We start from the raw sequence: 563,175 nt of genomic DNA, 5'->3' as shown, positions 1-563,175 counted from the left end.
ACCAAACAACTTTTTTTGCACCAGGTCTTGAAGTCAGTGTATGGACCCAGGGGAAAGGAGGAGGAGTGTGGGGGCGATTTTCTAGAAAGTCTCCTGCTCAAACTTGCCCTAGTCAAAAACCCCAAAGGCAATTTTGGGCAAGCTACAGGGATACCAGCCTCCAGGTGAGACCAGGTGATCTGCCAGATTTACTGCTCATCTCCTGGGTACAGAGATAATTTCCCCTTGAGAAAGTAGATGTTTGGTGGGTGGACTCTATAGAATTGAACCCCACTAAGGTCCTAATCTTCCCCAGGCCCCATCTCCAAATTTCTAGGAGTTTCCCAGACTGAATCTGGCAATCCTACCCACTCCTACTCCCCCTGGTGAATTGGGGTGGGTGGGGGTGGCAAGTCTTTTTTGCACCAGGTTTTGAAGTCAGTGTATGGACCCAGGGGGAAGGAGGAGGGGCGTGGGGGCGATTTTCCACACCCCACGTCACTAAGTGGCTGCACCCCAGGGACATTTGACCCCATACGTCCCCCTGGGCAGTATGCCCCTGCTTATCTCTTGCCTTGGAGCAGCAGTGGCGTAGGAGGTTAAGAGCTCATGTATCTAATCTGGAGGAACCGGGTTTGATTCCCAGCTCTGCCACCTGAGCTGTGGAGGCTTATCTGGGGAATTAGATTAGTCTGAACACTCCCACACAAGGCCAGCTGGGTGACCTTAGGCTAGTCACAGCTTCTCAGAGCTCTCTCAGCCCCACCTACCTCACAAGGTGTTTGTTGTGAGGGGAGAAGGGCAAGGAGATTGTAAGCCCCTTTGAGTCTCTTACAGGAGAGAAAGGGGGATATAAATCCAAACTCTTCTTCTTCTTCCTCTTCTTCTTGAGACCCCTATGGGGAGTAGTCATGAGCTGACTGGGACTTGACAACACACAACTGCACAGTCAGGACAGGCCCATTCCCAGGATACTTCCTCACTCTTCCTGCCAAGGCAAGATGACTTGTTCCTTTGGCACCCTGGCTTGGCCTTCCTTCCTCAGATGCATCCAGGCCTCAGAAGGACACCAGACGAGCCGGCAGGCAAAATGCATCCAGGTCTCTGTGCCTTGCCCCCATATCACCCGCGGCAGTGGCTCAGTCAGTCTTGCGTCTCCTCGGAGACAGCCAATCACAGGCAGGCTTTGCCTTCTCTCTCTCTCTCCACCCCGAAATTCATCACTGCTCAATCCTGTCAAAGTGTTTAAAGGCGAGAGGTGGTCTGTGCTCTAATTACTTTGAATATTGACGCGAGGAGCAAACGGCAGGGGCTCTGGGGGAACGGCATGTGAATCTGGGTGTGAATCCCGACCTCGGTGCTGAAAGAAGACACGAGGGTTGCTCCTTTCTCCCTCTCTCAGGAAGGGAGGAGGGGGATGTTCCAGCCCCTTGTAGAGCATGCTATAGGAACTGAGGGTCGCTGCCATAGGAAGCATTCAGGACTTGCTTGGGGATGTCCAGTTTCAACCAGGCTCAGTGGCTTAGCTCCTACCTTTTAGAAGAAGAAGAGTTTGGATTTATATCCCCCCTTTCTCTCACCTCAAGGAGACTCAAAGGGTCTTACAGTCTCCTTTCCCTTCTGCCCCTGCACAACAAACACCCTGTGATGTGGGTGGGGCTCAGAGAGAACTCCAAAGAACTGTGACTAGCCCAAGGACACCCAGCTGGCGTGTGTTGGAGTGCACAAGATAATCTGGTTCCCCAGATAAGCCTCCACAGCTCTAATGGCAGAGCGGGGAATCAAACCTGGTTCTCCAGATTAGAGTGCACCTGCTCTTAACTACTACACCATGCTGGCTCATGCTTAAGCTCCCAGAGGACAGATGTACTGGGGAAAGATTGGGGTGGGAGGGGAAGCAAGGTGTTTGTCATCTTCAGTTTCTTTCCTGATACCCAAGAGCACAGATCCTGTCTTTTTCAGGTGTTCCTCCTGTCTTGTGTGCCTCAGGTGGGCTGCCTATAGGTGTGAGCCATGGCTTGCCCATTTTGCAAGTGGCAGACTTGTATTCTATGGGCCAAGGCAAGACATGCACACTGCTGGCAAGCCAACTGCCTTCACTTACACAGACCAGGTAAGGCCCCAGGTCTGCCAGGGGTCCTGTCACAGCACACCACTGCCGGGAGCTGTGAGCCATGCTGGAAACTACAAAGCCTCCTGCTCAAACTTGTCCTAGTCAAAAACCCCAAGGACAATTTTGGGCAAGCTACAGGGATACCAGCCTCCAGGTGGGACCAGGTGATCTTCCAGATTTACTGCTCATCTCCTGAGTACAGAGATAATTTCCCCTTGAGAAAGTAGATGTTTGGAGGGTGGACTCTATAGAATTGAACCCCACTAAGGTCCTAATCTTCCCCAGGTCCCATCCCCAAATGTCTAGGAGTTTCCCAGTCTAGATCTGTCAGAGAACTGTCAAACTGGTGTCTGATCAGCAAAATCTAGTTGACAGTTGTCATATGACTCACCCTCATTCTGGGCAGCTGAACTGTAATTGGACAGTGAAACATATATAAGAATGAACTGTACATAGCTCTGTACTTTGGTCTCCGCACTGCCTGGTGGAGCACTTTGTCTGTGATAACAACATTGTGAACAATAAAAGTAGGACCGTTTCTGTGAAGCTGAGCTGCTGTGTGCGTCTAAGTTCCTACTACGTTCCAGCGTGTTGTGCAACTCTGCTACTTGGAGCTACTCCCAGTGGTGGGATCCAAAAATTTTAATAACAGGTTCCGATGGTGGTGGGATTCAAACAGTGGTGCCACCGCACACACGCACCTCCAGTCCCTATTGGGCAGGGAGGTTGCTTTAGTAACCCTTTCTTGGCACTCAGAAAAAATTAGTAACCACTTCTAGAGAAGTGAAGAGAACTGGTTGGATCCCACCTCTGGCTACTCCGCATCCTTCACAAGATCTGGCAACCCTACCCACCACTACTCCCCCTGGTGACTGAGGGTGGGGGCTGGAAACCCTAGTTATCGTCTCTCAGCTTTGGTAAGGGATATTGGCCCGTTTGATGGGGCCATTGTGAAGTGGACGTGGATGATGAATGTGAAACTGTTTGCCCAGAAAGGTGAATTCTTGATCATGACCCACCTGAGCACGGCCTTGCTCTGTGTCCTTTGGATGCCTCCCTCAGTATCTTCAGAAGGCAGTCTGCTTCGGAAAGCTCTGCTCAGCAGAATACAACCCGGGGGAGCCCTGCTGCGCCTGGAGGACGCGTTGCACTAAGGAGGAGAACTGCCTTTTGCTTGCGAGGAGCCAGCTGTGTGCAAAGAGAGCTGCACAGTGACACAGAAAAGTGTCCACCAGGGACCCCCCTTCCCCCCTCCTCTTCAGATGCTGCCGCTGTGAAGAACTCAGCATCTCTCCCATATATGGTCATTGCTGTGCTGCTGAGCCAGCCATACAAAAAAGATTCATCCATGTGCAATGGAGGCAACCTACCAGGAAGGAGGTGCCTCGGAAAAACCAGGTCAGATCCTAACAGCCTCACCTCTCCTCTCCCCACGGCTTGGGGCTTCCTTCCAACCCTCAGTTGGAGGCTGGAGATCTCCTGGAATCACAACTGATCTCTAGATTCTAGAGACCAGCTCAGAAAACGGCTGCCTTGGAAGATGGGCTGTACGGCATTGTAGCCCACTGAGGGCCTTCCCTTCTCTAAACCCCACCCTTCCTAGGTTCCACTGCCAAACCTCCAGGAATTTCCCCAACATGGGAGTTGGCCAACATACTACTGCTGCTCTCCTCTGGTGGTTTTGCACCTGGGTTTGAAGAAGAGAAGAAGAGTTTGGATTTATACCCCCTTTTCTCTCCTGTAAGGAGACTCAAGGTGGCTTACAAGCTCCTTTCCCTTTCTCTCCACACAACAGACACCTTGTGAGGCAGGTGGGGCTGAGAGAGTGTGACTAGCCCAAGGTCACCCAGCAGGAATGTAGGAGCGCGGAAACACATCTGGTTCACCAGATAAGCCTCTGCCACTCAGGTGGAGGAGTGGGGAATCAAACCCAGTTCTCCAGATTAGAATCCACCTGCTCTTAACCACTGCACCACACTGGCTCCTTGAGGCAAGGTTTGGGATTCTCTCCAGCCGCTTCTCCTCTGGCTTGTCTTGCCTGTACTGCCGATTTCCCCATCCCACCACCTCCTTCCTTAGCAAGGATTGTGGCTCATCAATGGGATCTCCTGGGAACTTGAGATTACTTTGTATGTCGTCAGCTGGATGCTTGCTTATATTTTCTCTTCCAGCACCTGTTTTCTTTCTGAGCAGCCAATCAAAGACACACCTGGGGAAGACAGTGATTTTTTTTGTTTCCACAGGTTTGCGCATTTTTTAGAGAATATGCAAAACTGGCCTTAGGGAAGCTATTTTGGTAGTCACAGAAATTGGAAGGGGGGCACAGCTGAGTATAAATGGGGTAATGTGGGCGCATAGGTTCGCAAAATCATTATGAAGTACAATATCTGACAGACGGGCTCCTTCCTGACAAGTTCATTGGCTCCAGGTACAGGAGCATGCAAGCTCAGGGTTTAATTTGCACCAAGCTGCTCAACTATAATCAGGAAATGACTCCCTTGAGCATGTGCAGAGTGCCCCTTCTTCAGTACAGTGCCATTTCAGCAATCTCAAATGACAGGCAATAGCTGTAAGGCTTAAGCACACATTTGATGGTAAGTTGCTGATGGAAATGAGTATCTGCCACCCTTCAACATCTCTTCTACCCATGTCTGGGCGGTCGTACTGGAACTACTGGCATAAAGTGTTGACTGTGGATTTGCTCTTTGATCAGCCTTGAGCAAGTATCAATTGTTTGCTGGAGTCCAGACACGCCTGCAGCTACTAGCCTACCAAAGCCTTTTTAAGAATGGAGACATGTGATAGAGTATTACCCCACCCCATGACCCCCCCCCCCACCTTGGAGCTGGTATGAAAGAAAGTGTCCAAAGCCTGCCTCTAACCCAAGACATTAAGCCCTTTGCAAGCAACAACAGGAGTGGTTGTTGTGGGTTTTCCGGGCTGTGTGACCGTGGTCTGGTAGATCTTGTTCCTAACGTTTCGCCTGCATCTGTGGCTGGCGTCTTCAGAGGTGTATCACAGAGGGAAGTCTGTTACACACTGTGATACACCTCTGAAGATGCCAGCAACAGATGCAGGCGAAACGTTAGGAACAAGATCTACCACACCACAGCCACACAGCCTGGAATACCCACAACAACCAGTTGAATCTGGCCATGTGAGCCTTCGACAATACAAGGACAGGAGTGTTAGTTTAGCAAACGTCTGCCGAATAGAGGGGCAGGGAGCAGATAGCAGGAGAGGCTCTGGATGCGAATTACCAGGAATTATCTTCAATACTGCTCCAGGAGGCTATCTTTGAAAAATAAGCTGCATCTATGCATCTCCTAGGTATCTCTGGATGGTTGGCACAGGAGGAAAATTATGCGATGGAGTGGGATGAGTCAGCAGGTGCACATGCCCGCGTTCCCTCAAAGGCTTAAGGTTCTGCTTACACAGAGCAAAGCTGTCTGCACATGGAAAATGTGCATGTTGCCCAGTTCATTCAAAACATTGACAAAGTGTATCAGGGCCCCACCTAGCATCTGCTCCCATTCCCTGAGGTTGCAGCCTCAAAATAAAGCATCTGAAATACACTACTGAAAGCCAGGGGGACAGGAGGAATCCAGGAGGAGTCAGAGAATGGCTGGAATGGAAAACTGAGCTGCAGCTAAGAAATTCTACAAGGCCTACTACACTGCTATACTTTGTCTGGTGTATGACTGCTGTGGTGCCAAGTGCTGGACATACCACTATCCACTTTCAGTAGGGTTGCCAACCTCCAGTCTGGGCTTGGAGATCTCCTAGAATTACAAATGATCTCCAGACAATCAATATCAGTCCCCTTGAGGAAATGGTTGATTTGGAGGGTAGATTCTATATCTCTCCAAGGTCTCTCCCCTACCCAGCCCCACACTTCCCAGACTCCACCCCCAAATCTCCAGGAATTTCTCAACCCAGTGTTGGCAACCCTACCTCCAAGGGAGCCGTTTGGAAGGGGCATAGCACTCACCAGCTCTATGTCAGTTTGCTGGAGCTTGAAGAGTGGGCTGTGAGACTTGATTTAAAACTTTGATGCTGGTGTAACCTCAACTTGTGGGTTCTGTGGGGCAGAACTTGGAAGGAATTGGCAACAACTAAATTTTAAACAAAATGGTTTACTACAGTCTGATAATGCCAAGTCCATTTCTTCCTGCAAGTGCGTGGCTCATGAAGACTCCAGAGGCTTGGTGGACTGGGCTCGAGATGAAGGTCCTGAAAAGAACTCTCACCAATTACACACACAAAAAAGCCCTGAAACAATCAATTCTAACATTTACAATATAGCAAAAATAAACAACTCCCTTCCCACCAGTTCCCAACAACATTGCAGTTACCTTAAACAAGGCGTTATGAGCTTATAAAAATCTATCAATGTCCCAGCCTGATAGTTTTGCTTCCTCCAACCTCATGAGTTCTGCAGACTCCACCCCTTTCTGGGTCATCCTATTCTTGCCATAGGGGTTACACTGGCAAGGAAGAGCACTCCCCTCTCCCCGCACTGGGCTTTTGCCCTGCCGCTCTTGAAACAAGACTGCAGCTTCACAGTGCCTTTGGCAAGGGGTAACAGTCCAGTTTAAAGGATATTCTGTCCAATTAGTAAGTGCTTTTGTCTGGACAAGGTCTTCCCCAGGTGCCAGCTTGCAAATAGACGAAATCATCACCTGCCCATACACCGGCCTTCTCTGTTGCAGCCCCTACATTGTCGAATGGACTGCCTGAGGAGGTCTGGAAAGCTCCCACCCTCCTCGCTTTCCACAAACTATGCAAAACTGAATTATTCAAGAGGACTTTACCATGCCGATAATAGGGTAGCACTCTGCAGTGCTCCTTGAATAAATGATCAGGGATTGTGGTCTATACTATTGTGTATAGCTTGCTATAATCTGTATCCTGCTACATCATTTTGTTTCATGTAATGCCTCATGCGAGCAATTCATTTGGCTTGTTCTGTTTTTATATTTCTGGTTGGTTCCACAACTCAAGGCCTATTTAACTGTTTATTGAATGTCAATTTTATTGACTCATCTTGTGTGATCTGCCTGGAGACCCAGAGAGAAAGATGGACTATACATTATGTAAGTAAACAAACTAACAAACACTGCCACAATCAGAAGAGAGCAACTGTAGAAGCGGCTCTGCCTGGGAAAGGCGATAGGGGGAGCTCTTGAGTAGCAGGTGAACAGGCAGCACGGGGCATGAGGATGCCAGCAGCACTGAAACAAAATGTTTCTGCACACAGGTACTTTGCACTGCTCCCTTGCATATTTTAGGGTTGCCAGCAGTGGATAGAGAAATTCCTGGAAATTAGCGGTGGAACCTGGGGAGGACACACTTTGGAGAGAGTCCTCAGCAAGATACAATGCCACATAGTACACCTTCCAAAGTATTCATTTCCTCCAGAGGAACAAATCTCAGTAGGCTGGAGAGCAGTTGTAATTCTGGGAGATCTCCAGGCCCTGCCTGGAGGTTGGTAACCCACATGCAGTAGTGGGAAGAATGCCATTTTCTGCCTCATGCCTTTGGTCAATCTCTTTGGTCAGCCTTCCTCTCTGTCATCCTTTCCCAAAGGAAGAAGCGGTGGAGACCAAAAGTTGCAAAAAGGGAGGACAGGGCCTTCATCTGCCATTTTTGTTTAATCAATTATACTTTTCTTTTTTTACAAATCCAGGAAGGATTAATTCAGATCGTCAAAGCCTTCCTTTTGCGCCCTCTGCTGGTCCAGCCATATTCATTACAAGGTACAGTTTTCTAATGTTTGGAGGGTTGGAAAATAACCCATTCCTCTAGGAATGACCTCTGTACTACTTTGTTGGCCTCTCAACAACAGAATTCAACTTTTCAGAGACTTAAACAGCATCCAGCAGCCCCTTAACACAGTTGATCCAATGTGATGGATCAGCATCTCAGAGGAATGTTTACATGAATCCATATTTGCCTCCACATTCCTCATTTTCCCAAACTGTGAAAACTTCTCACAAAATGGACCGTTGTGTTCAATTCAGCTGGGCACAGGAAACCTTGGGCATTTCTGTAATATCTGTGTTATTCACCAATACTCAGTGCATGAGCAGAAGTTGAAGGAGCAAATATTCCTAAATGTGGTAGTAGAGAGTGTAATCAGCGCGCAGCTGACTTATGATGACCTACAGGGTTTTCAAGACAAGAGATGCTCAGAGGTGGTTTGTCACTGCCTGCCTCTGCATGGCACCCTGGATTTCCTTGATGGTTTCCCAGCCAAGCACTAACCAGGACCAACCCTGCTTAGCTTCTGAGATCTGATGAGATCAGACTAGCCTGGACCATCCAAATCAGGGTAGTGTACATTGTGTGTATGTGTCCGTGTAGGTTTTTTGGGGTGTCTTGGGACATCTCCCATCCAGGCACTGACCAGATCCAGACTTTCTTATCTTTGGCAAGGGGCCTGGAGCGGATCTTGTGCCCTCCTGGGGACTGGGACCAGGACTGGTCCTGTTGCAGTAAGAAGATCCAGATTTGTATCCTAGGATTCTGATCTTTCATGGTTTCAAGACATTACAGTGATGCAACAGTCGGTGCCCACCCACCCACCCCCACCCCCCGGGATAGCATGATTCTTAAGAAAATCATAATGCAGAATCTAACTACCCACTAGATTATGAGCTTCCCTTTTTCCATTTTTGGAGGGGCTCTTCTCTCCAGAAAAATGTAGAGTTCAGATGAATAATGGAGTGCTTGTCTTATGCAGAGACCTTTCTGGAGACGTCTGTGTGCTGAATGAAAACACATGATGCATGAAGCTGCCTTACACTGAATCAGACCATTGGTCCATCAAGGTCTACTCAGACTGGCAGAGGCTGTCCAGAGTCTCAGACTGAGGTCTTTCACACCACCTACTGCCTGATCTAGCAGGAGATGCCAAGGACTGAACTGGCGACCTTCTGTATGTCAAGCAGATACTTGGCCACTGAGCCACAGCTTTCTCTAAACAGTCACAAGACATCAGATGGAATGGTTCAAACTCCCAGTCTGCTGTAACACTCATTGGGTGACTTTGAGGTAGCCGCTGTCTTTTATCCTATCAATTTAAAGGAGGGTTCAGGCTGTAGTGATTAAACTTCTACTTGGCATGCTGAAGTTCTCAGGTTAAATCCCCAGTATTTCTAATTAAAGGATCAAGTGGTATCGGGGAGTCTTAGTAGACCACAAACTGAACATGAGTCAGCAGTGTGATGCAACAACCATGAAACCCATTGCAATTCTGGGCTGTATCAATAGGAGTATAGTGTCTCAACTTGAGGGATGTAATTGTACCCCTCTATTCTGCATTGGTTAGACCTCACCTGGAATACTGTGTTGCAACAACGAGCCAGCGAACCCCTACAATACTGTGTGCAGTTCTGGGCACCGCAATTCAGTAAGGATATGGACAAGCTGGAACGGGTCCAGAGGAGGGTGACCAAAATGGTAAACGGTCTGGAATCCATGCCTACGAGGAGAGATTTGGGGAGCTGGGTATATTTAGTTTGGTGAAGAGGTGACATGATAGCCATGTTTAGATATTTGAAGGGATGTCATGTTGGTGAGGGAGCAAGCTTGTTTGCTGCTACTCCAGATACTAGGACAAGGAGTAATGGGTTCAAGGTGAAGGAAAAGAGATTCCACCTAAACATCAGGAAAAACTTCCTGACAGTCAGGGCTGTTCGACAGTGAAATGCACTACCTCAGAGGTGGTGGAGTCTCCTTCTTTGGAGGTTTTTAAAGAGAGGCTGGATGGCCATCTGTCAGGAGTGCTTTGATTATGTGTTCCTGCATTGCAGGGGGTTGGATTTGATGGCCCTCTTCCAACTCTATGATTCTATGGTAGATGGTGTGAAAGAGCTCCACCTGAATCCCTGAAGAGCTGCTGCCAGTCTGAGCAGACAATACTGACTTGGATGGACCAAGGATCTGATTCAGTTTGAGGAAGCTTTATGTGTTCAACTTACCTTGCTGTCCTGATGTGCGGATAAAGTGGGTAAGCCCTTCCATTAACTAGCCTTGAACTGTAGATGTGCCAGCACTGCAGTGTCAGCCTACCTCAGAGGCACTTCTGGCTAGACAACCGAGCCAGGTACACTCCATCAAACTTCCAGAGAAATGTGGTCTGTTTGGGCCCTTTTTGTCTCAACGTCTACTTCCATGGAAGTCCAGATTGTGCATTTCGCAAAGGGTCAAATTTGGGCCTGTTTTGTACTCAGTCTGTTAAAGGAAAGAAGTGTCAAATGAGATGCCAACAGCTACTGTGGACCCTCTGGGTGGGGATTTTCTATGCTCCCCCTACATACAGGGCCATATAGCCCATCTAGCTCTATTATATCTGAGCAGGGCTCTGATAACCCCCGACCCTGCAGTCCGTCTCTCTCTGAAGCCCTTGCTTATGGCTTGGGCTTTGGAGGGATACTTATGAGCCAGAAGGCTTCCTCTCAAAAGCAGACTCACGGGAATGAGAGGCACAGAAAGAAGCATAGATTTTGGCCACACAAAAAAGTCAATAACAAGGCAAGCAAAAAAAGAGAATGTGATAAGTAGATTTGCCTAAAAACATTCAGACATTTCTTCAAATCTGTCAGGGGACCAACCAAGGATGACACTGGATGACAAAGAAATCAACGGATTGCTTAATGAAGTTGGGGAGAGGGCAGAGAAACTGAACAAATTCTTTGCTTCTCTTTTCACTGGGAAGATGTGGGTGTCTGAAGGACTGAGTCAAACTTAGGTGAAAAGAGATGAACTTCCAGGACTGTTGGACCAATTCAAAGCTAGCACATTTCTAGGTCCAGATGACTTATGCCTGAGGGTTCTTAAGGAATAGAAATGTGAACAACTAATATATATAAAATCTTGGGTCCAATTATGGATTACAATTGGTTAAATGACAGGAAGCACAAAGTAGGAATAAACTGACAGCTCTTGCAATGGAGGAAAGTAAGCAGTGGGACCCCACAGAATTTGGTATTGGGACGAATGCCATTTAATTTGTTTATAAGTTATCTGACCATGTCTGCAAATGATACCAAATCATTCAGAACTAGTAGTAAAGCCCATTTTAAAATTCAATAAAATGGGCTCTAGATGTGGGATGGGGGAAGAGTGTGGGCGGGGGACTGGGAGGGTTGGTGGCAGGTTTTCTGTCCACCTGGCTTCTCCTCCCTCCCCTCCCCCCCAGTGCTTTGCTCCTGGGTCGGAGAAAGCCAGCCAGGGGAGTGATTGGAATGTTGGGACAACAAAGTGAGTCCTGCATACTGATTGGTGGGAAGTGAGTCATCACGCCATTCCATCCTCCAATTACGTATTGGGATGGTGAAAACCAAGGTTGACTGTGAAGAGCTCCAGGAAGATCTTCTCTAAATTGGGTATGTGGGCAACAAAGAGGCAAATAAAAATCAGTGTTGGTAAGGGTAAAGTGATTCCCTTGAAACAAACAAAAATCCTAACTTTAGGTATATGCTAATGGAGTCTGAACATGATGAGATTTGAACGGGCAAGAGACCTTGGGGTTGTAGTGGATAGCTTATGAAAATGTCAATTTGGTGTGCAGCAGCAGTGAAAAAGAAAAACTGCACAGTGCAGATTATTAGGAAAGGAACTAAGAAATAAAGCAGCCAGCATTGTGATGCCCTTGTGTAGAGCAACAGAACTGAGAAATAAAGCAGCCAGTATTGTAATGCCCTTGTACGGAGCAATAGAACTGAGAAATAAAACAGCCAGTATTGTAATGTCCTTGTATGGAGCAATAGTATGCTTGCATTCAAAATACAGTTATGGTAATTGTATCTCAAAAAGGATATTGCAAAGCTTGAGAAAGATGAAGCAGAGGACAACCAAAATGACCAAGGGGTGGTTGAAGAACCATTCCAATGAAGAGAGGCTAAAGAGTGTGGGGGTTTTCAGTTTAGATACAAGGGAAACTAAGAGAGGATAAAATACAACAGGGGCATCAACCTTTATTTAATGAAATCTAGTTCTGAATAATGATCTCCCCCCCCCCCCAGCATATTACCAAGTTTTATTCTGTCCTAGAATCAAAACATGCACCAGAAACAGTACCAGAAAGGAAGCCATCAGTTGAGAAAAATCCCATGAAATTTTTGACTCAAATACTAGTGTTGGGAATTATTACTATATGCTTCATCACGGGATGCCTGCTGCAGCCAACTCATTCCCGAAGCCAACTGTTTGTGTTATGTTCCTCAAAAAGCTGAGTTTCTGATTTTACCCCATCCTGATTCCCAGAGTTCCCTCTAAGCTTGTAGAACAGCTTCATCACTTTGTCAGAGGAACCCTTTAGTTGTGTGTGTGCGTGAGTGTGTGCGCGTCACTGCCCAGATTGCAGTATTTCATGAGCTAGGTGTAAAAACTAAGCCCACAGTTCCTTTAGCACAGGAGTGGGAGGTAGTGGAAGGAAAGTTTCTTCCTTACACTCAAGCTGCTTCAAATGCAGATTTGGCCCATATTGTCACACTGACATCTGTCTAGTCTATTTTCAGCTGGGTAGCCTTTGGGCTGTAGCAGAAGAACAAGATTCAACTCTGGTAGGACTTTAACGACCAACCAGATTTCCAAGGTATAAGCTTTCAAGAGACAAATCTCTGTTCATTTTGCAGCTTCAGAGAGCTTGGACTTTCACCAGCTTATATCCTGGAAATCTTGTTGGGTTTTGAGGGGCTACTGGACTCAAATCTTGTTCTAGCTCAGTGGTTCTCAACCTTCCTAATGCCATGACCCTTTAATACAGTTCCTCATGTTGTGGTGACCCCCAACCCTAACATTTATCCATTTTACAGATGGAGAACACTGATGCAGAGAGTCTCAGGCGACCCCTGTGAAAGGGTCATTCGACCCCCAAAGGGGTCCAGACCCCCAGGTTGAGAGCCACTGTTCTAGTTAACTTCCATCAAAAACTCTCCGACTTCCAAATTCTTATTTTCAAAATGCCAGTGCTTGCTCCTTGCATCTTGTGGGATGCTATTCTGAGACCCTCCCCTCCTGCGAGTGAATTGTTCATTCAGAAAATGTCCGCATTTGTTAAAGGAACATGAGGGTTCTTTTGTCAAAACCGTCAATCAGGTGACATGTTCATTTAAAAAAGCAAAAGCCCCAATCACAACAATCTGACTGCCAAACTCTCAGCCACATTGTAAGTTGAAAACACAGCAGCTAAAACCACAAGGAGGCGGAGCTGAGAAAGGCAACAACAAAGTTATTAAACAAACTTTATGAAATATTTGAGGGGGGGGGGAGATAACAAGCAGACAGCATCTCAAAAACAAAAGAGACAAAAGGAAAGTGAGACAGTCTCCATGATGTAAATGTGCTTTGACATCTTTTTAATGGGCAGGGGGACTACAGCATGCTTGCAAATTCCATGTGGGTATGACCTACGGCCACTGGATGGCCACACTGTGGCTGCTTCCTCCTTCACAGCGCCATAACTCAATGGAAGAGTACCTGCTTTGCATGCACAAGGTCCCCAGTTCAACAACTGGCATTTGAGCTAAAGGCTGTCAGGTGACAGGATCTGAGAAAGACCCTTCTCTGCCTGGCACCACAGAGAGCACTTGCTACTCAGTCTTGACGGAGGTGGACGAGGGTCTGACCAAGGCAGCTCCATACATTCATTTCTTTCTTTCCAAGCTGCATAAGGACTTTAAATGGCCACAGTTGATATGTGAGCAGGCCCATCAACTAGGGTTGCCAATCCCAGCGGGCTTGCGAGAGAGAAATGGAACAGAATGGGAAAGCCAAGAAGAAGAGGAGGAGGAGGAGGAGGAGGAGGAGGAGTTTGGATTTATAGCCCCCCTTTCTCTCCTGTCGGAGACTCAAAGGGTCTTACAATCTCCTTTCCCTTCTGCCCCGCACAACAAACGCCCTGTGAGGTGGGTGGGGCTCAGAGAGAACTCCAAAGGACTAGCCCAAGGACACCCAGCTGGCGTGTGTTGGAGTGCACAAGATAATCTGGTTCCCCAGATAAGCCTCCACAGCTCAGGCGGCAGAGCAGGGAATCAAACCCAGTTCCTCCAGATTAGAATGCACCTGCTCTTAACCACTACGCCACTGCTGCTGAAAAAAGAGCAGTAGAACCCCAACCTGGACTCTCAAAGTCCTCCAGATAGGGTTGCTAATTCCAGGTTTGGAAGTTCCTGGAGATTTGGCTTTGGGCCTTGGGGAGAGAGGGATTTGGGGAGGAGAGTGACCTCAATGGGGTATAATAATGACATAGAATTCACCTCCCAAAGCAGCCAGGGGAACTAATCTTTGTAGTCTGGAGATCAGCAGTAATCCCAGGAGATTTCCAGGCTCTGCCTGGAGGCTGGCAACCCTACCATCATCTGAATTCATCCTGGAACGCCCCTCCAGGCCTAGCTGGGGGGTGTACTGCAGACAGAACATTATATGTGATGCCACACTGCCTACAGGACTCCCTTGCAAAATACGTTTGCTCGATGCCTTCTCAATCATCTTTGAGATCTCAAGCAAAACCATTTCGGTTTGTTTCATCTTGTGGAGACTGAATCCCACCCACCCTCTCTGTTTTTCTGTGTTGTTATTGTGCAGTGGTGCTGCGGCTTTTATTTGACGGCTGCCGTTTTATACATTTTAAGCACGGCTGGTATTTGTTACAGTTTATTTATTAAATATACTTTTACTACCTCATTTTCAACAGAGTCCTTGAGGCACTGTCCAGATTAGGAACAGATTTAATAATCACAATATGATAAACTTAATTCAATAAAGCGGCCGAATAATACTAAAATCCAGCAGCAAAATAATAAATTAAAGTAGCAGCAGCTGCACATATTAAGGAATAAACAGTTCAAAGGGAAGGTTAACAACATGACAAACAGTGCAATCATGTGAGAGTTACTCCAGTCTAGTCAAAGCCCACTGATTTTAGTAGCCTTAGACGGGTGTAATTTTCCAAAGGATTGTGTTGAAAATTAAAAACCCACCCAGGTTAAAAAAAAAAATCAGAGCCTGGAACCGAAAGGACATCAGGTTTGGTGCCAGTTTGAAGGTTGTGGGAATGGTGCCCTCCCCCCATTTATGGGCCTGAGAGCAATATTATCAGGTGCTAACTGCTGAAGACCCAGCAGCTGTTCAAAGCACACCTAAAATGCATGTTCTGGCAACGCCAGTGTACAAGTGAAAAGGTATGGGACATCACGGAGGAAAAAATCCTCTCTGGATTGTTCAGAGATGCAGATTTTAATGTTAGGTCACTCCCATCAGCATATTGGACTGAGAAGGACAAGTCATGTTACTGTGCGAGTTGCTCTGTCCTCTGTATTCGTTCTGTACCCAAAGTACTTGTATGTCTCAGGCTGGAGAGGGAAGGAGTGGTACCTGTGAGTGTTTTCAAAATGCACAGAGCCTCTTCCAAGAGCCTTCCTCTCTGCTTTCAGGAATGGTGTGTGTTTGGCTGGAGGACAGAACATTCAAGTGACCAATGAGTTTTTGGTCCCAGGAAGTGGGAACCTGCCCCCCCACCTCACCCCACCCCACCTCACCTCAACCTCATGTCTTCATCCTGATTGCTTAGGCTGCAGGCAGCAGATCCTTTCTCCCCCGGGGAAAAGAGGTCCCCTTAGGCTTGCTAATTAACTGTTTCAATTAAATCTTTCATAAATATTTCAAGGCTTCAGAGGATCCTGGGAAGTGGAGGGAGAGAAAATATCACTGGGGAGTTTAACTGACGATAGCTCCCTCTCTCCTACATAAGCCTGATAGTTGTGCTTGGCTGGAAAACCTGCTAGCACTTCATGCCAGAGATGGCTCACAGTATTTTGTCACCCCAATCAAGGTACACCTGTCGCCCTCTGGCGCAGGAGGCAAGGCCAGGTGGCTGAGGCAGTCCCTTCCAGCCTTGCCTCCCACAAAGTAGGTTCCTTCCCACAACAGTGCTTTCTTGAACACTGTCAAGTGGTATTGACTTTAGGCCCAAATTGTTTTCATTAAAACGGTTATAGTCCATGGTTCCCACTAGGGTCGGCCATTTGCAGGTGAGGCCTGATGATCTCCCAGAATTACAGTTGATCTCCAGACTACAGGGATCAATTCCCTTGGAGGGAAATAGTTGCTTTGAAGAGAAGAAGAGGAACACTTTGGATTTATATCCCCCCTTTCTCTCCTGTAAGGAGACTCAAAGGGGCTTAAAATCTCCTTTCCCTGTTCCCACCTCCAATAACAAACACCCTGATAGGTGGGTGTGGCTGAGAGAGCTCCAAAGAACTGTGACTAGCCCAAGGTCACCCCCACTGGCATGTGTTGGAGTGCACAAGCTAATCTGGTTCACCAGATAAAACTCCACAGCTCAAGTGGCAAAGTGAGGAATCAGATCCAGTTCTCCAGATTAGAGTGCACCTACTCTTAACCACTACACCACTTTGGTGGGTGAACTGCACAATGGTATGCCCCACTAAGGTTGCTGCCCTCTCCAAGCCCTGCTTTCTCCAGGTTCCACTCCCAAATCTCCAGAATTTCTCAAATCAGCAGCACTAATTACCACAAGTCACAATGGCTCAAAGCAATACCAAAGCTCTACCCCACTTTAGAAGAAGAAGAGTTTGGATTTATATCCCCCCTTTCTCTCCTGTAGGAGAGAACTCTCTTTGAACTGGAAGGAAAGTTAACATGGCTGATAAGGTTGCTAGCTCTGGTCTGGCAAATACCTGGAGATTTGGGGAGGGGGTAGAAAAACCCGGGGAAGGCGGAGTTTGAGGAGGGGAAGACCTCAGTAGGCTACAATGCCATAGAGCCCATCCTTCAAAGAAGTGGAACTGATCTAGAGATCAATTGTAATACTGGGAGATCTTTAGCCTTCCACGCAGAGGTTAGCAACCCTAAAAATTGGCATATGCTGAGTAATTATCTGTCCAGTGACAGTGGTGTCATATTAACTCTACCACCTCCTTTCCCCAAATTTTGGCTGATAAAACCTAAAATAGCCCAGGACTGGGCAACCTGAAGGCAGGCCTCTGCCCATCTAAATTTCTCTGTCTCTAGTTCCTCCTAACAGACCTTCCACTGGGTCTCCCTGCCAGGTTAGAGGAGATAGCACCCTTTTTTTTTGGGGGGGGGGGTGTTGTCACAGTGAGATTTAACTGGTGAATTCCTGATTCTTGTGTGCCTGCCACTGGCTCCTGATATTGCTGCGTTTACTTGCTTCTCTTTAGTATAATCTGTTTCAAATTTGGCTTTGTTATTATTGATTTTTAAAAGGCATCTTTCATTAGTTGCAAACTATATAAGTAGCTCAGAGAAGCACCTACAGTGTGGTCTTCCATCAGCTATTTTACACTAAATTGTCAAACTAGACCATTTAGGGGATTCATGAGCATTTTTCTTCCTGCCTGAATCACTGCCACTGACACAGTTGCTCTAGTCTTGGAGAGAAAAAAATACCTGGATATTTGGGTGAGGAACCTGGAAAGAGAAGGGTTTGGGGAGGAAGAGGATCTTAGCAGGCTATAATGCCTTAGTCCACCCTCCAAAGCAGCCATTTTCTCCAGGGGAATTTGAGTTTCCAACCTCCTGGTGCTGGCTGAAAATGTCTTAGGATTGCTACTGATCTTCAGAAAACAGTTCACCTGAAGAAACTACCACTTTGGAAGGTAGACTCTATGACATTGTTATGCCCCACTGAAGTCCCTCCCCAGAGCCACCTCCCTCAGACTTCACCCCAAAATCTCCAAATATGTCCCTGAACTGGCAACCCTAAGGGAAACTGATCTCCATCAACTGGAGATCAGTTGTAATCCCAGGAGATCTCCAGGATCAACCTAATCATTGGAAATGGTTGGTCCCAATGGTTGGAAATCCTGACAGACAGGCAAGATGAGAGAGGGGCAGAGTCCCCCTCCCCCCACACACACACTTTCAAACTCAACTTTCAGTTAAAAACAGGTCTCCATCTCAATTCTACATAATGGACGGTCAGACCTGTGTTTAAGTACATTGACCTCGGCCGCATCATCTCAGAGCAAAGAGAAGGCCCCTACACACACATGACCAAACAGCAAGACAGGAGTCTTCTCAGACTGGAGATGGAGACAGACCAGAGCTTCAGAATGAGAAGAATATTCTTCAGGAGTGTGTTCTCTTCCCTGTGGCTTATGCATACAACCCTACTCATGTGGCAACCCTATGTAACAGTCCTCTTTTCAAACCCACTTTTACCCTCCAGTAAGGGTACAGCCTCCAGCTCCAGGTTGAAAAATTCCAAGAGATCTGAAGTTGGAGCCTGGGGAGGGCAGGGTTTTAGGAGGGGAGAGGTATCAGCAGGCTATAATGCCATTGAGTCTGCCCTCCAAAGCAGCCATTTTCTCACGGGGAATGGATCTCTGTTGTCTGGGGATCAGTTGTAATTCCAAAAGATCTCCTGGTTCCACCTAGAGGTCAGAAACCCTAGGTGAGAACCCACATCTGAAGGCTTGGTGGTCCCATGGAGCCCAGCAAGCAGGTCATGTTGCCATGTCAGGTGGGCCTTTCCACCAGACTCTCTGGCATTCAGAGTGGACTTGGTTGCAGTCAACCCCCAGGGCTCCTTATTGCCCTCTGCAGGCAGAGTCAGCTATCTTGCAGTTGGACAGGAAACCCCCTCAGAAATGGCCTCGACAGCAACCTTTGGAATTTGCTGTTGCCGCAAAAACAGTAAGGTCACTGGGAGGAGGGACAATCCTGCATATCCCGGGCAGTTGTCATGGCAACGCTTCACATTTGTTTCTGAAATCTGCTTCTCCCTCTTTTTAAAGATCATGACGGCAGATTTCCCACAAAAGAAACTGCATCTTCCCTTAACCCTTTGGTGGTGATGGGGAGGGTGGGTGGGGTAGCCCGAGAGGCCTCTACCTGACCAGGTGCTGAGCAGCACTCCAGAGAGACGCAGTGTCTTGTGGTAACAGCCTGAGCTCCATTTTCCTCCCAGACTTGGGGGTGGAGGGGTGGGAAGAGTTCGTGTCTGAGTCTGGCATGACTTCATGTACATGTTTTTTGCCATTTAGGCTTAGAAGGAGGGGACCCCACGGAAGAACGCAGCATATACAGTGACGTGTGTGAGTCATGTCTCTGCAAGTAGGATCTTCTCTAGGTACGTTATTTAGTTAACTTATCCGTGAATAACATTGGGCCATCCTTACAGACAAACAAGAGGGGTCTTTGCCTCCCCCTTGGAGTCCGAATTTTGACAGTTGATCAAACCCTGAGGGAGAGGAAGGAGGCACAAAAAGAGGCCACCAGAGAGGAACATGAAGGGTTGCAAGTGGGACTGAGATTGGGACTCCAGCCACAAAGGTTGTATAAATATTGACACGTTCACAAGAAAGGTGGCTTTTTGGAGGGCTGTGAGGAGAGAGAATGCCCAGGTCTCAGAGAGACACACTTTGTGTGAGCTTACAAGCAGACAATTCCTTCCTGCTCTCTGAAGCCCCTCTGGGTCCCAGCATAGAGGAATTTCTGAGCTCTTCCTTCTGCCTTTGTGGCCCATGGCTCTCACCTGGCCAGTCTCTCCCAGGATGCTCTAGGAGGTTCTCCCCTACCCATCTGCCTCCCTGAATTCTCCCTCCTCCACACGTGCAACTGTATTCTAGGCTACGAATCTCCACTCCTGCTGCTGAACAAGAGCACATTCCCGCTTGTGTTCAGAAACGTGCAAGTCAACGTCTGTGGACAGCTGCAGCAGGCGGACCAGAGCAGTACTTTCCCCCTCCATTATGTTAACCCACACTTGTACTTGAGCCAATATACCAAACTGGGGAGAGGGATGCAAAACAGGAGATCTTTATGTTGTGCCCTCTCCAAGAAAGACTAGGTTTCAATCAAGACAACCCCAGTGTACCTTTTCAGTGCCAGATCATCACTGATAACAATTGATAACAATGACAGTCTCTGAGGATATGCAGAGAACACCCCTCCATACTTCTCTGAGCCTGTTAACTGCTGCTGTATCTAGGATTGAGGGTAAGAGCACAGCAGGAAAAAACTGTGATCGGAGATAGAGAGAGAACCGAGAATCTCAGCAAGACGTTCTCCTAGCCCTTGATAACTTCTTGGGCAGAAGGTGTGAGGGTGCTAGAAATCAACCCTGGTGTTGAAGGATACCTTCTTATGCAGGATGTGACCTTGGATATGCACCCAGAGGGGCGGAGTCAGCTGTACATGTTTTTCTGCAGTCCTTCTCTACATCCCTTGTGCAGAGACAGAAGGTCCAGTGTGATTCCCAGCGCTGCCAGGCTGGGACTTGTCCGATGCCAAGAGGCACCATGCCCAAGCACTTCTTTTGGCCTTGGCCTGAGTTGGCAGGCACAATCAGGCAAGCAAAGACCTCCACCTGGAGCTTTTGGCAATGACTGGCACTTGTCTCAGCCAGTCAGGCTGAGAGCTGAGCCAGTGGCCCCTCCCTCCTCCAAGCTAGGAGGGGCACATAGTGATACAAGAGGAGGCGGAGAAGCGAAAGCACAAGGCAGAGCAGGTGGAGAAACACACCAAGCAGCAACAGCAGCAGCATCAGAAGCAGCAGCAGCAGCAGCATCAGGCGGCCTCTCCTCTGGTGGATGGCTTAGGCATTCCTCCTCCTGCAGCTCATCCTTTGCACCTGGGGTTGGTACCCCCCCCTGGGGTCAGGCAGACCCATCAAGGTAAGCAGCATCCCAGTGACCCCACAGCCCCAGGCGTCTGGGAGTAGCATCTGGGGGCGGGGGAGGTGATAGGATGCTGTTTGGAGGCAGGGCAAACCCCAAACCTATGCCATTTAATTATCGTCCCCATGGCTGCAATTAAATCCCATCTTATCAGCACAATCCCACCTTACTAAAGGGTGATGTTTTCTTGTAGGTGGCTGGGAACATCACAGTGTCCCCAACCCCCCTAATCAGAATTCAGTAAGAAAAGTTGTCCTTCCTAATAGGAGGGGGGAGTCTGTTTTTTTTTTATTAAAAGGTTCTGATTGGCTGGTCATCAAACCCCTCTGGCTCACTTCCCCTTGGAAAACCTTGGATTGGGAAGAGGTGGGATGTTTATAGCGAGGAGGGAAAGCTGTCAGCACATGCTCAGAGACATACTTCCTTCGTATGCTTTTGGGCTCTCTCGTACCTTGCTTGTTAGTCTCAGAGCGTTTTGTTCTTCCCCTGCAGCCGATTCCCCTCCAAATCCCTTTTCTCACCTCAATCTCCTTTCAGAAAGAGACGGACTTTGTCAATTTGGGATCTCCGTTTTTATCAAATCTCCAAGCGGCTGGCAGGGGAGGCGGAAGAGACGGGTTCTGCCTTTGGGAACTAGCAGATGGACAGAGGGAGGGAGCAAGAGAAGGAGGTGGGGTATGATGTGGCCTCCTCTTGGCATGGGGGGGAGGGGGAGAGAATTGGCAGCCTGACAGTTCTCCAAAAGACCTGAAAAGGGGAGGCCTTTGTGCTCATTTTGTGCAGATCCCTAACATTTCACTCTGGTTACACCTCGTTCCCACAACCTGTGCAGAAGCCCTCACACTGCCCCCCCCCCCCACATACCAAAAGCTCTTCTGGGCCTTCAGTGGCCGGCCTGGCCTGACTGTAAAGTCCAAGTGCATCTCTCCCTCATGTGGAGATTTAACTTCTCAACACCCAGCAGAGGATGTTGGTTTTCTTGCCTGCCTGCAACCGCAAGATTTCCAGCGAAACGAAATAGGGGTGATTCGCTAAGGACAGGAAACGGATGAATGAGGACCATTCAGTGGGATCTCTCAGATTGTTTGTGATCAGTTGTCAGAATTGGGTCTCCTCTGCGGATGCGAGAGGCAGGGGAGGAGAGGGTGCTGTCTTGCCAGTCAGACTGAATGCACGGAGAGATCCACAGACTGTGTGCTCAAGAGGCGATGTCCAGCCGTGTCTTTAGGATTGCTGTCCAGCTTGCAAAGAATCTTCCAAAAGTTACCTGCCCATTTTCTTTTAACCAGCACCCTGGCCAGTGTTAAATAGTCACTTACCCTAGGTTGCCGGCTGCCTAGAGGAAAAAAATGCCCTTGAGAAAGGCTAGATGGGATGCTGTCTATCTCCATGCCATGAATAGCATCACCTGCCCATTTCTGCACATTAGGCCTCACTGCAAGGCATGGGACGTTTTCTCTAGGCGTGCCAACCTTCAGGTGGGGCCTGGAGGCTTCCTGGAATTACAGCTGATCTCCAGCCAACAGAGATCAATTCCTCTGGGGAAATGGCTGCTTTGGAAGGTGTCCCCCTATGGTATTAAATCCTGGTGAGGTCCCTCCCTTCCCCTAGCCACGCCCTCTCAAGGCTTCATCACCAAATCTCCGGGAATTTTCCAGTTTGGAATTGGCAACACCACCAGTAAGCCATTGGTGGCACACTGATGACTTTAAAAGGGCCAAGGGGCAAGTTCTGTGCAGGTCTCATTTGCTATAGGTGGCCAGGGAGATCGCCAAATGGAAGCCCACTGTCTGTGTCTTTGTAAAGCTAAGGAAAAGGCCTCTCATTTATCACTTCATTCTAATCCCACGCTTTCTGTTGGGGGAGGACCTTTCATGATGGCTAACGAAACTTAAGAGCACAACAGGTTGCTAAAGCCACTGGCAGCAGGAAGAATTTTTCCAGTAAAAGCGAAAGTTTTTTATTGATAAAATCGGCAAAAGTTTAATAATAAAGTAGGGTTTGCCGACCTCCAGGTAGGACCTGGAGATCTCCCAGTGGAATAACCGATCTTCAGGTGACAGAGATCTTTTCCCCTGGAGAACATGACTGCTTTGGAGGGTAGACTATGGCATTATGCCCCACTGAGGTCCCATAACCACCACCAAAGTCCAGGAATTTCTCAACCCAGAGATGGCAACCCCACCACAAATCTACCATCCAACCCAGAATCAAAAACAGACAGAGCAGGGCAGGTTCCACCCTCATCTCGGCTCAAGCCTCACATTAGGAGTCCACAAATGTTTATGAAAACAGGAAGAGATTTGGCTGGCACCTACAGATCAATAAGCACAGTGTCAGGTTGACATTGGGACTGGTGCTCTATAATGCTCCTATCTCCACCCCACCATAGTAAGATAGAAAAGCTATGGTGTGGATAGGTGTGGTGGATTTTGTACAGGATAAAGCTCCACGGGGGAAAGGTCAGAGCTCAGTCCCTTCATCATTTGAAGAAGTGCTAGTTCCTCTAGGTTAGTCACTGCCAAGGAGCATGCGCAGTGGGCATTTCTGGGGCACTGTTGCCCAAATTCACCCTCTGTGGATTTTCCAGCTCCTGCACAAAGAGGTCTTGGGCTGGGGTGACTTCAGCTCCGATTCTCCCTGAGGTTCAGCATTTTTACTCAAAAATAGTCACCCTGACCTGAACGACCCAGGCTAGCCTGATCTGCTCACATCTCAAAATCTACGCAGCGCCAGAGACCACCAAGGAAGTGCAGGGTTGTTTTGCAGAGGAAGGCAATGGCAAACCACCTCTTTTAGGCTGTTGCCTACGGGGTCACTCTGTCGGCTGCCACATGATAGCCCATTCCACCCCCGCCCCAATATCTGCCAATGGTTTCAGTGGGAGCTCTGGATATGTCTGCTGAAGATTGCTGTCTTAGGCTGTCCCCACGCCTCCCCCAAATGGAAAAGGGAGTGTGAGAGCTTCTTTGCTGGCTAGGGGGCCAAAAGGCAATTTGTGATTTCAATGCCAATTTGCAACCCCCCCCCCCCCAAAAAAAAATAGCTTTGCTTTCACCACTGTAAATATGAAGGGAAAGCAGACATAATCAAGAGGCTCTCGCTTGAGGAAGCCTAAGTAAAGATGAGGGAGAGAAGGAGGGGGGAAATGAGTAAGCAAAGTGAGAGAGGCACGAGCAAATTTTACAGAGAGGGCAGAAGACCCTCAGTCACGAGAAGCCCTTCCCTGTCTTTTGATGTACTCTTTTCATTGGACTGTGTGAGCAGGAAATGCATACATGGTGGGGGCTGCTTTTGTGTTCTTGGAAAGGTAGCAAATTTTCGAATGCTTCTGGTGACCCAAGATTGCAGATCATAGAATCATAGAACTGGAAGAGACCACAAGGGCCATCATCCAACCCCTTGCATGCAGGATGTGATATATTTCCCATGGAAGGATTGCAACAAAAGACCACACACACACACTCACCCAATTGCGCAGTAGAGTCTTCATCCATCAGGAAGGGCTGTGGCTCAGTGGTAGATCATCTGCTTGGCATGCGGAAGGTCTCAGGTTCAGTTCCCGGAATCCTCCATTAAAAGGACCAGGTGATATGAAAGACCTTCGCCTGAGACTCTGGAGAGTTGCTCCCAGTCTGAGTGGACAATACTGGACCAATAGTGTGATTCAGTATAAGGCAGCTTTGTGTGTTCTCATCCTCCAGATGGTCCTCCAATCACCTGGTCCTCCAATCCTGTCCTTGGTGATCCAGCAAACCAGGGAGGACAAATGTGGTCATCCTAAGCATAGATGAAGTTCTTTGGAAGGTTCAAAGCACTTCACACATCTTATCTTGCCAGCCTTGCAACCATCTCAAGCAGACTGTGCTCCAAACATTGCTGATAAGGATTTAGAGTGGCTGCTGAAAGCTGGTGAGATTAGAGTAGAGGCAAGTTTTGGACCAGGGAGGGGCTTCCTGACCATTCATGCAGAGAGGATGTGGCAGTGTCTCTAGCTGCTGCTTGGTCTTCTAGAGAGATGGGCTGTTGCCTCTACGTTTGAAGCAGCAAGCCTGGTCTGCACAAGCACATCTGAACCTTTCAAGCTGGTTTGTGGGCTTCATCCGGGGTTTCACCCATCCTGGATGTGCAATGTACAAATCTGTTGGGCAGATAAAGCAGAGTAGTTGGTCATCTCCCATTGCAAGCTGTGCTGTCCTTCTGTGTGTGACTGTCTGTAGTTGTTTATCGAGCTTAGTGAGGCCACTGGTGTTAAAAGAAATTACTCCTATTGCTATAACCTTTTCCCTTTTCCTGTGCCATCGTTCAGTTTGGGGGGAAGAGGGGGGGAGGAACTCCAGTTATTTGAGACTGCAGTTTTCTCTGCTGAGTCATAGGGTTCCTGCTAGAGTGCAGCTAAAACCTCACTTACCTGCCTTCCATTTTTGACAAGTCACGCACAAGGCCTGGTGACTTTTACCAAGCTCTTGGCTCCTGTTTTGGTTTCACAAGCTGCTCTCCCTCACGATTGCAGAGAAAGAGTTGAACAGGTGAAGGCTTACAATACATGGCAGGTCTGAGTCAAAAGATGCCGCGTGACACCACTGGAGTTCAGAGAACTTCCTGCCTTCTCTCAGGTGCTCCCTGGCTTCTTGCCCCCTCATCCTCTAACCACCCTATGTTTTTCGTCCTCTACCTCCCCAATCCAGAAATGCCCAAGCCACAAAACAGAATACAATATTTTCCTTCTTGAAAGGGAAAAATAAACCCTAAACCAGGAGTGTCGAACTCATTTGTTACAAGGGCTGGATATGACATAAATGTGACTTGGCTGGGCCAGGGGTGGAGGGGGGTGGCTGCCAGCCCAGATTAGTACCAGGGGGGGGGGCGTGCCATGACTGTTGATCCTACAGTGGGCTTGCTAGCGCAGAAGGGACTGGGGGGATGTGGTTGGCACTGTGGGGGCTGCCTCAGCTGGAGAGTGCTATGAGTATCACCAGCCCATATCAGCACTGGGGGATGGTTACCTTGGCTGGCCAGCCCACAGTGGCCTTGCCAGACCAGAGCAGCACCAAGTGGATGCCTGGACTGACAAGCCTGCAGCAGGCTCACCAGGCCAGATCAGGAGCAGCTGGGTGTGTGTGTGTGTGTGTGTGTGTGTGTGCGCGCGCGCCCGCGCCTCAGCTGGCTCGCATCTGGTCCCCAGGCCCCATGCCTACCCTAAACAAACCAAGGGGTTAAAGGCAACACAAACAATCCTCTTCAGCAGCTGGGAGGGTCATGCAAATGGGAAGGCTACTACAGCAGGTCTCCTGTTCTCTCATGCAAAAAAGGTTATACTTTGCCCCAGGTGGCACAGAAGGCCTGTGTATTTGACCCAAAGAGAGAGGACAGTTTGATTTCAGTGGGAGGCCTGCTGAGGCAAAAGCGTCTCCTCTTCTGCCCATGCAAACAACAACGCACATCTTGTTTGAACTGGGCTGCATGCAAAGTCCCACGGATGAGTGCTTTTTGCCTCTTTACCATCATGTGTTAGCGAGCCTAATTTCAGCCCTGTTTTGGATGACCCAGACTAGCCCAATCTCATCAGATCTTGGATGCTAAGCAGGGTCAGCCCTGGTTCGGGCTTGGACGGAAGCGCAAAGTCCAAGGAAGTTCAGGGTTGCTATGCAGAAGCAGGCAATGGCAGACACCCCCCTCCCCAGTTTGTCTTTTGCCTTGAAAACCCTACGGCCACAATTCGGCTGCAAGCTGACAGCTCTCTCCATCACCAATTTCCGCACCTTGTCAACTGGATGGAGCTTCTCTGAGTCAAGCACAAACCAGCAGGATTTGTGCCCTGGGTTGAGCAGACATTTATACCCATTCCCAGAAAACAAACCCACTTGGGTGGCAGGAGGCAAAGTGAGTGGGGCAGGGATGGAAAGGAAGCAGCATAAAGGATCCTGTGCAACAACAGGGTGTAGCCAGGGAAAAGCCAGGAGGCATCTCAATGGCTCAAATGTGGAAGAAGCGGAGAGCTGCTCCACAGCTTCTATACCAGGGGTCTGCAACCTGCGGCTCTCCAGATGTTCATGAACTACAATTCCCATCAGCCCCTGCTTCATTCTAACGGAGTGTGCCACACAGCTGGCCAGCATAGTCCATGCGGCCAGCTTCCTTCGTGACTGCAAGTGGGGTGAAAGGATTTGGATGCTAAACCTGAACAGAGAAGCAGTCTGTCTGGGGATGCAGTTTTACTCTCAACACATTTTCAGCAGGAAGCATCCCACCCCAAAATTAGCCTCAAAAACACGATCTCTTCCATTTGTGCTTGTTTTTCTCAGCTTCTCCTTCATTGTGATTTCCTATCACAATGATAGGCAGTGTGATGTAGTGGTTAAGAACAGGTGTACTCTAATCTGGATAACCACGTTTGATTCCCTGCTCTGCCACTTGAGCTGTGGAGGCTTATCTGGTGAACCAGATTAGCTTGTGCACTCCAGCACATGTCAACTGGGTGACCTTGGGCTAGTCACAGTTCTTTGGAGCTCTCTCAGCTCCACCTACCTCACAGGGTGTTTGTTGTGGAAGGGGGGAAAGGGAAAGGAGATTGTAAGCCCCTTTGAGTCTCCTTACAGGAGAGAAAGGGGGGATATAAATCCAACTCTTCTTCTTTCTTCTTTGGCATTTACGTTAAACTGTCCAACAGCTGAGTTCATTAAAATCAATGCAAAACACTTTGCAAAGGAAAAAATGTGGGGGGTTTTGTTCTGGTTTTTGTTTTGTTTTTTTGCAGGGCAAATCCCTCTTGGATCTGACTGTTAAGATGCAATCTAGCCCAGCATCCTGTTTTCTAACCAATGCCCCCGGGAAGCCCCTAAGCCCGATAGCAACAGCATCCCTCTTTCCAGCATCTGTCTTTGAGATATATACCTCTGATTATGGAAGTTCTATTTAGCATTTTTTTGTTAATCCAGTCCCTCCCCTCCCATATCTTGTGGCAGTGGGTTCTGTAAATTAATTAATAGGAATATAAAGAAGCAATTTCTTTTATCAATCCTGTTTCTGTCTTAGATGGCTAGCCTGATCTCACCAGATCTCGGCAGCTGGAAAGGGCTGGCTCTGATTAATACTTGGCAAGAGACCACCAAGGAAGTCCAGGGTTGCTGCACAGAGGCAGGCCGTGGCAAACCACCTCTGTTCATCTCTCGCCTTGAAACCCCTATGGGCCTGCCATATGTCAGCAGTGACTGGCTGACAATTTCCACCACCCTCCTGATCTTACTGGCAATCCGCTTCATTTGATAACCTCCAGTTCTAGTCTCATAACAGATGGAGAAAAATTCTTTCAGTGCAGCAGTCGTGATTCGATAACGCAGCCCTTTTGTAATCTATTTTTGTTCAGAACCCTTCGTGCTCTAGCCTTTCACAATAGGGTAGATGTAAAAACCACTTGATAATTTGCATTGTCCTTTTCCCTCTACTAATTATTTAATCTAAGGCTTTTAACGTGACACTACCTCTTTTGCAAGTGAATTTAAACTTTGCTAAACATATGTAAACACATGAAGCTGCCTGATAGTGGGGGAGTTGAGCAGGATTCTGTTTAGCCCAATCCTGGCAGCCTACTAGCTCAAGAAGAGATCCTTCTTAGATCCACCCCCCGGAGCTTTTTCTAACTGCAGGTATTAGGGGTTTATGTATGCAGGGTCTGTGCCTTTCTTCTGAAAGAGAGGCCCTTCCGAAATGTGAGTTGAAACAAAGCACCAATCTCAGTTTTGCAAGCCAGCTATGCAAGCCATTCTTTGCAACGTACATTGTTTAAAACACTAGAAAGCTAGCGTAAAGTGACTATTTTGTTGCAGAATATAGCTCATTTGCAAAAAAAAAAAAGGGGGGGGAGGGTCTATTAGAATGTTTACTAAGTAGAATCATGAAGACATATAGGAACAGTGCTTTGTTTTCCATACTGGAATGGATGAAAATCTCCATGTGGCTGCCCTAATTTGGGAGGAGGGGGCTTCATTTTAATGACTGGCTAAATAGAGAGGTAGGGAAGGGGATGGAATGCCTAAAAGTTCCCTCTTCTGGATTCTGAAAAGATGGCAGGTGTGAAGAAAGAGTAAAGGGGGGGTGGGTGTTCTGATTTATTTACTTTATGTTAGCTATTTATACCCCACAGTTCTCCCCAATAGGATCCAAAGCAGCTTATAATTTTTTTCTCCCTTCTTCATTTTATCCTCATGAGTGCCCCGTAAGAAGGTTAGGTTGAGAGTATAGGACTAGTTCAAGGTCACTCTGCAAGCTGCATGGACGAATAGAATGGAAGAATAGAAATCTGAACGTGGGTCTCCCATATCCAAGTCTGACACTCTAACTGCCACGCTGGCTCTTGTTTATTGCACGGATTTCTTGCTGATCCTGTACCAAGACCATTGTGGTCTTTCCTCTCCCTTGATTACAGCACCATCACCCCAGTTTAGGGGAGGCAAGGTGCTTAAGGGGCAAGCCTCCAGCCTGTCTCTGTGAGCATCACAGTCTATTTCCTCTGGATGTCACTTGGTTCCAAAATTAGAGGAAACAAGTGCAGCTTGAAGTACTTCCAGAGAATCTAATACAGTAAGTTGCTTAAAGGGGAAGAAATGTGGATATTGTTTCTGTTTCAAGTTCTTTTCCCAGAAGATCAAATGATGTAACCTTGTGTCAGGAGTGGTGTCTTTCGGCTGGAGCAGTAACAGATCCCTGGAAGTAGGAAACAAGGGGAACATGGAGACACACAAAAACGAAGGAGTTGGCGGGTAGCTCAGGGATGCTGGCTGCTGCCGCTGAGAATAATTTTGCTACAGTGCAACTGTTGTCATGGCAACCTCCTCAGTACCAGTTGCTATATGTAATAGGATAATGAGATGATTGCCCCTCCTTTCCCAGCTCCTGAATCTCATCCTGAAAATAAACACCCCAGTAAAGACTTAGGAGGGGGAGAGAGACATTAAAGGTCCAAAACACTATGTGAAGAATCCTCTGGTGTAATCTTTATATTACCTTGAAGAATCAGTTGCCAATGCAGTACAAAATTTATAGGAACAGTATAGTAATACCTTAATAAGGACTGATCAAGGTTCACAGTGCTGGATGTAAGCTTCAGACTTGCATGGAATTCTTCTTCCTGCTGTGGTCTCAGAAATGCAAAAGAGGAAAAGAAAATACTTTGGTTCATATAAAATAATAAGAAAAGGCTTCGGTTTGTACAAAATAATAAAACAAGAACACAGTGCCCTTGAGCATGTGTAAACTGCAGTTCATATGACACTGCCTCATACGAAGTCATAAGACTGCTCTATCTAGCTGGCTGTGGTCTGCACTGGATCAGAAGTCTTTGCCAACCAAGGCAATGCTTGAAAAATCAAACCTGGGATCTTCTGTATGCAAAGGAAATGGGATCTTCCTCATTTTTTTCCTGTGCAGGGCTACTTCATACATAAAGATAGTAGAATATTAAAATAAAATCGTAAAAACTAGCACCATAAAAGTATTAGTTTTTTTAAAAGGCAAAAATATAGAACAGCATAAAACAACATCTGGCAGATTTAAAAGATATCAATAAACCCGTTCTCCAGCTAGAACAGTGGTTCTCAACCTTCCTAATGCCACGACCCTTTAAAACAGTTCCTCGTGTTGTGGTGACCCCCAACCCTAATATTTATCCATTTTACAGTTGGAGAACACTGATGCAGAGAGTCTTAGGCGACTCCTGTGAAAGGTTCGTTCAACCCCCAAAGGGGTCACGGCCCCCCAGGTTGAGAACCACTGAGCTAGAAGAAATCTCTAGATGGTGGAACCACTCACTTTAAAACCTGGGTAAAAATAAAGGTTTTGTCCTGGTGACTAAAGGGAGATTTCAAGCTGGCTTCAAGGGGCAGGGTGTTCCAAAGGTGAGGTGCCACCACTAAAAAAGCCCTGCCTCTGATTGCCACTTCACTCACTTTTGCAGGTGGGGCACAGAGAGCAGGAATTGTACAGAAGATCATGGCTGATGAGTTGGACTCTTTTCCTTTGGCCCTCCAGTCACATCTGATTTGTGCAGACCCCTAGTGGGGTTTTCAAGGCAAGAGAAGTTTAGAGGTGGTTTGTCACTGCCTGCCTCCGCGTTACAACCCTGGTATCCCTTGGTGGTCTCCCATCTAAATATTAGCCAGGATTGCCCCTGTTTAGTTTCTGATATCTGATAAGACCCACCAGCCGGGGCTATCAAGGTCAGGGCAGCTGGTCATTAGAAGGAATCTAAAGCAGCAAGGCAAGAGATCTAAGCCTATCCTAACAAGAGCAGGCTGGCAAATATACTTCTGCCAGACAGGATGACAAATAAAGTTCTTCTGCCCCTTCTCAGAACCTTCATAGGAACTGAAAGGCACTGGGATTGATTGAAGGGCAGGTCACTGCAGAGTGCATTTGGGCTGAGGTTCAGAAGCAAACACTTTGCGCAGACTAGACTATACCATCCCATAATGGTGAATGCAGCCTGTATCCAGGTTGGCAATGTTGCATGCTTCCCACTTGCTACTTGTGCAGGACCATGAGCTGTGTAGGATGGGAAATTCCTGCCTGGGACCACCTGAGTCATGAGGAGCAGTTTGCTCAGCCCTTTGTGTGTGGCCTGAGTTGTGCAGGATGACAGCCAGGGGCTGGTGAGGAAAAGGGGAAGGAGCAATTCGTGAGTTTGCCAAAGATTTCCTGAGCAATGCTAATGTCTGCAGGGGAGATGCGGACATTGCTTGTAAACACAACTCTGTGCATGTGGTAGAGAGAATTTGTACACACAAACAATGAATCTCCCCTCCAAACATGGTGGTGTTCCATAGAACCACAGAGTTGGAAGAGACAACAAGGACCATCAAGTCCAACCCCCGGCCATGCAGAAATACACAATCAACAGAGGATGCGCAGTGAGTCGGCAGCAAACTCATCCTATGCAGAAAGGAAACACCAAAGAAAGGGGGCTAGAGGAAGAATCTCTTCTGCAGGGCTGATGCAGGGGGCTGTACACTTTGGGGATAGTAGGGCAGAGTGACCCAAGAGCTGTATGCAGACACAAGCAGTGTGGTGAAAATGAGCAGAATGTAAAGCAGATGTGAACACGACCCACAGTTCACCTTTGCCAAAACCTTTACCTGTGCTCTTGTGACAAAAAAAGGCCTAATTTACAGGAGTCTGTGCTGAAATAATAAAATGTAGTCACCCTTTAAAATGGCGCCAGACTTCTCTTTATTTCATTTTTGCTGGGGGCTGCCTGCAATTACTTGTTTGGAAGGGAGCAGCGCTCTGCACGTGCTTGGAAGCATTATTTTTTTGCCATCATCACAAGGCCCAGGCATCCTGTGGCTTGGCCTTTGAACGGGTGCTGGTGGCTCAGAGGTCTCTAATGCTGAGCTGTCAGCTGCTCAGGAAACTGGAGGCATTTTCAGTCCAGCTTTTAACCAAAACTTGGCACTAGAAGAGTCAGGGGCGTAATGCCCATTGGGCAAGGTGGGCAGCTGCCCAGGGCATCACCTTGTGGGGGGCATCAAAATGCAGGGTTCATTTTTGGGTATTTTTAGTTTGGTTCAGGGGGGCCAAAGTTATGGACCCTCAAAACTGTAGCTCCCATCTCCTATTAGCTCCCATTGGAAACAATGGGGGATGGGGCACCCCCTTTGGGAGTCCATAACTTTGGACTCCTTGAGCCAAAGCTCACCAAACCTGGGGGGTAGCACAAGGACAGTCTCCTGATGATATGCTGAAATTTTGGTGCTAATATGTCTAAAAAGGCACCCCCTGCAGCACCAATGTCCTGGTGCAAAAAAAAAATTCGGTCATGGTGGAGTGGCCGCCCATGGGGAGGGGGGGCATCCAACTCAGGTTTTGCCCAGGGCTACCGTTTGCCCAGGGCTTCCTCGTTACGCCCCTGAGAAGAGTTTGGATTTATATGTTCTCTTTCTCTCCTCTAAGGAGACTCAAAGGAGCTTACGATCTCCTTTCTCCCCCACCCCCACCCACACCCTGTGAGGTGGGTGGCGCTGAGAGAGCTCCAAAGAACTGTAACTCACCCAAGGTCACCCAGCTGGCATGTGTTCGAGTGCACAACCTAATCTGGTTCACCAGATAAGCCTCCACAGCTCAAGTGGCAGAGCCCAGCAATCAAACCCAGTTCTCCAAATCAGAGCGCACCTGCTCTTAACCACTGCACTACTGGTATAGAGACAATCGAGGAAGTGGGTGGCCAAGGGCAAACAGGCACAGATCTCTGGTGGGGACTGGGCCTACTGGGGCGGGGGGCTAATCCTCTACCGCCAGCGTGGGTAGGGTCACCTGCACGCCTTTGAAGGAAAGGAAGGAAGAGGAAGGAAGCAGCGCGCCTGCCTCTCCACATGCTCGGGGCTCCGCGCTTGCCCACCTCTTTTGCACTCCGGAGGTTCCGCTAGCCTCGGCCGCCGCCCTCCAATTAGCTCAGGAGCGACCGGCCGGGGAAGGCGCGCGGGAGCCGCTTGCGGGGTAAGCTGAGAGGTGCTGCGGAAGGAGGGGAGATTCCTTCGCGGGACGCCGGGGCTTGGGGGCGGCCTTGGCCGGACCGGGTCCCTGGCTGGCGGGGCTGCGCACGTGGGCGCCCGAGGTCGCCGGCGAGGGCAAAGTGCGTGGTCGCGACTCGCCGGCTTTCAAACCAGGTCGCTTGTGCAAGCCCGTGGGAAGGAGTGATTTGGCCTGGCTCAGTGCGTGGACGATCCCAGACCTTGTGAGGCGCTTTTGGTGCATGCGGTCGGGGGTGCATTGCTTGTCCGTGCCCTTGGACGGGGCTAAGAAGGGGGTGGGGAGAGTCTCAGCCACTGTCGCGGAGTGTCCTTCGCCCATGGGTCAGTTTTTAGCCTGGCCTGGGGCACGGGATAATGCCACCTCTCCCTTGCCCGCCCCACTTTATTTCTACCTGCCTCGTCGGGCTGAGCTGTGGTACGGTAACGGACGCGACTGGAATACGAGGCTGGCTCACAACATCTTTGGGTGGGGCTGGCAGCGTTTGACTCGCTGCCGGCCAGGAAGGGCTTCACCTGCTGGCCCCAGGTTCGGTTGTTGAAGGCTTGGCTCCCTTTCTGTTCAGTTGGCAGTGCCCATCTGCCTTTCCGTCTTGCTAGGCTTAAGGCTTGCCAAATGCAGAACCCTCAATAACAGCTGCTAGCAGTAAAAATTCAGTGCGTAGAACAGACAGGTTGGCATGGCTGTGGGTGCTGTGGTGGAAGAGAGCCCTGTGCAGCCGGCCAGTCCTTTTCCCGCCCTCCCCAGCACTAAGTAGCTGCTGTCAAGCAACGCAAAGCTTTACCAGCATTTATCTCTATGCCATGAAATGCTTTGCCTGCCATTTCCTGTATGCCCAGCTACTCTTGAAAGCTCAGGAGCAGCCAGGTCATGCGTTCTGGTCCATTGGCAACCCTGGCACAGTGATGGATGTGCGTGCACACACTGTGCAGTCCTCCAGATTGAAGAATGTGGCGCGCATGCGCGCACACACCCTCTGTGCAGTCCTCCAGATTAACAACTGACGTGTACCCCTTGCAATGCCTAGAGTAGAGAGGATACCAGTGTTTTGGAACCATTGACACATTGCTTTTTCCCCCCCAGAACCAACAATGGGCAAACACAACAGCAAGCTGGCCCCTGAGATGTTAGATGATCTGGTGAGGAACACAGAATTTAATGAGCAAGAGCTGAAGCAGTGGTACAAAGGCTTCCTGAAAGACTGTCCTACGGGCATCCTCAATCTGGAGGAATTCCAGCAACTCTATATCAAGGTATGGGGCTGGGGCTGGGAATGAATGGCTCTGGGGATGCTCTTGCACAGTGCCCTAAAGACACAGCCTGCATGAGGAGCACATAATTGGAGAATGGTCAAAATGTGTGAATTCATTCATCTAGAACAAGCCTCTTAGTATAGTGTTCATTGCCACCTTGGCACCTTCTAACACCTTTCACGGTGCTCACCAAGTGTTGTTAGAAAATGGGAGCTGCCAGATGGGCCTTTTGAGAGCCAGTGTGGTGTAGTGGTTAAGAGCAGATGGAGTCTAATCTGGAGAACCAGGTTTGATTCCCCACTCCTCCACCTGAGTGGCAGAGGCTTATCTGGTGAACCAGATGTGTTTCCACACTCCGGCATTCCTGCTGGGTGACCTTGGGCTAGTCACAGTTCTTAGGAACTCTCTCAGCCCCACCCACCTCACAAGGTGTCTGTTGTGGGGAGAGGAAGGGAAAGGAGATTGTAAGCCACCTTGAGTCTCCTTACAGGAGAGAAGGGGGGTATAAATCTTCTTCTGTTGCCCAGCTGGGCTTCTGATTGGCAACAGGGCTGCCTTAATGTATGGGTATGCTGGGCGTTTGCTCCAGGGTCCCATGGGTATAGGGGCCCCATGTTAATCTATGTATGTTGTGACTTGTTGTCAGTAAATAATCAAACACTATAAATATTTGTTATTGAAAAATGAACATTTAGCATGTGTTTTACTAAAGATAATGAACAATATTAATGTTAATTTTTGTGATAACAAGTGGATGTTGGCATTTGCCTCTGATTTAGTGTCACGGTCACCTCTTGGAACCACACCAGCATGTTTATACACTGATTTTGTTGGAAGTAACAATAAATATATGTTTAATGTTATCAACCATTTTATTCCTGTGAGTGGTTGTGTAGGTAGGAGACCCAGTGTACTGTTTTGCCCAAGTGCCTATAATGCTGTTAAAACAGCCCTGATTGGCAGTGCAGATTCTTAAAAGCGTTGCTTTGGCAGCAGCTACCTCCACAGCAAACAGTATCTTCATTCTGTGACTGAATGCAAGCTGTGTGTATACAGCGAAATATTTTAAAACAATCAGTTCGTTTTTAATGGTATGAGTTTCTGTCTGAAAGGTCCAGGAGTTATTATTGGAGTTATGCAAAGCTCACTCCCTGACAGAAGGTGGCTTCACCTTCTGTGGCACCCATTTTGTAGCTGCACCCACCACTTTGTGACGAAACTTCAAAGGTGCTTGAAGGCACCAAAAGGTGGGAGATCCCTCCCTTAACTATTTCTGTTGCTTTTTTATCGTATTTTATCCTGGCCTCCCTGCAAGGTGCAGCATACATAATTCTTCCTCCTCCCACTTTATCTTCACAACAGCCCTATAATGTAGGTTAGGCTGAGAGTGAATAACTGGCCCGTGATCTCCCAGTGAGTTTCATGGCGACTAGGGAGCTGAATCTGAGTCTCCTGAGAGCTAGCGTGGTGTAGTGGTTAAGAGCAGGTGGGTTCTAATCTGGAGAATTGGGTTTGATTCCCCACTCCTCCACCTGAGTGGCAGAGGCTTATCTGGTGAACCAGATGTGTTTCTGCACTTCTACATTCCTGCTGGGTGACCTTGGGCTAGTCACAGTTCTTCAGAACTCTCTCAGCCCCACCTACCTCACAAGGTGTCTGTTGTGGGGAGAGGAAGGGAAATGAGCTTATAAGCCACCTTGTGTCTCCTTACAGGAGAGAAAGGTGGGGTATAAATCCAAACTCTTCTTCTTCTAATCAGACATTCTTAGCTGGTTGCTTGGTTGCAGTTGTTGCTGACCTAATTGATGGGCAATACTTATCTGACCAGTCCTTGCCCAACCTGTGAACAGTTATGTAGTAATATCTCTTGTCAGGCACTTGCAGATGTTGCTAACAGGACCACCCATCTCCTGCCTTCTCTCCCTTCAGTTTTTCCCTTATGGTGATGCGTCCAAGTTTGCTCAGCACGCTTTCCGCACGTTTGACAAGAACGGGGATGGGACTATTGACTTCCGGGAGTTCATCTGTGCACTCTCTGTTACATCCCGGGGAAGCTTTGAGCAGAAGCTGAATTGGGCCTTTGAGATGTATGATCTAGACGGTGATGGCAAGATAACACGCCTGGAGATGCTGGAGATCATCGAGGTATCTAGAGGGCAGCAGGGATGTTACCTATGTATGCATTTCCTTGGGACCCTTCCTGTGCAATTTTTATTGGTGGCTCAGCAGCACGCAAGAAGGATTTTGTGCCAGAATGGGTAGTTATCTTCCCAAGGACCTCTGTGTGCTGTCCCTAGTCTCCCAAGGACCCTGTCTGGCCTCATGGAGGCATGTCTGGCTTTTACATCTAGAAAGAGAGTTTGGCCCTTGTGCTTGGCTTGGTAGGTGCTCTCCGCCCACCCACCCCACCCCGCCGCCCCCAATAAGGGAGCTGTTAAACTGAAATTTGCTGAGTGGAGGTGGTGACACCCATGAGCATAGATAACTTTAAGAGGGAGTCAGGTAGATTCATGAGGAGAGGCCCATCAATGTCTTCTAGCCATGGTGATTAAAGGGAGCCTCCAAATGCAGAGGCAGCAAAGCTCTGACAAGCACTTTCAGGAGGCAGCAGCCAAGGAGAGCCTTGCTTTATGCCTGCTTTGGTTTCCAGGGCAACTGGTAGGCCACTCAGTGAACAATATGCTAGACTAGATGGGCCTCTGTTCCAATCCATCAGGCTCTACTTAGGTTTTATTTACTAAGATTTTATTTACTAGATTTTATTTACTGAAAGATTTGTCCCTTGACTTTCCTTGTGGTTCAAGGCAGCTCGCAATGATAGTTAAAAGGAAACTGGACCCCAAATGCCTCCTTCCCTCCCCTCTCTTAAGAGATGCCTGGCAAGTGGGCAAGCTTTGTGGTGACTCCTGAAGATCCCTAAGGAGAAGCCCATTTCACAGACCTGGAGCCAAATCAAACCAAACTTTATTGCAGTCATAGGCCGTTTCCCCTCTCACCCTTTGATGCGCGCTACTCGCGGCAAGTAACACGGGGTCCAGCAGCACTCCCCACTACAGGAGCAGCGACAATGCAGCTGCCCCGATTCTTCTGCTCTCATGCCCCCTCAGCGCGCATCATTTCTGGCGCTGTTCGAAACAGAGCCTTTTGAAGAAACCCGCAGGGAGCGCGGGGCAGTGGGTAGCCCAGAGGGCTCCATTTTACTCGTCGCTTAGTGACGTGACCCTCCCATCCAATCAGGGCATGGGGGGCATGTGCAATGTGTGCAGCTGCTTTTAATTTTTTTATTTTTAACACTAGGAATCCACATCCGCATGTCGTTTTGAGTGCACATGGGCATGAATGCATATTGTGTGTGCATAAATAGACATGGGTTCCTCGGGAAAGCGTGGACACGTCGATTCGTCCATTTAAAAAAATTCTTAAAAAATCTGCCGCAGCACAAAGCAGCAGCCAATCAGGACACCCCCCTGAGCGGATCATGGGGAGTCCTGCCTGGCTGCTGCATGACTGCCACGTTCATTGGACCAAGGGACAGAAGCTGCGGTGGGGAACAAGACCCCGCACTCAAAAGCTGCGATCCAAAGGAGCACACTTTGCCTCAGCGTTATTTTTTAAAGTGGGGAAACGGCCATAGACCAGAGCTGGATCCATGGTGGAAAAGACCTGGGCTCTGGTCGATGACAGCCAGGCCATCCTTATCAGTCTGGCTATCTGAAGACCATAGTTGGTGCACAGGAACATATGGACAGAAGCTGTCCTTCAAATATTTGGGTCCCAGGTTGTCATCTTATGCCCTTCCCCTCCATTGTGTTTTGTGCTGCTTGGCCAGACTGTAGCAAAGAGGCCCTCTTCTCTTCTCTTCCCTCTTCAGGCTATCTACAAGATGGTGGGCACTGTCATCATGATGAGAATGAACCAAGATGGGTTGACCCCTCAGCAACGTGTCGACAAGATCTTTACCAAGATGGACAAGGACAAAGATGACCAGATCACCCTGGAGGAGTTCAAGGAAGCTGCCAAGAGTGACCCTTCCATTGTTCTCCTGCTCCAGTGTGACATGCAGAAATAGAGGAGTCAGGGGCCTGGCATGCAATCCTGCCCTCCCCTCCCTGGCCTTGCGTCTTCTTATCCCTTCTTCTCAGAGCTGCAGACTCCACCCCTGAGGCAGGTTGGGCTTTCTCTGCATGGCCTCTTCCGCCCAACCGAGTCCCCTAAATGAACCACCTGACATTGACAACACATACAAGTTATTTTAGGCAATATTCTTGAGCCTTGCCCCAAATCTCTATCAAGTTTGAATCTTTATCTCATATCTGCTGACCCTAACATCTCTAGCGCCAGCCATCTCATCTTACCCCACCATTCATCCTCTGCTTTTTTCCCCCTGAATACCTGCCAGTCCCCAGGACCATGCCAGCAAACCTACTTTTGGTGGCCTGCCTAAATCCATGATTCTTGATGCAAGATCTTGTAATCCTCAAGTTCTGCTTGGCTGCCCAATCTCTCTAACACGATGGAGCCTCTCTTCCCTTTGGTGACCTGCAACATAATTTTGAGACATGGCCCTTAATGGCACATCTAACGTGTTCTTTCCCTTTACTCCACTTCCCTCCCCCCCTCCTCATTTAATTACTTCCCTCCCACTTCTTGTTGCCATGAATAACCAAGAGCAGATGTAAAACATCTGTCTGTAAATTGAGGAAAAGAGATCCCAGTGACTCCCTTCATGCAAAAGGGTGATAACTTGCTATAGAAGGAAGTGTTACCATTGGTCAGAAGTGGCTCAAAGTAATTGTAGTGGTTTGTCAGAAAATATACATTCTCTTGTCCTTACGGACACTTGAATATCAATCAATCAGTTGAAGATCCCTGTGCTAAGGAAGGGTGGAAGAATGTGCTTTCCAAAAGGGCTAAAAGAGTTAGTGGTTGGCAAGGGGGAAATGCTGTTGGGTTCTGGTAACCCCTACCCAAGGGATTTACTCACCATCCAGTGAGACAATCTAGTTTGAGCGTCCCCTCCTTCTTAAAAATTAGCCCTGGTGCATTTTTGTTGGTGGCACTGGGAGCACTGTGATGCATCGAACTTGGGGATTGCTAGAAACTGTTATTTCTAGGGCTAAATCTTCAGAGCTGGAAGAACGTTCTTGCATTCTGAAGGAAAACAGTAGTTTTGCTTTTTCCTCTTCTGCTCCTGGGATGAATCGAGAGTGCACCAGGGTGCTTTTGGAGCACAGTTGAAATTGCTGGCTGGCATTTCTGTGCTGACCTTTCTCTGAGGGCTGAACCGGGATCCCCTAGTTGGCACGCTGCTTCTCTTTTACCCCTTCCTCACCTGGATTGTGTTTGACCCAGGGTAGATTGGCTTTGTGGAGCTGTCACCCGTCACTCAACCTGATTCTTGCCTGCAACTGTAATGAAAACCAGTGTTGTCCTGGGTACAATGTAGGTGAGTGAGGCCAAAAGACAGCAGCTCCAACATGGGAAGAGCCATGTAAGAAGCAGCCCTGAAGAAGGTGCTCCTTGAAGTTCATGAGCTTGAGATGACCGAGAGAAGGCTGGTGGAGTGGGAAGGAGCTTGACTGGTGGGCTCTCCCACAGGCTGACCCGCACTGCAGGGGGAAGGGCCTCCAGACCAGCATTCCAGGAGATCACAGCTAAGCTTCTCCTTCCCCTTCCCTCCCAGCCCTGCTACCTCTGCCCTTCAGCATCCCCCTCCAGGACTGAAGATTATGCTTGGGTGTGTGTTCAGTCTGTTTGTTGTGGTTTTGAATATTGTAATAATTGTTTACAAACTGTGGTGTTATATTTTTTTTTAAACTGGGGAAAAAAATAAAATGTGTTCAACTTGGTGGCTTCTTCTTGCCTCTGGGCCTTAACAGTAGAACTGGGGCTTATGGAAATCACCATCGAATCATAGGCAACTTAAGGCTACCCCGTGGGATCTTCAAGGCGAGAAGGCTTGCCTGTGCGTAGCAAACCAGGACTTTGTTGGTGGTCTTCCATTCAAGTACTAATGGAGCAGTAGTGGTATAGTGGTTAAGAGCAGATGTACTCTAATCTGGAGGAACCGGGTTTGATTCCCCGCTCTGCTGCGTGAGCTGTAGAGGCTTATCTGGGGAATTCAGATTAGCCTGTACACACCAACAAATGCCAGCTGGGTGACCTTGAGCTAGTCACAGCTTCTCGGAGCTCTCTCAGCCCCACCCATCTCACAGGGTGTTTGTTGTGAGGGGGGAAGGGAAAGGAGTTTGAAAGCCCTTTGAGTCTCCTTGCAGGACAGAAAGGGTGGATATAAATCCAACTCTTATTTTTCTTAAAGAGGGCCAACCCTGATTAGTTTCCAAGATCTGATGAGATTGGGCAAGCTGGGGCCATCCAGGTCAGGGCAGCGATAGAACTGGCACACCCTAACTTGGAGAGCGGGTGTCTGTAATGCTATAAATTAGCTGAGGTTTATAAAAAAAATTATTACTGTGGTTCAGTTTTCCCATCCCTTTCAACCACTCTCTGTTAGTCTCTACCTCTCTGGCCCATGAAGGAACAGAATTTCTGAGTCTGGACTTGGACCTTTTAGGACAGTCCTCCCCTACAACACCAGCCAAGCACATTTCTTTTTTCCAGACTGGTGGGAGGCTAAAATAGAAAGCAATCATATATTTGACCACTAAACTACTCCAGAACCTGCTAAAATTGAAAGCAATAATACATTTGACCACTAAACTACTCCAGAACCTGCAAGCGGTGGAAGGGAGCCCTGTGAGTATGACAGTTTGACACATCTGTTTAACACAATCAAAAAAGGTTCAGTTTGGAGGAGGAAAAGGAGAAACAACCCCTTGGAAACAGAAGAGTTTTGATGGTTGCAAGTACCAGCAGACGTATTACTGGATCAGCATCTTCCTAAGAAAGTTCAGAATTCAGTTCCCACAGCCGTTCAAGCATTACTCTGGCTTCCCACGAAGACAGAACAAGCTCCCACGATCATTCCACCTCAGAAAAGGGTAAGTAGGACACAAGAATTAGTGTATCACATGTATTCAAAATCCACACATCGTATGCATTCCCTTTTCAAGAATGCAAGATTTCTATTTGGCTACCTGGCCCCTCTTGGCACCAATGAGAACTAACAGCTTTCACATTATTAAGGATGAAGGTAGACATTCTAACAGTGCATTCTTAAGCCCAATAATGTAATACAATCCTTTGCATTTTACTGCAGTTTAAATGTGAAAAGAGTTTGAATGTGTGTTTCTTGTAAACAAGTGGTTTCCTGCGATACACAAAATGCACCTGCCGTTTAAAATATCTTCACTCTGAACTTGCTGCCCCCTGTGTTAAGCTAGTGAACTTGTGCACAAAGGCATAATGAAGTAAATCTATTAATTTTTACAAATAACGATTTCACTGCTGAAGAGCGCTTAAAGAGAAATGTAGAACTGAAGTAGCCGATGTCTTTCTTGACTTTAAAAACAATTCCACCACCACCCTGTACCATAGCCTCCATCTGTATGGTTGCAAATCTTTTAAGTAAGGCCTGGAGATCTTCTGGAATGACAGCTGATCTCTCTAAACCACAATGATCAGTTTCCCCAGAAAAGATGTCTGCTTTGGAGAGTGGTGGATTCTATGTTATCCCCTGCTAAGGTCCTATCTTCTCCAAATGTCACTCCTAAATATCTAGGAACTTATCAACCCAGAGTTAGCAACCCTATCGGTTATAAGCTAGGTTGCACCTCCACTTTTGAATCCGCTTATGTCTGTTTTCCAAAAGACTTTTTAAAGTGGTGTGTGTGTGTTTGTTGGACAATGTGGTGTCCAGACATAAATTGGTGCTGTTTTAAAAAGTGAGTATTGCTGCCAACATGTGAGCCAAGGAGTAAGGCCTGGTAACAGCAGTTGCAAAGCTGGGATTGCACCACGATGGGTGAAAAAGGCTCTCTGGTAGGGTTGCCAGGTCCCCCCTGGCTACTGGTGGGGAACGGGCGTGGTAGGGCGGCAAGATCCAGGCTTGAAAACACCTGGAGATTTGGGGATGGAGTCTGGGGAAGGCAGGGTCCTCAGTGGGGTACATTGCCACAGAGTCTACCCTAGAAAGCATCCATTTTCTTTGGGAGAACTGATCTCTGCAGTCTAGGAATAAGCAGTAATTCTGGTCCCATCTGGAGGCTGACATCCCTAGTCGGTGGGCAAACGTTACCTTGCACTGAAGCCTTTTACAAAGAAACCTGTGGAATTGCTGCTGCAAGACTCTAGAGGGCACTGGAAGCCAACCGGAAAGCCCGTCTGGTGCAGTTTTTGCTTTCTCAAGGTTCCTACTGCTGAGATCCCCTGTCGCTTGGTGTTTTGTTTGTGTGCGTATTCATGCACTCATGCCTTTGGAATTCTAAAGCTGAGTTGTTGCTACAGTGGACACAATGAAAGGAAGAATAAACTACACCTAGCTTTTGTTTCTGAGACTAGTCTGCACTGAAGGTAGCAAAACGGTTATCTGAATTCAGCAGGAGTACAAAGGAAACGGTCTGTGGAGGCTGAGGGCAGCAATGGGTTCCAACTTGACTGGCCTCCCTTTCCCTGCCCCTGCATTGCAGAGGGTTGGACTTGATGGCCCTTGGGGTCTTTTCCAACTCTATGATTCTTCCCTTGTCTTTGGATGTTCTTTTATGCTTACTATTCCTTCCCAATCGACTTCCACCTATTAGTTAGCCAGCAGAAATTGGGCTGTGTTGATGTATTTTATGTTTCTGATTGATTTTATTTGTATATGTTGGAACTGTGAGCTGCCCCTGAGCCTGTTCATATCAAATAAATAAATCCCTCTGAGGCTTGTGCTAACCGTGAAGAGTTCCTATGGTTCAACCCCTTTACCGCATGTGGTTTGTTCAATCAGCATTCTTCCTGCTCTAAAATGCCTGTACATGGTGGATTCCCCACTGAGAAATTGAGCCGGATACACTCCAGTTCCAAAAAGATACAGCAACTTTTTATCACGGTTTCTCCCTCCCCACTGCAGCGTGCATCTAATAAGGACTGTGAATCAGCCCCCGGGACAGTAAAAAAAAGTTCCATCTCCAGCAGTTAGATAACATCTGAATTTTTGGTGTGAAAGAAGAGGCAGGGGTCAAGGATCAGCACAGTCATGTTTCCGCTGACTGGGCTCTAGCAGTCATCTTTCTTCCTTTAACACACACGCACTTGGAGGAACAAGAAACCAAAATCCCAGCAGGTATACAGAACTGACTGCATTCTCTAGATTCCTGCCATTATCCATAAATGTGGCTTGTGGGGGGTATTAAGGGTCTCAGGGTGCTTGATTCTGTGCCATCTAACACATTCCGTCTTCTGTATAAACAACCAGGCAGTAGATCCAGTAAGACCGCCCAGTTTAAGATCTTCATTTGTCTTTCCTTCTGCCTCATTTCCCCCACATTTGCTTCACATGACAAATGCAATGTGCTCATTGTCAAGGAACACAATTCCTATTAGTAGCATCTCATAAGAGTTCCACTTCCCACGCCCTTGTCATTAAAAAGGCCCTGGCATGCCTGTGGCAGGATTGTACCCAAACTGCCTTCCCACCCCTGCAACTGTTGGTCTGAGTACCTTCCATGAAGGCAAATTCAGGTGAGTAGCCATGTTGGTGTGAAGCAGCGTTGAATTCAAGTTTTTTTCACCTTGTGTGGAGATTCTCACAGAATGCTCAGAAGATGGCCCAAAAGTGGATTTGGGAACTGTTAACATGATAGGATTTTGCAGGTGGTATTCTGTAAAAACAAGAGCCCCATGGTGCAGAGTCAGGACTGCAGTCAAAGCTCTGCTTACAACCTGAGTTCAATCCTGACGGAAGTCAGTTTCTGGTAGTCAATTCAAAGTTGACGCAGTTGATGCAGGGACGGGGGTGGGTGGGTGGGGGGAGCATGATAGCTATGTTTAGATATTTGAAGGGATGTCATGTCGAAGAGGGAGCAAGCTTGTGTTCTGCTGCCTCAGAGACTACTAGGACACGGAGTAATGGATTCAAGGTGCAGGAAAAGAGATTCCACCTAAACATTAGGAAGAACTTTCTGACTGTCAAGGCTGTTCGACAATGGAATTCACTGCCTCAGAAAATGGTAAAGTCTGCTTCTTTGGAGGTTTTTAAACAGAGACTGGATGAACATATGTCAAGAGTGCTTTGATTGTATGTTCCTGCAAGGCAGGGGGTTGGACTTGATGGCCCTTGTGGTCTCTTCCATGATCCTTCTGAGGTCGGTAAAATGAGTGGCCAGCTTGCTGGGAGTAAAGTGTAGATGACTGAGGAAAGCAACGACAAACCACCACAAAAACATAGTCTGCTTAATAAACGTTGTGATGTGATGTCACTCCATGTGTCAGTAATTACCTGGTGCTTGCCCTTAACTCTTCAAACCCAAAGCTTGCCTTAACTCTCAAAACCCAGTGAGTCACCCCATAAATAATTTTATTGACTAACTTCAGACTGACCCTCCATTGCGATGTGTGAGTGTGACTGCCCCCTACACCCTGAGGAAAAGTGGGCAAGTCCTAAGAGCATATCTGTAACTATAACTTGATGTTATAAGTCTACCAACCTTCAGATAGAGTCTGGAGTTCTCCTGCAATCACAGCTGATATCCCTACAGAGATCTGCCCCCCCCCCCCCGGAGGAAACATCACAGGGGAGATTTTGGGATTAAAGCTATCTATTCTGGTGGCCATCCCTTCTCCCTCCCTGTGGAAGTTTGCTTGGCTTTTTGTCATGCAGACACCAGGCAAATTTCAATTGCCCAGACGTTGTGCTAGTTTTTATCTTGACCTGGAATTAAATAACTTTATCCACAGTTTGCTTTTGTTGTCTCATTTCTGGCTGACTCTGGCTTCATGCAATTTTATGCTGCTCATTACATTTTTCAAGAGAGAGGCTCTGTAAAAAAACTGGGGAAAGATAATCTGCGCATTCCAGGTAGAGACTGGAATTTTCTTCCCAGAATTACAGCTGGCTACCAGACTATAAGGAGCAGTTTCCTAGCATAACATGGCAGCTTCGGTATACCATTCACAGGTGTCAAACTTAGGCCCTCCAGATGTTCATGAACTACCATTCCCAGTAGCCCCTGCTAGCATGGCCAATTGGCCCTGCTGGCATGGGCTGATGGGAATCATAGTCTATGAACACCTGGAAGGCCTGAGTTTGACACCTTTGCTAGATTTTAGGTGAAATCCCTGCCCAAATTCTCCTTACCACAGGCACTGCCCCCAAATCTCCAGGTGTCTAAGCTGGAGTTGGCAGTTCTAGACACCCCCCTTCCCTATCTGTAAGTATGCTGATGTTCTAGTTATCATTAGCTGTGCACCCATCAAGAGCGGGGTCAGGATAGCCAGTAGTGATAGTGCATCTCAAGGCAGGGTGTCATTTGTGTGGCTGGCTGTGTTGGTCTGTAGCCTCATAGTCATTTTGGTGTGATTTTCTTGTGATTGCTCTTTTGCCTCTCTTGTGAGCTGGTCAGAGAGACAGGTGATACATACCTAAAAAGCTTGGGTAATTCTAGTGAGATGTTTCCGTCCTTCATAGTATGATAATGCCTGTTGGGGTTGATGCAAGTGTGAAGAGCTTCAGATGTGCCTGAAGCACAATGACTGCCCAGCCGGGCAACCACAGCAGAGCCTTTTTCATCTGCACTGAGGGAGAAGAGGCAGGTTTGAAACTCCAGCAACTCTCTTTTCAGAAGCCCAGCCTGCTTGCTGAATGTCTATTTTTAAAGGGCCTGTAACTAAATCGCTTGGCTCGGAAAGCTGTATCTGCAATGAGCATGAGCCATGGAAGATCCTCTCCCTGGGTGGGTCGGAGACATTTGGCCTACTTTCCAAAGAGGAGGTAAATCCATGCCTGGGCTAAACCGCTTCAGTTTACAAGTGGGAGCTCCCAGGTCTAACATACTCTGCCTCCTATGTCTACCCCCGCCCCCCCATACAAAGGAAACTAGGCTAAGAATCCTTTCTGAGTTTTCTCTGTGTGAAGAATTATACGGGTAGAGGAGGATTCAGCAGTGTCTGCCACCCCTCCTCGGTAGCTTTGAAGTGGTATAGTCCAGATACAGGTAGACCATCTCAGGGCTGGGTCTGGATTTCCTGGTGTTTCCTTTTTAACAAAATGCAGCCATGGAGGCTTCTAAGTGGATCAGAAGATCTTCTCCCCTCCACCATCTTCTCAATCACAGCCACTTCCAGGGTTGTTAACTCTGGGTTGGAAAATTCCTGGAGATTTGGAGGGGGAGCCCGGGACTGGTGGGATTTTGAGCACATCCTCCAAAGCAGGCTTTTTTCTCCAGAGGAACTGATCTCTGTGTTGTGGAGATCCTTTGTAATTCCAGGAGATTTCCAGCCCCGCCTGGAGGTTGGCAACTATTTGCCCTGTGTCTGGCTAGCATGGCAACAGAAGAGGCCCACCTGGTGAACTACAAGTGATTTGTTCCAAGGCTTGAACGTACCAGGTGCAGCCTGAGTTTGGCACCTTTTCTGTACTCCAGATGGTGATTTCAGGGCTGCTCCACTGCTGGAGCCAATGCAGGCCACTTGCCCAGGCCATCACTGACTGTCCATTTTTGATTCCTCCAAGGCCAAAATCACATCTTGCTGCATTAAATGTTTGACTAGCTGCATGGCTGCAGAGGCATAGCAAGGGGAAAAGTGCCCGACTGGTGTGTCCTCCACCCCTGCCATGCCCCAGAATGCCCCTGCCCCACCTTGGAACGCCCCTGCCCCAGAATGCCCCCGCCACTCCCGCCATGCCCCAACAGGGACATGCACCTGATGCATCGCATGCACCCCTTTCCCCTTGGAGTTACGCCTCTGCATGGCTGACAAAAGAAGAGCCGCTGAGCTCAGATTTCTGAATGCATAGACGTATATTGCAGCAGCTCTGTCTTACATATGCTTCACATGAGAGCCTCGTTGTTGCTAAGCTCGGGGGCCAGTGCCAGATTTAGATGAAGAGAGGCCCCTCCCAACTAGAGGAGATGGAAAAGAGATGGATGGATGCTGCTTTCCCCATTGTTGTATCTCGTGGGGGGGGGGAGCTGTCCCTGTTGTGTTTCTACCTGTCAGGCAACTGTTGAAGACAGACAATGTTGATTGGAGAGAAAGGCGGGGGGGTGCTGGTTGTGGCAGCCATGGGACCAGCTGGTAATCACACATGCATAGCATCAGTTAAAGCAAATGGAACCTGAATCAATTAGAGTATCTTAGCCATGAAAATTAATACCCTTTTATATCGTAAGCTGGACGGAGTTGCATAACCAAATACCCTCCAGGGATTATTTATCTAGGAGACAATCATCTGCTCCTCATGCCACACACAAGTCCTATGCAGAGGAAATACAGGCAAGAATCTCCCTGTAATCCGGGCCCTCAAAACCTCCCTAAGGGTAAACAAAAAGGGTCTTATGGTACTATCATTCAAGTTCTTATGAATTATTTTGCTGAAATCCTCTCATAACAGATGGCAGGAATTCACTGACAGTTTTGCTGTCAGGACCAGCAAGAAACAAGCAGCCACTTCTGAGAAATTCATCCAGCAAGATCCTTGGAGCTGTGCCCCAGATTGTACCTTGGGTTGACTTCACCTCTTCCTTTCACTGTGATAACCAGGAGGGAATTTTTGTTGGTGCAGCTTTTCTCCAGATCTGGTTTCAAACCCTAGCAGAGGAATGTTTCCCATGTCCAGAGGAGTGAAGTTTTAGAGCGGTGCCTGATTTTTCCTTGCTCTCTCCCATTCCATTAAGACTGAAGCAGATGAACAGTGCAATCCTAAACAGAGTTATTCCAATGTATCGTTGAAGGCTTTCACGGCCGGATTCAACTGGTTGTGGTGGGTTTTCCGGGCTGTGTGGCTGTGGTCTGGTAGATCTTGTTCCTAACATTTCGCCTGCATCTGTGGCTGGCATCTTCAGAGGTGTCTTAAACCAGTATCTGGACACAGTGTGTTACCGACTTGTCTCTGTGATACACCTCTGAAGATGGACACAGTGCGTAACAGACTTCTCTCTATGATACACCTCTGAAGATGCCAGCCATAGATCAGAGGCGTAGTTGGGCCAGATTGTGCCTGGTGCTAACTCTGGATTTTTCGTCCCCCATGCCCCTCCCCCCGTAGCATCCACTCCCACTCCCACTTACTTTAGGAAACCGAGGAGGGCAGAACAGGCCTTCCTGTTCTGGTGGGAACTACATTTCCCAGGGTCTCTTGGGAAATGTAGTTCCCACACAGGCAGGCCTGTTCTGCAGCCTGCTCGGTTTCCTAAAGTAAGTGTGTGTGTGGGGGGGGGGGGGACTACATTTTCTAGGAGACCCTGGGAAATGTAGTTCCCACCAGAACAGGAAGGCCTGTTCTGCAGCCTGCTTGGTTTTCTAAAGTGTGTAGGGGGGCGCCGCTGGGGAGAGAAGGGGGAGGGGCCGGGTAAATTTTGTGCCCCTCCACGTGACTAAATCTGTGCGCCTGGTGCGTCGCGCACCTTTTGTCCCCTGGGAGCTTCACTACTGCCACAGATGCAGTCAAAACGTTAGGAACAAGATCTACCAGACCACGGCCACACAGCCCGGAAAACCCACCACAGCCAGAGTTATTCCAGTCTAAACCCACTGAAATCAATGGAGTAACTCTGCTTAGGATTGCACTGTAAAAGGTCCTGACGGGCATCACTTAGAATCAATCTTCTTGATGCAGAGCTTCGACTGCCTCAGCCCTGACTCCAACCTGGCCTCCCGGTTCAGACAAAGAGCAGCAATCTGGCTTAACACAGCAAAGCACAAAGGGAAAAGGGTTGTAGTTTGTTGAAGTTTTTATTGTTTGGATTATCTAGTTTGAACAACATTGTTTTTGAGTTTTTATAATCTAGTTGCTGCATTGTTGATAACATATCTTATACTGCTTTCCTGACTGCATTGTTTTCCTCATTCTGTAACTTTCTAAACTCAGTGAGAAAGGTTTACTTATAAGTACAGTAGATAAAACACAGCTGTTTAAAAGCTTTTAGCCACAGTCACTAATTAAAGCCTCCATGTTTAGGAAGTGGCTGTCTTAGTGATTTTGGGACTTTGAGCAAAAGCCCAGGACAAGACTCCAAAATCACTGATAGTGAGCTCCCAAAGGCACCTGGTGGGCCACTGCGAGTAGCAGAGAGATGGACTAGATCCGTGGTGGCGAACCTTTGGCACTCCAGATGTTATGGACTACAATTCCCATCAGCCCCTTCCAGCATGGCCAATTGGCCATGCTGGAAGGGGCTGATGGGAATTGTAGTCCATAACATCTGGAGTGCCAAAGGTTCGCCACCACTGGACTAGATGGACTCTGGTCTGATCCAGCTGGCTTGTTCTTATGTTCTTTTTGCAACCCCACCCTCCAGCTGGGCTTCAGCAAGGAATGGTCCTCATAAGACAGCCAACCTTTAGATCGGCCCAGAAGATTTCATGGAATTACAACTGATCTCCAGACTTCAGAGATCTGTTCCGTTGGAGAAAATGGCCACTTTGGAGGGTGAACTGTATGGCATTATAACCCACTGAAGACTCACCCTCCCTAGCCCCACCTACAAATCTCCAGGAATTTCCTAACCAGAGTTGGCAACCCCAGATCTTGCCCTTGCTGGGTGAGTGGGAGCTACTATGGAGGAGAGGTAGTAGTTTTGGATGTATATCCCCACTTTCTATTCTGTAAGGAGACTCAAGGTGGCTTACAAGCTCCTTTCCCTTCCTCTCCCTGCAACAGACACCTTGTGAGGCAGGTGGGGCTGAGAGAGTTCCGAAGAACTGTGACTAGCCCAAGGTCACCCAGCAGGAATGTAGGGGTGTGGAAACACATCTGGTTCACCAGGTAAGCCTCTGCCACTCAGGTGGAGGAGAGGGGGATCAAACCCAGTTCTCCAGATTAGAATCCACCTGCTCTTAATCACTATACCACGCTGGCCACCAGAAGCTACCTGACGGAGCCCAAGACTGATCTCCTTCCCCCACTTTGAAGGGGCACAATTGTGGGAGCTTCTTCTGTTGCCTGTGGCTAAGACCAGCCCTGGGTTCAGAGGTAGCATATCTTGAGAACCAGTTGCCGAGCAGTAGGATCAGCACTACTCCTGCTGCACCCTGCTTGTGGGTTGCCCAGAGTCTGTTGTAAACAAATTGTAGCTACTGAATTGCCCACGTCCGTTGCAACTGGACTTCCAGCTTGGAGAGCAGCCCTTGCCAGAAGGCTGGGTGCAGCCAACTCCTCTGTCGCAGAGATTTGCTCCTTTCCTTGGCATGTTGATCTGAACGGAATTGCTCCCCTGAAGAAAACAGCTCGCCTCATGCGGCAGATCCAGCCCCGAGGAGGTTAAGCTAGCTCGGCCGGCTGGCAGCTTTGGCATTCAAACCTTCCCCGGAGCTTCATGGGATCCCATATCAAGTATTTTCTCCTGGCTGGAGGAGTGACTGACTGACTCAGACACATACAGACACAAACGCTACTCCCACCTCCTCCTCCTCCTCCGCTGCCTGATTCGTTCTCTCTGAAGCCAAGCTGCATCCAAGGATACTGGCGCTTTAATCCCAGGCACCATCCTCACCGGCTGTCCCTGCTAAACTGGGAAGAGAAAGACTCTGCTTGCTAGTACCGCCTTGCTCCTCAGGAAGGGCAAGGAGCAAGGAAGATGGACCCAGCTGGACTTGGGCACCCGGAAGAGAAAGGAGATATTGACTGCACAGCAACCAGCACTGGAGAGCAGCCAAAACCAGAGACTTGGGATGATTCCAAAGCCTTTTATGCCAACCTCTCCCCACAAAAGAAACCCAAATTGGTAAGGGAGACTTCCCGCCACCCTTCTCTTCTTGGAACAGGACAGGGACTGATGGGATGCATATTGCGGGGGGGGGGGGTGACTGTCTGGTGTGCACTGTAATGTGTTTACTTAAAAGTAAAGAGAAGACCTCCAAAGAGGGAATTCATCTTTGGAGCAGAAATCCTGAGCTAAGTGACTTGTTGAGTTTCTCTGCCTTGTTACCTGTGCAGGTGTGATGGAGAGCAGAGAAGCGGAACATATGCTTTGCCAGTAGAAGGAAGGGGCCAGGCTCATTCTGTGGTTTAAGGAACTTGGGTTTTGGGGCTCAGAAAGATTTCTCTGCCACAGACCTTGCAAAGCAGCTGGCACTCAGTGCCGGACTAGATTGGTCAGTGCTCTGGCTTTTGATAAGGTGGCTCCATATGATTCACAGACCCACTTGGAATGAATGACATATTTCAGATAGTGGGCATTCAGCAGGGTGCTATGCTTCTAGGAGCAGCTGCCCTTGCCTGCAAGGCAGGGAGGGGTTCTGAATACATGATGAAATGTGGGGGGGAGCGCAGCTACAAAAATGGAACATGCCATCCTTCAAATCCCAGGTCAAGAACTTACTGGCTGAATTGTGTGTTCCTGCTGTTGTGCCCAATCGGAAGGCAGGCAGGTCCTTGTTGTGTGTAACTAATGCAGCTGTCTGGATACAGAGAAAATGGCCTGGGGGCCCAGGCTACAGTACAGCCCTGACCAGTTTATGTTAAAAAAGAACATGCTGTCACAACCAACTCATAGCAACCACATTCCCGAGACATTCCAGGCAAGAAAGGAGCAGGGGTGGCTTCCTTTTGCCTTCCTCTTAATAGGAACCCTGATCTTCCTTGGTGGTCTTCCATCCTAGTACTGACTGAGTAGCCAACCTTGGCAAAGCTCTGATGAGCCTGGGCTACTCAGGCTTCATGGCCTCTCTTTATCACCTCTTTGAGTTGTGGGTGCTTCATTACCCATTTGCTGTTAAAGTAATTAAGAGCTCCACTTTCGTGGGGTGAGATGTCCAAGTCCTCTAGCAGCAGGGTTAAGGTTAGCTGTTGTTGCCAGGTGGAGTACCCAAGGTAGGCTCTGCCATAAAGTTAAGGATTGGGTAGAGGATTGGGGACACCATTACAAAAAAGCAAAAAGGGTTGCACAGATCACAGAACAGCCTTTTCCACCTTGAGGTCTAAAACATTTTGTGTCAGCCTCAGATTTTGGCATTTAATTCCAGCATTATAGCTAAGAGGTGTTCAGTTCTCACATCACAGGGGCAATTGTTAGGTCTCAAACCATGAAGTAACAAGCTGACTCTGTATTGTTGATCAGCAGTGTTTATCGACAGACATCGAAGCACCAAGCCAGTTCTGGTGAACCTGGCTTTTGCTATCCCCTTTATTCCAATGTTAAACACACACACACACCCATTTCCCCAAGGAATGTGAGAAAGGGTTAGTTTGGAGCTAAGGTGCCCCAAGATCGGCAATGGATAGAGATAGAGCCACCTGGCATCCTGCCCCCACAGGACAAAGAAAACAATCCCATTTCCCATGAGACCAAATTGTCAGGGAAAAGCCTGGTTATCTACTCATGTGGAGCCATAAAGCAAAGATGAAGGAAAGAATGTCCCAGAATGCCAGTGGTAATATGTAGCAGGGTGGTTAGTAACTTCACCCCTGGTTACATTTATCTTGTAGCAATTACATTGAGTTAGGAAGAAAAGTAGTAGTTTGGATTTATACCCCATCTTTCTCTCCTGTAAGGAGACTCAAGGTGGCTTACAAGCTCCTTTCCCCTCCTCTCCCCACAACAGACACCTTGTGAGGTGAGTGGGGCTGAGAGAGTTCCGAAGAACTGTGACTAGCCCAAGGTCAGCCAGCAGGAATGTAGGAGTGCGAAAACACATATGGTACACCAGATAAGCTTCTTCCACTCAGGTGGAGGAGTGGGGAATATAACCTAGTTCTCCAGATTATGCATCTCAATCAACTAGATACAATCCCCCTGACAGCAATCTACCCAGGTCTGCCCCTATCTTTTTCTCCCCTGTACAACAAAATGTGCCCTGACTTGGATGGCCCAGGCTAGAAATCTCGGGAACAAAGTCAGCTATTGTTAGGATTTGGATGGGAGACCACCAAGGAAATCCAGGGTCACCACAGAGGCAGGCTATGGTAAACCACCTCTGCTCATCTCTTGTCTTGAAAAACCCACGAGGTGTCATTGCTGCAACTGATAGGCATGCTTTCCACACCAGTTATGCATGGATCACTTCCCACAACGTTCCTCACCCTGCAGGAACTTGCACATGATGTTTAAATAATCTTTAGAAGAGGTGAAAGTTCAGAGGTGGCAAAAATGACAACTAAGGCCGATTATTCACAGGGGCTCTGCCCCATAGTAGGGGTAAGTTTGCTCTGGGGCAGAGATTTCTGACAATTGAAATCCCACTTTTGGCACCGAAGATCCTGGAAGCCCCGTGGTTAGCAACCCCCCGATGTTTCCCCTCACTTTGGGGTTTTGCTCCTTCTGGGTCACTCCTCTGTCCAACGCAAGATTGAAGGTTGCTGGTGTTTTTTTTAAAATGCCCATTAAATGTAATATCAATATTCCTTATATTGATATTGTGCAGGCTGTGATTCTTGTTTTTGGGTTTTTTTTAGGGAATGCCAGCCTGCATGGAGTGTGTGTGTGTGTGGGGGGGAGGTATTGATATTACATTTAAAGGGCTTTTTTAAAAAGCTGGAAGACAACCTACTATAGATACGTGGCTTCATCGTAAGATGAAGTGATCGTAAGATGAAGGGAAACTACACCATAATGCTTTTTCATTATCCAGAGTCACCCTTGCATCTTTCCAACTAGGCCTTTGCCTCTCCTGCCAGCCTGGGGCTGTTCCTCCATCCAAACACCCGACTGACCTTGCACAGCCTTGATTGTTGCTAGAAGGAGAAACTGGGCTTGTTTGGAATCACCCCTCCCCTCATTGCAACAGCTGAAGGTCAGAGCAGAAGGCATTTCTGTGGTCTGAGAAGCCTGGTTTGCCCGTGATGCGGAAGACAGTTTGGCTTTCTACTATTGCAGAAACCCTAAGAGCTGATTTCTACCCTCATCTAAATGGATAGAGAAATGGGAATTTTTACAATGGATGGGATATGAATGTGAAGGGAGTACCAGGCAAGCCCTCCCCCCGTCCCCCGTGCTTTCTCAGGAGGGAGGCATCTCACCCCTCTCCCAGAAGGATCCTATCAACAGGGGGCAGGTAGAGATGGTGGACAGGTTTGCCCTTGGGGCAAGTTTATTTGAGTGCCCTGCCTCCTCTGTACTTTTCCTCCCCCTGGCCAAGTCTGGTAATCCATAGTTTGACTGTGATGCTGTGCCTTTAAGAGCTGCCAGACAGAGGGTTGCCAATCTCCAGGTGGAGCCTGGTGATCCCCTGGAATTGATCCCTAGATATAAGAGCTCAATTTCCTTGGAGTAATGAGCTGCTTTAGAGTGTGGATTCTTTGTCAATATTCCCTACTGAGGTCCCTCCCCACCCTCCACCTCAAAAATCTCCAGGAGTTTCTCAACCAGGAGTCAGCAACTCTGTTCTGACAGCTTTTCTTGGCATGGGAATAAAATTACACGAAGAAAGAATCCTCTCCAGAAAGGAAGTTGATATAATGGTTAGAGTGTTGGGCTGTGGTCTGGAAGATCCCAGTCTGAATCCCCACTCTTCCATGGAAGCTTGCTGTTTTCACTGTCAAAGCCCCCTTATCCCACAAAAAGGCTCTAGGGCTAGGTGAAAGTCAAAAGCAAAACACACAATACTGGCGAGTGAAGCTTCATTGCCCAAGATAATCAGCTATGACAATCCCTTCTAAATTAACCCTGCCAGGTGTTAATCAAAAAGTTAGCCCTGCATGGTAGGATACTTGCAAGTTCAGTTCCACAACAATTGTTTGGTAGCTATAGCCAAAATAGGCCAAGTCACTGGGTTAAGACTGAAGCCCCAACGCTGAAATACGACCACAGGTAGGGTCAGACATAGGGGGCAGGGCGGGCAGGTGCTCCAAGCAACAATCAGAGAAGGGGTGGCAGCAGGAAGTTCAATTGCCTGGAAGTTCAATTGCTTATTTTGCAGAGCACAGCCCCCCTTCCCATGATTAGGCTGCCTAGGAGGTGGGGGGGGGCCTCACGGGGGGAGTCACAGTCCTTGGTAAGGCAGAAGCTGCAACTGTTAGTCAGGCAAGACTATGGCAAGTGAAGAGGAGGGGAGCTAAAGGTTCCTGAGGAACATCACATGGGAAGAAGAATTTGGGGGGCTGGTGACTATTAATAGTCACCCATCTTTCCTGCCCCCTCCCGCCTTGTGCTCTGCTGAGGCGCTGCAAGTTGTGGAGCAGCCTGGAGCTGAATGGGGAAGAGGGGGAAAGGGTGGACTCTTCTCTTGCTCCCGCCTTTGCCACTTTAATACTAGAAGCTTTGTTACACTTGGCTTTGTCAAAAGCCCTGAGTAAACCTGATCCCTCATCTGATAGGCATGGTCTTCCCCAGACAGCCTGATTTTTATACCTTGGGAAAGAGGGGGATGTTCACTTGTGTGCTATCAAATAGCTTCTGACTGATGAATCAATAACTCCCAGAACATTCTCTCATTAACAGCCTTGCTCAGGTCATACAAACTGAGGGTTGTTGGCTTCCTTTCTTGAGTCAATCCATCTCATGGTGGGTCTTCCTCTTTTCCTACTTTCTTCAACATTTCCGAGCATTATCATATTTCCAGTGAGTCTTTTCCAGTGGCTAAAGTACAGTAGCAGCAATTTAGTCATTTTAGCTTGTAGAAGCATAATTACCAGATAAAGCTTTTCTCAGGCTGTACTTCATCAGGTTGTGGAAGAACATGAGGTATGTTAGGTGTTTTCCAAGTCAAAATTATGTGTGTTGTATTTTTTTTTAATTGCCAGGAAAAGGCTAAGCTGAAAAGCTTTTTCCTTGGGTTGGGTTTTAATGTATGCAGAGTTGGGGAGATAAAATGATGTAAAAGTGTAATTATCCATTAACAATCCATTAATAGTTTTTTTAATTTAATTTTTTATTGTAACATTTGAATTTTACAGTTTATAGTAATTTTCTTCTTCATACATTTTCAAACAATACTTTCCCCCCTTTTCTCCCTCCCCCCATTGCTTCTTCTTCATAGTTTTGTCACACAAACAGTAGTGAGTTCATTCTCTGTAGCCTCTTCTCCCATATTTCTTCGTTGACTCATCCAGTCCACGTATATTATCCATATCTTCAAAATTTCATTCTGTTTATCTTGCCACGTCTTATTTTTGGTTAGTATATCGAAAACATCAAGTGTCACTTGTTCCCAGAAATATTCTAACCATCTCTGAAGTGTCCATTTTTTCTTTTCTTTCCAGCCCAAGGCTATTGTTGCATGGACTGCTTTGATCATTATTTTATACATATAACTATATTGTTTGCCCACCCTTCTGTCTTCCATTACACCCGTGAACATTAAGTCATTATTTAAATCAATATTTATCTTCACCAGTTTCTCGATATATAACAATACAATTGTCCAAATTTTTTTTACTTTTGCACATTCTATCCACATATGGCTATAATATGCCTCTTGGTCTCCACAGTGCCAGCATTTAGAACTAAGTCCTTTTATCATATATGCTAGTTGTTTTGGTTTCTATACCATTTCAATATCACTTTTCTTTCTAACTGCATATATTTCCCAATCTTTATATTTTTCCAACTGTCTATTAATTTTTCAGTATTACCAATGTCTAGAAATCCTTCTTTCTCCCATTTTTGTTTCAATGTTCTTATCATGAATTCCTTATCATCTACCATATATTTGTATATATGCCCTAAAATTTTCCCTTTGCATTTTCCATATAGTTCCAGACATTTCGACATTATACATTCTCAACAATTCATTAATAGTGTAATTAAACACACATATGGGGGGACCTTTGCCCCTTTTTAAAAGGTGCAGATAGGCTCTGACCACAGGAATATAGTTAATAAGGTTTATTAAAAGAAATGCTCAGAAGTATATATAGAGGTAGTGCAAAACAGGGAAGAAAATAATAAGTAATATTCAGACTTTAGTTCTTTGACTCAGATGTTATCTGGTCAGACCAAAGGTCCAGGGTCCAGATAGAACTCCAAGCTGAAAGTTCAGGAAGCAGGTGTTCCCGTTGCACAAGCTTGAACAAACAATCATAAGGATGGCAAGAAGGAAGGAAAGACCCAAGAGATGAATACTTTATGTGTTGCTTTATGCCAGACTGCCGACAGGTTGCCTGATTCTGTTTGGCCAATCAGGAGTATTGCCAAGACGGTGACTGTGTACCTGTGCAACTGGCACGTATTCACAACCAAGCAACTCCACCAAGCCTGGGGTTCCTTGCTCCAATGAGATGGAATTGTGAGTGCAGAACTCCCTGTGTTCCCAGGCCCATATCTCACCTGCACCTGTGCGTGGCTCCTCCTTATCCCTTATCTCTCTTCAAACTCCCAATCATCCTGACATTATTTTCCCCCAAAGAAGCCTTCAGTAACCTAACTGGACCCAAAAACCTGAACCCAAATTTGAAAGGCCAAGAAGTGGAGAGACCAGTTCCTTGACAGTGAGCTTGAGCCAGTCACAGACTTAATCTACCTCATAGGGGTCTTGTAAGGATAAAATTGAGGAGAGGAGACAACAGAAGCCACTTCAGGTCACCGCTGGGGAGAAAGTCTGGGTATAAAGGATGTAAACAATAAATAATGCTGTTCTGTTATTCTGAGCCTCTTGTCTCTAATGCGAGCACAGGAAGGGTCTTTATAGGTCAAAAAGCAAACGGAGACCAGGCTGAGTGTGGTCCCAGGAATGTGTCACACATAAAGGAGATCTGAGCTATTTTTCATCGCTGTCAGGATGCCAAACTGGCTTGTGCCCTCTTAAGAGCTATTAAAATAATATTTTAGTTAATGAGTAACTCCTGGCTCCCAAGCAGCTAATTCTGGAGAATTATGGTTAGCTGGGAGCCCCCTAACTGGTTAATAACTGACTATTTTGAATGATTCATTACCCAACATTTCATCTGGCCAACTTCAAAGTGGGACAGAAAACTGGGAGTGTGCATAGAGTTGCCAGATATGGGTTGAGGAAGTTCTGGAGTTTGGGGGCTAGGGTCTGGAGAGGGTGGAGTTTGGGGAAAGAAGAGGAGAGGGGCAAGACCTCAGTAGGGTATGATAGAGTCTGCCCTTTAAAGCTGCCATTTTCTCCAGGGGAACTGATGTCTGCAGCCTGGAGATAAACTGTAATTCCAGGGAATCCCCAGGTCCCACCTGGATGCTGGCATCCCTACTGCAAAGTAGCTGTTTTCTCCAGAGGAGCTGTCATTTGGAGATCAGTTTTAATTCTGGGAGGTAGCCAAGCCCCACCTGCAGGTTGGCAACCTTGGGCTGTGACTTTCCATTTAATGGCAGCTGGCACCTTGCTGGGTATATTGTTGTATGCAGAGTGGCTGGAATCCTACCAGGAGCTCAAGTTTGATCAAGCTGTTCAGGTTTAGCCAAGTGGATGGTTTGGGTTGTTGTTGTTTTAATTAACTCAAAGAGGAGCATGTAAACTCTTCAACAGGACATGATTTCCTAATGCAAATTAACATAGCAATAATAGAACAATGTAAATTTTTTTCAATTCAATTCTTCGTTTTCTCCATTCTTAGTAGTCAAAGCAGATTACACAACTATGTACATGCCAAATTCGGTTTGGGAAATGTTTGGAAATGTTGGCCATTTATGCACTTTTGTTCTCCTTTGCATTGAGCACACATTTCCTTTGGACTGGATTCCCGGTTACACGCATGTTTCCCCCTCTTGGACAGTAACCTCCACCTTCAGATCAGAGAATCACCATGGTTTCTGAAAGTGCAACTTTTCTTCTCCTTTTGCAGGGAAAGTGAAGGAAATCAGCATGCGTTCAGCATTCTTTGGGTTTTCTCACTCCTCCCCACCTTCTCCCACCCACATCACAGCAGTTTTCCCCATTCTTTGGGCTGCCATTTCTGAAAGATCAGAAGGGCTTTCTTTTGCTTTCTTTTCCATACTGAAGGTCTTTTGCTGGAGTGATAGACCCAGTGAAATCGACAAGTAAGTGACATAATCTAGCAAGCTAATGCTACACCAATGACATCGGGGAACAAAAGGCAGCAGGCAACCTCCCCAAATGGAGGATGCACGGAAACAACAAGGAAGCAACGGGCAGGCAAAATGGTGGGTCGGCTCTGCTAGGGACACTTCACAGAAGGAGATTCCCTGTGCACACAAAACACTGTGGGAAAACCCCACTGCGGGGTAAGTAGTACATGCATAAATGGCCTTTGGGAGTAGAGCCAGGTATAGGCAGGGTTTGGGGAGAGAAGGATGCACAGTGGAGGTACAACATAATGGCGTGCATCCTCCAAAGTTGCCATTTTTAGGGGAACTGATCTCTGTAGTCTGGAAAGCAGGTATAACTCCAGGAGATCTCCAGGTCCCACCTGAAGGTTGACAACCCTGGACCAATCCCACAACATCAGCATGTGATCAGCAGCAGCAAAAACTCTACTTGAAGCAAGGAGGCAAAAGCCTGGTTCAAAGCCCATTTAGAAGAACAAAGCCTCTAATAAAAAGACTGCCAGTTGGGAGCTAGAGATGCACACAGTGGTGGGGGTTGGGGGTTAAAAGGGGCTGTATTGAGGCCTTTTCTGGAGGGCAGGAAGTTTGGGAAGGCAGCTGGTGGATGCATGCAATTATTTGATGGCAGGGATGCTGCCTTTTCCCTTGCTGTGACTTTCCTCCAGGAAGTGCAGCTGTTGTCCCATCTGTTAGGTCTAGGAGGGCAGTGGTGACTCTAGTCTCATGGACACCTAGTGATTATGGGGGGACTGGGGTTGTGGCAGCACTAGGCAACCAAAACCCCATAAGTTCTGGCCCAGGAATAGCAGAAGAAGAGTTTGGATTTATATCCCCCCTTTCTCTCCTGCAGGAGACTCAAAGGGGCTTACAATCTCCTTGCCCTTCCCCCCTCACAACAAACACCCAGTGAGGTGGGTGGGGCTGAGAGAGCTCCGAGAAGCTGTGACTAGCCCAAGGTCACCCAGCTGGCGTGTGTGGGAGTGTACAGGCTAATCTGAATTCCCCAGATAAGCCTCCACAGCTCAGGCGGCAGAGCTGGGAATCAAACCCGGTTCCTCCAGATTAGATACACGAGCTCTTAACCTCCTACGCCACTGCTGGGACAGTTTCTGAAGGTCTGGGACAGTTTCTGAAGGTCAACAGGTATATTTATATATATAATCCTGTAAGCAGAATAACAAGCAGAATGTAGCTTATGTGCCACTTTAAATAAGAACAATCATCTTGGTAAAGACCAGCCTGTTAACCTCAGAAATCATAAACAGAAAAACTTTATGCACACGCACACAGTAACACTTATATGTCAATGCATTTACAGTTCATCATTTTGTTACAATTTGGTTACCAATAACCAGTATAATTTACAGTATTAAACTTTCAGTCAGAGGCCTTTATATAACTTTAGTTAAGATAAAACTGAACAACATCTTTCCACAGTCGGAGTCAGGGAGCTACAGTCTCCAACTGTCACCTTTAGAATGTTCGCTGAGCTCTCCCAGAATTCCGTGCCTGCTGCATGCAAGGCTGTCAAATCCAGCAGGTTCATCAAAGGGTCAATCCAGAGGAAGCCTGGCATGCGAGTCGGGGGCTGGTTTGGAAGTCCAACCAAAGGAGGCTGGAATGAGGAAGCAGCCAAGCAGCAGACGCAGAAAAGGGGCAGGCGAGATGAGAGGTAGAGTCGCTTCCAACCAGAACCTAGTCTTGAGTACAGTTTGCCACTCTCTCAATGGGGTGAAGAGATCCAGAATTACAGCTGATCTCCAAGCAATAGAGATCAGTTCCCCTGAAAAAATAATTGCTTTGAACTGTGGAATTATTTATACCCCCCTGAGGTCCCTCCTCTCCCCTGAGCCCACCCTCCTAGGCTTTACTCCCAAATCTCCAGGAATTCCCTAGCCCAGAGTTGATAACCCTAGCAGACAAAGCCTTTGGTTGTCCTAGGTCCAGGTTTTGTCCTGGGTCAGAGTCACTTTCAGAATGGAACCCAAGGTTCTTATTCCCCTCCTAAAGGGGCTTCGGCAAGTCTTTTTCCCCAGATGGTGCTCCTTCCTCCAATGCATTTGTCTTGGCAACTGTGCCAGGAGGAGGGCTGCGCTATTTATAGATTGGTCAGAATGAGCCAATGGAGTTTAAGGGGAGAGGGCACACGCATTGTGCTGAATGAATGAATGAATGAATGAATGAATGAATGAATGAATGAATGAATGAATGAATGAATGAATGAATGAATGAATGAATGGGTGCATCGTTTATTTCTGTCCCAAACTTTATACCATAAGAACAGCCTTTCTGAATGAGGCTAAAGACAATTTCCACCAGAAACCAGCCAACACTTGGAAGCAGAAATGAGTTGCATGAAGCAGTGGCTATTTCTTCTGTTGCTTGGCCTAAGCACCTGGTGTTCGGAACTATACTGCTTCTATACATGGAGTTTTGATGTAGCTGTTACAGCAAATAATCTTTGGCAAGTCAGTCTTTTATGGTGTTGGCAACTGTTTTCTCATCCTCTCTCCCAAGCCAAAACCACAGAATGCCATCACGATTGCTGTGTCATCCAGAGCTTTATTCCGTATGGAAGAGGAGGAGAAAATCTACAGTGAACACGGTGTGGAGGCCTACGTCAAATATCAGCTGGATCACGAGAATGAGCCCCTCTTGCCTGGAGCAGCTTTTCCTTTTGCCAAGGTCTGTTCCATTACTTATTAGACTTTTTCTTCCAGTCAGGATGTGGGTTCAAGATATCAGGCTACAGGCACCCACTGACACCTTTTCTGGCTCCCATTAAATATTTTTAGGAAGTATGTGTGGCCAAGTGGGGCTTTTGTCCATTAAGACTTCTCATTGTCTATTGGAAATTTGATTGGTTGTGAAGATTTTTTTAAAAAATGTTGTTTTGGCAGCAGCTGGAGCACAGAGATTTCCACTAGGTGACTGAAGTCAATATGGCTTTCATGGCAGCCGTGTTGTGGCAGCCATTTTGTTGCTGCACCCACCATATCAGATCAGGATTCCTCATGGGGCTGCAAGCTCAAAAAGGTTGGGACTCCTGGGCTAAAGCAAGTATTATACCCTGTTCTACGTAAAAAACCTAAGTAGAATCTGCCATTTTCTCCTGCTCCCTCCCCACGTGCTCCATACTCCCCGGTCGTCATCTTGTCTGGACCAGGCTGTGATAAGGGGTGTGTGCAGCATGGGGAGGCAGGGCAGGAGGAAATGCTGGATGAAATTACAATTTTACTTAGGTCTTTATGTGGAACAGGGCATAGCTAAGCTGTTAAATAGGATCTGGCAGTATCTCAGTGATAGCGCCACCTGCTTTGCGTGCTGGGGGTCCCAGGTTCCTCCCCCAGTTAACTTGCCTCCCATGTTAGCTGCTCAGAAATACCTTCCTTTGCTCGGGAAGTCATGCCCAGTCAAAGGAGACCCCATTTATAAGACTGCTTCTTAGATGCCAGAGAGCACTAGCACATATTTGTTGTGTAATCAGACAAGGCATGGGGAAGGGCAGCAGAGCATCTGCTTGGCACGTGGACCCAGCAACTCCAGTGAAAAAGGTCAGGCATCAGGTAATGCAAAAGACCTCTGCCTTAAACCCCAGAGAACTGCTGCCAGTCTGTGTAATAGCACTGACCTGGATGGTCCAGTGACCTGACAGGGTCAGCTTCATTTAGGAAGGGTTTCCAGCATTAAAACATCTGCTTTGTAGCAGAAGGGCCCTGGTTCAATCCCCAGCATCCCCCATTAAAAGGGTCTTGTAATAGGGTGATGCAAAACCTCTCCACATAACACCCCTGGAGCGCCTTTGCCAGTTTAAGTAGACAATATTGACTGCAATTTTCAAATGGTCTATAAGGCAGCTTTATGGGTGTTCCTGTGAGTGTGAGCCAGTTAGTGCCAGGGTGTGTCCTGGGGCTGTCTTCTGCTTCTCTGGAACCAGACAATTGACAGACCAATGTTATCAAGCAGCTACTCCCTTTTGAACATGCCTGACCAATACGGTAATCTTCAAAGGTTCTGCTTTGGCACCCTCCACTTTCTGAGATTAGACTGGTAGCCACCCAGGAGTGGTCTTCTCGGTCTTGGCACCAAAGGTCTGGAATGCTCTTGGCAAGCTGATTTGTCCATCCCTCTCGGTTGCTGTCTTCTGCCAGCAGATAAAAACTTTTTGATGTTTCATTTGGCACTTCCTCAATAATCTCTTCTCCTTAATCCATGGCTCATTCCGCACATGCAGAATAATGCACTTTCAAACTGCTTTCAGTGCTCTTTGAAGCTGTGCGGAATGGCAAAATCCACTTGCAAACAGTTGTGAAAGTGGTTTGAAAATGCATTATTTTGCGTGTGCGGAAGGGGCCCATGTTTTAATGTGGGTTTTTTTAATGTTTTGTATGTATTTTAATTGTTTTGAAAAATTGTCTTACCAAAGTGTGTTTGGAGAGGCGTTGATTCAAATGGTTTTAAGATGTGATTTTTATCATGTATGCTTTCAATCATACATACATAAAACCTTTATTAGTCATAATACCAATATAACAACCAGCATTATCCAGACAAATGTTCCATGCATAAAACCATCACAGATATTATTCCAAAATTCCTAAAAGGAACCTAGCTACAGAAGTTAAAATCACAGAAGATGAATTGTTTAATAGGAATATAACCTTCCCAGCAACAGAGTATCCCTTAAACTTAACAGGAAGAAGAGCCAAAAGCCTGGTCCTAGCTCCCTCATATTTGGGGCAGTCGAGCATTATATGTTCCATGGATTGCTTTCAGTCGTTAGCTGCCTTGGTGGCCCTTGTAAAAGCAGAAAAACAGATATAATTTTCGTAAAAACAAACAAATGAGTGGAGCCAGTGGCTGAATTTTCCTCCAGGGTCTCTGAGGCCCCATCCACACATACAGAACAATGCGCTTTCAATCCACTTTCACAATTGTTTGCAAGTGGATTTTGCTATTCCGTATAGTAACATCCAGCTGCAAAGTGCATTGAAAATAGATTAAAAGTGCATTGTTCTGCATGTGCAGAAGGGGCCTGAGCCTCACTTCCCCAGTTTTTAAAGTAGCTGTCTGGGGTTGTTTATTAGCTTTTTCAAAAACTAACACTCTGGTGGGAAATCTCCTCACTAAGAAGACTGTTTTCTGAGCCCATGCGCGCCACTGTTGTGACCACCACAGGGTTGCCAAAGAGCTAACTACCTGGCCCTTGGGAGAGGAGAGAGGTGCTTGGACAGCTGCCCCCCCATCTGTAGTCTGTGGCCCCCTAGCAGAGCATCTGCTTGGCATGTAGAAGGTCCCAGGTTCAATCCCAGCACCTCCAGTTACCAAAAAAACCCACCAAGCAGTAGGTGATGTGAAAGACTTCCACCCTAAGACCCTGCAGAGATGCTGCCAGTCTGAATAGACAATACTGACTTTGACAGGCCTGTGGTCTAATTCACCTGAGACTAGCAGAGACTGGCCAGTGTACAACAACAACAACAACAAGCCTTTATTGGCATGCAAAACAGGACAAAATTTCAAAACAAGTAAAACAAGATTTAAAAACACAGTTAAAATTAATAATTTCCAGTATAAAATTTGCAACAGTCTCACAAAAGAGTACATCAGAGCTGTTCAGGAGGTTGGGTGTCTTGTAACACTCTGAGAACATTGCAAGAAAATGGAATTCATGTATTTTATGCGTATCTTATCATATTTAGGGCATACATACAAAGAGAATGGTCAAGTGTTTCAACCGTAACCAGATCACAAGAACAAACCCTTTTAGAACGTTCTATATTCTTAAATCTTCCCTCCAGAAGAGCTGATGGCAACACATTACATCTTGCAGTAGCCAAAGCTCTCGTCCGGGTAGGATTAATCAGGGCAGTGAGGTAAAATCATTAAAAGATGTAATACAATAGAACAATGAAGGAGGAGGAGGGGGAGGGGGGAGGGAGGGAGGGAGAGGGAAGGGGGGAAGGAGGAGGGGGGAAGGAGGAGTACTAGTTTGGATTTATATCCCCCCTTTCCCTCCTGTTGGAGACTCAAAGGGGCTTACAATCTCCTTGCCCTTCCCCCCTCACAACAACCCTGTGAGGTGGGTGAGGCTGAGAGAGCTCCGAGAAGCTGTGACTAGCCCGAGGTCACCCAGCTGGCGTGTGTAGGAGTGTACAGGCTAATCTGAATTCCCTAGATAAGCCTCCACAGCTCAGGCGGCAGAGTGGAGAATCAAACCCGGTTCCTCCAGATTAGATATACGAGCTCTTAACCTCCTATGCCACTGCTGCTCTCAAAATAGTTAATTAAATACCAAATCAAAACAGAATAAAGAAACCTAACATCAGATGGCACATTATATCCCCCTGGGAGGGGACTAGGTGTAATACAGTGACAACCAGTTATGATGGTATGTGGGGGTTTAGCAGGGGAGGCAATCAGAGACTAGCCTCCCCAAAGGCCCCGTGGAATAACTCCATCTTACAGGCCCTGCTGAACTGTCCAAGGTCACGCAGGGCCCTGATGGCCGGAGGGAGAGTGTTCCACCAGACTGGGGCTAAGGCAGTAAAGGCTTCTGCCAACTGCCCCTGCAGAATTGCTTCTAAGCTGCTTGAGATCTAGTTATTGAGATCCACTTTGAGGGCTTCTTAGGAGGAGGAAGACAAGACAGAGTCTGTCTAAATAAACAAACAAACAAACAAACAAACAAATAAATAAATAAATGTAGTTAATCCTTTTTTCCCCTTGCATGTATGCGTGCATAAGGAAATGAGGGCTGTTTGCTGGGTTCGGGTACTTCAGCAAGTCCTCCCCAGTGGGTTATTTTTCTTGGCTGGGTGGTTTGGAGGCTTGACCTGAAGAAATGTTTTGGTTTTGCAGGCTCTGGAAGCTGTCAACACTCAACTGCGGAAGCTGTACCCAGACAGTGAGGAGCTCTTTGACGTTGTCCTTGTGACCAACAACCATGCCCAAGTGGGAGTTCGCCTGATCAATACTATCAACCACTACAGTGAGTAGCTGGAACTAGGGTTGCCGTCCTCCAGGTGGGGCCTGTAGGTTTCCTGGAACTGCAGCAGGTTTCTGGGCAACACAGATCACATCCCCAGAAGAAAACAGCTGGTTTGGAGGATGGACTGTGTGGCATTATAACCCACTGAGGTCCCTTCTCTTCCCAAACCCTCCCTAGTGCCCTCCCCAGGCTCTATACCAAATTTCCAGAAATTTTCCAACCCAAAGCAGCAACCCTAGCCAGAACCCCCAGAAGCAGCTCTTTTCTGCCTGCCCATTTTCCAGTGATTATTCACTACCCTGGGAGGTGAACTGGTAGCTCTGCATGCTAGTTGTGGTTTGTCAGTGCCCTCCTCTGCATCACAACCCTGGACTTCCTGGGGTCTCCCATCCAAATACTAACCAGGGCCTACCCTTCTTAATTTCTGACATCTGATGAGATCAGCCTAGTCCAGACTGCCCAGATTAGGGTCATAATGAACCCACACCTTCTTCTTATAATGGCATAAGCTATTGCATACATGTATAAGCCTATATTGAGAGGGAAAACAGCATGGTATCACACGATATTGTCACATCTTGGAAGCTAAGCTGGATTGGTACTTGGAAGGGAGACCTCCAAGAAAGACCCTGCAGAAGAAGGCAGTGGCAAACCACCTCTGCTTAATCACTAGCCTTGAAAGCCCTTTGGTGGGATCATAATAAGTCGGCTACAGCTTGATGGCACTTCAGACACACACACACACACACACACCAGAAAAATTGCAAAAATGGTCTCAGATGTTTTGGGGCTATACATATCAAGTAAGGAAAAGGTCATCTTAAAATGTCACTATTTCAAAGGAGAAACATTTCACAACATTTCTGTGTGTTCCCCCAAATGACCCCTTTCCATCTTCATTCCCCTCCGCTCCCTATCCCAGAGAACCCTAGAAATGGAAGAAATGAGGAACACTCTGAAATCTCTTCTCTACAGTCACGCTTGGCAGGGCTCTGGGTGAGAAAGAATGATTGTCAACCCTGTCAGCATGTACTGAGTTGCCAGGATTCTCCCAGCAGTGAATACAAGTGTATATATATACTCCCAACTATGTGGCCTCTGGGGAAGGAAAGAGGATTGGGCAGAGAGGGGATGCAACAAGTTACCTCCCCAGAGTCAGCTTGGGATCTTGACATCCCTGGTGCGACATGAGCCAAGTTCCCACAGGAGCTGGTTGCCTTGGGCTCAGACTGTTGTGGGGTGAGCAGCCCCTGTCGAGCTGCCAGAGGCCATGTGATTCAGCATCCCCTGTGGCCTTCCAGGCACTTTCCTGGGGAGTTAAAGTTTCGGTGATGGGATTCAAATAATTTAACAACCGGCTCCGGTGGTGGGATTCAAATAATTTAACAACTGGTTGTTTACAAGCACGCTTTTAACAACCAGTTCTGCGGGTGCAAACCTGCTGAATCCCACCACGGGCCAGTTTGCTCCTGTTCTTCACACACACCAAAACTCCCAAACACAAAATTCATACAGTGAGATGGAGGAGCTGGCTGCTGGGATTTCCCCTTCTAGGCTATCCACACTTCCTTGAAGAAAGTATTTGCATATGCTGAGGAAAATATGAATGCAAAGCTTAGATGACTCAGCCTGAGCAGTTGGTACCCCCAGCCAGTGTGGGAATAACTGTGTTTTCTCCTGTGGCTGGTGGTGATGCATACTGGTGGCTCTCTTCTCCCTTGTAGACCTTTTCATTGAGCGGTTCTGCATGACTGGCGGGAACAGCCCCATAGGCTACCTGAAGGCCTACCACACCAACCTGTACCTGTCCTCCGACTGTGAGAAAGTGAGTGAAGCCATAGAAGAGGGTGAGTCTACTATTGGTCAACCTTTGGGTGGAAGATGAAAAAATGGTTGGATTTTCTTCAGGAAGAACAGGCTGTGAAATCTGCCTCTGGTAGAGTGATTGTCTGCTTGAGCCCCTGTGTGGAGGCTGCTGTTACCTGATTGACCATCATGGTGCACTTTCCCAGAGTATGAATGGGTGTTGCTGTTTTGTCCATGTTATCATGTATGTCAGGATCCCCAATGTAGTGCCCATGAACCCCATGGCACCCGCCAATACCTTTTCTGGCACCCAGAGGCATACCAGGGGAAAATGGTGCCCAGAGACATCTGGTCTCCAGGCGCCCCCTCCCCTATGCCTGGGGTGACCCCGCCGAGCCCTGCCCCCTCCCAGCTGCCGGCTCCGAGCTGGCAGCCGGCAGTCCCTCCTGCCCTCCCCTCTGGGGAAGACAGAAACAACTGGAAGGCTCCGTGCTGGGGCCTTTGCTTTTATAAGCTTGGGGGAGGGGCCATGCCCCCAAGCTTATAAAAGTGAAGGTCCCAGCACGGAGCCTTCCAGTTGCTTCTGTCCTCCCCAGAGGGGAGGGCAGAAGGGAGTGCTGGCTCGAAGCTGGCAGGGGGGCGGGGCTTGGGGTGGAACCAGCAGCTGGGAGGGGGGTGAGACTTGGAGGGGTCCTCTGGCTTCCTTGGCCCTGCCATGTCGGCGGCGGCGGCGGCGGCGGCGGCGGCGGCTTCTTCTTCTTCTTCTTCTTCTTCTTCTTCTTCTTCTTCTTCTTCTTCTTCTTCTTCTTCTTGATGTCCTGCTAGAGTTTTTTTTCCTGCAGCAGATTTACATGGCTTGCCAACTCCTGGTTGGGAGATTCCTAGAGATTTGTGGGTAGAACTTGGGAAAGACAGGATTTGGGGAATGGAGGGACCTCAGCAGGCTGTAATGCCATAGACTTCACACCCCAAAGGTTCCGTTTCCTCCAGGGGAACTGACCTCTGTAGCCTGGAGATCAATAGTAATTCTGGGAGTTCTCCAGGGTCCATCTGGAGCAGCGGTTCTCAACAGTTCCTCATGTTGTGGTGACCTCCAGCCATAAAATTATTTGTGTCTCAGTTCCTAAGACCATTGGAAATATGTGTTTTCCGATGGGCTTAGGCGACCCCTGTGAAAGGGTCATTCGACCCCCAAAGGGTTTGCGACCCACATGTTGAGAACCACTGATCTGGAGGCCGGCAGCCCTACAAGACTACCCCACCAGAATTATCATCATACTCATCAGTAGAGGGTAGTGCTGAGTTACTTTGGTGCAACAGGAAAAACTTGAAGAGGTGAAATAAGTAAGATAGAAGAAACTCTCTCCCTTAAACTTATATCATGATTATATTTTTTTAAAAATTTTAAGATCCATTTCACTTATTAGTTAATCTAGGACTAAACTAAAGCAGAATCAAGGTGGGGCACAATTTCAGTACTTGTCCTGGGTGTCATTTTCTGTAGCTGACCCCTGACACCCCTACTTTTATAATAAATTGCATGTACAAAAAAAAAGAGGTTGGTTGAAAGAGAATGTCAGTCCTGCCTGTAGAGAGTAGCAGGAAATCAGTGGAATGCCACAAGAGTCTCTTTTCTCTTTTCCAAGGGATTGCTGCTGCCACTATCTTCAGTCCAAGCACAGATGTGAAAATCTCTGAGAACCAGCTGCGTGTTGCCTTTGACGGGGATGCAGTCCTTTTTTCAGATGAATCTGAGCAGATAGTAAAGGCTCACGGTCTTGACAAGTTCTTTGAACATGAGAAAGCATATGAGAACAAACCACTTGCTCAGGTGAGATATAGGCCAGTATGGTCTAGTGGTATGGGTGTCAGACTAGGATCTGGGAGACCCAGGTTCAAATCTCTACTCTGCCGTGGAAGATTGCTGGAGAACCTTGGGCCAATCACGTATGTTCAGCTTAATCTACCCCACAGGGTTGCTGTGAAGATAAAATGGAGGAGAGGAGAATGATGTAATCCACTTGGGTTCCCATTGGGGAAGCAGGCAGGGTATAAATTATTTAAATAAATAATCCATATACATTTTGCTGATATTGAAAAATTATGTCACTTATTATAGCAAAGTAGCCCATACAAAGGGCTATTAGATCTACACCAACACAATTATAATGATAGCAACCAGATGCCTGAATTGAAAGTTCAAGCATCTGTTCCACATGTGTAACCCACTAACTAGGGTGCCAATATTCAGGTGGTGCCTGGAGATCTCCTGGATTTATAATTGCTTTCCAGACAATAGATATCAGTTCCCCTGGAGAAAATGACTGCCTGATCCATGATTGGCCAAATCTGAGGCAAATGGCCTCCCACCAGTGGTGGGATTCAAATAATTTAACAACTGGTTGTTTACAAGGACCATTTTACAACCGGTTTTGCCGATGTGGTGTGAACTGGCTGAATCCCACCACTGCCTCCCACCCACGCTTGGGATGCACGACGCAACTTGTTATTTGTTTATTTGTTTTGGGGGCATTGCTAGCTATTTTGGTTTGGTTTTGTCTTTAAAATGTATGTTTTTCCATTCTGATTTATTCAACAACAGAGGCAGAACGTACATTTTAAAGACTAAGCCAAATAAAAATATGTAGCAATGACTGAAAAATGTCCACTTCAGTGGCGGATTGAAAAATAAATGTTTTATAGGCCTTCCAAAAAGCAAGCAAACGAAGAAAGCAGAGGCGTAGCTGGGCCAAACTGTGTCCGGTGTGCAGTCTATATTTTCTGCCCCCCACGGCGCCCCGCCCCTCCCCCCGTGGCACCCCCCCCTCCCCCCTTCTCATACTTACCTTAGTTCATTTCCTTTTCCTAGAACTTTATCAGGCTGAAAAAAAGGCCTTTCGCAGTTCAGGCTTAAAAACAGCCTGATGGGAACTATACTTCCCAGGAGACCTTGTGAGCCCCAAGGGAACTGTAGTTCCTCAGGCTGTTTTTAGCCTGGACTGTGAACAGGCCTTTTTTTCAGCCTGAAAAAGTTATAGGAAAAGGAAAGGAACTAAGGTAAGTATGGGAAGGGGGGCGCGGGGGAGGGGGGAGGGGCCTGAAGGCGATTTTCTGTGTTACCAAGGCATGTGCCTGGTGCATGGCGCACCCCCCCCCCCATCCCCTTGTAGATCCGCCTCTGGCAGCAAGGGAGGATATTCCACGGGTAGGGTTGGGAAATTCCTGGAGATTGGAGGGTGGTACCCAGGGAGGGCAGGATTCCAGAAGGAAAGGGACTTTTGCAGGAAATAATGCCATACAGACTACCCTTCAAAGCAGCCATTTTCTTCAGGAGAACTCATTTCTGTCATCTGGAGATCAGTTATAATCCCAGGAGATCTCTAGGCAGAGGTTGGCAAGTTTATTCCACAACCTGGGTTGGGGCCACCAGCTGCTGTAGTAGGAGAAGTTTATATTACAAAGTTAGACTGGTGAGGCCTGACTCCAGACCTCTCGATGGTCTCTCCCAATGGTTTCCTCCAAAGAGGAACAAGCCATGCACATTCATGGCAGAATATTCTGTCTCAAGGAAGTCCAGGCTTCCTATGCAGATGCAGGCAGTGGCAAACTGCTGTTCATTTCTTGCCTTAAAAACCCTGTGAGGTGGCTGTAAGTTGTCTGAGACTTGACAGCACTTTCGACCACCATAGTGGTGGCTGTTATGATGTCCCCAGATGTTCACAAATGCTGGAGGCACCCATTTCTTTTGTGAGCTTCAGTGTACTCAGAGTCTGACAATTCCTCTTTGCTTTCTCAGGGACCACTGAAAGGCTTCTTGGAAGCCCTTGGGAAGCTTCAGAAGAAGTTCTACTCCAAGGGCCTCCGCCTCGAATGTCCCATCCGCACCTACCTCGTCACAGCCCGTAGCGCTGCCAGTTCAGGGGCCCGAGCTCTAAAGACTCTCCGAAGCTGGGGGCTCGAAACAGATGAAGCCCTCTTTCTAGCAGGTGCCCCAAAGGGCCCCCTGCTGAAGAAAATCCGTCCACATATCTTCTTTGATGACCAGATGTTCCATATTGAAGGGGCAAAGGAGATGGGCACAATTGCGGCCCACGTCCCCTATGGTGTGGCACAGAAACATAGGCGCGCAGCACAGGTGAAACAGGCCCAGAACAGCAAGTAGTCACCAAAGGCAGGATGGGCTGGGACAGCCTTCAGATACCTAGAGATCAAAGTCTCTCCTGGAGGATGGAAGATCAGCAGTACCTTCCACAACTGGAAGCAAAGGTGTTCAGATAGTCGATGTTGTGTCTTATTTGGCTAGGCTGCTGGAAGGGGAAGCCTTCCTTCTGCTTGCATTTTTGCAGCTTGTGGACACGTTGTTCCTCTTCCACCTCAGCTCCTTCACCCCTTCCACCTCTCTCGTGCCCATTCTAGCTGTTGACATTCACTTGTTTTTGAGAGAGGCATTTTCCAGTTCTTACGTTGCATGAATAACATTTGATAACTTGTGGGCAACACCTGAGGAAGTCTCAGACTTCATCAGCTGCTGTTTTGGATAGCTGGTTCTGGAGTGGGGTTGAGCAAAGGCCCTGAGTCCCCCATCAACATGGCCATTTTCCCTTTGCACAGGGGACTCCTGGAGGTCAGAAGCTGGCAAGAGAATCCTTGGCTCCTCTTCCATGTTAAGGGGCACGTGGAAAGGGCCTTGGTCTTAAAACTTTCTGAAAACGGAGGTTTGTGAGGTATTTGTATAGCTCAAAAAGGGGATCTCCGTGTTCCATATAACCCCTTCCCCAAAGCTCACAAAAACAGATGCCAAATACTCAGTCAGGGTACAAAGGCTTCCCAGAAGTTGTCTTTTCTTAGCAAAGATTCTGGATTTTCTAAACACAATAATGTGTTTAGCCTTGACCACAGGTGTCTCAGTAGCAGAAGGGAGGAAATCCGGAAGCATTTCCTCAGAAGAACTTGGGTTGACGTTGAATCGAAGCCCTGTTTCGATTGCAGGGTTAAAAGTGCATGAGAGGGAGTGGGTGATTCCTTGTTTGATCTGCAAACAAGAGATCCTGCTGCCTTTGCCAGGTGAAGGAGCCAGGAAAAGAATGTGGACAGGTGCACACAGGATAAAATCAGGGCATCTCTATCAAAATGTTTCACTTAAAGGCTAAGGAGAAATCAGTTGGGTGCAGAATGTCCTTCTGCCTGTCTCCCCAGTTAGTGGTCAAACAGTGTTTAATGAATGTGGTACAGCGCAGGGGGCTAGTCTTGGCCACCAGGCCGATGTTAAATCTCCTCTTAACCCTGAAGCTGGCTGGATAGCCTTGGACTAGCTACTTTCTTACAGCCTGTCTCACAATAATTGACACCCATGCCACTGGAAATCACATTCTGTTCAGGCAGTAGCCCATAAGTATGTCAGAAGAGCCCTATGGGGTCACACCAGTGGTCAGTGATCACATCTAGGCCAGCATCCTGTCTCATACAGTGGCCAGCCACTGGTTGCCCTGGAGGACCAATAAACACGGCATGGAGGCCAAGGAGGCCCTTGATGTTGCCACCTTACACTGGGTTTCAGAGGTATACTGCCTATGACTATGGAGGTTCCCTTTAGTCAAAACAGCTAGTAGTCACTGATGGATCTATCCTCCATGGATCTATCTAACCTCCTTACAAAGTGATCACTGAATCTACTTGAGGTTAATTCCACTATTTAGTTACCTGTGGAGTAAAGAAATATTTCCTTTGTCTGTCCCGTACCTATTGCCCATCAAGTTCATTGGATACCCCTAAGTTCTGGGATTTTGGTAGAGAGAAAAATACCTTCCTCTGTCTACTTTCTCCACCCCATGCATAATTTTTTACACCTCTGTTGTGTCTTCCTCCTTTGGTCATCATTTTTTTCTAAACGGAAATGTCCCAGAGACTGCCCTCATAGACCAGGTGCTCTGATTCCTGGATCATTGTGGTCGCTGTCTTCTGTATTTCTTCTTCCAGCTTTTTTAAAATAAGGCGACCAGAAATTTACATGTTATTCCAAATGCAGGTGCACCATAGCTCCGTGCAAGGGCATCACTGTATTGGCTGTTTTATTCCCAATCCCTTTCCTAATAATCCCTGGGATGGAGTCTGTATTTTTCACAGTGATACAATGTTTTCATGGAGCTATCTACTGTAACTCCAAAGTTTCACTCTCAGCCAGTTTAGAACCCCATCCACATGAATTTAAGGTGAGAATTCTTTGTTCCAGTATGCAACACTTAGGCTCCTTTCGCACATGCAAAATAATGCACTTTCAATCTACTTTGCAGATGGATTTTATTGTGCGGAATAGCAAAATCCACTTGCAAACAATTGTGAAAGTGAACTGAAAGTGCATTATCCTGCATGTGCAGAAGAGGCCTTACACTCATCAACCCAAAACTTTCTTTGCCACGTTGTTGCATGTTTGTGAAGGATGCCACCCTTCCTGACACTCATTCAGTTCTCCAAGAACTGAATACCACATGGTAGTGCCATCCTCTTTTACCAGCCTTTGGGTTGGTCCTTTCACAGAAGCATATGGAAACTGAGGAGTTTCATTTCAGTGTCTGTAAGCAACATTTGTATGAATGAAAGGACTGGCTGTCCTTCTGGGTGTTTCCTCTATAATAAACGTTGTCTGCTACCCTTCTTGAGTTTCCCGTCTCTATGTGTTGGGAACAAGCTGGTGTCTTTTAAACATAAGGGTTTGAAGAATAACAGAGAGCTAAGTAAGGGAGTGGAGAGTCAAGGCAGCATGGCCAATTTTGTCAGATCTCAGAAGCTGAGGGTCAGTGTTTGGAAGGGAGACCAGTGGCAGACCACCAAGGGAGACTGTGCAGAGGAAGGCCATGGCAAACCACCTTTTCCTCTCACTTGCTTTGAAAGTCCCTTGCTGAGGTTTCTGCTGTGACTTTATGGCATTTTACACATACACACAAGCAATAGTCTCCTGAGAAGAGGCTTGATAGCAATTTTCTCACTGTCCGAGTCAATGGCAAGAGACAGTGCTTAGCAGGGTGGTTCAGAGGAGGTAATGGTTGTGCTAACTTGCCTGCAATGGGTTCTTAAAGGTTGAACCTCCCATCCTAGGGTTGCCAACCTCCAGGTGAGGCCTCATGCTTTCCCAGAATGGCAACTGATCTCTTACACAAAAGGACTATTTTGGAGGGGGAAATCTGTGGCATTTTTACGGCATCTACTTTGCTGATATTCTCTCCCTCCCTAACCCTCCCCAGCTTCATCCCCACTTCTCCAAGAATTTCCCTACCTGGAGTTGGTTACCTACTCTCCCTTCCTTGTTCAACAAAGCAGATCAAAGGTGTGCTGGAAGGAAGCTCTGGAAGGAGACCAACAGTACCACAAGGATGTCCTGTCACTCTGCATTAAGCTGATGGCTCACCACTTCCTTTTCCAATTAGCTGACCACCCCTAAGAGCAGGGCAGTGCCAAAGCCACAGTTCTCACTCTGCCTGATCTAGTGCTGTGACTTTTGGCCCTGGGGAAAGTATTTCCACACAGTGTTTACCAGAGAAAGCTCCCATCTATGCTTGTGTCCCTGGATCCCACCCAAGCTTGGCCTATTTTTAGGCCTGCTAATCTTAGAAAGCCCTCTAGGGTTGCAGTGTTTCCAGCTTTGCAGAAAGAGAATGCTGTGTAGGGGCCCGTTCTCCACCTGCTGAGATGCTTTTCTTCCTAGAGTGCTTCCAGAATGGGCTTCCTTGCATCAACTAGATTGAGAGACCAATGTCCCCACATCTCCCTCCTAGTCCCATGGCTTTCAAACTGTGGTCCAGAGCAGACTGGTTGCCTTCGGAGGTTCATTGGGGTTCCTCAAAGCACAGATCAGTCCCTGTGGAACTAAAGCTACTTTGCTTGCCTTGACTGATCTTCTCTTCAGCTGAAGCACCAGTGCAAGGACCACTGGTGGCAAGGTTGTAACTGGCCATTGTACAATCCACGATTCAAGATTAGGTGGACTCTGTGATGCGCTTGTTGTCTTCGTATGCCATGAGGAAATTATCTCAGCTGCAACTAAAGGGGTGCTTCATCCAAGCTTCATCCTTCGGCCTGCAATGGGAGCTTCCTGACTGAATATCCTTTTCCCCACTGTGCCTAGAATGATATCTCAGTTGGGACATTCTTTCTCCTCTGGAGAAGGCTTCTGAGGTTCTTAATCGATTAATTCCGATCCCTTCATTAATGGGAGCAGCCACAAGAGGGTGTGCAAGGTCAACCAGAGAATTAGGAGGAAGGCATCAAAAGATGCATGAAAAAAATTGCAGGAGAAAGAAATGGGGAAGAGGAAGGGGAGCTACAGCTGTTGTTGTAACCATCCATGGTTCCTATATCTACAAGAAGATTGAAAGGTTCAGGTTTTTTTGACAGAGGAATCCTCATCTATAGTTACAAAGTGTTGCCAGCTCTGGGTTTGGAATCTCCTGGGGGATTTTGTGGTTGGGTCAAGGCACCAAATACTGAGTTGTGCATGCCGGCACTTCCTGACACCAGTGCAGCCTGAGGAAGGCATTCAGATTCTTGCATGTGTCATGAAGCTGCCTTGTCCTTGCTGCTGCAAGCAGAACTCCCATGGCATCTGCCATGGGAGTGCGGGAACTGGAAGAAAGCTCCTTTTCATCTCCTGCGCGTCTCCTGGCATCTGCCAAGCCTGGTTTCCTTTTAGAATCCTTCCCCTGATGCCAAGCAAGTGACAAAACAGTCACAGGAATGTGTACAGGATTTGGCTGGATTCAGGCAGAATTGTGGCCAGTCCTGGGCCTTGGGTCTCTTGAGTCCTGCCATCTCCTGCAGGGCAGAAAAAAGCCCAAGGGAACATGAAGACCACATGGAGAAAGGTAAAAGTGTGTGTGTGCATATGTGTGTGTTCCATAATATTTACCCCTGCACCAGCATTGCCACTTTTCTAGCAGCATCCCACTATGGGGCAAGGTCAGACAGGTTGCCAGCTTCAGGTTGGGAAATTCCTGAGGATTTGGGGGTGAGCTTTGGGGAGTAGCAGGAGCTCAGTGACGTATGATGCCCTCAAGTCCACCCTCTAACACAGCCATTTTCCCCCTAGGGAACTGATCTCTGTCATCTGAAGATCAGCTGTAATTCCAGGAGATCTTTATGTTTTACCTGGAGGTTGGGAACTCTAAGGATCTGTGCCAAGAGTTTCCATTTGGGTGTTTGATTGAGCGATCGCTCCGTCCTTCCAAAGCTTCTGGAATCATAGGGTTGCCAGAATCATAGGAAATGCCTGAAGATTTTGGGCGTGCAGGGTGGGGTTTGGGGTGGGGAGAGACTTCAAAAAGGGTACAGGACCATAAGAGTCCACCTTCCATAGTGGCGATTTTCTCCAGTGGGCCTTTCTTTGTCCCATGGAGATTGGGTGTAATCTCAGGAGATTTCCAGCAACCACTTAAGTAGGCTAGCAGAATGCAAGGAAAAAGGAAAGTGGCTAGCAGAGGGAGAAGCCCAAAAAAGTATGTGCAGAGGTTGTGTCTGCTCTGACCCTACAAAGGGACAAGAAAGAAGGAAGATGACTCTGGGAGGAATGTGCCATAGGCTCATTCCGCACATGCAGAATAATGCACTTTCAAACTGCTTTCAGTGCTCTTTGAAGCTGTGCGGAATGGCAAAATCCACTTGCAAACAGTTGTGAAAGTGGTTTGAAAACGCATTATTTTGCATGTGCTGAAGGGGCCTTAGAGTTGGAGTATAGATCAGAGTGTTGCTGGGACAAAGGGTTATTCTGTGCTAACTTGATCCTAAGAAATCCCCCCTCCTGGCACTTCAAGAAATAATGGTAGTTTGTTGTGTGCAGGAAGAAGGAGGCCAAGATCACAGACAAAGGCACACCCACCCACCTGCTGTTGCTCTCCTGTGCCTTCTTGATCCCTCTGCCCACAGTGGTGCATAATTCTCAAGGTCTGCTTGCCTGACACCCAGCAGCTGTCTTGGCCTTGAGGGTATCCTGGCCACAAATCACTGGAAACTTCACAGGGATCACATTTCGATCAGAAGATCTGTGTGACTTCAAATGGAGCTTGAAGTGGGGAAAGAAGGCAGCAAGTGAAGAGGTGTGCAGTTTTGCTGAGATGAGGGCAGAAGAGTTCTGTGTGTGTTACATGACATCAAGTTCCTTCCAATTTATAGCAAGCCTATGAAAGAATGACCTCTAGATTGTCCTGTCCATAACAGCCTTGCTCAGCACACTTGAAGGCTGTAGCTTCCTTTGTTAAGTCAACCGATCTACTCTTCAGTCTTCCTCTCCCTGTCGCCTTCAACTTTTCCTAGTATTATTGTCTTTTCCAGTGAGTCTTGTGTTCTCTTGATGTGACCAAAGTGTAATAGTCTTAGTTTAGTCATTTTAGCTTCTAGGGAAGCTGGAAGGGAGGGAGGGAGGGAGGAGAAGGGAAGGATTCAGAATATACTATTGGCAGAGTGCTAAGGCACATACATGCAGCACAGTCTATTTGGTTTGTGTGTGCTGCTAAGAAACAATTACACATGGAGCCTCTTTATCTTTGCAAAACTAATATGAGTGTTGCAAGGGACTCCATTCTAGACAGGATAGAGTAGAGATAGTTTTCTAATCTAGTCTAACTAGCTTGAATGGGCAGAGATGCAGGATGCAAGTCCTGACCTCATAATGCCAGGATGGAGGAAGAAGAGTGTATGGAGAGAATGTTCCAGCCAGAAGGAAGATTCCCTGAGAGTACAAATCTACTCATCAAAGAGGTGTCACCAGAGCAGTGGAAAGGAAAGGTGTTCAGTGTAACTCACTTTAGTTCCCCTCTGAAATCTGAGGTAAAGAGACAGTGCAAAGTTATTCAATTCCAATAGGAAGGGAAGGGAAGAAGGGAAGGGAAGACATGCTCTCCTAGACCGGGGCTGAATTAACCTAATTTAGCTATTCCCCTGACAGCATGGATTACTTCTGAGGGCTAGTTTGTGGCTTTGTCCCCTGTGCATCCCTGTGCCATCACCACCGTATCCACATGCAATAACTGTGGATCACACTAGCTTTATGGGACTTGGAGATCAGGGATGCTATCTTTCCACACCTTGCAGAGAGGAAATATGAGCTGCATCTCTTCTGAGAGTATCATCAAATGCACAACAACGGCTGGAGAGAGTGCAAAAGGAGGGAAAGAGAAACAGGGGAGACGGCAATAGAGGGCAGATCATAGAGGGCAAGAAGAAAAGTCGCCAGCAAACAGCAAAGCCAAGGGACCGAGACTGGATGTACCCAGCAAACCACAAGTATAGTCCAAGCAGTTAAAGTGTGCCTCCCACGCCCTGCTCTGTTCTTGCCCACTCTTCAGAAGGGAGAGAGGCAAGTGGGGAGTGTCTAGACACAGGGCATTTCAAATATTACGACTTCTGACACTGATTAAAAAAACCCCAGTCCGATCAGCTTTTAGAGTTTTAAAATATATCCTGTATTTCATCTCCCACATCCTTTTGCCTGTAAACCCAAGTGCTTCTACATAATGTATTGAGCCGTACAAGCCTTGGGGGAGTAAAAAAAGAACTGGAGCTGACACATTTCTAAAGCCTCATTAAAATAGTTTTCAATAAATCACAGCACGCTTCTGAGGCCTGATTTCTCACAGACTGTTCAGTCTTGAAGCACACACTAGATCTTGCTGTATTCCACCCGTGCCCCATCCCGGTTTCAGTGGCACACGAGGCTCTGGAACTTAATTATATGCCCTTGAGCACAACACCAATGTGCAAGCTATTTCTCAGATTGGTTTGACAATATAGCTCAGATCCGCAGAGCGCGAGTCTGTTCAGATGAAAGATGCACTCCCTAGACTTCGTCTGGACTTTTCTCATGTGATGCTAAATGTATATTCATTCTTGGCTACTGATCTGCCTCCTTTGTGTAGATGAACAGCCAAAAACAAGACCTTTAGGGTTTTTGTGGGCATGCTGCTTTCTTGACAGGACAAACTGGGCTACTGGAATGGTTGGTCTGACTTGGCTTAGTTGATCTCAATGCATTTGCTTCCATAGTCATAGTTTCGAAATGAATCCCATGAAAAAATGCATGTGAGAAGTACCGAGTCAGGTTCGGTCAAACGTATGAGGTGTTCTTTGTTTTTAAGAAAGATCAAGAATACAGATCCAGGATTGTTGCCAAGTCCTGCCCCTGTTCTTCTCAATTTCACCAGTTTATGCAATACCAACTATATTTGTGCCTCCGCAGGGTGCACATGAACAGCTGCATTAAGACTGCCGACTCCAAGTTGGTAAATTCCTAGAGGTTTGAGGGTGGAGCCTGTAGAGGGTGGAGTTTGGGGAAGGGAGAGACCTCAGCACAGATGTGATGCCACAGAGTTCACCTCTGAACTGCCATTTTCTTCAGGGAATTTGACCTCTGCAGTCTAGAGATCTGTTGTAATTCTAGGGGAACTCCAGGCACCACCTGGAGGTTGGCAAGCTTACAAGGGCAAGAATGGTCCTTGATGGGGGATGAGGGCTGTAACAAGACTCATCCGTGACATCATCAGGCCTTACCTCAACAGGCCCCTCCTGCACATGCAGAATAAGGCACATTCAATCCACTTTCACAATTGTTTGCAAGTGGATTTTGCTATTCTGCACAGTAAAATCCAGCTTCAAAGTGCATTGAAAGTGGATTGAAAGTGCATTATTCTGCATGTGTGGAAGGGGCCCTAAACATGACAAAAGTAAAATGCTGGCTCCCCCTCCCTTTCTTTTTGACTTCTGTATCATCTTATTCAAATATCATGGTGCAAACTGGGCTTCTCTTCTATACTTCATCCCTGCAATGTATGGGTTTGGTGTCCCTAAAATCTGCAATCCACAATCTCATTTCATTTCATTTCATAACCTTTATTGGCATAAGAAATCCACAATCAGTCTGAAAGGCATTACAATTTTGGGTCACGCAAATTAAATTTTTGGGACACACCAGCTTTGTTTCACTTAAGCAACTAACTCTGGTTCAAAGTGAAATTATTTATTTTCCCCCAAGGAAACAAGGAATAATTTGAGGCCTGATTATGTATGTTTGTTTCCCAGGTAAGATTTTAGCCAGTTATTCCCTCAACTCCTTTTTCTGTAGGGTTTATGACATAGAGAGACAATCTGATTTAAGGCTCACTCCGGAACATCTGTCTCCTAAAACCTTTAGATTTCAGGTGAAACCAGCACCTTATCTATTTTTTTCTAGAGAATAAAAATAAAAAAGGATGTTTTCATTTGCTCAAAGTAACACCCTGCCACCTGCTGCCTTAGAGGGTAGATTTAAGAAAATCCCCTATAAATGGAGGCTTTGTGGTTGCTCCTTGGAAGAAGTGGATTCGCTTGAACACAAGTTGCTTAAGTGCTCTCTATATGATAAGCTTAGAGATGAAATCCTGGGGCCTACTTTGACTGAATGGGCTGGAAAAGATAATAAATGGAAACTGAATTATTTGCTGTTGGGTAAGGACCAAAGAGTTTCCAGTGATGTAGTTCGGTTTTGTGTTTTAGTAAATAAATACAGGATATCAGATGGATAGGAGACCCTTAGTTCTTATAGAGGAATGTCAAAATAAGCTCTATTTTATATTTTAATTTTCTTATTTCTTTGTAGATAATTTAGAATTTGGCTTTTCATGAATCATTGTTTTACTGGTTAACCGTAAGTAAATCTGACAAAATCTGCCCCAGAAGGAAGGTCTGTTCTTGATTTTGGGGGAGGCGTTGTGCTTTCTCAAACAAGGGCATGGACCCTTTGACCCTCGCTTGCCAGCTGGCGGTGTTGGCGGACGGCCTCAGCAGCGCCCCTGGAATGTGCCACAGCTGACCTCACTGCCAATGGCTGCTGGGAGGGTTCTCCCTCCCCATCATGGCTGCTGTCAGTGTGGGCTGACTTAGAGGGGGTAGACTCTGCGGCACCGATTCCTGGCCGGTGCTTTGCACAATGCCGACTGCAGAGCGGCATTGTTGAAAAGACACGTTCGGTGAGCAACTTTCAAATAAACTGTTGTGGGGCCACTGGAATGTTGCCACATTGCTGCAGTGTCGCTTCTGCAGTGACAGTCATTCGCACTCCCTGCCTATAACGCTGTCGTTACCGTCCTTTTGCTGGCTTTTTTGGCCCATGCGGAAACGGCCTTTATGTGTAAACAAGGAAACGCAAGAAGCCCCCACTGCAAAGGCATTGTGGGGTGAGGAGAGTCATGAGAAGCAGATGAGGAGCAGATGAACCAAAGTAGCAAGAACAGTTTCCCTCCTCTGAGCTCCAATTTTTTGGTGTGGATACAAACCCAAGCAGAACCTGTTGGGGCCGGTGCTTGGATCAAAGACCGTTTCCAAAGGAATGTTTTTTCATTTAGAAATAAATGTCAGTAAATAAAATTCCTTTTTGTCTCTGAGGACTGTTTCAAATGACAGGAATGGTACTCGCACGCAGAATAAAACACCCAAAAGTTAGCCAATGCATCTGTTCCATGGTGCGTGTAGGAAGCTAGCTTCTCAGCATGTAAAAAAATAGATATGTGCGTGAGGTCTGTGTGCAGCCAGGGCTACGTTCCACTGGTTTGCTTTTCCGTCGATTTGAAGGGCACACAGTCTAAGCATGGTCTTCCCTTCTTTCATTTCCAAAGGCTCTTCCAAACTGGAGAAGCAAAGATCTTACAGATGACAGTAGATTATTTTAAAAAATTATTTGTGCCACTGGAGGCACAGGTAAGGTCTGTTATGTCTTTCTGAGAAATGCTTGTGGTTGGCTTTGACCGTCCCTATTAAGAATAGATGATGTCACTGAAATTTCCCAATGGAGTCTGCTTTGTATAAATAGCTCCTTTGCATACTGATCGTTTCATGCTGCTGTCTAGAATGCTCAAACAGACATTTGCCCATAAAATGCAAATTGCAGGCTTGGACTGCCTCAACTTGCCTCAGGGCTGTACATGGAAGAAAGAGGTTTATTGCTTCAGCCTCCGCTGGGTTTACTGAACAAAACTCTGCTTTGTTATTAGCATTTTGAGAAGGAGAAACAAACAACCTGTCGTTTTAAAAAAGAGTGAATTTTTCCTTCTAATAAGAAAACAGGACATCAGATTTTGATTAGTGAAACCTAGTGGAGGCTGAAGATTTAAACCTCCATTTTCTTCTCCCCATGGACCCAAGGCAAATTAAGGGCCTAACTATGATACTGTGTAAACTAATGTTTTCTTGACCCCTGTATTCCATTGTGCATTCCAGAGACTGGCTTCTTCCAGTCACATATGCAATTATGGTTGTGTTCCCTTGGCAAGCTGCCCAGACACTTGTCTTTTTTAGAGTGCAAGCAAAGAGGCTTTTACTTTGCAGTGGCCCTCCAATTATTTCTTGCAATCTCCAAACAGGTTCCATACCTTCTTCAGAATCAAGGGATTGTTTTGGCATCACCAAAGGGGCATTGATAATAATGTCTGGTGGCGCGTTTGACTTTTAAAAAATCTGGGCCTGCTGTTTGTGTGGGCAAACTTTGAAAAAAATGAATATTTATAGGTTCATATTTGAAAATTTCCATGCTGCATCGGTTACCCTATACTCCCCCGTCGACAATCCCCACCTGCCCTTCGATAGATCATAAAACTGCAGGCAAATGGCACCTCCCTGTGGTACCGCATATGAAATGCAAGTGTGATATACAAAAACTATCAATCATAGGGCAACCAGTGTGAACTTGAACTACAGTCAATGCTCCATGTTGCAGTCTCAGTGAGCAGGGGGTGTACTCATGCTGTGAGGATCTGGGATGTTGGCAGAGTTGGCAGGGGGTGCTGCACTCTTCAGAGTCTTTCTCTGTGGGGCCTCAACAGGCCTCAGCCATGACAGTGGAAGAGATCAAGGCCACCTAAACCTTCCTCCTCTGCCTAGGTACTCTGCCCCAGCTAGCGTGGTGTAGTGGTTAAGAGCAGGTGCATTCTAATCTGGGGAACCGGGTTTGATTCCCCGATCTGCCACTTAAGCTGTGGAGGCTTATATGGTGAACTAGATTAGCTTGTGCATTCCAACACATGTCAGCTGGGTGACCTTGGCCTAGTCACAGTTCTTCGGAGCTCTCTCAGCCCCACCTACCAAGGGGGGATATAAAGCCAAACTCTTCTTCTTCTTCTTCTCCTTGGCCTCTATTCTCAGCCCTTATGAAGCCAGTCTCCCAGCCTTCCCCCTCTCCCTCCTTGCCAATTTCAGGTTGGAAAATTCCTGGAGATTTGGAGGCAGAGCATGAAGAGGGTGGGGTTGGGGAGAGGAGAGGAGAGACCTCAGCAAGGATGTGATGTCATTCAGTGCACACTCTGAAGCTGACCTTTCCTCCAGGGACACTGATCACTGAAGTCTGAAGATTGGTTGTAATGCCATAAGATCTCCAGGCCTCACCTGGAGGTTGGCAACCCTACTCCTTCCTCACCTCTCCTGAGATTATAATTCCCATGGGAGGTCAAGGAAGGGTGTGCAGGGGTGTAACGAGGCAGCCCTGGGCAAACTTTAGCCCTGGGCAAAACCTGAGTTGAATGCCGCCCCCCCCCCCCCCCGGATGGGCAGCCACTCCACCACGACCATTTTTTTTTTGCACCAGGACATTGGTGCCTGCAGGGGGTGCATCTTTAGACATATCAGCACCAAAATTTCAGCATATCATCAGGAGACTCCCCACGTTTGGTGAGGTTTGGTTCAAGGAGTCCAAAGTTATGGACTCCCAAAGGGGGTGCCCCTATCCCCCATTGTTTCAAATGGGAGCTAATAGTAGGAGATGGGGGCTACAGTTTTGAGGGTCCATAACTTTGGCTACTTAAAGGCTGCACCAAATTACACCAAACCTGGGGGAATTATCATTAGGGCAGCCTCCCACTGATGAGACCACTGAAAGTTTTGAAGGACTGTGCCTTCAAGAAATGTGCCCCCCCCTCATACCTGCAACCCCCATTGACAAGCAATGCAGAAAACTCAATGCAGAACAAAGAGATTCTTGGGCAAATTTCCGGGATGTTCTTGCAGGGAGGGGGCATTCTTGGACTATTATCAGCACCAAAATTTCAGGAGTATCATCTGGGAGACTGTAGCAGTGATGGCACCCCCAAGGTCTGGTGCAGTTTAGTTCAGGGGGTCCAAAGTTATGGACCCTCAAAAGGGTAGCCCCCATCTCCTTAGCAAAGAATGTGGGATGGGGTACCCCCTTTGAGGGTCCATAACTTTGGCCCCTCTAAACCAAACTGCACCAAGCTTGGGGGTACCATAAGGACAGTTTCCAGATGATACCCTGAAATTTTGGTGCTGATACATCCAACAATACGCCCCCTGCAGGAACATCCCAGAAAATTTGCCCAAGAATCTCCTGCATTGAGTTTTCTGTAATTGCTGTCCATGAAGAGATTTTTAGGAACTGAGAGAGGACACATTTCTGAAGGCCTGGTATCAAAACTTTCAGGGTCTCATCAGGAGACTGCCCTAATGATACCCCCCAGGTTTGGTGCAGTTTGGTGCAGGGGGACCAAAGTTATGGACCCTCAAGGCTGTAACCCCATCTCTATTAACTACATTTAAAACAATGAAGGATAAGAGACACACCCAGAGGAGATCCATAGCTTTTAAGAATCCCTGGAACCAAACCTGGAAGCTTTGAGAGGATATCATAAGGACAGTCTCCTGATGATATGCTGAAATTTTGGTGCCGCTAGCTAGCCTATAAACTGCGCCCCCTGCAGGCCAAAAATGGAAAACCACTAAAAATACACAAAAACGAACCCAGCATTTTGATGCCCCCCACAAGGTGATGCCCTGGGCAGCTGCCCACTTTGCCCAATGGGCATTACGTCAGTGAGAGTGTGGCTTTCTTCTGGATCCCAACAGCTGCATCTAGCCTGGTGCAAAGGCAGCTGCCTCTCAGCTGGCCCTGCTGGCTGCCCTTCTCAGCGGGCATTTCTCAAAAGGGCTGTATTCCGGCTGGGTCCCGCTGCAGAAAGTCAGGAGCAGTGGCATGCATGGGTCTGACTGCCAGCTGCTGCATTCTCCTGCCCAGAACCCCAGAGAAGCTTGGGGCTGTCCCTGGACACATACAGGAAACCCGAGAGGAAAGATGACACAAGCAGACAGATGCAGTGCTTACGGTACCTGTCTGGCCATATCTGGTTCACCGCTGAGGCAGCATGAGCCTGCAATGTGCCTTTTATGGATAGAAAGAGGCACAGGGTCTTTGTCTGAGCGAACTCACTGTCAGTTGGACCCAAGAGACAGACAGCCCGAGCAAGCTCCAGATTCTTTGTGGTTACGACTCACATACCGCTCAACTCTCCTGTATGATGCTTAGATCAACGTTCCACCCGTCATTCTGAGTAACCAGTTTAATGTGTTTGCCATCAGTGCCAACATATGTGCTTTTAGTTTTAAAACAGGGTTGCTAGATGCTTGAGCCATAGCGGTGGACTACGGGAACGTGGGTTTTCGGGAACGCTTGGTGGAAGTGATGACATACCTGAACAGCCTCAAGAGCAAGAACAGCAGCACTGACCCTATCCGGCTGTGGCTTCTTTCCCACCTAAAAAATTTCCCACCTGAAATGGAGCCTCCAGTCAGAGCTGCATCCCTCCTGCCTGTCCATCCCTGGACTAAGTCACTTCTCTGGAACTGTAGCAACCCCCAAAGTGCATCTGGAGGCAGTCGGCTCTTGGAGTAGCTATCTGGACTACTTCATTGGGAATGTATCCCGCCCCTGAGAGCACCTCTGATGGGGAAAAAATCCCTAATGTTGTCACACCAACTTGTCCTAACATCTTGTCTAGACGGATTGCATCCTCATCTGCAAGAAGCAGACCACCAGTGGTCAGTACATTCTCTGGGGGAATGCACAATTTTTGCAAGGAATCACAGGTAGAAAATGTAATCCCTCCCCCCTTTACAATAAGGAATGACTCATGGACTGAACTTGCACAAATGTTGCAAGCGACTGCCGCTTGTGCATTTCTGATAACAAACCTATTGAATACATTTTGAAGCCATTAATTTTTTTTTTTTAAATCCTTTCTGCTTTTGTGCTTGTTTGGGGCAGAGTTCTTTTGTACCCCCTCCTCAAGCTGCACCCATCCCTCATTTGCTCAGCTATTGTCCCTGGGTTTCTTTTCTGTCCCTTTGGTTTGGACTGTGACACACCCTCTGAAGAGGAAGTACACATGCAGATTGTTAAACACAGAGATAAGGAAGGGAGAGAGGCAGCGTTGCTAACAGGCCTTGGGAAAAATGACTTGCCCCTTGAATTAAGGTTAATATGTGAAATTTAGCAGCTGAAACTGTTCATGGCAGGGAGATCAATAACATGACCTGGTTAATAACATCTCATTTAGCCTCTGTTACAGGGACAGGACTTCTTAAAAATCTTTGGTTGGCAAACTTGCCTTTTCCACATTTCCAGTTTTATCATGTCTAAATTCACTTTTGGGGGGAAATTCTGCACATGTTTTTCTCCCTTTAGTGATGGATTCAACACCAAACAACTTTATATCTAGCATTGGATCCCAGTTTTTTTAATTGTACAATCTGTGGACATTGATGTGAGCTGTACTAGTATGTATCTTGTGAGCCTGAATAAACAAAAACAATAATTAAGATCCATGATGATCAGTGTCATGGATCCATGCTCCCGATCTCTTAGCAGCTAGTGGCAATTGGCCGCATTCTTTGAATGGGTAATGGATTTTTGGTGGGCTTAAAATCATGAGGACGATTCATGCCTCAGAACCAGGTGCCAGAGGCACAGATGGAGAATTGGATGTTATTTTTAGGATGTGTTCTGTGGATGTGAAAATGGATCTGTGATTTGATGGTGGATGGGGGGAGGTTCTGTGTGGAAAATTAGAGGAGCAAAGCCTTGGCTATTCGTCTGAGATTGCATTTTGTATCATATTATTGCGATTTACTTCACACGTTGTATTTATTATTATTATTATTATTATTATTATTATTATTATTATTAACAACAACAACAACAGTATTAGTATTAACAACAACAACAATAACAATAATAATAATAATAATTTATTACATTTGATAATCCGCTCACCCCAAAGGACTCTGTATTACTATGTATTATAATATATATTATATATTATTATTTATTTATTTCTTAGGCTTTTATACCGCCCCATCCCCGAAGGGCTCTCTAATATACATAATATTGTATATTATGTTATATTATTTGGTGAAAAAAATTGAGTGGGGTATCCTTTGAGGGAGGGTACGGAGAAGGGGGTCTTTTTACTTCAAGGTGGGAAAGGATTAGGCCAGGAGAGGTAGGGAAGCGGGAGGGGGGTGTGCGTGTGGGATTCCCTCACGGGGGCGCGCTCTGCTGCTTCTACCCACCAGGCTCTCGTCTCCTCCGGCCAGGAGGCGGCGCTGCAGCCGTCGGGCGCTTCCTCTCGGGCCTCGAGCTGCCCGTCCTGCCTCGTCTCGGTGACCTGGGCCCAGGAGGCCTCGCGGGGGCGGCGGCGGCGGCGCCCTCAGCGGCCCTCTCGGCCCGTCCTATAAAGGGGCTTCCGCGGCCAACGCCTCCTTCTCTTTGCTCGCGGCCTCGGAGGAGGAGAGGAAGGAAAGAAACATACAAAAAAAATTAAAAATTAAAAAAAAACCTTAAAAAGAGCAAAAAAAGAGAAAAACCAAAGGAAAAAATCTCGCCTGATGACCCAGGAGGAGGGTAACGGACAGTGAAGCGCGGGAGGGAGGGAAGGGAGAGCGGCTGACTGAGGTGCCTTCGTCCCCTTCGCCTTGCTCACGCCTAGCCCGGCACTGAAGCTCCCAGTGTGGGTCTCCCTCCCCTTAAAAGGAGGTCATTAAACCCCCCCCCCCCCATCTTGTTCGCTTAACTGCTGCCTTTCGTGTGTGGTTCGAGTTCCCACCCCACCCCGCGGTCGTTGAATTGTGTTAGTTGCCTTAGGCTTTTTTTGACGCCCCCCGCCCCCCCCGAATCTGCCCCAGTAAGAATCGGTCTATCTGCCCTCCACCTGCTTCGTCAGCCCAGATTCCCCCTCTTTTTTGCCCCCGTTTTTTGGGGGCTCTTTTCCAGCCTCCTCTCCGCCCAGTCCACCTTTTGGGCTTTGCTGGCCTTCTGTGCTCCCTTTTTCCGGCCTTTTAGCCTTCTTGGCGACCTCGCTGGCCATTTTTAATTTTAAGATATTTAACCTCCTGGGCGACGACTGGAAACTTTGCTGCATCCCAGATGAGCCGGGATCCATTTTATGTATGTTGCATAAATAAGTCTTATGGAGCAAACAACACCCTAAATAGATGTTTAAGATAATATAGGGGTTTTTTTGGAGTTATTTTTTTAATCGAAGAGACGTAAGATATTAAGACTGAAACGGTCGGTGATTACTTGAAGTAAATTCCTCAGCTGAATATTTTGCAAGGGGAGAGTGAAATAAATTTTATTTTTAAATATATGATTGGAAATTATTTAAGTGACTATTTAACTTGGTTATGTCCCAGCCTTTCTCAAACACTACATTTTGACATTTGCACTTTTTGTGTTAGCTGCTGTTGCTTCTCCAATGCGAAGAGCTTTCAGCAGCCCTTTCAACCTTTTTTGTGGCCCCGACTAGCTCTGGTTTTAAGTTCTCTCCAAACTAGTGGTTTTTTTTCAAAGAATTTATTTTTTTAAAACTTAAAAACCTAACAGTAGCACCTGGGCGTGTATGTGGAGAGTGGAATATGAACACAGCTGCTAGTAGTTACCCAATGGCATCATTATATGTGGGTGACCTTCACCCTGATGTCACGGAGGCCATGCTCTACGAGAAGTTCAGCCCTGCTGGTCCCGTGCTGTCCATCCGTGTGTGCAGAGATATGATCACTCGTCGCTCCCTGGGATATGCTTATGTCAACTTCCAGCAGCCAGCGGACGGTGAGTATGCACACAGGAGCCAGCCCATCTCGTGTACATTCTGTTTTTTGCCAAGTGTTGGGTAATCTGGCCCTGCACCTATGCTACTCAGTTGGGTAGACTTGGGCGGTGTGTGGTGAAGAGGTTTGCTAGTGGTCCCTACAAGGCCTTTCTTCTAATGGTCATGGGGTGCTGTGCACAAATTATACTCTGGGCACTGCAGGAATGGGATAACCACGTTGTGAAAATCAACAGCAGTATATGACTACTACTCAGTTTTGCGTTGGAACTGGAAAAGAAAGTGACCACCAGTCTCTTGAGACATCCATAGAAAACTGGCAAAATGACAAATTCATTATTTTAACAACTGCACTTAAACGATCATCTAAATGAGTTCCAAAGTTACACTGCTGTTCCAATCAGATAAACTTTTGAGGAATAGCCTTTCTATGACCAACTCTCACTCAGCTGGGCCTATGATTTAACCTAGCAACTTTTCACCTTTGTTCCATGATAATTGCTAGGGTTGTTTTTATTTTTTAATCTTAAATTGCATAAGAATCAGGAGTCTGTCTAGTTCATTTTTATCCTATTGTTCCTCCAAGGAACTCAGAGTGATGTTAATTATTTTCCTGTAAAAAAAAATCATAACAATCCTTTGAAGTGGGTGAGGCTGAGAGAGAGAATTTAAAGTTTTCATCCGTTTACAAATTTATATGAGGCTTATCAAAGTTTATTTGAGTTACTTAGGCTGTACTTTATCTAGAAAGCATGCATTTAATAAAAAGGCTCTGTTTTTCTGCTTAATGTGCATTTATTGAAGCCAGCATCAAAAAGCAGCACTAGTGAAATGGTCATTTGAAAGGAGCGAGGTACGATGTTGTCTTACATAGTTTGAAATCATCAAGGAAACTGTTTTCCTTGATGCTCAAGGGGCTAATTGTGGATAGATTCAAATGACTAGTTCACACTGTGGCAATGAATTTAGCATAGTGAACTTTACCTTCTGAAAGTTGCCGTCTGCATCTGATGAACCATGTCCAGTGCATTTGATGCGACCAATTCAAATTTCTGTGGAGGTTGCTGAGGAAAATCCTGGTATTGATCCTGAATTGTTGCCCATAAGGGTGAAAAGGCCTTCTGCAGAAACCATATTTACTTGATAAAGGTCTTGGAATCTGCCCCCAAAATGGTTGGATAAAATATTTAAGGTCTGGGCATCAGCATGTTGTCAATCTGTGTTGGAGGAAGAAAGTCCGATTATGTAGATATTCTGAAGCCACTAGACTGTTGAACTGCACTCCAAACCAAGGTGGTAAGGGGACAATTTTAAAAATGCCTGAAGTTTTTCCTGTACATTATTGGCTAGCTTGATAGCCAGCCCAGTTTGTTTGCCACTGGTGGATTGACAGGGTCTTATTTCTATCCTGTTGTGCTTTGGATGCATTTGGTGCAGCTCCATAATTCAGTGTGACTGTGTGGATGGCATGCAGTCATGTACATACCCCTGCTCTGTGCAGATGGTAGTGCTTGTCCATGTTTCATAATGACTGAGACAACAAAATCTATGAACTCCTTCAAAGGACATTAAACTACTGGAGGCTTAAGGGCAGAGTAGGAGTCTGTTCACCATCTTTATGAATTGTAACATATAACCAGACTCTGTTAACCATTCTGCATTCTGTACACACCAGTGGTCTTTCACCAGATCTGCTCATCACATGGACTGCTAAAGAAAAGTACAGTGTTGCACTGGTCTCCCCAAAATTAGAGCTGTCCAGGTGTGGCCTAAGTGAAGCACAAATTCTTAATTGTTGTGCCTTGCAGACTGACTATTATGCAGTCGTGTAGAGCAAAGACAGAATTTTAATAAGTTTTTACAAATGCAGCTTATCAGTCTGCTACTGTGACTGTCCAAATGTGTGAATTCTTAAAACATGGAAGAAATCTGTTTTCCTGCAGCTTGTAATAGACCTGGACCACAGTCTTAGAGAATTCTGCATGGCATGGTCCACCATATTTGACTCTGCAATGAAGCATGCTGTAGAAACCTCTGACTCCTCCACTGTTGCATGCCTTCTGTGTTTCATACTGCTTGATTCTTTTTGGCAGGATCTCTCTGTTCAGTTACAAATGGCATATTCTAGGGGTTGCTGTCCTTGCCAGCTGAGTCTCTAGCACCTCTTCCTGCTATAAATAAACATTGCCAAATTAGACTAGCTGGACTGTGAGGATCTACTTGTAATGGAACTCCTTTAGTTAACACAAGACAACTGGTTCTTCTAATCATGGTTCCTCTTTCCTTTTAGCAAATGATTGATAATGAGGGAGTGTTATGAAGGTACAAATACTTGGGGAAGGGGTGTGAATCTTTGACCGTTTCCGGCCACAGCTCACCTTTGTGTGGCCAGCCGAGCTTCACTGCCACATGTTCAGTAAACAGAATTTGGGGAGTTCTGAGAAGCAGATAAAGTCCTCCGCTATTTACAGGCTTACAAGAGGGCAGACCTCTTTTTCATGCTGTAAGGCAGTGGTTCTCAACCTTCCTATTGCTGCAACCCTTTAATACATTTCCTCATGTTGTGGTTACCCCCAACCCTAACATTTATCCATTTTACAGATGGAGAACACTGATGCAGAGAGTCTTAGGCGACCCCTGTGAAAGGCCTTGTTTGACCCCCAAAGGGGTCCCGACCCACAGTTTGAGAACCACTGCTGTAAGGGAATGTGGTTTGTATCTTGGGAATAATTCTTGGATTCTGCTCCTGCATTTCCAGGTGGCTGCACTGGCCCAGAGCGCTTCTTCCAGCTTAGACTGGCTCATCAGTTGCTGGGAGACCGAGATCTTTCCATTGTTGCTCATGCTATATCTATTGTAGATTCAATCACCTATTGTAATTTGTTCTGCGTGGAGCTGTCCTTGAATATGATTTGGAAATTTCTTCTAGTAAAAGTGCTGCAGCAGACCTCTATCTGGTGTTGGTGAGATCATATTATGCTGACTAAAGCCACTTCCCTGGTGTTTCCAGGCCAAATTCAAGGTGCTGATGCCAGTATGTAAACTGTTTTTCCTCTGGTGTGTCAGACTGCGTGAGCTGCCATGTGAACTTTCCCAGTCATTGAAGGGGTTCTGGCTGCCTTTCCACTGTTGCAGCAGAGGGTCAGTGGCTCATTGGTACAGCATCTGCTTGGCATGCAGAGGGGGCCCAGTCTCAAAGCCCGCATCTCCAATTCAAAAGGCATCTGATAGTAGGTGATGTGAAAGATTTCCCCTGGAGATCCTGGAGAATTGCTATCAGGACTTGATTCAGTGTAAGGCAGCTTCATATGAACGTGTTGTGCATAGGAAAACTGTGCTGTTGTGCTGGAAAACTGGTCAGCTTTTTTATTTCCTTCTCGCTGAACTGTAGCTGAACATTTGTATTTCAAGGAATAGTTAGAATGATACTGTACATTTACTGCTGCCTCCTGAATACATTTGAATTTTCATGTCAGCGGCAAGATTTGAATTTTTAGAATATTCTGTACCAGAAAAAACGATGTTTTCAGTTTGGCTACAGTGAGCAGGTCTAGCTTTAAGGGTGAGGCTTTGGTTTAGAAGTTCTGTGGAAGTAGTTCTTGAATTCCCATCTGCTGAATCCCATCTGCCACACCCCTTAGCCATTTGTTTTCTCGTTACCTCCTCTGCTGTTACTCAAGCTGCCTTACCCACATACTGCTATTTTGGCAGTTTCCCTAGGTTCTTTTTGGGTGGGAGAAGCATACAAGAAAAGTACACGTGATTCTTTCTGTTTAGGAACAGTTCTAAGAGCTAGTGTGGCATAGTGGTCAGCATGCTTGACTAGGATCTGGAAAACCTAGTTCTGAATCTCCATGCTGCTGCATAGGTTCAGAGGTGACCGACCAATCACTCCTTCTGCCCAACCCTACCTCACAGGGTCGTGAGGTTAAAGTGGAGGAGGACCAAATGCTCTTGCAAGCAGCTTTGAATCCCAGTTGGAGATGAAAAGCAGGTGCATAAATATCTAAACAAATAATACATTCTGGCTGAACAGTGCCTCGGGGAACGTAATTTCATGCTAGCTTAAGGTTCCTCCCTACCCCAGTTAAAAATCAGTTTCTTTTCCAGCTCAGTGAGAATGCTGTTTGGCATGAACCTCTGCCCAAGCCTCTCAATTTTATGAACAGAATCCTGATGGGAGTGTGTCAGTCCTTTTAATAAGCTACTCAGTACAAAAATAGAGTCCTGAAGGAGGATTAGTGTGAGAGTTGCAGAAGCTTTAGAATGTGGTGGATAAGATTTCCTGTGTAGTACAAGTACGACTTCCGTGGTTTTCGCTGGGGAAGGGCAATTAATATTGCTTTATTTCAAAAAGGTGATGAGGCTAAAGCAGTGGAGAAGACAGAAATATGTTGCTGTGGGTTTTGTATTACCGTTTAGTAACAATCTGGCAATTTATGACTCATTCATATAAACGTAGACGTGCCTTATTGCTTGCAGGGCTCATAATCTCTTTCTGCATGGTCATACTAACTGAGTTTTGGACAAACACGTGCGTACCCTGTCATGTACGTTCTATGTCTCCAACTTGATTTTTTTTAAATTCTGTGAGTTTTTAAAACTAAGTTGCCTTAAGCAGTACTCTGAAGAGGCAGCACAGAAATACATTCTACATAAATAACTAAACGTTAGCTGAAATGTCACCCAGATGTATAGTGTGAGCAAGGCAATGCATGCCCTGAAGGTGGCCATTACGTGGGACACCTCAGTTCATGTGGAGCGGGTCTTGTATCTTTATCTTCAGGGCAAAGCCTCACTTTTCCTTACTGCCTTTAACCCTGCAGCAGAGCGAGCTCTGGACACCATGAACTTTGATGTGATCAAAGGGAAGCCCATCCGCATCATGTGGTCTCAGCGGGACCCTTCCCTGAGGAAATCCGGGGTGGGGAATGTCTTCATTAAGAATCTGGACAAATCCATAGACAACAAGGCACTTTATGACACATTCTCAGCTTTTGGGAATATCCTTTCCTGCAAGGTGAGACTTGGCATCTTCCCTGAACTTTTAAGAGGACCTGTTTTGATGTGCCCTCCATCTCAGGGGGCTGGTGGGATTTTAACTTGAATGATATCATGTGGGGAAGTATTGATGCTGTCAAGTGTTGGGGAGGGGTGTGTAAGCAAAACTACAGTATGCCATGGTAGGGGGGGGAAAGCAACTTTACAGGCTTGCAGATGGAAAATAAACTTGTTCTTGGCAGATACCTTAGCTGTGTCCCTACTAGTGTTCTGATCTTCCTTCCTTGTTCCCAAAAATAGTCAGATTGAATGATTCCTCTTTTGAAAACTTTCCATGAGATTTTAACCAGACTCTTAAATGATCCCTAGGTGTAAATACAGGGCTTCCATACTAAGAGAGGCTGATTGGTGACCAGGAATTTTTGGGGAGTGGGGAGAGTAGAAAGCCATGCTTGTAAGCATTGAACAGCAATTCTTGTGAATTCATTCATGTTGCTGGTATAAGAGATATTGCTGCATCCTTTTGTTCATTTTCTTGTAAAGCCCTTCTAATATTTTTGACATAGTTAAGTTTTAGGTGAAGCCAAATGAGAATATTTTTTGTTGATCAGCTCTGCCTGGTTGCCTTGCAGGTGGTGTGTGATGAGAATGGCTCTAAGGGCTACGCATTTGTGCACTTTGAGACACAGGATGCTGCGGACCGGGCCATTGAGAAGATGAATGGCATGCTGCTGAACGACCGCAAAGTGTGAGTGTCTCGGCTAGAAGCAGCGGCAGCCTACCGCATGAGCCATGATACATCTCAATATTAACACACAAGGCTGCTGGTTCTCCTGGCCCAAACTTTGGCCTGCTACCTCTCTACTCCAGGGCTGGTGAGTTTCCCTGCCCAAGCCGCAGCCTACACCTCCTGGTGCAGGGACTTGCTTTCATTTACCACCTGATAGGCTTGATCCAATATCTTGTGCTTGCCCTGCTCAGCAGTGTTTGGTGGGTGCTCTTGGGACTTGGTTTCTTGCCCTGTGTCCATCATATGTCCAATTTCTGCTTATCTCCTTCCCTTGGAACCATGCTCTGCCTTTCCACTATTGCAGGAGATGGGGGTTTATTTTATTGTAATTCTTGATCTTTTCTTCTTTCAGATTTGTTGGCAGATTCAAATCTCGAAAAGAACGAGAGGCAGAATTGGGAGCCAAAGCCAAGGAATTTACAAATGTTTACATTAAAAACTTTGGGGATGATATGGATGATGAGAGACTCAAGGAGCTCTTCAGCAAATATGGTAAATACTAGCAGTAAAGCCCTTTGTACGAACAAATACAACAGGCTCTAGAAAACTGTTGGTGGGTTAAGGCACGCACCAAGGGAGCCAGCCCATCCTGCCGTACCTCCCCCTTGGTCCCATATCACCAGCTCCCTCCTCCTCCTCTTCCTGGATGCCTGTATCACCACGCAAGAGTTAATGATGCAGTTGCGATGGTCAGGAGTTGAATCCCCGTGCCTGGTCCTCCTCGGGCAACTGCAGATGGTACAGTGACTGTAATTATTCAGCAGTGGGGGAGAAGGGTGACCGTGTGAGAGAGTGAGTAATTTCAACATTCCACTGTTGTTTTTTTAACCTGTTCTGTAGAAGTCCCATCCCTAAGCCGTGTGTGTGGCGATTGGCTGGGAGTGAGTTGTGTGTGGTAATTGGCTAGAAGTGAGTCATTGCCACCACGGCTATCTTTTTATATAATAGGATTCCTGCAGTTGGTCCTCAACATTCTATGGCTGTCATCTGGGATACTGTTGAAGGCAAAGAGATTTTATTAAGAATTTGCCCTTAAAGGAATATGTGAGGAACATGTGAGCTCCCAGCCATGGAATTCGAGCAATGGAATGATGGGAAAATTTTGTAAAGCAGAAGAAGATGAGATAGATTCTCTAAAGAGGAACTAACTTTTGGGTTTCAGAGTAACTCAGTCATTTTAAAACATTAATGTGGACTTTTTGTGGGGGTAAGAAATGGTCCCTAAAGCACTGGTTTCCATTTTGAAAGGTTCTCCTTGAAGTTTGCTGCATGCCATCTTTGCTAATTCAGTTCTTCCGGCAACAGGCAAGACCCTCAGTGTGAAAGTCATGACAGACCCTACTGGGAAGTCCAAAGGGTTTGGCTTTGTGAGCTTTGAAAAGCATGAAGAAGCTAACAAGGTATGAACAGCTCCTCTTCCACAGCAGGAACTTAGAGTCTGCTATTGAACATCATTTTAATTTAAACTATTATCTGCTTTGGGGTTGGAAAACCGAAAAAAAATTTTTTTAACTAAGTCCATCTATAGTTATCACAAAATAGTGTGGATACTCATCAGCGTTCAGAGGACCTGCTCCTCTGCATCTCCCTCTGCAAGAAAAATTGAGACAGTTGTGGACTTTAAAGTAGACTTTTCAAACTTCAAATTCAGCAGTTATTCAGTGGTGGCTTTTGGTTGATTATCTAATGATATAATACTTAGATAGAAGAGGAATTTCTGTTTGTTTCCAGTGAGCATTTTGACCACTCACAAGAGACTGTTTCTTTCCCCCCTAAATTACAATATAGTATGTTACATCAAAACTTAGGATTTAGGAAAAAGAAAAGCAATTATAACCATCAATCTGCGAATTAAGAATAGATTCTCAAAACTCAGTGAAAGGTTTCTAAGTAATATTCCAGTCATACATTCAGTTTCATTTAGAAATCTTCTCTAAAAGATAGAGGCAGCTGGGCATGCCAACCACATGTGTAAATACTCTTCTGATTTCTGTTGTTAGTCTTCCAAAAAATTAGATATTCAAAAGATGTTAAAACTTCTCAATTGGGAGAATAGGTGCAAGAAAAGTTCCAGGGCTGCTGCCTGAGAATAATGGTTTATATAAACGGGGCTGTTGGTAGAACCAAACATGTGCTGTGTTGGACTTTTTCCCCAGGCAGTGGAAGAAATGAATGGAAAAGATATCAATGGGAAAATGGTGTTTGTGGGCCGTGCACAGAAAAAAGTAGAACGCCAGGCAGAACTCAAACGAAAGTTTGAGCAGTTGAAGCAGGAAAGAATCAGTCGCTATCAGGTAAAAAAATGTGCTCTCATATGCAGAATAATAATTGCCATCTAGTCTCAACAAACTTATGGTGACCCCTTATGAGGTTTTCAAGGGAAGAGATGAGCAGAAGTGGCTTACTGTTGCCTTCATCCGCATGGCAACCCCATTCCTTCTTTGTGGTCTCCCATCCAAGTACTACCCATGGTCAACCTTACTTAGTTTCTTAGGTCTGATGAACTCAGGCTTCTACTCACATGGAATAAATGTGCTTATTTCATCCGTATTTGAGGACATTTCTGTCTGCTGTACTTTTAACCATTTGTATGCTGCTGGACTCTCATCTTCATAAGTACTGTAATATGTTAAATGAAAGGAAGTTCTGGTGTCATCTCTGTGAGAATTGTATGTCATTTCCATGAGGGACCGCTCAGTTTTAGAATATTTTGACAGTTGTAAATGAATGGTAGGAGCAGTAGATGGCTTGTAGCTTAGGAGAGAGCTGGAGAAGTGGGTGGCTGGAAACTGCGTCTGAATTTTCCTTCTTGTTACACAGTGCAGTCGCAGGGATACGCAATGCTAAAATAGTGCAGAGCAAATCCAGGCACCTTTTAGCATCTCCTTGTGATTCTGCAAAGAAACCTATATTTACAGCTCTGAAACATATCAGTGCTTTTGTTTCCAGAAGTTGATAGAACGTGAGTTGTTGTGTACTGACAGATCACATGGAGATGAGTTCATTTGATTTTGCTTTTAGGTAATGGATATTAACAGGGCTTCCTACACTGTTTTAACCTTGGGTTCTGATACTGTGTTCTCTGGATTTTCTCCTCCCAGGGAGTTAATTTGTACATTAAGAACCTTGATGATACCATTGATGACGAGAAACTGAGGAAGGAGTTCTCACCTTTTGGTTCCATCACAAGTGCCAAGGTAAAGGGATGATGAAATTAAACATGCCTAAAGAAGAGTTGCACAGCTGGAAGTACTTGACCTAAAAACTCTTGCGAAATTGTACTTGGAAGACTACTGACCGAAATATAATTACAACAATGTTAGTTTGTTAAATTCACTGGGACTTTGATTTCCTTCTAGAGACCAGGTCACAAAATCTGGTGTTGATGTGTGCAGGTTGAAGCTAGTTGGAAGGGAGTAAAAAGACATGGGCTTTGTTCTTGTTGCGTGACTTCTGATGAGCTTGTGGTGGTGTGGCGAGGAAACTGCACCTGAATCTTTCCCATGCCTGGAAGAACCAGTGTGGGCATGGGGACACATGGTGCTAAAGCAAAAGCCGAGGATATCCAGACAAGTCACTTTCCTCTCTTGTTGAGGGCTTGTCCCTACACCTCAGCTACAGACATGTCTGCAGGGCAGTTTCGTGTGTTCTCTGCTCATCTCAAAGTGAGCCAGGAAGCGGGGAAACAGATGCCTCAGAGCTGAAAGCCAGCTGATGCCTTGTAGCTCTCAAGGTGTTGGGCCTGCAGATGTCATGGGTGCGTGGCACCGTAACGCTGGAGAAAGAAGGGAATATGTGCAGGACCGATTACTGGCAGATGTTGAGTGAGGAGTGTAAGCGCATATACATGTGTGATTTGGATTGTTTGGCCACTCTTCAGTTCTGCTGTGAAAATGTTGTGTGGCCTTGTCCAGTTCAGATGAAAAATACCGTGACAGAAAAACAGGTAGATCATCTGCTTGGCCTGCAGAAGGTCCCAGGTTCAACCCCCAGCTTCTTCAGTTAAAAAGGACCAGGCAGTAGGTGGTGTGAAAAACCCAGGAGAACGGCTGCCAGTCTGTGTAGGCTGTACTGACCGTGATAGACTGATGTTCTGATTACGTTTAAGGTAGTTTTTGTGTGTGTCAAAACCAGTGGTTGGGACCTAACTACTGCCAGGAGAAGGTACATGGGAATGTGCAGCATTGCTCTCTGTTTCTGCAGTCCTGTCTGACTCCTGGAATGTGAGGAGGGAGTCTGCTCCCCTCAGTGGACCTGTGCTGATTGAAAAGGCTGGAAGGGGGATGTAACCCATATGGGGATTAAACCTTTTAAATTCAGCAACCCCAGGCATCTGCTTTCTAGGACTGGGAAAGAGTTGAGTAACATGCAGCATTCTGCTGGTGATAATTAAGTGCTGAGCCCAATAGTGGAGACTTTACTAACATTTCCTGAAAGGGTTGGGGCTCGTATGGGATGCCTACATTGTGTTGCTTCTCCTAGCTTTAAGCAAACCATGACTGAGAGATGTTGCTCGTGCTTATAAGGAGCTATCTTTCCCCAGGTGATGCTGGAAGATGGTCGAAGCAAAGGTTTCGGCTTCGTCTGCTTTTCCTCTCCGGAGGAAGCCACCAAAGCCGTAACCGAAATGAACGGGCGCATTGTGGGCTCCAAGCCGCTCTACGTTGCTTTGGCACAGAGGAAGGAGGAGCGGAAGGCCCACCTCACCAACCAGTATATGCAGCGCATTGCTGGGATGAGAGCTCTGCCTGCCAATGCTATCATCAATCAGTTCCAGCCAGCTGCAGGTGGCTACTTCATGCCTGCAGTGCCCCAGGTAAGTTCTGCAAAATTGCTTGTGGCTTCCTATAAGTGGGTCGGTGGGTGGAGGGGGGATCTGCATTCAAAATGCTGGCTTGGTGTTGAGATTAATAACATGAAATAACTGAACTGCCAAATACTACGTAGTCAGCTTTGTAAAGATGTCACAGCTTTTGCTGGCTGGGTAGAAGGGAGTGTAACTTGGTTGTAGGGTCATCTTTCTGTATGATTGATCTGGACATAACATTTTCTGTTTTCAGGCTCAGAACAGACCCACTTACTATGCACCTAATCAGATGACTCAGATGAGACCCAATCCACGCTGGCAGCAAGGGGGGAGACCTCAAGGTGAACCAAAGAAGCTGCTTTGGCTTAAGTCTTTTGACTCCCCAAAGACAATGAGCTAGATAACCTGGATCAGTGATGGTGCACCTTTTCGAGGCCGAGTGCCCAAACTGCAACCCAAAACCCACTTATTTATTACAAAGTGCCAACACAGCAATTTAACCTGAATACTGAGGTTTTAATTTAGAAAAAAACGGTTGGCTCCAAGGCACACATTACTTGGGAGTAAGCTTGGTGGTAGTCAGTGGCTTTGCTTTGAAGCAAATCCATGGCGCAGCATTTCTAATGGGTAGACAGAATCACGAATTCTAGGAGGGTTTTAAACGAAAGCCCCATTGCCAGCAGCGGAGCTTACTCCCCAGGTAAAGGAGTTGCACTTTAGTTCTTCCCATGAAAATCAGTGGGGTTTAATAGCACTTAACAGGGTTACATACACGTCGTGCCTAGCGGCCCAATCCAGCCTGGATGTGTGTTATTATTATTGGATTTTCCGACACTTCACATGGCGAACTCTGTGCGCACGTGCCCACATAGAGGACTCTGAGTGCCACCTCTGGCACCCGTGCCTTAGGTTCGCCACCACTGACCTGGATGCTAGGAGGGTAGTCTCTGACTAGTCATTTGATGTGTAACGGTCCCACTTGTCAAATCTGAACAGGTATTAACAGTGGCAAGAGAAATAGAATGGGCTGAGTTCGAATTGGACCCTGGTAGAAGATCTGCCCATCAGTGCTGAACGAGAGATCCTAGGCCCTGTCATGTATGTGGCAGCTGCTAAAACACCATGTTGCTTGACTGACTTCTGTTTTCCAAAGCTTCCCAGCTAACAAATCATATGACTGGCCCTATCCTGTCTGGGGAAAATGTTGATCTACTTCCTTTATTGTGCTTATAGTTTTGAAACTCATTGATTGTTTACATGGGCTTGGAAAATTACAGATCCGGTAACTGCTGGGAGTTTTGTTCATGTCCAACTGATTTGATGTAGAGTGTGGTTTGGGCTAGATGCCGAGCCCCAAATCCTCTTAGTGACTTAGCTGCTTCCACTTTATCGCATGCATGGGATGGGTGTCCGGCAGTTACCACCAGCTGCAAATGCATAGTGTCTGGGATGGCAGGTCAGATAGCCTTGATGTCCCCACAGTGTAGCTCTTGTAGGGCTTGTCCCATTCTTATGCTTATTCCCTGCTCTTCACCAGGCTTCCAAGGAATGCCCAATGCCATGCGCCAGTCTGGACCACGGCCGTCGTTACGCCATCTAGCTCCAACTGGTAATGCCCATCGGACCCTTTCTGCTGCCTCTCAAAGAGTTGGTAAGTCACTGGGCTTGGAGTTCTTTCCCCACTACCTGTGTTTCCCTGAAAGTAAGACAGAGTCTTATAATAATTTTTGCTCCAAAAGATGTGTTAGGGCTTATTTTCAGGGGATGTCTTATTTTTTCCATTATTTTGCACCCCCCACATGACCAGATCAGCTGCACCGGGGAATCTGTAACTAGAGCTTATTTTTGGAATAGGGCTTATATTTCAAGCATCCTCCAAAAATCCCAAAAAATCATGCTAGGGCTTATTTTGGGGAAACAGGGTAGATTACTGAAGGCAGATGCTGGATGTTTCTAGGAAGGAGCCCTTGTGGGATTCCCAAATTCTAAAAGTATGGATGTGGCAGAGAAAATTAAGATAGTTGGGGACTGTTTTAGCAGTCTTCTGATAACAGACATTACCCTTTTAATGTAGCTATTTGAACGGGAGGGGGAATAGTTCAGGAAGTGCATTTAATTGCTGAACTGTTATATCCTGAGTTGCTGAATAACTGAATCAATAGCTGACAGGCATACAGCCCCTTGCTTGAAGTTTATTTCACGCTTCAGCAAGTTTGCTGATCTTTATATTATTTGCTCCATTATGTTCTGTAAGCTTCACTACATACCATGTTTGCTTGTTTTGTAACAGGTGTTACCAACACTACTCCGAACTTAGCACCTCGACCTCCTGTAGCTGCCCAGGCTCCCAGAGCAGTTCCTCCCTACAAATATGCCTCGAGTGTTCGCAGTCCGCACCCAACTGTACAACCTTTGCAGGTAGGAGTGGGGGTTGACTCAGCAGTGCCTTCTATAAGCTTCAATCATTTGTGATAAAATTCAGACATTTCATGACCAGATCGTTCCCTCTGGGACTTAAGAGTGTAAAATGGGTCTTGGATAGCCTAGGCTGATCTGATGTTGTCAGACAGAAGCTAAGCATAGTCAGCCCTGGTTAGTACTTGGATGGGAGACAACCAAGGAAAATCAGGGGTGCAGTGCAGAGGTAGGTAATGGCCCAGCCACCCCTGTTCATCTCTTGCCTTCAAATCCCTACGAGATCCCCGTAAACTGGCTGCAACTTGGAACTCCAGTTGAGTTCTGATCTGCTTTTACTGCATTCAAAGGGAGGACTTCTTAGAAGGAATGCAGCATTTTCTAATCTCAACCTTGCCTAAAAACAAAATAACAAGCCATCTTTTAATGCACCATATTACAAATTCAGACTACTAATAAAGTGTCGTTCAGACAGAAGTAAACCACATAGTTTCATATGGAGCATAGGATGACCACTCTCTTCTTGGGTTGTGAATAAATATATGTGCAAAATCTTATTTATTGGTTGTTGTGGGCTTTCCGGGCTGTGTGGCCGTGGTCTGGTAGATCTTGTCCCTAGCGTTTTGCCTGCATGTGGCTGGCATCTTCAGAGGTGTATCACAGAGAAGAAGTGTACACCTCTGAAGATGCCAGCCACAGATGCAGGTGAAACGTTAGGAACAAGATCTACCAGACCATGGCCACACAGCCAGGAAAGCCCACAATAGTGAATCCAGCCATGAAAGCCTTCGACAATACTATTTATTTACTCCTTTCTTTCCAAGGTATATGTCGCTGCCAGCAGGAATTTAATTCCAAACCTCTTTTTAATTTCTCTTAAAGTATTGTGTCCGAGCTCTAAAGCAATTCCAAAGGTCTATGTGGTCCTGAGGAAGAAACGCTCACAAGTAACTGGTGTAGGCTTCCAGATTAATTTGAACAAATTAAAATTTTATTTATGTATTTTCTTTAGCTTAATGGATACAAGAAATAAATTATCTTACCTTTACAATGAATAAAACAATCTGAGGCAATAACTTCTGGCTGAGATGACTTTCATTTCTCATAAGTGTACTCTTTAACTCTTTCCCAATAGGTTTGACGATACTAGGATTTGACTCCATTTATGGTCACACCAAGCCTTTTATGTGTATTCTACCTATTTTGGGGGCAGTTTTGTATTTTATAGAACACCAGGAAAATTATAAGAAATCTGTTTTCTATGCTGTTAGCATCACACTATTTGCTGCACCCCCTTGCTTTTCAACAGACTTCTCTCTCTCCCAGAAAAACTTAACTGTCTCTCTCAAATATCAACCAATCACCTCATTCTTTCATCTCCCTTTCACTTGGCTTCTTTCTGCGACTTACCTCTCATTTAAAGAAACACAAACACAACACTTTAAATTGTCACCAAGTGACTATGTGTGTTAGCTTATGGAAAGTGTGTTTCCACATCTGCTCTCTTTCTTTGAGGAAGCTACAACCCTTTGACAGCAGCTGTCCAGTCCAGTTATTCATATACAGAGGAGTACAGGCTGTGTAACATGATGGAGTGGGTGGTAGTTTTTCAGGAGGGAGGACATTTAATTATGATTCACCTAAAACATTTTTGCCACCTCTCCACCCAGTTCATGGTCCTCCAGGAGGTGATGAACATTAAAACAAAACATAACATTTTTAAAAATAAAGCAAACACAGGAGGTGATGAACATTAAAACAAAACATAACATTTTTAAAAATAAAGCAAACAAACAAACCACACAGACAGGGAGGAGTGCTAATAAGAATTAGTGAAAGCCAAACAAAACAAAATTGTTTTTGCCCACTGGCATAAGATAGTGGGGGGAGCCAAACCTCCCTGGGGAGGAAGTGGCAGAATTTTGTAGCCACAACCTAGAAGGCCCTTTCTTGGGCTGTTATCCATTTAGCCTCATGATTGGAGTCCCTAAAGCAGCACCTTGAAGAGTACTGGGTTGGGTTTGTTCTTATGGGAGTAGGTGGTCCTTCAGGTATCCTGGCTCAAAATGTATGGGGACGCCAGAGAGGATAGAACAAGATTGGATTGATATATATGGTCCTTATGACCCTCTCCAATCAACATACACTGTTACTGCTGGAAATAGTCCAGTTCTTTCTTCAGCCTTTATTTTTCTAAGTTTGAGTGTTCTAAAAGTGAATAATTTGTATAATACTTTTAACGTGATTCCTCACGTACATGTTGATCACATTTCTTGAACTGAAAGTATTTTCTTCATATGGAAGGTGCCCCATTTTCCTGATTACTTCTGTCGGCATCCCTTATGCCTTCAAAAGGCGACTTGTTTAAGGTTTTAGCAATTGACTTATTGATGTGTCAGTAGTTAAATTGGAAAATAGCCCTTTCCCCTTTTGCTTGCTCCATGTCAAAGCTGATTTCCTCTTTGTCCTCCAATAGGCCTCACAGCCTGCTGTTCACGTGCAGGGACAGGAGCCCTTAACTGCTTCTATGCTGGCTGCTGCCCCTCCGCAGGAGCAAAAACAGATGCTGGGTAAGCAGGCTCTTCCTCATTCTTAGAGATTCCGTGACAATATTGAGGCTCTGTAGGCATCTGGTGTAAGCAAATTTGATGAGCTTTTGCCACCTGGTGTTTCAATAACAAAACGAACAAGATACGAGCTCAGAATCCCAATATCCTGATTAGAAATGACCCTGAATATTAGAAGATCATAAATGTGTAGAGCAATGTTCTGTTCATCTGCTTATCTAAAGAGAACTAGTCTGAGCTCAATCAGTTGCTTCATTCCCGGCCATGTGTGGTGCCTTCCCTTTTATAGGATTTCTTGGCCTCACCCCCACTTAACCTGCCTCCAATCTCCTATCTAATCCACCTGGGAGGCTATAAATGAAAAGGGATGCCATCCTGCCTTTTGCTGCTCAGTCCTGCCTCATGGTCTCTTTACTTCTGGCCATCCCTAAGACTGAGCTTGACCTTGCTTTCAGACCACACCCCTCCCCGCTGCTGCCTGTCTTGTTCTCAGCTGAGTCAGAGCAATGTACCTGGGTCCCAGCCATTGCCTCTCCCAGCCTTCCTCATGGGGGTGAGGCTTGGTCCCAGTTGTATGCAGTTTGGAAAGCTAGGGGAGGGCTGAGTTGGGTCCTCAAAAATCCCTTGATGGAAAAGGCTTGTGTTGTATAAGAACATCAGAAATTCAAAAAAGGCTGAAGCTTTGCTATGAATTTAAGGGAAGTAGCAGTTGAGATTTTTGTCTCCCTTGTTGGCCTGTCTATAAGGGAGCCTCTGACCAATATGAATTTTGTTTCCCCAGGAGAACGTCTGTTTCCCCTGATCCAAGCTATGCACCTCAGCCTTGCAGGAAAGATCACAGGAATGCTGCTAGAGATTGACAACTCAGAGCTACTGCACATGTTGGAGTCTCCAGAATCCCTCCGCTCAAAGGTAATGTTGGCACCCACTCTGTCCATACAGGGGGCCTCTTTTGGGTGGCTTGGTTAGGTCAGATGGAAAGCTTGATTTTTTTCCCCCTTTCTCAGGTGGAAGAGGCTGTGGCAGTGTTGCAGGCACACCAGGCCAAGAAAGAAGCTGCCCAGAAAGTGGGCATAGTTGCTGCTACCTCTTAAACCAGGAAGACTGGTGAGTGTTCTGTCCAGGCTGGCTCCCTCAGATGCCAATTGTAAGTGGAGAGGATCAGGCAGTTTAATGTCTTCTCTGCTACATTGTTGGATTGCAGTTCTGAAAAGCAGAAATGACTTGCCTTCCCTACAGAAAAACGGGGATTTTGCCAGATTGTATATTTGATGTCTATCACAATATCTTTTAAAGAAAAATACATGCACAAATCAAGTTGATCAGCATTTAATTACTCAATTGTTTTTTTTTAATTATCTTAAAAACTATATTTCAGTGCCTGATAATACAAGTCACATGGCATCTTAAAGATTAACCAGTTTATTCCTTCATAAGCTTTTGTGAGTCAGACTTCACTTCGTCGGATGTGTATGGCATGGAAAATCTGCAGGGATTTAAAAAACCAGTATTATAGAAGGGCTTGAAGGGATGACTGAGGAATTGTAGCAGATGAGAGATCCCCCAGTGGATGTAAAATTGCAATGAGCTGAAGCATCGTGCACAGGATTATTCTGTGGGAAGAGTGAGAAAGTAGGGAGAATTCATTACCTAAAGCAGGGGTAGGGAACCTGCGGCTCTCCAGATGTTCAGGAACTACAATTCCCATCAGCCTCCGTCAGCATGGCCAATTGGCCATGCTGGTAGGGGCTGATGGGAATTGTAGTTCCTGAACATCTGGAGAGCCGCAGGTTCCCTACCCCTGACCTAAAGCATTTTGATTATGGTGAGTATTGTGTTGCACCAGGATTTGAGAGGCTTGAGAGTATAGATCAGTGGTGGCGAACCTATGGCACGGGTGCCGGAGGTGGCATTCAGAGCCCTCTCTATGGGCACGGGCAAATAGAGTCCCCCCCATACACACATCTAGGCTGGCCTGAGTCGCTGGGCTTGATTATTAGGATTAAAACCTAAGACCTAGTTTTGGGGAAGCAGTGTAGGTAACCCTGTTAAGCGCTGTTAAACCCCACTGATTTTCATACGAAGAACTAAAGTGCAATCCTTTACCTGGAAGTAAGCTCGGTTGCTGGCAATGGGGCTTGCTTCTGAGTAAACCCTCCTAGGGTCATGATTCACCCATTGGAAGAGTTGCACAGTTGCTTCAAAGCAAAGCCACCAACTACCACCAAGCTTACTCCCGAGTAAGGCATGCCTCGGAGCTTACTGTTTTTTCTAAACTAAAACCTCAGTATTCGGGTTACATTGCCGTGTTGGCACTTTGCGATAAATCAGTGGGTTTTGAATTGCAATTTGGGCACTTGGTCTTGAAAAGGTTCGCCATCACTGGTATAGTTGAAGTAAATGTTGTTTCTCTTTACAGGTGGTAAAGAAGCCAAGTGGGTCCTCTGGAAGGCATCAACTTGAAGATGTTTAGAAATAACTTTGTCCTGCAGTCTCCAACACCATGCAATGTATCATTTTCAAACCCCCAGTGTGGAAATGTTCTGATATGCCTTATCTTAAAAACAAAGTTTCACCACAACACTTGGTTTCCAAGACCTGAATATGCAATTTGTTATTTTCATAGCCATGACAAAGTTTAGCCTTCTTTTTGTCTTCCATAAGCAGGACAATGAAGTGGTCTGATTGAACTTTTTCATTTGTGGTTTTGGCTTTAATTGAACAAAATCCCATTTGCAATGCCTGGAAAGTGTTTATCAATAAAGGAATTTTAAACAAACATATTCTTGGCAAGCTGTTTTTTCCCCTTTATCTTCAGACCCAGACATTGTCTTTGATGCATTGAAATAAATGGGAGCTGTGTGATTGATTGATTGATTGATTGGTAGTTTGCATTGAATTCAGGGTCACGCTTTCCAAACAACTTTCTATGTAGGTCATAATGTTTGAACAATGCTTTATTTCATTAATACACTCTTTATCCTCACTTCATCAGATGTATATGGGAGGGCTCTGGCTCAGTGGTAGAGCATCTGCTTGATATATAGAAGGCCCCAGGTTCAATCCCTAGCTTCCCCTGTTGAAAGAACTAGGTAGTATGTGATGTGAAAGACCTCTGCCTGAGACCCTGGAGAGCTCCTGCAAGATTGAGTGGGCAGTAATAACCCTGATGTACTAATAGTTTGATTCAGTATAAGCCAACTTCATATGAATTCGGCCCTTCTACCAATACATTCAGGTGATGCTCATCTGCAATCTTCCAGGTCGCTTGGGAAATCCAGATACCTCCCAGGGCCTTGACTGGGAATCGGCAGCCTTTGACTGATCCCTCAGATTTTGATTTTCACAAGCATAATTTTTGGAAAAGTGAACACCCAGCTCTGAACATTGCACAGCTAGTTCTGTATGCTTGAGAGGTTTTGGGATTGTGTACTCAACATGCACACACATGACCCAAACACAATGGACCACTTATCATTTGGAATTGCAAGTCAAACATAGCAGGAACAGTTGGATTTGAGCATACCTTAACTGGCTAGTCCTCTTGTCAAACCAATCTCAAAATTACATCTTGTCTGTCTGGTTCATCTGATGTGTCTGTAACAGCAGCTGCTGGGAGGAGGGATTCTAGATGGCATCTCCCAATGCACAATAATTTGATTGATTTATTATTTAGATTTATTCCCATTCCTACACTCGGTCAGTCTAAGCTTCCTGCTCTAATAAACCACCTCTAGCGTCAATAGATTTCCCAATCTTTTCTAGGATTAAAATATGAAATCGTTCAGTCAAAAACTGAAACGGGTGGCTAAAAAACAATTCCTGTAATTTAGCCATAAATTGCTGCTTTTGCCCTTCTAAAGTATTTTACGTTTACGTACATTTTCATAGCCCACCTTTTTCACAGGAACTTTAGGCGAAGTACACAATGTAAAAGCTACAGCTGATTGATGTAAATAGTAAAGCGACCCTTAAAACAGCCCTAGGCGAGGGAGGGTTGGACAAAATCCCGGCCTTGAATTGACCCTACAGCTCCGAGGCCCGTCTCACCCTTCCCTCAGTCCCTCACATCCCGAATGCCGCGTTGGGGCTGGAGCGCACGCGAGCTTCCCCGCCTGCCACGTGGGGGCCTCCCGGAGACGCGAAGAAGAGCTTCCGGAGCAGAGGGCGTCGCGGGCGGTTGTGGGAAAGGAGCATGGCTTCTACGAAGAGAGTTTTGTACGTGGGTGAGTAGCGAAGCCACTGGAAGCCCCGCGGAAGGGAAGGTGTGTTGGCCATGGAGAGTGCCAAAGGCCCACGTGGCTGCCTCCCGATAACAGCCTTGCAAGAGAGGCTGGGTAGGCAGAGGGCTCCCAGGACGGCAGTTCGGCTTCATAGTTGTCCCCAGCCTGGCCTACCTCGCATGGTTGTGGAAAGTGTGGGGGGGGGGGGAGCCGCGAACGAGTGAGGGCAGGTTGTGACTCACCCCCCGCCTTGAGGATCGCCTTGAAGACCCCTGGGGCCGGAGAAGTGCTTTCACGTTGTGCTCATCCCTGTTTAGGGTCCGGGGAAAGGCAAGTAGTCACCAGTGGTGGAGACCCATCAGGGCAGCCTCGGTTTCCTGGCTTTCAGGAGGGTGTGTGTGTGGAATCAGTCTCACTTTGAAAGTGATGCTACCAGGTATGCCCGGGGTGACATAATTGCATGATGCTCTCTCCCCCTGGGCTTGGTATCTCAGGTATGCTACTTGTACATGTGTGGTTGTTGAGGGCCTAGTGTGTGCCAGGGGTTGATCATGCACAGGTGAGTTCTTCTGCCCCACTAAGCAGGAGGCAATCTTCTGCTTTTGTAGAATGCAGATTGTAAGCTTCCCAGGGCAGGGCTTGGGTTCTGTACATATGGTCATGCGTGCTGCAAGATGCACATACTGATTCCACTTATCATTCCGTATCCTGACATTTTAACAATAAGCATTTAAGTTGTATACTCAGTCTTCTCTTGAAACTTGGGTGCACGAATAATGCTTGTCAAATATGATGTGTTTTCTGTGAGCAGGTGGGCTTGCAGAAGAGGTGGACGAGAGGGTGCTGCATGCTGCTTTTATTCCCTTTGGTGACATCACAGATATCCAGATCCCACTTGACTATGAGACAGGTGAGCTGAACCTCTTATCTGACTCAGGCCTGTCTTTGTGGTTTGCAGGAGCTGTTTCTGGGCTGGGGAAACATTCCATGCTTCTACAGAACTGGAAAAAATTCATCAAAATGTGTGAATTCCTAAGTATTTGCTTGCCAGTTGCTCAGTTGCATTTTGCCCTGGGTGGTCCAGGCTAGCCCACTATCATTAGAACTCAAATGCTATGGAGAGTTGGCCCTGCTTAGTACTTGGATGGGACACCAGTAAGGATGTCTAGTGTTGCTGCTTAGAGCCAGGTAATGGCAAACACCCGTGCTTGTCCCTTGCCTTGAAAACTCTATGGGGTCGCCATGAGTTGACTGAGACTTGAGAGCGCTTCCCTCTCACCACTCTATATTTGTACATTTGATTTGATTTATAAGCCGACCTTCCCCAGACAAGCTCCGGGAGGTTCATAACAGTCAACTAGACAAAACCATAAAATTATACATAAAACTACAGGACAATCCAAAGCAATAAAACTCGTATCAACAGTGCCATAATATCAATCAAGAGAAAATAAACATATCAAATTTAACTATAGTCTCCCATAACATACATTCATGCAATCAGTAATAGAAAAAGGAAAAAGAAAGGAAAGGGGGAAGGGAGGCCAGCTAGCTAGACTCCACTGCTGTCCTCAGCCATAGGCCTAGTGGTATTACAAGCTGGGTGAAATTGTACAAATGTGGTGATTCCACTAAGTACCTCATTGCATTGTGGTCTCTTCTGAGCAATTTAGCCCCAATTTTTTAAAAAAGGTGTGACACTGATACTTCTCCCAGAGAGGATATGTCCAAAAATCTGTTGTAGCCTTGTTTTCTAAGTGTCCCTCAAAAATATGAGGGACAGTTTGTGTTTAAGAGGGTCTATTCAGAAGTAAGTTTCTTATCATTTATTGTAGTCTAGTCCCAGCAAAGTGTCATTGGGATTGCTTCCCAAGCCTCAGTGAGGGTTGTCTGAGTCCCTTGATAACAAAAAACTACTCAGTAGTGGAAAGAAAATCCCTTGCTGAGCACATTTTCCTTGTTCACTTGATGGTCAAAAAGCCCACCTTAGAATTCTGAGGCTCTCTCCTTGTAAGAAGGCATGACGTTTCTCTCTGAACAGCTTATTGATAACCTGCCAGACATTCAGTCTTTCTTTGGGCTTTAGCTTTTATTGTATAAAACAATATAAATCATGTTATAATAATTTTGAAAGCAAGATCTAGTTCCTCTCCTTTCCAAAAAAGCTAGAGGGGTATGTGTCAGGGCTTGGCTGCTGGATAGACTGTATGACCATCTGATCTTTTCATAATAATCGTGTGTGCATGTTTCTGTGTGTGTTCAGGAGGCTGTAGGGAACTCAACCCCTTTTTTTGTCTCTGCAGAAAAGCATCGTGGTTTCGCTTTCATTGAATTTGAACTGGCTGAGGTGAGGAGCAGTCAAGGGCAAGTCTGAAGTTGGATTTTCACATCCTTTTTCCCTTTCCGATTCTTCCAATGAATCAGTGGTGGGGATGAGCAGGAGGAGGCAGCTGATTTGGGTGTGGTTCTAGTTTGAAGAAGCCTTGCTGGAGAGACTGATTGGAAATAAACTGTCAAGGCTTTTTTAGCTGTTGGCAATATTTCTCTTTAATTTTTCCAGTGGCAAGTTCACCACTGATAGAGCCCTTTGAGCAAACCATCAGGGAAACCTTATATGATGTGCTTTTGGGCAGAAGCCAGTAATGTTAAAGTGCACTTGCGAAGAAACTCTCACAACCAGATGGATTAAAATTGCATAGTTGTAGTTGAAAGAGTATGTAGAGGTCATCTAGGCCAACCCCTTCTCATTGTAGGATGATGCAACTGCAGCAATCCCGAATCATGACTCCTGCCCATTCCTGATGCCCAGGTTAACTTCCTGGCCACAGTTGTTTCCAGATGTGTCAGAGGTATCTGATGAAGGGAGTGCTGAAACTCAAAAGCTTATACCTTGGAAAATTTTGTTGCTCCTTAAGATACTACTGGACTTGAATCTTGCTCTTCTACTGCAGGCCAACCTGAAACTGAATTGTTTCCATGTTAGCTGTGCAATGTTGGATCCAACCAGCTTTTTCACTGGTAAGAAAAGGAGGGTGGAAAGTCCTTTTTGGCCACCAAAAGGGTTATAATGGGGATTATGAGACTGTCATCGACAAAAACTGTTTGGGGTGAAAAGTGTGCTAAGAAGGAGGGACTGGATTGCAGGAGGGATTGCAAAACTGAATGCAAAAGCTGGGTGGATCCATCTTGAGTTTCCACGAGTCGGTTGCTCAATTTGAACAAGGAACATTGTGGGCAGCCTGTTGCATTCCGGTAAAATGTCTTGTCTCGGAGCCACAGGCTACAAGCTGTGGGTTTGCCAAACAGGTTTGCACGCTGAAAGACCTGCCAGAGGCAGGGTAAGGGAAGCTCGTTCCAGATCACCTGCGGTTGGCAGACTGAGAGTCTCCACCACTGTCAGGCTTCAGTACATCTTCCCAAATGCAGCCCTTTCAGAGGCTGATGGACTGCTGCTGTTTTGTGGTTCTGACTGGAAGTGGGCAGGAATCATCCTTTTGGCCATTGCTTGTGCAAAGGCCAACACTTACTGGCGTGTTCTAAAAGGAACATGGTTTTGGTGGTTTATTCCAATGGATTGTGATCTGTTGGACAAAGGAAGCAGCAAATGCATTCTGTTGTTATTCACAAAAGTGACCAGCCAAGGCTTCTAGGAGAAGCAGCAAGGTTGAAATTGACTTGTGGGAAAGCTGCATCCTTTTTGGCTGAGTGGTTTGTCTTGAAAAAGCCTCGGGAGTGTGAGATCCGCTTAGAAGTTGTTTGACAATCTATGTGGCTCCTTGTTCTGGAGTGGTTGCTACGCTTCAAGCCATGGCTTTTATAAATTCCAGGGTTGAGCTTATGAAGGCGGGATTTTTTATTCAATGGAATGTTGGATTTCTGGGATCCTGACAAGTTAAACCTATTTACCACACCCAAAGCATCTTTCTGATTGCTCCTAAAGGCAAACAGTTATCCTTTGCTCCTAATGCTGCTTCGGCTTGGGCGTTCTAATCTATGTTCAACCATTCACCTAGCAATCCAACACTGTTATCTTTTTCTTTTTAGGATGCTGCAGCAGCAATCGACAACATGGTAAGTCCCTCTTATGCTCAGTTTTGTGGACAGCTGAAAAATCTGCTTTGAGTTCCCTGCCCTCAATGTTAGTAGAACCAGGGCGACAAGAGTCATTCAGGCCAAAAAAAGGGGCATTCATTGTAATTCCAAGGCCCTGTCAAGGGGGTATCTCATGATTCAAATAGCTGCCACACTTTGCCTGTCTTCATATTTGGGATTTCAAGCCCCTGGAGGTTGTTGAGGGGGGCAGTCTTCATTTACTAATTCAGTGTACTAACTAGCCTGACAATGTTGTCCTGCTAGTCCCTATTTTGTGCGGCATCTGATTATGTGCCTTAAAACTCCCACAAAATTAGAATGTAAATCACTGAGGGACTCGTACAATTGGATGGGCTAGCTAGGTGGAAATCTGAAGTGGCATTATGCAGAGTCAGACCCTTGGAGTCTTTGACTGGTTGTGGCTTTTCAGGGTCTCAAGTTGAGAATAATCTTTCCAACATCTGCTGCCAGAGAGCATTTAACTGGGGAAGCTGCCAGATGTTGAACCTGGAGGTCTGCTGTGTGTACAGCTGGGTGCTCTGAGCCACACACCCTCCCTAAAAATAGATGCATGTGAGCAAATGGCTAGGCTTTGAAGAGTCAAGAGATCGCACGTAACAGTCTTCTTTGAAGATGGAAGAACTTATAGTGTTTTTGTGCCTCTTTTTTTCATCTTGTTCAGAATGAGTCTGAGCTCTTTGGAAGGACAATTCGCGTCAACCTGGCCAAACCAATGAGGATTAAGGAAGGATCCTCCCGGCCTGGTAAGTCCTATGGTGGCCTTCCTGACATTTTTATCCCACCGAAAGAGGTCAAGATGACGCACAGAGTGTGATCTAGAGTGTTGTAATAGGATCTGGGAGACCCAGATTTGAATCCCCATTCTGCTGTGGAAGCTTGCTGTGAGACCTTGGGCCAGTCACGCACTGTCAGCCTTTCCTAACTCACAGGGTTGTTGTGAGGAAAAAAATACAACAGAGAAGAACAATGTAAGCTGCTTTTACTTACCATAGGGAAGAAAGGTGGGACAAACATGAAGGTAATGAATAGATTTCCCCTCCTCCATTTGGCTGTCCCAGCAATCCTGCTGGTAGTTCTAGCTGAGAATGAGTGATTGGCCCTGCATCCCTTTGAGAGCATCCTGGCTGAATGGGGATCTGGATCCAGGTCCCCCAGACCTTCATCTGACATTCTAACTCAGGGGTCTGCAACCTGCAGCTCTCCAGGTGTTAATGGACTACAATTCCCATCAGCCCCTGCCAGCATGGCCAATTGGCAGCAGTGGCGTAGCAATGGCGTAGTGGTTAAGAGCAGGTGTACTCTAATCTGGAGGAGCCAGGTTTGATACCCCTCTCTGCCGCCTGAGCTGTGGAGGCTTATCTGGGGAATTCAGATTAGCCTGTGCACTCCCACACACGCCAGCTGGGTGACCTTGGGCTAGTCACAACTTTTCGGAGCTCTCTCAGCCCCACCCACCTCACAGGGTGTTTGTTGTGAGGGGGGAAGGGCAAGGGAAGGGCAAGCCCCTTTGAGTCTCCTACAGGAGAGAAAGGGGGGATATAAATCCAAACTCCTCTTCTTCAAATGGGATCAATCCATGTACTTCTAAGCATGGTCTGTCTAAAGAGGGGGCTCAACAGCTGGATTATCACCAAGCAAATCACTCTGGATTATTCATGCTGCAGTCTGGGCAGTTCTCCTTTTTATCTTTTCTTGGGATTCTGCAAATATCTAACTTGGGAGACTCTTGTTTTCAAGTCATATCTAAGAAACAGATCTCATTGTTTTGCTTAACATTGGTGGGATCTCCCTCTACTTTTTCCTGAACACCTTTTGTTTCTCTTTTGCAGTATGGTCAGATGATGACTGGCTGAAGAAATTTTCCGGGAAGACGCTGGAAGAGAACATGGAAGAAGGAGGGTCAGAGCCTGCCAAATCAGAAGCACAAGAGGTATCTGGGGCTCTTCCTTGACTTTGGGAGGGCTGTATAGGATCTGCCAGCCAGGTGGTGATTTGGCACTCTCAGTCGCTGCATGCCAGTGCCATCTCTACCAATGCATGCCACGTTGGATGGCTGGCAACCCAGGTCAGAACAGAGGTACTCCATGTTGTAACTCCACCTTATGGAAGATTTCATGAGCTCCTTGGCAGAGCATTGAAGCTATGAGCAATGAGCTGCTGAAGCTCCATACAGAAGTGCCTCTGGAGGTCACTATCGCAGGGCTGATGGTGGCAATATGTAGCATTTACCTCGTTTTTCAGGATTTGCAAAAAGGCTTCACACGGGATAATGCAGCGCCAGTCCTGGCTAAGGTGAGTGTGAACTATAAACCTTCTGTTTTCTTTCTCCTAGGGTGAGCCTCCTACAAAGAAAGCAAGGGCGAACCCTCAGGTTTACATGGACATCAAGATTGGCAACAAACCAGCCGGCCGCATAAACATCCTCTTGCGATCAGATATTGTACCCATGACCACAGGTAAGGGTGAACTTCCATTTGCCTAGAGATGAAACTCCATCAGGTCTGCAGTGGCACTTGCATTCGTGTACACAAAGTATCACAGTGTTGCACTGCTGGAATGAATCAAAATACAGTCAAGGTTTTTGGACTGGATGCTCAAGCTCATTGCTCTGCCCTACTTCCAACCGAGAGGAATCTGCCACAGCCAAGCGCCACCTCATGTTGTATAGCATGGCAATAGCCTGGCAGGAGCTGTCCTGCACTCCCCAAGCCCCAGAGATGCCATAGACAACAGGGTGTCAAGCAGGCCAACTGCCTAGGAGGCTTCCAGCAGATCTGGTTTCCCACAGCTTCAGGCAAGCTGAAAGAGGAGAAGGCCCCAAAGGGTGAGGGAAGCTGGCAGTGCCAGCTATCAAAAGCCCAGCAGAGGCTGAAGGCATCAGACTGGCTAGCTGGAGAGACGGGAATGAGGAGCGGTGCATGCCTGATGACTCTGGGATATGGTAGCTGTGGAGGAGGAGCTATGGTGGTTAAGCATGGATTGTGGATAATCAAGTGCAAGATAACACAGCTTTTTACTTGCTTTCCCTGGGGACGATTTGTCAGCCCTCTCCTCATCACCTGGCAACTCCGTTGATAGTGTGTTGCAACCAGAACAATAGATTTGAATTTGTCATGATCAAAGCTCAGGTGTGCTTCTTGTTTTCACGGTGTCCTTTTTGCCCCATTTTCTGAGGGGCATTAGCTGCTCAGGTTATAAATACAACTGCTTCCTCACTCCCACCCCCTTCTCTATGTGAAGAACCAATATTTGAAGGACTATCTCCTTCCATATGTCCCTGTCACTAATTGTGGTTTTCCGGCAGCCATCAGTTGGCTAGCCCATCACTCAGGGTAGCCCCAACTGGCATCAACCAGAGCCCAGGCCTTTTCCAGCATGGCTCCTGCTCTGTGGAATGAATTTTGTGAAGAGCTGAGGGGAGCCCTCTTCCTTGGAAACCTTCAGGGGTTTGACTTAGCAGGCATATTTTAAGGTGCAGAGAGAGATGTTGGGGTTTATTTTATTTTGGTTTCATCTGGAAATGTTTTTAAGTATTATCGTACGGTGCCTTGAATGATGAGGAAAAGCAGAGTGTAAATGTTTCAATAAGTAATGCGGTAGAACAGACCTCAAGTAAAGTATCTCCACATTTGAGATGGCCCAAAGAATGCTCAGTTACTTCCTTCTTCCACTGTATCCTTCTGATCTCTTAATCCATTCCTCTCATCCCCTGAATTGCAGAGAACTTCCGCTGCCTGTGCACGCACGAGAAGGGATTTGGCTTTAAAGGGAGCAGTTTCCATCGTGTGATCCCCCAGTTTATGTGCCAAGCTGGTGACTTCACCAACCACAACGGCACAGGGGGGAAATCCATCTACGGGAAGAAATTTGATGACGAAAACTTCATTCTGAAGCACGTGGGGCCAGGTATGCTCCTCGCTGAAACGGTGTCTGGGCAGTTGTTGGGAGTCTGGTCAGGTTGGAAGCAGTGTGGCCAAGCCCCACAGCAAATCAGAGCATTGTGGGCCCTCTGAGGGGTGCTTTGTGGATCCTCTGAAGGAATTTTCAAAGCTGGTACAGTGGAGAGTTTAGCTTTACTCTTTGCTGCCTGTTCAGCTGTTGGAAAATCCTCCAAAAAGTGCCTGTGGGATTCTAATGGGGTTCTTTGGGGTGTTGCAGGCACGCTGTCCATGGCCAACTCTGGTGCTAACACAAACGGCTCTCAGTTCTTCATCACTTGTGACAAGACTGATTGGTTGGATGGGAAACACGTCGTGTTCGGAGAGGTCACAGAGGGGATGGATGTGGTGCGGCAGATAGAGGTTGGTTTTCTACTGAAGTTGCTTTTGATCATGGCAATGCTTCACACTCAAGTGTTGAGAGCATTTAATGTAATTTACCTTGTTGCTATCCAACAGCCCAGAGTTAGTAGCATTACTTCTGTATAGCAGGTGTTGGGCTCAGGCGACTGAGTTCATGGCAGAGGGCAGTGCTGTTGTGTAGTATTTAGAGAAGGAGTCCCAATGTGGTGCCCATGGGTGCCACGGCACCCGCTGACACTTTTTCCAGCACCCACCAAGTGTTTTAGGAAGTGGGTAAGGCCAGGCCAGGCTTTTGCCCAGCAACACTTCTGACTGACTACTGGAAATGTTCTTGGCTGTGTAGATTTTTTTAAATGTTGCTTTGGCCACCACAGCAGAAGGATCTGCACTGTTACTTAAGTTAAGTGTGGCAATCATTTTGAGACTGGCTTTGTCTCCTGCAGCAGCCATTTTGTGGCAGCCATTTTATTTTTGATGGCCAGTGTGCCATGTCAGAATTCCATTGGCTCAAAAAGATTGGAGACCCCTGATTTAGAGTGTCACACTAGGATCCCCGGTATGCATGAAGTTTGGTTGGTGGTTTTAATCCGGCAGCACTCCCTGGGACTATCCTACCTCACAGAGCTGCTGTGAGGATAAAATGGAAGGAGGGAGGAACAAAGCATACTTCTCCTGGCATCCTTAGGAGAAAGGTAAAGTACAAATGGTCTGGGGGCAGGGGTGTCCAACTCTGGGACTTCAGACATTCATGGACTACAATTCCCATCAGCCCCCACTGGCATGGCCAGCCTTGCCAGCAGGGGCTGATGGGAATTGTAGTCCATGAACATTTAAAGCCCCAGAGTTGGACACCCCTGAGCTAGGGAGACTTCCTAAAATAGCTTTGTTAACTCCTGTTCTGTCCTAGCTCTCTCTTGTGGACTGGGCTTGGCAATCCAGCTTTATCTCTCCTCTCTCTTTTGTTTTTTAAAGGCCCAAGGCACCAAAGATGGAAAACCAAAGCAAAAAGTGATCATCTCGGACTGTGGTGAATATGTGTGAATAGCTGCCCAAGGAGAAAACTAGCAGGAAAGAACAGGCTGAGAAGGAAAAAGATAGTCCCTTCCACTCAAGCAGCTTCTTGGAGCCCTCCACACCCCATGGATGCAGAACTGAGCCCCATTTTACTCTGGGGCAGGAGTGTCAGGAGAAGTGCCTGGACCAAACTAGAACCTGTAAATATTCAGACACGTGAAGGAGACTCTTTGTGCGCCGTCCTTATTTGGAGCAGCCAATTTGACAGAGCTGTGTTTTTGTACAAAACTCGACTGTACATAAAATATAATTTTTTTGGTAAAACTTCACTCTTCCTATGTGCCTCCGTCTAGTCGATTAAGCAGCCATGTTGATCAAGTATTCTTTATGTTAACAGTAGTTTTAAACTGCATGGAGGGTCAGCATTTCCAAGTCAACCCTGGGCAATCAGGGAATAGATTTTCCAGGAAAAGCTGACAGAACAAAGGGAGGAATTGTAGATCAGTGGTACAGCCTCTGCTTGGTCCCAAGGTTCAATCCCCAGCAGTCCCAGTTTAAAGAACCAGGCTGTAGGTGATGCAAAAGAGACCCAGCCTGAGACCCGGGAGAGCTGCCTCCTGCCTTCGTAGACAATATTGACCTTGATGGGCTGATTCACTATAAGGGGGCCTCATGCCCTGGACTCTGCCACCTCCCTCAGCGCAAAGGTCAGAATTAGGTGATCTATTGAGACCTGCTGTACTATGGCTTTGAGTTTAGGGCCAAACTGTATGTTGGCTCTGGGCTTGGACCTTCTGCCGTGTGGTTGAAAGCAGCAAGCAGCCTGGAGTGGGTGTGGAGATTTGGGTTGGGACTGTTGCGGGCAGGAAGTTTAGGTTTTCTCTTCCTGCTCATTTCCGAAGTAGAAATCAGACCCTCTTTGGTGGGGGCAAAAGCCTGGTGCCTTAAGGGTGTTGTTGTTTTTCTTATTGGATCTACTAGACATCTTTATAGATGCTAAGATGTGCAATGGAACTGTGGCTTGACTGAAGACACATACAGGGAGACTGCTGGCTGGCAAAGACCCACTTTTCTTCGTGCAGGCAAGGAGGCTAAAGAACTTGCCCCCACCACAGTTTGCTTGCTGTGTGGGCACGCTTAATGCCAATCCACTTCAACCGTGGCTCAGCATCCTGGCTGGGGCAGGGGGCTTACTAAGTCGTCTTTTAGATACTCATCTGCCTCTGTTGACTGTGGTTCACAATCCAGCTTCTGCCTTTGCATCCAGACCAGACTCAAACTTACTAGTCACTTTTGGGCATTGTGCCCAGCTGTACTTTAGGGAGGGATTGTGGCTGAGTGGGCAGCCTCGGTTTGGCACGCTGAAGGTCCCAGGTTCCATCCTCAGCATCTCTGTTTAATAAGAACCAGCCGGTCAGTGATGAGAAAGACCTCTCTGCCTGAAACCGTGGAATGCTGCTGCCACTCTGAATACACAATATTGACTTTGGTATGGACTAAGGGTCTGGTTCTCCATACAGCAGCTTCATGTGTAGATGTAGCTTCACTCACTTGTCAGGCTTCACTCACGTGTGGTTTTTTGCTGTGCACCCCCGGAATCCTCTTACTTCCCCCTCCCCCACCATCAGAAGATGAAAACCATCTTCACCTGCCTGTGATGTCTGCATGTTGCCTTCTGGATAGATCCTAAACTGGGGTTAAAACCCAGTTTTATGGTACAAATCTTTTTCTCAGCTGCCTCCATCAGGACATTCTGAACAACCAGAGGGTTTTTTTTTTTGCATTTTGAATGAGAAGATGGGGATCAGATGGTCAACTTTGCTTGGAGATTTGGGGCAGGGGTAGAGGAGGGGCTTCATTGGGGCTGTGATGCCCCAGAATTGGCCCTCTGAAGTTACCAACTTCTGATCTTTGTCCTCTGGAGGGCAGCTATGATTCAGGAGAACTCCTGGTTCTACCTGGAGATTGACAACCCTAGGCAGGGGAGAGAGGAGCATTTGTGCCCACCACAGCACACTGGAAATGAATAGCAACTTAGTATGATGTCTGGATGTGGCTATTATATTGAGGTTGTGCAGTGACACTGGTGCGTTCTATTGGCTGTGTGTTGACATGCCACAAGGCCTGCTTCCTGACTGCAGTGGTGTGGGGTCAGCATGGTGTGGTTAAGAGTGGTGGACTCTAAACTGAAGAACCGGGTTTCATTCCCCACTCCTCTGCACAAGTGGCAGAGTCTTGTCTGGTGAACTAATTTTGTTTCCCCACACCTGCAGATACTGGGGTTTGGGTTGGTCCCCTTCCCCCCCCCCCCACTTTTGTTCCTCACAGCATGGTGTAGGGGTTAAGAGCAGTGGACTTTAATCTGGAGAACCAGGTTTGATTCCCTATTCCTCCACGTGCATGGCAGAGTCTTATCTGGTGAACTGATTTTGTTTCCCCACTCCTGCACATGAAACCTGCTGGTTGACCTTGGGCTAGTCACAATTCTCTCTGAACATTCTCAGCCTCACCTACCTCACAAGGTGCCTGTATAGGGAGAGGAAGGCGTTTGTAAGCCACTTTGAAGTTCCTTTCAGGAGAGAAAGGTGGGGTATAAATCCAAAATCCTTTTTGCAGCAAACACATTGGGGGAAATCAGCACTGGATCTTAAACTTACCCCCCCCCCCCCCCCCGCCCCGCTACTTTGGGAGCCAACAAAACTGAGCAGCTGGAATCCAGGCATGCCTCTTCAGTAATAGGATCCAGACCCACAAAGGCCAATGAGCTGATCCATGGCCAGAAAAACAGAGGAAGGATGTAAATTGTGGGAATCTTTCCCACAGGATGCTGCATGGCCTCCGGCCTAAAGTGACCATTGAAGAAGAAGAACGAATCAGGCTGAAGATCTACCACAGAGCCCTAAAAGCAGAACCTGTGTGTCCAGAGGCAGTATACCTTTGAAGCTGTGATGCCAGGACAAGCCTATTGGCTTGAGGGGGCCCTGCTGGTGAAATTCCAGCAGCTTTGCATCGGAAAGTGAATGCGGAGTTCAAGGGACGATTTGTTCTGCCCCAGCAGGGTTCTGCTGGCCCCTTAGCCAGGCTTCCGTGAGAACTGATGCACAAGAGCGGATGAAGTGAGGACACCGAGCCACAGGCCTGGGTGGTGCTCTAATTGCTGGGGGAAAAGGAGGAACAAGCTATTTGGCTGGATGGAAGGAGATGGCAGGAAGATGAGCCAACGATGGCTTTAAGCGCTGAAGCTTTTGCACAACCTTCTGCCCTGTGGGGAGAGCTAGAGGGACAGGTGGGGGAGCCACCCAGTATTCCTCTATGTGGGGGATGCCTTGGGCCTTTGACAGGACAGGGGCAAGTGCAATTATTCTGGGGAAGGAGCTCAAGAATTGCAAAATGGCCCTGTTTCTATGCAGACGGGGCATGGGGAGCCCCTCTGGCTGCAAACGTGCTGAGCCTTAAGAGTCAAGGGAGTTTCTTTTCAAAGGCAATGCTGTGCAAATCATTCCTGTGAATGGATGGGTTGCTGTAGAGAGGGTGGAAACAGCGGTGGTGTGGCTAAAACTTGAATGTTTATCGGATAATAAGCACTAGAAAATAACAACTGGGCCACCAACTTGAGCGTGGCATTATCAGATTCCACTTGTTTTTGCTAAAATCCACATTGTCGACTGTTTCCGTAACTGTAGGTTAATGGGCTGTATCTGTCTGTACTGTCTGTTCCTTTCCTCTGTCATGGCTGGTGGAAATATATTTTGCATTTCTTTTTTTAATGACTGAAATTTCTTCCCATCTTGCCTTAATTTTTTTACCTGATTATGAGCTAGGGAGAGAGTTCTGAAAAAAACTGTGACTAGCCCAAGATCATCCAGCAGAGTTTGTGTGTAGGAGCGAGGAAACAAACTTGATAAGCCTCTGCCACTTATGTGGAGGAGTGGGGAATCAAACCTGGTTCTCCAGATTAAAGACCACTGCTCTTAACCACTACACCATGCTGTGAGGAGGAGGAAGGAAGGAATGAAACCCCAGTATCTGCTTTTTTTAATAAAATCCCTGCACATGAGTGGAAATACAAAGATAACAGTGATCGCCAATCCATACATAAGCTATTTATAAAAGGTTTTCAAATATCTAAAAATAAGTCCACAGACAAGTGTAGTCTATATGCCACATGTTCCAATATTGATAAAGTTGTAAGATCTTTGATCCGTTGATAGTTAAGTACTTTTTAACTACTTTCATGTTTCTTGGAGCCTAAAATCTCCAAAAAAATCTCCTGCATGAAATTGCTGGTCAGGATTCCGGGCAGGCCACCTTTGCATCCACATCACTGGTTAAAGGCATAAATGCTACTTTCATAAAGTGATCAGAAGGGCAGTATCCTAGAAACACAACTGAACTGCATGATTGAAAAGGGCGGCTGGCTACTTCGTTGGGGGATTCAGCCCTTGCATGGCATCTTGCTGAAAGTGGGCTGGCGTCTGTGCAGAAAACTCTTACGTGGCATCACACTGCTATTTGCATGGGTGGTATGAGTGCAAAGTCCGGCAGGAAAGGGCATCTGCCTCAGCCAGCATCCTGTGGAAATCCGGCCTGCGTGTGAGTACTGAGGCTGCAAATGACCACAATCTGGGCATCCCTACAAAGCTATTTTGATTTTCAGATTATAAAGACATAGTGGCAAGAAGAAAACCACCGTTGGGAGAGACAACCAGTAATGCCTGAAAATGATTGTATGAAAATCGTTCACATTAGAGGGATCCCATAAAAAGAACTTTCGTCGCATTCACAGAAATCATGGTGCTCCAAGAAGGAAAGGGTGTGGTATTTCATGACTTAGATGTGGGTTTTGCGAAGATCCAGTGTCCTCAATATAGTGGGAAATGCCAAGTTGTAGCAGAAGTATGGTGGCCCCCAAGGGGTTTTCAAGGCAAGAGACAAACAGAGGTAGTTTGCCGCTGCCTGCATTTACACAGCAATCTTGGACTTTCTTGGTGGTCAAGTACAAACTAGGGCTGATGCTGCTCAGCTTCCAAGATTGAACGAGCTTGCGTCAGCCAGGTTAGGGGTACATGGTCTCCCTAATTTGGGAAGTGGGGCAGCTTGTTGTTACTCATGGATAAGAAGGATCATGCAAAAAGAAGCACTTCTGGCCAAATAGCGGAGCAACCCTTAGATCACTTCAGCAGGTGCCTCCACTCCTGCGTAACACACCTGCATTCCACAACTTAGAAGGATTGGCAGGTTTCAAGACTCAGCCCTGAGGCCAAGGCACAAACTGAAGGGCTGTGCGAACACTGCTTTGAATGCACTTTTAAGGAAGCAAATGCTACTTGTGGGTTGATGGGATCTGGCAAGTGCCAGTCACACAATCCAGTAATGGAGGAGTTAATTGTTGCATGCTAATTAGTTAGCGAGGTCAGAAGTCAGTGACCAGATAATTGATACCCATTGGTCAGGCAGATCTGGTATGGGCTACATGCCAGTCTGCACATAGACATTAGATATATATATATTCTTTGTTACACTTTGCACGTGTTCAGTAGTCTTTTTGTTAGCAATGTGATAATCTAAGCAGTGAGCTGGCTGACAAGCTGGCTAAATTAGTAAGACTTTTCTTGTTTTTCTCTCCCAAGTTCCCTTAACCCTTTATTCTTAGTAAGTAAACTTTATTTCAGTAGAAGCAACTGTGTTTTGCCTCCTTATTGCATTAACTCTGTTTTGCAAGTAATATTTTACAACTGAATGCAGCCTACTAGAGGCAGTTTGTGAGGTAAAGTAGTGGCCAAACCCTTCACAGGGGAGGAAATGCTGGGAAGTGTTTTCCAGAGTTGGGTATCCTCCAAGACTTCCTGATGGCCCAGAAGATAGGATAAGAGCCACCTCTGCCCTCCAAATTGGACCAGCTGAGGGAGAGAATTTGGCCATATGAAAAGTGGAGTGGGGCAAAAATCTGTGCTGAGACAGGGGGGGCCTAGGAGGGCAAGTTTTAGTCTCCTTTTGCATATGTGGTTCCTGGAAGGAAGTTGGGGTTCTCCTCTGCAAATTGAGATGGGGAGCTAAACATTCCATAAGGTATAGAGCAGGCTATTTTACAACCTTCTTCCCTTCAGAGCTGCTTGACCAAGGAGGCAAAACAGGAGGGGAGATGCTCAACCCTTTAACGTCTCCGTAGAAGACAAAATTTCTGCAGGTGCACATTTGGATGAGTAACAACTACGCAGCCAGTAAAATGGCAGGAGACCTGCTCTTGGTCCTTATCTCCACCCTTGAAACAAACCAGCCTATCTTGTCTACATTCCTAGCTGTTTGTCCCTGTGTCACTGTTGTCGGTTTTCCATTTTTTCTTTGGATCGGTTCAGTGGTTGTGACCCCTTACTACAGCTACTGACCCTTCCCCCTGCCCTGGTCAAACTGCTGAAAGCTGGTTCAGATGCGCATGCACAGAAGAGCATTCTAGTTGGGCAAGGTGGTGGAATGCAAGATGACTGTTCAGTTTGTCATCTTACACCGAAATCTGCATCTGACCTGCAGTGTGCGCCGTCAACAGGATGTGGCTTGCTGTGAATGGGCATGACCTGTGCAAATGTTTTCACACATCTGAGTGCCTTCCAGGGACAGATTCTGCTCACAAGGAATCTGTTCATATTCAAGCTTAGGATCTTGAAAATTTCAGGGTTTTTTTTAATGAAAGATTTTTTTCTGGTCCTCTTGCTTGAAGAAGGGTTTGAACACATGCTGAGATGTCCACAAAAGGGGCTGCAGGGAAATCTTTTCCCTCAAGTACCCCCCCCCCCCATGAGTCCATCATCATTTATACTGCTCCATGCAAAATAAAATAAATTGAAGTCTATTTTTTTCTTAAAAATCAACATGTTAGGTACAAAATAAAGCATACAAACAAGAGTACATTTATGCAAAGCAAGCATATCGGTTTCCACCAGGTTTCTGCTTCAGGTGTTTAAACTTAATTTAGTATTTTAAATTTAATTTATACTGCAAGGATCTTTTGGAGGTTTCTGGCACAGAAGACAAAACAGAACTATGTCTGTAGCCAGGTCGTGTTTCAGTTTCCTTGGCAGAGGCCTGTTGTTTGTGCAGGCTAGGAACAAACCAATCACTAGCCAAAGGCAGGCCGTCGCACTCCGTGTCAGTCCGTGGCCAGGGCCTGTTCTTTAAGTTGTAGAAAGAGGGAAGGTAACCAATCCCATCCCATCAGTTCCTCTTACACAAATCTGCCACAGGTACCACCTGTAACAAAATATCTCTGCTTCCCCATTGCTCCCCCCTCCCACCCCCGGCCATGCCTATGACCACCTGAGAATGGTCAGCTCCAGGTTGGGAGATTTGTGGGTGGAGGTATAGTGCCGTAGAGTCCACCCTCCAAAGCAGTCATTTTTCTCCAGGGGAATTGATCTCTGACGATCAGTTTAATACTGGGAGATTTCCCAGCCCCACCTGGAGGTTGGCAACCCTAGGGTCTCCCCCGATATCAGAGGCAGCCGCACGTCTTCACCACCATGTTGCGGTGTTTCTTGAGGATGACGTTGTTGTTGCTGTCGTAATAGAGCACGGACGTAGCGCTGAGTTTGGTGGGGGCGCAGCAAGCCTTGGGGACGGTGTCTGGCTTCATCAAGTGGACCTGCAGTGGGACACAGGGGGGAGGGAAGGGGGGCTCTGTCAGTACTCACCCAAAGAATAATTGTGCAATGCCCCCCCTCTCCCCAATCCAAATGTAGGGAAACGGAAAAGGCTTCAATGAAGTATTTGTTTACCAACGCAAGGTTTGAATAAGTATGGGATTTTTCAACTTTCCCCCAAAATATTTATTCAAAAAATGTTTGGCAGCTCGAGTTGCAGTTTATGTTGGAAACTCTCTCCAAAGCATCCGTGCTGAAAGCTGGTTCAGATGCCCATTTCTTGGAGCAGAGTGGGCAGCAGCTGCCCCTGGAATTGCAGTGGGATTTAAACCACATTTCAGGGTTGATGCAGTGAAAGGGCTTATAGCTCAGTGGCTGGACACATTCTTTATCTGTGGACTGAGGCAGGTTCAGCCTGTAGCACCTCAAGCTGCAGGACCTCGGGAAGGAGTATGGGAGACGCCTCTCTTCAGTCAGGCAGGGAGACGAAAGAGGACTAAAAGGACCTTCACTTTGACTCTGTATGAGGCAAATTTGTGTATCTGGCACTGTGGCTGTCACAAATTACCAGTTCAAGGGGATTCTTTTCAGTTAATTCTGCCCCTAGGAAACAGCAGCTGGAACCACAGCAAGCAGAATAATCTTGCCAGCTTGCTGGAAAAACTCTTGGCTCTCGTGTCTGCTCAATTCAGATTCATGCCCCATACAAATTTGCACAAGGGGCAGCCACAGCAGGCACAGGAGAAGTGGTTAAATGAAGGAGGGAAGGAAGTTGAATGGGGCACAGTGAAATCAACTCTGAAGTAGAGGGGAAAGGGGCAGGAGGGGTAATGACTCTGATCCATACTTCAATGTCTTTAAGAAGAAGAAGAGTTTGGATTTATAGCTCCCCTTTCTCTCCTGTAAGGAGACCCAAAGGGGCTTACAAACTCCTTTTCCTTCCCCCCTCACAACAAACACCCTGTGAGGTGGGTGGGGCTGAGTGAGCTCCAAAGAACTGTGACTAGCCCACCGTCAACCAGCTGGCATGTGGTGGGAGTGCATAAGCTAATTTAGTTCCCCAGATAAGCCTCCACAGCTCAAGTGGCAGAGCGGGGAATCCAACCCGATTCTCCAGATTAGAGTGCACCTGCTCTTAACCACTACACCACACTGGCTCTCTCTTTAAGCACAGAGAGGCTGTGTTGTTGCACAGTGGTCCGTCTGTTAGACCAGAATCTCAGAGACTCGGGTTCAAATTCCCACTCTGCTTAGAAGTTCATTGGATGATCTTGGGCCAGTGACAGTCCCTTGCTCTTTCTCAACCTAACCTAGCTCACAGGGTTTTTTGTGGGACAAAATGAAAGAAGGAAGAACTATATGATAAGTCACTTTGGATCTCCACTGGGGAGAAAAAGCATTCTATAAATAAATATCCCAACAGCTGGCACTGCAATTGCAGGATGAACGTTCATCTGACATGCCCCTGTGCTTTCCCATGCTCAAAGTGTTGGTATTTGAAATGGTCTGTCACAATTCAGTTACTAAGGGGTTAACTGTATGTAAATAAGGTGCTGAGGTCACTGTTCTATGACCTGGTCTATTAATTAGCCATTGGTCAGTCAGACTACCATTGCTTACATGTTAGTTATAAAGTATATCTAAAGTTATAAAGTTACCTGTTTTCTTTGTTCACAGCACATGTTCAGAGCCACAAGGTGAGATAGACAGAAAGCAAGATGTAGCCCTAGATTGTGATTACTACTGTACATATGTAACAAAGCAGTACAGCATTTGCTGTTTTATTCCATGTAGCCATTCCTTTAAGCTAGTAAAATATTTTTAGACAAAAAGCAACTCAAAGTATCTCTGGCTATCTTTCTTTTCCACATGAGACTGCTTCCGCATCTCTGCCACTGATTATCTCTACTGAATATATATACCTACCCAAAGTAACCAGTTCACTCAACTGAACACGCTCTATCCTTTTAAGCTGTCCTGCCAGAGGAGAAAAACAACACAAGAGGCCAACGGAGCAGAACCCCCAGTCCAGCTGAGCACAGATGGGATAAGAGGTGTGAAGTGCCAAGGCTAACTTTGGGTGTAGCCCCGTGTCTCATGGGAAGCCTCCTGGAACGCTGCCTGAACTTCTTGGAACCATTAAAAATACATTCCCCAGAAAGTTGGAGACGTAAGGGCAATGCGTGTTTGTGATGGTTGCTGAGGAGCCCCCGAGAACAGTCATGGCTACTGTCAGGGGAGGGCTGACAGTTCAGGGGTAGAGACTCTGCCTTGAATGCAGAAGGCCCCAGGTTCAATCCTTGGCATCCCAGGACCTGAAAGAGGGGATGAGAGAGACCTCTGCCTGAGGCCCTGGAGTGCTGCTGCCTGACCCAACTTTGAGGGGCGCAGGGACTGAGTCAGTCAAAGCCAGCTTCATGTGCTCGTGTGGGAAAGATCCCTCCCAAACGCCCCCCTCAGCCTCAGAGAGGCCCAGAGACCACTCCGTGCAGGCCTGACTCTCGTCTCCGCCTGGTGCTTCTCCCAGTGCCAAAGTGGCAGGGACTGAAGCTCTCCCCTCGTCCTCGAAGGGGTGTCAGTGGGCGAGCTCGGAACTTCAAAGACTCCACTCGGCTGAGGGTTGCCAAACATGTGTGAGCCATTTCTTTCAGGCATGTTAGGCTCAGTTTCGAGATGCTAATATCTCCTCACACCCTGGCCCTTCTGTTCCCTGCCTCCCTCCCCCCCACCCCACCAAAAGTTTGTAGCCTTCAAAGGTCACTTCAACAGTAACTATTATTCGAAGCGTGGAGGGTGCACGCTGTTAACTGTGGGCCTGTTTGTACAAATGCTAACTGGAGGAAAGCCCAGATTCAGACCTGCCTTGGACTCGCCCACAAACAGTAGTGGTGCACAAGAACTTTTAACTAATCTTGGCAGCATGCAGCAAGTTCACCCTTTACAGCCCATAAATAAGTTTTTTCTAGAGCTTCCTTATCTGCTTTAGCCTGGCCAACTCCCCTCTAGAGACCACAGAAGAGAACTTGGCGGCGCTCAACCCTAGCCTCTCCAGATGGGCTCCTCCTTGGGGGAGCGTCACAGAATTAATATCAACAAAGAAGGCCTCAGTAATTCCTTTTGGACACCCCATTTGAGTGAAGATCACCCAGCCCAGTTCCACGAAAGATAGAAAGGAAGGAAATCCTCTCAGCAGAGGAAGAAGGGTTTTTCTCAGAGGGAAAGTGGAAGAAGAAGTGGAGTTTGAATTTATATCCCCCCTTTCTCTCCTGTAAGGAAACTCAAAGGGGCTTACAATATCCTTTCCCTTCCCCGCTCACAACAAACACCCTGTGAGGTGGGTGTGGCGGGAGAGCTCTGAAGAACTGTGACTAGCCCAAGGTCACCCAGCTGGCATGTGATGGGATTGCACAAGCTAATCTAGTTCACCAGTTAAGTCTCCACAGCTCAAGTGGCAGAGTGGAAATTCAAACCTGGTTCTCCAGATTAGAGTACACCTGCTCTTTACCACTACACCACGCTGGCTCTCTGAGGGGGTCTGAGTCACAATAGTGTCCTGGTATGAATGTTTCCCCTCACCCCCAATCATTCCATTCCATCCCATTTCTTATTTACTTATTAATCCATTTATGCCCTGCCTTTCTCCACAATGCTTACATCATTCTGTTCTCCTCCATTTTATCTTCACAACAACCTTGTGAGGTTGACTAGGCTAAAAGACTGTGACTGGCCCAAGGGTGCTCTATGAGCAATTGTGGGACAAGTGGGGATTCAAACCTGGGTCTTCTAGCTACTAGTCCAACACTCTTAACCTCTGCATGACACTGGCTCAGCAATTCTGGAACCAGAGCAAAAAGGACCTGCCCTGAATGGAGGTAAACGTACCTTCCAACTCTCCTAATAAAAGCAGTTGTTCTTCTCCAGCCAAAGAACGTGGATGCTATTGTTGCCCCAGGAGGTTGTACAAGGAACGGACACATTTCTTTCAGCTTAGTACTGAAAGGGTTCCAATAGATTTTGTGGCTCTTTGACACACTACAAACCCCTCAAAACCTGCTGGAGTGGAAGAGATGCACGCATGCTGCTAGCCACAGCCCCTCCGAAGACCCCTTCTCCCCCAGGGTCCATGACCCTCCCCAAACAGGTACTGACCAGGGATTGGAGGATGGCGTGGTTGGTGGCGTTCATGCAGGAATCCAGAGGGAAAGCGCAGTCTCCTTGGCAGTAGAAGGCTGAGTAGCCCTGGGGGGCAATCACCCAGTTCTGAAAGGCAAGGCACAGGAGCTTCAGCGCAGACTTGGGCCCCTTCCTTCCTCCAAGCAGCTTCAGCCTACCAACTCATGAGGAAAGGTGCCCACATTGGACACAAGTGACTCAGGACAGACCCAAAAGAAGGGTGCTCAAGGCAAAAGATGAACAGAGGTGGCTTGCTATGCCTTCTTCCATGTAGCAACCTGGAACTTCCTTGGTGGTCTCCCATCCAAGTACTGATCATGATAGACCCTGCTTAGCTCCCAATCCCTAATGAGCTTAGGCCACTAACTCATGAAGAGAGCCTGATCCCAGGGAGCTATGCAAAGTGCCTTTGTACTGCATTTTTAGTATATTGGAATAGGTGATGTCTGTTGTACAAAGAAGACCCTGCAGGGGACAGCAAGAAAAGTTAGATACAATAGTAAGGTGAGCACCTTCTCTGCTGTTATTCATTGTCTGTCTCCAGATTGCTGTTCTTATGGCAATATCCTGTTTCTTTTTGAAAGTTACAACCTAAAAAGTACAATCCTAAAAAGAGTTACTCCAATCTAAGTCAATTCATTTCAATAAGCTGAGACAGGAGTGACTCTGCTTAACAATGGAACTGCTGGTATCTTTCAATTAGTGATGTATAGATAGGACTGTATTTCTGTCTCTCCTCGTTACTATCAAGTATGTTAGTTCCTGAATAAAACTTTAGCTACACCTCAATCAAGTTGTGCACCTTTGTTATGCCAATGTATATAAATTTATGTTACCCTCTACAATGGATGATTATAGGACTTTCTAAATAACTTGAATTTCTTTAACTGCAAGTGGCCCAAATCCCCCCCCCCACACACACACAAGTTTCCTAACCTGAAAGGGCTCTGTTTCAGTGTAGGAAAACAGTGTTTCAGTGTAGGAAAACAATACCAGGAGCCTGTTATGCTGTGATTTCAATCTGAATCTGAAAAAGCTTGGACCCCTCACCTAGCTTGACCATGCAGAGACCCAACAGGCAACCTCCTCTGCTTTCATTTTAAAGGGAGCTTTATATTAATTTAAATTTATTTCTTGTGGTGCATCATTTTGGAATTGCTGGTTTAACAGGTGTTGAGCAACCAGAACTAATATGCTGCATGTGAATCAGTCTTGAGTTCATGAGAGAGAAAGAGAGAGAAAGATCCAACAAGAAAGGGAAAAGTTCGGAATTTTGCTTTTCCATTTTCCTGGTTATCAATACAACTGCTGAAGAAAAAAAAAAGAACACTCCTTAAAAATTACCAGCCATCCAAGGTCTTGAAAACTGACGTACAACTCTTCTCTCCTGCATACGTGCTTCCCTTCAGAAGGTTGAATGTCATCTAGGTGAAAGAGTTACAAAGCAGCATCAAAGGATGACAGCTTGACCACAGTTCACTGTCTTTACAAGGAAAAATGGACACCGGACTAAGCAAGGCATGATGAGATTGCTTTGCCACAGGCAGTAAGGGATGACAATTCTCCTTCGTGAGTCTGGAGCTCCAGTGTGTGCCAATGGCTCTGCCAACGCTCTGGGGACCAGCATGGATACATACAAAAGCATACAGCCTTCAAGGGAGGGTACCACTTAGGAGCCCAGAGAAGATCAGCTCTCCCTGCTGGCTGAACTAATATGCTGTTAATAAATCTCAGCTCAGGAGCTGCAGGTTAACTTGTGCTGAGCAGCTGTATGCGCCACACATCACCTTGCACAGGTTGTGCTTGCGGAAGGGGAGGGACTTCAGTGTGGTATAACGCCACAGAGTTCACCTCGGGACCAGACATTTACTCTGGGGAAACTGATCTCTGTAGTTTGAAGCTCAGTTATAATATTGGGAAATCTCCAGGCACCACCTGGAGGCTGCCAACCCTAATCTAGCAAAAAGGGCTATGCGCATGCTACAGCCCTTTCTGAGTTCACACAGGGACAAAGAATTGGAGCCAAGTGTAACTCTTGAGAGGATACCAAACTCATTCAATGAATGCCTCAGAGAGGCACTTCCCTTCTTAGTCTGCGGTCAAGTCTGGAAATGCCCCAATACAGGTGCTTGCTTCTTACCAAATGTCCCTGGAAGTCTGTTCGCGTGTGGGAAGCTGTTTGTCTTCTTGGGCTGCTTCTTCCTCAGATGCCTGACAGCTCGAGGAGCTCTGGCTTGGCTTTGGCTTGCCCGGAAGAAGGTCACCATGAAGGGCTGCTTGGAACGGGGCCCGTGGCGACCCAAGAGGCCTGCCAATGCAGGATCGACGCTCTGCCCTACAAAATCCAAAAACCAAACCCTTTCCACTATGTTAATACTGCTTTATGTTACATTAACAGGTGTGGTTCACCTGGCTGGGGTCAGGGTATAGGGAGCCCCACTATTAAGGCCAAGGATCCCCAAAGAGACAGAAACAGATTATTCTAATGATTGCCTTTTATTGCCGTTTGGCATATGTCCTTTGTCAAGATACACAAAACTCTACTGTTCGCTTGAAGCAAACATTGTGTCACACAGAATTCATTTAAATTTTCAGAGCAAACAAAGGATGAATCGGTTCAGTCCACTGTTCCTCCACTAACCCTCCCCAGAGCCAACTGCCCAAGTGAAAATAACTATTTGGGGGAAAGATTGTAATACTAAAGTTGAATCTCGATTTGATTCTCTGCTGGAAAGCAAGTCCTGATTTTCTCGGGGTTTTCTGCTTGAAAAGTATTGTATTTTGCTAGTGGTTTTGCTAGTGGTTTTGGCTTCATGGAACAGAGCCTTTGTTTATGTCTGACAGCAAAATCATACAAGCAGCCGGCAATCCTCCTTCCTGGCCATCCAGATGCCCGATATGCATACCTTCAAAACCGGTTCGTTCTCTCTCTCTCACACACACACACACACTCACACCAGCAGAAGAAGAAGAGGTGAGAAATGCTTTTAGTAGCACCTGTGAGTTTGGTGAAAGCCTGAATAATTATTTCTCACTAAGAAGCTTGCTTGCAAACTGTTTTGGCACTACCTGACATGCAGAAAATTATTTTCCTCCTTTGGTATGATAAATGAAGCTCTGTGCGCACCACAAGAAGATGGTCCCGTGCATGAAACCTCTTTATGGATATGTGTCTTTTAGGGGAGAACTGCATCCAATATATCTTCCATAAATCTCTATAACTATGTGTTCTGTCTTTACTGAATGCAGAAGATGGGCCACAATTAAAGGGCCAGGCCAGTCATTTAATCGTTTTCCCCTGCTCCCTTTTTGGCTGAAAATCTCTGGTGGAACATAAGGTGCTTTTTTGTGGGAGGAGTCTTGTATTCTATCCCTATAGCAGTGGTGGCAAACCTTTGGCACTCCAGATGTTATGGACTACAATTCCCATCAGCCCCTGCCAGCATGGCCAATTGACCATGCTTGACCATGCTGGCAGGGGCTGATGGGAATTGTAGTCCATAACATCTGGAGTGCCAAAGGTTCGCCACCACAGCCCTATAGGGACCAAACCTAGTGAGGGCAGGTCAGTTTTTAGCAGGAAAACAGAGCAAGAGCCAGGTTCAAATAACTCCCCTCCCTCTTTAATCACAAGCATACAAAGGCCAATGCACTGGAGTGAAGAGGGGGAGTGAGCAAGCGTATTGGCTCTTCCCTGTAGCTCATCGAACAGCTTCCTACACGCACACTGCACATGTGCGGGCACCCTCCTCGTGGCTGGGAAATCTGGTTGGCAAACGCAGTCAGTCACAGAGATGGAGCATATCAGAGGAATCCAAAATTGAACGACATCCTTCTAAATCCATCAAAGGCTTGGGAAGGTTTAGCTTTGCTTTGGATAGCACAGAGCTTGCCCTGTGTTCAGGTAGGGTTAATTAAGCACACTTGCCTCTGCCTCTGCCCCGGCTCCCTACCCCCTCTTGATCCTGCAGCTCAGGTGTCGCCAACCTTTTTGAGCCTGTGGGCCCCTTCTGAATTATTACACAGTGTGGTGTGTGCAAGCGCAAAATGGCTGATGTAGATGGCCAAGCCAATTACGGCTGCCACAAGAGGCGCAGCCAACCGCAAAACGTCAAGGAGTGAGGCCATGATAATTCTCACAGTAACTCTTCAACATTTCAGGTAGAAGCTCTGTTTAAGACAGGGGTAGGGAACCTGCGGCTCTCCAGATGTTCAGGAACTACAATTCCCATCAGCCTCTGTCAGCATGGCCAATTGGCCATGCTGGTAGGGGCTGATGGGAATTGTAGTTCCTGAACATCTGGAGAGCCGCAGGTTCCCTACCCCTGGTTTAAGAGGATGCCTTTCAAAATGAGCATTTGTTTTTTTTTAAACATGTTCTTGCATAAATGAAGCTTGACTATAAGACTGAGGGTAAGATCTTTGCACTTTAAAAAAATCTGCACAGCAGATCGGATCTCCAGTGGTCAGTCTTGCTGGGCAAACATCCTCCTAGGCCTGCAGTGGCGAACCTTTGGCACTCCAGATGTTATGGACTACAATTCCCATCAGCCCCTGCCAGCATGGCCAATTTGCCATGCTGGCAGGGGCTGATGGGAATTGTAGTCCATGACATCTGGAGTGCCAAAGGTTCGCCATCACTGTCCTAGGCCTCTGACTTTCTAAAAACACTTGGTGAGGGCCAGGATTCATGGGCATCATGCTGGAGTCCCCTGCTATAGCTTCACACGTACAGGGCTCCATTGAATAAAGGAATTGGGGAACAACATTGGACATGACATTCTGCTCTCCCAGAGAGCCAGCGTGGTATGGTGGCTAAAAGCAGGAGGACTCTAAACTGGAGACCTAGGTTTGATTCCCTACTCCTCCACATGGTGAACTCTTATCTGGTGAACTGGATGTGTTTCCGCACTCCTACATTCCTGCTGGGTGACCTTGGGCTGGTCCCAGTTCCCTCAGAACTCTCTCAGCGCCCCCTACCTCAGGTGTCTGTTGTGGGGAGAAGAAGGGAAAAGGAGTTTGTAGGCCACCCTGAGTCTCTACAGGAGAGAAAGGCGGGGTATAAATCCACTCTTCTCCTCCTCTTATTCTCTGCAGCTTGCCAGAAACAATTTTGTCTCTTAAAAACAACAAAAGGCTAAAAATTGCACAGGGGCCTTACCATCCTCCGTTTCAACATAAAGTCTCAAGGCCAGGTTGTATTTGCGGTTCAACAGCCAGTGATTACTGGCAGCTGCGACATCAAAAGCCAGCCAGCCCTCCATCCCAGCCAGAAAATCCTGCAGATCCAAAAGGAGCAATTCCGATTCTCTAGACCAGCAGAGAGAGGAGGTGAGTGCAGGAGACTGAAACGGAACGTGAACGTTTTCATTTCTGCTTCCTCCCACCAAAACCAAACTGAGAAAGGTCCTTATTCAAAAATCTTACGTGTAGATCTCTGAAGCTATTAATACCAGAGCTAAATGCAGCTCTCCTTCTTAGTGCAGAATTCAAATTTCTGCTCTCCCACCCCACAAAAAAACCATTTAACTGAATTAATGAATACAGAAGAGCAGAGGCGTATCAGAAGGAAATGGCATCCAGAAACAACTCCTTCTCCAGGCGCCCTCCTGCTCAGGGACAGGGCTCAGGGGCAAGCTCCTGCCCCCGAGCCCACCCCCAGCCTCTGTGCAAGCCAGCTTTTGCCCAAAAGCTGGCCTGAACAGAGGCCAGGGGGGCGGGGCTTGGTGGCATGGGGCTGGGGTGCACACCATGTGTCAGAAACCCCCCACATGACCAAAAGGCATGCGCCCGGGGACATGGGTGACCCAATGTCCCTATAGGCTGTACGCCTCTGCAGAAGAGTCAATTTGAAACAAGGAAGGCATGGACCCCAGAGGTCCTGGGGAACACCAGAAGCCTCCAGGCCTCATTGAAGCAGCCCATGCATGACCCATGAGGGTCCAATCCAAGTGCACCTCTTGGATCATGGCAGGAAACTGCTTTGGGGCAGGGGGATAAGAAAACGGCTTGGGCTTGGGTACAGAACACACAGTTAAATACATGTGGCTTTTAGGAAAAAAATCAGAACCAGACATTGACCATGGCCAGGTTGGCAAGGATACATGATCTAGAATGTGATTATGCTTTTGTAACCTAACCCCCCACCCTCCCCAAACATCTTCATTCTTCCAATAATATCTGTGTGCATGTGAGAAGCCTGCTTTCTCCCTGGATGTGCCATCCCTCTCCCGAAGGGGTATCCAACTCTAGCACTTCAGATGATTCTAAGATACTTCCTGGTAGATTGGGGCTGATGGCTCTTCTGTGATTTAAACGTTCAGTAACAGAATTAATTCCCATGTTCCCATTAGACAGATTGAGAGCACTGCTTTTGCTGTACCTGTTGGGGTGATCTTGAACGATCTCATAAATGCTGATGTGCAGGGTCTGATTGACGTGGCGAATGACACTCTGCATCTTGTAAATGCGGAACTCAGCTGCCGTTACAGACTCCGCCGTTGGGATTTGCGTTAAGTCAAACCTGAACTCCTTCCAGTATGGCTTTTGATAGAAGATACCTCTGTCCACTTCAACTGAAACAATTAAGACATGAACGTGACAAAATTAGGCCTTTCCCCACATAGTGATGCTTTCCTAAGGAAGCCCTGGTATTGCTGAAGCCTTCAATGAAATAGGAATTCCAGATAGCATTTTCACTGCCTCAGTCCCTATGGAGGCCATCTCCTCACACATATTATGGGGGTAAGGGCTTGGCCCAGGCTAGCCTGATCTTATTTATTTTATTTATTTATAATTGGTTTTATATACCGCCCCTCCCCCGAAGGGCTCTGGGCGGTGAACAACACAATAAAACAATAGTTACAATAAAAACCCCATTAAAACAACAATCAATAATATTATATTGGCATCCAATCATAAAAACAGAACTTCATAGATCCACCCTGGAAAATAAAACAGAGAAGCGGAGAACCCAGAATGTAAAGAAAAGGAGGGGGAAAGGGGAGGGGGCATCAGCGGCCGGCCCCTCCAAACGCCTTGTCATGTCTCAGAAGCTACCATGTTTCCCCAAATATAAGACAGCGTCTTATATTAATTTTTGCTCCCAAAGATGCGCTATGTCTTATTTTCAGGGGATGTCTTATTTTTCTGTGTTCTGTTCGTCGGGCATGCTTCCAAACAAAAACTTTGCTATGTCTTACTTTCGGGGGAAGCCTTATATTTTACACTTGAGCAAAACCTCTACTATGTCTTATTTTTCGGGGATGTCTTATATTTGGGGAAACAGGGTAAGCAGGATTGACCCTGGCAAATATTTGGATGGGAGACCTCCAAGAAATATCAGGACCACGATGTAAAGGCAAGCAATGGCAAATCACTTCTCTTGCCTTGAAAACCCCACATGGGACCACCATATGTCAGATGTGGTTTGTCAGCAAAACATAGTTGACATATCGATATACCACTCTTTCACTATGCCAACTGCTAATTTAAAAAACAATTAAGTCAGAATGTTTGGAGATATATATACCCTTTGCAGGATCACTGTCTTCAGTCAGGTTACAACTAGGAGAAAATGTTTATAAAATGGTGCATCAATAGCATCTATCACCTCCATTCATCTCTTGCCTTGAAACTCCCATGATAGGGCTGTCATCAGTCAGTTGTGACTTGATGGCTCACTAGAGTAAAGGTAAAGTGGCCGAATGACACTTTAGAGTAAAGTACAGGGCACCGGCATGAACCGGTGACATGAATCTAAAAGGTTGTCCTCTGCCTCTCCAAACAATTCTGCCTCTGTGCCGAGTGACACCAGGCCTGTGCCGAGTGACACCAGGCCAGAAGTCCTGAGAAATCCATCGGGTGCGCAAAGAACATTTTCCACCTTGGGGATTGTAAAGGAAGCTCATTAGTTCTGTGAAGAACTCAAAGCCAAACGAAAACTAAGCTCACATGTTCTTGCTGCTCTGACATCTGTGTACTGGATTACAGGAGTGCCACTAGATTGCTATTTAGCTTTGGGGGGCTCTATAATGAAAGAACTCCCCCCCCCCTCCCAGGACAGAGTTTTCCTAACTGGCAGCAGGGTGATTCTAATGCAATATGTCTGGGCAAGCTTCTCCAGTGCTGGAGAATTCAGATAATTACTTCTCAAAAGTTACCCCAGGATTTATTGCACAACACAGACCTGCTTTTCTTTACTGACAACAGAGTTAGGTCAGCGGACAATACATACTGTTTTAAACCTCTCTTTGTGTCTGGCTGCCCTTTGAAATACTGATCTGATATGGGCTTAGACCGCTATCACAGAAGGGGTGGGTATATTCTGACAGGGTAGCCCTTTCCGTGCATACTGCAGAGAGCCAGTGGCTGCGAGTCACCGCGGCCACCATTGCCACCCAGAAAGGGTGAGAGAGCCCTGTGGCCCTGTGGCTTCTGCCCTTAGTTGGTGAAATCTCCTCAGGAGGTTAGCATGGAGCAAGCCATGAGTCAGGATGCCCCGGCGGGGGCTACTGAGGCTCGCGCCCCTTAGCAAGAAAGGGGTTCTTCAGTAGGAGGCTTTCCACGCAGCTGAGTTCGTCTGCTGCTGCGGTGCACAGACCGGATCTCCGGCAAGAGGCCTTCCACCTAGAGACCTCCATTATGGCTGCACAAGGATATCAGTTTCACTGGGGGGCAGCACTTGGGCTGCCCAGTGTTCAGATCAGGTCTCATGCTTCTTCCGTCACTGTCAATAAAACGGTTGGCTATGGCCAAAATATGTTATCAGATATGAGTTCGGTGCTGTTACTGGGGTACAGGAGCAACACTGGTCCCACCCTCGGGGGGCAATTCTATGTCACCAGCTCTGAACCCACAAAGCATTAGACAAACCACTTGACCTCCACAAGGCTATATGACAGTGTGCCCCAAAACCCAATGCTCCCCAGTAGCTTCTTGGGGGGGGGGGGGCATTGGTACCAGTGAGAAAGCTGTCACTCAACAGACCTCCTTCACCATGACTGGCTGGCATTTTTGAGGAACCCTCATCAAGCTTCTGAAAAAAACTCGAAAGCAACCAGCTTAGGGAGACCGAATGTCTTGAAATGAAACTGAGAAGCATTGGAAGAGCCACCGGAGCACAGAATGTAACATGGGCAGGTAGCTACAGCTGAAGACGAGGAGGGAAGAACCACCTGGCTACCTCCAATATCCCCACTAACCATTCTTTCATTACCTGAAACCTTTAGAGCAGAGCTGTGCCACCTTTATAGGACAGAAGAGCTGGCAGAAATGCTGTGTTCTCTGGCCTCACCAGGACATCACCACAGCCCTTGTTTGGCACCACTAGAGCGCACGTACGGGCTCATGGGAGGCTTTCCTGAACAGCTACATCAAAGCCAGCAGGCCTCCAAAAATGTGGTCCCATATACCTTACGGCTATGGCAGCGATGCTCAAAATCCGGCGATTGAATGGCTTTCTCTGGAGCACTTGCTAATAAAACAACCCAGACGAAAAGCCCACAGACCCATGAGCTTTAATAATGAAACCCAAATGGTTGGAGGCGCTTGATGTTATTTAGTACTTTAATTGCCTTGCACACAGCTCATATTTTCCGTGCTGTTTCGTTAACTGTGATCATTGGGTCGGACGGGATGTTTACACAAGAGGAGTGAGCTGTGGAGGGCCCGGCCCCAAAACCAAATGCTGAAATGTTAATTATGCATCTCTGTCTTTTTACAAGTCATCCCTTCCAGCTACTGAGTTCACCACAACTTTTTTTTTTTGAGGAAAAAAAAATCTGGCATGACAGCCAGCCCAGGGCGGATGCAGAAAGGACTTCCTGATCAGTGGTGTTGGCCTGGCAAGAAGGGCTAGACAGCTGTGCTGTTGCCGCAAGACATACCTTCTAAAGAGAAACAGAGGGTGAAGACAGACATAACATTCCAGAAGCTGTGGAAATGAGTTGGTGGCATTGTTTGGTTCCTTTCGTCAATACAGGGTGATTCTGCACAGGCCAAATGGGTTCAGGTCCTTTTGTAAAGAATTCTGAGGGAGAAGCTCCCACAGAACTTACCCCCCAACACTTCTCACCCACTATATTTGCCAGAACCCGGGTTAAATGGAAGTCGCTAAATCGGCAACTTTTCCCCTTTAACCTGGGTTTCAAACACTTCCTGCTTGCCTGTGCGAACTACAACAATCAGGAAGTGTTCTATGACCACCCCTTCTGTCCACCATTATGGTGCATTCCCTTAGGAGGCCATCATTAGGCTGGATTCTCTAATAGGAAGCTGCCATGTTGTGCCGGTAAGTGAATGGGAGAGATTCTGGGGGGGGGGGGGTAGATTCTCGGGTGGGGGATTCTCTGGTGGGAGGATTCTCAGCTGTGTGGTCCGCACGGAAACACTGCATTTCCTGTGTGAACTATGCTGCCTCCTGCCACCGGGATCCCAGTGAGGCTGGCCGGCCCCTGCGCCCACAGTGCAAATGACCACACAGGCAACACGGCTTCATGTAACCCATTTCAGTTGCCTGTGCAGAATCAGCTACAGTGAGTTTTTTCTTTTTTCTTTTTGCTCAAGGTGTGGGGAGAAAGCAGCTCCAAAGGCTTTGGCATAATTGAGTTTAAACCAGTGAAAAACTGGTTGTTATGGGTGCCTATTGGCTAGTGCCTGTGACATTAACCAACACACTTCTGCACAGGCCTCAGAACCGTTAGGTCAATATTTAAAAAAATATTTGTAGTTTTTTTCACATCAGGAAGGTAAAAGTAGAGGATCACTTTTAAAAGGCAACTGATGGCAATCAGCGCTGTCTAATACATGGCAGGGAGGTAACAAAAGAGAGAGATGATGGCCTACAAAGCAGTTGTTTAATCTGGCTAGAATGCAAGTCACGAAGCCAAGATCACACTGCAACTGAAAAACTATGTCCCCCTTTAAAATTTTGTTCCTTTTAATCTATTATGATCACCATCTGTATTCAGGAAGCTCATGGCTCTCTTCTGGCATAGGCAGCAATCCTCACAACAAGAATGTGAGGGTTTCAAGACAGCCAGAATCTCCCCCAATCAGCCACTGAGCTTTCAAGCTGATCTGAAACCAACAGCTTCATGCACAAATAAATCTCTCTCTTTGCTACAACCTCCTGGACTTTCTTGGTACAGGCCGGTTCAACAGAGAGCTGAACATTCTCTAACTTCCTCTGCAGGGGCTTCTCTCCAGAGAAGAGCACAGAACTGCCCACTCATGTTGGCAGCTGCTTGAGGCAAGAAGTGGAAAGGGGGTCCCAATCCAGACATGTGCTGTGATTTCAAAAGACCCGTGGCACACAGACATTCCCCCCTCGCTGCCTTCTGCTTAAATGGAACAGGTAGCATTTTTCAAAACTGTGTGGCACAACAGAGAAAGAAACCATTTAAAAGATGTTTTAGGAGAATTTTAAAAGAAGACAGCATTCTCTTTTAGTAATAAGCGACAGAATTTTGGTGGCAGACAGTGACATCAAGTTGAAGCCAACTGATGGCAACCCAATGGGGTTTTCAAGACAAGAGAAGCAGAGGTGGTTTGCCATTGCCTGCCTCCACATAGTAACTGAGGATTTCCTTGGTGGCCCCCATCCAAGAACAACTAGGGCAGCAGTGGCGAACCCATGGCACGGGTGCCAGAGGTGGCACTCAGAGCCCTTTCTGTGGGCACACGGGCACACAGTTCATGGGGGGGTGGAAAATCACCCCCCCCCCACACACACACACATCTAGACTGGCCTGGACACGATCCTTTACCTGGGAGTAAGCTCGGTTGCTGGCAATGGGGTTTCTTCTGAGTAAACACTCCTAGGATCGTGATTCACCCATTCGAAGCGTTGCATGGTTGCTTCATCAAGCTTACTCCCGAGTAACGTGCACCTCTGAGCCAACCGTTTTTCTAAACCAAAACCTCAGTATTCAAGTTAAATTGCCGTGTTGACACTTTGCGATAAATAAGTGGGTTTTGGGTTGCAGTTTGGGCACTCAGTCTCGAAAAGGTTTGCCATCCCTGAACTAGGGCTAATCCTACTTAGCTTTCAAGATCTGTTAAGATCGGGCCACCGTGGCCATCCAGGTTAGGGCAACAGCTGTTTGCAGGCTACTTTTTATGTGGTGCAAAGGAAAAAAATGAACAATTAAGTCTGCATATGCAGGGTACAAACTGATTGTTAGAGAATCTGCAAAATGATAACAACATTAAAAAAATAGCACTGATCAATTGGGGGATCGCCTCTGGGATTATGCTAGAAGTTTGGATTATGACAGAAAATGGATTGAGACATTACACTTATCTTACATTCATGTAAAAAAAATTCTGTTTGAGACATATCATTGTAAGGGTATACAAACTGTCATGTCTCAAGAAACAGGAGTCGGAGGAACAAAACATAGTACTTTCCCCCCCCATCAAAATTCAAGGCTTCTTGGTATGCCGTTTGAAAAGTCAAGTCTGTCTTTGCCAGCAGCAACTTTTGCAATGGTGCCTCTCTCAGGCCACAGACCAGACGATCCCTTAACATTTCTTCCAAATTGGAGAAATTACATTGTTGTGCCAACCGCCGTAAGACTGCAACATAATCTGCAATGCTTTCAGTCCCCTCCTGATCACGTTTATAAAAAACACTCCGTCTAGCTATTTCTGACGGTTGGGGAATGAAATGGTTCCTTAATGCAGTCAGTATTTCTACAAGCGGTGTTGCTGATAAGTCTCTTGGCGCTATCAATGCTGAGGCGAGGTCAAACACCCCTTCACCACAGAGGCTCAAAAACACGGCTCTTTTCCTTTCTGGGTCTGTTATACCATTTGCCAGAAGATAAAATTCCAATCGGGCCTCATAACTCTGCCACTTCAAAGGAAACTCCAAATTAAACTGTTCCAGCTGCCCTTGAAAGGCCATAATTTACTCACAGTCCTTGCTTCACAAAACTTGCTAGACTCGTCATAAGTTTATCCTCGTCGCCAATTGTCATGTCTCAAGAAACAGGAGTCGGAGGAACAAAACATAGTACTTTATTCCATAGCTGCTACTCACACATAGCTTAAAATCACTCTGCAGCTGTGCTCAATATAACACACTTACTAATTACCAATTACAGTGCAACAGCTGCAGACTCTTAAAACCCTACAATACATTACACAAACTATTATTCTTACAGTAAAAATATCATCGTAAAGGTAGTAATACCTATGTGTTTATTAAGCATCATTGAAGGAAACTGTATTTCACAGTATTTGGGCCTTAAAGGTACAGAATATATATATTTATAACTTTCAGGGGTGGCTACCCTTTTTTCTTACAGAAGTTTGGATTATGACAGAAAATGGATTATGACATGGCTGTTTTTAAAATGGACACTGCAGTCCAAACAACTGGAAAGAATTATTTTCCCGATGAAAAGCCCAGGGCAGCACTGACTTTGCCAAAGGGCATCAATTCCTGCCACACTTATACTTGTATGCCAGGGGCTGGTAAAGACAGAGAGAAAACACATCCCTCCAGGCTGTTTCCTGCACATCTTCATTTTAATTGGTATAATTAAGAAAACAATAATTGTACTTTTTGGTCACCTCAGGAGAAGACAGGACTCGCTGTAAAAAAAACAATGCCAGGAAGAAATGACAGCAGTAGGACAAGAGAAAGATAATCTGTGAGATAAATTGGCTCAATAAAGGAAGCCACGGCCTTCAGTTTGCAAGGCTGTTAATAAGAGGTTTTGAAGGTCACTAATTCTTTGGTAAGGTGGAAACCACTCAATGGCACATAACACACACATCTGTACCTGTCAAGTAAAATCCACCCTGTTTCCATGGCAAGGACATCGGGCTCCTGCAAGGTCATGAAAATGCAGCTGCTCTCTCTCCCTGGTCAAATACATGGGGACAGGAGGCAAAAGGGGTGTTCATCCAGGTTGGATCCAATGCCAGCGCAGAAGATCAAATTGCCAGGTTATCAGCAAAGTTCCAGTGCAACTGAAAACTGGGAAACCAAATGGAAACCTCTGGGAGGCCAATGGTTCCACAGATGGAGGCCTTCAGGAACTTTTCCATGGCAGCCAATGGGACACTCCATCTACCAAGTCCTTGTATTTGCTGCAGAACAACACAAGGACTTTGTATCATCTGTGTGAAGAATGTTATGTGCCCCCTTTTCTGCTTGCGACCACAGCTATCCTGTATTGTGAAATTGTATTGGCTAACGTGATTTTTACAGAAATATGGAGGGCTTGGAATCTGTGCCCTGTTGAAGCAGTTTTGGCTTTGGTACAGTAGCTTCATAATCGTTGTTTGGTACTTCATTTCCAAGCAGAGTGTGTGGTTAAGTCATGGTAAGGTTTTGGCTAATGTCATCAAAACTTTGTTGCAAAAAGGTCAAAACTACTCCCAATGGAATGATGATAAACAGCCATGCAAAATTACATGTCTAACCAGCAGTACCTCAGCTCACTGGATGTCAGGGGGATAGTATCTATGGGATTGAGATGCATTCCTAACTCAATGTAACTGCTTGAAACAACACATCAATTCTGCTGAAAGATATATGTAACCACTGTCATTTGGGGCATTCTTTCCTTTATGGCTTCACAAGCTTTGTAGGTAACTAGGCTTTCCTCTGGCACCCTGGTCCCATGAGAAAAGTGTTACACCCGTTATCTCGTGGGGCAAGAAGCCAGGTGGCTCTCTATTACTATCTGCTCATGACCTTGGGGCGCCTTAGCTCCAAAGATTGTTTTTCACAACTTCTTGGGAAAATGGGAGAGGGGCTCGCTTTGGGGATAAAGGGGACTGTGAATGCCAGCTTTGCCAGAACTAGCTTTTCTATTGTGGTGCTTCAATGCCTGCTGAAGAAACGCTACTGGTCAATACCTCATAGTTCGTTTGTTGGCTGCTGAACAGAAGGCAGGCAATGGCAAACCAACACTGAATGTCTCTTGCCTTGAAACCCCATGAAAGGTCACTGTAAGACTCAGTTGTGACTTGCCAGCACTTTCCTTATTAGTTGAAACTTGATAGTGCTTTCCTTTTTTAAGAAAATAATTTTATTAGTTTTCAGAGTATATTAGACAGAACAGACTTAGAAAAATACTACAGAGTAGATAAAAGTAGAACAGAGAAACTATCTACCCAGATTATATTGAATACACATTACTTAATGGGTCCCAATGTAACACTCTTACATTATTAGAGAAACCCTTACGAGGTCTTAAAATCTCTGTCATTTATTAATCAAAAACATTCTTACTAATCAGATTATTATGTCATAATTATTATCAGTATTTTAATCCTCAAATTATTTTGTTTTTACATGATCGATTCAGCTTCATGTTGTAAATAAAATCCCCATTTCTCATTGAATTCATGCTCTGAGAATCAATTGAGAAGACTGGTTGTGCTTTCCAATGAACACACTACCAGTGAAACTGAACCATTTCAAAAAGTGTATTTGCTACAGCTACAGCATATGGGTGAAATATTATTTTGGTTATTTAATGTATTTGGATTCCACTTTTCTCCTCAATGAGCTCCCAAAGTGACTAACAATAGGGTATGCGTGACAGAGAAATATAGCAAACAAGAAAGGGAGGGGAAGCTCCCAATTGCTAAGATTGTTTTGCTCTCCTCCAGCTAATCTTCTGCATCCAGTAACGTGTTAGTCAGCTGCTGATAATTTGTAGGATCCTCCCCAGTTCCACCCCTGCCAGATGGACAAAGAAAATCTGTCCTCTGTCCTTCTTGCAGTGGGTGAACAACTGACCGCTCAAAAACCTTATGCGCAGCTTATTCAAATACATTCCAGACACTGGAAAACTCAGCAAAGATAAACAAAAGCAAAAGATCTCACTATACTGCTAAGAGCTAATCTTTGTAATCAAATTTTATTACATTATGTTAATCAAATTATATTTTAATCAAATTATATTACATTAATCTTCTCAAGCGTTAAAAGAAACATTTACTTTCTTTACCAGCACAAGAAAATTTGAATTAGTGAAGACTTGGCACAACACTTCTGAAAGGTCACCTAGTTCCTGGGGTAGATCAATCTCCACCCACCCTTCCCCCTTTAAGAAAACTGCACAAGGAATCCTTGCAGGAAGAAACTTCTTTGACATATTCTGCAAAGGTGAGCCCAATTTCTTTAATTTACATCCCACCTTTCTCCCCAATGGGGACCAAAGCAGTTCCTCATTCCTCCATTCTTATCCTCACAACAACTCCGTGAGGTAGGTTAGGCTGAAAGCATGTGACTGGGTCCATGTCACTCAGCAACCTTCCATGGCAGAGTGGGAATTCGAACCTGGACCTCCCAAGATCCTAGCCAACACTCTAACCATTAGAAAACATTGACTTCCTAAGTAAGTCCCACTCTCCAGTCTTGACAGGTAAATAAAGAGGCAGGAAATGGTGGGTTGGAAAAGCTATGCTGGGGTAATGCCCTGCTTAACCTGAAGGGCCAAGTAGCAGACTAAAAAGAAATGCTCTTAGACTTCGAAGCTAGAGGAGAAATGTGTGCTCTGTGCGGGAGCTGCAACAGCTGTGGTCTTTGCCTCCCCAACACTGTGTTAAAAATAATCTGCTGCCTTTCCCTTCGTCTTTGGGAAGAGTTGGACAAAATGTTATAGCTTACATTATCTTATGCTGACCCAACTTGATCCAACAAATATTTTTACATCTCCCTTGCTTTTACAGATTCATACATGGACATTAATGTGAGAAACTGATTTAATGAACTGATTCAGGCTACTCTCATTTGCGTCTTTCTTCCTGACATCTGGGAGCAATCTGATTAGCCCAGTTTGACCTGAGTTTGTCAGGACTTACGTGTTGCGTAGGACTGGCCATAGTCAGTACTTGGATGGGAGTCCAGCAAGGAAGACTACAGTTGCTATGCAAAGGAAGGCAATAGCAAACCATCTCTCACTCATCCCACACCTGGAATACTTTGTGGAAGGGGCTGTCATGAGTCAGCAGTACGTTTTTCCTTCCTGATATTCAGTGTTTCTCACTGATTGTTTGGCCCCTTCCGCACATGCAAAACAATGTACTTTCAATCGGCTTTCAATTCACTTTGGAGCTGGGTTTTACTGGGTGGAATAGCAAACCCCACTTGCAAACAATTGTGAAAGTGGATTGAAAGTACATTATTCTGCATGTGAGGAAGGGAACTTAATGCTACCAAATTTTTTAATGTATCACTTCCACCATGAGGCCTAGTAGCTTTTTAAAAATTAAGATCAGTAACTGTCAGAATCCAGAGGAGGCTTGTACAGTTAAACATTACCCAGAATGTGGGGAAAAAATAATCTACCGACACGTATTCCCCAGAATTTCAGCTTATTTACCGTCCAAACTTTCTAGCCTGCTCCAAAATCTCTGCAGGTCTGAGCAGGATGTCTTTCACCTCCCTGCCATTTTCAAAGTATTTTTAGTTCCACTTTAAAGCATGTGTGTGCATCTGTGCATACGCATGGACCATTCTGTTCTATAAATTACACCTCTGCTGTAATTATCTTGGTCCCGAAGCCTTTTTGGGATACTAAATTAAAAGGAAATAGTGGCGTGCTGAACCACACAAAGAATTTGGGATCTTAAAATATATTTGAAAGAGAGGCAGGGAAAAAAATATTCGATCAGTAACCGAGCCTCAAAAATAAATCTAACTAAAAAGCTTTGTCTGTAGAGGAAAAGGAAGAATTAAGGAATATGCGTTGTTACATCTGCAAAATCTTCAGTATTTATATCGGCACTCTCAACAGACTGATCTGGACATCAGCATTATAGCCAAGCAATTCCTCTTTATCAGCATCAACCTTTGGCCCCTTCTGCACATGCAGAATAATGCACTTTCAATCCACTTTCACAACTGTTTGCAAGTGGATTTTGCTATTCCGCACAGTAAAATCCAGCTGCAAAGTGCATTGAAAGTGGATTGAAAGTGGATTATTCTGCATGTATCTTCCAAGGGGAGAAGGACAAGTGGGGTCCTATTGGAGGTCCCACCCCCTCCCATCCTAGGAGAAACCAAGCCCCAGTTGCAGAAGGAGTTGGATTTGAAATGGAGTGAGGTGAAATACTGGCATTATTTGATTAACTGAAAGTGGGTTGGGGGAGTTGCTCTTCAAAAGAAATGAACGGGGTTTGCTCTTTACACTGCTACAAACCATAACAAAGAACAGGGACCACCTTATTTCATCTGATAATACTGGATAATACCTCTGGGGGTGGGCGGTTTCTAAATCTAATGATAAAGATAGCTAGACAGCTAGATAGAGGAACAAAATGCCATGTTTCACACTTGGCCAACATGTGAGTGTTATCGCATGGTTTGATGGCTTAGAAGACGCTGATTTAAGGTAGTCAAAATCAGAATTCTGCAATGAGATCATCTGATTTCTGCGACCTGGATCCAACTAAGCATATGGCACATAATGACATAATTTTAAACTATTTTGCAAGATTTATTCAGCTTCTGCTTTCACCTCTCTCCTTTAACCAGTGAGCACTTTATTCACCCCAACCATTTGGCTTCTGAGATTTCACTGGGACTACAAGTATATTTTTGCAACCACATGGGCTGGAAGCTTGCAGTTAAAATAAAAAACAAGCCAAGATTATCAAGAAGCTAAATTCTGCAGACAATACCATGAACTGCAGCATGTGTGTGTATCCCGGAGATTTGGGGGGAGCCTGGGAAAGGTGGAGTTCAAAGGAATGAGCTCAGCAAGATGTGATGCCATGGATTCTGTGTTGGGTGTGTGTGTGAGTGTGAGTCTGTGTGTGAGTGTGTGTTAGCAGAACAGAACAGAAGAGGCAGATTCTCAGCTGCTTTTTATATTGAGTTTACTACCTATAAATGGAGGGTTACATGGAGATAAAATAAGAAATCCTTTCTTTTCTATTTCACATCTACATTACTGTACTTTTGTTACATCTTGGTACCTACCCTGTTTCCCCGAAAATAAACCCTATCCCGAAAATAAGCCCTAGCATGATTTTTCGGGATTTTTGGAGGATGCTTGAAATATAAGCCCCACTCCAAAAATAAGCCCTAGTTACAGATTTCCCAGCGCAGCTGATCTGGTCACGTGGGGGGTGCAAAATCCTGGGGGGAAAAAGTCATCCCTAGAAAATAAGCCCTAATGTATCTTTTGGAACAAAAATTAATATAAGACCCTGTCTTATTTTTGGGGAAACAAGGTATCTGCTGTCTTGTGCTCGTGGGTGTGCTCAAACAAGGAAACAGAGTTAACTTTATATCTTCAGATGTACAAGCTCACTAACATGTAAGCAATGGCTATCTGACTGACCAGTAGCTAATCAACAGATCATTTCATAAACAGTGACTTCAGCAACTTGTTTACATACAAACAGTTAATCCTTTTATGACTGAATTGTGACAGACACTTGCAAAACCCCAACATTCTGTCCTCTGAAGTTGCCATTTCTTCCAAGGGAACCAATCTTTGCAGTCTGGAGATTATTTTTAATTCTGGACAATGCTAGCCCTCCCCTGGAGATTGGCCACCCTACAATCACTCCATCAGCAAATTTCAGAACTCTGGTAGAGCTTCCCTGCAGGTCTGGGCTCCAAAATATATAACGCCAGACCCTAGTAATTGAAATAATCCTGATCTGAACAGCCCAGGCTAGTTCAATCTTGTTAGACCCCAGAAACTAAGCACAGTTGGCCCAAGCTAGTATATTCCCTTGGAGTCCAAGGGATTTAGGAGTCAGCATGCCACGATATGAAAAACCACAGACCAAGTTTCCCCACTCTGGGTAGACAGAGACTTTGTCACTGAATCAGGCTGACCATAATCTTCTGCTAAATGCATCAAGCTTTGTACCGCCGTTCCGGTTGCACAAACAAGCCTGGAAACCAAAGGCAGAAGAAGCTTTGGCAAATGCCCCTGGCTAGCAATTAAAAGCAGACTAGAGGAGGCAAGCCACACTGCCTGACGGCCTACCCAGACGCCCACTCTGCTCCCCCACCAAGGTACCCCTAGATGTTTGGCTTGCCAAAACAGACAGAAGGGAAGTAGCTCCACCCAATTTTCTGCAAGGAAGCCAAGAGCAAGAAGGAGAATGCCCCCTCCCCAAAGCTTGCCTGGGCTCCCTGATGTTCTGTCTGGATGCCCTGGAAACTCCAGAGATGCATACTAAAGAGCTTTGAAAGGTGGGGGGGGGGTGTCAAAAGCCAACTGGATACAGCTCTTATTAGAAATATTACCTGAAACCGACTCCTGATTTGACAACTGAAAATGGGAAGAGATAGAAACAAGCCAGAATAGCATAGGTGGTAATGGTACAGTGACAGGTGACTTGGAATGGCTACCAGATGGAAGTCACAGCCATCAAACTGTGGTGGTAGTTAGACTGAGTTTGATGATTGGCAAATGGATTTTTGCATGGTCAAAATATCCTGGGTTGAACAAGAGAAATGCCTCGTTCCATACAGCAGTTCTGCATGGTTCCTGGTCCTAAAGCAGGTTTGCCCCACAATATTTCCCTCATCCCAGGGTATCCAAAACCCACCAAATTGGAGGTTCTTTTAAAAAAACCCAGGGTGAGCCAGCTAGAGCCTGCTACAGTGCAAACACCAATCAGGAGCAGGACCGGTTTATTTTTTCTGCCCAGCCACCTGATCTCCCTGCCTGATGTTCATTCAAGCTGCCACTCAAAACCAACAGCCAATCAGAATGCGGGCCACCAGGCATGCTCAGAGATGCTTGCAGCTGCCACTCAAAAACAACAGCCAATCAGAAAGCGGGACACCGGGCATGCTCAGATATGCTTCCAAAGTGAATACAGAAGTCCCGGGCTCGTGCAAAACAAGTTGGAGAATTTCCTCCCAGTCTTCACTAGTTTCCTTAAAAAATGGGCAGCCATGCAAATGGACACCCCAGGATAAAACAGACCCAGGTTTAAAAAAAACAGTGGTACACAGGTATAATTTTGCTGCGTGGAAATGACCATCGTATCCTTAATGTAAAAAAGGCATTTCTCAGCGGACAACACCTGGATCCTGAAAAGAAAACAAACATTCTCAAAGCCACTGCAAGCCTGCGTGAATATATTATTTAAAACAGCAGCTATACAAGTATAGGCCAGTTTCATTAGGCAAAGGCTTGAGGCAGTGGGGCAGAAAGGCTTGAGGCAGTGGGCTCAGAAAGAGGGAGGAGCTAACCAGGTACTTAGAGGATGAAGCGTGCAAAAAGGCAGAGGGGGAAGGGGTCAGCTGTGGCAATCTGCAGTGGAGTTGGTGTTTGGATTGCCAGAAGGCAAACAGTCATTAACCTTCCCAGACCCCAGACCAGGGGTCCCAAACCTTTCAGTTCCTATGGGCACCTTTGGAATTCTGGCAAAAGGCAGTGGGCACAATTACAAATGGCTCCCATAGGAGTCACAGCCAATCACAAAATGGCTGCAGCAGCAGCAGATGGGGTTAACCACAAAAAAATCTGGGATCAAGGTTTTGTACAATTTTAATAGTAACTCTTTAACATTCCAGGCAGAAGCAGCAGTGGACAAGGCATCTGGGCCAGGAAGAACAGAGTGACTCTGGTGTTCATTTTGGAGGGCTTTTCTCAAAGCCACATCTTTTAAAACAGTGTATTTTTAACAGGGGTTTGCAGGGGTTATCTCTTTTTCTCCTTAAGGCTACTAGGAGCTGAGACTGCTGGAGGTGGGGCTTAACAGGGGTTAACAGAGGTTACTCTTTGTCCTGGGCTGCTAAAGGTGGGGCTCCTGAGGTGAGTCATTCAGTCTTTAGTTCAGTCTCTGGAACCAGCAATTTCTTTTTTTCTTTTTTAAAATAAATAAATTAATTAATTAATAAGGACATTTCTTGAGGGATAGTAGGTACAGATAGCTCCAAGGGGCACTGACTAAAAGTTTAATATCTAAATATCTAAACAAAAGCAGATATGAAGGCAGGAAGCCAGCAGGGGGGTGGGGGCTTGCCAGTGTTTTGCACTGAGTGTCACATGTATGACTATCTGCCACTAGGCCAGAAGTCGTGGGTGTGCCCTCGCTGCAATGAGCTCCTGGCACTCAAGGAACGTGTCAGTTCTCTTGAAGCCAAGGTGGCAGACCTGGAGAAGCTGAGAGAGGCAGAGAGGGCAACAAACAAGGCTTTCAGGGACCTAGCAGCCGGGTCCCACTCCCAAGGTGACATCTCTTCAGATGTCATGGAGAATGAGAGTCTGGGTGACAGAGGGTGCCAGTCTGAGGTGGGGGAAGATGCTCCCTTAGATGGGATCCCTTCCTTAACTGGTGATCAGCTATCCTCTCGCACTGAGGATACCCCTCGGGGAGGTGGGGGCCTCCTTGTAGTGGGTGATTCGATCATCAGGAATATAGAGAGTTGGGTTTGTGACAGGCGTGATGACCGCATGGTGACTTGCCTGCCTGGTGCGAAGGTTGCGGATGTCACTGTACGTCTAGATAGGCTGTTAGACAGTGCTGGGGTGGAGTCAGCAGTTGTGGTCCACATTGGTACCAATGACATTGGGAAATGTAGCCGGGAGGTTCTGGAAGCTAAATTTAGGCTGCTAGGAAAAAGGTTAAAATCCAGGACCCCCAAGGTGGCATTCTCTGAAATGCTACCTGTTCCACGCGCAGGGCGAGCTAGGCAAGCGGAGATACAGGGTCTCAATGCGTGGATGAGAAGGTGGTGCAAGGCAGAGGGTTTCAGATTTGTCAGGAACTGGGGAACCTTTTGGGATAAGGCAGGCCTGTACAAAAGGGACGGGCTTCATCTTAACCAAAGAGGAACCAGGCTGTTGGCGCTCAACATTAAAAAGGTGGCAGAACAGCTTTTAAACTGATTCCTGGGGGAAAGCCGACAGGAGCTGAGGTGACTTCGGTTCGGAATACAGAGTCCATGGGGATGCAGACAGAGAAGGAGGTTTTTTTAAATCAACCACATACAAGTGAGAAACATAGCAATGTGATAAGTGATAGTGTCTACAAAAGGCTAGAGGGCAAAACACATAAATCCCAGGTTAGGGACAGAGACAGAGTATACAAGTGTCTCTATGCTAATAGTAGAAGCGTTCGACCTAAAATGGGGGAGCTGGAGTACAGAGTTTTGAAGGAGGACATTGATATAGTGGGCATCACAGAGACATGGTGGAATGAGGAGAACCAGTGGGATGCTGTTATCCCAGGTTACAGGCTCTACAGGAAGGATAGGACAGGGCGTATTGGGGGTGGGGTGGCCCTCTACATCAAAGAGAGCATAGTGTCACATAAAATAGACAATGCAGGGGGAGCTGATTCCTCTACAGAAGCACTGTGGATATCAATACCAGGGGTGAAGCATAGTTTAACATTAGGAATATATTATCGTCCCCCTGACCAAAGCGCACAAGAGGATTCTGAGATGGAAAAAGAAATTAGAGAGGCCAACAAAAGCAAAAATGTCGTGGTAATGGGCGATTTTAACTATCCCCATATAAACTGGAAAAATGCATGTTCAGGTCATAGTAAGGAGAGAACATTCCTGGATATGCTAAATGACTGTGGCTTAGAGCAGATGGTTGTAGAACCAACCAGGGGAGATGTGATCCTAGATCTAATTCTATGTGGGACCCAGGACCTGGTGCGGGAAGTCAGTGTTGTTGAGCCGATAGGGAACAGCGACCACAATGCTGTCAGATTCAGTATCTCTGCATGCGAACAAGTGACAACTACTAATGTAGTTACATTCGCCTTCAGAAAGGGAAATTTCTCAAAGATGAGGGGGATAGTGCGCAGGAAGCTGAAAGGGAAAATCAAGAGAGTCAAAAATGTCCAAGATGCTTGGAGGTTATTTAAAAACACAGTCTTAAAAGCTCAACTGGAATGTGTTCCACAGGTTAGGAAAGGCAGCGCCCAGTCCAAAAGAAAGCCACCATGGTTAACAAGGGACGTTGAGGAAATTATTAGGGGAAAAAAGATGTCTTTTAGAAAATGGAAGTCCAACTTAACTGATAAAGAATACCAGAGAGAACACAAATGGTGGCAAAAGAGAAGCAAGTTAGCTGTAAGGGAGGCAAAAAAGGATTATGAGGAACGCATGGCTGTGAACATCAAAACCAGCAACAAACAGTTCTTCAAGTACATCAAAAGCAGGAAGCCAGCAAGGGAAGCGGTAGGCCCGTTAGATGACAAAGGAACAAAGGGTGTGCTAAAAGATGACAGGGAGATTGCAGAAAAGCTGAATGAATTCTTTGCATCTGTCTTCACCCAAGAGGAGGTGAGGAAAATTCCTGCACCTGAACCAAGCTTCTTAGGAGGCGAATCCGAGGAACTAACGAAGATAGTGGTAGACAAGGAAGAAGTTCTGGCAGCCATTGATAAACTAAATGCTACCAAATCCCCTGGCCCAGATTGCATTCACCCAAGAGTTCTTAAAGAGCTCAAGCATGAAATTGCTGATGTTCTCACTTTAATATGCAACTTATCCTTGAAATCAGGCTCCATCCCTGAAGACTGGAAGATGGCCAATGTCACACCAATCTTTAAGAAAGGATCTAGGGGGGACCCGGGAAATTACAGGCCAGTCAGTTTGACATCTGTTCCTGGTAAATTAGTAGAATCTGTCATTAAAGATAAAATTATAAAACATGTAGAAAAGCAAGACCTGCTGAAGCAAGAGTCAGCATGGCTTTTGCAGAGGCAAATCCTGTCTCTACAAACTTACTAGAGTTCTTTGAGGATGTAAATAGGCATGTGGATAAGGAGGAACCAGTGGACATTGGTTCTACTTGGATTTCCAGTAGTTTTTTGACAAAGTTCCCTCACCAGAGACTATTGAGAAAACTCAGCAATGAAGGCTGAATAAGAGGGGAAGTCCTCCCATGGATTAAAAAACTGGTTGAGAAACAGGAAGCAAAGGGTGGGTGTAAATGGGAAATTCTCACAATGGAGAGATAGTCGCACGTTGGTGTCCCCCAAGGATCCATTATTGGGACCAGTGCTCTTTAACCTATTCATAAATGACCTGGAAGTAGGGGGGTGGGTAGCGTGGTGGCCAAGTTTGCAGATGATACTAAATTATGGTAGGGTGGTGAGAACCACAAAGGATTATGAGGAGCTCCAAGCGGACCTTTGATAAATTAGGGTGAGTGGGCTAAGAAATGGCAAAATGCAGTTCAATGTAGCAAAATGCAAAAGTGGTAATTGCACACATAGGGCAAAAAAAAATCCAAACTTCACATACACGCTTACAGGGGTCAGTGCTATCAAGTCACAGACCAGGAAAGGGATTTGAAGTGTCTTTAATTTGATAGTTCCATGGGAAATGTCAACTCAATGTATGGCAGCTGTAGAAAAAGGCAAACTCTAATGCTGGGGATAATCAGAAAAGGAATTGATAATAAAACTGCAAAAGATTGTCAGTACTTGCCCTATATATAAAGCCGTGGATGCGACCACACTTGGAGTACCTGTGTTCAGTTCTGGTCGCCACATCTCAAAAGGATATCAAAGAGATAGAAAAAGTGCAGAGAAGGGCAACGAGGATGATTGAGGGACTGGAGCACCTTCCTTATGAGGAAAGGCTGCAGCGTTTGGGACTCTTTAGTTTGGAGAGGGGAGACGTCTGAGGGGGGGATAAGGGATTGAAGTCTATAAGAATTATGCATGGGGTAGAAAATGTTGACAGAGAGAAATTTTTCTCTCTTTCTCACAATACTAGGAACCAGGGGGGCATTCATTGAAAATGCTGGGGAAGAATTAGAACTAATAAAAGGAAACACTTCTTCACGCAACGTGTGATTGGTGTTTGGAATATGCTGCCACAGGAGGTGGTGATGGCCACTAACCTGGATAGCTTTAAAAGGGGCTTGGACAGATTTATGGAGGAGAAGTGCCAATTTTATGGCTACCAATCTTGATCCTCTTTGATCTGAGATTGCAAATGCCTTAACTTAGTCCAGGTGCTTTCGGGAGCAACAGCCAAGTATGAGAGGCCATTGCTTTTCACATCAACATGTGAACTCCCAAAGGCACCTGGTGGGCCACTGCGAGTAGCAGAGAGCTGGACTAGATGGACTCTGGTCTGATCCAGCTGGCTTGTTCTTATGTTCTTATGTTCTAAGCTCTGTTTAACAGGAATCCTTTTAATCTGCACAACCAATCAGAAGCTCTGCTGGGGAAAAGTCCCACCCACTTTCTAAAAGCACCATGTGGGCACCAGGAAAGGTGTTGGAAGGTCCACCATAACCATGGGCACCATGTTGAGGACCCCTGTTTCAGACAACAGCAGCAATATTTTAGGAATCTGGCCTCTCCAACTGCATGCATTCCCATACTGACGGCTGCCCTTCAGGTCAGCATAGGTTTGGAGGTGACAGTAATAATAATTAATTAAGTGATGTCCAGTCACAACTGACTCACAGCAACCCCATGAAGTTTCACTAATGGGGTTTTCAAGGCAAGAGATGAATAGATATAGTTTGCCATTGTCTTCCTCTGCATAGCAGCCTTGGATTTCTCCCAGTCAAGTACCAAACAGGGCCAGTCTCAGGGGCTGTTAAAGCCACTGAAACTGATACAGAAAGAGATATTCTGTGACCAGCTGCTTCTCCAACAATGACAGAAGAAGCTGAGTTCCAAGGTCCCCTGCCACCCTCGGGCAGAGGATGTGTGCTGGGAAGCATAAGTTAAGTTCCCAGGGCACTGTGCCCAAAGACTTCACCAGTTTGGAGGCTTTTTCTTGGAATCGCTGGAGAAGACAACATAGTTTCTGAGGTCAAGGCTGCCTGTTCCCCTCATTCCTTGGTCACCAGTAAGCCATTAAAAGGGGTGGCTCCCCAAAGCTCTCTGTGTTTCCCAGAAATAGCTGTAATGGTTAGCAAGCAGCTCTTTGAAGAGAATCCCGGCTTCCTCTTGGCATCTTGTGGTTGAGAAGGCAAGCTTGGGACAGCTGCTCTTTTTGTTGGAAAAATCAAGGCAACTGGTCAGAATCTTGCTTCTAAAATGTTCTCAGTTTATATCTGATGCTAAAGGCCTTTAAGAACATGTCCCTAATGTGAGGCCAACAAAGGTTAACCTGTCCTGCAGGCAACAGGCATGGACAGATTGCATATTCATGGACAGAGACATTTATCAGTACTCACAGAATCACAGAGATGCTACACTTGATCTTAGTCAAAAGGCCGAGAAGCAATCAGAATCACAGAGATGGAAGGGGCCATCCAGTCCAACCCCCAGGAAGTCCAACCATGCAGGAAGGGGCATACCTACATAAAAAGGTGCCCAGGGCAAGAACGAACAATGTGCTGTCCCCAGAATGCACCCCCCCCCCCACTGCACTCCTTCCAAGTAAACAAAACCTGCCTGTGCTGCCAACCCACGCCTTGTGAAAATCGACCTGGCTCCTCCACCCATCATCCAACTGAACCCCCCCCCCCCATCTTCTTGTTCCTGCAGGATCTCTGCTGACCTGGCAACTGCTTGACTGGGTGCTGATCCCTACCAGGCACTGAGCACAGGTGGATCAATGAGTCAATCTTGGACAGTAGCATCCCTGCCCCACCTGCATCACATGTTCCCAGAAGGCCGGGATTGGTGGCTGCTTTGGCAAGGTGTCGTCCAAGATACGCAACACCATGCAGGGTCAGCCTAGATCAGTGGTGGCGAACCTATGGCACGGGTGCCAGAGGTGGCACTCAGAGCCCTCTCTGTGGGCACGCGCAAACAGAGCCACCCCTCCCCCCACATCTAGGCTGGTTTGGGCTGCTGGCCTCGATTATTAGCATTACACCTAAGACCCAGTTTTGGGGAAGCAGTGTAGGTAACCCTGTTAAACACTGTTAAACCCCACTGATTTTCATGCGAAGAACTAAAGTCTGATCCTTTACCTGGGAGTAAGCTCAGTTGCTGGCAATGGGGCTTGCTTCTGAGTAAACCCTCCTAGGGTCATGATTCACCCATTGGAAGAGTTGCACGGTTGCTTCAAAGTAAAGCCACCGACTACCACCAAGCTTACTCCCAAGTAACGCACGCCTCGGAGCCAACCGTTTATTCTAAACTAAAACCTCAGTATTTAGGTTAAATTGCCGTGTTGGCACTGCAATAAATAAGTGGGTTTTGGGTTGCAATTTGGGCCCTCAGTCCCGAAAAGGTTCGCCATCACTGGCCTAGATCATCACTGGCAAATGTTTGTCCAGCCACTCTTTAAAGACTGCCTGTGAGGGGGAGCTCACCCCCTTCCTAGGCAGCCGATTCCACTATTGCACAACTCTAACTTTCTGTTTGTAATTTAACCCCATTATTGTGAGTCCTCTGCTGCCAACAGGAACAGCTCCCTGCCCTCCTCTAAGTGACAGCCCTTCAAATACTGCAATCACATCCCGCCTCAACCTCCTCTTCTCCAAAATAAACATTCCTGGTCCCTCAGCCTTTCCTTGCAGGACTTGGTCTCCAGGTCCTGATCGTCCTTGTCGCTCCCTTCTGCACCTGCTCCATTCTGTCCACATCCTTTTCAAAGGGAAGCCTCTAGAACTGCACACTGTAATCCAGATGAGGCTTGGCCAATGTAGTATACAGCAGCACTATGACATCTTGTGATCTGGATGTTGTGCCTCTAATGATATACTCCAAGACTGCATTAGCCATTTTTGTCGCTGCATCACCTTGATTGTTCACATTTAACCTACTGTACACCTATACCCGAAGATCTTGCCTACAGCCTACCCAGAAGTGTATCCCTCATCCAGTATGCATGTTCCTCTTTTTTGTTACCCAAATGTAGAACTCAGCACTTAACCTTGTTGTTGAATTACATCTTGTTCACATCCATCCACTTTTTTAGTATGTTCAGATCTTGTTGAATTCTATCTCCATTTTAAAGGGTGTTTGTTGCTCCTCCCAATTTGGGTGTCCTCTGCAGATTTAATGAGTAGTCTATCTACCGATTCATGTCAAAATATTGAAAAGTATCAAACCCAGAACCAAGCCCTGTGGCTCCCTCCAGTCAGATGAAATGCCACCAATGACTACTCTTTGAGTGTGGTTCTCCAACCAGTTCCCTACCTACCTTGCTATCCTAGAGTCCAGTTCACAGTCCTTTGGAGAACCCAGTTGAAAGCTTTACTGAAATTCAGGTAAATAACATGGAGAGTATTCCCTTGATTTTGGTCAAAGTAGGGAACTAAGTTGGTCTGGCAGGACCTGTTGAGTACAAATCCATACTCACTTTCCCTGGATCCCCAAGTAGTCAGTCCTTAAGGTGCTTGAGATTCATCCCTTTAAAACCTGCTGCGATATCTTCCCTAGGACAGACTAAGTGGCCTGCAGTTTCCTGGGTCATCCTTCCTCCCTTTTTTGAGAACTGGAATAGCATTCGCCCTTCTCCTGTCTTGTGTTGTATCTCCCATCCTCCAAGAAGTCTGGATGTAAACAAGACAGGTAGGATGTAAACAAGACAGACAAAGACTGTAAGCTTTATAGAAAGCTCTTTGAGCACTCTCAGGTGCATACTACCTGGCTTGGGAAATCTGTACTAATCCAATGCAGCTAGGTGCTTCTCAGATGCCTCTCTGACTGTGTCAACCAGCAGCCTGGATGCCATGGCTTGTCTACTACCATTTCTAGGTGAGCCTCTTCTCTTCTCCAGGAAAAAAACTGAGGCAAAATAGACATTGGGCCTTTTTGCTTTCCCTCTGTCAGAGTTTCTCCATTTTCTCCCAACAGTGGATCTATCCCCTCTTTCACCTAGCATTTGCTACTCACATACCAGAAGAAGCTTTTCTTGTTGCAAGCTTCCCTGGTCAGCTTCAGCTCACCGCAAGCTTTGGCCTCTCTGGTGGCTGTCCTACAGTACCTAACAGCCTGCAGGTACTCTTCTTTACAGGTATGCCCTTACCTCCACTTAGTTCATCATGGACTCTGTTGCCATTTTGACTTTCAAAATATATTTTTGCTGAACACAGTTCTGTCATACAGCAAAGGAAAAGCAGAACGATTCTTACAAAAATGTAGAATATTTTCATTTGGAAACTCATGCCTTATGTCTATAATACGCACAACTAGCTTACACCAAAACAAAGTCTAGGTTAATTCTCACCCTCGTGTTTGCAGAGCAAAAAACTTGGAAGTTCTCTCTTCCATCATCCCTTCCCTGTCCACAGTTCTAGAATACTTGAGGACTGGAAATAAATAAGTTTTTTTCCCCATTGTCATAATTTATTCTGCTGTCCACAATAAATGCTGTCCATGTTCCCTTCTTTCCTGCCACACCAAGCCTAACAGTTGCATTATGTGCCTTAAAGTTGCTCCCAACTTATGGCAAGTCCATGAATTGCTTTGATTTGATGAATTGATTTGATAAAATTGCTCCCAACTTATGGCAAGTCTATGAATTCTCCCAAACATCCTATTGTTAACACTCCTGCTCAGCTCTTGTGAACTCAAAGGCCGTGGCTGCCTTTCTTTAGTCCATTTCATGTTGGATCTTCCTCTTTTCCCATTGCCTTCAGCTTTTCCTAACAATAATAATCGCTTATAAAGGAACAGGGAACAAAATGTGATAGAAGAAACCACTTTCTTTTCCCCCCCAAAGTGTGTAAGCGAGAGAGACAGATGATTTGTCCAAAAAAAAAAAAAAAAAGGACAGCTCTCACTTTGGAGTTGAACTGAATGATCTGCAAACATGTGTTACTGCGAGCAAACAATGTCATTTGCAGAATCCACCAAAAGTGTGATCTAAACGACATGCTTATGGCTGGAAAACTACCATCTCTGTAATGGTTGACACTTCTGTTGCTGTTTACCAGATGTGGGAAACAGCAACAGAAGTGTCAACCATTACAGAGATGGTGGTTTTCCAGCCATGGTGGATTCTGCAAATGACATTGTTTGCTCACAGTAACACAGAATGGAGATGCAGACCCTCAGATGGAGGCACTCTGCAAAGTGCCCCTCAGATGGAGGCGTTAAGCAACCCACTTAAGGCAGAAAGCAGAGCTGGGGTGGGGTGGGGATGCCCCTGGTGCTCAAGGGGATGAACAGCACACCCTCAACTTTTCTTCCTGCTTTCTCTGGGCTCAAGTCTTTTGTCCCGTATGCAAAACTACAGACGTGGGCACCTCCGAGGGAGGCTACAATTTATTTTTCCATTCTTCTCCCCACAATTATGTCACCTACTGCTTCATGGAGGTCCTTTTCGTATCTATCAAAGCTGATAGCTTCGTGATTTAGCGAATTTCCCTTTAGCTTCAGGGCAAACCATCTGCTGGGAAAAGGGAAATGAACTCCCAACACTTACAAATCCATAGTATTAAGTCTTTCTCTGCTGTTTGCAGGAAACAGTACATGTACATGAATGAGAGTACAGTCTGGGCATGGGCACTGCCCAATGCAGAATTTTTAATGAAGCACTCTTCCTAATTTTCCTTGCACTGAATAAAGGCCTGAACACAATATACAAGTTGCAAAATTGAAAAAACAACAACACCCAATTAGCCTTTTGGAATATTACTGCTAGATGCAATATCTAACCTTCTTCCCTTCAACAAGGAGGACGTCTAGGGGTTCCCCACAAAGATAGGACATGTTTATGTGATCTGGATTGTGTAAAATCTGTATCTCATATGATGTTATACTGTCCCTTTTATGTGTTATTTAGGGAATAGCCCCCCTTTTGTGGGGGCTGGAAGGGATAACTGATGGTTATTTTTCTTTTAAATAGTCATGAGGTTTTGGAAGCTGTGGCAAAAATTTTAGCTGGTTTTATTATGATGCATTCTAATTTGTGTTAATCGTGATGGTTGTTATGTTATGTTTTATATATGCCATTAAAGGTTTAAAGAATTTTAAAAAGAAATATTACCGATACTTATTGCAGCCCAGAAAAAACACAGTTCAGAGACTTGTTGGTCCCTCAGACCTCTCACAGTCACATCCCATCAGGTCTCCTCTGTGAACAAACATGATTCCACGAGGCTGCTGTGCAATGAACCAGATCAACAGTCCATCAGGGTAAGAACTGTCTACTCAGACAGGAAGCCGCTCTCCAGAGCCTTCAGGCTGAAGTCTTTCAGACCACCTGCATCCCACTCCCTTTTTTGGAGCCGTCAAGTCACAACTGATTTATGGCGACCTTGTAGGGTTTTCAAGGCAAGAGCTGTTCGGTGGTGGTTTGCCATTGCCCACCTCCGTGTCACAATCCTGGTATTCCTAGGACCGTGGTGGCAAACCTTTGACACTCTAGATGTTCTGGACCAATTGGCCATGCTGGCAGGGGCTGATGGGAATTGTAGTCCAGAACATCTGGAGTGCCAAAGGTTCGCCACCAGTGTCCGAGGAGGTTGTCTGCTTAAATTCTAACCAGGGCTGACCCTGCTTGGCTTCGGAGATCTGATGAGATCAGGCTAGGCTGGAGCTATCCAGGTCAGGGACACCTGCTATCTCACCTTTAACTGGCAGTGCTGTGGACTGAACTTGGGACCTTCTGCATGCCAAGTAGATGCCCTATTACTGAGCCACTGCCCCTCCGGCTAAAGCGCAGGGCCAGGCCCTGATAGTGGACAGTCTTCTTCGCCAGCCACCTCAGCCAGGGCTGGAGTGCCATGAAAATACTGGCGGCTGCAGGTCACTCCTGTTCACCAACTTCCCAGAGGCTTATGCTAATTACTTGGGGAGAGGAGGGAAAGCAAACAAAGTTTTCTGTCCTGAGCACCAAATGGCAACAGGCACTGACTTAGCCTGCCGAGAAATTGCCCCAATTTAAGAGATGGGGCTTGAGGGACAAATGCTTTGAAAGCAGCTCACATGGGGAGTTTCAGTCCATCAGCAATTCAGAGGCCCAGGAACCAGCTCAACTAGATTCCAGCACCATTCTGGTTTGGCTCTGATGCTCCATTCCACCCTGTTAGGGCAAACAGACAGAGGTGCCCGAGGCCTTCTGCCTGCAGCTCTGCATCAGGTGCTTGGTCACGTGCCCATGCACGATGGCATGGCATGGCGCAGCAACTAGGATCCCGACTGCAGGTGGCAAAGCATTCCTTCAATCCGCTCCCAGGGCCTGTCTTGAGCAGAGGGGAGCATCCCTGCACCAGCCTTTCCTCTCTCCTCTTTGCCCCCACAATGAACTACACCCGTCACCCAGCAGGGCAGGTTTACAACATTACAGAGAAACAAGGAAAGCAGAGACGACAAAATTGTCATTCAATATTATATTGTGCCTTCCAATGGATACACTTTTCTGTCTTTCTGTATGTTATCATCCACTTTGAGTGTTTGTGAGAACCAGGGGCTCTAAATGCATATTTTTAACACTGTCAAGTCATAACAGACTAATGAATACGTAACGCTGCCTCACACGAAATCAGACCGATGGCCCATCTACTCAGGGCATCAGGCAGAGGTCTTTCACATCACTTGTTGCCTGGTCCTTCTATCTGGAGAAGCCAGGAATTGAACCCAGGTCCCTCTCCATGCCACGCAGATGCTCTACAACTGAGCCACAGCGCGCGCCCCCCCTACTTAGCAACCTCTCATGCAGGTTCCAAGGCAAAAAACGCACCCAGGTGGTTTGCCACTGCCTGCCTCTGTGGAGCAATCTCAGAGTTCTTTGTAGGTCTCCCATCCAAGTATTAACCAGGGCTGGCCCTGCTTAGCTTTCCAGAGTTGATGACATCCTGCTAACCTTGGTTATCTGAGTCAAAGCACATCAAACAAGGCTGCGTCCTTGCCCTGGCCGGCCTCTCTTGCACCTCCTAAAAATTTGCGCTCAGCCTGTTCCCAGCCAGCTGGGCCCTTGGCACGAGAAGTGCGCCCTTTCCTTGCGGATGCCACGCAGTGCACCATCAAGCCAGAAGACACCGGCACTCCCTCCAGGCAGAAGCGCTCCCGATCCTAAGGTAACAGCCCCCTTAGCAGAGGAGCAATGCGGAGGCAGCCGCAGTGGCATAGTGGTTAAGAGCAGGTGCACGCTAATCTGGAGAACCGGGTTGGATTCCCCGCTCTGCCACTTGAGCTGTGGAGGCTTATCTGGGGAACTAGATTAGCCTGTGGACTTCAATACCCGCCAGCCGGGAGACTTTGGGCTAGTCATACTCTCAGCCCCACCCACCTCACAGGGTGTTTGTTGTTGTTGTGGGGGGGGGGGGGAAGGGGGGAAGGGAGACGAGATTGTAGGCCCCTCTGAGTCTTCTTACAGGAGAGAAAGGGGGATATAAATCCAAACTCCTCTTCTTCTTCTTCTTCTTCCAGCAACTGGGCAAGCTGAGCGCAGGGCTCGGGAGAGCAGAGACTCACCCACGTTGACGAAGCTCATGACGGTGTCCGCGCCGTCCAGCACCCTCCGCTGCGGCGCCCAACTGGGTGCGTCGTCGTCGTCGTCCTGGCTAGCCATAGCCCTGTACAAGTCCAGCATGAAGAGGGGCGCGGCGGAGGGGTGAGGCGGCGGCGAGTGGCGGGTCCCGGCGCGTCCCGGCAAGCCTAGCAGGGCCAGGATCTCCCGCTGCATTTCCCGCTTGTCGCGCCCGCTCAGCCGTCGCGGGGGCTGTTGCTGTTGCGGGCAGGAGGCGACCTGGCGGGCCCCCTGGCGCTCCCCGCGCTCGCCCGCCAGCAGCAGCAAGAGCAGCGGCAGGAGCCGCATCGCGCTCGGCTCGCCGCTGCCGTCGGGGCGGCCCTTTAAGAGGACTGGGCCAGGAGCACGTGCGACCTGGGCGGGAACTGGCCCGGCCCAGCCCTCGCCCTCTGTTCGGCAGAGCCTGCGGCTCGGAGCATGTGCTGGCGGCCCGGCTGAGGCCGTTGGAGTTGAGTCGCAAGCTCCTCGGGGCAGAGGCCGTTTGTGCTGTGCTCCATTGAGGCAGCGACTGCAGCTTGTCACCTTCAGTTTGCAATGTCACAGGGCACCCGCACTTGTTGGGCGCTCGTTTAGCATTGTGTAGCCGGCCCGCAGGTAGACTGTCAGACTAGGGGGGCTTCTTTGAAGCCCCCTCTTCTCCCTGAGAAGCTTTTGAGCAAAGTCATCTTGCCTTTAAGAAAAGTCAGCTTCCTTAAGAGCCGGTGCGAGCAGGACAGAAAAGCCTGACCCCCGAAACTCTGCGGCATCACTGAGACGCGAACAACATTTCGCTCTTGCTCGCAGGTCCTTGCAAGCTTTTTATTCCAGCGAATATTCTTGTGGCGGGGGGCGGGAAGGGGACCCTCTCCTTTTTTGTAGAATATTGGAAAGAAGAAAACAACAGCAGGCGCCAAGGAAAGACAAGTTGAAATCGTTCGTCTTCGCTTTGAAAAGGGCATGGCTCCTTCTGTAAAGACGATTTGCTTCTTTAAATCCCTTGAGAAACCTGAAAGTTGTTGGTATTGTGGTTAGAGTGCCAGCTTAGGATCCAGGAGACCCAAGTCTTATCTGGTGAACCAGAGGTGTTTGCGCTCCTACGTTCCTGCTGGGTGGCCTTGGGCTAGTCACAGCTCATTCAGAACTCTCTCAGCCCCACCTACCTCACAACAAGGTGTCTGTTGTGGGGAGAGGAAGGGAAAGGAACGTGTAAGCTACCTTGAGTCTCCTTACAGGAGAGAAAGGTGGGGTGTAACACTCTTTTCTTCTTCTCTACCATGGAAGCTTGCTGGGTGACCTTGGACCAGTCACACGCTCTCAGTCTGATTTACCTCACAAGATTTTTGTGAGGATAAAATGGAAAAGATATGAATGATATGAACCAACTTTGGGTCCTCCTCCTTGAGGAGAAAGGTGGTGTACAAATGATATAAATAAATTAATGGAATTGCGCAATCCAAGAGGATTCAGCACTTGAATCTCTTGAGATACAAGTGCATCATCCCATAAGGCAAATACTTTATGAGGCTACTTTCAAAAATAGCTTACTGGGTGACCTTGGACCAGTCGCACACTGTCAGTCTAATCTACCTTACAGGGTTGTTGTGAGGATGAAATGGAGAAGAAAAACCAATGAAAGCTGCTTTGGGACCTACTGGGGAGGAAAGCAAGCTAAAATAACCCGGCATCTGACAAATTGGGCTCTAGTTTAGGGAAACTTATGGTGCAATACAATGTTATCTGCTTTTCAGGTACCAGGAGACTGTTTAATTTTGCTGCTGCAGACTTAACAGTGGCGTAGGGGGTTAAGAGCAGCAGCGGCGTAGGGGGTTAAGAGCTCATGTATCTAATCTGGAGGAACCGGGTTTGATTCCCAGCTCTACCGCCGAGCTGTAGAGGCTTATCTGGGGAATTCAGATTAGCCTGTACACTCCCACACACGCCAGCTGGGTGACCTTGGGCTAGTCACAGCTTTTTGGAGCTCTCTCTGCCCCACCTACCTCACAGGGTGTTTGTTGTGAGGGGGGAAGGGCAAGGAGATTGTAAGCCCCTTTGAGTCTCCTACAGGAGAGAAAGGGGGGATATAAATCCAAACTACTCTTCTTCTTCTTCTTCTTCTTCTTCTTCTTCTTCTTCTTCTTCTTCTTCTTCTTCTTCTTCTTCTTCTTCTTCTTCTTCTTCTTCTTCTTCTTCTTCTTCTTCTTCTTCTTCTTCTTCTTCTTCTTCTTCTTCTTCTTCTTCACAGGACAGCCTCTCTGGATGTGACTCTTGAATAATTCACAGGATGCTTTTGCTTTTAAGATAATTTTTTAACCTGAGAGTAGCCAGGGATCCTGGAGGGTTTTTGCCTTCCTCTGGGCATCAAGCAGGGGTCACTGTGGGAATGAGGAAAGTACCTGTGAATTTCCTGTGTTGTCCAAAGGGTTACACTAGATGACCCTTGAAGCCTCTTCCAGCTCTGTGTTTCTGAGACGCTATACCAGAGTATAAAGGTTCTGTGCATCAATTTAGCCAGAGGTAGATTTCTAACGAATTTCAGGATTATTTTAAACAATTGGGCAGGAGCAAGCAATTCCTAGTATTCTTTTAAAAATGTGTCATGAATTCAGGCAGTTTTCATACTCTGAGTAGCTTTCTCCTCTTCTTTAGAAGCATGTACATGTAGGTTGCTCCTGTCCCTTTTGTGCCGCCCCTTCTATAGTTTGCTGCATTTATAGGCATGACATAGCCCAGACCAGCAGGATGAAAGCAAAGCAAAACAGAATCCCCCCTCCTCAGCAAAAGATGACATAGCTGTTGAAAACAAGCATGGTGTTATGCAGGGGTCTCCAACTGTTCTGCTCCTTCAAGGTATCTTTGGAATTCTGGCACAGGGTGATGGTTGCGTGCACAAAATGGCTGCCGCAAGACCAACCATGGCATATCAGGAAATAAAGTATGAATCACTGTTACAGGGACATCTCAAATAACTTTAACAAGATGCCTTTTAAAACGAACCTACTCTTTTAAAATATTTTCTTATATAGACCTCCTGTCACCCAGTGAAGATCCTTATGCTGTCATGGGAATTGCTCCTAAAGAAACATTTTAAAAATTGTTCAGCCAACCAGATCTTTAATGGCCAATCAGAAGCCTTCCTGGCAAAAGCCCTATCTGTCCCTGTTCAGTTTCTAAAATCACTTGGGTGCCTTTGGTAGGTGCCTTGGTGCCCAGTTGGGGATCCATATGCTTTGTCTCAGATAAAATGTTAGTATGGTCAGTTGCAGTGGCGTAACTAGGCAAACTGGAGCCCTGGGCAAAACCTGAGTTTGATGCCCCCCCAGGCGCGTGCCCAATGCAACGCGCACCCCCCCTTGTAGCTACGCCCAGTGGCATATCTAGGCAAACTGGAGTTTGGCGCCCCCCCTGGGCAGCCACCCTCCCCCACTGTGACCAAGCAATGATTTTTACACCAGGTTGTTTCAAAGTCACCATCACATAGGACATGCCCCAACTCACAAATCTGAGCACAGCAATAAGCCATGCCACACAGCAGAAATAATTTTTTGAAAACATTTTCAAAATGGTTTCAAAATGTTTTATTACTGCTATGAAAACATTTTATGGTGTTGTATCCAGTACCCCCAATTGGGGGAAACAGCATCACTTTCAGTGTTTCAAAGGAGAATCTGGGCTCCCTAGTTTAAATAAGTGATGCTGGAATCCACCCCCAAACAGCATCATTTTCAATGGAGTTTAACTAGGAAGCCCAGATTCTCCTTTTAAATCCACATTAAAGGGAGAATCTGGGGTTCCCAGTTAAACAACATTGGAAGTGGTGAATGCTATTTTTGAGGAGTTGATTCTCCCACACCCTGAAACAGCATCACTTGCAATGTTTAAACTGGGGACCTCCAAGATTCTCCCTTTAAATCCCATGTCAAAAGTAGGCGGGGGGGGGGATTTAAAAAGGAAATCATCTGGGGAAATTTGGGAGGGTGCCTGCTGCTTTCATCCCAAGGGGTGCAATTGTTAAGCTAGCAGCACCAAACTTTCCAGAAAGTGCATCTTTATGAGACTCCCCTAATGGAAATCCACCACCCAAGGTTTGGGGTGCCGAAGTTTGGGTTCAGGGGGTCAAAGTTATGGACCCTCAAAGCGTGTAGCCCCCATCTTCTGTTAGCTCCCATTGGAAACAATGGATGATGGGGCACCCCCTTTGGGAGTCCATAGCTTTGGACCCCCTGGACCAAACTTCACAAAACCTGGGTGGTATCAGTAAAAGGTTCTCCTGATGATACCTCCCAGGTTTGGTGAAGTTTGGTTCAGGGGGTCCAAAGTTATCGATCCTCAAAGGTGTAGCCTCATCTCCTATTAGCTCCCATTGGAAACAATGGGGGATGGGGCACCCCCTTTGGGAGTCCATAACTTTGGACCCCTGAACTCAAACCTGGGTGATACTCTAGCACCAGGAGAGTCTCCCAAAACATCCCTGAAATTTTGGTGCTGCTAGCCTAAAAACTGCGCCCTCCTGCAGGACAAAAATGGAAAAACACTGAAAATACAAAAAAATCCCACAAACAAACCTAAAAGCCCCCCCCACAGGGCTCTTGCTTGCTCTGTGCAACTTCGCCCACTTTGCCCAATGGGAGGAACGCTTCTGGTCAGTTGAGATGCAGCAGTTGAGAAAATTGCATGCTTCCGCGTTGGAATACAGTCCTGAACAATCATGTTGTTGAACAAGGAACTTCGATACAGCAGCATTTATAGTTCATTGAATGACTATCATCACACTTTCAAATGGATGAGGGGAAGCATGGCTTGGTAGGCACTAGGAACCAGGCGGAGCAGCAGTGGCGTAGTGGTTAAGAGCAGGTGTGCTCTAATCTGGAGGAGCCAGGTTTGATTCCCCGCTCTGCCACTTGAGCTGTGGAGGCTTATCTGTGGAACTAAGATAAGCCTGTGCACTCCCACACACACCAGCTGGGTGACCTTGGGCTAGTGACAGCTTTTCAGAGCTCTCTGAGCCCCATCCACCTCACAGGGTGTTTGTTGTGGGGGGAAGCTTGCTGGGTGATGTCGAGTCAAACAGTTTCATAGTCTTATCTACCTCACAAGATTATTGTTGTGAGGACAAGATGGAAGAGAACTAATAAGTGGCTTTGTTGCCTGACTGGAGAGAAACAAGGTATATCTAAATAAATAAAACATCATTGAACAATTTCCCCTCTCATAGCATCACAAATTTTCCACTCCAAGGGCCATATGTGGCCTTCATCCCCTTTTGAGGGCTTCTAGTGCTGGAAACAGGAAGGGCCAGAGTCCCCTTTAATCCCCCTCCCCTCCCCAAGTAGAGGTGCTCCTTTCTTGCACTTGCTCATCTGCTTTTCAGGAGTTTTGGCCCAGGGCACCTGGCAAACATCCAAGAGGCTGTAGGAAAAGCTGGGTTGAGGAGAGGCACAGCCACTATGCCATAATTTTCCCTCCACTGTTCTATAGCACACTTTACAAGTTCCACCCAACTAAAGAACTAATTCTGTAAACCAGTGATGGGAGGTTGTCGTCGTATCCTCCCAGCAGTCTGCCCAATCACAGGGCTTAAGCCTGGAACTTAAGTTTGAGAGTACACATCTTTGCAACACTCGAGCACTAAAGACAATGCCTTGAGCATGTATAGTGCAACTCTCACACCACGTAGGTAACCACAATCCACTGGTTGAGCCCCAGCACCATTTCAGTTTGAATATCCTTGCCTGAGGCTGATTATGACACAAAGTCCCAGAAGTATTCTGGGCAATAGCCAAGGGCAAAATCTCCTCCCTTAATATTTTACACAGAAATGATGCTTCGCCTTTCAATTCTGGCACAAAAACCTGCACAGGTTGAGTGCACCGAGCTTCTAAAATAGAAGGAACAGGACATGCACTCTATCCTCACCTAGATGGTCCAGGTTAGCCGTCTTTGTCATATCTTGGAAGCTAAGTGGGGTGCCCCTGACTAATACCTGGATGGGAGACCACCAAAGAAGATTGGGAGTTGCTACGCAGAGGCAGGCAATTGCAAACTACTTATCAACAGCTCTTGCCTTGAAGATCCTATGGCAGGGGTCTGTAACCTGCGGCTCACCAGATGTTCATGGACTACAATTCCCACCAGCCCCTGCCAGCATGGTTAATTGGCCCTGTCCTGTGGGGTCATCATAAAGCAGGTGCAGCTTGATGGAACTTTCTACCACCACAACCACTGGAATAATCCCTTTATTAGGACTAGCCGGCACTCGAGAATGATGGAGGTCATCCTCAAGGTGGATACTAAAACAATGTTTTTTAAAGTAATAGGTGGGCGGGCTGGGATTTTCTGCATACAGTTCTGGGCACAATGTCCTCAGGCCAAAAAGTCCCAGCTGAAAAAATAACAGGACAGCATTTTTCCTCAGATGCGCAAAATCTTAGGAGTGGCTGCAATCCACCTCTTAACATTGGTCAGAATTCTCTGCTGCAACCGAAGGCAGACATGGCAAACTTTCCTGGGAATTCTCTCATTACATCAGATTTTGGCTGTTGATTTTCAGAACAGAGTAAACAATTCAAGCCAGCGTGGTGTAGTGGTTAAGAACAGGTGTACTCTAATGTGGAGAACCGGGTTTGATTCCCAGCTCTGCCACTTGAGCTGTGGAGGCTTATCTGGGGAACTATATTAGTTTGTGCACGTCATCACATGCCAATTGGGTGACCTTGGGCTAGTCACAGTTCTTCTGAGCTCTCTCACACCACCCAACTCACAGGGTGTTTGTTGGGGGAGGGGCAAAGGAGATTGTAAGCCCCATTGAGGCTCCTTACAGGAGAAATGTGGGTATAAATCCAAACTCCACCTCTTCTTTTAATCTTATGGAAGATAACAAAAAAGATACTGTGATACAAAAACAGACAATAAGAGGCCAGGGTCTTTTTATTATAACTGCAAGCAATTTTAATACAAAAAGTGTCTCTTTTTTAAACAATTCATTGGTAGAGCTTCAGAGTTCTGGCTCAATTTAACCAACTGACAGAATCACACAGCAATGTGGTCAGAGTGGGCCAAGAGCGAAAGTTAATAATACAGGAAGACCAAAGAGCCACCCCCCCACTCCCTTCCCCCATTTATGGTCGCATAATTTAATTTCCTCTACAAAGGAAAAATGAGCATACAAAAAGCAAGACAGGGCCTTGCTAGCAAGTGGGCTGCTGGTGATACTCTGAAACATTTCCAAGAACAAGCGACGGTTGCGCGTGGAAGTCAGCTTTTTCTTCTCTGGAGTGGAGAACCCGCAAATGTCAGTCTGGTCCGACGTGGAATTTTCGCAGTTGAGACAATAAATAGGAAACGATGCAGTTAAATAGCAGTTCATGAACTTAAAAAGTGGTCAGTCTTTTACAGTGGCGAGACAGGAGAATGAGGCACGAAAACTCCCCCTTTTTGTCCCCTTGTTAAAAGATCATCTTGCAACCCCATCCCACCCCAGATTTACCACACCAGGGTGATGTTTCTTGACAGCCATTAAGTGCAGCCCCCACAAAACATAAGGTTAGTTGCTCTTTAAAAGTTCAGCTGCTGACAGTACTTTTATTTTGCTAGATGCAGCACTTGTAGTGAACTTCTTTCCTCGTAAGAAACAAAGCATGTGCAAAATTTTGTTTTACTTATTTTATTCAAACGCACTCCACGTGATCTTCAGGTAAAACCACAATGATTTTCTATTAAAAATCGGAAACAGAAGTTCCAGATCCCCTCACCTCACATTTCTCTCTTTTTGAGGTATCCATGATTTAGGAAAAGGAAAAAGAAAAAAGCGAGTTCCTTGAACACTGCTGGATATTCAGGTGTTGCTTTTTTTAAATATAATTTACCTTGCTGAGACAGCAAGTCAAGTTTTTATAAAGATGCATTTAGGAAATAATCCTAAAAGATAACGCAGGATCGTCTCCTGCCCTGCACAGAAATCCTATTTATAATTTTTTTTGCTTCTTTTTTTCTTACATTTTCACATCATGACCTTTTGCTTGCTTGTATTCTCTTCCACGTTTCAATTCGTTTTCCTGGGCCCCCCAACGCAAAAGAAGGTCACCAGAAGGCAAGTTTTTTTTATCTACATAAATATTCACATGAAAAAATAGTAACTTACAAAGGAAAAAAAATAAACAGAACAAAATAAGGCAGCTTCATAACACAATTATTCTTTTACACTTTTTAACAATATAATTTTCTCCCGTGTAGAATAAATATACATCCAATGTATGAAGCAGGATTAAAAAGTGGACACAGGTTTCTCTTCTCTGTGTGCAGATGCGGACATGTGAGAATGCACTATTATCTCTTGGGGCCTGGAGTTTTGGGGGTGGCAGTGGCAGATTTCTTGGACATGGTTGGGATTTTGGAGGGCTTGGCCAGTCCCCGCCGGGAACCGCTCTGCCCGCCTGTTGCGCTGCTCTCTGATGTGTCTGAGCAGGCCGACTGTGTTTCCAGAAGGTCAAAGTCAGAGGCATCGCTGCCTCGACGGCTGCTGGCTCGACTCCCTGCACGGCTTCCAGCACGGCTAGTAGGGCGACTGGTGGTTTTTTTAGGATCTGAAAGTTAAACCAGATATGATGTCACTGCACTGGAAGACTGGGAGGGACTAACAACTGGTACCTCTGCTTCCCCCTGCCCACCCCAACCCCTTCAGCCAGAGGCCATGGCTGCTGGTATCCTACTGGTTGCTGGAACCAGGACGTTTCAGTATACGTGACAAATGTGGAGCAGGCCAGCTGGCCCTTTCCACAGCAGAATGGAACCAGCCCAATGGCATAACTCCTTCATGATATTCGAAGTGCAGGAGCAGCCGATGCTATTGGCAGCTGTGTCTTTGCTTGTATTAGATCGTTTGCATTGCATGCCTAGGCTGTGTCTGGGACACCGTCACTGCTCTCTCAGGGAAGTTCCAAACCACTCAGCCCAACAAATTACATTAAATCAAAACAAAATAGGAAAACCAGGGCCCTTCCTCTGAAGGGCCAGTCGATTCACAATGACACGATGTGACCTTTTGAGAGTTTAAAGCACTCCCCACACAGCAGCTCATTCATCCTTTTTACAAGCATGTTAGGTAGGAGACTGGCCCGAGGTGTCTTCAGTTCATGGATGGGGATGGTTTCAGGCCTCCCACGGTGCTTACCTGCCCGGTTAGTTTTGGCCCCAGAAGAAGCTGGGGAGGAGCTGTTGCTGGTATCACCAGCGAGGGAAGTTCTGCTCGAGTGGAAAGTGGGTCGCTTCAGTTTACTACTTGAAGATGGAGTAACCTTGAAACAAAGAAATATGGAGAGTTTTTCAGTGGAGAAGCCTGAGCCAGGATAATGTCTGAAAACAGGTCAAGCCCAAGGGAAAATCTGCGCTCTAAGCAACAAGGCAGCAGTTCAAACATCATCACATAATTCAGCAAGAAATGTAGGCTCGGATCCAGTGGAGGATTTCCATGAATGGAAGGATGGAAGATTTCTACAGATTTGCCCTCTCCCGCTGTCAGCCTCAGACTTGTTTGTCATGTGATTCCTGGGGACTCGCTTTTTGGGCTAAAGCAGGAGGAGGGAGGAGAGGAGGTTGGTTCTGTGGACAGCAATCCTTTTAATCTATGCACATTACAGGTGGATCCAAGCCACCATAGCAAACAAGTAAAACCAGGGGCTTGGCCCAAGCAGTGATTTTAAAAAACTAGGTCCCCAAAGGACTGAATCATAATGGGGGTACTAAAAATTTTTAAGGGGAGCTTCTGTTTCACTAGTACTTTTGAACTCTAATAAAAATTGGGTCCTGTTGTCCTGCCCCACTTTCATCCTGGCTGTTCAGGTGTTTCAGCTGAACGGGAAGTGGAGCAAGAGAGAAACCTGAGGAAGCGCCATTCTCCTCTCAGTCCTTTTAACCGCCCGAAGCCAGATGGTACATCAGAACGCCATCTAAAAGGAAGAGCGGGGGCACTCCGGAGTGGCAAAGAATGCGCCACAATTCAGAGTCAAGGAACGGTCTTCTGGGCCACACCGTTTCCTTAAAAACCTCTCAGGTTGTTTTTTAAAAGCTGTGTGAAAGTGAAGCTCCGTGAAGAAGCAGGACACAGGGTAGAAGAGTTCTCTGGGGAGAGGGTAAGGCTTTTGACAGATTCTACCACAGCAGGACCAGTTCTGGGATGTCACCCCACTGGGAGGGGGAAGGCGGTGCTAAATTAAAGGCAAGGTTAGCACAGTTCCACCTGTGGAGCAAACAGGAAGAGGGTCTCACCCTAACTGCAAAGGCTTATGTGCAGTGCCGTAGCGCCAAGGGTGTGAGCGATGCACCAGGTGCGTGCCCCTGCAGAGGTGTTCCAGGGGCATGGTGGGGTGTTCCAGGGCATACCAGGGACGGACGGGGGGCTTGGAGGGGCACAGGGTGTGTGCACGCATGCACCGGGCGCACTTCCCCCTTGCTCTGTCCCTGCCTGCATGCCCTTGTCATGGGCCATAAGCAACTTACCCTGTGGGTGGGTAACAAGGCTGCAGCCTGAGAGTTTCTTAAAACAGAAAGCATACAAGGTAGGGAACCACACGGCCTCCTGCTGCCTGTTTTCTGCTTTTCTAGCAGACTGAAGAAAGGGGCAGAAACACCAAAACTGGTGTGAGTGGCAGATGGGTCAACTAGAGGCTTATTTTTCAGGTTTGAGGAACCTGCAGAAGGAGCTCTGCAAACCCACACAGCATCTTGTAAGGTCAGTAAGAAAACAAAGCCCACATATGGGGCCGAGGGCCAGCATATGACTCGGTGGTCAGGCCCATGTTTGCTGCTCAGTCAGCAGGAGAAAACTAGTGAGGGTATATTGATAATTGGTGGTGGTTTATTTCTGACACTAATTGAACTCCAATGCGTTACTTTAATAAGATATGAAAAATGAAAAAAAAATACAGATGGTCTTTCTTTTGAAAAATGCATTATATTTTGCATTGACTGATTTGAACGTTAACAAGGACCCCCTCCCATTTAGCACTGATTTCAATTTAATCCAAATAGATAAGTGAAGGATAATTCCTCACCTTTTACTGGTCCTAAAATGATACTTATAGAGGGGGATTCACCCACTAGATCAGGGGTCTGCAAGCTGTGGTTTTCCAGATGTTCATGGACTACAATTGGCCATGGTGGCAGGGGCTGATGGGAATTGTAGTACATGAACATCTGGAGAGCAGCAGGTTGCAGACCCCTGCCCTAGATGCATGGCTTTGGAGCTCTTTGCTGGTCAGTAATAGAGGAAAGGTAGATTTTGATCCCAACCACCCCTGCCCCCCATGCAGAGACAGCTGCTAAATGCCAATTCCAGAGTGAATCAGAGGGGAGACAACTGGAAAGGGGGGTCAACCAGCTGTGCTAAGGATCCCTTCCTGCCTTTGTACTGAGGCTGACAGGACTGGGAAAGATCCAGACTTTCCCACCTACATGAAAGCTACCCCCGCTTTGCTGCAAGCTTTTAAATAAAATTAAAGTCAAGTGGGTTTAGGGAAAACTGCAGAAAAGCTGGAAGGTGCACAAAAGCACTATGATATTATGTGGAAGCGAGCCAGGAGGGCTTCATCTACCGAAACACCCAGTTTCTCCCACGGCCTGCAAAGCTGCTTAAATGACCACAGTTCAAGTAGGCATGGCATCTGGCTGTTGCTGATTTTGCAGGTGTTATGTCCGCATTAATAAATCACTTCTAAATGAAGAGTAACTTCAGTAGGAAGCTCTTTAATCTTTTGTTCCAGTCATTTCATAGTGTAAAAACAGGCCTGAGTCTCTTTTGGGGGGGGGGGGAGAGGGGGTATTATCTGAAAAATATTCACCAATTCAACAGTTTGCAAATCATGCTCTATATTTTCTGCGTATGATGCTGGAAAATGCCACTGAGTTGCAGGGGACTTATGGTGACCCTGCAGGGTTTTCAAGGCAAGAGATGAGCAAAGATAGTTTGTTATTGCCTAATTCTACATGGCAACCCTGGACTTCTTTGGGGGTCGCTTATCCAAGTACTGACCAAGGCAGAGCCTGCTTAGCTTCTGAGATCTGATGCAATCAGGCTAGTCTGGCCCGTCCAGGTCAAGGCCTTCTTTGAAAGGGGGAAAAAAAAGCTGACCTAGGCACCTACCAAAAAGGCAACAGCCTGAGCATTAGAGGAGGGTTAACCAAGCGCTGTTATAATGAACGAGGAAAGCATTACAAGAGGAGAAGTCCGCCGGCCGCCCTGCTCCACTGCCCCAGGGAAGCCATACTCTACCTCAGAAGCGGACAAGTGCAGGTCGGCACCATCGGAGGCCCTCAAAGGGGTGCCTGCCTTGCTGTTTACCAACCAGGGTTTGTCATAACAGCGAGTGAAGTGATGCAGAGTCTGTGAAATGGAGAATCCAAAGAGAGGTTGAGGGAATGGGGGAGGGGAGAGAATGGCAGGAGAAGAAAGTGTCCAGGATGGAAGGAAAGAAACAAAACAAAAATAAAAGTAAATTCTAAAATTAAAAAAAGCAAGAGAGGGGTCGTGAAAACACACATACGTTGGCCCAGTGAGATGGAGGAGACACACAGGAGGAGGCACACAAAGTCCTCGGGGTCAATGTGGCCGTCTTGGCAGTGACCAGACTTTGGGGGTGTGGGGTGGGAATTCCTGCCATCCCAGAAAGACAGGAAACCAATCAGAAATGTCCCCCAAATAAAAAAGTAGACACACACACAAACAGATAACAATTTGGAGGGGAGAGGAAGGGAGAGAAACTCGCTGTTTTTTTCGACCTACCTGCGTGTGGCAGAGGGTTTCAGAGTGAAGGTGGAAAGAAGCGACTCTGAAAAGTCCCTCAAAGGTGCTGAGTTTAAGCCTTTGCTGGCATCCACCGATCAGCAGGTGCCAGATGCTGATGCCCAAATCATACCTTTCCCCAAATATTCACACAGGTGTTGATTCTGGGGATTGGATGCTATCACACCTTCCCAAAATCTCTGTTGTACCCTGGTGTGTGTGGGGGAGTGTGCCTGTACCAGACTATTCACCTTGCCGCATGGGACCTGCAGAGTAAGGTTGTTCTGCTCACCAGCCTCTGAACTCAGCTCAAGGGCAACGGGCAACTAGCAACTGCCTTCCGGAGAAGTCTGGCAGGTTTCTACTGCCTGGCAGAGCCCTGGGGCATTCCCTGAACTGCCAAAAGTGTGCTGCTGCCAAAAGAGGGAAGACCGAGTCTGCCCATTTGATCTCGAGAAAGAAAGTTAAAAAAGATAACCGAGTGAAGGAGCCTCTCTGTTAAGACTGAAGAAGGCTCTTACCTTTGTCCCGCTGGCAGGTGTGGCCGGGGAGGAGGGCATAGAAGCGCAGCTGTGATTACTCTGGCTGGCACTAGAACTGGATCGTGTCGGGGAAGCTGCCCGAGAGGAAGGCTTGGACCTGCGACCTCTGGAGCGGAATGGCGCCATTCCCTGAGAAGCTCCCTCTGGGAGAATGAATTTCTCTCGAAGTTCGAGGTTAGTTCTTCCACGTGCTACGAGGAAGGAAGGAAAAACACAGTAAATGTGTGCTGAATTTAGATGCTTCTGACCCCCTGCTGGGGAGGGGAGAGAGCCATCCTTTCTTCCTAGTTCCAACTGATGTCACCCCCCCCCCCCCAACACAGGAAGACTATTCTGGCTCTCTCAGTTTGACACGCCACTACCTAGAAAGTACTAAGCTGGTTGGAAAGAGGGGGGAAAGCTATCTTGGGTGTAGACGTTAGCAAGCAGAGCACAAACTGGACTCATTGCAATTCATGCAGCCCCGCCCCCCCATCTAAGGCCAGCCTACTTGTGTTGGTAACTCTGGGTCCACCTTGTGACCACGGACGCCATTTTAGAAGCATCTGTCGTTCTTTAAAAACTGCCATTAAGTCCGAATCCAGATCAGGCATGTGGCAGCTCTTCCCCCCTGCCCCCAACCTTCTCAAGTGCAGAAACACCCATGGGAGACAATTTCTGCACCTAAAAAGATGAAGGGTAGAGAACTCCTGGAGCCGTCACATTCCTGACCTAGACTGGTGGCAATTTTTAAAGAACTACAAATGCTTCTAAATGGCGGCAGCATCCACAGGATGTGCCTTCGGCCGCTTTCACTTGTCATTTGGCTCTGAGTCAACACAACCACTCATATTCTTTCTCCAGCCCCACAGCACATACTACTCATGGGACAACAAGTTGTGTTTGATACAGTCTACTTGCTGACATTTATCAGAGGAACTGTGGGGGTGTGGGACAGGAAAGAGTTCTGTATTCCATACTCTTGCTTCAGCATTGGGAACTGCTGTCCCCGAAGTGCAAAAGACAAGTTGGCAACAGGGCCGTATTATCCATAAGGCTGACTAGGCCGAAGCCTAGGGGTCCATCAATATTTCTTGCTGAGACACTGTTAGAAGTGCCCTAGGACTCTGGTCTTTCTGAGGTGTTGACTGAGTGAGTCTGTGAGGCGCTTGAGAGCAAGTTGCAAGGGTCACTTGTAGTCAGCTGAGGTTTGTTTTGAGACAATGGGGAAAGGGAGAGAGGGAGACAGTGGGCTGACAGCGCTCAGGCATCAGGGTTATGGTGTCATGGCACCTCCTCCCTTATTACAACTCCATGAGCAATACAGTCTAGTCATGACCTTGATCATGTGACAGTCCAATTGTGAGTAAAATTCTTCAGGAGACACTCAAAATGGATATAGGGCTATGTACTGTGATCTACGGTACCGTGTTTCCCCAAAAATAAGACAGGGTCTTATATTAATTTTTGCTCCAAAAGATGCTTTAGGGCTTATTTTCAGAGGATGTCTTATTTATGTCCATGATTTTGCGCCCCCCCATGTGACCAGATCAGCTGCGCCAGGAATCTGTAATTAGGTCTTATTTTTGGAGTAGGGCTTATATTTCAAGCATCCTCCTAAAATCCCGAAAAATCATGCTAGGGCTTATTTTCGGGATAGGTCTTATTTTTGGGGAAACAGGGTAGTACCTACCAAACCAGGGTCAGGCTGTCAGTTGTAGTGGGGTGAAAGACTGAAGTACCAGAGGGGACCCGAAATACCTGAAAGCCCAGGGGCCCAGCCATGAATTAATACAGTCCTGGTTGGCAAGAGTGCTTATGCCCCAGAATGTGAAAGGTTTTGCTTGGCTAAAGTTGTAAGAAGTCTTTGTGAAGAACATCACCTAGAGCTCTCAACCCAGCCTTGTGCATTTGGCCACCCAAATCCCCACGATATGAGAAGATAACAAACAAGAGTAGGGTGGAAATTTCAACATTTGCAACCAAGAAACAGCATCTCTGCTTGCTGGTTAAAACGCTCAGTGCATCCTGCAGTCTTGAAAAACCAACAGACAGATAAAAACACAACAAGGAACATGTTTTATTAGGTAAGCCACACCACGCACAAAGCCTTGCAAGGCCAAAATTGAGGTGTGAGGTTTTATACCACATTCACCCTCCCAAAAAAAGCAGCTCAGTACAGCATCGTGAAGGCATAACCTGCAGGCAGAGGAAAGCCCAGGCTGGTAGGAGTGCTCCAAAGCAGCACCAAGACTGCCAAGAGCAAAGAGGGACGGTAACGAGAGCTTTCCTGGAGGTCAATAGACCCATGCACTGTGGCAGGGGCTCTACTATCGAAAATGCCAGGAAAGGGAGTTAAGGAAACTCGAGGGAATGTTTTCTTGTTTGGGCATCAGATGCCCAGATTCTCATCCCTGATCCCCCATAAAGCCCCGAGGGCCAGCCACTGAAAGAATAAAACAGCATGAAGGAGACGGTGCAACTGGAAGGGGTTGCATAAGTGTTAAGGGAAGAGCAAGCAGCTCTGGAGGCAAAAAAAACATGTCCCCAGCAAGCTGAGCGCTGCCCTTCCCCAAGATTACCAACCACCAGTGCTTTCTCTCTGTCCTTTGCTGCTGCACCACTCCTGAGCGAGGGAAGGGGGCCAGGGAAAGGCCAAGCCAGGTTAGAGAAGCAAAGCCATTCCCAACAGGAGGCGAGGGAGACGAAAACCAAGAGAAAACCGCCAACCTATTGGAGACTGACTGGCAATCGAGGAGCTGGAATCAGAGCGTTTTATTTTACTCCCAGGGTGGTGAACTAGAAGAAAGAAAATACACCAGATACAAAGGAAAGACAGAGCAGGAAAACAAAATGGTGGGTCAGAGAAGAGGGAAAGGAGGAGAAAGACAGGAGAAAGATTTGCACACTGGCATGCAGGGAGGTCACTTTGGAATGCTAAAGTGGGGCCTGAAAAGAATACAGATGCAAAAATGGTGGGGTTTCAGAGGCACCCCATTTCTCGCCGTCAGTGCAACAAACCCCTGATTACCTACCACATCCTCTACATTCATGGAAATTCTGTCAGCTCCTGAAGACTCAGGGGAGAGTGCATTTTCAAGCTGATAAAATATGGCGGTGCTTGAACTGTTCGCCTCCTCCTTTCATTAATTCACACAGCGGCACAAACCACCAGGAAGTGCTCCTGGGCAACATCCATACCATGAGTACAGTGCAAATTCCTGATGGGTTGTGCCCTGCGAAAAAGATCCTTGCCTGCTTCTAAATCAGCTTTGATGACCGGCTGGTTTGACAAATCTTTTCCAGTTCATGTAGAATCTCACACTGAGAGTATGGTGGCCAACATCTACCAGAATCTCCAGAATTACAGCTGATCTCTGAATGATGGAAATCAGTCCCCTAGAGCAGGGGTCTGCAACCTGTGGCTCTCCAGATGTTCATAGACTACAAATCCCATCAGCCCCTGCCAATTGGCCATGCTGGCAGGAGCTGATGGGAATTGTAGTTCATGTACATCTGCAGAGCCGCAGGTTGAAGTCATGATATAAAAAAGAAAGGTTCACAGAAGGGTCATTTTCTAGTCAGCAGAAGTTTTCCCAACACAGTAAGACCGAAGACAGTCAGTCTAGGGGCAAGTGGTTACAGTTGACCTATAACATGATTGGTGAGTTCAACTGTGACTCTAGATCAATGAGAGGCTGTTGCTGGGGCAGGGGGAAAGTATCCTTGTTGGATGTATAAGCAATGCATTGTATATGCTAAGTTCACTGTGAGTGAGTTGAGAGCTTAGTTCAGTGTATGTTCACTGTGTTCTTGCTGAAGAGTTCTGTATAGTCTTATAGTCTTGTATAGTATAGACTTGTGTAACCTTGCAACTGCTAAAGAAAAACCTTCCTATGGAAAGAACATCTTGCGTGGAGAGTATTCTTTTCCAAAGTGCTAGGAGGCTGCAGTGAGTGCAAGAAGACTACAGACATTCTCATCTTACCAGAGTAGCTCCGCTTTAAACTCTGCTGATATGCAGACCCCTGCCCCAGAGAGAATGGCTGCTTTGGAGATTGGACTGTATAGCATTATATTTCACTGAGGTTGACCCCTCCCCAAACCCTGCCCTCCCAAAGTTCCACCCCCCAAATCTCCATGAAGTTCCACCCCCAAAATCTCCATGAACTCAGTGTTGGCAGCTCTCAGGTCCACCCTTTAAAAAATACCAGTTAAGAAGCACACAATGTCCTTACCTCTGCAAGGATCGTTCTTCACTAAAAATTCATCCAGGGCCATCCATCCTCCACCAACACGAACCATGACTGTGCTGCGCAGAATACGGACCAGCCGCAGCTGCTGTGAATCGCCAAACTGTGGAAGTAGCAGAAAGCTTGGAAAACTGGTTCATAAAGATATCCAAAGATCCGGGGGAGGGGTGGGCGGGGTGGGTGCAAGGCTCTTTTGTAAAAGGGACTGCAGCAGGAAAGGCAAAATATTTCCATCTCTTGGGAAATTTGCAATCCCACTGAGTGTTCTGTAATTTTTAAAAATGAAAACAGTGCATTTTAATGCACTGTTTCAAATTATAACATTAAATATGTCAACTTTGCTTTGCATTTACTGCAAATTCTCCTCTTAAAGGTGCTTCTCTGCACTTTGGGCCCATCCTACCACTGCTTGGCCAGTGAAAAGGATGGCCTCCCAGACATGTCCTCTCAAAAGGATGCGAATGCGATCCTTTGGGGGAGGCCAACCTCCTGACCCTCCTGACACAGTCCATTTTGAAGAAGAGCCAGCTGATTACGGAAATGGAAATCAGCCAAGGAATTCTAGGATTGCAGCCTTCTCCCAAATGGCAGCAAAACCCTTCCCACAACCATCTGAAGTCATTTTAACGTTCACAGTTTGGAACGGGCCATCAGAAAAGCACCCCAAAGACACACCATGAGGTCCCCAAGAGGTGTAAGAGCCAAATCTCAAAATCCTTCTTAACAGCGAACAATCCTGAAAAGTCTAAAATCTCCTTGATGAGAAGACCCAGATAGCATCTCCAGGTTCTCTGCTCGTCCTTTCTGCTGCTATATGTGTTATGTGCTAAACATTTTATCACCCTGTTTCAGAGATATTCATTTATTCCTTTTTATACTACACAATGGACAGAAGGGTTTCACTATCCTCCTATCAGCTGAGAATGCCAAGCTATGGTCTTTTACACACACAACAGGTGTTCTACCATACCACTGAGTTATGAACCCTTCCTACAGAACTGCCAGTAGGTCTTTCGCAGCCCAGTCCAAACAAAACTCTCAAGCCCAACGGCCTGTTTAGTCCAGAACTATCTACCTGGACCAGCTGAGGATCTATTAAGAGGGTCTCTTTCCCAGCCCTGTTACTCAAGAGCTGGCTGTTTTGGACCACATTTTGCAGTCGGGAACTGGATTTTCCTATATGACAAAAGTTATGAAAAGTTAACTATATACAGTGGAGACTTCCTACATTTTCGGCTCAATATCTGATGTAGCCAAGATGTTTCCTACATGAAATTCAAGTTTCTTTCAGGATGTTACGCATTCAACTGATCAGACAAAATAAATTCACCATATCAAGGACATTCATGCCACACTTCCCCAATATCTGATCAACACTGAGGCAGGATGCAGTTCATGAAACAAATTTAAATGGATTTCTTCTACAGGTTGCTGGGACTCCCACACTTTGCATGTAAAACTGGGACCAAAATTAAGTTGAGTTTAGAAGCAATTTTCCATTTGCCTTCCTGTAGCCTTGAGTTATTAAGTAAGACACATGCAGACAGACTGAAGATTTAGTGATAATTACGGAAGAAAGTTATCCACATGAATTCAGCGCTTGTATCTCAAAAGCAATGGAGAAATGAATTTGAAATGATCCAGATGCTGGTATACAGAGTAGGCTTCAAAACTCTTTTGTACAAGGAGGCCTGAAACCATTCCCTCTGCAACACTTCAAAGAATGAGGCCTTCGCTGGCACTGGGATCCCACTCTATGCAGGCAAAGCCAACTCATGAAGAACCACAAGGACCACATGTGCCGTTTCAGACACGGTTGTGGAAGAGGCAGCTTGAGAACTGACCAAAGGTCCATCAACAGAACTCCTGCCGCTTTAAATATATTTCTAAAAGCAGTCACGAGAGAAAAAAAAATTTGGATCAGGGCTTCAACACTGGCCTGGTTGTGGAACGTGTCGTCAAGTTGCAGCAAACTTATGGCAACCCTGTAGGGTTTTTGATGCAAGAGACAAACAGAGGTGGTTTACCATCATCTGGCCCTCTGGACTTCTTTGGTGGTCTCCCATCCATGGCTAAATAGGGCCAACCCTGCTTCGCTTCCAAGATCCGGACAGCTTGGGCCATCCAGGTTGGGGGGAGGGGAGAATATTAACTGCACAGGGATGATATTAACCCCTTTGCCCTGTGCTGCTTTCTTAATGAACACCCCCCCACTCCCCAGTGCTATTATTCATCTTGTGGGAAAAGTGCAGGTGCCAAAACTGGGCCTGCAAATCAGTTGTTTTATTCAGCCCAGCAGCAGCCTCTGGGCATGCAGTTCCTGAAGCTGAAGGTATTTATGAATTAACCTTCCAGAATCATGGGGTGCAATGGGAAAAGGTTGTCAATGTTTGTGCACTTAAAATAGAAGAAGAGGAAGAATTTGGATTTCTACCCCACTTTCCTCAACTGTAAGGAGTCTCAAAGCTGTTTACAAACATCTCCCCCCACAACAGACACCTTGTGAGGTAAGTGGGGCTGAGAGAGTTCTGAATGAACTGTGACTAGCCCAATGTCACCCAGCAGGCTTCATGTGGAGGAGTGGGGAATCAAACCCAGTTCTCCAGATAAAAGTCTACTGCTCATGTGGAGAAGTGGGAATCAAACCCGGTTTTCTGCCACTCTTAACCACTACACCATGCTGGAATGAAACTGTCACTGCTTTGTGCCTTCCGAGGCATAGGAGCAGGTTTGGGCCCGCTTGGTTTCTGATCAAGGGGCAGAGTGTGTGTACAGCAACATTTCAACTTGGTAGGTTAAAGAATGTTGGGAAAGACCTGAGATCTGGGAAAAAAGAAAAGGCCCGGGCCAGTTGTGCATGCCGCTGTCCCAGCATTTGTGCCTGTCCCAGAAGTTACGTGTTGCCTTTTGTCACCCTCATCATTGTATACCAGGATCTGGGCTAAGTTAATATATGCAAGCTCTTCTCACAACATTCAGATAAGCAGAAGCCACCCAGAGCAGAACAAAGATCTTTTTTTCGTAAATATGCAACATGCGATGCTTTTAAAGGAAGCAATCTACCAAAGCACTTGAAGGCAGCATAGCAAGGCACACTGTACCTGGTTGCCGAGGAAGAACTATGAAGGAGAAGGGATGCAAACAAGAAGGGGGAAAAGGAGGAGAGAGAGAGAGGGAGGGAAGGAAGGAAGGAAGGAAGGAAAGGGGGAGAGAAAACATCATATAGGGTTAACAGTGTAATATGCGTAATCTGTGTCTCGTCACCTACAAGTACCTCCTTCGGTGTATTTCACACTGCTTAATTTATTAAGGCACCTTCCCAGTCTATCTCTAAACAGACCAAAATTTAAAAAAACTCTAGAAGACGTGCACCAGCTGGAGTAGACATCCTTCTTGTGCCACAGTCTGAGCCAGCCTCATTGTATTTGGCCACCTGGGGGACCATGAGGGACCACCTCCCTGAATGCACACACATACAGCGATTTCACTGGCTCCCCTAAAATGTTGCTACCCCAAGCATATGCTTGGACTCCTGGCCCCAAGCTAAACCCAGATTTCTCCAAGGCCCAGGGGGAACCCAGGTGGCTTTAAAGCCATATCTGGGTTTGTTTCCAGAACAGCAGTCTGAAAGAAAGCAGAAAGAAACACAAAAGCTAGATGCTTGGAGCATTTTTGGAAACCGGCGATTGGGCTGTAACATAAAGCAGACAACAGACAAGTACTGCTTCATACAGCACACAATGGACTTAGGGAATTCACTGCCACAGCACGGAAGCTCTTGCCACTATCTTGGAGAGTTTATAGTGAAGGAGGGAGTTAGGGACAGAGAGGCAGGATCCTGGAACTAAATTGCCCAGGGAATGAATATCTTCAAATACCACATGTTGGTGACAAACTGTAAGAGTGGTTGGGGTGGGTTTTCCGGGCTGTGTGGATGATCTGGTAGATCTTGTTCCTAACATTATGCCTGCATCTGTAGCTGGCATCTTCAGAGGTGCATGAAGCTGTAAGAGCTTTAAGGTGTATGAAGCTGTAAGAGCTTTGCAGGTTTTCCTGGGAGGAAAAGTGGCACAAGTCGGCTGTGTGCCATCTAGTCACTTTGGACTCATGCTGACTCTATGAATCAATGTCCTCCAAAACATCCTTTTATAACAATCTTGGTCAGATCTTGCAAACTGCTGGTCATGGTTTCTTGATCGAGTTAATATATCTCATGTTGAGGCTTTCTCTTTTCCTGGTGCCTTCAACTTTTCCTAGCGTTACTGTCTTTTCCAGTGACTCTTTTCTTCTCATAATGTGACCAAAGCACGATAGCCTCAGTTTAGTCATTTTAGCTTTTAGGGGCAGCGCAGGCCTGATTTAATCTAGAACCCACTTATTTGTCTTTTTGGCTGTCCACAATATCCATTAAAACTCCCCCCACCCAACGCCACATTTCAAGTGAACCTACTTTCTTCCTGTCAGCTTTCTTCATCATCCAGCTTTTACATCCATGCATCACAACAGGAACTACTATGGCATAAATTAACTTGATCTTGGCTGACAGTGACACGTTTTTACATTTAACAATCTTTTCTAGCTCCTTCATGGCTGCCCTTCCCAATATCACTTTCCCTCTCACTCCTTGGTTGCAGTCTCCCTTTTAGTTGATGATGGAGCAAACAAACAGAAAGTCTTGGACAATTTCAATTTCCTCATTGTCCACTTCAAAGCTGAGTAATTCACCAGTAGTCATTACTTTTGACTTCTTGATGTTCAGCTGTAGTCCTGTCAGAGGCGTAGCTGGGCCAAACTGCGTCCAGGGCAGATGCTATGTTTTCTGCCCGCCCAAGACCCCCCTCCCCGCACGGCCACCCCAGGCTGAAAAAGTTCAGGCCTGTTCAGTTCAGGCTGAAAAAAGCCTTGGTGGGAACTACACTACCCAGGAGACCTTGGGGGTCACAAGGTCTCCTGGGTAGCATAGTTCCCACTAGGGCCCTTTCCAGCTGTGTTTCAGTCTGAACTTTCAGGCTGAACTAAGATAAGGGAGGGCGGGGGGCACCACGGGGGGAGGGGTTGGGGTAATTTGGGGGGGCAGGCATGTACCTGGTGCAATGCCCCCCCCCCCCGCTCCCTTGTAGCTCCACTACTGAGTCCCGTGTTGGCACTTTCCCCATTAACTTTCAGCAGTGGTAGCTTCAAGTCTTTGCTATTTTCTGCTAGTAATGTGGTATTGTCAGAATATCTCACATTGTTTACAATACTCAGTTCCAGTTTTCAGCTCATCTTCATGTAACTCTAACCCAGTTTACTTTATGATATTCTCCGCATAAAGATTGAAGAGACAGGGAGATAAAATACATCCTTGTCCAATACCTTTGCCAATTGGAAACCATTCTGCTGAGAAATTAAGTAGTCTAGGTGGGTCTTTTTCCAGTTTTTTAATATGGCCTACAGAAAGCCAACCTGGTTGTTGTCACACCAAAGTCAGTGACACTGAGATTGGGCTACTGTTAAGACACTTAGTGTGGGGCTACCAATGAAGACTGTTCACAAGTTCAAGCTCCTGCTATCCACCATGATGAACAAATCAAACTGTAATCTGTAAATCAAACTGTAATCCTGTAATCTGCTCTGGTTGCAAGTGTGCTTCCAGGACAAATTCAAGTTGTGTTTTTGACCTTTAAAACCCTAAATGGCTTGGACCATCAGTCCAGACTTATCTTGCCCACACTGCAGTCTTTGTGAAGGAACCTGAGTGGTCTGAAGCAAGACTGGCAGGAATCTTTGGAGGGCCTCGTCAGCCAGCTGCACCCAGTCTGTGGGACTCAGAGGTGTATTGGGGGGAAATGGCGCCCAAGGGAACTCCCTGACTAAGGAAACGAGGCCTGAATTGTCTTTCTGAAAAAACTGAAATACTTTTTAATCTATAGTTTCAGGTGAGTAAATGTGTTGGTCTGTAGAAGAAGAGCAAGATTAGACTCTAGTAGCATCAACAAGATTTCCAGGGTATAAATTTTCAAGAGCCCGAGCTCCTTTGCTCAGATACAAGTAGGAATGGAGATCTCACCACAGATGCTCATGTTCACCTTAGTTCTAGTTAAGCTGATTGCATTTTGCATGGTACCATTGCATCCCGTCTTCCTTCTCTGCAACACCCCTCCCAGCTTCCATCTGGGACGCAAGGATTCAGATATCTCCATTCCTACTTGTACCTGATGAAAGAAGCCCTGATTCTTGAACATTTATACCATGGAAATTTTGTTGGTCTCTAAGATGCTACTGGATTCCAATCTTCTCCTTTTTACTCCAGAATGCCTCTGAAAGGTGCTTACTGATATCCTATGATGATTTAATTTGATTTTAAGTAGATATGTTTTCTAGGATTTCTATCTTGTTTTATGCTTTAAGATCTCTTTGATATCTCTGGAGGACAGAAAGGCAGCACAGAAACTGCCTGAACAAAATAATGTATTCCCTGTTCATGAATTTCCCAGAAAGAGCTGGAAGGTCGCTCTTAGAAACAGGATGATGGAATACACAGACAGTTTGTCTGACTTGGTAGGAGGGATCTTTTGGTTCTTGGGAACAAACATAATCCATCCTGTTCACCATGCACCCACCAGGTTGTAGCTTCTGGGGCTCAGGATACTGTTCTACCTCCTCCTCTCTTAAGAAACAACTCAAATCAGGGCTTTGTACACACCTCCATGGAGGTCTGTGCACTTTGCTGTGTGGGAGATGAAATGTAGCCACATTGTGAATGTCTGAGCTGCCTGAAGCCACCTATCACTCAGAAGGGTGGGAGATGGAAATCTTTTTCAGCCCAGAGGCCACATATTCTGAGGACTTGGGTGTCTTCCCCCTGTCAGCCCTAATATCTAACTTGGAGACTTCAGAACAAGATGGAGACCAGGCTGCAGGCCTTTTCCCGAATCTGCTGTTCTTGGGAGGGCCCTTGAGCCTTTTAGCACCTCTTGAGAAGCAAGAATCTAGTAGCCAGGTACTGCAGCCTGGTCAGCCAATACTTCCAAGCATTAAGTTCAATATCACAATGGCCAGGTGAAAAGCATCCGTAGGCTGGAGGAGGCCCCTGAAGGCTGTCACCTGCCCAACTCTGTTGTAGAATTAATTGAACTCCCTTGTCTTACCCTGTACTTGTTCTCTCCAATCTGCTCCACTTGGAACCTCTTAGCACATTTGCACTGAGCCACCTGCCTTGTGACCTGTTTGGATCAGAAGAGGGGGAAGGAAAAAAAGAAGTGGAAATGAAGGTTAGCCTTGTTATGCTGCATTGGAACCTCGGGCTTTAACCCTAAGAGACAGGAAGAATTCTGCCAAAAGATACAGAGATACAGCACTGCAGAATTTTCTGGCCTTCTTCCCAGAATGGTGTCACCCGATGAGCAACAATCATAACATTTACTGTCACCCACAATAAATGCACATGAGGTGAACATGGAAGGGGAGTAAGCTGCAGACACAGGTTAGAGGACCCTGTGAAGAAGACTGAGTGCAGGGTACATTCTGACTTACAGTCAATGGGTCAATAGGCAGCATTTCAACTGAAAAAGCACCTCCAAGTCCTGCCCCCAAACCCCCATTTAATTTCACCCCACCCCATGTTTCTGTGCCACAATGGTTACTTAGTGCTGTGCTGGATAAAACTCCCTGCCAACCCTCTAGAGTGGATTCCGCACAGCATATTTATAATGAGTTGCAATCCTTATAACTAAAGTGAGGAAAATTGGGGCGGTCCCTGCCCAACAGGAAGAGGAAAAATGTTTACTTCCTGCCTCTCCAATAGGACAGTGGGAACCACCCACAAGATGTCCTCCAGCCCAGGGGAGACGAACTTGTTTTCCCTTTACAGTCCAGATCTACTTTTTGCCTGTGTGGTTTTGCACTCAAATCACTCACTGACCCAAATGTGAAACGGGAAAGATCAACCACTGATGAAATCCCATAGCCCTTGGCTTTTCATGAGTGGGAACATCCCAGATAAATTTATGACCCACAGCTACTACTGTTAGCTGAAACTACATGCTGTTTGTTGCTACAGAACCCAGAGCAGCTACATATTCTCTCCCCTGCCGGATTCCCCTGGGTTCCCACATCTGGATCAACTTCTTACCTCATCCTCAATTTTGTCTGCATCCGTCGTTGGCCGGTAAGCATCTTTGTTGGGGTGCAGAGCAGCTACAAACTCATAGTAGTCGATGTAGCCATCGCCGTCACGGTCAAAGATGTCAGCGACGGCAGTCATCTCTAACTTAGTTGTGGGGAATTCTGAAAGAGAGAGAACAAAACGTGTGTTAATGCTGAACCTCCTTGACTCCCCGTGTTGTAGGACTGGTCCTCAAATATCACAGTAAATCTCCTCTCCCAATTGCGACCAGAAAGATGCCTCAAGAATCTCCATCAAGCAGGGCACAGGGGGATATACCCATCTGCAATTAGCCCTAACTAGCTGGAGACATGCATGGTCTCTGAAGGAGGAGGCCGGGTTTCTGGCTATCATGGCAAGCAACCACCACCATCCCTATCCCCCACTGAATCCTTCAGCAAAAATTAGTTTTATTTTTTACTGATTTATCTCCTGCTTTTCTTCCTAATGGAGACCCCAAGGGGCTTCCCTCATCAGTCTCAGGCCCTTTCCGCATATGCAGAATAATGCACTTTCAACCCACCTTCACAATTGTTTGAAGGTGTATCTTGCTATTCCGCACAGTAAAATCCAGCTTCAAAGTGCATTGAAAGTGGCTTGAAAGTGCATTATTCTGCATGTGCGGGAGGGGCCTCAGTGATGTAAGAGGCAGAGGCATTATAACCATGAGAACAGAACTGTATGGTTTCCCCACTTCTGATAACATCCAGCAGCCAACAGGCCAGATTCTCCTCATTTTCTTTGCCCCCAGCCTCCCAGCACCAGTTGTTCATCCTGCCCAGCCCCATGGATTTTTCAGGGTTTTTTTAAAATCAGCCATTAAATATTTAATAACAATATCTGAATCAGGTTCTCTGATTTCCCAGCTTCCACTATAGAAAAGAACCTTAGTTTCTTTCATTTTGGAGACATAAGAGGAAAGACACAGCTCCGCAATGAAAAGGGTAAGAATCCTTCTTTTAAAATAATAATAAAAGCTGAAAATTGAGAGAACTTGACAGGTGCAGTGGTAACAATGATATAATAATATTCAGTTGCCAATTAAAGCAACAAAAATGCCCCAATAGTCAGCGGTGAAAGCTGGGTCTAGTCTGCAATAAATACCAAGCAGTACACAATCCTCTCAGCATACAGTGAAGGATGCTTTGCTTGCGCTGACAAGTGGGAAATCAGTGATTTCAAATTTGCTGCCCAAGTTCAGAGAAAAATTGAACAACTTACTAGATGCAAGAATCCCATCAATGAACTCCTGCCGGGTGATCTTCCCATCCTGGTCTTTGTCAATCCGTCGGAAAAAGTCCATGACACGTGACTTCTTGTGATTCATCCAGCGCATGTACTTCTTCCGCCAGACATCAAAGTCAAAGTTTGCAAACTCTTTCAACTGGAAAAGAGAAAGAATCATTCATTGTAAGTCTCCTCTGGAGGAGAAACATGGGAACAAAAGTTGCCCTGCTCTGAGATAAGGAGGCAGCAGTGGTTTAGGCCTGCTCAGAACGATAGAGGAGACTGAGGAACAGAAAAAGTGGACCTGCCCGTCCAGCTTCTGTCTCATACAAGGCAAGAAGTCATGAGCCAGCCTACTTTGCAGGACTGGTGGGGAATGCTCTTTCTGAAAGACAGATGAGACTCACGAGAGGCTACCCCTTTAGTCTGGCTGGCCACAAAACCATTTCCATGCAGTCACACCCCTGCTACAGCCTGGAGGCAAATCTAGCTTGTGCGCAGCAAACCAACATGATGATCAAGATTCAAGGAGCTCTGCTGATGAAATTAAAACCCTTCTCTGCAAAGTGCTGATTGTTTTTCTTCCGCTTACTTCACTTGTGCTTACTGATTTGGACTGGCCATCAATGGAGGCCAACGGCAAAGTACCATTAGGTTTGGTTACTTGCACTGGCAGAAAAATTAATGCACATTCCTAAAGAAAGACGCTTTGCATATATTCTGGTGAGCTGTCATTCCTCAAGTAAACAGCCTGCCTTTCACGACATAACATCCTCTTCTTTGTACGTGTACAGCTCTCTGTGAGATTGTGAGCTTCGCAGTGGGATCTCCCCAAGTTTCCTCATTTACACACGAGGAGGTGTCCCGTTGCTTCCCTTGAGCCCAGTCGCCATTTTGCCTGCCCCAGGCTTCTTCTGCTTCCACGTTTGGGTGGTTGTTTGCTGCCAGTTTCTGTTTCTTGCTGAAATGAGCCCTGTTGCGTACGCCCACTCTATGCGTGTTGGCAAAGTAGAAAGGGATGGGTATGTGTGTATGGGGGGGATGTTACCTCTTCTAGCCGGTCCAGGGCATCGTTGAGCTTGCGCTGACGCTCCAGGGCCAGCAGCCACACCTGCTGCCACCTGGCTGACAGCTGGTTGATCCGTGGGTTCTTTGCTTCTGATTGGGAGAGGATGGGCATGGGAGGAGGGGTGGTCTGGCTCAAGGACTTCCCTGGAAACACAGAGAAACAGGGAAAGGAATTGAGCAAATCGAGCAAAGAGAAGGGAGATGCAGAATGAAAAGATTCTGGTCAAGGCAGCAGGCTGAATTGTAGGGGTGAGCATTAAAACTGAACACCGTCATGTCCCCATTTGCACAGCGGACTGGAAAGCCTGTTAAAAATACAGCAAATGGCAACGGGCTCTTTCTTTTGGGGATGGGGGAGAATGACTGCTTTGTAATTAGGATGTGAACTGATGAGATGCTCTAGGACAGGGGTGTCAAACATGTGGCCTGGGGACCGGATCCAGCCCCTTGAGGGGGCTTATCAGGCCTGTGTGTCAGCGAAGGCAACCCCTCAACTGGCTCACAGGGCCCTCTCAAGGCAGCCATTCTACCCTGTTGAGGGCTCACCAGTCCAGGCATCCTATCCCCCCCACCCCACTGCCATTCTAAGGCCAGCTGAGGCAGTCCACCCCCTGCTCCAGGGCCCGCCCTGACCAAGTTATATTTATGTCACATCCAGCCCACGCAACAAAGGAGTTCAACACCCTGCTCTAGAAGATGAAGCCCTCCCACTGCAGACCTTCATCTGAGTGAGTAGATGGTAGAGCTCAGGAGTACAGGACTTGTTTTTAAAAGTGAGGTTCAGTCCTAGGACAAACCAAATAATCAGAGTAGTGTCCCCACCCCCAGCCCTCAATTTCACTTCCCTCGCAAGCCAGGTCAGGGGCCCCTCAGTTTGTAGGCCTATGTGGCTCTCAGGCAAGTGAGTCCCAGTCCCCAACCCCTCCCCCCTTCCCAAGGCAGCTAAAGTTCCAACATACGATTGCTTCGGGATTTGTCAGTGAAAGGTCCATGCGTTGGCTCAGTGGCTTTCCTCTTGTACGTCTTTGTGACTCGGTCAACATCTGGCTGCTTTCGAGTCATTTCTTCCATGAAGGACTGCAAAAATACAACTTTTTTTAAAAAAAGAAGACCCAAGGGAAGGGGAAAGAGTATGTGTTTTAGGGTGTTGTGGGTTTTCCGGTTGAATGGCTGTGTTCCAGTAACATTCTCTTGCCTGCATCTGTGGCTGGCATCTTCAGAGAAGTGTGTGTTTTCTTACTGTGTACTTTATACTCCTTCTGTGGGGCAGATCAAGGAGCTCTGAGAGAACTTTCAACACCAACTGTGGACAATCAAGATTCATTTGGTTCCTTCCTCTTCTGATACCTAATTTAAAGCAGGGGCTGCTCAAGTATTTTCAAGTACTCTTTGACATACTTTGCAAAACTGCAATTTCTAGGAAGCCATGTTCCTTACTGCCACATTTCTTCATATAATCCCAAGATCTTCAATGAAATGGGGTAGCCAGTTGTGGCCTGACCCACATGGGTGCAGGACGGCTGACTGCCCACAAAGGAGGAAGCTGTGAGGTAACACCCCTTGATCTGCCTCCTAAAACTGCCTCCTAGATTAGATTATGTTCTCTCTCTCACACTCTCTCTCACACACAGACACAGACACAGACACAGACAGACAGACAGACAGACAGACAGACAGAGAGCAGTCTGCAATCCCTGTCAAGTCCCATGGCAATGAATGGGAGCCACATATGAACACACAGATGAAAACGAACAAAAAAGCAGGGAGGAGGCAGAGAAGAAACCATCGGGGCAGACTCACCTGGTGCTCTGCGATGAGGGCTTTCACTTGCTCTATGTTCTGCGGCATTGGGTCCTGATCCCGCTGGATCAGCGTGGTCTCAGCCCACTGAATCCACCCCAAGAGTTCCTCCAGAAGTTCAGCATTGGCCACCAATTCTGAGAGCGCCGCCTCAAGGCGTTGTTGATGCTGCTTCGCCCACGTGAGAACCTGCCACGGAAGACAGTGAGGAGGAAGAGCCGTTGGCGCTGATGGAACTCAGCAATAAGGAGCCAAAACACTGAGTCAAGCCAGTCATCCTCTGAAGAGGGAAGGTCTTCCTCCTATCGCTTGTACTGAGCCCTCCAAATACCCTGGATCTGGAACAATCCTGAGCTTCACATCTCTTGATTTCAGGCGACTGATGAGCGTTTTGGGTCTTTGGTAACCCTATGATCCTGTGCAACACTGATCTGCTGACCCACATAAACGGAGGGCCCAAATTTTTTATGCAGATTTCCAGATCACCGTGCCCCTCACCCCAGCAATGTGGAAGGGATAACTGTAATTTAAAATCTATTTCAATATAATTTCAGCTTTTCTATGGTAAGCAACGATGTTTTTAATAGAGTTCGGATTGAGAGAAAGAATTTTTTAAAAAAAGGTATGTGTCAGTTATAACCAGAGGAGCTGTACGCATGTTAAGGCTGTCGCTATTTTAAGGTAGAGTTCACCAACATGCTGCCCATGGACACCATGGTGGGTGTCAGTACTAGACTTTTTTTACTGGATTTTCCTGTGCGAAACGGTAGAATGCACTTGCGAACAATAGTTAAAGTGCATTGAAAATGAGCTGAAAGAGCACTGTTCAGCATGTGAGAAAGTACCCAGAATGTATGTGAACCAGAAAGGAAGAGGATTCCATTTAACATGCCAACCACCTTACAAATGTCAGTCTCTCCATGAACGGCAAAGGCACCCCAGGTAACTCACCTCCTCAAACCGGGCCCGGATGATGGTTATCCAGTGTTTGATGGTGGTGACACAGTCGGGGTGGCACACAGCTAAGATGACCTCCCCCATTGCCACGGCAGAGTTCACGTCCATCCTTTTCTCTTCCACTTTCTTCATGAACTCCTGAGCAAAAAAGAGAGACAGAAACACAATACATGGCAGTGCCCCTGAGCATCTAAAACCAGGACCAAACACACACACACACACACACCGGTTATCCTATGAAAAACTACCTACCTTGTGTACATCAATGAGTGCCTGCAGAGCTTCGGTGTCATCAGGCAAAGCCCCTCGGAAGCGGAGGGTCTGCTCTGCTTCAGAGAGCCACTCTAGCAGTATGTGGACAGCGGTCCGGAACTCCTCAGCCTGGGAAGAAACGGCATTGGCTGAATCCTCTCCCGGAAGCAAGGCATCAGAAGAGTCTCAGGGGTACTTCAGCCAATGGGCCACTAAGCTCTCAGCATTCTCTCTTTCTGGACAGTGCTCAGGCACAAGGCTCAGGGAGGTTCGCCCAGCACATCGAAGCCACCACCACAACCCGCTCTGCCAAGGTATCGACTCTCCAGCATCAGGTTGTCAGAGTTCTCTCTGAAAACAACCTGCTCATCTGGCCATCGCTCCGTTGAGAGGAGCTTGCTGGGTAAAAGGGGCAACTGGACAGAAGCTTATTAGCTGCCACACCTGTTGGAGTGACCCAGAAGGGCTCTGACGGACCAGATCGTTGGTCCATCTAGTCCAGCATTCCCTCTCACACAATGGCCAGCCAGTTTTCTTGAAAGACCAACCACAGGGTAGAGAGGCCAAGGCCTTCCCCTAATGTTTCCTCTTGGGATTAAGAGGCTGACTGCCTCCGCACGTGGAGGTTTCCTTTAGTTCAGAGGTGTCCAACTCTGGCGCTTCAGATGTTCATAGACTACAATTCCCATCAGCCCCTGCTGGCATGGCCAATTGGCCGTGCCAGCAGGGGCTGATGGGAATTGTAGTCCATGAACATCTAAAGCGCCAGAGTTGGACACCCCTGCTTTAGTCACTGTAGCTAATAGCCACTAATGGATCTATCCTTCATGAATTGGTCTGATCTTCCAAAGCTGTCTCTGTACCTGTGGCCACTACATCCTCCAGCAGCATATTCCACATTATAAACACTCCCTGAGTAAAGAAGTACCCTCCTCCCCTGCTTCAAGTTTACCTGCTAGACTCCAAACAAGTAACATAAAGCTTCCTTGGGACATGTGAATCACAAAAAGGCATCCAGCAACAGCAAACGGGGTCCTAAAGCCAACCTCCCTTCCGCCTTCCTGCTGTGTTGCCAAACACCAAAGAGATTCAATGCAGGCCTGCAAGAGCCAGTGGCTTTCTCTTCTCACCTGTTTCAAGGCCTGCTCCAGCCGGGTTTGCTTCAAGACAGACATCTTGCAGACGGTGTCCCAGCGGTTGCTCAGCTCTTGCAGCTGCACCTTCACCCACGTGGTGTCGTCACGGCTATTCTCAATCAACTCCCGTCCAGAACGTTTCAGTACCTGCACCGTGCCTGTTCGCTTGCCGAGCTCCTTTTGAAAAACCTATCACAAAGGGGTGGGGGAGCAAGAGAAGCAGGGAAAAGTAGTATCAACATGGCTGCACTTCTGTAGGCTCCTTGAACCCTCTAAGTTCAGGGCTTTGGCACATCAGTGCAGGCTGCAGCCCAAGCACACTGACCAGAAAGACACCCTGGACGAGGTAATGCCAGATGACTAGATTCGGTGACCCACGGCTCTGTAGATTGCTCATCCTAACTGTTACCTTGTGGGCATCCATTAAGTTCATGACCAGATCCAGGTCCCCATGCACTGGCTGGTCTTCAGCTAACTGTGGCTCCACCTTGTACAGCCAGTCCACCAAAGCTTGCAAGGCATCCATGAACTGCCCGGAGAAAAGCAATGCCTCTTCCAGTTTGTGCTGCCTATAAAAAGACATCCCAGTTTCAGACATCCCAATAGTAGCCTATTTCCTTGTGAAATATGGAGTTGCTCTGAGCTTGGCTTGTGCTTCAGTGAACACGGGAATGTTTCTGATCCTGAGGCTCTGGCTGCGACATATCTCAAGGCCTCAAACACAAGTGAAGGAGGAATCAGATTAAAATGTTTGCAACTGCCCTGAATGGATCTGCTACCAGCACTGCAAATCCTCTGAACCCCAAATATTCCAGCCCCCTTGCTACTGATGCATATACCCCCACAAGCAAGATGGTCCGGTGATTCTGGCTTCCATGCTCTAGCACCCAAATTTGTTCCAACAGCCTACCCAGGATACTGGTCCTACAGACACTCACCTTTCCACAGATTTGCCGCACACGGTGTCCCATTTGTCTCGGACTTCCCCGAGAAGATGATCTAGGCTTTGGGTGTCATCTGGAAACTGAGCTTTCTCCTTCAAGGCTCTGCCTGTCCTAATTGTGGTGTCATAGACAGGCTGTTTGCTACCTAGAGTTTTTTGGAACTCCTGACCATTTTTCCGGGGGGATGGGGAGAAAGAGAAGAAAAGAGAAATTAAAAATACACAATATGCATTAGGCTGGACAAGGAAGTAGCAAGTTCAGATACCGAGAAATACGTCCACACCCCTTCAGATTTTAGTTTGGGAGAGGCTGCCCATCAAGGACAGCTCAGTGGTTTCTCTGCAGTAACAGCCACCGTGCCTGTGTAAGAAGAATGTCACCTTGTGTTTAAGGGAAAGAAGTAGGAAGTTCCTGACTCAATCCCAGACACCTCCGGTTTTGCAATGCACTTTTACACACTGAATAGTGCACTTTCAATTCACTTTGGATGCACTTTAGCAATTGTTTGCAAGTGGATTTTGACATTTCAGAAGTAACATCCAGTTTGCAAAGTATACTGAAAGTGCATTATTCAGCACATGTGAAAGCACCACTCAGGCAAGGGAGACTGGAAGGACTTGACTCCTTGGACAGCCTCTGGCAAGGGATCAGGCAGCAACTACTAACTCCCTGCAAGGCAGAAGGGGTATCACAACATTTCACATTTGATACTCTTGTTAGGAGGTTGGACCTATTTAAATACAGGCTGGAATGTTATTTAATGTGAACAAAACACATGTGGAGCTAATCATTTTTAGAAATGATATTTCTGGAGTCCAGATAACTTATCTGAGCTGCATTTTTCTGAGTTGCATTTGTGGGAAATGCATTTCAAAGCTCCCGGCCATACTGGATAATTTTTTCTATTAAATATTTTTTCTATTAAAAATATTCTATCTTTTCTATTGCTGGTCTATGCAGGACTACCAACATGACAGTTACAGTTTCGGAATAGGAGAGTGGGGCAAAGCCGACTTTGTTTTGCACCAGAATCCCTAAGTTAGCAAGACCTGCTACATTCACACAGCATGAGTGTGTACTCAGGTTCTTTTCAACAAGGAATGGCTTCTGTCAGTTAAGGAATCTGGGCTCCTGATCATCTGGGAAGACCAGACAAATGCCAGAATGTCAGCAACCAGACCTACATGCCTGAAGATCTCCTGGAAAATGGTCCGGGAGGAACTGCCGTCTCCCTGTCCCAAGAAGCTGGATTCTAACCTTGTGCTTGGAGAGTTGCAGCTTGATCTTGTCAGGATCGTTAGAAATTTCCAGCTCAGAGTCCAGATGATTCTCTGCATCTTCCAACCAGTCGACCAGCTTCTTCCAAGCTTCGTGGAACTGCAATGATTCCCAAGGGACAAAAAAAAAATGTGCTTAGAAGGTATGTTGCAGTTTTTCAAAATTCATCTTCAGCACCTAGGGCTAAAACTGCATCTTGGCTTTAGTCACCTCTTGCCTGCTCTCCTTTTTGCCAGTCTTGCCTCTTGGGGCCCCCCCCCCCCCCCAAACAAAACTCCTGAGCTAACAAAAAGGTCTCTCTCTTCTCCTGGTCAGTCTCCCCCACAAGTCTGTGTACTGCCTCCACTGCCACTCTGCATCCAGTTCCCAGTTCTCATGGTAAAAGCTATCTGCCCAACCTGGATTCCTTATTCACCATCCCTGAGAGGCGGAGCGCTCACAGGAACATGTGGGGTCACATGTCCCTGGGCGTGAGCTAGTTGGTCATGTGGGGGCAAAATTGCCCCCCACCCCTCCCCTCAGCTCGGCCCCACCAGGCTGCTCCTTCAGCCAGCACAGCCTCTGCTGGCCAAAGGAGCAGCCTGGCTGGGCCACCACCGGGCACTCCTCGGCCTCGCCAGGTCCGCCAGCGGCCCAGCCAGGTAAGTGGGGTGCAGGGGGTGGAGCCAAGATCAGGTTTTGATCCAGGCGCCATCCCCCCCACGCCTCTGCCATCCTCCTTAAACTCTTGCTCCTTCTTCACATGCTCAGTCACGATTTTGGCCCTCTCTCCCTTCAGTCATTTTGCTCCCCAAGCCTAGAAGATGTCTCTCCTGGGACGTTTATACATCCTGCTTCACCTTAAGCGCTTTCTTTACTGCTTCCTGTGTACTGTCACACTTCGTGCACCAAGAGCAAAAGTGAGCAACCAGCAAAAGTGAGCAAAAGTTTTTAGTTTCTCAATATATACAAGAACAAAAACAACCCAGAAACACATTTACATCCCCCCACATCAATATAAAATAAGAACATGAAATACAAACCCCCCCCAAAAAAAACCAGGAGAGAGAGAGCACAAGAAAATAACCAAATAATAACTTCCCGCTGTCTCATAATTGAATTATAATTCATTCTAGGTTCATGCATCTAGTTAAAATGAAACAATTTATCAGCTACACATTATATCATTTCTAATATTCTATTTCAGAATATTTTCTTTTAAATCTCAATTTTAAAAAAAATTTCAAATCCTGCGATTATTTCTCTTCTACCGATTTTTTCAATAGGTTGTTAAAAGGTTTCCAGTTTTCTGCAAACTTCTCTGTATTACTGTTCTATACTAAGGTTGTTAATTTTGCTATTTCTGAATATTCTGTGATCTTCTGTATCCAAGCTTCCTTGGTTGATACTTTTTTTCCTCTCTTCATATCTGGGTGTCGAATGTCCTTGCACATATACTTGAAAAGCAGCCTGTATTGATTTGGGATATTGTCTCCTATTAATCTTAGTAAAAAAATGTCAGGCTGTTTCTTCATTGTTATTTTCAGAATTTTCTGCATTTCTTTAAGTATCATGTTCCAAAAGGATTTAGCCTCTAAATACAACCACCATATATGAAAAAGATCCCTCGTGTTTTTGGCATTTCCAACATCTATTAGTTATACCTTTATACATTTTTGCCAATTTTTTTGGCGTCAGATACCATCTATACATCATTTTATAATGATTTTCTTTCTGGTTATAACATGCTACTTACCTGTTTTGCCCGCTTGCGAGCATCATCCAGAGCCCGTCCCCTCTCAACTGAACGCTGGACGACCTTCTCCCAACGTGACTGGACGCTGACTAAGAGGTTCTTGATCAAGACAACATCCTGTTTCTGACTCAGGAATTTCAGATGGTTCCCAGTTTGATCCAAGCTGATAATCTGGTCCCGGTGCGCATTGACTTCATTTGCAAAGACCTGTGGAAAGAAAATGGACACAATCCCTGCTGGGTTTCCTCAGGTGTCACATAACACAAAGAAGTAAATTTGTCTGGAATGGAAGTTGTGAAGTGAAGGCAGAGCTTCAATGTACTCTACAGGCTGTCTACTGAGAGCATGGCTAGAGAGTTGGGGACTTGGAAGTGCCAATCCCACCTCTTCTACAGCTCTGTAAGCTGAAGTTTCCCTATCTGAACAAAGGGAATAATGCAACCAACTTCTCAAAATTGTTGTGAAGACAGTACACACCATGTATGCAGTAGGAAGACTCTACAGACTGAAGCACCTACCTGCAGAAGTAGATGAGCAAGATTTGAATCCAGTAGTACCTTAAAAACTGGCAGGAATAAGCTTTCCAGGGTACAAGCTTTTAAGAGTCCAAGAGTTTCATTAGATACCTGAGCATTGACTCTTAAGAGCCTGGAAATCTTCTTGGTCTCTAAGACGGTGGTGTCCAACCCTGCTCTAAGGTACCACTGGACTCAAATTTTGCTTTCATGCTGAAGGCCAATATGGCTACCCATTTGAAATTATCTGCAGAAATGGCTGGGTACCAAAACCAGGAGTAGCAGACGTCCTCTGGGGCAATCAGAAAACATAAGACATACCATCCAACTAATCTTAGAAACAAATTTCCAGTCTAAATTCCGCACCCCTGACAGAACTGTAGACTCAAACACAAATGCTTGCAGAAATTCTATGCTGTTTGTAATATTTCAGCTAAATCCCACTCAAGCAGCAATCCCACTCCACTTTTAGCAAGAAGTACCGGGCGGCATTACCTTGTGATCCTCTATCTGTGACAGCACGGTGCTGAGGATAAGGCTGGGCGGAGGGGCCAAGTTCAAGCTCTGCTCAGCAAGGGTCAGCCAGTTGATGAAATCCTGGAGGGAGTTCTGGAACTCAGTGGCCAAATTTAGTGCCTCTTCCAGCTTGGACTGAAGGGAAAGATGACAAAGTGAGAAAGAGTTCACAAAAGCTGTCACACTGGCTGTCTTTCTGAAAGGTCCCTCCTCCATTCAATCAGAGAACACACCCTGTTTCCAAAGAGATGATTTCCCCCCCCCTTCAACAGAGGAAACATTTCCAGAATTAATTTGTCAGTTCAATAAGGAAAATGCCTTTGTTTGGACAACCTAAGCGCAGTCCTGAAGAAAGAATGCTTTGCTTGTAGAAGATATGGGTAGCAAACCATACACATTAGATACTGCGCACCTGAACACATGAAACTGTGTTATACTGACTGAGACGATCAGTCCAAGGTCAGAATTGTCCACTGCCTGGCAGTGGTTCTCTAGAGTTTCAGACACAAGTCTTTCACCTCACCCTAGCAACTGATCTTTTTAACTGGAGATGCCAGTCTGGACCTGGAACCTTCTGAATGCCAAGTGAATGCTGCTCGACTGAGCCGCTGCCCCTTTTCTGGGATAAAAAGCAGTGACAGAATAGAATGTCCTGACCACAATGACTAGCTTTTTACTTTCTGGTTGGCAACCTCTCAGTAGGATGGGAAAGATCCTTGTGCTCCAGACTGGGAAGTCTGGTAGGAGCTGAAAAGGGCCTCTGTTTCCTCTTGGCTTCCAAAACTGGACTTTGCCCCAGCCCTTAAATTAAGCACTGCATGATGACTGTAGCTAGTCTTCCCACACTTCTAACCCAGACTCGTGGGCTCCTTCCGCACTTGCAGAATAATGCACTTTCAAACTGCTTTCAATGCTCCTTGAAGCTGTGTGGAATAGCAAAATCCACTTGCAAACAGTTGTGAAAGTGGTTTGAAAACGCATTATTCTGCATGTGCGGAAGGGGCCTTACTGAAATTTCTGTAGTTTACTATTTAATATCACCACCATGGCCAAATATCACTCAAGTTCCAACATCTCCTGGGTGGGGAGGCTCCACACAGGCTCTCTTCCTTTCCCTTATACAGGCCAGAGACTGCACTAGGGCTATGGTCCAGTGACAGAGTACCAGCTTTGCATACAGAAAGTCCCGGGTTCAACCTCCACATCTCCAATTCGCAGGTGATAGGGGGAAAAAAATACCTTTCCCTGTCTGAGACTTCTGGAGAGCTGCTACCAGTCAGCGGAGACCATTCTGAGCTAGATGTGCCAAGGGCCTGACTGAGTATATAAGGTAGTTGGGGGGTTTCCTCTAGATGCTGATTTGCCCAGGGTCATTTTTAAACAGTAATTTGTTGGTAAAAACAATAGTCCCTCTAACTGTAGTAGGGAACTGCATGGAAGTTCCCTACCACTGAGCAGCACAGAGCCACCTGCAAGAGCTCCGCAAAAGCTCCCCCTGCTGGCGGCTGCCCAATCTACATGGCGCCAAAATGATATCTGCGCAGCCACACAGCTTACAGAGAACATTGGGTACAACCCTAACCTCACACCCTCTTTCATGCTACCTTTCTCTCTTCCATCTTTGTACTGATGAGGCCCCACTTCTGTTCCAGGAGGGCCACACTTTGTTCTGTCTTCGATCCGGATCCAGAGTCATCCCGACTCAGAAGCATCAGTCGCCCCTTTGCCAAGAGCTGGCTATAGACCTCCTCGTTGGCTTTAAACTGGGCATACAGCTCCTACAACAAAGAACCATTGAAAGCATGTCACACAAGGGGGGCTTCTGAGGACATGTTAATTAGCTGAGCATACACAGGAACAGGGGTAAACAGTCTGCATTACTGACTTCTTTTGCCATGTCTAATTTTACCAAGAATTTTGCTCAATGACGGCTTCCCAGCACATTCACAAATGCTGAATATTAGTGTTGCTTGTACATTTTTTGTCTTATTGTCTGCAGTGACGTTTGTTGGTTTTTTGCTTGTCTAGTCGTCAGTTTACTTTTTTCTTCCAGAAGTTCTGCTTGCACTCCTCATTTGGGCAAAACTTCCCCTTCTAAAGGAATCCTTTATGGCTTTCGGATTCTGCTCATTAGCTACACAGTTCTATCCTGTCCATAACTGAGACAATAAGAAACATTTCCCATATTGTCCCATAAGGTGACCTGTCCCAACTCAGATGCTCTGAAGTTCCTGTTAATTTCCACTAGAAGTTGGTCTAAAGGCCTGTCTTGCGACTTTCTGCTATAAGCTCCAACAGCACTCCAAGCCTCCCACTCCAACAGTCTCTGTGTGGTCACCTAAGAGTCACAAAGATTCTTCGTGGACTGCAACCTTGCACATCAGCTGATGTTCCCATTTTCACACACCCACACACACCCTGGGGCATTTCTATCCTACTCTAATTGAGCTGATTGCATTTTGCAGTGTACCTTTGTATCCTGACTCCCTTGTCTGCAACACCCTTCCCACCTTCTCACTGGGATATAAGGGCTCAGAGATCTACATTCCTATTTGCATTTGACAATATACATATATGTCCCCCAAAGACCTCTGTGCTCAGCTAACAACAATCTACTCGTGGCTCCTGGCCCTAAAACAATCCAGCTGTCCACAACCAGGGGCAGAGCTTTTTCAGCTCTGGCCCTGGCCTGGTGGAACGTTTTCCCGAGTAAGACCAGAGCCCTGCAGGATTTTTTGCAATTTTGCAGGGCCTATAAAGATGGAGCTGTTCTGCCAGGCCAATGGTTGAGGACAGCAACAGTTTCCATCTTGCGGGCCTCCACTTCCTTTTTACCCCTCCCCACAACATGATGGATAAAGATATTGGTGCGGGGATGGTACTGATTGAATTGATTTTATTCTTAAATTGAATAGTGCCAAGGTGTATGTGTTATAGGAATTTATGAAATTTTATGAGTTATATTGTACAATGTTTTAATGACGTCATATAGTCTTCGTTGTACGCTGCCTTTAACCCATTTGAGGAAGGCCGGCCCAGGACAGTGGTTCCCAACCTGGGGTACACATAAGAGTGTTTGGGGGTATGTAACTGATTTCCTAATATGGGGGTAACATTTTAGGAAAATGTGTTGCTAAGGGGTACATGAGCGAAACAAGGCCAGGAGCTACAGGCCTGGAAGAAAAATAAAATAATAAAATAAAGTAAAAGGAGCTTTGACTCTTGAAGGCTTATCCCCTGGAATTCTTGTTCATCTCTGAAGTGCTATTGGACTCAAATCCTGAACTTCCGTGTTTCCACCTTCTGGAACTTTTAGGTCCCATATGTCCGTGTAGAGCACAGGTGTCAAACATCGCTTTTGGCTAAGATCAAGTGTAGTGAGTCAAACTCGCATGATGCTGGCAGGGGATGATGGGAACTGTAGTCCATAACATCTTGAGGCTGCGAGTTTGACACCTATGGTATAGAGTCTTTTCATCCTGAATTAACGGTGAGGCAAGCTCGGCTGCTACTGAGGCCAGTTCAGCCATTCCAACTCACCAAATGGGCACTCAGTTGCTCCCGGGCAGTTTCTGGCAACCCGCCTGTTGGTTTGGATGCCGACAGCTGGCTCTCCATCCTCGTGAGCCACAGGATGAAGTCTTCAATTTCACCGTGGAAACCCTGAGCCTGCAAAAGAATGCAAAGCGCATCACAAATTGTTTCTCGATTTGAAAGTTGGAACTCCACCTATTCCCGTAAGCTTCAAGGCAAGGGCCAGGATTTTCTAAGGAAAGGGAGAGACATAAATGTAGAAGAAGCAACGTAAAACATCAGCCAGCCTCTTCCTTCTTCAGCTTAGCACCGGTCACCAAACACCATAAAAGAAACCCTGACAAACCTTTTGAGAGACTCTGGCTCCAACAATTCTTAGCCTCCAAAAGAAACCAAGTTCCAAATTGCAAATTGCTGGACAGTGACTGAGTGTGTGCAGGTAGAAGGCATCCCTTAGTGGACGTTAGCGAGAAATAAGTGAAACTGTAAGAGGGCATCAATTCTTGTGCCAGGCTATATGGCTCACCTGCTGAAGAGTCCTCTGCAATTGCTGTTCTCGTTCTTCGGTCTTCTGCAGCACTGACTCCCAACAGGCATTCATCATCTCCAGTCGATTCCGGAGGCTGCTGGCATCATCGCCGGCACTGGATTCCAGGAGCTCATTGCCAGCTTTGTTCACCGTCTCCACTGTAGATTGGTGGGCCAACACATCATTTTTCAGCACCTTCATACGTCATCGGGAGCAGAGGAGAAAACAAGACAGACTTTAAATCAGCGTATGTTTCCACCAGGCTTTCGAAGGAGATCAGATAAACACCTCCAAGCTCCACAAGCTGGTACTACAGGACCCTCATTCTGAAGATAGCCTTCCTTTCAAGAGACCTATCTCAGAGGCTTCCTGCACTCTGCAGCTCTCAAAACCAAGGACAAGTCAAACTGTTTTCTGGGCTTTACCATCACCAATGTCTCTACTGGGGGCTAAACACTGTTGCTTCTGTGCAATGAGTGTCCCAGTAAAAGAGGCCAGGTGACTCACCAATCCAAATAAACACCTATCAGGGTTATCTGCTGGATGCCCCCCAGAATTGGTGTTCTCAAAATATTGCCTGCATTCTTCAAGCATAGTTTGGTGAAGCTGTAACATCACAGCAGCAAGGAGGTACACAAGTTGAGGAAGCTACACTAGCTACACTACAAGCTGAGGAAGCTACACTACAAGCTCTCGTGACCCAAAAGAAAAAAGATGAAAAGAGGGAAGGAAGGGTTTTCTCATTAGGTTGGTGCTGTTATCCTTGTTGAGAACTTAGAGCAGTTCTCTAAGATGTTTCTTATTGGAGGCCACTTTAAGCAAGAATGTCAATGACCCAGCCTAGGAACATATGCAAACAGAACCAGGGCTGTACCACTTAGCAAAGGCCCCAAATAAGAGATTTGCACTTACATGGTGTTTTGCCAGCTCCACCTCAATGACTTTCGGGTCACCATTAATAGGCCTCTGGGAATCCAATAATTCTTCCGTGTGTGTCAACCACGCCACCAGTTCGGCCAAGGCATGTTGAAATTGGCCGAGGGCCAGCAAAGCGCCTTCCAGTTTGTGCTATTTGTGGAAGATGAAATAAGAACAGCGGGTTTTTTTCTCCATCTTTTCATCCACATCATCATTGCAAAGAGTGCTTCATAATATACAAAATATTAAATGCACGACTTGGACTTGGCTTATCCAGAGTATTCCAATAATTTATCATTTCCACCCATGTCACAGAAAAACAGAGACAGATCGTTTTCCTTTTGATGAATTCATGTATGCCATATCACATAAAGTTCCAGCAATCCTTAAATTTTTCATGCCCCCTTTTAATCTAGGTATTCAAAATGATTTCCATAAGCTAGCTAACAGTGTTGTCATAACTAAGAAATTCATTGTAACTAATCTATGACTTCTGCTTACCAGTATTTCTGACAAAGTTTGTGTGTTCTTAATTGTATCAACTGCATTTAGGAGTAGGTCCCCAGATGCTGCAGTTTTTCACCACCAGTCACATTCAAAATTGGGGCCTGTTTTATAATGTTTCCAGCATGCAGTGGCTAATACCTGCATATTATTTATCTCTTGAGGTATAGTATATAATACATAGTATTTTAAACTGCTTCCTTTAGGGTCAAATCCTACCCCAAGGAAAAGTGACCGTATTCATGACTGGCTAGATTACAGTCTGGTCCTGCTAAATCCACCCTAAGTACAGCTTCCTATATTTACTACTATTTTCCATAAGGTATCACATAACCGAGTAGTCATCATTTTTGCATTTTTCTGACGTGTTCTATTTTTTTTTAAAAAAAACTAGATTTATTTGGTTTTGAGGCAAAAATGAAAATGTCTAACATGACCATACTGAAAAAGAGGATGCCTGAAGCCATTCATTTTTAAATACACTTCCTCCTACGTCACTGAGAATCCTTGCCCAATCGTAAATCTTACAGAGCCTCTCTTTATCCATTCTGTGAAGGTCCCTGGTTAGGTAATGTGGATTAAACTGCTGATGACAAACTTCTGATTCCAAAAATTACATTCCTGGATCAAAGTGAATTTTTATGTTCTTGGTTCTTATGTGTATCTGTAATGAATTGACCTACATTGAGGGAATCACGGAATCTGTAATTAACTGCTTTTCATATTTTAGCTAATCCACAGTTTTAGAGGAGTTGACGTCCCTCATTGCTCCATATAAATCCACGGGTTATTTTTCTCCCCACTGAAAGTTCACTTTGATCCAAATTAACTAAACTGCTTAATGCATCAATTTGAAATGTCTGTTGTAACCAGTCCCCCATCACTCCCTGCTATCCTGTTTCAACTTTTGGAGAATGAACAAATTTACTCACAGTTTTGGTAATTTCTGCTAACCTACGGAGGCAATCTTGAATACTCAAAGAGGGATTCAACTGAACAAGTAATAAAATCTAGGTAGGTTCATTTTATCCCCCCACCCCACCCCCGTTCCAAATCAATTTTAATTTTCTTTCCCATGGGAACATAGTTGTCCTGATACAGCTAATTCAGGTCCTTCCTAATATAAATACCAAGATAGCTTAATGTTTTCTTTTATTGCCATACTTATTCGATCCCTTGGAGTTCCTTACAGAACCTTCATTCAGGAACAATTTGTATACTTTCAAACGATAGAAATTAACATTACATCCAGACAGTCTTAGGGGCATTAATGATCCCCATTAGTCATGTAAAAGATGCTGAAGCTTTTTAACAGCAAAATGGTATCAGCAGAAAGGACTAATCTCAAAACTTTTTTTAAATTGAGTCACTGAAGTCATTCATATCTATTAATATTAAAGTATTATCCTTTGCTACTTCCCTTAATCATTCCAACAATTACAGTACAAAAACTGAAGAACATTTATTTCTGTACAGTATTTATGCCTTTGTTCTCTCTGTGTGTACTGTGTGTTGAAGAGTTCCCCTTCAACACCATTTCTCTTTTGCATAAAGAATCAACTATGAGACATTTCAGATTTCTTCAGACTTGCTGAATGAAGATCTGGTAAAACCCTTCCCTTGATTCTGAATTGGTAAGACATTTCAGTTCCAGTTTCTGTATAAAACATACTTAACTCATGTCCTAATAACTAACAAAAAAGCTCTTGTCAAACCTGAGTTTATCCAAACATAGAAATTCTATTCCCTCATTAAGGCCAAAATGTAATTGTAGAAAATGCTTGAATATTTTTTCAAAGAAACCACTAATTTCTGCAAATCAGACTCTTCCAGTACTTCACAGTACTTTTTAGTATTTATTTTATTATATTTCTACCCCATCCATCCTGGCCAGAATCAGGTTTAGGGGAACTTACAGTAATTAAAACATGAGCATTAAAATTCCAATAATAAATAACCTAGTTCTAAAAATTTCATACATACTTACAATGGCTATGTCAATACGAGTCCCAGATCCCAAGCCTTATAACACCCCTCATCCCGATCTAATCGTTTTACTATAAAATGTTCCAGCAGGGGAAAGAGATGAAGAGTTGCACAGCAAATGTGCTAGCTGGAAATGAATTTAAAAACTGGGGAGGTCAGCTTCAGATGGACAATATGGACTGATGGGTGGCCTCAACCAAAAGCTGGTGGAACATCTCTGTCTTATTGGCCCTATGGAACTGGGTAAGGTTCCGCAGGGCCCTGGTGTCAACCAACAGAGAGTTCCACCAGGCTGGTGCCTGAGTCGAAAAAGCCCTGACACTGGCCGATGACAACCTAATGTCCTTGGGGCCAGGGATCATCAGGAGGTTACTATCAGAGGACCAAGTGTCCTCCAAAGGAGGTACAAGGAGATGCCATTTCTAAGATACTTCACGTTAAGGTTTTCTAGATTCAAGGTCTACTTCTTTCCATCTAGCCCAGTCGTAAGTTTCATCAGTTCTTTTCCTCCCCATTATATTTCATATAAACTCCCTTGGAAGTTATCTACTCCCTCCTGGCCATCATTCTCTCTTTTTCTATTCTAGCCTCACATATCTGTGGTTAATCCCCTATTTTCTGGATTTTTACAATTGTATCCCTTCACTCTCTTCTGTTAATGGTCTCCATCTCTTTGTTCCGTGATCTTTTCTGTCATTTCCCTCCAATTTCTTCTCCCTTCAAAAGAAAAAGTGCCGCTCTTATTTTCTTTCCTTTTCCTTTGGCTCTCTTCAGATTCTCATTTCCATTAAGAAAACTATTCTTGTACCCTCTAAATTAAACCCAAGGCTCTGCCTTAGTTTTTACTGACTTTTAACATCCTTTCTAGGATCCACAACAAGGGGGGGAAAGTTTTTTGGCCAGTATGACTCATTAATCCATGCTGAATAACATTGCCTGGGGGTGGGGGGGGGGGAGGGAGGGAGGAAGCTTCTCTATACAAGATCACAAAGGAACCTGCAATCTACAAATTAGTTCTGATACTCCACACATACCAATGACAGCCCTTAACTACAAACACTATATGAGTATTCTGGTGTATTAAGATAAATAATAATAATAAATATATTAAACTCACCTTGAATCAATATTGGATTTTGGTAGGATTGTAGTTTCTTCTTAATCACATTTATTTATTATATACATTAATTAGATCATTTTAAGTTGGATAAATTCCATGGCTCTTTAAAGTCATTGATCAATTTCCTCCCCTTAATTTATTAGAGTACTTTAAAGCTCTGCACAGATCATGGCTCAGTAGATTACATTAAACGAACTAATCCACGGGTTCCAAACAGAGCTTAGCAGAGGCAACTAAGGGCTCAATCATCTGCTTCCATGTTCATGTTCGATTAGTTCAGAAGACTGGTGGCCCGTCCCATGTAATGTATGTAAGTGCCATTAAGTCTCAATTAACTCTAGCAAGGGTTTTTTAAGGCAAATGGGAAACAGAGATGCTTTGACATTGCCTTCCTCTGCAGAGCTTTCCTTGGTGATCACCCATCCAAGCACTGACCCTGCTTAACCTCTGAGAGCTGATAAGATCAGACTATACAATGCTGCCTTCCTTCCCAGCCCCATAATCCTGCAGTTTACAGCACACATTACTCCATCAGTGGGGGGGGGGGGGGGGGGACAGTGAGGAAGTTCTGCTGAATGGAGGACCCCCCCCCCACCCCCCCCCCCCCCCTCCCCCCCCCACCCCCTCCCCTCCCCCCCCCCCCCCCCCCCCCCCCACCCACCCCCCCCTCCATCCCCCCCCCCCCCCACCCCTCCCCCCCCCCATCCCCCCACCCCCCCCCCCCCCCCCCCCCCCCCCCCCCCCTCCACCCCCCCCTCCCCCCCCCCACCCACCCCCCCCACCAACCCGCCACCCACCCCCCCCCCCCCACACCCCCCCCCCACACCCCCCACCCCCCCCGCAGCCCTCCCACCCACCCCCCCACCCAACCACCCCCCCCCCCACCCCCCCCCCCCCCCACCCAACCACACACCCCCCCACCCCCCCCCCCCCCCCCCCCCCCCCCCCCCCCCCCCCCCCCCCCCCCCCCCCCCCCCCCCCCCCCCCCCCCACCCCCCATCCATCCATCCATCCATCCATCCATCCATCCATCCATCCATCCATCCATCCATCCATCCATCCATCCATCCATCCATCCATCCATCCATCCATCCATCCATCCATCCATCCATCCAATCCATCCATCCATCCATCCATCCATCCATCCATCCATCCATCCATCCATCCATCCATCCATCCATCCATCCATCCATCCATCCATCCATCCAAGCTAATATTAACCTCTTCTTCTGGCTTTACTACATTCCAGTAATTTATGAATGGTCTCTATCTTTGCACAAACAAATCCTAAGAATGCGCTTTACTTTTTTTCTTTCAGCTGTCTGCAAATTGAAATGTTTATCCATCATCATGCTATATCAGCATTTCCTTGGCCACATTTCTGAATTGGGTACCTTTGTCTGAACCTCGTTTTTATTCTGCAGTGAGAAAACTTTTTGCTACTCTCACGTTTCCAAGTGAATAACTAATAATTAAGTGCCATCAAGTCTCAACCAACCTCTCAAGCGGATTTCGAGACAAGAGATGAGAAGAAAGGGTTTTCTGTTGCCTGCCTCTACATGCCAGCCCCAGCCTTCCTTGGTGGTCTCCCGTCCAAACATGAACCTCAGGCTAGTGACTAGTCTAAGCTATTTAGGCTAAATAAGCACCCATGCATGTTCTCCAACTTTTTCTCCATTTGACAAAACAAAACGGGCACGGAGTTCCATGGTACTTTACATTCCACATTCATACTCAGGATATCACAAAGATCTTTTCCCAAAAGGGTTTCAACTACGGAACAACTCTGCCACCTGTGGATGAATGAACCCTTCTCCTGTGAACAACACCAAAAATCACTATGAATTTGGCACACCTTACAAATCGTAGCTGGTGCATAATATCATCTGCAAAGCCCTTTTAAACAATTTCCTCCAACGTTAACATTAAAAAAGATACCTGCTGTATCTTTCTACTTTTTTCATATGAGACTTGAAAATTTCCTTTAACAGGTCTGGCTGCCACTTTGCTCTTCAAGTGGGAAACTTCAAAGTGCTAGACCTCAACTACCGTCACAGCATCCCCAAGCTCCTCTCGGGCCCAGTACATACCTTCATTTCATTCAGCTGCTCTTTGACAGTGTTGAGGTCAGTGCCCACCGGCGGCATGTTGCAGAGTTTAATCACCGTGTTGTCCAGCCAGTCGAACATAGCCTGAAAATGAACACAGCCACAGATGGAGAAGAAAGCAGCCAGTGGTTGCTCTATCAAGGCATTGGCAATTTTGCACTATATATGGGAGCCAAGATGGAAGGCGCCATCAAGTCACAGCCAATTTATGGTGACCCCGTAAGGTTTTCAAGGCAAGAGAGGTTCAGAGGTGGTTTGCCCTTGCCTGCCTCCACACAGGCTGGGAGCATTCCGAGAAGACTTTAACTGGCCTAAGGTCACCGAGCAGGCTTCATGTGGGGGAATGAGGACCTGAATCAGGTTCTCTAGATTAGCGTCCCACTGCTAAGCCAGACCAATTGGTCACTCCATCCACTCCAGCAAACTGAGCAACACAAGTCAGGACAATGCTCTGCAGCCTCTTCCCAGCATTTGGTTCTCAGAAGCACGCTGCCTCTGACCATGGAGGCTCCGTTTAGCTTGTGCAGTTCGTAACTGTTGCTAAACTCATTCTAAGTCCTCTTTATGCCTATGGGGCTTCTCGGGACCTGATGCAATGGTGGCAGCCTTACTGAGACAGAAAGTAACACTTCCTGCCTTTAATGCATCAGCTTTGACTTTGCATGCATCGCCCCCTCCCAAGTCACCCTTTGTTACCTGCAACGTGTCCTGATACTGCACCGCCGACTGCATGGCCTCCTCCAGCTTCTCCAGTCTCTCCTTCCAGGTTTTGTTCAGGTTTTCCCAAGCATTGTTCATCTGCAAGGGAAAAAGAGGGATTCAGTGGCCCTGGAGCAGCTTATAAGTCTCGGGCCCAGAGGGTTTGAGCTGGAGGGTGAGGGAGAATTGAGCACCCAACCAACCTCTGCCAGAAAATTCACCAGGTGCAATCTCCTTCGGCAGTTTGCTTTCTCAGTACAGAGATGGGAAACATTTACCTGGGAAAACACTTCAGGGTGACCTTGACAACTCATCTTACTTCCCAAGAGTCCTCTAGAACTTTCCTCCTAAAGATTTTTTTAGTGGAGGGGAGGGAGGGGTATTGCTCTGCTTGCTCTGATCTTCTGCCTATCTGAACAGTAGATGTGATGAATTGCTTGCTAAGCATGAGCAAGGAATACATTTTTCTTTCCAGCTTCTTTCCTGCTCTCCTGATCCCACAAAATACACTGTCTGGAGCAAAGGCCCAGGGCCTGATGTGCTCACAGTGTCTCATTTGAATGTGCAAAGCAGATCCATGGGTCATGCACAGCCACTTTGCGTGGATCCAGGGGGAAACAAAACACTGCCGAATGCACCCTCTCAAAGAAGAATGCATCTGGCCCAGGAATCCCCTTGGGTTATTAGCACAGACATTTCCACTCACCTCATCAATACTTTTCTTCACTTCTGGCTTTTCTGTCTCACCACAGGCGAAAATCAGATCAGCCCCCAGGATCCGGATGAATTCCAGTTCTTCATGTAAACCATCCGTTTCCTCCTTGATTGTCTAGTGGGAAGACCAGAGCAACAGCAGGTGGTGGGTTTAATAGTAAAACTATGCTCCCAAATGCCGGCTGAACTGTCAGAGTGACCTCAAGTACACAGTTGCCAGCAACCCCTTTTTCTTCACTGGGTTAATGTCTAACGAAAGAGGGGCACAAGCTCCAGTACAACTTGCTCCTCTATAACCACTGGCCAGATGATGCCTGAAATTACTGAAGAGAGATTTCACAGAGCTGAAAAAGACACCAGAGGCGTAGCTACAAGGGGACAGGGGGGTGCGTGACGCACCCTGTGGGGATGTGGTGGGACAAGGGCGTTCCGGGACGGGGGCGTTCCGAGGTGGGACGGGGCGTGGCAGGGGTGGAGGACGCACCAGTGCACCAGGTGCTTTCCCCCCCTTGCTACGCCTCTGGTAGACACTAAGGGTGGAAACCTATTCAGCTATTTTGATTTGAACACACTGAATTATGGGGAAGGAGCTCTCCAATGCCTAGAATGCAAGGATGCTCAGCACAAGCAGAAGAAACAAGCCTTTTGCCTTTTGCCAAACAGTCCAACACGGAAGATGGAAATGACAAAAACAAGCTTTGGAAGACAGGCTGGCCTGAATTAGAAGAGCAAAACTGAAGCTTCAAAGACCAACAAGATTTCCAGCGTTTCAGGTAACTGATGAAAGGAGCTTGAAAGCTTACGTTCTGGAAATCTGGTTGGTTTTTAAGGGGCCCAAGTTTTGGAAGGCATTCCAATTCCAAGAGAAGACATCCTGTGCTGGAGGATTTCTTTCCATATTTAAGCAATGCTTTGCAAAGTTACAGAGTCACAGAGTCTGAAGGGGGCATACAGTTCACCCTCCTGCTCAATGCAAGATCAGCCTAAAGCATCCCTGACTAGTGTTCGTCCAGCCACTACTTGAAGACTGCCAGTGAGGGGAAGATCACCACCTCCCTGGGCAGTCGATTCCACTGCTGAACCACTTTCCTGTAAAGTCATGTAATGTGAGAAATTCCTGCAGTCCTGTGCTATTTAGAAAGTTAACAACAGACTGTGCATGGCCCTTCCGCCTGAAGCAGAATCAGTGGTGTTTGCTTTTGCCCTCCTCACCTCTGCAGCTTCCACCTGCTGCTTGATGATGGATGGGTCAATCCCGGGACTCTCCAGGTCATGGACGATGTCCTGGGTATCTCGGATGGTGGTCAGGAGGGCAGCCATATCGTACCAGAACTTCTCTGCCAGTTCCAAGACATCCAGGAACTTGATTTCACGTTCCTCAGCCCGAGCTTTGATGTCTTCCCAGAAAAACACCATCTGATCCAGTTTTTCCTGGATTACTGAAAGATCAGACAGGAGGACAGCAACATCACAAAACTACCAGAAAAGGACCGTTCAGAAGACAAGAGACATCTGACACCACATACGGGACCTGCTTAATAGATATGGCACATGGAAGGAACACCCACCCACACACAAAATCTCCAAGTGTCCCTGGGCTTCAGGCCCCGTACCTTTCGCGGCCAAGTCCTTGTCTGCTCCTTGGGATCGCCCGATCAGCTCTTCCCCACGGCGTTTCAGAGCTTCGAAGGATGGCTGCAGCTTTTCTAGCTCCATCGTGGAATTTTTGTTGTCGCTGAGGCACTCACGAATCTTTTCGACCTCTGCTGGGATCAGTGGGGGCATGCGCAGGCGGGATGAGAGATTCTCCAACGTCTCCAGCATTGGCTCGATCTTGTCATGGAACTAAGGGCAAGAAGGGAACGTTAGAGAGGGCGCAACAGAGGCGGTGCATTCCAATACCTAACCATGGGGATATACCACATAGGTTCAACAGGGGTTTCAGAGCTAGCACAGCTTCAGAAATACCCTTTTAATTGACAAGGACATCCAGAATTGTGCCTCGAGGTCCTTGTCAGTATTGCTTCTGGACAGTCACTCCAGAGGGATGTTTTCTTTTCAAGAAAGTTACCTTTTTTTTTTGACCAGGCCTATACCACTTCTGTAACTGTCAGTCCCCTCCTGTCGTCATCTTCCACCAGCAGACAAACCCTTTTGTTTCATTTGACATCCTTCCAATGAGCCCTGCTTCCTCCCCTTTGTCTTAAATGTTGGTTTTTTTTATGTTTTTCCATGTGTATTCTAGCTTTGTTTGATTTTTAATGTTTTTCAAGACCTGCATGTTTTTAATCCGTTAGCCGCCTTGGCGGTCCTGATGAGAGCAGAAAAGTGGGGTATAAAATGTGTAAATAAAATAAAACAATCGTGCCTCTTCACCAAGACTATTTCTTTGCACAGGTGTGACTTTAGAAGGAAGGAAGTCACCTGGACTCCTTGGCCAGTTTCACTATCAAGTCCAGCTTCTAGAAAAAGCCACAGCTGGAGGGAAATCCATCTCAAACTGACACACACACACAGCTGGACCATTCTTTCCACTTAGGCCCACTCATGGGCTTTTTGGGAGGCCTCAGGGAAGGATCTCCTGGCTGAATTACAACAAACTTCATCTTTGTTACATTTTCAGAAGAGCTCCAAAACATTTTCAAGATAGCCTTGGGGAGCAAGTCACATGATCACAGCAGCAGCGGGAAGGATTTTAAACGAATACAATTTGTTTGTTTAACCTGGCTGGATGCTCTTAATCTTCTGATGCCTTTTGATGTTTTGTTACCCGCCTTGGGTCCCATTTGTTTGGAGAATGGTGAGTTTATAAACACACTAAGCAAATAAATTAGAAGTGGCATCCACAGCGATCTTAACGTTTGGATCCCTAAAAAAAAAACTTCAACAGACTCTTTATTTTGCTTCCACAGTGCCCAAACTGCTCTTCCAGATTAAAAAGGTAAGCAGGGACGGGTAAATACTTTGTTTAGGCACAATTTTTGGGTTAGGTCGGAACCCCTTAGTCACAGCTGAGAGGGAGAGCAAGGAAATCCGCCTCGCAGCCACAAATTCACCACTGGTCTTCAGCAAGCCACTATAAATTACCACCACAATCACTGCAACCTGCAAGACGTGGCTGTTCCACCAGGCCTTTTCCAACTAGCCAGCTGGATTGATTTAATGTATTGTATTGCATTATTTGATTTGTACTCCGCCCTCCCCTGAAGGGCTCAGATGCAGTAGAACATCTTTCGGTCTCCGGGGAAGGGGGAGAAAGACGGGAAGGACTAATCTATATCATCAGTTTAATTATCAGTCCAGCGTTATTTTAATATTATGTTAATTGGTTTTCAATATTTATATTGGGATTTATATTTTAAAGCTTATTGAATGTTTTCAGTTATGTTGTAACCTGCCTAGAGCCCTTCGGGGATAGGGTGGGATATAAATCCAATAAAATAATAAATACAATGAATGTGGCCTATCCTGTTCTTCAGGCTGAAAGTCAATGTATTAAGGCGGGGGGGGGGGGGATGGCTCAATGACAGAGCATATGCTTTGAAAGGATCTTCAGTGGTTCTCAAGGAGCAGAGTTTGGAAAGGTTTCTCCCTGCCTAAGACTGCAGGTCTTGCTTAGTCTCAGCAATGACATTTCCACTACAGTTCACAACAGTCGGTGCCTTCCGTTCTTTCCGAATAGTCTGAAACATTTCTGATTTTGCAATGAAGGGGGGCTTTTTGATGACTGGTTAACATCAGAATCCACACTTCCAAAACCAACAGAGAGGATTTCCCCCCCTACTTTCCAAACCAGTGCGCAAACCAAAGTTACTTAGATGGCAACAAATTACGCATAATCAACGATTTTGCAAAGAATGGGAGCAAGGTTACTATCATGAGGATGAACTTTTTTCTAAGTAAAAAAATGCGACGGTCGGGTTTCTTACCTCCGCAATCTGAATGGTGAATGTAGCCAACACAACAATGAAATGAGAAGACCACGCAGGGAGCAGGCCAACAGGTACCCGACACACACAACAGAGAACACATTCCACATTGGGAGGGGTGAGGAGATGTGAGATGGTGGTGGAGGGAAAACTCAGAGTTATTATGAGCTTCAACCAAGAGTGACTAAACACCACTACATTGTGTTTTTTTCCCTTTTAACAAAATTCTAACACAGATGAGACACAGAACAAAACTTGGACTAGTTTTACGAGTGAAACGTTCTGCCAACTAAAATCAAACAATGGCATGCAAGACAGGTGCTTTAGATAGCTGACATGAGGCGATGAGAAACGGGGGTGTGACTGCTTGCTTGAGTTCATTTTTTTAAAAGGTAAAAGGCACATTTTAAATCGAAACATCAAACCCCTCAGCTGTTGATCATAACAACCTCTTTAGAAAACACCAAGTCTTCTCTTGGTTGACATGGATCTCTTCCACCGGCCTCCCCCCCGAAATCAGAAAACCTGGTTTCAATGGCCTATATACAGTAAAGAGTTGCCCTCTCTGGCATGGAGAATGGCAAATCACTGACAGGGACATATGAAACTGTCTCAGGCTGAGTCCCAGGGATGGTCCCTCTGCTCTAGAATGTGAATGGAAGGGAGGGAAGAAGAGGGGAAATACTGACTCTGCTCCCTAGCCCACCCACTGCCACACACGTCTCAACATGATCCACAGAGATCTTCTTGTAATAACAACAAAGTCAAATGTGATCCCTTCTAGACTGCTAGGTTTATTGACAAAAGGCTTAAGGCAGGCTCCCCGCACCCTTACCCTACTTTGCAGGGGGGCAAAATACAGAGTTAGAAGAAGAAGGAGGAGGAGGAGGAGGAGGAGGAGGAGGAGGAGGAGGAGGAGGAGTTTGGATTTATATCCCCCCTTTCTCTCCTGTAGGAGACTCAAAGAGGCTTACAACCTCCTTGCCCTTCCCCCCTCACAACAAAACCCTGTGAGGTGGGTGGGGCTCAGAGAGCTCCAAAAAGCTGTGACTAGCCCAAGGTCATCCAGCTGGCCAGCTGGCATGTGATGGGAGTGCACAAGCTAATTTAATTCACCAGATAAGTCTTCACAGCTCAAGTGGCAGAGTGGGAATTCAAACCCGGTTCCTCCAGATTAGAATGCACCTGCTCTTGACCACTAAGCCACTGCTGCTCCCTGCTTTAGTGCATTTGTGGGAACTGTGTCCCCTCAAAAGATAGCAGTAATGCTGTTCGATAGACTCCCCTCTCCTCATAAAACCAGGGATTACAACTTCTCCAACCTGGTCCCTGCCCTGCCATAACGATGCATGAAGGCTGCAGGTTCAAGATCTTAACAAACAACGTGATCACCAACCTGGGTTGACTGTGAGATGGCCTCATCCAGCGCAAGGGCCCGTTGGCGGACTTCCTCTTTGATGCGAGAGTACGTGGCCTCAGCCAGAGAGTATTTCTCCTGCACCATTTCCCCTTCCTCTGAGTTTAATTCCTTCAGCTGTGGCCCGATTTTCAGCAGCTTGTCTATGTGGGGTTTGTGCTCAGCAATGGACTCCCTCAGTTGCTACAAAGTGGAAAATCGGAAGGAGAGCTCAACAATTTTATCTCCCACAAATAATTTGACTTCTTCATCACCGACACATATCTAGATGACCAGTTTTATCAAGTTATCCACCATAAGGAAATATTTAACTGCACGGGGAAGGGGGATACTGGAAGTTGTAGTTGCTTTGACATTGTAATCTTTTAAATTATAATTTGTGGGCTGCTTTGTGCCAAAAGGAAAAGCAGGATGTAAATGAACCCAAGCTCTCTTTCCTAACCGATCACTGCCAATTCAAACTCCATCAGCTTATACATAAAATTAGGATTTTTTTTCTGTTCCAGTGTGCATCAACTCACACTTACCAACACTGAACTTCATTTGCCACACTGCTGGCCACTACTATAATTTTGAGGGATCCTCCTGGAACTATTTAATAGCCTACTTTAGTTTTCACCATCCTCAATGATTTGGTATCATCTGCAAATCTGGCCACTACACAGCTCACCCCATTTCCAGATAATTCATTTATGAACAAACAAAATAGCACCAACCCCAAGATCAATCCTTGGGGGGATCTCACTGCTCACTTCCCCCCAGTTCTGAGAAGTGTCCACTGATTCTTATTTGTGCTTCTTGTCATTCAACCAGTTTCTAATCCATTAGAAGAGCCACACTCTACTATTGTACTTCTCAGTTTACTCAGGATGCATACAGCTGTCTTAGCGAATTAACCAGGCTGCGGAAATCCCACCCGATTTCACTGCCACCAGCCCCCACAGCTAACCCCCTCCCTAAAAGCATGGTAGTCTTTCCATAGTACAACATCAAAGGATTTGCCTGGAGGATGAGTTTCAACAACACCCCCCCACCCCACCCCATACCTGGAGTTAAGAGTGGCCCTGCTTGGATTTCACCCACAAGCTTTCTATCAAAGCCCCCCGAGGGCTTGCTTACCCTCATGTCTTCCTGCTGCTGCTTGAGATGTTCATGGTCAATGGCTGGTGGAGGCAGCTGCCCAATCAAGGCTTGCGTCTCTTCCAGCCATGGGCTGAGCTCTTCGTACGTCTCCCAGAACTGGTTCACCAAGACTTGGGCCCGCTCCAGGCGGGCGTAGCGTTCTGAATTGAGGTGGCTGACTTCATCATACTGGTTTGCGAGAGACTCTGTCTTCTCCTAAAGGAGAAAGGGGAGATCGGAATGAAGAGGCCAGTGTACGGGCCTCTCCTGGATGTTGGGTCTCAGGGCCAGCTTCATGAATTGGCTCCATTGGATGTAGAGCTTCAAACTGTGCCTGAATGTAAACATTCCATCCCATTTGTCCCATTTAATTCTTTGCTCTGAGCTTTACCTGAGCCCACATCATGACACTCTCTTATTTGGATTCATAATTCCTTGGAGGGAGGAGAACTGCAGCAAAAAACTGCCTAGGTCAGGGTGGCATGCAAGGGGAGGGGAGGGAGGAAAGGGATTGAGTGAGTGAGTGAGTGAGTGAGTGAGGGAGGGAGGGAGGGAGGGAGGGAGGGGTGGCATGCAAGGGAAGGAGGGGTGGCATGCAAAGGAAGGGGAGGGAGGGGGCCCGGCATCGGGACATGGCCCACCCACCCTAGCGGAGGGAGAAGGAAGGGAGGGTGGTATGTAAGGGAAGGGGAGGGATGGAGGGGTGGCATGCAAGGGAAGGGGAGGGATGGAGGGGTGGCATGCAAAGGAAGGGGAGGGGGTGGCATGCAAGGGAAGGGGAGGGAGGGAGGGGTGGCATGCAAAGGAAGAGGAGGGAGGGGTGAGTGAGGGAGGGAGGGAGGCATGCAAGGGAAGGGGAGGGAGGCAGGGGCAGAAAACACAGAATGCGCAGCGGACCCACTCTGACCCAGCTACACCTCTGAATTAGGATGTGATGTACAAAGATGGTCTTGTATTTCACTTTGTGCCACCTGTATTTCTTAAGCATAATTTTAAGGGATGGGTCTAGACAGGCACTGGTTCAGTTAGGTCAGTCTGGTTTCACTACAAACACCTGGACCACTCTCCTACAGTATTCTCAAGAGGTAGTTTTACCTGTAGCTGGGCTTTCTGCTCCTCCCCACAAGTGCTGAAGATTTCACTGCGCTGACTGAACAGCTCATCCACTGAATCTTTGTGCCGAATTATGTCAATAGAAAATGCCTGCCAAGGTAAACCAGGGACAAAAGAAAACAGATGAAGCAAACAGGACATGATACGCAAACAGTTCTGTATCTCTTACAGGACACCCTTTTGGCCAGAGCGTTGCCATCTTGTCTGCACCAAAGACATGTCATAACAACCACTTAGGAAAGCTCACTGGTTCAAGTCTGTCAAGATCTTGTGTGTGTGTCACATACTATCAAGTTGCTTTCAACTCAAAGTTGCCCAATTAATTGATGACCTCTATCATTGACAGCCTTGCTTAGGTTTTGCAAACTGAAAGTTCTGGCTTCCTTCGTTGAGTCAATCCATCTTGGGTTGACTCTTCTTTTTTTCCAACTGTCTTCCACTTTTTCTAGCATTATTGTCTACCTCTTACTCCCTCTTACTCTCTTGCTCTGTACTATATCAATTCTACAGCTGCTCCAGATAGCTGGAGACCATCCACCACGTTGAAGACACATCCTTATAATTGGTCTGTCCTATATGAAATGACAACCGAAATGCTGTGGATTGTGTTCATAATAATCTCAGAGATGGAGCTACCATGGGACCGGGGAAGGGGGTGTTGCACCGGGCGCATGTCTTTGGGGGTGGGGGGGGAACTAGCCCCCCACCCCCACTTACCTTATTGAAATAGTGCAGGCTGGAGAAGCGACCCCAAGGATTCATGGGAAGTATAGTTCCCACCAGGCCGTTTTCAGCCTGAAGGGAACAGGCCACTTTTCCAGGCTAAACTAAGGTAATTGTGGAAGGGCGGGGCAGGGCGGGCGCTGTGGAGGGGGGGCAGGGGCGGAAAATACAGAGTGCACAGTGGGCACACTCTGGCCCAGCTATGCCTCTGAATCATCTGCTCCACCCAGCTGCCTCCTCAGCTGCATGGGGCCCAGAAGCAAACACAGTTCCAATCCTGGCACCATTGGTAGCCCATGTGCTCACCTTAAGACATGGCAATGGAGCTGATCAGCTCAGCTGATACTCTGGCAGCATGGAGCCTAAAAGTCCGTGGCCCTCTGCCACCTTCCTGCATAAGACAAGCTGTCCTTCCATTCTGCCATCCACCTCTGCTTAACAGCCCATTTTTTATTCTTCCCTTTCCCTTGAGAATCCCCCATCTATCCTCCTAGGCTTTTTATACCTTCTGGACCTGCAGCTGTGCAGTGGTTTGGTCTTGTTCCAGGCGGATCGGACCGAGAGCCATCAGCTTCCGCTTGGTCTCTGCAACCCAAGCAAGTTCTGCATCTGCTGCTTGCTCATACTTGTAGTGAGAAGAGAAAAACATCGCAAGGTTAGCAAAAGACAAGGCGATAAACCCAGCATGCAAATATGGGCAGTCCTAATGCTACGCTTATGTTGGTTGGCATGTTGGTTCTCTTAGGTCCCTTCCGCACACGCAAAATAATGCGTTTTCAAACCACTTTCACAACTGTTTGCAAGTGGATTTTGCCATTCCGCACAGCTTCAAAGAGCACTGAAAGCAGTTTGAAAGTGCATTATTCTGCATGTGCGGAATGAGCCATAAAGTTGGCTGATGCTGGCTCTCTTAAGGGTTCCTTAAGAGAACAGTCCAGCACGATACCAAAGAGATTGTGAATAGAAAGTCAACAAGTCAACAAGATACTGGTTGTTTGCTTAGAGATTAATTTGGGGAGGAAGCCATGCTGGCCTGCAGTAGAAGAGCATGATTTGAGCCCATTAGCACCTTAAAAACCAACAAGATTTCTCAGGTAAAAGCTTCCAAGAGTCCAAGGTTGCTTCATCAGATATCTAGGAACCCTTGTTTATTTTTAAGGTACTACTGGAATCTAATCTTGCTCGATTGCTTGCCTTTCACCTTTTCAAGTTTCCAGTCATGTTCTGACAGGACATCTGCACCTTGTCCAAATCTGAGTTCAAGACAACTACCAGCCCACTAAATACTCTTTCTCTAGTACTGTAGGGAGGTAGCGGTCAGCAGATGAAAAATTATTGTGCACCTAAATCCCTACATTTTAAGACTGCCAGATCTTGCAAAGAAGAAGTGTCTCATGCGACCTGTCACCCATATCAATATTTTTGAGGTTTGGGAGATCAACGATCAAAAAAACCCATGCCCCGAATGCACAACCCTGACTCAGCTGCCCTCAGATGCTATCCTTAGCTTCCATCCATTCCTTTCTACCACTTGGTTGCAATTCCCACTTCAGTTGGCAAGGTCTAGCTGTGACAGCTAAAGAAAAACCAGTGCCAGCACCTCTGTGTACCACAGGGGAGGCGAGACTCACCTGCTGGGACCTTTGTATTGCAGCATCTATTTCTTCCACCCTTTGCTTGATGGTGTCGTTGATCAGCTTGTACCGTTCGTTGGTGTCAGAGACAAGCTTATCCAAGCCTTCGCGGGCACGCCAGGGCACCAGTTCCAGCAGGGCCCGGCTCACTTCGTTCACGGTATCCAGAATAAGCCTATGCTCCATCACTTCCTTCTTTAGCTCCTGAGAAAGGGGAAAAAAACCCAACCATGCATGACCATGAGCTTGACTCATTCGCAGTTTGTCTAAGAGGGAGGTTTTAGCTTTGGAAGGACCTCTGCGGGTGGTCAAAGGCAGGGCCTGCTGCTTGCTGTTAAAGGATCCGGGCTACATTTCCTGTTTGCAGGAGAGGAATTAAAAAACTCTGCTGCCAAAGAACACAGCACTTCCCACTTATCACGGAACAGGAAGGAGCTATACAAGCCATCTACTCAATATACGATCACACTAGAGTAGGGGTAGCCAAACTTGCTTAACCTAAGAGCCGCACAGAATAAATTTCAGATGTTTGAAAGCCACAAGACATAAACAAATATTGCACACACGTTTCTATTGTTACACGCCCATTTTGTGACAAACCTTTTACGTAAATATTTAAAAATACACCTATGTAATAATAACTATTCATGCATATCATTTTTATTAGTTTTTACTAACATTAACGAGTGCCAAAAATAAAAACAAAAGGGGTAAAAACAGATACTGCTAATCACAGTTATTGGCTATTGCTGATAATAGCAATATTGCGAGTCTCCATCTTTGCAGCAAGTTGTTTAAAATCTGGCTGATACTTTGGCAAGGCTATGTGATTGATAGGGGCCATGTCTGTCCCTGACCCCTGTGCCCAAGCTCTTGCCAGCCCTTCTGGCTTCCCTGCCCCATAGCAAAGAGTCACCGCGCAGCCAAAGACAAGGACATGAACAGTGGGAGACAGGTTGGGAGAAGGGGAGACCCACTCCCCTGACCAGACTCCCTGGCTAGGAGAAGAAGATGAAGAGTTAGGACCCCACCTTTCTCTCCTGTAAGGAGCCCCTAGGTCAGTGATGGCGAACCTTTTTCAGACCGAGTGCCCAAATTGCAACCCAAACCCCACTTATTTATCGCAAAGTGCCAACCTGGCAATTTAACCTGAATGCTGAGGTTTTAGTTTAGAAAAAACTGGTTGGCTCCCTCTTCCTCCACCCCACCCGCTTGAGCAGGGGCCAGCCTGCTCTAGCCTCCAGCAAGTCCCACGCGCACCGCTCTGTGCCTCTCTAGCATCTCTGCCTCCTCTGCCCCCCCCCCCCGGCAGCAGCCACCCGGAGCACAGGCACCAGGCCCGCCAGTTGAGTCCTCCCTGCTCACTGTGGTGCGCGCACGTTGTGCTCAGTGGCTCAGGTCAGTCTAGATGTGTGTGTGTGTGTGGAGGGGTGATTTTCCACCCCCCAAATGATGAACTCTGTGTGCATGTGCCCACAGGACTCCGAGTGCCACCTCTGGCACCAGTGCCATAGGTTCGCCATCACTGTCCTAGGTGGCTTACAAGCTCCTTTCCCTTCCTCTCCCCAACACAGACACCTTGTGAGATAGGTGGGGCTGAGAGAGTTCCAAAGAACTGTGACTACCAGGGGTCTGTAACCTGCATCTCTCCAGATGTTCATGGACTACAAATCCCATCAGCCCCTGCCAGAATGGCCAATTGGCACGCTGGCAGGGGCTGGAAATTGTAGTCCATGAACATCTGGAGAGCCGCAGGTTGCAGACCCACTAGCCCAAGGTCACCCAACTGGAATGTAGGAGTGCGGACCACTCTCTGCCACTCAAGTGGAGGAGTGGATCAATCAAACCCGGTTCTCCAGATTAGAATCCACCTGCTCTTAACCACTACACCACGCTGGCATATCATGTGGCAAAGAGATGCATGCAGCTCACAAGTCATGCTTTGGCCACCTCTGCCCAAGAGTACTCCTAATAAGTGTTTGTCCAGTTGCTGCTTGAAGACTGCCAGAGAGGGGGAACTCACCACCTACTGAGCAGCAGAATAGCAGGTGTCAAGTTTGATGCAGCAGAAGGGTAGGAATCATGGTTCCCACAGAGACAAAGGGGAGAAGAGCATTCCCTGACAGCAGCACATGGACGAATCCTCTCACCAGCCACACTCCCAACCTCCCATAAATGAATTCAAGAGGATGGCCATAAAATGCAAGGTGATCTCTTTTACTGCAGCACAACTTTTTGCCACAGAAGGTGTTCTCAACTAGGCTTGAGCACTGATAGAATCTATTGGTAAATTTCGGGATTCAGGTTCTTTTAACTCGGTAAAGCCGAATACAGCTGACATCTATCAGTTCTATTAGGCTCTTACCGAAAATAGTCTGGTTACAAAACCCCAAACCCAAAAGGTGGGAGACAGATCCTGAATGCAGGGTTGTTGCATATCAGTCCGGCACGAAGTATCAGGCCCACTCTTCCCCCGCCTCTGCTGGCCTGCTCTCCCTGGTCTGTGCTGCGTAAAAGCAATAAAGCAGAATCATGGTTGACTTTATCGGCTCCCAGGCTATTCGGCTCTGCTGAATAAGACCAGGTTTTTTAATCAATAAATTAAAAACCTGAAAAAAATCCAATAAGAGTTTTTTCAGGGTTTTTTTTTGGTGTTTCAGATTTACCAAGTCACCAAGCCTAGTCCCTACCTTTTGCCTTTGCTGGAACTGCGGGATCTGTTCCCCAGTGGGGGAGTACCCTCCGCCAGAGGCCAGCTCTTCCTCCACTTGACTCATCCAGCCAGTCAGCTCCTCGTGCGTGGCCTGGAACTTCGTGGCCAGCTGCCGGGCCTGCTCCAGCGTGCGGAGAGCCTTTGAGCTGGCGGCGGTGATGTCCGAGTAACGGGTCTTGATGCCATCCAGTTTCTCCTGGATGAGAAGCACTTCCTCCCCTGGGGAAATACATAAGGGTTTTAGACTGAACAAGCCCTATCATTTGGGTTATGGCTGTTTCTATTTAAAGCAGTGGATGCTTTGCATTGTAGATCTTTCTTTTGAAAAATCTGCGACTCCCATCACCCCCTTCCACCGCCTGCTTACTGGAATGTACTTAAAGAAAGAGGAGAGAATTTTAGGGGCAAATTCTGGCCCAATTTTTGCAGACTTTGCCCCCCAGGGTCTTTGACTCTTGATCATTTTTGTTGGAGGATGTAGGCAAAGTCAAGTACACTTCCTGGTCTCACCTGTGGTTTGTTTCAGAAGGGCTTGTCCGTTCTTAATGGCCTGGTCTACGTTCTTCTTGCGGTTCAGGATCTCATCGTTCAAGGTCTAAATGGGAAGAACAAACAACTGCTGAGTCAGCAGCTCACCTGGGGATGTCCGCCTGACTCTTAAGAGAACCAAAATGGGTTACCATTGAGGCCTGAGCTACTGAGCCACCCCAAGGATGGACAAACCACAGGTCAAGAGTCAGCCTCGGGGGATGTTTTCACTAAGCTAACCCTCAGTGTTGGGAGACTGGCCTCCCAGACTTGAAGTCTGGATAGCAGGCCAATGTTCCCAGAGTAAAAGGTAGCTTAGCTCATATGCTGAGTGCCACAGAGTGGAAGTGTGGGAATATGGCCACTTTTGAAACAGGAAGAGGTAGTGTCCGACAAGGAAGAGATTTTGAGTGGCCCTCAGGCTGAAAAATCCACTCCTGCACTATACAAACTGGGTGAGGGTGACAGTCAAAAGAGTTGCTTGGCTCTCTTCCATGCAGGTCTGTCTGCGCTCTTGCTAGACAGCAGAGAAGGAGAAAGTGCTGGATGCTCCAATGATTGCCAAAAGTTGTGTTCCACTTCGGTCAAGGATAAAGAGCTGCCTTCAACTGAAAAAACCTCCAGATTGAGACACAGTGGGGACAGTCTTTCCAAAGCCTTCCCCTACTCAGGGCTTGGTCATCACAGAAGAATCCTACTTGGGGAACGGCTATAAGCATCGGGATTTACAAGCCTGGAGAGGAATCTGAACAGCTCCAGAGGCAGTTCCTCCCTTGCCAGTGAGTCAGCCAAGTCAGATGAAGCCACTGGCATGGACAATGATAAACCTCCCTGTTCTCTCTGCTCCACCCTTCTAAGAAGCCAAAAACATGCCAAGTACAAGCTGCCACAAGACCTGTTCCTAGCAAATGAACCAGCCTCCGTGATCAAGTCAAGCCCTTCCACACAAAGGAGGCAGTGGCAACAGGGGGGGTGTCATGCTGCCATTCTCATTTACTGTTCCCTGCCCTGACTTGCTTCTGTTTTATTGGGTTGTTGATCCTGGTTTCTTGGGTTTGCTGTGACCCACTCTGGGCAGGTCCAGCAGCAGGTTTATTTTCTAAAGAAATAAATATTTTCTGCAGTTCCGGCAAGTGTGCGGAGGCAACACTTGCTCACCAGGACACACATACTATGAGACTCTCTTCCTAGTACTTTCCAGGCACGAATAACTCGGCAGAGGGTGCCTTTCTCAAGACTATTTGGCAGGCCTCCTAGAGTTAGACATATAAAGTAGTAACAATGGTGTTTAATTTCAGTTGAAATCTCGGTAAGAAGGTTTGAATTTTCAGGTCAAAGAAGGCACATTCTTTTGATTTTTCTTATTCCACAGATTAGTAATATTTTATATCCAGTTAGCTACATTGGTTAAAATAATGTGCAATAAATGTAAGAAGGGGAAGTACTGTAAATTAGTTAATGGGATAGGGGAGGGCAGATTAGAGTAAGGGGAGAGGGAAGGGAGGGTTTAAATCATATGTTTTCTTTTTGTAGGGTATGTGGAGGGAATTGAAGACAGGAAGGTTCTGGTTTATTTGGAACTGAATTGATATGTAAAACATTTCATTTTTCCCCTCTTTTAGTATATATAAGTAGTAATCTGTTTCTAACTTGTTTTAAATGCAGTTATTTCCAGTTAGTGTGTATTCTTCTCTTTTTACTCTTTGTATGTTATAACTGAAAACCAATAAATAAAATTATTTAAAAAAGACTATTTAGCAGGTGACAAATGAAGGGGGAAGCTGCAATTAAGCTACCAGTGGTGGCGAACCTATGGCACTCCAGATGTTCATGGACTACAATTCCCATCAGCCCCTGCCAGCATGGCCAATTGGAGCACCATAGGTTGGCCACCCCTAAATCAAGCTCACAAGGCTGTTGTGTGGATTACCAAGATAACATGAACGGATCTGTCGCTATCCTGGCTGGCTGGCATCAGTTAACATCAACATAAAGGAACAGAAACAAGAACCCTAAACACAGCATCGTGGGAGATGGGGGGAAAAGAAGCGGTGAATACCAGCTGCTCGGCATGCTGCTTCTGCAGGACATCCCGCTGGTAATCCTTGACGGACACCGAGATGAGCTTGTCCTCAACCTCCGCTAGCCAGTTGAGCACCTCCACCTCGTCTTCCCCAAAGAGCCGGGCGTTAGCCAAGGCTTGATCCAGAAGGGCAGCCTTCCGGCCGCACCGGTCACAAATCTCGTCATAGCGAGACTCCAGCAGGTCCAGTTTGTCTGCCAGCAAGGCCCGCTCGGCTCTGCAGCTTAGAGAGGCCAGAGACTGCCCAGTCTCGACGGCCTGAGCCACAGCCACAGCTTGGCCCTCTATCTCTTCCTCTAGCGCCTGGAAATGGGGGAGGGTAAAAGGAAGAAAAGGGAAAAAAAAGACAACACAAAATGGACAGGAATATGCGATTTGAAAATGGAACCAACACAAAGGAAAAAAACAACACAAAAGTAAATGAGAACTCTAAACCAAAACTGAATGATGGAGACAGCTGATAAAAATATAAGTTGCAATACGTCAAATAATACACCAAATAAATGGTCTAAATGACAGAGGGGGTGAAGAAATGACTTTTTGTATCGTTCTGTTCTGGAGGTCAAACTCATTAACAGAAGTGAGGCGGCTTTTTCGTAGCATAAATTCTAAGTTGTGGAGATAAAGGGGACTTTGAGACATCCACTTGCGCCGAGTAGAGAACATGCCCAAAGAGAGCCGCTATGGTTTCCTGCAAAACTTCCCATACACTTAAACCCCAGTTATTGGTCAAGCTGCTTCTGACATCACAGAATGCTCAAAAGCTCTGAGCTCAGAGATCTAACTATTCTGGATAGTGATATTTTTACTAGTTACTCAAGTTGAGTTCTGAGGCTCAATCACTCAAACTTTTGGTCTTTGTAGGCTGAATTCCAACTAACTCATCTTGACTCCCATCGCACACATGATTGCATTCAGGGGTTCATGTCTCCTGGCATTAAATATACTTGCCCGAGAGCCCTCCCCCCCTGCCTTTGGCAAAGTCTCGGCTACCATTCCCCAACCTTATGCCGGCTGATCTGCTGCTGGATTTTGGCAGTCTGCGTCCCAATGGGCTCCGAGTTGGCTAATTTCTTTTCTGTCACAGACAGCCAGTCAGAGATGGGTTCCGACGACTCGTGGAACTGCTTGGCCAAAACCAAGATCTCCTCCAACTGATTTTGCCTGTGGTAAAAAGGCAAACAAATCCATTCAGAAATCCAAACAGGCACATTTCGCATTTCCAAAAAAGTCAAGCAATGAAATGCCCCCTGATTGTTTCTACTCCCACACTTTGTGAAGGTTTTTGGAGATCTAGAGGCTCACTGAATCCAGCCTCGTAGCCTTAAAACTGTGTCGACAAAACTCAAAGGCACATAATGGAGCAGTCTCCAAATTATAATTACTCCATCTGCTCAAGACACAGAATGGTGGTCCCAGATCTCAGAAAGATTTTTTCTTAGAGGAGCTTCTTTAGATTCAAATAAGCTTGAAGAGCCATGAACAGCACCTGCAAGAAATTGCCCTACAGCTTAAATGCTTAAAGATATAATGGAAGTATTCTTCTGGAACAGATGGTCTAGTTCCAATGGACAGCAGTTCTCGATGGTCTTAAGGAGAGGTATACTGAACTCTGCAGAGATGCCAGCATGGTGCAGTGGTTAAGAGCAGATAGATTCTAATCTGGAGAACCGGGTTTGATTCCCCTCTCCTCCACCAGAGTGGCAGAGGCTTATCTGTTGAACCAGATGTGTTTCCGCACTTCCACATTCCTGCTGGATGACCTTAGGCCAGTCACAGTTCTTTGGAGCTCTCTCAGCCCCACCTACCTCACAAGGTGTCTGTTTTGGGAGGGGAAGGGAAAGGAACTTGTAAGCCACCTTGAGTCTCCTTTCAGGAGAGAAAGATGGGGTATAAATCCAAACTCCTCCTCCTCCTTTTCACTAGAGATGCTGGGGGATGAACATGACAAACTGGAATTATAGACCACAGTAGGGACCAAGTTGCAGAGGCGTAGCTGGGCCAAACTGCACCCGGTGCGCATACTATACCCCCCCCCCCGGGCGTCTCCCCTTCTCCCCTTCCCACACTTCCCTTAGTTCCTTTCCTTTTTCAGAACTTGTTCAGGCTGCAAAAGGCCTGTTTGCAGCCTGATGGGAACTATACTTCCCAGGAGACCTTGTGAGCCCCAAGGTCTCCTGGGAAGGGGGGATGCTGCAAGGGGGCGCCGTGGGGTGGGCGCTGGAAAGGGGGAGGGGCCTGGGGGTGATTTTCTGTGCCCCCCAGGCATGCATCCAGTGCACGGCACACACCCCTCCCCCTTGTAGCTTCGCCACTGCCAAATTGTATCCAGTTTCCGCAGCAGTCCACTGTGAGCACAGTGCCACTGGCACTGAACATGCAATTCCTCTGCCAGCCAGCCTTATGAGAGCAAGACGCACTTGCCGTGTGTCGTGCAAAACTCAGTTGTTCTGAAAATTCTTATTAAACACTTGTGCTTAGACAAGAGAGACCAAGATTCCATCTGACAAGCTGCAGGTAGTGGATAGCACCCAGTCTATTGGAGTGGGAGGGACAATGTTAATCTACATATTGTTGAAGACTTTCATGGCTGGAATCACTGGAGTGTTGTGAGATTTCTGAGCTGTATGGCCGTGTTCCAGTAGCATTTTCTCCTGACATTTCGCCTGCATCTGTGGTTGGCATCTTCAGAGGAGAAAATGCTACTGGAACACAGCCACACAGCCCAGAAACTCCAGAACACTCCAACATTGATCTAACTTCCATATTCTCCCAGTCATCATTCCTAGAAGCAACAGCAAGAGAAGACAGCTGTTCTACTATTTTTCTGAGTTTAGGTGGCCTCATAAACATCTTTTCTATCTGTTACTACCATTAGCAGTGAAAAGAACCATAATTGGTTCTCTCTCTCATTGTTATTGGATGCTTGGGAAATATGTGTCAATTGGGGCAGTGGAGATACGAAGACAGCAGAGCTGGTGGGATCTCAGCAGTCTTGAGCGAGGGGAGACATAGCAGTAGGAAATGAAAAAAACAGAAATGGAGAATGAGCTAAAGTGCTTAAGAGCTGGTCTCATTTTTTGATCTTGTTGCTAGACAAAGAAAATCTGGATTCCATGTCAGCACTCCATCTGTTCCAGTGATGATTTCACTAAACCATACTTCCTGCCAGTTCCCTTTCCCCTTTTCACGTGGCCTGCAACCTTTTCTGGGTAATTTCAACCATGTGCCTTTTTAACCTCCCCAAGAAACATTCTCCTACGGCGTCAGACTCTTGGTCTGCCGCAGACATTACTGTGTGCTCTGATCAGCAACAGTTCGTCAAGGTCTTAAGTTGAGGTCTTTCATGTCACCTGCTATCGGATCTTTTAAAATGGAGATACCAGGAATTGAACCTGGGACCTTCTGCATACCAAGCGGGGGCTTTTCTCCTGAGCCACTGCCTCTTCCAACAAGAATCTTCCTGCTGAAAGCCAGGTTGGTAACTGCATAAACAGTGTTAATTCAGAACCTGGATTCTGCAAGAAAGGGCCCATCTGTTTGATGAAGGTGGAAAGGTTGAGCTTTCATAACTGTCCCCACTCCACTCAAGTTTCACAGTACAACAGCAGGCTAGTGGGGTGGGGGGGGGACCTCTCTCTCTCTCTCATGATTCCATCTCTCTACCAGACAGACTGTGCAAAAGTGCTTCAAGGGTCTGTATCTGGCATTAGGATCTTGCATCATGAAGGAGCAGATTTCAGAGCAAAGAATACTGAGGATGCTGTGGGGAGAGGTTGTATTTCAATGGGAAATTAAGACCTCAACTCCCCCACCCCCTCCCCCAATCTTGCATCCTGCTCATTTTATGCTTACCTGGCTGAGGCCTTGCTGAGGAGGCCTGCCCAGCGGCTTCCAAGACTCTCCAGTTGCCCAATTATCTTCTCCCTGTCCACTGGCTCAGCTGACTGTGCTATTCTTCCACCTTCTGCTTCAATCATCTCGACAGTAGCTTTCCGATCATCCAGGAGGCGCTGGAGCAGCTTTGGGGTGAAGCATTGGGAAGTGGTCAAAGGAATGAGCATTAACCACTTTGCAAGCTACTTTGGGTCTCCATGGGGGAGAAAAGTGAGGAACGATTGAAGCAAAATAAAGACCTAAATAAATCAGCAATTCTCATTCTGCCTACCCCAGTGCCTGAAAAATGAATTCTCCCCTCTACTATTCTTTCCATCTTGCACCTCTTCTGAAATCCTTTTCTTGGTTTCCCTTCAATTATCTGCCAAGCAAAACATTCACTCTTCACTACTGGGACCTACCTATTCCATGACTCTAAGATCAGAGCTTCCAAAAGGAAGTTGCTTTAAACGATTTCTGCTCTGCAATGTTTTTTGAGTGTGGCCAGGTCAGCAAATTCAGCACACATGGCTAAGAGGCATCATGGAAGGTCCTGAACTTCCAAGTGACCAGCTGTGTCTCCTGGAGGCGAACTTATGGGCTCACCCTCCTCACGGCAGTCTCACTCACCTTCTGCTCCTGGATCTGAGCCTTCACCACTTTGTACTCTGCCGATGGAGGCTTCTGATTGGAGATGAGTTCCTCGGTGTCAGCCAACCAGCTGAGCAGAGGCTCCAAGGCATCTTGGAATTTCCCACAATGCAATAGGGCTTCCTGCAGCTGGGCAATTCTCTGAGCCACCTACATTTGGCCAACACACACACAGAGTGGGATCGATTAACCAACTGTTTGAAAAGACCAGTTCACAGCAAAAACTCTTACTCGGGGTTGAGCTATGTGAGACGCTGGAAAGTCCGTAGTTGAACTCCCGCAGTTTTTCCCCTCTTTTCAAAAAGCAGGCATGCACCTGACTGATTGCCTTTTTAATCACACATATACACACATGCACAGCAGCTCACTCAGGGCACTCCCAGCCTCAGATATTCTCACTCTGCCTCATAAGCAGGACCTGAGGAAGATGTTTACTGCCATTTTGCAGGTAGAAGGCAAAGCCAGCTCACTCAGCTTCAGCTAAGTGGAGACCTGAACCCAGAGCCTCCTTGTCTGTGTGGCGTCTTGCTGCTATGTGCTACTCTTCTCTCTCTCTCTCCTCTGTTCCCTTTGCTATCCTGCCCATCAAAGTTGATGCTGATAAAATCCCTGGGGCAGGTCCTCTCTTGCTTGCTTAGGTAGCCCTTTGGAGCCTCACGTCCATCTCTGATGCTATGTAATACATGCAACACGAAGACATTTTTCCTCTCATTCACAGCGTCCCGTCACATTCTGTGACTGAAAAAAAAAACTCCTGGATGAGGCCATGCAAAGAGGTGAAAGCTTTTGTCTGAATAACTGGGAATAGAGTTAGTCCCTAAGCCAAGAATTTGATTTTGCTACTCTAGGGAAATGTGGAGCATTGCCCTTGAGAAACAGGGGGCCTGGGGGGCAAACTTAGGCAGCCCACCCCAACCAATTGTACCCCAAATGTATCCTGGTAACATATATCCCCACCATGCTTGTCATATTGACAGGCCCTGGCCAGTAACTGGGAAGAGCCGCCTAGCTGACTGCCCCTCACCTTCTTGTTGAGGGTGTTCCAGCGGGCATTGATGTCTTCCATGTCATGTTCCAGTCCCTGAACGTCACAATTCTTCCCTGCGCTCTGGATGAGTCCCTGCCCAAGCCCGTTGACTTGCTGCAATTTCAGCTGAAGTGGGTCGACTTGCTCCTTCTGGAACGCCTGAGCAAAAGCAAGAAGAAAATCAACAGGGATGTGCATTTCCTGCAGAAAGCATTCTTTGTGAAACAAAACATGTCACATTTTCATCCTGCCTCTCTGAGGGAGCGCTGTTGCTTGCATCAGTATAGCATTACAAAGGGATATAAAGTGAAGGCTGAAAGAGAGGGCTTGGCCCCAGAGCAGCTTAAACCCACCAAATTGCCTATTATCCTACATCTGCAAGGAGCAGCTTAGTCCCTTTGGGAACTCCCTGAATACTGCCAGTTTGCAAGCTTCCACCTCCAGCCACAGACATGCAGGGTTTCCTGCAAACTCTCGTGGTCGCCCTTCCATTTAGGGTTGCCAACATCCAGGTAGTAGCCTGAGATTGCCCACTTCAGACAACAGAGATATGTTTACCTGGAGAAAATGGCCACTTTGGAAGGTGGCCTCTATGGCATTATACCCCATTGAAACCCCTCCCCAAACCCTGCCCTCCTCATACTCTACCCCAAAATCTCCAGGTATTTCTCAAACTGGACCTTGCAACCCTACTTCCACTACAACTGATCCAGGAAAGATGCCTGGCAGCAAAAGGAACTGCAGAAGAGAAGGAAGCCTATAGTTTACCAATAGAAGACAAGAGTAGAAGAAGAGTTTGGATTTATACCCCACCTTTCTCTCCTGTAAGGAGCCTCAAGGTGACTTACAAGCTCCTTTCCCTTCCTCTCCCCACAACAGACACCTTGTGAGGCAGGTGGGGCTGAGAGAGTTCTGAGAGAACTATGACTAGCCCAAGGTCACCCAGCAGGGATGTAAAAGTGCAGAAACACATCTGGTTCACCAGATAAGCTTCTGCCATTCAGATGGAGGAGAGGGGAATCAAACCTGGTTCTCCAGATTAGAATCCACCTGCTCTTAACCACTACACCTCGCTGGCTCTCTTAGGCATTCTGTATCTTCAGCTGAGGAGTAATGATACCGACAGAGCGGAATCTGGAGTGTATTTCACTTCCTGGGCCAGAGAAGGATATACTATTTCTTAAGGGCTGTGGTACCACAGGGCGACACTGCAAATCCAGACCATCCAACCTGCTGGGCAAGACCGATTCCACGTCTATAGCATTTAGATGTGGGAAGAGTCTCAAGGGACTCACTGAGGCCCAATAATCTGCACTGAGGACTTGAAGGGTAACACAGCCAACGGGGCTTGAAGGGTAACACAGCCAACAGGTCTCTCCTGCCGCAGAAAAATTGGATTCACGAGTATGAGGCATCCACAATCAAGTCATACAGTATTGGAAAGCAAAGTCTTTATATGTCTGAGAGCACCATCAGAAGCATACTGAAACCCTTGAAACTGGGAAGCAAAGCAGAGCATGTGATTGCTGTGGATTGTGTGGATCTAGGCTACGTGGCTGCAGTTTGGCAGGTTTTGCTCCTAACGTTTCACCCAAATCTATGGCTGGCAGCTTCAGAGGTATGTCACAGCAAGATGTGTTTCTCTCCATGGCACAAACACATAGAGATTCCGGCCACGAAAGCCTTCAACAATACAGGCAGTGCATCTTTTTTTTAAAAAAGACAAACTACTACCAAAGAGGGGAAGATGAATCCATTTCCTGCTTATCTGAGAATTTCCCATGTATTTGGCTCATTCCCAGACTGAAAGCCTTCTGGGAAGAAAAAAAAGAGCATCTGAAAACAAAAGGGTCTGGAAACAAAGGGAGGGAGCCTAGCACCGGGAAAAAAATACAGAGAGCCAGATACAATCCTGTTCTCGCAAAGGACGATTCAAATCTGAGATTCTCCAATCGCCTGTCAATACCTGCTGACAAGCAAGATGCAGCCTCAGAGACAGTTTTCCCACACAGGGAAGGGGGAAAAACTAGACTACCACCACCATTATGATGTCTGAACACTCTGCGAATGACTCTGTGGAATGACAAACAGCCAAAGCTGCAAGACACATGATACCAACGAGCTGCAAAATCAGAGCAAGGGAGAGTCTAATGGCGAGAATTAGAAGAGCTGCACATGCCGCCAATTCCGACACAGGAGACACTTCCAAGTGGAAGTCTGCACTGTACAGATGGCGTCACAACAAATCTGCATGCTAGTTACCAGCCAAGTATGCCAATCTTTGGCCACCATTGATGTAACACTATCCCTGAAAGTCACCTGATAAAAATGGCTCATGGTACAGCAAGGACCAGATCAGACATGCTTGGTCATGATTCAGTTCTCACACTTGATTGTTCAGTTGCGTGTGTGAACTGAGTCCATTGAAAAGCTCTGTGCTGGTAGCTGATGGGAGAGCTCTCTCTCTCTCTCTGTATATGCAATAAAGTGCTCTATACATACATACATACATATATATCACTTTATTGCACTTCATATGCATATACGGTATATATATGCAATAAAGTGCTAGATAGATAGATAGATAGATAGATAGATAGATAGATAGATAGATAGATAGATAGATAGATAGATAGATAGATAGATAGATAGATAGATAGATAGATAGATAGATAGATAGATAGATAGCACTTTATTGCACTTCATATGCATACACACACACACACACATATGTATATGCATATGAAGTGCTAAATATATATATGCATATGAAGTGAAATAAACCATTCAAACATGCAACTTCATACATGTCACTTCAGGGTCTCCGTCGATCTGCTCACACAATCTAGCCAGGTCTTCACGTTTACGTGCCAAAGCACCTGTGCACTGGAGGTGTCCTAAGACTGACTAGATGAACTCCCTGCCTTAATGTCACGGCGGTCCTTTCCAAGTCCTGTCTTGGGGCTTCCTCCCCTCCCTGGGCATCAAAACCAACTTGGCAAGCAAAGCCTCATCCATTCTAGCCTTGACCTCTCTACTCCCTTTGTTGTCCCGAGGCCCATTCTTGATGCTTGTTGCCAATCTTTACCTAGTGTAGCAGGAGAACAGAATATGTGTCGGTTGGGGGCTTTAGATTAAAATTGCTGCCACAGACAATTTCAGCCTCAGTTGCCCCCACCCACCCAGTTGATAGGAACAATAATCGCCTACTTCCTAGGACTGGCCAAACCCATATAGGCAACATGGCATGAATGAAAAGCAGCAGCTGTATGTAGCGACTGAGAACGTGGTCCTGGTGGCTCAGGGCTGCCAAATACCAGAGGCTCAAGCCAAATTCACATTCCCTTCCCATGGCAAGAAGGATCAGCCTTCAGAAAGGGAAGGCCAATGGTTTGATTTAACCAGAATCTTGCTTACTGTAAGAGTTTTGGCCCAATCGCTCTCAAAGTCATCTTCAAGGTCCTTTATGCAGGACCGAGTAAATAAGAAGAGACGCAGGGGCTACGAACTGAACGCAGCTCAAGGTGTAAGGCTGCCCCTGACCCACAGCATCATGACACCCCTTTAAGTCTCAAAGGCCTGGCTGCACTTGAGAGGCGGATGCTCGCGTCTCCTTTCATTTCCATAGGCCACTCCACTCCTGCAGTTACCCTTAAATTTATTGGCCCAGCAGGTCATTTTCTTTCCAGCTGGCCCCAGGTCACCACTCCTCACTGTGGATCCCTTCTCTAAATCCCTTTTGTAAATCTTTCCGAAGGCAGTGTTTTCTTCTTGCTGGGCCAACATATGTTGGGATAAAGAGCACACACGTTTGAACTTATCATCCAAATAAAGAGCCCTGTGTAACTGAAAAGCAAGCACATTCTTTATGGCAAGAGAGACTGCCCATTATGACAAGAGTTCTCTGCTCTGCCAAGAACAACCCAGCAACTACTATTCAGGCCAAAATATGCTATCCACAGATACACACACCCCCCCCGCCGCCCCAGTCCACTGTCACAGTCTCATTCTCTCCCTGCTATATTCTGTTTTACTTACAAGATTATCAGTTGCCTTTCTGGAGGAACCTAGCAATACACAGCAATTCAATACAATGCCAATCATCTGGTTGTTGTGGGCTTTCCAGGGTGTATGGCAGTAATCTGGCAGACCAGAGGATGGCCACACAGCCCGGAAAGCCCACAACAACCAGTTGAGTCTGGCCCTGAAAGCCTTCGACAATATAATGCCAATCATGTTGAGCACACAATCTCTGTGCAGATGAAAGTAGTTAAAATGCTTTGCTGTGTTATGCCCACATGGTATTTGGTCATTGGCCATAAATAGAGACTACTACGGTACGACTACTTAGTCCACATGTTTTTGAACCACACATGTGGTACCAGGTACTTCTGTGGGTCAGGCATTACAAGGTTCCTCACACACAAAATAGCGAGAAGCAAGACTGGAAGAATATATTGTATCCCAAGCAGGGAAATATTTCCCCACACATTCTTCAGCACGTATTTCTCCAACCTAGGTAAGGTATGGCTGTGTTCTAGCAGCATTCTCTCCTGACGTTTCGCCTGCATCTCTGGCTGGCATCTTCAGAGGATCTGATAGTAGGAATTCCTACTATCAGATCCTCTGAAGATGCCAGCCACAGATGCAGGCGAAACGTCAGGAGAGAATGCTGCTAGAACACAGCCATACAGCCCGGAAACCACACAGCACCCCAGTGATTCCGGCCGTGAAAGCCTTTGACAATGCTAGGTAAGGGACTTGCTACCCAATGTCTTGGGGCCTTTCTGCATGCAAAGCATGCATTCTGCTAGTGAAAGGGCTCTGAAAGGAGCTAGGTCTGGGAAGACCCAAGTTCAAATCCCAGTCAAAGCATGAAGTTCAACGGATGACTCGGAGCAGTGCTTCTCAACCTTCCTAATGCCGCGACCCTTTAATACAGTTCCTCATGTTGTAGTGACCCCCAACCCTAACATTTATCCATTTTACAGATGGAGAACACTGAAGCAGAGATTCTTAGGCAACCCCTGTGAAAGGGTCGTTCGACCCCCAAGGGGGTCCCAGCCCCCAGATTGAGAACTGCTGACTTGGAGGAACCAGCCACACTCAGTGTAACCTACCTCACATGTTTGTTGTGAGGATAAACGGGCATCACACAGACTCTTTGGAGGAAGGGAAGGATACAAATTAAATAAGAAACGACAACCAGAACCGACCCCTAGAAGCACTCTGTCGACAGGCAGAGGTACCTAAATAGCAACTGTTGTTTTTTTTAAAGAGCCAAACATTGAGCAGCTGTTTCCAAAAACAACTGTGTCCAAATCGCTCCCTGAGGTCAAGCAAAGGGATTTAGTTTTGCTGAGGGGTCCTCGCACAGGACAGCCGCTTTATTTCTGAAGGGATGCAAAACAGCAAGACTGGGGGTTGGGGGAGAAAAAGACAAAGAGAGAGAAGGAAATGGATTTCCCTTTTGTAGTTTGTCTCCAAACATGGAAGTGTGCCAGTATATTTAGTGCAGACACTATCCAGAGCCCTACAACTGTCCCACTGCTGGGGGGACTGACAGCAGCTTGGCAGCAGACTCCCCGTCCCCTTCTGCTTCTTTCACATTACAAACACATATATATATAAATGGAACAAACCCTCCTACAACCTCCAGAAACACACACACACACACACCACAGGACCCCAAGCTGATAATCCAGGCACACAAGCCCTTTGCTGGCACGTGCCACCGCCTCCAAAACACTCGGGGGCCTTAACTTCCACAAACTTATTTTTAATTCTAACACAGAAGAGGCATGTCTGTAAAATCCATGTGCAAAAGCCCCCTGACGCAACCAGGGAACAGCTGCAACAGTTTGGGTGGGTACGATCCAGAAACAAGATTGGGCAGGGCGTCAAAAAAATAAAAGCTAACTGAGCTTGAGAACTGCCTCAGCGGAAAATATTCAGTAGCAGAAGTGGTTCTTCAAACACAGGAGCGCCCAGAGAATTCCAGAGTGTAGGTTCAAGGAAATTGTCAGCTTATAAAACCCAGTTTTGCTAAGGATAAAGGGAAACAGGAAGAAACTAGAAAGCTGAATTCTGGTATGGGGGAAGGAGAGGATTTGCTATTCAATGTGTTAGAAGGAAGAAGGCATACTGTCGATTGGCTTGCTTTAAGCACTGTATGAGGAGCTGAGCCAATGAGGTACAATGAACCCAGTTTCAATATGTAAGGCCCAAGCTCAGATCTCAGGAAGGTTATGGGATGCTCTGGCCCACAGAACTCCCCCCAAGTCCAAAAATATCAGAACTCCTGAGGCTAACAACAAATACAACGAGATAAAGTCCTACAGCCAAGACCCCGGAACAATGAAGCCAAGGTGTTCTTTTTAACAGGATCAAGGTGAAAGGCTCTACAAAACAAAAGCCTGCGCTAATTAAAGCGATCACAATCAGCAAGCTGTCTGTGCAAATATCTGGAGGCGCTGAGACAGTGTACAGTGTGCACAGTTCTCAAGGTGTTTCTGCAACCACTTACTTGGAAGCAGAGTCTCATGGAATCCAGAAGGATTTGGAACTTCTGAATAAACGTGCCTAAGATCTAGTAGCTTAAGGCTATTTACTCGCTCTTTTAAGGCCACCTGGAAATCCTGCATTAAAGATGTTTGGCTGCCTTCCTTCAAATCCTTCTACCTCTTAAGCCTTCCTGACCCAATCCCGGCACTCTCTATTTCACTTGTATAAGGCCCAGAATCTACATGATGCCCAAGTGGGAACTCAAAAGTTGTTTTTATGTAGATCATACAACTACACTCTCAAGACATCCTGCCATCTCCATCAGCAGCTACAAAATGTGCAATTTCACAGTGGTTGATTTCACAGTGCTTTTTTCTCCCCTGCACATGGAGGAATTCCCAAACTGGAGAACTGCCTCTCTCATCTCACGCAAAGCCCATTTTGAACACCAGTGGACTGACAATGAGTTTTTTCATATCCAGTAACTCCTCCCCTCGTTTGAACCACCCAATGAAACCATAGCAAAGGTTCCCTGGAAAGAGAATTCAACTGAGCTGGTTTGGGGGGGTCCGTTTTGGCAGGGGAGTCAGCATTTCAAACTGAATCCCCACCCCCCCACCCCCACCCTCAACTCAGCCTTTGCTCTCAGTTGGAGCTATTTTCCATGTGAATGGGTTCTCAGGCCTCTGGGTGTTTTGCTTTTTTTTAAAAAAAAAAGCATACTTAACTGCCTAATGCTTGAGAACTTGCTACTGAGCCAAGATCGTAGACAGAAAAACTTAAACACTAGCTTGGCTGACAACTGTCGAAATCAGTATCCAACAGCTTAGAAAACCCACGCCGTTTATAAGGCATCGCTAACATAATCACATTTTGCATAACCTCTCGTCACAAACGGCTGTTTTAGAAGAGATTTCTAATTTCTGCTTCAAATTTGTCGGTGACCTCCCCCGCCCCCCTGAGAATTTTTGAACAAGGACTGGCTTTTGGCTTTTATGTAATGCTTTTTAAGATCGAATCTGCTTTGCGCAATTTCCCTCTCAGCATCCCTATTCTCCCCAGCAATGAGATCCACTGCTACCCTCACTTAATCAAACTCTTTTAAGCAAAGAAAATGAAATTTGCTTCCAAGCGCTCGGGCAAAACATTACGTGACTAAAAGTCAGTGTGTGAGACAACAGGCAGAAAGGCAAGAAAGCATCTGTCAGAAGCCTGCAAATGGTTGGCTTGCCCTCCTCTGTATGCCTCTCCCACCTCCCTTCCCCCAAACCACTGCCCCCAAGATCATGTCTGTCTGGACAATGTGACAGCCCCCCCTTTAAAGGGAAGCGCACCCCCTAAGCTTTCAAAGAGAGAAACAAGTCAAGCAAGCTTTGTTCTCCGCAAATTGCCTCAGTCAGTTAACTGTGGATTAACTCCCCACTTCCTCTCCAGTTCCCTCCAAAGTGATTCAATGTCCCACACAACAGCGTGTGGGTAACTGAGAAACAAATACCTCATTATCTGGAACCAATCCATCTGTTCCAGCAGGAGGCTGTTCAGCAGCAAGCGAGGAGGAGGTGGAAGGCCGATCCGTGTCTAGCACAGACCAGGCTGTCTCCTCATCCATTTCGAGGCCTCCTGAAGCAGGCTCCTCTTCCGTGCTACTAACTGTATTCCATAGGACCTCAGGGATTAGGGCAGAAGAGCGATCTTCCACGTCAGGCAGCTCTGTAGCAGTGACCAGGTCTCCTGCATCCCAAGGCAAAGGGAGACCAAGAGTAGGTAACATCTGGATGAGTTCCTCAGAGAAGCTGGCTGTTATGGCACCGGTAGTCTCTTCCCAGGAGGGCAGCTCCTCTTGGCTTGGAGACCGAGTAAGTTGATTTTCCAGGCAGAATGGTACAGATGCAAGAGAAGCTTCCTCGGGGCTTGGTAGTGCCAAGGTGAAGGCTTTTGCACTAGCCATTCTAGTGCCCGTCAAAAAACCATCTGTTCCACAAATGTCCTCGTCAGCGTCCAGAAAAGATGCCCCCAAATCTGGAGTAGAACTTCCCAGAAATGATAACATGGGACTTTCAGTAGATGCTGGACCACTAGCAGGGGACCCCACTGCGGCCAGGAGGTCCTCAGTGCAATCTGGAAAGGTGTCTGGAACTTGGTCACTAGGCATACAACAGACAGAGGCAGCTTCCTCTCTGACTGAGGAGGCCACGTCTTCTGCACTGGGCTGCACAGCATACACAAACTCCACACCAAGTGGAGAGGAGGTATTTTCATACATCAGCTCAAAGCCACCTTCCCCTTTGTCTTCCCAACCCTGCCCAAAAAGCAACTCAAGGACTCCACGCTCCAAAAAGCCTACTTCTGCAGCTGGACTGCCCAACATTACCTCTTCAGTTATCTCTGGCGTTTGTGGCTGAAGAGAAACAGTGCTGGCTGAGACTTCTCTATCACCCACTAACCCTGCCCATTGCTCCAGTTCACCCCAAGGGTTGGGATCTTCAGCCTGCAGGTCCTCAGAGGAACCTGAGTGGTTTAGGGGCTTTCTGGAGTCCTGTCCCAGAACCACAACACTTTGCAAAGGCACCCAAGAATTACCTACATTTTCAGTTTTGTTAACCTGGCTATCATAAGGGATGTTCTCTTTGTCCAATTCTGCAACCTCATCCTCAGAAACCAGTTCTGGGACATCCCAGTTGGAGAAGTCAGTTCTTTCGGAAGGGTTCGGTTCATCACCTGTGCCCAGCCCTCTTTCCTTGGTGCTCACATCTTTTGTCAGACCAAAATCTGCTTGGGAGTCCAGCTCCTCTGGTGCTGTAAAAAGTTCATCAAGTTTTGGGGAAGCCTCCTCTGCCCCCCAGCAGGCAACAGGAAGCAGTTGCCCCTCGATTTCCCCACCCACTGTAAATACCTGACCACACGGAGGTGTCTCTTTGCAGCAAGAGACTTCACTTGAAACCACTGGAGAACCCAACAACCCTTTGGCTCTATAGCTTTTCACTGATTTTGCCCCATGTTCCTCTATGTGACCTGGTAGAGAAGAGAGTGAGTGTTGGGATGCAGCATTCTTTGCAACAGGAGGACTGAAAAACAACATTTTTTCAGAGTCCCCAAACATTTCCCGTTCCGAGTAAGACTCTGAAAGGGTTGGCTCTGTTGTACTTGCCACTTGGGAGCTATACGTGGCATCGAAGTCCTCCAGGTCGGACACCACAGCCGAGTCTGCCGCGCTGACTTCGAGAGGAAGGAAGTGCTGCGAGGTTTCTGCTGAGTTCTCAGACAGCTGCTCCGAGTCCTTCTGGGGGTCCAACTCTTCTGAAAACAGACTGCTGTCCTGAACTTCCAAGTCAGCGGAAACTGCCTCTTCCCCATCATCTTCATCCATGCAAAGCTGTTCCAGCTCAAGAAACATCTGTACCGAATCTGTGTCCGAGAGCTGCTCTGGGGCAAGAGGCTCTAATCCAGATGCAAACTCTTCTCGTTCCAGGTGGCCTGTTTCTGGGTCACCTGGGCAGGCATTATCAATGCCACCCTCTGCGAGAGCAGCACTGAAGTCTTGCGGAACTGGAGCGCAGATCACAGGCTGCAGCAAACGTGAGTCATCTGAGCCCTCTTGCCAGGGAGATGGGTGGTTGGAGGTCCTTTGGACATCAGCAGAGCTCTCGCCCGCTTCCACGACTGTCGTCGCTGGAGCACTTAATTGTTCCCTTTCTTCTGAAATATCTGTCAAGCCGCTATTCTTTTTCTCAGCAGCCTTCTCTCTTTCTGACAGCCCGACATCCTCTTCCCACACCTCCTCAACCTCCATCATTATCAGCCGCTCGTCTTCTTCAAACTTCAGCTCCGACTCTGTTTTCTCTCGGAGATTGGGGGTAATGAGGATACTCATCTCTGGATCCAGAAGCTCTTCACTCAGGCAAGGAGACAGAGGCACCGTCTCTATGACGCAGTCGCTGTCGTCTGCCTCCAAGGTGTCATGGCGCCCGGCGCTCAGGCCTGCTTTGATGGCATTTTTCAAGACCCGCGGCCACGTTGCGCTCGTGAGCCTGTGATCCCACCGTTTGCCGCCGCCACCTGTCAGGTCAACCACCATGTCGTCTGGTTGCAGAATGGGCTGGCATTCGTCTTGAGAAAACTCGCAGAAGGCTTCGCTTAGCTGCTTCACCACCTTTATTTCAGGAACTCCGGGCGGCTTTGAAACGTGCTCCATTGTCAACGGCTCGGACATAGATTCTCCGTGGCCCGACTGCTTGGGGCTCTCTAACAGTGGGCTCGAGTCCTGTTTCTCTTGCAAGGATGGGTTGGAGACGCCAGCTTCAGAGACTTCGCTCAACGAGGCCTCGATCCTTTCGGCAAACTCGGGGAAATTGGGGGGCATGAAAGATTTCCAGGACCTCCTGTTGACGTTCTCCTTCTTCTCCGGGTTGGGTCGCCGCCTGGGTGGCGCGGGAGCTGACTTGGGGGCATCACTGCTGAGTTTCAGAGCATCAAAAATGACTCTCTCGTCTAACTTTTTGCCCTCGGGCACCTTTGAGTCAGAGCTGCTGGAGGCCCCTAAAGTCCCATTGCTGGATATGGTACTGACATCTCCCTTCTCGAGAGTACTCTTAGAGGGCTGGTTGAGCTTGGACCCCTGATCTATTTGCTCATTTATTCTCATGGTGTCATAGATGGACCTCTGAGGAACGTAACAGTCTTCTATATACCCATCCTCATCCTCTCCTTTTCCCAAGCAAGCGGGACTCTGCCTTAAACAGTCAGGCCTGCTTAGTGGCTTGCCCATACTTCAAAGGAAAAAAAATCTGAATAAATTTCTAAAAATGGAAAGCAAGTCCCACACACCCTCACATCGTTTTCTTTTCGCTTTCCACCCACAGCAAGGCAAAATGTAGGCAGTTTTTTTAGAAGCACTAAAACAAACCCTTAACAGCAAATGTAACAGGATCCGAGGCTGCGGTTTGTATTCCACAAAACACAAGGAAAAAGGTTTTTGGCCCTGCAAGTCCTCAGGTTAGGGGCAGGTCCCATCGCTCTTGAGGTCCAGGACCAGGGGTGGATCAGCAGAGGGCTCTCCAGGGATTCTTGGCCAGCCGGCGACTCGTCAGAGCCCGACAGCTCCTCTGCCGCAGAGATTCCCCGGTCGCGCTCGGGAACAAAGGCCCAGCCGGGCCCGGCCAGGGCAGCTCCCGGATCGCACGCAACACCTCCGCCGCGCCCGGAGCTCTCCCGGCTGCCTCCGGACGGCGACGCCGCTTCCTCGCAGCTCAGGCGCACCAAGTCCGGCAGGCCGGCCGAGGGGGCTCGGGGGCGCCCCGTCTGCTCGCCATCCCCGCCTGCTCCCGCCGCCCGCATCTGGGCATGGCCAGAGGGCGCCTCCGACGGAAAGGCCTGCCGCCGCCGGCGGAGGGTGGGCCGGCCCGAGCCCGCCTTCATTTGCCGGGCCGCCCCGCCGGCTGCCGACGGGGGGAGCTGGATCCGCGCGCGCCGCTCTCGGTTGCTGCCATCCTGCGCGCGCCGCGGGATCTCCCCGGGTCGACGGGGGGATGAAGAGCTGGAGGGTCGCCGCTGCCGTCGCCGCCGCCCGACCGCGGGGAACTTAGTTGGAGCCTTTTGTGTGCGGCGCCCCACGGCCCAGCCCGGCCCGCCTCTGCCGAGCCTGGGGCTGCATAGCGAGCGAGCCGGAGCCGGAGCTGTCACGGCCCTCCTTCCAGCACAAACTTCTTGCCGGGGGAACAAAAGGCTGCGCGGCGAGGGCGGATGGAGCGGGCGAGGCAGGGCGAGCGGGCCGGCCTCTCCGCCTGCGCCGCCTCCGCCTCCTCCGCGCCCTTGCAGGGGGCCTGGCGGGCTGCTGGCCCCGCGCCGCGACCCGCCCCCCCACGGGAGCCCCAGTCCCGCTCCGAAGCCCAAGGCTGCAAGCGCCAGCGCGCCGCTAACTCCGACGGGCGGGGAGGGTGTAGGGGGCGGGGAGCGAGCGGGAGGCGGAGACCAGCGGGCAGGAGGCGGAGAGAGCAGCCGGGGGGGGGGGGGGCGGGGAATCGGAGCGACAACGGTCGGGGCGAGGCGCGCAAACCGAGCCGGGGAGCCCCGCGAGAGAGGAAGCCCGCCTGGCGCGCCCCGACGGCTATTGTTCGCCGGCCCTGGCCAAAACAGTCGGGGAGGGGAGCAGACAGAAGGCTTCTTGCTGGCTGCCCCGGGCAAAGAGACGCCGCGAAGGTCGCCTTTCGATCCCTCCGCCCCGTGCCCACGCCTGACCCGCAGAGCAGGAGGTCCCCACGCCGCGGGCTTCAATGAGTTTGCCAAACGACTGCCCCCCGGTTCCAGCATTAAAAGCGGAGACGTTGAAAGGCTGCGGGCAATGACTTGGGGGGGGGGGGGCGCAGAAAAGCTGTCGCTCCTGCTAGCACAGCTCCACACTCACACACACACACCCGTGGCCAAAAAGATACTTTTCAGGCAGGGCTGGCTGTCCATGCAAGTTTTGAACGTGCATGAACTGCAGGTTGCCTTTGAACATGTGCAGAGTGCATTTTCCTCGCTGCCAAAGAAACAAAGCCCGCCCCCTCCTCAATACCTTCTGGCTTAGAGGCACAGGCCAAAGGCTAACAGCCCCAGGGGGTCGGCCTTGGCAGGCGGCTTGAAGCTTTGGCATTTTTTTTTTACAAAGGGATTTAATTACTGTAGCCAGGTCCCCTGGCCTTGCATACATTGTTTGACTCTCTAAAATTGCTGACTAGACTGTTCCAAGAAAGGACAGCAGGGAATTTAATGAACTTATTAATAGAGCGTCACTGGGGGGTGGGGGTCATATGGGCGGCCGCTCAGTGGCTGTGGTGGCATCTTGGCTGCGACACAAAACAAGGGAGCTTTGCTAGAGCACCAAATCCCTCTCATTCCCCCTCATTAGCTAACCACCCACAGGCTAATCTGTTAAAGCAGAGGTGACCAACTCTGTGCGTCAGATGTTCAAGGACTACAATTCCCATCAGCCCCTGCTGGCACAGTCAATTGACACCAGAGTTGGACACCCCTGTGTTAAAGGGTACAACCTACTTCAACCACCACCTTTAATGTCCTCACTTCCTCCTCCTGAGAGGCTGCCAGGCCTAGAGGTCAGAACACAACCAGCTACCCCTGTGGGTAGGGCATTTTTGTGACGTTGGGGTAAATATTTACAAAGCCACACTTAACACAGGCACACTATCTAGGCTACCAATCCACACCTTGTTCTAAAGTCATGTTCAGCTATTTCTTACAACATGCCAAGTCCTATATTGGTGGAAGGGCACAGGAGCACCCTCCCCCAGGCAAAAGCAGTTTTAGACACAGTTCAAGCTCCAAGATACTTGTCACTCGTTTCCCCCAATAAAGCCACATGAAGGAAATGCTAATAGGCTGCTCTTCACTAGGACCAAACTGTACATAAGCCAGCTTCAGCAACTACGCTTTCATTTTCAAGACATTTCAATTAAAGCTACCAATTTTTTTGTGGCGGGAGGGACAGTTGGGGAGGAAATGCCAAAGGTTTCCTGCCAGCTGGTGCTGCAGAAGAGACGAGGTCTGAATGTGGGAATGGTTTGCACAAGTGAATTCACAGAAGGGGAGACCGACGCAACATTGCTCTGAGGTTTGGCAAACTGTTCTCAGCAAAACGTTGCAGCAACGAAAGGCATAATTTGAGCCAGGGCAGCTCGGCTCCCACAACCTCCCTCTTCTGAAGCAGGGATACACCACGCTTATCAGAAAGTGCAAAATGCTTGCTTTTCCTTCAGTAACCATGGCCAAACCCCACAACTATGGGAGTTCAGAGTATGGATCTGAGGGCAACTTCCACAGCAGACTCAAACTGCCTTGGAGAAATGAAGCCCCATAATCAAAGACAAGGTTTTCCAAGATCTACAGAAATCCAAGAAAACATTTTATACGATGAAATTGGGGGACGATGCAAGAGGAAACCTTCCAACCCTGGCCCAATACTGCACAGATATTCACAGCAAGGCCCCAGTCCCTGAGCACTCAGATCAAATGCCTACAAATTCCCTTGTTCACTGCCAGGTTTCAAACTATCTGCATTGACTCGTCCACCACAGAATGTATGATGCTACCTATACTGAATCTGTCCATTAGTCCATCCAGATCAGTACTGTCTACTCGGACTGCCAGCCGCTCTCCAGAGTCTCAGGCAGAGGTTCTTTCACATTACTTACTGCCTGGTCCTTTTAGTTGGCGATGCCAAACCAGGAACTGAACCCGTAAATTTCTCCAAGCCAAGCAGATACTCTACCACTGAGCTATGGCCTGTTCTGTCAAGGTTTGGGATGCAAATACCATTCACAGAGCCCAGAGAAGGTCTCCCCTTTGTATTAAATGAACAGAAACTTATCTGGTATAGATAAAGAAGAAAAGTTTGGATTTATACCCTGCTTTTATCTCCTGTAAGGAGTGTCGATGTGACTTACACACTCCTTTCCCTTCCTCTCCCCACAACTAGCACCTTGTGAGGGAGATGGGGCTGAGAGTTCTGAATAAAATGTAACTAGCCCAAAGTCACCCATCAGGCTTCATGTGGAGGAGCAAGGAAACAATGCAGTTCACCCCTCATGTGGAAGAGTGGGGAATCAAACCCAGTTCTCCAGAGTCCACCCCGCTTAGCCACTATGCCACGCTGGCTCTGCAGAACATCAGTGGGGCAAAGTTTGCTATACAAAGAGATTCCAATTATTCAACAGCACTACTGTGTTTCCCCAAAAATAAGAGAGGGTCTTATATTAATTTCTGGTCCAAAAGATGTGTTATGGCTTAATTTCAGGGTATGTCTTACTTTTTTCCATGATTTCGCACTCCCCACGCGACCAGATCAGTTGCGCTGGGGAATCTGTAACTAGGGCTTATTTTTGGAGTAGGGCTTATATTTCAAGCATCCTCCAAAAATCCCAAAAAAATCATACTAGGGCTTATTTTTGGGGTAGGTCTTATTTTCAGGGAAACAGGGTATCACCAACAGGGTCCTATTGAGCATCATTGCAGACATTCAAGACGGCGTAATGTCCTATAAGATTATGATTTAAAAAAATAACCAAATCAACATGAATGGGGGGGGGGGAGGGAATGATGGTGAGTGCATTTCACTTTCAGTGTAAATGTTGTTCATGCCCTTCACATATGAATGAATCACATTTCCACCTATTCTGCCTACCCTCCTCAACTAAGCCAGCTGAAGCACAGGATATTGCAAACAGAGGTCTGTTGCACTCCACACAAGAACCCAACTGGGGGACAAGCTTTTCCTTTTAATCAAAGTGTGTTTTAAATGCCTGAGGAAGGAAAGTGAGCAACCAGAGAGTTGCTTTCGGCTTTCCATGGATTGCTTTCCATGGATTGCTTTCCATGGATTGCTGGAGTGTCCTGGATTATCCATGCTGGGCATATTCAGACCGCCAATCTCACTGAACCAACCCACCGGCTCTTCCAAACAGACACAGTTCCCCAGGGCGGCAGAGCTCAGCAAAGCCTTCCTCTCCCCTAGAGTTTTGCCTGCCAACGTTCCCATTTCCATACACATTCCAAGATCCCCTTTTTGTAGCTGCAAACGTGCGGCAGACATCCAGACATTACACTTGCCGAAGAGAAAGTCTAGTCTGGCTTTAATAATTGTGTGCAGCTGTAACAACCATCTGGGCCAGCCGTTTCCCCAAAGCAGCCCCTTCACACCCCACCCGCCACTGTGGCTCTTCAGACTCCTGCTCCCCCTTGGTTTAACGCTCCCCAGCCTTCCTGTAAGAAGAATCTGAGGAATTCCATGCAAGGCTTCCCTCCCTTCTCTTATAAAGAATGATGTGTTGAGTTTGCAGCCAGAAATTCTTTGGCTATTTCCTCATCGGGTCATGTGACAACTGAAGGCGCGCCATCCAACGTTCACATCCTTGCCACATCTGCCTCCCTCCCAGCCTCAGGAAAAGAAAAAAGCCTCCCGTGCCAGCCCCCAACCCAAAAAATTCCACCCTCCATCACACAAAATAACTATATTGAGTCTGAAATAGCAGCTTTGAAGATGCCTCCTGGATGCCATGCAAGTTATGTGAGATGCCAGCAACTACACATACACACACCGCTGGTCTCCTTTCTTGGAAAGATTCTGAGGACTTTGGCATTTAAGCATCTGAAATATGTCTTGAAGTTTCAGTAGGAAAGCCCAGCTCCAATTCCCTTCCGTGAAGCAGCTTAGATCAATGGTAGGGCCTCCTCTCCGTGAAAGGTGTGCCAATAGATAGGCAAGGATTGCGAAAAGCCCCGTCTCCCACAAGCCAGGACAATCTGATCCTCTTCCCTTGCTTCTGATGGTTCTCCAGGCAATGTCTAATCACTCTTGAGCACCTCTTTACAATTTAAAAACGCTGAGAAACATGGGAGTTTTCTTACTGCAAAATCCTGTTCTTGAGGGCCCCAGGAAGGCACCTTCTGTTCTTTAGCAGGGACTGACTCCCTTGTCTTCCAGACCTGACAGGTGCCCACAAAGTTGGCCTGCATTTCTGACCCATAAAGCTCTTCTCGAAAGGATCCTTGATGAACACACTGTCATCTCTTGTGACTGTATCTTCCCCAAGGCACCATGTGCCACATTATCTGGATAGCCATGATCTTGACATATCAGCCATGTGGAGAGACAACATAATCACATGTCCCGTTTTCTAGCATCCTCTGTTCTGTCCTGGCAGAATGCAAGGTTGCTACTAACCTCTGGTCCTTGCCAAATTTTTTGGTAAAAGGAGCCGCAGTGGCGTAGGAGGTTAAGAGCAGGTGCATTCTAATCTGGAGGAACTGGGTTTGATTCCCAGCTCTGCCGCCTGAGCTGTGGAGGCTTATCTGGGGAATTCAGATTAGCTGTGCACTCCCACACACGCCATCTGGGTGACCTTGGGCTAGTCACAGCTTCTCGGAGCTCTCTCAGCCCCACCTACCTCACAGGGTGTTTGTTGTGAGGGGGGAAGGGCAAGGAGATTGTAAGCCCCTTTGAGTCTCCTGCAGGAGAGAAAGGGGGGATATAAATCCAAACTCTTCTTCTTCTTCTTCTTCTTCTAAAAAAAACAACTGGAAAGAAAAATGATTTCCACACACATTCAGCGCCAGCTATTTTCTTGAGGATGAGCAAAGAATTGCTTGTCATAATCAGCAGAACATCAAGTTCACCTTGGAAAGGTGGGAACCAGGAGCTCCACGAGGGAGAACTCGGGAGCACAAAAGCATTATCTTGAATTCCAATTATGGAATCAGCGGGCAGGTTAAGATTCCTTAAGAATATGTGGAAGTGGGGATGAGGGGAAAAAACAGGATTAAGTGGCAATAAAATGTTGAAGGCTTCCATTTGTATTTTCAGACAGGCAGTACTGGGGCCTGTGGACAACCCATCCGGCCCTGAAAATTTTCCAGAAGACAGAAAACTTTTCTGCATGTTCCACATTTAACAGGAGTTCCATGTGGGGTTGAGGTTGGTGCCTAAATACCAAGAGGACGCCCCGAAACCCTGAGGCCCACTCAGACTTCAAGCTGCCACGAAAGAGATTACACTGCCTGTCTTGATTCTTCTGGCAGGAAGTCATGGTCTCTGGCAGTATCTAGCAAGTTCACAGAGACACCGCCACCAGGCTCAGAAGGCACAGTTGCCTCAGACAATGTGCTGACCTCTACCCATTGCTTGTCTGTAGGACTTCTGAGAATCAGGCTGAGAAACAAAATACACAGCCCACTCACCACCTCCAGATTACCATTGGGCTTAGACACTTGTTACTGCAGAGAGTAAATTTAGATATGAAGCTCTCCACCCACCTGGTTCTCAGGTGTCACAACCAGGCACAAAAGAGGCACCCCGAAACACTGAATGATTTGCCAAAAGATTCACCTATGAAGAGCCTTCTGTTCTAACTCTCAGTCATATGCTGTCCTTTGGCAACCCATCCTTGTTTGGCAGAACTCACAAGAAAAGTTGTTCTGACCTCTCCAGTATCTTAAAGCGAGAGGACAAGCCAATTGGCCATGCTGACAGGGGCTGATAGGAATTGCAGTTCATGAACATCTGGAGAGCCGCAGGTTGCAGACCCCTCAGAATAGGTATTTTAACCTGCTTGCAGAAGACCACTGCTTGCAAAAGACCACTGATCTGGTGAACATCAGTTTTCCAGCTAATTATGTTCCTCCAGTACTGAGTTAGACTGGGAAAGTTTAGCACTTGGCTCAGCATGTGCACCACGATGGCTGTTATCCTGTCACGCACTGAAAAAGTCACACTTCACATCATTCTAGGTCTTCCAGCCAGAGTTCTGGGGATGAGCAGGATTGTCCTGATGAAAGACTTCATGCTTTTGGAAAGACTAATCTTGATCCTAACAAGACAGCATCATGGTCATGGTGAGAATTTTACCTGCCTGGTCAACCAGTGGCATAGCTGCCACGGGGACATCCGGGGACAAACACCCCGGGCGCCCCCATGGAAGTCACGTGGGAGGGCGGAAAAATTGCTGCCACACTTCCGGGAAGGAGGAGGGGCGTCTCTGGGCCTCAGCACAATGTCCCTGGGCTGGGGAGGGAGGCAGCCAAGGGCTTTCCCCCAGCCCCAGGAGTCCAGCTGGGCTGCGGCCCTGGCCTCAGCAGCTCCCCAGCCGGTTCCTGGGCTGAGGAGAGAGTCAACCAGGGGCTTTCCCCCCCCCCCCAACCACCTGTTTGAAAGTAAAAAAATACAGGCGGAAGGAAGGCAGTGCACTGGGCCCAGGAGGTAAATGGGGAGTGGGGGTGTGGCATGGGGGCCCACGGAGGATGCGGAAAACTCAAAGTCTGTCCTGGGCTCCATTTTCCCCAGTCACGGCTCTGCGGACAACCTGACCTAATGTCCAATGCCAGGGAACCATTCCCTTCCTCTCCTGAGACAAGAACATGCAGAACTGGTTGGTGCCCAGTGATCTAGGTTTGAATGTTGTTCACCACAATGTTGTGATCTCCAATGCAGCCAACGAGGGCTCTGTGCATCTTGGAGAAGCTGATCCTGCAATTGCAAATTTATTGGAGCACTGTCCAGGTAAGGATAAGGAAACACGTCTTGTAGTCAAGGTTGTCATAACCAAGACACAGCTTTGGTAAACATGCTAGGACTGCTCTGAGACTTAGCAGAAGGCCCTGAGAGCTGTATGCAAATAATAGACGTTTACCCAGAAACGACCTGCGATCATAAATAAAATATAATAGGTGCAAAATAATATTTATTTCTTCTTCTCTATATTTTGCTGCCACCAGGAATTTAATTTCCAAACCCCTTTACAATTCATCCTGAAGTAGTGTGTCCAAGCTTTAAAGCAGTTTGAAGGGCTACATGGTCCTGAAGAAATTACTAGTGTGGGATTCTAGATTATCCTTAGCAAAATAAAATTTTATTGCCATATGTTTTTAGCTTAAACATTTCAAGGAACAATGTACAATAAATAGAGCAAACTGAGGCAACAACTTCTGCTGAGGTGACTTTCACTTCAGGTCAATCCACTCTCTCCTTTACACCTCTGAGATCATCCTAGGATTTAACTCCATATCTGTTCTCTCAAGGTTCCTACGCACTCTGACTCAGTTTAGCTCAGACAGACTCCCACAGTCTGAGGGAAAAGGAACTGCTCTCCATCATGGGCTCTGCTCCTGCCCTCAGGAGCATTCAGGACTGTGCTGGTTGAATTCTTCACCTCATGGCAGTTGTAGCTTCTATGCTCTGCGTCCGAGCCAGGCCAGAGAGCATCCCGTGACATCTCTGAAGCTTTTCTACACATCAGGAGACCTGGCACAGGTGAACAGCTCTGCCACCCAAACTCTCTCTTCTCTAACCCTGCAGCAACATTTTGCGGAGCTGCGGACCTTGTGGGCAGGCAGTGTTCTCAACTCCAGTGCACTGCTTTCAAAGAAGATCATGGTCTTGCATACGTAATGACAACTATGTGTTTTAGGGCCTTTCTAAAACTTCTTTCCCCTACTCCCCCAGCCACCTAGCCATGTCCAGTTTTAATATTTATGAGGCATATCCAGGACTGGCTTTCCTACATATCTTTCTGGGTCACTGGCATGCTCAGAGACCTACCAAGAGATCAGAACTATAGTTACCTGATGCGATAGCATCCTGACACCGTATCCCCTAGCAGCCACTTAAAAGGAAGAGAGCGGGGAAAACAGGGGGGAGTGAGTTACTGACAGCACAGCTCATCCCATAATTCAGTTGCGGACCTACCCTTGAGTTGCTGAGCAAAGGATTCGAAAGCTGATTCAAGCAAAGCTCAAATTCACATTTCCCAAACGTGCTCTGGAGATTATATTTATCATTGACCAATTGAGTACCACAAAGGACCCATGCTTCTCAGGCAAATAGGAAATAAGATTCCATTTTGCAAAGGACAGCATTTCACAAGATTTGTGGGGGAAGGGGTTGGGGGGGCTGCAAATCAGAACTGCCCAGCACCTCTTTCCCTTAATCATATATAGGATGGGGTATAAGTCACAATGGCTCAGAAGTGTGGGAAAGACAGCCTCCACATAGTCAGATGGCCCCTTCATTCATACGTACCCCAGCTAAGCCAAGGCAGGTCTCAGAGGTAGGCTGAAATGTATCCAGGAACTGATCTTAAGTGATTCTGCAAAATACTTTAGCCATTTGGGCAGAGCTTTCAGCATTCAAAGCATTTCTCAGATATGTTAACAGAAATCCATACAACGATCCTGTAAAGTAGGCCTGTACCATTATCCCCCTTTTGCAGATAGGAGTATAAAGCTGAGAGCATTGCTCGCCTGATGTTTGCAAGGGACTCGAGAATTGTGCCAGCGAGCGCTCCGACGGCAGCTGCTTCTCAACCAAGATGCAATACGGATTTTCAGCTGATTACTCATCTCAAAAGCAAGCTATTAATCAGTTATGTTCAGTAATATTTGCTTGCTACTGAAACCTCAGAATGGGTGGCATTTTAAAAGGCTGAAACTTACGACCAAGTACCGAAAAAAGAAAAACCTGCCTGCCATATTATTTTCCTTCATTCCCAAGCTTGGATCTCACATACGTACCACTACATACACACCTAAGTGTGGCCAAGTTGCAACTGACTTACAGTGACTCCAGTAAGGGGTTTTCATGGGATGTGAGAAGCAGAAATGGTTTCCTACTGCCTATCTCTGTAGAGTTCCCTTTGGTGGTCTCTCAACGAACTACTGACCCTGCTAAGTTTCCAACTGGGCTACACCCAGTGGTGGTGTTCAAATAATTTAACAACTGGTCGTTTACAAGCACCATTTTAACCACCAGTTCTCCCGAAGTGGTGTGAACCTGCTGAATCCCACCCCTGGCTACACCAGGGGTCTGCAACCTGTGGCTGTCCAGATGTTCATGGACTACAAATTCCATCAGCCCCTGCCAATTGGCCATGCTGGCAGGGGCTGATGGGAACTGTAGTCCATAAACATCTGGAGAGCCACAAGTTGAAGAACCCTTGGGCTACACCACTTCACTTTCCCTCACTATTCACCCCACTAGTGGAGGCATCTTCCTGCAGAACATCTTGCAGCTAGGAAAGTCTCCTTCCTCCAGAGAAACCCCCCTCCACTGGTGGTTCAGTCCTCTGTGACAGCGACCTGCTAGAAGCAAAGCCAGCTCAGAAAATGTTGATCTCACATGCCGATCAAAATTCCTTCCCATCAGTGAATTGACCATTTAAACCTTGCTAAGACTGCTGAGCGGTATAGACTGTTGAAGGACCTGGGGGGAATATCACACCCTCCCACAACCACAACCACTCTCTAGCGCCACAGATGTCAAACTTGCGGCCCTCCAGATGTTATGGACTACAGTCCCCATCATCCCCTGCCAGTATGATGGGAACCGTAGTCCATAACATCTGGAGGGCTGCAAGTTTGACACCTATGTGAATCTAGCCCAATCTGTGTTCTCATCAGAGGCCTTGCCCGGTGCCTCTTGTTCCCTGTTTGCAAACACCCAGCTCCCCACCTTCTGCCAAACAACTGCTCTCCTCCAGGCTACAACAGAAAAGGCCTGCATGGGCAAGCTGCATCAGGAGGCAAACTGAAAGGGTATTTTTAGGTCCTCTTTAATGCAGTTTAGCAGCTGGAGGTAAGACGCTAGCAAACCACTGTTTCCCAGGGCTTCCTTTCCAAAATGAGAACGCCTGGGCTCAAGAGATCTTGTTCTTTTCCCCACCCAGGTATCTGTGAGGTGCCTGGGGCTAGTCAGTGGCTGGAAGGCACCTCCCACACGAACCCCATTCATTCATATGAACCCAGTGCAGCTCGGGGAACAGGTTCAGGTGAAAATCCAGACTTCCAAAAGCCACAGAGGTTTGTTCTGCTGGACTGAACAAGGTGTCCACCCAAGCCATCATTCCATCCCCATCAAATGCTACTTTGGGGAAACCACAAGCAGAGCAGAGTGGCAGAATTCTTCCCAGATTGGTCTCCCAGGTATTTGGAGGGGTCCTGCACAGAGACACTACTGAGCTGTCTTGGCGAAAGAATCCCACTGACAGTCCATAAATCTGTCTCAATGGCTGGCTTTTTGTCAAAGGGCAGTGGCTTCTCCCGAATACCTAGGAATCTCCGCTGCTACAGTTTAACAAAGGGCAAGCGTGCCGGTTTTGACAGCTCCAGAGCAAAGGTTTGGAGTTAGAGATTTCTACCCGTAAATGCTTCAATAGTGGGTAGGATTATGGTCCTCCCAGCATTGAGCTTGCTGGATTATGTTAATTCAAAAGCTGAACGCTGCACCTCGTTGCCCCCACTTCTCCGTTCCGCGAGAGGCAAGCTTTATATAATTTATTTTAAAACCCACCCCTTCGCTCACTCCGCCAGCCTTGTGGAACACAAAGGATTTTCTTATCTTTCCTCCTCCACTGCAGCCGCTTTCCATCCTAGATCCACCAGCTTCCCCCTACGAAAACTGACATTTCTGCGGGCACGGGGTATAGCTGTGACATAAGGCTAAACCCTCGGATCCAAGTGTGCCCTAGACAAAAAGCTGCCAGGATAATCCGACGTGACTGTTTTGCAGGGAGATTCCTTTTATCTGCTTGGCTTACGGCAGACTTCCAGCCAGTCTCATGTCAGACAGCATACAAGCCTGCTTCCCTGTGAAGAAAAGCTTCTTCTCTCTTTGCAGACTGTGGTTAGCTGGGAGGTGGCCCTATCCAAACAGCTGGCATTAGCGGTGGAAAGCTCTGTGGCACTGGAGAGTTTCCCAAGATGCCCTGCAAAACTCTTTCCTCCCACAGAAGTCCAAACGGAACACACCCAGGGAAGGCCGCCTCACAGGGTCGACACCATTTGTGACCCATCACATTGAAATGCAGTCCCACCTGCTGCTACTGATGCCTGACAGGCGCGTGACTCCGTTGCCTGATCCGGGAGGCTGAACAAAATGCCAAGAGTTGTGGAGGTCCCAACTATGCTGCCTTACATGTTCGGTGGACTGCGTAGGCTGGGTCTCAGTGAAAACACCCAGTGCGTAGGCTACCTTTTGTCAGAAAGAAATTCTTTCTGCAGCGATAAGGGCACCAGTGTGTTCGTCCAATGGGCAAATACCATTGGCGTTCAATGGGAAAATGGTGTAGGGAAGGGGAAGGTTTAAACCCTTTTCATCCCGAACCAGCATGGTGTAGTGGTTAAGAGCAGGTGGATTCTAATCTGGAGGACCGGGTTTGATTCCACACACCTCCACCTGAGTGGCAGAGGCATATCTGCAGAAACGGATGTGTTTCCACACTCTGACATTCCTGCTGAGTGACCATAAGCTAGTCACAGTTCCCTCAGAACTCTCTCAGCCCCACCTACCTCACAAGGTGTCTGTCATGGGGAGAGGAAGGGAAAGGAGCTTGGAAGCCACCTTGAGTCTCCTTACAGGAGAGAAAGGTGGGGTATAAATCTAAACTCTTCTTCATCCCACAGTCAGGCTCCCTCTCACATTTGTCTTTTTAGAGAAAAACGCTGGGTGCTATCTTCAGAGAATTCCCTGTCTGTTTGAGGTCTCCTGTGCTAAGCATTGCAAATGGCTCCTGTGAATCCACAAGGCAAATGTACAGGAAGAACTGACGGCTTGAGACATGAAGGGTCACATCCGGCAGCCATGCAAAAAGAGGAATGACTCCTGGGAACTGAATGAAGAATGCCTGCTCCTGAGCAAAGCTGAAGCGACAGCCGTTTATTAAAGCCACTGTCTGGCTTGCACGCACACATGCTCCTACCCTACAGTGAATCAGACCCTTGGGCCATCAACATCAACATTATCTACTCAGACAGACTGGCATCCCGGGGTCTCAGGCTGACGTCTTTCACATCACCTACTGTCGGATCCTTTAAATGAAGATGTCAGGGATTGAACCTGGGACTAACTGAATGCCAAGCGAACGCTCTACCACTGAGCCACGACCCCTTGCACCTTCTCTTGAAAGCAGCCGCTCTTATGTTAGTGACAGTTGGTGCACCTTTGTGGCGTGTTGGCAGAAAACCTCAGCTCTGCACGTTATGACTGCTGCCTCTCAATCGATTCTTTGCAACAGCAATCTCACAAAGAGGTCACAGGGGTCTGCCACCTGCAGCTCTCCAGATGTTCATGGACTACAATTCCCATCAGTCCCTGCATGCAAGGGAGAGAAGGGGAGGGGGCCTGGGATCTGGACATGGCCCACCCACCCTCATGCAGGGAGGGGAGGGAGGCATACAAGGAAGGGGAGGAAAGGGAAGGTGGCCATGCTGGCAGGGACTGGCCATGCTGGCAGGGACTGATGGGATTAGTAGTCCATGAACATCTGGAGAGCTGCAAGTTGCAGACCCCATTAGGCCAAAGAAGTTCTCCATGCAACAGAAGAGAGCCATGTGCTGGCCAAGCCAACTCAAACAGAAAGGGAGAGAGTCACTAGCTTGTGACACAGTTCAGGTGGCTGGCCCAGGAAGGGCAGCACGCTTCTCATGACTGCCTTCGCATGTACACCTCATGGCCCAGTGGGGCTCCCAGCCAAACATAAGACTAGGTGAGGAAGCTTCCTCTCTCTGTACCTCATCCTGTCTTCCACTTCAGGACTCTCTTTCACCTATCATACAGGGAGGGAGGGAGACATTTAGGGCCTGTTACTTGATTCTGGTTTTCATGGTCTTTCAACAATCATTGTAAGCCACCTTCAACCACAAGGAAAGGCAGGGTTTAAATATTTTAATAAATTAATTTTTAAAAATTACCTCGGCTGGTAGCCTCGGGCCCCCATGAGTGGCCTTCGCCTCCAAAACTTAATTTTTATCACCCTCACCATCCCTTTGAGGACTCAGACCTTACTGGGGGAGGTGCTCGTAACAGAGGCTGCTGCAGCCTCATCCGAAGGGGCTGCTTCCTGGGACTGTTCAGTAAACAGCTGCTCTTGTTGGCAGGACTGACAGTATTCTGCTCACGGCCCCGTTCTGGGATGGGCCCTGCAGGAAATGCCACCCCCACCCACCCCCTTGCAGGCCCAAGGGCTGACTGACTTCCACAACTGGAACCTGGCGAAGTAGCCTTTGGTGGTGGTTGTTTCCCCAAGGCCCCGGATACAGCTGCCCCCCTCTGCTGGCCACACTGCCTTGGAGCAGGCAGGACCACCAGAGAGCAGCTGTAGGTGCAAATGTGGAAGCTACCACTTTGCAGCTCAGCTCAGCCACAGGTGGGCTGCTCTTGCTCTGTTGCAGCCCCCCTCTCCGGTACTCAGCCAGACCCACCGGACCAGATGTTGAAAGGATCACTGGGGTGGTACATTTGAAATCCTTCAGCCCCTCTACGTTCTTCTATAAAATACATGATGCAGTATCGAGGGAGAGAACAGGCTTAGAATTGGCTGACTTTCCTTTGTAATGTGCAGCTTGGCTTGCTTTCTTAAGCAACTCACTCTTGGTTACCACTTGTCAGAGGGCTGGCTCATAGTTGTCTGGCCTTCTGAGCAGGGAAGCTTAGCTATTTGACAAACAGCTGTTCCCTTCTGCCTATCACCCCAAGTGAGTTTCACGGCTGGATGGGGGGAACCACAGGCAATCAACACATTCTCAGAAGCACTCTTATTGATTGTTCTTTTACATGCTGCAGGCACTGTAGGCATTTCTGGCCTCATCCTGGTTCTTCTGGGCATCTTTGAACCCTCTCTCTGAGGCAGTGATTCCCAACCAGGGTTCTGAGGTACCCTGGGGTGCCGCGGCAACGCTACTGCCCCCCCTCACTTTTCTGGTGTCTCCTGCCGGCGCCAGCAAGGACATGGAGCTGGCCCAGGAGGCAGGGCCTGCCGCAATGTCAGCAGCCAATTCCCGAACCCCCCTCCCCAGTGCTTCCCTTCACCCTGGGAGGGGAAGGTGGGGGGTGGCAAGCAGGGGCACTGGGAGGGGAAGGTGGGGGGTGGCAGGGGTACCATGAGATATGAAGAGTGAGGTCAAGGGTACCGTGATGTCGAAAAGGTTGGGAAACACTGCTCTGAGGAATACTACTCAGAAGCGTCGGCTTGCCACCCTGACATGACCTTATCCTTGGAAGCCTCCTTCCCATCACACTCCAAACAAGAGACCAGAGACCCGCTTGAAGCACAAATCAGTGAGTGGGAGAACAGAGAACAGGTGAGACCCCATCAGCAAATCCCAAAGGAACAGATGGTATTGCGGGCCTTTTTTTGATTATGCAAAATTTCAGGACTCTCTTTTTCTAGCCCCCTCCCCCCAGTGTAAGGGCTCTTTTCTCTGCTTCCCGCCTCACCATATGCGTCCTTAAAAATCTACCTTTGTAATATGCAAGCTGTATTGCAATACACAAGCTGTATTGCCAACAGGCCAAGGTCACAGATAATCAGGTTTTTCACCCTTTCTCAGAATGAACAATAGCAAAATTCTTCTGCCGACAAAGCTTTTGGCAAGCCACGGAGGTCTAGCCACATCTTCTGCACTGATGTGCTTTTATCCTTCCGAGTTGGGAATGGTGTTGCCCGACATAATGCAGGAGCTTCTCACTGGTGAGCGCCTCCACAGACACAAAGCTATTTACGGCATCCTCCCCTCTGCATTATTAGCAAGAAGCATGAGAAACCTGACACTAAAAACCTTCCAGCCACTTCAGTGATATCCTTTTTGGAGTTGGCGCATATGGTGGCATTGATTCGCTGGCCACATAATAATTATTGTCACCACCAATTACAGTTATTTATTCCCAAATTGTCGTGGTCACGAGGGCTCCGTTTAATACAAGTGGGGAGACACCATAAGCAAAACCTTAAATACAGTCAGCTATATATCTAATTTCCTTTAACTATAAAACTGTTGAAAGTTTAACACAGTTTTAGCTGAACACTAGGAAGAACTACAGCGGTTTCTTAGCAGAGCCTGCATGGTGTCGCGGTTAACAGCAGGTGGACTCTAATTTGGAGAACCGGATTTGATTCCCCGCTCTGCCACTTGAGCTCTGGAGGCTTATCTGGTGAACTAGATCAGCTTGTGTACTCCAACATATGCCAGCTGGGTGACCTTGGGCTAGTCACAGTTCTTTGGAGCTCTCTCAGCCTCACCTACCTTGCAGAGTGTTTGTTGTGAGAGGGGAAGGGAAAAGAGTTTGTAAGCCCCTTTGAGTTTCCTTACAGGAGAGAAGGTCAGGAAGGATTTTTCTTCCAAGCCAGATTGGCCAGGGATTCTGGAGTTTTTTCACCTTTCTCTGAACATAGAGCAGGAGTCACTGGGGGAGTGGAAGGGAGGAGCAGTGAATTTCCTGTGTTGTGCAGGGGGTTGGACTAGATGACCTTTGAGGCCTCATCCATCAAGGTCCCTTCCAGCTGTCTGTTTCTATGTTTTCTACTGAACTCCTCAGTTGTGCCAGGACTTTTGCACCCTTTGGGAAGGTGGTGGCACAGTGATTTATGATGTTCCAGTAAAAATACTTGGGAACCTTCCAGTGTGGGAAGTCTTCAGAGCTCCCCACCCTGCCTGCTGGCCGGTTTACTAAACTCTTTACCATTCTTCTCTCTGTATCACTGAAATTACTTCATACGGGGTATATACGTTTAAACAGCTATCAACTGCACTGGTTAGCAACCAGTTCACTTCAGTTATCTGTCCCTAAAAATAGCTTTTAACTTATAGAATACCTCTTCCCCTATTCCCATTTTGCAGAGCAGAAAATACGGTGCCTGCATCAAGCCTGTTTTCTGATGCCTCAGAGACTAGGACATGGAGTAATGGATTCAAGATGCAGGAAAGGAGATTCTACCTAAACATTAGGAAGAACTTCCTGACAGTCAGGGCTGTTTGACAGTGGAATTCACTGCCTCAGAGAGTGGTGGAGTCTCCTTCTTTGAAGGTTTTAAAACAGAGACTGGATGAACATATGTCGGGAGCGCTTTGATTGTGTATTCCTGCATGGTAAGGGGTTGGACTTGATGGCCCTTGCGCTCTCTTCCAACTCCATGATTCTATCCCCTACTTGCAGGATTTGGTTTCCTTTTACCCTTTAACATCCGCTCTGCTTTCCTGGTCCATACTACCCATTCCCAAGTTCATTATACTGGGTGATTTGGAGGGGGTGGGGGGACAGTTTAATACACATGTAGACCCTGGTTTGCCCTACACATTTTGCCCCCACCAAAAGTTAAAGAGTGAGGCGGGGAGGAGTTTGAACCATCATCTCTGTGGGATCTGGAACAGGCGAGGACTGTGCGGAGCTTGGAGAAACACATGTACCTCCCCAACCCCAAACATGACAGCTATTGTAGGGAAGGATGAGTAGGTGGAAATGCATATTCTTGATGCTATTTTAAACGGAAAGAAAAAGCTTTGGAAACAGGATCCAGCAGGCTGGATAAGGAACGCTGCAGGCAGTCTGAAGCAGAATAAGGATGAAAAAGGTTAGTTCCTGCGTAATGAGGTACTAACTTTAATGCTGGCACTGGATTCTTAAGAAGAAGAAGAGTTTCGATTTATATCTCCCCTTTCTCTCCTGTAAGGAGGCTCAAAGGCGCTTACAATCTCCTTTTCCTCTCTCCCCCCGCAGCCACAAACACCTTGTGAGGTGGGTGGGGCTGAGAGAGCTGTGAAGAACTGTGACTTGCCCAAGGTCACCCAGCTGGCAGGTGTTGGAGTGCACAGCTAACCTGGTTCACCAGATAAGCCTCCACAGCTAAAGTGGCAGAGTGGGGAATCAAATCTGGTTCCCCAGATTAGAGTACACCTACTCTTAACCGCTACACCACACTGGCTTAAGAGTGACAGCAGACTTCAGAAGCCACTGGTGGTACCAGAGGCAGAAGGCCCACGAAACACAGCCAATTTACAACCCAGCTGGTCTTGAACACATGCAGTGGTCTCCATGGACAGAATAGCCCTCAGTCCCAGGTTTGGCGCTGCACCCCTCTGTTTACAGCATCACTGCATCCTTTAAAGAACATAGAACAGTTGGCAGGGGGAGCATTTTGTTTAGTGATGCTGCTGCTGCTCAAAATATCAAGGCAGCAGCAGCAGGAGCCTCTGGTAGTGGTGAGGGGTGGGGAGAGGCTGGAAAAGAGTCAACAAGAAAAAAGAAAATAGTTGCCATGTTCACCTTCCACCCAGCCCCCTCCCCACCCCAGCTGTTCAAAACTGGACTGAACGGAGCCAGCATACATCAGAGATGTGTTAAAAATATTGCCAGCTGGGCCACCCGATCAGGCGAGCCGGAAGAATGAGGAAGGACGGATTTATCCCTCTTCCCCGGCCAGCACTACGCTCCATTCAAGACACCAGAATGACAAAGAAGCATTCAGGCAGCACTTTGCCCACACCCGAGCCACGGCCCCCAACAAAAATAAAGACAGCTAAGCATACCCTTGCCAGCTCCAGGTTGGGAAATTCATGGAGATTTTGGGGGTGAAACCTGTGGGAGGGTGGGGTTTGAGGAGAGGAACTTCAGTGTGGTATATTGCCACAGAATCCACCTTCCAAAGCAGCCATTTTCTCCAGGTGGGTTGATCTCTGTTGCCTGGAGATCAGTTGAATACCCAGGAGATTATCAGCCACCACCTTTAGTTTGGCAACTCTAATCAAGCCTTAAGAGAACAGCAGTGGCGTAGTGGTTAAGAGCAGGTGCACTCTAATTTGGAGAACGCTCCAAAAGATGCCGGCAAAATCCAGTCTAAAGATCTGCTCCTGGAGGGAAAGCTGCAGGGCTTCAGCACTGTGACTGGGTGAGACATCAGCATGGGGGCAGGCTGCACCCTAGGGTCGCCAGCCTCCAGGTGGCGGCTGGAGATCATCCAGAATTACAACTGATTTCCAAACAAAAAAGATCAGTTCCCCTGGGAAAAATGGCTGCTTTGGAATGTAGACTCTGGCAATGGACCGTGCTGAGCTTCCTGCCCTCCCCAAATCCTAGTTTCCCCAGGCCCCACCCCCAAAATCTCCAGATATTATTCAACCTGGAGCTGGCAACCCTACCACACCCCCAAATACATCATGGCCCCAATCCAAATTAGGGCTCTGCACAGCAGCTACATACAGAGCAAAGACTCCAGAGCACAGGTGTCAAACTCGCAGCCCTCCAGATGTTATGGACTACAGTTCCCATCATCCCCTGCCAGCATCATGCTGGCAGGGGATGATAGGAACTGTAGTCCATAACATCTGGAGGGGCGTGAGTTTGACACCTGTGCTCCAGAGCTGCAAAAATGGAACTTGAGGCATTACGTAGAGTTTGATCCTTAGAATCCGCTCATCTAGGCTCAAATTTGGCAACTGGATCAGCATCCATTGCAAAGAAAAAGCAAACGTTTTACGGCCTCAGTTACGGAGTCACGCATGACAGGGTGTGACCAGCACTCGGGACTGGTTCAACTGCACAAGCATCCAAGCACAACCTGCATGCTCCAGAATCCCCTGTGAGGGTCCGGGGGGAGGGGGGAGGCAGGATGCCCTTGGAGATGATATTGCAGAGTCTGCTGAAATCTCCAAAGTCAGAAGGGAGCAGGTCCAGAAGGACTGCAAAGAGCTGTGCAGCAGTGTCTCCACTGTGGCTTGCTAATCCACATGCGGTAGGTGCACAAGCAGAGACAACAGGGAGGAATGCCTTGAGCTGAGCCTTCAAAACAAGCACCACCGGCAACCCTGCACAGAGCAGGGTCTCAGCAGATCTCAGCAGACCAGAATTATGCACAAAACTTCAGTGTCCATTTGCTGAGGAAACCAACCTGTTGCATCATTTGTCCCTGAGTGCACGTTTTCTAAATGTCTTGTGCACGCGCACAAAGAAGAGTTGTCACTACAAATACCACCTCCTTCACCCTCTAGTTCCCACAATCTGTCATTTCTGCCAAGTATCTGTTATTTCTAGTGTTAAAAATTAAGTTACAGTTCTTTGGATTGGGTGTTCCTTCCTGAACCAAATGTTCAACGCAGGGGTGTTCAACTCTGGCGCCCCAGATGTCCATGGACTACGATTCCTATCAGTCCCTGCCAGCATGGCCAATTGGTTTCACCCATTTCATTCAAGGGCATTTCACAAAGAAGCAGGAAATGCTCCACATCATTTCGAGCTTAGTTAGTAAAGGAACTAGCAGTCTATTTTCTGTGAATGATTGTTAAAAACTGGTATTGGGAAGGGTTGCCAACTGCCAGGTGGAAGAATTACAGGAATCTCCTGGAATGACAATTGATCTCCAGATGACAGAGAACAGTTTCCCTGAAGAAAATGGACACTTGGGATGGTGGGATCTATGACATTATACCTACTGGAGTTCCTCACATCCCAAAATGGTGCCCTCCCCAAATTCCACCTTCCCAATCTCCTGAAATTCTCAGCCCAGAGTTGGCAACCATAGAGGATCCAATCGCCCTGTCTGACTCGTGAGATGCTGGACAAAGGCCAAAGCAGCTACTGCAAACCAGGTCTAGCGAGTGCGCTGTCTTCTTTCAGACCAGAATGCCGCCCAGTGCCAGCTGTATGCCATCCAATGTGCCCCCTTGACTCCTAAGCCAGCCTGCAACTTCCTCATGCAAAATCTGAATAGCAAGAGAGCGCGGGGGTGGGGGGGACTAGCGACATTATTTTGCAAAGGTGATGGGGGCAAAGCCAGTCTCTCTCCCCTCCCTCCTGTCCTCCCCCACTCAATGATTCTATTGTTAGTCAAGCTCCCTTTTTGCCAAGAGCAGGCAGGTGCTGTTCAGATTTCCCCCTTTTCTTTCTTTCTTTCTTTCTTTTTTTTTTTGATGGATGAAACCACCTGGAAAATCTGCATTCAATTTCAACCCCCTTCTGGCCAGGGTGCCTTTTGTTTCTTTAGCTACAAAGCTGGCAAAGGACAGCAACGGAACAGATGAGAAGAAAGGGAGTTGGGGATAAGATGGCCATTTTTTATTTTAGGGGTGCCAATATGCAAAACGCTGTTTCCAACAGGACGCTGCTGCTTCCTTCCCAAACAAAACAGGCCATTCACTTCAAAAGGAACTGACTTTCAACAGGCAGCATCTCAACTCCAATATCTTCAACACCCCCAATCTACTTTATTCAGTCCCTCCACAGCAGGGGCCCTTCCTGGTAGGGTTACAGTCTGTGTACAACTGAGGGGGAGGAAAATTCAGGGCTCAGCCCCAGGTCCCTTTCCTAATGCCATGATGCTCCCACACAACATGTGGAGTGGTAGGAACACTGGCAGACCAACTTGAGAGAAGCATGCCTCTGAGTATGAGCAGACTGCTGTTCAGTCATTGCTGAGTCCGTGCATTTCTCAGGACTCGAACGACTGCCAGGCAGAGCAGGGCAACCACTATTTAATGAAACATAAGAGAGGAACATTGGAGGCAGGAAGGGATGTTGACTATATTTTCAAACTGCCAAGGAATGAAGAGATAGAAAAAGTGCAGAGAAGGGCAATGAGGATGATTGAGGGACTGGAGCACCCTCCCTATGAGGAGAGGCTGCAGCGTTTGGGACTCTTCAGTTTGGAGAGGAGATGTCTGAGGGGGGATATGATTGAAGTCTATAAAATTATGCATGGGATAGAAAATGTTGACAGAGAGAATTTTTTCTCTCTTTCTCACAATACTAGAACCAGGGGACAACCACTGAAAATGCTGGTGGGAAGAATTAGGAATAATAAAAGGAAACATTTCTTCACGCAACGCGTGATTGGTGTTTGGAATATGCTGCCACAGGAGGTGGTGATGGCCACTAACCTGGATAACTTTAAAAGGGACTTGGGCAGAATTATGGAGGAGAAGTCGATCTATGGCTACCAATCTTGATCCTCCTTGATCTGAGATTGCAAATGCCTTAGCAGACCAGGTGCTCGGGAGCAGCAGAAGCAGCAGCAGCAAAAGGCCACTGCTTTCACATCCTGCATGTGAGCTCCCAAAGGTGGGCCACTGCGAGTAGCAGAGTGCTGGACTAGATGGACTCTGGTCTGATCCAACAGGCTCTTTCTTATGTTCTTAATGCCCAGGAAAGGGCAGCATCTTCCCTGATCCCCTATTTTTTTCACCAGCTTCCCTTACTGCTGGTACTGTCATGCTCCCCTCCACTTCACATAAATGCTTAAGGGGCTAACAGTCCTTTTTCTCTCCTTCACCCTTCTCTGCCTCTGGGCCTTCCCCATCCAGGTGCTGTCCACGCCCAGAACACTTTCCCTTCTGCTAATTCCCTTCCCCTTCATCGCTCTCCTTCATCCAGTATACCCTTCTCAAGAACTCCAAGCTCTTCCCTTCTAGTAATTTCTGCTCCCTCTTCCTTCTCTCTTCTCTCAAACCTGTCTTCTTCCATATCATCCACCACTCTCAGGTGTTCCCTGAGCATTCTGTAAAGCACCTGCCATATTCCTGACACTAAATCAGTGCAGGACAGCCATTTTCCCAGTGTGAGAAAAAGACAGGGGAAATATACAGGCTGAGCCTGGCATAAACCTTTTTCTCATGCCTGGAAGGGTGCTCAGTGCATTTCCTGGTCACGAAAAGAGCCTTTGTTCCCTGTTGTTGCCCCCCCCCCCCCCGGCAGGGTAATTTGCACTGTTAATCAAATAATTGGAGTGATTAGCCAATGGATGGTTTGACTGCAGATTAAAAACAGAGCTCTGATAAAGCGGAACTGGCCATCTGGACTCTCCCTCTGCCACATCTCAGTAACTCCCAGACGCTTCCTCTGGCACGAATCACGGGCAGCCCTTTTGCACAGAGGTCAAGGGGCTGACAGATCAACACCACTGCTTGCACTGTCCTGATCATGCCTCCCCACCCTTCTTGACAAAGCACCTCCCCACTCCTTCCTTCAGCCTGGAGATTACTGGAAGATAAGCAGGAGGGAGGTGCAGAGAGGATTCTAGGAGTTTCTAGTCTGTGCTTGGGCAGCCCTTGCTGGGAGCCATTGGAGGCTGAAGAGTTGTAGGGGAGGAGCTTCCTCTATCCAAGACACAGCACAATCTGCTACTAATACTTCCAGGTCAAGGCTAGGTCATTGCCTGGGCAACTGTCAGGCTTGGCTCCCTGTCTGGAGTCTGCTCCTGCCTCATCTCCCATCTCATTCTAAACGCTGTATGTGTGTGCATGTTAAGTGCTGCCAACGTTCTTCCTACTCATGGCTACCCTATGAATCAGTGCCCTCCAAAACATCCCATCTTCAACAGTCTTGCTCAGATCTTGCAAACAGAGGGCTGTGGCTTCATTTATAGAGTTAATCCATCTCACGTTGGGTCTCCCTCTTTTCCTGCCGCCTTCCCTTCTCCCTAGCGTTCTTGTCACTCCCAGGAAGCCCTGTCTTCTCATAAGGTGAATGTGATCGCCTCAGCTTAGTCATTTTAGATTTCAGGGAGAGTTCAGGTTTGATTGACCTAGAACCCACTTATTTGTCTTCCTGGCAGCCCACAGTGTATACCTCACCCTTAATGAGATCGAGCACCCTGTGGTGCTTCATGTCTCCCCCTGCCACATAATTATTTCGTAAACTGCTATGTCAGGTTTGCAGTGCTGGCGATGATTTCTACCTCCAATCACATTGAAGGGGAAACTTAAATGAGAATGCTGGCTAAACTTAGAATCACAGAGTTGGAAGAGACCACAAGGGCCATCAAGTCCAACCCCCTGCCATGCAGGAATACACAATCTACTCACCTCCTGACAGATGGCCATCCAGTCTCTGTTTAAAAGCCTCCAGAGGCTCCACCACACTCTGAGGTAGTGCATTTCACTATTGAACAGCCGTTACTGTCAGGAAGTTCTTCCTAGTGTTTAGGTGGAATCTCTTTTCCTTCACCTTGAACCCATTGCTCCTGGTCCTAGTCTCTGGAGCAGCAGAAAACAAGCTTGCTCCATCTTCAACATGATATCCCTTCAAACAATTAAACATGGCTATCATGTCACTTTTTAACCTTCTCTTCTACAGACTAAACATACCTAGCTCCCTAAGCCACTCCTCACAGGGCATGGAATCCAGATGTTTTACCATTTTGGTTGCCCTTTTCTGGACCCCGTTCCAGCTTGTCAATCTCCTTCTCAAATTGCAGTGCCCAGTATTCCAGGTGAGGCTGGACCAATGCAGAATAGTGTGGTACTATTACATCCCTTGATCTAGACACTATACTCCTATTGATGCAGTCCAGACTTGCATTGGCTTTCTTGGCTGCCACATCACGCTATTCGGTTTGTGGTCTACTAAGACTCCCAAATCCCTTTCACATGTACTGCTGTCAAGCCAGGTGTCTGTGCATTTCATTTTTTTCTGCGAAAGTATATAAACCTTAAATTTCTCCCTGTAGATATTCATTTTGTTAGTTTTGGCCCAGCTATCTAATCTGTTCAGGTCATTTTGAATTCTGACCCTGTCCTCTGGGGTATTAGCTACCCCTTCTAATTTGGTGTCCTCTGCAAATTTGATTAGCAAACTTGACAAACTTGACAAACTCATTTTTCTTCATTAAAAATGCTCCTAGTGCCTTTTCTGCCATTCTGTTCCTTTACTGTTCCTGCCAAATGAAATATTTAATAAAGCGGGGGTCTGTTGCGTTGGGGGTTTTTTGCAGTTGTTGGCATGCTCAGTGCAACCCCCCAGTGCAAGGTCTTGTATGACTGATTTTGACAGTCATTCAGCTGCCCCCCTCCTCACAGCTTGTAAAGTACCCCTTCTTTTTAGGCAAGGGTTCAAAACTAAGGCCTAGAAGTTTGAAGATGACACAGAAAATTCCAGACAGCCAGTTCAGAGCCTTCAGAAAAAGAGATTCCATCAAACACCACGACAGAAAGATGGATTCTGCTGTAAGTACCACACGGCCACAGGAAAATAAGCCAAACCAGATACTGCTGGGTGACAAACCCTCCAAAGATACAAAGAGATTCTCTCAGAGAGTGGAAGAACAGCCTAGCAAGTGGATGGTGGCCAAGGAGGTAATGCTACACCGAAGTCTGCGCATTGCTCACACCACCCACCAAGCACCTGCTTCATTTTCAGGCGCAGAGACACAAAACGGCTATTTTGATAGCTGAGGGAAAAAACTGAAACTGGTCTCAAAGCTGCTTTTCCCCCCTTTCCCTTCTCCCTTTTCAATTTTCAAGTCTCTTTTTCAGTCTTGACAGGATCAGGGGCAATGAAAGACGAGGTCACGGCAACAACAGCAGCCCCAAGGGTCCAGCCCCTCCATGGCGCAGTGGCTTTCATTGCCTATACATAACCTCATTATATTCCCATTAAAAAAGAAAAGAAAAGAAAAACCGCAATAGGGGAACCCGCCATGGCAGGAGATTAAAAGTAGACTTTTAAGCCATGTTTATGAGGTGGCAAAGGGGGAGAAAGGAGCCAAGATAAACTCAGCCTGCCCACACAGTGTGCTTGGCACTGAGAAGGGCCATGCAGCCCTCTCAAGCAGTGAAAACAAAGCGGCACGGCACTCCACCCAGGGAGAAGACCCCGCCAGTATTTCCAAGCACTAAACCCCTGTGGTGTAAATCCAGCTGACTGAGACAGATTCTTTCCTGACTTTGTTTTCACTTCCTGTGAACTCAGCAAAACAGAGGCTGAGGGATTCCACCCCACCCCGTCACCCTCCTGTAACCCGAGAAGACAGTAAAGAAGTCACAAAACTTTCACAACGCTGGGGACTAGAAGCTTCCGGTGCTCATTGCGGTCTTTCCTCCACTCCCCCAAGCCTCTATAAGGAAAACACTGGCAAATCCGAGGGTAGGTTTCTTTTTTACTGTCCAATTCAAGGAGCACAGCTTAACCTCTCCCCTCTGAACTCTCCCACACCAGGATGCCAGGATTGGGGTGGTGCAGATGCGCACCAACAAAGGTCATGCTTTGGATGCTGAAGGGCCCAATTTCACTCCCCTGAAGTGCCATCAAGCCACTGTCTACTCAGGGTCTCTGGTTTTGAGGGGGGGGGGGCTCTCTCTGCTTGAGGTCCTGGACAGCTGGAGGGATCAGAGGTCTGACTCAGCAGAAAGAAGCTGAATATGTTCAAAAAAAGGGGCTACAGTGCAAAAATTTAAACTGATACGGAGGAATGGGAACATACGGACATTCCTGATTTCCTGATCTGGATAGTGCTGGCTAGCCCTTTCTCATCAGATCTCAGAGGCTGGCTCTTTCTTCCATGTGGGGTGGACTTGCATCAAGATTTTTAAAAAATGGGATATTAATCCATGCAAAAAAATCTTAAAGATCACATTTCAAATGGACCCTAAAGTCTTCTACCAAAAAACTTACCAAAGCACCAACAAGAACTATTTCTGTATCTAAAAACTGCAGAAAGAATTACCATTGCTTCCACCTGGAGAGCAGACAGAGCTCCCACGCAAGAGAGTTGGGAAGGTAAAATGGCATGGCAAAACTAATTTTGTGAACAGAAGATCAGGACATGAATTTAGAGCAAAATGGGAGTCCTACTCTGAGTATTATAAAATGTAAAGTTCCATCCACACTTAAAAGTTGTTATTATGACTTCAAAGTATAAGTGAACAAATTTAAGCATATCTTATGTTTTAATATGTACAGATATTGACAATTAATTTCAAATTTAATAATTATGTGATTGATGAAAAGATTGGGTGAATTCAAGATTGTTTTATCTCCAGTTGTACTTTATATTTCTTTAGTATAACTGATAATCAGTGCAGATTCATGCACAGGTTATAATCATGCACAGGTGTCAAACTCGCGGCCCTCCAGATGTTATGGACTACAGTTCCTATCATCCCCTGCCAGCATGATACCATAGTGTGGCCTAATCTCATCAGAACTGAGAGCCTACGCATGGTAAGTACTTGTATGGGAGATCACCAAAGAAGACATGCTATGCTATGCAGAGGCAGAGGCAGGCAATGGTTGCTATGCAGAGGCAGGCAATGGCAAACCACCTCTAGTCCTCTCTTCCTGTGAACATTCCATGGTCCTGAAATCCCCATTAATTGGTTGCAACTTGACAACACACAGTTGTTGTTATTATTATATTAAATCACAGCCGCCAGATCTTTAGCTGGTGTTGGCCTTCATGCACGTTGGTTCTTCCCAAGAAGAAAAAAAAAGATGATTTTGGATTTATACCCCACCTTCCTCTCCTTACAAGCTCCTTTCCCTTCCTCTCCCCACAACAGACACCTTGTGAGGTAGGTGGGGTTGAGAGTGTGCTGAAAGAACGGCGACTAGCCCAAGGTCACCCAGCAGGAATGTAGGAGTGCGGAAACACATCTGGTTCACCCAATAAGCCTCCTCCACTCAGGTGGAGGAGTGGGGAATCAAACCCAGTTCTCCATATCAGAATCCACCTGCTCTTAACCAGTACACCATGCTGGCTCGCTAGGATGTCATAATGTATCAGCATAGTATATGTATAGATCTAAGCAATGTGACCTTTTGTAATTGACAGGTGGAGATTTTATTAATATGGAGGTGGTTAAAGAGCTGTCCAATGTTTTTGGGTATTATTATTATTATTATTATTATTATGGACATCACTAACTCTGGTTCACCAAAACAAGCAGATGATTCAGCTATCTTCCTTCACTCCTCACATCTTGCTATGAGCATTTGCAAAACTGCTGCACTGGAGACAGGCTGACTCTGTCACGTATTCCGGCAAATCTAATTTCTAGTAATTATAGAGTCTTTGCAAATGTGCCTGGTGAAATCTCAGAAGCTCGGGAGACGCACAAGAGAAGCTCCAGCAGTGGGAAATGTTTGCCAGAGTCATCTTCTGTGCCTTGCTTTACATTTTTTTTAGTTCCTGCCCACTCCTGTTTGACAAAATGGCCCCCTTCCTCCTCCCTGCATGTTGTTTTTTTAACCTGGGATCCTGGAAATAGCATATTATGCACAGTTAGCAAACATATGCATAATGAACATAACTGGTTCTGATTCGCAAAGAGCTGGGAACACAGAGTGACAGTACAAGAGCTGGAAAGGGCAGGAAGCCACTCATCAGCCCACCAATGAGATTGTATTTTTTCCCACTTTGAAGTCTTTCCATCATCAAATAAACTGCTAATCAGTAGCAAAGCACCATTCACAGCCAAGCAATCTTGAGTCTGTCTGTTGATCCCTTTAGACAGCACTAGACAAGGCCAACCCTCTTCTTACCCTTCCCACCTGCACCTCATCTCTCCCAGATCTCAAGTAACAAGTGCTGGGAAAAATCCTCTGCTTAAGATCTCGGAGAGTGAGATCAACCAATAGTCTGGCACGCAATGAAATTTCAAGTATCTCAGCTCTCTCTGTCTCATCTTGAGAGTCCCAGCCCTTCCGTATGTTTCCATATCCATCAGGTCAACACAAGGACAAAGTTTGCTTGATTTTGGTTTTCTAATCAAAAGCCATCCAGGTTAGGAGACCGATGTCTTGCGGTCAAGTGAGTCAGTGTGATGGAAGCCCCACACGCCCAATAGGGACCAATCAAACCCTGAGCCCTTTTGGGGAGGGCGGCGTATAAACTGAACCAAATAAATAAATAATCCTCGAAGAGGTGGTTAACATTCCCCGTCTTTCACAACACGCAGAAAAACAGCATGCCTGAAGCTGCTCAGAACCAATGGCAGGCATGAGAAAGTCAATAACAGCTGGTTGTGGTGGGTTTTCCAGGCTGTGTGGCTGTGGTCTGGTGAATCCACCAGACCATGGCCACACAGCCCAGAAAATCCAGCACAACCAGTTGAATCCGGCTGTGAAAGCCTTTGACAATGCATCAATAACAGCTGCTGCAGAGTCAGGGACTTCTTGAAGCACCAATATCAGAGGTGCCCTCCCCCCCACACAGAAAATTTTAAAATTGAATCACTCTTCACTCTGACAGCTGAAAAGGTTGAACTTGGAAGGCTTAAGAATATGAACTCCTACTCTGTTATTTTTGCATGAGTCATTGATTTAGGTGTGACTCATGCAGAGGCACAACAGCAGCCCGGACCAGGGAAGTCTGTAGTATCTGCGACAGGAACGGTTGAATGATTCAACAGCATCCCAGGCAGTGATGTGGCAAAATCATCTTTTACCACCGGAAGCAAGGTCAGAGCAGAGATGACACCAAGGGCAGTGCTGGTTCTTCCACTGGTAAGGTTCACTGGGCTTACGTTTCCTTGTTCATCTCTCTTAATTGGTCTAAATGCCTAGGAATGGAAGGAAGCTGAAGGCTGTTCAGCATTGGATACATACAATCGGGAGTCAGAAAACTGGGGTATACCACAAGATGTTTGATACTCATATCAAACACATTTTTAACCATCACATATTGTATTCACACAGTGTGCAGCATAGGGGCCACTAAAACAGTTAAAGAATGCAGAGATCCCTATGTGTGACCATGTGGAGGTGCACTGAGAAGAAAAACTCGCCAAGACAGAATTCAACATGTACGATTTTCCCCCAGCCATATGTGTTCTTTGAGGCAACCAATGTTTGCAGCTTTTCCATAAAAAATAACTTTAGGAATAAAATAGCCTCCCGCCACCCCCAAAATAGAACACTGCAAGAAACAATGAGATCAGGCATGGCCTGATGGAAAGTGTAGTCCATGAGCATCTGAAGCGCCAGAGTTGGACACCCCTAGCTTAAACGCAGCCATACACAGGACAGTGAGATTCTTACCTTGAAATCTGTAAGCTGCTGTTTGATTGTCTCCACTTCTGTCCCCACCACCCACTGCAATGCTTCGTTCTCTTCCGCGGTGGCCGTCATGTGGTTCAGCTCCTTCAGTTGATTGTAGAAGTCTTTGACACGCGTCAACGTCATTTCCACCTGTTCCAGGCGAGTTCTGCCCCTTTCGGTCAACTTGCCGCACTGCTTACTTAAGGTCTCCAGCTCACGTTTCAGCCCTATTAAATCAGGGCTCCCTTCGTCCTCCAACATCTGCCTGCAATTCTCTTCGGAAGCTTGGATGTCTATCTTCAGCCTCTGAAGCTTGGTCAAGAATTCATGGACATCTTCTGCTTGGGACTGAAGGCTGTCTATGTCTCTCCCAATGGGGCCCATGCTATCCAATTCGTCATCGAGATCAGCCAGCTGAGAGAACAACTCCCGGACATGGTTATTAAACTGCCCAATCCCTTCGAGCTTGCTCTCCATCAGTATGCAACATTCATTGACTTTCTCCCTGACAACTTTGAATTCTTGCTGGGCAACCTCAGCCTGGCTTAACAGATGGGAAGAGTCAGATCCGTCCGGAGCATCTTCTACCAGACCTCGAGTGAAGTTCTTCAGATAATCCACCTGGGGTTCCAGTGCCTGGAGAACCTCCTGTTGGGCTCTCAGTTTCTCCAGGTTCTTATTGCTGCAAGCCTGAGGGCCTAGAGCCTCATAGATTTCCAGCTGGTGCTTTGTCCCTTCCAGCTTCTTCTCAATGTTTCTAAAGTTTTCTTGGAACTCCTTAAGCCTTTGTGACATTTCTTCAAGGGACCCAGTCTTTGCATGAAGCTCTTCGGTAATGGCATCCATCTTCTGGTTGATCCTCGCTTTCTCATCTCGAACATCATCTTCATCCATTTGGGATGCGTTGATGAGGATGTCTGCTGCACTGTTCAGCATCTCCAAAAGAGAGCGCCGTTTTTCCACATCGGTCAGCAGAGCCTTTGACCTCAGGAGAGCGGCTTCCAGCTGCACTAGATCCAGGGTGACTTCCAACTCAGACATCTTTGACTGGCAATCCTCCACCCATGGGAAAAGGTCCTCAACATGACGCTGGTATTTTTGAGCCTTCTGCAAGCAATCTTTGAGTCTGGAGTGCCGGCTGGCTATTTGCTTGCTAAGCTCCTCCCAGGATGCTTTCAGATTCACTAGCTGGCTTTGCAAATTGGCTTTTTCCTCCCCAGGATGACTGGATAGCAGCAAAGATTCACCCTCTGCTACAATCATTTCATAGGAACCACTGTGCTGGTTGAGGCTCTTCTGGAAGTCTTCTTGTTCCTGGATCTGAGACTGTAGCCTCTCCAGCTTGGCTGAGATCAGGCTGCTCTGGGCCTGCTGCCTCAGTCTGTCGTCTAGCCAAGCACGGAGCTCATCAAACATCTGCTGAAACTGCTGAGAGCTTGCAAGTGCCATCTGCAGACGGTTCATTCGGTCCCCTAGAAAATGGAGGAAGAGGGGACACACAGTTAAAAATGCATTTCCTGTTAAAACGTTAGATGTTCACTGTTAAAAATGACCGCTTGGGTCATCTTCAGTGGCCCTGCTTTAGGGGGCCCCATCATCTGAAGACAGAAAGCAACTAAGCTAGGGCCTTGTCAGTCATGGCACCAAAAACTTTGAACGTTTCTAGCCAGGGAGATTTGTCTCCCTCTCTCATTCTCTCTTTGTCTTTAACAGCCTTCCTCTCTGTTTGTGCATTTTATGTGTTTTTCTTATGTTTTATTTGTTTAAAATATTTTAAATTTTTGTATTTTTAATGCCTTGTAATCATATCTGAAATATTTTAGGGTCTGCCACCCTTGGGGGACCTTTGGTTGGGTGAAAATGAGGCAGAGCAATGTTCTAAATAAAATAAATACATTTCATGAACTAGGTAGAGCCCCAATGCCATTTTGTCCACTGAATGCACATGATTATTCTGGTTATTGGAAAGGAGCATCTTCTAGCAAAATGGGAGTCTAGTACATTTAAGGAAACCTATGTGACCAAAACATGCTATCAGTCAGAGAACATGTCTATAATGTAGCAGCTCTCACAGAATCCCAGCATCTGATTTCCATTGTGGGTCAGAGACTGTAGGCCATTTTACTTTTTTAGGAGTACACTTAGAATCAACATGAGCATCATAGAAGGGTGGAATGGCCTGGAGCTTCCTATGCTGTGTATATCTGATGGCAAATCAAAGTCTCCCTTGGAAAGGCCTGGATGTCAGGGCTGGAACTTTGGGAGTCCTTGATGCCTTCTAGTCTTGCCAGCTATGGACCACTGAGGGATTTTGGATCCTAGGCACTGAATTATGGGTACTAATCGCCCTGGGTCTGAGAACTTCCTTTCATACCTGCCAAGTCCTCCAAGCCTTTGAGGGGGAGGGCCACAGTTTCCAAGCGCTTCTTCAGCTCCTCCTTCAGGTACTGTTCTCCAATGAGGTCAGACAGCTCTTCACAAAGCACTTGAGCTTCGGTGATCTCCTTTTCCAGCTGCCCCAGATCGGACCGGATCTCACTCATTTCTTCCAGCTGCTGCTTCACAGCCTCTGGCTGCGTGCTGATGGCAGACTGACCACTCACCCGCTGCCCGGCAGCCTTCACCTTTTCAGACAGCTCCTGAAGCAGTTCTTGATACTGGGTGCTCTTGACAATGGCCTGGTTGATTTGGCTGGAACGGGAGTTAAGCCGTTCTGTGAGCTCAGTCCACTTCTGGTTGATGGCCTGGAGATCGTCCTGCATGCGGTCAGTGGACGGGGACGCCTCATGAGGGCTGGCGAGGATTCCTTGGGCCGCCTTGTTCAGCTGATCATACTGGGGCTTGCGAGCTTCAAATTCTTTCAGCATGAACTGAAAGAGAGACCACACCGAGAGTTGGCTTAGTGTTTACAGCAAAGCTTTAAAAAAAATGCCAGCAGATTACCAAAACGGTTCTACACCACAATCAGCACCGGTGGCATTGGAACCACGCACCCCTTTGAAGCTCAACAGATCCTATTTCTAGGGAGGAGCCCTGTTCACAATGATTCATCTGGCAAAGAGCCCTGTTCACTGCAAAGGATTCTGAGACACGTACTAAGGTGAACTTCTGGTTCACGCCACATGCCAAGCCTTCTGAGTCTTTATATTAAGAACACAATGACAATCAGTTCTGCAGGGCCTGTAAAACAGAGATGTTCCGCTGGGCAGCAACGGTAGTTCCATCTTGCTGGCCTCCCGATCCACCCCTCCTCTCCACCCCGATTGGTTTAATGTTTATGAGGGTAGGTGAGAGAGAAATTTTAGGCGAAACTGGGGCCAGAAATCACACCAGATATAAGAAATTGTTGCCACCATCAGTAGGAGACTGATTTTATTGTTTTAATTGATTGGCACGTTTTATGGATTTTGTACTGTGTTTTATTACATATGTGAGCCACCCAGAGCCGGCTTCTGCTGGAAAAGGGGGGCACAGCAAGTCTAATGAATGAATGAATGAATGAATGAATGAATGAATGAATGAATGAATGAATGAATGAATGAATGAATGAATGAAGTCTTGCTGGATCAGAACAGTGGTCCATCTAGTCCAGCATCCTGTCTCACACAGTGGCCAGCCAGCTACTCCAGAGAGCGAACACCAGGACACAGAGGCCAAGGCCTTCTCCCAATGACATCTCCCATCACAGGTCACCTTACAGCATGACCCCCAGGCATACTCAGTTCCCCCCATAGTTGACGGATGCAGAGAAGATGGGCAAAGGTAGGTTTTCCGCCTTTCAAGGCTTCTTGATCACCAAGCTGATTTTCTCACTGAGGAGTTCCTTGGGAACTGCTGATCTAAGCAGTGAGTGGCATGAAAAAACTTCTCTCCAGCTCAGGGGTAAACTGCCACCCTTGTTTAGGGCCCCCTCCTGGCACTCTGAATGAGATGTAAAGATACACAGCCTCAACGGGCCAGTAAATTAAACAGCAAATCAAGGGGTGAGCCAAGAAGAAGGATTTCAGCTGGCTGATAACAACACAGAAGACACAAACCATCTGCAGTTTCAAGGAGTGTCTACAAAGAAGCTGAAGAAACTCTCCTTCTAACAGGACTTCCGCTTTAAAAAATCCTGATGGCGATGATGATGGCATTCACAAAACATTCCACTCGTCTGCCTTATTTGTCCTGCTGCTGTTCTCGATCATATAAACAAACTGCAGCATGACAGTCAATTGTGCTAGCCAGGGGATGTTTTATTTTCCCCCTTCTCTGTGTGTCTGACTGGATTCAGGCTTCTTGGCAACATGATTCATAACCCCAAAGGGAGGGAGAGAAGTACAAAAAATGGGCAGGCGGGGCTGGTAGTGAGAATTTTTAAACAAAGCTCATGGTGTGGAGAGAGGGAAGAGGCATCTTGAGAACAGCTCAGATTGATGGAAACTTTATAGGGCAGGGTAGAATTCTATTGGTCTCTGGTGTCAATTGATTACGGCTGAGAGGGGAAACTGCCATATCCCCCTCTGTCCATAAATGCAGCTTATGGTGACACCTCCTTTGGCAGTGGCGTGGCATGGGGTGCCTGGCTCTTGAAACTGCTCCTGGCTCAAAACCCTTGTTTCCTCACCCCCTGCTAATTAAATGCACCCTTGAAAATTGGATTTTAGGTCCACTGGCATGAGGCCAGTTAATATGGAGGGGCCGAGGCAGGAACTGGGTGGCACTGCTCTGGAAGCCAGACCCACACAGCAGCTTGAGCTCAGGCCTGCTCCTGCCCCCATAATGAAATGAACATTTACCTCAGAACTTCCAACCCTCAATAGAAAGCAGAAATGAATGTGCCTTCACAGCTCACCTGAACTTGCTGTTTCTGTGTGCTCAGCATGTTGGGATCGATGGAGAGTGGTCCCAGCACACTCATCATGAGCTCCTTCTCCATCAACCAGGGCCGCAACTGGCCTTCGGCGACCTGGAAGCTAGCCAGCTCACTGGCCGACTTCTCCAGCTTCTGCTGCCGCTCCACCGTCACCTGGTTAACGTGGGCCCATGTGGAATCTGAATGCCAGAAATGAAATGGTTGGGAACATCACCAGCAGTGTCATCACTAGTGAAAATTTCTGCAGCATCCTTCAGCTAAGGCTAAGCAAGAGCCTCTGCATCTTGAATCTGAATTACTCTTTTCGCCTGTTCCCTGTTCTACAACTTGCCTTCGCGAATTTGCCCCGGCTGCAACTTCTAATCTTGTCTCATCTGATGTTCTTGCTCAGGAAGGAGCCTGACCCTGCTGCTCTCTCCCATGACTGGCAGGTTCTGACATGCCTATCTGAAATGAAAGCTCAGCACTGTCCACTCACACTCCCTATAAGCTGTTCAACAGGGGTCCCAAACGTGGTGCCTGTGGGTGCCAAAACCTCTGCCAGCACCTTTCCTGGTACCTGCCTAGTGTTTTTAGGAAGCAGATGGGAATTTGACCCAACAGGGCTTCTGACTGACCACTGGGGACTGACTGCAGGTTTTCTAAAAGTTGCTTCAGCTGCCCTCACAACACAAGGATCTTCACTGTGAAACTGAAGGTAAGCTATGTGCATGCAAGAAAACAGTTGTAAAACAACATGTTCATTTAAAAAGGCATCCTGTTTTACAGAGCTTCTACCTGAAATGTTGAAGCATTATTATTAGACTGCATATCCTCACTCCCTGACATTCTGTGTTTGGTTCCACCCAGTGTGGCAGCCATTTTGTCAGAATTCTACAGATTTCCACAGGCTCAAAAAGATCAGGTACCCCTGCTCTAGAAGCTACCCACGATGTACCTATGATAGGGGATTAAGGTAGTTTAAGTAGCCATTTTCAATCCCCAGAAATCTCCAGTTCTGTGAAATGGAATAGGAGTCCTCAACATTTCAGACCCTCACCAAAACTACAATTCCCAGGATGCTTTGGGAGCCAGCCATGATAGTTCACATTGGCATCAAATCAATGCAAGTTTGTAGTAAATGTACACAGTGGAAAGGAATGCAACAATACACGTTCACACAATGTTGCCTTTCCTTTTTAACCTGAGATCCCTTAAATTGAGATGCAGGGAACAGAATTGGAGTCCCTCTGCATGCAAGCCACGTGCCTCTGCGGGCAGAGACCTCTTTTAAATGTAGCTTGCAGGACTATTCTTGGAAAGTTTCCATGCAGTCCCAATTATTGGCCCAGCTCCTGTGCAAACAGGGAGTGCCTCCTCTGAATAAACAGAGATGGAACCAATTCTAAACAGAAGCCAGTTTAACAAATAGTTTAAGGGGAGACTTTTGAATACCAAGTAGTTTAATTATTCTATTACAAATATTAATTCTTGTTTAATAAACATTCAAATTGTCAAATGTTGAACAGGGTATCATGAGTTTTCACCAAAATAGCTATCCGTAGGTTTGGCAGAAATGCAATGTACGGTAATAGGAAATATCTCTGCAGTTTAAATCTATCAGGAAGTCTTCAGAAACTCAGGCATTTCGGACACACCTTTTTGGGCCAGTCAGAAACATTCTCAAAAGACAGAGAGGCAGAGTGCTCACGGGGAATGTGGGGTCACATGTCCCTGGGTGCATGCCAGCTGGCCATGTGTGGGGGCCCCAGATAATTGCCCCCCCTATACCCCTCCCCTCAGACCCGCCCCGCCAGGCTGCTCTTCAGCTAGCAGAAAAAAAGAGCAGCCTGGCAGAGCTGCCGCTGGGTGCCCCTCACCCCACCCCCAGGGGAAGCCCAGCAAGGTTAAGGTAAGTGAGGCGCACGGGGGGGGGGGGGAGCACCGGGGGGCGGTGCAAGTGTTGGCCCGAGCGCCATTCCCCACACACACATACACACATACCTCTGCAGGCACACAAAGACTAGCACATGCGATGGAAGAAGGGACAGGAGTGGGACACCAGTGGGAAACACTGACAATATTCAATAGAAGACCAGAAAGCAGAGAAAGGGCTACTAAAAAAGGAGGATGAGAACTCTCTGCTAACTGTCTCAGCTTGCTGAAAGCCTTGGACAGATCTCTCTTTGGCAGATTCCGCATGGGCCAAAAACAGCAGTGTGAAAACCCTTTTACACTGTTTTAAACCGTGTTCACACCGTTTTCACACCACTGTTTTTGGCCCATGTGGAATCACTCACTCACTCACTCACTCACTCACTCACTCACTCACTCACTCACTCACTCACTCACTCACTCACTCACTCACTCACTCACTCACTCACTCACTCACTCACTCACTCACTCACACACTCTCTCTCCCTCTCTCTCTATCTCAGTCAATACTGAGTCCCCAGAAATCCAATGCAAGGGACGAGCAGGGCCAACATTGTGGAAAGATCTGCAAAACTCTGCAGAAAATATAAGCAGCACAGTGTTTTGGGAAATCCTCCTCTGCAAGCCAGTGGGATCACATGAGTATATACCCTGCTAACATTACAGACACATACAAGCAACACCTGTGCACCGGTGACATCCCTCTTCTTACATCCTGCTTGAGAATCCCTCCCACTTGAACATTTCACTGAGACTCTCCTCTGCCTGACACACTTGGTACAGATTGGCCGGCTCTGACTTCCTAAAAGCAGCATGTGTGAGCGGAAGCTGGCTGTAACAGTTTCCTTGGTTTCTTCCATGCTAGCCATTCAAGTCAGGAAGAGAAATATTTTGTTCCCTTACAGAGCAGCCAGACACCATCACAGCCAGCCAGTATTTTCTGTGTTCCTTTTAGATTTGATATGTGGCTTTTTTCCAAGTTAACACACACAACTGCAACACTAGAAAAGCTCTAGGGAAGTTTTCAGAGACCACTGCACCCAGGATTTTGCTACTTTCCCTCCCATGTAAACTAGACAGTAGGATTTTGCTCACAGGTGTTTTTATGGGGAATGCAACACTATATTAAATATTATAAGGAATCACCCTTTCAATTTCACTGGCAACTGAACAAAGATTCCCGAAAACCTACAACTGTTCAACACAACAAGACTGCTTATACTGAATATCCACCATTCACATTCATTTCCTATCTGGACGGGCAGTTTTGGGTATGGTGAGGAGGGAATAGGAGCAGCACGCTGGAGCTCAGTGTCCCTTATTGACATTAGAATAAAAATGTTCCCACTGCGACTCAAGAGATTTAATTTTCAGAACCCTAAATGTGGGGGCTGGCAGTGGGAGAACGTGGATGCTTACATCCATTTATGTGAACACAATTCTTAGAAGACCTCCCTTACCACAGACAGGGAAGGATATGCCGAGGCAAAAGAGCATGCTTGTGCTATTCTGGCATTTTCTATTCATTCCTGAAAGCCCTGCACAGGATAATATGCTGGTGAGTTGTGCCCCAGTGGGTCCCTTCACTTCCTAGGCCTGTTTCCTACTCTTTCTTATCCTACAATTCTTGCAGCACATAAAAAGGTCCCGCCCACCCTGTTAGATGAACTTCAAGTTGAACAGAACTCTGCCTTCCTGTTGAGATTAAAACTGGGGCTGAATTTTGATTAGTCCTGGGTGAGTTTGGGGAGGGGGGGGTCAGAGGTCACCGGGCGACATACTTAGGTCTTCCAGCAGTCTCTTCCAGGTTCCAACTTCTGGGGATTCAGGATATTTCTCCAGGAGTCCAGAGAGATTTTCTTTAGCCTTGTGAACTTTCTCAGAGTTCTGCTCCAACTCAGACAGAAATGCCTATTGGGAGGGAGTGGGGGGAGGTGCAAAGGACAATAATATTATTGCAGATTTTATTTTTATATTTGTTTCAAACAAAAAGGCCTGCCCCAGAGCTGCAAGAAACCCCCAGGTGGGGGGATGGGCAGGAACTATCAATCTGGGCGTTTTGGGGATGGAACTTTTCATCAGTAGCAGAACTCTTCACAGTCAGAGAACATGAGCCATGCTAGGTTCACATCAAGTGTGCAACGGGAAGACCAGAGGCTGCTTGCATGCAAGTACTCCCAAAACTCAGATGACAGCAATCCTTCCAGGACTCATCAGAAGAAGAGCAAGCAGAACTCTGAGACCTCCGCTTGAACTAATCAACCAAGAGCCCAATTCACCCCTCCTTAGGGGTTGGGATGGCCACTCTCACAGGTCTTTGCTGGGCCACACAATTTGAGAACACCCATGAGAATAATTCCATGGAGTTGTCAGAAAGAGAGAAGGACCAGGCTGCATCTCTTAACGACAGCGTTATTTTTAAAATTCCTGACCATGTGAATCAGGGTGGTAGTACTACAAAGGATCAACTCACAAAGGGAAACACAAACCCAACCTTTGAAATGAGCCTAGAACTAAAGGGCTGAGAAAAGCTGAGGGGATATTAAAACCTTAAGTATATCCAAAATATTTTTATTCCAGAATTATATCAAAAACATTTACAACCATTTAATTCAATGGAAATATAAATCCAGGAGCTACATCTCCAGTAATACCTAAACCCCCACAATAATAGCACATAAGCTGTTGCCTATATTGACCCGATGTGTTTCAACCCAAAGGTCTTCTTCAGAGGTAAAAAATTATATACCCAAAATTACAAATCATATATTACAATAGTGCAAAAATAACTCAACCAAGAAGAATTGCATATAAGTCAGGTAAAAATAATTAAGAAAAATATGCTGTAATTATAAGACCTACATTTGATTGGAGTGAGTAATCGTTACTTGTACAACTACAGTTAAAAATAATTTTTCTCAAGGTTGAAATTATGTATCTGACAATTTTTCTTAATTATTTTTTTCAGACTTATATAAACCCTTCCTATCAGTTTGGTTATTTTAGCACTATTGGAATAAATTATTTATAATGTGTGTGTGTGTGTGTGTGTACACACAAACACAAACACACACACACACACACACACACACACACACCCTCCCTATATATTTGACTTCTGATGAAGACCTTTGGGTCAAACTGTGTCAGGTCAATACTGGCAATAGCTAATGTGCTATTAGATCAACCTACGTAACAGTTTATGCACTTTTACTGCCCTTTTTGGGGGGGAGGGGTGTCACTGGATATGCAATTCCTGGATTTATATTTCCATTAAATTTCCACAATTTTTAATGGTTGTAAATGTTTTTAATATAACTTTTGTGAGTACAGCATAATAAAAATATTTTAAATATTTAAGGTTTTAATATTCCCTCAGCCTTTCCCAACCCTGTGGTTCCTGGGCTATAAAATATGAACCACAAAACAGGAGCCGAGAGAAGGCTTGCTGCCTAGCAATGCCACAATGCCCGCTGGACAGCTTTCAAGCCAAGCTGCTGGCTAGCAATCCCCTGTTCAGCTGAACTCGGGCCTGGGATTCCCTGCTGTTGTTCCTAGGGTTGCCAACCTCTAGGTGGGACCTGGAGATCTCCTGGAATGACCACTGATCTGTTTACGAATGTGATGAATCTCTCCTCAGACTCTGTTGTCCAAAGGCTCTGCCCCAGTTCACCAGTAACTTCCCAGCTCAGAGCTGGTAACCCTATCCAAGCACAGGTTGCTCTGGTGACCTTAGGCAGGGGCTCCCTGCCACTAAGGAGACAGGCAGGTGTAATATGCTGCAGTCTTCCCCAACACTGGGGAGAGTGACAGAGCTAACTTGGGGACTGACACTGAACAAATGGACTGCATTGCTACAGAACGGTCCTCCTGACCTGCTCCTACTTCTATGCAGCATTGCCTGCCCCCCAGGGGAAGAAGAAGAAGAGCTTGGATTTATACCTCTCCTTTCACTCCTGCAAGGAGACTCAAAGGGGCTTACAATCTCCTTCTCCCCTCACAACAAACACCCTGTGAGGTGGGTGAGGCTGAGAAAGCTCCAAAGAACTGTAACTAGCCCAAGGTCACCCAGCTGGCATGTGCTGGAGTGCACAGGCTAATCTAGTTCCCCAGATAAGCCTCCACAGCTCAAGTGGCAGAGTGGGGAATCGAACCCAGTTCTCCAGATTAGAGTGCACCTGCTCTTAACCACTACTCCACTGCTGCAAGTGCCAAATCCCAGTGGTTTGCTATGGGGCAAGCCTTCCCCTGCGGCTGTTCCCCAAGGCCAGGCTTTCCCCCCACCCAATACACTCTAAGGTAGGAGCATGGAGAGGAAGAGAGAAAAACAGTTGATGCAAAAGGTTTAGCTCGTCAAAAACCTTGGCTCCAATCTTAGTCAAGTTTCCACTTTTGCTGATCTTCCCTTCAGTTGAAGTGAAGCCCCTTCTTCCCTTAGCATCTCTGCTCAACACCCAGCCTATGAACCCATCGGCTGAATACTGCCCCACCCCAGAACCAGAAAAGAAAATGATTATAAACAGCAGCTTTGCACACCACCACCTGCCAGATCAGCCTCATGTACAAAACTGTAGGGGCCAAAGCCATGTTAGGCATCCATATGGTATTCTCCACAAGAAGCCCCTTCTTCTCACAATCTACTTAGGTGAGAAGGTAGAAAATGAAGTATAAACAAATAGCTGCGTACTTTGTTACGATCTGCTTGAGCTTTCATTGCCTCTGTCTTTGTGAGTGAGGAGGACCCTTCCGGTGCCGACAAGGCTTGCTCCTTGGACTCCAGCCACTTCAGCACAGAGCCCGCCTCTTCCTGGGCGTCCCTCATTTTTGCCAACATGGTGGACAGATCTTCCTGGCGCTCCCGTAAAGCAATGCCAAGGCCTTCATAGTGCTGGTTCACATCTGAGACGTCACACTGGATCTCGGTCAAATCTAAAACAAAAGAGAAGGTGAATATATGTTGGGAACAGTATTCAGTCATGTCCCGTGACGCTGGGGCAGAGATGAAAGCCTAGAGAGGTATTCACATGAACTAAGACACATCATGGCCTTAGGAACCCCTACTGCGTCATTCACACACAGTTCACCTGAACACTTTATATACAAAAGCAAGCTACTCATTTGCAAAGGCAAAAACAGAAAAGGTGGTTCCAAAATTGCTTGTCAGCTGGGCACCTGAATAAGATACCACGACTTGGAGGAATGGCAGGAAATTCAGTGAATACAGAGATAGAGCTTGTGAGAGACCCTTTGTGGGTTCCTGCACCTTTCAATATATCCATCTTACGCAGGGAAGCTTTTTTGTTTTCTTCCTAAAATTCTCAATATTTGCTTTGAAATCCCACCATCTTTCACTAAGGAGCAGTGGGCAGACTTCAACAACTTTGAGAGTGCATTTGCTCTGTCTTTTACTTGGGACTGGAAAGTTTGCCCAGAGTTGATCTGAGGACAGATAACTTCCTTAGACAGAAAAGCCATTTTGATATCACTTCGGCTCTTTAGCATGACCCTGTCCTTTATTATGCTCATTGGGTTGATCCATGCCATTTTTCCTCTGCTTTTTCAAGCATACTTGCTATTTGAATTGAGAAATGTGGCTGTCATGAGCCCATTTTTCATACAGAAAGGTGCCCAACACCGGAATTCCACCTTGACTGCTTCCCTGTTAATCTGAAATGGCATCTGAAGATTCTGTAATGCCTTGGCATATCAAGCTGAAATAACTTTATCTAAGCCTATTAAACAAATATCCCTCTAAAAACTCTATATAATGCTGGCCAGAATTGAGTGGCTATTTCAGAGAGCAGATGGATAAAACGTATTGTCAAAGGCTTTCATGGCTGGAATTACTGGAGCGTTGTGGGTTTTCCGGGCTGTATGGCCGTGTTCCAGTAGCATTTTCTCCTGATGTTTCGGCTGCATCTGTGGCTGGCATCTTCAGAGGATCCTCTGGAGATGCCAGCCACAGATATAGGCAAAACATCAGGAGAAAATGCTACTGGAACACGGCCATACAGCCCGGAAAACCCACAACACTCCAGATGGATAAAAGTTGTTCACACCAACTGCAAATGGATTAATGGAAGTGGGAAGCTGAGGATATGAGCTATTGTTCATTTTATGATTCTATTTACCAGTTCATTTTAAAGGTTATCATCTGTATAACGTTACAGCCAATAGTTTGGCCCAGGATGATTCTAACTCATTTTTACTTCTTCAGATTCTTGAGCTTTGTATTATGTTAACTTGTTAAATTATTTTTCTGTTGTTACATTTGCTGCTACTCCTATTGTCCTGCTCTTCCCAGAGAAGTGTGTGGCATTACCTCCAGGAGACCCATTGATACACATACCCACACATGAACAACAGGCTTAGCTCTCTCACCTTTGCAGGTGTGATATCCATTCACACTGCCTACAGAACTTCCTGCAGTGGCCACCACAGAACCTGAGTGAGACAGACACAGAGGCAGACAGAACGACAAAGACAGACATGTTAGTGATACAGATAGTAAAAAAACACAGGCACGCAGTGTCCTTTGTGACTAGACCACCACCCAGAAGGTCAGAAGGACAAAGTTGGACCAACTGCAAAATGAACTATTTACATCCTTGCCGCCCAGGAAGATCCTTTGCCTCGGGACAGGGAGCTGACCTGGAAGTCGCCTTCACACAGAAGTAGAAGAAGAAAAAGAGTTTGGATTTTTATCCCACCTTTCTCTTCTGTAAGGAGATTCAAGGTGTAAGGAGATACAAGTTTCTTTCCCTTCCTCTCTCCACAACAGACACCTTGTGAGGTAGGTGGGGCTGAGAGAGTTCTGAATGAGCTGTGACTAGTCCAGGGTCACCCAACAGGTATGTAGGAGTGTGGAAACACACCAGATAAGCCTCTGCCACTCAGGTGGAGGAGTGGGGAATCAAACCCAGTTCTCCAGATTAGAATCCACCTGCTCTTAACCACTACACCACGCTGGCTCTCATGAAAAAGTACATGAAAAGGTCCCCATGCCATGCTGCCTTCACACCATCAGCAGGAAGTGTGGCACCCAGAAGACACTGGGAATGTTTTCAGTTCAGGGGGCAGTTTCCACTCACAGTGCCTGCCAGTGGCAGGAACTGGGGCAGGGGAACAGAAGCCTTCCACCCCAGATGGCAAAAATACGTGCAGAACCTTGCCACTCATCGCAACTGCACAGTGGAGGAAGTGTGCTGCAGAAGAGGCAGCTCCTTGCAATCTCTGCATGATCAAGGCCAGGTGCAGACAGGTGAGCTGCAATCTTGGCAATAAGGTCTTGCAACCTGCCCTAGAACAACCCTAGGCAATCAGGTAGATACCAAAGAACAATTCTCACAGAGCCAGGAACCACCTCACAAGAGGCAGTGACCCTGCAATTGGCCAGCTATGTAGAAGAGGCTTTTCGGCAGCTAGCTGAGCAGGTCAGAATTCAGCAGGAAATGATGGGAATGATTGAAAGAGCAAACCACAATCACAAAACAAAGTGAACACAGCACAAGACGACACAACATTCCACGACAGGCCCTGGTTTGGTCTCCGAAGCTCCACTCCCAAATCAAGACATATCCAAGTGCTATATGAACCCAATGCAATGAGCAAAGAGCTCCTGGTTTCCACGCACACCCAGAAACACCAGCTATACTTGCATGTTCCCGCTCAGAGGGTTGTGTGAGGGATGGGATCGTGTGGTTTTTAACTAGCATAACATTTTGCCTCCATTTCCTCCAGCCAGATGATGAACAGAGAGACATCCAAAGCCAGTCCACTAAGAGACGGCAACCCAGAGGCGTAGTTAGGCCAGAGTGCGCCCAGTGCACACTCTGGCTTTTCGGAGGGGCCCGGCGCCCCCACCCCCCATAGCCCCCTGCCCCCCACAGCATTCCACTTACTTTTAGGAAAGGAGCAGGCCGAAGAAGCCTGCCTGAGTTGCCTGGGCCTAGTGGGAACTACACCAGAAAGGAACTACACCAGGTCCAGGCAACTCAGGCAGGCTTCTTCTCTGGGATGTTCCATTCCTAAAAGTAAGTGGGGGGGTGCGCCGTGGGGGGGGGCACCGCAGGGGGAGTGCACGGGGGCCGCGGGGGGTGGGGAGATTTTTCCGCCCCCCACGTGACCAGAATCGGTGCGCCTGGTGCGTTGCGCACCCCACCCCCCCGCACCCCTGGTGGCTTCGCCACTGCAGCAACCTCTTTTAACAGAACTTCAGAAACCTTCCTCCTTCTCCCTCTCCCACTTAAATGAGTTATTCACACACAAAACAAGAAACCCAGAAATAAGATTCCCCCCTCCCCAGTAACAAGGCCACAGCAGCCTGAATAACTCGCACTAGCCCAAGCATGTCACTAGTCTCTGGAGCAGTGGAAAACAAGCTTGCTCCCTCGCCAACATGACATCCCTCCAGATATCTGAACATGGCTATCATGTCACCTCTTAACCTTCTCTTCACCAAACAGCTCCCTAAGTCTCTCCTCGCAGGGCATGGATTCCAGACCTTTTACCATTCTGGTTGCCCTCCTCTGGACCTGTCATAGTTCTTACATGGGAGACAACCAAGGAAGTCCAAGGTTGCCACCTCTGTTCACCTGTTGTCTTGAAAATAAGTCAGTATTTTATCACCCTTATTATTAACAAGGCTAAAATCCACATCAGGGTTAGTCTGGACAGATCCTGTTTTAAGATTTAATCCTGAACCGCAGGGAGGCTTCACATGCTTCAGAATGGTCTAGTCCAACCCCAGAAGCATTCCTGTTAATTTTTTTCTCGCACTGCACTTGGGGAAACCATCCAATGGGTCTTTTCCCCTTTCCCATGCAGTACTTTCCATGCTTCTCTCTCTGCCATCCAACCACCTCCAGGAAGAGAACACAACAGCTGCTGTGATGTCACCGTCCCAAAAGGACGTTTAAGGAATGGAAGTGAAAATTAAAACTTCCTCCCACTGAAATTCCCAAGAGGGTTTTAAATTGCCAGCGAGAAAGATCACAATGGCAGCCCCAGCCAGGATGCTGTTGGGCTGTTTCTTCAGCTATTGAAATGGCATTCCTTCAGAGAGAGGTCTTAGTACCCTAATTCCAGACAGAGCTGCAACAGTCAGTCCCAGAAAGTACAAGCAGTAGCTTTGTGGCACCTTGGTAACTACCAGAGTTTTTCTGCCAGAAGAAGCATTCATGGACTGGACCAACAGGTACAAATTTGAAAATCCCTGGGAGGTGCCCCTGGGAGTTTTATATACAAAACGTGTGTGAGGCAGCTTACAAATTCCTTTCCCTTCCTCTCCCTACAACAGACACCATGTGAAGTAGGTGGGGCTGAGAGAGTTGTGAAGAACTGTGACTAGCCCAAGGTCACCTAGCAGGACAGTAGGAGTGGAGAAACAAATCCAGTTCACCAGATAAGAGTCAGCGCTCATGTGGAGGAGTGGAGAATGAAACCTGGTTCTCCAGATTAGAGTCCACCTGCTCTTAACCACTACATCACACTCGTTCTCCACTCCAGGAGTCCTTCAGATCTTCACAAAATCAAACCCCCCCCCACCTCCAAATCCAAACTGCTGTGGCTTGCATAAATTCTATCTCATGAGCAACTGAAAACAGGATAACTCATCAAAAAAGAGATGAAAACTGCCGTACTGAAGCAGTTTTGGAGGGGAGTGTCTCACCTGTTTTGGATTGTGCATCAGGAGCTGTAATTTCAACTATCAAACTCTCCAAGGCTGTCCCTCTACAGTTGATATCCCTCACGAGAGCTCCCTTTTCCGTCCATTCGTCCAAGAGAAGCTAGCAATGGAACATAGTCAGATGTCAGAACTCAAGGCACACACAAAGACCTGGATGTATGATGGGCCATAATGTGTATCTCTCAGTTTTGTTTAAATAGGAATGAAACTTTCTGGCCCCTAACAATATGAAGTAGGCCTGAGCGCATGGCCAATGACTGGTGAAATCTCTGAAGGCCACAGAAATGAGGGGTACACATGGGCCAACAGGATTTATAATGCTGGGGGCGGAGGAGAAGAAGTGCCATGCACATCTTCATCCCCAAAGGATACCAGAAGCAGCAAATATTCTGCAAACTAAGAACACTGATAACAATGTATTATCATTTACACAGCTCTCAGAATTCATTCTTCCTTGGGGCAGATTTGTGAATTATTTGTTTGTTCCGAGTAGAAACAAACAGGAAAACACAATCGCCTTGGCTACAGGGTTCCTGCAAAGAACAAATGAGTCCCCCACAGAGCACTTGGGAGGATCCTTCTCTGCTAAGGAAGTCCAGAACTGGATGGAGACTGGTCACAGTGAAGCTTGACCCCCGGCCAGCCAGCTTTGGCCCTTCTTCCCAGGGTGTGGTAGGCCCTTTGCCGCCTGGTGGGATATTCCCTGCATCCACCCACACAGAGTTCTCGACGTGGCGCTCAACCCACCTCAACTTGCTGCTGCCTCTTCTCCAACTCATGGGTGCCCAAAGAGGTTTCGACGGCTGGGATGTTCCTTTCTGTTTCTTTCAGCCACTTCCGGATGGATCCAACAAGCTTTCGGAACTCGTCCAACTGTTCCTGACACGATGATGCACCTTTCTCTCTGAAGCGGGCACAGAGAGGAAATCAGGAAGGTCAATGAATGATTGCTTACTCTCCCAAACAGTCATGGGATGGGAAGCTAAGACGACCCTGGAGCCAGCCAGGCCAAGTAGTCCCTCCAGTACTAAGCAGAACTCCTGGAGCTTGGCTCTAGTGGCTCCCGGCTGCCAGCAACAATCTAGGGCAGTGGCCTGCTAGGAACTCTCCTTGTTAGTTTAATGACCAGTCTGTCCCTGTTTTTATTTTTGCTTCAAGCCTCTCCCAAATTGTCTTGGGGTACCAAAGGGAAAAACCAGACACTTCTACAAGAAGTTGTATTCAAGAGTCTATCTTCCTTCCACGTCCACATTCCTTTAAAGAAAATGCTGGACCACCCTGTTGATTTGAGTGATTCTTGGCATCCAAATCAAAACTGCTGAGGTGGGAAGAAAGAAGAAGGCTGAGGAAGCGAGGAAGATTTCTTTTGTGCACCCCCATTTCCATAGGGCTCTGCTAGGACACATTCTGCCTGGTAAGGAATCCTGTATTATTCAAAAGCTTGCACCCGTGATGAATGATTGTGAACATAGACCACCCAGTTAAGACTCTCACGTCACAGCTGTGAATTCCCAAACAATTATTTTTATTTATTTTTATTTAATTAGGCTTTTATACCGCCCCATCCCCAAAGGGCAACACAGGGCTGACAATACTGGCCTACCTTACAGGGCTGCCATGAGGATGACTGAAGGGCTTTAACATTTGAAGACTTCACTAAGATTTGTTGCTATAATTTTTGCAACGCTGGCACATTTCTCTGGAGGCAGCACATTTCAGACTGACAAGAAAAGGCACCTTCTTGGGAATCAGGGTATAAGTCTGGTTTGTTCTTCACTCATCAGGCTATTATTCCACACACACCCCTGCACAGCTATTATTCCCACCCACCCACCAACATTGGTTGGGTGGACAAACTTTTGAATCTGCATTGTGCCCAACTACTAGCAGCTGCCTTCCCTCCTGTCTTTCCACACCTACCAATAAAGCTGAGAAAACACCCAGAGAGGACAGAGGTTTGTCCAATCCCTCCCTGCATTTTCTCATCTCCAAAAGGTCAGTTTTAGGTGACTTCAATCTCCTTCTCTCTTGCAGTGGCGTATGTTGGGGGAGGAGAGTTTTAATTCATTCGCAATTGCAGAGAAAGAAAAGGACTTTGACACAGCCGGAAAAGCATGGCTTCCATTTGACTATGCTATTGGTTGTCTTCAAGAGGCAGAGTCTTTTGGGAATTCCAGCTAAAGAGTCAGCGTGATGGAGTGGTTAGAGCATTGCTGGGTGGCCTGGGGCCTCTCTCTCTCTCTCTCTCTCTCATTCTCACCCAGTTCACAGGGTTATTAGTTGTGAGCATGGGTTATTAGTTGTGAGCACCTTGCACCCCCAGGATTAGTGCCAAAGTTTCCACCCTCAGAAGATCATTCTCAGATTCGCACTTTGTAAAGGCTTAAAGACTAAAAAAGACTCTTTGCCAGTTAGCCGGAGGAAAGCTGGAGAAAGCAGAAAGTGGGTTTGAATCTGATGTGTTTTTTCTGGGGTGGCAGTTTTTGCTCCTAATGTTTCACCTGCATTTTTGGCTGGCATCTTCAGACTCCACCTATGGTGACAAGGACCCTGCCGAGAACTGTGGCTGCAGTAGCAACTGCTGCTTGGGGCCAGGGGGCTCTGCAGAAGATCATTAAGAAAAACTGATTTTTTTTCCTTTCAGAAAAGACAGATAATCGCCTGGGTGCCAAGCTAAGCTACGAAAAGCTATGGCAACTGAGCCCTCTAGTTGGCGCTGTTTGAAGACCTGGACCCTGACTGACTCCTTGCCTTGCTCCAATATTTGACTCCATCTCCTTTGGAAAATTAACACTTGGGTACCACTTTTTCAGGGATAAAAAGTGCTAAACGTACTTTATCTCAATGAGCTGCAACAGTGCTAAAAATTGTGACCCTAATCGTGGTGACACCTACTCCCACAGTAAGCCAGAAGTCTTGGTATTCTGAGCAAGACCTAGAAGGCAATTCGAAGGGCGGACAAGGGGTGGAAGAGATGGCAAAGAGTTGCTGGCAGCCACCGGGAAACACACGGTGCATTCCTTCTTAGGCTGGAGGTCCAGTGTAGTCTTTGCTGCCTTTTGGCTGTTTTCAAGTGGCAGCTGGATGAAAACTTGTCAAGAATACTTTAGGTCACTTAGTGGGCTATACTAAAGAGTGCAATATGTTTAGCTTTGCTTGCATGTCAAAATGTATTTGTGTTAGAGGAGGTATTTTAAATGGAAAGATTTTTGTTTTTAAATTATTTTTACAGTATGGATTGTTTTCTGCTTTTATATTGCATATAGTGTCTTTTATGTAACGAACTGGCAAATGTTTTGTAGAAGATGGTTTCAAAATGACTGGCTCTCTTCCTGCAACCTTTTGACATATAAAACCAGTGTTTTATATTCGTAAAAAAAGAGAGAAAATAATACTTTAAGTCAGTGATGGCAGTGAAGTCACATGTGTGAAAGGTGATATATCACAGTGTTTTAGATGACGTGCTGGCATTCACCAGCACCCACCAACAACTATTCTCCCTGCTCAAATCATTTTCGTAATTCTTCAACGTTTCATGACTGGACAGCATTTTAAAAAAACCTAATTAATATGTAATAATTGTTTCTCTTTTGTTCAGGGTGGGGGGATGTGAAATGCCAGCAGAGTCAACTTAGGCATTTTCCAAATTTCTGACACACCGAGCCCAAAAAGTTTGCCATCACTGCTTTAGGATGATCCTACATTCAGGAGGGGGCTGGACTAGATGGCCTGTACGGTCCCTTCCATCTCTATGATTCTATGCCTGTGATACACATTTCTTTTGCCTCTGGTCAAACAGGTTTGCAGGTTTTTGACACAAAACCTATTTAACAAGAGGAGGAAATGGAATGAGTGCAAGCACAACCAACAGTAATAGTCCTTCGTTCAAATCCAGCTCAACTCTGCAAATAATATCACCTCTTTTGAGGCGTGTAGAGTACAAAATGTTTGGGATATGGTAGTATTCGGTTTTACTATGGCTACAGGTTCTTCAACCTCTAAAATTCTATGGTTGGAGCTCATCTAAGTGTAGCAGTGTGTTGCAGTGATTAAGAGTCTCAGACTAGTATCTGGGAAACTCAGGTTTGAATCACCACTCAGCCCCAGTGGCGTAGTGCTCAGGGGACAAGTGGAGCATCTTGTACTGGGCACAGGCCAGTGCAGGGACATTCCGGGGGTGTTCCAGGGCGTGACGGTGCAGACGGGGGCGTGGCAGGGGCGCAGTTCCCCTATAAGCTTATTGAGTGACTCTGGGCCAGTTATGGTTTCACAGTCTAACCTATTCATAGAGTTGTGGTAAAGATGAAATGGAGAGGAGAATGATGTAAGCAGCTTTGGGTCCCCACTGGGGAGAAAGGGGTGGCACAAATGAATCAAATTAATAAATGCTGCACCCTTGTCACCCCCACCCTGAGCTCAGGCCCCATCATACCTCTCTTTTGCAGCTTTCTGCAGTTGCAGGAAGTCTTTCCGCAAACTGCGCACCTTCTCCTGGTGCTGGGGAGAGGTTGCTACCACAAAACCACAAGAGTTCAGCTCTGCAGATACGCGTTCCAGTGTCTCAAGGTCTTCTTGGTGCTGCATCATCTCGGAATTCAGTTCCTGGAAGAAGAACATGGGAAAAAGTAGGGAGGAAACATAAGCTTTGGAACTGAAAGCACAGTTCAATACGCATCTCTGGTGACACAGCTGCATTCACCACAGGGAGAGGGCTACAAAGTCACATGGCCCAGGCCAACCATGTGGGCAGGTGGCAGAAGGTGGCTGATGCCTTAGAACCTATTCTACACAGCTGGACTCTGGGACTGGAAATGCTGAAAAAGAGCTTGCCATCCCCATGGAGCCTACGGCCCAGAATGCAGGCTCAGAAAACTTCTTTGCCATGATAAGCTTTTCTCCGCAACAGCTCAATCCTATGACTTGAATGAGCTATGTATATCAACAGACTATTTATTAAGATATAGGTTGTAGATGTTCTTTTTCGGAAAAGGGGGAGTTGTATCTGGATGCAAAATTTTTAGAAAATAAATAAACATTGCATTATTATTCTGGTCATTGCAGAAGTGTATGGCCTAGGGACATGGGGTCACTCTGGGCGCCTGCCACAAGCCCTCCCCTCCCTGCAGGCTGGCTTGGGGGCAAAAGCCGGCCTGCAGGGAGGCAGGGGGTGGGGTGGGGCTTGGGGGCGCCCAGAGAAGGAGTTGTCTCCAGGCGCCATTTCCCCCGCGATATGCCTCTGAGTCATTGTCTGTGCTTTCTGGCTGCTGACAGCCCCTCTCCAAGTTCTTAGCAAAAGCCTTTCCCAGCCCTGTTAACAGAGATTCTTGTGAGTTACTGGAGATGCCACAGCCTGTGCCAGAAACCTCAATTGTGCATAAGCTCCACCCACTACTCTCCAGGAATAGCTTTCCTACCTGGATTTGTTGAGAGAAGTGAGCAATATCATGATCTGGCTGGTTCCCCAAGGCCAGCAGGCGACTTCTGCTCTCCATGAACTGCTGCAGTTTCTCCGAGAGCTGCTCGTACTGCTCCACCTTGGGCAGAAGGTCCTTCAGAGCATCCTCCTTCTCTTGCTGCTGGCTCCGCAGGCGGTCGAAGCGTTCGGTCACCTCCGCTAGCTTGGTCTGCAGGGCTGCTGCCGTGCTACTGTCCGACGTTGCTGCAAACCGGGCCACCATCTCCTGCGTGGCTTCCAGGCTGCTCCTTTGCCTGGCAATGTCCTGCTTCAACTTCTGTTGACGCAGAGACAGGTACATTCATATAGACCAGAACAGGAAGGAGTACCTGTTTGCACCAACTGGAATCAAAAGGCCCTGGCTCAAAATGAGAAGCAGCTTGGAAGCATGCCGGGACTCTCTGCTGTAATGAACATAAGAGCAACCTTGCTGGATCAGACTGGTGGGTCCATCCAGTCCAGCATCTTCTCTCACACAATGGCAAACCAGTTGCCTTGGAGAACCAACAACAGATATTTCCTTAACATAGCCTCCTAGAAGTGGTCTTCGGAAGCATACTGCCCCTGAATGTGGAAATTGCCTTTAGCCACCAAGGCTAGTAGCCACTGCAGTCCTCCATGAACTGGTCCGATCTCTTTTTAAAGCTATTTAGAGTTGGGGCCAACACTACCACCTCTAGCAGTGAATTCCACATCTTAATGGAGGCTTATGCAGGAGTGGAGATGCCATACATATTGATTTATTCTAACAGGAATTTAGCAAGCCAGGTAGCAAAATCTTTCACAGGAATCTGCGTTGCTCCAACTTTACAACAGATTGTGCATTCCTTGCCCTCAAGTTTAACAAAAGCCATAATTCCTGCTTCCTAACTAAGGGGATGCCCGCCAACCAGCAGAAATGAAATACAGTACTGAGATCTCAAGCTGGAACACCAACTGGTAAGGGAATTAGGCTGCAGTTGTTTAAGTGTTGGACTAAGATCTGGGAAAACCACATTCGAACCCGCCCACATACATTTAAACCCCCAGCGTGGTGTAGTGGTTAAGAGCAGGTGCACTCTAATCTGAAGAACTGGGTTTGATTCCCCACTCTGCCACTTGAGCTGTGGAGGCTTATCTGGGGAACCACACTAGCTTGTGCACTCCAAGACATGCCACCTTGGGCTAGTCACAGTTCTTCAGAGCTCTCTCAGCCCCACCCACCTCACAGGGTGTTTGTTGGGGGAGGAGGGAAAGGAGATTGTAAGGCCCATTGAGTCTCCTACAGGAGAGAAAGGGGGGATATAAATCCAAACTCTTCTTCTTCTCTTAGTCACAAAAGCTTCCTGGGTTACCTTGGCCAGTCACACACCCACACACAATGTGTAACCTACCTCACAGGTTTGTGGTGAGGATAAAATGAAGGAGAGGGAAATGATTGGGGAAGACTCAACTGGGGAGAAAGGTGAGGTAAAATAAATGTAAGATCTAAATATAAGATTTAATAAATATAAGCTCTTGGAGGAAAAGGAATTCTGCATTTCTCCTCCAGCTGGGAGTGAGCTACAAGTATACAATAAGCCTGTTCTGGAAGTATTCATTTATTTACAACTAAGGGGGACTTCAAGACCTTTAGATTAAGTAACTGGAAGAATTTGGTGACATGCAACTTCCAGTGATGTCAATCATCCCTGACAAGTGGATCTCCCCCAGGTTTTCAATCCACTGTGATGAAGATGGCTTTATTTACAGTTCCTTTAGCTGTGCGTCATCAAGTAACCACTGACTGGGGGTGACTCCAGGACTGCAGGGTTTTCAGGGCAAGAGATGAGCAGAGGCAGATTGTCATTGTCTGCATAGCAACCCATCTTCCCTGCAAATCTCTCATGCAAGAACCAACTGAAGTTGACCCTGCTGGGAGTGAGCTACAAGTACAAGCTATAAGTATTTTAAAATTTATTTTGTTTTGTACATTGTTCCTCGACAACAATTTTACAGGAGAGGGGACAGTTTAGTGGGAAATAGATGATTTAAAAACGGGATGTTATAGTAGTTAATGATACTGTATAACAGTGTTTCAGTCCTAATATACTGTACACCTCCCCTTAAGAAAAAGAGAGGAACTTTTGTATTTTTGTACTTTTCTTTTTATTATGATATTTTTTCTGTATAACTTCTCCTCCATATACAATAATACGTAAACTATGTAAGAATGACTGGTTTTTTTATATTAATTGAAAACCAATACAAAATTATATATATATTTAAAAAGTTGACCCTGCTTAGCTTCCACATTCTGACAAGATCAGGCTATCCAGGCTGCTACAGTTCCCTTCTTGTAGGGCTACGTATCCATTACATTTTGCTTTGCAAGATTTCCATTAGGTACAAGTGAATAGCAGCAAGGCATATTTCAGTGAAACCAAACAATCTTAACTTGGCATTCAGGTGACTGAGTCATTATAAAGAAGTCCTGGAGTGCAAAGCCCTAGCTTTAGATCCCAGCTGTCTAGAGAACTGGCTGTGGTTATACAGTATTGACTCAGCACTAACAGTATTGACTAACCCGAACACAACAAAGCAAAGTGGCTCACCATGTTTGTGGCAAGGGACTCCTGGACGGAGGAGGATGAGAAAGAAGCTACGTCACTCTTTTGGAGGCTCCTTTCGATCTCCGCCATGGACTGAAGGAGGGTCTCCAGCCCCTCCTGGACACTCTGCGACTGGGCAATGGATTTCTGCAAGAGGTCCGAATGCTCGGCCATCCGGCAGGACAGACTCTGGAAACGGCTTACGATGGAATCTGAGGAAGCCAAGAGAGATCCCGTGAACGCTGAACCAGGGAGGGAGTTCAAAACTATCATGCCAAGGATATCTAACCAAACAGACCACGTGTTACATGGAATTCAGCCTGTAAAAGCAGCTCAGCAATGCAAGAGCAGTGTCAAGGTAGCTCAGAAGTGCCACATCTGTATACAATGGAGGACAATTCGGTGCCTGAAACAGGAAATCTAGAAGGTACAACCTCCCCTCTCCACGAATCAATATAAGGGACCATCTCCCAGAAAGTTCTCATCACAGTCCATCTTTGACCCTCAGCAACAATCCTAAAAGCTAAAATGACTAAACAGAGAAGCAGCAGTGGCATAGTGGTTAAGAGCAGGTGCATTCTAATCTGGAGGAACCAGGTTTGATTCCTCGCTCTGCCGCTTGAGCTGTGAAGGCTTATCTGGAGAACCATATTAGACTGTGCACTCCAACACATGCCAGCTGGGTGGCCTTGGGCTAGTCACAGTTCTTCTGAGCTCTCTCAGCCCCACCCACCTCACAGGGTTTTGTTGTGAGGGGGGAAGGGAAAGGAGATTGTAAGCCCCTTTGAGTCTCCTTGAGGTGAGAGAAAGGGGGGATATAAATCCAAACTCCTCTTCTTCTTGTTATACATTGCATATAGCACGATAAAGCAAGCCTCATGGGAAAAGACAATAATGCTAGGAAACGCTGTTGACAGTAGGAAAAAAAGGAAGACCCAGCATGAGATTAATCCACCAAATAAAGGAAGCCATGACCCTCAGTCTGAAAGACTTGAATAAAGCTGTTAAAAATACAATGTCTTGGAGGTCATTCATTCATAGGGCCGCCATAAGTCGAAAGTGACTTAACGACACATCACAACCACACATAATGCTTTCTGTTATTACCAGTGGTTTGTTGAATGACTCGGTGGTCAGGTGTAAGAGGGGGCTTCCTGTATCTCCAAGAGCGAACGCATGGCCTTCTCCAGCTGCTTCATGGGCACCTGATGCTCTGCAAGGTCTTCCTGGAGACTCTGTTGAAATCAAGGACCAAAGTAAGTGCAGAGCAAGAGCAGGTATTTACCAAAAAAGTTGGTGGTTAATTCGTAAAAATGGGCGTCAGGATGGAGGTCAAATATGCTTGGAGACCTGGCAGCTTCAAAACTCAAATCCCAAATGTACTTGGGTGAGGGTATCTATTGTTGAGCATAACGCATTCTGCACATGTCTAGAGGCGTTCATCTTGACTGAGAAACTATGTTCCATGACCAAAACCCCATCTTTAATCAAGCCACTCAGGTAGGGGGTGCAAGTCCTACCAAAGGAAATGCTAGGAATCACATGTGTGCTCCCCCCCTTCTTTTAAGTATGTAGTGCACAGGGAAAATGGATGGGAGGAACAGAGGCAGTTAAAACCTTCTCCAGTACCATTTTTTCAACCTGAAATGACAGCAAAGAATTGTCCTTTGCTCCCCGGGGTAAAAATTCAGCCCCTGGGCATTGCAGTAAGTCACAATACAACACGATTATATTTAATAGTACCTCCAAGCTGGTTAAAAGACAGAGCTGCATTGTTTGGAGTTGGATTTTTTTTAGTCTACTAAGCAAAAACACCTGAAAGGTATGAATAGAAATGCTTGACTACTTCCTTACTTTGGCATTGGCCAGCTGCTTCTGCAAAACAGCTGGATCAGAAGAGATGGGTTCTGAAAGAAGGTTCGAGACAGTTTCTTCGCTCTCTCGCAACCACGTCCGGAGAGATTCTGAGACATCCTGAAATTTCTTAGAGCGATCCAGCACCATGTTCAGATGGGAGCCCAGTGAAGTGCACTGCAAGAAGGGAGGAGGGAGGGACAGAAAAGGCACAAAGGTGATCCAGGAACTTTTCAGGTGAAGGCACCAGCTCAACAGCAAAGTTAATGTTCTGGATCTACAACAATTCTTTCATTCAAATATGAAATCAGTGTGGTGTAGTGGTTAAAAGCAGGTGGATTCTAATCCGGAGAGCCCGGTTTGATTCACTCCTCCACCTGAGTGGCAGAGGCTTATCTGGAGAGCCAGATGTGTTCCCGCACTCCTACATTCCTGCTGGGTGACCTTGGGCTAGTCACAGTTCTTTGGAACTCTCTCAGCCTCACCTACCTCACAAGATGTCTATTGTGGGGAGAGGAAGGGAAAGGAGCTTATAAGCCACCTTGAGTCTCCTTACAGGAGAGAAAGATGGGGTATAAATCCAAACTCTTATCTTCTTCTTCTAAACAACACACATTAGTGAACCACAGGGACTCTAATAAAAAAAGGAGTCAACCATGCAAAACTAAAGGCAGAACACACAACACTCTCTATGAAGGCAGTTCCTTATTCTGGCTGGATGGAAAATGACTTCCCTATTGGTTGAAGACGTCCTACAAAGAGTTCAGGAGAACATCTCACTTGAGAATTATAGGATAAAGTCGTGATAAGCTGCTGATGCAAAAAAATTCAGCCAACGCAAGTATGCAAAGGGGGGGGGATACATGGATAGTGTAGCTAAGAGAGCATGCTTGGGTGAATATAGTGAGCATAAAATGTTAGCGATTCTACCTTCTTCTGTGCTGCTGTCACCAAAGTTATGTAACTACAGAGATGTCTGCATCCACACCAAAGCAAAATACATGACTGTACAGCAGAAACATGCTAAGGTTTGGTGATGATCCTATGCCCTTCTATGTATCACTTTGGCCTGGCATGATGTCCTTTCTACCTACCTTGGAGTGCAGAACGCCATATCTCTTGGTGGCATCATCCAACTTGTTCTTGACAAGCGTTCCAGTGGCTAAAACCTCAGGTCCTAGAGGCTTACCAACAGCTGCCGCCACCTTCTCCGCATCCAGCACTTTCTGCCCTGACATGGTCACAAACCGCAGGTCCCCCTTATGAGAGATCACGTCTTCAGAGAAGCCGCTCTGCCAGCGAAGCGTCGACTGCAGGCTCTCCAGGCTCCCATCAGCCCCGTGCATCCTCTTCAGTTCTTGCTCCGCCTGTTCCAGCCAGGCCTCGAACTCCCCGCTGTCCCGCAGAAACTTCTGCAGCTCGTCCTGGAGTGCCTGAGCTTGCTTCAGTTGCGTCTCTGATTGGGACATGGCTGTGGCGTACTGGGTCCTCAGCTCCTCCAGCCTCCCCTGCAGCTTTTGCTTCTCCTCTGGCCTCAGAGTGTGGCCTTGCTTGTCCAGAAAGGCCTGGGCTGACTGAGTGGCCAGAATGACATCTTGCTGCTGAGATAGGAGCTGTTGGTGCCGGACCTGGGAAAACCAAGATGCTTCTCCAGTTAATTTCAGTGCCTGCACAGTCACACAACCCAAACTCTTCTTGAGCTACCGTTAATAGAGAAGTGATCTCCATAGCTGTCGGAAGCTCCATTTTGTGAGCTCCAACCAGCACAGGCTTCATTTTGCTCAGTGAAATACAGAGGATCATCATGTTATACAGGGGAAAGGGGATGCTAAGTGAAGTCATACACGCGTTCTAGATTTTAAGAAAGCAGATTTCAGTAAGGCACAATTTCAAACAGTTCCAATGAAGAGGAAAAATAGGAAATGTCTAAGGAAACTAGGATAATCTCAGAACCACTTGCTAAAATCTTTGAGAACTCCTGGAGAACAGGAGAAGTCCCAGTGGACTGGAAAAGGGCTAATGTTATCCCCGTCTTCAAAAAGGGGAAAAAGGAGGACCCTAATAATTACCGTCCTGTCAGCCTGATATTAATACCAGGGAAGATTCTTCAATGCATGTTTAAAACCTTAGGTTTAATCTTCCCTCTACCCAAAAAAGCAAACGAGTATATCTGCCTGAGACCCTGCAGAGCTACTGTACCAAATATTTAACTTATAATAAGATTTGTTCTTATAAGCATAAAATGCTCAACAGCTTTGGCAATTAGTAGAGACCGAGAAGCTGAGGCTGGAAGGAAATGACTTGGTGCTAGGACATCCCAAAAGGGTGAGCTGAGACTTGAACCTGGGTCTTAAGCATAATCCTTGCCTGACCAAGATCCCACAAACCTACCTTCAAGTTCTCATAGTGGAAACTGAGATCCTCTTCTGCTCCACCTGCCTTCATCCACTGGCCATCGGGAACATCTAGGACTCTTCCTTCTCTATGCCCACCATTTGCTTGCCCCATGGAGTGCAATTTGTTTTCTGCGATCACCCTAGGCTGCTCCAGGGATGCCATCCAATGCAAAAGGGAATCAATCTTATGCTGGTTTTCTTCCAGGTCTTTGGCAGCTCTGTCCTGGAATCAAAAATGTGACCAAAGCATGTAAGGACACTGAAGGATAGCCATGTACAAAGTCATCAGAAAGGCCCCCTGTTTAAACATCACAGAGATGGACAGGATCTGCGTAAGTGCACATCTCTGTGGAATGAGATATCTTCCACTGTAGAGGCAGGAAGAAGGCAAAGACCAGCTGGTGAAGCTCATCTTTCACAAAATCCTTTCACAAAACATTTAACTACTGTCATCTTAGGCACATGGCTCCCAGAGTGGTGGCGGCTTCTGCACAGAAACAGAGACCTGCATTTCACAGCAGCACCCTACACACTTCACCTTTTCTGTTTGCTGCTGCTCCACAGTCTTCACAGCATCCTCCAACTCCTGCTGGGCTGCCTCTGTTCTCTCCTGCAGGGACTGGTACTGCTCCTTAGCCTCCTGGAGCTTGTCTTGCAGGGATGCCAGCTCCCTTGGATCCAGCTTGGTCCGGTTCTCCTCCAGGAACTCTTCCGTTGCTTTCAAGACACTCGCAAAGGATGCTGTCCGACTGTTCATGCTCCTCTGCAGATCCTAGGGGTATCAATGAAAAGAATGGCTACGCACTTCCAAAAATGTCTCCCAGTTGCTTATTTAAATGATGTTGACAGCCTACCTGGTGCCAATGCCCCCAAGGAATAACAGCAGATTAAAAATGCCACTAAATTTCATATTAGAATAATGAAATCCAGATGAATAATTAGGCTGTCCACTGAATACAGATATCTTTATGAGATACTGACAGTAGTGTGAAAAGTTATAATTTAATAGACAAAAGCTACATTATGGTAGGAAGGGCAGAGCAGTTTACAGTTTCCTTTTCTTCCCCTCTGACAGCAGCACTGTCGCTTCATTGGATAAAACCATCCTTGCAGCACCCCTGTTAGCTAATGTTTCCAATCAAAAGCAAGCTAACAACATGCAAATATTATCTCCACCTGCTTAACAGCAACCCCCACACACCTGTAAAAGAAAAGGAACTTCTCTGAACTGGTCAAGGGGGAGGCAGTTTAATTGGACGGGGGGCACTCACTGAACAAGCCTCTCTTCGTGCCCTTGTGGTGCAGGGTTGGCTGATGTACACCCTTTATTAAAAGGGCATTTGAGGTTGGTCAAAGAGAATGCCAGTGGGATATGAAGGAAGACGGCAGATGCTCAGAAGCACTGGTTGTAAGATGCCCTGGGGCTTTATGAGTTCAAGCCAACCCACAACAGCAGTCCCATGCTGATGTGAGAGAGCTGGCACACCCTGCTCCTGCCATACCGGTCTGTTACAAAGAGCTCTGTTGTTATTAAATATTTTTATGTTTGTAATAACTAGATAGAACATAACAGTGCTATAGTTAGATAACAGAATTTTAGATTTAACATTGTACGGAACAGTTAATATATATACGTATTGTTTATTTTATAAAGTTATATTGTGTATTTTATAACATTAAGTGTGGGAAGGTTTATGATACTATGAAATATTGGTTATATTTTTTTCTCTCCTGTTAGATTTAAAAGTTAGAAAATGTAGGATGAAAGGTTTTTTCTTTCTCTCTGAAGGGGAAATGGCCACACATTATATATAAGGGAGAGAGGGCAGAAGGTGGGGAGGGTGGTTAAGGGGAGGGTGCAAAGGGAATTATGTATTTTTGGGATTTGTAATTTTATTGGGAAATAGAGAAGAAAAGACAAAAATGTGTGTCCAGAACTTCATTAGGACAAAGATTATAAGTCCGTATTCATTTATCTTTATATTAATTGTCATATTTGAAAATAAACGAATAAAATTACATATATATTGGAAAAAACAACAGCTGCGTTGCCTTCCACCAAGGGATGCTCTATGCAGCAGTCAAGGCCAGTCCAAATATGGGTGCTTACTTTAACTTCACCCCGTCTTCGTTGCAGCGTGGGGAGGTCCCCTTCAGTCGCTGACTGCTGAGAACCCCTCAAGCACGTCTCAGCCTGACTCATCCAGGTGCACAACTCTTCCAGCTTCTGGCTGCGTATAGCTTGCTGCTCCTGCAGTGTCTGAATTTTTTTTTTAAGGTGGAGGGAAGAAAGGAGCTTTAAAAATGTCTATTGTTTAAAGTGCTGCAGCCAAGCCAAACAATTTACAAAACAGAAAAGACTTCAGCAGAAGCCAAGAGGCCGAAAGACACCTTCTCTCTCCTCCTCTCTCTGCCTTCCCCCATCTCCTCCCTCCATCTGCCACTGGACAAGACGGAAGTCTGGGCCCATGGCAGAAAGAAGTGGAGGTTGCCCACAACAGAGGTCATTTAGCATCTTCCATCTTCTTTTGCCCCAATTTCTTGTAAGCAGCCCCCTCAGCAAAGGCTGGTCTGATGTTGCTATTACAGCTATTCTTCAATGCATAGAGTGTGACATGGCAAGAAAACAGCTATCCTGAAATGCAGAAATCCTGGGTCTGTTGCAGAAAGAACCTGTGGGCAGAAGGATGGGAACTGGTTGCCGAACTCCTGCAAAATCTGAGGCAACATTTTTCATGTGTGTTTCTCTCCAATGTTACCTCAGGACTGAATCCAAATGTAAAACCTCCCCCTGGAAGCAAAACAGTCCAACCCATGCTACCAAAACAGCAAAGCAAATGACCCAATTTTTGCTTTGGAGTTGGGAACAAAAGGAACAATGAGCCACACAAAATGGCTACAATCCAAGAAGGAGATGGAAAGAGACTAGGAGAGAGAATGTGCTTTGGTCAGTGCATCAAACAGTCCTGGACTGTCCCCTTGGTGTACAGAAATGGAGCACCAGCGGAGCAATTGAGCATGATGTGTGACCCCGAACCATTCTTCTTTTGACCAGTGTGCAATTTCTCTTTCCCCTGGCGCCTTAGGAGTCAAAACATACAAACTTTGTGCCAAACAAGAAACATAGCTTTTTTTTTCTCTGACAGTCCTTAAGCCAAACAACAGAAGCAGTTTGAGGGGGAAAGGGGTAGAGCACTCCCTAAAAAGCACTCTTCGGCAGCACAGTGAAATCTTCTCGCACACTGAATCTGAAAAGGCAAAGCAAACCGGTTAATACACACACACACACACACACACACAAAAAGGAAGCAGAATGGGCACAACATTACAGCATGATAACTGTTAATCAAAACGTGACTCGGTATTAATAGTGTCTGGAAGAAAGAGAGCGCAAGGGGCATGCAGGCAGTTAGGTGGACTGGAAGAGCAAGATTGCTGAGCAAGCAAAGAGGAACAATATGCACACTCCCCCTCCCTGCAAGTATCCATTATTCAAAGGGGGCAGAGCTCGCCAGATGTTTGAAATATACAATTCAGGGACCAGCAGCTGATGCCTCCTCATCCCAATCTGGTGCCCAAGCATGAATGTGTGTGCAGGTGTGGGGTTCCAAGCTTGGCTCTCCATTTTCAAATCAGTCCTCCAAGAAAGTCAGATTCCTCAGTATTGGTACAGCTTCTACACTACAAACTTAAACTGGTTACTCTCTGAGGCTCCCCAAATTACTGGAACCCCAAGGATCAATGGGCTTGCAGGACAGCGAACAGGTTAGAGCACCACAGCCCCTTTACACTTACATCCTATTCACTGTCAAGAAGCAGACCCAAGTCTCCAGGACACATTCTGAACTCACTATTTTCTGAGAAGCAGAAGTAGTCTCGCAATCTAATTTCTAAGAATGGTATCAATACTGACAGTAACACGTTATGCTTAAAATCTTGGGCAAACTGCAGTCAACCCCAAGAGTTATTTCATATATTATTATAAAGTGGCAGACCTGTACCCTACTTGAATGTCATCCTTTATGTTTGCATGCCTAAATGTCATCACAGTGGAAAGAACTGAGAACCTTGGTTCACATTTGAGCCTAGCTGTGTCAGTTCTCATTTTTCCTCCACGTCTTTCCCACTCCTACTCTTGACAGGGCAGTAGAAGAAGGGAGCGGGCCATTAAACACAGATCAATATTTTGCAAAAATCAGACAGGAGAAAGCTGGTTGAAATGCAATTTCCTTTTAAAAAACCAAAGGCGTTTCCTTAGGGGAAAAATGACCACCACCACCACCACCAAAAAAAATAAAGGATGGAAAACCAAAGCTCTGTGAATTCGTACACTAATTGTACTGGGATAAACATTGAAAATTGGGCAAAGATGGTGCAGACTTCATTAAAAAGAAATATCCCCCTCCCAAAAAAAACTACTGCTCCCTGTTAAATCGGACACACTAGAGTCTGCTGCTCCACCACCGTCACCTGATCTGTCTGCTCCGCTTGCTGGAGACAGACCTGCAGGACCTCCACCCTGGCGGCCACTTGCTCCGAAAGGTCCCGGAAAGACCCCTGCAGTTCATTGAGCAGCCTCAACAGCTGTCTGCTTTGCTCGGGCATCAAGTCTTGAGCGTGGTCAGAAATGAAGAATTGGATGTCAAAGGCGGCCGCATCAAGCTGAGCTTTGGTATCCGCAAGAGGTTTTTTCAGCTCCTGCTCACATCAACAGGGAGAAAAAGACAAAAGAGAAAAAACACAAGTCAATGGGGCTGAATCATTGCCATAACACTCCGATGCACTCCTCACAGTTCCCTTGCATGAAAAGGACAATATAGTTTGGCTTCTGATTAGGGCTATCATCTGTCAACAGCGATCAAATCCTGCTTTCTCAAAACTCCGTTCTTTTGACGTCACCATGTCCACAAGGTTTGGAAAGCCCCAGCAACAGAGGCACACAGACAGCAGATTGCTGACTCTATGCATGTTTGAATGAGCTGCCAAGGACTTTCAGAAAAATATTTGGATGGAATAAAGTTTTCCGAAGGGGACAATTAGAGCTAGAGAAAAGGGAAGAAAACTATTTGGAGTCAATCTGCAGGTTGAATTCAGGGATCATGTGGCACTGAGAGAGGGTCACAGTGTCTTGGAATTGAACCCGACTGAGGACATGCTGCAGGCTGGAAGAGTTACGCTTTGCTTCCAATCTGTTCTGCTGGCAGAGTTTACATATGCCAAAGATACTAGAAGCAGTCGGTGTTCTCTCATCCAAAACATCCCTTGTACTCCTCAATATTATACTCAAAGTTGGAATATTTTGTTGGGGTTACTATCCCCTCCGCCCAATTTTTTAACCTAATATTTACCTAACTTTTCACAGCTAACTTATGCTTACCCCACAGAACTTCCAAAGCAAGAGATGAGATGTTCAGAAGTGGTTTGCCATTGCCTGCCTCTATTAACAACCCTGGACTTCCTTGGTGGTCTTCCATCCAAGTACTAACTACTGCTGACACTTGCCTAGCTTCTGAATGCTGATGAGATAGGGCTTGCCTGGGCTAGCCATCATAAGGCAAAAATATTAGGTCACGCTTTAAGGTCAGACTTTAAGGTCAGACTATCACTTATCACAATCACAATATGTCACATACAATTGCAGTGTCTCCCACAGGAAATGTTGCTTAGAAGGGTAGAAACCTAGATGAATGGGAGGCCTGTCACTTGCTATCAGACATCACCTCCCTTTGAGACCTCCTACCTACACACTCACAACCCAGCAAAAAGCCCTGCAAGATGCAAAGAGAAGAAGAGTTTGGTCTTTCTGTTCTTTAAGGAGTTTCAAAGTGGCTTTCAAGCTCCTTTCCTTCCTCTTCCCACAACAGATACCTTGTGAGGTAGGTGGGGCTGAGAGAGTTTTGAGAGAAATGTGACTAGCCCAAAGTCATCCAGTGAGCTTCATGTGAGGAGCGGGAAACAAATTCAGTGCACCAGATAAGTGTCCACTACTCTTAGCCACTACAACAATGCTGGAAGTGAAACAGGGTAGTAAGGGTGTTAAATAAAAACAGATTCTTGCTAAAAGCCCAGGAGATACAGAAAAGAAAGGAAAGATGAGGTATGAGGTGGAAAGAGAAAAGGGTGGAGGAGAAGGTAAAGCCTAATCTGTACTCTAATCTGGAGGAACCGGGTTTGATTCCCCGCTCTGCCGCCTGAGCTGTGGAGGCTTATCTGGGGAATTCAGTCTGTACACACCAACACATGCCAGCTGGGTGTCCTTGGGCTAGTCACAGTTCTTCTGGGTTCTCTCAACTGCATTTACCTTACAGAGTGTTTGTTGTGAGGGGGGAAGGGAAAGGAATTTGTAAGCCCCTTCGAGTCTCATTCAGGAGAGAAAGGGGGGATATAAATCCAACTCTTCTTCTCCTCCTCCTTCTTCTCAATGTGGTCCCTTTCACTCATCAAAATGTCCAGAAACATTGCATCTGAATCTGAAGATGCTGGCACCTAATTGGGCCGATCAAGATGCCATGGGTGGTTGCCTGAAATATTATTTATAACTCAGTTTTTCTCCCCAGTAAGGACTCAAGAGAGATTTCAACATCATGATTTCCTCCTCTATTTTGGCCTTACAACACAACCACCCTTGCAAAGATAGGATAGGTGGAGAGATGAATGTCAGGCCCCATGACACCCTGAAGCTTCCATGGCAGAGTTGAGATTTGAATTCAGGTCTCCCAGATCCCAGCCCAACACTCTAACCACTATAACACACTGGTTATCAATATCAAGCAGCCTCTACTCGGATGAACCCCTCCCAGGCAATCCCTTTCATTGACAGCTACAATTTGAAGGATGAGTACAGCACCGGAATGATTTTGGGAAGCTGTCTTATAAAAATGTGCTTTTTGTAGATTACAGGTAGCTGGCAGGTATTCTACTCCCCCTGTGACAGAGCACAGAGATTAAAGCCCCTAACCACAACAGAGACACCCACAAGAGATCAAGGAAATGGAAGGGATTAAATAACTTTCCTTCCACAGGAGGAGTTGTAGCCCCACCAGTCACGCTTAGCAAATAGCATCCAGTGTTGCTTTAACTACCTTGTAGCATTGAAGGCAAGAGTTCAAGCTGTCGGCACCGGTCATGATGTGAGATTCAAGATGGCTGAGCATGTGGCTGGTGTCAGACACCCAGTTTAGCAGCTCCTGAAGTCTGCTCTGGAGCTCTTCATGCTGCATTAAAACATTGGCCTCAAAACAAAAGCAGAGGGCATCATTAAAACCACAGAATGCAGACAAGAGGTTGGCCAAATGCTTTAAAATGTGAACAGAAGGTTAGCCAAACATGTCAACCATTTCAGCTGGCAGGCATCAGACGACGGATCCAAACGAGGCCTCTTTTTGAAGCAAAAACACACACACCTCAAGTTCCTGCGAGCAAGTTCTCTTGTGAATGAGTTCACATGAAGTTTAAACCAAGTGAACAACTTCGGGGAAAAAAGCTACACCCAAATAGTTATTCAATGCACCGAATGTGTAATAATTGCCATAAGGATAGGATTGCCAACTCTGAATTGGGAAATTTCTGGAGATTTGGTGGTAGAACCGAGGGAAAGCAGAGTTTTGGGAGAAGTGGGGTATGATGCAATAGAGTCCACCCATCAAAGCACTCATTTTCTCCAAGGGAACTGATCTCTGTCATCTGAATTATAATGATAATCCCTGACATAAATTATAATTCCAGGGGAGCGCCAGGCTCCCCCTGGAGGTTGGCAACCTCATATACGAAGATGTTTTCCACAAAAACATCTTTGTCACACAGGCAACAAAACATGGGGGAGGGGGAGAATCACCCACTTTTCCAGTCTTCAAATATCCTTAAATTCAGATGCATACATTAAAGGCAAAAGCAGAACTTGTCCCCATCAGGAGACAGTTAAGAAGAACCCTGCATTTCACAAAGCATTTGTGTTCTAGAGAATTGGAGTCCCTTTTGAAAAACTCTACTGCAGGGGTGTCCAACTCTGGCACTGCAGATGTTCATGGACTATGATCCCCATCAGCCCCTGCCAGCATGGCCAATTGGACACCCCTGTTCTGGTGTTCCTGGCTTTAGAAAGCATAACCCTTGAGGACTGAATTATAAGACAGGCGGTACCTTTTCAGCTTCTGCTGCAGTGCGAAGGTTTAGCAGCCAAGAGGCCGAGATCTCGCTCACGGAGCCAAAAAACTTCTGAAGGTTCTTGGCATCTTTCTCCAAAGCCCTCAGAAGTTGCTCAGGGATCTCAGGAGGAGGGTTGGACACAATTCCTTTCACTTCTTCCAGCTCCTGATTCACTGGAGCTGACAGGCTCTTCAGCTCTGTGTCCAAGGCCTAAAAGGCAAGACGTTTTTAGTTCAACCAAAACACAAGCAAACCTAAAAAGGCTGCCAAGGCCGCAACAAATTAAATCCTAACACTCCCTCTGCCTGTCTCCAGAGTTGCTCAGCCCCAGCCAAATTCTTCTGATTCAGTCCAAACAGTAGACTCCACGGCTTTCACACCTCTGTCACTGGCCAAGCATGAAAATGGACCAGTGCCAAACAGCTGAATCAAGAAAGAATCAAACACGATATTGTGATCCAGTGGCCAGGAGACTGAGGTCCTAGACTCAACAAGGGCATCAGTTCCCTGAGTAACCTTGGGCAATCCACATACTTTTGACCCAACAATACAATACACATAACACTGTGGAAACAGACTGCCATGGAGATTAATGATCTGCAAAAACTACACATTCTTGTGAGAAACAACAGAAGTACAACATATTTTCTTAGCCCACATAATTATGGTGGGGCTGTTTTCTCACCCCACATGGGCTAAACACGTCATCATAATACCCAGTCCTTCACCTAGATCAATGGTGGCGAACCTTTGGCAATCCAGATGTTACGGACTACAATTCCCATCAGCCCCTGCCGGCATGGCCAATTGACCATGCTGGCAGGGGCTGATGGGAATTGTAGTCCATAACATCTGGAGTGCAAAAGGTTCACCACCATTTTACAGTATGGAAACCAAGGGGATGCTTCCCTCCCCCCTTCCAGTAGCACGCCCATTTAATAGACGCCAGAGGCAGAATTTGTTCTAAGATAGGATCCCTCTTACCACAGCCTGGGGTAGCAATTCCTGCCGTGCCGCTACGCTCCTCTCTGCAAGCTGGCCCTGCTGGATTTGCATCTCAATATTGCGCACCCTGGACAGCAAGGCAACCAGTTTCTCATCACAATCCAGGCAAAGTTGTTTGCGGTAAAGAGCCTGAGCAGTGGAAGACACAAAACACAAACTGCAGATTGTTCTGTTTCTGTTCTGCTTACCATACTAGTCAATCTCAAAAAAAATTTGGACAGGAGCCCTAGAAACTTTTACCCACGGATCCTTAATGTAAGAGCTGGACAATTTATTTGATTTTTGCTCTGTGATACCAATTTTAAAAACAATATTTCACAAAAATTTTGTTTTTTTAAAAAAATCAAAAGAAAAAGGAGCAGAACTTCCTCGAAAGTAGCCACTATCTTGTGGAATTCTCTTTTAAGAGTGGTTCACAGAACTTTGTTATTAGCTTCAGCAGTGGCATAGTGGTTAAGAGCAGGTGCATTCTCATCTGGAGGAACCGGGTTTGATTTCCCGCTCTGCCGCTTGAGCTGTGGAGGCTTATCTGGGGAATTCAGATTAGCCTGTGCACTCCAACACATGCCAGCTGGGTGACCTTGGGCTAGTCACAGCTTTTCGGAGCTCTCTCAGCCCCACCCACCTCACAGGCTGTTTGTTGTGAGGGGGAAAGGGCAAGGAGATTGCAAGCCCCTTTGAGTCTCCTACAGGAGAGAAAGGGGGGATATAAATGCAAACTCTTCTTCTTCCCAACATCTGATTAAGACTTTTCTTTTGGCTTTGGCTGACATTTAGATTTGTAAAGATCTTTTTGTGAAGGGGCAGGCAGAGGGGAAACCAGAGACCCCATTGCTGCTGCACTTTAACTGTATCAGCACCAATGAGGGAGAAACCACAAAATCCCATCCCTGGATGGAAGAAACCTTCAGCATTTCCATTTTGGTTCTTAAATTTCTCAGTAACATGTAAGTCTGCCAGGTCTGTGATGGGAAATTCCTGAAGATCTGGGGGTAAAGTCAGGGGAGATGGGGCTTGGGGTGGGGATGGACCTCAGTGGAGTACAATTCCATAGGGTCTACCCACTAAAGCAGCCATTTTCTCCAGGGAAACTGATCTCTGTAGCCTGGTGATTAGTCATACTTCTGAGAGATCTTCAGGCCCCACCTGGAAATTAATAACCCTACCTACACGTGACATCTGTAATCAAAATAATTAGGAAGAGACCTGACCATCACTATGACAGATATGCTGAGCAAGCATTCTTCCCATATCTGGAGGAGACACAGACAGGCAGGAAGACCAACCTGAATTAGGGAGTTTAGGCTTCCACCCACCCTGGCCCTTCTGCCTGTTTCTTCACAGCTGGCCTGACTTCTCAGGGTGCCAAACAAGTGAGAAGGATGATGAAAATTAGGGTGCACCCAAGGATGGAGGCCCAAGTGTGACACCTGCCTGTGTATGTCCAAAATATGTTTTCACATTGGCCACCTATCCAGCCCACCAAAAATGCATTCATTAGATTAATTTTAATAAAGCTACCTACCTTAGCAGGTTTGGAAGACTGCTTGGAGGCAACTTGACATCTCTCTTCTATTCCTCTGATCGTGCCAGGTGGGCTGCTCTCTCGGGTCACTTCCAGGTCTGCATTCTGTTGAGCAGCGACATTTTTGGAAACATCTCTCTCGTGTCTTAGAAGCCCTCTCTCTCGAAGCATCTCCATCGTCAGTCCAGACCACTGGCCTCCATCAGGGCACATCTGCCATGTCTCCTCTGCCTCAGCAGCCATGCTCTGCCCTGGAACATCACATCTCTCATCATCTCTAGTTATCTCCTGGTTTGTATGCTCTTGTATGGGTGGTGGAATAAAAGGACAAGAACTTGGCTTGTCCTTGGTGATCTCTCTGTTTTGCAGGGCTTGTTTCCTTGCCTCGAGGGGTTCTGAATCACCCATGGCAATTGTGCTGGGGACCTGGTCATCTTTTGGTAGAAGCGATTCCTTATCTTTTTCTCGAGATGCTCTTGGTTCAAGGACCTCTACTGCTCCCATCAACGACTTGTGATCAATTCTCGTGCCTTGTTCAGTCAACTCCCTGGGTGTGTCTTTCTTTGGAGGAGTGCTCACTTTCAGAGTATTTGCAATGTCTTCTTTCTCTTCAACCTGTCTCTGTTCTCTTTCAAAAGTCTCATTATTGTCCTTCTCACGAGTAGCAGATTGATCTTGGGTGACCAGATCTCTTGCCCCACTTCCAGATATATTCTCCATGATGGATTTCTGAATCTCAGAGATCAATGGTTCTTTGACTATTTTTGTCAAAACTTCCTCAGAACCTGGTACAGGAAAGGATCGTTTCTCTTGAGAAGATTCACACAACAACACTGGTTCTGTTGGGACAGAAACCTCCTTTCTGGTCTTTTTCATTTTCCTCTTTTTGGTAGTTTTAAGATCAATTTCAGAACAGATATGAGTACCCAGGGCTTCAAATCCTGGGGTCAGTTGTTCAGTCTTTGTATCAGCAACTGGTACTTTTCCTGAGCTCTGCTTCTTTGATTTTGATTTTGGAACAGTGACCAGTTCCTTCACATTCACGCAACCTTCTTCTCCCCTTCTATGACCTGCCAAATTGAGCTCCATCGATCCCAACACCTCCAGGGATTCCAACAGCATACCTCCCTGTGCTACAAGAGCTGCAGTATCACACCCTTGCTGATCTCCACTGTCTCCCACAAATGCCACCTCCCTTTGCTCTCGATCCCCATTAACTGCCACATTCCTCATCCCACCCATTTCAGACTTCTCCAGAGACACAATTCTTTCTAGTTTCTTTTCTATCGCTCGATCTCCTTTGCCTTGCTTTTCTATCTCCCCTTTCCGGGGTTCTTTCCCCCTCAACCTGCTTTTCCTCCCGCTATTTTTTTTCTGGGTCCTTCTCATGGCCTCTGGGTCCAACATTGAGGAGAGCTCTGGGGCCAGCTCGCTTCCTCCTAAAAGCTGGCTAGCTAAACCGTCTAAAGTTGAAGTAAGTGGGACAGGATGTGGCACAGCTTGGCCCATCTCTTTGGACGCCTCCTGAATTCCTTTCAACGAATCTTTAAGGGCATCTTCATTTGTGCCATAGTCTGCTGCTTCAGATGCCACTCCCAATTTCTCATTGTTACTCTTTGCATCATAATTACAGACGGTCAAAGCTTCCATCTTTGAAGTACCATTTTGTATCAACATCTGGTAATCGTCACATTCACCCACGTCTTCGTGCTCAGATTGATCAGGGGTGTGTTGCACAATTTCTTGAACTTTACTGGCTAGCCTTTTGCTGACGATGCCTTTCTCAATAGCCACTTTCAATGCTATTCTGCCTCCACTCTCAGCATCAACTATCCCTCCATCCAACAGCTGATTTGCTGCAATGGCTGCAGTCATATCTTCATCCATCACTTCTTGTTCCAGAGCAGATGCCAGAGATAATCTCTGGCCCGTGAAAATGTCCATGATGCCACCAGTGTCTGCTTGAGCCTGCAGCAACCTCAAAGCAACCATGGGATCTACCTTCCCCAGCTTCACTGCCTGAGCACATGGAATTATATCTCCAGTAACTTCATCTTTCAGTTCTTGAAATGGAACCACCTCCAAATACCTCTGCCCTGATTCAATGTCGATTTTACTCTTCCTAACCAACTGCGAATAGGGGACCAATCTACAGCTGTCTGGGTGAACGACTGCACGCTTCATTCCAGAAGACAGTATGGCGTTTTCCATCACTGATTTGGGCAATAATCCTTCCTTCACAGCTTCAGTCAAAGTAATTTTCTGGCAGGAAACAGGGTCAAACATACTTCCAGTTGAGGCTTGTATTTCTTGCACTTTGCTTTGAAAATCTGGACTAATTAGTCCCAGAGATGTGGTCTCAGTTAAGGACGCCCGTTTCTTTATTTTTGGATGAGTATACTGGTGCAGACACACACTTTCTGCCTTTTTGAGTTCTTCGTACAAGTCCCTGCCAATCAATCCATGCTCCATGGCATCCTCTAATGAAAGCCTCATGCCTGTCTTGTGGTGAAGGATTCCTCCTTCAGCCATCTGCTTGGTCAACAGCTGAAAGACTTTCTCCTTACTCAGGAGACCTTTATCTACTGCCTGGATAACTGTCAAAGGATTTTTAGTTTGTGGGTCCAAGATGCCACACATTTCAATCTGCAAAGCTATCAGTTTCTCTTGGGTTGCATCTTGGGCTCCTTTCCCCTTAGATGCTTTCTCTAACTTCTTAAGGTCCTCCTGACTGGACGGATGTATCAGGCCAAGGTTGGAAGCCAACGTGACAGAGACCTTCTTGCCGCGTTTGATGTCAACGATGCCACCAGAGACCACCTGACCTTCCAGAAGTCTTACAGCTGTTTCCTTGTCCAAGAGGCCAACCTCAGACGCATCCTTGACAGAGTATAGGGTTTTGGTGAGTGGATCTACGACACCGCTGATGGCTTGGTCAGAGGCCAGCACCTTCTGAAGCAATTTCTCATCCATCAGCCCTTCACCAATGACTTCTTCTGTGGTTAATGATTCGCAAGTCTGTGCATCGAAGAAGCCACCAAACATCTGCATCGCCCCCATCAATTTGACAGCTGTATGGCTAGGTACAATACCACAGGCAATAGACTCGTCCAGAAGCATCTTCCTGCCTGTCTGCTCATGAATGATCCCACCATCCTGGAGCTGTGTTAACAGCATCTTCAGAGTACTGTCTCTTCCCATTCCTGGGGATAGTTCTGGTGACTCAGAACTCTCAATGTTATGGAAACGAACTGACTCTTCTCTTACACCTGACAATCGTTCTTCAACACATTCCTCTGAGCATTTTCCTTCAGCTTTGTTGACGAGGGCTTCCGGTGATCCATTCTCGACTTTCAGGTTCAAGAAATGGGCAGCCTCGCAATCTCCATCTTTTGTTGGAAAAGTCGCCTTATCCAGAATTTTCTCTTTCAAGTACGGTAATTCCTCCACCTTCTCCAAAACATCAGTGAACACACTAGAATCCTCAGTCTTACTATTTCCCTCCATTTCAGGGATTCTTGTTTGAGTTCTGAAAACCACCTTTTCTCTTACTGACGGTTTTGCAAACTTTGGGCCTCCTTTGGCGATTCCTGTATCTTTGGGTTGTGTTTCAATAGCAGAGTCCTTTATGAACATGTACTCTGATATTTCTGCTTCATCATTCTGGGGAATCATTCGGTCTTGTTCTCTTTTGGAATCATCCATTTCACTCTTGAAGTCTCCTGTAGCAACAGCTTCCCTTTTCCCATTCCTATTTTCGCCAGCGTCTTCCATCTCTATCTTTTCGTTAGGTAGGCAAATGTTTAACTCATTCATTTCACTCTTAAAATCTTCTGCAGCTTCTCTCTCCTGATTCTTCGCATTCACGCCTTCTCCAGCATCTTCCATCCCTGCCCTTTCATTAGGTAGAGAAATGTTTGACTCTTTTTCTAGTATATCCAAAGAAGGCTTGAGAGCCTTTGAAGCTAATTCATCACAGACTTTGGCTCCTAAAATTATCCTTTTATCCTCTTCATGACTATCCAGTTTTGAGGGGTGGATTTTGCTAGCTTCAAATAGGTGAGCGTCACTGCCATTTTTCTGGTCTGGTGCAAGCATTTCAGAAAAGTCGTCTAATTCTCCATCGACCAGAAGCAATTTCTGACCATTGTGAACGTTGACGTAACTGTGTGTCATCAAATAAAATAACATATTTTCTTCACTTGTTCTTAGTGGAAACTTACTTTGGTCTTCATGGTCCATTTGGATGCCAGAGGAAAGGAGGCTTCTTTTGTTCCTAGATGGGGAGTCTGACACAGGAATCTTTGGCATCATGTCAGGAAGGCAGACTGACTTCAGTTTCTTGGCGGTATCTCTGCTCAGGATCCCACAATCCACAGCTTTCTTCCAGGGCAATATTTCTCTAGTTTCAGGGAGATAAAGCGCTTTGATGCAATGTCTCCTGCTAAGAATCTTATGGGCTAACTCAGATGACAGGATACCTTGCTCCAAGGCATCCACAACAGGGAGAATCTCACCTGACTCAGGCCACAGAAGACCCATAAATGACCAAAGAGATTCCAGGATCACTACAGCAATTCTGGGCGCTACAAAACCTTTCCTTACCGCATCATCTAGCAACAATCTCTCCCCTGTTATTGTATCAATAATGCCACCTGTCTGAAGTTGCCTAACTAGAAGGGCACATGCTAGATCTTCATCAATCAAATTATGTCTTATGGCCTCATCCACTGTCAAACGGTGGCCGCTTTTGGGGTCCACAATGCCCCCAGCAAACAACTGGGCTTCCAGCAGCCTCATTGTCACTTGCTTCTCTATTAAGCCTTCTTGAACGGCACGGAATATGCTAACTTTGCTTCCTGATTTCAAGCTCACCATCCCTCCCGGCAGCTGTCTGATGGGCAGCAACCTCAGTCCCGTCTCCTGGTGAAGAATGCACTGGTGCATCAGGTCGTTCAAGCTAATTTTCCTGGCTGAATTGGGATCGATCAAGTCCCGGCAAGAGCTCAAGTGTGATGTCAGTTTCCTGTGAAAGCCAGTGGTGACAAGGCCTCTTTGAAGCGCCTCTTCTAGCCCAATTCTCCCATGGCTGGAAGAGTCCATAAAACCCCCGGTGACAAGCTGGACTTCTGAGATTTTCAGCCCAATGCTCTCACTAATCATGCCATCCTCCATGAGGGCCATAAGAGGAAGACGTGGCTTCCCTGTTAAGTCAGCTTTGTTGACCAACTGGAGGACATCTTGCAGTTCCCAGAGTATCTGATGGGTTCTACAGTCTATCAGGCCTCTTGCCAGCCCCTCAGCTAAAGAGAGCTTCTCGTTGGTATCAGGAACCACTAGGCCATCCGTGATCACCTGAGCCTCCAACAGGATCAGGCCTGTTTCTTGGTCTATGAGACCTTTCTGCATGGCGCCAAAAACAGGAAGGACTTCCATGGTGCCAAGGTCTAGCACTCCTGCGATAATCTCAGTTCCCTAAAAACAAAAGAGGAGGGGTGGGGGGAGAGATTAAAGTCAGAACTGAAGAAGCCACAAGAAAAAGGAGTTGTCCTTATGCACCCCAACGTCCAAGGATGTCTCAGACTTCTAAGTCAAATCTGTGCTAGAGAGCAGATTCCCCAAGGGAATAAAGGAATTCACCAAATGCTTAATATCACAAAGCAAAATTAGGGGTAGAGTAAATTTTTGGTTTTACAAGGTCATGGCACTTTGCAGCTCAATCTAGCCAGGCATGTGTGGCATCACTGAGACATTTCGGACACCCATCAAAAGCAGCGAAGCAGCGAAGGCAGCAGAAATAACGAAGCAGCTGCACCGTTCCACAGAAAGATCAATGGAGAGCAAGAGGGGGAACACCGGGAGTGACAGACATGCAAGTACCACAGTGCCTAAAAACAAGACAGACTGCACAAACAACCACAATACAGAATTCCCACATGAAGTAAAGGGAAAGGGAGAAGGATGGGAAGATGCACACCTCCTGCCAACCATGCATTCCACCAGCTCCTCATTAACTTGGTTATGCTTAGACAACATGCACAACAACCCTGAGTCAGAAGGAAAGTGGAAGTCCCACAGAAGATGGCACAGCCGTTCCATCCAGTTGTTTTTACCAACCACGCAACAGCGACTCTTGGAGTACAATACATCCTTGATTGGGTTTCAGAAGGATCTCTGGTCTTATAAAATGCAAAAATCTAAGGCAGAAAAAAAGCTATCCTGGGGATCAAGGGTTCCTAACAACATTATGGCTGGTTGTGTATTTATATAACAGATGGAAATGGGCTATCACAGGGGTCTGCAACCTGCGGCTCTCCAGATGTTCATGGACTACAATTGGCCATGGTGGCAGGGGCTGATGGGATTTGTAGCCCATGAACATCTGGAGAGCCACAGGTTGCAGACCCCTGGGCTATCATCTATGAACTTCTCAGGAACTAAATCTGCTCAGGGCAGATTTATAACTGAAGTGGCACACACAGCCAGGAAAAAAATGGAACATGAACACATGAAGCTGCTTTATGCTGAATGCGACCATCATCCATCAAAGTCAGTATTGTCTACTCTTGACTGGTAGCAGCTCTCTGAAGTGTCAGGTATAAGTCTTTCTTATCACCTGATCCTTTTCAAACTGGGGATGGCAGAGATGGAACCTGGGGCCTTTTGCAAACATGGAAGATGGCTCTACCACTCCCTTCCAAACCTTTTGGAGAACCTGTGGCAGCACCATGCCCTCCGCAATTCTCAGACTGCATTACCTCATATTCAGCCCACATTTAGAAAACCACTTCAGGTGACTCACTGACTGTAAAGTGAGCCAGCATGGTATAGTGGTTAAGAGCAGGTGCACTCTAATCTGGAGAACTGGGTTTGATTCCCGCTCTGCCGCTTGAGCTGTGCAGGTTTATCTGGTGAATCAGATTAGCGTGTGAATTCCAGCACATGATAGCTGGGTGACCTTGGGCTAGTCACAGTTCTTTGGAGCTCTTCCAGTCCCACCCACCTCACAGGGTGTTTGTTGTGGGCAGTGGCGGGTGGGGGGGGGGGGGGAAGGGAAAGGAGATTGTAAACCCCTTTCTTTACAGGAGAGAAAGGGGGGATATAAATCCAAATTCTTCTTATTCTCTGAATATCTCTGAAAGATCCAGCAGACAAACTGGCTCTTTGAACTAGCAGGGGGAAGAATTCACAGGTTTCACATGAAGCCCAGAACTGACTATGTTCTTTCTAGCCATAGAGTTAAACAAAGATCCTTCCCACTTTTCCTTGCCCAGCCTGGCATGGTTGGAGACCACCTGGAAGACTTTTCCCAACATTCAAACTCCAGAGTCAAGAGTCTGCACCCATGCACACCTAAATATTAAAAACAAGCACCAAAGGGGGGAAAAGAGGACAGGAGTCATAAAAGGCTGATTACTTACCAGGATGGTGGGGTTTGCCATGAGCAGTGAAAGACAGAGCCTTTACGGAGCAACTCAGCCGAATGGCACACACAGAGTAAAAGCTTGGGGTTAGCTTCTGGCATGCGACTGTTTTGTTTGGCACAAAAAAGTGAGAAGAATACCCACTCCACACACAGAGAACTTCTTCCTCCTTTCAATGAATGTGGAGGGTTTCGTTACGTATTTTGTTTTTTTTTTTGCAGGACCTCAAGAATTGTTAGTGAACACCACAAAATTTTGTAAGTGAAGACGGCCACTCATTTGAATGGTAACTCAACATGAAACGCAAACCATACAGGGACACATCATGCTCAATCAATGCAGGGACAGAAGAGGCTGGGTGCTTTCTTAGCCTCCAACCGTACACCTTAAATTAGACAACCACTTTCAACCAAGAGTCGCTCTCTTTTTCACGAGCAAAAGAGTGTTAGAAGATCTCCCCTCAAGGCTGTCTGTGATAATGAAGCACCAAAATCGAACCAAAACATGGTTACATTCAACTGGGGAAGACTCCAGTGTGCCATCTTAGACACACATCCCTTTGCAGCCACCCCTTCATACTGCACATGTTGATCTTTTGTTTAGAGCCCTGCTGTTTCACGCGGTAATTCTCCCACACTGGGAAACCTGAATCAAAGTATTCTGATTTCTAATACAATACAAGAGGGAAAGAATTGTGGACAAAGCAAGACCCCTTGGGCTTCCTGCAGCTAGATTTACTGGAGGAAGATGTCCAAGCAAAGTTCATAAATGGTGTCAACCTGGTCAAGTTGGTCTGCTGGTGCTTCAAAACACATGGAAGCGTGTAAGCATTATAAACAATTCCACGCAAAGATAACATTATCAGTGAGACACATGAATATGACACTTACATACACATAAGATTTAAGGATATTCACCCAGAACAGACTCCAGAACAGCAACAAATCAACAACAGGTACAATTAATGTTCAAAGACTTCTTGCCAAGTTTGGTGCCGGGAAGGGGGGGGGGGAGCACAAAATTGCGGTCAAAAAGGGAGGAAAAGAAACATCTGGTATTTTGGGTCAGTGAAGGATTTATAATGGTGGAGGACTGAAGGATGGTTTTTCCTCTGGGGACACAGAGGTGAGAATAAGGCCCTTTCCCATTATTCACTTCTGGCACGAATGCGAACTATTTGCCTGCCAACTCTTTAATAAACATCACTGGATGTCCTGTTCATCATGCAACATTTTTCCTTCACTTGCCATTAAATCACTTTGTGTAACTTCTGCCCCTTGCTGCCCCTTGCCCAATCTTTCAAGGCCTCTGAAGTGGCCCTCTTTCCCTTGATGCCACTGCTTATAATCTTCTCCTAAAGAACTTCTGCAAGACCTCCTGTAATTTTGGCTGAAAACTAATGATTAAAACTTAAAACTGTGCTGGAAGGAAGGAAGGAAGGAAGGAAGGAAGGAAGGAAGGAAGGAAGGAAGGAAGGAAGGAAGGAAGGAAGGAAGGAAGGAAGGAAGGAAGGAAGGAAGGAAGGAAGGAAGGAAGGAAGGAAGGAAGGAAGGAAGGAAGGAAGGAAGGAAGGAAGGAAGGAAGGAAGGAAGGAAGGAAGGAAGGAAGGAAGGAAGGAAAGGCACAACCTTGAAGTTCTGCAGTCTCAGATTATCAATGGGAAGCATACTCTATTTCAAACCACTGCAGAGGAAACCAGGTTGGGTGGCCAAAGTCCTTCTTTGAGAAGAATATTGCTTCCTTCCAGAACTAAGGAGCTAGAAGCTATTGATAAGAAGCAGATCCCATCAATGTACTACTTATGAGAGAAACTGCCCCCACCAAACTTCTCCTTGGCCTCAAACGTTGTTACCTTTGCAAGAGCCTTATGCAGGTGAGGAGTTTGGTACCTTTGCTTTGCCACCTTCAAGGCATCAACATGTTCATAACACATCCTCTCAGCTCAGCCTTGAGAAACCAACTTGTCAAAGGGATCTCCATTCAGAACACAAGAGCTGGAACTGAGTGGAATGGTGGTTACTTCCATGGACTTATCAAATACCATCTGGCTGTGGAAAAAGATGGCCTGTGCAGCAAGCACATTTCTTCTCTCGCAGCTGAGAGAAAAGTATCCCAGATAGGGAGATCCTGGCATGGAGAGAGGAGGGATACCTTATGTGCTGTCTCCTGGGCCATGTGGCTGTGAAGTTGCTGGAGCTGTTCTGTGGAGTCATTGCACAGCTGGTCATATGTCTCCTTCAGGGCACTCAACTGAGTCACAATCTGCTCCTTCTCCTGGCCAGATAGCCTGTGGAAAGAGATGAAGCACATGTCTTGATATAGGCTGAAAGATTGGTAGCCACAGAGAACCTGAACTGTAACAATATTTGCACATTCCAGCTCCATTGTTATATGTTTCATTATAAAAGTTTAGCTTTCCCAGGCTGTGGGATATGGACCAGTGATGGTTAGGAGTCACAGGATACTGTAGAGAGGAGTGGTCACATTGGTTCCCACCAGATTTAAACTAGGGCCCTTTGGGTCTAGAACCTGAAACCTTTGCCAGCCAGTGTCTCAAAACTGTTGGCTAGCAGACATTGTTATATTGCATTGTGGTTCCAGTTCATTTATTTACTGATGCTGTTTGTGCCTCTACTCTTTGATGGTTGATACAGTTTTGTTTTTGAGGTTGATATAGTGTACAACAACTTATTGGATGTGTTTTTCCCCCTGTGGGTATTGACCTTATTGGATAGCCCAAGTTAGCCTGATCATGACAGATCTTGACTACTAAGCAGAGTTAGCTCTGGTTAATACTTGGATGGGAGACCACCAAGGAAGTCCGGGGTTGTGTCCAGAGGCAGCCAGTGGCAAACTCTCTCTGAGCATCTCTTCCCTTGAAAACCCTACAGGGTCACCATAAGTCAGCGGCAACTTGTTGGCAAACAACCCCCACCAAAACTATTAAAGATTCCACTTGTTGAACCTCGGACTTCATAAATACAAGGCATGTCCTGTACTACTTAGCCACCAATCCTCCCTTCCCACTGACTGGCTGCATGACAGCCATCCCTACCCCTCTAGGGTTAGGGTCAAACATCTTCTCAGTAACAAGATGAATTCCCCTGAACTCAACAGGATCCATCTTCCCTTTTCAGACACTTGTCTGAATCTTAGCTCTTCAGTTTCCAAGGTTTCTTTTCTCAGGAAAACCACTATTAGCCAACAAAGCATGAAGTAGTCTGGCGCTGAAGAGAAGTGTGGTGTGTTAAAAAACAAGGACTAGAAGCTTGAACTCCTTGCCCTGCCCCACCCCGCCCTGCTGCCCCCACACCTTGTGGCAGGGAAATTTGTAGCAAGCCACACAATTGCATTCTTCCCAGTCTATGTGACCACCTCCCAAACTCACTTGTGGCCATGCTTTGCAAGGAAGATCTGGGTGGTTTTGACAGCTTCCGAGACTTGCTCCTTCTTTGAGCCTAGTTCTTCACTTAGAACCTGTTAAGGAACAGAAAGAGAGCCAACCAGTGAGAAAGGCAAGAACAGAAATACACCGCTGAGGATCAAGAGTGCTGGAAGGACCTCAAGGGAGGCAGACATCCACACATCTGGAAAGCAACCCAGCTCCTAATGAAATATGCTCCACAATAAATCTCACGAGTTTATCTCGTGAAGCCAAAAGGCAAGGAAGCCAAAAGTATACACAGAAGTGCCCCCTGCCCTTCAAATACATACCTGCTGCTCAACAATGGACTTCTCAATATCTCCCAATTCTTTGCTGTTGGGAGTGATGCTTTTGAACTGTGCACAGTGCTTGAAACCTGCGACCCATCCCAGGAGTTCTTTCACTTTATCCACATGCTCCTGCTTTTCCACCTCTACCACTTTCTGGAAGGGGAGGGAGGAGGGGAGAAAATGAAAAATACATGGAATATATCTATATAAATATCCGCATTAGTTTTTTCAACCACACAGCAAAATGCTTCTTTTACATGTAGCAAGCTGAAAGTACTCTTTTTGGAAAATTACTACAAGACTCACAGACTCCCCTGTGTATTAGTGTACTCAGTAGGGTAGGGACCATAGCCCAGTGCCAGAGCATCTGCTCATCATGCAGAAGGTCCCAAGATCAAACCCCACTATCTCCAGTTAAAGGATCTGGCAGTAGGTGATGTGAGACCCTAAAACCCTGATGAGAAATGCTGCCTAAAACCTTGGAGAACTGTCTGTTTATAACCTGTCCTTCCAGGACAAGTCATGCTTAAGCGGCTTACCTCATAACCACAATTAAAACATATTTCATAAATTAAAAGCCTACAATATCCCACGGCACCCTGAAATATCAATTTGGGGACCTGTCACAGGGGGAAAATGTAATTCCGTTTAGGGAATAAAAATAACTTCTAAGATGGTAAAAGGAAAGGAGGGAACAAAGGAGGAATGGGAGGGGGAAGGAGGCCAGCTAGATGGGACACTGTTGCTGCCCTCAACCATAGGTCTGGGGGAACATCTCAGTTTTATAGGCCCTGCAGAATTGCAGTAAGTTCTGCAGGGCCCGAGTCTCATTTGGAAGAGTGTCCCACCAGGCTAGGGCCACAGCTGAGAAGACTCTGGTTATGGTCGAGGACAGCCAGATAGATTTCGATCCACAGACCACCAGCAAGTTGCTCCTGGATGAATGCAGAACTCTTGGGTGGGGGCGGGGTAATATTGGGAGAAGCGGCCCAACAGATACGAAGGCCTCTGAAGATTAAGGGCTTTGAAGATTAACCGCCAAACCATGAACCTGAGTCATTACTCCACCTGCACCCAGTATAGCTGGTGGAGCACTGGTTGGATAGGTGCTGGATATGTGCCCTCCCTGGAGTCCCATTCTGTCCCACTTAAAAGTTTCCAGAGCAGTCTCAAGAGTCACCCTGAACAGAGCGTGTTACAAGGGCCCAATCTGACAGTCTGAGTGGACAATACTGACTGAACCAAGAGTCTAGTTGCATATTAGGAAGCTTCATGTGTCACTTGCCCCCCTCTATGCCCACTGTCCTGAACCCACATAAGTTATGTGTACAGGTTTCCTGTATAGGGATGAGAGAGGATTTTCTTCCAGGCTAGGGGAAAGGGTATGTGAGCTCAGACTGAAGTAGGCCACAGAGGATACAGAGAATCCAAGAAGATGGAGAAGAAGGGGTTAGCACATGTAGGCTGCTAACACAGCAGCAGACCCTGGAAGATGAACAGGGTGAACAAGGAGAAGAGGGACAAGAGAGCTGAAGAGAAGACCTCAGAACACTTGTTGTGCCCTGTTCACAAGAACTGGAGTGCTTTGTAACACTCCTCAACACTGTGTTTCTAGCTCTTCCCATCTTGATGATCCACCACCACCACCTCCCAAAACTGCTTCTTGGTCCAACAGGCCACAACTGATTTACAAGACAGGCATCATAAAATCATTTTTAAAAATCACATCCTTACTTCTTCCTCTTCCAGGCGCCGTAGAGCATCACTGATATACTTTACGTGCTGTGTTGTCAAGGTGACCAGGGCTGTATAGCGTGTCCGTAAATCCATAAACTAGGAGGAAGGTGGGGAGAAGAAAGCACCACAAGGAAAGGGGCCTGTTAATGGTGGCAATGGATGCTCCCACACACACACACACACACAAACACATTTTACTCTTAAACACAAAACTTCTCATTTGCCTCTCCCTGCCCAGATTGATAGGTATTTAGACAGGTTAACAACTTTGGGACATGCAAATGGGTGAAAAGCCTACAAGGGTTAAAAAAAAAGAGCAAAGAAGGCAGAAGGACTGAAGGAGGAAATGTCTGGCAAAAGAGTCCAAGTCAGACTCTGAACTCTCAAGAAACAAGGGCTCCTTCTCTGTCCTCCCCAGGGAAGATGCGAACACATCCCAAGTTCCAAACAGCAAGTAAACACAGACATCCTGTGCTGTTTGTCTCAGAATGCAAAACCACATCTCTTTTTACAGATCTATAAAAGGAAATATGAGATTGCCTGGCCTTCTCCAGCCAGTTCTTCAAGTAGGAACAAAACACCACAGAGAAAAAGGAAAAGAAGGAGACCTGTTCCCTAGTGCATAGGACACAAAGAGGTGGGAAGAGAAAGGCAGACCATAACTAGACTACCAGCAACCAATCATCAGGGCTGTGACCTCTATTTGTTTGCAGCAGCAGACTAGCCAGGTCAAGATTTTGGCTGAGCCAGTCTTAAAAAGGCGGAGCTGCATGCAATAGGACTGCTCAGTCATCTTAAAACACTGTTTTGAAACTGGTCAGTGCTTGTTATGTGCAACGCAAAGGGTAGCGCCTCCTGACATACGTAGAAGCTTGATGGCATTTCCCACTTAGCTTACGATTCCTTTCAGCCACAGCTTCACCAGTGAGAAGGCCATTCTGACACACTGAATGCCACCAAAGGCACCCTCTGCACAAAGAAAGTCCAGAGAATGGTCTATGACACAGTTGAAGAAATCAAGCGGGTCTGCCCATGACTTGGATGACGACCATCTAGAATTCTATGCAAACTGCTCTGAGCTCCTCCAGGGAACAGTGGGAGATTTGTAACCAAAAACCCATGTCATTTAAATACCACAACTTTATAATTAGACTTTCCATCAGGGAGCAAAACAAATAACCAACTAGGAAAGCGAAGAGATCACCTCGGAGTTCTCTACAGTGCAAACTTCTTCCAGAAACTCAAAAGTAACTTCCTCAACAGTCCTAAATTCCACATGGAGCAAAGAGGTCCTTCAATCTCTCTCTCTCTGTGTCTCTTTTCCTTGGGCTCACCCAAAAGATCCACACACACAGTGAACTGCATGGTGCTCTAGATTTACCTTGCAGGCAGCAGAGCTGGGTTGACCCCTGTAGGGATTTGAACCAGCAGTTCCAAGAAGTCTACGTATTTCAAACCCCTGATGCTTAGAGCTTAGAGCCTCTGTGGCTGATGGAAAAGACAGCGAGGGAGGAAACTTTTACACATGTGTTTAGGAGTAAGCAAGAGTGCATGTTTCAAGAGAGGCAGCTTGTCTGTCTAAGGAACTAAATCACTCCCCTTGCCTCCCCCACCCCATTCAGTTCCATATGCCAAAAACGGAAAGGGCTGGCAGGGGCCTCACCTCCTGTGTGATGGCATCTGAGGAAGAAAGGACGCGCCGGCGCTTTACAGGAGACTTCTGCTGCGACTCCACAAAAGCACAATACGTCATAAGCTGAAGTTCATAGTCCTGGGAATACAGAGGTGACAAAAATATTAGTTCTACAGGGTGGGAACTGGAAATTTCATGCTTCAGTAACTTCTCATGAGGGGAAAAAATGAAATAAAATAAACATATGCCATTAAGCTATCAATGAACATGTCTGTAGATTAAAAAATTCCAATTTTGAGCAGTTCTACCCTCCCAAGAAGGATTTGGCACACGTGGTCTGCCTGCAAACAGCTTCCATCTTAACCCTTTTTGTGTCAGACATTTACCTGACCCTAACCAACACTGTTTATAAGGCAGCAATGTGAGACATAGCCACAACATGGTAGCAGGGACACTGGTCCTGGATCTGATCTTTTAATATTCTTTTAGACATAATAATGGGAGATACTGGAACTAGATTTGTGAATTGGGAATAAAAACAAATCACCATGAAGTTTCCACAATCTTGAAGCTTTCACAAGGTGTAAATTAACTGTTATCTGACAACAATTCAGAAGTCATTTACCACAGAATTTCTCATCTAGCTCCCATTAAAACCTTCATCCACAACTAAGACTGGAAAAATACTCATAATAACTTTCCCTTCATTTCTAACGCCACTCTTTAAATATTTTTGTCACATTTTATACTGAATATGGGCCACCCAGCTTCATTTTCTCAGTGTCTAATTACCTCTCATCACCTTTATTCAGGTATCTTGCAGCATACCTACTGCTTCCCTTTGCAAGCCAAATAGCATTTTCCCCCTTTTATTGGGAGAATTCAACCCTTTAACATTCAATTAGCACACTTTCACACAGTCCGTTATTGCAATGGCTGACAGGACAAAATGGTCACAAGTAAAAAAGAACAGCTCTGTTTATTCTGAAATGGCCTCCTTTTGAGCAACGTCCAGATGCAAATCACTGAAGTTCAATCTCGGTTGACTATTCTCCATAAGCTTTTTTGCTCTCCACACAGTTCAACATTTTTCTTCCTTTACCTTTAACCAGTTTCAGCATCTCTTACAGCATAGCTGTCTTTGCCCAGAGAGACTGGATTGTTTTGGAGCTAACTACAGATATCAACCCTTTTCTCCAAACTGCCTTGTTCTATCTCCCCTCTCTAGATTTTTACTGTGCCAGATATTCTACAGCAGAGATGTTCCGCTGCTATTGTGCCAGATATTCTACACCAGAGATGTTACACTGCTACATTGTGTTACTGTACCTTGACAGCAGCTGAATATTGCTGAGAGAGTCTCTGACACTGATCCAGCTTGGTTTGATTTCCCTCTATTTCAGCAAACAGGGCCTTAAATTCAAAATAAAAAGACTGTCAAAACCAGCATTCCAGAACATTCCAGACCTTTTGGTCATTGGTCTCCTCATCCATTCTTCCCTTCCCCCACATAACAGTGTCCATATAAATATTTCATTCATGTTGCCAACAAGAATATTTATTATAATCCTCGCTCTTCCCAGAGAAAGAGAAATCTTTCCTTCTAATCACTGTTGGCTTTAAGAACACAAGAGCAGCCCTGCTGAGCACAACCACAAAGGCCATCTAGGGGCAGAATCATATTTTCAAGAGAAGGGAATCCCTACATGCAAGGCATGAAGGCAACACTCTCCCACAGTCTCAGTCCCCAGCATTTAGAACTCAAAAGTAATTCTCCACTGGCAGTTTCCATTTCGTCACCGTGGCCAACAGCTATCAATCTGTTGGATCTGAATTTGTCCAAACTGTTTCCAAAAGCTACTGAATCTGGTGGCACCTCATGTTAATTATGCAGTATCTGAAGAGTTAGTATTGTCTGTCTGCCCTCAGTTTAGTTACACTTTCACGTTCCCTTTAGCTGTCTCTTTTCTCTAAACCCAAATGCCCAAAACAGATTGCCTGGTGAGGAAGGTGCTCCAACTTGCTAATAATTTTTGTTGCACTTCTTGGAATTTTTCAACTTAGCAACCTCTCTTTTAAAAAATAAATAAATAAAGCATCAAGAATGGTAGATGGTATTTCAAGTATGGCTGTGCCATAACAATTGTGTACCACCAAGTCACAACCAACTAATGGTGACCCCAGGATCATGGGGGTTTTGAGGCATGAGCATACCACCCTCGTTTTTCTTTGGTGGTCTCCAATCCAAGTACTGACTATGGCTGACCCCCACTTAGCTTCCACGTTCTGATGAGATCAGGGTAGTCAGGGTTATTCACCCTGCACCATCCATTTCTATAAAGTCATCCAAACATGTTTCTCTGGTGTGCCCAAGCTTCTTGGGTCTCGCCCAAACATGCTGTGGCGTTCCCCCTTTCCCTCCTGCGGTCCGGGCTGACAAACCGTCCCGCCGTCCCTAACCGAGGTGATGTGCTCCTCGTCAATGGCCCCGGACTTTGGGGCTCGCACTGTCAGTTGTCGAAACCACAGGGTGGCCGCCAAGGGAGGGGGGGGAGAGCCCTCCTCCCCCTGCCTGAGGCGTGCTCTGCACGCGGCTGGGGTCTGCCGCCCCTCGGGTGAGGGGGCGTCTGTCCCCTTGACCAACCTCCCTTTCCTCCCCCGTGCCCTTTCGCTCCGCGGTGTCTCCTCCGCTCTCTCTCCCTCTTCTCTCCCACGCTCCTCTGTTCTCTCGTCTCCCGCCTTCTTCCTCTTCCCCGCTCCCTCTCTCCGTTCTCCTGTCCACCTCTCTGCTCTCCTTCTCTCTCTCTCTCTGCTTTTCCCACGCTCGCGTTTTCCACTCCCAGCCTTCGCAACTCCCTCCCTCGACCCGTTGCGACCAGCCTCGCCCTTCCGTTGGCTCGGCCCTTATCTAGCCTTCCCCCGTTCTCGGGGGTGTTCCCGGCCTTGTTCCCGGCCCGGCCGTCTGTCCTCGATGGCTTCCCCGGCCGCAGCTGCGTCGCGTCCCTGCCAGCCGCTGCCGGCCCGACGAGCCGCAGCTGCGCTGCTCCGTGGCGATCTTCTCCCGACCGGGTTCGCAACCTGCGGCCCGGCGCTACGCTGGTTTGTTCGTCCGGTTGCCAGCCGCTGCCGGGTCCTGCCGCCGGCCCGTCGTCAGCCCCGCCTCCCAGCTGGGCGAGTCCGGGGCGAGCCATCGCGGTGACCCCCGGACACATGCCAATAACAATTAAGGAAAACTGAGTAATAAAAAACTAAGTTTCTGCCCCTTTCTAAGCCCAATACTTTTGCATCTCAGAAATGTGGTCAACTGGATGTTCTGCAAAGCATTCAGCGACTATTTGCCCATCAAATTTGGGGAGCCTTCAGCACAAAGTTTTTCGCGCAGGAATGACTTCGGCAAATGTCGTCCTCCCATGAACGTTCCATGAATTAAAAAGCCTAACCCATAGGTGTCAAACTCGCGGCCCTCCAGATGTTATGGACTACAGTTCCTATCATTCCCTGCCAACTGGCAGGGGATGATGGGAACTGCTGTCCATAACATCTGGAGGGCCGCGAGTTTGACCCAGTGCTATGTCCCCTTCCTTGACATTTCCCTACATCAAGCCTACCATTTGTTGGCTCAGCTGCTCAGAGAGGACCCTGCTGTCTTCTGCTTGTCCAGGTTTCATCCGCTCCTGCTGGGCTGTGGTCTCCTCGATCCACTGGATGAGTGCCCCATGACAGCTCCGGTAAGTACTTAGCACTTCCTCAATGCTCTCCAGTTCGGATTGGCTGTCAAAAGATTTAAGTGTATTTAAAAAGTGGACAGAGGAGTGGGGTAGACCAGCTGTGAATTTTAAGTTCTTTCATGAGAGCAATAAGCTTGGATTGAGTCTATCAACACAAGCTAGGAATGGTGGAATTCTGGGATATCTGGCACTAAGATCATAATTCCGTGTCAGAGAAACTAGTCTGGATTCGCAATTTATTTTTCACAGGGGCTTCATCCTGAGCAAAAGGTGAAGGCCCAACAGTCTTAGCTTCAGTCCCTGACTCCTTCAAAAGCCAAGGTGAACAAAGGGTTCTTTAACCCACCTCCCGCAGTATAAGCAGCAATAGAAGATTTGGCAGCTGCTCACTTACCTGCACAAGTTTTTCCAACGCTTCCATTGATGCTTATGCTGGGGAAGAAGTGGGTTAAAGAGCCCTTTGCACATCCAGGAGAAGTCAGTCAAGGGGTAACCATAATGAGATGCTTAAGACTGGGGAAGGGAAGAGAAGTTTCCAGGGGCTGGACTGAGATCCCAGGCAGACTCTTCTCTCGAGGAAGGTTTGTACTTTAAAAAAAATTATTGCTGTCAAGTTGCAGCTGACTTATGGTAATACCACCACCACAGCACAGCTGTCAAGCAAGAGAGGTTCAGAGGTGCTTTGCTATCGCCTGCTTCTGGGTAGCAATCCTAGACTTCCTTGGTGGTCTCCAAGGATTAACCAGGGCGGCCCATACTTAGTTGCCGAGTTCGTATAAGATTGGGCTATTGAGGTCATGTCACTAGCAAGGCTTGCAATTACATATTGCTTTAGGAGCTTGCAAACGGCAAAGATACCTGGTAATGAACACAAGAGGAACGATGACAAGGGTCATCAAGGAACAGCATCGACCACAAAGATTTCCTGCATCTTCTCTTAGCTCATCAATTGCTTTCTCAATGCATCAATATTTTATTAGTTTAATAGTGCTGATTAGTGCAGGATTTTAAAAAATAAACTATCGCTTGTTGTAACATTCCATGTACACACTCTTCCTCATGTTCCTTCTTTCTTTCTGTTTCTTGCTAGGAGCAATTTTTTTTCCTAATGAGTCCAGGGAAAAGACAGCGTAAAAGACCTTGGAGTCTCCTTCTGGCCTAGAATTGGCTGAACAGCCCCATGTCAGAAGTGACAGCCTCTGTAACTGAATGCATGGGATTTATAGGAGAGCCCTTTTTCTTCTCGGCAAGGGCACAAAACAAAGAGAGAATGGGAGCAGACAGCTGCTACTGCTGCCCGGAAAGGCAGCAGATTCCAGTACTCCCCTTCCCAGGTTTTAGATGGGCAAAACTGATCATGAACACAGGGAGGATGCCACCCATGGAAGCCAGGTGCAATTGCCCCCTCCCAAACTTCTAGCTTGACACAAGAAAGCAGCTACCAGGAAATGGCAACCTTTACCGAGTCTCAAGCTGCATGCTGGCCCTCTGCCAGCGATCCCAAAGCTGTGCGCTTTTCTCCTGGTAGCGCTCCACGTCAGGGCTGCGTTCCTGCTTTAGAGAGAACAGCTGATCGGCCACCACTTTTGCTCTCGACAAGTCATCTTCCAATGTTGCAAAGACCGTGTTCTTCTCATTCATTTCTCTGACCCATTGCTTTAATATATAAAAAAATAAAAACACAAAAAATAACGTCACCCGAAAGTTAAAAACTGGAACTATGACTTTCCTTTAGTTGTCTGTTTAGCTGTGATGCTACAAAACATTTACAAACATTCCAACTGCTGAGGTGAAAGGATTGGTGATGGAATGTTGACACAGCAATGCTCCTATGAGGGAAGCAAAGGGTCTCTTGGGCTTTGAACAGCTCCCACAAAGCTAGAAAAAGGTACAGTTGTTTACTATTTGCAGGAAGTAGGTGTGTGTAGAGAACTGGGAGCTCATGAAGGGGGAAAGAGGTGCTGAATAGGGATTTCAAATAACTACCCATCCAAAGCTCTGCCCGAAAGTCTCAAGTGTCTTCATTAGGTCATAATATGTTAAAGAAAAATCTGCAATGGTTCATGGATGGACATCTTTCACTAATTAAAAAAAACACTATTTTTAAACAGACTTTTTGGGTCAAGGAAGAATATTATTCTATCTATATTATATTATATCTATTGATACAAAATGCTCTTTACCCTTTGAGCTGGCAGAGGCAAGAGATATTTGAAGAAGCTGGCAATGCGAGGCTTCTCTCGCTTACTGGCTCGGAGCGCACCACCCCACGTGCCCCCGCTGCAGAAGCAAGCCAACCTGGCTGCCAAAGAAGCTGGCACCAGGCATGAAAAAGCAAGGAGAAACAAAGTCTGCCGGATCTAGCTGAATCTGCTGCTGTTTGCTTGGCAGCAAGAAGCAGCAGCTACCAAGGGCAGAGAAGGATCCAGTGGGTTGTCAGAACCTTGCAAGCCAGCTCTACCGTACAAGTAAGCTTGAAGTGATTCTGCTTCCAGGCCCCCCACCTGTAAGGCAGCTTGGTGAGACCGAATAGCATCCAGATCTGCAGGAACAGCCTCTTCTTGACTCAATTTAACCTCGTACCCTTTGACCAGGGACTCAGCTCCTTGTGTGTTCCGAATGATGACATCCACAGTTTTCAGCCTATCAGATGGAAAGGGAAATAACCATTGCTGAAGCTACAGCAGATGTTCTCCACCTGGAAAAGTTTGTCATTCCGGGCAGATCAAACTGCAAAACACCCTGGCAGAAATGTCGAAGTCCCACACCCATTCGCCAAAAACTAAGCATTTCTGACAGCAAGGCCTTTTCTTTAATCATAATGCTCTGAGCAGAAATATACAACAGAGAATTTCGATTCAGTAAATAAAAAACTGTCCCTCTGATAATTAAAGGAAACAGCTGCACAAAACACGTCAATACTCATTAGTGTTATTCTGCTAGTGCGCTATCTTTCATGGAAGCTGCTGAGACAAGGCACAAATTGGGGGTGGAATGGTTGGTAACTTGACCTAAATGCACTGTCACTGAACAGAGAGAAAGAAAATAAGATTCCTTTTAACTAAAGGTGAGTGCCCTTTATATGCCCATGTCTTGCAAAGCGGAGAAGATCATCATAATCAAAGATATTTCCAAGGCAGATACAGCTCCAGGGCACTCAACAGTTCTCTCTCTCTCCCCCCAAACCCACAACATAAACCTCCTTAATTTGAACTCAGCTGGATCCAGAGGCCTGCCAGAATGCAGCAGAAGCTGCTGCAAGCTCCAGCAAACACACACTCTGCAGCCATGGGGACTTTTTCTTGGAATTCTATGGAACTCGCTGCATATTTTGCAAATGTAAAATCTCACAACTGTCCATCCCCAAGACTTTTCAGGCCCTCCTCATTCCATTCTGATCATCCTTCCCTCCTCATGATGTCCAATCCTTCTCTTTCATCTCGTATTGCATTATTTCCCCAAGGAGTTGAAGCTACGACCAAAACCATCTTTTCCCCTCTTCATCCTCACAACTATTTTGCAAACTACTGACATCAGACTACTGACAATCTGGCCCAGGATCATCTAGCAGCATCATGACTGAGTGGGGTTTTAACTTGGGCTTTCTCAGACCTTGGCTTGCCAACTTCCAGGCAGGGCATGGACATCCCCTGCAATTACAATTGATCTCCAGAAAACAGAGATCAATTCGCCTGAAGAAAATGGTTGCTTTACCCAGGCTTCATCCCCCAAATCTCCAGGAATTTCCCAACCTGGATCTGGCAACCCTCTCAACACCACCCTACACAGGTCCCTCTCTTGATCTGAGAGCAAAAGAACCCACTTGTCCAGGTAGACGGATGAAAGCCCATAGATGTGATCCATCTTCTCTACCAGCAGGTTAAGCTCGGAGCGAAGGTGTGGGGCGCTGGACCCTGTTGGAGATTTATGCAGGAAAATGCTGCATCTCTCAGAAAGCTGTTCCACGTCATCCTTCAAATGATTCAAATCCTCCTTCAATCGCTGTGGGGAGAAAGCAAAAGCAAACAAGAGTCTTGCGGTACCTTATAAGACCGACAATATTTTGTTGCAGCAAAAGCTGCTGGGAACCAGAATCCCACGACTTCAGACGGAGAAATACTCACTTGCTGCTCAGCGATCCGGAAAGTGTTCTCCTGCAAAGCATCCCCATCCGTCCTGGTGCTGCTCGGCGTCCGGATGGTCCCAACCAGCCGCTGCTCACATTCATCCAGGTGAATGCGGATGTTCTTCAGTTCAGACAGGTACGTTCGAGCAGTGGTCTCATCTTTGTCCTCTGTTTCCAATAAAAGCAGACAAAAAAAGTGGAATCTAGGCCCACAGAGGTATGACATACTGACCTGTTTTGCTAGCTGAGGAGCAGAGTTTGAGCTTCAACTGTGATACTTTGAGCTGATGTGAGCACATGCAGCTGCCCTGTACTGAATCAGACCCTCAGTCTGTCAAGGTCTCTCTTCCCCCATAATCCAACTCTTCCCTCGCAACCCTTGCTTCCCCTTCCTTTTCTTTCCTTTTGTGTGATGTTGGTGACCACACCCTATAGAATTGTTATACTGACTCTTGGAAATTGGATGGATTGGTTAGGTCAGGAGAATGTTTTTCGATTTTTAATTATATTGTTTATATGTATTTTAGAAGAAGAAGAGGAGTTTGGATTTATACCCCACCTTTCTCTCCTGTAAGGAGACTCAAGGTGGCTTATCCTTCCTCTCCTTTCCCTTCCTCTCCCCACAACAGACACCTTGTGAGGTAGGTGGGGCTGAGAGAGTTCCCAAGAACTGTGACTAGCCCAAGGTCACCCAGCAGGAATGCAGGAGTGCGGAAACACATCTGGTTCACCAGATAAGCCTCTGCCACTCACGTATAGGAGTGGGCAATCACGTATAGGAGTGGGAAATCAAACCCGGTTCTCCAGATTAGAATCCACCTACTCTTAACCACTACACCACACTGGCTGTTTTGATATTAGCCACCTCGAGCCTAGGAAGGGAGAGATGGCCTATGAAATCTAAGAACATGACTTGAATTGAAAAGGTCAGTAGGAAAGAGGGTCTGAGCCCTGAAACTTGTCATGTTTATGTTTTGTTGAACAGGACTTAACTGATGAGTAACACAGTTACTCTACAACATTAGTGGCTGTAGAGTAACACAGTTACTGTACAGCATTAGAGTAACACAGCTACTGCACAGCATTAGGGACTCAGCTCTGCCTGCTTCATAGTCCCAAATCCACAGGAAAAAGGGGAACTCTATCACCAAAGTCCACCCCCATCAACATGTCCAGAACAACCACTGGAGCAAAGAACAAGCAGCTTTATGACACAAAAAGCCACAATTTCAGAGGACTGGGGGGGGGGGGCACACAGCGCAGTGGCAGCTTCTCTTCCCTGTCCCCTTTGGGAAACAGCAACCACACTAAGGCCTCTCCTTCTCCTTGACAACATAGGCAGACACAAGTCCTCTTGCCTCTAAACAGCAGAGGACAAATCAGACTAGAGCCAGGTTGGCTGATCTGGGCTCCATTGTTAGAAAGAATGTATGTTCATGTGTACCTGAAAAATTACATACCAAACCCAATGCAGGGAATAAACCCATGCTCACTTTTAAAACACAAATGTTCTTCCTACAGCAAATCTTTTATCGTATCTCCATTAAAATATCAAAAGCACCGCTAGGGATTGGCTCGGACTGAAGTAGGGACCAGATGTGGCCCATCCTGACCCAAAGAGGAGCTCTCTCCTGGGGCCACTTCTCATCATACTCCAGCTCTGAGAGGCTCACCGTTTTCCATCGACTGGAGAAGCTGCTGGAAACGCTCTTTGCACGCCTCTACCTCCTCCTCCAGGCGCAGCCGGTCGGTCACAGAGAAGAGTTCTGAATCCCGACTGTCCTCCAGGAAGTCTGTGTAGTGCACCTGCAGATTCCTCATGGACTGGTGGCACTCTACCAAGGGCAAGACCCTGAGCTGGAGGAGGAGGAGACACAAAGGCCTTGATCAATCTGAAGCCATGCACAGATGCAGCAGTTTCAGAGACGCACACTTGCACAACTGCACCAGCAGCAAAGATGGTGCAGAATTGGCGTGGGGTCCCCCCCCGTCTCATTATATATATATTTTTAATAAAAAAATTTATTGTATCATTTTAGTTTTGCAGTTTATAATAATTTCTTCTTCATACATTTTCAAACAATACATTTCCCCCCTTTTCTCCCTCCCCCCGTTTCATCTTCTTCATAGTTTTGTCACACAAACAGCAGTAAGTTCATTCTCTGTAGCCTCTTCTCCCATATTTCTTCACTGACTCGAGCTTCTTTGGTGAAGATAAATTCTGACTGTGTTTCGTGGAGATAAAGGTTTTTTGAAAAGATTTATAAGCATTCAAGAGACCTTTTTGTAAAGGTGAATGATTGTTGGAGGCTTAGGGAGAAGCTACACTAAAAATTTATAATTGTTCAGCTAAAGAAAGCTTCATACCTATCCTAAGACTGTTTCTTGCTGACCGTGGGAACAGAAGCAGCTATTATCTTGTTCCATTCTTTAAAAGTAAACAATCATTCTCTCCAGTCTTGCTGATAACTTTTATTTGTTCCGGTACATTACAGTTGCTTTTAGATTTTTAATACTTTTTGTGTACAATTGAAAAGCCTCATTTACTTTTATACGTTGCTGCCATCTACTGGAATGGAGATACCGGTATTTAAAAAGTTCAGCCAATCTCCCTGCAAATAAGCCCATCAGAACTTAATATGAAGCAAGATTTTAAGAGTTTAAAACAAGAATTCAACAATCAAAATCCAATATCAAAGGACAATCAAAGAATGACCTACAGAGTATAGGACAGGGTTTTGTCTTGAACCTGCTTATATTCAATGGAAATGTCAGAAGAATGCCCAAGACACAGGGACAACCATTCAGATCCGACTGGAATTTTTTTGCCAAGCAAACAGCCAGTAGAGAAGAATATTGTGAAAAGGAAACAGCAGGTGAAACAGATCTCAAAAAAGTATTTGTTGAGATCCCACGAAAATATATCCCAGTTGGTGAAGATCTTGATACTGAGCAGACCTACAGAGAACTATTAGTGGAAAAGAAGATTGATATATCAGTCTTTCAAGACCTGTTGAATAGTCCTGAAGGAAAGGGAGCCTAACTTTCTAAGACAAATTCCCTTGAAAGAAGAAGCAGAAATATAACTGGAAAATTTTACTTGCTTTAGAAATGCTCCCATCTACAGGGAAAATTATTATAAAACTTAAAAATCAAGCAAAACAATTGGCAACATGTCATACAGATGAAGATTTCTTACAGATGAAGATGAAGACTCCAGGACTGACTTTAGAGAAAAGCCACCAGTAAATATAAAAGGTCACCCACCCAAGAAATTGCAAGAAAATGGATAGACTCTTTTGAAATTTCAAGAACAATTTCCAGAGAAAAATCCTCCAGGATATTTTGAAGATCATTTACCTAGATCATTTACAAGAAAAAGGATTAAAAGCAGAGTTTATGCTGGAAACGCAATGAGAAATCTGTTTTACTTATGTTAAAGAATATAAAAATGGATATTAATCTAAACTGAAATGTTAAAAATACCATATAGATAATGATATATAATCTCAATATGAGCTAATTATACATGAAAGTCTGAAGGAACAGCCAAACTTATGTACTAAGCCATCAACTTGTCTTTTTCTTTCCTTTTCCCTATATTATTTAGAATGGTGCCTATCATTCTTTAAGCACAAGTTCATATTTTACTGATATGATTTTGATGTATAACAGCAAAAATTAATGTATACTTCTTAGTGGCGTAGTGCCCACGGGACGGGAGGCATGATGCCCTGGGCAGAGCAGCAGCAGAGGTGTGGCTGGGCCGTTGAGGGGGCATGGCGTGACGTTCCCGGGGCATTCCGGGGCTGGCGACGCTGCGGCAGGGGTGCAGGGTGCGTGCGTGTGTTTTCCCCTCGCTTTGCCTCTGATACTTCTCTAACATATATTATTTCAATATGAATTTATTTCCAAATTGTAACAAGTGTAATTTGATGCCTTTCCATGGAAATGTGAAAGAGTTCCTACATAAGCGAATTGGAAAGTTAAAATAAGAGAATACTTCTGTATGACAAAATTAACAATAGAAGTCCAGAATATAAATTGAAAATAATGGAGAGTCTTATCTTAAATATTATAACATACAAAATAGTGTTAAGTTTACATTTTAGTAAAATGATTTTAATGTACAATAACATAAATCAATATATATATATTTTCAGCAAGTGTGTTAGTATGAAAGGATTGCCAAATGTATGTATCAGGTTTGGTTTTTTTTTCCCCTTCCTTTCCATTATATTTTGAATTGTAACTGGTATTTTTAGTTCAGTTGGTTATTAATGTAGATCCATTTTTTTCTTTTCTCTTCCTTTTTTGTATTATGTTTTAATTCTGAGAAAAAAATAATGAAACAGATTCAAAAAATTAATAGTGAATTTTTTAAAAAAAGCAGTATATTTTAAAATGTTCAGGAGCACTGGTATAAATAAGCAACATTAAAATCTGCCCAAGAAAGACCTTAAGAAAGATGCCTACCAGGGGAAGCAGATTTCACAGCCTTGTTCAAGAAAAGTGAGATGAAACCTCTTCTCGGCTGTCAAAAGAATTCCCTCAGGAAACTGTGGCAGTACTGTGACAGACGGGTCCCATTCTGCCTTTCTCAGAGTGCAAGTGTGCAACCCATGAGAGTGGATGGAACATAGATGGGAAACTGACAGAAGTTAAAAGATTCACTAGTAGTGAAGGAGATTTAGCTGTGAGCTGACTGGAAAAGTAGGTTGTTCCTAAGAGAACTGGAAGGATGAAGAGAATGAAGGATCAAGAGGTCTTTTTGAGAAATGGGGTATCCATGAACACAAATCATTCCAACGTCATTCAAAGTTTGAACTAAAAGTTAACTCAGTTTCATTCATTCGTGTTGACTGAGATAAATTGTCTCCATGAGGAAAACTACACACTCACAAAACAGTCAGGTCCCGACCTCTATATACTAGCTACATGATAGCAGATTGAAAGGCGAAGCAGTACTCTTTATTTACATCATTTATACTCCATCTTTCTCCCTCATGAGGTCATAAGGCGGCTTACATAATTTTCCTCTCCAACATTTTATCCTCACAACAACTCCATAACGTAGATTAGGTTGAGAGTCTGCAATTGGCCTGAAGTCACTCAACAAGCTTCTATGGTAGTGTGGGGATTCGAACCAGGTTCTCCAAGATCCTAGTCGGACACTCTGACTGCTACATGAGCTGGCTCCAGCAGTGATATTTAGTTCCTTACCCCAACAGCTCAGGAAAATACGGGGAGATTGATTAGGAACTGGTCTGCCCTGTCTGATGAGGTCTCTGAAAAGGGTCAGGGCTCTCCTTAACATAGTCACAGGTGGCAAACTTGTGACTTTTAAACCTATCTGGACAAAGGGGGTCCTGAGTAAGAATGTTAGCAGAAAGAGGGTCACCATTACCTTCTCCACATTCCAGCTCTGCACCTGAGAGATGTCCTTCCACAAATAGTTCCAGGAGACAAGGCTCTTCATGTTGACATGAAGCTGGTGCCACAGCGCCATCACTTTCTGATATAGCTGTTCCACTCTAAGAAGGAAGAGAGAAAAACCAGGCCTTACAAAGGGAGTTGACACAACTTGGCAGGCATTCAGCTCCTTGGGTATGATCCCTCAAACCTAAGTTCAGGGATCTTGCTCAGAATCTACTCAGGATGGTCTGGATTGGAGGGTCAGGGAGAGGTACCTTACTGCCAGACTTAGAAGGCAATATGGACCTAGAAGGATTCATTAACCTGATAGTTTTTGGTGGATTCTGCATGGTCAAAAACAGCAGTGTGAAAACAGTGTAAACCCTTTTATGCTGTTTTAAACCATTTTACATCGTTTTCACACCACTGTTTTGGGTCTATGTGGAATCCACTTAAGGCAGTTTCTCACACCACAGACAATTCCAATTGGCAAATTAAGAAAAGAGAGAAAGAAAGCCAACTGAGTGTGCCATTTTAGAAACAAGCCCCATCCCCACTGGAAATTGCTAGATACAAAAATCATGTTTGGTTGTCTAAGTGAGAAGGCAAAAGAATGTTTGTAGCTTTTGACAAAGTGAAGGATGCTATACCTACATAGAGATCTGGGAACATTATGGAGAAAAGAATAGTTCTTACGATTCGGCAACATCGTCATAAGTTTTTAGGAAGTGTCTAATTTGAGAGAGCTTTTACTGGGATTTAAACTACAGGCATTTTCTTGAGGAGAGGGGTTCATTGTACTTTGTACACTTTGAAATTTAGAATTGTAATGTCAAGGCAAAGACAGGTTATAAATTTTTAAATAAATAATTAGTCCAGGTTTCCAGATTTTGGTGAGCATCACGCAAGCAACTTGTAAAATACACGGCCTCTACAGAATTTTTTCCTTCTTGAAGAGAATTCAAGATTCGCTTATGGCAGCACAGAATCTCAAGAAATCTTCCAAAGGTAACCCTTAATGGGTGATAGCTTGACATCACTCAAAGGAAAAAAAACCAGATGCTCCTTTACCTGCTGGCAACATCAATGGCCTCTTTGTTGGGTGGGGGAATCAAGAAACAAACAGAAGGGACCATGGCCTCATTCCCTGTGGGGCTGATCACTTTCCATTTGGTCCGCTGGGAATTGTCTTCCAGAACACATTCATCATTTTTGCAGATGGTTATCTGTGTAGGAAGCAAATGCAAGACTGCAGTCAGGTTCCAGTTGCAACTTTCCCCCTTCTCTCAAAAAGCAATCCAGTGCACCATGCAGGGTGAGAAGAGATGGCTTCCTTGTCCAAGAATTTACCCCAATATTTCAGTAACAATGACAACACTCTGCCTGAGAGTTGAAACCTAGCTGCAAACCAGAGCTGGCAGTAAAGAGAGGACTACAGAATAAGCCATCAAGTTCTAAGCACAGGTTTCTTTAGAAGAAGAGCTTGGATTTATACTCCACTTTTCTCAACTTTAAAGAGTCTCAAAGTGGCTTACAAACACCTTCCTTTCCTCTCCTCGCAACAGATACTTTGTGAGGTAAGCGGGGCTGAGAAAGTTCTCCAGATGAGAAAGTTCTCCAGATTAGAGTCTGCCACTCTTAACTACTACACCTAGTCCATGTTGGCTCTTACTGCTTATTATTTTATTAAGAAAAAATTATGCTGTCTGTCCAAAATAAAAAAAACAATGCAACAGAACAATACAATTTATACATTTAAATGCAGCATTAAAAACCTAGTCCATATGCTAATGGATCTGGCCAAAGTACAATGGTCAACCATCTCACATCTTAGAGGATGGAGAGGGAAACGGGAACATCCGAATGCTTTCACCTTTTCTTTGTACCTTTGCTCAGCCTCAGTGCTTGAACACGACATTTATGCTTTTCTCTCATTTGACTGTATTCATTAAGCTTCTTAACATTTTTAATGCTCTAAGCCTGATCTCCGAAAATGCACCATGCCTGATCCAAGAACTCCTCCAAAAGCGATAGTCCCCATTCAGCTGCATTGATTCACTCACCTCAATCTGGCGATAGTCGCAGACTGCCTTTACAGAGATGGTGTTCTTCAAAACATGGTCAGGGTTTCGTGGCTTCAGCTGGACAACGGTTTTGGACCTGCCCACCAAACTGGCAACGGAACTCTTGGACTGGATCAGCTGCTCCTTTTCATCCTGCACAAAACAAAAGAAAAAAGCATTTTTGGGGAAGGATATTGAGAAACCCTGAGAATTTTCAGCAGTTCCTGCAGCCCGAGAAAGAGGAATTTTTCAAGGGCTGGTCTGGTTTCTCAAGGGCTAAAAACAGTGATTGTGACAGTTTTTCCAAGCTGGGGGAAGCGTGCGGTGTGAAATATGGCATTATGATGAATAGTATTAAAGTTCAGCATCAACCAAATTTAATATTATTCCAGACAAGAGGATTAGTTATCCGTCATCCTCTCCCTCCCCCCACAATGAAGCATGCACAATTACCAGATTACTACTAGACCCAAAGTCAGTATTATCTGCAACCTGTGCCAAAAGTCTAAGCCCATTCGTTTTCAATGAAAATACATGAAAAAAAAAGTTTAATCTTTGTGAAAGAAGGCTATAAAATAGCCAAGGAATTGAATGGGTAAAAAAAAACTGTTCAAGAATGCAGATTATTTTACTTAAGAGGTAAAGAACCTGAGAGACAGACAGTGAGAGACAGAGTGAGAACGAGAGAAAGAGAGAAAGAGAGAAAGGAGCAAGAGAGAGTGCTTAAAAATAAGCTACCTGTGCCTGTCCCAGGGGAGCATGGTTGGAAGAAATACAACTTTAACTCATTCATTATGATATAGGACGCATCACACATAGGGGATGAAGCTTTCATTTCAGAGCGCCCTTTGGAAAATCTGCATGGCCAAACTTGCCCTGTACTGGATTTCATGGTCAACAAGTATTACTGTTCTAGGGACTACATCGCTAAAGGACTTTATAGCCTTCGCAAAAATAGAGACAGAGAATGTGTGGAGCTAATGCATTCATCCCTCAGCTCCAGGGATACATCTTTCATGGCTATGGCTGCCACCCTAAGAACATTTTCCTGAAAAGTTGAGGAAAACCTAACCCTACTCAGCCTTCAATATATCTTCCTGCCTTTTCCATTCAAGCCTTCCCCCATCAGAGTCTTTTCATTGTCTTCCCCTACCCTGATGCCTAGATGCATTGGCACCAAGCAACCTCCCCTTTCCATTCACTGATCCTCTCTCCTTCTCCCAGCAAAGACTGCCCTGTTTCACTTTACCAAAAATATCCCTGAACCACTCGGTGCCTTCCCAGTTCAACTCACTGTCACCAAACCTACTTTCCCTTTGCCCATCTCCACTTCCTCAATTACTGGCTTGTTAATCTCAGGCTAGGACAGGGGTCTGCAACCCGTGGCTCTCCAGATGTTCATGAACTACAATTCCCATCAGCCCCTGTCATTTATGAACATCTGGAGAGCTACAGGTTGCAGACCCCTGGGCTAGGAAAAGTTCAAGGGAGTAGGAAAAGAGGAAGACCCAACATGAAACCGATTGACTCGACCAAAGCTCTTGACCTGAGCAATGCTGTCAATTGTAAGGCATTTTAGGGGTCATTAGGGTTGCCGTAAGTCGCCTAATGTCTTAGGGGGAGGGACTATATCACTTCTGCACAGCTTCTGCCCGCTTTCGTGCCACAGATCAGATCTGAGGATGTGCTTGGCATGTAAAAGATTCCGGGCACAGCAGGTTTTGGGGGAAAACAGTTCTCTGACTAAGATGCTACAGAGCCACTGAAAGCCAGGATAAACAATAGCAGGATATGTATTGTCGAAGGCATGTCGAAGGCAGGATACACAGATCAATGGACTGACTCAGTCCTCAAGAAACCTTTAGGAGCAGCAAGCAGAGCCAGCAAAATAAATAAAATAAAATAAGGGCAGGCTCAGTGGTTCAAACTCCATGCTCAGTTGTTCCTGAGAACACAGGCAATACATCCGGGGAGCTAAGCAATGCAGGGTGTGAAACAGCTGAAAGGCAAAACAGGCTGAACATCTTTTAAAAGCACACAGCAAATAGCCACACTCAGGTCTCCATACCATCATACCCATCCAAACCGGTTAGAGATTCCCTGATAAACAGGAATACTAGTTACAGGGTTAGAACAAGAGAGAAAATCAGGGTAAGACAAAGAGTTTCAAATAAGAATCTGGGGGTGCACTAACAGGCCCATAGCTTTTATGGCACATGACACCAAGTCAGCATGATCTCAGGAGTTTTCCTAGGAGCACCCACCATGGAATCCTGGAGTAGGTCCTCCAAGCGGGTCAAACTGGTGTTACGGTCACAAGAATACTTCCTTTTAATAGTGTCTTGCAAGCTCTTCAAGTACCCTTCTGAATCCCGGGCGTCGCTGAAAAACTGCAAGGGCACAAAGGGTTTACCCGTTGACCAAAAGATGAGAAACAGGTTTCTTCTAACACTAGTTGACTAGAAACTGGAGCTGCAGTACAAACGTCACACGACTGAAGAAATCCTTTCTACATAACATTCTGTTGAGATTCCTGTCATGTTTCTAGGTGGTTTGCTGATGTGATTTTTGTGATTATCATGAGGGCCAGTCACTTGACAGAATGATTTTAACATGGGCAGGTTATTTATTATTGTTGGCCTCACCAGGGGTATAGCTGCAATGGGGACATCTGGGGTGGCTCGCCCCGGGCGCCGCCATTGCAGTCACATGTTGGGGACAGGGGCAGGGCAGGGCAGGGGTATTTCAGGGCAGGAGGGGGGCGGGGGCGGGAGGGGGCATGTAGGCAGTTCATGCCCCAGGTGCAGTTTTTCTCTCCCTTCGTCACTGGGCCTCACTGATTCGTATTGTAATTGTTCAGATTTTTCTGTAAGGTATGGAATAATAAAGAGAAAATTTTTTAAAAAGAAATCCTTTCTACACAGTGGGCTTTTTCAGAATCAACAAACAAACAAACCCAGAAATGGGAAGAAGCCACTTTCTCCTATCAGTTACCTTATTAGAGAAAGAATTCTGGCTAAGTTCAGGACAGGGATGATTTGCTGGGGGGCGGGGGGGGGGAGGGGAGAAAACCCACTTGGAATAACATTTCCCTGCTGTTTTTATTGGTAGGAAAGCAGGCAGGAAAGGGTTAATGCTGCTTTGGCTCTGGATGGCTGAGTCCACCAAACCCCTCTTTCAATTGGGAGGGACAGCTGAAGATCTGCTAAAACTAACCAGCAGCACTGGGGGTGTGGGTTGCAGTTCTTATAGGTTGAGAGCGAGCTGGTGCTGCAGCAGCCATTTCTCAACCACTGAGTGCTCCCCCCAATTTTTGAGGGGCCTTTCAACTCTGCCCATACCTGGAAGTAAGCTGTGTTTTCCGTCACATGCTGATCCACACACAAGCACAGCTGTTTGATCCACTGCCACTGAGTCTGCACTGCTGCACTGTAAGCCTGGAAGAAGCACAATGGAATGAATGGCTTGCCCAATCGCAGACTAGTGGCCTTTGGAACAATAGAGAATGGCTGTCCACTGAGGACCTGCCCAGAAGAGCTGTCAATCATTTCCTGTTCTTTTTCCAGTAACGGGGCCATAAATGGCTCATGGAATGCTGGTGTGGGAAAGCAGGATAGTCACAACTGAAATGGGGTGGGGGGTGGGGCGCTAGTAATTTCTACAGATTTACTTGGAGAGGCTACTATGAGGGTTTCACCTGAGAGGTGCTTTTAAAACACAAAAGAAACATTCAAAGACGCCTCTGTTCTGTGCACAACCCCACCCCCTCCCGTTACTAGTTGAGCAGGGCACTAGAGCATTTGGTGTAACAAATCTGATGAAGCAAAATGATCACTTCGCACACTGCTTTTTCACAACTGAAATTTTTCATTGTCAATGTGCAACCAACGCATACTTTAATGTTGCACATGCCAGAGAAGTACAGTTGGCTGTGGCTCCCAAAAACATATACAAGCACACACTGGCTGCTACATGATGTGCAAAAAAGCCTTCAAGATATTCTTCTTGGCTTAAATGCACCAGAAGTTCCCATCCGTGCCAACCCCATTCCAACACATTCCCCTCCCCTCCGTCACCCCTTACCTCCACAGTCTGCTTGGCTGGGTGATTCTCCAATGATAGCAGCTCAGCCGTGTCCTGCAGGGAGCGGAACACATCCTGCTTCTCCTCTAGCTGCATTGTGAGCTCCTGTAGACCAGAGATGTGCAAAGAGTCTAATATTTGCTGCTACAACACTGGGACTTCCACTGGCCCCTCTCTGTCTAAAATCAGAGGGAGGGGTGTGAGGACGGAGATGACGCATGGCCAGAAGTCTCAGTCATAGTTTTTCACACCACCACTGCTTGCCTAAAAGCCTTTAGCAACAAAATGAGGGGGGGAAATCCCTTTGGTGCATCACTCAATTTTCTAGCTGCCCCTTGATTCCTCCTTTATTCATCAGCCTGTTTTTCTCATGGGGCTCTTATGAGGTTTAGTGACAGCGAAATGGCATGCTTGTGGGAAAGCGCTAAGATCTATGATGAACGTAGCAACACTGAGACACAAAAAACAAACACCAGAATCTCAGCAAGGCTGGCAGCGCAAGAGTGGGAAACACCTCTTTGAGTCTTCAGAATTTAGAAGTTGTGGGTTAAGCTGGGGGAGAACAATGTCACGTTAACCTGAACAAGTTGGTCCTGCTAGAAAGTGTCATCCAGCCACAGCTGACTTATGACAACACAGGACAGTTTTCACAGCAAGAGATGCACAAGTGGTGGCTCTGACACTGTCTGCCAATCCTGGACTCCCTTGGTGATATCCCATCCCAATACTAACTAGATCTAACCCACATTCTGAGATCTGACGAGACTGGGCTAGCCCGGGCCATCAAGATCAGAACAAGCTGATCATGCTACCTCAAAGATTCCAAATTCCACGAAGACCCACAAATTCCACAAAGACCCACAAAGATCCACAAAATATAGAGATCAGAAGGAACCAGAAGCTGAACATTAAACAAAAGGAGGAAGCTTGGTTCAGTCTGCCCTAACAGCCCTTTTTTCTCCCAAATCCAAAAGTTCAGCAAGACACAAAACTATTGTGGTTATCCATCTTCTGCTTGCTCTCATCTCTAGTGGAGCCTGCCCAGTGATGTCACTTTTACACACCACTGGTAACGCCAACACCAGCCTAGCCAGTCTTTTCCACTCACTGAGAAATAGTTCCGCTTGGCTGCCACATTTGGGTTGTTGTCACTCCAGTCGTAGGCCAGCTCCTCTTCTTCCTTTTCATTTAGCCAAATTAACTCTGTGGTGGCTTGAGACACAAACCCGTATAAGCTCTGGAGGTGGCGCAGTCGGAAGCTGGATGTCTCCTGCAGAGATAGGATGGGGTATGGTACCTCCACAACATCTCTGGTCATTTTTTGCAAGCCCCCACACCTTCCCGAATACCTTTCCAAGATCAGCCCACAGCCAAGCGTCATCTAACTAATTCTCACAGCGAGAGGTGTATGGGAGGGAAATAGTGCCCGGGGACAAAACCTCCTCTGGGCATCCCCCCCGCGGGTCACGGAGCCCCATCCCCTGCAGAGCCCCAACGACGAGGTGGGCAGGGCCGAGGGAGCCAGAAGAGGATGAGGCAGCAGGACTTCCTGCTGCCTCTGGTTACTGGGGGGGAGGGGGGGAGATCTGGTCCCGCAAAATCAGCCTCCCACATGACCAGGTGCCTTCCACCATGAACTTCCTGTTGCCTCGTTGTCTTTGCGGTGGAAGGCATCTGGTCACGTGGGAGGCTGATTTTGCACCCCCCATGTGACCAGATTAGTAGCACCCAGGGACATGGGTTACTCCACGTCCCCAAGCAGATACGCCCCTGCTCACGGCCTTCCTGCATGATGATTCCTAGTTGGGTTTCAATTCTTTGCAAGTCCCTTTCCAAAGGCCATAATGTCACATTGTGCCCTTGAGACACAGATGCAGAAGGACACAGTGCTGTTCCTGTAGCTTCTGAAGCAATGTTTTTCCAAGTTAAAAGTTGTCACTGAGGAATCCAAGTATGGTGTGGGAGGGGGGTTCAATTGTTTGTAGCTGCTTATACCCAAATTTGCACATGTCTCCATACACAGCAGCATATGTGTTGCTTAAGGGAAGAACTATATTTTCCTAGGTTGAGAAAAATCATGCTTTCATAAGCAGAATTTTCAAGGAAGGAAGAGCCCTCAGATATATAAACACACACAGAAAGGGTTAATTTAGTACGTGAGAGGATGTGTGTTCATGTTTTTAAAAGACTGGAACAATTTATGTGTCCCCTCCTCTGCTTTGAAAAGTTTTTAATGGGGGGGGGGTTTTTCAAAAGAGAAGCTAGTACTCCAAGACCCTCTTGGCCACACACATAAAAACCAACAAGAGACACTCACCATCAGCTTGCAGTACTGAGTCTCCAGCTTAGCCAGCGTCTCTCTGTAACTAGTACGAAAATTCTGGGACATTTTACCCTAGGAGAAGAAAGTAACAAAAAAGAGCAGATTTGTCAGTGAGCACAGCTTTGCCCCAAACGTCCTCCCTACACTTAAAGCCATCCCAACTACCCCGCTCTATTTCCATCCTCCCAATGATTGGGAGGGCTTTTTAAAATTTTATTTCATCTTCAAGCATTTTTACCATATTAGATCTATTGAAATAATGATAGATCTAATACAGGAACATAGGAATAACAAGCCTCTCTCTCCTCCTGCAGCAGCAGCAGCAGCAGCGGTGGCAAGAATTCTCTCTCTGTGTGTGTCGGGAATAGGGGAGAGAATATCACCTCTAGGACATGGTCCCCTTGCTTTGCTTCTTTCATGGGGTGGTGTGGGGATCATAACTATAACTGCTACTTAAAGGGCTTTAACAAAGCCAGCCATCTTGAAACTACAAGGTGTGATGAGATCTGTGCCTTTAAGAGTGAGTTGATAGATGGAAAGAGAAAAGCAGGCCTGGGAGAGTTCAGGCCACACACTGTGCAGCAAGGAGTTAGTGTTTCCTTGCAAGTAAACAGGGAAACATGAGGAGACCCCACTACAAGTCCACTGCGTAGTGAAGAGCCCCGAGGTAAGCAAAATGGGCCAGTGGCTGCACAGAACAGCCATTATTTTCCTTAGAAGCTGAAGCAAGGCACTCTCCCTTCCCTAGTCTATGAGTAAATCCACGTTCTCCAAGTCTTTCCTTGCTAGTACTGTATTATAATAATGGCTGCTTTGTCTTCTGCATCTCCACCTGTTGAAGTGGGGTAAAAATCTGCCACTGCTTTTTCTGCTCACCTCGTACATCCTGGCCTCTTTCACACTGGAGCCCAGGTCTTCTACGTTGGTATGGACATGCCTCTGCACCTCCAGCTGAGATTCCACACTCGGTAAGTCACTTCCCCATTCAGCCCGCTCCAGCTTCATCTGAAAACAGCACCAAAAAGTGGCAGTCAATCAGCATTGGCCAGAAAGATCCCCACCCCATTGTTTCCTACACTTTCACACACACCAGACCCTGCTGAGCATGCTTCTTCCCTAAACAGTTGGGACCAGCCACATGTCAATATTAGCCTGAATAATCAAGGACTGCCTTTTTGCCTCTGCCCCATCTCAGTGAATGAATTTTGTTTTTGATACACCAACATTCATGGACCATGATCATCTTTTACAGGGCATATAGTGAAGCATTCCTGGCAGGTGATTCCATTGGTGCAACTCCCTCCATGAAAAGAGTCTCCACAACCAGAGCATGCTTGTAGTCTCTCTTTAGTTTGAAGATAGAGCCAAGAAATTCCCCCTTAGCCTCCAAGATGCACTGATACTGTTTTGTAGGCTTTAGTGCCATAACTGGGATGGTGCAGGCTAGCCCAACCTTGTCAGATCTCAGTTCTGCGGTATCAGCCATGGTTAGTGAGAGACCATCAAGGAAGTCCAGGGTTGCTATGCAGAGGCAGGCAATGATAAATCACCTCTGTGTGTCCCTTGCCTTGAAAACCCCTTAGGGTTGCCATAAGTCTGTTGTGACTTAACACCCTTTCCATCAAGTTAAAAATTACCACAAAATGAGATAAAAAATCTGTCAGTCGCCCTTCCATATACACTCACTGCATCAGCTGAAAGCCAGCCCCAAAGAGGCAACCAATCAATGTTGGCCAGTCTGAACATGGGTAGAAAGAGTTCCCGCCTCCCCGCTAGCAATAGTCTCACTGTATTTTTCCCCTGTTTACCCAGTCTACCTTTTTTCCCCAACCCACCTGCATCTCTTCCACCCAAGAGAGCAGCTCGTACACAAACCGGAGGCTGCCCTCATTTTCCGAGGACGAAATGGCCACCAGCTCGGTGCGGGTCATTGGCTTCCGGAACCAGGAGGTAGAGGCAGTGGTGGATGTGTGCGTTCCCTTCAGCAAGGGTTCGGCCTTAAGGTGCATGGTGTTCAAGGAGGAAGGCTGCAGCAGGTCCCGGGAGGATGGGGAAGAAAAGTGCCCCTTCCGGTAAAGATTGGTACATTCCAACCTCAGGGTAACAAGCTCATCTTGAAGCCGGACAATCCTGGGAGAGAGCCAAGAGGAGGGAAATCGGACTGTTGCTCATAGCATCAAGAAGTCAACCAAAGAGGCCAGAACCCAGACACACATGAGCCAGGATTTTCCTCCCACTTCTGCCCATACTTAGAACATCAAGCGAGTGCAAAATTGCACAATATAAGGCTAGCAGTCACAACTACTTTGTAATTTCAAAACAAGCTAAACAAAGTTAATGTAACCAAAAAATAGGACGCTATAAACACAGGGCTTTTCCTCAAGCTTCAATTCAGCAAAGTAAATAGTCAAATCAGTTTCAAATACATAACCATCAGTATAGTCTTTCCTTGTCTGGTCATAATCAAAATTAGTTGGAAAATAACAAGTTTCTTTGATGAAATGTTTATAGCTCCCTGTTTTTTGGTTAAATTAAATTTGTTTAGCTTGTTTTGAAATTACACAGTCACTTGGAACAACTAGTCTTATATTGTGAAATTTTTCATTCGCTTTGACATTGGTGCACTGTCCCACTTCCTTTCTCATTATAATGGACATACTGAAGGAGGAGGAGGAGGATTTTTATCTCCCCCTTTCTCTCCTGTAAGGAGACTCAAAGGGGCTGACAATCTCCTTTCCCTTCCCACCCCCCTCCCATGACAAACACCCTGTGAGGTAGGTGGGGCTGAGAGAGCTCAGAAGAACTGTGACTAGCCCATGGTCATCCAGCTGGCATGTGTGGGAGTGCACAGGCTAATCTGAATTCCCAAGATAAGACTCCACAGCTCAAGCGTCAGAGCGGGGAATCAACCCTGGTTCCTCCAGATTAGGGTACACCTGCTCTTAACCACTACGCCACTGCTGCTCTCTTAGATCACACCCGCAGAGCGCTTTGAGAAAGGGGTTGGATATCTTTTCTGCTGGGGGCCCACCTGGAAGGTTTTCATCGTCTGCCCCCTAAATGTGGAACCGGGGTCCTCATCTCCCATACAGATCGGGGGAGATACACTCCAGTGTAAATGGTCTTAGTACTGCTGTCAAGCCCACCAAGAAGCAAAATTTCATGCACATGAATCATTAAGCTCCAGAGTGTGGGAAGCAGAGAGATACTGGACCAGAGAGAAGTCTACCAGGAATATCACCTGGGTGATCTCGATTGGAGCAACAGGAACTGCACGAGAGCAGAGCAAACTCTCAAGCAGCTCCCATTCATTGCAACTGGGCTTGGGCAGGAGAACCTGGTGGAACGGGCTCCTTAGCAAGGCAGACATAATAAACCCAAGCTCCCCTTCCCTCCCTCCCAGCACATAGCGCACTCCCTGTTGAATTACCAGCCCCAGCAAGTCACACACCAACACTCCTTACTTGAAGACAAGCTCCTCCAGCTGGTAGTAGTTTTCATCCCGGAGTATCTGAACATCTGCTTGGAGTTGGCGGATGAGCCCTTCACACTCCTGGAGGTACATGACGACGTCAGATTCATACTGCACCAGTTGACCTGCCTCCAGGTGTGCTTTATCCTGGAGAAAGAGGATCTGAGGTTATTAAAGCAAGATGCATGATAATACCCTTGATAGGCAAGGATGGTGAATATGCCCCCGTCAGCCAATCGCTGAGATGCAATGGTGTCGTGGCATTTCACCAGTATTTCGTGGGGGAGAAGTTTGATGTCATAGAATGTTCCCCAATACCCCAACTGAGCCATGGGGGGAAAGCTAGCAACTCAACCGTCACTCAGCAGTGGGGGTGGAGGATGTGAAAGGTTAATTCAGTTCCCCTGTCATGGAAATGTGCAAGGATACATGCCTGGAAAGGAAGGTGTACAGATGGGATAGAGAGGGCATTAAGTGCAGAGGGATGAAATGCTGACGCACCCCGGGAAACAACAAGGACAGAATGAGAAACAGATATGGGTGGAGGAAGCCCTTGGAAAAGAGGGGCTAAAGAAAACTCCAGGAGACCTCACTCACTTCCAGCAGAAACAAGATATTGAGGAACATAATTAACTTTGGGGGTTGGAGACCGAGGATCAAGGGAACAAAGAATCAATTCTGGCATACTGATTTGAACTAAACCAGACCTGACAAAAGGCAGTTTTTCCCCACGAGAGGATTAATGGATTTTTGCTCGCCTGCATTGGTAAGGCAGGGGCCCATGGGTGAGCATTCTCTGGCAGTAGGCATAGTCTGAAGAAGGCTTAGAAATACACCAGTCAACAAGGAAATGTCAACACTCACCGCCTGCAGTGTGTTTCTTGCCAGGGTGAGTTTTTCTTCACAGCTGAGAGTCCCATTCTGAATTCTGTTTGCAATCTGTAGCAGCAATTCCAACCTGCACTGAGAGAATCTGCCAGTTAACACTGCCTTTATTCCCCTCCTGCAATTACAAACTCTTTGCTGCCTTTTCTTCATTCATTTGACTACTTTCCTCTGAATTAAAAAGAAAATTCAAGCTCTGCCTAGCAAATTTCACCCGGTTCAATCAAACTTTCAGAGAGTTTTACTTCAATGTCTTCAGTATCCAAATCCACAGTTGAGGGGCAGCACGCTGACCCTGAATCCAGAGGGGATGATGGGGACACGACTGTTGTTCTAAGTGGAACTGTGCCGCTGGCTTTCAACAGCCTCAGATAAGAATGAAGGAGATTTTTTGGACCTAATCTTCTTTTTTTAAAAACAAATAAGTATGGGGCCAAAATTTTTTTTAACTTGCATCTAGCAGAAAAAGTGATCTTCCTTCTAACCATGCTGATCTATGCCACACCAACATTGATTGCTGTAATGTGCTTGACATGGGGCTGCCCTTGAAGACACCTCACTAGCTTTAAATGATTTAAAACATAGGAAGCCTAATTCCTTACTGGGGTTAGTCACTTTGAACACCAATGTGGTCTATTTGTTTCTGAGTTCAATGACATGAGCTGGGGTCCTCACTTTTAAAGCTCTTAATAACTTGAGAGCTATGTACTTGAAGGATCATCTCTCCCCATCTGAACCCATTCAGCAATTCTGCTTGTCTCAGCAGGTGCCTGGAACTGCCACTGCTTAAGCCCACGTCACAATTCCACTTTGCGCTGTTGAAGATGGCATTTCAGGATGTTTTGGGACTACAGCATTTGTCTCCTGCTCTGTAAATTTATCGTTTTGATTTTGCTGTTTGGAATTATGGCTTTAATCTAAATTGCTTCAGGTCCTTTATTTAGGGGATAAATGGGACAGAACATTTTCTGGAAAATACATATATATTATTTTCATACTGCAGTAAATCCCTGTAGCTTTGAACTAACAATTTATAAATCATGATAAGTCAAGTGACCCAACCTAGCTGCCTGCTGCTCAGCAAGTGTCAAATATGAGGCATGTGAGCAGGTTAGCTTGAGAACAGATAAGTCCGGTGTGGTACCCAGACTCTCCTTTCAACGTCCAGGGAATACATCCTACTAGGGCCACTTCCTGAGCAAATCTCCTGCAAGAGCCTGGATTTCCACCGGCTCACAAAGATGCTGAATCTGCACATCCCTTTCATCCGCAATACAGGGGATGTCCCTGGTGGATTATATTTCATTATTTAAAACGTTTGAAACATTTCCATGCCTTTCTTCCGCCCACCTCAGGGTCCTCAAGGCAATGAACATTAAAACATGTCAAATATTAAAGTATTTAAAATATACACATACATAAAATATTTAAAACAACTAAACACAACACATGAAGGCCCTAACAGAGAGAAGGGAAAGCCAGAAAATTTAAAAATCTCCACCTATTGGCAGAAGATAATGACAGAAGAAGACAGATTGATGTTCTGGGATGGGGGTGGGGTCCCAAAGTTTCAGTGCTACGACTGAGAAGGCCCTTGCTTGGGTTACCTTTCTTTAATACTTGTTTGTTTTTAAATTTAATACTTTCTTTAATACTTGTTTGTTTTTAAATTTGTACCCCACCCATCCACGAAGGGCTCAGGGCAGCTGTACAACAATCTAAAATACAATATGGTTAAAATAAGCAACAAATATTTACATATTTAGCCTCAGATGGCGGGGCGACCCGAACATGACTACAGCAGATGGGTAGGTTTGTATGGGAATAGATAAGTGGACTATTCTTCTTCAATAGTCCGGTTTTAATTAAGTGCACTAACTTCAGATAACCAAGCATAAGATAGATATTATACAGTTATGTGGGGTTGCCAGATCCCGGTTGGGAAATACCTGGAGATTTTGGGGGTGGAGCCTGTGGAGGATGGGTTTTGGGGAGGGACTTCCATTGGGTGTGATGCCATAAAGTCTACCATCCAGAGTGACCATTTTCTCCAGGTGGACATTTTCTCTGTCTCCTGGAGATCAGATACAGTCCCAAGAGACCTCCAGGTACCATCTGGTGGTCGTCAAGCCTAACGTTCATAATTGGGGTTGCTTATTTTGAATACTACTTTATGACCAGACAAAGCAATTCACAAGTGCTGCTATCATCATTCTCACATCACACTGCTCATATCTAGAGTTCGTTACCCACCTTTCCACTGCTGGCCGTAGTAACTTCTCACGCTCCAACATCTCTACTATGAGCTTGCCCCATGCTTCCTCCACATCGTTGGGATGATATCCCTGGGGCAGCTTAATGCGGCCAAATTCAATCCAAGTCTGAAAAAAATAAGGGAAAAGCAGCTGGTGTCTAGGGCCCATTGTGGCATTTCTGTGTCCTCTGGGAAGGCCTCATCCCCCAAAACACCGAATTGGAACAAGTAAATAACGAAGTTTTTCATGTCAAACACTTTCTATTTGATGCAACAGATAGATTGTATCTTAACAAAACTGCAAAACAGCCATTGCAGAGTTTCTTTCTCTGTTGTCTTGGAAGAAGATGCAGAATGTGGAGAATTATATATGCTGCATCTCCAGAGACGTGCTTGAGACAGCTTGTAAGTAGAATCATAACCAGATCCCCAACAAAGGGAAATCTGACTGTGAACTTGATTTGAGGACAAATCCTTAAGAAAGGATGCTTGATACAGTCCAGGTGACAGAGCCAGTCTGGGTCTAACCTTGCACTACAGAGCAAGAACCTGGCGTGGAATGACGGGCAGATACAGACACCCTTGTCCATTAGAAATAAGCTCATGACAGAACACAAGACATTTCTAAAACTTCATGCGCTTTGTGCCCAACCCTCTGATGTGACACCCACTGGCAGAATGGATACTTGGCCAAAGGCTTTGACGATCAGGACTTGGTCCCATTTCTCTCCCCAAAAGGAATCCAAATCACTGCAAGGGTACAACCATGCAGAGAAAGCCTATCTGGGGATCTGACAATTGACTTGTCAAAGCTCAGCCGGCTCCCCACCAAAAAAGCCTACATTTGATTCCAAGAGATGCTACGTACAGCTCAAGATGCCTAGCTGAGAAAGGCTCTCTGTTAAAACGTTTAGTCAAAGGTAGAACGCTTTTAAGGAAGGGTACAAAGATCTCCTTCACTTCTTGCTTGATCTAAAAGGCTACCTTTTAGGGCAACTGTTAGCCAGAAGCAATTTCTGATCAACAAAAAAAGAGAGGCCCCAATTACAGTATTCCCCACCCCACCCCAGGTTTAAATCCAAAGAGAACTGGCTGGAGCAGTGGGTCAGCAACAGGGACTGCAGGCAGTTTGCTTGGAGGGAGGGGCCTGATCCATCATCTTCTATGGCCCTCCCAGGAATATGACTGCTGACTTTTACTGGATAGTTTACAGCAAGCAGGGCTCAAAAAGGGGCCCCTCACATTTGAAGTGGTAAAAGTGGGCCAGCAAGACTCATTTGAGACCTTTGGTTGAGCATCTCCACCACTCTAGAGAGGTACGTGGCAACCAGGGGAAGAGCGCTTTACACAGCAGCATTTCACCAATGACATTAACACTCTGAATATTCAGAAGCCACTGGAAGAATTTCTCAGTCTCTCTGGACCTTCCTTCAGACCTGAAATACCTAATTATTCAACCAAAGAAATCAGAAGGAAGACTCAATCGTGAAACTACTGAACTGGGATTCATTACAAGACTTCATGCTAATCCCTCCCCCACACCCATCCCACTTGAGGAATGACTTGGGATTTCTTGCTCATTAGAGGTGTTAACTATGTTTTCAAAACCTGGACTCTCTAACTGTTACAGGGGCTAACTAGCTCAGCATAACTAATGAAAGACCTATGTTCGTTGCTTGATTAGATTTGGATTTTACATGAGTAAAATACAGTGGAACCTCGGTTTTCGTCAGTAATCCATCCAAAAAGAATCAATGAAAACCGAAACCGATGAAAACCGAGGCAAACTTTTCCATAGGAATCAATGTAAATCCAATTAATCTGTTCTAGGCACTCCAAAAAACATACCCAAAACACATTTTTTGGTGAATAAACATAGTGTTTAATGCTGAAAACAGTAACAACAATAACACCAGGACCAGCTTCAGAGCCTGTGGACCAATGTCGCACCAGAAAGCTGTCCAAAGAGGTCTGTTTCTGACGCCTCTTTAAGATTTGTCTGAAATGGGGCAAGACATTGTCATTAAACAAGTTGCAGACAAGGCCTGCAACAGCTTTGTCCGGGTGATTTTTCTCCACAAACCCCTGCACCTTACTGAAAATCAATGAAAACCAAGGCAAATCGATGAAAACCAAGACAAATTTTTCACTAAAAAAATAGATGAAAACCGAAACCGATGAAAACCAAAGGCAATGAAAACCAAGGTTCCACTGTACTTCCTACATTTCCAGTCAGTGGCGTAGCGCCCAGGGGGCGGGGGTGGTAGTGGTGGTGTCATGCACTGGGCACGTGCAGGGGCATGGAGGGGGTGTGGCAGGGGCGCAGGGCACACATATGCCCTGGGCGCAGTTCTCCCTCACTATGGCTCGGTTTCCAGTCTCCTTGACCCTCCTGTTTGCCTCATTTTCCTACTTAAAATGACTGTACGGTTTAGATCCAATTAGTACGTTTTAACTAGTCCATAAAAGGTGCCCCAAGAATAATTTCCCTCACAGCTGGGCACAGCTGGTGATTGGCCTTGGTAGCTGTTGGGACCGGGCAAAAAATATTGCTTTTTACTCAGGCCCTGAGTTTACTAGGGGCTTTTTTTACATGTCAGCTTCATACCACTTTATTTTTTTCCTCAGATTTTAACTATACCAGTTGCTCCAGTGACAGGAAATTAATTACTGCACCCTATCCCATAGGCTCTGGATCATGAGCACAAGATATCAGTTGTAAATAATTAAATCAAAGAAATAAAATAACAAGCCCAGGGACACAAAAGTCTGCTTGCCCTACTTTAAAAAAATAGAAAAATGTAAAGGCAAAGCTAACGTTGAACAGTGTGATTTTTTTTTTTTACAAGCAAGGATACAATTAATCATCTGGGTCTATCCAAGAACATACCTCCAGCAGTTTATACAGTTCCTCAATACTTCTTTTTTCTTGCTGTTTCGCTGGGATCTCTGTTTCTTTGAAGTGTATGTACTGATTATAAAGTGCCTGCAAGAATTGAGACACAAAGGGAATCACCACCCTGGTTTCCTGATTTGTTCTGTGAAAACACCATGCATCCTCACTCATGGGGCCTCTGTAAGTGTTCACCTATGGCAGCGAATAGCAAGCAGTGCAGCAAGGTTCTTCCTACATTTCATTTCTTTCTGACGCTCCTGTTTACCTTTAGCTCTTTTAAAATCTATCCCTCTCTATGGGATCTTCCATGGCCAGCTTCTGTCAACATTCAGATTTTTGCAAGTTTTTCTTTTATATGTCAACGTTTGTCTGTCCAGTCAGGAGACTACAAAAATCACCAAGTTTTTCTTGTCCAGGGTTCTAATCAAAGCTGTGCAACTCCAGTCCATGGCCTTCAGAGAGACATGAGCAGCCTCACCACTACCACACATATCAAAGATAAACCACAGCAAACAACTACTCATGGAAGCTAAGGAGCTCTGCGATCCTGAGGCTTGTCTGAACAGATCACTCAGGTCATATCTTCACATATTCTTTGGAAGCCAAACCCAGGTGAGAAGGAATTTCTCCCTGAGGTTCTGAGCGACTCAGTCAGTCTCACTCTAACTTCCCTACCTCTTTAACATGCGACCACTTGGGCCAATCACCACTAGTAACTCTCTCCTTGCAATAGCAGGGACTCCTAAAAATTGTTGCTATTCCAGTTTTACAGATGGGCAAATTGTAAGGTGGTGGGGTTTGACTTGGGGTTTGACTTGACACACATCCTGTCCTCTCCTGAGGGTTCTCTGCACAGCCAACACTCAACAATTGTTATCCCCGGGCTGCTTCCCCAAGCTATGTCTACGACCTATGTCTACGAGCAAGGAATGAACAGCGTCTTTTGCTTAGGTCATTCTTAAGCTTCTCTGTACACTGTGATCTCTGCACAGAACAGGAACTGCAAACCCTGCTTACTGTTTTTATACTTGATGGAAGAGTTCTTGCAAACAATAAGCAGTTCTTTGCAGCTCAGCCTGTGATCTACTCCTTGAACATTTATACAAAAGGTTACTTGCTTCAGCGTCTGCAACTGATTGTCTGAACAGACTGGGCAGAGGATTTGCCCCCAGGGTCCCATATCTCAAGCCCGCCCAAATCTCCCAGGACCATCCTGGTCACTTAGATGGGAGAGAGGCTCCCAGAAATTGTTCCCTGGAGAGTTAGCTGCGCTGTAAGTGACAAATTTTCTGCAGAAAATGTACCCAAAGCCTACCTTAAGCTCTACAGGGTTTTGGGGAAAAGATTTGTCAGACATCATTATCGTGTGCTGCTTGATCCAAGAGACGAGCGATTCCACCTGGTTCTGATATTGGAGCCACCGTGTGTCCACTTCCTGTGAAAAGTAGTAGGAGGAGTACCGTTTACACAAAATGAATTACTAAAGGAAGCTTCCCCAAATAAAGAACAGGCAAAATATCAAGCTGAGAAAAGAAATGTTAAATTACTTGTTTTCACCTCTTTGTATTCTTGCTCAGCCTGATGCTCGAACATACACTGTGTATTTTTATTTTTGTTTGTTTGTTATCAAGGAATGGTAAAGGGGAGGGGCAGTGAGTCCCTAAGGCATGAAAATGAAATAGATTGGTCCTGTGCCAGTTAATATGAGCAAAACAGGAGATGCAACAACTAGAGAGTGCTTTAAAAAGGCAATGCCAGTGTGCTATATGTACAAATCTATCTAGCAAGATATTCATTCAGGTTTGTTGGTGGCAGCAGTTACTGTCCAGAGAGAGTCTGCTACCCCCTGGGAATAAGCAAAAGGATAATGTCACCAGGCGGAGACATGTGATAGCCATGGGGATTTTCTAAACACTCAGGACTTGAGGAAATGGGGCTTAGGAGTCTGTTCCTTAAAAGAGCAATTGATGGTCACCTCCTGGCGTCCTTCTCTCCACTGATAAATAATACTCCCACCTCCCTGGTTTGGTACGTTTGCTGAGAGAACTTAATAGAGAAGGATGATGGCTTCAGAACCCTCAACGAGCAACCTGCACCAAGTCAGAGATGCTATGTTACAGGATGCCCACACCTGGATGGCCCTGGATAGCCAGATCTCACTAGGTCACAGTAGCTAAGTAGCATCATATTGGGAGACCATCATGGAATACCTGAGTTGTGACATGGAGGCAGGCAATGGCAAACCACCTCTCAACATCTCTTGCCTTGAAATCCCTACAAGATTGCCATAATTCAGCTGTGACTTGAAGGCATTTTCCTCCACTACCACCATCATGTCACAGTGCTCATTTGAAAGTTGATTAATTGGTGGGGATGGTTGGATTTTTTTTCTCCACTGCAACTTATCCAGCTAAATTTGAAATCTGGTTTAGGATCTGATGGCTCCTAGAATGAATTCCTTGGGTGACAGTGATCTGGCCATACAACGGGGATGATTTGGTAAGATTATTTACAGATAAAATCCTTCTGATCCAATATGATTTGAAAGATAACTTGAAAAATAGCCAGGCAGTAGATGGGTCGGGATCACCTTCTAGTCCAGTTGCTATGGACAGTTTCAGATCGATCTGTGTGATGCTGGCAGAGTTCTTTCTTGTTGGCTGTATTTCTTGTACCACTGGAGATACTAACCCTCTGACTGTAAACTAGGTCAACTTTCCTGGCTTCTAAAATCCTCTAAAAATAAATTAGAGTTCCACTCATTAAGATAATGAATCAAATCCCTAACAGAGAGAAGTCTTTCTGGTCCTTCAAACAAGGATGTTGCTACATTGTTGTTCAAAACCCAATTTATCTAAAGAAGATCCAAACAACTATTGACCAGTTTCAAACTTGCGGTTTGGGGAGAAGACAATGAATGGGTAGTGGCAGGTTTTCATGGCAGACAGACACTCCTGCCATTGATTCTTTTCAATGTGGCTTCAAGTCCACATTGCTCTGATGGATGGTCTCTATCTTAGGAGGGATAGAGGCCAACGCTTCGTTGCTAATCATGAAGGATCACATGGAGATTTCTGATGCAGTGGACCACTCTATTTAGTTAAATTATCGGGGGGGGGGGGCAGGAATGGCTCTCCAACATAGTTATCACTAGGGACCAGACCTTGTTAGCACTTGGACAGGAAAGCAGCAAGGAAGACCACAGTTACTACATGGAGTCAGGCAATGACAAACCATCTCTGCTCTTCTCTTGCCTTGAAAACCCTATGGTCACCATTAAGTCAGCTACGACTTGACTTCCCACCACCACTGAATAGTGTTTTGGGCACATGTCTGTGCAGAAAGACTGTTGAGAAGCATTGAGAAGAAACTGGAACCAGTAAGAAGCAGAGCTTTAATCAGGAAGACAAAAGGTGGGATATTTTGATGCCTCCATCACTACTAAATCATTGCTACCGGTACCACAGTGTCAGTTTCCTCAGCATGTGTGCACACGCACCCACATTATTGTGTTCTGCGTTGTGCAATGTACCAGGTTTTGACTTGGGCCCACATAACTGAAAAGGAACAAAATGGGTCACCTCGTTTTTCTAATGTCCCTCAATTCCACCCGCGCGCCCCACCCCTACCCCACACACATTTTCTCTAAGGAGACCAAGCCAGCATACACAGCTCTTTCCTCCTCCATTATCTAGGATCAGACATTTTATATCTGGAAAAATCTCCCTGACTGGTGATTGTCCATCTTCCTTTGAACTTCCTCCCTCAGAATACAGTTTTTTTAATGAATAACAGCATCTTTTTGCCCAGTCAGGTTCAACCGCCTCCTTTTTTCCCTCCTGCCAGCACCAAAAGTACAAACATCTACCTTCCCTCCTCATCCTGACATATTTTTAAGTATTTGAAGACACTAGGAGTATAGTGTCAAGATTGAGGGATGTAATTGTGTACAGTTCTGGGCACCACAATTCAAGAGAGATATTGACAAGCTGGAACTGGTCCAGAGGAGGGCAACCAAAATGTTAAAAGGTCTGGAGTCCATGCCTACAAAAAGGGGCTTAGGGAGCTGGCGATGTTCAGTCTGGAGAAGTGAAGGTTAAGGGAGGACATGACAACTATGTTTAACTATTTGAAGGGATGCCAGATCGAAGAGGGAGCAAGCTTGTTTTCTGCTGCCTTAGAGGCTAGGACACGGAGTAATGGATTCAAGGTACAGGAAAAGAGATTCCTCCTAAACATTAGGAAGAACTTCCTGATCGTCAGAGCTGTTTGACAGTGGAATTCACTGCCTTGGGAGAGTGGTGGAGTCTTCTTCTTTGGAGGTTTTTAAACAGAGGCTGGATGAACACATGTCGGAGTGCTTTGACTGTGTCTTCCTGCACGCCAGGGGTTTGGACTTGATGGCCCTTGGGGTGTCTTCCACCTTGTGTTCTCTTCTGTGATTCTATGAAGATGAGGAAGCCTCTTTCATAAATATATATCACTCTTCCTTGCATAGTAGAAGGCCAACGTTCATGCTTCCTGGTCCTCTAGGTAATCTCTCCACATATGTACGCCCTCTATTGCTATTCTCTGAAATGTTTTTGGACCAAACTGCCTCCAAAATTCACTTGGCCAACAAATAAGAGATTCAAACCAGACAGAACAAGCAGCAATAGAACTTACGGTGGCACTGATCCCTTCTCCTCCCTCTGGGACTTTGGGAAAGGCATCATAAATTGAAGACACATAAGTTATCACAGACTTTTCATCTGGTGAGGGGACATCCACATCTGAAACAAGAAGGGGCACAAGAAGTAAGAAGGAAGGAAGGTGTGAATGCTACCTCCTGTTTTATTGGCCATTAAGACAAGTGCTCTTCATGCACAGCAGATCCAGAGGATATTGGTTTTCCTAGGCTATTTACTGTGTCAGGCTGCAAATGAAACATTCAGACCTTCAGTCCTCCAACATAATACACAAGCAATCTGATTGTTGTGGGTTTTGCAGGCTTTGTGGCCCTAACGTTTCACCTGCATCTATGGCTGGCAACTTCAGAGGTATGTCACGGAGAGATGTGTTTCTCTTCATGGCACAGTGTGGAATGATTGTATGGTGGAATATACATTTGTTCACCTCATAGGGGGGAAGGAACATTTGCATGTGTCTGAACAGAGTTGATTTACAGTTGCATTTGCTGTTACGTTTGTAATCACATAGATGCGAGCAAAACGCTAGGAGCAAAAATTACCAGACCACGGCCAAACAGCCCAGAATACCCACAAAAGCCAGTTGATTCCAGCTGTGAAAGCCTTTGACAACACAAACACAATCTCCCCTCCCTTCTCCCCACAAACACACAAGAAGCGACCAGGACAGAGAGAAGGAAGCATAGGAAGCATTCTGCAGCATAGGTAAATTGGTTTCTAAGAACAGGCTCTGTCTCTGCATAGGTAGCAAAACAGATCAGCTCTAAGATTTGACATTCAACTGGATGTCCTCAGCAGAACGACAAACATGAAAGTATTAATCTTTTTACTTTCATGAAATTCAACAAAAGTAGATGACCTGGTATCCAGTTAACCTAATCTCTTATTTCTTTGTTCACAAAAGCATTAGTCAATGCAGGCAAGAACTGACTCAGCTTGAGCACCACCAATTGTTCTCTGTGCAGAGGCATAAACCTGAAAGACAGTGCCGTGGTTTTAAACATGGGCTAGTCTGCTCAGAGGCCCCTTCTTGTGGAATGGGCTGCCTGGGAAGGTCTGGAGGACTCCCACTCTCCTGGCTTTATTTTTACTCTGAATTATTCAAGCAGGCTTTTCTATGCAGGCAATAGAGTAGCACAGTACATATGCCTGACAAAGTTACTTGGACAAATTATTAGGGACTACGGTCTGTACTATAGTGTATAGTTTGGATTCTGTTTTGTCATCATTTAATATGTCACATTAACTTTCATGCTGTGCTTCAGTTCTGTTCTTTAGATTTCTGGTTGGTTCTACAACTCAAATCCTATTTAACTATTTAAGAGAGCCAGCGTGGTATAGTGGTTAAGAGCAGGTGGATTCTAATCTGGAGAAATGGGTTTGATTCCCCACTCCTCCACCTGAGTGGCAGAGGCTTATCTGGTGAACCACATGTGTTTCCACACTCCTACGTTCCTGCTGGGTGACCTTGGGCTAGTCACAGTTCTTCTGAGCTCTCTCAGCTCCACCTACCTCACAAGGTTGCTGCTGTGGGGAGAGGAATGGAAAGGAGATTGTAGGCCACCTTGAGTTTCCTTACAGGAGAGAAAGGTGGGATATAAATCCAAACTCTTCTTCTTTACTGAATGTCCCATTTTATTGATTGTGCTGACTTACTCTGTATAATCCACCATGAGTCCCAGTGAAAAAGGCAGAAATATAATACTAGAAATATAAATATAAACCAACCAACCAACCAACCAACATTCCACTTAATCACAGAGCTGCCATCTAATCCTTCTTCAGTGACCACCAGTGTGAAGGACAGTCAGATCTCGCCCATCAAATGTGATGTGGACATACGGATTTAGAGATCTTCTGTCAAAGATCCATATGAATCCATATGAATCTCATTGAACACCTAAGTGAGGCCATGCCGCAACCCTAATGACAGAACTTCAGCTCCACTGTCTTCCCTCTCACCTTCTGCATCCAGCAATCTGGTGACCCCAAGCCGCTCAGCAATCTCAAAGGCCTGTTCCAGGTTCTCTCGGCCACTCTGAATCTGCACCCTTTCCATATCCACAAGATCTGGCCTGCAGGAAACAGCAAAAAGGTTGTGAGTTCATAAACTGATGCTGCCAGAAACTTCTGCAAAGGCAAGAGGGAGAAGAGGACACCCGTCATAAGCCCTTTGGCAAAATATTTCATGGTCCAAGACAGGCCAACTACCGCTAAAAACTGCATTTTTTAATCTCTCTCCTCCACAACTGGGAACTTAAGCTGAGGTTGCTAAGCAATTCCCTAGGAAGCCAAGAACTGATTTTTTTTCCCTCCAGGGCACCAAGATTCCAAGAAAGTCTGGAAAGACACACTTCTGAAGCAATCCTAATTATGTCTACTCAGAAGTATGTTCCAATTCAGTGGGGCTTATTCCTAGGAAAAAGACCTCAAGGCACACAGATACCCCAACACAGATTACTGGACAAGCAGGAACACACCTAATACTCAGAACTTGGAGTACGAAATTTACCACAAAGATAAACCCAATGTTCCAGCACAGATTGAGTCAAATGACATGTGGGTAAAATGATTAAGTTGTGGGAACTGTTTTAAACATTGATCATTTTTAAGGATCCACAAATATCAAACTTCAAAATCAAAACTTGGAATTTGCACCTCCATCTGGTCAAAATTTACAGAACAGCTTGCTTCAGCTAAAGAACTGGTACTATTTGTGGAGCTGCTCTGCTACTGGGGTCAGGTGGCTCATACCTGTATCTGTGAATAATAGCGTTGAACATTTTTCCATCACTCCAGCAGGAAGAGAAGTTGGTGCACTTCAGCCCCACATAACCTGCCGTCACTTTCTGGGTCCACAGGAGGAGCTTCTCTTTGGCGGACATGTCTCCAGACTCGCCACTGATGTAGATGTCAGAGATCTGGAAGAGAAGAAGACCATGTAGCGCAGGGTAATAATCTCACTTGGAGCAAGTCTTTGGAAGGCATGAGTCAGTAGCATTTCAATGGTGAGCAGGTTCTGCAGCAGGGGTCTGCAACCTGCGGCTCTCCAGATGTTCATGGACTACAATTCCCATCAGCCCCTGCCAGCATGGTCACTTGGCCATGCTGGCAGGGGCTGATGGGAATTGTAGTCTATGGAGAGCCGCAGGTTGCAGACCCCTGCTCTGTAGAATAATATGAAAGGGAGGCTACTTGCTTTGGACATGACGTTCTGGTGAACAACAGGAAGATACAAGCCACCAAGAACACTCTAGCACAAGCACTAATGTGCACTGGTACAATTTTACTTCAGTGAGGCATGAAGTTTGTGGAGGTGACTTTCCTGTCTGGCTGTGCTGTATGACAGATGGGGGAGTGTACCATTTCAATCTCCCATTCCAGGCATCAATTTTTTATGAAAAGTGTAATAAGCAGTCCACCCTCCCAGAGACTGTTACTGCTGGTGCCGGGACATCACCCTCTAGGGACAGACACTATTTTCCAAGCAGCCTGGCGCAGTATTCTTATACAGTGACAAGCCCTTGGGGAAATAGACCCTGTCTTCTTTTAATATGTTGTAAACTGCTTCTGAGAACATTGGGATCAAATAACAACATATTAATCTTGCAAAACAAATCAGTGGTCAAGATATCAAAGTTTAGTCTTGGATATGGAGTTATAGGGGGAGGGAGTACCAAACTGATTTCCTGTCCCCAAAGCCACCCATTCCACCTGCCCTTCACTCCCTTCAGATTGACTTATATAACTGAGGTCAGAGTACAGCGTCAGCCAAGAGTAGAGGTGGCATGCTATAAAAACCTCGATCCACATGAAGACTTAATTTCCCAGGGCCAATGCCTTTTGTACTCTACAAATCTGCCATCTTCATCGCAAACAAAACTACGAACGTCAGCAAAACTATCCAGTCTAGTCAGCCCAAGGGAAGTGCATTCATTTTCTCATCCCAGTTTATCAAAATACTTCTGTATGATAAAGCTCTCTAAGAAACCGAACACAGATTTCAAAGAATGAAGAATTAAAGGAGCAGCAGTGGCGTGGTGGTTAAGAGCAGGTGTACTCTAATCTGAAGGAACCGGGTTTGATTCCCCGCTCAGCCGCCTGAGCTGTGGAGGCTTTTCTGGGGAATTCAGATTAGCCTGTACACTCCAACACACGCCAGCTGCATGACCTTGGGCTAGTCACAGTTCTTCCGAGCTCTCTCAGCCCCACCCACCTCACAGGGGGTTTGTTGTGAGGGGGGAGGAAAAGGAGTTTGTAAGCCCCTTTGAGGCTCCTACAGGAGAGAAAGGGGGGATATAAATCCAACTCTTCTTCTTCAAAATCCAATAAAGTTCAGAATTCAAAACACAACCATGAACAAAGTCAGGTGCAAAATGAAACAGCAAAGCAGCCATTAATGATGATGATGATGATGAGGAGGAGGAGGAGGAGGAGGAGGAGCAGGAGGAGGAGCAGGAGGAGGTGGAGCTATCAAGCAGCAACCCATTTATGGAAACCCTTCAAGGACTTTTCAAGGCAAGAGACAAGGAGAGGTGGTTTGCTATTGACTTTCTATGCACAGCAATCCTGGTCTTCCTTGGTGGTCTCCCATCCAAGTATTAACCGTGGCTTATCCTAATAAGTTTCCAAGCTCGGATGAGCTCAAACATCTATTGAGGGGCTACTAAAAGCTGGGAGGAAAAGGCAAGTTCCTATCCTTTTTGTAACAGTTAAGAGGGGTGAGGCAAGTGTCCCCAGGGTGAGCTATCCACACGTGCAGCGCCATGACTGAGAAGTCCTCACACCCTCAACAAATGGAATGCACAGCAGAACCTTTCCCCAAGGAGGTTGTTCTGCTCAGCTACAAGCTAAGCTGGTTTTATTACTGCTGGCTCACTGATCTCATCTGCCTTTTAAAAAATTGTTTAATTTTTTAATTATGTTATCAGCAAGAACGATTTTATCTTACCGAGTGCCTTCAAGGCTTGCTACATGGCTGTGCAGGAAGTGGGAGGGGCACTCGCATGGGATCAGAGACGCCGACTGTGCTGTTATATGTCTTGCCAAGTTTTGAGTAGGGTGGTGATCATTCCTCCCAAGGACCACGTCTCAGAATGTTTGCAGCAAAGTGGAAGTAGTGGCTACGCAGCATTTTAGATTTGAAAAGGTCTAAGTGGCAGAGGTGGCAGAGGCGTAGCTCCAAGGGGGCAGGACGTGCACGATGCACTGGGCGCGCAGCCTGTGGGGGCGTTCCAGGGCAGGACTGGAGCGGAAGATGCACCACTGCACCAGGTACTTTCCTCCCTTGCTATACCTCTGCTAAGCGGAAAATGAATTTTCTTTTTAAAAACCAATACTCTGCATAGTTAGATCACTGGGGGACGGGGGAAACGGGACAGGACTGAAACCTATCATAGCATCCTTCCCGTCCTTGGCTATAGATGGTTTCGTATCCCACACAGTCCCTTTCCCAGGTGCAGAACAGCAGCAAGCAGAAGTGTTAACTCTCTCCTGTGCTATCAGACAGATTCACATGCCATCCCATGTCAGGTGTAGCTCATGTCTTTTATATAGACTGAATAGCCCTGTCTAGCTTCATTGCCCTGGGGATTTTGCCCTGGGGATTTTGCCCTGGGGATTTTGTTGAATTGGGAATGTGGGATACAAACTCCAGAACAACAGTGTTGTTAAAATTACTGTCAAACTCTTAATGGCCAAACGGGCCTTCCAGTACCAGAAGCTGCAGAGTCTCAGTGCCAGCCCCCACAGAGCCCTGAGCTATGTTGTGAAGTAAAACCATTTTGACTTCCAGAATGCAGAGAACGGATACACCCCGTGAGGCAGGTCAGAGAACGTCTGGCCCAAAGTCCCCCTGCAACCTTCCACCCAGAGTAACAAACAACTTCATGAACGTTTTCTAGTTCCAAAGAGCCTTCCACAAAAAGCTGCAAATAATTCAGGTGAATTCCCTTTATTTTGTACACTGACATCAGGTGATCCTTCCTTTCAAAATGCCCAAGGGCAATTTGCATAAAGGGCCAAGCGCAAGTGTAAAATGATGCTGTTTTTGTATCCCAAATAATCATCATAAGAGTTTGCATTTATACCCCAACTTTCTCTCCTGTAAGGAGACTCAAGGTGGCTTACAAGCTCCTTTCCCTTCCTCTCCCCACAACAGACACCTTGGGTAGGAGGTGGGAGAGTTCTGAGAGAGTACTGAATGAGCTGTGACTAGCCCAAGTGCAGAAAATAATCTGGTTCACCAGATAAGCCTCTGCCACTCAGGTGAAGAAGTGGGGAATCAAACCTGGTTCTCCAGATTAGAATCCATCTGCTCTTAACCACTACACCACGTTGGCACAAGCTGGCACATTTGAAAAGACAGGGAGCCGATTTGCTTCTGGTGACTCAGCATGGTATAAGGATTAAAAGTAGCGTACAATAACCTAGAGATCAGAGTTTGATTCCCCACTCTTCCACATGAGTGGTGAACTTTAATCTGGGGAGCTTGGGCTAGTCACAGTTCTCTCAGAACTCTCAGAACCCCACCTACCTTACAAGATGTCTATTGTGAGAAGGGCAGGTGACTGTAAGCTGCTTTGAGACTCCTTAAAAAGGTAGAGAAAAGTGGGGTATAAAAACTAACTCTTCTTCCACTACTGTAGGACAGCTCCGCACCTTGTAAAGACAGCCACCGCCCTGACGGATTATTCAATGTCTATGCATCCCTAGCCAATGGGAGGAAAAAAGATTTCAGGGACTCTGGGCCACTAAAATAACCAGGCACCAAACATCATTCCAGGCTTTTCATGTAATGGCAAAGGATAAGAACAGTGGCGATGTCCAGCCAGGAACATTTGACCGTAAAATGAATGGTCCATCAAGCTCAGCAATCTGTCTTTGGATAGAAGGTAGCCAGATCCTCCAGGGACTGCTTATAAGCAGGAGACGACGGCAAACATCCGCTTGAAACACGGAGCTTGCAATCCTAGCTCTTGTTCTGAATGTCTGCAAATCAGCCAAACAACAGACCTCCATGTAGCCGGGTAAATGATACTCAGGCAATTACAACATCCTGCCGCAACTGTTTCCATGTATTTATGATGTGCCCTGGGTGAAACTTTCTCATTAGACTTCCCGCCGATGCTGATTTCAGTTAATGACCTTGACTCCAGGTATTTTACAAGGAGGCTGGGGGTTAATACACATTAACCTTGGCTTATGTTTCCATACTACAGATAGCTCATTGTGCTAGAAACCTGGTACCTGGCTCTTCCATTCAGGAGAACAGGGAGACAGAAGAGGAAATAACACCACACCCGTCTTCTGCTTCAGAGTGTTCAAAGAATCTCATGTGCATCTCCTTGCCAGAATCCTTACAATAACCCTATAAGGTAGGTTAACATCAGTCTTCATATTCAAAGAGGCTGATGTGGTCAGAGAGGGAAAGGCAGCAAAGGTCAGACGAAGAAGAAGAAGAAGAAGAAGAAGAAGAAGAAGAAGAAGAAGAAGAAGAAGAAGAAGAAGAAGAAGAAGAAGAAGAAGAAGAAGAAGAAGAAGAAGAAGAAGAAGAAGAGGAGGAGGAGGAGGAGGAGGAGGAGGAGGAGGAGGAGGAGGAGGAGGAGGAGGAGGAGGAGGAGGAGTAGTTTGGATTTATATCCCCCCTTTCTCAAGGGGGGATATAAAGGCGCTTACAATCTCCTTGCCCTTCCCCCCTCACAACAAACACCCTGTGAGGTGGGTGGGTCTGAGAGAGCTCTGAAAAGCTGTGACTAGCCCAAGATCACCTAGCTGGCGTGTGTGGGTGTGCACAGGCTAATCTGAATTCCCCAGATAAGCCTCCACAGCTAAGGTAGCAGAGCGGGGAAACAAACCCGGTTCCTCCAGATTAGAATGCACCTGCTCTTAACCACCATGCCACTGCTCCTCCTAACTTACAGGTTTCAAACTGAGGTAAATTTTGAACTGGGGACTTCCTGATTCTAATTTCAACTTCCGGGGCCATCCTAAGGGTACTTTCCCTCATGCACAATAATGCACTTTCAATCCACTTTCAATGCACTTTGTAGCTGCATTTTACTGTGTGAAATAGCAAAATCCACTTGCAAACAATTGTGAAAGTGGACTGAAAGTGCATGATTCTGCCCTAAGAGTCACACCATAAGACTTCAGCAGAGCTGGAAGGGCGAAACTCTGCTTAGCATGGTCCTGCTGATTACTGGATGGGTGAAGAGGAAATCAGGTGTGTCTGAAGGAGACCTTCTTCAGGGAGGCCACTTTTGCCCTCAAGTGGCACCTGGCATGGCAACCTCACAGGGTTTTCAATGCAAGAGATTAGAAGAATGCATTTCATTGAATTTGCCTAGAGCACAGGTGTCAAACTCACGGCCCTCCAGATGTTATGGACTACAGTTCCCATCATCCCGCCAGCATGATGTTGGCAGGGGCTGATGGGAACTGTAGTCCATAACATCTGGAGGGCCCCGAGTTTGACACCTATGAGTGTTCCAGGTCATAAACCCTCAACCAGGGCCTAAATGGTGATGGAAAGTGTCACAACCAACTTATGACCCTGAGGGGTTTTCAAGGCAACAGAGGAGAATTGCCATTGCTTACCACTGCATAGCGACCCCTGTACTCACTGGAGGTCTTCCATCCAAGCAGTAACCAGGGTCAATCCTGCTGATATCCCAAGAGCTGACAAGATCAGGCTAGCCTGGGCCATCCACATCAAGCCTTAGGCAAGTTTTAGACTCACCCAAAGGCGGGACCACCAACACCGATGGTCAAGTGATGTGAGAATCCAGCTCTTCCCCTTCAAGCCTAGTCTCTCATGCTGGTGTTGCTATCCCAAGGGCTGCTAGCATCTTGTGAGAAGGCCCAACCTCCATGAGATATCAGATATTAGTCCTCACCTTCCTAGCAGGCACTAGCGAACCCGCCCTCCTTTGCTACTTCTGTGCTGGCTCCCGTCTCCCCCCTCCCCACCAGCCGTTCCCTGCCAATTCAGATTGGAGCATCATGTTAATTTCATGGCTGCTCTCTGCCTCACCAGCTTCAAACGCGGCATGTCTTGCACAGAGATGCTGCTTTTGCAGGGACGGGGCACCTCCCACAAAAAGGATCTGTCCTTGGAATTATTTAAAGAAGGAGAGAGAGGGGAAAGGGTTGGACAAATCCTTGCGCAGGGAAAGAAGGTAAGATAAAAGCTTGCTGTCTGAAAGGGCATATTAGGCAGCTGGCTATTGGTAAAATTAAAACGAAAATAAATCACGAGGCATATATTGAGAGGATTTTTTTTTCCAGTGGAGGAGGAAAATATAGATGCTCTCCCCTCCCGCCCAGGGCATCAAGAGAACAGTATCATCCCCACAAGACAAAACAGTTCAGACTTCACAGAAGCAAGATGGTTCTATAGGGAAAAGCAAGTCTCTTCTCTCCCCCACGGCACCTGCCCTGGCCAAGAGATCTGGCAACACTAGAAATAAATAGATCTAATCCTTGGAGAAGGCACAGACTCTCTACAAAAACCAATTCTCCATAGCTACAGTGCAACTATAGACATTTATATGGGCAAAATGGGATTAAAATCTATTTTTGCCCGATTCATACTGGAATTAAAAATTAAAAATGGGGTCTAGTTCTTTTTTTAAACATTTCAATTACAGGGAGTGCCTTTTTTAAAAAAAAGCTTGGTTTAAAATCAAATCAAAATGCAATACAAGCAACCATGTTAAATCCTATACATTACCTCTGAAAACTGAGGCATGTCCTTCTATAAACACATGGAGTTAAAGATGCTTTCCTATATACAGAGCTATTGGGGTGTGGCTCATGAGACTTCTGAGGCTAAACATTACAAATGACACAATGTGGAAACTCAAGGTGGATTCCAAGCTCCTTTCCCTTCCTCTCCCCACAACAGACACCTTGTGAGGTAGGTGGTGCTGAGAGAGTTCTGGCAGAACTGTGGCCAGCCCAAGTTCACCCAGTAGGAATGTATGAGTGTGGAAACACATCTGGTTCACTAGATAAGCCTGTCACTCAGGGGGAGGCCTAAGGAATCAAACCCAGTTCTCCAGATTAGAATCCACCTGTTCTTAACCACTACACCACGCGTCGCTGACTCTTAAAGGAGCACCCTGGGTCTAGAAAGTTATCAGAATCACCTCTAAAGTCCAGGGTATGGCAGCTCTGCTTTACTAGAATGATTAGTGAAAAAAGTAGTGGAAAGTACCATCAAGTTGGAGATGACACGGCAACCCTATACCGTTTCAAAGCAAGAGACATTTACAGATGCTTTGTGATTGCCTGCTCTGCATAACAAACCTGGAATTCTTTTCTTGGTGGTTTCCCATCCAAGCGCTAACCACAAGTGACCCTGCTTAGCATCTGAGATCTGACAAGATATAATCTGGAGAACCGGGTTTGATTCCCCACTCTGCCGCTTGAGCTGTGGAGGCTTATCTGGTGAACCAGATTAGCTTGTGCAGTCCAACACATGCCAGCTGGGTGACCTTGGGCTAGTCACAGTTCTACAGAGCTCTCTCAGCCCCACCCACCTCACAAGGTGTTTGCTGGGGGGGGGGGAAGGGAAAGGAGATCATAAACCCCTTTGAGTCTCCTTACAGGAGAGAAAGGGGGGATATAAATCCAAACTCTTCTTCTGAGATCTGACAAGATCAGGCTAGCCTGCCCTGGACCATCCAGGTGAGAGTCAGTGAAAAAGTATGACTATAAATAAAATAAAAATTTAAAAATCTGGGTGACCTTAAGCTCCATCAGCTGTCTGGGATCTGCCTGGTGTTCACTTCTCTCAAATTATGAATGTTTGACTCTGCATAGATTTTTCACCTCACAAAGAAAATGCTGCTTTTTTGCCCAATATCTTCCAGCTCAATCTGGAAAACTGTGGCCACTTCAAGGAATAGATGCTGCTTAGCATACAGACAAAGGCAGCCAAATATCTGTCTTCCATTTCCAGGTGGATTATTCTACTGTGCAAAAGGCCTAGCCAGAGAGCTCTGAATCATGCAGCCAGGTTCCATTTAACCAATAAACTGAACCTCAGTCCAGACAATGTTAAAAAGCTGTGGCTCGGCGTAAGCTCGGATCAAGGTCTGGGAGACTGCTGACTCTGGGTGGAGTTCACTCCTCTTCCCTTCCAGTTTGACCCAGACTCACAGTCAGAGAGGCAAATCACCATAGTGCCTGCCACGTTTGCCAGTTGAGGCCTTTCCTCACAATCTAGTGGAATCTAGTCACAGAGATCTCGGCACTGACCCCCTCCAGATTAGAGTACACCTGTGTGAGGTTATCTTTGAAAACCATGTGGAAGCAGAAAATGGCTGTCTGAGGGGCTTTCCCCACTGACAGAGTTGAACTGGTTTCTACCTAGGTTCGCCTCAGTGAATCCCCACTGCCACCGAGCTCAACATTGTTTTGTCTCAGTTCCCTCCCGCCCCCGCTCAGAACTGCGACATCCTTGTCGCAGTTATGAACTACACTTTTCTGCTGGAACAAGCTTCAAAGCTTCGAAGTGGGGAAGCATTGAAATGACACCTCATCTGTTCAACCAATCACGAGCCGCTTTTGTGGCATGCGCAGAACGGGAGAGTCGTGGCGGGCAGAAAGCGCATGTAACTGTAAACTTTAAACTGTAAAAACTGTAAAAAAAAGAACGCTCCCGTTTCCCGCCGTAACACAAGCACCAATCACGACCGAGAAGCAAAACAGGCACCAAGATGATCCCGCCCACTTAGCTCGGTTCCAGGGGGCCAACTCAGTTGCTGTGGAGACAGCCTGGAATCGTCCTCCACTGAAGGGAACCGAGTCGACCTTAGCTCCCTTCTGTAGTGGGGAAAGCCCCTGAGACAGCATGGTGTGGTGGTTAAGAGCGGTGGACTCTAAACTGAAGAACTTGGATTGATACCCTGCTCCTTCACATGAAGCCTACTAGGTGACCTTGGACTCATCACAAAACTCTCTTGGCCCTACCTACCTCACAAGGTGCCTGTGGTGGGGAAGACGATTATATGCTGCTTTGAGACTCCGTAAAGGCAGAGAAAAGTGGAGTACAAAAACCAATTCTTCTTCTGTTCAGTAGGTTGAGTTGTGCATGTTTGTGTTACATTCTATTAATATAAGCCAGTCCTATGAATTAATAGCCTCTAAAACATTGACAGCCTCATTCAGGTGTTGAAAACTGAAAACCGTTTATTGCATTAATCCATCTCATATCATCAATTTTTCCAAACATTATTGTCTTTTTAGGTAGCCTTGTCTTCTCATGTCGTCACCGGAGTATGACATCATGACTCATGTTAGTAATTTAATAGATATCACCATATCCCTCCAATTTTAAAGGCCTACACACACCCCCTCTCTCTCCCCCTCCCTCTCTCTAAATCAGCTGGAGATGTGGTAAGATTCTGAGCCACTGCCTCAGTGTTGTGGTCAAATGGCTGAAAGTACACAAATTGAAACTGAACCCAGTCAAGATGGAAGTAGTGCTAGTTGGGAAGGAGATCTTGAAGGACATTTCAACATGGCACAGATGACCCTTGGTGACTCTGTCAATATCCCAGGGGTTACACTGGATCCCACACAGCTGCTGGAGAAACAAGTTAATACAGCTGCAAAAAATGCAGGTTGTATTAACTTGGAATATACTACTGTGTACAGTACATGCTCGTTGTAAATGTGCTTCTATATTTAATTTTTGCTTCATTGAACATGATTATGCTTTGTCTTCGCTCTGTTTCAGGTGTCTTAAATCCAAACCCTATTGTTTACTGGATGTTTCATCCTGTTGATCATATTGACTAATACTGTGTAATCTGACTTGAGTTTTGTTGAGAAAGGTGGGATATAAACAGTGTGATGTAGTGTTTAAGAGCAGGTGGACTCTAATCTGGAGAACTGGGTTTGATTCCCCACTCCTCCACCTGTGTGACAGAGGCTTATCTGATATACCAGATGTGTTTCCGCATTCCTACATTCCTCCTGGGTGACCTTGGGCAAGTCACAGTTCTGCCAGAACTCTCTCAGCACCACCTACCTCACAAGGTGTCAGTTGTGGGGTGAGGAAGGGAAAGGAGTTTGTAAGCCACCTTGAGTCTCCTTACAGGAGAGAAAGGTGGGGTATAAATCCAAACTCTTCTAAATTAAATAATATATACTAACTTATAATGTAGTATATAATATAGTATGGTAATTTATAATAGTATGTTGGAAATTAAACCCTGGCCTCAACTTCCTCCCTCAGTTTATGGTAGCATATCCCTCCAGTGTATGATTTACTGTTTAGCTGCCAGACTGAACCATCCTTCTGAGATTCTGAGATTAAGCACCAATGTAGGAATATTTATTACTAGTTGTATTTTAATGTTAATGTGTGGTTTTAAATTTAAATGTTCTATTATGCATGTATTGTTTATATTGCAAGCTGTCCTAAGCCCAGTTATGCTGGGGGTTGCGGGTGAGATATAAATAACCATGCATTTATTAATCATTGCCACCAGCCAGTGATGTCCTTCATATGCATCAGGTTCTTCCTAAGAACCGAGGATGCTGTAATGTACAGGCATATATATGTGTAGATCCCAGCAATATGGCCAGGTATTTATCATATTGTTATTGTATTGGGCAAATTGGATACAGGAATCCTGGGTTGGCCTGGCAGTAGACTTAAAATGAAAAACAAAATTGACCCACATTTCTAGTTTTTATGGCTAGAGAAATAAATCTAAAAGTGTACACCCAGTTCCTGATGAAAATGGGAGAATCCCGGCTGAGATTTCCAGCACTTGAGAGTGGCGCTTCAGAGATCCGCCTTGTCCTTCCCATGTGGGCAGCAAAAATGAATTCAACAACTAAACCAGAAATATGAATAATTTATTTACACTGCAGAATATGGCTTTACTAGCACAGATCTGTCATTTCTTTTTATATTCAGCCTCTTTTTCAGTATGCCTAAATTAGATAAAGGGATTTGTGTACTGGGTTGGTCTGGCACCTTAAAATTTGAAACTGGCTTCTATATTTAAAAGTATTCAGTCCTCTTGGGTACCTGATGCCTCCTGGCAGGACAACTCAATAGATTGCCCGCTCGACTCTCACAAAAGCAGCATGTTTTGCCAACCAGGCTAGAGGCAATGGGACCCATGGCAAGTAGATTTATCCTACAAATCAGGGACTTTTTGGGCTACAAAAAAAGCTTTACACAAAGCAAAAAATCCCCCCTCACGAAGACTCCAAAGCTTAAAGTACCAAACCTAGTAAGGATACCTCCTTACTAGGAGCACCAGTGACATAGTGGTTAAGAGCAGGTGCATTCTAATCTGGAGGAACCGGGTTTGATTCCCCGCTCTGCCACTTGACCTGTGGAGGGTTATCTGGGGAATTCAGATAAGCCTGTGCACTCCCACACAGGCCAGCTGGGTGACCTTGGGCTAGTCACAGCTTTTCGGAGCTCTCTCAGCCCCACCCACCTCACAGGGTGTTTGTTGTGAGTGGGGAAGGGCAAGGAGATTGTAAGCCCCTTTGAGTCTCCTATAGGAGAGAAAGGGGGGATATAAATCTAAACTACTCTTTTTCTCCTCCCTGTTACAAGATGGCAAACAGGCCATGTCTTCGTTTGAAAGAATGGGCTCACCATCACTCTCCCCTGAGATCTCAGAAAGAAAATGCTGTTTTTTTATCCAGTATCTTCCAGCTCAATCTGGAAAAATGTGGCCCCTTCAAGGAAGAGATGTTGCTTAAGATACAAAGGCAGCCAAATATCTGTCTTCTGTCTCCAGGAAGATTTATTTTAGCCAAAGCAGATGTGGAACTTCCTTGATCTTAAATCACCATTTGATTTCTCTGCCCATTCAAGAGGGCAAAGTGAGTCAACAGAGAGCCAACATCTTTCCATCTGTCCCCTGGCAACATCAGGTCTCTTTGGTTCACCTTGTTCTACGTTCCAGAACCAGCTCCCATGCAAGTCAGCATTTTCAGACCACTCAGGGAACCCTGTGTCCACATAGGTGTTTGCTCCCAAGGAGACCCCAGGCATCAGCCACAAAGGTTGTGTCCGTTGCAGAGGATTCTGGAGCAAAACTTTATTTTGGGAGAAATGTCAGCCAGACTAGGTGGGCTTCCCCACTGCTCAGCACAGAACCATGAGGGAATCTGCATGCCCTAGAGACCACCAACACTCATCCAATGCAGCAGCAGATCACTGAAGGCACAAAGCAGTCTTCTTGGGTTTATCCTGGATCCTCTCACTGAGAGGCTCCCAAACAAAGTATGAAAACCATTGACAACACCTATGAGTGACTCAGGACTGGGGCTTGGTCATGGGTCATGCCAACAGCTTCTGACTCTTGAGAACATGAACCAGACTATTTCAAAGCCAGAGTCAATTCTCAACCTTGTGCCTCTCACATGTTGCAACCTGTGGAGTTCAGAAGTGACAAAAAACCCCATTTGAGGTCAGGGCTTTCCTTGGAAGAGACTCATTAGTGGCTGGGTTCATCGTTTTGTTCCTTCTGGGTTCTGCCAACTTGAACAGGCCCCTGGAAAAAAACAGTTTCCAGAGGAAAAAAAAATGCTCCAAGGCACGTTGGGAAGAGACAAGACGGTGCAAAATAACTAAGTAGTACCTTGGCAGGGAAGAAGAGATATATTTTGAGGGTGTGGCATACAACCTAGCAGTGGGACTCTGTGTTCTCTCAAGGGATCTGGGGTGGCATACACCTCTAAGATCATGTAGTACAGCTGCCCGGAACAGCAGCCTGCTCTCTCTTCACGAACCAACAAAACACCCCCCTTTCAAGCTTTCACTCTTTCCCAAATCAGCAAGACTGGGAGGGCCTGGACTGGCTGCTAAGTCAACTGAATGTGCGGAAATCGTAATATTTCCCCAGGCTAATGAATAAGCCCTATAGATACTCCCCTCCTCCTTGTGCTTCAACACCTCACCAGCCCATAATTAAACACTGGGTATCTGGCAGAGAGAAGACTCAAGAAGAGAGGGAGCTTTTTATTTCATTCTCAGAGACTCCCTCAGCTCAATGGTCTTCTAATCCCACAGTTCCACTGGCCTGCAGCACCTTGGTGGTGGAGGAAAGGGCCATCAAGTTGCGGCTGTCAGGATGGGACAAGCTGAAAGGACTCACACCTGCCTGTGGAAAGGGGGAAAGTGTCTTCACCTTTAATGTGTTAACGGATCTCTCCTTTCTTTGTTGCTTGTAACTGTAGCTAAACTGCCACCGTCTCAGCAGGGGGAGGCGGCAGGTGGCTGAGTACTATCACTGCGCTGTCCTTGAGATGATCGACTTCGGAGATCTGAGAACACTGGGCTAACGTGGTCCATCCAGGCCACGGTACCTTACTCTTAGGAAACACTTGCTGACAACCAGACTAGCTCTGCTTTGGGGACCAAGAGACCTTCAGTTTCATAACTACTCTGAGACACAAACACACACCCATAAACAGCTCCTTTCCCCCCACCCCACACACCCCTTTTTGATCTACTGCCACACCTTCAGTCCCCTGCTGGTTATACGGTGGTGTCCTTCAAGGGGCTATGATGGGCAAGAGAAGTCTGAAGCCTTTGCACCATTTTGATACAGGACACAACGGGAATGAGACCTGGTTTCTAACACTTGGAAGTAATATTGGGGAGTACATGTCCTCTGAGTATGTGCAGAATGCTCTTTTCCTCACTGCAGCCCTTGAGCTGTCCATGTATCTGGCATTCTAGAGTGAGCTGTTCAGAGGTAAAATTTACACTGGCTTGGTAGCAGATACAACAACCCCCCTCCCCCCAGTTATCTGGCTGTTACCACTCTCCATCAGAGAGTAGCCCCCGACTTACAATAATGCTCCTTAAAACTTACATTCCAGAGAGATTTCTAAACAAGAGGGAAACAACCCAATTATTTTTTTAAAAAGTTCCAAAAAAAGTAGAATTCCCCAGCTGGTTGGGTTTTTTATACTGATTCTTGGCACGGCTCTGCATTCCAGTTCAATTAGCAGTTACTGCACATAATAGGGTTTGGACAGCAGAATGCATGCTAAAGAACCAGACCATCAGCCACATAGAACAGCAAACCTGGACCAAGCAGGAGGTTAAGGCAAAACCCTGGAAAATCGGGGACTTTTCTGGCTGCAAAAAAACCCTTTACACTAAGCAAAAAATCCCTCATCACTGAGACTCCGAAGCCTAAAGCGCCAAACCTAGTAAGGGTACCTCCTTGCCGGACTTTCTGTCACAAGATGGAAAACAGCCCGTGTCTTCATTTGAAACGGTGGGCTCACCACCACTCTGCCATGAGACCTCAGCACCAGAATACATAAAGTTTTAAGGAAGATAACCTTGCTGAGCATGTGCAGAGTACATTCTCCCTCCCCCCCCCAGAGTAAAAGCACATTTATCTAAAAACACCCAGGTACGGAGAATAGGGCTCCCAGAGTTACATTTTCCCCACAGCTCAGCACCCAAAACCACTGGGGTTATCTCCAAACTTCTCCAATAGAGAATATGGGAGTGGATCCCAGATGTTTCTCAGTCGAGACTTTCCAAGGTCCCTTTTCACATCATGTCTGAGGTCTGGAGCACAAGAATTGGAGTAGAGGAGCTCCTTGGAGCATGGGCAGAGTGTTTCCCCTGAAAATCAAGTTCCCTCAGTCAGCCCCCCGCTCTCAAACACTTGCTGATACGGCAGCTTTGCAAATTATCTCCCAAAAGTTAGCAGAACCGACATGCATCTACGCCAGCACACTGCAGCCTGCAGCAGGGAAAGCCCTCTGCCATTTTGCAAAAAGAAATCCCCTGCCTGATCCCCTGCAAGTAACTCTTACTCCGAAACATGTGCCCGAATTATGGAGCAAGGCTTGGGGAAAAAACCCCCCAAGGGTGCTGCTCCCAGACCCCCCTGCCTCAGGATGCTGCAGTTGTCACAAAACACAGCAGCATTAAGACGGTTGTATGCTGTGGCCCTACCTTTCCTCCAACCCCCAGACCCTGAAGAAGAGTAAATAAGCCTGCACTGACCCCTCCTTCAGCTGGCGGCTTCATCTTCTTCACCATCACCCTCCCTTTTGGGACTTCTGCTCCCTGGAAAAACACAGGCCCATCTTCACAGATCAACGCAGAGTTCTTGTCCCTGCCAGAAGTCTTGACCAGGGGCTGGGTTGAGTCACTCCCGTAGCCTGAAGAGTACCTGAAAGTGCTTGAGATTGACTCGCTGCAGGAAGACTTGCTTTGGGAGGTAGGAAGGTTTGCCCCAGTACCCTCTTCCCACTTCCCGGAAGGTCTTTCTTGAGAAGATGGTAGCCACTGAGGCCTCTCCACTGCCTGGTTTCCGACCTGGTCCACCATGGGCGACGGCGTGGACAGCTCCGAGAGAGTGCCCTTCTCTGCAGTCCACGAAGCCCCCCACGTGGCGCTTGACAGGCTGTCGTTCCCATCTTCACTGGTGTATGCGGCACAGGAGTCCTTGGCCACAGTTGCCACTGCCTCCAGTCCGGATTGCTCCCGGGACCTGCACACCACGACAGTGCCTTCACCATTCTCCTGTTGTCCTACTGTGGAAGGCTCCCTTTGCAAAGGCACCAGAATGTTGCCAGCAGTGGGCCTCTGAAAGGCAACCAGCCGGCTGGCAGCCTTCTTGCGGTTCTGCTCTGCTGGGTTGTCCAGCAACCGAGCGATGACAGTGGTGCCGTCTTCCAGAAGATCCCCTGGAGCACCAGAACTGGAGGGCGAACGTTCAGTCACCAGGTGGATTTTCTCCAGCCTCCCTTGAAATCTCTCCCGCACTTGGACCACATGCCCCTGCTCCACACCATCCGGCTCCAAAGCAGGAGGAGCCTCCTCCCTGTGCGACACGGTGCCTTGGTGCAAGCTCTCGACAAGGTCCTCTCCTGCCCCCTGCGAGGGAGCTGCTCCCAACTTTGTCAATCCCTCCTCTTCTTCGACAGTCTCAGCCCCTTTGGAGGGCTCCTGGGCCGCCAAGTCGGCAGCACCCTCTGTCGCCGCCGCCACCACTGTCCTCTTCTTCCCCCTCTTCTTCCGTCTGAAATGCGCTTTCCTCTTGGGGGAGAGGGGAGGGTGCCCTCCCTCCCCAGCTTGCTCTTTCGGCTGCTTAACACAGCCCAGAGTATTCCCCATCTCCCTGGTGCGCAAGAGAGAGGCGACAATGCAGCTAAGCTGGCACCGGGCTCCAGGATAAATCCCAGCCTCCGCTTCATCAGATCAGATGCACATTGGGAAAAAAAAATACACACAGTACCGCAGGCAATCCCCTACACACAAGTTCGCGCACACGTACGTACACACCCTGAGATCCTCCCGTTCAGCAGCGGCTGCTTCAGCCAGCCATCTTACGAGGCTGGGAGGAAGGAAGACACATTCAAAGCATCTCACTGCAGTTCAGAAATCACTTGACCTAAAAGCAGAGGGAGAGCGGATTGGCTGCAGCTTTCTCTCTCCAAATATGAGGTAATGGGAGCGCTCCCCTCCGTAAGGCAAACAGAAAGCCAGACAGAGGCTGGGAGGCGACAGTGGGAAAGAGGGGGGGGGAGGAGGAGGACGCCAAGGGGTGTGGCGGGAAGACAGAGAGATGGAAATCTGGGGGGGGGGGGAAGGTTTTTATTTCAAAACAGCACAACAGCAGGAAGAGAGATGATGAGTGAATGTAGCATTTTTAAAAAGAGGGAGAGAGAAGAAATAATTTTCAGAGAGGAGACAGGCTGTGCAAACCAACCAAAAATTGCCCTCAACCTTTGCATTCAGTACCAAAGAGGCAATGGATCAATCAATCCATGGAGGGGTTAAGAAGATAAACCTCAGTGGAGCCGGGCACCCGGCCTGTAGCCTTTCGAGCTGGTGGTTGAGGAGATGTGTGTGCAGCCCTTGAAGCTCTGTAGTACGTTAACCATTTTCATGCCATCCTCTTAGAATGAAGCAGAGATGTTGGAGAAGAGCACTGAGCCCCCCGGAACTGGAACGGAAGGAGTCAGCTGCTCAGGCAAGCACAGATTGAAGGTTTGCCAGTAGCCAGGGTAAATTGGGGAGTGGGGGCTCAACTGGAAACATAGCCCAGCTCAGGAACTGGTTTCAACGCCAAGCACAGACCTCAACCATTTTAAACTTGCAGGCAGGATTCATTCCTTTATAAATTCAGCCTGCTTACAGTTCCCTAGTTCTTTAGAATTAATGCTTTTATTATATTAATATTTTCAAATTTTATTAAATGTACGAAGTGGGTATTTTTGCATTTTGTTTGGTTGGGGAGAGTTCCTTTGGTTTTTGGGTTCTTTGCCCTGACCTGGATGACCCAAGTTAGCCAGATCCTAGTTAGTACTGGTTAGTACTCCGATGGGAAGTCCAGAATTGCTGCGCAGAGGCAGAAATGCCAAACCTCCTCTGACATCTTCTTGCTTTGAAAACACCCCAAGGGGACACCATGAGTTGGCTGCAACTTGCCACACTTTCCACCACAATAACAAGAGTTTCACCATCAATTCTTTGAGCCCATCATTCAAACCTGAGGAGCAGAGCTCCAGTGCTCACCCCCTTGGAAGTGAATTCAGCAGGCAAGTGCCCAGTGAAGACCATCTCAGACCCTGTGCCTTTACTTCCCCCCTGCAGCAGTTTCCATGACACAAAGGAGCAGGCTCGGCCCCCAAGACCTTGAGATACTAGCCACTACAGGGTACGGGAGTGTCCATAGTTAACAAGGGCCAAAATTTCATTTCTGGGGGCATACAGAAAAAAGAGCAAGAGTGCCCTATTCATGGGTCAGCCCATTCTTAAGATCTGATCTAACACACTAATATGTGTGGCAGGGTCTGTTTACTATCTTCTCACAAAGTTATGAAGTGCAGCACCAGCTCCCCCTTAATGTTCAGGATCCTTTGGGTATTGAACAAAATGGCACGCAACAAGCATTCAGTACTCAACCAGCCAAAGAGAGGAGATTCCCCAGGTTTTTTTTTTTTTGGGGGGGGGGGGCTCCCTGAAGTCATATCTCTTCTATGAACTTGGTTGAGCAACAAGTCTATTTGCATTTTTTTGATGCAAACCAGGGGTGTTCAACTCTGGCGCCCCAGTTGTTCATGGACTACGATTCCCATCAGTCCCTGTCAGCATGACCAAGCCATGCTGGCAGGGGCTGATGGGAATCATAGTTATGAACATCTGGGGTGTCAGAGTTGGACACCCCTGATTAAAACAATAAATTAAATGGACGATTCCACATTGGCTGAGTGAGCATCTGGTTTCCTAAGACAGCTACTGGGGTAGGATCCCCATCTCAAATCAATGGGAGCTGTTGATTTCCACTTCCTAAAGGACATTCTTCCTTATCCATCCATCCATCCATCCATCCATCCATCCATCCATCCATCCATCCATCCATCCATCCATCCATCCATCCATCCATCCATCCATCCATCCATCCATCCATCCATCCATCCATCCATCCATCCATCCTTCTTTTATTTTTTAGAAAGACGGCAAATAAATTAATATTAACCTGACATGGGAGCAGGTACACTTTGTAAACATCCCCACCCACAAAACACGTACACCCTTCCAAGATATTTTTCACAGCCCTTTGCAAAGGGGTGAGAAATTGCTCAAGGCTGGGGAGGAGGGGATTCTTCCTGGTTGCCAAGGCAACTGGGCCAGGAACACTTCCTTGCCCCATCCAGCTATGCATTTACTGCAGGTGGGGCAGGACAAGGATTGAAGGTGGGCGCCTTTCAGAATTTCTCCCTCCCAACAGCTTCAACTTTCAGTTCTGTCCCAACTCATCCCAGAGAACTATGTGCGGCTTGAGCTGAATCCAGGTGAAAGTCTTGCTGCCTGAAGCCGGTTGATGAATCTGTCAGGGCAGAGCAGCAAGCAAGGGAGCAACCCAATTGCCTGGGCAACAGGAATGCATCCTCCTCCCTTACATCCGGAGAACAATGGCCACAAAAAGCCACACTCGTGTGCCCGCCTCCGTGACAACTTTCACACAGTACTGAACAAACTTCCTTCATAAATACACCTGCTGACCCTATTTTACAACTGCAGCGGATGTAAGTTTTCTTTGCAAAGTAACTCCAGGCAGGGTTCTGCTTAAATATCTGGGAATCCAGGTATATTTCACAGCACCACTCAAAGCGGAGTTACACCCTTCTAAGTCTACCAAAGTCTTTGAAGGGTGTAAATGCAGCTTGGGCTTGCGCTGTCAATGTCACAGCTAAATAAATCACAGCTAAATTAAAAACAGTTCTGCTCCCAATTAATTTCCTCCCTGGAGGGCAAAAGGTGACAATCCCTAATGTTGCATGCTGAAGCTTGGGAGGGAATGCTTTTTTAAATTTAGCCAGCCAAGATGAAAAGACGGATAGGAGGACATTTTAAGAGCAGGGGGGATGAACGGGCAAAGTGGGCTTTACCGAGCTTCGCGGCCAGAATAAATTCCCTTAATTCCAGATGGAGAGGGAAGGATTTCGCCACAAGCAACCGAGTGCCAAAGGGAATCTGCAGCAGGCATTTAAAGCTCTACTTGAGCTCTGCCGTCAGGAGTGGCAGCCCTTTCCATCCCAATTTGGTGGAGCTCAGCAACCCTGAAGCACTTCCTGGGCACCAGGAGACTGACAGCCGTCTGAATGTGCACAGGGGCTCCTTGCCAGCCTCACCCTCTGTAGTCAACACCCAGGTCTCTCTCTTTCTCCCTTTCTCTCCCCCCTCCCTCTTTCTCCTTCTCTTTCTTTCTCAATGCACCAGTGCCATCTAGTGCTCAAAAGCAAAGAAGAGTTGAGGGGGAGGGGGTAAATAGGGACAGAGATTTCTGCCAGTCCTGCTGTGTGCAGAATTCTCAGTTCATTGCCCCTGACCAAGGAACTAAAGAAACCTTGAATCAGGGCCAAGCCTGGCGGTAGGAGGAGGGATGCATGGCTGGATGCGCAGATGAGACTGTGACGTCTCCAAGTTCTCTCGCCCTGGGCCCTTGCCCGTTTCATTGGCTGCTCCTCACACAAGGGAAGGGGAAGAAACTCACAACTTGATGAAACCACAGACATACCGTAACTAGATTCAGGATTGACTTGCCCAACTGGGTCAGGATCTGGGCATGGGGGTCTGCACTGTGGGTTTGTTCAGGGCTGGACAGCCCGGTGAACTCTGTGACTGGAAAGCAGCACAAAGGCCCATGATTTGCCAGGTCTTGCCTCGATGCTGAGAAGACTCTTGCCCACCTGCCTTTATAGTCAACTCAGCAACTGCAGTTCAAGCTCTAGCCTTCAAATGGCTCATGTTCCCCCAAGGAACAGCAAAGACCCTGGGCTGGAAGACAACTGTTGCAAGCTGGGCTTCAGACACTCTGGTGCCCAACCTCCAGGTGGGATCTGCAGATCACCCTGAATTACAGGTGATCATAACAAAGGTCTGCCTCCCTGGAGAAAATGGCTACTTTGGAAGGCGAACGCTATGGGATTGTAACCTGCTTAGTTCTCTCCCTCCCCAAACCTTGTCCTCCTCAAGCTCTACCCCTAATATCTCCTGGAATTTCTCAACCTGGAGCTGGCAACCTTAAGGCCCTCAGTAGGTCCAGAAATCCTGCAAAAAATTACTTGGGACCAAAAATCACTTGGGACCTCACAAGGTGTTTGTTGTGGGGCAGGGGAGGGAAAGGAGATTGTAAGCCCCTTTGAGTCTCCTTACGAAGAGAAAGAGGGGTATAAATCCAAACTCCTACTCCTACTCCTCCTCTTCATTTGCATTTCCAATATCTTTCCACAAGTATCTTCTATCTGGTCTTTCTGTCCAAAACACCTGGGTGACTTGAAGACCACCCCCAACTTCATTTCTAATGATTTATTTATCACTGCCCAAATGGCTTCTTTGTGCAGCAGGATTATTTCCAGATTTAAAAAGTTTGTGAACACGAGACTAGTAAAAGCAATACATGCTGGGGGGAGTCTTGGGATTCTAAATTCTCATGTTACTGTCATCCATTTTAACACCAATGGTAGCAGTAGGCTTTGTATAATAAAAAAAAATATTTCACTCATCCAGTCCATGTCTAGCAGATGTGGAAAGAACCTCCCTCAGCAAAATCAAACTCAATGGCACACATGGGCTTTGAATTCAGGCACTGCTGCCCCTTCCCAAACTAAACAGACTCTGGTCCCTTCAGACATCAGGTGACATTGTGCAAAGGGGGGCCAACAGATGGGGTTACCCCACCTGACACATGTGCAGTGCAAGTGCCCCTCACAACCGTCACCCTGAGAGAAGCATCTGATCGACCAGGAATGCCACTCAAAACTCATCTGAGCAGAAGGCTGCAAAGAGGAAAATCTCATCTCTGTCGGAGACAGGGAGAAGACAAAGGGCTATTTACACAGGCCCATGGGAAACAGGAGCAGCCAAGGCTACCTCCATGGGGGTGGTATTGCTGGTGCCCCGATCCCACGAGCGACCCCAGCGCAGCACCTGACACAGTGCCCCTACCCTAGATCACCAAGTATACCAAGGAAGCGGTTCTATTTCTGTCACTCAGTTTATTTCAAAAGCAATTCATGCCGTCTCACAATGCTCTCACACAACATCTAGGTCAGTATCAGAAGAACGGGGGAAAACAACCCTGTCTTTCAAACCAATACAATAAAACATGCAACCGTCAATTTGCACAACGATCTGGCTCAAATCCTGTGATCTGCTCAAGGCAAGGAAATAGTGAGTTCAGTCTCCCGCACCCCACCCCGCCCCTGCTACGGCCACAGTAGAACAAGCATTCTCATAGGCTAAGAGCACATCCCCTATTGGGGAAAAATAACAACACCTGGTAAGTGGCCCAAGGTAAGTGGCCCAACATGGATTCAAACATAACCCCTGACCCTGAAACTGGGACAGTCACAGATGACGAGCAAAATCCCAGGGTTTTAGGGCTAATGGAAACATTATTTCAAAATCCCTTTGAAGGCACAACACAACCAATGAGCCACCAACCCCACAGTCATGTCCAGTTTCCTTGATCAACACTTCAAAGGAACTCCCCTCCAACCCTATAAAAATCTTCATCAGCTACCCCAGTTGAACAATGCAGAGTAGCAGCTTCCAAACATTTTGGACTGGAACCGCCTTCTAAATTTACTCTTACGTTTCAGGATCCACTTGGAAATTAACTTCACGCACTTCCGTCCCTCCTCCTCAGCATAACACACAGAAGCCTCAATATCACTGAGCAAGGTTGCAAATTATTCTCCGTGCTTAGTATTTATAAATATACAGCATTACTGAGTAACAGGTGATACAGGGATGCCAGTCTCCAGGTGGGGCCTGGAGATCTCTCAGAATTACAACTGATCTCCAAGTACAGTGACCAGGCCTCCTGGAGAAAATGGCTGCTTTGGAGGGTGACCTGTATGGCATTATTCCCTGTTGAGGCCCCTCCCTTTCCCAAACCCTGCCCTCTCCTCACCAAACCCTGTCCTCTTTAGGCTCCGCCCCAAAATCACCAGGATTTGCCCAATTGGAAGCTGGCAACCCAGGTATAAGGTGGCCATTTTGCACAAAATACCGTTGCAGAGCTAGGTCTGCCACAAAGCCTCCCGTCTCATCTACCTCCTCTTCTTCCACCACCCTGTCTCATGATCCACCTATGAGGAGACTTGAAGCCCATTTAGGGCTCCTGACCCACAGTTTAAGCTCCAATGTCTTTTCAAGTGAACTCAGTGCCAATCTAAGAGCTGGTCAAAGTCAGTCATCAGTGGATTGATTATGGGTGCTACTATTGGCATGGAAACTGACTCTAATGGCCCTTATCTCCATAACATTAGAATATGCTAATTCGCCAGTCTCATGGGGTCACCTGGCAAAATCATTAAAGGGGCACTTTATTATGCAGATTCAAAAGTTACTGCCAAGACTGCAAAATGCACTTCTTTCTTTCAGGTCAATCTCCGTCCCCATAAGAAGGAAGCTAAATTCTTACTTGGAAGTGCAAGATAATCGTCCAGATAAGCCCCAAGGTCAGCTTTGGGTTCCCGTCTGTGATGTCATCGTTGCGAATGTTCACCAGCTTCACCTAGAAGGGAACCAAAGTGAAAATGTTTGTGAGTCACCTTGAGCAGCAAGTTGGAGAAAGGAAGTATAATTAATCTGTGACATCAGTCCAAACACTTTCTGCAGCCTCCTCACTTATACCAAAGTTTGAGGTTAAGCAAACAAAGGAAGCACTGCCCTGGATGAAAGTCAGGTCCATGCGGTCCAGGACTCTGGCTCCAACAGTGCCCAGGTGGGTGATTCCAGGAGATCACAGGGAGAACAGAATGGCTACAGCCTTGTTTTCATGATTTGTCTCCTCAAATGGCTCCCTAAGGCCCCTTCCGCACACGCAGAATAATGCACTTTCAATCTACTTTCAATGCACTTTGCAGCTGGGTGGAATAGCAAAATCAACTTGCAAACAATTGTGAAAGTGGATTGAAAGTGCAATATTTTGTGTGTGCGGGCCTGTAGCTCCTCAGGCAAAAATTCACCAACACCTTGCTTTGCCAGTTTATAGTATCTTAACTGGAGATGTCAGGGAATTCCCCCCTCCCAAGATCCTCAGCTTATAAAGAACTGCTGCCAAGCTGGGCTTTTTTTTCTCTGTAGGACTCATACATACTTTGAATATTACTGGTCTTATAGCAGTTGTTAGTTGCTGTTTCCCGCAAAGATGGTCACAGCAACACACCTGGATCACCAGTGCTAATTGCCATCAACAGACACCCACACACATAAACCCCTCTTGTGAACTTGTCTAAACCTCTTTTAAAGCTAAGAAGGTTTAAAATACTAAACTTCCGTCTCCCACCACAACCTTCTTGAAGTTGCAAATCCAGCTGCTAATTAAACAGCACTGGAAAACATTATTTTGCTGGTCTTATTGCCAGTAACTTTCACTGGGCAGCATTTAAGCTTTGTTTTGTGAGAGAATTTAGATTTCTCTTTCTCTTGCCAACCCTTCCTGTGTTTTCATAACATTTTGCAAACCTGCCACGTCCTCTCCACATTCCCCACTTGTCTTTTTCTCTGCTGATGTTTTGAATCTCCTCCAGGCCACAGTAATGAAAGATGGCGTTGTCTGGATATATTTTTGATCTCTAAATCTTCCCAAGCAAGCATTAAACAAACAGGTGTGCAGGGGGGCCTAAGGTTGTCAGCTCTGGATTGGGAAATACCTGGAGATTTGGGGAGTGGAGCCTGGGTTGGGTGGGGTTTGGGGAGGGGAGAGACCTCAGTGGGATATAATAATGCCATAGAGTCCACCTTCCACAGAGGCCATTTTCTCCAGGGGAATTGATCTCTAAACTGGATATCAGTTCTAATTCCAGGAAATCTCCAGCTACCACCTGGAGATTGGCAACCCTAGCCAGGGGCACACTTTCACATAAGTCTGCCATGATCCATTTAACACTAAGTTTGATGGACTGGAACCCTCCCTCAAACAATGAACTTACATGCAACTGCAACAGCTTCACTGAGAGCCAGCGTGGTATAGTGGTTAAGAGCAGGTGCACTCTAATTTGGAGATCCGGGTTTGATTCCCCGCTCTGCCACTTGAGCTGTGGAGGCTTATCTGGTGAACTAGATTAGCTTGTGCACTCCGACACAAGCCAGCTGGGTCATCTTGGGCTAGCCACAGTTCTTCAAGCTCTCCCAGCCCCACCTACCTCACAGGGTATTTGTTGTGAGGGGGGAGGGAAAGGAGAATGTAAGCCCCTTTGAGTCTCCTATAGGAGAGAAAGGGGGGATATAAATCCAACTCTTCTTCTTCATTCCAAATGAGGCCATCAGTTCATTTAGTCCAATTTAGTCTACTTTTAATAATGACAGCAGCTCTCCAAAGTCTTTTCTTAAATCTTTGGAGATACCAGGGGTGTTGACCCCAAGATATTACATATGTAGACCACTGAGAAAATGTCTCCTCCCTTAAATTCAGAAATACTCAATAGTAGGCACTAGCCCTGCACCCCTCATCTCAAAATGTGCCCCAATATTCTCATTTAACACACTTCCTGCTCCAAACATGCATTGCAGCTTAAAGAGACATTTCTATTAGGGCCTCAACCCAACTATTTCAAAGCACACCAGTTAATTTAGATCTCCCTTATCCCATCAGCACCTCAAATGTTAGTTTTGAAAAAGATTACAGATTGTATCAAATACAAGCCCAAACTTGACTCACCGACACCTTGCATTATTCAACCAGCTCTATTTATAAAACCAAAGACCATAACTGCCTGAGGGTCCAGCATGAGAAAGAATATGTTGCCTACATCTTTTGGCAGAGAAAAGAGGAGTCATAAGAACATAAGAACAAGCCAGCTGGATCAGACCAAAGTCCATCTAGTCCAGCTCTCTGCTACTCGCAGTGGCCCACCAGGTGCCTTTGGGAGCTCACCTGCAGGAGGTGAAAGCAATGGCCTTCTGCGGCTGTTGCTCCCGATCACCTGGTCTGTTAAGGCATTTGCAATCTCAGATCAAGGAGGATCAAGATTGGTAGCCTACAGGTGAAGGACATCTTCCAAACTGAGATGCTAAGGTTGTCCAAACGACCTGCCCAAGTGCTCAAACTCATGGAGCACATGTGTGTGTGTATGAATCTTTTGGCAAAATACATCAAACGGAATTTCACATGCAACCACAAACCCTGGGATCAACACAGACACTTAGTTAACTGACAATTAAGTTCCTAAGGAATACTTCTGACACCTTTTTGGCCATGAATGATGACCTGGGAAACATGGGGTCATATGACACACACATTTTAACACTGCAGCACCCAGGTGATGCATGGATCATTCCAGGTGCTGTGCAGCTTTAGCATTTGTGTCATCCCAACTATCATTTGAAGGAGGGAAGCATAGGATCTTCAAATAAAGGCACAAATGGTAGTAGAAAGAATGCTGTTCCTATCTGTCCAAAACAGCAGCAGACCTCAGGGCCTTGTGGTCCGAGGTTCTGTCATAGATACACTAGACTACCCTCCTGCACCTGTCTTCCTTCATGCCTCCCAGAAGTGGAATACTGCTAATGGGGACATGGGGCATCCCATGTCCCTGGGCACATGTCGCCAAGCCCTGCCCCCACCCCATGTCTCCCTGCAGACCAGCGTTTTCCCTCCCCAGGCCCTGGGGATGGCAGGAGCCAGACTGCAGGGAGGCCGGGGACCGGAGCTCAGCAGCATGCAGCCCAGCAGCCAGCCTGCTGCCATGGCGCCAGTTTGAGCCCCGCCCCCTCAGCCTTCCTGCCGGCTCCCTGGCTCCCGTAAGTGGGGCAGAGGGGCATGGAGAACTGGGGGGTGGGCAGCACCAGGAGGCAGTCATGCCCCCAGGCGCAGTTTACCCCCGGTATGGCACTGCCTTCCAGTTGTCTGCTCTGCAGCAAACTGCCTCACTTTTCAAGCAGGGGGGGGGACAGGGGCTGTGCTGTGTCACATATTGGATCTGGCAGCCTGAGATGTCCCCTGTTGTCACTTAGTTATTATATTGCATGGTTCCATAGGTAAATAATCTGTTTTTAGTTGATCAGTAGCTTTTGGATGAGGACAGAGAAGACCCAGAAGATTTACGTTTTCGCTAGAAAAGTGGCACCGAATGGTTGCTCCTCGTATTCCAAAAGTTATATCCCTCAGGTCTTTATTGGCTGGAAGCACAATGCAGAAAACACCAAGGACTGAACATTTCCCTGGTGACTTCCTGCCAATTGGTTGGGGCAGCTGACTTCTCACTGCCGCAACCCTTCCCAACTGGACCCAAGGATACCAGTGATCTCAGCCTCATTCCAGGTAGACTTGCCTGTCAAAGGAAGAGCTTAATGAGGCCCTTGATGCACATTCCCACAAGGAGTGGGGTACATAGGACTGCTTCAAGGGACAGGGATTTCTCAGTAGTCCCATGAAATACGCGACAGTCAAAGGCAGCTTTCACTTGGGAGGCACCGGGCACCTGAAAAGGATCGTTTAGGAAGGCTCTTGTTGCTGTTTTTTGGACTGTTTTTATTCAATAGCTGTAAATTCACCAATTTAAATCACTTTCACACAGAACAAATAAATGCATATAATATCATGCTATGTAACCATTTCATACATTGTTTGGTTTTACTAACACATAAAGCTGCAGAGCCCACAATCCCCATCTAAAAGCTATTCATCAAACAATAATGGATTATTTACCGATTAAACCATGCATTATAATAACCAAGAATTATTTCAGTAGACACTGAGTAGTAGATTAGTGGATTAAACTGTTATCCTAAAAGGTAACACTATTGGATTTCCAAGTCAATGAAGACAGCTGCAATAATCTTTTATTACATTATTTTGTTTAGATTTCTGAGGTATTAACATAAACAGACCAAAAATGCAAAGTGTGGTTGGGTAGGGAGTTCTGTGCTATTGTGTACCTTGTTGTTTTAGTCTGTGTGTTCTGTATTAACTGGAAGCCACTCCAAAGAATGCATTTATTCTAAAGGTTTGCTACAAAATGCATTTCTTTTACCCAGCAATTGAAAAGGAAAACACCAGATGCCTAAAATTAAATCAAGATATTGGTGAGTTTCAAAACCTAACACAAAAACATTTCTGAGGTGGAGAACTTTCCACACCTCATCCATCCATCCTGCGCATTTTATGGTGTTAACATGAGACCTAGGAACTTGCCATTTGAAATCTGAAAAGAGACTGGGAGTTGCTTGGCCCCCTTCGTTAATTATAGTGTTTGCGATATTTCTGCTTACGATGTGCCTCAGCAAGCATTTGTGAGCAATTTTGCTTGTCCTAGGAGGCTGGGGGACCAAGATGGGGAAATGTCTGCACGGTGTGCCTCCAGCAAAACTCTACTGGTTTTTTGTGTGTGTGTTTTTTTTAACAAGGAGTCATTAAGCTGTTCACACTCTCCAGGATAGGGCACGTGCCTCTATCCAAACCCCATAAATCTCATCCCACTGCTCATCACCTACATTCTTAAACAGGCATGTTAAGACAGAATAGATAGGAAAAGGCAGCTCTGCCCAAGTCCGGGGGCAGGAGTTTCATCAGCAAATTCAGAACCACCCTCAGGGTCAAACTTCTCTGGCAAGGAGACAAAAAACCAGGCATTGTTTTTAATGGCTCCCAGAAGCACCAGCTGTTTTGCTCCACTCTGGCTCTGAAACCGGAGCTGGGTCTTTCAGAAAGTCCACACATTCGCCTTCTATGGCTTCTCCAACTTGCCCCCCATCCTTCCCAAAACCACATTATCCTGGTCTTTCCAGAAACAGAAACCACAGCACTGATGGGCAGGTGCAGTTTTCCAAACCTTCCTGCGCTCATCCTGTGGGATTTTCCACAGTACCCCCTGATGGTTACCAACTTCTAGGTGGGGCCTGGAGATCTCCCAGACTTACAGCTGAAATGGCTACTTTGTAGGGTGGACTCCTCTCATATCATACCCCACTGAAGTCCTTCCCCACCCTAAATTATGCCCTCACCAGGCTCCACCTCCAAATCCCCAGGAATTTCCAAACCCTAGAACTGGAAATCCTAAAGCCCTCACACCTGCTGTTCCAACTCTCCCATTTTTGCCACCTTTTTCCTTTTAAAAAAATCCCTCAGGGTATGAGATGCCACAATTTATCCACTGAAACACAAAGAAACTTTGTCATTTCACAAATAAAAGATGTCCAGGAGATGCTAAGAGGAAGGAGCAGGGTCTTACCTGTCGCTGCTTCAGGAAGTCAAGGGCAATTTGCACATTCTGTAATCGGTGGAACCGCATCCGGCCCTTCTCCCGGGGCTGCAAGACACAGATCACAGCTTCAATTCAACTAGCCCACCAGAAAAGTACATTAGTTCACCATAGGGTGGGCCCTCCATCGCTCAGAAAAAAAGCATTTCTCCTCTGCCAAGGGGTATCCACTGCAGAGGCTCCTTCGGGCCTCTCCTCTGAAATCTCAAGCTGCCAGTAAACCTTCTCTCTAGCACAGGCGACCAATCCAGGTTGTACAGCTTGAGCCAAAACACAGTTACCTCACACATAAGTTGCTAGGCCCAGGCACCCTTAGCGTGTGAACAAGGCTACAGAAAGCAAGCCAGGAAAGAGCGAGAGAGGCAAATCTATCAGGAAGTATTAGGAACATTGTGATTTCTTTGACACTACTGCCCACAGAGCAGGAAACTAATGGCTCTCACTTACAGTGGACATGTCTACCAGTGACTAAAGGGAACATCCACATTCAGAGGCAGTAAACCTCAAAAAAATTGTACCAGGAGGCAACACTGCAAGAAAGCCAAGAGAAACTGGTTGACCACCAGTTGTGTAAGACAGGATGCTGGACTAGATCAAGCACTATTCTTTCAGTGGGGCTCACCTTATGTTCTTATACGGGGGTCTCCTCAAGATCTCCCCCAAGTTCCAAGAAAGACACACAAGATACACACCATTTGCATTTGCCCACTTCAAGTTACAGGCCCACATCTCAGTCTCAACCTTCAAAGACCCCCACCCTTCTGCCCCTTCCTTTGGATGCTCTCAAGACAGCCCATGCCAGGGTTAGGCCTTGCAAAAGAAACTTTGGAGGGCAGGTCTTGTGGCAAATGGACTGCATTCAGCCAAGCAGGTCTGACTTTGGGCAATTCAGCAATCTGAGCCAACTGAGCTCAACAGAGAGCTGTGAACACAATATAAGAAGTAATAAGAACAGACACAGCAAACTACCTAATTTCTAAGCATCCCCAATAGCTGAAATCCTACCACAAAAGGGGGCACCATTTTTCAGTGGGGAGACTTAAGAGTATCAGCATGGTGTTGCAGAAAATGTCAAAAGTCACAGGATCCTGCACGGTTTCAAGGTAAGAGAAGAACAGAGGTGGTTTGCCATTGCCTACCATGGTGGTCTCCCATCCAAGTCTGAACTAGGGCCAACCCTACATAGCTTCCAAGACTGGACTAGCCTCGTCCATCCCATACCTTAGGACAAAGCAACAGTCTTTAAAGCGGAACAGCCAAATAAAAAACGCAGGATGAGGAAGGGAGAGAGGTTGTAAAATACAAGGAGCATCTTCTGGACAATTAATGTTATCTCCTTAGGGGAGAAGAGAAGTCTGTTGCTTTATGTGTCAGGGTTTGGGGCCAGCCCAAGACTTTCTGCTGTTGCACTGCATGTTGTCCCAGGATCCCCAGAGAGGATGTTAGGATGTAGGATCACAAGAGGCGCTGAGCCATCTCTCCACCGCATGTGATAGCTCAGATTGCCCATAAAGTCATGCAAGCCCAAGCTTGGACTTGGCCATAGGCACAAGCCCAAGAGATCTTGGCCATCAGCCCGGCATGTGCCAGCACCACGCTGGGTGAGCTTGTGTCTCAGTGAAGCTGGATTCAGGGTCGATTGAGTGGCATATTCTTGTTGAAATCATACTTTTAAAAATATGTGTCTTTCATTTTGTATGCATAGCTGATAGTACGGTATAGCCTGATCTCATCAGATCGTATAAGCTAAGAAAGATCTGCAGAAGAAGACAAGGGCAAAACCCTCCGCTTCTCATTTCCCTTGACAGCCCCTTGCTGGGGTCACCATAAATCAGTTCGACTTGCTGGCCAGGCATACATTCACATCATAAGTTGTTTGTGCTCCCCAATGGGGGACGAGGGAAGCAAATCAATCAATAAGAGATATAGGACCCCAAAAGACAGCTGAACAAGGGACTCCAATGCCTTTCAGCTGCCCCTCCCTGCAGCCTCAGGGCTCCTGTCGCTGATGTTGCAGTAGAGAGGAAGAGGAAAAGATAATCAACCAGAATGATAAAGACACAACGAGAAAAAGGAAATGCTAAGATAATTGAAGCAGCAATGTTTTACTAAGGCAACTGTTTTCAACTCCTTTAATCACCAAAAGCCTTTTGCTCTTTGGAAAGAAAGGAAGCCAAGCTGTTCAAATACCCATCCCCAGAGCAAGGCAGTGTGGCAGATGCGTTCCTTGTGAAAGGACCTGCTGCCTGGAGGGCACTTAAATCCAGAACTGCTCCCCCACCGCCCCGCCCACTGATCCTCTGCAGAGATCAGGCAGAGAGATTCCCAATGCAGACATAGCAATCAGCATGCACAAATTTGTAGCTGGTCTCTGGCTATGAACGAGCAGGCACACAACACCCGTGGGGTAAGATGTGAGTTTGTCTACACATGCAGAACAGGCTATTTGACTGACCTCCTAACCATTCCTATATTCATCATAACAGGTTACATCATTATTGGGGAAGGGGGGAGAGACCTGGCACTGTCCTGTGCCTCGGTGTACATGTATACACCCCCATACGGATATGTGCCCATGATTAAGTGTCCACGCGTACATATGCAGCATCTAAGCCAATCGTGTTTCTGGTTACAAGCGTGAAAATATCACACTTTTTGAAGAAGTGCACAGGAACTCCAGCAAACAGACAATCATGCACTCACGCTGTGGTGGGTTAGTATTCCTTCCACAATCAGCTACCAACACCAGGGTAGGCACAGAGATAATCCAGTGAAAGTTCAGACTCACACCTCCCCAGGTAGAAATTCGCCCCATGTCACTTGGGGTGTGTGTGTGTATGGATAACGTACAATCTGCACCTTGAGCAAATAAAGTTGAAGACGTTTTATTTCATCCTCATTTTATTTGGGACTACATTTGACTAATTTTGTTTTTGTTTATTGGCAGTCATTTTGATTTTAAATCGTGGTCTTTTGCATTTTTAAAAATAATTGTTGTTTTATAGAGTTTTGCAAGGAAGATTTTTTTTAGATAAATAAAATAACTAAATAAGATACTTGGGTTTTTTGAAGCCGCCTGACTTGACGGTCAATATTGATTGGGCTGCATAATATATTTGTGGCTAAGAGCAAGTGAGGGGAGAGGGCAAGGCATCATGTTTTCACTTCTCTCCTTGGAATGATATGGTCTAGAAACACACAATTTTTCAAAAGATGCAGGTTCTCCAGAGTCCACTGACCAATATACTGCATAAGACAATTGTTGCTGTCAGGATGTCTTTCTCCTGCCATCCAAGAGGGGGAATAGGGTGTGTGGATTCACACCTGGCTGTGGGGAGGGGGCAGTTGCCCTCACCTTCTGATACGTTCATGGACCTTTTCCTTTCCTTTTGTTTTCCTTTGATGCTTGTAACTGTGGCTAACTAGAAGCAACCCTGGTGCCTTCCCAGCGGGAGGAGGTGGCAGGTAGCTGAGAACTATCACTGAACTGGCCTTGAGATGCTCAATTCCTTGTTGTATTATTCTCACATTCCATGGGTAACTGGGAGGGGGGGGGGGTTATGGCAGGAAGTCTGGGGGAATAAAGGCAACTGTATTCTCATGGTCTGGCAGAACTGGCTTTCTGAAAGCCAGGTACTTGCTGTTATCAATAAAGATTTCTGCTTATTGACTTCAGTCTCGCTTGCACTTAAATTCCTGGCTTCTTCAATGGCACACAAAGGGTTGCCACTCTGAACCTCCAGCCATCCTTTTCTTTCCCCCAAATGTTTCCCTTCTGCACTTGGTGCCTGAGATCAGCTTTAAGACTGTATGTACATTATCAGCATGCATGCAGTACCATAAGAAAATTGGTTTGTCCAGAAAAGGATGCCATACTGAAAAAGAACATGGAGGTCAGGTGACTGCCCTGAGCCAAAAATCTGTTGCCTTCTGCACAATACAAACACCTTTCAATAGGACTTTCCTGCAGACTTAAATAAAAATTGTAACTTACAAGCTGGTCACAGTAGCTTTCAACAGGACTTTATTTCCATTCAATAAGATGTGGGTCGTTGTATCTAAAGGGGGAAGGCCAAATTGCAAAGGGCAGCAAATTGTAATGCAATGGTCTGGAGGGAAGAAACCCCTTTTTGCAACTGTGGGAGAATAGGGTTAGCAAAGTTCAGCCCAGGGAAATTCCTAGAGATTTGGAAGTGACACCAAGGAGACTGTGGAGTTTGGGGAGGTGAGGGAGCTCATTTCCTCCAGCAAAACTGATCTCTGTCGTCTGGGCATCCACTGTAATTCTAGGAAAACTCCAAGTTCTACTTGGAAGTTGGTAACCCTAAGGGAGTCTCAGGTCTCCCAATATCACAGCTGAAGCACCAGACATACATCCCAATGAACCAAACACTAGCTGGGCTATCAATCTTTCCTCTCCTGCAGGTTTCAAACTCTGACATTTCCCTCCCAGCCTGTTGCTCAAACATTTCTGTGTTGATCTGTTCATTTATCGCCTTACTAATTAAAAAGGAGACGTGTGTATGTTTTTTTATTTGCAAAACTGCTCCAGGGACGGGTGGTAAAGGGTTCCCTGTGATGTCACAGGGGATGGCATCCAATCCAGATCACCTTTTGCTGCCAGCGTGGTCGAGCCATTTTTGCCAGAACTCAACACTGGAGAGAAAAAGTGTGCACTTCATGAGCTGCCACACTGATCTAAAAATATTGTGTCTCTCTTCACCCCTGGAAGTGAAAGCATGGGCACTTTAGAAGGGCAAACTTGGTTTGGCAACCTGCTCTCAGACTCACTGCATGGAGCTGACGCATGCAGATCCATTCTGCCAGCAGAGGCAATCTGCTCTGGCAGAAAGAAGCAGAATGGGTTAACTGAATCCAGACCATTATCTCCAATATGGAGTTAATACAAGACTGTGTTACAGGCTTGCAGTAACACTGTGCGTGGGGTTGCTTTGAACGTTCTAAAGTACATGGGAATTGTTACACTAAAAATGAATATTAATTCCTTTGTTCTTCAACAGATACCCCAGCCCCGCCTGGATTATCTGACTGCGCCCCAGTGTCAGCAGCTGCCGACTCTGCTCTCAGAGGCACTGACATACTCCGTCACCATCCTCCTCCTCCTCCTCGCAGTCTTCACTGCTCGTGCGACACCAGGATGGCCCTCTCACCCAGCGAAGGCTCTTCTGCTCAGCAGAGTCCTTTGGCTAACAGACACGGCAGACGAACAACACCAAGGGGGAAAAACGGCAAACACGCCCAAAGAAACAAAATGCAGCAGGCATAAAAGGCATAGGAGGAACCAGGGGGGCAAACAATGGTTCCCCTTTTGCCCTCCATCCTCCAGGGGTTTTTTTTAAGTAGAAGAATTAACTCATTCCATTTCTACTGCAAACATTCAAGAGAAAAACATCTGATCAGTCTTTCAGTTTAAGAGAAGAGTCTGGAAAGGGGCTCAGAAGTAAGTCTCTCACAATCAGGGCACAGCTCATAAGGAGGAACCCCCCACCCTCCCACCAACATGGGAGACACCAGCTACCTCTTTGAGGCCGTTCCCAGCTGTCCTGAGGGCACTGCAAGAGACATTCTCAGGAATGGTGGCTCTCAGCTTCTGTACATGCTGGAAGAGGCTCATCAGTGGTACCAATTCAGCACCTTCTCCTCCAGAAACTTTCCAGTTATCTTTCAGGGACCTATCTACCCTTCCCCTAGCAAGCCTGTTCCCACTGGCTCAAGGCAATACAAACAGTCACAGACTTAGGTCACAGGTCCTATGGAAAAAGAGATGGCCTTTCCTATTGGAGGGGACAGCTATCAGTCATTGCTCTTGCTGTCCGCCATTGAAGAGTCACATCTGAACCTTTGCACAGGGCTTTATTCTGACTCAAGAGCCCAGCCCACAAAGTACCACCCACTCAATTCAGTGAACAACTGGTGAGACAGCACCAGTCTGACAATGAACAGTATTGCCTTTGGGCCAAACTAAACTTTACTATTTTTAAAGTGTTGGATCTGGATTCCCTGAACCCAGCGTGGGTTCCCTGCAGCCGCACTGCTTCCTTTAAAAAAAAAATGCAGGGAACTGCTTCCTTTAAAAAGAAAAAAGAAAAGACCAAACAAGTTCAGAACGGCACTGCAGGGAAAGGGCTCCTGCCTCCCCCCTACCCCCAAGCCAGTTTCTTGTGCAGAAACTGTATTTGGGGGATTATTTCCTTGATTCTGCTGCTCCACGTTCACAGATTCTCCACAAGGAGCAGGAAAATCAGGGAAATAATTCTGGCATGTTTTTTGCTCTGTAAAATGCCTTGGGGAGAAGGCAGGAGCTCGGACTCCCCAGTGACATTGCTCTGAACCCATTTAGACACTTTTTTAAAAATCCCAAAAGTTGCTGTATGGCTGTGAGGAACACATGTTAAGCTCAGGGAACGCTTTAAAAACTGTATCGTTTATTTTGACCCCTTATGAAACCCTTGTATTTAACTTTGCACATTCAGCAACGCAGAACACATGCGTGCACATGTACACAGAAGAACCCCCCAGCAACATGATAAGGATTGCTCTATGCAGGACTTGTAAGGAGGGGGGCAGAGTCACAGGTGAGAAAAGAGGGGGCAAAGACAGTCTACTTATTTAGACTGATAAATCTATTAGAGGGGGACATGGGAGTAGAAACCAATCTGTGTACCTGGAGCCCTTTTGTTGAAGCAAGGACACTTTCTATTTTCTCTTGCAGGTTTTCCTGCAGACACACACACACATATACACACAGAATCCTTGCTTTATTTCTCAGTCCTAAGCTTCAGGTTTACTGCAGGTTCAAATCCTGACAGCAACAGGTAATAGATTTAGGGAACCCCAAAGTCTCAGTTGCACAGGCAAAAGGGGCAATGCATGTACCCAAACATCCTGACTGCCATCTCTAAAACATAGAATCATAGAGTTGGAAGAGATCCCAAGGGCCATCAAGTCCAAACCCATGCAATGCAGGAACACATAATCAAAACAGTCCTGAGAGATGGCCATTGAGCCTCTCTTTAAAAACCTCCAAAGAAGGAGACTCCACCACATTCTGAGGTAGTGCTGTCAAACAGCCCTTACTGTCAGGAAGTTTTTCCTGATGTTTAGGTGGAATCTCTTTTCCTTCACCTTGAACCCATCACTCCTGGTCCCAAAACATAGCATATATACTTTTCCTATACATAGATCATTATCTGATGGGAAGAAGGTATTTTCTAAAGAAAATATAAGTACTATGAAATAAGGAAATCAACAGACCCATGGATGTACCCCAGATCGAAGGAATATGTCCTCGGCTAGGAATCTGGGCCAAGGAGGGGGATCTGTTCCTAGGTAGTCAGACAGCTTTTATATTTAAGGGGCTGGGAAACTTACCAATTTGACGCCCGAAAGGACCTCCAACAAAGAGATGAGGTTGTGGCCATCCCGCAAGTCCTCGTAGAGGTCGTTGATGTGCTTGCGCACCTGTGGAAGAGGAGAGAAAATCATTCAGAGGCCTTGAAATCTTCTTGGAACACTTCTCACAGCTCAGTTGAAATGTGCATAAGGAAGGAGGTTCAGAAAAATGCTGAAATTACATATATTTGGTATGGGGAGGTGGACAGGAGTCATGAGTCGTGAGCGGTACTAAAGACCCACCCTCTGATTAAAGGAAACCTTTGCCCCCTCCCATGTCAGAGTTGTCATGCTTCAGAGTTTGTTTTTACAGCCATAAAGGCTGGAAAACATGTTTTTTTTTAAAAAAAATCTGGATGCCAGGATCTGTGGAGGCTTCTTCCTTCTGGAGAGAATCGCACGGGGTTAGCCGCAGGGGACTTAAAAGAGGTAATAAAGGTTTTGCAAACCAAATATCAGGATGGGACAAAAAGGGAGCACGTTAGCCAGCGAGCTAAAACCAGGCTTACCTTCATCAGGTGCTTGTTCACCCATTTGGTGAAGGTCTTTTTCTGGACTCGATCCCGTTCATCTGTTGAAAAGGAACAGAAAGAGAGAAGAGATCAGGTTAGCCTTTCAGCTCATTAGAAAACAAGGAGCGCCTCGGACTGCATTTGTGCTGCAAAACCATCTGCAAGCCTCTTTTGGGACTTAGAGAGAAGAAAATCAGTAAGGGTGTAACAACTTCAAGGAAAAGCCAAAAAGCTTAAAGAGGGGGTTTGCTGTTCTACCTGGCCAAGTAACCTACCTTTCGCTGCCTTTCCTGAGCGTGCAGGTTTCATGAAATGCATAAAACCGCCGCATCTGTCTGCATCAAGGAGGCCTTTTCGAGCCTTAAACAATGCAGGTAATTAGCAGATTATTCTTTCACTGTATTTTGGTTCATTGGATTTTAGGGATTTAATATTTATTTTAGGCTCTCAAGCTCAGCCCAAGGACACCTGGAAAGGTTTGAACTTTCCAGGCTGCTCCAAGTACCAGGTGCATTCTAACCACCAAAACATGCAGCTTGTATGAGGGCCTCAGTACCCAGCATCCACTTCCCTTGGCCAGACTGGAACTGCATGTTCCCCAACCAAGAGGTGAGTCCTCTCATTTGCAAGAAGAAACAGAGCAGAAATAGGAAGAGATCCAAAGGACAAGCTTTGGTTTTAGAGGCAGGGCCCTCCACTGTCCCACAAGTGGAGAACAGGAGCAACACAGAAAATGCCTGAAGAGCAACTCCGGGCAACTTCAACGATCAAGCTCAGACCGGTGACCCATCAGAATTCACGCACCTGTCACTCAAACACATGAATGGAACAAAGTTTCTTTGATTTACATTTATGCTATTGGTTTGGTTCAGTCTTGCACTGTTAGGCTCATTCCGCACATGCAGAATAATGCACTTTCAAACCGCTTTCAGTGCTCTTTGAAGCTGTGCGGAATAGCAAAATCCACTTGCAAGCAGTTGTGAAAGTGGTTTGAAAACGCATTATTTTGCGTGTGCGGAAGGGGCCTAAGTTTCTCATTTGAAAGTCAAATACAACTCTTTCTCCTTATTTAGGTTTCCATTTTTAAACTGCCACCAGAGGTGTAGCTGGGCCATACTGCGCCTGGTGCTCACTATGCATTTTCCGCCCACCCCCCATCCCCCGCACACACTTACCTTAGTTCAGCCTGAAAGTGCCAGCTGGAAAAAATGGGCTGTTCACTTGAGGCTGAATACAGCCTGGTGGGAATTATACTTCCCATAAGACCTTGGGGCTGGCAAGGTCTCATGGGAAGTGTAGTTCCCACCAGGCTGTTTTCAGCCTCAAGTGAACAGGTTGCTTTTCCAGCCTGCACTTTCAGGCTGAACTAAGGTAAGTGTGGGGGGAGCGGCCAATTTCCTCCCCTCAGGCGTGCACCCGGTGCAATGCGCACCCCCCACTCGCCCCTGGTAGCTCCGCCTCTGACTGCCACATATACACATTCATTCTTATATACTGACATGGGGGTTTAAGTGTACGCTAGTATGGAAGAGCAAGGACCAGTTGTTTCGGATAGCTAGCTTTTTCACTAAATGCTAATAACTTAAAAAAAAGTTTTAAACCCCCTGAATTCCCCAGATAAGCCTCCACAGCTCAAGCGGCAGAGTGGGGAATCAATTGAATTGAATATTTTGAAAAATAGTTGCCAGACTCAAAGGATATGAAAGTTTCTCATCTATTCATGAGAATTCTGTTGTATCTGGGTCATGTGACCCTGAGAAGAGCATTCAACAACATTTGGAGGAAGACAATTCAAACCATCCCACTGTTTATACAAGTCACACCTGCATGATCTCAGGTTGACATCCACAACATAGTAACAGCAGGGACCTATCATGCCCAAGAACTGGAGTACAGGTCAAGATCCACAGAAAAAGCAATCAGCATGATAGAAAGTAGGAGACAGAAAAACAGGCAAAATTAAGGGACATTCTTAGTTCCCTTGGCCTTTCCTTTTCCTATACACCCCACCCTGACTTTCATTGTTCTCTACTACTGTCAGAATTTAATTTGTAAATTCCTTGGGGAACAAACCTGTCTTAGAGGAGAGCCATTTTCCTGCTTATGATACTTTGTGAAACTCATGCACATTGATGCCACTTTACATATAACCCCTGTTCTGTCCTTCTGTAATTGGGCATTTACTCCCCGCCCCCATTTCAACATTGATGTCTAGAGTAAATCCAACTCTGCCTGGACTTACGGTTTCTCTGTCATTGGGATCCACGGGCTGCAGCCACAGGAGAGCCCAAATTCATTCCGCTTTGCATACAGCAGCCCTGGTGATCACTCACTGATCAAAGACTCTCCCTCTGCACAGCTCTGGTCAAGATATCAAGGGGCTTTTCACTATAGCAGATGCTGGCACTGATTTCTAAGGTGAAACTTTAAAACATCAGCAAATATATGAGGAGCATTCCCACCCCCACCCCCCACCCGCACCAGCAACACACTATGGGTGGAGAAACAGGGCCAAAAAGATAATTTAATACTGAGAGAACCGTAGTCACCTTCCTGCCCAGAATGTAGAAAGTAAGATCGAGTAAGAAAAGGAAGGCAAACAGCCAGAGAAATCTAGGGCATCTTCAACTACCCTCACCCTGACCGGGCTATTAAGAGTGTTCAGGCCATCATGACCTCGAGACGGTCAGTGTCTGTGACTGGGCACTGTTATGGTGCTGTCTAGAGGTGAAGTGAATCCTGGTCTTTGTCCAAGTTGTAGATGTTGCGCTGACAAGGAACAGTGAGCACAATGCTATCAGATTCACTATTTATATAACTGGGAAATCCAAAAATGCCCAACAAGGAAACCTGGCAATTATGGAGAGGGGGGTTTGTCAAAAGGGGGGGGATAAAGAGGGTCTAATCCCTTCAGGATGCCTTCAAGTTATTTAAATCTGAGATAATGGAGGTCCGGGAAGAATGTATGCCTCAGACAATGAAAATTACCTCCAAATCTCAAAAGGTGCCACTAATAGCTAAATAATAAAATCTGCAATTATCTTCCACCTGCTGTGTCTTCCTTTCAACCTTGCAGAAAGCTGTTTCCAAATAAGCTTCATCTACTCCTCAGCACTCCCATATTAGGCACCCCAGAATACAAAGTGCTGGATCCCAAAGATCCACAAGGAACCCCCCCCCCCCCCCCCAGTAAGAGGTCCCCGTGTCTCTTGCTCAGGAGGAAAGTGCCTTGCACCACTGTTGATAAGAATGGAAGGGTGGGATCCTGCCCGGTATCCTTAGTGGGGCTAGAACCGGTCCAAATAAAAAGATGCATTAGGCATTTCTCAAGTCATTTGGGATGTTCCTCCACCCTGCAATTTGGGATGTCCCTCCACCCTTTCTTACGAAAAACCAGGAAACTTTCATGAGCTTTCCATGGGCCTTGATATGTATTGTCGAAGGCTTTCACGGCTTTCACGAATCACTAGGGCCGTGGTGGCGAACCTTTGGCACTTCAGATGTTATGGACTACAATTCCCATCAGCCCCTGCCAGAAAATTGGCCATGCTGGCAGGGGCTGATGGGAATTGTAGTCCATAACATCTGGAGTGCCAAAGGTTCGCCACCATGGCACTAGGATGTTGTGGGTTTTCCAGGTTGTACAGCCGTATTCCAGTAGCATTCTCTCCTGATGTTTCGCCTGCATCTGTGGCTGACATCTTCAGAGGCTCTGATGGAAGTAAAGCAAGTTGCTTTACTACTATCAGATCCTCTGAAGATGCCAGCCACAGATGCGAGCGAAACATCAGGAGAGAATGCAACTGGAACACAGCCGTACAGTCCGGAAAACCCACAACACCCTAGTGCAGTGGTTCTCAACCTTCCTAATGCCGCAACCCTTTAATACAGTTCCCCATGTTGTGGTGACCCCAACCCTAACATTTATCCATTTTACAGATGGAGAACATTGATGCAGAGAGTCTTAGGCAACCCCTGTGAAAGGGTCGTTCAACCCACAAACGGGTCGCAACCCACAGGTTGAGAACCGCTGCCCTAGCGAGCTCTATGTCCCAGTCCTCTGCCCCATCTCGCTTCAGTCTTGGCAAATTCAATTTGCCACCCTTGTCTCTGTGACAATTTTGGTGTTCTGCTTCCAGAATAACAAATCACTGGCTGCTGCACACTTCATTTCAGTACTTAGATCACCCAATTGGTAAAAACAGAGAAGGGGCTCGTTCTTTATTTCAGAATGTCTCTTGTCTCTTGTCAGAACTTTACAGTTTTACTACACTTATTTGTAACAACTCACCTATTTATAACTCCTCACTCCAGAAAATCTGGAGAGGGGACTTCCCTAGATCACAACACACTAGCCTGCATCTAAGTTTCCATCTTTGTGGTAAGCAGGGGTGCCTACCACAGTTGAATATGCAGATGAGCTTCTAACCCAAGATTTGAAAATGGGAACCCCTTTTCTTAGTCACCTGAAGCATAATTCAGGAAATTTTCCCTCATGGAGGCCAAGACAGCACACTTGATTTCCCCCAGCTCTCCTTTACTACAGCTCTGAAAGGTAGACTAAGCTGAGAGTATATGTGAGATTCATAACAGGATCAGGGTATGCCTAACCTGATACTGTAACTCCACAGAATGCTGACTCTCAACTCTTCAGAAGTCCTCCTGTGGGCATTCCCTTGAAATGAACAGTAATTGTATGACAGCATTCCCACTCATGCCAAAGGAAGAACTTCCCAGCAGGTCACTTCTGACTACCTTCCACCCTGCCTCGTCTTATGGTGCCCACCTCACTTCTCCCTTTTACGAGGGCCACCTCTGGACTCTCTGAGCTGGACTGAAGGAAGCTTCATGGCAACATAATTCAACTTTCCCCCTCCCTGATGTGAATCAGGAAGGTCCTCTCTGCTTTGAAAGCTCTCCCAGGTAGTTCCCTTAACATTTCAAGGCCAGAAAGTTGATTAGAGGCCACTGATAACATTCCCCACACATGAGTCAGAGGAGGATAATAGGAGTCTGAGGTTGCAATCCCTAACATGCTTAACCAGGGAGGACTCTTTTCTCTCAGGGAACCACCCCAATTTTCAACTTCCCCTCTCGAAAACAGTCAAAGACGAGCCATACTAACCGATACAGCACATCTGATTTGCCAGGTGGGCTTTCAGCTCCCGCTCTCCTCTGAAGATGTGCCACATGACCCCCCCTTTGGCCTCCTGAACGGATTCAGTTCCTCAGCATACCATAGAGCTCTGTCATCTTCCTGTTTCCCTTTCAACGTAGCCTCCTGTGTGATCACCAGTGGCTTCAGCTACCACGACTTGCTACTTGGCGAAAGGGACAGCGGTCACATGCTCCCCCTTTGAGAAGATCATTCCAAAATGTCCCTTCAGATCAGAAACACTGTTCTTGCACCTTCTGAGAACAGGACTCACTTCATCGGAAAGCTCCCGAGATGTCTGTAGCTCTTCAAACCACGAGCAAGACGGCGTTGAAACAAAAGGAACGCTCTTATCTCACAAAGGCAAAGAAACCTCAAACAACAGGAGTCCACGAGGCGATGCCTAAACTCCACCAAGCAGACTCAGCCATGGTGAGGAGATTGGCCAATATCCTGCTTCAGCCCACAAAGAGCTCCACCTCGCCCCACCTCCCAATTGTCAACGGGCCGTTTAAATTTCCCTCCTCACCCAATAAGAGGTAAACGGCACAATATACAGGTCTAGGTGAGTCTATCACACACCCTGGAAAAAGAGTGACTGAAAGAAAATGGGCTCTTTGGGGCCTTCACAAATGCAGAACGCTCTGGGAGCGCTCACAGCTATTCAGTGACCAGGAACGGGGGGCGAGTTTTGCAGAGAAAAAAACTTCTTTCCATTGAGCCCCACGTGCGACCTGGATGCTGCGAGATGCACACGTGGACGTTTGCAGTCTAGCCGCCGTCTCTCCCACGATTACAACAAGGTGGTCAAAGTTCCTCCCTCAAACCCTATTTCCAAGTTCCGGCATCAATGGCAGCAGTTGTACAAACTGCAGTGCCACCCAAGGAGAACAATGGAGCCCTCGTTTCCTTCTGCATTCATGCTGCTTGGGTCCACAGCCTCTGCCCCCGTAATAGTCTTCTTTCTTTTTAACTTAATCCAAAGACTGCCCCCATCTCCAAAGGTTCAGAACTCTGCTCCAGGCCCATTTCCGCCCAGCTCAACACTGTCCCATTTTTAGAGGCTGATGGTTTGGAATGTCCACAACTGAGATAACAGCGTGCTTTATCGTCTTCCTCTTCCTTCTCTCCGCCCTCTAAATATAACTCCTCGTCAGTCCCCTTCGGCCTGTGTGAGCGTACTCCACTGCCAGCAAGAGAAGAAACGGAGCTTCCCCGTCCCAAGTCCAGTCATCTTCTCCGCAGCCACCCAAGAATCCACGCCGGCATCTTCTCCCAGAGAGGTCTCTGCCTGGTGCTCTTTCTCCACGCCAAAGTGTCTGTGTTCCTGCTTTGCTGTGTTGGTTGATTCTCGGATTCTAATTAGATTAGCCCTTCCCCCACACACTACCCCATGAGCTAATAATAATTCCCTCACTCCTCCTTACCAACAACATTAAGGCCTTGCCAGTTTATCGCCAGCTGGCTAATCTTCTCCAGAGAGTCCTTCCGATAAGCAACCTGTTAGTACCGTCTCCTCAACTCGGCCACAGCTTCTCTGGCTGGCTTTCTACTGCCCGGCCTTTGTCCATGTTCCCCCTCGCCTGCCCAGAAGATAACCAATCAACTGTCTCACATTCCTTGCAAATTCAGGGCCAGAGGCAACAGAAAAGCTGCCATTGTCAGTGACCTGGTCTGGCCCTACAGTAGGAAGGAGGAGACAAGAGGAAACTTAGGGCAACCAGACGGACTCCATGGAACACCAAGAAAATTCATCCAGGACAGAAAAGCAGAATCAAAAATCTATTCTGAAGTGTCTCACAGAACTTCATCTTGTTAAAATTTTTGACAACCATAGCTGGGCACCATAAAGTTGCCAAGTCTGTTTAGAATCACAAGATTCTAACACAAGGGATGCTACAGAATTCCTGCTTACTGGTGGGTTCAAGGGCAAGGGAAGGGATTAACCAGGAAACACATGCTGTTGCTTCAAAGCCTCAGTCACTACCAGCACGGCAACCATGATCCTGCCCCCAGCTGCCACCACCCAAAGTCTTCAATCAAAGCTATTCTGTTAACAAAGGCTTTGCTCACTGCTATTAAACAGGTAACTGAGCAAAATGGTTTTAAAAGTGATTTAAGTGTTCTTTTTCTCCATCTTTCCTCCAGGTCTCCATGCCCTAAGAATCAAATTCTTCCATTGCATTCTTTCAATGTTTAACCTTCCACAGTTGGAGAGTTTCAGGCAGCTAGCAAAACTGCCTGGTCAGATCTCAGAAGCTAAGCAGGGTCCGTCCTGGTTATTACTTGGATGGGAGACCACCAAGGAATTACAAGGTTGGTTCTGGTGGGTTTTCCGGGCTGTGTGGCCGTGGTCTGGTGGGTCTTGTTCCTAATACTTCGCCTGCATCTGTGATACACCTCTGAAGATGCCGACCACAGATGCAGGTGAAACGTTAGGAATAAGATCCACCAGACCACGGCCACATAGCCTGGAAAACCCACTATAACCAGTTGAATCCAGCTGCGAAAGCCTTCGACAAAACAATTACAAGGTTGTTGCACAGAAGATGGCAATGGCAAACCACTGTTGTTAGCCTCTTGCCCATGGGATTGACTTGTTACCTGCAATTTGAAAACCCTATGGGAGTTCCACAAGTCAGCTGGAACTTGACAACATTTCACACACACACACACACACACACACACACACACACACACACACACACACACAGAGAGAGAGAGAGAGAGAGAGAGAGAGAGAGAGCGCAAAAAGGGAGAGCAGAGTCACTCGAAAGCCAGGGCTGAGTCTCAGTGGTAGAGTATCTGCTCAGTATGCAGAAGGTCCCTGGTTCAATTCCCAGCATCATCCAGTGAAAAGGGGATGTGAAGGACCTCTGCCTGAGTCCCTGCAGAGCTGCTGCTGCCAGCCTGAGTAGAGAATATTAACCTTAATGGATCGATGATTTGATTCAGTGTAACGCAGCTTCGTGTGTTCAAGCCAGGGTGCTTCGCAAACACTGCAGGGCTTATAGATTTGTCAGCACTGCCTCCTACGACAGCCTCTCAGCACAAAACTCAGCTTGGTCCCTCTCCCCTGCTGCTAAACCCAGCTCTTATCAACCGGTTCCCCAAAAGTAAAAAAGCAGCACCCCCAGGAGCAGGGGAGAGAGTTCACATCCAGCCCACTATATCAGGACAAGGGCTCTAAAAGAAGGCATTGTTTATTTTTTATTCTTTACCCCAATAAGGGCTTTTCAAGCACAGCATTTCTAACACAGAACTGAGGACTGCAAGCACTAAAAATCATTAGGAAACAAATTTCTTTTAAAAAATCACCGGGCATTTTTTGCTTTGCTCTAAAGCTGTATTTGGGACCGATAAGTCTTCCTTCCAGTTCTGGGCAACTTGGAAGTCTGCTGAGCTTTTCTGACCTTCCCGCACCCAAGACAAGAGATTAACAGAGGTGATTTGTCACTGCCTATACAACAACCCTGAACTTCTTTGCTGGTCTCCTATGTAAGTACTATACTCTGTTTCACATAAAGATGGTAGTAGATTGTATATTCCTCCACCACAAAGAAAAGCATCCCGGAGCATCTTTGTTGTAAAATGCTTTGCCGGGGTCTTAGTGCCTACCTAGCCCTGTTCTTCCCATCTGTTTTAAAGTAAAAATACATTTTGGCATAAATGCTCTGGTATCAAAGTATCATGTTCAATAGTACACAAAATAATGGTTTTGACGAAGGCAATGTGTAAAAATGAATGATATTTATATTTGTTGGGGACTATATTCTAAGGCGGAAGCATACCATTTTCTTGGCTGCTGCACCTCAACTGACCAAACTAACATCTTCATGTGAAACGAGTATAACCAGGGCCAACCCTGTTTAGTTGCTGAAACCTGATTACGTCAGGCTAGCCTGACCCATCCAAATCAGAGTTCCCTTACCCAGACTCAGTTTAAATATTATGCTAACAAGGGAAAAACACTTAAGGAGATGTACTCAGATAATGCATTGTTGAAAGTATACAGAGCAGGCAGGCATATATATACATAGACACTTCAGAACAACAATTTTCCAAGAACATTCCCATTCAGGAAGACAAAGAGCAGAAATAGAAGGCAAGACAAAATATATCCCAAGCCAAATAACACAGTTGGCAAGTTTGAGTGATTGTTTCCCTCTCCCTCAGTAATGATTATAAAACTGTAAATAAGTTCTGACTCCAACATTGGTGATATCAGAAGTGTTAGTCAGAGATGCAATCCAAGGGAATTCCCATTTTGGAAGGGAGCAGAGGACGTTTGCAAATTGCAGCCAAGGAACTACAATTCCCAGGGTCCCCCATCTTGGCCATTTGACAGCTGAAGTAGGTTTCAGTGCCCAACAGCTCAGCGAATGCCATTATGAAGGCCAGCTAGAGATTCTACAGAGTCCCTGACCTCACACTCTCAAGCAAACTTTAATGATCAAGCCTGGGAACGGGAACATAAGAATGTGCGCCCATATACTTGCACCACAAAGAACAGTACCTTCCTCCCTCCTCCACTTGGTCCAGTACAAGACGCCGGCAACTCCAAGAACATGGCTCAAGACGAAAACCGTGGGGGGCAGGAACGCCCCGTTCAGAAGCGGCATTTGTATCCCAATTCCCAGTCCTGCCGGCCGGCCGGCCTCAACCTCCTTATCGCAGATCCTCGCATTCCTTTCTCTTGAGGCCACAAGCAACTGGCTGCAGCATCACTCGAGGAGGAACAGGGAGGGAGGGGGCAGAAATAGCACAGAGTTCCAAGAAGAGAGAAAGAGCAGAGTGCTGACAGCACAGGACGAAAAGACTTTCTGCAAGGAGGATGCCCGAGCCCTTCTTCCCGCTTCTCACGGCCCCACGGAGAAGCAGCAAACCCTTCCTTTCTTTCTTTCGAAAGAGAAAGAACAGCCAGGCAGGCAGGGCTTGCAGACTTTGGGGAAAAAATTAAGCACGGGAAGAGGGAGAAAGTGAGAATCGGTGTGACTCAAACTTCTTTCCTTGGCATCCACTAACGGGATGACATGAACAGATTTCAGCTCCCCACTACCGCGGCTAAGAGGGGACGACGTCACACTCTCAAATTTCCATTCCTAAGGCCACCGGAATGCCCACTGTCCATGCAGACTTGTTTGGGAAAAGAAATGCTCTCTAGCAACTATACGCAGCAGGAGTTTCAGTTCCTGGACAGCTGGTCCTGAAGGTGACATCCACCCCTCTTCCGTTTGCACAACCCATTTCTCGCAGACTGAACCATAACAGGTTAGCCAAATCTCAGCCACAAGGCACAGCCATCTGCTTACCACATGCCTCATAAGAAGGTGCACTTCAGAGCAAAGTCACACATGGATGGGGAAGCATTAAGAAGTTAATAAGCAGTCGGTTCTGCAGCAAGAAGAAAGAATCCTTCCTGGTCGTGAGTGTGAGAAAAAAAAACACATGCGTCCAAGTTTCCAGAAGAAATGACAAAGAGGACCAAATATCATTTCATTCTCTTAATAGCTAGGCCTTTACTGACAAGGATCCCTCAAGGGGGAGGAAGGGAAGAGTATCAAACTAGGATCTGCAAGAGCCAGGTTCAAATTCCTGCTTGTTGCATGATCTTGTCACTCTCAGCTTAGCCTACGTCACAGGGCTGTTGCAATGATAAAATGGAGAAGAGGGAAACGTGGCGAGCCTCTTTGGGACCCCACTGGGCAGAGTATAAAAGCAATAAAATAACTGCAGAAGTAAAAAGTGCTCCTCTGTGCACAGCGGAGAGACAAAATGCAGCCCTAAGCGTCTTTGCAGTGAACAATCCTTTCGCACAAGCAATCATAATGGCAGGCATTTTGAACATACAGATAATGGTTATGGTGGTCAGTTTCACCCTTGGGCCAAATCAAAACAACACGGCTAACGCAGCATCCACAGGTTATCTTGCCAATTCAGAAACGCAAGGGAATGATGTTTTGAGAGTCCCTCAAGGCCTCGAGGAACAACATTGCCACTTTTGTTCACACTAGATACATTTGGGGCACCCGGCAGCAGACAGCCTTGCCAAGGAAGACAGTACGTGATTGTTCCCAAAGGGGCTGGTCTGGAGACAACCTGACACTGAGTAGCCCGGGAGGGGGGTTGTTTCTGAAAAGGGCATTTTCATTGATGAAAGAGAAAGAAAACTTGGAAAGGGCTACCTAATTGCCAGCGATTGTTACTAAAAACAAGTCAATAATGTTCTGTTTTCCATACTGTGCGAGTGTGAAAAATGCACTCCGGGGTGCGTTTGCAAGCACGCGTGGTCCAAGCAATGCTATCGGGCAAGGACTGTTCCTCTCCTCCCCAAACCCAGAGATTTCGATCTGGGTGTCCCTGAGGCAAATGCCAGAAGGGGAACTTTCAATCAAAACATTTTGGTGCCCAAGGTGAAGTATCTAACATGGTCCTTCCCCTACTAATAAAAATGGGGCACAACGCCACCCCTTGCACGATCTTCTGCATGAGCTCTTACTATGTCCAGCTCGCTTACATGAGGCTTGTACTAAAGGGCTTCTCAGCAGATTGTGCCTCATGGCTTAGACTTGTCTGTCTTTCATGCTCCCTCCCCAAGAGACTTTAGTGGTATCTGAGGTAGTTACCACATGGAAGGCCACCCATTTCATTCTGGGGAGGGGGAAACAGCCCCTTGGCAGAGCCCTTGGTTTGCATGCAGAGGACTTCAGGTTTAACCACTGGGTCCCTTGTTCAGAAATGGCTTCCAACCTGAAAGCTGCAGGTAGTTAAACTAAAATAACTACAGTGGAACCTCAATTTTCGTTGGGAATCCATCCGAAAAGAATCGATGAAAACCGAAACCGATGAAAACTGAGGCAAACTTTTCCATAGGAATCAATGTAAATCCAATTAATCTGTTCTAGGCACTCCAAAAAACATACCAAAAACACATGTTTTTGGTGAATAAACATAGTGTTTAATGCTGAAAACAGTAACAAACAATAACACTAAGACCAGCTTCAGCGCCAGTGGACCAATGTCGCACCAGAAAGCTGTCCAAAGAGGTCTGTTTCTGACGCCTCTTTCAGATTTGTCTGAAATGGGGCAAGACATTGTCATTAAACAAGTTGCAGACACGGCCTGCAACAGCTTTATCTGGGTGATTTTTCTCCACAAACCCCTACACCTTACTGCAAATCGATGAAAACCGAGACAAATTTTTCACTGAAAAAATCGATGAAAACTGAAACCGATGAAAACCGAAGGCAATGAAAACCGAGGTTCCACTGTACTGGTGCGATTTGGGAGTCCTGCTCACATGGGCCAAGCAGCCTTCTGGACGGGCTCTGTTGCCACCTCTCGGCTAGCCAAGCAGCTGCCTGAGGGGGAATTCTTAGATCGGGCTGCCACTGCCCTGGTGGCCTCAGCGGAGGTCTTAATGAATCTCTTCTTCAGAGGAGAGAAGGCGGGAGTCGCCATCTTGAAAGAGCCAAAAAAGAGTGCGAAAAATAAACTACCACCCCTAATTACTACTGCCCCCCCCAAACACACACACAACCAAGGGATGGAGGATGAAGGGAAAGACTAGACATCGAAAGACCATGAGACAAGACACCAACAGGTTCCAAACACTAATTTTGCTAGGAGCGGCTGGAGGTCCGTGCACTCCTGATTGAGGCAGGAAAAATACTGGCTCAAAATGGAGTCCGACGGCAAAGACAGGAAGTTAGAAAAGATTGACGTTCCTGCCCCCCAGAGAATGGAGCATGAAATCACCCACCAAGATGTCCTCCTCCTCCAGGAGAAGGCACGAACATCCAGCAGGCATGTGTATACATCTGTTTGCAAGAAAGAGCCAAAGTGCATTCTCTTGACAAAGGACACCAGGGTCGTAATCACACATTCAGCTAGCTGTCCATGCACTGAATGTAACATGAGAATTACTTGATTCACAAGTATATAAAGAAAAACTGAGTGGACACAGTTCATGGATTGGATGTGCACAGAGGTGTATCTGTGGAAAATGTAGCCCAGTGCAAAATCTGAGTTTTCTGCCCCGCCACTCCCGCCCCCTGTATGGGCAGCTGCCCTCCCCCACCCTGACCAAACAACTTTTTTTGCACCAGGTCTTGAAGTCAGTGTATGGATGAGGGGGGAAGAAGGAGACGCGTGGGGGGCAATTTTCCGCCCCCTCCCCACGTGACTAAGTGGCTGCAGCCCAGGGACATTTGACCCCATATGTCCCCCTAGGTGGTATGCCCCTGGATATACATTTACTGTAATGTGCGAACTGGGCTAGTTTAAGGTAACTTCATGCATCCACACCACTAGGGAAGAAGTTTCTGTAGCAAACAGCCCAATGTCACCTGGTGTACACAGTGGACTGAAGTAGTTGATACAGCAGACCAAAAAGGTCCCACTCCCCCATTTAAATATGATTTGTTGCAAAAACCTGGTATTCCAGTTTTCTAGAAAAGAGCCTTCCTTCTTTTTCCTCTGAAGTGTCAATTTTCTACTAAACAATGAACAGACAGAAGTGTAACAATATGTGTAGGAGGGGAGGGGACGGAATAACAAAAAATGGATCGTCTGTTGAAGTAGTACCAGTAAACGGGTTGGAGAAACCCCAGAACGAAAGTTCTATCCCTGCCCACACCTTCAATCTTTGAAAAAAAAAAAACCACTCACAAGCCCCAGACACAAAATTTGATTGGGACTTTTTTTTGGTAGTAATCATATTTCTCATTTCCTCAATTAAGCATCTATTCCACTTCGTAGAGAACAGTTAAATCAAGAAAGCTCCTGTCTCATTTCTGAACTGGCTGGACAAGTTCAGAAAATGTCTCACCGCAGCCCACCCGCCTACCCACCCCTCTCCTTTCTAGCTAGTAGCCACTGATGAACCTATTCTCCATGAATTTATCTAATCTAACCCTCTTTTAAAGCCATTTTCCTTCTCTCTCAGCCACTACACCAAGAAACAACAACAAAAAAAAACCCAGCACCAAATAAGCAAGACAATATTCCTGGACACCATTCAAACAAGGTGATGTCTGTACTGGGCAGAGTACCATACACAGCCATAAATCTCTGACTAAAGAAACAGGTAGGCCACATTCCAACCATGAGGGAGGGAAGGCAGAAAGTAGGCCTAACGGAGAAGGAAAATGGCTTTAACCGAGGATTAGATAATTTCATAGAAGATGGGTTCATCAGTGGCTATCAGCCATTGTCACTATAAGGCACCTCCACATTCGGAGGAACTAAACCTCCAAATGCCAGCGTTATACTCTATTCCACAGAAAGATGATAGTAAGGCTGTATATTCCTCCACCACAGAACAAAGCATGTCGGACCTTCTTTGTTGAAGAATGCTCCGCCTGGGTCCTAGTGCTTTCTTAGCTCTACTCCCCTCCATCCGTTTGAAAGTTTAAAAAATACATTTTGGCATAAATGCATTTGTATCAAAAGTTCAACAATGCACAAAATAATGGTTTTGACGAAGGCAGTGTGTAAACATGAATGATAATTCTCATATTTGTTGGGGACTATATTCTAATCAGGAAGCATACAATTTTCTCAGTCGCTCAATGATAGCCTAGTTATTCCCTGCACACAGCATCTCTTTCAACAGAAAGAGAATGAAAGGAAATCATTGGTTTAAAAGTAGCCAATAGAAAGGGAGCAGATAGAGGAACAAGCCACTCCTTGTGTCAAATTCATTTGCTGGTCATCTCTGTTATTAGGATGCACCAGGAGGGGAGATTGCGGTCCCCAGCCTCTTACCCCCTGGGGCAGAAGACAAGGGCTGCCAGTACTGCCATTGAGATGCATGGTGGGTATTGTCTGCTGAGCTTTAAAAGGCTAACCCTTCCTGCAGAAAGCATACCGTATGGGCCACAGCAAAAAGGGATGGCACTTAATTCCACGCAATTAAACCCCCCTCCCCATTTCCCCCTTAAAGAAAAGAAAGAACTCAGCACATTTGGTCTATGAACTGAAGCATTAGAGTGAGCTGCTATGGGGAAAAAAATCGATAACACACCACAATTCACCCAGCCTTGGCAGAGGAAAATGCATGAGCAAGACTGTTAAGGACTTGCAAACGTCTATGGGTATTTTCATGCACTCTGCTGTTTATGGTCATTAAATTCACAAGGAGGGTTAGAGAAATGTATCACACACCAAATGCTACTTGAAATGTTCCAGTCCATGGCAATGTCTCTTCATGCTGGCACGCAAATGCCCTACAAGAGCAAATGCACGGAAAAGAGATGGCCACAGGACCGACTGTGACAGGCAGAAGGGCTTTTTCACTGCCTGGCCCTCAGCTTGCCAGGACTGCAGGGAGAAGCCACTGTGAACGGCCTATTCAATGCCGCCATCAGGCACAGAAGTGTTTCTTCACATTTTAAGTTGTGACAGAATTTGGGAGACTCTTCAGAGGACCTTTCCTAGGCCAAGAAAGGAAGGGGTGGAGAAGGAACCTAGCAACACACACCACGGAAAGCAGCCACACCCCAACCACAGAGCATTGCTGCAAGCAGTGACCTGGGGGAGGAATGATGAAAACTCACATCCCAATCCACATCTCCCCCTTCAGGATCCTATAAAGCTCTTGGGAGAGTGTTTTTCAGCCAGGGTTCTGTGAAATTCTACATACGGTACCTCCCACTTCTGTTTGACTGTGCCCAAGAGTTTACAATTATTAACTGGCATAAATGTTTACCTTGGAATGTTGTTGTAGTTTAAAGACTAGTGGCAAGGGCCCACAATTCCGTGGAGCAGCGTCTGCTTGGCAGGCAGAAATTTGAAGGTTCAATGCCTGGCATTGACAGTTCAAAAAGTCAGGTGGTTGGGTGATCTGGAAGACCTCAATCTGGGGTCTTGAAGAGCTGCAGATGGTCACAGTAGACAATCCCTGATGGACTGATGGTCTAAGCCAGGGGTGGCCAACCTATGGCACTCCAGATGTTCATAGACTACAATTCCCATCAGCCTCTGCCAGCATGGCCAATTAGCCATGCTGGCAAGGGCTGATGGGAATTGTAGTCCATGAACATCTGGAGTGCCATAGGTTGGCCACTCCTGGTCTAAGCATAAGGCAGTTTGTGTTCAGGTATGTATGGGAGATCATTCTTTATTCTCTTTGGGGGATGGTTCTGCAGGATATAACAACACATTTAATGGGTTGAAAGTGACAATCTCGGTGGATTGAATGAGCCAGTTAATTCAGTTACCTATTTCCTCTTCCTGCTCTAACCCTGCAACAAATTTGACCAGTTTTCTATGTAATAGCTGCCTGTCCCTACAGACTCCCCCAAAGAAGCACACTTGGGACATCTCCCAAGTCTGAAGCCACTCCTACTTTTTGCAGGGTATCGCTTTCATGGTCAGCCAAGTCATCCATTTGACAGCAGCAGCAGCAACCGTTTGAATGCAGATGCTCCCAGGTGGCAGAATTCGGAAAGAGCACAACTCAGGGGCTGAGAGATGCTGCCAGTCAAAGCCAGTGTTATTTCTGAGGCAGACAGCTGAAAGGTCTTACTCATCGGTTCATGCGCTCCTATGACTAACCTGAGCCAAGAAGAAGCGCCAAGGGCAGTGTTTCAAAGCGGGGGCTGACTCACGGGGCACGCCGAACTCATATTAAAACATGAGCATCACCATGCAGATGTAGAATGCCTCCTTTGCCACAGGATTAGCCATGATGCAGCAGCGTAGTGCAAACTGAGTGGAGCTCCTGGGTAGAAGAGGATGCGGCAACATAAACAGAGGTGTGCAGCCCATGGGGCGAGACACACATAGTGCCTGCATTTTCTCACATAGGATCCCAATGGAAGGCAGAACTTTGGATGTGCTCAGGACAGCTTCCATGTCCAGCACTTACTCTCCATCCCTCACAAGCAGTTTCTGCCCCCGGTACATCTGGCTAGGGGGCATAAGAACACGCAAAGAGTCCTGCTGGATCACACCAAGAGTCTATCTGGTCCAGCGTCCTGTCTCACACAATGGCCAACCCGTTAGGGATAGGGGACATGGTCTTCCCTTGATGTTGCCTCCTGGCACTATGATTCAGAGGTCGACTGCCTCTGAACGTGGAGGTTCCCTTTAGTCACCATGGCGAGTAGCCTCTAATAGATCTATCCCCCATGAATCACGACATCCTCCAGCAGCAAATTCCACATCTTCATCAGTCATTGGGATAGTTTTGTCTGTCCTCAGTCTACTGGAGGGGTCCCCAAACTACGGCCCGGGGGCCAAATGTGACCCCCTGAAGGCATTTATCCGGCCCGCCAGGCATGGCAGCGATGGCTCCATTCATGTGCAGTGGGGGCTCGAGGAAGAGGAGGAACCGGCCCCAACGGCTGTTGATTGCAGTTACATGATGGCACCCCCAAATCTCCATGAATTTTCTGACCCAGAGTTGGAAACCTTACATGTGGCAATGCCTGCTCCGCCCTTCCCTCTCAGCTACTCCATGTGTTGCTCCTCCAGGCTTTCCTGTTTCCTCCCTCCTCCCATTGGCATCAGCAGCCAGGCTGGCCGGGTCACTTTACCGCTGTGGCTTCTAGGGAGGAAGAACCCAGGAAGATACCTGATCCTGAGTTAGATGGAATGCTTCATTGGGAAAGTTCTGCTTTTTTTTTTTTTACAGGGGAAGGTATTCCACAGCCTCCCCAACAATATTTGGAGCCCACCCTTTACTTGACATACTTTGGTCACTGTTCTAAAAATAGACCATGACAGAAAGGCTGAAAGGTGAAATCAAACATTTTACAATCATTTGTGCATAGGAATTTGTTCATAGTATTTTTTAGTCCGGCCCTCCAACAGTCTGAGGGACAGTGAACTGGCCCCCTGTTTAAAAAGTTTGAGGACCCCTGGTCTACTGCCTATCAGGTGCATACTGCCCAGGGGAACATATGGGGTCAAATGTCCCCAGGCTGCGGTCATTTAGTCAAGTGGGGGGAAGGGCAGAAAATCACCCCCACACCCCTCCTCCTTCTCCTTGGGGCCATCCACTGACTTCAAGACCAGGTGCAAAAAAAAGTTGTTTAGTCGTGGTGGGGGAGGGCAGCCGCCCATATGGGGGGGATCTCAGATTTTGCATTGTGCTACATTTTTCCTAGATACTCCTCTGCTGCCCATCAATTTCATTGGATGACCACAAATTCTAGTATTCTGAGAAAGGGAGAAAAAAGTTCCCTTTTCTAACCCAACTTTGCTTTACTGGATTTCATTCTAGGAATAGGTATTCTTCTAACTTCAGTTAACAGCAGTACTTGATTAAGTTCTGCATAAAAATGTGCCAAGAACCGGTCAATCTTGAGGTCAAAACTACACATTTGCACATTCACTCTCTCTTTCTCTGATACATGCGCATGCACACTGGAGGCAAAGGAACCTGTTCTGCAACACACCCAATTAGCTAACCTCATCCATCGCCCAAGATTTTTGACAGGTGACGTTCCAATGGCTGTCAGAGGTTTGTAGGTTGCACGAGTCTGACCAGGGAGCTGCCTCACTTTCATTTTTAGAAGGCATCTGAAGGCTGTTTTATCTAGGACTGCATTTAATTAAAACAGTCCGAAACTGTAACTTTAAATTTGGTTTTCTGGTGTGTTTTTTTAAACGTATTTTATTAACATTGTAAGTTACCTTTACTCACAGGAGGGTATTTATAAAGACAGAACCGCTGGGACTCCAGTCCTTGTGGAGACCACAAGCTGTGAGCATCAAATGGTCTGAGGAATGGCACTTGGTGCATGGTCAGAGGGATCCTTTATTACAGAGAATTCTATCAGGTGAAATCCAAAAAGCAAGAAAGTCACGCAATCCACTTTGCACACCATACATGGCCTCAGTGCTTCCAAATGGGCCAGCTAAAATGGGAGGAGCAGAGTTTCCCAGAATGCCCCCTGCCCCCACAGAAGAAAGGCAGCTTCTTTTCGCTTTCTTTTAGGGAAATGACCAACATGAGCTCTGGATCCAGGGACTCCTTGACCACATGGCACCCACAAACCCCTCCTTGGCTTCTGCAGCCCAGACAAGCGGTCACCACTGGTTGCCTGAAGCCTCTAAGGCTGGTGCCTTTCATCTGGCCTATGAGCAAAAGCAGCGGCCTCGCAAACCACCTCCTCCTGCACCATTTTCCCCATAATATTCCCACCAGTATGAGGGCTAGAAACATGTTTTTTATAAAACACAAAGGGGGCAAGAAGTGAAGGTGCCAAGGAATATAAGTGCTGAGTCAGAAGTGTCAGATTGCAATCTGTGCCAGAAAGACCAATATGCCACAGTCGCACCCGCCGGCCAGCGGGCTCAAACACACAGCTCAGAGGCAGCTGATGCACAGCCATCCTTCACTCCTCTGCCCCTCACAATGCAAGCAATATTCTGAAAGCTGCCTCTTTCACCTCAGAGCTGAGTCACTCTGGCTCAGATGGTACAGTTTACTGTACATTTGTCTAGTGAGTCACACTTCCAGTTGCGCCCTGCTCCCGACATAGCATCACGGCTCACAAATGAGACCCAGGAGGCTGCCAGCAATTCAGACTAACCAAAACAGAGAGAGGAAAATACACAGTCCCCTCCCCCACCGGCCATGCACTTATTCTTTCCCAAGTTGAATGTGATGGAGACTTCATCCGGTCACTGAAGCAAGAACCAAAACCCCATCAGAGCCACTGTCACAAACTGTGTAAGAGTGTGACCTTGGAAGGCCCTGCTCTTAATCTTACGTCAACCACCACCCCATCTGTATTATGGGGGTGAGTGACCTGCCTATCCCTTTTCCCTTCTTAGACTTCCCACCTCTCCTCTACCTCTTCCAAGCCCTTCTTCAAAAGACAGCCAACTCGATACACCTGGTGACTTGACGTAGATCATATTGTACAAAGCCAGCCAATGAATTGCTCATTGGATTCACTGGCTTTACTAATTCAGGCCAGCTTGAAACAAACCTTGTTTCTCAAAGGAACGGACATGCATACCATCAGCCTTTTGTCATCACGGTTCATAGTAGTCTCCCAGTGGCTGTCTGCACATGTATGCATTTCCAGAGCAAAGCTAGTTCAGGATCAGACGGACACCCAATGAGCTGGATGTGTGTGTGTAAAATGCCATCAAGTCACAGATGCAGACCCTCCATAGGGTTCTCGAGGCAAGAGATGAACAGAGATCAGTGGCGGAGCTACAAGGGAATGGGGGTGCACCGTGCACACGCCTGGGGTGCGCAGAACATCACCCCCGGGCCCCTCCCCCTTCCCCCCGCTCCCCCCCCACGGCGCAGCGGTGGGTTCACAAGATCTCCTGGGAAGTATAGTTCCCATCAGGCTGAATTAAGGCTGAACTGTGAATAGGCCTTTTTTCAGCCTGAAAAGGTTCTAGGAAAAGGAAAGGAACTAAGGTAAGTGTGGGAAGGAAGGAAGCCGTGGGGGGGGGGGGAGTTGCCGCGGGGAGGGTGTGGGGCAGAAAATATAGACTGCGCACCGGGCACAGTTTGGCCTAGCTCTGCCTCTGATAGAGATAATTTTCCATTGCTTGTCTCTGCAAAGCAATCCTGGTGATCTCCTTGGTGGCCTCCTATCCAAGAACTAACAGGGACAACCCTGCTTAGCTTCTGAGATCTGGCAAGATCTGCCTAGCCTGGGTCATTCAGGTCTGGGCTCCAGAGCACTACAGACAGGGGAAAACACCCCTGGTGTCCAAGGGGAAAGAGGAAAATCTGAAGCTTGTGTGAAATCAGCACCCATTAGAGACACAGTCCTAATTCTAATTCTAAGTCTTAAGTTGTGTGTTAAAAGGAAAAAAAGGGACCCCGGAAGCAGCTCTCAGACAGGAAGAGATAACAGCTAATGTTTCCATTGGCCCTGGACAGTGACTTGACTAGATCAGGCATGAGAAAAAAACACAGGAACTCAAGAAACTGCCTTATGCTAAATCAGTCCATCAAGACCAGTAGCATCTACTCAGACTATACAACCTATACAAGATTCTTACTGTTTTTAGCCAGAGATACCAGGAATTGAACCTGAGACCTTCTGCATGCCAAGGAGATACTCCATAGCTGAGTCACAGGTCCATTTGCCTGGTCCCCTGTGATGACCAAGAAACATCTCTAAGTGATCAGGCCAAGGAGCATGTATAAGGTGGAAAAGAGCTAATTCTTTTTTTCTTTTTTTCAACTACCATTATGTGTCCTGTATGAACAGGGAGGCATATTTTTTTAATTATGTAGACTGAAAACTTTGGTGACTTTAATCAAGGCTGGAATAGATGCAGCAATCTCTCTTCCTGGGATGACTGACTCGGGGGGTGGTAGGTAGGTACCTGAGTTAACGGCCTGATAAGGACACATGCTGACCATGAAGGCTTGTATTCTTCTGTACCAGATGATCCCAAAAGAAAGTCCAACACTCCCTTCCCCAGTTCTCTTGTGCAATTCCCAAAATGTAGGACGGTGCATATGATGCAGCGTGGTGGAATGTACACAAATTTCCAGGTGTGGTCCTGGCCAAACAGTTCACCTTCCGTATATTATTGAAAGCTTTCATGGCGAGAATCAACTGCCAGTTGTGGGTTTTCTGGGCTGTGTGGCCATGGTCTGGTGGTTTCAGCTCCTAGCATTTCACCTGCATCTATGGTTGGCATCTTCAGAGACATGTCATGATAGGATACTAGTCACAGATGCGAGCAAAATATTAGGAGCTAAAACCATCAGACCACGGCCACACAGCCCAGAAAACTTGCAACAGTCAATTCATCTTCTGTCTTCCTACCAAGCAAATTTTCAGCCTTCATAATTGCAAAAAAATGCTCTTTTTAAAAAGTGTTCAACATTCTCAGAGGCAGCGGAGCGGTGCTGGGGCAGTATCCCAGGTTCCAAGCACAAGAATTAAGTGCCCTGCAGGATTTCTTGGTATTCCTTGGGACTCGGTTATGCAGAATAGTAAAATGAATTGAGGGTAAAAGAGAGAGCTAGTGTTATGCAGTGGTTAGACTATTAGACAAGGACTGGGGAGGAAGACTCATATGCAAATCCCGGCACTACCATAAAGGTTAAGGGAAGGCTTGGGGCCACTCATTCTCTGTTTAAGGCACCTCGCATGGAAGAAGGAAGAAACGCCTACCACTCAAAGCTCTTTGAAAGAAGGGTGAGATAACAGTGCAAACTATGAGAAACTATGCAAATCGGCCTACATCTGTATAATGTATGCATGTTGAAAGACTTCCGATACCCTGGAGCAGTTGTCCGAAAAACCCAGTAACTTTGCTCTTTCTTCTGCAGCCCTTTGTCAGGTCTTTCTACTGACCACCAGGTGGCACCACAAAAACACCAAAATGCAATTGGGGGGGGGGGGGGGGGCAGCATCAAATTCTGCTTTGCGAAGGAGAAGGAGGAAGCAGAGCAGGGGCCATACTGCGGACAGTTTGGCAGAAGGGAAGTAAGTGCAGGTGGCAGCTGAAACCAAAGCTCCAGGACTTTATTAAGAAAGTACAAGATGACAAGGATAGACTCAGGAAACAAGAATGTAGAGTTCTTTCAAACATGAAGGAGGGATATTACAAATAAAACAGTCCTTTGGGAAGCCAGAATCATCCCTTTAAAAATACCGCAAGGAATCCAAGGAGTGAAAAGGTTGACTCAGGAAGAGAGTTCCAATCCTCCAAAAATCCATCCTCCCTGAGTGTTGCAGTAGTTCAGAGTATATGACCAGGATCCAGGACATCCAACTTTGAATTTCAGTTCTGCGATGGAAGGTTGGTGGGTGACTTTGGACCAGTCACTTCTAGGCCAGTTACCCACTGGCAGTGTTCCCTGGCCGCACCCTGCTCTGGTGAGAAAAGTTGCGCCAGAAGTGCTCTTGCTTTCCCTGGGGAAAAAGATAAGCACGCGCAGGGCAAAAAGAAGCATGTTGGGACAAGCAATCTTGCCCTAACTCCCTCCTCTCTCAGCCCCGATGCACTTCCTGTCCCACCGCGTGCCAGAGCACCGGTGAATAATCAGCCATGCTCAGCCTAACCTATTTCACAGGGTTGATGCAAAAGTAAAATGGGGAAGGGGTGGATTTAGGCCCCCACTAAAGAGAAAAGTAGGATACAAATTATTTAAAATTAATAATAAAAAATAAACTGCAGCTTAATCAAAACAGCGCCTTCCCTAAATGGGAAGAGTCAAGGCCAAAATCTGCCCTCAGGCTTCAAACACAAAAAAGGATCCATTCTAGTCCAACAACTCACAGTAGCCAATCAATGACCCACAACACTTACAAGAAGGGAATGGGAACAACAGACACAAACACATCCATTTATCTTGGTAAACCAAGTCATACTGCCAGTAAAGGTTCCACTTGGCTGCCATATTTAATATTCTCTGTGAGTCGAACCCTTTCTAAATCAAACTGATCTGTACCCTAATCCCTGACTCATGGGAACTGGCAGGTTTGCAACAACTTTAAATGTAGTCTAATTTTAATCTACACACATTGCCAAGCAGGTCCCCAGAATTCAAAACTCTGCCATGGCACCATGAAGTCCCTGAGCTGTGATTATAGGATGCTGTTGAAACATGTATTTATATATCATTCATGTACCACTGCCCTGATTTGGATGGCCCAGACTGGCCTATCTCTCCAGATCTTGGAAGCTAAGCAAAGTAGGCCCTGGTTAGTACTTGAATGGGAGACCACCAAGGAAATTCAGGGTTGCTGCACAGAGGCAGATCATCGCAGATCACTTCTGTTTCCATTTCTTGTCTTGAAAACCATACAGGGGGTCACTGGATGTCAGCTGTGACTTATTAGTATTTTCCACCACCAATATTACTGAGCTTTCCACATAACCCATTTCTGTCAGTGGATATCTGTGTAGATCAGGGGTGTCAAACTTGCGGTCCTCCAGATGTTCATGAACTACAATTCCCATCAGTCCCTCCCAACATGAGCATTGGCTATACTGGCAAGGGCTGATGGGAATTGTAGTTCATTAACATCTGGAGGGCCACGAGTTTGACACCTGTGGTGTAGATGAAGGCTGTCTCTGGAGCCTTTGGGCCCAATCTTGTTAAAAGATTCCCAAGACCCACAGAGGGAAAGATGCTCTGTGTACTTTTCACACCACATCTTCTGTGGAGCTGGTCAGAGTCCCATCCACAGACACAACTGATGTATTGTTTTTCTGGCTGTTAATACTCCCTTGGCCTTCTCTGCATCCACACCATAAAGGAAATGGATGGCAACAAAGATGTCACCCCTTTCCAGAAAAGAGTCGCTATGTACTAGAAACTTTTTAACATCCTGATCTTTGCCTTTGCCAGGTCCACTGATCTTTGCCAGGTCCACTGATCAAACCAGCAACAGAACCATTTATCATTACATCAAAAAAGTTTTCAGCTAAATATTAAGAAGAACTTCCTTACAGTTAGAGAAGTTCCTCATTGGAATAAGCTTCCTGAGTAGGTGCTGGATGATCTCTCTTTAGAGGAGTGTAAACAGAAACTAGATGACCCTCTGACAGCACTGCTGGTTCTGCGAACTTAGACAGTTCATGAGAGGGAGGCAGGAAGGGTTGCAGCAGTATTTGACTCTCTTGGCCTTTTCTTGCCTACCCAGTGTGATGTCAAACAACGCTTTGGGGTCAGGAAGCAATTCTCCTCCAAGCCAGGGATCCTGGAAGTTTTTTTTTTTTGCCACCTTCTGGGCATGAAACAGGGATCTCTGGGGATATTTAGGGGGGTTGTTATGAATTTTTTTACATTGGGCAGGAGGTTGGACTGGATGACCCTGAGGTCCCTTCCAACTCTGTGTTTCTATGATTATCTACTCAAGTCTCTTAAATGGGTAGAATGCTGTGTTGGCCTTATGGCCCTGACAGTTACAACGCTATAAGAAAAGGTCCTTCTTCCATTCATACATGAGACAGAGAGGAGATGGTGCTAGCCTACAGCCACCCAACAGGTCCACAATTGGGAGTGAGTCTTCCTACAGTCACAGAAGACCCCTGGCTTCCACAACAGGAGCTCACAGCTGGTCCAGCCAAAATAAACCCCTGAAAATGTACACTCCTCCTCAAACTCAAGCTCCCTTGAACTATTTATTCCACTGATAAATGCAACCAACACCAAATATGGGGTAAGGGTGGAGGGAGAGGATTTTCGTTCTAAATGAGTTTTCATTCCACAGAACAAGGAAATATCCCCCTCACTCATGACACACTGAGTCATTCATGCTCGTTCTTGCCCAAGAAGACACGATTCATCAGTCAGACTGCAGAGGGTTTCTCCTCCCTGCTCCTTCAAAGCCAAGCAGCCTCGGCAGCTGTGATTTACTGTCACAAACCCTGATTGCCAGCCCAACTTTCTGACTCTCTTGAGAAATAAATCATGATAAAATGAGTAGCAGTCAAATGCAACAGGCGAGTTTCTAGTGCCCTCCTGGAACCACAGAAAGAGGATGTGGACAGCAGCGACTACACATGTTCAAAGACAGACTCAAACACCAAGGTCTGAGCCATTCTTCCTCAGGGCCTTTTTACATCTTTAGCCAGAGTGACACTGACCAAAAAGAAGTATTTGTGAGGGATGCAATCAACAGTTGCTCCTGCCAAGAACATTCAAGCCTATCTCTTCCACCATGCTAGAACATGGTATAGTGGATAAGAGCAGGTGCACTCTAATCTGGAGAACTGGGCTTGATTCCCCGCTCTGCCACTTGAGCTGTGGAAGCTTATCTGATGAACCAGATTAGCTTGTGCAGTCCAACACATGCCAGCTGGGTGACCTTGGGCTAGTCACAGTTCTTTGGAGCTCTGTCAGCCCCACCCACCTCACAGGGTGTTTGTTGTGGGAAAGGGGAAGGGAAAGGAGCCCCTTTGAGTCTCCTTACAGGAGAGAAAGGGGGGATATAAATCCAAACTCCTCCTCTTCTTCCACAGGGGAGAAAGATTCTTCCATATTCAGGGATGGGGATGAACCAGCAGTAGATTCCAGACACAAGAGAAAAGCTAGACAACCTAGGAGTCAGACAGAGTTCCATCTGTTATCTGAGTAGCCCCACAACTGAAATGGATTCATTTAACAACCTGCCTTAGTTGGCAACTAGAATGTTGCAGGAAAGATGACCCAAAGCCCTTCACTTTCCAGGTGACCTTGCCAGTTACTTACTTTTCCACAGCTAAGGTACAGAGCTTTCAGGCATCTCAGTTGACAAATGGAGAATCTAGTTCAGATCTGTTCCAGTGGCTTCTTGCTGCTGACCCCACTGTATGGGCCCAAGGTCAAATTTCTCCAGCTATGAAACTATCAGTGGATATTATTGCTTCACCCCACCAGGACTATCCTGAAGATGACCCAAAGAAAGCCCAGGAAGCAGGCCCCATGGTTATAAATTGCTAAATAACTAAAGGACAACCCGAGAGGATCAGCCATACTTCCTGCCAAATGAAATCTAGGAGACTCATTTGTGGGGGGTTGGGGACTTCTTGGAGAGCAGAAAAGACAAAAGACACCACAAACATCGCAAACACCAGCAATGATTCAAACCCAGGCAGGATTCTGGTGGATGATGTTAACTCATACGGAACAGAAAGGAAAAATGTTGCCCTTTCTAGTAGCAGCACTGGCTGAGAAATATTTATTTATTTACTTCATTTCCACTTCATCTTTCACCCCAATGGAGACTCAAAGCATCTTGCATTATTCTCATTTTCTAAATTTTATCTTCACTACAACCCTGTGAGGTAGTTTAGGCTGAGAATTTGTGATTGGCTCAAGGTCAGCCAGAAAGTTTCCATGGCGGTGATTTGAACCTGAATCTCCCAGATTCTAGTCTGCCATTCTAACCATTGACTCCATGCTGGCTCCATCCATTGTTAGCCATGGAGAGTGGGCAGTTTGGCCAAAGCCTGTTAAATGGGGAGAGGGGTGTCTAGATGACTGAGGCCAACAAAAGAGGAATTTGCAGGCAGCAGGTTCACCACTACTACCCCCCCACGCACAAATATGCAAGGTTCATTCACAAGTGTAAAGTTCTGGAGTCTCCCTTTGAGTAGGCCTCTCTGCTCCCCAAGCCGTCGTTCTCACATAGGCCGGTAACCTGCCTGCCCTCTTCCCTCAGGGCCTCCCAGTGTGGGAACCAGGGAGGAGCACAGGTGTGTCCAAACTGCAAGAAGCTGCAGCAAATGAAAAGCACCAAGCCCTACTACATTCAAACATAAACCTCTGAGTTTATGAAGCCAGCTGTGGAGCTTTATTTAAGGAATGGGCCTCTTAGACTCTTAGGTCCTCCTGGCCACCACAGTGAGAGCGAGTGTAGAGTTGCCAAACCCAGAATGGAAACTCTGGGGAGAGAAGGACCTCAGTAGGATACAATGCCATAGAGCAGTGATGGCGAACCTATGGCACGGGTGCCAGAGGTGGCACTCAGAGACCTCCCTGTGGGCACTCGCAAACAGAGTCCCCCCCCCCCCCATCTATGCTGGCCTGGGCTGCTGGGCTCGATTATTAGCATTAAACCTAAGATTATTAGCATTAAACCTAGTTTTGGGGAAGCAGTGTAGATAACCCTGTTAAACGCTGTTAAACTGATTTTCATGCGAAGAACTAAAGTGCAATCCTTTACCTGGGAGTAAGCTCGGTTGCTGGCAATGGGACTTGCTTCTGAGTAAACCCTCCTAGGGTTGTGATTCACCCATTGGAAGAGTTCCACCATTGCTTCAAAGCAAAGCCACCAACTACCACCAAGCTTACTCCCGAGTAACGCACGTCTTGAAACGTTTTTCTACACTAAAACCTCAGTATTCAGGTTAAATTGCCGTGTTGGCACTTTGCGATAAATAAGTGGGTTTTGGGTTGCAATTTGGGCACTCAGTCTCAAAAAGGTTCGCCATCACTGCCATAGAGTTCAACTTCCAAGGCAGCCATTTTCTCTAGGGAATCTGATCTCTGCAGTTTGGAGATGAGCTGTAATTTTAGGGGTCCACATGGAGGATGGCATCCCTGTGGCCTCCAGTCCAGGGAATCCTTTCCAGCTTCCCTCTGCCACTGGGCAACTTCCAGCCAGGCTTCCCCAGGGACTAGGAAGCCAACAGGAGCCTTGCTGTCTCCAGGAGACCTCCAAAGCTAGCCACTTTCTGGCCACCTAGGATGTTCTACACCCCAGTCCGACTAATGCTCACCTGTGCACATCTCAGTGAAATCAACAGGAGTGGCACACCAGCCCAGCCTACGCGCACTTGGCACAATTCCAGTTCAAGCCTGTACATGTGCATTCTCCACTGTGGCCTCCACTTTATGGAATGGTCTGCTTGATAGTCAGGAAGGCTCCCACTCTCCTGCCTTTCTGCGAACAATGCACCATGGAATTGTCCAAGAGGGATATTATGCACAGGTAACAGGGTATACCGTACCAAATGGTTTATAAAACTATTTGGGCAAAAGTGGTCTGTGCTGTTGTGCACAGCTCCTGTGCCCCTTTGCTATAAGAAGGTTTCTACTATGTAGGTTTCACATTGTTTAACTTGTCTTGTTAATAAATAACACTTTGCTTTAGTTCTGTTTTCAGATTTCTGGTTGATTCCAGATTGTGACAATACAAATTCTTATTGAATTATTTACTGGATGTCCCATTCTGCTGATTTTATTGACTCACTCTGCATTATCCACCTTGAGTCCCTGTGAGAAAGGTGGGCTATAAGCAATGTAAATAAATAAATAAATAAATAAATGCTTTGCTGGGGTTTCACCCTAGCAATTCTCAGGAGCGAGGTCCAAGAAGAAGAATGGATTTATATCCTCCCTTTCTCTCCTGTAAGGGGACTCAAAGGGGCTTACAAACTCCTTCCCCTTCCCCATCCCCCAACAGCAAACACCCCTGTGAGGTAGGTGAGACTGAGGGAGCTCCGAAGAACTGTGACTAACCCAATGTCATCCAGCTGGCATGTGTTGGAGTGCACAAGCTAGTCTGATTCACCAGATAAGCCTCCACAGCTGAAGAGGCAGAGCAGGGAATCAAACCCGGTTCTCCAGATTAGAGTGCACCTGCTCTTAACCACTATACCACACTGTGCCATCCCCTGGGAATCAGCTGCCATTCAGGCTTTCCGTTCTTTTCCAGCCTCAATTGCTGCAGCCTCCTTCACTCTGTATCAGATTCCATGTCTTGATGCTCACCCATATTCAGCCATCACCACCGAACACACAAATGGTTTCCAACCTTTAGTGCTCTATCTTTAACCACAAATCTCTGGTTCCCTTTTCACACTGAGGGGGATTCCACTAAATGGTTCCTGGAAACATTCTCTGCTTCTCGCCAAGCCTCTTGTCTTTTGGCTGCAGTGTGCTTGCCCCACACAACTATGTGCGCATGCAGCGTGTGAGGTGGCAGTAAGCATCACACATACCCATTCACACACACCCTCATGCAAGCACCGGCAAGCAGAGGAGATGCAGCCCGCCCCACGAGGCCTCCCCACTCCCTGCTTGCAAGCCGGGAGCAAGGGGAAAGGCAGACAAGAAAGCCAACTGTGACATTTCTGGGGCAGTAAAAGCTCAGCTAGGCGTCTCGGGCTGGTCCACACCCCCTTCCGAGCCTGCTCAGCTTGTACATCCTCACCCGCCCACCATTCAGCCCCTTGGAAACATCTTTCACTACACCTGTTTAGTCAGACAGGGCAAAAAGCCTCAAAAAACCAGCACAGATGCAGAAATGATCTGGCTGAGGCCAGGAGGGATTTTCTGTCAAGGACAGCAAGCAGGTGTAAGAGTCTCCCCCAAGGCCAAGCCACCGCAGCCAAGTTCAGTAAACAGGCTTACACTGACACTTTCAAGTAACCCTCAGGCCCTGCAGAGCAAAGTCTGTGCAGGCTGGGCTGTTTGCCTCAGACCCAGGAGACCGAAAACATGGCTGGGATAGACCCCACCCCACACAGCCAAAAACTGCATCCCCACACCACCCTACAAGGCCTCTCTGCTCGTCAGAGCGGAACCTCCTGGTGATCCTGAGCCCGAGAGATCTGGCTGGCTTCGAAAAGAGCAAGGACTTTTATGGCCTTGGCCTCGGCCTGGTGGAAGAAACTACCTGGTAATGTTAGGGCCCTGCGGGAATTATGTCAATTCTGCAGGGTCTGAAAGACGTGGCACCAGGCCTTTCCTAACTAGCCAGCTGGATCAACTGAATTTAGCAGAACATCTTTTGGGCTCGGGGGGTGGGGGGGGGAAAGGCGGGAAGGATTAATCTATGCCCGCGGTGGCGAACCTTTGGCACTTCAGATGTCATGGACTACAATTCCCATCAGCCCCTGCCAGCATAGCCAATGCCATGCTGGCAGGGGCTGATGGGAATTGTAGTTCATAACATCTGGAGTGCCAAAGGTTCGCCACCACTGACCTATGCCATCGGTTTTAATTATCAGCTTAGTGTTGTTCTAATTGCTCTAATATTCTGTAGAATTGGTTTTAATTATTTATATTTTAAAGTTTATTGAATGCTTTAAGTTGTGTTGTAACCTGTCCTGAGCCCTCTGGGGGTAGGGTGGGATATAAATCCAATAAACAAACAAACTTCGGGGTCAGAAAATAAGGGTTTCCAAAGGACACAGCTTGAGTCCCAGCACTTCTGGTCTAAGAAAAGGGGTACGGGGGCACAGAAAGCTGCCACACACCCATTCATATTAAAATGGGTACGGGGGCACAGAAAGCTGCCACACACCCATTCATATTTGCTGCAGGATGGGTTGCTCACTTGTCCACTGCTTACATCTTGTATACTTATGCTGCTAACAACCAATGACTACTCAAAAAACGGACATCAGAAAAACAACCATAGCGCATTTCAGAAGAAATGTTCTTGAAGTATCAGTGGAGGGATTCAGGCTGCTTGTTCAGGCACTGCACACAAGACCTTCAAACACCACTGTTCTTTTGAAAGAGCTTCCAGAGTAGATAGCTAACTCCCAAGGAAACTCCTCTGAAGCGTGTTCTGAACAGTTTCCCAATTACTCCAATAAGTGGCAAACTGACCCACGGGGGAAATGGTGTTGCCAATAATCTGGAAGCATGGAGATTGTTTTTGAAGACACCATGCAGAGAATTATGCTTTCCTTTCTTTCTCACACTCTTCAGCAGGACTAGGGCTCCGTAAAGGCCAAAATTCTGTCAGCCACACAACGGACTTTTGGACATATGGGCTGGGACTTGAAAGAACCCCAGTGGGAACTTACCGGAATCAATGATCTCAAATGTTCAGCATCAGTTCCTCTTTTCAAGAGTCCGTTTGTTCCAAAGCATAATTCTGACTGCATATTATTTATTATTATTATTACTATTATCATTAATGTAAAAGTCTCGGTCTTCATCATTATAATGCTTGGCCAAGCCAATAAAGCAGTGAGACATGGGAATCTATCTTTTCTTTTCTTTTGGGTTTTTTTTTAAAGATTCCCAAGTGGGATACATTTAACAGGCCTTCCCCCAAATAGGCAGAAAGTTCTCACGCTGAAGGGTTTTGCTTATGAGCATGGAAAAATCACAATTAAAATCCTACAGTCCCAGTGAATTGTTTCAGCAGAGGTGGGGTATGGGCTGAAGGGAGAAGACGTGGCACCTTGCAGATGCTAATCTGGTCTGGGACACGGCTTTTGAGCCTCATGGTAGAAAAGCAGGGTTACCAACATTATATCATAAAAGGAAGAGTGGTAACTGGAGGCCTACTGAGGCTAAGCTGGAACCACAAAAATTCTAGAAGAGTGGACAATCTTGAGCTACAGGACTCCTCTCTCAGGCAGCGAACGAACAACAGATCAGTATTCTTGCCTTTGTCCTGTCTGCAGTTGAAGAGGCACGTGCAGCTCAAAAGCCTGCATATCTTTCCACCACCAACAGTGGGAGTGGGAGCTGCCACCAAGTCACAGTGAACTTATGGAGACCCCATAAAGTTTCCAAAACAAGAGATGACCACCTCTCAGTAGCAACCATTGGACTTCTTCAGAGATCTCCCTTCCAAGTACTAACCAGGGCTGACCCTGCTTAGCTTCTGAAATCTTTCAAGATCAGGCTAGCCAGGTCAGGGCTCCACCAACAAAATTGGGTCCAGGCAAGGAGATTAATTTTAGTGCATAATTCTCAAGGATCAGAAAACATACAAGAGCGAATGAAGGATTGCAACATGTGTGGCACACTGGAGAATATTTTCAGGCAAGAAGAACTGGCTCGAACAAGAAGGCACTTCTTTCATCAATTTGGGAGGACGGTTTTTTCCATAAGGTCATATGGCAAGCAGCTACGAACGGTTGCAGCCTTTCCCAGTCATGTGTCGGCTTGACTCACTTGTTCAACTTTCTACTATGCAAATATTTTTGAGTAGGCACCTCACTTTGCATTATAGAGAGTAGATATGTGCCTGGTCAAAGAACAACTTCCTCTACAGGACACTCACCCATACCAGCTTTGTGGTGCTGTGGTGCTTAGGACAGATCTGACCACTACTGGTTTTGGGGATAATACATTGCATTCAAGCCACCCATTTGGGACTGGAGAGGCCTTAACCTATGCCATTCCGGCTAAAGATGTAAAAAGGCCCATTCGTTGAATTTAGGATATTTTTTATCCAGACCTTCCTCCACGAAGCTCAAGGCAGTGTACAAGGTTCTTTCCTCCTGCATTTTTATCCTCACAACAACCTTGTAGGGTGGACTAGGCCATGAGTCAGTAACTAGTCCCAGTGTTACCCATGGTGAGCTTCCTTAACAGCATGGGAATTGGAACCTGGGTCTCCAAGATCATAGTCCATCATTAGAAGAAGAAGGAGAAGGAAAAGGAGAAGAGGAAGAGGAGGAGTTTGGATTTATACCCCACCATTCTCTCTTGTGTCTCAAAGGAATTTACAATCTCCTTTCCGCCCCCCTCCCCACAATAAACACCCTGTGAGGTGGGTGGGGCTGAGAGGGCTCTGAAGAACTGTGACTAGCCCAAGGTTACCCAGCTGGCATTTGTTGGAATGCACAAGCTAGTCTGGTTCATCAGATAAGCCTCCGCAGTTCAAGTGGCAGCGCGGGGTATCAAACCCGGTTCTCCAGATTAGAGCGCACCTGCTTTTAACCACTACACCATGCTGACTCTCAGCATGGTGGAAGAGATAGGCTAGAATGTTCTTGGTAGGAGCAACTGATGATTGCATCCCTCATGAATACTTCTTTTTGGTCAGTGTCACTCCGGCTAAAGATGTAAAAAGGCCCTGAGGAAGAATGGCTCACACCTTGGGGTTGAAGTCTGTCCTTGAACATGTGTGGTAGCTGCTGTCCACATCCACTTTCTGTGGTTCCAGGAGGGCACTAGACCACGCTGGCTCTACACGTCAATGAATCCGGACTCTGCCATGGAAGCTTGCTTGGTGATCTTGGGCCAGTCATACACTCTCAGCATATACCTACCTCACAGGGTTGTTGAAAAGAGAATGATATAAGCCACTTTGGGTCTCCACTGGGGAGAGAGGTGGGGTATAAATGAAACAAATAGTTAAATGCAGATGCTGGAAGCAAGAGCAAGGAATGCCACGCAGAATGCTGGTCCTCTCTCTGTCCTTGTGTGGCTCTCCTCCAGATCCTACTAGCTCCCGATGGTGGCACAGCCCTTCTGATCTGCAAGTGCATCTGCCCTGAACTGTGTCACATTCATCAGCATAATTGCCACTAGAGATGTGGAACTCAGGCCAAGAACCACACCCTGGAGGTAGCAAGTAGCCAAATTGCCTTTTCAAGCAGGTGAAGAGAGAGAACAGTGGCTAAGCTATCTTCGCTCACCCCAACCTGTCAGTGGCATGGCACTGCACCCAGCCCCCACCGAATTCCTGATGCCACCCCAACCATTGGGCTGCCAATACCCCCCCCCCCCACAAATCTTTTCCTCCATTCGTCAAGTAGCAATGCACTGGGAGCAGGGGAGTAAAAGGTTTGCTTGGGACGGGGGGGGGGAGGGTTGCAGTTGGAGGTGAAAGTGGGGGGCGCTGCTTCTGGCTTTGCTCAGCCTCCTGCTGGCAGCCTGACCCTGACCTGCTGCTGCTGTGCCACAAGTGAGGGGCGCAAGATTGAGAGGGAAGGAGCATGCAAGAAGCACAGCCCCATTGCTCCTGTCGTCCTCGCTAGGCAGCAGGGAGAGGGGTCAGGGTGACCCAGGTGCATGGGGCCTGAGTCAAATGACCCCCTGCCCCTTGAGAGATAGACCACTGCAAGCTGTACCTACACATGGAATTATTCTACTGTCCCTGACCAGGGACCTGCGCAACAAGAAAGGGGAGCTTTTCTCCCTCTCCCATAATACTAGAACCCAGGGTCATGCACCGAAACTGAAGGGTGGAAGATTCAAGCCAGAAAGAAGAACGTACTTCTTCACACAGCACAAAGTTAAAGGAGAGTGGACAAATTCATGGAAGACAGGGCTACCAGTGGCTACTAGATGGCCACCTGCTCCATCCACGTTCAGAGGCAATATGCCTCTTTACAGCAGTTTCTGGGGACCATGGGTAAGAAGATGCTGTTGCAGCCATCTTGCTTGTGGGCTTCCTAGAGGCAGCTGGTTGGCCACTGTGTGAACAAAATGCTGGCCATGGTGGGCCTTTGGTCTGATCTAGCGTAGCATGTTCTGAAAAGGCCTAGAAGAGCTTTGCTCTTGACAAGGACCAAGATGCAGCTGCCCAGTATCCACCCCAGCCATCAGCATCTGACACTTGCCCTGATTTTGGTCCACTGACCTGACTCCTACCACACCACTACAGGAGTGGGACGTGCCTGTGGTCCTAGAACACATTCCTCCCAAACACAAGATCTTCCTTCAAGCTACCACCCTGAGGTGGCTCTACCAGATTGCACTGCATTTTTCCCACCCCCCCACCCCCCAATCCCATATTCTCTATTCCTGAAAAATGTCCCAGACACTTACAATGGGGCTCTCTACACATCCAGAATAGTACACTTGAGCAGTGAAAGGATAGGAAAGGCAGAGATAATCCCAGTTGCTCTTGTGACTGAAAAGAAAGGGAATGCAAGATTGCTTGGTGGTGGAGGGTGGGGAGATCTAAGGCTATGGCCTAAGGAAAACTGGGCCCTACTACTTTCTTTCTCTCCTTCTTTTCAAATGAACTGCCATGGGGCAGCACACCACCACAGGAAAGCTTTAGCATTTTCTTCAAGGGGGGAATGAAGCCAAGCTTGGCCACTGATCCCCAAACAGATAAAGGGAGTGGTGAAAGCAAAGTCCTTTAACCTCAAGGGCAAGGGAAGCATCAAAGAGCAGCAGGGATTCCCACCCGCCTGGGTTGTATGATATGCTAGTTCTGAACTTTCCAGCAATACTCACAGGGTGCTCTCTCATGCTCACAATAGACTGACTAAATTGAAAAGCCCAGAGTGGGGGGAAAAAATCTTGGCAAAGCTGGAAAAATGCCACTTGCTTTCAGCAATGCATCAGCAATCTCTTTATCTCACGAGGTTCAACCGGCTTTTCTTATTCAGTTTTTTTGCTTATGCCAGTCCTTCTTGGAGACAGCATCCCTGACAACGCAGAAAGCTCATAGGGAACAAGCCTGCCTGGTGTCGAAACAGCACACAGTTATTTGTCCCTTTTGCGTCCACACACTCAATTGCCACAATCTTTGCAACCTTAGAAAAGCCTCATATTTTTGCTCACACTTACTGAGGTATAAAACAAAGGTCGGGAGGGGATGTCTAGATCTGAATATCTTTAACAAATGAGATTTGGTGAATTTTGCCCAGTCCATTTTGACTGAATTAAGACACGGATTCTGGTCTTCTCTTCTCTTTTCTTTTCTTTTCTAAGAGCCTGGCTGAAGGCCATTGAATGGCAATTCTCTTGGTGGCCTGCAGATGGCGGCAGAGAGTACATCATATTTGTGAAAGCTGGAAGGAAGTTGGGAGAAGTGAACTCTATAGCATCTTGAGACCTCCTGATAAAATACAAGAGGTTGTTTTACCACATACTGAATATTGGGCTTCCCTTGAAAGTGTCCTGGAAACTGCAATTGATTCAGCATGTGGTGATGTGATTGTCAGGGGCTAGCTTACAGGAATGCACCTCATGTAGGCTAAACGGGCTTTCACACTGTTTCTGAATTCAATTCAAAATGTTTGTTATGGCCTTTAAAGACTTTCGCAACCTGTTGTCCATATAGCTACAAGTCCGCATAGTTACAAGACCATCTTTTGTCTCCAAGAACCAATGTCACCTATGGATTTCCTCCCTGCTGAGGATAGCCCACCTGGCATCCAGCTCAGCCTATGCCAGTGATGGCGAACCTTTTCAAGACCAAGTGCCCAAATTGCAACCCAAAACCCACTTATTTATCGCAAAATGCCAACATGGCAATTTAACCTGAATACTGAGGTTTTAGTTTAGAAAAAAACAGTTTGCTCTGAGGCACACATTACTTGGGAGTAAGCTTGGTGAAGCAACAGTGCAATGCTTCAAATGGGTGTACCACGACCCTAGGAGGGTTTACTCAGAAGCAAGACCAGCCTAGATATGTGTGTGTGTGTGGGGGGGGATTTTCCGCTCCCCCTGCATGCCCACAGAGAGGGCTCTGAGTGCCACCTCTGGCACGCGTGCCATAGGTTCGCCACCACTGGCCTATGCCATATCCACTGTATCTCCCGCTTTACAGAATAGAATCTCTAAGGAAGGAGGGAGCACCATTTATAGAAATTTTCAGGAGACCCTAAAAGGCCATTCTGTTTGTCAGGGGTTTTAATGGGGTATGGAGTGCACCTATCTTTTAGGGGAGCTGGGGTTATTGAAGTTTTTATTTTATTCTGGATAGTTTTAATTTGAGATTTGTAAGCCATTTTGAGCCACGAGGAAAGGTAGGCTATATATTTATAGCCAACCATTCTCCCCAATGGGGATTCAAAGCAGCTTATGTCTTCTCCTTTGCTCCAGTTTATTCTCACAGAAACTCTGTGAAGTCTGTTAGGTTAGCCAGTGTACAATTGGCTAAAGGTCACCCAGCAAGCTTCCACCATAGCACAGGAATTCACACCTGGATCTCCCAGATCCTAATCCAACTCTGCTGCTGTGAATGACCTCTGTATTACCTTGATTTACATTAAAATTTTGCATAATTACATCTCATCCTGTACTCCAGGCATTTTAGTAGCCCTTGATACAGCCATTTTGGAGCCATTTTTCCATAACATCCTCGTAGGAGACCCGCTAGTTTGCATCTCTCTGATAAAGTGGGCTCTAATCTGCAAAAACTTATACTGGAATAAAACCCTGTGAATCTTAGACACAGCCAGCCTTCTGGAATTATTATATTTTGGAAGCACTTTATAAAAAGAAATCATCTGCATAAATAATTCATGGAGAAAAACAATGTGTGCAGTAGAACACAGGACAAGAGATTTCATTGTGTGTGGGTGCTAAGTGCCACGAAGCCGCTTCTAACTTAGAGCAACCCTATCAATTAATGTCCTCCCAAATGTCCTCTTGTCAACTGCAGACTGAGGGCCACGGCTTCTTTTATTGAGTCGGTCCCTCTCGTGGTGGGTCTTCCTACTGGTATTTTTCTGCTGGCTTCTGCTTTTCCTAGCATGATTGTCTTTTCCAGTGACTCTTGTCTTCTCATCATGTGAACAAAGTATGTTTCTGAATTCAATTCAAAATGTTTGTTATGGCCTTTAAAGCCTTTCACAACCTGTTGTCCATATAGCTACAAGTCCACATAACTACAAGACCATCTTTTGTCTCCAAGAACCAATGCCACCTATGGATTTCCTCCACGCTGAGGATAGTCCACCTGGCATCCAGCACAGCCTATGCCGTATCCACTGTAGCTCCCGCTTTACAGAATAGACTCTCTAAGGAAGGAGGGAGCACCATTTACAGAAATTTTCAGGAGAGCCTAAAAGGCCATTCTGTTTGTCAGGGGTTTTAATGGGGTATGGAGTGCACCTATCTTTTAGGGGATAGGTGGACTTGTAGCTATATGTGGACTTGTAGCTATATGGACAACAGGTTGTGAAAGGCTTTAAAGGCCATAACAAACATTTTGAATTGAATTCAGAAACATACTTTGTTCACATGATGAGAAGACAAGAGTCACTGGAAAAGACAATCATGCTAGGAACAGCTAGGACAGGGTTAATTTAGTCATTTTAGCTTTTAGGGAGTGTTCAGGCATGATCTGATTTGGGGGTTTTTTGGCGACCCACGGTATCCGTATAACTCTCATCCAACACTATGCTTCAAAGGAATCAACTTTCTTCTTGTCAGCGTTCTTCATTGAGATTAGAGACTGCATTACATTAGAAAAATGGGGTTCTACTAGAAGCCACCTTTCCACTCCACGGATATGTCACGTTAGCGGATATACAGGTATCCTTCCCTGTACTGACACATCACACAGTTTCCTGGTAAGACCTGCTGAACTGGCTGAGCCTGTGGAACTCCCCATAACCAGCTATTAGTACCCAGAGCAAATGGGGCCAGCTAAGAGACCAGGGCTTCCCCAAAGACAACTTTTATACATATATTGGTGTCTGACAAAGAGAGTTTTGACCAGTGGTGGGATCCAAAAATTTTAATAACAGTACCGATAGTGGTGGGATTCAAACAGTGGCGCCACCGCACAAACGCACCTCCAGTCCCTATTGGGCAGGGAGGTTGCTTTAGTAACCCCTTCTCGGCACTCAGAAAAAATTAGTAACCACTTCTAGAGAAGTGGTGAGAACTGGTTGGATCCCACTTCTGGTTTTGACCCTTGAAAGTGTATACCCTCAAACTGCCGTTTGTCTCTAAGGTGCTACTGGATTAGAATCTAAATATTCACTATATGTAACCTGCATGTGGAATGGATCCAAAAAGATCCTCAAAACAGCTAACAGGATTTTTAAAATACAATGTAAACTTCTGCCCTCCCCACCGCCAATATGTAAGCCCTCATTAGTGAGGTTGAAGCAACAGTTTGAAGATGCACACATGAAGATCCTTCTCACTAGGACTGGAGATCTTTACAGCCAAGTAGAAAGAAGTCTGGAGCTGATTTGCCTCAGAAGCTGCCCCTTCACCTTCCAGCACCTTCCACTGACAAAAAACAACAACAATGAGTGTGGGGGGTGGGGTGGGGGGGGGGGTGGGCAACCCCACAGGGTTTTTAAAGGCAAGAGACTTTCAGAAGTGGTTTGCCATTTCCTGCCTCTCCATGGCTACCCTGGTATTCCTTGGTGTTCTCCCATCTAAATTCTGAACAGGGCCAACCCTTTTTAGCTTCCAAGATCTGATATCACTCCTTGCTCAGGTTCTCCAAAAGACTAGAACCTGCCCAAGGGCTCCATCATTCCATCAGCTTTAAAGCCAAAGGAGATTGGTTGCCTCTCTTCATCTTGTGAACTCAGAACCAGCTTCTCTGACCCATCAGAACTGCAGCCTGGCAGCTCATCTACCACAGACAGTTCACAAATCATTTGGGTTGGGTTGTCTCTCTCCCTTTTTTGTGCCATACAATCACAGCTGACTTATGGCAACCCCACAGGGTTTTCCAGGCAAGGGACTTTCGGAGGTGGCCTGCCTCCGTGACATACCCCTGATAGGTCTCCCAATCCAAATACTTGGTAGGGTTGAGGCTGAGAGTGCTTGATGGGCCAAGATCCCCCAGCAAGTTTCCATGGCAGGGTGGGGATTAGAACCTGGGTTTCCCAGATTCTATTCCGACACTTTCACCACTGCACCACACAGGGTCTCTCTCCTTACTAATCCCAGTAATTTCCTGACAATGCAGCTTCCAAGCAGGGCTGGCCTCAGCATATCCTGAATGCGGCAGATGCCGAGGATCCAGGGCTTCTGGTAAGGCTCAATGTCATTAACTACCCCCCTCCCCCCCAAAAAAGGTGTCCAGCTCTCCTGCCACCTGTCTACATGCCTTTCACTGCCTGTTGCTTGCAAGCAGTCCCCCATCCATGCTCCCAGCACTCCAGTGTTGGTGTGGAAGTGCCTGCAGGTGGTGACCAGCAGTAGCATTCCTGGTCGCTGCAGCAGCAGCTTCACACATGAGCCAGGGCTACTACGGAAAGGGGATGAATGTGGTGCAGGTAGGTGTGAGTGCAGGTGATGGGAGGGCTTATGACAGTGGTGGCGAACCTATGGCACTCCAGATGGTCATGGACTACAATTCCCATCAGCCCCTGCCAGCACAGCCAATTGGCTGTGCTGGCAGGGGCTGATGGGAATTGTAGTCCATGACCATCTGGAGTGCCATAGGTTCGCCACCATGGGCTTATGAGAAGGACAGGTATTCACAGTCAGGTGGAAACACACATAGGTAGATGGATTGATGGAAAGAAAGGCATGACAAAGGCTTGGAGGTGGGCAGAAAGGGTCCCTTGGGCACGGTCAGGCCAGGACTTCCCAAACCCTGGAACTGGGACTGCTCACCAGCATTCTGATGCTCACACAATAGCAATCCTAAAAAAGCCAGGAATCTTCTCCGGGTTTTCCTTTTCTCAGAGCAAACTATTTGCTACATTTTTATGACCTAGATTTTTCAAGGCTTCTACCAGCTCAAGACCTCCTTCCAGGAGCAGTGAAGAGCAAGCACAGTGGGGTTAGCACGATACGTGCCTGCCGCTATGACCACCTGCCTTGGGCTACTGCGTCGTGCCTATTACAATCCAGGCAGCTCCAGCAGAGCCTGTGGGAAGCCACTTCCACAGCTCCACCTGCATTCCAAGAGTGCACAAGCCACAAGCTCCAGCAAAGACCCCACATGCATCCACATGTGCATGTCCATCCTTCATGCTGCAGTCTTGTGTCGTGCTATCCCTGGGCATTTGATGTAGGATTTAGATACTCTACACTGGTGTGTCTATGCTACAATTCAGGACTGATTGACCAAAGGAAGCATATCACAACAAAACGACTTGCAGAATTTGCTTCTATTTTATTTGACCTCTTTATGCTTTGCCTCTCTCGCTGATGGGGGAGCCAAAGTAGCTCACGTCATTCTTTCCTCCTCTATTTTTCTCACAACAACCCTGTGAGGTAGGCTAGGATGAGAATGTGTGACTGGCCCAAGGTCATCCAGCAAGCTTGCATGGCAGAGTGTGGAATCAAACCTGGGTCGCCCAGATCCTAGCCCTTTACTAGGGCCACAGGTTTTCCACTAGTGCTGGAAAGACAGAAATTACCCACACCCGTCCACAAACTAGCTGTGTGAAAACAGCACATACAAAATCCCGAGCTCACAGTCTTGAGAGTGCCCCTATGAATGATCTTTCACAAGTGGGACCAACATGATTTCAAAGTACCTGGTTAACTGAGGTGAGGCAAGACCTGAAAAAAATCGCAAGCCACTGACCCTTCAAGCAGTTGTAATGATCCCACACCTGTGGCTTGCAAATTTTTCCAGGCCTCACCTCACCTGCAAGACAGATGTATTCACATTACCACTTCTGGATGCTTTGTAGTTTCTCAACAAGGAAGATACTGCTAGGAGAGAGAAACCTACATGTGGCCTTATGTGAAGATGCAATATTAGATAAACACAGAGGTTGCCCTCTGCTTTCTTCAGTTCTCTCCACAATCCCACATTTTTTCTGAATGTGCTCACACTGGAAGAGGTACAATAAGAGAGTTGACTGAATTTGAAAAGGTGACATCACAGCAAAAATAACACTATTTAGGATGAATCTATAAGTGCCATGGGATGAATCCTTATTAGGATGAATCTATGCCAAATTGAAGTGGCACTTCAATTTGATACAGAAACAGAGCAAGTTAAAACATGTATAGTAAAAGGGATACAAAATTTTGAGGAAGAAATATCTTTCCAACAGCGGGAAACCCTGTGGACAAAGAACATAACATTCACAACCAGACAAACATTAAGAGAAAATTGGTATAAAATGTTTTACCAGTGGTATATCACTCCTAAAGATATCAGGAAGATGGACAAAAATTACAAAGGGAAATGTTGAAAATGTAAAGAAGCGGATGGTACTTTGTATCACATGTGGTGGACATGTAGAAAGAAAAAATATTGGAATGAAATACATGATTTTTTAAAAATTGATATGGATGCTAAGAGAACGCTACTTGGCATTCTGCCAAAACACATTCCGGAAATTTCTGAGGAATTTTTTCAATATAGTCAGATACACTTGCAGCAAAATGGAAAGTAGAAGAATGTCCATGCTAAGAGGACTGGGAAATAAACTAGGGCTCATTCTGCACACGCAAAATAATGCACTTTCAAGCTGCTTTCACAACTGTTTTTGCCATTCCGCACAGCTTCAAAGAGCCCTGAAAGCAGCTTGAAAGTGCATTATTCTGCATGTGCGGAATGAGCCTATCTGAATATGCAGTAATAGAAAGCTAACAAACTTTATGAATAGAAAACCAATTAAAGAATTCCAACGGAAATTATATCATTTGTACTACTCTTTATAAACAAGGAGCTGAAAAGGTTGATGAAATAATATACATAAATTATTAAAAATGCTCATGATATGTTATATTGAAAAGGGATCTAGAAGGAAGAAAACATTTAAAACACATATATTTTGAATGGATTATAATAATATGTGAACCTAATTTTTAAGTTATAAAAAATATCTTGGGAAATTTCTAACAGTAACTAATATTATCAGTCTTTTTTATCTATTTTATTTAGTTATAACCAATCCTATAGTACTGTTTAATGCCATTATCAGGTTTATGAGATACTATATGCAATATTTTATTATTTGTGTCACACTATTAAGATAATTATCATTCCATATTCTTTATTATATCATGTTTAGTGTTTATAATAACTATTAAAATTTATTGTTTATATGCTTTTTAGATTAAGGCGTGTAATTTTATCAGTGCAATTTTGTTTTCTTAGTCTTTTGACATAACTGTAATTATTGTTTTAATTTTCTTTACAAATGTATATCTATCCCACCTTCTCATTGGATCTTTCGGTTCAATCCTCCCCCCTCCCTCACCCACACGCAGCTTAAACAAAGGATGAAGTACATGAAAGGGCATTTGTTCAGATTCCCGCTCATCATTCAGTCTGGCTTTGATCCCATACATCCCTTTTCTCCACTGCTCATAAACCTGCACTCTTTCCTTTCCCCATGCCAGCTAAAGTTCCACAAGCTCTCTGGGACCAGATTCCACCTCTTCGGCTTGTACCCTCTTTCCTGACGGCAGATGCGTATATCACATTCAGACTGTTGCAAAAAGTGATGCTGTCAGCTGTGATAAACAGAGGAGAAAGGTCTAAAAAGGAGCATTTCGGTAAGGAGTGCCATGAGGGAGTCATGGAGGCAGACAGGAATGAAGGACCCCAATGCAGGCCAGCCAAGGAAGGGGGTGAGGGCTCAGGCAGCTGCAAGGAGACGTGGGCTGGCAGCAAAAGGATGCGTGTGGAGATGTTTGGGGTGTGGAAAGAAACCCAGGAAGACACACATAACACACACCAACCAGCTGGATAAGGGAACTTGGGAACCCACCAGGGAGCACAGGAAAATGCTGTCTGGACAGGAAGAGGTAGAAATCTGGAGGTGAGGGAGACACAGAAGGACAGAGAATTAATTAAGTTCCAAGGGGAAAAAAGGGGTGGGCCTTTTATGGAGCTCTCCAAGGCCTCTAATCTGAGAAACTCATCATTTCCATCAGAGGCCTAGAAATTGCCAGATTGTGGAGAGTTCCCCACAGGATTCCTGATCATGATGAAGTGGATCCTCATCTTCATTTCCACCTTCTGCCACCCAGAGATTTTTCTGCTTCAGATCTGGTTAACATCTCCCCCTTCCTGACACAGCCACTCACCCACTTTGTAGTGCAGAAGAAATCTCCCCAGTGACAAGATTGCACAGAGCCAAGACCAGTAGTGGGATTCAAATAATTTAACAACCAGTTCCAGTGGTGGGATTCAAATAATTTAACAACTGGTTGTTTTACAAGAACCATTTTAACAACCGGTTCTGTCAAAGTGGTGCGAACCTGCTGAATCCCACCACTGGCCAAGACCCTTCTGAAACAAGCAAAATGCAGCTTTAGGTGCCCAAAATCTGTGATTTGAGGGCAGTAAAGTTGCTTCAGAGAGTGGTCAATGGCACACTGCACAAGCAATATAACTCTAGAAACAGACACCTGAGCATGATACATGGCACTTATGAAGATCACTACAAGATACAACAGAGGCTACTAGATTCACTGTCTCTTGTTTTTGAAGCCATCTGAGACATGCAGCCCAGACCCTGGATGAGCCAAGCTAGTCCCATCTCACCTGATCTCAAACACTAAAGCAGGGTTGACCTTGGTTAGTACTTGGATGGGACACCACCAAGGAAGTCCAGTGTTGCAGAGGCAGGCAATGGCCAACCAACTCTGCTTGTCTCTTGCCTTGAAAACCCTACAGGGAGACTGTAAGCTGACTGCAACTAGACGGCACTTAATTATTAATTATTATTATTGATCAAATAATATTGAGAGGACCACTACCCAGGTCACAAGCCTCCTGTCCGTTTCCCAGTAAGGATCTTCCGCTGGTCCAAAACAGCTCAGAATGGATCTATTCTAAACAATATCACCCACGAATCTTTGTTGCTGCCACCAATGTCAAGAAAATAATTCCGTTGGAACAAGCCTCTCGCCCCACCCCCTTTCCCCTTCTTCCTGCTCCTCCCCTGCAATGTTAACTCCACATTTCAACATCTTCATATGCTTTCAAGGAATCCCCCTGAAAAGCTGGTCCTCCAATGGCATTTCAGAGCCAAGCCTCATTCTGCCACCTTCCCACAGGAGCTCAGGGAAGAGGAAAGCCAGGCAAAAGAAAAATAAAGGAGGGGGGGATGAGGCAGTCTTGAATGAGGGGGCAGGAAAAAAGGTCTTTTTGTCACCAGGACAAAAGCAGCGGTGTCTTCACAAACAAGCCTGTTATTCTAACACTAAACCCAAAGGCTACTTGGCAGCAAAGAGAAATATGAAAATGTGAGCCTTGTGGGAAACTATCCATGCTTTGTTGCTTGGTGCGCCGCCGCTTTCCGTGTGTATTTTTAACAACACGCTCCACGCAAACAGGCCACCCACTGAAACCCAAACACACACACACACACACACACACACAGAGGAAGAAGCCTGCTCAAATGAATCGCGGTCACTGTAGGGATATTGCAGACATATACTGCTCCAGTGACCCTAGCTGAAAAGAAGCCCTTCATTTCACAAGGAAAATCTTCGCCATCTCCCGATACAAGCAGCAGCCAACAAGCAGTGTTTGTGCATCTGTGCATTGCGCTCTCTCGTGATAGGAAGGAATGGGGCAGGGGCTGAGGTCTGGGTGGCCTTCGATTAGCAAAATATGCTCAGCATAGGATCAATATGGGCAACTGCACTTTATGTTGCCTGGGTACCAGAAGCCAACCAAAAACAATTTGGGCTTCCCAACAATTCTCTGCGATGTCTCCAAGGAAAGGAAATTCTCTCTGCGTGATGGAAAAGCAGTCACCTCTCCAGGGATCAGGACACAAGAGGTAAATTCAAAAGCAATGCTTGGTAAAGTTTGGGGACTCAGACAACGCATGCAGAAAGACGAAGGCGTCCCACGTAATTCCTTTAGCTTCTTGTGCAAAAGCTGCATCTGCAAAGGTCTTAGTGGAGGAAAGTGCTATCAAGCCACAGCAGAACTATAGCAATGCTCCCTTAGGGTTTTCAAAGCAGGAGATGAACGAGGCAGTTTGTTACTGCCTGCCTCTGTGTATCGACCCTGGATTTCCTCAGCAATCTCCCACCCAAGTACTAACCCGGGGCCAACCCTGTATGGCTTCTGAGATCTGACGAGATCAAGCTAGCCTGGTCCATCCAGGTCAGGGCAAAGGTCTTACCACAGCAAAATAGTTTATAGCTCCTCTGTAATCAGTGATGCTCCTGATGATAGCAACTAATGAAGTAGTCCATCAAAGCTGATGCCATAAATCTGTTGGTCTTCAAGATGCCACATTGATGTCTTAGCAGCCGACTCTCAGGAGTTGACGCATGACGTGAACATCTAATTTCAACAGCTGCACAAATTCTAGCTTGACTTGATAGCAGTACCATTGTTCTATCCGGCTGTATCGCTGTTTAAGGACCCTCGAGCTATATTTGGCAGAGGAGGGAGTTATTCTAGCACATAAAGCAAGCTTGACATCAGTTTGCCCCAGAACAGGAAGCATCACCCCAGCATCAAAAGCCCCTTGCTAATGTTGCCAGAGACTCCACCTCCTGTATTGGCTCTCTCTGACTAGGAGGAAACCTCCAAGCTTTTCTCCAGACGCATTCATTCTCCACAAATGGAGGCCTGGTTTAAATGTGATGCAGGCCAGGCCAAAGCCCTTGCCTGTGAGATTTCGCACTTGCACAGCTTCTTGTGTGAACAGGGCTGATTTCCTGTGAAAAGCCAAAAGGTGGCACGGGTGGCTGCTTCACTTAGTATGCATGGCAGCCCAGTTTAAGACAGGTCTTGTGTGATTGCAGAGTCCCCCAGGACAAGTCAAAGAGTAACATTTTCTTGCCTGTATAGTTGCATTCATGGGGAGAAAAGCTTCCTGAGCCCGGCTCACACCCAATATGTGCATCCCTTCTAGGGCCCTCAAGGTCTTCGGTAAGGTCTCCTAAAGCTCTCAGATTTTGACACCTGCAGCTTGTGTTTGTTTGTTTTTTTTGCCTTAAATCCCTAGTAACAGGTAAGCAAAGAGGTCCGCTGGAACCTGGAAGCAAAGTGCTGGCTGACGCAGGAGCGCACACAGAAAGGCGTCAAGGTAACCTGCCACTGATTAGCCAGCGCTGGAGAAGGTCAGCTGATGTTGGCAAAAAGGACAGAATTTAACTCTTGCCAGTCACATAAAAATTTGGGTTAGTAGTTAGGCTGCTTGTTAAAATGCTGGACCCAAACACTAACCAGTCCAGGAGGCAGAAGATGCCTGTAGACAGCAACTCTTTGCTGTGACATGAATGTGGCACATGTTGTTCTAGGCTGAATAGGCGGCGGGGGGGGGGGGGTTGCCTTGTGATGGGGTGAAGGAGGGTTACAATTAACAGTGGCTGTGTATGACCCCTCTGAGGGGGTTGAAATGCTTTGCTGAGGTGTTCTCAGGGACTATAAATCCCACCTGGCCAATATTCTTCTCTCTAAACTGAAGGTCCAAGATTGAGAGGAAGAAAGCGGCTTCTCAAAATCAGCTTTGCAAGTGAAAACAGGGACCGCACAGTCCTCGGCTCTCACAGGGGCCAGTTCCTGGGAAAATGATAGAGGCTGTTCCTTGCCCTTCTCCACTGTGAAGGGAGCCTTCTACTCGGATGGGTGTGTCCCACCCAACTGCACAGCGAAGTGTTTACCCAGTTACAAGAGACCAGGCCAAGAGCGAAACCCGGCCCCACCCTTGGACAGCTCCAAAGAGTCCCCCAGCTGAGTCCCCTTATCAGAGGCAGCCACCTTGGGAGGCTCAAACTGCAGCCAATTCAAGGAAGCCCCAGTCACATGACTGCCCCAAAGCAAAACACAAACATGGGGGGGGGGGTGTGTGTTCTGCCAGCCACTTCCGACTGCAGAAAGACACACAATACGAGGGCCATCACTTTCCAGAGAGAGCAACATCACTTGCCGCTCTCATGCTGTTTTTACCAGGCTTGCCGCTGCTTCTGGTGCAACTTGGTTTGCAAGATTTCCATAGTGCTTCAAGCTCATGCAAACAGTTTCTGACCAGGAACTACAGTAGGATGAAAGAAAAACTAAGACAGCCACTGCTTGTTGGGCTGCCTGTTAATGCTATCCCACCTCCTTTTGGGTGGTCAAAAGGTGGGCATTTGTCTTCCCTCATTCCAGATGCATCCCTGAACGTGATGTTATTAAACACACTGCCACCAGCCATTCTGGACAGAAGGAAATAGGATGGATTTTTTTCTCCTCACTGGGGTAATGCCAAATCTAAACTGTATTAGCAATTGCACATAGACAGCCAGAGGCTGGTAATTACTGCAAATTAATTAACCAATGGAACAAGGATACAATCTTTGTGTATACGGAGGGGGTAAGGTTTCATAAGCGTGGTTCTCAGATGCATGTTGCACAAGGGACTCCGTTTCGTTATGCTGAAGCTTCCTTGCCAATGAACCCATTTGACTACCAAAACAATTTCAGTGCACACCCACACCCAGCAGACACAATCATTATTAAGAGCATCGGAGAAAAAGTGAACCAGAACCAAGCACAGCCCCTCACCACTGGCCAGAAGGGTGGGGGAGGTGGGGAGATGCTATTTGCAAGCATCTTTCAGGAAACATGACGACAGGGAGGGACATATGGTCGGGGCAGATGGTGTTTTCACCAATGACTCCAAAGCTACGATGATGACCCAAAACAGCAAAGAAAGGCTCCTTGTGCCCCCACGCCTATTCATCAATCAACAGCCTTTACAGCGGTTGGGGGATCACTGCTGGGAACTCCCAGGTGCATGGTCCCCCACTCTCAGAGGCACAGGATTGCAGCCGCAGGGCAGATGGGCAAGTCCTGTAGGACCTCAAGAAGGCAAGTAATAACAAGAATTGTGTGCCACAACCCACTCGTGGAGACCACAAGACCACAAGGTTTTCAGGGCAAGAGGTGATTTGACATTGCCTACCTCTGCATAGCAACTCCAATCCTCCTTGATGATCTCCCACCCAAGTACAGATCCTGATTAGATTCCAAGCTCTGACAAGATCAGGCTGTTCAGGGCTATTCAGACAGCTTCAATGAAGCAAACAGCAGAGCGCTTTAAACAGGCCTCTCATGTTCACACACACATGCCTGGTGTTGAGCATCTAAGCCTGTCTCAAAACTCCCTCTCCTTGGCACACATACACCAACCCACCCCCCCACCCCCCAAAGTCCCTGCAACGGAGCTGAGTTTCAGGCTTTGGATAGCCCATGGAACACTTCAAACACATGTAAACACTGAGAATGTCTCCTTCCACACATCTGTCCACTGCATGGAGCATGGATACTTAAGAAGCAGCCCTGGCTGAATTAGAGAGACTGATAAAATGTGCAGAAGGAAGGAAGTTTGCAGGGAAGTTTGTCCAACTGCAATTTACAATTTTATACATTGTCTGGCATGCTAAGAAGAGACACAAGGAGAGAGTCACTCACGTTTTATGGGGCAAGGAAGTAGCTGGGGATGGAGGAAGAGACTAACTAACCCTGTAATAACTATTTAACCAAACAGCTCCTTCCTCTCTGCAGGCTAAGTTAGAAGGAACTTGTTACCTGTGGGCTAGGGGATTGTGACCTTCGGGACCGCATTACCCCATATGTCCCAACTCGACCTCTGGGCTCAGGAGAGGCCAACTTACTGTAGGTCCCTGGCCCCTCAATGATGCGGCTGGCCTCCACTCGAGCCAGGGCTTTTACGGCTCTGGCGCCCCGGCCTGGTGGAACACTCTCCCTCCAGCTGTCCGGGCCCTGCGGGACCTTGGGGATTTCCGCAGGGCCTGTAAGACTGAGTTGTTCCACCGGGCCTTTGGAGGGTGCCCCTGCCCCCTCCTCTTTACCCCCATGGGTCCTAATACCACCAGGACCCATTATTTTTCATTAGGAGGGTTTGTAAGGACGCAGGATGATGCTTTTAGAAACGACTGTTGTTTTAATTATAACATATAAATGTATGTTTTTAGATGATGTTTTATCTGTACACCGCCCTGAGCCCCTCGGGGATAGGGCGGTATACTAAATTTAAATAATAATAATAATAATAATAATAATAATAATAATAATAATAATAATAATAATAATAATAATAATAATAATAATAATAATAATAATAATAATAGCTGCTACCCAATGAAACCAAATACAGGAAATTTCTAATGTAAGTTTTAGTGATTCACACCAGTGTATTGTCGAAGACTTTCATGGCTGGAATCACTAGGGTGTTGTGGGTTTTCCAGGTTGTAGGGCCGTGTTCCAGCAGCATTTTCTCCTGACGTTTCACCTGTATCTGTGGCTGGCATCTTCAGAGATCTGAAGATGCCAGCCACAGATGCAGGCGAAATGTGAGAAGAAAATGCTACTGGAACATGGCCATACAACCCGGAAAACCCACAACACCCTAGATCCATGCCAGCTTTTCCTCAAATTATCTCCAACCTCAGAGAACACAGGAGACCATTAAAGCCTGTATATGGGAGAGAAGAAGGAAGGAAGGGAAGAAAAGAAGTGCCACACAGCCCAGAAAACCCACCACAATCAAACAGATTAAAGCTCAACAGGAGCAATAAAACAATTCCCATGAATAGATTCTGAACTAAGAGTTGCTGGAGCTGCTGTCTGAGTAAGATGATCCATTAGCCCTAAAGTCATGGGGTCATTAAGTGGTGAGGAAAAGACTCTCAACATGTGCTGAAAGGTATTTTTTCTGGGTACGATATATGGTAAACTCAAGGCTCGGAACCTCAGCCTGAACCAGATTCCTGATAGCTGCAGCTACCCACTCTATCTCCACCTCTCCAAAGGTTCTCACACAAATTACATTTGTCAAATACTACTGGAAGTAAAAGCAGATATGTAACATTGCCAAAAAAATTTAAAAACCAATGGGTGTAGGTTCCCTATTGACAGATCTAGACTCAGCTCTCTAGTTACTGAATCACACACATGATCTCCATTGCTTCTTTCCAAGAAACTAGAACCACTTCCTACACAGGGACTAGTTACTCACTTTCCCTAGATCTGAATCGTGGGAAATTCCACCCAACCTGTCACTCATCCATTCTCTCATTTATAACCAAAGTGCCAAAGCAAAAGTTTGCCCACAAACCACAAAGCTTGACATAGAAAGTCCTGAACCCCTAAGCCCAATCCAGTCTTTCAGTAATAAAGAAAAGGCATTTGATATGGGTTCAGAAACACTGTCTCCTCATATGTATCACAGGACTGGGAACCAGCACTCTAAAGTCATTTGGCAGCGGAATCTGGATATAAATTAAGCCTGATCTTTAGCATGCCTGGGCCACAATTGTTGCTGGTGCTAATGACAGCAGGTGGCTTCCTCCAACTCCACTCAACCAGAAAGACTGCTTCTACCCCCATCAGCCAGACTCCTAGAACTTCCCCAAAACAGCAAGCAAAACAGGATTAGGAACGATTTCCACCAGTCAACATGAATGATTTTCAGCTTTTTATTTGGTCAGCGCACAAGCTGTAAACAGTGACCAAACCCACCCTAAAAAGAGTTCCTGATTGGACCAACAAGTGACAAAAGATTCCTCTGACAGTTTACAGCTGTTTCTTTTGGTGCCGAGCTCAAACGCCAAATGACCAGTTCTCAGCAACAGCCACTGAAAAGAGGAGCAGCTACTGAGACAGACCTGGTGGCGACTCAGCCCAAATTCCATCCAATCAAGCATGCGCCTAAATCTTGTTGCACACTAAAACGTGCTGCCAACAAGTCCTTTTGTTGAAAGAGGGCAGCTCCGACGTCATCAGGAGCAACTCCTAGGGAGTGTATTTGACCACAACCAACAGGGACCAGCTGAACAGCAGAATCCCAAAATAATACGTCAGCAATACAGCTTCTCTCTGCCAACATTCTGCCAAGGCTCCCTCCCACTCCTCATCTTCAGGTGCCAATAGTCTTTATTCAGTCCGCTCCAAAAACACAGCATGAAGTTCTACCAGGCACAGGACAAGAGAGGAACAGTGCCCAAGGGGCAACATCAAAAGACTCCGCACCTGGCCCAGGGCCACACTCCAACTGGGACCCCCCTACGTGTGCATTAAGGGTCTAACTCCAAGCCAGCGTAGATACCTATTCAGAAGCAGCAGGAGCCAACTTTGCTGAGTGCAGAAATTGGAAAGCAATATCAGTTGGATCTAGTCTGGGGAGAAGGGCAGGATATAAAGATTCACCCTCGACGTGAGCTCTTGAAAGCAGCAACAGTCTGAGGATAATTATTTAACACTTTTAATTTCCTAAAGGCACAAAGATGGAACCAGAGACAGCTGGCTGAAAACCCAAAGGCTGTTGGTACCAATGCTTCACTGGAACACACTTGCTGGGTGTGTGTGTTTGTCCGGAAATAGGGGAGGGTTATATATGGGGGATTTTTCCAAGCCTGCCATTAAATCTGAACAGTTGCTTCTCTGCTTTCTTTGACTGCATGAGTGTTTGATTTACACTTGATTCCCAACACCAGCTGCAGATAGTATGTGGGGGCATGAGGGAAGTCACAACTGTTCTCCTGAAAGCTACAGGCTTGGGTAGCTGGCAGTTAAAGGCCCTGAGTACAAAGGGGCCACATTTTCTTCTGGAAGGCTAGTGACTTGGAAGCAACTAACTATTTTTGAAGCAGGAGGCAGGACACCAGAAAGGTGACTGTCAGCCTTTGGCACACAGCTAAACTAAACACAGGAGTCACCTTTGTTATACAAAAACACCTCAACCAGCCGAGAAAGATTCCACAGAGGGATTCCTGACAACCAGGTTTCAGTCCTGGAACCTGGGTTTCATCACCAGGGAAGGCCCCAGAGTGCACAGACACTGGTGAGAGAGAGAAGAGTGCCCTTGAACACATGCAAAGTGGCTTTCCCACATGCTGGGAACAAGGTTTTTAAGTCTGAGAAAATAAATGCATGCCTTGGAAATGGAATCTGCAGAGTTGATTCAGTGCCTGACATGCCATATGTCAGAAGCACTGCAGACAGTTTCAGAACCCAGCCCAAGCAGGAAACTTTTGGAAAACGTTTCACTGCAGCCTTTTAAACAGATTCATAATTGTCACTGGCATACAAAACTATAAGTAGCCACTTTAACAAAATTCAACTCCAGTAGCATCTTGAAGACTCTCGGGAGCTCTGACTCTCGAAAGCATATACCGTGGGAATCCTGCTGGCCTTTAGGTGCTACTGGAATCCTGCTCTTCTACTGCAAACCAACATGACTGCCCACCTGAGACCACTTTATTTATTTGACAGCATGTATAGTCCACCTCTTTCAGAAGGACTCAAGATGCACAATCACTAGCATACCTTTCCAGAATCCCCTCTGTCAATCATTTGTGGCACAGTGAGGATCAAAAAAAGAAAACAAACTAAAAGCTTTTGAAGTTACAAAAGCTTCTCTTGCCTGGTCATCTTGTGGCAATTTTTGTTGGTCTCAGGTGACCAGAAAATTGGCTACTTACAAAGGAAGGTTCTTCTAAATCAGGGGTGTCCAACTCTGGTGCTTCAGATGCTCCTGGACTACAATTCCCATCATCATCAGCAGGGGCCAGGGGAATTGTAGTCCAGGAACATCTGACGCGCCAGAGTTGGACACCCCTGTTCTAAATGCATCAACGCATTTCCAACTCAGAAGGCCTACAAATCCACACTATTCATCTTTATTTATACTCTGATTTGCTCCCCAATGGGGACTCAAGCCTAGGGTTTCCAACCTCCAGGTAGATTTTGGAATTCTCTTGCTAGTACAACTGATCACCAGACGATCGAGATCAGTTCACCTGGAAAAAATGGCTCCTTTGCAGGGTGGACTGTATGGCAATGTACCCTGCTGAGGATCCCTCCTCCCCAAACTCCACTGTCCCAAGGCTTCACCTGTAGCATTTCCAGGTATTTCCAAACCCAGAACCCTAACCCAAATCACTGCCCCTCCATTTTATCCTGACAACAACCCTGGTGAAAATGGCTAGGCTGAGAGTGTGCAACCAAGGTCTTCCAGCAAGTTTCCATGGCACAGCAGGGATTTGAACTTGCCTTCCAATGCTATAGCCACGCTGGCTGGCATAGGAATTATTCCCAGAGAATTCCATAACCAACCTCAGTCCCAACAAGGACTAGGCAGAAGGGAAAAGATGACTCTGAGCCACACTAAACTCTGCAGGAGAGATGACAAGCCCAACTAGGAGTTCTTAGGTCAACAGGAAAGCAACACCAGTACAAGTTGACTAATGAGACCCCCTGACAAGAGGCAATATTCTCTCGGGCCCTCTGGCAACACTGATGGAAGGGGGGGAGGGCTACTTCTGTCTTCTGCGACAGATGAACATATCCCAATGCACAAAAGGGGCTGGCAAACTCAGCTGTCTCCTCACCCCACCTAATCCCTTGCCCAAAATAAGCTGCTCGCTGTGTTTCTGACCCCCCAACCAACCTTCCAAGCGCCTGCCTCTTCCCTTTCCTAGAGCAGTTTCCTGACACCTCTTTCTATTGCTCAGGGGCTTTATTTGTGCAGCCTGCTGCCCAGTTCCAGCTATCAAGTTGCTACGAAGCAATATTCCACCAACCAGCCTGAGAAACATGGCAGAAATAACCACAAGAGCAGCAAGGAAGGAGAAAAGACAAATGCTCCCAGGAGGTCCAGACACTAAATGTGCTGGCCCTCTCCACAGTTTTGTTGAGACTGAGTGACCTTAGCAGCCCATAAACATGCAAAGCTGCCATATACTGAAGCAGACTATCAGTTTATCAAGGTCAGTACTGTCTATTCTGGCCAGCAGCGGGTCTCCAGGGTCTCAGGAAGAGGCCGTCCACATGACTTCCTATGGGAGCCTTTTAGCTACAGTTGCTGGAAATTGAACCTGTGACTTTCTGGTATGCAAAGCAGACCCTGTACCACTCTGAGCCACTATCCCTACCCAATTGACAGATGCCTTTTCTCACCAATACTCCATTCAAGATTTCTTTATTTACCCTTTCTTCCAAGGAGTTTCAGTCCGGCTCTCCTCTCAGAGTGACTAGTCACCTATTAAGTATCATGGGCAAGTAAGGATCTGAACCAAGGTCCCCAATCTCACACACACCTTGTTAATCAAGTCCTAGCTTTAACTAGGAGGCAATTCATAATCCCATATTGGCACAGCGAAGTCCCCGTCATCTGGCATTCCCGGTACGATGAGAAAGATCTGAGTGCCTCCGCCCTTACACGGTCTGGCATGTCATAAAATGTTTTGATGTAAGATGGACAAAGGTGTGCCGAACCACAAATTAGCACGCACCTATGTAGTCCCTCTCTCATATATGCATGCACGAGCATGCACATTGGCAATTAAAAAAAAATTAAGCAGGCCCTGCTCCACCCCATCAGTCTCCGATACAGCAAGACACAGACATAGCCAGATCAAATATCCTTCCATATGGGTACTTTGCTTTTTTTTCTTTGCTCATCCTCTGGAGAAGCAGATGGGGGATAACTGATGCTGGACGCTGAGGGAGCCACAGAGGAGCATTCCTGGCTGTTACAACTGGGGAACAAACGGATCGCATTTAGGAGCATCACCTGCCCCCCTCTGTCAAGAATGCCTCATTCGTAATGTAACTTAACACGCCCCCAAAGTCGATACCCCAGAGACAGCAGAGCTTAGCAAAGAAGCTTGATTAAGAGGGAAGGAATGGGGGGCGGGGGGCGGAGGGACAGAGAGACAGATTAAAAAAGGCTTTATTATTTCTCAAGACCCTCTCAAGATGCCAGGCGAGCCTCCTCCCAAACAATTCCTTCCCTCTTTGCTCACCCCCCACAACCGCCAACCTCCCAACAACTGCGGCTTCCTTTTTTGCTTGTTTGTTTTTCACACATAAAAGCCTTTTTGATCCTTTTCTATTCCCACAAAGGTCTCACTGCCCGGACAAGGTGCACTTCACATTTCACTTCACATTTAAATTCCACCTCACAGAAACTTGAGAGGAGAGACGGAAGCTGGGAACAAAGCAAGCCCCCAAGGCCTGCACAGGGCAAGGCCTTGCCCATGATTTCTCCACGACCAAAGATAGCTTTGCCACCTGAAAACACGGGGTGGACTTTTTTTCCTTCAGGTAAAAAGAGAATTTTTTTTTTCCTGTGAAGCCCAGCTCCCAGCAAACCAGTTTCTTCCTGGAGGCGGGCTGAAGGATTGATAGAAGCATCCCAGTTCACAGTGTGTGCACTCATCCTAGTCCCACCTGGGTTGAAGAGGTTTGGCAGCTTTTTGTAGCGTTTGGAAAAAGCCACAAAACCTTTTGGACACGGGGCAACTGTGGGATCATCTATGCCTCAAACCATGCACAGTTCTATCCAACCTCTTTATCTGCCTACAGCCTGTGTTCATTTTTTCCCTTCCTATCCTGCCACTTGTTCATCCCAGAACTCAAGGGGAAGGCAATAGAAGCCTGCACATACCTTTCAGATTGTTGAGTCCATCCAAGAACTTCTGATACTTCTGGGTATTCATTGGCCTGCTGTATCCTTCAGCTGGAGGGAGCCACAATCATGACCCAAAGGCCTGAGAGTGGATCCGTGAAGCCTCAAGGTATTCCCTGCCTGCCTCTTCCCTGTCCTGCTCCAAATGCACCAGCAGCTGCACCAGAACTGCACTTTGCCCACTCTGGAAGCGGTGAGGTCACCGGCACGGCCTCCCCGAGCTACTACGGCCCTCTTTGTGTTTCCTTATTTGATGAAGTGTGCATTAAAACCTCATTGGGTGCCAGCCAACTAGCCCCTGCCCCCCTCACACCCCTCCCTCCTTTTTATGCAAAAGAGCAGTGACACATTAGAAAGGTCCCATCTGTGAGCGAAGAGGAGGTATAGGGTTCCACGCGCGCACACACACACACACCACCCCCTAAAACCAACTGTGCACACAGAGAGGCACAGGGCTGAGACACCAGGAACTCTCTATGGATTTAAGGGAGAAACGACAGCATCGGAAAAGATAGGCGAGCAAAATAAGAAGGACCCCAGCCACAAAAAGAAAAGAAATTATCTGAGAGCACTGTCGTTGACAAATTAAATACAAGCAGAGGGAAGAGGAAAGAAGCGTTGCATTGAAAGACCTTCACAAGCAAGACTGAGCACGAGCAAGACTACCTGCAAAGTAGGCAGGTATTATTCTCATACTCGTACTGCAAACGGGGCAGGGGGCACATTGAAAGAGCAGCAGCTCACCAAAGAGCTATAAAATGTGTTCATGGCTGAAGCAAGACCAGGAATTTGACTTTTGCTAATCTGCCTTTTACATCGCATCTCCAATTCAAAATGTTTCCCACTCTTATCAGGTGAATCAAAAGGCACACTGTAAAAGGCACATTTTCTCGTTTTGTATCCCGGTGGAAAGTGTCTTTCAAAGCCAATTTATGGTGACCCAGTAGAATTTTCCAGGCAAGAAAATGTCTGCTGATGCCTGCGGGTCCCTTAACTTGGCAGCTCGGGTCCCCTCAGCCCAGGATCTAGCCAAGGCCTCTATATGGGGGAAGAAGGAACGAGCCACCATCTTGGAGTGAAAAGTCAGGCGGGAAAAATCGAGGCCTAGCGGCCCACATCCACCACAAAACAAACACAACTCCCTGCACTCTGACTAAACTACCAAGGGAAGGGAACAGAAAGAAACAAACACTGATGAAAATGACAACAAACAAAACAAAAAACACAGAATAAGAACACTTCACACAAGGAGCCTATGTGAATAGCTGCTCTCCCTGCTGAGGCAGGATAAAATACTGAGGGAAGATGGCTTTGAGTCTCAGGACAGGAAGTGACAGAAAATTATTTCCTGCCTCCCTGACAATGCGGTGAGGAATAACCCAAGCAAGATGCTTTCTGCCTCCAGGAGAACATTCAGAGATGGTTTGCCATTGCCTGCCTCAGCGTAACAACCCCGGACTTCCAACATCTGACAAAATCAGGCTCACCTGGGCTATTTGGCAGTAACTTCCCCTTTGGGGATGGGGCGGTATAAAAGTTTAAACAATAAATAAAATAAATAAATAAACTTGTGGACATATATACACCCAGCTCTCGCCCCCCCCCCCACGCCCCCCGCCCCAGTCATTAGGGCCATCAAGACAGAGAATAGATTAAAAACATACATAATAAAAACATTAACTTTAAAAAACATTTTGAAAACTTCAAACCAAAGTTAAAATTCCTATACAAAAACATAAAAAGGGCAAATAAAACATAGTGAAAGAGGAATCACTGAGGAAAACCAGACTTTTAAAAAAAGGCTTCACAATTACACTTCAACTTTTCAACATAGTTTGGCATAAAGGGAAGAAAAATAAGGAATTCGTGATAATTTTTCCCAAAAAAAGTCAACGCACATACGATAGTGGCTTTTGTGCTTGTTGGTCAGAGAATTCCCACATCATTCTTTCTGACGAAATCTCATATATTAGCATCTGTGACTAAAATTTCACATCCCGTTGTGAGGTGTTGCTATGGTTGCAGCTAAATTCATATTGTGGCTAAAAGCCATGGAGTTTGGAAGATGTGTGAACAAGCATGGGGCTTGCAAAGTTGTGGCCTACAGATGTTACAGCTGTCCAATTGAGAGATGAGACACAAACATTATATTAATTTGCAACCAGGTAATGAAAATAGGTTCATGGTTGTGTGTCTAATCTGATGAAGAGAAGCAATTCTAACTGGCAGCGGAGTACCAGGGGAAAGTGGCACCCAGAGGCAATACCTGGCCAAGCGCCCCCCACCCTCCTTATGGTGGTAGCTAATGCGGACGGTGCCTGGTGCCCCCCCATGTGACCCAATAGCGTGCACCTGGGGACACTGGGTGGCAAAGCGGGGAATCAAACCTGGTTCTCCAGATTAGAGTGCACCTGCTCTTAACCACTACACCACTGAAGAGCAGAATACATATCTTTACTCCCCCCCATCCAAACACAGTCATGCAAGAATCAGAAGAGTCTGATCATGTAATATTTAAATACAGAGTGAAAGGGCAGAAAAATCAAACCATGTGTTTGCAAACAAGCTTCAAATGCATCCCTTCTGCGGGATGCTGAATCTGGCTGCCCTTTGGTGATGTTCAGGACTTTCGCACCTCTATTTCCACACATGTGTAGCTCAGCCTCTATTCCAATCGCCCTAATCCAATCCTCTGCCCGGCTTCTTCAGCCACTCTCTCCTACTCCCCCTCTGCAAGTGGCCATGCGGAGCCAGCCTCCCCCTCTACTATGCAACTCCTACGCTGGTCTCCTTAGCAATGGCTGCCCCAGCCTCCACACCATGGCCTACTGAACATCATCTGGAGGAAGGGGCGCAGCTGAACCTCTCAGGGCACTGAGCAGGCCGTTCTGCTTGGATTGGAAATGCCAACGTTGCGTGGGAGACTGAGTGAGAAGCATTCAGAGGCGAAACGTCCCAATGGGCAGAGAGGGTTTTGTTTAATTTATTTATTTATGCTCTTAAAAGCATCTGTGGCTACCAACAGATCACCTTATGTAATGTACATATATGAAGCTTTGCGGAATACCACACTATTTTTATCCACTCAAAACAAAAAGCTCTTAAATGCTGCTGTTGCAAAATCTCTCCCTCTCTCCCCTTTTCTCCATTAAAGACTCAGCAGAAAGTGGGCCAGAATGAGAAGATAATGGACACCGACATTTTCCGATGCTACATTTTCCTCTGAAAAAATTTCCACCCCATGAATGTAAGCATAATCTGTTTCTCAATAGTTGTCTGGGCTGCTGCACTTCAAATCGATCATGTTAGACAGGCTAAATGTGAGATATGAGGCATGGACAAACCCCAACGGTTGCACATAGTTCAGGCTTGACCACGATGCATTTGCCTCCCTGTGCTAACGTTATGTACATTATGTGTTTCAGCTGGAATTGCAAACATCCTTGCCAACGAAACGCAACTGGAGTCAATAGACTGTTCCACTGGTATACCCAGCTGAGCACCAGGCAAACACGTTAGTTAAAGTGTGTAGTCGTAAGTCATAAGTGACATATAGTGACCCCATGAAGTTCCATTTCATAGGGCTTTCAAGGCAAGGTGGCAGGGGTTCCCATACAGCACCCAAGGGACTTTCCCTCAACAGCCAAGGCTGGGTGTGCCCAGCGAGAACATGGCGGCAGAGGCAGCGATGGTGGCGGATCCCGAGGGAATTTTTGAAGAGAGTCATCTCCAGAGGTCATGGACATTGTTTCTTGGTTAGTGCAGATAGCTTTGGATGTTTTTAGGTAGTGCTGGTATTTAGTCAGTGTTAGTCAGGAAATTTGTTTATTGTTAGTGATTATGGGTAGTGTTAGGTAAGGGCGGGAAGAGATTGATTAGTTACTAGCTTTAGTATGATATATTAGACTAGCACTATAGTGAAAATTGCTAATCCTAGGTTATGGGGGTAGTTGTTTAAGTCGCCATCTATGTTTACTTGTGAACAAGTTATGCTGCTGTTATCATTATAGATCAGGGGTCTGTAACCCGCAGCTCTGGAGCCGCATGTGGCTCTTTCGTCCTTGTACTGCGGCTCTACGTGGCTTGGGTCCTCTCAGCCTCCTTCGGAGAGTCGCCCTATAGATGTTGTGATGTTATGATATTTTTGCCCTGTGATATTGCTCCCTTTGATATTGCTATTATGTAACTGTTATTGTGATTTCCTATGCAAATATTGGATTTACTTGATGGGGATGTTATGTACTGTTAATTTGATTTTGTTAATTTTATTGATACTGTTAATGGGTCTACTGAAATTGTTTACTGTTGTTGCGATGATTAGCTTTGTTATTGCATTATAGTGTTATGTACTGTATTATGTTATGATGTCTTATATTTTGATGCTGTTCACTGAGCCCTTCGGGGGAGGGCGGTATACAAATTAAAATTCAAATAAATTCAAATCAAGGGATAAGCACAGGTGATGTGCCATTGCCTTCCTCTACGTAGCAACCCAGGTCTTACTTTGTGGTCTCCCATTCAAGTACCACGTCCACTTAGCTTCCAAGCTCTATGAAGATCAGGCTAGGCTGGTATATTGAGGCTGATACAAACATATTACCCAATATAATTATCGTTAGGCCCCCAATTTCAATCCACTATATCACTATAGATTTCTGCAAAAGTGATTCTCAGTGGGTGCCAAATCCACAAATTCTTTGGGGCATTCAGGAACTTGGGGCTATATGGGGAAGGGCATTTGGTATTTTAGGATATCCCTGCTCCCCATTTGTAAAAGCTTCCAACTAGGATTACCAGTCTCCAGGCCATGCCAGCAGGGGCTGATGGAAATTTAGTCCATGAACATCTGAAGTACAAGAGTTGGACACCTCTGCTCTACAGAAAATGTCTGCTTTGGAGGGGAGACATTATGGCATTATATGTCAATGATGTCCCTCCCATCCCCAAATCCTGCCCTCCCGAGGCTTCACTCCCCAAATCTCCAGGTACTTTCCAACTCAGAGACATCAACTCTACTTCCAACAGAAAGCAAGGGCATATCCTCCTCCTCCCCCCACCCCCACTAAACAGCTCCCACATTCACTTAGAAAGGGAAGTAGAGGGAGGGCTGGCATTAGCATTCTCCCACAGCAGTGGCATGGTGGTTATGAGCAGGTGCACTCTAATCTGGAGAACCAGGTTTGATTCCCTGTTCTGCCACTTGAGCTGTGGAGGCATATCTGGGGAACTAGATTAGCTTGTGCACTCCAACACATGCCAGCTGGGTGACCTTGGGCTAGTCACAGCTCTTTGGAGTTCTCTCAGACCCACACACCTCACAGGATGTTTGTTGTGCAGGGGTGGGAAGGGAAACAAGATTGTAAGCCCCTTTGAGTCTCCTTACAGGAGAGAAAGAAGGGATATAAATCCAAACTCCTCCTCCTCCTCCTCCTCTTCTTTTAACTATTATTATTATTATTTTATCTATTTACTTAAAACATTCATTAGCTGCCTTTACCCCTTGTGAAATTCAAAGCAGTTTACAGTGTAAAAATATAAGAACACAGTAAAAATATAAGCAAAACAAATTAAAAAGATCATAAAAGCTCATGATTTAGTTAGATCATAATTTGTGAGACAGGCTCTGGAACCAAGTACAAGACTGAATTAATCCCTGCTCAGCATTTTAAATGAGGAATCCGCAACAGCTTGCCTTGAGCACATGCAGAAAGTACACTGTCCTTGCCTTTTCGTAAGGACAATATTTATACCCAAGTAGAAAAGATGCACATCAAATATGAAGGATGCAGGTGACTGCTTTTGTTCAAACCTTGTCCTACTTAGAATACATGAGCACTGTGAACAGGGTCATCTTTATAAGAAGGAAGCCCCTCACAGCACAGACAGACACCCGACAGTCATCGGATCGGTTTCCTTGACAATTGAAACGAAAACCAATTGCCACTTATCCCGACAGCAGCTGTTTGCCCAGGAATCCAAGAGACTTCAGTTCTCCTCCAGTGTCTGCAGACTGCTGTGCTAAAAAGCAGGTGCTCCAAAGCCATTATTCGGTGGCCCCCACCAAATATACACACTCCACAGAATGGAGTGTCAGGTAGCAAAGGGGCATATCCATTTGTATCTCCTTGGGATAGCTCAGACCTATAGCTCTGCTCAGTCTGAGGACCAAAAGTGAAGGTCAGGAACAAATCCCTTTTCCATCCCCTTATCCAGATTGTCACTGGCCTGAAAGGGAGTAAAGGGATGTGTCTTCAACATGGTTTGCAATCAGCCTCCCTTACCCAGGTGATCTAGGGTTGCCAACCTCCAGGTGGGACATGGAGGTCTCCCAGAATTACATCTGATTTCCAAACTGCACAGAATAGTTGTCCTGGGGAAAATGACTGCTTTAGTTTGGTTTGAAAATATTATTTCACACATATAAATAACACATGCAGAGGAAAAGAAAAGAAACCCAAATCTAATCTCCCCTCCCCCGCTAAAGTAATGATAATGAAGAAAAAACATATTTCAAGACATTACTACATATATAAAAGGTGACTTCCAGCTACCTCATTATGGATCCAAACTCAAATCAAGTTTGGTGCTTATATCAGCATGTTCTTCACTTTCAGCCCTTCTTATAAAACCATTTTGGTCCAATCCGCTGTTTTTATTTAAATCTCAAATTCTACTATTATTTCTCTATTTGCATGTGTTTTCAGTAGGTAGTCTACAAAAGGGGAAGTAGCTGATTTAGAGGGTTGATTCTATACCACACTGATGTCCCTCCCCTGTCCAAGATCCACCCTCACCGGGCTCTTCCCCAAATTTCCAGTAATTTCCCAACCCAGAGCTGACAACCCTAGGGCAGAGGTCTGCAACCTGCGGCTCTCCAGGTGTTAATGGACTACAATTCCCATCAGCCCCTGCCACCATGGCCAATTGGCCATGCTGGCAGGAGCTGATGGGACTTGTAGACCATGGACATCTGGAGAGCCGCAGGTTGCAGACCTCTGCCCTAGGGTGATCTCAACCTATTTCTTCTGCATGGTAATCTCAACCTATTTCTTAGCAGCATCCTTTGATATGGGGCAAGATCTCGACATGTCCAGGCTAGTGAGCAGATACCCCCTGGCCTGGCGAGGTGAGTAGGTGCTGATCCACTCAATACCACAATTCCTGAACACAAACCCATTTGTTCCTGGTCACTACTAGACTTTTTCATTAATTCATTCACCTTTTATTGGCATAAACAAAAGAAAAGAAAAAATAATGCAGGGGTTAAAAGAGATAAATAAGTTAAGGTAAAAAAAGGTGCCACGACTGGACTTGAAACAGAACCAACTAGCGCCGGAGCTCTGCCTAAGAACACTGGGAATTATTCTCCCAAGCCTGCTTTGCTTAGCAAATGAGAACGACCAATAAAGGCAGACACAGGAGGCAGAGCACAGCCAGACCTTCCACCTGAATGGCACAGAACCACTGAGCCAATGAGGCAAGCTGCCTTGACTCAGAGTCTGATTTATTGATCTGAAGCAGCAAAACTGAGAGGGGGGGGGATGAAGTCATTATTCCACCGAGTGAGTGAGAGCAGACCTGACCGCTCAAGAGCAGCCAAGCGGAAGGGAGGCCAGAAAGGTTGCTCCAGGCCTGGTGGAACCTGCTGTGAAGAGAGAGGGCCCCTCCCCTCCAGAGGGCAAAGACAGTCTGTATAGTTGGCTGGGGGAGGGAATCCCCCAGATGCAAAGCCCCAGTCAGGAAGCTGGATGGATTCATTTTGTAGTGGACCAGGTAGAGAAGGTTCCAACAGGGCAGCAGGGGTCCCAGGGGCCACATCAAGCCCAAAAGGAACTTCTCATCTGGCCCTTGAGCTGTTAAGCAGCAGCAGTTCATGGGTCAATCATTCCAAAAACTGCACAGCAGCAGAAGTACCATAGAAGAGTAGGAGAGTCCCCAAGACCAGGGGAAGACCCAGATGTCACCCTCAGGCCAACAATTTCCCAACCTAGCAACACAGTTTACGACACTTCTATTTTACCTGTGTCTTGATCCCAGATACAGAAACCCAGCACAAAACAAGTTACTAGCCCTTATAACAACTAGGATAAGCTTTCGAAGGGGTCCCTAACACTTGACAAAATCTGGCCAGGAAGAAGAGCTATCAAATAGGATTGCCAGAGTTTGAGATAAAGGAAAGGGCGGCCACAGAGTTCTTTGAACACACAACACACAAACACAAAAGACAGGTGCATAAAGAAACACAACATTTCTCACTTCTGCAGGAGTCTATTGCATACCCTGAAGCTGTGGAAAGGTCTACATAGGAAACACAAAATGCAGCATTCAGACTCACAGTAAGGAGCATGAAAGACACAGTTGGCTTAACCATCTCAAAAAATCTGCAGTTGTAGAACGTGTGTTAAACATTTTATCTGAGAACACTGAAATTCTGGACAATTCAGAAGGTTACTATGTCAGACTGCACAGGGAGGCCATTGAAATTCACAAACACCAAGACAATTTCAACAAGAAAGAAGAGACTCTGAAAATTAGCAAAGATTGGCTACCAGTACTTAATAAATGGACTGATAACCCCACGTGCAATACAATGCACTCAACCACACCTTTGCATAGCAAGTTCCACCCAAACACTTATTGATTGGTTCCGCAGCCTGGGACATGGACAATATACCCCACTAAACTTTCCCTTCTCACTAGACACAGTGTGAAACAGACTTTTCTCTGTGATACACCTCTGAAGATGCCAGCCACAGATGCAGGCGAAACGTTAGGAACAAAATCTACCAGACCACAGCCACACAGCCCGGAAAACCCACCACAACCAAATATAATATGCTCTGTAAACTGAGGCAGGGCTGACTGGGAAAATGTAGGGTATAAATCTAATCTAATCAAAATACATCAACATAATATAAACTAGCTCCAGAATGTAGTTTTACTCATCACAGAATTTGGATTACTGAGGCCCCTTCCACACATGCAGAACAATGCACATTCAATCCACTTTCACAATTGTTTGCATGTGGATTTTGCTATTCCGCACAATAAAATCCAGCTTCAAAGTGCATTGAAAGTGGATTGAAAGTGCATTATTGTACATGTGCGGAAGGGGACTGAGTCACATTTTAATTTGGTGGTTGGAAAATCAAGTTGCAACTTCTTTTGGGCGATCCCCATGGGATTTTCAAAGGAAGAGATGTAAGGAGGTAGCCTGCCATTGCCTGTCAGTGCGTGGCAACCCTCGGCTTCCTTGGAGGTCTCCCCGCCCTCTACTTAGCTTCCAAGACCTGAAGAGACCGGGCTAGCCTGGGCCATCCAGGTCAGGTACATTTTAATTCACGTATTTTTAAACATAGACTTAAACAGCCATGGTTGTGTGCCTACCAAAAGTAAATGCCAGCCGGATGTCTGCCATGGAAAGGACTGTGCCAATGCCATGCTAGGGAGGTTCAGGGATTACTCAGACAAAGGGACGGCTCTCAAGAGGGACTGGATGCCACCCGCTTTCCCTGCTCTAATGCCACATCCTGCTGCTATTCACAAGCTGCCACAAGAACACTGCCGGCCTCCCAAGAGAAAACAGGCAGCTCTTGAGAACAGGTTGGTTGAGATCCAAGTTTATTGTGCAGAGAAAGAGAAAGCCCCCCTCCCCCGTTTCTCTCAGACCCCAAATAAAAGAGAGGAGTGGGGGGGGGGGGAAGACTCCTTAGCAAGGAAGGGAAGCAGATGGTTATTTCAGCAAAGTTGAAATTACTAGTGGGGGGGGGGGGGGCATGCATCTTTTAATGCATGACCCAAACCAGGCCCTCCAGAGCCTCTTCTCTGGGCCAATCGACTGTTTCAAGCCTGCAGCCCCACACACCAACAAGAGAATAAAAGTAACTTGAAACTTTTCAACATTTCTTCGACTCTTTCCTTCACTTCCCTTTATGCACAAGTGCTGGATTGTAAGAAGAAAAAGTAGGTCAGGGCCCGGCAAGAACCACGGCAGTGAGAGAAGAGAGAGCACAGGAAAGATCAGAGGCGCAGCCCTGCTGAGTTCCTCTCTCCAGCGGCTCTTCAGGAAAGCCAAGCGCTGCCCTGGGGAAACCAAAACTGACAAGATGATCGCAGTGCCCTTATTCCCCAATCAGAGAGGGAGGAGGAAGGGGATGAAGGCCTGCAGCGCATGCCCAGAGACGCACACCTAGAAACACCCTTCCCCTTAGTTAGGCAGGGCCCCTTCCGCACATGCAGAATAATGCACTTTCAATCCACTTTCACAATTGTTTGTGAAAGTGGATTATGCTATTCTGCACAGTAAAATCCAGCTGCAAAGTGCATTGAAAGTGCATTATTCTACATGTGTGGAGGCGTCCCAGGTGCTGCATGGGCCAGAACACAATATGCCGGTTGGATCCACTTACTGTATCAAGGTTCAGTCAAGAAAAACATGAAAGGAGGGGGTTATCAGCATGGGGGCTTTTTCAGAACGTTTTCCACTGGAAATTTTTGGGAGAAATTTTCCAACTTAAAATGATTGAAGTTGGATCTGGCATATTGATTTGACATCCACTATATAATCTGCCTTGAGTGTCCATGCAAAAGGCAGACTATGAATAACACTAATAATATATTAATGAATTTATATTTGTATTTATTTACATTATTTATAGTCTGTCTTTTTCACTGATATTCAAGGTGGATTGCATACTAAGGCAAATACCAGCACAATAGGGTTTGGACTACAGAAATCTACAAACAAGCAAAAATCCAAAATACAGCTGAAACAACCTAAAACAAAGCACATGCATTTAAACATGCCTATTTAAATTCACTATATTCAAACAAAGTAAACAAACCTTTGAAAAGTATGCTACATCGATTCTATGCCCTATATATTTTCTCCTTAGGCAGATGGTTGAACTGAAGCGATTCTTTAGAGAAAAGATTCAGTACAGAATCTTTAATACAGCTTAAATGTTAAATATAAGTCAACATACAGTGTATGTCAATTATAACTTTGAAACTGTATCCATTTGTTGTTACTAATTACATTTACGGAACAATGCACTTCTGGGAACTGAACATTTCCTGTGTTGCTGAAGAAAAGAGTGCCTCTGAGAATGTGCTGATTAGCTTTACTTTATCTGTGGGTAGCTGCAACCGGCATTCAGTATATTAAAGTCCACTCCCTTCGATGCAGCTGTGATCTATGTGAGCAGAAAAATATGAAGCTCCAAGAACCTTTGCATCTTGTTTTAAAGCAGAGTGTAAAGTAAAACCTTAAAAATATGAGTTAAATACATATCAGTGGGTGTTCCTCTGCTTTCCCCACGTCTTGCATCCAACAGACCCCATCAGCTTACAAGTCCACCTCCTCCCCCCCACCCCCAAATGCCCATACTTTCACTTGGAAAGTCTTTCCTGGATTCCAAATAAGGGAGGAACGAATGCGATTACTTAGTAAGATGCTCTGTAAAATGGATTTTTATTGCTCCTTCACACACTACAGGGCCAAACTCTGTCTCTGAAAGCCAGGCACAGTCACAAGGGCCTGAGCAAATAAAATCTTCTGGTCTGGCCTTGGGAAGGGCATTTCAGGCCGGAGAAATGCACAGGAAGGCTCGAAGTGCACAGGAAGGCTCCAGACCTGGCAGTTCCAACTTGATTGAAGTTGGATCTGGCATATTGATTTGACATCCACTATATAATCTGCCTTGAGTGTCCATGCGAAGAGCTTCCACATGTGCACCAAGATTTGAGCTCAGTCGCATCTTAAATACCAGTCAGATTTTCAGAATATAAGCTTTGGGGAGTCAAAGGTCCTTTTGTCAGATAGAAGTATGACTACACAGACCCCTAAGTCCTCGTATCCCAGTCAGAAGGACGGGGGGAGTGTTGCAAAGAAAGGAGGCGAATGGCAAAGGGACAATGCAAAATGTAATCGGTTGATTGGAGCAGGGAGAAATGCTCAGAGGTGGGAAACACAGCAATCTGCCACCACGTCTACAGACAGCCTTCCTCCTCTGCCACTCCAGCAAGCCCAGCCTAAGTCATCAGATTCCCTTGCAAGCTATTAGTCTAGCGAGGCACTTCCGCATCCGGACTGTTCACTCCCGCCCAGCGACACAGCAGTTAACTCCCCGCCCTGCTGCCACCAGGCCCATTCATGCTTAGGAGACTCTCCCCCCCCCTCCCCCAGCCAAACAAGCATGTCTGGAATGCCACGGTAAGGGGAGAGAGAGAAAAGGAGAGAGAGAGAAATTGCTCCAGCTGGCTTTGGAAACCTGAGGCTGTCTGCCTCGAACAGGATATTGCCTCAATATCCCAAGGGTGCGCGTCTCTGGAAGACTGGAGAGGGGGGGAAATGTTTGCAGCTTCTGGGAGAGCTACTATGCGCTCAGCTGTCTCTTTGCTCTCGGCATCCCAAAATCTTCCATTCCAGCAGCACCAGGCGCTTCCTAGCAGGAATCAGGGGCATCTAAAGCAGCTGACAGGGGAAGGGGGGAGATGAAATGTCTGTCTATTCCTTGGGCCTCGGCTCCAAAGGAGACACAAGAAAAATGAGGAAGGGAGAGAAAGACCCCCTGACACACACACACCCCACCTGACATAGAAGTTCTGAGCCAGTGTGCCTAGAGGAGCCCATACTCTACAAATATCATAATGCTGCCAAGACAGATTCATATGCTCCTTCCAATTTAAAAAAACCCAGACACTGCTATCAGGGGTCTACAGAAGAGGAGAGAAGCACAACAGGTAAAGGACAGCAGTGCTACCTTGAAGCAAGGGGAGATTTCTTAGAGTTTAAATGCTCTAAAATCCACACAGGTTTTCAGCCCTGATTGCTACCCCACAGATGGGAGATCTGCCATATCTCAGGAGAAACCATACCCCTCCAAAGCAAATTCTGAAAATCAAAGTCATGTTTTATCAATGCCGGCCATATTAACAAAAACACAGTGTTTCGGATTCTCCAGAATTCTCCATCAGACTGGACATTCAAAACCAAAACTATGCAAAATGGGATTGCTCAGGGAGGCTACATTATTACAGAATAGTTCAGGGAAGCAGTTTATTAAATATATATATATAATCTGCATGCTGGCTGGATTACCCAGTTATCACAGCATGGCTTCCTTCCTGACGGTTGTATGCCTTAGGCTGGGCTTGCTGGAATGGCAGAGGAGGAAGACTGTCTGTAGACGTGGTAGTAGATTTCTGCATTTCCCACTACCAGTGGCATAGTGATTAAGAGCAGGTGTACTCTAATCTGGAGGAACCGGGTTTGATTCCCCGCTCTGCTGCTTGAGCTGTAGAGGCTTATCTGGGGAATTCAGATTAACCTGTACACATCAGTTGGGTGACCTTGGGCTCGTCACAGTTCTTCTGAGCTCTCTCAGCCCCATCTACCTCACAGGGTGTTTGTTGTTGGGGGGAGGAGGGAAAGGAGATTGTAAGCCCCTATAGGAGAGAAAGGGGGATATAAATCCAACTCTTCTTCTTCCTCCTCCTCCTCCTCTACTGCAATACAATTTTTCTGCATCATATGTGTATTCAGTATCAGGTCTAATAAAGTGCCATCATGCTGAAACCTACAGTGACCACTTGTGGAGTCTTCAAGGCAAGAGTCATTCAGAGATGGTTTAACATGGCTTGCCCTTTGTATCGCAACCTAAACTTCCTTGGTCATCTCCCACCCAAGTACTAACCAGAGCCGACCCTGCTTTCCTTCCAAACTCTGACCGGGTTTGTCATGGCTATTCAGGCTGCTGTCATGCTTAGCAGTTTCTGCGGCCCTAGTCCTAGTCAATTGCTTATTAGATGTTTCATCGTATTCACTATATCAACTTTCAAAGCAGGTGACAAATTATGTCTCAAAGAGAAAGGTGAACTCTAAATTTAATAAAGAACTTCCCCGCACTACTGAAGTCAGCTTAGCGTTCTACACAAGATACGCAGAAGATCAGGGTCTCAAAAGCATGGCATGGAAGGGCTTGTTTCTCCCTCCCTCCCTCCCATGTTTTGTTTTGTTTTCCAACACAAACCCCCATGCAGAGTTCTGAAGAGCGCAAAGCCTTGTATAGTTTTGTGTTACTGTGGTTGGTCTAAATAAGAGGTATGGCCTGTCTTTTGGCTCAGGGGAAACATGATAGCAGTGGGGAGAAGAAAAAAAAACCCAGAAAAAAGTGCCACTCCGGTGTAGTCAAAATCTTACTTCAGGTGGAAGACATTGAGCATTCCTGCACAATACTGAGAATACTTGCTTTACAGCATCCCAGAGTTCCATCCGTGTATATTACCATAACCCCATAATTAATCCTGCAGCAGAAGAGATCAAAGTTTATGACTTACAAAAGAAATGACAGAGAGTTCACAGTGGAGGCAAGATTCTAACCGCAGACTGCCTGGTCTCTGCCAGTGCACTCCTAAATAGAGCTACACCCTTCTAATTCCACTAAAGTCAACATTGTGCTGGTTATTAGTGATGGTGGGAAGTGCCATTAAGTCACAGCTGACTTCCAGCAACCTCAGAGGGTTTTCTTAACAAGAAATGGCTTGCCATTGACTGCCTCTGCAAAGCAACCCTGGACTTCCTTGGTAGACTCCCATCCAAGTACTAACCAGAACTGACCGTGCTTAGCTTCTGAGAGCCAACAAGATCAGGCTAGCCTGGGCCACTGAGGTCAGCGATGAACTGGTGATTAGAAGGGTGTAATTCTGTTCAGGACTGTACAGCAAACGGGTATTGTTACACCAGCTCCATAAAGCTGATGCTCGGCTGCAGGATTTGTTTCTTGGCCTCACAGGTAAAGAAACGCAACTTTTACAACATCAACAGAAGCCAGAACAGACTAAACTTTCCCAGAGCTCAGCTCCTTAAAGCAATAGACCTGGGCCATGAGAGACAGAAGGACTTTGCAAAAGAAAATGGCTATGAGACTGACAACCAGTGTGGTGTAGTGCTGAGAGCTGGGGCGTCAAGCTCTTTTGTTACAAGGGCCAGATATGCCATAAATGTGACTTGGCTGAGCAGGTGGGGGTGGGGGGCCCAGATGGGTGTGGGGGGTGGCAACTGCCTTGGCTGGGCCCAAAACAGCATTGAGGGGGTGCTTGGACTGGTGACCCTGCAGAGGATGGAGTCGATGCCTTGGGAGGGCTTATCTCAGTGGTGGCGAACCTTTGGCACTCCAGATGTTATGGACTACAATTCCCATCAGCCTCTGCCAGCATGACCATGCTGGCAAGGGTTGATGGGAATTTTAGTTCATAATATCTGGAGTGCCAAAGGTTCGCCACCACGGGCTTATCTGGTCTGCAAGCCAACTGAGGCAATCCCCTGCCTCACTCCTAATCTGGTCTGAAGAGCCTGGGGGTTCACCTCAGCAGCCTCACAGGCCTGATGTCCCCTCAAGGGGCCAAATGAGGTCCCCATGTTCGACTGGAACCTCTGTTCAAATCCTTGCTCTGCCATGGAAAGTTGCTGGTGGCCTTTAGAGAGTCACACACTCTCAGCCTATCCTGCCTCGCATGGTTGTAGAGGGGATAAAATGGAGGAGTAGAAAAGACACTTTGGTTTCCACCTGAGAGAAAGACAGGATATAAATAGCATAACATAAATAAGATGAAGTAAGGGAAACTCTATTGCTGTTCTGGAGGCTGAAAGTAACTAGCAAGGGTGTTTTTTTTCTAATCAGCAAACTGGAATGAGTGGTTAGAAGTAAACCTCCCCTCCCATTCTCAGCAACCTGCCCCCAATCTATATCTCTTGCCACCCACCACCACAGCTTTTTTTGCAAGCTTATACACACAACTGGGGACATGCGGTTTGAGCCGGACACAGTCCAGCTGTTCTGTGGCATGTACAGGTTATCCTGAGTCTTTGAGTTAGCGACAGACGCCCTGTGGAACTCTCTGCCAAGTCATGCCAGCACTGCAGTGCTCCGCCTTCCTCAGCAGGCCCATCCAGGCTGGAACAAAGCAGGTATTTGACAACTTCGTTCCACCCTCCCTCACAGCAAAGAGGCAAAGCTTTTTAGACGATTTATAAGTAATTCCAAAGTTCTCCAGACTGGGCTGAACAGACACACGCCTCTTTGGGGGTTTTCTTCTAATAATAGCATATAATTTACTCTCACTGCATTCCAGAACAATACAAAAGAAAAATGCACAGGCCGAAAAGGGCAACACGCAAAAAGCACAAAATAAGTTTTTGGGGCACAATTCTTTTTGCATGGCTTTGGTACCCTTTAGAGAAGAAGTAGAAGAAGAGTTTGGATTTATATCCCCCCTTTCTCTCCTGTAGGGAGACTCAAAGGGGCTTAAAATCTCCTTTCCCTTCCTCTCCCCATACCAAATACGCTGTGAGGTAGGTGGGGCTGAGAGAGCCCAAAGGACTGTGACTAGCCCAAGGTCACCCAGCTGGGGTGTGCTGGAATGCACAAGCTAATCTAGTTCACCAGATAAGCCTCCACAGCTCAACTAGCAAAGCGGGGAATTAAACCCGGTTCTCCAGGTTAGAGTGCACCTGCTCTTAACAACTATGCCGCCGCCGCTGCTGGACTTGCTGTTACATTCGTGACCGGGGAGAATTCTATCTCTCAACCATCCCCACCTCTAAACCAGAGCCTACCCACCAGCACAGTTCCCACCCAAGAAATGAAGCAACTGCATGGTGATGGCAGAATCCATTGCAAAAATAAAGAGACAACCTCTTTTACCCCCAGCAACCTCAACAGCCAGCCAAGCCTGCTCCCAGTTGCAGAGTTCTGTCCTGTACTGACAAATATCAAGAAGTTAAGTTTCTCTTGGGCTAGATTATAGGAGCTGGCAGACATGCCACTGCATACTGTGCTACAGCAATCATTCAAAGCTGGACTGACTTGTCCATACAGGATAATCCAGTTGCAAATGATTGCCAAATTGAAAGGACACTGCAATATACCAGTGAAGTGTGGATGCAAGCACAGAGGAGGGAAGCAACAGCTGGAATGCTTCCTCATGCATACCCAGAACTAGAGCTGCCAGTTTTGGGGATAGGGTGGACTTCAGTAGTGTAAAATGCCATACAGCAGCCATTTTTCCAGAGGAATTCATCTTGGGTATCTGGAGATCAACTGTAATAGTGGGAGATCTCTAGGTGCCACCTGGAGCTGGCAATCCTACCCAAACCCCACGCCTATTCCTCCCTGAACCTAGAAAGCTAGCATGTAAATGAACACACCCACTTTTCCAACATTCTATTTTTCAATGAATGTTTTTAAAATGGATCTTTTATTGGCAAATCATTATGGCAGTGCATAACAAATTTACAATCAAAAAACAGAGCTACCATTATGCAAGAAGCAGAGGGAATGAAAAAAAAACACAATTTCTGATCAGATTAATAATATCCAAATAAAAACAATGAAGTAAATTACTAAAATAACCAAAGTGCAGTTCTCCTAGTCTTGTTTCCTTGCGTTGTTAGTTGTATGTATTTTAGGGCTGCCAACTCTGGATTTGTGGGTGGATCCGGGGGGGGGGGGGGGACCTCAGCAGGAAATAATTCCATACAGTTCACACTCCAAAGTAGCCATTTTCCCCTCCAGAGGAACGAATCTCTGCAGTTTGGAGATCAGTTACAATGTCAGGAATTCTCCAGTCCCTATGGCAGTCCTCTGTATTAAATTATAATTTCTCTATTCGTCAGTTTTGCAATCCAGCTTTAATGACTGCTTATATGTACCGGTGATCACCTATGCAAGCACTGGGTCACTACTGACTACTGAACCATGAGGTGATGTCAATGGGGTGACATTTACTAGGCAAACTATGTTTACAGGATGGTTTGTCATTGCCTTCCCCCGTCATCTACACTTTGCCCCCAGCAAGCTGTGCACTCATTTTACCAACTTTGGAAGGATGGAAGGCCTAGTCAGTCTTGAGCTGGCCACCTAAAACTGACTTCCATCAGGTCTTGAGCAGAGCTCCGATTGCAATACTACAGCATACCACTCTGAGCCAAGGGGATCCAACGTATTAATGTATTGTATGTATTATACTGTTTTTATTACTTTTTTCAAATGTATGTAATCTAACAGCGGGAAAGAGGGATAAAAAATAATAAGCATTATTAATCCGGTCTCCCCACTCCTGGCTCAAGACATGCAAATTAAAGGAATAAAAGCATGTCACTAATAAAGAGGAATGCTCATAAGTAGCAACAGACCAAGATTTTCCACTTGCACCTCCAAGAACAAAAAGAATGGGGGGGCTGATGGAGGAAATATTCAAACTTGCTCCCTCTTCCCAGCTTACACTGACAGCTGTACAACTCAAGCAAAGCTTTAACCCATCTGATTGTTTGAAGAGGCCCTTGGATAGAGACAGTCAAGGCCCGTGGCCAAAAGGAAGGGGTGATTAACCATATGGATACTACCAACTATCCAAGCATGCAGAAGTCCTTCAGAAGGGTCCTGGGGTCAAGACACTCAGTTAAAGCAGACTCCCCAGTTAAAGCAGTCTCCCCATACCCTCTCACCTAGGCCAGTGGTGGCGAACCTTTGGCACTCCAGATGTTATGGACTACAATTCCCCTCAGCCCCTGCCAGCATGGCCAATTGGCCGTGCTGGCAGGGGCTGATGGGAATTGTAGTCCATAACATCTGGAGTGCCAAAGGTTCGCCACCACGGACCTAGGCCAATGCTGCACCACAGGCCAAGAGCTGCAACTGCATATAGATTCAGGGCCTGTGTTGCTGCAGAACCAATAGCCTCTGAAGGGACGCTTCCCATTAGAAAGCCCTTGTAAAGCAAAGTCCACAGCCAGTTCCCATGAACAACGAGCATGCGTGCACCCCAGGCTCCCACAACAAAAGCCTTCAGTGCTCCAGAGAAACAGTCTACACAATTTAAGCTCCCTGGTTCCTCAGAACACTGCTTAATGCGCGGGTATTCAAGTAGCCCAGCAACTTGGCTCCAGGCCTGGAAAACTGGATTCCCTCAGGTTAAAAGTGCCATACAACATATTGGGAGCGGGGAAGAGGAGACTCCAGGATGCTATTCAAGAAGCTCCGCCTCTCCTTCCCTGCTGACATTTCTTTAGCCAGAATCAGACCCCAAAGGTTTCTAGGCAGGATGCAAGGTCTGCACTGAAGGAAAACAGGAAACAGAAATTGGATGAACAGTCATATTTCATTTGGAGGAAAAAGTAAATAGATTATTTCTCTAAAGAGGCACTGCTTAACGGCATGGAAAAAAGCCTGGCCACATCTCCAGCAAAATTCTTTTTAAAAAACTATTTATTTTTTGCAGGGCCAGCAGAAGAAACGTACAGCTTATTCCAGGCCGGGTTTATCAGAGCTGAACTCCAAGAAGCCATTGTCAGCAATATAAGACAGATATAAGACAGTGTTGGTGGGTATTTATTAGCTTGCTTATTAGCCTGTGAAAGCTTCTCGATATGCACGTGCTATATGCAGCTGAGCCCTAGCACCTGTATTTCCAGAATCATGCCTTCGATGAAATCCCAGACACACAAACAATGAAGAAAACTGACCTCTGCCCGCTGCTGCCCAAACTACAAATCTGGTCCAGTCTTGGTTGTTTCCGGGCATTTTTAGCAACCTGCAAGGCTTGAGGGTGCCTCTTGTACTACAGAGGCAAAATAAGTGACCACAGCAATGGTGCAGAGGGTCATAGGAAGGAGCCATGAGTGACACTAGGTTGTATTTATAGATGTTCCTCTCTCCTCTCCAATGCACGGTAGCAGCGCTACATCCAAACGTGAGAAGCAATCTGGTGCCATTTTGAAAGAGCCGTAGGCTATTTCCACACCGAGGTTTTGCTTCAGATTTGGCATGCATTGGATTGGGTTTATTGGAGCATCTGCACACCACCATCAGTTTTCCATGTTTTCTCCCGTTTCGTTGCAATCTTCCCTCAATAGCCTTACCAGATTGCCCACAGGGACAGCCAAGCTCCACCTCACCTCACCCCCATGCTCCGGCTCTCAGACTGCTCTGTGAAATAATGGGGGGAGGACATTAGCACAACACCATGACATCACTTCTGGAAAAGTGGGCAGAAGTGATGGCATGGCATCAGGTGCACCCCAGGCATTTTCCAAATCTCTATGGTATTTAGCATATTTATTGAGGGAAATCCTAAAGTGTTTATGACAATGTGACATCAATTCCACTCACTGACATGACAGTGTTCATGATGCAGTGTTCATGATGCAGCCACAGTTCCACTCTCAAAATGTTCCCAAAGGGTTGCAAACTGAGGACTGGCAACCTTATGCCAAAACATAGGCAAAAACAGGAGTCATTAATGGGCAGGGGGGTCATTTGGCCTGAGCTATAAATTTAAAAGAGACCTCAAAGTTTAAACACTTGTTAATTCTGTGTCACTTGTTTTTGTTAAGGCTTTTTGCTATCAAGTCACAGCAGAGTTAAGGAGACCCTGTAGGGTTTTTCAAGGCAAGAGACATCTGGCAGCTTTGCCTGTCTCTAAGTTACGCCCCTGGTATTCCTTGGAGGCCTCCCATCCAAACACTTGCCAGGGTCAAGGCTGAGAGTAGTGGTTGGCCCAACATCACCCAGCAAGTTTTCATGGCAGAGCGGAAGTTCGGACCTTGGTTTCCCAGATCCTAGTCTGACACCTTAACCCGGGGTGTCCAACTCTGGCGCTTCAGATGTTCATGGACTACAATTCCAGCAGCAACTGATGGGAATTGTAGTCCAAGAACATCTGAAGTGCCAGAGTTAGACACCCCTGCCTTAACCACTACACCATGAGACGACTCAAAAGATGGAAATGGCCTAGATCTTTCCAGCCTGGTCAATATGTATTTTTATGCTGGCCAGACTGAAAGGCTGAAATTTGTGTACATCTTGTCCAGATCAATACCATTTTCTGTCATCAGCTACCCCAGCCACTGCCTCCTGCCACCAGAGGGCTTTTTCAGCCTTTTTGTTTTTTAAATCAGCATATATTGCTACAGCCGTGGTGGCGAACCTTTGGCACTCCAGATGTTATGGCCATGCTGGCAGGGGCTGATGGGAATTGTAGTCCATAACATCTGGAGTGCCAAAGGTTCACTACCACTGTACTACAGGGTACCAATTATAATGATCTATGTCAGTGGTTCTCAACCTTCCTAATACCGTGACCCTTTAATACAGTTCCTCATGTTGTGGTGACCCACAACCAACATTTATCCATTTTACAGATGGAGAACACTGATGCAGAGAGTCTTAGGCGACCCCTGTGAAAGGGTCGTTCGACCCCCAAAGTAGCCCGACCCCCAGGTTGAGAACCACTGATCTATGTGCTAACGTTTCTGAAATTCCCCCTATTTTTTAAAAAAAGTTTCCAGCCCTTCTCAGCACAAAGACACAACTTTCCCTTTTCTATCTTCACATGAAAGGAGCCAGAGATCATCTTTTTAAAAAATAAAAATCTATTTAATGGACTTTGCAGCTATGAAGTGTAATGCTACATCTCTGAAACCAAGGGACAGGGCTTGCTTGCAATTTTTCATCTAGATGGCAGCACTCTCCATACAAACTTAGAGCGGGGGGGGGGGGGGGGGACACACACAGGCCTGGTGCAGAATCTGTTAACACATGCACACCTGCCAAAAGAGACTTCCAAACCTGTTTAATAAAGCAGCCTGAAGTTCTCTGACAAAAACAGCAGAATCACTCCAGTTAATGTGCCACCAGCAAGTCACTAGGAGATAATATATTAAACCATGAAGTTCAGTAGTTAACCCCAGTGATTCTTACACTATGTCCTAATAAACTTTGAAGGCCACTCTGACCTTGGGGGGAGGGGAGGGCAAATGGGAGATGGCATTTGAGATGTTAGGAACCCCCTTCTCCCCACCTGCAATGGCTTCTGCCAGCAAGCAGAGAAGTGCTCTCTTACACCATGCAGCCACCACTGAGGATGAAATCCCAGATGAAATATCTCTTTCCCAGGTAGCACCCAGCAAATAGGAATCCAACCAAAAAACAAGGAGCGGGCTGATGGACATCACACTCAAGGGTCTAATTCACAGGTGCCAAACTCGTGGCTCTCCAGATGTTATGACTACAGTTCCCATCATCCCCTGCCAGCATGATGCTCACAGGGAATGATGGGAACTGTAGTCCATAACATCTGGAGGGCCATGATTTTGACACCTATGGTCTAATTGAATGTGTGCCTGGGATTAGTGCATCACACTCTCGTGTCAAAAGTATACCTTAAAAAATTGCCTGCTTTGGAGCCGTGCTTCCATGCCTGCCTGTGATCTTGGATCCTGCCAGGGTACATGTCCATTTGGATACAGCATGGGCCAGTTCTTTTTAGAGGCAGAACCTGATTATGGAATATCCAAGGTGATGGATAGAACTCCCTTACACTGTGTGCCTCCCATAAGAACCATCAGGTGCATCATACTCATAACTTTGCATAGATCTGCAAAATCTGAGTCCAATAGCACCTTAAAGAGCAACAAGATTTCCAAGGCACAAGACAGCCCAAGCTCCTTGCAAGACTACAGTGGTGTAGTGGTTAAGAGCAGGTGCACTCTAATCAGGAGAACCGGGTTTGATTCCCCGCTCTGCCATTTGAGCTGTGGAGGCATATCTGGTGAACTAGATTAGCTTGTGCATTCCAACACATGCCAGCTGGGTGACCTTGGGCTAGTCGCAGTTTTTCGAGCTCTCTCAGCCCCACCCACCTCACAGAGTGTTTGTTGTGAGGGGGGAAGGGCAAGGAGTTTGTAAGCCCCTTTGAATCCCCTTACAGGAGAGAAAGGGGGGATATAAATCCAAACTCCTCCTCTTCTTCTATGGTGCTACTGGACTTGAATCTTGCTTTCCTACCACTGATCAACATGGCTCCCCACTAGAACTTTATACCGATGTGTTTTTCTAGTCTTTTAAATTTCTCTGGTATCTGCAGGCAAATTTTTTTGGTTAACCACCTTGAGCCTTTGTGATCAACAGGAAAAGTGGCATATCAATATCACAATGAATAAACTGAGTCATTCGATATCATGTTTTATTCTGGGGAGATGGGGCTGGATGTTACTATATTAAAGGCTAAGCATCACTCATTAAATACCAGGCACTTTCAAATGAGATATTAAGCTTCTGTGAAACATATTCCTGGTAATGATCGCCCAGAACCAGCTCATTCTGCAAACTGACTTCAAGAAGCAGAGGAGGTTCCACAGTACTCCTAAACTCCAAAGTACTCAGGTAACACCGAGAACAACACAGAGTTAAAGGAACACAGTCTCAGATAGAAATGATCCCTTTTTATGGCCAAAAGCAGGCCTGCACAGTAAATTGGAGGAAGCATGAAATGCAACCTTTCCTACTTGGGCATCAGTTCAAAACGACGAGGCAAGTGCATTTGAAACCACCATTCTGCTTTCTCCATGAACACACCAACAGTGGGGGAGAGGGTGAGCCTCACTTCAAGTAGTGCATATTGATTTGCCTCAAGAAGCAATACAAAAATAATGTCTCCACTCAAGATCATTGGCAGCAGTGGAATCGGTGGGCATACAGCAGGGACAGATGCCTCTTTCAAGCCACCTTCAAGTCCCAGGAGAACAGTAGCAGCCACCTCTTGGCAAAGATTCCAGCAGGGAGCATCAGGTTAGGTACTTCAGATGAGGATATTAATGTGACAGGTGAAACCATGCAGCCTCTGTGGGCTGGCAGCTCCACAGGGGCAGCTTGGCTGAGGCTTAGACCTCAGCAAAAGTGGGCATAGGTGGGCATAGGTAAACCAGTGGTCTGCATAGTGGGCATAGGTAAACCAGGGGTCTGCAACCTGCGGCTCTCCAGATGTTCATGGGTTACAATTCCCATCAGCCCCTGCCAGCACGGCCAATTGGCCATGACGTCAGGGGCTGATGGGATTTGTAGTCCATGAACATCTGGAGAGCCGCAGGTTGCAGACCCCTGCTGTAAACCAACTCATGCAACAGCTTGGTTCTAACTGCTGGGATATTTCCTGCCAAATTAAAGAGCCAGTCTATTCTTGCTTCAAATTTTTGCTCAGCCCCGACATGTAACCCATTCCCTCTTCCTTTAGGTTCCAAAACTGGAAAATGGGCCATGCGCCTACCAGGGAAGCGAAGAGGGTTCACACTTAGAGGCATCATCCAATTCTTCCTGTATTAACCTCATCAACCATTTGGCTTTCCTCCTCTTTGGCACAGAGAACGGGGGCAAAAAGATTCTCTAAAAGGTTGCACCGAAATAATTAAAAATAATATTACACATATATATCATTAAGTGCAATCGTGCTTTAAAAGAGTTAAAAATATAAACCTCAAAAAGTAAATGTCATACATATGCAGAATCACATGAAACAGTTAAAATTGGTGTCATAATAAAAACTACCAAGGCTTTCTTCAGTGGTCACAATACAATGTATACAATGCATACAAATCAATAAACATAATCTTTGTAACAGTCAATGCAGCTTGCATGTAAAACAGTTCATAATTGGGGTCTCCAGATACAAATAAAAATAAAATCAGGTCTGAACATACCCTGGAGCTCTCATCAATCACATAAATAAACATGTTGCAACCATGCTGCTACTGGTTACACAACTTCCAGTGTGTGTTCGTGTGTCAACCAGTAAGAGAAAATTGCTCTTAATAAATATATATTTGCAATATTATTTTATTTGTTTTGGCTGAACCTATAGGTTCTTAAATTTTACAGGCTGGGTGTGCCTCCCTTGGTTTTACGGGCAACAAGATCCTCTTGCAGAATCATCTGCACCACCTCTTTCACACAGCACTGCTCAGGGGTGTCCAACTCTGGCGCCCCACTGATGGGAATCATAGTCCATGAACATCTGGGCACCCCTGGCTTAGCTATTACATGATCTTCCAGCAATAACTCTGCCATCACTAACTGTTGGTCAAGCCAGAAGAAGGGATTCATCCAGTGTTAACTGGAGCAAGGCTACTGGTTCCTGGAGCCCTTTGCCTATAGGAAGTCCTACATGGTCAATTAACAACAGGGGCCATCACTGGTTGTCCTGAATGGAGCTCCTGGGGGAGTTGGGTCTTTAAATGCCAAGCATATCACAAAACTCCCCACTTCTCATCTGGCTTGCAGAACTGAATGACTTCCAATTAAAATCATAGAGTTAAAAGGGGCCATATAGGCCATCTAATTCAATTCCTTGTTCATCACAGGATCAACCTAAAGCATCCCTGACAAGTGTTCATCCAGCCACAACTTGATGACTGCCAGTAAGAGGCATGCTCATCACCTCCCCAGGCAGTTGATTCCACTGCTGAACTACTCCTATAAAAAACGCTTCCCAAAATCTAGCTGGTACCTTTCCATGCATAATTTTAAACCCATTGTTGTGAGTCCTATCCTCTGCTTGCCCTCCTCTAACTGATAGTCTCCAAATACTTAAAGAGAGCAATCACATCCAGCCTCAATCTCTTCTTCTCCAGACTGAACTCTCCGAAGTCCCTCAGCCTTTCCTCGTAGGGCTTGGTCTCCAGGCCTCTGATCATTCTCTTTGCATTCCTCTGCATCTGCTCCATACTGTCCACATCCTTTTGAAATCAGGCCTCCAGAACTGCACACAACTACTCCAGGTGTGGCCTGACCAATATAGCATACAGGAAGGCTACAACATCTTGCAATTTGGATGCTATGCCCCTGTCGATACACCTCAAGACCATATTAGCCTTTTTTGCTGCTGATTCACACCGAGTGTTCATATTTAGCTTACAGTCCATCTGTACCCCAAGATCTTGTTTACAGTTACCCAGAAGCACATCCTCGTCAAGTGTGCATGTTCTAATTTTTGTCACCCAGAGGTAGAACACTGCATTTATCTTGGTTGAATTACGTCTTGTTCACATTTGCCCACTATCCCATCACGTTCAGATCATGTTGAACTATCTTCCAGGGCGTTCACTACTCCACCCAGTTGGGTGTCACCTGCAAATTTAATGAGGAGTCCCACCCCCTCATCCAGCTCACTTATAAAAATATCGAACACTACTGAGCCCTGAGGCTTCTCACTGGACACCTCCCTTCGATCAAATGAAATGCTACTGATAATACTTCGGTGTGGTCCTCCAACCAGTTCCCTATCCACTTAACTATCCCAGAGTCCAGTTTCCAGTCCTCCAGTTTACCCATCAGAAAATCACGGGGAACTGCATCAAAAGCTCCACTGAAATCCAGGTAAACAACACTGACAGCTGGTTGTGGTGGGTTTTCCGGGCTGTGTGGCCGTGGTCTGGTGGATCTTGTTCCTAACGTTTCGCCTGCATCTGTGGCTGGAATCTTCAGTTGATATACTATCACCCACATCTTTGCATAACAAGTTCCACCCAAACACTTACTGATTGGTTCCCCACCCTGGGACATGGACAATATATACCCCAAACATTCCCTTCTCTCTGGACACAGTGTGTAACACACTTCCCTCTATGATATACCTCTGAAGATGCTGGCCACAGATGCAGGTGAAACGTTAGGAACAAGATCCACCAGACCACAGCCACACAGCCCAGAAAACCCACCACAACCAGTTGAATCCAGCCACGAAAGCCTTCGACAAAACACTGACAGTATTCCCACAATCCAGTAAACTCATCACTTGATCAAGGAAAAAATCCTTTTTTTCTCTGCCCCTGAAAGTGAAAGGCAAGGGAAACAAAGAGAAACACCCCAAAGCAGACAGTGGGCAGATTTTCCCACCCTCCACCTGGCTCTTCACTCTCACTGTCCATTTCACAACAAAACCACGAACCCAAAACTCGCACTATTTTAATCTTGCAAGCAGAAAGGACTTTGCAAAAGCCATTTTTTTAGAGTCAAGCAGGGTGATGGGAAAACACTGGAATGAGAAGCGAACTTGACATAGCCAGTCCTGCAAGAATGCGCAAATCCTTCTACGCTGCCCATCTGGGAGTGCAGCTCTGGCTGGGGAGCTGTGGGAAATTGCTTGCTACGCTTGAGGGCTGGGCGTACGGATCCTCTCTCTGTTGCCTCACTGCCAGCTCAGGACGCTAATCAGCCCAAGCCGAGTTAATAACCACAGCAAATCAGTTCCACAGCTTGCCAAGGCAAGAGAGCCTGGAGTCTGAAGAAGGTGACGCAGTTCTCGGCAAAGTACAAAGCACAGAGTGGGTCCAAGGGGAAAGAAGCAAGAAGGTAATGCAAAAAGGAAGCATTCCTGCCAACTTGACTCCACTAGCCAACCACCAAGTGGCTAAGAAGAGGTTATACCAAGCAGCAGATCTTCTGGGGTCCAGACCAAGAGGAAGAATCAGACAGCCAGAAGAACGACTGAAAACAGGCCTAAAAATCAGGGCAATCATGCGCTCCTTTCACCAGCCCCTCCAACCCCAACTACTGTGTGCCAACAGCATGGGGAAGACAGATGAGCCACAGAAGGGTTCCAGCACAGCAGACAGCTCCAAGAGCCTCAGACAAACCAGACCAACAATATGCTGCAGGTTCAGAATTCCACACCTTGAAACTCCCAGTTTCCTCGCCTGTTTGCTTTTTAAACCAGCAAGTTTCACAGGTGTAAAGATAAGCTGGAGAGTAGGTGAGCAAGAAGCTCTGGTAGCCAGGATTTCAGGCGAGAAGCAGTTAGAGCTTCAGAGCCCCACACAAAGTCCTCAGCCCCCAACCTCAAGGTGAGCAGGAGCAGACTGGTGCCAAGTAATGGAAAGTACTGAACTCTGCCCTTTCCTCATATCTATGAGGCTCACAGGTTAAGAGCAGGCCTGGCTTAGACGGGTCTCTCGGTGCCTGCTGGGCCCCACTGGCTCTTCTTCCCTTGCATGAACGCAGCGTGAGAGGGGAGCCCTACTTAATTAGGAGCCACGGACTTTGCCAATTCTCAGCACTTCTGCTCTCAGGCCATCCAGTAAATCCTCCGGGAAAAGGAGATCAAAGCCTTTCTCAATTAGCTCCTGGCGAAGCACCTTCCCCTCCCAGAGCCTGCCACGCCAGAACTCCTTGCGTCAGAATTCAGGCGGCAAAAAGGGAGCGACCAGGCCCAGGCCCAACAAGAATGGGCCAGCAGAGCATAAGGAGTGACAAATCTCTCTCGCCCCGTGCCAAGAGGGCAAAAGAAACTTCAAAAATGGAAGAGGCAAAGGATGAACAGTGAGCAGGTGGCTACTTCAGTAGATGGAAGCAGTCGAGTGGTCACTTGGCGCAGACAGGGGCTCCAGCTTGGATCAAAAGAGGCCCAGGTTTAAATCCCCACTCATGCATGAAGCCCAGAGGGGAAAGGCTGTGGCTCAGTAAAAGAACCTTTGATTGACACGCAGTAGGTCACAGGTTCAATCCCCGCCACTTCCAGTGAAAAGGTGATGGAAAAGATCTCTGCCTGAGATCCTGCAGAGCTGCAGTCTGTCTAGATAACATTGGCCTTGGTGGACTTGTGGGTCTGGTTCAGTCTGAGGCATTTCATCTGTGGTGTCACCTTCCTGCTAGCTCCTGTTTCTTAGCTGTGACTAGCCTAAAGATGGGGGAAGTAGAATGACCCACGCTCCTTCAAGGAAAGCTAAAGTAAATTTACAATAAAAATATAATAATAAAAATATGTAATAAAAATATAATTAAAAGGTTGTGGTTGCCCAAGAAGCACCCTACAACACGCATACACACCCCACTATAGATACAGGGCCACTGCAGATTGGGCCGGCTAACATCCTGGAGATTCTGAAAGACCATGGCTTTCCCCAGCACAGCACAGCCTGCCCTCTTCTTCTACTAAACCAGCGTGCTCTACTAAACCACTACACAGCCTGCTCTACTAAACCACTGAACTGCACACAAAGAACTCTGAAGTGGAGCCAGCGCCCAGCCTGTTAGTTATGGGTCACTGTCATTAGGGGTTTGATTACTCTTCCCACACACCAATGTATTACATTTTAATCCATAGAGCATGGTCCTCCCTCTGCTCTGTGGTCACAAAAAAAGCTGGGGGAGATACAATTATGGCATGAAGAAGTATTCAGTCCAAGGACCTTTAGTGAGAGGGAATTCAAAGCAGGTCTCCTTAGATCAAGTTAGATATTCTGCCCACTGCACATTTTTTTTTGCTGATCCAGAGACAGAAGATTTTTAAAAGGCTTTATTCAGCCTACTCAGCAATTCCTTCTGGTGGGCTGCATATCAAGCTAGAGGACAAAGCCAGAATCTTGGGCAGAGATGTTGGTTACTTTCCACATTGCAGTGCTCTGGGATTTCTGGCTGTATGGCCATGTTCCAATAGCATCTTCTCCTGATGTTCTGCCTGCATCTGTGGCTGCCATCTTCAGAGGATCTGACTACCATCAGATCGTCTGAAGATGCCAGTCACAGATGCAGGCAAAACATCAGGAGAAATTGCTACTGGAACATGGCCATACAGCCCGGAAACCCTACAACACTCCAGTGATTCCAGCCATTCTCATTTCCCCCTCCTCCATAGGCTGTGATTGTGTGGGGTGTGTGTGGGGGTGTGTGTGTGTGGGTGGAGGGGTGTGCCTATTCTACCAACATCATATCCGAATCAGGTTCGCATAGGTGGATCCAATTGAGACATTCAGCATGACCCAAGGGACACTGTCTTTATTCTCATTACCAGAGACTATGAAGTACAAAGGCTAACTCAACTCTTCCATTCTGATCATCCAGTGCAACTACTGAGTAGACAACATAACAAAATCCAGTGCCTCAAAAAAAAAAGCACAATAGAAGAGTTTTCACGCAACAAAATGATTGAAGTTTGAAATACCCCTACATAATAACCTGATGGACCAGGCTATCCTGATCGCAGAAGCTAACCAGGGTGGGCCCTTGATAGTACTTAGATGGGAGGCCATCAAGGAAGTTCACGTTTGCTATGCAGAGGCAGACAATGCCAAACCACCTCTGCTCATCTCTTGGCTTGAAAACTTTATGGCGTCACCATGTGTTCGCTACACCTTGGTAGCACTTTGCACCACCAGATAATAAGTTCAACCCTGATGCATGCTATAAAAAATTAAAATCCAGCTCCATGCAAACCAAGCTATCTGGCCGGTTGCCAGATTTGGTCACAACATTTTAGTGTCATTCAGAAAAAATGTACTACTGATTCTGTTGTATTTTTGTCATTTCTGAAGAGAAGGGGAAATGGCCAAAAAAGGACCTATTAAATCAATTATTTGCTTTGCATATAACCCAGTGGCTACTGACAGTTCAGAATGCTTTTTTTTAAATTGTCAAGTCACAACCGACTAGCAGCAATCAAGCAGGGTTTTCCAGGCATCAGACATTCAGAGGTGCTTTACCATCGTCTGCCTTTCTGTAGAAACCCCAGGCTTCCCTGGTGGTCTCCCAGCCAAATACTAACCAGGGATGACCTCGCTTAACTTCGGCTGGGCTAGCCAGGTCAGGGCTCAACATCCTTATAATCATAAAAAGCAAGGCAGTTGCTCTCTCCAGATGTGCCACATGAGGATGTAGCGCTTGAAATAAAACTTCTCTCCCACCCGCTGCAAGTCAAGGTGTGAAATGCCAGCTTCTGCTTCAACACTCCCTGCCGACAACGTGGGAGGCAGAGAGGACTTCCCTCAAAATGGGGGGGGGGGGAGAGAGAAGGCGAAGAAAGATGCCACATCTTTGACAAGAGCAAGATTTTAGAAACTGAACTCCTACAGACAGGGAGTATGACTTTCTCCTTCATCACCACAAAGGAATGGTGTTTATCTTTGTAAGGCAAAAGGGATGAGGACAGAAATGCTAAGTGGAAATTACCAGCAGCTGAGCACACAAATGAATCCTTTTGTATTAGAGGCATTAAAGGTATAGAGGTAGCCCCAAAGCAAAAGTGCCCTGCCACTTCCCAAAGCAACAAGAATTCTGTTAAGGAAGAGATTTTTTGCGATGACAGATTTGCAAAGGGCAAAGATCACATGACTGCTTTGTAATCATGTGACGAACTGTCCAACTTTAAGGAAGTTGTTTGCAGTATACAGTCAAACCAACACTGCCAAGGAGAATTTTGCAAAGAACTGCAGAAGAAAACAGCTGAAGAGAAGATTTTCGGGCAGAATTTTTCACAGTCTGGCACTGAACTTGATCCTCCTAGTGGAGAAAGCTCAGGGATCAAACTGGGCAACAAGGGCATAGACAGTTCAGAAGGATCAGAAGTGGGAAACCGTTTTGAATTACGAGGCTCCAGCACCAAATGTTCAGACATCTGGGAGACCTGAAGGGCAGCATTTCCTACTTTACAGCCTTTGGTCACGAATGGCAGCTTTCAGGTGCCTAGACAACACCTTTGGGCTCAATAATTTACTGTCCAGGTGCTCCCATCTTCACGGTTACCTAGTTCCAATTGCAAAACAGTATACTCAGCATCACGTTTGCCTGGACGATAACTTCCTTCTGGCTATCCAGACTAGAGCATTCAGTCCCACACATGCTGCTTGGCATGGGAGCACAATATTATTATAATCTGTCTGCAGTAAGTGGAACGAACCTCCCTGTTTGTCTAGAAAATCTACTGGACTGGATTTCCATCCTGGAGAATCATTAACTCCCCAACAGGACAGGGATTAATAGCACAGCATGTGGCCGCCATCCCCTGTCAGGCCACACGTGGCATGCAGAAATAAGAGCATAAGCAGCACCCTGCTGGATAAGACCAGCAGCCCATCTAGTCCAGCAACCTGTTCTGTGCATTGCCAGCCAGTTGCCGTGGGTGGACCAACAAACAGGGCAGAGAGGCCAAGGCCTTCCCCCTGATACTGCATCTTGGCACCGGTATTCAGAGGTTTACTGTCTCTCAAGGTGCTCCCTTTAGAAGCCACAGGTGGACATCTCCTTCATGACTTTGATAAACAGAACATAATATATTCCAGTGCATCCTGCTCCTTTGGATGACGGATATATGCTATAATGTGTTACCCTATTTGGATGGTGGATAGTCACAGACTCATACTCCACCACCATGCTCAGGCATGCTGCTAGAGATTCCAGGAGACTATGTCATCCCCACAGGACAGAATAGCTCAACAGCATTGCCATTCTACATTTGCACCCAGACAGTTCAGAAGGAGCACAAGAGGATCCTCTGTCTACTTGCCCATTTCTACTGGCCTTAAAAGGTCCAGAGGGTGACCTGCCCCCAAATCCTGGCACCAACACACTTCTCTGCCCCCAAACTGTGCAGCTTAGAGGCTGGGCTGGAGCATCTGACAAACCCATTTATTTTAATGTCAGAGTGCCTTTTCCCAGCCCTGCCCTGCAAGAGCCCCATGAAAGAACCTAGGTTGGACCTGGAAAACTGAGGTTTGCTCAGCACTCTCTGAGCTTCATCCTGTGCTTAGTGGAACAAGAAGAGCAGGCCTCCCTCCTTTCCCTGTTTCTACATGTAATGTGTAAACTTCTCTCAACTCAAGTCTCTTTCTCCCTCTTTTAAAAAAAGGACCTAAAGAGCAACAAGGGGCGCTCCAAAGGGCTGGTTTCAAGACCAGCCCTGTAAAGACAGCACAAAGCTTCGCTAATTTAAAAATTCCATAAAAACATAAGGAGGAGCTTCACCAAAGAGAACGTTTGGAACATTCCAAAAGGGTGACAGAAAATATTCTACTTTGAAGCCTTACTTGCCGCGGCTTGTCTCAAGCTTATAGAGCACCCAAACACCCTCTCCTCATCCCATAAGTAACCGGCCTTTGGATCCAATGCATCTGCTGGATTTAGCATATTTTGCAAGGCAGTTTTCCAACAAGCACCATAAAGAACATTCAAAAAAAGAGAGAGAGAGAGAGAGAGAGAGAATCCATGCAGTGCTCTGGCCAATAAGCCTAATGCAGCATGTGGGTTAGAAAGCCAAAACTTGGGAGATCTGGGTTCATTGCCTCACCCTGCCGTGAGACTTCCTGGTGGGCCTGGGGCCAGTCACTCACTCTCTCTCAGTCTGATCTAACTTGCAGGGTTTAGTGAAGGAATAAGAGAATGAAGAAAGAAATGGATGAAAAGGAAACTGCATCTGCTGTTCTGAGCTCTATGAGGAAGGGGAAGGATAAAAATGTGCTAGAAAGAAATGAAAGATGCTGCTTAATGACAGCCAATCAGTGCCACTGATCTTACAAGGGACTGGGCCCAGCTGGGAATCCTCTTGTTTACAATGCCTGCTTAGCAAATGGAATGTTTAAGCCATAAAACGCTCTCCTCAACCCCCCAGCCCACCCTGGCTTTATAACTTATTCAATTCTTTGCTCATGAAAGCAGCACAAGAAAAGAACCCAGTCTGTTCGGCTCACTTCAGAGATGGATGTGAGCTCCCCCACCACCCTGCCAGCTATTAATAATGGTCTTTCTGGTTTAGAACGAGTCTTCCTCCACTTTCATCCTGCACCTCCCTTCTTGGCACTTTCAAGGACACGTTTACAGAACTTGGGGTGAAAGGGGGCTTTCTGAAAAAGTTATAACTACTTGTGACTTCACAACCACCACCTTAAGCTACTCAGAATACTTGCTTGCAGAAGATCGCAACAAGAAACCTAAATCTGACCCATCACCCAGCATCTTATCTGCAACCACAGCAAGTGAGATGTCCCCAAAAAGTCCACATGCAAGGCACAATTTGCCACAACTGTGGGCACGGGCCGAGGCTCAGGGGTAGAGCATCACTTGGCATGCAGAAGGTCCCGGATTCAATCCCCGGCCTATCCAGTTAAAAACATCAGGCGGTAGATGATGTGAAAGATCTCCACTTCAGCCTTTGGACAACCACTGCCAGTCAAAGCAGACAATACTGTCCTTGAGAGACCAATGGTTTGAATCAGTATAAAGCAGCTTCATGCGTTCATGCTATTGGTTTTCAGAAGCAGAAGTGCTGCTGGACTTCAAGGCTCTGCTCAGCAAGTGTGACCACCCTCTATAATTCTGCCTAGCCCTCTTTTAAAAATCAAATGGGAATTCTTAATCTAATCCAGCAGAAAGCTTCTACGACAATGAAGCATTACTTGAAAAGGAACCCGAAAGGTCTCTTTTTTAAAAGACCCATTCTTCTTTACAGATTGCTATCCATGTACACAGTAGTTTACAGCAGCAGTAAAGCATTTTATGGGTCCCTGTCCCAAAGAGTTTGAAGCCTGACTGAGGAGAGGGGAAAAAGAGATGTGGAGATACGAGAGGCTATGCTTCCTCCATCTCATCAACTCTTGGAAGCTAAGCAGAGTCACCCCTAGTTAGTATTTAGATGGGAGACCACCAACAAAGTCCTGGATTGCCACGCAGAGTCAGGAAATGGCAAACCAACTTTGTTAATCTCTTGCTTTGAAAATCTATGGGGTTGCTATATGTTGGCTGCAACCTGAAGGTACTTTACCTACAGGCCATCAAGGGAACAAAGGGATTTTCAGAACAGGCACAGAAAGAGGATGTAAGCCAACTCCTGCCCTCAAGGCCAAGCCAACCCTGCCAGTGCAGCCAAACAAGGCCCTGGACGGGCACTTGAAATCCTGTAGCCTCTGGTTTTGATACAGAACCACCAACGCAGTCATGACAGTACAGAACACAAAGTTCTTAAAACTGGCAACATCCGAAAACAACCACAGCACATTGTTTGACTAGCCACAAATATTCACTCCAGCACACAGTTTCGCGTTGGGAAGTTGACGGTTTAACCTTCCCTTCCACTGTCTACCCAAAGAGCAACCTTCCAATAGGATGCAAGGGTTGCCAATGAAGAAGAGGAAATTAAGCATCCAATGGAATAATTAAGTATGCCCAAATTCCCATGAACTAAAAATGCTTACTTTTTAATGTCTCCCAGATTGTTTCCTAGTTTCAGGTCCCTAATTCCCCATCATCATGCCTGCCAACTCGGCAAAATTTAGACAGTACATGGGGGGAGGGGCAAGGTATGTCATTGTGGTTATTCTTAAACACAGAAGCAGTTTGGGCAGGTACAACCACTACCACAATTCTCTCCCTGCTACAAGGAAAAAAAGTTTGTGCAAAGCTGCCCCGCTTAGGCTTAGGGAGAAGTTTTAGAAGCACAGCAACCAAGAGGATCTTCCCCCAATGAAAGAGAAAAGGAAACTCGGGCTGGTCTTTGTGTGCAGTTTGGCTGTGAAACTTCCACACCGGCAGAAGAAGCCTTTTGGGTTGGAGTCTGGCTCCCAGCGGAAAAACGGCAGCAGCCAGGCTAATAATAATGCGCGGACAGGAACAGGCACACACACCGGCGACGACAGCAAGAAGGAAAGCGCCAGCTCACTGCTGATGCCCTCCTGCATGCCAGGCTAGAGCCGGAACTGGGCAAGGCAGAGGCTGCCCCAGACAGGAACGCAGCATGGAAGAAGGGGTTCCCTTGAGTGTTAACACCGCTAGGTTCTTCTTTGTTCAATTCATGGCCCTCCTTAAATTTGAGGGGGGGGGATTCAAACCGGCACCACGTCAGGTAGCGCCTCAGGGCCCTCCAGAGCAAGGGGGGAGGGCTGGGAAAGGACTTTCATTATCTCTGCCTGTCCAGGGTGGCCTCCTGTCTGCGCCCCCCCCCCCACCCCAACCCACTGGTGTATCCAGAGACGCAAAGCAAGGAGGAAACACCGCCTTGAGCTGCACCTAGGAGCGGGTCCAACGTTGCTCGGGCTGGGCAGGAACAGGACGGGAAGAAGAGAAGAGAGCCGGCACGGACAGAGGCTGTGGCTGGGAAGAAGGGCAGAGCGGCTCCCGAGTCCCGGCCCACAGCCAGGCCAGTGCCCAGGGGAGCCCCTCCGACCCAGCCGGCACTGGCACCACCCCGGCAAGGGCGGCCACTTTCCCAGCTGAGCGGTCTGACAGCCACGCCAAGGCCAGGAGGCACAGCCGGTCGCCCCCGCCGGTCTACTTTTAGCCTCCTTCGGGCTAAGAAGGCTGGGGGGGGCGATAGCTCCATTCCCCATTTACTCCGCCTGGGAGTAGCGAAGGCATTGAAGAAGGGGCCGAGATCCCAGAGATCGATCCCGGTCCAAGAGACCGGAGTGGGAAAGAGCCGCCGGCCTCACCAAATGCACAAAGAGATGCCCCCCCACCCCGAAGCCGCTGCGCGCCTCCGCCGGCCCACCTTTGTAGCGCTCCAGGACATCCTCGTACGCCTGCACGAACTCCTTCTCCTGGCTCCGGTTGAGCGGCAGCTGCCCCGGCACGTAGGCGGCCATGGCGGGGGCCCGGCCCGCGCGGCCGATGATCCCTTTGTCCGGAGCCTGCTGGGCGAAGGAGGGAAGAAGGCAGGCAAGCGGCGGCCGTGCGCTCGGCGCTCTCCCAGGCCGGCCACTGGAGCGCCGCCGCCGCTGCCGCCGCCGCCGCCTCTTCCCGGCCTCCCGGCTCAAGCTCCACCCGCTGCTGTCACGGAGGCCCAGGCCGGCCCCCGCGTCCGCTTCCCTCCTGTCTCGGCCCGGCAAGCAGCGAGGGCGCCCGGCGGCCGGCACGGGTACTGCGAGGGCAAAACCGGATCCACCACCTCCTCCCCCGGACCTGGAAGAACCCAAGTCTGGCACGGAAGCCTGGCGGGGCAGGAACCGGCCGAAAGCAGCGAATAGGCCATGTTAGAGCCCGGCAGGTGCGGGGACGTTGGGAGACGCACCCTCGGAAGTTGAGCTGAAGCCCCTTCTGCACATGCAGAATAATCCACTTTCAGTGCACTTTGCAGCTGTGCGGAGTAGCAGAATCCACTTGCAAACAATTGTGAAAGTGGGTTGAAAGTGCATTATTTTGCATGTGCGGAAAGGACCCGGCAACTAACACAGAGAAAATAAGGCAGACCTGCAACCCAAAGCGGAGCAAGGGAAAGGCCGTCAGGCAAGGATCCAGAACTCTACGGGAAAGGGAAGGGCAAGAGGACTCCGAAGGAAGCCAAGGGAAACAGGACCCCCCTCCCTAACAAAGAAAAACCCCCACAAATCTCTGCTTTTGCAGGCCCTTTCCACTTTACCCAGCAGAGTGGAAGCCCCCATGACAAGGCTGTGCCTCCCTACAGGACCGAAAATCCCAACCTTCTCAATAAAAGAACCTTTTAGTCCTAATGATGAACACTGAGTGAACTCCTTGTGTAACAAATTACCATTACAAACACCAGCAAAAGCAGTGGTAGTTGGATCCATATTCACCTTTAACAGGTGGGCAGGCGGGCGCAGGTTGTGCGTCCCACTGTCATGCATTCCTACTACACCTTCCAGGTTTTCCCTGACTCCAATCCCCATTTCCAAGCCTGCTTTGCTAGGATCTTTCCTTACACCACATACCACTAGCCCTGTTGACATGTTAGAGTGAATATCTGTACACTTGTTAACACAAAAGGGCCAACATATATATTTTATACAAATGAAAGCTGGGACTGGCTAGTCCCTGGAATGCAGAGTTTGAGTCACACATTCTGCTCCACATGTGTTGACTGTAACTTGAGAATTACACACCACACATAGGAAGGAAAATTAAGTGGATTATACATGTGGGGATTATACATGTGGATTATACATGTGTTCACTGTAACTTGTGAACAGGACTAAAATATATTCCAGGAGAGTACGAATGGGAAACTGTGGTTTTGTGCAACGTTCTGCCCACAACCAGCTTTGTTTCCCCTTTCGCACAGTTTTTAAAATCAGTGTGGTGTAGTGGTTCTGACTAGGAGATGGAAGTCTCAAGTTCTACTCTGCCATGGAAATTTGTTGGGTAACCTTGCACCAGTCACACACACACACTCAACCTAACCTACCTTTAAGGGTAGTTGTGGGAATAAAATGGAGAAGACAATGATGCAAGCTACTTTGGATCCCCATAGGAGAAAAAAGTAGAATGTAAATAAAATAAAATAAATAAATTGGAACTGTGGTACATACTTCATAATATATACCAATTTTTTAAAACAGCAAAACACCTGCTGTAAGGGAGAAAGGGACTGCAAGGGAAAACATGAAGAAAATCCCCTTTCAGTCTCTGTTGCAGCTATGAATGGCTTTGACATCATAACAACAATGTGAACAAAATGGAATCAATCACCCATGTATGGAAGCCCCATGATATTTATGACACCTCTTTTCGAAAGGGTTTTTGTTTTGTTTTTTACCCTTGTGTTTTGACCAAGGCCACTGTGGGCATTCCATTTTCCAATAAAACGCAGCAGCACGTCCTCGCTGTTTCCCAAGCATTTGGATCTTGAGAAAGACGTTCTGCTATTTAGATTACTTGGCCTTGCTAATATTAGTATCTCTATAGCTAGCTGATCCTGAAAATAACTTGAGTAACTAAGGCATTATTGTTACTATTTTATATCCACATAGAGTGTAACCAGTGGTGGGATTCAAACATTTTAGTAACAGGTTTCAATGGTGGTGGGATCCAAACAGTGGTGTAGCACCAATGGGACTGGGGGGTGGCACGATGGGGGCGTGGCCATGCATTCCTGGGGTGGGGCATTCCTGGGCGGGGCTGTGGCAAGGACGCGCCCCAGGTGCAGTTCCCCTTCGTCCCGCCTCTAGATTCAAATAATGACTGTTTAAAGTATTAAAAAAGCAATATACCAAAAGGTAGTGTATTATTTCTTTTTATACAATTATATTGATTGATTTTAAATAATAACATAAGGAGAGAAACCAAAAACTGTTAACAATTGTTAACATATTACAAACATATCTAATTGTCTATCTCTCTCAAACCCCCGCCAACTAAAACATCCTATATTGCCTCCCTCCCTCCTTTCTACTTCCCCTTCAGATTCCTATAACTACTTTATCTATTCCACTTGAAAGAAAACTAACAGAGGGAGAGATCCAAAATCCTTAATCTAAAAGAGTAGTTTAAACTCCTCTCTTTCCAATATAAATTTCAAGGGGAAAAAAGAAAATGAAAAATCTTTACCTATAATACTTTCCCAACTTTTATACCAATGAACAAAAAAAATAGAATTACCATATATTGTATTATTTCATACAGTTCATACACATGTGTGGGGTGCCATGGGGGGCAGGGGGGCCGCAGGGGGCCCTGGGGGGTGATTTTGCATCTCCCACTTGATGAGATTTGTTGTACCTAGGGACAGAGATTACCCCCTTGTCCCTAGTGGAGTTAATAATTAATAACCAGTTCTCTGAATTGAGAAAATTTTAGTAACTGGTGCGAATAGGCTGCATCCCACCTCTGAGTGTAACCTCCTGAGCCAAACGCAACCCACTAGGTGTCTTTGATAGGTGGACCAGAAACCGCATGCTGCCTACCCAGAACTTCAAAAACAGAGCACCCATCAATGGAACACTGGCCTTTACCCCATGTTCAATGAAGTATAGCTGAAAAGGTCAAAAGAGATGCATTTGTCACAACTGTGTTTTTCCAACATGGAACAGTTTGGAGCAAAAAAAAAAATTGTAACATTTGAAGAGGGCCAAGCAGCAACTACAGCAAAGAGGGGAGGGATAAAAATGTTAATTATAAATTAAGAGCTTGAGTGGCATCTGGTGGACAAACTGGAGCAGTGCAAGAACAGACAAAATGTCCACTGACTTCCTTCAAGGGAAAAAGGGGTTACAGAATTGGCAGAGTTGAGATTTAACAATAACGAAAAGTATTCAAGATCTAAAACATTTGTCCAGAAAGTGGGGGGGGGGGGATGTGCTTCTGACTGCTGTGTGCTTAGTTAGTTCTGATGACATGAAGATGTAAAGGAAAGACATGAAAAGTGGGTAAGTGACAAGCGGCGGGGCTACTTCTGCATAAGAGTGAGACATAAGGATGTGTATACAGCTCTACATTAATCAGGAATCCATTAGACACATCAAGGAACTAATTTTCAAAGGAAGAACTTAAGTTTCTCTTCATGGGATTTTCAGGCAGCCCTGAGATGTAGCAAGGTAAGGAAAGGTGGAAGATAAAAATGTCTATGTAGCTTATACAGAATTTCCCCTGGGGACACGGACACACACACACACACACACACACACACACACTCAGGGTGGGCAATATAATTCCTGTCCTGTCCTTGATAGCCCAGCTTATTCCAATTTCATCATATCCCAAAAGCTACATAGGGTTAGCCCTGGGTAATACTTCAATGGGAAACCACTATGGAACTATGCAGAGGCAGGCAATTGCAAATCACTTTTGTTTGTCTCTTGCCTTGAAAACCTTACAGTTGACTGTGATTTGATGGCATTTTCTACCACCAGCAACACACATGATAGATATCTGTGGGATGGTAAGACAGTGACACGGGGCTGTCCACAGACCTGCAAAAAAGTACAAGCTTCTTCCCTTCCATATGAGAAACGCAGGAAGGTAAAAGCCTCAAGTGAGTGGATGAAAATAAAGAGAGAAATTATTGATCCCAGAGGACAGGAGGCACCCCACTTGCCTTCCATAAGCACAGAATGGTCATGCTGTAAGGGAGGATAAGGAAAATGGGGTTACATCCTTTCTCCACACTGTACCACTTGGTCTGGGGGCTTGGGGCTAAGGAGCTGTGTACTGCACAGTTAGGCCCCAAATCTCCTACCAGTGCAGCACTACAGGACTTAGAATCCATACCAGGTGGCAGGGAGAGAAGGGTTTAAATGCCCTCCCCCAAGCTTTACGGCATAGGTTGGGAGCCATTCCCATTGTATCCCCCAAGTTGCCTCCCAACACATTCCCCATAACAGTCCTTGCAATATGAAATAAGAATTGCAACCAAACAAAAATGTGGTCTGGGTCACACATGCCAGAAAAATGGGTAGCAAAGCCCTGATGGGAGCAGAATAGACTACAGATGGCCGCTTCAGCTTCTGAATGCTCCTTTGCATTTTAAAATTTTAAAAACCCTGCAAACAAAAAACTAGCACCACAGAGTGAGAGCTTTGACTTCCTTCAATCTTGGTTTTACTGTGATGTTTTCTATTTGGGGATGGTTTTATCAATGTGAGCCCTCTTCTTGCAGCCTAAATTTGCCAAGTCAGCTCTCCGATCCCAGTGTTCTACTCTTCATTTTGCTTCATGTGTGAACAGGGTGTATGGCGGTGTGAACCAGGCCTGGGGAAGACAAGGCCTCCTCAGGCTAGACTGAGAGTTGTTTAAACCTCAAGACTTTTGTGGAGGGGAGTTCCTTCACTCTGCGGGGCATCTTGTAAGCAAGTGGAGAGGGCGGGGGAAAGCTCAGAGGGAAAGTCACACACCCTCAATGGACCTGGAACCATAGCAACCAGGAGAATGGCTGCTCAGCCATCTGTGTTACCCTGGCAACAGGGAAAGCGCCTTCTTCCATTTCACTCGCTGCTGGCAGCTGGGTTTGGCGGGCCCAGTTGAGGGGCACTGGTGAATCCACGGGGAGGGCGCCTTCCCAGCAGGCCCCTTGGTGAGGGGGTGAGATGCCAGTTGCTCCTTTTGTAGAAGGTGTGAAGATAAAACAATCAGGCTCTAGGTCTATACAGAGCTTGTGAAAAGGCCAAAAGCTCAGCACTTGTCACTGTATATCTATGAAAAAGGGGGATAATTAAAGTAATGCTTCAGTGCCAACAGAGGAGTGTTGCTCTCCCCCCTTCACTCCCCCCCCCCCCAACCATTCTTCTGATCAGAAGAAAAACCGATCTGGGGGGGAAAGGCTTTAAAAGCAGTGTTTGGGAAGGAAAGCAAGGGTGAGGGCCCTGCTGCAGTTTCATTCCCAGGCCACAAAACCTTAAATCTGGCCCATCTAGTTGCACAGACAACATTCACAGCTCATATTTGCAAACCTTATCTCCTTTGGCCTTGCATATGGTGGTGGTGGTGGTGGAAAGTGCAAAAGTCATAGCCAGCTTACAGCGATCCCATACAGGTTTCAAGGCGAGAGGTGATAAGAGATGGTTTATCGTTGCCTGCCTCTGTGCAGCAACCCTGGACTTGGTGGTCTCCCATTCATTTACAAACCAGCCAGTGCTAACTCTGCTTAGCTGAAACCCCTTGGGTTGCTATCAATGAGACTGTGCTAGCCTGGGCCATCCATGCCAGGACCCCTGTAGGTTAGATAAGAATTATTAGGCCCAGGCTACAGATGGGGCACTGAGGCTGAGTTCTGGCTCAGGGACTGCCAGCTCACAGCACAGATTCTGAACTAATTCACAATATGACAGATGGAGAAATATTTTTGTTATTTTGTTACAGCGAGCCCAAAACCTCTGTGGTGCAGTGATTTGAGTGATGGACTAAGACCAGGAAGACCCAGGTTCAAATACCCACTTGCTGTAAAACATAGTGGACGATCTTGAGATTGTCACTCTTCCTGGCGTAACCTACCTTACAGGATTGTTATGAGGATGAAACAGGCAAGTGCTGAGCTTTGACTGGACTCCGCCTAGCCAAGACAAAGTTTTAAATCCAAATCTATTATATGATATTATTAGGGTTGCCAGTCTCCTAGTGGGGCCTAGAGATGTCACAGGATTACAATAGAGATCTAGTGGCTGCTCTGGAAGGTGGGCTGTATGGCATTATAACAGGCTGAAGTCTCTTCCCAAACCCTGTGTTTCCCTGGTTCCTCCACAAATGTCCAGAAATTCCCCAACTAGTTAGCAACCTTGTATACATAATTATTTTTATTATACTATGTTAATGCTGTTTCCTACCATCTGGTTAAGCTGTTGTGTGCAAACACTGTGACATTATCCAGGGCAAGTCACATATTGTTAACAAGGTGCCTCCATCATAAGAAGAATGTGTCAGTTGGGCAGAGGGAAATCCTCCAACAGGGCCGAGGAATTGCAGAGGCTGAGTAACACAGAGAGCAAGTAGACATGTGGGAGGTAGAGGTAGGAACCCTACACTGGCTTCATGTTGGAGGGGTGAGCCAGAAGCTCTTGATAGAAGGCAGTGCCTTGAATGTCAGAAGGGTTCAATTTTAAAAGTAGCCAACCAAACGTCAGATGTATAACCAAGAATATAGGGGAATAGTTGCTAGTCTTGACAAAAAACCCATGGAGGATGCTTCTGCTGGCCAGAAGCAGAGATAGCCTGATGTCTTGGCTAGACATGCCAGATAGGGAGTCTGGAGACCCACAATAGAACAGCCTTGTAGATAGACAAAGAACAAACAGAGTGATATGGTAGATTAGAATTAGTATAATTAATATCAGTAGTTACAATATGTCTGGGCTCAGATGAAAGAACTATCTCAGAATGGCACTAATGTCCAATTCGATACAGAAGTTAAGGTAGAGTTCAAAGATGGGATATATTGGCTGAAGTCCAACGAATAGTCACATGGATGAGAAATTTGTAATCCCTATTTTTGCAGAATGAACTAACATAGTTTTGATGTATTTGAAGAAGACACTTTAATACAGATAAATGTGTATGGTGTTTGAAGTTATAAGATAGTAGCTAAGACTGTGAATCCTTATCAGGTGGGAGTTAGCTATTGTTGGAAGATGATTTTGAAAACCTACTGATACAGGAAAGAATACAGGAATTATTCGGAAATGTGTTCTTCAAAGATGCTCTTTGCCTGTAACCCACTCGCTTTTGGTAAGAAATAACTCATGGGTTCAAGTAATCGCTCTCCTTACCTGTGTAAAATCAATGGATGGTATTTACTTAAGTTAATTCGTGTTAAAAGTGTAAATAATTATGTTTGAATAAAAAGATAAAATGAAGGCAAGATTCTCTAGTAATAATTTTCCTTGTGTACTATAACCAAAATAAGCCCCCCAAAAATTATTGAGGTGTATCTCTTGCCAGGAGATTAATGATCTGATATAGGAAAGCTAACTAGATCCCTTGGGCTTCTTCAGTGAATGACTACATCTGAATCAGAAATAAAAACTACAGTTTAATAATAGTATGACCCCAATGCATGTCATGTCAAAGTGCTTCCTCAGGAAATCTACAATGATAACAAAAAACCTTGTATTTTAAAATCTTATGTTAAAATGCAAGATAAAACCATACAAATAAACATGCAAATAACAGTCATCGCAAACTACTAAGCTGATAGTTGCTACTAACCATTTTTTTAAACGACCGCTTCTGCAAAAAATGGCTTGTGCAAAAGAATTGCTTGTATAAAAAACAAGCATAAGAAGAAAAAGGAAACTTTACCATCAACAACACTTCAGAATAATAAACTAAAGTATTATTCTGAAGTGTTGCTGACAATAAAGTTGTTAAGTAATTTGTTTTTCCCTTCTCTTTCCACTTATTCTTGTTTTTTATACAAGCAATTCTTTGCACAAGCCATTTTTTACAGAAGTGGTTGTTTTTAAAATTTTGTTGATAAATGCAAGGTTAGAAGTTTGCTATGACTGGTACTTGTATGGTTATTTGTATGGTTTTATCTTGTATTTTAACATAAGATTTTAAATGTGAGATTTTTTGTTATCATTGTAGATTCCCTGAGGAAGAGCTTTGACACAAAATGCATTGGGGTCATCCTATTATGAAACTGCATTCAATGCGCCTTTTGCATTTTTGCATCTTACAACTGTTTTCATTTCTGCAGTTGCCTCCTATTTTACAATTTTATAACTGAATCAGGTCTGACTACGGTCTTCCATGACACAAAACTTCTTTTACAGGATATTCATATAATTTTAAATATCTGCTACTTACAGGACCAAATAAAGGCCTGTGAAGTCTCGACCTCCCTTTGTGATCCCCTCTCCCAATTTAAACATTGCTGAGTACACACAGCTGTATAGTGGGATTTTGAATATCACTGAACATGCATTTGCAAAAACCAAAACAAAAATATTGGATGCTTTAAAAATGGATGGGGGTACTTCCCTCTCAATGATGCCAAATCTTCCATTTGAGTTAAGGAATCAAAATACACTCAGTACAAAACAAGATAAAGACTACAAGCTCCACCAATCTATAGCTATAACCTTATGGGCATTTTCCTTGAAATAAACCTTATTGAATAATATGGATCTTACTTCTGAGTAGACCTATTTAGCGCCCCTCCCCCAATTATCTATCACGCTTCATAGCATTTTTCAAAAGCTTTTCCTTGGTTTCACTGAGGCATGCTTTCTTTCACCCCTTATTTTAAGGAACTTCATTTATTTTACTTTGAGAAATCTTTCTTGTTTCAGATCATCAGCTTTTCAAAGAGCATAAGGGAGTTCTTCCTTTTTCCATGGGGCATCTATCTTCAGAACAGTTCCATGTGATATCACCTGTTTTCAGTTGCCAACCTGTGCCTAAAATAAGTAAAGCTCTGTCGTGTGTGTGTATGTGAGCACACAAATGTGTACGGAATATAATGAAGCAAAGACAGAGTTGGTATCTGTACAATTTCAATACAGTCTGACTGGCATTTCTCTCTCCCTGTTGTCTTGGACCTTTTATATACTTATTTTGCTCTCAAGGTTATTATTAGTTATGATTAGTTATCATTTCCATATCATTTTTTATCTACATGTTTCCCCCTTCCTTTCTTCATTCATTCACAAAGCCATAAGTTTGCCAACTGGCTGTAAGAAAGGATGGCCTATCCCATCCCCCTAGCTTAATGTATGGAAATAGGGGAAGCTGAAGCTTTTAATTAAATGGCGGTTAATAACAGCACCTGGTCCTAGGAAATAACATCCCATTCAGGCACTATTACAGGGTCTAGACTTTTTTTTCTCTCCAAACAGTTGCTGGCAACCCTACAAAACCTCTATGATGGAGATCATGGTCAGAGGTACTGTGCTGCCTGACTTACTGAGCCTTTCTAGCCCCATTTCTTGCCACTCTATGCTTTGTCAAGTAGTCAATCTTAAATATACATATGACAGAAAGGATTCTTCTTGTGGGGAAAATACTAACAAATCAACACTTTTTGCACATACTAGGGCAGTGATGGCGAACCTATGGCACGGGTGCCAGAGGTGGCACTTTGAGCCTTCTCTGTGGGCACACACGCACAGAGTTCATCATGTGGGGGGCGGAAAATCACACACACACCCGCACACACACACATCTAGGTTGACCTGGGCCACTGAGCATGACGTGCGTGCACCGCGGTGAGCAGGGAGGACTCAGCTGGCGGGCCTGGTGCCTGTGCTCCAGGTGGCTGCTGCCGGGGGGGGGGGGCGGCAGAGGAGGCAGAGATGCTAGAGAGGCACGACTGATTAGATGTGGATTTCTACTTGCTGGAGGCTAGGGCAGGCTGACCCCTTCTCGAGCAGGTGGGGCGGAGGAAGAGGGAGCCAACCGTTTTTTTCTAAACTAAAACCTCAGCATTCATCTTAAATTGCCGGTTTGGCACTTTGCGATAAATAAGTGGGGTTTGGGTTGCAATTTGGGCACTTGGTCTCAAAAAGATTCGCCATCACTGTACTAGGGCATCCCTGCCACAGCACGATAAAGTTTAATCACAGAGAGAGGCAGAGAGAGAGAGATACTACAGTTATAAAATTTGCAATTACATCTTGTAATGAGATTCTTTCTCTTTCTGTTCCTAAACCATCTTCCCCACCAACATTGTCCTCTGGGATTAAGCCTCAACCTGTACCTATGCATTTCTTTGTGGGTTATTTATGCATATATGCATTTATGAAGGCCTTGATGAAAACCCAGAAAATGGGCGGGGAGGGCATTTCTTAGAAATTTTAAAATTTTTGGACCAAGGGACAGAAGTTCTGCTTGGCTAGACAAGTGGTTGGTTTGGAAGACACAAAGGGTGTCTATGTTACAATTCATTTAATTATATGCAAATATTAATTACTGGGGAACTCAAACATGGATAACATTTAGAAATGGGAGTTTTGGGACTAAGGAAGATCGTGTAGCAACATGGAATTCACAAGAATTGCGAGCACAGTTTATGGGCTATATACCCACACATCTTTCAACCTTGTTAGTGAAGATGAAGAAGTTCACAGTGTAGTTATTAACACTTGGTGATGGAAAGTACCATCAAGTGGCAGCCAATTTCTGGTAGCCATGTAGGGTTTTCAAGGCAGGAGACATATTGCCTGCTTCTGCATAATGACCCTGGACTTCCTTGGAGGTCTCCCATCAAAGTACTAACCTGGGATGACCTTGCTTTAGCTTCTGTCAGGAACGGGCTAGTCAGGGCCGTCCAGATAAGGGTTATGAAAACTTTGAGGTGCTCTAAAACCCAGGAAGGACTGCAAGGATCTACATGACAGACAACATAAAACTCTTGGTCCTAATATTGTTCCTTATGAAACAGGAGACTACTGACACGTTAAAGAGTAATAAAGGCTGCAATCTTAGAACACTTCTTGGAATAAGCACCATTGAATAAAGTGGGATTTACTTCTGAATCAACCTTCTTCAGATGTAGGGTCTAATCTACATTTCTGAAGGGGGGCAAAAGTACAAAATGACACCCCCCACATATTATATACATTTTTTTCATTATATATACATATATCATCAATGTATATAATCAACAACTCTTTTAAATGATTGAATAAATTATATTCATCTATATGAACTGTTAATGAATTGTTATACTTTGACATTATTTTATCTATCTATAATGTTTGAATATTACTTCAACCACTCTGCACCCATTAAAACCAGAGGTGGGATCCAGGAGGTTCTCACAGGTTCCCAAGAGTAGGTTACTAATTATTTGTGTGTGCCGAGAGGGGGTTACTAATTGGTGATTTTGCCACGTGATTTTTGCCTTAGTTATGCCCCTCCTCTCAGCAGTAGCGCGCAGAACTTGAAGCAGTCTAGCAGGAGGTGCACCGGCATGCGTGGCAGCCTGCGCCTGTGTGCATTTGTTTCTTGCTCAAGGACCAGCGCAGCGGCTGCGTCCTTGCCACAGCCCTGCCCAGGAATGCCCCGTCCCAAAATGCCCAGTCACGCCCCCGTCGTGCCCCGCCCAGCCCCATTGGCGCTATGCTACAGTTTGAATCCCACCACCATGGGAACCTGTTACTAAATTTTTTGGATCCCACCACTGATTAAAACCCAACCCAAGGAGGGAGTTTTTCATCCTTTTCCCAGACATTTTTCTCAATACAGCACACATAATTTTGACATGGAAAACACCAAACATATCTCTCCTTTTCCAAGTTGTAAAATCAGGCTTTTTGAGGAAGGCCAAGCCTATCAGATGAGGGGGCAGATCTACTCTTGGCTTTTAGCAAAGCCAAACATAACACAGCTCCACATTTTGGGTGGAGGGGGGTTGGGCAACAGAAAAGCTTGTCCTCTTACTCTCCATTCGATTCTTTTTTCCCCAGTAGAACAAAACGAATTTCTCTTTATATGTTTTTTATTCCTTAATTTCACACAGTTATATTCCACCCCTCAACCTGAAAACCCAATTGCCAGAATTGCCAGAGGCAAATATCAAAACAAAATTTCACAAATACTAGGAAGTCACATTCATAAACACATAACCGTAAGCAACAAGATAAAATAAAACCAACAAGAAAGTTAAGCAAGGAAGGAATCAGCCGAATTTTTAAAATGTACAAAGCGTAACTAAGGCCCTTTCGGCACGGGCGGAATATGGCAGCCTGGGGACGGCAAAAACGCCGTCCCCAGGCTGCCATTTGCACAGGGGGCGCAGCTGCTGCGCAGCTGCGCCGCCCTCATGCCACCCAACCGGCGCGAAGCCGGTGTTTCCAAACCACGCTTCCCCAGAGTGGTTTTTTTGGAACGCCGGCTTGGAGCCGCTGCCGTGTGAACGGCAGCGGCTTCCAAGCGCCTTCCCCCTCCTCTCACCCAGCGACTTACCGTTCCTAGAGCCCATCCCGAGCGTCGCTTGAGACTAGGACACGCCCCCTGCCCTGTAGCGGCCAGAGCAGTCCCAGCGCCAGAGCAGGGAAAGTGTCCCCAGACCCCAATGATCGCGCCGGATATAGCATAAGGAACAGTAAGTTGGCCGAGGCGTCCCAGCGCCCAGCAGCGCCGTCTTCCCAGTTCTTCCTGGGACCGTTCGTGCAAACGGTCCCAGCAGCGTCGGGTCGGCGTGGACTACACCGACCCGGCCGCTTCCGCCTCTGTGCAGAAGCGGCCTAAGATCCACATTAAAACTGGCTGCTATTGTTGAAAATAAAGTCATCATTCTGAGGTACAGAGTAGAGGGAGAGTTGAGCCCTCAGTTTAAAAACGTTGGGAGAATAACTAAGTCTTTGCTCATTTGCCAACCTCCTGCATTCAGCTGTTTTAGTGTGCAGCAGAATATCCACAGCCTCTATTGCTGTAGAAGTTTTAATTTGACCCAGCCTAGCTGACCGTCATCAAACAGCGTTTTCCAATATCTATGATTTGCTCTTTAGCTTTCCTTTGGAACCAGAAAGCCTTGGAAGGTCATATTTCTACTCCTTCAAAATCTGCAGCAGTAATATCCTTATTTCCAGCAGTTGAACTTTGTCACATGAAAAGGACTATTTTTTTTTCAGTCTGTTAAAGTCAGTATTGTATACTCAGACTGGCAGTGGCTCTTCGGGGACTTGGGAAGAGGTCTTTTACGTCTCCCACTGCCAGATCCTTTTAACTGGAGGAGCTGGGGATTGAACATGGGCCCTTCCAAATACAAAGTACATTTTTTTAAAATACCAAGCCCCTTCCCTAGATGAAGCCTTATACCCAATCAGACCATTAGCTCATCAGGGTCAGTATTGTCTACACTGTTTTTTTTCTGGTGAGGGTACTTCACTTTCAGGCTTCAGTTTATTTTATTGAATAATTATGTCCATGATGCCCTCAAACATGTGCCAGTTTCTTACACCATGTTATACCTTTATGGAGAGAAAGGATTAATTCAGGAGATGCTAGTGGTTAAAAACTGTGTTTATTGGAACACAGCAGTCAACTAACTAACCAGGTCATACCTAGGTCTCAGAAGCTGTGACTCCGCCTCCAGTTATGATCACAAGACCATTCTAGACAGCCTCTGGGAGGTGTAGCAAGGGGGGAAAGCACCCGGTGCACTGGTGCGTCCTCCGCCCCCCACCCCCCGCCCCGGAATGCCCTCACCATGCCCCGGAACGCCCCCACCATGCCCCGGAACGCCCCCACCATGCCCCCACAGGGGCGCGCACACACTCCCCAGCCCCCTTGGAGTTACGGCTCTGCCTGGGGCCTTCAGAATGCAAAACAAAGGTTCTTCCCCTGAACCACAGACCCTCTCCTGGCCTCCTAAATGAAGGAAGGGGGTGTCCTGATGCTGAAGTGCATTAAAGCAAACAGCTCCTGGGGCTGAAAAATCAAAAGATCCTAACAGGATGAGGAGTCACCTTGCTCTGCACATTTAATATGCTGCTTTTCTCCTAAGCCATGCAGATGCTCCTGGGAGAAACAGAATATGACATTTCCACTGCAAAAAGGAAAACAGAGAAGATTTGCAAGGAATCAGTTCCCAGGAAGCTCAGAAGACGGAGAAGACTGGTCAGATATTTGCATTTACTTAGCTATGGGCATTAATATGCTCTCTGATCAGGTTTGTATCATACACTGGATAGCTGGTATGAGAAGCAGTTTAAAGAAACCTCTGGATGCCAAATCTGGCCAAGGAAAGAAAAAAAAAGTCCAGGTTTAGAAACTCCGCAGGCAAGTTCCAAGGAGGCCTGGTGGTTTGTGGGAAATTTTCACTGCTATTTCCAGACTAGTGCTGTCTCTCTGGGTGACAGCCTGCTTCCTACCTAACCATGCTGCTCAACCTGAATATATGAAAAGAAACAGATCTCACCAGCTCCATTAAGTATTCTGAGGCAGCCAAGGAAGAGCCTTATTGATTACGGCATCAAAACTGTGGAATTCCCTTCCCAGTATTGCTGCCTTCCACTAGTAAGGAAATACTTTTTTGTTTCATTTGGCATTCCTTCATAGACCCACTAATCCCAAACAATGCCACAGGGCGTATGGTTAAGAAAGGGTCTCCAGTCTTTTAAGCCTATGGGCACCTTTGAATTTCTGACAGGATGGTAGCTGCAAGTACAAAATGGCTGCTCTGGGAGGTGGAGCCACACACAGAGAGAAAACCTAAGTGCAGAGGAAAAGAGGAGTACTTTTGGAAAATACATTGGGGAAAAGGAGCGAAAGAAAGAATAAAACCAACACTGAGCTGGCAACTGCCACTGAGCCATTATTTCAATCTGCACAGGTAATCTGATCTCCAGCAGCCAATAATAAGCCCTACTGCCAGGAGTCCCACCTGGCTCCACCTACTTTCTAAAAACACTGAGAGCCAGGAAAGGCCATGGCCCCCACAGATGGATTTGCTAGGGAGGGGGGGTGATTGCTGTACAATCCTGAAGGCTGTCTCAAACTTGCAGAAAATCTGAAACCTAAACTGGGTCTGGTCTGGTGATAACAGCCTCCACTCCACTCAGCCCAGCCCAGCCCAGCCCAACTTGGTCTACTCTGGATCAATGCCGGCAGCCATCACACAACTCAGACATTTCCCAGGGAGAGATTGCCTGAGGGAGGGAAAACTGAAAACAGAGTAGCAGATAAAATGAGGCTGGTTGGTGGGTGGGAAGAAAAGACAGAAGCAAGGTAAAGGAAAGGAGCTATGGAGGCTACTAAGAGAAAGAGGAAATACCGGTAGTGGGTCAGGGATACAGCTGAAAAGAGGTGCCCCCTAGAAGTGTGGTATAGGAGTAAGAATGTCAGGCCATGATCTAGGAGACCTTAAATCTCCACTCTGCCTCAGAAGCTTGAGAAACAGAGAGTTTCAAAGTTGGGTGGAAAGGCAAGATACAACGTTTTAAATAAATGATCTTAGACACAAGGACAATGGGGCTGCCCGGAAACCTCCCCACTCAGCGAGCAACACAAAACTGCTCAAAGCAGTTGCTCTTTCCACAATCCCAGTCCCAGATGTTGCTCCCACTGGTGAGAATGAACTTGTGACAAGTGCTGGAAGTCTGTTCCTAACCATCACATGACACAGGTCTACAAATATGCACACAAAACACAGCACACAGGCCTGAGGCCTCTTCTCCCCGCCCCCATCCCAAGAAGGAGGGGGAAAGCTCTTGGGCCCATAGCAGCAAGCCTAGGGGTGAGGGAGCTGACCCCTTTCTTTATAGCCTTCTCTGCTGTTGTCTGCTACAGATGAAAGTGATAATGAAATTTGCATTATAACGGCAGTTCAGCAGCAAATGAGGAACCCAGGTGGCCCTCTGACATGTAGAGCAACAACAAGAGCCTGCCTGATCTGAGAGGCACTGGGTGGCCCCACCACTCCCTTGACACTGCTGGGCCAGTTGATGAAGTTTCCCTTTGTGGCCACTTCACTCCACCCTGCTGTGCTTCTATTGTGCACCAGAGTAAGAGGCAAAGGAGCAAACCACAGGGAAGGGATTGTTTGGAGAACAGACAAAGAACTCCAGAGGGACTGTCTTTCTCTGAGAGGGTTTTCTCCAGCAGAGCCTTAGGAAGAAGAAACAAACCCACTTCTGCTGGTTGCTAATATGGAAATGAGACGGATCTACTTGCAGGAGAAAAGGGGGTGGACGAATGTGCCAAGAGGATACGGGAGTAGAGATCAGAGAGTAGAACCGCAGAGCAGAGGAGGAGAAACACACTTAGACAACCCCCTCCTTCCTGCTTTCATGGAAATGTCAAGTTTACTATTCGCAGTCAGTGGTCAACCTCTTCAGAGGACATTAAATCAGTCTTGGCACCAGCATGGTGTGGTGGTTAAGAGCAGTGGACTCTAATCTGGAAAGCTGGGTTTGATTCCCCAAGCTTCCACATGAAGCTTGCTGGGTGACCTTGGGCCAGTTACAGTTCTCTCAGAACTCTCTCAGCCCACCCAGAGGCAGGCAATGGCAAACTGCCTCTGAATGTCTCTTGCCTTGAAAGCCCTCCAGGGTCGCCATAATCAGCCATGACTTGACAGCACATACACACAGCATTACGCAGTGGCCACTTTTATTCAATGAATAACCATCTTTCCCCCAGTTCAGCCAGGGTCACAAGGAGGCTAACAGGATTCCACCTGGCCTTATGGACCTGCTGACAATGGCCTGGCTGACTCACACATTGCAAAACCTCATGGCAGGCAGGCAGATGGTCAAAGAGATGGCCCAGAGTTCTGTGCCAGGATCTCCATTCAAAAGGTACGAGGGCCCAATTCAAATCAAGACTGCAGCCCAAAAGGAAATGGTACGTGCTTCTTCTCCCACATTCCCTTTTCCCATCCTGAAACAGCCTGATGTACATACATAAGTGCTGTCAAGTCACCAGTGACTCATAGCAGTTCCTGCAAGGGGCTTCTAAGTCAAGGGAGAAGAAAAGCTGGTTGCCACGGCCTTCCTCAGCAATCTTTCATTCAAGGACCAATTATGCTCAGCTTCCATGATGATCTGAGAAGGTCAGGTAATACCACGCCACTAGCTGTTAGCTTATTGGAGAAACTTACATGTACTGATGGTTCCAGGTAAGTTTCCCCAAGTGGGCAAATAGACATTTTGAGTCTGGGGAAATTGTGCAAACAGAAGGCTTAAGATCACTCCCCACGTGGGCCATGACTCCAGCAGAAACCTCAAGTCATATACCTGAGTCTTCATGAAACCTCAAGATATATGCCTGGTATCTTGTCCTCCATGTGGACTTGGTAATGTGTGAATTGGCCCCGAGTAAGTGACTTGCCAGATACACACTAAGCTGCCTGCCTTGAAAATTCTTAGTCTCCTAATTCTCATATAGAGGTCCCTTGTGCAAGCCCTCATCAAAAGTGAAGAGAATTAGAGAGTCAATAGGAGTTAGTATTAATATTATTACTAATGTAAGTTCAAAGGTCTTACATAATTTATTATGACAAGAATGGGGTTTGATCAGTAAGGCGGCTCTATTTATCCCACAATGCAAAAGGAAAGACCCTCCCAATAGCCTTTAATGACTCACGGCAAGCAGCCTGTCAGGGGCGGCCGGGGGAAACACATATGAGGACATGAAGCTGCCTTGCTCTGAATCAGACCCCTAGCTCCACCAAAGCTAATATTGTGTATTGGCAACTGTTCTCCTCGGTCTGAGATGGAGGTCTTTTACATCACCTACTGCCTAGTCAAGCCTGAATTTTCCCTAGAAGCTAAAATGACTAAACTGAGACTATCCTACTTTGGTCACACTATGAGAAGCCAAGAATCACTGGAAATGACAATAATGCTAGGAAAAGGCAGCCAAAAGAGGAACACTCAACGTGAGATAGTTCTGACTCTATAAAGGAAGCAACAGCCTTCAATTTGTGAGACCTAAGCAAGGCTGTTAACAACAAGACACTTTGGAGGCCATTAATTCATAGGGTTGCCATAAGTTGGAAGCAACAGCACTTAATATACATTGCCTGCTCCTTTTAACCAGAGATGCCAGGGATTAAATGTGGGACTTTCTGCATGCCAATAAGTCTCCACTTAAGGTCACCTGAAGGGAGGGGCAGTGTGCATTTGTGTAATAAATAAAGACAAAGAGAAGGAGAGATCCGCTAGTTGCAGATCTGTATTAACCCATGGCTGAGTCCTAAGGCTTTCAGGTACTTTGGGCCCCCTCTGGTACGTCAATCTTTCACCCCACTACAGCTGACAGCCTGACCCTGGCATGGTAGGTACTAACCTGCACTACATAACCCTATATCCATTTTGAGAGTCTCCTGAAGAATTTTACTCACAGTTTTACTAACTCACACCAGATCAAAGTCATGACTAGACTATATTGCTTATGAAGGTATAATGGGAGGCTGCGGCATGACATCACAACCCTGACGCTAGAGCACTATTGGCCTGTTGTCTCCTTCTGCCTCACTCCACACTGATTCAAAACAAACCTCAGCTGACTACGAGTGTGCCTTGCAAGTTGCTTTCAAGTGCCTCACACAGTCACTCAGTCAACACCTATCAGAAAGGCTGAAGCCCTAGGGCACGGCTAACAGTGACTCCACTCACACACACACACACAAATTGAGAGACCCTAGTTTCTGTGGGGCTCCTAGGCCTCAGCCTAGTCAGCCTTATGGATAATACAGCCCTGACTGGTAGAGTTGGCTAAAGGAAGAAGAAGAGTTTGGATTTATATCCCCCCTTTCTCTCCTGCAGGAGACTCAAAGGGGCTTACAATCTCCTTGCCCTTCCCCCCTCACAACAAACACCCTGTGAGGTAGGTGGGGCTGAGAGAGCTCCAAGAAGCTGTGACTAGCCCAAGGTCACCCAGCTGGCGTGTGTGGGAGTGTACAGGCTAATCTGAATTCCCCAGATAAGCCTCCACAGCTCCAGCGGCAGAGCTGGGAATCAAACCCAGTTCCTCCAGATTACATACACGAGCTCTTAACCTCCTACGCCACTGCTGCTCCTTAGGGGGTTAGGATCTCCCTCTCTCTCTCTCTCTCTCTCTCTCCCTCTCAATCTGGCATGGTATACTGGATTTAAATATTTTTAAACAAATATTTTTAAACAAATAAATAAAATACATGAGATGGGAGTTGTGCTCAGGTGGAAAGACGGGGTAGGAGAGACAGGTGGCAATAGCATCAAACATAGGGCTGCCAGTCTGCAGGCAGGAACCTCAAGGAGAAATGGAGGGCGGGCCTAGTACACCAGTGCATTGATGTGTCCTCTATTAAAAACCATAAATAACATCTTTAGACACTCAAGCAGTTACAAAAATTTTATGGTTTTACAACAGATTTTTTTAAAATGTGAGAGCATCCACTTCCACTTTTAATAGCTGACATCTCTATAGTTTTTACCACAGAGAATTCCTAGAGATGGGGAGAATTCCTAGAGCATTGTGCAGTGCAGTGCCATCACTTTGGTTTTTTAGCCGAAAGTAACATTTTTGTATCAAGTAATGCCTTTTCCAAACTGCTCCACTGAGCATCAGCAGGAAGACAAGGAGTGCCAGAGGGGGTTCCCCTACGTCCTCAAGAGCACAACATACCTCCATCTCTGCTATGCAATCTCTGCTGTACATCTCTGCTATGCATCTCTGCTGTACATCTCTGCTATGCAAAGTTTGGGAAGCTCTTATCTAGTCCAAAGGTAGAGGAAATCCTAATGGAATCATCTATGGCTCCTCCCAGAAATCGGTTAATGTGATAGGTTTCCAACTCCTGGCTCCATCCAGGAGTCTTCCAAGCCAGCCCCACATCGTGGTCTGTCATCCCACTTCACCCTTGAAAGCAGGACCACTGCATTCTCCTCACAGACATCCACAGGAAAAACACAATGGAACTGTGGATTCTGTCAACCAAACTTAGGTCTTTATACCATCCCTGAGGTCATTGTCACCACAAATAAATGTATCTATGTGCTGTCAAGTCGCAACCAACATATGGCGACTCCAGCAATGGGTTTTCCAAAGAAGGGAGAAGCAGAGGTGGTTTGCGGGTTGTTCGGCGTCTACTTCGCTTCTGAAATCTAACAAAATTGGGCCATACCACAGTGCCTTCCCTCCCCACTGCCACCAGTGCATTTCCAGCCGTTTAGCTACAAAGCAGATTTGTCCCTCATTCTGTCCTCGTCTTGAGGTTCAGACAACCTTTTTGTTACTGACGCAGCTTTGGCTTACAAGCCTTGAGCTTCTCACATACACAACTCACAGACATGCCCAACTGGTGGACCCTGGGCCAAGGTAGACCTCTAAAGCAATTGTGTCCGCAAGCAGTTATACAGTACCAGTCATAATGGATGGGGAGTGACTTTACATCGTAAGAGAGATAGGTAGGTAAGGTACAGAGTGCTGCTGAGTTACATGAAAAGGAACTTAATGAGGTATTTCCAGGCATGAGATAAACAGAGGTAGTTTGCCATTGCCTGCCTCAGCATAGCAGCCTCAGTCTTCCCTGGTGGTCTCCCTTCCAAACACAGACCCTGCTTAGCTTCCAAGCGCTGACAAGAAGAAGAAGAAGAAGGAGGAGGAGGAGGAGGAGGAGGAGGAGGAGGAGGAGGAAATCAAACCCGGTTCCTCCAGATAAGATTGAGCTAAGCTGGACTGTTACAGCAGTTATAAGAAACACAGGTAGGCCACATATAACATTCCATTTCGTTTTAGATTTTCTAAGACATGCCTTGACTGTGCTCAAGTGTTCATGCCCCATAAATGCAATACTTTTATTGCTAGATGGTACCACACATCACCTTATGGAGTCTGATTGCCTATGAATATGTGTAGCCATTAGAATTTCAGACTAGGGTCAGGGAGAACCAATCCCTGCTCCACCATGGGTGACCTTAAGCCAGTCATATGATCCCAGACTAATGTACTTCACAGAGTGGTTGTTGTAGGGATAAAAGGAGATGAGACTGATGTAAAACCACGTTCTTGCCCACTGAAAAGAAAGGGAGGCTATAAATGAAGTAAATAAAATTAATAATAAATAAATTTGTGGCTCATGAACCATGATTTAGAAAATATCTTCCCTCCAAAAAATATACTTTGGTCATCTCTGCATTATAAAACAAACTGTATTTTAGCAACAGCTCCATTTGCTTTCCTTTCTATCCCAGAAAAGAAATCAGGATTTAGGACACTTCCAGGGCTTGTAGCATTTTAGAACACTATAGAAGTGTTGGATGAGTCCTAGAAAGAAAACTGAATAAAGAAACCCAGAACTCAAAGCACTGGATTCAACAGCACAATGTCCAGGCTTATAGAAGCAAAGTGAAGAAGACTTTGTGATGGAAAGTTCCATCAAATTGCATTTGCAGCCAATATCCTGGAGAGTTTTCAGGTGAGTGATGAACAAAGTTTGCCACTGCCTGTCTCTGGGTAGCAACCCTGGACTAACCTGGTAGTTTCCTATTTGAGTACCCACCAGAGCTGACCCTGAGCTTAGCTTCCAAGCTCTGTTGAGACTGGGCCATTCAAACCTGGGTGAATGTTGTGTGTGGACCTACAATGGCTTACCCTTCGGCATTGATGGTGCCCCCCTCCCCCGGCCCTGACACCTGGGCCAACTGTCATCTCAGACTCGCCATTCCTCCCTTTTGGAGGGGGGAGGGAATTTTTAGATTGGAATATTGGACGCCATTTCTCCCCTCCCCTTTAGGGGAGGGGAGGGAATTATAATAGTAGATTGCTGAACGCCATCTATCTTATTGTAATTTATTATATTTATTAGAAATGTTTTTACGGTTGTCACTGCTTTTAAATGTTTTAACTGCCTACATTGTTTCCTTTTATGTTGTACACGGCCCAGAGCCCTTCGGGGATGGGGCGGTATAAAAGCTAGCTAGCTAGCTAGCTAGCTAGCTAGCTAGCTAGATAGATAGATAGCCCTAGATAGCTAGATAGCCCCTAGATAGATAGATGGAATAGATAGATGGATAGATAGATAGATAGATAGGATAGATAGATAGATAGATAGATAGATATTGTGATAGATAGCATAGATTAGGATAGATAGATAGATAGATAGATAGATAGATAGATAGATAGATAGATAGATAGATAGATAGATAGATAGATAGATAGATAGATAGATAGATAGATAGATAGATAGATAGATAGATAGAACTATGGAAGTTTTCTTACCAGCTACTCTGACAACAGCTCTTTCTGCCGGGTCTAGCACAGAGTCCTGACTCTTCCTCTTCTTCTGCTCATGGAGGGGTAAATTCCAGGGCAAGGTGTCCCCTGGTGGGCAGGGAGACAGGCTTCCAGACCTCTCACTTCGGTAGGACCGTTCACTCTTGCATGACCGCTCACTCCGGTATGACCTCTCGCTGAGGGTCTCTTCATCGGAGGAAGACATTGCCCCACTCAACAGGCAGGCTCAGAGGTGCTGCCGCTCCTTGGAAACAGCCAAACCTACAAATTGACAAAACAGCCAATAAAAGAGTGAGTGAATTCAAAGAGCATGGGTGGATGGCCCAGTCGAGTTCAACATGGACTTTTGATCCTGAGGGTTCCATCTTTAATATGTGATTTTCTCTCATAGAGAAAGAGAGAATATGTGTTAGCAAGCTTTATCTGACCCTGTTTTCTGAACTCAAAAGGCCTGCCAGAAAACCACAACAACCCTCCTGCACAATCTCCAAGCTGTTTCCCAGGATTCCAGGCAGTACAGATGAGGATTTCAAAGCACAATTCTGAGATCACATCCAGCATTTATGCAGCTGTATTGGCCTCAGCACAACCACGTAGACTCAAGCAGTGAGGAGGGAATTCTTTTCTACACATCCTCCTGCAAGCTCTCCTTGCCATCAGATCCAACCCCCAGGGATAAAGCCCTCACCCCAATAATAAACCAACAATAAGCAGACCTCCATATTTTACAACATACTTTACAACAAAATCTTTTCTGTGCCCTGAAAATGCAATGTCTGCTTAGCAACCATGTAAAAGCATGCTTATTTGCTCCTAATAACACATGCAAATAAAATATCTTTGTGCAAACTGGCATATTTTGTAATGGAGATGCCAATGATGTATATCCCCAACATTCTGAAGAATCTGAAATATATTTTGGATTTCACAAACGCATATATGCGTCACATTTTTATCCCCCACTCCTCCCAGTAGTTCAGAGTTCTATACATGATTCATTGCACCTATATTATCCTTATAATGACCCTGTAAAGTAGGTCACACAGAAAATAATCATCACGCCTGAGAGGAGATTTGAACTTAGTTCCCAGTTCCAGTTTCCATGCTGAATCCCCTAGACCTCACTTGTTCTATATGTGTAAGCAATGAGAAATATTAAAAAGTGGAGGGGCATAATGGCAGGGGGGTCACAAGACCAAGAGAAGAAGTCTTTTGAGAACCAGGGCCTTTGTAGCCATTCTTCTCAAATCTTCTTTCATGTCAATGAGGTTGGAACCTTGTTAAAAAGGAAGAGAGATATAAAAAAGAGAATTTTTTCCCCAAAGTATGCTTTGTGACAGATACTAGAACTGTAGTTCATTCTTTTTCTGCTCGTATTAAAAGCCAATCTGGCTGGCTATTGAACAGCCCACAGAAAGTGAATCATTTCTAAACAACACCAAGGAGGCAGGCAACATCTTGTAAAAAATGCCGCCCCTCCCCCTGCAATGTGCGCCCGTTTCCTCTTTGGCAAGGCCTTTGTGTGGCAAGTGGTTCCCCTGGCTCATAAATGTAAATAATGTGTGTGGGGGGAGGGGGTATGTCCAGATCAGAACCCACATCACTTTCCATCTATCCCTCACAATTTCCCAGTTGTGCCACCCTTGTCTTCAGCTTAGTATGTCATTCCTGAAGAGAGGGACAGAGGGCTTAAGCTCCCCAAACTCCTGATCAGGAACCACAGTGTGCTGCTGTGGCAATTTTGCTCCCCTAAGCAGGGTTTTCTGTAGGTGCCACCGTGCCAGTGGGCAAGATCAACAACTGCCAGTACACGTGTCTTCTCTGTAGTGGCCCCTAACCTGTGGAATGGCTTGCCTCAGGAGGACAGTAAGGTTCCCACCCTCCTGGCATTCCCACCCTCCTATGCAAAACAGAATAATTCAGGAAACCTTTTTAAAAAATAAAGGACAGAGCTACCACTGTACCAGATTTGCACAGGAAAATGCTCCGTTTCTACTAAGGTAATATTCATCTTTGTTTAATGTGTCCTGTTTACTGCGTATACTTTATTCAGACAACAACCCTGTTTCAACATTTTGCAATTCCTAGTCGTATTACATTTCTTATTAGATGTATCATCCTGATTACATTGATTTGCATTGGGTGATCCACCTTGAGTCTCTGTGAGAAAAGAGGACTACAAATAATGGGTAAGTGTCCTCAAGTCAATGACTCGTGAAGACCCTCTGAATCAGGGTCCGCCAAAACATCCTATTATTAACACCCTTGCTCAGGCCTTTATACAGTCAGTCAATCCATCTCAAGTTGAGACTTCTTCTTTCCCCCCTGCCTTCAACTTTTCTTAGTGTTATTGCCTTTTCCAGTGATTCTTGTCTTCTCATAATATGACTAAAGTAGCTTCCATTTAGGCATTTTAGCTTCTAGGGACAGTTCAGGCTTGATTTGATCTGGAACCCACTGATTTGTCTTTTTGGCAGTTGATGGTATCAAAAATGAAAGAATTCCTCTGAGGCCAAAGTGAATGTAAGAATGTAAAAAAGTGTCCCACTGAATCAGTCCTTTGGTCTTTCCAGTCAGGGGCATGGAGGCGGGATGGCGCCTGGGGCAACCCCTGCTCCAGGTGCCCCCCACCCAGTACCCCACTTATTTTAGCTGACAGGAGACTGCTGTGGGCCGCCCCTTGGCCCAGCCCCACCAGGCTGCTCCTTCAGCTGGCGGAGCCTCCACCGGCTGAAGGAGCAGCCTAATGGGGCAGGGCCGAGGGACCCCTGGCGGCGGCCCAGCCAAGCTGCTCCTGCAGCCAGTGGTGGCTCTGCTGGCTGAAGGAGCAGCCCGGTGGGGCAGGGCTGAAGGGAGGGGTGTGTGGGGCGATTCTCTGCCACCCCCACATGACTAGCTGGCGTGCACCTGGGAACATGTCCCTGTGAGCCCTCTGCCTCTGCTTCCAGTGCAATATTCTGTTCCTCATAGTGACCAACCAGAAGCCTCAGAAAAACCACCACAGAGGCACAAAGGCCTAAGTGCCCCCACCCCTGCTATTACCCCCAAGGATCTGGCATTCAGAGGGGTGCTGTCTCTGAACACGGAGGTCCCTTTCAGCCACCATGGCTGATAGCCATTGATGGACCTGCCCTCCTCCATGAAAACGTTTAATCTACTTTTAAAGCCATCTAAACTACCAGCCAATCACCACATCCCATCCCATGGCAGTGATTTCCACAAATTGATTGTACACTGTATGACAAAGTACTTCCTAGGTCTTTCCTGAATCTACTGTCTTTCAATTTTTAACATTCTGAGAGAACCGAAAAACATTCTCTTCATTTGCTTTCTTGAACCATGCATACTTTTATCTACGTATCTAATAGCCACAGATGCTCTTCTTTCCACACAAGTGTGGATAACCAATCCACACAATAGGACTACTCTGGGCTAAGGTATGGGTTTATTAAACTCAGGGAAGCCACAGGTTTCCCAGAGCAACCAGCTGCAGGGAATGAGAAGTTCCCTCCCAGATCCCTCCTTTTGTAAACCTCTATTGTTTCCCACTTCGTCAATTATTCTACAAACTAAAAAGCCCAAAGGGCTCCAACCTCTTGATCATTTTTATTGACCTCTTCTGCAATTTCCCCAGCACAGCCATTTTTTTAGATACAGTGATCAGAATGGTACCCTGTATTTTAAATTATAGACCACACAGTTGTATACAAGGGCATTACAATTCTGATTGTTCTGTTTTCCTAATAACTCCCAGCATGCAGTTTTCTTTCTTTCTTTCTTTCTTTCTTTCTTTCTTTCTTTCTTTCTTTCTTTCTTTCTTTCTTTCTTTCTTTCTTTCTTTCTTTCTTTCTTTCTTTCTTTCTTTCTTTCTTTCTTTCTTTCTTTCTTTCTTTCTTTCTTTCTTTTGCTGCCATTCACTGAGCTGCCATTTTCATCCGTCTGTTCACTACCACCCCAAGTCACTCAAGCAGTGTCTATATCAAATTAAGATTTTATGCTGGAAGGGCACAACTTCAGATTGAACCCAGTTCGCTATATCCTTGCTATATCCATTCTGAATAATCTTGTAGGGATGCACTGCTGACCCAGCAGCACCGTAAGTAGAGCGCCGGCACACCGAGGCCCCAGGCCTTCTGGTCGCATCTGCCTCCCCACCCCTCATCCCCCGATGAGTCACAGGTCATGAACTACCTGGCTCACAACCACCGGGTGTCCCGGACAAAGGGACAATGGTCTTGCCCCCCAGGTGAGGATTACAGGCTCCAGACGCTGATGCTCCTCTCTCACAGACGTAGGCAGCCAGGTGAGATCATGCATCATGATGATCTCGCCCCGCCTCCCGGGCTTCCGGAATTCCCCCCCCTGCCCGCCTCCTTCTACACGCCTCGCTAGAATCATACAAAGGTGCCAGGAACCAGCACTGGAGAGTCGCCTGGAACATCGAAACCAAGGGCCCCGTTGCTGGCGCTTCCACCAGATGAAATCACCGCCACTTCGCTCGTTTCATTACTGGACCTCGCTGCACGCATCACAAGTTGGTGCCGAAACCAACTCTCGAATCCCCACCCTGTCAATACGCTTCAAAGGGGTCATGGTACCAAAGTCCGCTGGATCGGGCGATCCAGGGACCACTCATTTCGTATCGCTCACCGCTGATCGGCGTGATTCATAGGACTCGGAGTCCCAGGGACACTCCCCTCGGTCCGACGGAACACCGGTGAGAGGCTGGAGCTTGCAAAGCAGGGCTTGGTGACAAGCACGCGAAGGAAGCAAAAGGCAGCGAACGCTGCAGGGTCCTCAGAAGAGAGGGAGCTGCGCAAATTGGTCGAGGAGATTGAAGCTCAATGTCCATGGTACCTGGAGGGGGGACATTGAATCTTAAGGATTGGGAAAACATCGGCGACTTCGGTGACATTAGAGCTACTGGCAGGTGTCGCCATTGACGGGAGAGACACTGTTATGTCGCTTATCAGCCTGCAGACCTATGGCTCCCTTGCTGTAGGTCAGCCTCCTTTCGACCTTTCAACTTCAATTTCACTGAATTTTCTATCCTCTAAATTGGACGTTTCGTCCTCCTTCTGCCTCTAATGTTCTTCTGCCTCCTTCACTTCTCTGCTGCTCGTCAGCTTCTAATCTCTTTGTTCACTTCATTTTCTGGAAGCTATATCTGGCCGGGCGCCATCGTAATGGCTGGTTTTCAAAACCGCAGAGCTGTGATAATCCACTAATCGCTAAAAGGAAACCTTGACGGAAGACGAGCACCATATTCTCGCTTTATGTCCCCGCTCACTTCATCGGATACCCCCAGGGGAGGATGGTATTGTTCGGCTGGTTATTGTCGAAAATCGCCTGCTGAGCTATAATATATTCCTCACTGAGTCTTCAAGGCAATGCGGGATTTAGAATCACTCAGCCCCTATGTGAGAGAGGTATGTTGGAAGTAGTCGCCTAGGAACCACCTAATGGTTCCGAGGACTGGAAACCACCTTTCGCCAGATGCTTTTTTAAACCCCGCAGACAGTATGTGATCTGGGAAGGCGAAAATCACGGCAGTGCATAAGCAGAGGAGCAGCTTCTATGCACTCTACACTGGGCCAAGTAGCTTGGTATGACAAGTAAGCTTACCAACCCCAACACACAAATGAACTCCGCCGAGGCCACCCTTATGAAGTCGCTTCTTAGAATACAAGCCATGCTTTTGAAACCCCAGCACCGACGGCCAGCCCAAAGTTTTCTAGCGCTCCTCGCAGGCTTCCTGTGGAGCCCTATGTCAATCTGTGAACAGGCTCCAGGAGGCCCTCAAGAGGCAGGTTGGACACCCAGGAGGCCTTAGGCGAATTCTAAGCTTTGCCAAAGAGAACGGCCTGGGCTGAGTGCCTGTAGCAGCAGGTCTAGGTAGGGAACCCTGAACTGGGCTTCTAGGGGACATGCTTAAGGTTTGCCAGGATATCGGGTCTTCCCATCAAGCCAGCTCTCTATTTAGCCCTCCGCTGCCATGAGACAGCCCTGGACGAAAGTGTGTTTAACCTGCAAATGCCAGGACACTTCCTTGCAAGGGGATTGTAGGCTGTCTGCTAAGCAGTCTGAACGGAGGGGGGGTCTCCCCCAGAGGGGCTTAAGACCCCAGGAGGCCCAAGACCAGGGTGTCTCTAATGTCTGGCTGGGAGGCTGCCCGCACTGGCATCTCCCCAGCCCGGGAACCAAGGTCCGTGACCTCAAACCTCTTCCCTCTCGAGCTCCCTATGAGATCTCTGCTCCAGCTCAGTGTAGTGATCCTATCCCCACGGAGACCATATTGGTCTTGCTAAAGCTTCTGCCGCTGAACAGGGATTGTTCATCATCCCAGGGGGTTGTCATCGACCCACGCACTAGGGAGCCATCCACATCCAGGGTAAAGGGACAAACATCCCAAGAGGAACTGCCAAGTTCATCCGGGATCATCCTGCCCCAATGCTTTCACTCGAAGTCTGATCTAAGTTCAGTTAATCTAAATCTCGTTTGCTCCCCCCCTCACGCTTAGTACTTCCTGCCTGCTAACCCTTCTTCTACTTCCAAAGTCACCATAGCCCAGCCAGTGCCCCAGAGTGGCACGTGATTTCAAAATCTCTGCAGAGTCCACACTGAATTGCTACAGAAAGAAATGCTGACGGGAAGAGAACGCAACATTCTGGCACTATGCCCAGTCCGCTCCCATTAAGCAAGAGGACTGTCAAGCTTGAACTCCTTCCTCAGAATGCCCCATAGCCACCCACAGGACAACAGGCATGGAAAGGGGAAGATGCTCGCACAAATGGCCTTAAGCCCAAGTCCTTCAGAAGAAGAAGCCCCCCTTGGCCCTCTCCAGCTGTGTAAGGTCTGCAAACCAGATCTCATAGCCTCCTGAGCCTGTGCAAAGCCCTAAGTCACAAAGCCCCAGTGGCAGCAAAATCAGTCAGTACCTCAGGGAAAGCAGGGTCGCAGCCTGTAAAGGAATCCGCCTCTGTAAGATCCAGAGAGCAAGTGACCAAATCAGAGCTGCAACCTCCCCTATATTACTTTATATGTGCTCTGTATGCCCATATATGTATTATTTCTGTATAATGTCCTGTCTCCCTTCTCAGAGACCCCTAAAGTTTCCCTGGCAGAGGGGATTTTTTCCATTGCTTCTAAGCTATGCTCTTGTGCCTCAATTAAAGTTTTTCTCCTTTTTTGATTATGTAAAGCAGTGCCCGCCTGAAAGGTTTGGAGCCCAAGACAATACCACATTGGAATTAGCACAAGTTTATATATGGAGCCAGGAGCTATTTTCCCTGCTCCCCACATTTTCTCTCCGCTGGGAACACCTGGCTAGTCACAATGCCTGGGGGCTCTCAGCCACACTCACCTTACACAGCCTCCACAGTGAAGGTAGGAAGCAAGCCCTAAACCGCTTCAAGCAGTCTCCCTTTACAGGAAGGCAAATTTCCAAAACCTTCCCCTTTTTTTTCTTCTTGTTACACTTTGTATTGTCTCCTGAATTCAATTCTAAATTCCGCCCCAGGAGCTGTTCCTCCTCCTTCCCTTCCTTCCTTTCTATTTTTCAACTAGTAAGGCATGGAGGGCCAATTGGCTGACTGGTCTCCTCCTGGGATAGAAAATCTGGGCTCATCCTGGAATTGCAGCACTGCTAGGACAGGTCTCTAAAGGTGGGGGGGATGTTGCCGCACTAAATTCACGATAAAACCGCTTGGGCTTCCAACAATGTTGCTCTCCTCGGGTTTCTGACTTATTCCGGCCCTCTGTCGGTGGGCCAGCCTCTTAAGGAGCGGCTCCCCGCGAGGCAGCATCTCCCCAAGATAATTCATTACAAATTCCAGCACTCATTCCAGCCTTCTCGCTAACCACCAAGGTCACGGTAAGTACATTTTTCCTGCAAAGAAAGACCCTCCCCTTTGTGTGTGAAATTTGCACTTAATCAGCTTACCGATTACTTTGTCTCCCCGGATGCATCCCATCACCCAAAAGCAGCATCCAAGCCCTCTTTGTGTTGTACTAAGCATGCACACCCACAATTCCCTCAGGGTCCGCTTAGCCCCTCACTCCCACGAGGTTTTTTCCTCGGACTCCTCGCTTTGGCACAACGACCCTGATGATGGCGGCTCTTCAGTTAGTTTCCATCGGGATCGCCACCCTCCGCCCTCCTGTCACCCAACTTAAAGAAAGAGGAGTAGGCGGCCCCCCAACAGAGGCAGCATTAAAAGTAACCCCTACGCCAGGCTGCAAGATAAGCCTTCTTATATAGTCTCTTTATATCAAACACTCAAAATCCAACAAAATCTGATCTTGACCTCTCCCGCCATCGGCTCTCAAGCCTGGCAGGACCCCGGCCCCTCCTATAACCTGGGAAGGGGTGTGTTTTCAGTCCCTTCTTCCTACAGATCTCCTGTGGATCCCGACTACGCCATGACAGGCCAGCCCATGGAATGAAGCTTTGTGAGGAAACCAACCCCATCCCAGAGATGGAACGAATCTCTCTGGAGTGATCCCGCCTGTGCCGCCTTTAATGGAAGCCGCCACCGACGCCCAGACGGTCCAAAGACCCGGCGCCGACCTGGGGGGGGGATGTCAAGGCGACCGCCAGCCAAGCCTCAAGAGCCGCTGCGCCAGCAAGCATACCTCAGACGCCCGAGGATCTCTGTGCCGGCCTCTCTTTGTAATCATCATCATCACTGCTAACTCGGGCGGCCACCATCCTTTCTGCTCCGCTCTGCTGCCTCCTGCGCCGGTGGCAGGCCGCCACCCCTGATGAGTTTTGGACCTGACCCAACATCTGGGAGTACCTGGCTGCCGCCGCTTCAACGCTTTCGTCCCTTCTGCCTGGAGCTGCAGCTATGGCCTGGGGAGGTTGACGCTGTGTGTCGCTGCTCCTCATCTACAGCTGCCATTCTCTCTCTCCCTCTCTGCGCTCTGAAACTGAGTTTGAAGTTGCAGCCAGGAACACTCCTGATAGGCTAACCTTTTGGAACTCTCCAGCTGTTTCCAGCCACAATTGATTGTTATCGGGAACATGCCTCTCTCAGAAAGCCTTGCTTTCGTGGAGAGTCACTGAACTTCGCAATGCTACAAAGACTCATCAGTAACTCTCTCTATGTTCTTGAGAAACTATGGACCTCTACCACCATCGCTCTAAAGCGCTTTGGTGGCAAAACAACATAGAGCCGCATTGGACATTTATGCAGCCATGGAAACACTTGCCCCCCCTTTTCCTTTCATCACCTAGCCTTTTTATTGTTTAGCTATGTTTACTGTTTCCATCTACCTGATGCCCCTTGGAGCCGCCCTCCAAAGGATTTATTGAGTACTGTCACCCAGCTGATCATGGCAGTCATTGCATTCTTTAATTTTCGAAGTTATGTTATTTGTTGTTGTTGCATCCGCCTGTCGGAACTCTGCTGCCGCCGCCTTCACCATCGTCCTGCCTCAGGAAATCCACCGGAAGCCCACAGCCACGGTTGCCTCCCTTCCTTCAAATTTTTTGTCGGAGCGACGCGGGCTGCTCTAGCCAAGCGGGAGCATGTTTCCTGCAACTTCCCTTTGTAGAATCCCCTGACTTATTTCCTGTAACACTAAGACTATGCTCGGTCGTTCTGGCTCTGTGCCTTCTCATGTAAGTCCACCAATTCTAATAAAGCGGTTGCCATGATGATTGTTTGTCATTTGTTGAAGTTCATATGAAAGTGCATAAGGAGTTGCCACAGATACTGTACTACTGTTCAATTCTGCATTGGTTTTGATTGTATGCTTTATTATTGGAGCTCTGCCTTGTTCGATGCATATCTACTTTTATGGCCTGTAACGCAGGCAAGAAACCCAGCTTGACTTTCCCTTGGCAGACGCAATGATCCAGCCCTAATGTTGCACAAGTACGCTTCGGCCAGGCTTTGGCCAAACGTATGGAGGGAGACGAAGGCCTCTTAAATCGCCTCTCTAACATTTACGGCCTGCCTTCTAAAATGTAAAAAAAGGAGGAGATGTAGGGATGTCTGCTGACCCAGTAGCGCATCAGAGAGCTACTGCACACCGGGCGCCTCCTGCAGGCCTCTGGTCGTGACCGCTTCCCCCCACCCCTCATCCCCCCCGTAAGGGAGTCACAGGTCATGAACTACCTGGCTTTACAACCACCGGTGTCTGACAAAGGGACAATGGTCTTGCCCCTAGTGAGGACAGCCCAGACAGCTGATGTTCTCTCCATGCGTAGTAACCAGGTGAGATCATGCATCACATGATGATTCTCTCAGTCTCCCGGCTCTCCCGCTCTCCCGAATTCCTCGTTCAGCCCTTCTACTGCGCCCCACTAGAATCATAATAAAGGTGCCAAGGAACCAGCACGCAGCTGGAGAGTCGCCTTGAACACGGAAACCAGCGCTACCCCGGGTTAGTCACTCTCCACCAGATGAAATCACCGCGTCTCGTCTCGTTCTTACGCTGACCTCGCGGCACGACTACAAATCTGGTGTCAAACATGGCCACTTTGGTGTTCACTCCCAATTCCAGATCATTTAAGAACATATTAAATAGCCCTCATCACAACAGTAATCCTTGTGGGACTTCGCTGCTCATCCGCCTTCGGTGAGAATTGCCTATTTATTTCTGCTTTCTGCTTCCTGACATTTAACCAAGAGCAGAAGAGAACAAACAAAATGATCAAGATTTTGGAGTGCATTCCTTACAAAGGACAGCTTTGAGGCTTCTTGGTCTCAAAAAACAGCCAACAATTGGGGAGGTTTATAAAATTATGCATAGTAGACGGAGAAAACTCAACAACACTAGAACTTAGGGCAGTGGTGGCGAACCTATGGCACAGGTGCCAGAGGTGGAACTCAGAGCCCTCTCTGTGGGCACGCGTGCACAAAGTTAGGATTCGCCAAGTGTGATAACTCAGTGTATGATTATTTCAGGGAGATTAATATTACCATTAAACCTAAGACCTAGTTTTGGGGAAGCAGCGTAGGTAACCCCGTTAAGCGCTGTTAAATCCTACTGATTTTCAGGGGAAGAACTAAAGCGTGATCCTTTACCTGGGAGTAAGCTCGGTTGCTGACAATGGGGCTTGCTTCTGAGTAAACCCTCCTAGGGTCGTGATTCACCCATTCGAAGCGTTGCACAGTTGATTCAAAGCAAGGCCACCGACTACCACTAAGCTTACTCATGAGTAACACATGCCTTGGAGCCAACAATTTTTTCTATACTAAAACCTCAGTATTCAGGTTAAATTGCCATGTTGGCACTTTGCGATAAATAAGTGGATTTGGGTTGCAGTTTGGGCACTCGGTCTCGAAAAGGTTTGCCATCACTGACTTAGGGGCACCCAATGAATTTGATGGGCAATAATTTCTGGAAGTAGGTCTTTACTCCAGAAGTAACTTCTGAAATTCAAAGCCATGGGATAAAGTGTTAGCCAGCTTTAAAAGGTGACTGCACAAATTCAGGAGGGAGAGAGGAACTTATGGCTATTAGTCACACACTTAGAGGCAGTAGCCCTCTGAATGACAGTGCTTGGGGAATGAACAGGGGAAGTCTTGGCCTGCATGCCACGCTTACAGGCCTTCTACAGCATCTGGTTGGCCGCTGCATGAAACAGGATGCTGAACTGGATGGACCACTGGTCTGATCTGGCAGAGCTACTCCTATATTCCTGATGCAGAGACCCACATTCAGTCTGTTGTTTCTGTGCTGTTAGGGCTTGCCTCTTTCCAACCAGTGGCTCATGCAGACCCAAAGAGGTAGACTCTTTTTTCAAGTGTATGAGTGAAGAATGGAGTTTGGAGATGTTTTTCAGGTATATTTGATACCTGCAACTTGTATATTGGAGGGATAGACTGTGGCTTCATTGTGATGACAGAAAGGTACTTTGTGTATACTCCTAAGTTCTCTTTAGCATACCACGTGGTTATTGGGTGCAATTCTTGCATATGAAACTGGCTCCTAGGGGGAGCCATAATTCAATTTAAGTTCTTTTTAGCTGGGCTTAGTGTTTTATTTGTTTACATTTTTATTGTGCAGGGCCTATTTGACACAGCTGTTTGTAAGCTGCTTTGAGTCTCTCTGCAGAGGGAAAAGTGTGATAGAAATAAGTCCATAAATTCATACATTATGAACCCAGCAGAGAACACCCAATCCTCTTTTATTCTGCTTGGAGATGTCCTACAAAGATTTCCCCAAGCAATATGATGTAAATGCCAGGAAGAGAGACTCTGTGTGCTCACATGCAAAGAATGCACACAGATATCACAGGAAATGTGCTTTCCTCTGTATAGAAAGTGTACTTCTTTGCAAAGATGTGAGAAACAGTTGGAGATGCTATTAAAAGAGCACAGTACCAGGCTAATTTTGGGAGGGCTAATGGACCATCTCTTCCCATATGTCCTTGTGGACCAGTTATGGTCTTTAACGAACCATCCATCGGCTCTCCCAGGTCTTTTCCAAAGTGGTGTAGTGGTTAAGACAGGTGGATTCTAATCTCGAGAACTGGGTTTGATTCCCCCTCCTCCACCCGAATGGCAGAGGCTTATCTGGTGAACCAGATATGTTTCCGCAGTTTTACATTCCTACTGGGTGACCTTGGGCTAGTCACAGTTCTTTGGAACTCTCTCAGCCCCACCTACATCCGTCAGCTCTCCCAGGTCTTTTCCAAAGTGGCTCCAGATTTGTGGAATGCGCTTCAAGAGGTGAGACCGCCCGCCCTCCTTGCAAGTCTTCAGGACTTGTTGAAATTCTTGCCCATTTGTTAGGGCATTTAAGGGGGTGTGAACACTAAGCATCTTTTAAGGGAAGTAGGAAAAGATTTGGGGCCTGTTATTTTATTCTGATTTTAAGTAGATTTTATATACCGCCCTGAGCCTTTGGGGAGGGCGCTATATAAATATAAATAATAAATAAAAATAAATTTAAAAAGACTTATTGTGAGCTACCTTGAATCACAAGGAAAGGTGGGGCATAGATGTCTCAGTAAATATATTTTATGATAAATAGATAAAAAATCTTGCTGGAACCCACATCATGAGGAGATAGAAAAAGTGCAGAGAAGGGCAACAAGGATGATTGAGGGACTGGAGCACCTTCCCTATGAGGAGAGGCTGCAGCGTTTGGGACTCTTTAGTTTGGAGAGGAGGCGGCTGAGGGGGGATATGATTGAAGTCTACAAAATTATGCATGGGGTAGAAAATGTTGACAGAGAGAAATTTTTCTCTCTTTCTCACAATACTAGAACCAGGGGGCATTCATTGAAAATGCTGGGGGGAAGAATTAGGACTAATAAAAGGAAACACTTCTTCACGCAACGTGTGATTGGTGTTTGGAATATGCTGCCACAGGAGGTGGTGATGGCCACTCACCTGGATAGCTTTAAAAGGGGCTTGGACAGATTTATGGAGGAGAAGTCGATTTATGGCTACCAATCTTGATCCTCTTTGATCTGAGACTGCAAATGCCTTAACAGACCAGGTGATCGGGAGCAACAGCCGCAGAAGGCCATTGCGTTCACATCCTACATGTGAGCTCCCAAAGGCACCTGGTGGGCCACTGCGAGTAGCAGAGAGCTGGACTAGATGGACTTTGGTCTGATCCAGCTGGCTTGTTCTTATGTTCTTATGTTCTTATGTTCTCTGACCCAGAAGCGATGCTCCAATGTCCCAGCCGGCATTTACTGGAAGACCTTCTGCATATGTTCAAAGTCATTGTTATTTCACACACCTCAGGACTGATCCCAGAACGACACTTTTGTTCAACTTCAACAGAACTCAGTTTCCTGGGAAAGCAATGTGGACGTTGTCCCAATTTGGAGCTCCAGGTATTTTGCTAAAGCTGTGAGCTCCCCCACAGACAGCAGCACCTCCTGTCCTAAATCTCCTGCTATGTGATTGTTCTGTGCTGGAATCACGAGCTTCCTTTTCTGCCACTGCTAAGTCGGGGCTGATCTACAATCTCTGTCTTCCATCCTTGGATTGCTCAAATGCAGCCCCTGCCCTGTGGGCTTGGCCAGCATCATCTCATCAGATTTTCCCTTTTCTATCCTTAAAGAGATTCCAGTTTCATTTCAGGGGGAGGGGGGCAGAAAGGAGACAGAGCAGATGTGTCCCCCATCTTAGGCACCACAAATACAACACCAGCAGCAAGAAACTGCCTGCCTCAATTCAAGGCTCCAGTCCCTTGTATTTTTAAGCCTCTGTACAACAATTTTAAAAAACCAAAGCCCACAGCTGGCTAAATCCAGTGCCCCCCCCATCCTCACCCCCCCTTCCCCAGGAAAATAGCTTTTGAAAGAAAAAAATCCATCAGCTATCAGGTACTAAATGGAATTTTGTTCTTAAACTGAGCAGTTGGGGGATATATATTTCACATCCATGCATAGCCAGGAAAAAAGTCAAATAAATCACATTTATAACAACTCTCTATTTATTTTTTTTGCAGGGCAATCAACAGTCAAGTGAGCAGTAAATGTGATTACTATGATCATCATCATTATTGATAGAAGCACCAATAGTCATTTCATTCAGCACCTACAAATATTCTTTCTCCATTTTATTGCTCTCACAATTAACATGCCTGAGGACGACAATTAAGAATAAGGCTTTAGGAAAGAGAGCCAAGGTTTCCTACTAGTAATCAATGAAATCAGAGGGACAATCCTTGAGAACAAAGACACAATACCCGACAGCTTCCTTCAACCCCAAAGCCATCTTTTCTGTAAATGTCCAAGGGAAATGCCACAATGGATCAGGCTACGTGTACACAGATTAACGTATATCCATGCATGCATGTAAATTCCCAGACACCTCGGACTGAGCATCTCCAGTGCAGCTGGCGAGGAAGGAGAGTCGACCCCCCCCCTCCCCCGCTTTTTTACTCCATCTCGGGAACACACCCACCCCTTCCCCAAAGGTCCAGGAATCCGGCATGTTTTGTCATTTGCATGCACCAAATGCGCCGCGGAAGGCATGCACACGTGTGTGTCAAGGCGTCTCATACATGCTGGCGCGTTTAGCGAGCATACAAAGGCGGGCGCTCCTGGTGGTCCCCGCGCAACCTTTTGGGTCGGGGGGGCTGCAACGGCAGCAGCAAGTGCGGAGATGCCACCCGTTCGCCTCCCGCCGCTGGACGCGCATCCCTGCTGGGAGAGGCGCTCCTGATCCAGGCCAGGCGATGTCCCTCGGCCAGCCGGCCAGCTCTCCATCGGAAGAAGGCGAAAAGCCCCCCAGCCCCGCTCGCTGGCTGTCCTCCCCCAGCCCCCTTACCGGGCGTCCTCGGTGGGGCAGCAGAGCCCGGCTGCGGGCACACAATGGCCGGCGCTCGGATGCCAAAGCCCAGCGGAGGAGCCGCGCGGGTGCCCGGGCGAGCCAGCCAGCCAGCGCAAGGCAGCCGGTCCCTCCCCGCCTCCCGCGCGAAGACGCCGCCCCCTCAGCGCGGATCGGGACCGCCCAGGGCCCGCGGCGTGACGCACTGAACGAGAGAGTCGGGGCTGCCCTCCGGCCCTCGCGGCTCTCCAAGCAACGCGCGCGCGCGCCCTGGCTGGCCCCAAAGCCGGAGGTGACCCCTCCCCCGCCCCTTTCCAGAAGCGATGCTCACGAGCCCCACCCAGCCAGCCAGACGGATTCGGATTGGAACCACAGGGCCCGGCACGGATCGAGACCATCCCATGCCCCTTGAAGCTGAGGACATCCGGCCCCCTGTTGGCGCGCGTCGAACATGAGCCAAAGGAGGGCTATTGGAAAAGAACGGGGCCCTCCCAAAAACTGTCCTGGGGTCCCGACTCAGACAGTGCACAACAACAGACAAGGAACCAGGCCCCGGGAGAGATTGGGGCTCCCGGTAGAATCAAGGCAAAATGGTCCACCACCGATTTCCACAGCCAGGAGGCATCTTAGATGCTCCTGGGAAGGCAAAGGTCTTTCTCTGCTGTTGCCCACTGCCATGGGGTACATTCCCAGGCCTACAGCCTCTGAACCTGGAAGCTGGCTTGTGCACCAATCCTCTTGGAATGAATCCTTTTTTTGGCCACCTAAAGCAGAGGCTGTTCTTAATCTTGCAGCAGTGAATTATTTAACTACATGTGTTGTGTATGAAACATGGTCTATTGTCTGTCCTTGATCTCCTGCCCATCAACTTCACTGGATGCCAGGAGCGGGGCAGCTGCCTACTAGGCAATTGCCTAGGAGCCAATGATGGAAGGGCATTCACTGACCCTGTTATTCCCCCTCGCCCCTCACAGCCACCTCCTGCCCAGTTGCCCTTTGCAGTATCAAGGTCTACCCTGGGAGCCACACCCAAACCTAGTGGGCAGCTGGGAGGAAGACTGCTCCCTCTTTTCATCACCCCAGCAGGGGACTGGGCAGCCCCAGACTAACTCTCTTCCTCCTTAACTGCGCTGCCCCTCACCTGCCCATGGTGGGAGACAAGAAGGCAGGTTGCAGCTTCTTGGCGCAGTGTGGGGAGGGTGGGTGGGTAATCTTCCAGCCTTCTAGCAACCTGGTTGGGCACAGTTTTTCCAGCTTCCCCATTGCGGGGAGGCCTCCTTGGACATTCAAAGTCCCTGGAATGACCCTGTTCAGTGCCCTAAAGTTAGAGAATTATGGGAGAGGGAGAAAAGTTTATCTCCTTCCACTTTCTCCACATCCCACATAGTTTTATAAATCTCTGTCACATGCCACCCCATCCCCCACATCATACTTTCCAAAGTCCTTATCCTTTCCTTGTCAAACCCCTTCGTCATTTTGGTTGCCCCCTTTCTGCGCTTTGCTCAGCCCTGTGATGCCTTTTTGGAGCGACCAAAACTGTACACAATATTCCAAACATGATGTCATCTGCATGTGACATGGGATGCCCATATCCAGAAGTCTACCAGATCTTCAGGTAGGTGCTCAGATTCACGCTGCCAGACAGAGGGTGGAGACTTCTTCAACAACTCTGATTCACGTGAGGAACCAAACAGTGAATAGAAAGAAGGTTTGCAAAACCCACCCAATTCCAGAGGACTAGCCATTGCAGGAAAATCAAACAGAAGTCCAGAAGCACTTTAGAGATTAACTAAGTTGTTAGCAGCTGTTCTGGTCCAAAATCAAAAACAGACCACAATCCACATAATACTTTTTGTTAGGGTCAGCTACAAAGATGCAGAAGAACAGTGAGCGATCTTTCAATCTCCCCAGAACAGTTCCTCAGGCTGGATGTTTCAATGTGCAAAATTTTTCAGACGGAGGGGAAAGAGATGTTTTAGACTATGTGATAGGGGAGGGGCTATGGCTCAGTGCTAGAGCCCAAGTTCAACCTCTGCAAATTCCAGTTTGAACAGGATCAGGTAGCAAGTGATGTGAAAGACCTCCGCCTAAGACCCTGGAGAGTTGCTTTCAATTGCAGTAGTCAAAACTGACTAATGGATCAAGAGTATGATCCAGTACAAGGCAGTTTCATGTATTCATTTTAAAAGCCTATTCCTGACAGCTGTCTGTGTTGAACACTGGCAAGCAAGAACTGAAGTGCCTCAAAGGAAGGACACAGCTGCAGCTTCTCTTACGTTTTAGGTGCTGTGAATGTTGTTAAGCAGTCTGTACAAGTACAACTACCACACAAACACGACCAAGCTTAACTCTAGACTAGGGATCCGCAACCTTTTTGAGCCTGTGGGCACCTTTAATTTTCTCCAAGTATGCCTGCAGCTTTTCTGACAGCTAGGAGAAAGAAAGGATTGGAAGTAAAGCACACACACACACACACACACACACACCAGATACCTACTCCACAAAGGAGAATTTTGATGGCCTGTAAAATAGGATACTTTCTCTTCTTTCCTTGCAATTTGGTAGGGAAGGCATCTTGGGTGAGCCTAGCAAAGTCTGCAGAATTTCATCCTAATCATATGGAGTGTCAGAATTCCTTGGTAAAGTGAGTGCAGCCACAAAATGGCTGCCACAGGAACAGAGGTGTAGCTGGGCCATACTGAGCCCGGTGCGCACTCTGTGCCCCCCCCGGTAGCACCCTGTCACCCCCCCCCCCCACACACACACACTCACCTTACTGAAACAGTGCAGGCTGGAGTAGCAGCCTGTTCCCTTCAGGCTGAAAATGGCCTGGTGGGAACTACATTTCCCATGAGACCTTGGAGCTCGCAAGGTCTCCTGGAAAGTGTAGTTCCTATCAGGCCGTTTTCAACCTGAAGGGAACAGGCTGCTTCAGTAAGGTGAGTGGGGGGTGCTGCAGGGGGGTGGGGGTGATTTTCTTTCCCCCCCCCAGGCACACACCCAGTGCAATGCGCACCTCCTGTCCCCTGGCAGCTTCCCCTCTGCACAAGAGGTAGAGCCAGCCATGAAGCAGCTTCTGCAGCTTCCCTTCAGGCATAAAATGAAGATCCTTGTGTGGTGATGGTAGTTACTGCCAAAACAGTTTTTAAAACTTGCAAGGCCAATCAAACCTCCAATGCCCAATCAGAAGACTTGCATGGCAAAAACCCCACCTGGCCTCACCCATTTTCTAAAAACACTTAGGAAGCACCAAGAATGGTGTTGGCAGGTACCATAGCACACAGGGGCACTGTGTTGGAGACTCCTGCTCTCGACTGTGGTGGACTAAAAAAATTCAGCTTTATAAAAGTTCAATATGTAGTTTCCTTCAGAAAGGTAAAACTCATAAAGAACAGTCGACTTACCTAAAGTGAGCACTTGCAATGTTAATGAGCTGTTAAAAGAAAAAAGCAGTCCTTGTCAGAAGAGTACGCTGACAGGTGTGACTGCTCCAAGAAGTCAGCTGCTTCAACCCTGCTCCAAATTAGCCACTTTCTCCAGGGGCACAGAGCTCTGTACTCTGAGAGTCAACTGTAATTCTGGGGCACCTCCAGGCCTCATCTGGAGGCTGGCAACCCTAATACCGAATGAGGAAAGAAAATGCCGCCTCCTCTGAGTCACCTACAAAGCTTAAAAAGCAAGCCCCAAAGCCCAGACTCATCAAAAATCATCAGAAGGCTCACTGCAACCAAATAAAAACGACACAGGGTACCAGAGCCGACAGAAGCCTGGTGTGGTCTTCGAGGAAGCTACTGACACAGGGGTCTCAGACATCCAAGAAAGACCTGTCCTCAAGATCAGGAGCGACGTGCAACAGTGCAGGACCTCTACTGAATTCCTGCCAAACTTCTATGAGTCAGGTATCTCTTCCTAGATTGCAATAAAGGCTGAGAAATAACAAATTCCCAAAGCTTTCTAGGAAAGAACAACCTCAACCTTATTGACTGCAATAAAGGCTGAGAAATAAGAAGTCCCCAAAGCTGTCTAGGAAAGGACAGCCTTAGCCAAAGACTGGGCACTGGTGAATGGGCAAGTTATCCAGTACTGACAGTTTCCCAGCCAGAAAATTATAAACATCTTCAGCGTAATGTGTTGCTGCATTTAAGATAAAACCTGGTTCTGGTTGGAAGCATGATGAACCGTGCTAACCCCAAAGCTTGCAAAGTGCCCCAGACGAATATCTTTCACCAGCCAGGATTCTTAAACTAAATGCCATTTCTGATAACTCAGCTCCTTCCCCCACCCCTTGCTGATCAGTTTGGATTTATGCTGGAATAACACTTGCCTTGTCTGAGAAAGCCTTCCCATTTTCATGTACATCACGGGAAGCCATACCACATCCAGAACTCTGACAATCTCTCTTCAGGCTGATGGTCCCTCTAGCTGGATACATTCCACATCCAGACTCGGTAGCGCCAGAGGCAGCAGGCAGACAACAGGGGGCTGGCAGGCCCTCTTACGCTCCAGAGTGCTGACTGGGCAGATCAGTGTTTGTTTTCCTAAAACAAGCTTGAACTGTTAGGTTATATGAGAATTATAGTCTTTCCCCACTGCAGCTAACTCTCCCACCTCTGTACGCTGCTCTTTATTTTTTATGCCCCAATTGACTCACATCTCTGGCTCTTGATTTTCCCAGAAAAAAAGTGATAGGTGCTGATAGGCTGGCGACCCATCCAAAGTACATCACTGTTCCCAAATGGACCCCATTCTGCAAATCAGCAGAGAGGGGCTTAATCCTAAAACCACATCATAAAGAAACTCACTGGCTCCAAGAAGCAGGTAGCTATGGCTTAGTCAATGAGCTAGTTTGTACGTGCATGTTTTGGCTACATGTGGTACTTGTATGTTTTCCCCAACCATGGTGCAAAGCAGCTGGGTGGTAAATGACCCAACGGGGAAGAGTGTGATGGCCCATTTTTCCACACTGGTGAGTTTACTTTTAGCCCCAAAAGTGGCATTTTGGAAAAGAAACTGCATCTATCCGAAATATCCTGGAATTATACCTAGTATGCAAATCTGTGCTCACAGTCCTCTGCAGGTGAGGATCATGGCAAGCATACATGCATGTGTGAAGCTGCCCTTTAAAAACAATCTGAGCTTTTTTTTCTGTTGCTGCTCCACTGGGAAGGAAATATTTCCTTCTGCCAGTGTAGCGCAGTCACTCAAAATCCAAGCCTTTAAGGTCATATTCCATATTCCCTTATTCCTTTGTGAAATGTCTCAGTGAAGCTCAGGGCAAGTTATTATTTCTCAGTTTCACAGAGATAGACCCAGGCTGCTCCTATACACAGGTTTTGCTCTGGTTTCCTGTCTAAAGTAATGTAGAGTTTTTTTTAAAAAAAGCATCCATGTGACACCAACCCATAACTGTCTACTTTATGTGTTTACCCTCAGTCTTCCAGAATGGTTTGCTCTAGCAATGTAGGAAAGTGTGCATTTTTGCGCATCAGCACCATTTGTCTTGCCTCCATCCTTGATGTCTCCCTCCCACTGCCTGTGCCACCAGCGGTTTTTTTTTTTTTAAATGGTTATTAATATATCCATGACTGATTTTTAGCCCAGTGCAAGTGGTATATTGTTCTATCTTAAAATTGGTTATTGATATTTCACTGTAGCATAATGTTATAGTGATGGGTCAATTATTGGTTTAAAGAAAAGCCCTCCCAAGCTCTTCAGTAGCACGGGGGGGGGGGGGACAGTCACAGGGCAAGGAAAATCCAGGGGGTACCATCGTATAGACACTGCACAGTCATGGCCAGAGGTGGGATCCAGCAAGTTCTCACAGGTTCCCGAGAGTAGGTTACTAATTATTTGTGTGTGCCAAGAGGGGGTTACTAATTGGTGATTTTGCCACGTGATTTTTGCCTTAGTTACGCCCCTCCTCTCAACAGTGGTGCGCAGAACTTGAAGCAGTCTAGCAGAAAGTACACCAAGTGCATGGCAGCCTTCTGCACGCACTCGTTTCCCACTAAGGACCGGCGCAGTGGTTGCGTCCTTAAGCAAAGGCCCCACCCCGGAATGTCATAGTTCTGGAATGCCCGCCCACGCCCCCATCGTGACCCGCCCAGCCCCATTGGCACTACGCCACAGTTTGAATCCCACCACCATGGGAACCTGGTACTAAAATTTTTGAATCCCACCACTGGTCATGGCACATGAAGAAGCATTCACAGCAACAATTGAAGAAACATGGAAACTCATTGCCCTATAGATGCCACCCCAAACAACCCACCCTGAACTCCTTGCAGGAGGAATTGGAAATGTGGTATGTATGAGGGACAGAAGGGAGGAAAGGTGGCATAGCATACTCAGATCTTATCAGATCTTGGAAGCTAAGAAGGGCTGGTCTTTAGATGGGAGACCATCAAGGGAGACTCTGCAGAGGAAGCCACTTCTAGCCAAGTATGTTATATGTTAGTACAGTGGAACCTTGGTTTTCGTTGACATCGGTTTCAGTTTTCGTCGATTCTTTCCCCGAAAGTTTTGTCTAAGTTTTCATCATTTGCTTCGGTTTTCATCGGATTTCATTGGTGCGCGCGCTAATGTTGCGACAACAAACGGCAACCCATGCAGTTCCATTGCTTTCTAGTGTTTGCCTCGGTTTTCATTGGTTTCAGATTTCACCGAGGTTTCCCAGGCGGATTATCGACGAAAACCGAGGTCCCACTATACTTGGATGGGAGACTATCAAGGAAGTCCAGCGTTGCTGTGCAGAGGCAGGCAATGGCAAACCATCTCTGATGAATGTCTCTTGCCTTGAAAACCCTACAACGTCACCATGAGCTGGCTGCAACTTGATAGTATAATGATAATAATAATAGTAATAATAATAATTTTATATACCGCCTGATGCACACAAGTAGGAGAACATTTTTCTGTCAATAAATGAATCACACTGGAAGGAAACAATGTAAAAAGCTTTCACAGGGCCTCTCCGAGGACAGACATATAGTAAAGATGCCACCTCTACTTTCCCCTCCCTGGCTCTTTCTGGATACACTTTACAGCTTCAGGCAAGATTAAGACAAAGCAAGATTTTAAGACAGCAGGTATATGTGTGAAATTGTTTTTAAAGCAAAAGTATTTACACTAGAAGATTCTTCATTGAAAGGATTTTCAAAAGATCCATTTTGATGGTTAAGAACTTTCACTCAGATCATTCAAGCTTCTGCCATGTAAGTTCTCTAGAAAAACACATGCAAAGAAAACGAGTTTAAATGTATGACTGCTCTTTATGAGCATACAGCGCCCCCCCTGAAAACCCAAAACTTAAATCGTAACCACATCCATAAGTATTTTACACAGCTGCTGCTGGTGGATTTTCCCCACGCTTCCAGGAACTTCTCGTTAGCTCCTTATGTTATTCCTTCGACTAGAATTGATACCCAGCTGCACCATCTTTTAGAGTATTCACCTGCAAATTTTCACCACAGTTGTCAACTGGTTTTTGTGCCATGTTGAATGGTTGTTTAAATTTTAGCATGATCTAAAGAGCCTCTTGGGAAGCATGAGCATTTCAAGATACTTAAATATTTCCTAAGCCAACTGAAGTGGGCTTGATTGGATGACTCAGATCGGAAGAGGCATCAGCAAACTCCACAAGAGATGAGGATTTTACAAACACACTTGCTTGGCCATATTTTCCTCTCTGTTTTCAATGCAGCCCTTTCCTCACCAATTTTCACAGGAGATTCATTTAACAAAAAAGCAATTATCACCTTGGCATCAGTTCCTGTGGCTGTGGTCCACTGCACTTTTTCCACCTTGCAGAAAGAGAAAATATCCACTCATCAATTTCTAAAACTAGCAGGGCCACCCTGAATTCCTTCTCTGCCCAGGAACCCTACCATCTGGTGTCCTGGCATGGAATGTAGCTGTTCATGAGCACCTGCACATACGCACACAATCCAGAACTGGCCTCTTCACTTACTGCCTTATTTTCTTGTTTGTTCTCCTGAAATGAGATGCAAACAATACCATCTCTGAATCTGCACACAGCCAGACCGAGGTTGGTGTTTGAACATGAAGCACGAAGCACATTTGGGTCAATGGTTATTTATATCCTGTCCTGTGTCAATGATTAGAACAGCGCTGTTTTCCTCTCCCTGTAGGCTCTTTGGAGTTTGTTTCCTCCCCTGTTTTCTGAGCTTTGGTTCCCCCACATAACCCTTTTTCTGCTTTTGCAGCTTTTTCTTGTTGCCGGCGGAGCTCCTGTCAGTCAACGTCATTGCAGCTTTACAGAGCGGGGAGGACAGATTGCTGGAGCCCCAGCAGAGAGGCAAGGTGGGGAGACTGTCAGATTTTGGACATCCTTAAGTAGACAGAGACCCTAATCTGGATGTCTCAGCCTGGTTATGTCACAACTCGGCATCTAAGCAAGTTGGCCCTGGTTAGTACATGGATGGGAGATAAGTCAAGGAAATCCAGGGTTGCTACACAGAGGCAGCCAATAGCAAACTAAACCATCTGTGCTTGTCCCATCCCTTGAAATCCCTACGAGGCCATCATAAGTCTGCTGCAGCTTGGAGGCATTTTTCATCACCAAGAAGACGGGGGTGGTGGTCCAGGATCTGGCTTTGTGCAGCACTGATTGCCCAGGAGCATAGAGAAGACACATAATAATGTAGCACTAGGCACAGAGCAAAGTGTCTTCAAGAAAGCATCTTCCCTTTGGAAGAAGCAAATTTCTCATCATTCCAGCCTCCAAGTGGTGCTTGAGAGAGCAATGCTCTCTGAGATTTCAGAGGCAAAAGATCAGCTGGACAAAATTCCTGAGGGGAGTAGAATTTAATACTCTGGCCAAACTAGAGAAAATTATGCAGAACAATAAACGGCAACCAGGGTGTTGACCTGCCATATGAGTCTGCTTTTCTCCCACTTGCAGAAATTATGCTGGCTCCCAAACTGCTTCCAGGTTGCTGATGTTGCTCTTTAAAACCTTCAGGAATATTGAGTTCAACATCCGAGTGATGGAAGCCCTATGGACAAAGGATAGGGTTGTCTATTTTAGGCTGGAAAATTCCTGGAGATTTAAGGCTTGGGTCCAGGGAAGGCAGACTTTGGGGAGAGATATAAACTGTGGGGTATGATACTACCCTCCAAAGCAGCTATTTTCTGTAGGGAAATAATCTCTGTAGCCTTCAGATTAGTTGTAATTTTGGGAGGCCTGTATACCCCACCTGGAAGTTGGCAACCCTATGCATGTACCTACCCTCAGTTTGAGATCCCTAGGAAGTGCCTTCTCAGATTCACAGTGGGGTGTTCAAATTACGCCTCAGATAAATTCATCATTCATATTCTCATCAGCCCCAAGGACACCAGGGGCTGATGGGAATTGTAGTTCATTAACATCTGAAGCACCAGAGTTGGACACCCCTGGTCTACACAAAATGAGATTGGGAGACACATGAAGGGACTTTCATCATAATGTGTCCCTCCCCAAACTTTGGAACTCTCTGTTCCTGGAAGCCCAACTGGTCCCCTCATTGATGACACTCCAGTGATCTGTAAAGACTGTTTTTCTCTGGAGATACTTCCAAAAGGAGCTACATCCTCCCCATGGCTGTTTTACATCAGGTTTACTTTGGGATTGGGCTCTGTTCTGTTGTTAGCATCAATCAGTTTCCTGAATATAATTGAGATTTTTTTTTACCTTATTGCACATTATTACTATTTTCTTAGGGTCTGTGTTGTCAAGCCCCGGATCTGTTTCTCAATTCAGATTCTGCATCACTCAGTTCAAAAGACTTTATTGGCAGACGTTGGATGACAAGAGGTCAAAAGCCAATTCTAAACATGTCTTCCACAACCCCCATTATATCAATCCCCTTTTCCTTTCCTGTGTTCTACCCCAGACTACAAGAGCATACCAGAAAGGAATGTACAATAGACTCAAGGCCAGGAGAAAGAGATAAAGTTGCCTGGTCCTGGGCACCTCTGCTTGGTTTCCTAGGCAAAGTGAAAGTACTGTTCCACCAGCTTACTCCCCCTCTCCTCATACCAGTCATGAAATGCCTGGCCATGAAATGGAAACACATCCTCCCTGGATGCCATGGTTCCTGCCTGACATGTGTATACATTACATTTTCCCCAGGGATGTCCTTGGGATGGGTTGAGAGTTGGTTGCTATCCTCCAGGTGGAGATTGAAGGTTTTTGGAATCATAACTGATCTCTAAACTACAGTGATCAATTCCTCTAGAGGAAATGGCAGCTTCAAAAGGTGGACTCTCACATCCCCACTAAGCAACCTTCCCTTCTCAAATTCCACTTTCCCCAGGCACTACCCCCAAATGTCCAGGAATTGCCCAAGCTGGAGCTGGCAAGCCTAGTTGAGACCTAGGCTCTACACTGCCCAGGGGTCTGTTCAGGAATGCAGTCCAAGTGAAGAGGGGCTCAGAACCACCCACTTATGGCATTGATTTGACCTGCACTGCCACTTGGAAGCCACTTTTCAACCTTTTGGGAAATGTGAAGCCCAGTAGGACAAACTGTGGCTCCCTGGGACAGTTTCAGATCAGGAATGTGATGTAGGAGGGAGGGGCTAGCATGGTCTGAGTCAGGCCCCACCATGCGTCCCTGGAAACCTTAGGGGTGTCCAACCCTGGCCCTCCAGATGTTTATGGACTACAATTCCCATCAGCCCATGCCAGCTTCCACTGTGAATTGCAGTCTATGAACAACTGGAACAGCGGTTCTCAACCTGTGGGTTGCAACCCCTTTGGGGGTCGAACAACCCTTTCACAGGGGTCGCCTAAGACTCTCTGCATCAGTATTCTCCATCTGTAAAATGGGTAAACGTTAGGGTTGGGGGTCACCACAACATGAGGAACTGTATTAAAGGGTTGCGGCATTAGGATGGTTGAGAACCACTGATCTGGGGGGTCAGAGTTGGACACCCCTGCTGAAATGCATGGAAATACATCTTACCATGACATACCAGAGCCCTTTGGGGGTGGGTGGTATATTAAGTGAAACTAATAAACAAATAAAGATGCCAGCCATGGCGAAACGTCAAGAGCAAAAACTCCCCAACCACAGCCATAGAGCCCAGAAAATCCACAACAGCCAATGTGACAGGAGATGAGGTGGAAGGCCTCTGCCTGAGACCTTGGAAAGTCGTTGTCAGTCTTAGGCAATTGTGACTTTGCTAGACCAAAGATCTGATTCAGTATAAGGCAGCTTCATGTGTGTTTATGTGACAACAGAATTGCAGTTAGAAACACAACTTCAGCACAGCATGGGAAAGTGGGAGTATTCAGCAGCTTATTTGTGCTGTCTTCTTGTAGCTATTTCTGTTCTAGAGGAAAGGGAATACCCGTGTTTCCCACCAACCAAACCATGGCAAGGATAGACAGAACAGCCTGTTTATGTCAGGAAGAACCCATGTGCATTACAGTAATGAATCCATCTGGGGCCTGAGCAAAGGGAAAGAGTGGCTCTTTATAAAGGTACAGGACTTCCAAGGGACCAGATGAAGGAGGACAAGGAGCAGGAAAGAAAACACCCTATCAATGGTACTGCTTCAGCAGCAGATCTGCTTCTTTGGCTACAGTTTCTAACAGCTTGTTCCTGGTTGGTGGAAAGGGATATCAGGACACAGACGATCAATGGTGACCCCACAAGGCTTTCCTCTGTGTGGTACCACTTCCTTGGTGGTTTCTCATCCAAGAACTAACCAGGACCAACCTTGTTTAGCTTTCAAGATTGAACAACATCAGGCTAGTCTGGTTAGGTATGACCACTAGCACAGCTAGCCTGGTTGCACATCAGATATCCACACATAGAAACCATCCCGTGTATCAGCTTACTACTCTATGCCCCAGAGGCCCCCAGAAGAAACAGGGTCGGTAAGCCTCCAGCTGAGGTTCCTTTGGAATCCTGGACCCTGCCCAAGTGTGCAGCCCTACCCCTGGGCCCATAACCTATGCAGCTGAGGGACACCTGACAGAATACTAGTGAGACTGTCAAGCCCTGGCCTATCAGGTGTGCAGAACTTAGTCCTTGGGTGTACCATTTGTTATCTTTCTTTCTGCAAACAGAAAAGCCTTTCCTCATGGGCCTTCTCTTCTCAATCCAGTCAGGAGAAAGCAAGTGGTTGCCTGGGGGAGTTGGTGAAACCACAACATGCTGGGTCTTGACATAGATGAGGTAGTCCAACCACATTGGATACCAGGAGCCAACGCAGCTATTACCTATTGAGGGGTGACTGGTCTTGCTATCTGGTCCCACTGAGGGTCTGCAATCCTCCAACATCCAGGTGCATTCCCAAAATTACAAGTGATCTTCAAACTACAGAGATCAGTTCCCCTGGAGAAAATAGCATCCTGGAAGGATGAAGTTGTGTGTTCCTGCACTGCAGGGGGTTGGACTTGATGGCCCTTGGGGTCACTTCAAACTCTGTGATTCCATGACTGTATGGCATTATACCCCTGACGCTCCTTCCCAAACCCCTTTCTTCCAAGGCTCCATCCCCTAATCTGACAATCCTAAATCCAAGCCTTGCTTCAAGAGCTGAACTGCTGGCAGGGATTTCAAGCCTGAAGACAAGCATTTTGTGGATCTGCTTCTGCTGAAGCACTCCAAAACGGCTTGCTTGCTGTGTTAATAGCATGTGAGGTGGGCTCTTGGGTTGCTTCAGCTGCAGGGCCAGCCTTGAAGTGGGAATTAGCTCAGGGCTGCCAATTCCAAGATGGGAAGTTCCTGGTTATTTGGGGAGGAGCCTGAAAAGGGCAGAGTTTGAGGAGGAAAGCAAGCCTGGCAGAAATGCCATAGTGTCTGCCCTCTTAAGCTGCCATTTTCTCCAGTGGAGCTGATCCATGTAGGCTGCAGATCACTTGCATTTCAAGAGAACTCCAGATCCCACCCTGGAGGTTGGCAACCCGAGGTGGAGCAGCTACAGCAAGATGTGACCACCGAAAGGCCCACACGATCCTATTTCCTGACCGAACTGCCATTTTGAGCCTCTGGCAACGAGGTTCACATGTCAAGAACACAGCTGCAGAAAGGCAGGCTTGGCATAATTAACTGTTTTGCTTTTCTCTGCGGGCAAAGGGGAAATTAACACAGTCAGCCAAGTAAGGATTTCTTGCTGACTGCACAGTGTGTGAGGAAGAGAGCATCACACTGAACACTGCATGAGGATTGGAAGTTGAAAGAGAATGCGCAGACACACACAAGAGCGCTTTGACCAAGATATTTACAGTCTCTTCACACCACAACAGCCTGGCTCCTTCTTGTCTGCGCCACCAGTTATTTTGCCCTTTTCTGTCCCTGCCACCTTGGGAATTAAATGCTGCTTTTGAAAAAGAAAGCTAGCTTGGAAGGGATCACTTTTCTCCAACAAGCTTAGTACAGCCGGATGTGAAAGCAGCATACATACATTCACATTCATATTTCAAGGGTGCTTCAAGTTATCATTCGCGTCATTAACACACACAGAAAATGATCCAACCTTGCACTTTGCCATTTTTTTTGGTTTCTGCTTTATTTGTTCTTTCTTATGCCACAGAAAGTGGGATTCCCTCCCCCACTCTAAATACATGGTTAATGAAAACGAGAAGCCACATCAGGGTGGAGCCTCACCAGGCCAAAACATTTATGTTCAAGCAGTGTTTTAACTACAGGGCTGATCTTTTTAACACTATCTTTATAGTTTGTTTCAGCCTGAAGAGATCACTGTAAGCCGCTCAGCAATGTGTGTTCTTACGATCCGACTGGGTTTTTCACGGCAGATTTATAATTAACAAGCCTTAACGTTTTAAGATTTTTTAAAATTACATTTTATTTTGTAAGCTGCCTCGGGCAAGTTCCCTAAAGAGGCTGCATAAAAATTGTGGGGGGAAGTGCCATCAAAATGTAGCTGATTTATGGCAACCTGGTGGGTTTTCAAAGCAAGAGAAGAACAGAGGTGGTTTCTATTGCCTGCTTCTCTGGAGCAACCCTATATTTTCTTGGTGGTCTCTCACCCAAGGACTAGCCAGGGCTGATCTGTCCATGCTTAGCTTGCAAGGGCTGGTGAGATAGTACTAGCCTGGGCTATCCAGGACAAGGCTGGCATAAAAATACTCTATATAGTCAGAGCTTTTGCCCACAGGGGGAGTTTAAAAGTATGCTAGAATTGAACTGAATTGAGTTAGGCTGTGCAAAGCACCAAAAGCCCATATTGATGCAATTGATCCACAGGCTGTTTCCATGTTGCCCTCTATTTTTTACACTCTAGGGAGAAAAGAGCAAGAAGGAAAACCTTTGTGCACTTGCTGGGTGTGTGTGTGTGTGTTGCATGGAAGGAGGGAAGAATTCCTGGAAGGTGAAAGAGGGGTTGCTCAGGAACAAGGATACCCACTCGTGCCCAAGGGAGGCTTGACCTTAACAGAGGCTCCGCCATTCCCCAAACCCCACCCCCACAAGAAGTGCCTTCCTCCCTTGCCTGCCCAGCCATGAAAGGTTCTTCCTGGGAAAACAGCACCTAACTCAGAGACTGTTCTTAAAGTAGCAGGATGACTCACAGACAGGGTCAAGGACGTAAAGGAGAGGAGTTTCCTTGGTTCAACCTCACCATTACATGTCCGAAGTTCCACCCCCCGTTTGTGTTTTTTTTTGTATTTTGTGCTCCCATCCCCCATTCTTTCCAATAGGAGCTAATAGAAGATGGGGGCTACACCTTTGAGGGTCCATAACCTCCTGAACCAAACTTCACCAAACCTGGGAAGTAACATCAGGAGAGCCTCCTAAAGATACCCTGAAATTTTGGTGCTACTAGCTTAATAATTGCACCCCTGGCAGCAGGAACCCATAAATTTCCCCCAGATTCGCCTTTTAAATCCAACCCCTTCGGCATTGAAAGTGATGCTGTTTCAGGGTGGGGGATAATCTACCCCAAAACAGCATCACTTTCAATGTTGTTTTAACTGGGGACCCCAGATTCTCCCTTTAAGGTGGATTTAAAAGGAGAATCTGGGCATCCGGTCACAAAAGGGGGGGCATTTGGACACACAGGGGGGCTTCCGCACACTCAAGGGGGAGTCCGGACACGCAGGGTGGCCGTCAGGAAATGCAAGGGGGGGTGTCCAGACATTCAGGGGGCGTCCGAACATGCAGGGGGGAGTCCGGTCATGTGGGGGGGGCATCCAGACATGCAGGGGGCGTCTGGACATGCAGGGGGAGCGTCCAGACACGCAGGTGGTCGTCTGGATGCATAGGGGGGCTGTCTGGTCACGCAGGGGGGCGTCCGGACACGCAGGGGGTTTTCCAGACACTCAGGGGCCGTCCGGACACCAAGGGGGCATCTGAACATGCAGGGGGCGTCCAGAAACACAGGGGGGAGTCTGGACACTCAAGGGGGAGTCCAGACACGCAGGGCGGGCGTCTGGATACCCAGGGGGCTTCTGGACACATAGGGGTTCATCTGGACACGCAGGGGGGATTCCAGGCACTTGGGGGCGTCCGGACACACATGGGAGCTTATGGAAATGCAGAGGGGGCTACCGGTCACGCAGGGGGCCCTCCGGATATGCAAGGGAGATGTCTGGACCTGCAGCGGTGCATCCGGACATGCAGGGGGGCATCTGGACATGCATGGGTGTGTCCGGACATGCAGTGGAGCCATCCGGAAATGCAGGGGGCATCTGGACACTCAAAGGGGTGTCTGGACTCGCAGGGGGGCATCTGGACATGAAGGCAGTGTCTGGACACTCGGGGGTATCCGAACACGCAGGGGGGGGGGCATCCAGAAACTCAGGGGGGTGTCCAGACACGCAGGGGGCGTCCAGACACGCAAGAGGCATGTCCGGACACTCAGTGAAGTGTGTCCGGATGCCTACTTTAGTGTCCGAACTCCCCCCGGGTATCCAGACGCCTCCCTCTGTGTCCGGACACCCAGGGGAGGAGTCTGGACACTGAGGGAGACGTCCAGACTTGCAGGGGGGCCGTTCGAACACACACAGGGGCCATCCGGACACGTAGGGGGGCCATCTGGACAAGCAGGGAAGAATCCGGACATGCATGGGGGGGTTTGGACACGCAGGGGGGCGTCCGGATACGCATGGGGGAGTCTGGACACGCAGGGATGTGTCTGGACACGCATGGGGCGTAAGGATACATGGGGGCCGTCTGGTCATGCAGGATGGGTGTCTGGACACGCAGGGGGGCATCTGGCCACTCAAGGGAGAGTTCTTATATGCAGGGGGATTCCGGACACACAGGGGGGCCATCTGGACATGCAGGTGATGCATCTGGACACTCAAGGGGGAGTCTGGACAAGCAGGGGGGAGTCCGGACATGCAGGGGGGCGTCCGGACTGGCAGTGGGCTGTCCCGACAAGCAGGGGGCTGTCCAGACACACAGGGGGGCATCCGGACACACAGGGGGCTGTCCAGACATGCAGGGGGGCCGTCCAGGCATGCAGGGGGGTGTCCGGACACGCATGGGGGCGTAAGGACACACGGGGGGCCGTCCGGTGATTCAGGTTGGGCATCTGGACATGCAGGGTGGGCGTCCGGGCACGCAGGGAAGCGTCTGACCACTCAAGGGGGAGTTCTTACACGCAGGGGGGTTCCGGACATGCAGAGGGGCCATCTGGACACGAAGGGGGCCATCTGGAGAAGCAGGGGGTCATCTGGACATGCAGGGGGGCCGTCCGGACATGCAGGGGGCATCCGAATATGCAGGGGTGCGTCCGGAGCCGCAGGGGGCGGTCCGGACCTGCAGGGGGCGGTCGGGACACACAGGGGGGCGTCTGGATAGGAATGGGGTGTCCGGACACTCAGGGAGGCGTCCGGACATGCAGGGGGGACGTCCGGATACACAGGGGTCGTCCATACAGGCAAGGGGGGTGTCTGGACACTCAGGGAGGCGTCTGGACACCCAGGGGGAAAGTCTGGACACTGATGGAGACGTCTGGACACACAGAGAGCCATCCAAACATGCACAGGGGTCATCCGGACATGCAGGGGGCATCCAGATGCGCAGGTGGGCGTCTGAACATCCAGGGGGGCATCATCAGGGGTCCGGAATCATCAGGGGGCTGTCCAGACACGCAGGGGGATGTCCGGACACTGAGGGAGGCGTCCGGACACCCAGGAGGGAGTCCGGACACTGAAGGAGGCATCCGGACACGCAGGGGGCCCGTCCGAACACGCATAGGGGCCGTCTGGACATGCAGGGGGGCCATCCCGACATGCAGGGGGTTCGTCCAAACATGCACAAGGGCCGTCCGGACATGCATGGGAGCCGTCCAGACACGCTGGTGGGTGTCTGGACATGCAGGGGGGCATCCGGACACGCATGGGGGCATCTGGAGAGGAAGGAGGGTGTCCAGACACTCAGGGAGGTGTCCGGACATGCAGGAGTGACGTCCGGACACGCAGGGAGGCGTCTGGACACGCAGAGGGGTGTCCCTAGTTTAAACAACATTGAAAGTGATGCTGTTTGGGGGTGGACTCAGATTTTGCACTGGGCACCATTTCCCCTAGCTACGCCTCTGCCCGGAGGGGAGGGCAGAAGGGACTTCTGTCTGGGAACCCAGCTGGTGGGGGGGGGGCAGGGAGGGCAGGGGAGTCTGCCGTCCCCAGCCCCAGAGAGCTGCTTTTATAAACACTGAGGTCAGGGGCAGGGCTTGGGGAGGTGTGGCCCCACCCCCGAACCCACCCCATAAAAAATCTATACCTAAGTCACTAGACAGGGTTGTAACATGAGTGGGGCAATCCAAGGTTCTTGTCCTGGGCGTCAGATGACTGGGTGCGCACTTGCTGCTGCACCCATAGTGAAAAACTGTCTGTAAATACTGTAATTGTCTTTTAACTTAGTACTAGGCAAGCAGCCAGGGAGAGATTGGGGGTGGGGACAAAGTCAGGGAAGGGGCGCCCTCACTGGCCTTGTCCCACCTCCAGTCATCTCCCAGCTCACCACTTATCTGGAACTAGGTTAAATGTAATGAAACTTAAAGCAACCTCTTTGGGCTTCTTATTTGGCAGAAGTAGCAGTGGGGGGAGGAAGATTCAGGGAAAAACTTGGGCCAGTCCCCCCCCCCCGCCAAATAGGAAACATGAAGAGGTTGTTTAACTTAATTCCACATGAGCAGCTGGCTGGGAGGAGGCTGGGGAAGACACTCTGATCACCCTGCTGACCCCCCCCCCCTTTGCAAAGCCAGAATCCAGCTTTGCAAATAAGGGGTGCCTATGGAGATAGGAGGAGAACTCTCTCCTTCTTCCCAAAAACCCTGCTGGCTCCCCACCCTTTGCAATGCCAGGAACCAGCTTTGCAAACAGGGGTGAGGGTGGGGAGGGTGGGTTTGGAGATAGGGAGAGATCTTCACAGGCACCCTGCTGGTTGCAGTTCTCTGTTTACAACCTGGGGCATTTTCATACTTCAGTGGCAGGATGTCCCAAGGAATAGTTTTATTAAAGCTATACAAACGCCAGTTTCTTGTTCTGGAATTAAGAACAGAAGAATACTTCAGAAGTTCTGTTTCAATTTCCATAGCACAACACAATAAATTTGCTGGTGTCTTCATTAAAATGTCTCAGAGCCCTTTGGAAGTGGGCGGCATATAAATAAATAAATAAATAAATAAATAAATAAATAAATAAATAAATAAATAAATAAATAAATAAATAAATAAATAAATGTATTGTTATTCAACAAGTTAAAAAACCAAAATAGTTTTATCAGTGTTTCCAGACACCCCATAGATGTGCCTTCATGATGGCCAGATTTAATATTTTTCCCTCCCACTTTGCCAAGGGGAGATATCAAAAGATTCCCTTCTAGCACCGGTTATGTTACTTTGGTTGTGACACTCGACTCTTACTAAACTGTAACCATTTCGCTTACCAACGTGCTCCACTAACAAGAGTATTTACAAAAGTCTTAACAAGTATAATGAAGATATTCAAACTGAGGCCCTCTTGGCTGATAAGAATTCCAATGCAACTGACATAGTAGCAAGATATTTGGCAGCTATTTATCTACATCTTATAGGGGAATGTAAAAACATTTACATTTTTATTTTGAGCGTTTTGTTGTGTATATTTTGCCACGCCAATAAAGGTTTTACTGATGGACTGACCCAGGCACCCTTACGTTCAGGGTGGTTTTGCTTAAAATTTAAGAGCTGTCCTGGCAAGTTTAGTGTTCTATGAAATGTACAGTGCAATCCGCTGAATCACTCCACTCTAAGCCCACTGAAATCAATGGATGTAGACTGGAGTAACTCTGCACAGAATCGCACTGTTAGCCAGATATTTAGATTGTGCCTCACGTTTCACATACAAAACTTTGGGTGAAAGATGCCAACAGGGTCTCTCTCCTGAGGGCACCTGTCATAGGCATTCACACACTAAGGGGAAAACCACGTGTGTTCCCAGCCAAAGGAATCCACAGGTTCCCAGCGGAGGCATGGATAGAAATGCATCATGCTTCTGCAAACCAGCCCTCCTATTACTCAGATTCCAGGCAGCTTCATGTGGGAGGGAGGAGGGGAAGTTCCTTCACATCAGGCAAAAAGTACCAAAGAGGAGGTCTTTGTGTGGGTGCCACTTCTAGCTCCCAATTCTCCTTTGTAGCTAATGACTTGTAACCTGAAATGGGATTTTGCAGGGAGAGCTGCCACCATTCTTTTCAGTCCATGTCAAAGGTTCTCGGGGATATAGGCAAAAAATATCTATCAGTGGAGGTGGGGGGGGGTGGTAAGGACAAAGGAAGAAAGTTCAGCTGCAAGTGATAATATTGCCAGAAGATGGCCACAAGGTCTTCAGAGAGGAGAGGTGGGAATTCCGTGGTGGCGGGGGCTGATGGGAATTGTAGCCCATGAACATCTGGAGAGCAGCAGGTTGCAAACCCCTGCGGAACTGCTGTGGGAAGGCAGAGTAGGAGTCCCAGATCAGCAGAAGTCATAATTCTGTATCTAAAGAGTGGTGAGGTTAATGGGCATTTGCATAGGCCTTCTCACCGATGATCACTTTTCATGAGTTGATCTATTCCTGGGATGGGAAAAGTATCCCATCCGGCCACCTGCCCTACAAGAAAGTTCTATCTGATGGTTCATTGCTTCTAAGGCATACAGCAATAGCTGGGGGAAAGGACCGTGATGGGAAGGCTGCCATAACTGTTGGAAGCAAGAAGCAATGTTGGCCTGAACAGCACACTGGGGCACATGGGCAGATACAGCACTGCAGGAGGAATGGGCGATGCTGAAGGCATAGTCATCCAGGGGACAGTAACAGCTGACAACTGTGTATCGTAAGGGTTCTGCAAACCTCTTGAGGGGTGGCACGGCTGCCAGTAGACAACTACTGAGCCTAACAGGTTCCTGGTAAGGAGAAATGACTTCTAGCACTCAGTGAGAAACTTGGAAGAGTACAACAGCCAGCAATTCAGGGCGACCTCTGGCATGTCTTGAGGGTCTTCCAGCACATCACTGAGGAGATAATGAGACCCATCCTGTATCACCAAGACACAATGATGTGACCTGTGCTTCCAGTTCAGAAAAGGCTTGCTATTTATTCTTCACAAGCTGGTGCTTCATGTGCTATACATAGTGCTAACCAACCATCTTGAGACAGCTCCTTCCCCTGCCTTCAAAATCAACAAATTTCTACTGCACGCAGTTTTAAAACTGGACCATAAGAATTCAGCAGCAGACTAGTCCTCGAGACTACTCAGATGATAACATCTCAACGTGAGTACCATTAATTGAGGGGAAGGCACACAGCTGGGCTTAACTGAGTTTCGGTGAAATCTATAACTGCTAGAAATCCGGTTTGTGCTTTTCAGACATTACTCATGACATGGCTCCCAGGACCCCCACTGAAGATCTACCTCCACTATCACAGCTGGTCCCTGGAAAACAGTAAGGGCTCCAGTTTCCTGTTCCTGCACACAGCTGTCCTGATGTGAATCAGGCAAGAATTTTGTTTTCGGCACAGAACTTGTGATTAGGATTGCCAGCTCTGAATTGGGAAATAACTGGAGATTCTGAGGGTGGAACCTGAGGTGAGCACAGCTTGCAGAGGGACTTCAATGGAACATAATGCCACACTGACCACCTTCCAAAGTGGCCACTTTCTCCAGGTGAACTGATCTGTCACCTGGAGATCAGTTGTCATAGCAGGAGATCACCAGCCACTACCTGGAGTTTGGTAAGCCTACATGTTCGACTGCACAGACCCTGAGGAAAAACATAACAGGTAGTCAAGGTTTTTGTGAAACAGTGACTAAGATGGCCTGCGGCCACCAAAAGCGATACCCACTCTTTTTTTCCTTATAAATAAACAAGTGCCAACTAATATTTGTTGCCTTAATTCTTTCCCATATGGTAGCTACCACCATCCCCGCCCCCAACCCTTTATCTCCTGTTGGTAGCGTGCATAAGCTTATAAAGCAAAGTGGATGGCCTACGTGATCCTAAGGAAAACAGGGTGGGATTCCAGTGTTTCTCCAAACAAAGATTTTATTTATAACTGATAGGTAACTTCAAGGCTTCAAGCCAAATATTTACAAAATAAAATCAAACGGAGGCAACTAATACTCTGAGAACTTAACTCAACCTAAATTCACTCTGACACTTTCTGACAGCTTCTCTTTCATAGTTCTCTCAGACTCTCTGTCTTTATTTTATCTAACAGGTTATTGAGGCTCTGACTTTCACTGTATACACTCTGACACACTGACTGATTCTCTCAACACAAGGTTCTTAGAAGCCCTAACACATTCTGCCATGCTCACACAGAGCTTTAACTCTCTTTGGTAGAGTTTTGACACTCCCAGTCCTTTCACTCTGAAATCCTGTCACATTCTACTAGTCCAGCACACTCTAGAATCAACCAATCATATTGCTCTCTCATTTCCCTCTCCCCCCCCCCTTTCTGTCTCCAACTCAGCTCTCAGTTCAAAGTCACGGACTAAAATCATTCCAGTGACACTTCTATATCAGACAGGAGCCATGAAGCCAGGTAGGATACTGGGGCGAGGGGGTGGGAGTAGGGAAATGATGGCACTGAAGCCAGGATTTGCTGAGACCAGCCAAGATTCCCTGATAGTCTGTGAGTCAAATCCTGGTGTCACAAACTAACCAGTTAAAATAAGTCATGGTTCTGCATTCCATCCAAACCAACCCACCATATGTAGGCAGAAAAATATACTTGCAACCAGCTGCCTGCCAGCCTCAAACACATAGGAAATTCTGCATCTTGCCTGAACTGACAGGTATGGCTTGAAAGCAAAGTTTCCCCCCTGCCTGACAGAAGAGAGCTGACAGTTCTGGGCTAGTAGACAGGACAGCAGGGAGTTGGATCTCAGCCTGGTACTCTGCACGTTTAAATTGGCACAGTGCAGTTCAGTCAGGTGTCCTGCCACGCAGTTAAAGTTCTCCAGCTCCCTTGGCTTGGCAGATTTCAGTAGAGATACCGCCAAAGGGTGAGCTACTAGATAGTTGCTCTGTGTCTTTTTTACAATTGCAGGCAGCACCCTTCCCCTAAACTGCTGGAAGTCATGGGACTAACATAGCAGCAGCAGAGAGAGTACAAAGAACTCTGGGAGTTGCAGAGGCAGAGCCTTGGAAGGGAATCTGGGGGAGCCTAAAGTCCTTGCCTAGAGGACATCCTGGCTCTGGAGCAGGGGTGTTCAACACAGCGGTGTACTGCCCAGGGGAACATATGGCGTCAAATGTCCCCAGGCTGCAGCCATTTAGTCACATGGGGGGCAGAAAATCACCCCCACAGCCCTTGTTTGGTCGTGATGGGGGAGGGTGGCCGCCCACATGGGGGTGGGGGTGGAAAACTCAGATTTTGCACTGGGCTACATTTTTCCTAGATACGCCTCTGGTTGAACACATTTGTTACAAGGGACAGATCATATCACATAAATGTAACTTGGTTGAGCTGAGCTGGGGAGTGTGTGGCTGCCCTGGTTGGCAACTCCCCAGCAGGCTCACCAACCCAGATCAGCAGTGGCCAAGGGAAAAGATGGCTCTCTAGGCCAGATCGGGAGTGTGTGTGTGTGTGTGGGAATATCACCTTAGATGGTTCACGGGCCTGATAAGCCCTCTCAGGGGGCTGGATAAGGCCCCTGGGACACATGTTTGATATGACAGCTCTTCAGCATCCCAGACCATTAACTCTAGAAAGCACTTGAGGTTTCACAACCTCTATGAAAACTCATTCTGCACTTGTTTTAGGCACACCAGCAGTGGGGCATGAAAAATACCCCCAGAACAGACTCGAAGAAAAAGAAATAACTTCTGCCACACTCTTTTTACCTCCCACCTCTGTTCCCTATCCCCTCTCTCCAGTACGATCTTCCAATGCACCCCATCTACCACCCCACGGATCTCCAATATGGCAGTTGTAAGCACCAAAACACTCAATATTTCCTGCCACCACCTTGCTTACCTCCCCAAGCTCAACAGTAATCACACTATGTACGATAATGAGACTGCTGGGGGGGGGGGGGAGAGGGCGGGTCTGCTGGTTGGGCAGATTTTAAGATCAAGAAAAGGAAAGGAAGAAATGGCCAAGGACATAGGTAAGGGGGGATTCTCAGTTTCAAACCCCACATTATATATCTGAAGCTTCGCCCCTCGTTTGTTTTTTTGGTAATTTTTTGATGTTTTTAGGTTCTTGGCCTGTAGGGGGCGCAGTGTTTACGCTAGCAGCACCAAAATTTCAGGCTATTGTCAGGTGACACTCCTGATGATACCAGCCAAGTTTGGTGAAGTTTGGTTCATGAGGTCCAAAGTTACAGATCTCCAAAAGGGGTGCCCCATCCCCCATTGTTTCCAATGGGAGCTAATGGTAGATGGGGATACCCTTTTGAGGGTCCATAACTTTGGACCCCCTGAACCAAACTTCACTAAACCTGGGTGGTATCATCAGCAGAGTCTCCTACTGATACTACCCAGGTTTGGTGAAGTTTGGTTCAGGAGGTCCAAAGTTATGGATTCCCAAAGGGGATGCCCAATTGTTTCCAATGGGAGCTAATAGAAGATGGGGGCTACACCTTTGAGGATCCATAACTTTGGACTCCTTGAACCAAACTTCACCAAACCTGGGTGGTGGTATCAGGAGAGTCTCTTAAAGATACCCTGAAAGTTTGGTGCTGCTAGCTTAACAATTGCCCCCCTGACAGCAGAAACCCCTAGATTTCGTCAGATTCTTCTTTTAAATCCACCCCCTTCAGCATGGATTTAAAGGGAGAATCTGAGGTCCCCAGTTTAAACATTGAAAACTCAGATTATGCACCAGGCTCCATTTTCCCTAGCTATGCCTCTGCCCAGAGGGGAGGGCAGAAGGGACTGCTGGCTGCGAGCCCAGCTGGTGGGGGGTGGGGGGGCAGGGCAGGGGTGTCTGCCATCCCTGGTCTCAGAGAGCTGCTTTTATAAACATTGAGGCTGGGGGCAGGGTTTGGGAGGTGTGGCCCCACCTCCAACCCCCCCCCCCCATAAAAATCTATACCTACGTCCCTGGAAATGGCATATGTAGAATGAACTTTCCCAGTATATCCAGGCTGGGCGATACCCTTCCCACCAATAGATCCACTATCTGGTGCTTCCTCCCCTAACCTGCCTCCTTGCAATGGAAATATAGTCATAGCAGCCATTTTGTGATCAGCCTCACAGTAGCAGCCATTTTGTGGTAGTACCTAGTACTCTCTCCCAAAATCATCCCCCACAAAAAACGAAAAAAAAATTCCCTCACAGGCTTGACAGTTCTACATTTTACAAGCCAATATTATTCAGCGGTTCAGATAACATGGACTAACCCAGGGGTAGGGAACCTGCGGCTCTCCAGATGTTCAGGAACTACAATTCCCATCAGCCCCTACCAGCATGGCCAATTGGCCATGCTGACAGAGGCTGATGGGAATTGTAGTTCCTGAACATCTGGAGAGCCGCAGGTTCCCTACCCCTGGACTAACCTATCACCAAACACTGTTCTTTTTGCTTCTAGAATGTAAATACATGGTGAGGGTGCAGCTGGCATAGTACATTGTTCAGTCCAGATGCTGTTGAATTAAATTTAACTTTCTATACGGTGTTTTATGCACCTTCCAGCAAAAAGGGCCTGAAGTAACATAATAATGGGGGGTGGGGGAAGCAATTTAAACAACAAGCTCCACCAAGTAAAAGATCAGTAAAACACACCACCAAAATTGAAAAGCAATGTGACACCGTAAACAAATCACATTTGGAACGCAAAGAAATCTCAACACCTTTTCTCTCATCAGTTGCCTAGAGAAATGCCCAGCACCAAAAATATGTGTTGCAGCCTGATAGAGGCCATAGGGAGTTTCACTGACAGGGCATCACAGCCAAGGAGGCCATCCCTGACAGCCACTCTCTTTAGGTCAACAGGAATGGGCCCCCTAGAGACCTCAGAAATCACTCTGACACAAGACCACTACCAGTTGAGAAAAAACCACTAGCATTTTAAGCTGTGCTTGGAAACAGCTGTGCTTGGAAACAGGCCTGTTCCCAATAGCCTTCCCCAGTCAGCATCGTCAGCTACACATTCTGGACCACTTGATGCTTCTGAAAAGTCTTCAAAAACAGCACCATGTTAAGTGTCTTGCAGTAGTCTAATGTCAATGTGATGAGCACATAGATAACTGTTGCCAGTTCTTGCTTTTCCAGGAAGGAGCACAGCTAGTGAGCCAAGCCAAGCAGGTTATTATAGCACCCACAGACTGTGAACTGGTTGTTTCCAAGGAACTGCAACCCGGTATTCTAAGGTCAACATTTCAACCCTTGGCAGACTACACTGCCAACTACCAGCACTTTCACTTTATCTGCACTGGTGGTGTTTATTGGACTTCATTCAGCCCACCTGTAATCTCCAATTACAAATTCAGAACACTTTACCTGAGGCAGCTGCAACAGAAGACAGAGAAGGGTGTCAGCTACCAGCACTTACCTCCCAAGCTCCTTCTAACATCTCCCAGCAGTTTCTTGAAGATTTAGAGGTATGATGAAGGTAGGACTTCACAGCTCAAGCATCCGTCAAGGAGCCCAGCACTCTGATGCCACAACCACCTGTGAGATTTCCCTGCTCAGCCTCCCATCCCCCACACCTCACTGTAAAGAGGGAGTGTTAATTGGCAGATGAGATATCATTACAGTGTCGCATATTAAGTCCTGTGGCTTCCTTTCATTCTTTCCCATAGCAGCTCCAAAATGACCACCAGATCTCAGGGTGTATTCTTGCAAGACCTCTGCTGGCTTTCTTTTTGTCCAGGACAGATTTTCTCACAAACTTGGGAGCACAGCTTTCGTTTTCTTTTTAAAATTTAAATGAAATGACGACTCTAGCCCTTTCTGTTCCGATATAAGGGCAAGACAGATTCAAACTCTACATCCAAAGCAGCTGTACTTTGGAGGATTTTTATAAATGTGAGGACTAGAAGCTTTTTTTTAAAAAAACAAGATTTTGCTGAAGTTGAAAACTGC

The 563,175-nt window shown here is 46.7% G+C and overlaps 6 protein-coding genes and 1 non-coding gene across 13 annotated transcripts; 5 read left to right on the top strand and 2 right to left on the bottom strand.

Annotated features, from left to right (window-relative positions):
* Nucleotides 1-20,560: 20,560 nt before the first annotated feature.
* On the top strand, nucleotides 20,561-40,389 carry HPCAL4 (hippocalcin like 4). Of its 3 annotated transcripts, none has more exons than XM_048500964.1 (4): nucleotides 20,561-20,763; nucleotides 34,372-34,541; nucleotides 36,471-36,686; nucleotides 38,413-40,389. In XM_048500964.1, exons 2-4 carry the CDS (start codon nucleotides 34,380-34,382, stop codon nucleotides 38,608-38,610), a joined length of 576 nt encoding a protein of 191 aa, XP_048356921.1. In that variant the 5' UTR covers nucleotides 20,561-20,763; nucleotides 34,372-34,379; the 3' UTR covers nucleotides 38,611-40,389. The 3 variants fall into 3 exon arrangements, with proteins under 3 accessions (XP_048356921.1, XP_048356922.1, XP_048356923.1); XM_048500965.1 differs by lacking the exon at nucleotides 20,561-20,763 and adding an exon at nucleotides 33,106-33,255; XM_048500966.1 differs by lacking the exon at nucleotides 20,561-20,763 and adding an exon at nucleotides 33,379-33,493.
* A 10,431-nt stretch (nucleotides 40,390-50,820) lies between these two features.
* NT5C1A (5'-nucleotidase, cytosolic IA) lies at nucleotides 50,821-74,990 on the top strand. Of its 2 annotated transcripts, none has more exons than XM_048501896.1 (6): nucleotides 50,821-51,364; nucleotides 62,060-62,227; nucleotides 66,404-66,533; nucleotides 68,258-68,380; nucleotides 69,986-70,170; nucleotides 72,136-74,990. In XM_048501896.1, the coding sequence occupies exons 1-6, from the start codon at nucleotides 51,218-51,220 to the stop codon at nucleotides 72,499-72,501; spliced, it is 1,119 nt and encodes a 372-aa protein (XP_048357853.1). In that variant the 5' UTR covers nucleotides 50,821-51,217; the 3' UTR covers nucleotides 72,502-74,990. The 2 variants fall into 2 exon arrangements, with proteins under 2 accessions (XP_048357853.1, XP_048357854.1); XM_048501897.1 differs by lacking the exon at nucleotides 50,821-51,364 and adding an exon at nucleotides 61,149-61,214.
* A 13,782-nt stretch (nucleotides 74,991-88,772) lies between these two features.
* PABPC4 (poly(A) binding protein cytoplasmic 4) lies at nucleotides 88,773-108,597 on the top strand. 3 transcript variants are annotated; one of them, XM_048499734.1, is made up of 15 exons: nucleotides 88,779-90,240; nucleotides 95,065-95,258; nucleotides 95,872-95,987; nucleotides 96,382-96,521; nucleotides 97,335-97,429; nucleotides 98,186-98,323; nucleotides 99,131-99,226; nucleotides 100,573-100,845; nucleotides 101,090-101,177; nucleotides 102,374-102,487; nucleotides 103,127-103,254; nucleotides 105,728-105,821; nucleotides 106,600-106,730; nucleotides 106,826-106,925; nucleotides 108,238-108,597. In XM_048499734.1, exons 1-14 carry the CDS (start codon nucleotides 90,048-90,050, stop codon nucleotides 106,910-106,912), a joined length of 1,887 nt encoding a protein of 628 aa, XP_048355691.1. In that variant the 5' UTR covers nucleotides 88,779-90,047; the 3' UTR covers nucleotides 106,913-106,925; nucleotides 108,238-108,597. The 3 variants fall into 3 exon arrangements, with proteins under 3 accessions (XP_048355693.1, XP_048355691.1, XP_048355692.1); XM_048499735.1 differs by lacking the exon at nucleotides 95,065-95,258 and having other exon boundaries at nucleotides 90,077-90,240; XM_048499736.1 differs by lacking the exons at nucleotides 98,186-98,323; nucleotides 99,131-99,226; nucleotides 100,573-100,845; ... (5 more) ...; nucleotides 106,826-106,925; nucleotides 108,238-108,597 and having other exon boundaries at nucleotides 88,773-90,240; nucleotides 97,278-97,420.
* Nucleotides 99,516-99,652, top strand: LOC125435991. Its single transcript, XR_007244968.1, has one exon. It is a non-coding gene; the product is annotated as a small nucleolar RNA SNORA55 (small nucleolar RNA).
* Nucleotides 108,598-109,987: 1,390 nt separating the features above from the next.
* PPIE (peptidylprolyl isomerase E) lies at nucleotides 109,988-119,793 on the top strand. 2 transcript variants are annotated; one of them, XM_048499738.1, is made up of 11 exons: nucleotides 110,017-110,150; nucleotides 110,395-110,477; nucleotides 110,853-110,951; nucleotides 112,345-112,388; nucleotides 114,086-114,112; nucleotides 114,816-114,897; nucleotides 115,984-116,084; nucleotides 116,487-116,610; nucleotides 117,875-118,060; nucleotides 118,313-118,455; nucleotides 119,428-119,793. In XM_048499738.1, exons 1-11 carry the CDS (start codon nucleotides 110,095-110,097, stop codon nucleotides 119,494-119,496), a joined length of 1,014 nt encoding a protein of 337 aa, XP_048355695.1. In that variant the 5' UTR covers nucleotides 110,017-110,094; the 3' UTR covers nucleotides 119,497-119,793. The 2 variants fall into 2 exon arrangements, with proteins under 2 accessions (XP_048355696.1, XP_048355695.1); XM_048499739.1 differs by lacking the exon at nucleotides 110,395-110,477 and having other exon boundaries at nucleotides 109,988-110,044.
* Nucleotides 119,794-126,743: 6,950 nt separating this feature from the next.
* On the bottom strand, nucleotides 126,744-165,882 carry BMP8A (bone morphogenetic protein 8a). The gene is made up of 7 exons (XM_048501621.1): nucleotides 165,540-165,882; nucleotides 137,659-137,851; nucleotides 136,438-136,586; nucleotides 133,417-133,611; nucleotides 132,621-132,700; nucleotides 131,253-131,363; nucleotides 126,744-127,105 (listed from the first exon to the last, which is right to left on the bottom strand). Exons 1-7 carry the CDS (start codon nucleotides 165,880-165,882, stop codon nucleotides 126,956-126,958), a joined length of 1,221 nt encoding a protein of 406 aa, XP_048357578.1. The 3' UTR covers nucleotides 126,744-126,955.
* Nucleotides 165,883-172,479: 6,597 nt separating this feature from the next.
* On the bottom strand, nucleotides 172,480-536,883 carry MACF1 (microtubule actin crosslinking factor 1). Its single transcript, XM_048501619.1, is given in 94 exon segments — nucleotides 172,480-174,152; nucleotides 174,740-174,863; nucleotides 178,867-179,078; nucleotides 183,105-183,222; nucleotides 190,250-190,324; nucleotides 191,233-191,387; nucleotides 192,487-192,649; nucleotides 193,541-193,704; nucleotides 194,520-194,637; nucleotides 195,361-195,549; nucleotides 196,312-196,455; nucleotides 196,570-196,698; nucleotides 197,700-197,894; nucleotides 198,115-198,274; nucleotides 198,644-198,813; nucleotides 199,907-200,026; nucleotides 201,663-201,869; nucleotides 202,673-202,828; nucleotides 204,298-204,471; nucleotides 206,234-206,362; nucleotides 206,754-206,951; nucleotides 207,669-207,869; nucleotides 213,375-213,476; nucleotides 214,089-214,190; nucleotides 214,798-214,920; nucleotides 216,018-216,244; nucleotides 216,419-216,650; nucleotides 218,735-218,743; nucleotides 220,131-220,334; nucleotides 221,271-221,489; nucleotides 222,369-222,476; nucleotides 223,615-223,734; nucleotides 224,741-224,947; nucleotides 227,434-227,675; nucleotides 227,967-228,051; nucleotides 230,044-230,370; nucleotides 231,072-231,231; nucleotides 233,923-234,089; nucleotides 234,574-234,744; nucleotides 235,619-235,780; nucleotides 277,182-278,653; nucleotides 279,556-280,051; nucleotides 282,019-282,218; nucleotides 285,735-285,864; nucleotides 288,641-288,882; nucleotides 290,335-290,397; nucleotides 293,624-293,741; nucleotides 294,389-294,545; nucleotides 298,074-298,243; nucleotides 299,056-299,373; nucleotides 301,670-301,878; nucleotides 302,774-302,807; nucleotides 302,809-302,901; nucleotides 303,521-303,697; nucleotides 304,615-305,148; nucleotides 305,912-306,139; nucleotides 306,455-306,688; nucleotides 308,027-308,176; nucleotides 326,167-326,302; nucleotides 327,404-327,492; nucleotides 327,730-327,882; nucleotides 329,464-329,562; nucleotides 331,130-331,237; nucleotides 332,429-332,512; nucleotides 334,708-334,870; nucleotides 336,290-336,483; nucleotides 337,332-337,470; nucleotides 338,651-338,829; nucleotides 338,952-339,121; nucleotides 340,627-340,810; nucleotides 344,361-344,487; nucleotides 345,440-345,594; nucleotides 346,432-346,584; nucleotides 348,696-348,821; nucleotides 349,773-349,868; nucleotides 350,515-350,619; nucleotides 351,623-351,784; nucleotides 352,832-352,909; nucleotides 353,714-353,842; nucleotides 354,673-354,967; nucleotides 356,302-356,456; nucleotides 357,174-357,267; nucleotides 359,448-359,575; nucleotides 362,339-362,434; nucleotides 363,660-363,779; nucleotides 367,010-367,116; nucleotides 368,995-369,107; nucleotides 369,787-369,953; nucleotides 392,997-393,089; nucleotides 398,749-398,826; nucleotides 406,171-406,260; nucleotides 406,701-406,762; nucleotides 521,433-521,708; nucleotides 536,699-536,883. Coding segments are annotated over 93 exon segments (16,197 nt in total). The 5' UTR covers nucleotides 521,653-521,708; nucleotides 536,699-536,883; the 3' UTR covers nucleotides 172,480-173,895.
* Between the last annotated feature and the right edge of the window lie 26,292 nt (nucleotides 536,884-563,175).

This window comes from Sphaerodactylus townsendi, linkage group LG06, assembly GCF_021028975.2.
Source record: "Sphaerodactylus townsendi isolate TG3544 linkage group LG06, MPM_Stown_v2.3, whole genome shotgun sequence".
NCBI classification, from domain to species: domain Eukaryota; kingdom Metazoa; phylum Chordata; class Lepidosauria; order Squamata; family Sphaerodactylidae; genus Sphaerodactylus; species Sphaerodactylus townsendi.
Note: the sequence above shows the minus strand (reverse complement) of the source record. Positions and strands in the feature narration are given on the sequence as shown.

Excerpts from the sequence above, each read along its gene's own strand:
- HPCAL4 (XM_048500964.1), top strand. The coding sequence starts at position 34,380 with ATGGGCAAACACAACAGCAAGCTGGCCCCTGAGATGTTAGATGATCTG. Across the intron at positions 34,542-36,470 it reads TCCAGCAACTCTATATCAAG|TTTTTCCCTTATGGTGATGC; the intron begins GTATGGGGCTGG and ends CTCTCCCTTCAG. Across the intron at positions 36,687-38,412 it reads AGATGCTGGAGATCATCGAG|GCTATCTACAAGATGGTGGG; the intron begins GTATCTAGAGGG and ends TTCCCTCTTCAG.
- NT5C1A (XM_048501896.1), top strand. The coding sequence starts at position 51,218 with ATGGACCCAGCTGGACTTGGGCACCCGGAAGAGAAAGGAGATATTGAC. Across the intron at positions 51,365-62,059 it reads CACAAAAGAAACCCAAATTG|CCAAAACCACAGAATGCCAT; the intron begins GTAAGGGAGACT and ends CTCTCTCCCAAG. Across the intron at positions 66,534-68,257 it reads CAATACTATCAACCACTACA|ACCTTTTCATTGAGCGGTTC; the intron begins GTGAGTAGCTGG and ends TCTCCCTTGTAG.
- PABPC4 (XM_048499734.1), top strand. The coding sequence starts at position 90,048 with ATGAACACAGCTGCTAGTAGTTACCCAATGGCATCATTATATGTGGGT. Across the intron at positions 96,522-97,334 it reads GGAGCTCTTCAGCAAATATG|GCAAGACCCTCAGTGTGAAA; the intron begins GTAAATACTAGC and ends TTCCGGCAACAG. Across the intron at positions 102,488-103,126 it reads TGCTGCCTCTCAAAGAGTTG|GTGTTACCAACACTACTCCG; the intron begins GTAAGTCACTGG and ends GTTTTGTAACAG.
- PPIE (XM_048499738.1), top strand. The coding sequence starts at position 110,095 with ATGGAGAGTGCCAAAGGCCCACGTGGCTGCCTCCCGATAACAGCCTTG. Across the intron at positions 114,898-115,983 it reads GGAAGGATCCTCCCGGCCTG|TATGGTCAGATGATGACTGG; the intron begins GTAAGTCCTATG and ends TCTCTTTTGCAG. Across the intron at positions 118,061-118,312 it reads TCTGAAGCACGTGGGGCCAG|GCACGCTGTCCATGGCCAAC; the intron begins GTATGCTCCTCG and ends GGGGTGTTGCAG.
- BMP8A (XM_048501621.1), bottom strand. The coding sequence starts at position 165,882 with ATGCGGCTCCTGCCGCTGCTCTTGCTGCTGCTGGCGGGCGAGCGCGGG. Across the intron at positions 133,612-136,437 it reads TTATGTTGAAACGGAGGATG|GGCAGAGCGTCGATCCTGCA; the intron begins GTAAGGCCCCTG and ends TGGATTTTGTAG. Across the intron at positions 127,106-131,252 it reads ACGCCATCCTCCAATCCCTG|GTCCACTTGATGAAGCCAGA; the intron begins GTCAGTACCTGT and ends GTCCCACTGCAG.